The 430,335-nt window shown below is 39.7% G+C and overlaps 1 protein-coding gene and 2 long non-coding RNA genes across 4 annotated transcripts; 1 reads left to right on the top strand and 2 right to left on the bottom strand.

Annotated features, from left to right (window-relative positions):
• Window positions 1–50,591: 50,591 nt before the first annotated feature.
• LARGE1 (LARGE xylosyl- and glucuronyltransferase 1) lies at window positions 50,592–326,145 on the bottom strand. 2 transcript variants are annotated; one of them, XM_053942747.1, is made up of 16 exons: window positions 325,543–326,145; window positions 245,642–245,828; window positions 235,015–235,113; window positions 195,105–195,406; window positions 188,831–188,913; window positions 179,285–179,408; window positions 161,204–161,375; window positions 119,310–119,414; window positions 103,208–103,320; window positions 101,558–101,683; window positions 91,822–91,977; window positions 81,400–81,563; window positions 76,842–77,120; window positions 69,664–69,810; window positions 64,334–64,529; window positions 50,592–60,195 (listed from the first exon to the last, which is right to left on the bottom strand). In XM_053942747.1, exons 2-16 carry the CDS (start codon window positions 245,745–245,747, stop codon window positions 59,998–60,000), a joined length of 2,370 nt encoding a protein of 789 aa, XP_053798722.1. In that variant the 5' UTR covers window positions 245,748–245,828; window positions 325,543–326,145; the 3' UTR covers window positions 50,592–59,997. The 2 variants fall into 2 exon arrangements, with proteins under 2 accessions (XP_053798722.1, XP_053798723.1); XM_053942748.1 differs by lacking the exon at window positions 235,015–235,113.
• A 526-nt stretch (window positions 326,146–326,671) lies between these two features.
• LOC128788409 (uncharacterized) lies at window positions 326,672–339,019 on the top strand. Its single transcript, XR_008431060.1, has 3 exons — window positions 326,672–326,755; window positions 330,898–331,008; window positions 338,482–339,019. It is a non-coding gene; the product is annotated as an uncharacterized LOC128788409 (long non-coding RNA).
• Window positions 339,020–374,452: 35,433 nt separating this feature from the next.
• Window positions 374,453–409,661, bottom strand: LOC128788829 (uncharacterized). Its single transcript, XR_008431217.1, has 3 exons — window positions 409,543–409,661; window positions 393,595–393,706; window positions 374,453–376,247 (listed from the first exon to the last, which is right to left on the bottom strand). It is a non-coding gene; the product is annotated as an uncharacterized LOC128788829 (long non-coding RNA).
• Window positions 409,662–430,335: the final 20,674 nt, after the last annotated feature.

Here is a 430,335-nt window from a genome sequence, read left to right as displayed (position 1 = left end):
CCATAGTAGCAGCAGGAGTAGGCTGGGCTGCACACAAGCCATACAGGCTTGTTTTGGACCCACAATACGTGGCAGAGACAAGAGGTTGAAGTGAGCTTCTTTTTTCATATTGTGACAGCTACTTTAACAGATGTCAGTTTGGCAAATGTGTTTGTGGGATGGCAGGAGCAGAGGCATTCAAGGGACAGGGTCTGCAGAAATAAATCTGAGGAACCAAGAATAGGGTAATAGGAAGAATAGAGAAATGCATAGCAGAAGAGGAATGGCTCATTAGAAGTGTCTGGGATGCTGTTTTCTGAGGTGGGATGCCTTTAGGTCAAGTTGAATTTATTTTGTCAGATTGAGGCATTTTTCTGGGGCTTCAGTGCTACTGCATATGTGTATGGTGGTCTCTATAAAAAGCATATTACCATCCCCCTGAAAATATGCTTTATTATCCTAAACATGTTCTTAATTAAAATAATTTTTCATTCTTCAGCAATAGTGACTTATTTAAATAAACTTTTCAAGAACTTCTAGGTATCATCTTTTAATCTAGGGAAAGAAAAGTGAACAATTTTTCTATTGGCATTCTTTACTTACTTCAGTAAGGAAAGGTAAGGAGCAGCTGAGGGAGTTGGGGTTGCTTTGCCTGGAGGAAAGGAGACTCAAGAGAGACCTTATTGCTCCCCACAACTACCTGAAAGGAGGCTGCAGCCAGGTGGGGCTGGTCACTTCTCACAAGTGACAAGCAATAGGACAAAAGGAAACTAGCTCAAGTTGCATGCATTAGGAGAGGTTTAGATTGGATATTAGGAAAAAAAAACCCTCACTGAAAGGGTTGTTAAGCATTGGAACATGCTGCCCAAGGAAGTGATTGAGTCACCACCCGTGGAGGTATTTAAAATACATGTATATGTGGTTCTAAGGGTCACAGTTCAGTGGTAGACTTGGCAGTGTTAGGCTAATGGTTGGAATTGATCCTAGAGGCCTTTTCCAACCCAAATGATCCTATGATTCCATGATTCACTAAAATTTTTCTATAATTAGCTTATTCATTGCAGTGACTTCTTCCTATCTCAAAGACAATAGCACTGAGGCCTTAAAAAGCCATGTTTTATCCCACTCTGCAATTACACAAGAAAGCACAAATACATTTTTTTTTCCAATGAGGCTCTTTGAGTGTGAATCTATTTAACAACTTTAATCAGCTTTAAAAATAAATCAAATTTTCACAAAGTCCTGTGCCGTGTTTTGAAAAGCACCTTTTCTAGGGTGTTTTCCAAGGCAAAAATAGTGTTCCTGTTCACTGATGGTATGGGCTTTCCCCTCCCAAAGATCACAAAAGAGAGAGACCTACCCTAACTCCACATCAGCATAGGCAACATCCCAAAGGTTATAGCACTCATTTAGGATGCAGGAAACAGAGGGCCCAAACCTGAACAAAGCCAACAGGAGACTCACCTCTGGGTCCTCCCCAGCACAGAAAGTAATTGCACCAAGATTTTGTCAGTTATTCAGAGGAGACACTATCGTTACACCTCCTACAGAAATCATTCTTCTGCCTGGAGACTGCAACATTGGACCAAAGACTGAATGGATGACCAATGGCCAAGACACTCATCAGAAAGTGACACTCATTTCAGTGGCTTGTAGCTCACAGACCACAGGTTTGACTTCTTTCTCCCACATTCCTGCTACATCTGAGCTTATTTTCAAACAACAAATCCTACACTGGACATATTTAATTGGAGGTAGAAACTCCTACTTTTCTGTTTCTTTACTTTCTTTACTTTCTTGCTTTAAAAAAAACCTACTTCACCTTTTAGAGTTTCTAGCTTTTTTGACAATTAAGGAAAACATCATGTACAAGATCTGAGGTTAAATATAACGTTCAGAAGGGACAACTGAGCTGAATTCATCTTTGGCTTCCTTTTAGCCAAGGGGCACTGCTCAGTCACACAGCATACCTAACACAACACAGGGAAGCTCTGGGCAATGGTCAAAGCTCTTTTCTTACCTCACTTGCTCCCACTGGAGAAGAAGAGTTCTGGCACTGCCAAAGGATTGAAACTAGAATGAAACTCTTGTAAAATTACAGCAGAATCTTGGTCCTCACCTTTGGCAGACAGCCATCTGAAGAAGGCCAGTGGGAATGACCTATTGCAATGGAGTAGCTCAAGAGAACCAAGAGCTGGTTTGCTGCAGATAGTGACATTTTACTAATAATGTTTGCTGACTGGTTTGCTACAAATAATCTGCTTCTTTGGATGCCTCCATGCTCTCACATCTTTCTCCTCCTCCTCCCTTCCCTGGTTGCCAGGCAACCACATAAAGGACCAGAGAGCATGCTGGAGGAAACCACCCTGTGGGACACTGCATAGGTTTGGGTTTTTTTTCACAGAAAATGCTCCAGGGCGAAGTGACCTCGGCTTTGGAGGCAACATGTCACTGTGAAACTTTCCTTTGCATGAACACCTGTCATGGGTCAAGTGATGTATATCCGTGATTTCCAAAACAAATGCCTTCACGGACTTGAAGCTCGCTTCTGAGATTTTTCTGTGGCTCAGCTGCTTCCCATCAATTCCACAGATCAATAGTTTAAGGAGCTCAGGCACAGAATTTGCCAGCCTGTGCAGCAGGAGATTTCCCAATAACAGACGCCCCATTCAGCTGAGGATCATTGCTGTAGGTGGCCAGAGCCATGTGTTTACAGCTCTTACTTAACAGTGTGCCTCATAGGGTTAATGCAAGAGAAACACAACATTTTTTGACCAGAAGTGTGTTTGCTCATAACAGCTCAGAGGCTTTTAGAAGAGGACTAAGTGAGATCAGCCACTAGAAAGTGAAATGGAAAGCCCTGCACTGGTTTCCATGAAGTCCCTTGGCCAACTTGGTGTGAGAGAGGCTGTCTCATTCTCCCAGGTCTATCTAGCTTCCTTATAATTGAGGGATAAATCTCAAGTATATGAATAACCACCCCTTGGGATTTGATGGTTGGAGCCATTAGTATTTCAAAAGGTAATTTAGTTTAAAAAATGGTGGCATGAACTAACCAGAGGTATAAAGTCAGATAAAAAAAAAATACCTGGAAGATTAGACACACACACCCCTATGACTTTACTTTCAAAACTAGCTTAATTTGCAAGGTCTTATCCTGTATGACTGAATTCAGCAAGAAAGAGAAGAAATTTTTCATTTCACCAACTTCAATACCACTTTTCATTTTCATTTACTGAATTCTCGAGGCTTTTCAGTATTTCAGGTATATTTTTGAGACTTATTAACGCACTCCAAAATCTGGTTTATACCCAACCTCCATATATCATGCCAGAAAAGCCATCTTTTCTGAGCAGTTTTCCATTCCTATTTTCTTTTGTGCTGCCTAAACTGATAAACGTTGTACCCTGAGGCCATTCAACCTAACAGCATCCCCTACAGACTCCACAGTCTCAGTTCACATATCCACTTTACCACATATCCCAAATATCTCGGGAATTTCCACAGTTTCCCCCTGAACTCTTCTCCCCTCCCAGCCCTTTTGAGTAGCCACCTCCTATTTCTGTATAGCACACAAACATTAATTACTACTGATCTGGATGGCCAGTCCCTGAACAGACTCACATATCGCTCTCAGTGGAAAGGAGAAGCGCTTTTCCTCTCCCACCTGCATCTCAACCAAGGTTGAGTTTTACTAGCAATTAAATAATTTCACAACTGCAAAGGGCCTATTTTGAGTCCTGTTGCTCTTCTTTGAGATTTTCTTAAACAACTGCATCCAGCCTTCAAGTTTACCCCTTGCATCAGCCATAAGAAGCAGGTTTCTCCTTCAGTCCTCTAGCAGTCCAACACAGATAGTTAATTTTTTCCTGATTGTTTTTTACTTTTTCCTGTCATATCCAAGGTCGAATTTTGGCTTTCTGTCTTTTCTGCTGAGGTTTGAAACACAAAGCAGTATTCTATGACAAAATCTCAAAAGTGAATTTGCAGTTTTGGAGTGGAAAATTGAAGTTTAGAATGACTAAGGAAAGGAAACTAGGATTTAGGAATTTTTTTTTTTTTTTTCTGAGCTGTCTTTTCCCTCCTTTTAAAAATCTTTCAAATCTAGTAGGAAACAAAACAGCTATTCTAATGAAGTGTTCATTTCAGCTTTTTAATCTCAAGGTCCCTGCTATTATTCTGAGAAGGGTAGGGATGGGATTATGACTACTGGCAAGCAAACCTTGCCGTTTTTTAAAATGGTTTATCCCTTTGCTGGATGTAGAGAGAAATGTCTTGAATAAGAAAAGGGGTTTGAAAGGATTTCCTGAAAAGAAAGGGATAGGCAGGATTGCCTGGACACATTTTTCTGCATGATACAAAAACCTCAACTATTTACTGTTGTGCAGCAGCCTCAGTCATGGTGGCCCAGCTGGGCTCTGGGCTGGGGTAGATTTCACATTGTCCCAAGCCCCAGGGTGTTGCAATGGCAGGCTGAGGCAAGAGGAATGAGGAGAGGGAGCACAAGGGGGCAGGGGAGGGAATTGTGAAGGGAGGGGATGGTGAACGAGTGGCAGGCAGGTGATGTGGAAGGAATCTGGTGTAGCCATGCCGATTCCTCTTGTTTGAAGTGGTTAAAGCCTTGTTCAGTGTGGAAGAAAGGTGAGGAATAAATTCTTCCACAAGTGCAGACATCCTAAGGGAGCATTTCAAATAGCAGCCTGCAGTGGGCAAGAAACAACTGCATTTAAATACAGCTTACTAAGGAGGGGTATGGGAATCAGATACTCTTAAGGCTTCAAAATTAAACACAGAAATCGTTAACAGAAAAGTCATGTTATAATTTAGAATTACCTGCTGACTGATAATGAGAGTCAAAATATGAACACATTTCTTAGTGCTGGTGGTTAAATGCCTTCCTCTGAGCATGCTACAGGAGAAGGAGACACTGGTAGCAGCTGGAAGGAATTTGAGAGAGTATGTTACAGCAGGAGACAGAATGGCTAGGACCAAACAACACAGCAGAACAGTGCAGATATTGACCACTATTCCCTCTCAGTCCCTTTGGTGTCTCCTGTAGGGTATTATAAAAAGTGTGACTTCACAGTTATTTGGGAAATAACCTGTTCTTCATTAAAGAATATTTTTTCTGGGATTGGCTAGTCAGTCTTCTCTAACATTTCTTAGGTTATGTCTTTTAAGCACCCAGCACCATGTGAGGATGTTTTCAGGTTTGTATCTCATTCCAGCTGAGTTCTTGTGTGAGGAACAGGGCCAGTCCCCTTGGATAGAAGAGCACACTGGTGCAATTCAGGTGTTCCTGGTTCTGCTGCTGCTGCAGCCCCAGCTCTGTGTTTGCAGCACAGTGCTCTGTGCTGTGCAAGTACACTTCCATGTTCTCAGAAGGCAGCAGCTCTGGCTTTAGGGACTGTGGTGCAAATAAATAATTGTCTACAGTCTCAGTAGAAAAAATTAGCTACATGTGGTGTCTATAAAGCCTGTGAGTGAGGGGTAATGACAACTCATAAATTTTCACTGGTTTTCACAGGTACTGTCCCACGAATACACTTAAGCAGAATCACACAGTAATCCTGTCTCCTGAACAGAAGACTTTCAGATCTACAGCTCAGTCAGACTTGGCACAGGCCTCTACCATGGGGTCTTCCCTGTTTCTTAATTGTTTCTACTTCTGCTGCTGCTTAAATGACTTCCTGCCTATATGACACAATGACAAAAAGATGGATATCTTTCCATTTTCATGGGTTTAAAATTTATATCTTAGGTATATTTCTCTCTCCAGTTCTTTATGCATTTAGATTGAATGTATCTGGACAGACTCAAGATTTCTATACCTTCCAGACACAGGACTCTTTCCCAGATAACTTTAGACATCTCAGTCGAATGCTGTTTTCCACACAAGCTTCTTTTCTCTTCACCAGTCAGTAGATTCTAAGGAACCCCACGGAGAAGGAAAGACAACACCGAGAACCCCAAATGTTGTAGCTGTAGCACCTGTGCTTTCTTAGTGTACACTGCTGGGGAATCACTGCCTATTCTGTAAGTCAACGTTGGACTTGGGGCAGAAGTTCAGAAACACCTTGCAATATCCTCCCAGTGCAACTACATCCTAAGCACTACCAGTAAAACAGAGACATTTATATTTTCAGAAAAGAGCTGCACCAATTTATTTGTGCTGAGACTTCATCTCCATGGGGTCTGTTTACTCAAATAAAGCAATGTGTGAAATTCAACAGGCACAGAACCTCAGAGAAGTCTTCTGTCTGCTCTTATTAAAGAGAGAAGGAAAACACCAAAGGATCCTTTACTGTAGCAAAAGCTAAAAAGATCAACAGGAACCACTGTGGGTGGATGAAGCCTCTACATTTTAAGGACTTCTGATATATCTTTAAGTCCTTCAGGCTTTCCAACCATTGCAATACAAGGAAGATCACTGTGGTCACTAAACAGAGATTATGTACTGCAGATCTCTGATTCTAATATGTACATCACAAGTAAAAAAATAAAGAAAAATTCAAGTCTTGAGAATGTCAGTTAGGAAAAATACAATCTTACCTCTGGAAAAGGGAGCTATTCATATGCAAGTAGAACCACCACGCTTTTCCATATGCCTTCCATGTTGTGTGAGTTGAGGGTTGATTTGTTTGCAGTATTTAAAGCTCCTTTTTAATGAGTTGTGTGAAATCTGACAGACATATAACCTCTTTGAACTACAAAGTATTTCCTACATTAATGAAGGAAGAAAGAAAGCCAAGAATTAATTTATTACAGCACATTAATTACGCATGAAATAAAAATTCAAATAATCAGCAGAAACCCCAAGGGTGAGGTAAAGGTGAGAGAGAAGATAAAATATGTACATTCTGTTTTGGTGATGGCCAAAATGGGGCCCCATTACTACCAAACAAAAATATTAGAAATGCAGCTGGAGTTTGTTATTGCAGAAGAAAGAAATTATATTGAGGCAACTTCTAGAAGTCTTTTCTTTTGGTAAAAAACTGCTCCAACCTTACACAAAGGGAATCAAATAAAAATAAAGACAAAATCAACCACGGCTAGCAAGAGTGGATAGATACACAGAACTGCACAACTGGCTCCCAGACAGGTATGTCACACATGAAAAGAGCAGCTGCAGACTTGGAGAAAATTTTGCCATCAATAGGGTGATTAATGAATTAAAAAAACCCAAAAAAACCAAAACAAACCTTATGAAACATTTTCCCCTGAAGCAAGGCTCTCAAAGGGCATGTTGTAAAACTGCATGCACATGCATGGGCATGAGGTCTGTGTGCTTAAATACTGAAGGTACACAACAAAGGGAAGTGGTGAAAATGTCCTTTTTACAGGATGAAAACTGAACACAAGCATTTGTTTGCCTGTGCATGCACAGGTGGAGTTGATGTTCTTCTCTTGCAGTGGAATACCCCCTAGGGGCAAAGCAGCAGGGAACAGCATCCTGCACATCCAAGCATCCCAAAGCAAACCCAAAGATCTCCACTCAGACAAGAGATAACAAAAATCTTGCTGGGACCCAATATCTTCAGTCTTGCATTCACTGCCTGGTGCCACAGCTTTGAGACCAGAGGACATTGCATGGTCTGTACCTCATATATGATGTACTACATACAGTGGCACTGACCAGCCTTGGTGGATGTGCCCTGTCCTGGCCGATGACCAGGAAGAACTCATTCAGTGCTACTTTTCACATTTTAATTTAAAGGTTTACTGGGAAAAAGCCATAATACTGAGTTTGGGTTATGAAATTGCTGACTACATACTTGCAGGATTAGCTAGCAATGAAGAATTTTGCAGAATCCACAGTTGGAATAGTAATTGCCTTCTTTAGTTTCCTGTAAGATGGTCTGCAAATCTTTTCACTGGAAGCATCAGAAGAATATCTGTTATATTCTTTTTTCCATTTCTGTGGTTCTAGGTTTCCTCAAAAGAAATATGGTTTTACATTAAGATATGCAGGTGATAGAGATTCATCATTTAGATGTGAACCCACAGAACCTAAAGCAGAGCTACAGGTGGAAGCTCAGATGTCCTGCAATGCTCCTAACATTGCCCTCTGTGTGAACAGTCAACATTAGATAGTCTTGTGCAGAATGTCTTTGGTACTTGTTTCTGGATATCCCACAAGACCATGTGGAATACAAATCTCTTGCTCTGAGAAATAAAGGATGACATGAGACTGTCAACTGCAAAAGGAAGTGAATCAACTAAATGCAAGACTGAGATACTCAGAGGGTAAAAACAGGGCATACTGAGAGCAGGTTTGCTCTGAAGAGGACCATATTTTCCGTCCTCGTGCTTGGCCAGTGCAGGATACCTCAAAGACCACACAGAGCAATCCTGAGCTCCAGTGAAAGCCTAAAGAACCCCAGCATCCTCGGCAGTGCTCGCCCAAGCGTGTGGGTAAGGACAGCATTTCCTGGAATTGGAGTTCTGCTCCCTTCCCTCACAGCTCTCCTTCTCCAAGCGCTGCAGGTTGTTTTGTGAACAGCCTCATTCAATGCAGGCTGCACTTGCCTAAGGCTGGAAACTCATCTCCCCCCTTCTCCCTCCTCACAGCCTGCCGCTAGATTTGATGGGATATTTTTCTCCTCATATTAGCCTGCTCTCTGCTTCCCTCTCTTCCCGAGCTGGGCCTGTTTCCTCCTTCTAATTATTCAGGCAGAAGAGCAGATGGCAGGGGGAGTGGATCTCTCACTCATGCAGACATGAGGCTTTGTCACACAAAGAGGGAACAACACCAACTGCAGAAGAAAGCAAGATATTCCAGAGCCTGGTTCCTAGCAGCCCCCTATTCTCTGGTTTCCTTTCAAGCATGATATATTTTGGGAAACACCGTTCAGTTCTCAGTGTGTATTTATGTCAGTTACATCACATCATGCCTTTTCCTTCTCTCGTTTTAAAATTTTAATTTAGCTGAGAAAACAATTCACAGTGCAACATTCTCAAAATGAATACAGATTTTTCTTCATCTCAAGAAGTAGCTGCGGTTCAGTAGTCACAAACATTTGGGATCCCCATTTTCAAGTCGGCAGTGGAAGCATCAGTTGCCCTGTGCAGTTGTTCCATAATCAGAACAGGTCAGTTGTGATGGGGTAAGTGGGGCACGGGCAGGATCTTTCTGACCTGAGGAGAGGACATTTGTACATCCAGCTTGCCTGCAAACTGTGCTGGGATACTCACCAACCATCTCTGCACCTGGTTCCATGATGAGGGCATTGCTGGGAGTGTTCCCAACAGGCAGATTGTACAAGCCATGCTGGTTTGTAGTCCAGCAGTATTTACTATCACAGAATTAGGCCACTCCACTCCAGTTGGCCTCAGTACCCAGGGAAACTCCTTGACATGCACAATTTATTAAACTGCATATAACTGTGCCTCAAATACCTACACAGCTGTCTCAGGTGTGCTGGCCCAAGTGACCTTCTTGTCAGCATGCCAAATTGTTGCCACTGGAATGCAACTGCAACTATAATTGATAAAACTTCTGTTGCAGTTGCCACCATGACCAAAATAAAATGCTGATGAGAATACACATATACTTTCCCAGCTCTTGCAGTCTGACCAGCTCTAGCTGACAAACCACCACTAGGACCTAACAGCAAAGCAATTGTTGTTGCCTCATGGATAAAAAACAGCAATGCATTACATGAAATCTTTCAACCAAAATTTTGCCTGGTAGGGTCTGTAGCAATAATAAAGTGCAGTCACCTTTTGATTTACAGTGACTTTCCATGGGTACCCCAAGAGCAGGACAGAGAAGTCATTAGTAAAGGCCACTGAGGTCTGGACTTTTTTTAACTGAAACAACAATGCTGTCTTTGACTGCTATACAAGTATTGCCAGACTTTCAGAGTTTTTGCTGTTTTTCAGAAAGCCTGAACTGAAATGACCTTGCAGAAAACTATATGCAACTGAAAACAGCTATTCGGAAAGAACAGAGAAGTCAACCAAGTCCAGATTTTAATCTGTAGTTTCAAAAGCTTCTCTCATGCTCTAAATTAAGGTAAGTACTGAGTTTTAAACCAATGGAGCTGCAGTGGGAGAAAGCTGGCGAGAGAGGACCTGCCTGATGTTTATCACACTAAAGCAAAAACTCAATTTTATATCAGGAGAATGAGCAGCAGGAGCCAGTGAACTTCCATTCAGCAAATTTACGAGTTTATCAAGAGAAGTATCACAGAAAGAAAGCTACCAAAGAGGAAGGAGGGGGAAAAAAGCCTTCATGTGATAAAGCACTATAAGGTATTATCTTCAGACATCAGAAAAAATGAAATTAAATCTCTTACTAATGCAAAGGCTATCTTGCTTCCACTTGTCATCAATGATGCTAGACTGTCAAGGTAACACAGACAAAGGAAACTTAAGGCATGTGCTTTCATTATATCTGTCACAGACAAAAGCTTTGGCAGTTTGATGACAAATAGGAAGAATTAGAATGTTCTCTGGTTTCACTGTATGTAACACACAGAGCATGTACCTCCCTTCTAGGATGGCTTCTTCATCACTACAAAAACTTAGACTATTGCAGCATATCTCAAGTTGGATGGGATCCATAAATGCACCTACCAATCAACTTCTCTTTAACTGGTCCCTGCCATGTGGCTTTTGCCAGTCAATAAATTTCTTTGCCAGTCAATAAATTTCTTTGTCTCACAAGAAAGCAGATCAAGGACACTCAAAGAGAGGAACCGTAAGCAAGGCAAACTGAATAATCCTTCACAATTCTACAGGAAAGCATGGACTCATCTCAGCAATGTTTGTATAGCTCATATAATGGTCAAACAATCAATCAATGAGGAGTTCAATCCCCTGAGCCCAAAACTGCATGACTTCTTTCTTAACTGCTTTAAACTCATGCCCTTCCAACCCAGTTTAAGTTGAGGCTTGGCCAAACACCTGAGAGTGTAACTGGTTTGTTGAATTGGGAATTTAGCCAATGGGATAATGAAAAGAAATTTTTTTTGTGTAGGACTGTTGTAAACATAAAACCTGGCCTCATGTAAGGCTATTTACTTCAATAAAGACATGGAAGACTAGTAACAGCTTTCAGAGTCAACCAGGAGGCTCCTCTGAGCAGTTTCAAGTTATGTTTACAGAGCAGGGTCTTGGAAAACCATTATGAAACACTTGTCAAAGGGTTATTCAAGCATTCAAGCCCAGTCACATTAGTACCCAAAAAAAAGCTTTCCAGTCATATCAGCATTTGCTATTTGTAAAACCAGAAGGCAACCCCATGCCACCCCCTCCTTATACTTTTATAACTTGGATTTCCTCCTCCTCCACTCCCAACTGTTGTTGACTCACTGTCAGAGATTTTCTTCCAATTTGCTGCAATTGCTTTATGTTGAGGCTCTATTGATCTGTTGAGGATGTGCAAGTGAGGGAATTTCTTGACAGCTCTGAGGCTCCAGGTTTCTTCCTGCTGGCAAGCAGACATGGACAAGTCAGATAGACAGAGGTGAGGGGCCAAATCTCAATTTATTTTTACTGAACACCATCTTTCCAGTGCCAGCAATACCACCACCATCCTTTATCCACCATGACAAAAGCATTTGAAATGACCACATGAAATTGTCCTAGGTCCTGCCTCCCCCAGGCGCTAAGATGAAGAGGAAAACAAAGCAAAGCAGAGTCTAACAGAAGAAAGGGCATGGTAAACACAGATATTCCCCACAGCAACAATATGTTTGATCCTGTGCATGACTGAAGCCAGATCTTGCAGCCCAAGCTGCTGGTTAGTCTCCTTTTCCAAGCAGTTTTTGAAGTACTGTAGTTGTCTTCCTAAGGAACTGTGCTGCCATCCCACCCACCTCTCACAGTGAACATTTTCTCTTCCTTAGGTGTTGTGCACTCTCCTCAGGTAGCACAGCCCTATGCACAGCCACAGTGGCTCTCCTCACTGTGTCCTTAATATTGATAGCTTGAAGGCTACTAAATGTTTATCCTGGCTCATGGCAATGGCCAGGGATCTTTACAAGTCTCATTAGTGGTTGATGAAATAAATATTCTGTTTGTCATGAATCATCTGACATTGTTCATCCAAACAGCCTCCTGCCTGATGTCAAGGTTTCCCCAGCCAGGCTTCCAGGCATGAAGATGACACCACTTCAAATCTTACTATTCCTGAAGTCATTGGACTGACTTTGTTTTATGGATGCAGTCCAAGCTGGGCCTAGCAGAACACACCAAGCACTTGCTTCTTTTTGTATCACACAAAGCTCTTTCATTAACAGTTCCTGCCATGCAACGTCATTTTGCCATTCAGGGTAAGAATTGTTTGTGAAAACAGATTAGTTCTTTGATTTCCAGTGCTCCCAGCACACAAGAAGAGGGATTTAATGAAATTGAAGGTCTGTGGTGGTTCAAAAAGCAATTTGATGTGCACCTAGGCTTTTGCTAGACATTTATTCTCTAGCCATGTAAGCTGCATTGCAGTCAGTATAAGAAAAAAAGGAAACAATGAGTGGATGTAATAAAGCAATTGTAAATGGGGTGTGCAAACATAGAAAACACTTCCATATTCTAGCTTGAAAAAATTCTATAAGCAGAAATAATGAGACCTGACTGAGTTAATATAAAGGAAACACTAAGCCAGTTTGACTAGATTACAGAGACAGTCCTGTGAGAGAGCAATGTTGATGCTGAGCAGTGTACTTACATCACATGGGATATTTTTCCCCCTCCTCATGACACCAAGATTTGTTGTAACACCCAATAAATTTGCTTTTTCCTACTGTGACTTTAAAGGCTGGAGACTTTGTATTGTTCTGACAGCACAGGGTCACAGGAATTGTTTGGGCTTGTCCTAGTGTAAGCTTATTTTAGAATCTTCTAGCAACAAGGAAACCAACTGTCACTTAACTTTGGCTTTTTTTCACTTTAGCATAGTAACAAAGAGTTTTTTGTATGTGTTGTGTTGTTTGCACCCTTCCCCAGCTCTGTGCTATCAGTAACCTGCTCCCCTAATCCTGTACACACAAGGCTTCCTCTGCAGGACTTGTCACTCAGGCCAGAGGCACTGCACTGTCACTCACCACCCTGTCCTGCAGCGTGCAAGTAACTAGATAAAAAGCAGGGAAAGCAAAGAGCCTTGTTGGTGTATAGACACTCTCACAGATGACTGCAGAGCTCCTCAGGGTTCCTCTTTGCTCCACACAAGAACATAGCTCTGTTGCCCTTGCCCCTCCTGCAAGCAGGCATGGCAGCTGCCCTCTGCTGCCTGCAACACTCAATACTCAGTAAATTTATTACTGCCAACATATTGGGTGAGCAGCTCAATCCTCTGGCTGCCTAATTCACCTCCTTTAATCCACACACTTCAATGCTCACTTTATTTAATACAGACCCCTCTAAATAACTCCTGGCCTGCAAGCCATTCTGAGGTAGCAACACAGGTGAAATACAGAGCTAGTAGAACTTGGGCTGTCGTCTTGCTTTGACATCAAAAGGTTTTTGCAACTCAAATCTGACTGTTCCAGCACCAAGACTACAAGGCAAGACACATGACTCTGCTTGAATAAGCAAGAACTGTGCACATGGCTGCCTGTGACCAACAACATCTGCTAAACCCAGAGCACAGCTTCCTTGTGAAGAGCCACAGGCAGGATACAGGATGTTCCTCAGCTTTTCCTGCACCCAGTCCCCAGAGAACAACAGCAAATGAACATTGAATGGCTACTATGGAAGTGTGAGTTCCTGTTGTTCAGGTAAGAGAAGTTTTAGAGACAACAATTAAAAGAGAGCATGGAAATGATTAAAAATAAACCAAACAGGAGCTCAAGACTAAGGAAGGAATAGTTGTTAGCATCATGCACTTCTAGCTAAAAGAGAGGAGTGAACACCCACTATTAAACAGCACAGTCCTCCTAGAGAAAGCTAGAGCACTCTGGCAGCTCATCACACCCTTCTCCCCTAACACACAATTTTCTGTATGACATTCTAAAACTGTATTAATGAGGTTTTTCTGTACTATTCTGGATTATTAATGTATAGTATTCTAGCAAAGCCAACAGGTAAGACCAGACAGCAGTTAGAACAATTGTCATTGCTATTCTTGTCTGCAATTTTTCTGGTGTGGAGAGTGGCGATAGTGGCAAAGCTTGTTCCCATGACAGAGGGCTTGCAGCACACTCACTTGGACATACACCACAGGATTTGGCAGTTTTCAGTCTCATTCAGAAGAGATCTCTGTCCTTATCTGTAAACAATGCAAGTATTTTCATGAACGTCAGATAATCTTCAGTGTGTTATTGGTATCCTAGTTCTGGGGCTTCTATGAACTTTTAAAATCACATTTCAGCCCTGAAAAAAGAATGGTAACCCCTGAAATTATCTAACAATTTCTCCTGATCTGATATTATTAGCTTCAAAGGAGGGGCAGTTCTGGAGCAATGTGGTTAGAAATGAAATTGTGAAAACATTTAAGCTGGAATTTAATCCACAATGAATCTCTAATTGCCTCACTATAATTATCATTACAGCACATTTAAAAAAAAAACTTCTTGTTCCACTATCCACTTCATAGAGCATAAACCTAAAAAAACCCCACCTATAACAGAAAAATCATGAAATCATAGAATATTTTGGGCTGGAAGGGAGCTTTAAAAGCTTTCTACTTCTTCCTGGCAACAGTCTTAATCTTGATCCTAAATGGTTTCTGAATTTTCACATGCAATATGTCAAAATATTAGGAACTTGGGCATTTTTAACAACTGAAATTTAGGCTGAAGCCTTGATAGAAGCAACAGTCTTGCATTAAAAGTACAGAAAATTCTCAGAAGAGTTTGGAAGTACAATTTTTCAATCTTGTATATAGGAAGACTTGAAGTGACAACCCTTTAATTTTCCTTTGTCAGAATGAAAGATGCAATTTCTGATCAAAATAATTCAGCATCTCTAATTTGAACACTTTTAGAAAGTGTTTTCTCTCAGTTAATTTCTGCCTCTATGGACCAAGGGAGAGGCTAATTTTTAAATGCTTAAGCTTTCCAGGGATGGAAGCTATTTCTGGACCAGCTCTACTGACTATGTTATGTGCCACTTGGTCTTTGTGCCAAAAAAAAGCTTTCAAATCACCTTTCAGATACATAGAAAAAAGCCAGCCTAATTCTGCTCTTTGGTCATGGAGTTTAACATCACACAGAGCTGCCACCAAACTAAGAGGGTTTACATCAGAAATGACAGATGGCAAGATGGTTGCCACCTTTATCAACCCTGTCCTGTCACTGGTTCTTGAGTCTGAACGTGCCTGACACAAGGACAGCCCCGGTTTATAGCTGCTAAAGCTGAAAGGATGTATTTTTCATGTCAACAGAGTGGAACAGTTGGTAATTTTTCCAGAGGAGAGATTGCAGCAGGCTGCCAGGCAGCCATCAATTCTGACAGGCTATTTGGAGAGTCCCCGTTGCTGCACACCAAATGTCTGATCCACAGCTCAGGAAAGAGCTGGAAGGTGAACGAGCAGCTGACATGCACAGAACAAGCTGGCATTGCCACAGCATGGCCATTTTTTAAAAAGTCCTTTAAAGATCATAAAATATGCCTAGCCATTAGCTGAAAATGCTGAGGTTCAGCCAGGATTTAGTCTCACATATACACTGATGTGAGGTAAGCATTCATATATACACATTGAACAGCAAATGCTATGGATACTTCAACTAGTTTGAAACATTTAACACATTTAGGTTTGGAGATTGAAGGGCAATCTCGTGAAAAAAGAGCACAGTAGTTTTCTGCCCTTTTTCCCCTTTGCAGGTGGGGAAACAGTGAAAGGTCTTTCTCATAAAAGGGCAAAAGTGGACAGGGGGACTTAGAGAAGTCTATGGGTTTGAATAGGGACTACTAAATGTTAAATCAAAGCCACATCACCATGTCTGAAGTGAAGGCTTATTTCAGCCCTGTTGATTAAGTGCTCCGGTACACTCCAACACTTGGTGAACAGGTTGCAGCTGAAGGAGAAGGCAGCCTGCCTAAACAGCAATTGCCCCTTTCCCTGACCATCCTGCTCCCTCATGAAGGCAGCACTGCCCTTAATAGGTCACTGGATTCCTCTCCCAGGGAGAAAAAACATCCCTCAGGAAGCAATGTCTTGGCTGTTTGTTGTTTGGGCATGTGTACAGATAACTCTCCTGCTCCTATCCTCAGAAAGTCTCCACGAGGCTGATCCCTACTGTTCTGAGCCATCTGGATATATCAACTCCAAAGTACTGCAACAGAAAAGCATCCATAATGTACTGGAAGAAAATATTCAGTGTTAGCTGGGCACCAGAGATGGGGTGGATTAAGTATTCCTCAACAGCTGTCCTGTGCCATTTGTACTGTGCCTGTAGGATGTGTGGGTATTTAACAGATATGGTTCTTACTTGAAACAAGACCTCATTGACTAGAGTGTTTTACAGTTAATTAAAAACCCAAATCCATATAAACCCATGTAGCTCCCTGCTGTGAGAAAAATATTAGGTTGAATAGGTCACTTGCTATACTTTAAAGGTCCTCTAGCAAAACTAGACTGCAGGGCTCCCACAGCCTTGGTTCAAGCCCTGACACTGGCAAGGCAGACTTTATAACACCAGGAAGGATAAAATTGCAGTATTTATTATTTTTCATTCTTCACTTAAGAAAATGACTCACCACCTAAAACCAGGCTAAGATAGCTTCCCTTGCATTAAATAAACTACGTAAATTGCACGCCCATCTTTGAGGAATTCAAGTCTCCTAACCAAGAAAGAAGGGCGAGGCAGTTCCTGCAGGAATTTAGCTCTTACTCTGTTACATGTCTGAGGCAATTCCTCACCTCTCTTACAGAGAGGAGCATGAACATACCCCAGGCCAACACTCTTTGTGATAGAATTCCATCCAACAAAAGAGAATTATGAGATTACGCTAATGCAAATGCATCAGCAGGAAAAAGGGTCATCTGCTGACTTGCCTACCATTTTCCTCACAGCATTTCTGTCACCCTGATTTGCTGCTCTTCTGTCTACAGAAGTAATCCTGTTGTGCAATTACCTCCTTCTCCCGTAATTAATTTGTTGCTTGAAGGAACAAAGCTAAATGACTTTTAATTTTATTTTGAAATAAACTGTGCTTTGCAACTTCTTTTGCAGAAACGAGAAAAGAGCTGATTTTCTTCTGGATTGTATTGTTCTTCCTTAGCATTGTGTGCTTGGTAAATTATATTAGCACAGCATGAAGCTGGCACAAGATACGTGATGCAGTTTCAACTGTAAAATCAAAACTGCTTGGCTAGAAGAATAAAGGATATTTCCTCCTCCCCCTCTATCCACAAGATTCAGGGAAGAGAAAAAAGCATAGCTTGGCTACATTTCTTAAATTGTCATTAAAACATATCGATATGTCCTACAGCAAATTCCTTTTGATTGATGCTAAATGCATGACTAATCCTGTAGGCTGAGATAAGAAGTGACAAATCTACAAAATTTTCATTAAGTCAGTTTTAACATGACATGTATTATACTTTCCTTTCCTGAACCAGAAGCAGCTCACAAACATCACTTTAAAGAGTTTTCCTCAACCACTGCAAAGAGTTCTGCCAACTCTATCAACTGGAAGGCCAATAAAAAAATCCAAGATCATTGGTTCAGGATCTAGGTTCTATATATTCCCTGTCAAAAAGAACAATTTCAACACTTTCCGAGGGGAAGAACCTCTTTAGTGTACCTCACTGAATAAATTTGGCCAAGATACATAATCCACTCAAGAGGCATGCTGCCATGAAACACCTCTTTTGCTGCTCCCATAAGGCATGTCTGGATTTCAGGTAAGCTCAGAAGCCCCATAGAGAAAGATTTCCTTTTAAATAGCCAAAATTTTCTTTTGGAGCAATTTGATGTTGAATAAGTGTATTTCCTGTTAAAGTTTTCAATGGACAAGAGGCTTGGATATGATGAAATGTCAAGCAAAAAGCATTAAAGGAGCTTTATATAATTTTTAGTGAAGTTGTCTTTGAAATCCTCTACTCCATGTTTAACTCCAGCTTTGAAACTTACTTAATGCTGATAATTTCACATGGCAGGGCTTCATTCATGTTGAAAATCATAAAATTGCAATTATCTTAAAGGGACTCTCTACCTTATCTTTCTTACCCTAGCAATAAGCAAACTCTAGAAAAGTATTAGTTGAAGTTACCTATGGCACTGAACCTCAAATTCACCTGTTTTAGCACTGAAATAAGCTCATGCTAAAAACACCCTGCAATTTTTTGATTTGGATGAAGACCTTTGATACCCTTCTTCTTTCTATATCTTAAACACTCATGGATCATGTTAAAACAGAGTAGGGCAGAAGAATCCCAAATTTGATGGAAAGAAGGATTTGGCTTCACTTCAGGTGGCACCCTGTAAAGAAGCTTCCCCACTTTGGGTGAGGGAACAAAGGTGAGTCAATCAAGGGTCTTGGACAAGCAGCTTCCCTCCCACAGATGAGCATACACATGGTGCTTCTTCCTGAAAGAGAGCAACCTGTGAGGGTTTTTTGGACGGGAAGACTCCAAAAAGTCCTACAGTTTTGACACTAACAATAAGGGTATTAGGGAAAAAGTATGGACAGAAAAATTGGATAAAATATCAACAGAGTCACCAGGGTAAGCAAGACACTTCAATAGCTAAAACGTAGGGGCAATGAGGTGAAGAATACTTCTTAACCACCACAGCTGTAAAAAGTTGCAAGAGTTTTAAGTCCACTCAGAGATAAGCAGTGTAAAAAGGAAAAATAATTAAGGTATGTGGAGTAATAGAGCTACTGCTTCTGCTACATGATAGCACATGGTGATAAAGTGAGCTTAAAAAAAAAAAAAAGGAAAGCAGCTAATATGATACACTCAGTGGATGGGTGATATCTAAGGCCTTCAGGAAAACAGTTAAAGAGTACACTGAAGTGCTCTAGAATTTCCTAGGTGTCTCATCCTCTTTTTTTTTTTTTTTTTTTTTTGCTAGCATTCTTCAAGTAAAAAAAAAAAAAAAAGCCTCACTTATTTTGACAGTCGTGCCCTTATTTTTAAACCTCAGCTTATTCACTAGAGAGGAACAATTAACCTTCCAACACAAGTACCAATTCATATACTTAAGAAATTGCATTGAATGAGTGATGTGCAGTCTGAAATTAGACCACACAAATGTTTTAAGCTCTTGAGCAGACTAATGAAGGTAATTATTAGGACAGAAAGGCATTCTCTGAGGGAGCCTGCTGAACTGAAGGCACCAGTCTGGCCTCTTCATTATGTACCACAGTATGGCACAATAAGCTGACATCTGGCATCAACTAAAGTAGAGAACTTCAGCCCAAAATGGTTCAAAAAGATGTAGCTTTTCTGAAGAACTGCTTTCAGACAATACCTTTCCATTAACCTGCAAAGCAATAAGGTCAAATAGTGTAACTGAGCAAATGAGATGAGACATCTGGCAAAACCCTCAGTCCCATGGCAGTTTAGCAGTTTACTATCGTTTACTTGGCAAGAAATACAGGGAGCTTAGCCACTATCTGGAGTGCAGGTTTGAGTCTCATCAGCACAGCCAGTCAGTTCTGTTCCCAGAAAAACGTTGTGGTACTTGACAAGAGCTACGTGTACTGCAGGGACCACCGGCAGTGTAGGCATTTTTGTCCTTCAGGAAATCACTTCATGCTGCTGATGTGCATGTCTTTTAAGAAAGCTCAGGCTGATTATTTTTTTTTTCTTCCTTTTTTTTTTTTTTTGTCTCATCTTAGAGTAGCACTCTCCCAACAGTATTCTGCCACAATTAGAGGGACTTGAAAAAAAAAAATTCCATAGCTGCTTATTTGCAAGACTTTTACAGAAGATTAGCAGCAGTTGCATACAAAACCCAGAGGAATTTTGTGTGAGAAGGAGATCTAATAAAATACACATTGAATTTTGAATTCAGGCAAGTGCATTTTTCATCTTCCCCAAGAGGGGAAACAAAGCTGCTGTGGCAGCAGAATGTGTTGGTGTTCCATTTCAGAGCTATATGCAGAGAGACTAATGTTATCTTTGCAGAAGCATCATTAGGAAGCTGCCCAGAAGACAGAAAAATAGAGCTTATGTGGGGCTGCACACACAAACACAAAAATTTAAATTGCAAAAAGCCTGAAGAAAATTGGCTGCATTTCAATTTTAAGTAGAAAAATAAATTCCACAGACTGGACAATTATTCTCACAGGCTAAAGTCTGGAAAATTTTCTGTATTTTCATGCAATATTTTCTAAACTTCTTTTATTGTTCTGAAAGATGACAGAGGGCAGAAATGCTTCAGCATATGTTTGATATCAATGACAAAGAAACTGAAGAAAATACTACATTAGTGCATTCTGATGGACTCTGTGGGCATGGTTAGGGTACCAATTTGATTAAAAGACTGAATCCTGGCCTAATTCAATTAGTAGAAGGAATTTAATTACTCTTTCTTGCTAGAGAGGGTATGGGAAATTATGCAACAGACTTATCTCCATACTTAACTTCCATAGCTAGGTGAGAAAACATTACCCAAAGTATGCTCTACCTGAAATTAAATATTAATCAAAACCTAAAAATCTAGAGCAAAGACTAAAAGATATTGAACCTAAGAGATCTTTACTTGAGTTACTGAAACTCTAGATCAGTCATATCAGCTAGATAAGCCGGGTCAGTTGGATACAACAGCTATGTGTGAACACTATGCAGTCTATTTAATGTGAGTGAAGAATTTGCTGTAATAAAACAAAGTAGAAAGTTTTTGAGGGCAGTAGAAGATTTTGAGGCTCTGATTAAGTCTTTTCCTTCTGCTACTTTTACAAATCAAAATAAAACGCCATACCTTTTCCTTAAATTGAAACTACCCCAGAAAGTTGTTTCAAAACTCCCTTTTCAGAGGGAGCTACAGAGCATTTCAATGCCAGCTACCTCCTCTGCTCTGAGCTTCAGATACTTTTTATAAATCTTCAGATCAAGTTCCTTGAAAAAGATGTGACAGATAAACAGATCAGGTTAAAAAAAAAAAGAAAATATATTGCTCAAATTTTTGAAAGTTGCTTAACAATCTCACTCTCCAAGTATTGGACTCTAAGTTATATTTTCATGGCTCTCAAATTAGACACATTAACTAAATTCTGAACTTCATCTTCAGTTAGACTCATTTTGTGCTGATGCTTCTGAGAATCTGACCCCTTGTTTGCAAGGTACGAAGTCCTTCCCTCTCCATTGGTTCCCACACTGAGTCCCTGGAGGAGAAATCAAACACCAGCAGGCTCACCTGGAGCACACATGTCCAGGCAGTGAGACCCTCTCAGCACAGTAAGACAGCAGGACACAGAGCTGAGAGCCTGAGCAGTTTGCTACAGCCAAATTGGGGTACACTTTGGCTTTGGGCAGCTGGTTTCTGCAGCCACCTAAAGTTTCACCCTTGGAGACCAGAGGTGCTTCAGCTCTTCTCCCAGCTTGTGCTGCCCTGTTACACTGACTGCACGTTTCCCATTCTGGGTGGGAATTTAGTACTATGGGAATACAACTATAAACTCGTGGTGACAGGGGTTAATATCACATGTCACACAATCCCACACTTTGAGAGACTGTTTGCACTTAGAGTGTATTTTGCTGACCACTGGTGGGACCAGCCAGGATGGGACAGCCCAACAAACATGCATTAGCAGAATAGACAGAGCTGCTGCCTATCTCATGTGCACCTGAGTTCAGCTAGCCAGGAGGAACAGGGTGTGTGGAGGACTAGGTCTTCCTGGGAAGGGGAAGAAAAGAAGCTGCATCCAAGGATGCTTCAAGATCTGAGAGGGTGGGAGGGATTAGTATTCAATACATGCACCCAAACAGAGCAGCTAAAAATGGACAACCTACACACTTCAAAGTAACTGTTTAAGTATCACTTTCAAGGTCTACCTGTGCCTAACTTTTCCAATGAATGACAAGGAGGAAATTGATAACTCCTCTCTCCCTCCACCCAGACAAAACACTGGCACCACTGATGGGAAAAGGGAAGCAGGTTGGAAGACAGATTCTATTCTTTCTCTCATTGGGTTTGCAATGGAAATCACAACTCTTTATAAATGTGTTGCCAAACAGGCAATATATATTTACTAATTTTGGTTCATTTGTCTTCATGGAACCCATCAGAAAAAATTAATCTCCTAGCTGGAAGTATGCCACTGCCAGAGCCAAACTCCTCTAGCTTGCCTTCAGGGGATTCCTTGCCTTTCACTATGATTGAAGGCCTGTGCTGCACCACTGAGCTGCACCTCATTAAATTAGCACTGAGCAGACCTCACAGAGCTGCTTCCTTTTTAGCACCATGAGAGTCAGAGATTGCTGCTGCCGTGAGGAATGAGCTGCTGAATGTCATGAAAACACCAACATTAGGTGTAATGAGGAGACACATAGGTAAATAATTTCTGTGCCACCCTCCCCTAATGAATCAGAGAGAGATAATATTCAAATTTTGGTTTCAGCAGCCTGGCTTGCTTCTGCTGGTTCTAGGGGACTTCTATCAACTTCGAGAAAAACCAGGCAAAAGGAAAATGTTTTTACTCAGATTTTGGTCAGTGTTAAAGGCTTCATTAGCAAAGCTCACCTCTTGCCAGAGTGTTCATGCACTTTGCAGTAAGGCCCATATTTAAATATATCTGCAGATTTTATTCAACCGATTTTGCAGAGCATGGTGGAAGAAATGAAATGTTGAAGGCATAACCTTTAAAAAGATGCTCATCTCTGGATGCTTTTCCTTTACAAATAAAAGGTAAACATCCTCATGAACAGCTACTGAGAGCAAGGATAAGGCAAAGCAGTTCCCTGATAATCCTGTTTCCAAATTCAAGTGTAAAACCCATTGTTTATGAGGCTGAGTAGCTTTATGAGAAAGTAGCAGATAAAAACTCTTTTCACCAATTGCTATTCAAAGTGTTGTCTGAGCTTAGAGAAGTGAAGCTGGACAGCCTGTAAGGTAAAGGATTTCAGAATAAGTGATGCAAGGATTATTGCTGGCCTTGGGAGTTTAAGCTGAGCTCTTATCACACTCTTCCTGGACAAATGCCCACACTTCAAATGGTGCTGCAAGCAGCATGAGGGTGAGGTGCTGATCATCATCATCATTCACTCCTGAGATCAAGCCTGCTATGGGAGAGTCAGATCAGTCTGTCCGAGCTCTGCAGCTGGTACCAAGCAGTTCAGTGCAGCTCTCAGTGCAGCAGATCTAGAGGCCATGCTGTTCACTTTGTGTCCCTTTCCAAGCATACCAGAGTACACCACAGAGAGCTTTAGAAGGCAATTCTGGAGACAGAAAGCCTGTTCATGTCATATCTCATGTTAGTGTCCAGTTTGCTTTCTGCTTTGACACTTGGAGCCCCCCCTACGTATCTGAGTGGCCTGTGAAGTGAGATACTCTGGCACTGCACTCATGAGGCTCAGTAGGACTTTCTTCTGGAGGAATCAACTCAGCTGCAAACAGATGTTTTCACTTGACCTACAAACGTAGCATTAGCATGTCCCACTGCATATTGCTGCCTCCCTGCTAGAACACAACTCAACCTAGAAGGTTTGTCACAAGAAATGCTAAAGTTTTCTCGCTGTTAAACATTGTCCTCATCCAATCAGAAAGATTAGAGAGGTCTTGAACACCTTCGGAATATCCAGAGATTTATCCTTTCAAGCTGTGATATCTCCTTCTCACAATTAAACTACCATGTATTAGTGCTGGTCACACCAGATCTTGCTGTACAGCCAAGGACAGACAACCAAACACTGAGCCATGTGCAGGCTGTGAAAAATGAACGTGCCATTTTTACTTCTACTTTGTCTGAAAGACTACACCCACAACTCAAAAACTTCTCTTGCTGAAGAGCCCAGCTATCACCTCTGATCCTTTTATCAGACCAGGCCTTCTGACATTTTTCCCATCTATTGGAAAGGAGATGGGCTGTGAAGGGCACCCTGCCTTATCCACCCTGCAGCAATAGCAATGCCTTCAGGTGTCTTCCAGCCAGCTGAACTGAACTGAGCCTGATAAACACAAATGGAAGCTGAGGAGTAGAAACAGACAGTATCCATCAAAAAAGCATAACCTCACATTTAGAGAGCAAAGAAACAGCCATGGGAAGAACTTTACTCATATCCTGACTTGTGGCAATTACTGCTTCTGTAGTGCTTTGGGAGCCCATCTTTTTATATTACTTGAGATGACTTCTGCTGTTTCATTCACTTCTTACCAATTTACTGACTAGCAAGCAGCAGCTTGAGCACTTTCTGAAGATCAGCAAAAACACATTTTTGCATTGCCTACTACTGCTTAAAAATAAAAAGAAAAAAAAAGAAAAAAGAGGGACTTTTCAGCAAAAGTTAGAAAGACAGCTCAGTGTGGGCTGCAAATCACTTTTGGACCTGCAACAGACCCAGCTGAATTATACTTATCTCTCTGCCTCACTGGTACAATGCTGAAGAGGGAAATTGCCCTGGTCTCACTGGGGCTGTTTACTATTCAGAAGTTAGGACTAAAGGGCTCATATCTAAGTTTTATCTTTCTCACTAAATTCCTAAGTGCCTTTGCTCAGCTAGCTCACTGCTTTCAGTATGTGGGCTACTTGAAACTAGCTGAAACTTAAGTCAGGATAAAGCTAAGGCATCTGCACAGAAAAGGCTTTGGGCAGACATCTTTTTTAAAAAGCTTTAAACCAGTGTGTTAAATTCATGGTTCAATCAGTTTTCAAGGTTTTTGTGATGCTTCCTCACCGGGGGAAAAGAAAAATCTTTCAGTGGGAAAGTGAGCCTTTTCTAGACTCCTTTAAAAAATGTTGCTGATAGGAGCCACAGCTCTTTGGAGTCTCCTGGAAAGGAAGTTGTGAGCTTGGCTCTTCTCACCAGAGCCCTGCTCAGCATAAAGAGAACATCACACACAGGATCTTTCCTGCATTGTTGTATTCAGCCTTGGTAACTCAGGGTATGACAGCAGTACCCCCATGCACCATGGCCAGGCTACCAGCAAGACTCTGGCTGAATGTAGAAGGTTGAATCCCCAGCTATTTTGGTGCAGTAACAGGTACTGGGTCCCAGATCATCCCAGGTCCCCTGCTCTCATCTCCTAGATCTTATCCTGAAGCACATTAGTTCAGCAATTCACTTTTTTTTTTTCTTTCTTTTTTTTTTTTTTTTTTTTTTTTTGAGCAGAAATCTCATGCTGTACTAATAATTTCACAGGTCAAAACCACAACATCACTAAAACACATCCAAGCTGGAAGGTGAGAGCCAACTTCACAGCTGCAGAGAAAGGAACATTTGCCAAGAGACTCTGGAGTTTTGAAGAGCACTATAGGACACAAGGAGCAGGCAGGTTGAGAGACATCAGAGCTTTCCTCCAACAGCCACTGCACAGCAAGGTGCACAGAGCTCTTTCTCCTTCCTGTAGCACCACACAGCAGTCTGCCTCCTGCCGTGATATATGCCAGCAGTTCCAGAGAATCCATACAACCTATGGTACCTAAAATATAAAATATTTCATTTCTAGAAGTATATTTCTCTAAGGATGATGACCCTTCCACACCACCTTCCCTGGTTTCCTTCAGGAAATGTATTTCAGAGATACCTTAAATACCTGTAAGTAACTAGTTTCTTATCAAACTCCATTGCTGTAAGTATGTGAAAAATAGGGTATAATTTAGTCAGCACATGTAACATTCAGAACAACTCCCTCACTAACACTAGGTAAAACTTATTATGCAAATCATAGTTTTATAAATTTAACTACCCATTCATACCATAGTACATTGCTTGCTGGAGAAAGCCTCTATGATGGAGTGAAATATGTTGGAAGCAGAAAAAAAAAATCTGTGCTGTCTTTTAAAAAAAAAATAAAGAGGAAATTTGCACTGAAATAAATGCTTCATAAACATGTGTTAAGAGGGATTTACTAAACAAGAAGAAAAAGATCTCTGAGGAAAAAGTTTAAAAATATGAACATGTCTTAATATAGCTTATTATAATGCATAAGTACACTCCCAGGGTTATAGAGACTTGTAATATATAGCATTTGCAAGTATCTAGAAAAAAAATATATCAAAAGGCATATAATTGGGCAATTACAAAGCATTTTGAAAGACTCAAGTTTTATGACACAGTTATTCTGAATGCTCTTGTGCTGTTCTTGGAATGAACATTTTACAGGTCCTTTTTGACTTCATAATGTTTCTGTATGAGACTTCAGAAAAAATCCCTCCTGCCTTCAGGTTTCCTCATCTAATTAGAATATCATGTTCTCCCTGCATAGCCAATATTGTCTAAGAACAGATAACTACAAACACCAAATTTCGCAATGAACAGACAAGTTCAGTTTGACAGGCCAGCTCTCATGATTTCAAATAGACAAGTTCCATTAAAAAACTAAACAAAACAAAACAAAACAAAAAAAAAAAAAAACAAACAAACAAACAAACAAACAAACAAACAAAAAAAACCCAAAAAAACAAAAACCACACAGGAAGAGACATCAGAGGCTTCCTTCCTTCACCTAATGGGACCATGGTGCCTATGCTCCATGGGGAAGTCTGTAATAGGCTTAACTGACAGGCTACTGATTCCATACTTTCCACATCAGCTGCTTAAATATTTAATCTGTTAACACTTCTTAATGATATTGCTGACTGCTGAAGGTTTAGCTTTCTGAAGGCACTTACTGCTGCCCAGCAGCCTGCTGCAGAAGTCCAAGTGGAATCCTGGAGGAAGCCAGCAACCAAGGAGTTAAAGCTGGAGACGAGGAGTGTACACACACAATAATTGTAACTAGCCCTCCTTTGGGCCTGCTTAACAAGCATACCAGATCATTTGTGACACAACCTCAAGCAAGTAAAAAACCCCAAATGAATTTGATGCATTCCTATATGGCATGGCTAAGCAGAGGGGGCTTTAGCAAGTTTAAGGAGAAATGTGAGAAGGCAAATGGGGTTAAACAGCTTAGATGGCAGCTGTTCCTGTCCCTGAAAAGAAAATGTGTTCAATTATTCATGTTCAGCTTTAACTAACAATGAAGCCAGCTTCAACAGAGCAATTCTTCTACATTATTCATACCATGGAGAGGGCAGAGTCTCTGCAATGAGGTGTTTTTGCAGATGGATGAAGCCTATAATTGGTTCAGAAGCTCGGCTTGTTCATAAACTCAGTGGAGAGAGAGAGTGTGTGTGGTATTTAAATATAACAACAAAAAAAATTCCACTGAATACTCCTGGGAGCAAATAGATAAAGCTTAGATCATCTGGAAGCTAGAGAGGCTCAGAAACATTATTGAGGCAAATTTGAAACCATCACAGAATGGTTTAGGTTGGAAGGAACCTTAAACTGATCTAGTTCCAATCCCCTTTCCATGAGCACACCTTACACTAGACCAGATTGCTCAAAACCCAATCCAATACTTCCAGGGATGTGGCATCTACTTCTCTGGACAACCTGTTCCAGTGCCTCTGCACTCTCACAGTGAAGAATTTCTTCCTAAAATCTAATCTAAAACAACCCTCTTTCAATTTAAAGCCATTCCTCCTTGTCCTACCCTCCCTGTCCTGCCCTTCTAAAAAGTTCCTCTTCAGCTCTCTTTCAGTTTTCCCTTTAGGTACTGGAAGGTGCTGTAAGTTCTCCCTGGAGCCTTCTCCAGGCTAACAACTGCAGTTCTCTCAGCCTTTTCTCATAGGAAAGGTGTTCCATCCCCCTGGCCATCTTCATGGCCTTTGGGCTCATTTGAGCAGGTCCATGTGTCCTTCTAAAGTCAGATGCAGCACTCTGAGGTGTCACCAGAGCAAAGCAGAGGGGCAGAATTCCCTCCCTCCGCCTGTCAGCTGCACTTCTTCTGATGCAGCCCAGGATACTATCAGCAAGTATCATCAGGAGGAAGCAATGAAGTTCACATCTCGGGTGTCAGGTCATTGTATCTCTTATTCTGCAGGACACACCAGAGAAAAATCCATTTAATGTAGTGGTTATTGCATCCCAGCAGGTCTTCTGTGGTCACTTATGCTTAAGTGAAGGGCCAGGAGTTCTCAGTTTCTCCAAAGACTCCAGCTAGCCTTCAGACCAGCTTCAGCAGACAGGTGCATGTCTTTGCTATGTCTCAAGGAATTCCAACATCTGAGCCCTTCTAGCTGTCAGCAGCTGGAGAAATTGCTCAGGTCTCTGAAAATTACATGAGGGGGCAGTCAAGATGGTACACCAGCAAAGGAAATTCTTCAGAGGTTTTATTTTGTGAGTAGGAATTTTAAAGAAGTCTGAAAGTATCACATCATTTGCTCATGACTGCAGAGCAGACCTATCCTGCAACAATTACAGGGTCCTATTTGATGGGAGCACCAGGCAATCCTGAGGGCTTCATCACTCCATCACCCAAAGTAGGAGCTGCACCTATCACAGTCATCTCTTCCCTTCCTCTCCCAACTTGTTCTTCAGAGTGACATCCTACATGGATGCATTCATTAGACCTCAAAGTTCCCTAAAAAGGTGTCTGGTTTAGCCACAGAGTGTAACAGAGAATGGGCTGGAGAAACACAGGAGGACTCTGAGCAAGCCAGACTGAGCTCTGCTCTGCAGGCAAATGCTCAGAAGTCCTGTCAGCAGAGCTGAGAAGACAGTTTTCAGGAAACCCCAGATGATATCCCTCCATGTGGCATAGACTGAGATGGCTTCCTTTCATTCCAGCTGATTTTTCCAAACCTCTCCATAACTCTGCATTAGAAAGTCTTCATTTCTAGTCTGATGAACACAGCAGTATAACAAAACCTGATCAGTAAATCCCACCACTCTTTGCAAGCCAATACAGCCTCTCTGGGATATGCCATTCCATTTATTTATAAACACAGGGGTGCAAACTCAGCTACAGATATGTATCTGAGGCAAGCAAGGAGCTCTAAACTCCAGAAAGGAAGGAAATGTGGATGAAAACAGATCCCTGGCTACAGTCATGTGGGACTGAGCATCAACACAGCCATTAAGGTGCATGGAGAAATACGTGTCCTACCATAAATAGGTACCATAAACCAGTGAGCTCACAAAATCTTACTTGCTACTGCAATGGAGAGAGAATAGTGTCAACCTGTAATGACACATCAGACCACAGATGAGAGCAGCTCTCTTTGGTACTTCATGTTCTGTAAAAGACCAGAGCCAGAGATAGTGCAGGCCTGTAAACCAGAGTGGAGATTTTAAGCTGACCTCCTGCAGCCAGTGGATGCCAGTGCACAGCCAACGAGGCACAGCAGAAACCTTGCACTGCCTCCTGTGCAATACTCAGCTCCAGGGAACACCACTGTGCACATGTCTGAGTGACTGGTGTCACCGTGCAAAGCTCGTTTATCTCATCTCAGCCTCATCCATGTCACATGATCCCTTATTCCTACTCAGTTCCTACACAACCACACTTACCAACTCTGAAGCTGCCCTAGAGAATCGCTTTATTTCAGAGGCTGAAGTTCGCCCTCTGCAGAGCAGACCTAAAATGTCTGCGGAAATCTCTTCCCAAGTCTTTGGGATGCAGCAAAGCACTTTGAGAGTGAGAGCCAGGATTTTAATCAAGATTTAAGTCACAGACCTCATGCCCTCCCTGCAATTAGTCACCCCATTAACCAATTATCCTCACTGCTGGGAGCTGGAACTCGATTTTTAGCCAGACTTTGTCTCACTTCAGGTGCCAACCACTGTGTATCATAATTTTCTCTTGAGTTAGAGAGCCATCTAGCAGTGGACTTATCACCTAGCAGATTCCAATAGCACATGAATCCTTTTTCATATAAGCTTACTAAACATGGATTTTGCTACATACATTTTCCTGAATTAACCTCAAATATTTTCTGAACTTTTCAGACCTCCTCCACCACCAGTTTTCCTTTTGGAAATGTAGGCAACAGAGACTGATGAAATAAAAGCATTCAGGGACTTAATAAGAGGTGACAGCATTACTGTTTTACAGGTTATAATTTTACTGACTTGTTAATTGCAGGTGCAGGATTGCCCCTCACTAACCAAACCAATTGATTTTCAGAGCTTTATGCATTTTCACATCATATGTTCCCAGCATGCTACACAGTAGATTGATCTTTCACTATGTTCTTTATTGGAATCACAGTATTGTGGATGGGTTTTTAACATTCCACCTGAAGTTTTTGTAAGATATTTTACGGAAAGCATTTTATTGCCAAGAGGAACCCAAGCTAAACATAGCAACATCCTGTCTTTGCATGTGTACTGCAGGAAAGAGTACACCCTTCCCTCAAGGGCTTCTAGACCTGGCTTCTCCTCCCCACCAGCCTTGGCATAAACCACAGCACTGAAACACAGTGGCAGAGCATGACATGTCTGGAACAGAGGCTTTCATCCCCCAGCAGAACACACACTTGTTTTAGCAGCATGACTACAATAGCAGGAGAGTAAGCACCAGAGAAAGAGGAAAAGGAGAAGGAAAATAGGTCAAGATCAAGAACAGAGCTGAGCCCTAGTGCAGTGAGAACATGGTCAAACACATATCTCTTTTGCAGATGTATTTGTCAGACAAGTGGCAGCCCCATTCTGGCTTTATTCCTAATCTTTGAACGTATTCATTGATGTAGGTAACCCCAGACTTACACAAGCCAGAATCTGTCCTTGAGCATTTAAGAGGTATTTCTGACAATACACCAGTCCTCAGGCAGGCACAGACCTGAGATGAACAGCAAAGCAGAGGGCAGTGCAGCTCTTCCCCTCCTGGGCCCCCATCCACTCCCACACTCCTCCACATCCCTGCTTCCTCCACTACCAAAGACAGCACGAGCTGGCAACGCTGCCACAGAGGAGAAGGGGACAGTGACTGTAGAAAAGTGTACTCATTATTGCCCCACAGTCAGAAGGTGAGACACAGACTTGTGATAGACATCCAAGACACAAGTCTGGGCTACTCTGAGCTCAATTTTATTATTTGTTTTAACCAAGATTCTAGGCCTTGAATTTTTTATGGACCAAACTGATATTATGATGGAAGATTATGGGTCTAGGAAATGAAAATATTATTTTAAAATTAAAAAAATGTGTGGCGTGATGTTTAAATTGCTCAGAAGTATTTTCTTTTCCCTGATGGAGGTGATGCTCCTAAATTTTTGCTTTGTTTTAGCTAATATTGTTACTACAAACATAACTGTATCCCAGCTCTTTTGGATATGCTTCTCCCTACACTTGGCTTATTAATGGAATAATTTAAGTCCTTCAGATCACTGGTAGGCCACAGGATCCAGGGATCACCTCTGCACCTGTGATTCACCTAATTGCATGCTCTTCTTGAAAGTATCAGTTACTGAATTTCCTTCTATGCTGAAAGGAAAAAAACCCCACAGTTTACACAGAATCAAAAGTTCTCTCTAAAGCATCTTTTCTTCTTCAGGGGAGCTCACATAACAGAGGCTTAATGCTTCAGCATCTTTTAAAGAAGAAAACAAAGCAATTTTCACTGGCCTTTCCAAGGGACGGCTCTGCCTGTCCAGGTGCACAATCACTGCCTGCCGGGGCAGCCCTGGCAGGGCCACGCCCTTCGGTGCTGCCATCAGCTGTGCAATTCACCCCACTCACCCCCACGGAGTCAAAGAAGAGTTTGGGTCAGAAGGGACCTTCAAAAGCAATCTAGTCCAGCCCTGCCCTGCAATGAACAGGGACATCTTCAAAAAGCTCAAACACTCAGAGCCCCATCCAACCTGGCCTTGAATGTTCTCAGGGATGGGACATCCATTCACCTCTCTGAGAAACCTATTGCAGTGTTTTACCACCTTCACTCTAAAAAAAGTATTCCTTTTATAAATTTATCCTCTTTAGTTTAAAACTATTGTCTCTTGTCCTGTTGCAACAGGTCCTCCCAAAACATTTGTCTGCATGTTTTTTTACCTCTGCCCTGTCAGTACTGAAATGCTGCTATAATATCTCCCTGGATGCTCCTCTGCTGCAGTCTGAACAATCCCAGCTCTCAGCCTATCCTCACAGGATAGCTCCAGCCCTCGATTATCCTCACTGCTCTCCTCTGGACCAGCTCCCACAGGACCATGTCCTCCTTGTGCTGGGGGCCCCAGAGCAGGATGCAGCACCACGGGTGGGGTCTCACCAGAGTTGAATTGAGGGGCAGAATCCCCTGCCTCAACCTGCTGGCCACGCAGCTGCTTGTTTTCCTGGATTAGCATCACTGTTTTCCCAGGTTTAGCGATCCGGAGGCACCATCTAGTGGTGCCTAGAAAATACAGTCTTTCATTTAGCTGCCGGTTCTGAGACCTACAGAAACTATTCGTGTCATCTGCTAAATGTGCACCCTCCACCTCCTTCCAGACAGGGAAGGAAACCTAACACAGGATAAACAGGAAGCCCTGCAGAAAGAAGTCTGACAAGCAATTACCCACCAGAGTCACAGAGAGGCTCTAGACTAAACTAAGCTTCACAAAACGCTGAATAAAAAGACTCAATTGGGTGCTCACCTGAGGGAGCACAGCACAGAGGTATTGCTCCTGGACCCTACCTGGCTCCAGAGCCACAGAATTTAACCAGCTCCTAGACACAAGATCTCCATTGGGCTTGCAAATAAAGTGGCATTTCCATACCAGATCCTGACATCAAAACCCAGGTGGTTTTGCCAAAAGGAGCAACTCCATTTGATAATGTGGCCATTTACTGCAGAATTCAGTATGAAGACCATATGACTCATATAGTTTTCCCCTTTAACAGCTACTTGTATTCCTCATCCTATCTGTCTTCAGAAAAGCTAAAAAAAGCAGATGCTGATAGAAAGTAAGAATCTGCACCTCACCTAATTCTTAGTATTTGCAATTTATATTTAATTATATATTTAGGCATTCAAACAAGTTACCTTTTTCTTGCTTTCAAAGCACTCTAGACAACAGGTTTTTTAGTCCCCATTGTATTTGCCTTTTATAGCTGTGAGTATTGCACAAACAAGCCTTTTTGAGCTGAAGAAAACATACTGCTCTATAATTACATGACCCTGCACAGTACTGGAAACAAAGTTTTCACACTTATTTTTTTGCATATGGTGTTCTCATATCATCCAGGGACAAAAATGCCCAGCTTCTTTCAGTAATGCTTGAGCCAAGAAAAAGATGAAGAGTTTTCTTGCAGGCATTTGCCTCACTTTGTGTCTCAGTGCAGAGTTGAGTTGGTTTTGTTGTATCTACGTCTCTGAGTTCTCCATCACTTTTCCCCTCTCAGTGGTTTAACTTTTTCTGGCACTGACATTTTGTACATTCAGCTACCACCACTGTATTCTGGCCCTAACTCTCCATACAAAGAAGGAAGAAGCTCCTTTACTCTTTATACTGTCTCTCCAAAGACATTTTCATCCTGTAGACATTTTTATTTAAGGAATATAAAATAAACAGCATTTCCTCAGCTGTAACAATGAATATAAATTTTTCATTTATTTTCAGTGTCCACTGCAGATTCAGCACTAGAAGAACTCTCCCAGGTTCACCACTCTTTTGTCAAGAAAACTTCCAAAATTATTGAGCTATCAGGGTACCATTACAGCCACATTTGACCTGCGTCAGACTGGCCTCCCTACCAGAGCCTGCAAGGAGCCCTTCAGTGTCAGCCACTGTGATCAGCAAGGGCAGGATCACAGCACAGTCAGACTGGGAGGAGCACAGAGATTCTGGATGTGTGAGAGCTATGCCCAGTGACTGGCTCCAAACTCAAGACAGGAGGAGGACAGACTATGGAGTGGGAGCTTATGACTCCATCTTTGGCTTATGGACAGGCACTAACATGGCTTTCATCTCCACACTAGGAGGGATCATGTGTCTGGCCCATGGTTATACTGGGAGCCCCCTTTTGGTATTAAACTGTGGTCAAAAGCAGGACTATTTCAGTAACTGTGAGTGTCAAAAACAATAAACAGCTTTATAGGGTTCTATCTTTAAATTCAGATTGAAAATAACCCAAACCCCAAAACTGAAAAAAAACTCAAATCCTGCAGATTTTATTTTTTTTTTAAGATTGCAAACTGCAGGTCCAGGATTGCCTTCCCTACTCTTCTGCAAAGGAGTTGAAATAGTTGGGCTGATTCTATCTGGAGTATATTCAGCCAGAGGCAGGTACTCACAACAGAAAACAGCAGCTTAAACAATCTATTGATGCTGAAAGCAACAGAAGACATGCAGATGGGAATATCAAGAAAACTTAACAATAGTTGTTATTTCCTGCACAGCCTTGAATTAGATAATAGGGCAGTACCTTATACATACTTAAGACCCAAGCCAGAATACATTTTGCTTATTTTTCTATTTCTGCATTCCCATCTGGGCTCATGTTGATGCTTGCCAGCTTTCTGACAAAGCAATATATCTGTGGCTGATAGTGGGTAGGAACCACTGTGAAATATGTTTGCTTCAAAACCAAAATGCTATTAATTTTTTTCTCTAAATAAGTGCTGAGAACAGTAAGGTTTAATTTCCTGCCTCCCCCCTTTGCTGACTTCTCTTGTTAACCTCAATTTATTTTTTCACCTCAGCCTGTAAGAGAGCTTTACAAACCATGGTGTTATTTCAACACTTATTTTTCATTCTGGTGCCTGGCTTGGGAAGACATCATACTGAGTATTCTACATTTGTTTGTTTTTTTTTTTTTTAAGACTATTTTTTGATGCATAAGCACACCCTGAAAAGCTTGATTTTAGATAGCCATTTTTGGATACCTTCCCCTAGGAAAAGTGCTGCTCAGACTCTTATCTCCAAGGGATGACTATGGCCCTTCTTGGATGTCAAGAAACATAGCCCCTGCTTCAGGACGCCTTTTCAGTCCTGCTCTCTAACCCCTCGGTAGGGAAGTCCCAGAAGGTGTGTGTGGGTAAGGCTGCTCCTGTGCACAACCCAAAGTGCCCTTGGCATTGCATGTGCAGGTGAGGGCAAAGGGAGAATCTGGCTAGAACATGCTTGTACCTGCCTATCCCCAGCTGGGATGCTGGCCTGAAAGTGCCTTGGGGGTCCATACAACATCATATTACCAGGTTAGGGACAGCAAAATGGCATCAACACTCACAGGCCACTGTGTGGGAAAGCGGGTGGTGTACAGGCTGGGAGGAAACCCACCCTATACCCCCTCCAAACAGCAGGCATCAGGCTGTCTCTCATTTCTCCTTCTATCTTTTAACAACTTACTTTGGGTAGTGTAGGCTTGAAAGGGAGAATTTAACCAGCTGATCAAGTGGTACTACTTGTTGGCTGAAGGCTATCAGGTGAGACAAAGTAATACAGTCCTATGGTAATGCAAGCACTTATTTTCCAAGTGTCTGAGTCATGAAACCATTTTACCTGTCTTGGGTCTCTCAGAGAGCTGGTACAGTAGAAAAATGCTAAAAGGCATCTGAAAAAGTCTGCACCTAGAAAAAACTGTGGTGCTGTTTTGGGGTAGTAGCAGAGAGTACAGCAGGAACTAACTTGATATTCAGCTCACAACCTGCTAAAATGCCAGTGAGCATATAGAAGATCTGACCGAGCGTTTTCCCTCTTTATGTGACCTAGTGTCAGGTGCAAAGTTCAGAGGAGCATACCACAGCAGTGAACATGGATATTTCCACACCAGTCATAACAGTACAGAAAAACCCCTCAGTGTCTTCACTAAAAATCTGTGGATCTGTGCCTGTGCTGGGCCATAAACTTTCATCTAACATTAAAAACCCAGAACTACGTAAAGCAAGTGAACTCTGTGTTGAAGGACAACATTGTTCTCTTCCATTTCTAAGAAAATCAAATCAGTTTTAAGGTTGTTTCACACTTCATGGAAGAAATCTTCAGCCAGACCCCAGCCCAAGAGCTCTGTATGACCCATAGAGTCACAGAATGGCAGAGATACTGAGTTTGGAAGGTGCTTCTGCAGACAGTTTTGTTCAACCTTCCTGCCTAGAGCAGAAAAGTTTCTCAGGGCCATGCTTGATGGGGTTTTGAACATCTCAAAGGGTAAAGACTCTACAACCTGTCTGGGCAATCTGTTCCACTGGCCAACCACCCTCACAACAAAAGAGTAGGGTAGAGTAGAGTTTGGAAGGGACCTACAACACTCATCTAGTCTGGTGGCAGGGTGTGGACCATGTGTCTCACCTGACAGATGCTGATCTCTGCTGTGATGAAGCAGATGTAGGGCTGCCTGTAGGAAAGGCCAGGTACAGCCAGAGTAAGTTCTGATGAGTCTTCATGGCAGGCTTTATCTGTGACACAACTTCTGTTGAAGCACCGTCACCAGATTCTGGATGTGATTATTTTGATGAATAACATTCATACATCACCTCCCTGCTGGAATTTAATTGACATAAGGAATAGAACATGGAAGAAATCTGTGCTGCTCAGTGACCCAAAGATATATGGAGGCCTACTTACAAGCTCAGGTGAAAGATGGGAGAATAATAACACCTATTTTGAAAGGTATTTGACTTATAGGCCTATAACTCTTAAATCTTGGCAAACGTGCTCCAGAATGAGCTGGAAATATGAGAAATTTACTGCACACTAAGCATTCTCCCCCTAATGAAAGCAGCAGGGCTTCCCACTCCTCCTATTGCCTCCTCCTGCCATTCATCATCAAGCAGGGAAAAGACAGACCTCCAAAGCTCGTGGGTAGAAATATGATCCTCACACCAGGTTTTACACCTCAATGTATCCCTTATTTCAGCAAAGGCTGCTTTACACCATCAGCCTATCCGTCAGTCCAGTTCACATGATAGAGGATGCAAAGTGGAGGGAAGAGACGGGATGTCAAGAAAGGTCTGTTTCTGAGGAGGTGTGAGAGAGGAATAATTTGGGCAAAGCAGTTTGTAACTGTGGTGCAGGGCTGCTGTTGGTTGGGGGCTGAGGTGACACACACCCCAATTATTCATGCTAGCCAAAAGCACAGGACAGAAGCCCAGTTCCTTTCGCTGCTGCTGCTACCACCACTGGCTCCTCAAAGGGGCTTCAAACACTGCCCAGGGATGGTGCCCAACCAAGCTGGCTGGGTCTAGAGAGGAGAAAGATCTTTGCTGGGAGACAGCCAAGGAAAGTGGTCTGAAAAAGCTCTGTGAAGGCATTTAGAGGTGGAAAAACTATAGATACCTCTTCGGAAATTGGAACCAGTAAAAGTGAGATGTGAGGCCATAGTGAGAGGAACAGAGTGAAAAGGTGAGGGAGTGCAGGCAGAATGAAGATTTGTTTGCTCTGAATTAATGAAGTATTTTGTCTGCACAGAGCCAAAGGGCTATAAAGTTTCAGTCTGCACTTGTTTTTAACGCTTATTATTTCTTGCCTTTATAGTAAGAGGCCTTTATAGCTCGACAACAGAAATAAAGCAGTCTACCAGAAAACAAGTGAGGCGTGAACGGCGATAAGAACAAGGGGAGATCTGTTTACCAGGCAGGATGAAAATATAAGTAATTAGCTTACCAACAGGCAGGGACTGCTCAATCAAAAGGCAACATGACGCACAGAAGACCTTTACTGATGGACACATAAGAAACTATTTCAAGGAGATCAAATTTAAACTCAGCTAGCAAGAATTTAATGACGTTGTCATTAGTAATTCAGATAGCTTTTACAAAAGACATCACTTCCATTATCCAAACTTTTCCAAACCATTTTATTATTCATAAACTATTCATCTGGCCCTTTGCAGTGAACCCCAGGCTGACTGGAGATGCTACTGGTTAATGAACATCCTGTTCAGACTTACTGTGGATGAGAGACGGCCTTAGGCAGAGTCACAAAAGCAACACTGTGATCTTAAAAAGGATTTTTTTTTAGCTGAAAAAGAAGTGTGGATGAAGGTCAAAACACAGGTCAGGATGTAGAAGTTCAGAGACTCTCTGTTCTGATCTACCAATGTTCTGTTTGATGCTCAGTAAAGTATGATCTCTACATGTATTCATTTCAAAAACAGAAATAATGGTAATAGTTACTAATCCAAAAGACCACTGTCAAGACTAATCACAAAAAAATGTTTATAGAACACTATCAAATTCTTGGGCATAACACATCACAGAAATGCAAAGTATTGTTTACAATCACAGAGAAAAGACTATGTTAAAAATACCAAGATTGCAAATTCAATCATTAGAAAGCTGGAGATTTTCAAAACTAAGGGTATAGCTAAAATCTTAGTTTGACTTCTCTATTTGCATGTACAATCATAGAATTGTTAAGGCCAGAAAAAACCTCCAAAATCATGACATTCAACCTTTGACTGAATACCACCACACCTACTAAACCATATTGTGAAGTGCCACATCTACTCATTTTTTGAGCACTTCTAGGGATGGTGACCCTACCACTTCCCTAGAGAGGACGTTGCAATGTTTAACCACTCTTTCAGTGCAAAATTTTTCCTAATTGTCCTAAGCTTGAACCTCCCCAGTGTAACTTGAGGCCACTTCCCCTTGTCCTGTCACTACTTGCCTGGGAGAAGAAGCCGGCTGCCACCTGGCTACAGCCTCCTTTCAGGGAGCTGTAGAGAATGATCAGGTCCCCCCCTGAGTGTCCTTTTTTTCAGACTAAACACCCCAGCTCCCTCAGCTGCTCCTGTGCTTCAGACCCTTTACCATCGGCCCTGCCCTTCTCTGGACACCCTCCAGCATGTCAGTGTCCCTGCAGTGAGGGGCCCAGCAATGGACACAGGCTGGAGGTGCAGCCTCACCAGTGCTGAGTACAGCGGGACAATCACTGCCCTGGTCCTGCTGGCCACATTACTGCTGATACAGGCCAGCATGTCTTTGGCCTTCTTGGCCACCTGGGCACACCTGGCTCATGTTCTGCTGCTGACAACCAGCACCCCATGGTCCTTCCCCGCTGGGCAGATTTCCAGCTACTTTTCTCCTAGTTTGTAGCACTGCATGGGGTTGTTGTGACCTAAGTGCAGGATCTGGCACTTCACTTTGATCAGCTTCATACAAGTGGCCTTGTCCCATCAATCCAACCTGTCCAGATCCCTCCAGCAGGTCAACACTCTCATCCAACCTAATGTCCTCTTTAAACTGACAGAGGGTACGCTTGATCCCCTGTCTGGATCATCAGTGAAGGTATTAAACTGGACTGGCCCCAAAGCAGCCCTGGGGAACACTCCTCATCACTGGCTGCCATCTGGATTTAAGTCTCTTCACCACAACTCTATGGGCTCAAGCAGTGCCTTACAAGGTACTTTGCAAACACAACAAGTCATTTCAGGCCAGTACGTGGCAGCAGCAGAGCAAATGCTCTCCCTCTATCAACACACACCTACGAGCCATCACGTACATACCAAGGGGACAGACTCACTCATGGGGATGTGAGCAGAGCTGGCCAAAAGCGTAAATAGCCACAACCCCCAAAGTTTTCTATAGACAAAAAATGAAGTATTTAAGGGTGTGTGACAAAAAATGATGCTAGAAGTATCGACCCTGGGGAGTGTATGTTGCCCCTATGGAAAGCAACACAACATTCATTCAGTGTTATGTACAATGACTGGTAGCACTTTGGCATTCAGCTTTGTTAGAATTTGTTTTTTACTACCTCATCCTGATGTTGCTTTTCCTTCTATTGGATCACTTCTTTTGCCTTGTTTGTGGCATCACATCCTGCTGCGTATTGATTTCTGTATTTCTTCTTCTACTCCTTTCATCCCTTCTGGTTGTCCTTCCTTCTTTTTCTCTCTGATTTTCCCTCACACACACTTCCAGTTTTTCTTCAAAAATTTTTTCTCCTCTCTTTTCCTCACATGCATTTAATCATTACTTTGTTATCTTATTGTCATCTCTGCAAGAGCCCCATGAATGCTCTTCCACTTCCACAGCCCAATACTTTCAGTTAAAACCAATTTACTGGCGAGAACTGAGGCAACAGATTAGCATAACTTTGATTACAAACTGCTCCATGAAACTGAGGAACAAAGAATAGATAGCAGAGGCCAAGAGGGTTTGTGATTACCACAGAGCTCAATGAAGCATCTACCTGCAGCTCTGGCAGTTGTGCAGCCTAAATGACTCTGTGGCAGCCTGTGCAAACTACAAAGAAGCTGCCCAGAGCTCTGCCTCCTCTTCCTCCTCAATAAGATTTCTTATGGAATTACCCAGAGGAAAATTAGGCTCCTAGAGAAAAAAAATACAACTCAAAATCAGGCATGTTGTGAGCAAACTTGATAAGAAATATTACAGAGGAAATGAAATTTCAAAGAGAGAAATGGGTTAGTGATAAACCTCTCACACCCGAGCAAATTTTTCATGTCAATTAAGCTTGGGATAGGTCTATTAGGTTTCATTGGAGTTACAACACTGTACATGAGATCTGAATTGTCCTATGGTATTTTAAATATTATCCCCTCTACCATGCCCTGTTCTCCCTACAGCATGAAAGTGTCTGTCTAAAGGACAAGAGCCACATTTGCACGACCCAAGTAAGAGGATTCAAAGTGTGCTAATGATCCAAGCTGTCGCATTTGGCATTTTGAAAGGGCAATGCTAGGATGTGAGATTATGGGCACAAAGACAGATTTAAGCAAATCAAATTCTCACAACTATTCCCATATAGGCCACTAACTTGAATTACAATGTTTCCAGAGGTGACATTTCACTATAGCATTTGGAGCAAAAGGACATACCCTCCTAAGACAACTTTTTCTTTGTCCTCCTGAAATGATGTGCACGCCAAGGACAGAGAGATAGAGAGCCCACTGTGATAAATGAAGTAGAAACCTCAGTTTAAAAAATCAGAACTAAACTGAACTAAACATTCCTGTTTTGAGAAGACTACTGACTTTTGTGTAGGCAGAAAAATCAAACTAGGTCTGAGATAAAATATTGACTACACTGGGCCACCTGCAGAATTATCCAGGAACAACAACTGCAATTTAGATTCACAGCCTGTCTTACCTCAGCTTACTTACTCCAGGCATGCAAGTCACTAGAGAGCAGCACAAAGCATATTTACATTCCCAGTCTTATACACCCTTCAGCCAAGCCCACTGCAGAACTCTTGTCTTTCAATCATGAGTAAAGTTTCTGTCAAGTGTACAAGCTAACCCAGCTGTGCTATATACAGTTTTATTTGGTCTGGCTGTGGAATAGGAATTAGCTCATTTGGCTGGTTGAAAATCCCGACTGGCTCAGTTTCCCCCAGAGCATTTCCACAATAACCTGTGTAAAACACATGGCAATCACTGCTTAAAGTACCTGTGGCTTTATGGTGACTGCAGATAATCCAAGCAAGATGTAAATGATTTAAACAGTTTGGGACACCCTGATCTGGAGAGGCGTGCTGTCCCTGTGCTACCACGTATGTAAGACAGACTGACAGGCAGAGGGACTGAACCTGATTGCCTTTTCTTTTTCAGAGAGAAGAAACTGAGACAAGGCTCTGCAAAGTCTTCCCTGGTCAGCACACCCTGAACCCCATTTCTAAGTACTTCCTTATTCCCACAAAAAAAAAATGGCTCCAGGCTCTCAAAGGACTTGGCTGACAAAACTTAGTCTTCTCCCTTTGCTCCACCACAAGAAGCAGCAGCACAAACTCCCCTGGTTACCTCATCCCAGAAACATCCTCTTTATCCTGGCACAGAACTTTCCAAAGGTGAAAGATCTGGGACTGCCACCCCATGGTGGGTACAACCCCCAAAGGCCTTAACATCAAAACTTCTGTCCTCTGGCCTGAGTAAATGAGAAGTGAAGGAAGCATTGTGCCCTGTGAACTGTCCTGCACAAGCACAAAAGCTTGGAAGTTCATTTCGCCACTCCTGTGCTCCAGGCTGGGCTTCCCAAGCTACCAGTTATTTGAGATAAAGCAGACCCACACTCCCAGAGGAACAGATGTTCAGTCCTTGGATCCTTTGCTAAGGATGTCTCTTGGTTAACCTTATCTCCAACAATAATGTCAGTCTGACATATTACTGACCCTTTCCAAGTGTTTCCAGTGAGTCCTTAGAGATTTCACTACCTGATACAGACTTTCACCTTGTTTGAGTTGTTAAACCAGTTGTAACTGCTATGAGGTACTCAGGAAGGTGACTGATACTTTCCAGGAGTCTCTAGTGGCAGAACAGTAGCTATAATTAACCATAACTTGTTTTCCTTCCTTCTGCCTCTCACTCTCAGAGTGCACACAGCAATGCGTATCAGAAGCGTGCACTGAAGTGTGACTCCAGGTGAAACCGTGTTCTCTGCTGAAAACAAAAACCAACCCCAAATGCAAATCAGGCAAATAAAGTTTCAGATAAAACAAAAAAAACCTCATCATACCCATGATTTCCCCAACAGCATTATTTTCTGTTCCCCAAGGAACAGCTGCTTTCAGACTAGATTAGCATCACTCTACTGATGACGCTTCAGAGTAAAGTTTGAGGGCAGCAGCTTCTCAAATTCTACACGATTTACCATCTATATTTTTGTTGCTGTTGCCAAACATCTTTGCAAATGCAAAATAACACTGCTCATTCTTGCTCAGCATGAGAGTACTCTCCCATCTCCAGGCATCCCTGTCACACAGGGAACCATGGAAGGGAAGCTAAGCTGAAAAGCAGTGCAGAAACAGCAAAATGTAATGCCTGAAATTTAATATGGAAAAAAGCACTAAATACTCTTCTAAGGGTCGTTGGGGATGTGAGCTTTGTTCTTATTTAACATGATGCCTCTAAGGGCAATGGGCCCGTGCCCATCAAGGAGTAGTGCCCCAGGAACTTAGGCAAGAGCAGAAAAAAATAATTAATCAGTGCACTGTAAGTAAGTAAAACAGGAAAAGCTTTCAGCTTCCTGATTCTTTCCCTCCAAAGGGTTCCTGCCCTGTTCATCCAGCATTTTACACTGCAATGCTTAAAATTTGTTAGATGACTTATTAAAAACACTTGCTAGCATTTCCACACAGTTTCTATCACAGTACCAATCATGATCCTTACACAGAGGGACAATAACTTTTGTATTGAAAGAGAGAAGAGGAAGAGAAGGCCACAGCTACCCCCACAGGAGAGAAGTGGGAAAAGGTGCTGTATACAAAGGGGTGAAGTTGCACCCTGCTCCCAGAGGAGCAGGAAAGCACAACAGCTGTTAGGCCATGTATCATAAAGAGGGAAGCAGAGACTGAAGGGCAAAGTCATCCCGCATGCTCATCATCACCCACTCGGGGCAGCAGCCAGCAGAGGGCAATGCCAGCCCACGTACACACCACTCCAAAAGCAAACAGGGTGGCTCTGTCTGCCAGCCAGTGTCCCAACACTGTCTGGAAAGTGTGAATTAAATAGGATATTTCCCCTTTGCAGACCTGTGGCACTCTAGCAGTGATTGTGCTTGCTCTGCTGTGGCCCTGAGCAGCTCTGTATGCCATGGCATGGGGAAACAGGGACCTGAGAGTGCACGTCTGGCCCATTCAATACAAAACCTTTTTATTTTTCATCAGCCTCACTGCCGTGCAATTGGCTTTCCTGAATCACTTGCTATGCACAATGGTCTGAGCTGTTATCCGCTGCCTTTCAGCAGTGAGGCAGGTAAATGATAAGCAGTTTTGTGCTGCATGATTTCTCTGTACTTTAAAGTATGCTTGGTTGAGCCCCTGACTGGACTGTGCAGCTTGACATCCTTAATGCCTTCCAGAAAGGTGCCAAGCAGAACTGCAGTCCCAACTAAAATGGCACAGAAGAGGTGAGTGTGAGCTCACTCACCTAGGAGCTACAGTCATGGTCATTCTTTCAGGCTATTGCCTTTCCTGTCAGTTGTCCCCCAAAGGAAATCAGTCAAGTTTTGTATCATTGCAAGGGTTTTCAGGCATTACATAATAAATATTGCCTGTATGACCAGAAGCTTCCGGTCATGGCAATATGGACTGCTTTATGTAGTGATAGGAATAGAGCACAGCTAAGAGAGACAAGGGCAGGAGAGCTGGTGTGCAGGGAGAGCACTTGAAAGAGCAGGGGAGTGCCTGGGCTTGCTGGACTCCCAGAAAGAGTTGGGACTGAAGTGCCAACAGAGAAGTGATTCAGGCAGGTGCTTGAGCAGAGTAGGGCGGTGATGGGTGAGAGCTGCAGGAATTTCTCTATGGGTTGGATGCGTTTACATGAATCAAATAATTGTTTGTGTTGGAAAGGAGCTTAAAAGGTGTTTAGATCTAGTTCAAACCCCCTGCCATGGTTTGGGACACCTTCCACTAGATCAGGTTGCTCAAAGCCCCATCCATACTGGTCCTGAGCACTTCTAGTGATGAAGCATCCACAGCTTCTCTGTGCAGCCTGTTCCAGATGTCTCACAAACCTCACAGTTTGCAGCCACAATCTCAACTTGCTTCAGATAACTCAGCTCTAAAATGGGCTAAGCCCTCTTTCCTACATCAAGGACTCTATACAAAGGATGAACGTTCAGAGGACACAAAATATGGTGTCCACAGGTTTCAGCATTTGCTTCTCGTCTCGATCCCATCTCCTGAACTCTGCAGTTGGGATAGGTACAGGAATGAAAAGTACCTACAAAATCCCCCTCCACAATACCTCCATCTTGGCAGTCAGCAGACCACTGCTTCTTGGAAAATTTGGCATGGCATCTCTTTCTCAAAAGGAGACCCAGTCATGCATGTCTCACCTTGTCACAACACATGAACATACACAGCCCTGCACCTTTCTCTTCTAGTCAAAGTCAAGCAGAGATGTGACAGGCTGAAATATTTTCCCTGTCAATAACCAAATGCTCCAGTTTCTGTGCCTTCAGCTTTGCAACAGCTTGTAAAGCAAACTGCATTGACTGCTAGAATCTGCAGTAGAATTCCATTCAATTTTTTTTCCACACAACAGCTGGGTTAAAAATCTTTGACTAACATGGTTTCCTTGCCATACTAATCACTTTTCTTAATCAAACCAATGAACCATCCAATTTAAATCTGTTTCTCATGAAACAGACATTTCACAAAGTTTCAGGTGTGATAAATAACCATGAAACTCGAGACACTGAGCTGAAAGGGGCCTCCAGCTCCCAGTTCCTGCCTTTCCTGACAGCCAAAGACATGAAGAAAGCACTCATCCAGCTCAGGGTCAGGGCTGTGACAGCTCCTCAGTATGCTGGGAAAGGGCAGACAAACTGCTGTGTCGTGTTGTAGCTGAGGGGAGTAGCTGCAGCAGAAGGACTTTTAAAGGCTGCAGCTGAAAATTAAGCATCTTGTTATTTTAAAGGATGTTTGAAGTTAAAGTCCTATGCCTCATGCTCAGCTGCAATGAACAGAACAGGTGGACTGTTTCTAAAAAACTTCCTCACTGCAAGGGGAATACAATGAAATTAAGCCAGATCACACATAGGCAGATGTTCCTACAGCAAGGCAATTCCCAGACAGAGAAGTTCTGATCCATGAACTGCTTCAATGTATGGTACCAAACCCTCCACCTGTGCTGGAGAAAAAAGCATCCTGCTGCTTTCACTGTATGGGAACAGTGACACAGGTTTGTGCTGCTGCTCTCTCCCTTCTTGGATTACTAATCCCAGAGAAACCATGGAGCCTCACTGAAATAACCCAAGGTTTCCCACACTCTCTGCCAGCCAACAGCACCTCAGAGGGACACTGTGCAAAAACCACCTCTGTGAGTGCAGCAGCACACAGAGCAAGGAGCAATCTGCCATGGCAGTTGTCCCCAGTTTGAAATGTCCTGTAGTTTGTAGGCTTGCAGCTTACCCATATGAGAGCACACCCTCACCACCTGAGTAGCCACTGCATAATGGGAAAACACAAAGAGAAGTGAAGAAAGGCTGAAGACAGCATCACTAAAAGAAGAAATGAGCTCCAAGGAACAATGTCACTTAAGGCTTGCAAATAGGCAGTGTTAGGTTTAAAAAAAATTAATAGATGAATAAATAAATGCTGTCGGTACAAAGTGACATTTCTGGTCCTTGAAAGCTGTCTCTGCTGTGTGATGGAGCACTGTGGCAGCCCTCTGAGTGTCATGCTTATCCACTATTATGACTTATTTTGGAACTGAGCTGACTGATTTGTGTTAGGGGAGCATCTCATCTATGCTCCCTTTAGCTGATCCTTTGAGGACTAACAGACACACATCTACACAGTCTGAACCAGTGGTTTGCCTGTGAGTGTCTCGATGTTGCTTTGTTCCTTTAAGATTCCCTTATGGTTTGTCCAGGCAATCCTGATGAAAGAACCTGACTTGACAAACATCCCCCACATTACTACAAACCAGCACATCAGTAAAACATAGCGGTAGTACAGGTCTCCCAATTTCTTCATCACAAAGCTAACTAAAGGTTTCCCACTTCTTGCAAACACTGCCCAAGCTGAGAAGGAAATGAGCAGAAGTGTGGGTATGCACATGTGCTCCCCCCAGAATGAGAAAGAGTAATTAGGTGAAGAAAGGACAAGGATTTGAGTCTCTCTAGGAGCAGTGATGAGACTAACAAGGTCATAACAGGTGGGCTGCTCCCTGAAAACAACACAGAGAGCTCTTCTCAGCAAGAAATACATGGGAGTTCTCCAGTGCAAGACAAATCCAAGGGCATGATAAAGGAAAGGCAACTGTATATGGATTCTCACACTTGCCTATGCAGTTCAGGAAAGAGGAACAATTGCTTCTAAGAAATGTTGTTATGCCCTGAAGCAGAGGATGAATTGAACCCATTAGAGTTGTTCAATCTTCTCTCTGGTGGCCACTTCAAAACAGTGGCTTTTGTTTAGGAAAATGTGTACAGCAGTTATAATTGCAAAATTAACCTTCAAAATCAGAAACTAGCATAACTGAAGGAGCTGTATCAGCAAAAGCTTGGAACAAGAACTCTGAGGGGTTGTTGCCATTTACCACCTGAAATTGCCAGCTCTGGAGCCAGACTGGGGGGGTGAATGTCAGCAAAATGTTATTTTTCTCTTGGTATACAAAGCCTATTCAGTGACCAGCTGATACTTGTGGTTTCACCACAGGCAGTACTTGGGTTTGTACAACTGACACCCCCTTTATAGCTTTGCTGTGAATAAGCTATGCTTTTATTTATGCTGCAACACAAAATTGCCGAGGCTCACATTTTTAGGACATCCCAACATTTGGGTTATGAAATCCACACTTTGGCATGTGAATGAGGTTTTGATTTTCGTTTTCCATACAGGCTCTGGGTACCTTACCATGCAGGTCAAGGTAGAGCATGTGACTCATACTACCATCATGCATGTTATTCTTCAGGCATAATTTCGGCGGGGGGAGAAAGGAGGGAAATCACAGACTGTGCTGCTGTGTGGCAGGCAAATGAAGGAACTGCAATCAGATTTGGTCTGTAGAAACCTGAGATGGAAACTCAAGTGGCAAATTAGGGAGATATATAGCCCTCTTTCACGCCACTTGAATGGCTAAGTGTGTGGCAGAATTCTCATCAACATCTCCAGCCTCACACCTGGCTCTTGAGCAGCTAACATACCCCGAGGCAGCAAGCACACACACATCCCCATCTGTCTGTCCCTCCCAGTCACCAGCTAACTCCTCTTTTAAAAGAGCTTGAAGATGAATGTAGTTACACAAAGACCACCAGAAATCATACCGACAAAGAGAGAGAGCCTGGAGGAGAGTTGGCACAGAATGCCGCATCACTACTTCAATCTTGGGAACTCAACTTCCTTCGGATGAAACATAACTTTTGAGCCCAGGCTGAACACACTGTAATCTGCCCTACTGCACCTGTCCTGGAGTATTAATAACCAACATAAATCCTAAAGGAAGCACTGTTCTTTATTTCTGATTTGTCAGAGGTGGATGGATTGGAAGGGTTGTGGGTAATATGGAAATGGCATAGGCAGAGGATCCCTTCTGGGAGCCTGATTATTGAAAAGCGGCTGCTATTTACACAATTAATGCCATTCACTTCCTGCACCTGCTCAATCATTCATTTCCCAGTGCAAGCCAGCTTTGCCTTGCTGCAAAGTCAGGGAATTTAAGGGAGTTACACCTGCAGGTTTTCTTTTTCTCTGCAATGACTGTGGAGTTGAGGTTATAAAACTTCCATTTGTACATTTCCAGTTCTTCATCTTCCTTTTCTGTCAATTCTTTTCCCACCCAATTATATGTATATATGTTTTTTACAAGTATTTATGTTTCTGATAATGAATCCAAAGCCCTCTTTTTCTAACTCCTGTTGGACTCGCAGCCATTCAGGTACTACAAAAAAAAAAAAAAAAAACCCTATTTCATTCTGCAATTGTCCAAAGACACACAAAAAATTCAGCTAGCTTTCCCACTTACAGTGATTTTTCTTCATATTTTATCCAATCTTTGAGAGAGGCTCCATGTCCTACATGCAGGGACATCCAATTATTTATGTTGTCCTTATGAATGTAAATTCTGTGTTGTCATCCTCAGCAAACACACTTTTATAGTTGAATCTACTTTGAATTCTGGTTTAAAAGAAGACCAAAACAAACCACAAAGAATTATGCAGCTGACCTTTCTTCCCATTCTTGCCCCAATTTCTTTTCTTGATAATGAATGTCTGCAGAGATGCTGTAGGCCACCAAGTAGAAAGGAAGCAGGAAGGGAAAGAGCCCCATGGTTCTGCTTATTAGTGCTTAAGGATACACCAGCTGTAAGTTACATTAGGGGAGGGACAGTTGCAGCTCTGAGCACCTGAAAAACCCATCAGCAAGGGTTAAGTAACAGAAAAGTGAAGGCTTCTGGTTTTTGGTTAGTTTTTTTTTCCATTATCAAGAGAAGGACTCCTATATAATGTAAAATCCATGCTGCCACATAAAAGGCACATAAAGCCTTTACAATACTAACCTGTTAGATTTGCTGCCATGCTGGTGGTGAGCTGTCATCCATCGCAGAGTATCCATCTGCTTGTTGTCATACTTACACAGGAACCGAATAAACTGCCCCCATCTGCCAAAGTTTTGGCTTTGGTTACAGGGAGACAACAGCAGGAAGAAGGTCAAGTAAAGCAGATAGACATGATTAACTCCGAGCAGAGGATGACTCACCTGTCTTCAGTGGGAACAGCCTTGTATTAATGTGTCTGATTGAACCAGGGTTGGAGGAATAAACCAACTTAAAGGGAATGACAATGCAAAAATTAAAAAGTAATAAAAAGCTTAAAGTTGAAAGCAAAACAGCTCATGACCTCTTTTTTTTGTTCCCATCTGAAGAAACAATGGTATGCTCTTAAAATCAGCACATGTCAAGTCAGACGCTGGAAAGGAATTGAGAGGATTATTTCACAATTTTATTGCACAATTGAAAATTAACCTTTTTTTTTTTTTAATATTTACAAGCCATTTACTTTGCACACACAATCTAAACAGCATTTTCCCCAATAAAATTGTCACCTAGAAAACTTACACACGGACTGAAGTATATGTGTAAATTAAGTGGTTTGTGTTAAATGCAAATTGCCTCAGTCTGGAGGGGGAGGTGCTTGGGAAATGGGGCAGCATAAGGAAAGAAAACACATTTTTCTTTTCTCTTTCCTGAAACATTATTTAAAAATCTTTCCCCAGGCTGGGGAGAGAAATAGAAGAGTTGAAGCAGAAGGACAGGTAATATATTGGGAAAGTCAAGGTGCTGAGTTGGAGAGTCAGAATCTTCAGTGCCACAAAAACAGTGCCTTGTTTCATGCATAGCTCATCCTAAAGGTCATGGCACTCCAGTTTTCCTCTGGAAAATGTAGAATCACCTTGGCCATGAGAGAAAAGAATGAGGTTTGAGTCTTAAGAAGAAACACACATGAAAAGCCATTGTTGGGGTATTTTACCCCTTTCTCACAGTTTCTTACCTACACTGTTGGAAATGTGCTGGCTGTCACACTGCCACAAACCTGGCACAACCTAACCACCAATTCCAGGGGCAATATTTTACCCACCATTATGAAGCCCACAGTTCTGGGCTGAAAACGAGTGCTTTCCTGGCTGTTAGCACAAGCTGTCTGTTACCACATGCAGCACAGTCTCTGGAGTCCACAAATCACCCCTCTCCTGTGGCTGATCCACCCACACCTTTTCTGTCACATGGATTGTTGTTCTCAAGTTTGTCAGTATTATACTCAATATTGAGTATAAGGCCTTGTAGCACTTACTGCTTAGCTTCCAGGGGATTTTGACACCTGCGATCTTAAATGAGTAGGTGGCAACTCTAAAACTGATGTCACCACCAGCACTGTAACCTTTCCTGCTACTCACAGAGCAAGGGGTGATGTGGTGCTGAAGTGAACTGAAATGCCCTCTTCTGAAGTCCTGCTCACTCCATTGACTCTCGAAGGAAACAAAGGGGACTGAAAGGGATGTCAATCACCAGAAAAGGCTGCCCAGGAAGTGTCACCATCCCTGGAGGTATTTAAAAGAGGAGTAGATGTGGCAGTTAGGGACATGGCTTAGTGGTAGACTTGGCAGTGTTAGGTTTATGGTTGGACTTGATTATAGATGTGTCTTCCAACCTAAATGACTCTATGATTCTATGACCCACACCATGGGTCTCAAAATAGGTGCCAAGTTGCATGGGCTGAATCAGAGCCTGAATGGTTCTAGCTGGGCACCTAAGAACTAAGGATTCTGGCATTGTGAGATTCATTTGGTATTCAGATCACTTTGGTGCTACCTTTCATCAGGTTTTGGTACCCTAGGGAGGAGAAATGGATTAAGTTTTGATTTTGCATTAATGGCATTAGAGACCTAAGTATTCTCCTCTCCCTGCTTGATTTTTTTTCTTTTTTTTTTTTTTTTTAATTTATCATGTTCTTGATAGTTTAAGGGATCCAGCAATGGAGAGGTGTCTTTTCTCTATGTAACAGTTATAATCAGATCTCAGCACTGTGGAATTTGTCTATATTGTCTTTAAAATGCCTGTCAACACCAACCTAAGGTGGATATAAACATGGATTTAGGACTGCAGCAGATGGGAACATGGAGAAAAAGTGGAAATCCCAAGAATAGGCTGGTTGAAGAAGGATCCTGAAATTGAACCCTACAGAAACAGTGGGAAATTCATAAATATTGGAAACCTGTGCTAAAATTCCTGGCTTGAGTAGATTACTAACCCTCATAGTGCTGCTGATCCGAGCCCTGCAGGACTATTTACAATTACTCTTCCTCTCAAAACAGTATTTTCCTGGAAGGTCTATGGATGTAGTAGACAGAAAACTTTGAACAAAATGAGTATGTTAAAAATAAACCAAAACATAGTGAACCTGTTTTTACAGCTTCAAAGTGATGAATTTTTTATCAGGTGTAGATTGAAGATTAAAATTGAAGAAAAACCCCTGCAGAATAAATTTGTGTGGAGGCTCAGGTGCCATGTGAGAAACATTGCTCCAGTAATGAACTCATGCAGTGGTCTGGTATTAGCCAATAGACTTTCATACTTACTGGAAGAGACGTTGCTAAGGTAGAAATAAAACCTGTGATAGCACAAACTAATAAAAAAGTCCCCCAGGTGTTGTAGAGTAGGCTCAGGCTACAGGAAAGACTTTCCCTGCACTAACATGGAGGACAACTCAACAAGCCCTCAGTTCTGTTCTTCTCCACAGACAATGCTGTAATGTTTTCAGGTCTGACAGATGCAGAAGAAAGCTGCAACATATTAAAATAAATAGAATCAAATCACAGAATGTCCTGAGTTGGAAAGGACCCACAAGGATCACCAAGTCCAACACCTGGCTCTGTAGAGCACCATCCCCAAAAGTCATGCCATGTGCCTGAGAATATTGTCCAACTGCTTTTTGATCTTTGTCGGGCTTGGTGCTGTGACCACTCCCCTGGAGAGCCTGTTCCAGTCCCAACCACCCTCTAGGTGAAGAACTTTTCCTGATATCCAACCTAAACCTCCCCTGACACAACTTCAGGCCATTCCCTAAGGTTCTGTCTCTGGTCACAGAGAGATCAGTGTCTGCTCCTCCTCTTCCCCTCATGAGGAAGTTTTAATTGCAGTGAGGTCTCCCCCCCAAGTTCCTTCTTCTCCAGGCTGAAAAAGCCAAATTATCTCAGACACACCTCCTATGGCTTCCCCTCTAAACCCTTCAGCATCTTTCTGGATGTCTCTGAGAGCTTCAGATCTTTATTATATTGTGGCACCCAAAACTGCCCCCCAGCACTCGAGGTGAGGCTGCCCTGGTGCAGAGCAGGACAATCCCCTCCCTTGCCCGGCTGGTGATGCTGTGCCTGATGCCCCCCAGGACAGGGCGGGCCCTCCTGGCTGCCAGGGCACTGCTGGCTCATGTTCAACTGTGAATATAAATATCTAAATTGAACAACATGAATAAAAATATTTTGCGAACTTTTAATTTCACTTACAAAAATGGAAATGAAAGCATTAAAATTTAGAAAATATTTGTGTATTGGGTGATCTGATTCAGAGTTGGTTTCTAGTACATACCTTTTTTTGCTCTATGAAGTGTAAACAGAAAGATGATGATAGTGCCTGTAGTCTCTGTATTTATGACAGAAGCTGTAAGGTTAACTTGGTGGATAGTTTATATTGATGACTCTCTGTGATTGTTAATCCTTGTGGGTCCTTACAGCACTCAATAACTTTTTTTTTTTTAATTGCCTTTGCTGTTCTTTGAAGAAACTTTAACAGTGAAAAATACAAGATGTAAACTCTTTGTGAGCCATTTGAACCCATATGGAAATATTCATTGATGTTATGGACAGAAAACATAATTTTGCTTATCTGTTTATTCTCTTATCAACACAGCAGAAGCTTACTGCCTATTCTGAACACTGAGTCTCAGGTCAGCTGGATTAATTGGTGCTAATATAATTAGTAAACACTGAACAAGGTGTCAAGGGAAAATACACACATTTCTTGTTTTCATTCTGGACCAGCAAACTGCTGAGTCCCATCTTTTCCTCACCCCAAGGGGCCTCTGTCACTCACAGCAAGTGTACAGCTAAAATGCAGAAAAGCTCAGCGAAGTCTATCATCAGAGTAAGAGATTTCATACTGAACTCACTACTGCTATCTAAACACAGTCACCGGCGGTGGTGCCCCTTCTTTCCTGCTGTTGGTGGTTAGGTGTGACTGGATGAAGAGTTCATGGATCAATTCGCATTGGACAGCTCTTCTTTCCCTTATAGCATCACTGGAGAGTACTGCTGGAACAGGAGTTCCACAGGCAGATCAAAGAAGAAATTCTATGAACCTCACTAACTTTAGCTTTGCCCCAGACATTGACCTCAGTGCTGACAATTTAAGAAAGGCTGGATAGTCAAGACTCCTACTGTTATCTGCTGCTATTATCTTTTTTCTTTTTTTTTTTTCATTTTTCTTAAGGGCACCAAAGGATTAGTGTGGGAATCCAAAGAATTGAAACAAATTAACCATCTTTGAGCTGCTGAGAATGGTTTAATCTCTGTGCTTTCAAGAATTTTACAATCCATAGCATTTACTGCAGGTGGGCCACATTGGCCAGTGTTGTTAAGAAATGCCACAAATCCAGAATGGGGTTAGTCCAGCCCACACATCCTATGAACAGATCTTCCGAGAGACTTCAAAATGCTTATGTCTTCCCCATTCCTCTGGAAATCTGGCTACTTAAAACAAACCCATCATAACCCCATCTGCAATTATTTACTACATTTTTCTTTCCTTACCTGACAGACTGCTGATACTCCTTAGAGTGGTCCCAGTTGATGGAGCCAACATGCTTGGACAGAGCTGGGATTCATCACTCTTGCAAGTTCAGCTGTTAGCACTTGTAGGCTGGGGGTGAGTGCTACAAGGCCTCTGAATATGTGATTTCCATCAGCTTCATAGGATCCCCTCCATATGAGAAAAGCCTGTAGAACAGAACTGCAGATGTTCTGCTCTAAAAGCCTGAGAGCATGGGGAATAATTGATTTTCCTAAATCAGTTTATACCTATCCTTTGGGGAAAAAAAAAAAATCTGTCTTTGCTCAAAATTAAGACTGCTACCATATTATGAAAGAAGAACGAAAGAAGTAAAAAGAAGTATCATACACCCAGCTGCTTCATTCACCCAAATATTATGGAAAGAAAGAGAACTCCCTCAAAAAAAAACCTGAACGAAGAATTGTGTACAGACTACGTCCTACTATATATGTGTGAGGGGACAGAAAGAAACTTTATGAGCAAATCACCAACTCCAACACCAGCCTGAAATTTCAGATCCTCTAACTTCCATGTGATTGAATTTACAGCCTTATCACAAGCCTTGTGATGTAATGGTTAATGCTGAAAATTCACACGTCCATTGACTCACAGTTATGTTGCCGTAATACTCAGAAATAGGCTAAGCTTGGCTTGAATTACCTGGCCTAATGTGTTCGGGGACCTCTTCTTGAACATGTAGGGTGTCTAAATCCCTGGTCAGAGATTACCCTCAGGTCAGAATCATTTCTTTTAGAATAAAATTTTGTGTCTTGTGGCAATGGACCGTGGAGCTCTCAAATGCAGCCTTTGCTACCTGTGCAGTGACCTCCACAAATTCATGCTGCAGAGATTTAAGACATTTTAACCCTAGAGAAATAGTAATTTGCTGGGAGCAGGGAAGCTGCTCTTACCATATGAAGAGATGCTACACACAATGACTGAACAGATTAAACTCTAAGCCTGGGCTTCAGATTGCTTGCATCCTGACACTTTCAGTGACCTAACACTTCCACTGGAGTATCCACTAACATGTCTGAACAAATATGTTCATATGACTGAACACATGAATAAATATTTGGCTGGCTTTCTAATTCCCAGATTATTTTTTTTTTTTCAACTCAACATCATAATTCTACTCTGTAAACAAACTCCAAATCCCAAGTAAGAAGGGTAAGAGGAAAAAGTTCCAGTCAACTGATGCATACACAGCTCCTTTTGAAATTCTCATGGATTTTATGTTCTGTTTTGGGAATGTGTACTACTCATAAAACCAAACTCTTACAAAAGCAAGATTTTTCTAAATCCAGGTCTGTAAGCATTTCCTGAGCCATAATTTGCTGTGCACAGCCAGCAGCTTTTCTGAGCAGTTTTATATTGTGAAACAATATACAATCTTCAAGTAATTCCCAATACACCTAAGTGTTCAGATGTAGACACACCATCTAAATATACATTATTAATTACTACTGTAAAAATTACTTCATTGAGCTATCAAAGCCTCTGCATTTTCAATATTGCACTGGAAATACCTGATTATTGGCTGGCATTTTCTACTAGTGACTTATTTGTTCCAGTTTCACCTAGTGGAGTTGCAGAAACTTAGCTGCTTTTTTTTCCCCCTAATATTGAAATACGTTTTGAGCTAACAATGATACATTCTCTTCCTAGCACTCCCACCACTGAAAGTGTTAGACCTGGTTGACGTTCATAAATAATGACACTCACCCCACTTGCTGAGCTTGCTGTGTTCTGCTGCTGCTGCTGCCCTGAAACCTGAGGAACACCCATACAGTATCTGGCAGAGCAGGAAGGAATGTCCTGAGCAATGCCTAAGAGTAATATCTCTGCTGATTTGCCAGGACTCCCAGTGCTTCTGGCCATTAATCTTTCTTAGCCAAAAACAGATGGGGCTATTAGGCAGGCTGGAGTAATGGGGGAAACTGGCAAGACAGAGAAGGAAATGCATTATCTTCTGGGTAGAACTGCACATAAAAATGAGAACATTAAAAATGTATTTTTCATTTTTAATTGGACAATGTATGATTATACCTACCAGAAAATGATGTGCAATGTGCTTTGTGCAGGGCATTTATAAAACTGTTCAGCTGTGCTAGGGCCTTATTTTCCCCTGTGGAGAGAAACAGCAGCTACGGTTCTGACGAGGTTTTTGTGCTTTTCCCTCTAACACAGGGCTTGCTCTGCTGCAACAGCTACTGCAAATAACACTACAAAGTGCCTCTGCTTGTTGCAGTAAAAGGAAAATGCAGCTTATGATTTACCAACAAACCACATGAAGCCAACCAGGTAAAAAAATCAGTACTTTAGGAGTAATGGGAGCATATGGAATATTCAGTCTAACCAAGGTGATGGAACTGCAGCTACAGCTGCTAATTCCTTTATGCCATGGCATCCAAGATAATGATTACAATTAGAAAAAAAAATAGCAAATTATGAAGTGGGACCAGATTGTTTACACAGGAAACTAGCAAGGCTGGAAGGAATTACTACAACTAGGACTTGGGAAAAAACCTGATAGATACTAAGAACTATCTCAGATAAACAGAGACATTTTCTATGCAGGCAAATGGTAGATGATCCTTAGATAGAAAGTGATAGGATGGAAACTACAGCCAAACTTTTGAAGGTGTGTGTATATATGTATGTGTGTGTGTGCATATCTCTATATGTAGGTATTATCTACTGTGACAACAGAGAAAAAGCATGGAAACATATCAGAAAGGTATGATAAGGTATCAAATAAGTGTTTCACCCAAAACTTGGACTTGCAGAGCAGAAGCATGAGAACAAAAATAGGAGGACTAGGTGCCAGGTAGCAGGTTATTATTTGGAATAATAATTATGTCTGAAAGTGGTGAGATGTCAAAAGGTGCTGGAAAATACACTGTTCTGGCTTTGGGACTTGAAAAGTTTGCAATGACTTCTAAAGGTCAATGTTTTGTAGTGGAGAGGGAAAAGGGAGACACAGAACAAAATATGTCAAGATAAGAGCCCAATTTCTGTAATACTTTATTTCTGATCCCCTAATTAGGAAAAGGTGAGCATTTAGGAAGGTGAAAGAGGAAAATATCCTCAAAACCTAGTAGGGTGACATTCAAGGTAAATTTAAAAACAAAAACATCTTTTTCTTTTTAAAGGATCAATGGCTCTAAAAAAAAGGACTAGAAAACCTGAAATCCTCAGATTAAAATAGAAAGGGCTGATAGACAGCCATGGAGCATGGTACCCCTTGGATGAATTGAAGACAAAGACAGGGAAATGTTGATATGACTAAATGGAAAATTTTAGAAGTTATTCAAGCCAAATAGGGGACCTTCAGAGAATGGAAATAAAACTGTGTAAAGCTAAAAGGAAGGTATATAATAGTTAAGATGGAGTTTGAGGAAGCTAAGAGGGAATCTGAAGAGCAAACAGTAGGAAGTTAAAACTGAAAATGAACATTTGTTCAGTACACCAAAAGCAGAAAGTGGAGATAACGGGCAGGCCACCCCAAACAAGTAGAAGAAACAATTAAAGACAATAAGGACAGTGCCAAGAATCTAAATGATTTATTTGCATCAGTCTTCACTGAGAGGGTGCTGGAGTGGTATCTAAACGAGAGACTCACACTTTCCAAATATCAGAGATAAGGAGAGGTCATAGATTGAAAACTCAAGAGAGAAGTTGGTGGAACAAATCAATAAATCAAAGGCATTAAGTCACCAGGTTTATCTGCTATTTCTGGAAGATTTCAGGAGAAAACTGAGAATTAAGTAACAAAGGTCCTAGCAAATACTTACTACAGCAGAGGACTGGAAGACAGCCAGTGTTATAACTGAGTTGGGAATTTTTTTTGTTGTCAGTGGTAGATTTTTTTCATGGTGTTATAGGAGCCCTGGCAGTTACATACAGATATGTAATCCTAACTTGCCATTAGGTAAATTGTTTGAAATGTGCTAAAAACCCCCAAGACCCACACCTCTCAAATTATGAAGCACAGAGACAAATATGACATGACAGACACAAATCAGTACAGTGTCTATAAGGACAAAAAAAGGGACTCTTTGTACCTACTACCAATTTCTGAGCTGGTTACACCAGCCAGCACACCTAAGTCTACCCGGGAGGTCCCAAGACTCACTCTACAGGCAAGTAGTAAATCATTACCTCCCTGATTCCACATCCTTCACCACTGAGAAGAGAATAATGAGAAGAATGCTGAAAATGGTACAGCCAAATAATGTACAGGTTATGCTGCTGTAGGGCAATCCAGCCTATCCTTAGGCAACATTGTTAAGCCAGGGAGAAATGTACATCTGGAATTGAAAATTTTTAATACGTATGGAACATAATGGTAGCCACACTGAAGCTCTGACTGGAGATTTCATGTAGGTACAATGAGTGTTAGCCTCTCTTAGATCAGCTTTAGGGATCCTTCTGCACACTGGCTAATCAACAGCCTCTGTGCTGCAGAGTTCTTCTCATTCTCAATCAGCACAGTGACCTGTGCCTTTAATGGTTAATAGAGGACTTGGGGAGTTAAGACTTTGATGTTTTTAAAAGAACATATCTTAGCCAGAACTGAGCGCTAATATCATTTCTTCCCAGCTCTCTCCAGCTTTTTATGTAAATCTTTACATAAAGCCATTAAGAACAGAAAAAAAAGCTTTTTGGAAAATTATGTAGTGATATATTCTTATGCAGCCAACACTCCCAGGGGAAAAAGTGAAAACTATACACAGCCTCCCGCCCCTTTTTATTTCTTGTCAAAGACATTGCCTTTTTTGGCTTTTCTTATATATACACAGAATGATGAACTGATATTTGTAGTTTAAATGTCTGGTTTAACTGTGTGGTTTCCACCGTAACAGAAATCTCTCATAAAATGTCAGGTTAGAAATAAAACCAAGCTCTAGAGGGATGAAGTGGGGAGGAAAATAGAAGGTCCAGTGGCTGAAAAACAAAATGGAAAAACGTGAGCAGAATGCAATATGGATCCATTTCCCAGCTCAGGCAGTGGTATTGGTACATGTGGTTGTCTAGGGTCTGGGGTAGGGAGACAGACACATTTCTCACTGAGTTGTTTCTGCTTCCTCTATTAACACTGCAACAGAAATTACAAATAGCCCTGAAAGGGGTAGTGCACCTCATCTCTTCCTCCCATGTAAACACAACATTAATACTGAAGATAAAGAAAATGGCAAAAAGTCCAGTGTCTTGTTTTCTGCATTTTGCTTGTTAGGTTCCTGTTCGCTCTCCAGGAAATTCCTGTGTGTACCGATGTTGTGAATTTGACCAGTCCACGTTCAAGCAAACACTCACTCAGATTCCCAACACATTCTTTTCTCCCCGTCCAATGGGGAGTTTATTCCTAACAGTTCTGCTCCTTTTAATTATAAACTCCTTTAACGAAGTAGTTCTGAGACCTTGCAGCAGGCAGCAGGAGAGCACCAAGGCTACTAGTTGCCTTTTTACTAGTTCACTGTTCAGCAAAGAAGTCCACTTAAAACCTAAGGCCCCAGTGCCTTCATGGATGGGCAGCACTGAAATGAACCTACAAATCAGTATTCCCTTGGTACAATGTGCCTTATAGGTAAAATCCAATTCTTGCCTAAAAAAGATAAAGGTTTAGAGCCAGGCCCTTTATCTTATGAGACACATGTGAACAAGTTGCTCTGATGAAAACAGACTTTAAACAGACAAGTTTTGTTCACTTTCTGGCAGACCTACTGATCTTCTTTACTGGACCACCAAAACTGAAGATGGCAAAGAAACACAAGGGAGATATTTCCTTGGCAAGGAAAGGAGCAGCATTTAGGACTGGGGCAAAGGCAGGGTGGAATATAGGGGATTTTCCTGATAAAACAATTAATTTGAGAAAAAAAGACCAATCAATATCATGTATACAACTGAACCAGTAACACACCTTCTCAGGAGTGCAGTATTGTATAAGTGTCCCTTGTGTTTTCAAGGCTGAATTCAGACCTTTGGCTCATCCTGCATTAACAAGGTCATCCGTGTTAACAGGGCCCCTGTGAAAGTTCACAGGTGAAAGTTCCCTTTTAGAGTAGTGCAGATTTGAATTTCACAGGACAGTGACCCGAAGATCTTCCTTTACAGATAAAAAGCATGTCAAATTATTAAATAGCAACATGAAATCCTATATTCTGAAGGTCTGTCTGTGCTCTGCAGTCAAGAGAGCGGAGTGCAATCCCAGCCCCTGCCCAGTCCCCCACCTTTGGTGGCTCGGAGGGTGCCCGGCTGGCCCCACTTGCAGACACATCACGAATGCTAAAGCTGACAGACCTGGGGCAGTCGGGGAAGGGATGAACGAGCATAGTCCGAAGACATGTCACTTCAAATTTCTACTGTTAGAACTGCCAAGTATGATATAAAAACAGAAAGTATTTCTCAGTTTGGAGTTCAAAGACCAGGCCCCAAACGCTGAGTGGCCCTTGCCTTGGTGTCCCTGCTGGCCAGGCACGGGCTCCATGGTGCTAACTGTTGTTCTCTGCCGTGAGATATTTGAGGGCCGCGAAGCCGTAGTGGCGCGACATGTCCTGCTGGAACTCCTCCTTGAGTGTCTTGAGACAGATGCGGTATTGCTTGTTGGAGCGGAACTTGGTGATGTCGAAGCTGGGCGCGTGCGGCATGTGGATCATGTAGGCGTTGGGCAGCACCGTGAACTCGTACTCCTGTGGGACAAAGACACGGCTGTGAGGGGGATCCCAGCCTCCTGCAAGGGACCTCCCCAGCCAAACGTGCTCCAGCGTGTAACGGTGCAGTTTGTGTCTTGGGAACAACAAACCCATCAGGGATCTCAAACAAGCTGCCTTTTTTTTTTTTTTCAAGTAGCTTTTTCTTGGTTTTTTTGAAAGATCTACTTTCTCTTTTTGTAAAACCAGAATTTTTTGGGTTGGAAGGCACCTTTAAAGACAATCTAGACCAACCTTCCTGCAATGAGCAGGGATATCTTCAACTAGATCAGGCTGCCAGAGCCCCATCCAACCTGACATTGAATGTTTCCAGGGATGGGACATCCATCTCCCCTCTGGATAATCTCCCCCAGTGTTTTACCACCCTCATGGTAAAAAAACCCCAACTATTTTAAAATATTTTACTCCATATAAGTCAAATAATGGGGAAATAGTACAAAAGGCACACCTGAAGCCATGACTGCCACACAGATTTTTCAGCAGTGTGATTGCAACAACACCGCTGTGACTACACAGCACGAGTCTCAAGTGTCCATGAAAAAACACAGCTTTGCCCCTAAATTTGTTTTGCTTGGGATGCTGGAATAAGCTACATTTACAAAGGCAAAACTGCATGACATATGTTGCTTTGCCTATGTGCTAAGATACTTACAGAGACAAAACTGTCCAAAACTATTTATAAACCTGAAATAAGGGGAGAATACGGTATCATTTATAGGCAATGTGTGAAAATGAACCTGCTAATTCCATATGCTTTGAGACATTTTTACTCAAATTAAGTTCTCCCTCACAAAGTTTGAGATACTGTGATAACTCTCCTTCTCCTGTAAAACTTCACTTATTCTCTTTATATCTGACCAAGTTCTTTGACAATTTTTGTTGTTAAAAAAATGACGGTTGATTTAAGTCTCCATTATTCCTGTTAGATTCTTTCAATTTTTACAGGTAAATATATGAGGATTAGAGCAAAGCTCGAAAAAACCTGATTCTTAGACAAGCTGAAAGTTCACTAGTGTAGGATATGCAACAAGCATATCTTCTGCAAGAAACTGGGTAAGGGATGTGAAGGGATGTGAACCTCATTCTTCTGTAGCCAAATGAAGTACCCTAACCACTTTTTTTGTATGGAATTTCAAGAAGTCTGAGTTGTATTGGATGCAAATTACAAAGAAACTTTGAAGCCTCCACAGGCAAATTTCCTACTTTCTCACACAGTTCTATCTACAGCTGTTGCTGGATTGACTCATTAACCCTTTCCACAAAAGAAACTGGCCAGGGAAGGAACAGTCACAGAGGTCTCCTGGTTTGTAATGCCCAGTCACTTGTAGATTTAGGAGTCTGTGCAGAGACAAAGAATATCTGCAGCAGAAAGGCAGAGTACTCCAAAACATTTTAGTAGGGAAAGAGATTTATGGGAAAAAACACACTTGTGCTGATAAACCTGAGTGTTTCACCTGTATGTGCTGGACAGCTAAGTGCAGATGCAGCTCCTTCTTCCAATGAGAATGCCTGTTCCCTGACAGACAGTGCTAAAGTGGTAAATCTTTGTGTCAATTTACAATGTTGTCATGTACAGGAATGGGGTCCTCTGAGTTTCTGTTTGGGGTGAAGAATGTATAGCAAGAGCAAAATAATCTGATGCTCATAGGCAGAATTTATTCAGGTGGAAGATGCTTAGGACTAATGGGGAACCAAATGTGAAACCAATCTGGCACCCTGGAGTGAGGAGAGCTGATAAACTACAAACTACAGAAAACCACTCTATGGGACCTTAAAAATACAGGCTGGAGCTGCAGAGGAAGATGCACTTCTCTCATACGACCTTTTCTTTGTTCTCTGTTTGCATCTCAAGACTGTAATACTGCAGGTGAGGGACTGTCTACACTCTGCAGTGCTAACTGCTCAGCACAGCAGCGTTCCCATCCCTCTGAATGGCCTTCAGACACATAAAGCCTTTCAAAAAACTGAGTCTACTGCTAATAATCCCCTTTGAAGTATGCTGGGCTAGGGTCCTGGAAAATGGGACACTCACAGTCTAGTAGCACAGTCATTGGAAAAGTAGGGAAAAGTTTCCTAATGACCTCGCCCTACTACACGGAAGCCTCTGTTGAGAAGGCAATGCACTTGCAGGAACCTCTGTCCCTGTCTCCTAGATTACAAATTCTTTAGCTGGAGACTGGCATTATCTCTGCATTTGTACTGCATCCAGCTCAGCGGACACTTCATACTCCCAGAATAACAGTGACGATTATCTCCATGCCATGTCCTGCTCTGTGGGATGGCAGTGGCACAGGCACTTGGAAAGGGATCTGGAACAGACCTCTTAACAGACAGTGCAGTCGTGAGGAGCAGTGAAATAACTGAGAAACTGCTCTGCCTGCTGGTAACGAAGCTAGCCAAGCAGCTGGCAGCAACCTGATCTGTGCACACCCCAAAGCAGAGGAATGCCTCACGGGAAGTAGCTGTGCCATCCCATGTCTCCTCTAGGCTCATTTGTGGAAGAACCTGCCAATATCCATATTGCTACAGAGGAAAATGAAACTTCTTTTGAATGTGATACTGTACTCAAGGCTGGAAGAGGAAAACGATTTCCTAGAGTTAATTCCAACCCAATGGTCATTTAAAATAGTTGTGCTATGATCAATTTTGAAAACTGGTTCCATTTCCCGTGTGTGAATCTCTGTGCTGGGCAGACACCTCTGAACACAAGAGTTAAATCCTGAATCCTACATAAGAGCTGCCACTGGGAACATAAGCCTTGTTACCCGTATTAACAAATAATAAACCATTACTCTGGCACTCTCCACAACTGATGGTTAATTAATTAGTGCTTGGAAAATGCACTGGAAAATAACAGTGCTATAGCAAAGTATTATTAATATAAGGGACAATGTTTTTTCTAGTCTGTAATAATTTTTTGTCATGTAAGTAGGTACAAATTTGTCAGGAACACCCTTGGCAAACACGGGGCAAGTGGCTGCCAGCCCAAGGTGACCATGTGGTTTTGCAAGCAGAAGTAGAAAATATCCTTCCCACACATGCCTGCACACAAATACACTGTAGCCCACACTCCAGAGACACAATCTCCCACTAACTTGCTCCAAGCCTTGAGCTGCTCTGCTTCACATAAACTAGTAAGACTTGAGCACCGAAGATCTGTTCTATTACAAATTGATAGCAGAAGCTATCACAGGAGGATAAAGATCACCAAAACCTATTTTTTTGGTTAGCATGAAATGCTACTAGTTCAAACACTGGGATTGAAACCAAACTGGAAAGAACTACAACAAACCCAGACTAAAAAGAAATGCCATGACCCAGACCTTGCTGATGAGCACAGTGGGTAGCTCCTCATCCAAGAACAGCAGGGTGATGCAAATCCCGCCATTTCAGTGAGCAGCAGCACTGGGCTCCTATGGAGCCATAGTCACTGCCAGCCTCTAAGATTTAGGTTGGCAGCAGGGACCTTGGCAACTCTGAGAGCTCTGGTGCCAGTATGGGACTCCTGAGCTTTCTCTGCATCCTTATTATTATAAATTCTGCCCAGCAGCTCCATCCCAAGTCACAGATCCAAGAAGCAGGTAGCCCAAGGCTCAAGTATCTGGATCCTTTAGAGTCAGGACCACATTGGAAATGCAAAGACTTTGGCTTTGCAGAAATGGGCTGTAAATCCCAGCCAAAAATTAAAGATGCTTGCCTTGAATTCAACTGAAGACTAATTTTTGAATTGTAAATTAGTTTTTGGGACTCATAAACCTCAATTTAATGGAAAAAAATCCAGCTAGGTCTATATGTTCCTTAATAAGTGGTGGGATTGGCAACAACTGCTGCAATGCTTCAGTTAGGAGGACAGCACTACAGGGGTTGTGCCTCTGCAAAATAATTAATTTCTTAGAACTGACAAATAAATGAACTCAGACTCAGCTCTTCATTTAATTCTTGACAAGCATTAAACGGAGTGTTCCCAACTCAAGAAGCACTCATTAAGGAGCTCAGTAAGGCCAGATGAACACTTTGGTGTTACAAAGCGTGACACCTTCCTACAGGACACAGATTTGGTTGTAACAACACCCTGCTGCAAAGCCCCGGGTGAAACACTCGTGTGTCATCCCCTCACCTGTGCATCCAGTTCCATGATGTGAGCTACCTTGTTCCAGCCAAACCCCACAAAGCGCCTGTCATACTCCGGGCAGTCCTTCCTCACGACGACGTATGGCTCAAAGTCTGCTTCCCACTCCACGCGGTAGGGGGTGGTGGCCGTTCGCCACTTGGCAAAATTTGTTGGCGCGTGCCCTTTCGTCCAGACGTGGTACCTGAAACAGACATAAACGGCAGGGACGTGGGGAGGCAATTAGATAGAAAGCATCTTGGCGAGGCAACAAAATACTACCTGTTAGATGAAATGCTCAAAAATAAGGACATTAGCTTACAGTTCACATCATCATTTTCAGGATGCATCAGAGGCAATTTCTAGGACTATTTCCAGCATGCCTCCCAGAGCTTAAACACATCTAGCTGGTGAAGGATAGTGTGAAAACAGTACCTCATACTAATGTGAGAAACCATTACACAGTACCCTGTCAGTTCATCTGCACTATAAGTGCTGTGTCTTATTCCAAGCAACCAAGCAGCTGCTTCGGTCGGTGCTCTAAAATTGGTGTGGAAATCTGCAGCTCAGATAAAGTCCCTAAAATTAGCTATTTCCCCACCATGGTGACATTCACTATCTGTTTTATAGGCAATTTTATAATTTGCATGAGAGACACCTGCAGCTATGGATAGATGTTCCATTTTATTCATTACAGTTATTACTATAGTAGGAAACAAGCTGCATAATTACATTAATAAGTAAAATATTACATAAAGGCTTTCTGCTCTAAGTTCTACATTGTGGGGAGTACTCCTGTGATCTTCAGTAAGGTAATCAATTTGATTTACAGAAAAAGATCCTTTTGTATTTTGCTAATCTTGTTTAGGTCACAGCATGTCTCTTCCTAGCACAGCTTGAATGCACCCCATTAGTACCAGGGTCAATGACTCTCTCACCCACTTATTCTAACACTTTCCAAAAATCAATGAGACAAGCTTTTTCTTCAGCTTCATAGATTAATTAATGAAACAAAAGCATAGCAGGTATCTGTATTACAACACTGAGATAGATAGGCAACAGAAGGGAGAAAGCAAATATCCTGCCAATTTGTAAAGAAAGGTACATTGAATTCACAGGGGTGACTCATATGCTAAAAGTGAAGGGATTTGAGCACTAAATACTGCAAAATTACAGCATGACGTAATGTTTAAACCCCAGAAATTCTCATAACATTGTAAGCCATTGCTAAAAACAGGAATATAAAATCACAGCCTGGGAGTTTTCATTTGAACATATTTGTATGGATTGTAACAGGAGAATCAGAGGTGTTCTGCTTTGCTGACTCTCTGTTTAGGGCAGTGCAGAAGACTGAATTATTACTATGGCATTGGGGTCACAAGTAATGTATGGTCCTTTGTATGCTGCATTTTTAAACTGTAAACAGGTTTCACCACTTTCAGATATCTCGTCTAGGAACCAGGAAAAACAAACCCCTTCTGTATTAAAAAAACTGACAGTGAAATAATTCTCCAGAGATTATTAGAAAGCAGTGCCAGATTCACAAAGATGCTTATAACCCTTAATGCCCTTTGGAATCATTGCCAAAAAACTTATCCCTTTTCTTGGCCTCTTTTGGAGATGAGTGGCTAACCTAGCCAGTCACTAATGTGCAGCTATCTATGCTAGAAAAAAAAAAAAAAACAACACAACAGTCACAATGTGGGGTTTAAAATTACATAAGATTGTGGAGGGTGCTGTATCTTCTAAAATCCTACCTCTGGCATTTTGAAATTAATTATGATAATAATAATAATAATAATAATGACTGCTAAACACTTATGAAGTGATTTGTATCTTCAAAGCCCCATACAAACTTTAGTTAATTGAGAGATTCCTACAGAGAAGCAGCCAAATGCTGCTGTTACTCTAGTAATACTCTCCCACTGATTTAAACAGGGGGTAACAAGATACTAACCATAAAAATAATTCAATTTATTTCCACCCTTTTTGGAGGTATGAGTTTAAGCACCTATAGCAGCTCAAGTATAACCTCTGTGAGTCAAGAGAGCAAAACAGCAGGGCAAAATAAATAATTGGGAAGAGGCAAGTAAGGGAAAATATGGAACTGGGATGGCAGAGACAAAAAAAAAGCAGAAAGGAAGGAGTAGATTTGGTTGTTAAGAACAGAAGTTATTTACTTGCCTCTTCAGAGTGATTGATGTGAGTAGAAGGAAAGAGAAAGGCAAAGGACAGCTAAGGTCCTGACAAAGAGGTAAATTAATATAGGATGCTCAAATGAGGTGTACACACAGTAGTGATGGAGGAGTAATTAGACTGAAAACAGTCTAATTGTGCGAACATTAAAAGTATTGTGAGAGCATTATTGGATTACATACACCAGTCTGCTGGTGACTGAGGGATGTCTGTACATACAATATATATGGGTCATACACAGAAAATCTGCTGGAACTAGGTCTTGGTCAATGGCTGATTACATGAACTGTACTGCAAAGAAAGACAAGCAGACACCATTCCATGGAGGTCCACAGAGAGGAAGCTCCCATTAAATGATGAGTTGTTTCCAACAGACTTTACTACCGGTGATGCAGTTGTGAGAAGAGGTTCACTGTCTATACTGGTATTCCATCTCAGAGGACAAATAAATAAATGCAATTTTCTGCTCAGGCCCTTCTCACTCAAGATTTAAACACACATTGAATTTTAAGGCCACACTCAATCTGACTGAATCCCTGGAGAACTTTATGAAAATTGGGAACAACATACTTTTCACTATGCTCACAATTTTGACAAATCCAAACCAAGTAATTCAATCTCCCTAAAATCACTATGAGTTTCTTTCCCACGGTTCATGGAAAACAACTGGAACACACCACATCCCCTCCTCCTCTACTTTGGATCCAATGCTTCATTTTACTTGTGTTCCTGATTGCTTTTATTTAAAATAAAATTTCACAACTATAGTAAACTTTGCTAAAGTTAGCAAAATGAAGTAGTTATTCTTCTCAGAGTGGTCTTCCTCCCTTGCCTCCTCTAAGCTTCCTGTTTCAATGAGAAAGATGAATGAAAACAGAACTTTCCCACTTCTGTTCTCAGATGCTTCAACATTTTGCTGGATTGTGGATGCAATCAGTTAATTAGCTAATCAGTTGTTGCTTTTTATGCTTTCTCACTACAATGATGTGTCTCCTGCCAGCTGTGGCTTCCCCTGTGCCTGGATGTGTGTGGGGAGCACATTTGTTCCCATCAGGCCTGAGCAGGCACATCCTTGGGAGCACACTCCCAGGCAGCAGCTGCCAAGGGAGCCAGCGAGCTGGCACAGAGCCCCCGCTGTGGCGGAGGGTTTCACGCAGCACACAGCACACCTTGCCAGCCGCAGATGCTCACTTGTCTTCTCCTTTCTTCTGCTGGTGACTGAGGGGTGTAATTGAGAGCCATTGTGTACTTCTTAGCTGCCCAGAGGTAGAAAAGGTCACCATTTCAAAAAGAGGCGACAAAAACAATTTCACTGAGGGAAAGATTGTAATCTGCCGTGTGGTGTGAGGGACTGGGATGCTGCAGGCACTCTCAGCAATCACTGTCACGGCAGTCCTCCCCAGCTCACTCCCACCCGCTCAGCATCAAATTGCAGCATTATTAAAGCACCTTGAAGGTGGAGGTGGAAATTTTCAGCCCAGAGCGCAGATGCTTTGTGGCTGTGGATAGATTTGAGCAATGAAATGAGCCAAAACAAACTGAAGAAGCATTTGTAAAATGTATCCTACATTAATATGTACACCAGCTACAGACTGCATGTCCTTCAATTCTTACTTAACCTTGCTTTGGAAAAACTCCCACTGATGTTAAAGACATTTTTGCCTGAGTAAGACTCAAGAAAGGATTTGCAAATCCAGCTGTGTACATAACACACCAACATGCTGTATAGCTTGAAGATGAAATCTGTAGTGGAAGGCCACCACTGTGCAGCTGACTGCTGGTAGAATGCAACATCTGAAAATCCTGAGGATGTTATTTTCCACTGGAAAGACTTTTTCTCGCAACTACAGGAGAGTCAACTATTTTTTATCAGATCTCTTGTTAATTTTTATGTCTTTTGTATGCTAAAGAATGATGGCAGAGGGAAAAGTACTTGTTCTATCAGTATCCTTAAGTAAGTTTCCAGAGGCATGCCTCTTTCAGTCACCCCAAGTTTCTGTTTCAAGGCAGTCACTGGTAGAATTCTGATACTGATCAGAATTATATTTTCCAGACTCACACAGGCTATCTGCTATGATATGTGCATGCAACCACATGAAGGAAGGGTGGCTGCTGCAACGAGAGAGGTGTGTAATACAGGGAATGGGAAAAGTGTGAGGAAAGCTCTAAAGTAAGAGAAGATGAGAGAGGTATGATATGGAGCTCCTCCAGCCATGGATAATGCTTAGCTTTTTCATAGCTTTTATCTCTAGATCTCAAAATACTGCAAAAAGGAGAGGTGAACATTGTTACCTGTATTTCAGAGATGGGGAACAGAGATGTAAGAAAGCAAAGTGATTCGTGTAGCACCTCTCAGCAGGGGAGCAGTGGAGCTGAGAAGGGAATGCAAGTCTCCTAAGCCCCCTCTCTGTGCAACATCATAAGGCCATATTGTACCCTACCCATGGCTGAGATGATTTACAAATGTCTGCTAATCAGACCTTACCACACACACCCAAGAGATGGTTAACCCCTGGTAGTTGCATTTTAAAACTGAAGAGTCTGGCAGGTAATAGAAGTGACTTGTTCACAGCCTCAAAAGAAGTCTGCTTCAGAGAGAAGCTCCAAATTTAGGTGTTCTTTGCTTCTTAGCCTCTAGTCAGAGTACTATCTTACCTCTGCACGAGGAACTCTAGGTATTTAAGCAGCTGTTTCACACTTTAAAAGAGCACAAGACAAACACAAGCCTGTGTTTGTTTTTCCAGTAAGGAAGAGAACCAATGGGCAGAGATACATTACTTTTGGTCACATGAGAAGACACAGCTACTACCCAGATAGTATTTGGCAGCCGAAAAGTAAATTACATGCACTTGAGTGTAATGGTCATGGCTTGATTTTGTAATGCAATAAAAAATGATGAAAATAAAACAAATTTGATTTAACAACTGAAGTCCTTCAGTAGAGGACTGTAATGCGAGATAAAATGCTGAGCTTACAGACAGAATATAACCACATGATTCTGTTCACTGCCTCTCTACAAAAAGGAGAAAAAAAATTCCAATAAGTTTCTTAATGCAGCTGACAGTCAAAGAGAAGAACCAAATATTCAGAAGAACATAAAAACCAGAGATAATGACCACAGGTTCAAGAGTACTGTCCATTACCTGAATGTAAAGAGGGTTCCCATGTCCAACATAGATAACAGCTCTGCTTTTGACTTGGGGAAGGAGAGGCGGTAGCGTAGAGTCTCAAAGGCAGGTACAATCAGAGCTTTCTTGGTGTTAGCTAGGTCTAGCTGGATGACAGACTTCCTGGTAAAAGAGAAACAACAAATAAAAGCAGGAAAATTTTCAACTGAGCAAATCACTGAGCTTTTCAAAATAAAGTGCAAAAAACTGGCAGTTAAGATATTATAAATGTAACTATGGCCCATATCTTTTCCTACAGGTGGTTCAATTTGCTTCTCCTTTTGGTCTGCTGCTCTAAGAGCAAAAAGAGTAACAGAATTCCAAATGAGCTTGTGTGTTTGACTGATCAATGCTGATCAAACTGCTGGCAGCACAGAAGTGCTCTACACTTGAATGGACTCGGATGCCTCTCTTTTTCCTTCTTTTGCTGCAAGTTGCGCAGTGCAGAGACTGTTTTGGTGTGTGAGTGTGTGTGCACATATGAATTTCACACAGGGCTCTTTTCCAGGCAGGGCCTTGGGATGACTGTTGCAGCAGAGAAGCAGCTTAGATCTCTCATCCTGCCTGCCAGAGGTGTTCAGCCTATTCTTTCCTAACACACTAAAGCTCAAAGAAAAAGAAGTTACTTTTCCATCCCCCAACTGAATCTTACTATACCTGTCATTAGAAATAACTCTGTCTAATGAAATTTTATTTAATTATCTCCATATTCATTATCTCCATATTTCATACCAGAAATATGCCTCTCTCTCCCTGTCAAAGTCAGTTCCCCTTAACAGGATTCACTGTCCTGACTTTTATGTTACTGCAACAAGCAATCAAGGAGAATGCTGACAAGCAGCAAACTCTCTACAGCCTTTTAAGATGAAGGAATTGGGATCACTGTCCTAATAACAGAAGAACCAAACAAACAATTTTTCTAAGCCAAGAATACCTAGAATTCATTTATACTGCTGTCACAGAAAAAGAAGATGAGCACAACTACTTCATAAAATCTGAATTTTAGGGAATTCATACCACCCTATAGGCCTGTTCTATATTAAGCAATCTGCTCTCAGCTCCTTACTGCAAAGTTTGCATTGTTTAAAGAGCCCCTGACACATTCCAGTTAACTTTTCACAACTGAAGGATTTTAACAGCATCTTATAATAAATGGTTTTGTACTTTCTTCTTGTAGCTTCTCCCTCACCATCACTAGAGGCCAAGATATCTGCATTTCAATAGACAACTCCTTCAGTCAGCATTTGTGACCTTCCAAAGTTGTTGAGCAGTGCCAGTATACAGTCTTTATGATGCTTTTAAATATTTCTTCCCTTTCACACTTCTGAGAGCAGGGGATACTAATACAGTTTCCGTTCCAAAATCTAAGTCTTTCTGGTCTCTGTGCAATCTATCAGCCTTGAGCAGTACAGCTTTGAGGATGCAGTTCTAGGAAGGAGCAGGTAACATTTGTAGTGATGCTCATCCTTTGGGCTCTGCAAGGAAATAGCAGCTTCCATTTATGGCTGTTACTATAACTTTGTTTTATGGAGAGCTTAAAAGGCCCAAGCAAAATTCAAGACCTTGCTGTGCTTGGCACTGTCCAAGAGTAGGAAACAATCTTGCCCACCAATGTTTAAGTCTGAAGCTGACCAACAGGCACAGGTATCAAGCACAAGTAACAGCAGAAACTGTCAGACAGAGCAACTTGTGTTGAATCTAGCGCTGAATGTGACTTATTCTCTAATATATGGGATATAACCACAAAAATGCTGTCGATACCAGCAATCCTTTCTGCACACTCCCTGCTGCTCCTGTCACCTGCAAATTTTATATAGTTGTCAATGCCTGGACTATTAAAAGGAATAAATGATAGTACCTTCATGAAGAAATCAAAAGGCAGAGGGAACAAACTGACAGAACAGCCTGAAATCACTTGCACTGACAGAGGTCAACATGAAGAGTGAGGTAAGCGAAGAGAAACAGAGGTCTGGAAACAAGATGCTTGAGGGGCATTCAGGCAAACACAGAGATGTGGAGATACTTCAAGAGTGAAATAAAATAGCAGGACATTCTCTGCAGAAATATTTTCAAGACACGTGTGATCATCTGAGGTGCATGTTGGTATGGCAGGCTGACCTCGGCTGGACACCAAGGGCCCACCATGCTGCTCTCAGCCTTCCTTCTCTGCTGGGTATGGGAGAGAAAATAAGATGGAAAACAACTTGTATGTTGAGATAAGGCGGTTCACTAAAGCAAAATCAAAAGGTTGAGTGTGCATCAACAAAGAGAAAAATAAAAAATATTATTTTCTCCTTCCCATCAAGTGATGTCTGGCCACTTCCAGGGAAGCACGGCTTCAGAACACATAGTAGTTGCTCCAGAAAGCAAACATTATACATAACGAATGCCCTGCCTTCCACCTCCTTCTCTCAGCTTTTCTATCTATCCGAGCTGACATCATTTGGCATGGATTCTCCCTGTTCAGTTTGGCTCAGCTGTATTAGTTGTGTCCCAAGATCTTGCCCACTCCCAGATGGGGGGCAGAATGATGTAGAGGCAGCACTGATGCTGTGCCAGCACTGCTCAGCCGTAGCCAAAACGCTGGTGTGTCATCAATACCTTTCCAGCTACCAAGGCAAAGCACAGCACCGTGAGGGATGCTATGGGGAAAGCTCAGCCACAACCAGTACAGGTGGTAAGGTCAAAGTGGAGGGCTCTCCAAAACAGAGCTGGGAGTTCAGACACACTCTGTCTAGCAGCACTGATCTCTGAGTAGAATCACCTGCCCTTGAGGTAGACTCGGTGATGTAAAAGACGGATGCAAAGGGAAAAAGAAATCACTGCTGACATCTAGATGTTGAATTTGAGAGACAAAGGACAACAGAGGGCATTTAAACTGTGATAATGGCAGGGAGGACAAGGACTTGTTAGAGAAAAACACAGCTTCCATTTTCCTCTCATAACTTGGCTGGTGGTCTGCTCCTTGGATAACCAGCTGAAAATCTAACTTCTTTCCACTGGAAGCAAATCTACTTTTTCATTTTTCTGTGGGATGACTTTTCCTCCTGTTTTGAGTGGAGGTGCTGTTTGTTGGCTGACTGGCTCTGTTACACTTTGGGAATAGGAAAATTTTGTTGGTGCTGCAAAATAGCTGGACATGGATAATGTATGGAATACATTTGCTTATTTTGCAAGCTAGCACTGGGTAAACTAGGTAATTCTTGCACTATTCTGATGAGGGCTGTTTTTTTTTTTTATTCAGTAGTATTGATTCAGTATCCACTTTCCTTTCTTGCCCTTTTCCCCCAAAATAAGGATTTATGACTATGAAGAGTGGCTCTCTTTGTGCTAGTGTTGTCCAGGAAACCATTTCCCAGCTATCTTTGTGTTCAAAGATCTGATGTGTGTCATTCTGACACAGTGAAGGTTGGGTTAAATTTTAAATCTAGTCAAACATATTTTTCACAAAGCAGTGAAGAAATGAATCTTAAATCACAAGAATCTCCTCACGTTTGAATGAACTCCAGCATGTTGATATCAATCTTCTAATCTGCATAGTTCTTTTCAAAAATTAACACAGAATTCTCATCCTCATATAGAAAAAGTAGCAACCTAATCCTAAAGCACTACACTCAGAAAAAGAAAGAAAGAAAGAAAGAAAGAAAGAAAGAAAGAAAGAAAGAAAGAAAGAAAGAAAGAAAGAAAGAAAGAAAGAAAGAAAGAAAGAAAGAAAGAAAGAAAGAAAGAAAGAAAGAAAGAAAGAAAGAAAGAAAGAAAGAAAGAAAGAAAGAAAGAAAGAAAGAAAGAAAGAAAGAAAGAAAGAAAGAAAGAAAGAAAGAAAGAAAGAAAGAAAGAAAATAAAGAGTCCATTAACTCAAATGTGCTTCCACCATCGAGGATTTTGTAAGTGGTTGGTTGCAAGTTACAAATACGGCAGTCACTGAGCTTGTGGTCATAACTGGAGAGCTGTCAACCCACTGTTAAATTCCTGTTCACAGTGTTAAACATGTTAAAATGCCCTTCCTCTCTGCAGAAGCAATGAATTCATAGACTACAAAGGCAACCAACACAGAAACCCCAATAGGCACAATCTGAACTATCTCCCTAGCTGAGATGCTGAAAAATAAGAACTACTTCATAACTCAAGTTGTAGGGACAGGTATAAAACCCGTGGATGGAGTTGGGATGCTGGATCCCAATTCATGCTAAATGTGTCACTGGAAGCCAAGGGCACATTTTACATAAATGTGTCAGGAAAGAACTTTAATGCTAGCTGTGACACCTGTAGATAAGCAGCCTGTCTCACTGTTTTGTGTTAGATGTCACTGTAGGATGACCCAAACACCTTATTGAAAAACCAGAAGAAGCCTTTACCTCTGGGGCACTGACAAGATGACCTCAGTAACTATGGTAAACCGGAAATCTTTAAATGATACATTTCCTTTTGTACTTCACAAAAGACTAATCAGGACTAAAAGGGTGTTTGATGGAAATAAAAACATTGAAATGGTTTTACTTTGCAGGTATGAAAAAGCTCAATTAGCACAAATCTAAGTGCAAAGCAACTGATAAATAACAGGATAAGTAACCACCAGTTCCATCAGCTTCTCCTTCAAAACTGGTTGTAACCTTTCTTGTATGACACCCTCAAAATACATTGAAAATATTTTTCAAAATTCCTTTCTTTCTGAGAATATATTATCTGCAGAGACATAATATGCAATATATGTAAATCAGCAAACTTTCAATGAGAAGGACTTGCCTGGCTTATCCTGTACAAAGTGATGCCCAAAATACCACACTATTTCCATTTGTTTATGGTTGTTCTATCTGAGGAAATGAGGATAAAAATGTTTTACTTCTCTCTAACAAACAATTGCTGCCATTCAGACAGATAGCACTAATCAGCTATTTGCAGAGGCAGTGGGAACAGTCAATGCAGAAAGACATAGAGTATCCATATTTAAAATAATCTCAATGCAACTCCCCGCTACTTTGCTTAGAAAAATCATTACTGAAAAAGCTACCAAAAAAAAAAATCCAATCACTTTTTAAAGAGCTGCTAGTAGCAGATTAGCAACTTCAATATTCCCAGGCAAGAGAGACTCTCAGGCAGAGTTAAGGTGGAACGGGCCTTAAAAAAGGCTGGCAGGATAACACGGTCTCAGAGGCAGCAGCTCTCAGAGAGCATCTCTGCTTTTTCCTGAAATATCACCAATGCACCATCATGGTGCATTTAGTTCTGTAATACAATATCACCTTATGAGAATTATTTCTATGGTTGTAATATCTCAAGGAAATGGTGGTACTTCATTCTGTCTTCTCTCCACTCTTCTTCCTTTCATTGCTGGCTCCTATCCGTGCACTGTGAAGCAGCATGAGAGAGTAAGTTCCTTTTCTAGCACTAAATGCCAGTATCAACAGCTGCCATCCTTACTATGTCCAGCACTGATCTGAAAAAACGTAGCAGTATGCAACACTAACATAGAAGAACAGAGAAATGAAGAACAACTCTTCATCCATGTATCTGGAGATAGCTGATGTGTGCAAGGAACAGAATAATTTTGGAGTTCTCACAGCTTGAAAATTTGAAAAAGACTTCCAACAAAATAAGAGGGAAACAAGCTTACACAGTGTGCTAATACTTCAATGATACAATTGAAATTCAGCATCTTGAAAGCCATAGAATAGTTTGGGCTGGAAGGCATCTCTAAAGGTCATCTAGCCCTTTTTTTTCCCAAGTAGATTTCTCTTGTTTTTTGAAAGATCTATTTTCTCTTTTTGTAAAATCATAGAATTTTTTGGGTTGGAAGGCACCTTTAAAGATAATCTAGACCAACCTCCCTGCAGTGAGCAGCGACATCTTCAACTAGATCAGGTTGCTCAGAGCCCCATTCAGCCTGACCTTGAATATTTGCAGGGATGGGGTACCCATTACCTCTCTGGGCAACCTGTACCAGCATTTTGCCATCCTCACTGCAAAAAACTTACTCCTTTCATCTCATCTAAAATCTCCTCTCTGTTAGTTTAAAACCACATAGCCTTGTCCTATCTCAACAGGTTCTGCTAAAGAAGTTTGTCCCCATCTTTCTTATTAAGCTCCCTTTATGTACTGGAAGGCCATAATAAGGCCTCCCTGGAGCCTTCACTTCTCCAGGCTGAACAACCTTAACTCTCTGATCCATTCCTCATAGAAGAGGTACTCCACCCCTCTGAATAGTGAGTTTGGCCCTGTACATGTCTTGCAGAGTTAAGCCTAAAAGAAAGAAACTCCTCCATAAGTTCATGATAGCAGAAAGCATATTTTCCTTTACACTCCAAAGCACTGGGCTTATGAACTGACAGGGGACACCTAGAGGCAGGCCCTTAATGGAAAACTTTGATCAACTTTTACCAAATTAGAATAGAGATGAAAAGCAAAACTGGTCAGGATAAAGGAACTGACATCCTCCTGTCTGGCCACAGGGTGTCCTCCTTGCTCTATGATTTGGCCTCAGATGACCAGCCTCTGCAGGGAAAAAGGTCTTAATTAAAAAAAAAGCTCAGTTAATGGATCAGAAATCTGTAGTTTGCTCAGCCCAACCTGCTCACATGCAGAATGATACAATATACACTGATGTTGCTCCTCCCCATTTCCTTATGACAATTACTTTGCCTTGACAGCTGCTGGCATTGCAGTCATATTTTTGAGCTGGTTAGACTCATCACCCTCTTTTCAAGATAAGGAACTGAATTAAGAGTGTGTCACACAGACAACAAGTTCAGTAATGCCCTGCATGTTTTTTCTGCCACTGACATTAAGAACAGAGATGTTTAGAGAAACTGCCTGTTTTGTATCTCTGCTAATAAACCATGCTCTTGGACATTTAATAACACTTAACACAATTCAATTTCAAATTGGTTCTTCTGCAGCCCTGATGGCTAACAAGGCTCACATTCAGACCTGCGTTTTTTCTTTCATAACCATTTTGTTTTACTTTCCAGTTACAGCCCCTTCATCTACTCTAAAAAATCTTGTGCCTTGTTGGGCATTGTCACATGTATATTATATATTATAAGCTGCCGTTTCCAGATCTGCTGAAACTGCTTCGCTTTAGGAATATGTGAAAAGGATGGGGTGTGGAGAGGCTGAAATCATGGGTGACAGTGGGAATTGCCTCACTGTCCACTACCTGAGGTACTCGTAGAGCCCATACATGGGCAGGAAGTCGATGTCAGACAGAAACATGTATGGTGTGCTGATGTGCTTCATGGCCACGTTCCTGAGCAGGTTCACAGGGTAGAACTGCCCCTCCTTGTACACGATGTGGTAGCCAACATTGTGGCGGCTCATCAGGACTTCTGAGCCCTGAGCGTAGCGCAGGAATTGCTGGGCTTCTGCATCAGAAAGGTAGAGTGCCAGGCTGATGGGACCCTCCCAGTGCTTGCAGATGGCTTCAAGCATCTGGAGCCTAGAAGAGGAAGGGTGAGAGTAAGAAAAAGCTATTTCCCTGTCTAGGACTCTGTGCCTGTGCTCACCTGACCAAATGTGGATATCTTTCTCTAAGTGAGACAGATTGGAGACACTTTACATGCTGTGGAAAGCAATAAATATTTCGACAGCGTAACTCATTATTTAACATGGTAAGTCGAGGTCTCCTCCTGGACAGATGGACTGCACCCTGGATACATCAATCTCACAAAATCCAATGTAGCCTAATATGGCCCTAGATCAGATACACACATCCACAACTCAGACACCTAAAGCACCATCATTTTCTGTCTAAAGCTTCGATGTTGCAGGAAAACCCACATGGATAACAGGACTTATCTAGTTGGAGCTTTGAGCAATTGCAAGATTCTGTTCATGTGGATCTACTTACAGGATAGGGGGCTCATAAAATTCAACCCTGTCTAGTGCCCAATTCACATTTCAGGTCAAGCTGTTCCCACACAGTAACACAAGTAACATTGCTCTTCAACAAGATTGTGGAGGACAGAGGTGTAAAGACCCGCAGATTATTTTACCTCCTGTTTAGGAAAACCTTCCCTAGAATTTTGCAAGGCAGTTAGTCAAATCTTAAAGGCTGTTAAAAGAGACAGGTCAATGGGATACTGACTTGGGGGAAAATGTGCATTAACTAGAAGGCTCACTGTCAGGGAAAAGGACAAAAGGGATGACACATCAATAGAAATGGGATTTACTATTAGTATGGAGTAAGGAGAGGAGAAAGAACAGATATGGCATTGCTGTGGAATATCAAAAGAACATTTCAGACAAAACCATCATTAAAAGTACTAACTTGTATATGTTCAGCACTATCTCAAATTTCATTAAATCATTTCTTAAACAGGTTGTATTGATGTACATTTTTTTAAAATTCCAGCAGTTACAATACTACTGATGAAAATGACAAGGAAAGATTCCATATGCAAATGTAAATCAAAATCTACTTGGTCAAAATCATTTAAACACTTTGGGTAATTTATCGCCTAGAGATTGAGATGTGTCACCCAAAAATACAGCAAGGACCAATTACAAAGCCTCTTGATTTAATATGAAGGGAAATGACCTATGCAGCCTAGCCAGATATTCTATTAAAAACTGGGAAGAGTAGATGATGCAAAATTATTATCTTCACTCTGTTCCAAATCCACATTACTGATTTTTTTCTATTAATATTTATACAAAATGCAAGAAAAGTTTTCTGCCTTATCATAATCTGAGAAAATATTTTCCCCCTCCTACTATCTCCCTAAGACTTGCAAAAAAACGGAATGATATACTCATACCAGTAAACACACAATCTGACTGGTATGACTGTGATGATATGAATGACTGTGATGATACCTAGATGATATAATCATTTTTTCTTAGAAATGAGATATTACCTTACTAGTCTACACTTGGTACATAATTTTCTTTTTATCAGTTATTGAAACAAAGACTATTATCAGCCTGAAACATACAGCTGAATTTGAAACACAAATCAATATAAAAATACCTAAAAGGTATGTAATAAACAGGGAAAAATTACTTTTTTTTTTTTTTGCCTTTTCCCAACTAATACAAATCTGCTAATCAGGAGACTCCAGTCTTTCAGCACTCAAATTTAGGGCATAGTTTTAAAAATGGAAAACTTGCCTAGTAAAAACAGCAGAAAAATGCCTTCTAAGGACTCCATGCAGTGACCTATTGGCTATATAACTTACTTAAACAAACAAGCACACTTGATAATGCACACCTTTTCATGATACTGAAGTGGAAATTGGCTTTTGGTGGTACAAGTTCCCAGATGGACACCTTAGTACCCTTCAGAATACTCCATTTTACTGTGTTGTTCTCATTGACAGGCTCTTTATAAATAGGATAAAGGGACTGCTAGGTGATCCTCCATAATCTGCTCTCTCTAAGTTGTTATGTCTCCTTTGACCACAAAACTTAGAATTATGAGTTTCTAAGCACGACATGACCAACTTATTTTGGTTTATTTTAGCAGTATTGAGGAATGTGTTCTCTTAAGGACTCTAGAGAAAACAAATGTACTGCTGTACTGCATAATAATGAGATCATAATTTAGTTGGTGAAATTTTTAAAGGTCTGTTCAGCTAAGTGAATTTTGCTGGAATTCAATTCTTTTGTGAGATTCTTTATTTTTATATTTCTTCTTAAGAACACTCAACTGATTTCCAACTCATTTCCACTCAGATTTCAAGCAGTGTATTGCTAATCATGCCTTTCCTTCTCCCCATTCTGACCTCACATTTTTTTAACTCCTACTCTGATTTCTGAACCCCAGGTACATACTGAGCCTTTAAAAAGCCTGCCTAGCCAAAACACGTACATGAAAATCACACTGAAGCAACCGAGCCATTATTCAAGGAAATGTCCCATCACTGCAAAAGATGACAATTACCCAATAATGAACAACCCTCAATGAAATCTGTCTCAAAGCTTCCATCTAAAGACAACAATGTTAGCTTGCAAAATGCATCCCTCCCTTTCATTCCTCAAGCCTATAGTACAGGCAAACCTAAGTCTGTCATGACAGTCATGTCAATCTCACCTGCAACAGGACCAGGGGAAATGCTGGGGGTTGTTTTTTTGCTTTTCCTCATCTCCAATAATCATTTGAAAGAATAATTCAGGAATGTAGTGTACAGCACGTTGTTTATGTCCGTGTCACCTTACATCTGAGACACTATTCTTAAATGCCTACAGTTGTGCCAGAGGAGTTTAATAAAAGTGGTTTAAAGAAGATGGGAAAAGATAAGGCAGTAACTGAAAGATGTGAAAGAAAACAAAGCAGCTAAGCAGTTCTTTGGTAGGTTATTATTTATTGATTTTAGCTGAAAGAAAGTATTTCCAACTCAAATCAATAATTTATAGCAACACACCAGTGAAGTAGGGAACATTTTTCCTGCACAGAACCAGGACGGCTGTTCTTCCTGAATAAAAATGTGTGGTTCTGTCTATCAATAAAAACATGTGCCCCAGTGAGGATCCAGAAAGGGAAACAGATGCTCAGACTTTGCATCAGTGCCAGTGAATCAGCACCGAGCCCCAGCTCATTCTTTTTAATTAAATTCTGGGGGGAAAAATATACCATGTGCACACACCAGCTTTACTAATTTACTGTGGCACTCACTCAGGGTCTGGCTCAATTTATTTCTTTATTTTTTTACTCAAAGGTTTGTGAACACTTAAGAAATGTTTCCTCAATTAAAAATTAATAGAACAGACTCTGATGTGCACAGCACATCATAACACAATGTGCAGTGCTGAGACACCAGTGGTACAGAATGCCCCTTATTAATTTCTGTTTATTTTAAAAACAGGCTGTAAATGTTTTGTTGATCTCAATTCCTGTAACCCTCCTGGAAAACTGCTGACCTTCTACTAGTGTAGCAGTGGTGTTATTCACATGCCATGTTATATTCTTTATGTGCTATGCTGAAGGAAATGATCAGTTTCTGGATAATACTCAAGGAGTTCTGATTTGTTTTGTAACCCACTCTGATAGCAGTAACTACAAAGTTTGGACTAGATTTGACCTGAGAAGCTGAAGAAAAAAAAAAGAGCTGACAATTACAAAATTTCAGAAAGCTGGCTGATCCAGACTGCACTTTCAAGCTTCTGAAAAATTTCAGGTAATTGCAATGGTGGAACTTGTCACGAAATTGATTTTTCCCCTCAAATTAAGTACCAGTTAAATTCCACTTCGTCTAAGAACTAAAAGCTCAAGTGTTCTACTGAAAATTAACATTTGGATAAAGATGCAATGACTCTGCTCAGATGGAGATTTTTAATTTCACACTAGCACAGTAAAAAAAAAAAAAGTAAAATTTTCAACTTCCTAATTTGAAACTAGAATAACTAGAATATTTAGTTATGATTCTTACTGTAAGAAAAATCACTAATTGAAATTTTTTGCAAGGAAAATGCCAGTGAAAGCAAAACTAACATCCTCTAGTGCAGAAAAACACATGCAAAAACTTGGGTCAGCTACAACTGCTTGCCTAATTCTATTACAAACATCTGTTTTTTCTAAGTTGCTGCAAAACTCCATGAACTAATAATACCTGACAATCCCAACAAGCAACAACTTTCTCAGCTCCAGGAGTCACCCACTGCATAGACAACATCTAGGTTTCTACAGACGTGCATTTTTTTCTCTCTCCAAAGCACTCCATAGCTGCATTTCCCTGCAATAAAACATTGCTCCCAGATGAACAAGAGGTGTTCCCTACCTGTCCATTGACAGTTGTGCCACCAGTGTCACATCGGTGTTGTCTGAAGCAGGCTCGTACTCGTAATGGAGAAAATACAGATGAGTGCGATGGACGGTGAAGCGCTCCCGACGGAATTCATAGCACAGGTCGTCCTCGTCCAGCTCAGACAGCTGCTTCTGGAGCTGCAAGGAAAGAGTGGAAGTAAACATCATTTCCTTGTAATTATTTTAGCAAATCAAAGAGAAGCAGGAGGCTTGGAACTTGCAGAATGATGCAACGAGGAATGGAAGTGGAACATACAGAGTATCAAGGTTTTCCTGAGCCTCTTGTTACTGCACAAGAGATTAGAAGGTAGGGCTTGCAAGTAAATTCATAACACAGACAGGACCCTCTATTATGGTCTATATATTCTATGTATTACCTGTATTACCTATTTTCAAGATCCAGACTAGCAATTAAACAGTGACCAATCACAGGTTGAATAATAATCAAGTTCCAGAGTTAATGTCCCAGTGTGATGCAACATTTCATCCTTACTAGAAGCAGTGTTTCACAATAGTCACAGACATTCTCCACTAGCCAACACTCAGCAGCAGATTCAGCACTGAGAGATTCCCAGTCTGCTGCCTCTGCTGGAGAACAGTAACTGCTGCTACCAGCAGGGACAGAGAGCTGGGAATGTGACATCTCTAACTGATCATTATTCCAGCTCTTGAGATTTATGCTCTTTCCACTGCAGAGGTGCCAGAAGTAAGCCTTTAAATGGGATTTATGCTTCTGGATACCTAGTTTGAGAAATCTGGAGGATGGTAGATAACTTCCTGGCTCCCTTGGAAACCAAGCCTCTTCAAAATCAAAACGGGCATCTCAAAGCAATCTAATCCCAAGTCTCTTAGACATGTAGCTTTATGAGAATAAACTTTAGCTCTGGGGAAAGGTAGAAGTGAAAAACTGACCAAATGTCTGTGCAGATGACCAATTCCATTCCTAAACTAATTATTTTTGGGGTTGGACTAGGTGATCATTGAAAGGTCCCTTCCAAATCAAACTATCCTATGATTACATGATTCTGTGATGTTAAAGCCAACCATCTAGCAAGGATATTGAAAATGCATTCATTTAAAAGGAAAAAAGCAGACAAACCTGCAATAAAATGTTATGAAGATGAAAATTTTTATGGTTTTAACATGTGAAATTGAGTTCAGTATCTATTGCTCTAAAATGTAGGTTACAAATAAAGTATCAAATAGGTTAAATACAATAAAGTATCAAATAGGTTACAAATGTACAAATGTAGTATCAAATGTAGGTTACAAATAAAGTATGTTTCTTTTATATCTGATTTCTTAAAAGCATCCTGTAAGAACAATAGCCAATTAGGAAAACATTCATCAGCAAATGAGAAAAACACCCATTATATAGGAATTTTACAAATTTTGATAAAAATCACAGTGTACCTCAGAACTATTTCATAAAAAAGATGATTGAGTTATAAACATCTTTTTGTCCTGCTCAGAATGATTAAAGTTATAATTTCACCATCTTAAAGAAGAAAAATGGATAATGTAGGTATTTTTCGTTCTGTGTTAAGAAGAGCTGTTGTTCTTGCAACTATAAGCATAATGGTTGCCATACACTGCAATGCTTACAACTGAATGTTTTCCTGTGAAGGCTGATGGAATAATTCCTGATATTTTCCTGTACATCACTCTATAATCTTCTTCTGAATAATGGGAATACCTACTTTGATTTCAATGAGTTTTGGATCAGGTTGTCATTCTTCTCTGCTATTGTTCTGCAGAGATCTTAAAACACCCCTCAAGAGGGACTGCTTTTAGAAAGATGAGAGTCTGAATCTTCACAAATCTTTACTCAGGCAAAACTTGTATTGATATCAAGATCTCTTTTAGGTGGAATAGAAATCAGGAGTTCTTTTACGTATCCTTGGAGTTTCATTCTTTCTGCTTTACAAGTCATCATTCAGCTGAGCCTGCACTCTATTTTCAAAATCACATTCAAATAATATTTGAATTAAATTCAATATTTACAACAATAACTAGAAAGCATCTTCTGTCTTTCTGTTTTTTCCTTGAAAAGGGACATTAGTGCGGCCTTAACATAATTATTGAGAGGGTGATTGAAATTTAAACGGTTAAAACAAAAGCAATGCATATTTTAGGGGTATCTTATTATCCTTCTGAATGTACAAATGACCAGGCCAGAAGATTTTAATTGCACAGCAGATATTAATCAGGCAGTCACAGAATAATTATCAGATTGCATTTGGGTTGAAAGCTAAGAGGCTAGAAATATTTAATTATGAGTTCAAGAATAACATTTGGAGCTAAATTACAGCTTTGTGCACTATTGAACCCTGGGTGGGAGAAGAGGAGGAGACACAGCTTCTCACGAGTCCCACCTTTCTAATGGTGAAACTCACCAAATCACAAAGTTGGTGATGGAGGTGAGGGAGAGAACAAAAAATTTCTCTAATATAATCTTTTCTACAACATACATATTATGTGGATCCATTATTTAAAGACAAAGAACTCTTAGCTTGGTTTGAAGTTTGCTCCCACACTATGTCTTCTTGAAAAGATGTGTTTATAATGGGAATGCTGACAGACCTATGCAAACAGATGGTTAAATACAGTGCACAATCAAAATAAGGACTTTAATATCAGCTGGATTTGATAAAATCCATTGTGGATTTTTTCCCATTATGGATGTCTCCATTATATTGATAATGATATGCCTAACCCAGCAAAAGCTTCTCAGCTGTAGAGACAGCATGTATCCTCATAAGCAAGTACCTGCTAATCAAGACTGTGTGTTTCTAGAAGAGTTTCAATGTTTGTGGCAAGGCTACTTGCCACTTAGCATGTGGGAAATGTCACCCCTAGGAAACACACTCGCAGCTGAAAAATATATTATTTTCCGACTGTGTGGGGTAGATATTGTCCTAGGAAATACTGCTGTGGAAAACAACATGTGCCTTCATTAGCATCATGATGCTAACTTGGCTCAGAAATAAAAATGAACTATTGTTCAGAATTTGGTTCAGAGCTTGGTTGAAAAAATAAAAATTAATTATGATATGCATAATGCCCAAATAAAGCGACAAATACATAAAAGAAATATGGGCTATATTATTTCTCTGTGACACCAGATGTGGCAGGGATCAGGCTCCATCTCAGGAAAAGTAGTCTTTGAAGCTAGGCTAGTCAGAGAAATAACTTAGCCTTGATCTTCCAGGTCTACTTGTCTAACAGATTTCTATGAGATGAGGTGTTTTGTGCCCCTATGACAGATGGCAGATCCATATGATAGAGGGCAACACAACACGTACCTTTCACTGGCAAACTAGTTATTCTGCTTATGAATCTTCCTTCCTAAGGCTGTTCCTAATGTAAGCAAATCTGTCATTGGCTTAGATTTTTTCCTAAACTTCTGTGTCACTGAAACAATTTACTTCCCACCAAAACCCAGGACTTCATATCAGATGAGATAGATTAAAAATCCAAGATTTTTCAAGAAGTATTTTTCCAAGAAGTATTTTCTGAGGGATTATTTATTAAAAAAAAGATCAAAGCCCACCAACAAACAATGCCATGTGTCTAGAGGCCTGTTAGATCTTGGGGAAAGGGATAAGACCCCTAATGTAGGCTCTCTCATCGAGTGTTTAAGCTGAGGTAAGGTGACACTAGGCTTAAGTCACCCACTCAATATCACACTAACACAACAAGAACTGAGCAGCTTAGACGAAAACTTAGAACTTTCAGATCATCTTTACTTTTCCCAGGTGTGTGCAGTTAAGTTTCACAGCACAAAATCAACTCAGCCACCGAAATGAAAACTGACACCAGCCCAGGATGTAACTAAAATTTGGTTATAAACTGCAGCAGTTTCATTTTCTCCTGTGTAGCTGCTGTCCCAGTTCCGACCAGTAGGCAATTTGGTTTGCAACATTTAGCATTTTCAAAGTGTGCGAATTAACAGTTGCCTTTAGCATAGCATAAACAAAACAGATGATGATGTAGAGAGGAAAAAACATTCACTGAGTCTTTTTTTGGATGACCTACATAAAGTCCTTCTGGCCTCTCCAATGATCAGTAATAAAAGCCAGACTAATCCCGTATCAATTAAACTTTTATTCCTCCCACACCATAAAATTTTGTACATTTGCTATGGGTCAAATTGAGCCTTCTGTGAAACAAAGCTGTGCTAAGGACAAAGAGGATAGTGCCTGAGCAAACCTACCTGGCAAGAGGAATTCTGCTGCAGCATGTGAAAACCACTAATACTCCTAAATTGAAATCATGGCTTATCCTGACTGCAAATATCCAACACAACTGAGAATGCAATTTTTAGGCACGTAGCATATCTCAGACAGTTCTACATATCAAGTACAGCTCCCCTTGATCTTAGCTGCAGATATCAGATTTGGTAGTACTCAGCATCCCCTTTCCCCAGACCCTTGGCAAACCATTTTGGCTGAGCTGTTCCCAGACCTCCTTACAGCACACTGTCTTGACAGGTAGGTCACCTTGCTTTTGTTGCACCAGATTAGTCTTTGGCCCATTCCTTCTTGTGTGGGAAGTTTTATGGGTCTAAGTCAGTCCCAGTCCAGTGTCTTGTCCCATGCTCCCCATTGAAGCAGTCTGCCAGCTCCTTATACCTACAGGCACCCAACTGTCCTTTCCTTTTCCTGGGACAAACACTCTCCTTTCTGCCTTTGACCTGGATTTCATCTCTGTTGTATGTGAATCTGGACTTTTTCTCCTCCCTACTGTTCGGTCATCACTGAGGGCAATGGATGTCCCTCAGAACAGAGACCAAATACAGGTTCTTGCTCTCAGCTCTACCATCCAGTCAGAACATAGCATGGAGGATTCAGAGGGAACAGTCACAGAAAACACCACTCCTTGTCCAGGTCCCCTGCCTGCAGCATGCCCAGCCCTGCTGTGTCACTGAGATATATAAAATCTGGTCAGATGTATCCATGCACACTCCTAATAAAGAGTCTCCAGAGACCTGAACCTCCTGAAAATCAAAGCAAACACTACTGGCAATCTGTAAGCCATAACATTTCTGCATTATAATTTCCCTAATTTGTCACCAGGTTTGCAAAAGACATGTTCCTGGCCCAAAAGTCAGCTCCTTCTCTCAGGTATAGAGTATTTTCATGAAGAGGTCATCAGAACTTTTGGTGTGGGCAAACCTCAAAGCTTTCCCTCATGCTTCAGGTTAAAAAAAATGTGAGAAAAGAAAAAGGGCTTAACAGTGTGACAAAAAAAAAAATCCCAGTCCATGTGCTCCTCCACTTAATAATACTATAAACAATTGAAAGCAGTAAAATGGCAACTTTCAGGCAAGTAACAGGATGGTCTGCCAGCTCAGCATTTAATAACAATAACAGTTACAATAATAGAAACAACACAGCTGGGGGAGTCAGGATTTCACCTCAAAACTGCCATATACCATCTGTTATTACTAGAGAAAGACTATGACATCACAAATAGTAACTTTAAATTGCAGTTTTACAAATGAGACTGTACTCTTGAAATTCAGCAGGAGCAAAGGGTACTCAAAGCATCAGTTTGACTGCGAGTTCAGGGCTGTGATACTGACTTGGAAGCTTCATTTACATGCTATTTTTAGCCACTCAGAAATTGCTAAATTTGTTAGTAGTGTTTATACTGTGTGGTACCTTGCTAGAATCTCCTTCTTTTCTGGTGGATACTCTAAGTTGGCATGCACAGCCTTTTGCTCATATTAAGAATTCTTGGTTTTGCACAAAAGAAGTAACTAAGTAAATACATACCTAGTATGTAAGTACACATCTAAGCAAGTGTGTTAAGGAGAAGCTGGAGTTTTTTTACACTATTTCTTTGTATTGCTGATTTGAAAATTTGAGAAGAAAACCTTCAGACATTTTTTTCTCCTGTTTTTCCTGAAAGTCTTCTCTAATGGGATTCTACTGTCCTTTCCTTAAACTGAGCAGAATGAGTGATACACTTCCCACTGATCTTGCCCCGGGGCTTTGGATCAGGACACAGGTTTCACTGATAGGGATGCTCCACTGAACCTTCAGATGTAATGCTTTGGCAGAAGTACCTGGTGAGAAGCTGTCTGCAGGAAAGAAGTTTTATAAGAATGCTGAAAGGTTGAGTGTGTGTTTTTGTCTAAAATCAGGCTTAAAGTAACTATCTCATAGAGTTAACTATAGAGATTGGCTGGAAGATCCTGTTGAAATATTCTGGGCTTTACAGCAGGTAATTTAGAAAAAAATGCTGGATATAAGCATTAAAAGCCAATAGAAGATGTTCAAATTTGAGATTATTATAAGCTTTGCCTTTTTGGATTTCTCAAAAATCTTCCACATTGCATCAAAATAAGAAAGAGGGGAAATAGCATGGAGTAAGTAGTATGAAGCAACTAAGGACATGCTCTAAGGCCCACTCAAGTCAATGAGTATGTTTACAGGAGGATTTGGTTCATATTCTGGATTTTCCACCCAGAATCTGCACAGAGGACAAAGGGATGATTGTAATACCAACTTGCAGAGAAGAGTCTGTTTCACATGACCTCACTCCAGCACATATTGAACAGGGGGGACTTAGGGTACTCTTAGCACATGGCAAGCTCCTGCTCCCAGCCTCTTCCTGCCACGTAGAGGGTCTTTTAGCTTGGAATATTTTCAGGAAAGGATGAAGCATTCATGTACACATAGACATACATATATGCATTTTTACATAAACAGAGAAATTATCCCAGTCTGTGGGGTTTTTTTTGCGTCCAGTATTTCAGTTTCTGAGCCCTTACTTGTTCTATCCACTCCTATTTGCAATGCTTTGGAACCTAGTAACAGTCTCGTCTGGTGAAACTGAAGATCAGCATCTGATTAGATTATGACTATACAGTACATTATCTGAAGATGGCCTTCAGATGTCTTAAAATTCACTCTGTGGTATTATACTTTCATAGCAAACATTAGAAAAAGAAAAGTACTGGTACTTCCACATGCATATAGACATAATGTATATTTAAGCATGCATGCATTCACATGCATACACAGAGGAAGGGTGAGAGAGATTGAAGTGAGGTCCAACTACCTTTTAAACTAATGCCCCTTTATATCTCTCTGGCACTGTTAAGAGCCCTTAAAAAGGGAAGATATGTAATTTACATTCATTTTAAAGCCATCTCTGTACTGATGAGAAGTTTAAAGGGGCCTCAGAGAAAGAGAATCAGCCCAACAGTACCCACTGCCACACTTCCTTTTCCTGTTCTACATTAGAAATGGAATCCCTCAATTACAGGTTGAATTGTAAATAAAACATCACTACAAATATTAAGCTGTAGAAAAACAGTGGCTGGTATATTAGAACAAGACCTTAAGGGTATTTTTTGACTCTGAGTGAGACTCACACCTGAAGCCACTGCTTCTTCCACAGCAGGGCTCAGTGAATTTAGTGCTCAAGTAGTTCTCTCCATTTATAAACAGCAGAGCTGCTCTGATATTTTTTCCACTGCTCCACAGTGCACAGAAGCACAGGCAGCTGAGGGAGCAGCTTCTACCCATGTACACAGCCTAACATAAGGAAGCCCCATTGTGTTTTGGGAATGCCAGTCTCAAATCAGGAAAAAAAGGAAAAATAATAGGAAAAGAAAAGATAATTTAATCAGCTATTCCTACTTCATACATACCTGACTTAACAGAAATGATAGCCTTTTATGTAACATACATGCTTATGAATCCTAATGGAAGCCTATGAATGCATCTTGTCAGACTGAAGGCTCACCTGGGCCAGTATCCTCTCTCCAGCTGTCAGCTGGCTGCCTAGGGAGTGTAAAAGCCAGGCAAGTGTACAGTGAGGACTTCTCAAAACTCTAACCAAGGACTTCCAGCACCAAAGCTTAAAAGCTCCTGATTGATTTGCTTTCCAAGAAAAGTAACTTTTGAGGATATGTAGACTTTTAGAAATATTTCCTCACACTCAAACCTTCATCACATTGTGAGTGAAATATCTTTGTTTTGAACCTGCTACTTGCTATTTCCACTTCATGACCCCTAATTCTTGTACAGGGAGGAATGACAGTGGTTTCCTCCTCACCTCACATGATGCTCTGCTTCTGAAAATAATCCTGCAATAGATCACAGGAATGTGCTGTATTTAACAGGACACCTGCAACACTGTATATGCTACAGCAGATAGAGCAAGAGTTGTTTTCAAGATAATCCTGTTCTTAGGGTCTCATAACTTCAAAGCTGAAACTTACTTGCTATTTTCTACAATAAAAGGACATAATCAAGTTTAGAGGGGAGTTTATATCAAGGGCAAATAATACAAATATCTTCTCCTAAGTGACTACACTGAAGTTTTCTGAAGTTGGATTTTTTCCTACATCTGATTGTTTTGATAGACAGCTGTTAACTTTTTGGTGCCTCTTGGCAAATTAGGAATCACATATTTTTCTATGTCTAGCTCGATCTTTTCCAGTACCTTTTAGATATATATATATATATATATATATATATATATATATGTATAAAAATAAAATTTATAGATGGAGGAATGAGTTACATTTCTTTTTCAGACACAAGCCATACCATACACCATATTGCATTCTACTTGTCTTGAATAAGAAACAGGCTTGAACAGTTAGTCATTTCCAGTGTCTGTCAACCAGATACAAGTTCAGTAAAATGTGCTGTTTTAAACTTTAGGGACTGCCATTTACAACAAGAACTTGCATTTGCTCTGCACTGCTCCCAAGGAACTTGTTGTCTGAACAAATCTGTTTATTAAGGATTTATAGAGGTCTGGAAAATACAGCAAGAAGTCGGTGACTGCATTCATGCTCTTTGAACCCACACAACATATTGTGAATTCAGCATAATTTTAACCTGCATTCTCTAAGTATTATAAAGGTGTGTATTGTTGTCTTTCTTTTAATGTTTCAGTCACCTTTTCTCTTCCTATTCCACCCTCTACTCTGTCTCTTGTATCTTGATGTCTCCAAGGGCGAGGCTCTTAGTGGTCTTTTATCACATTGAGTTCACTTGATTGTCTAAAAGCCTCTTGCAGAGGATTTTCTCCCTCCATGTGCTTTTGCTCTGGTGGTGCACTTGGCTTCCCTCTCTCTAATTCTCTCTCTTGCTCTCCCTCACCTCCTTGCCTCTCCCAGTTGAGCCCCACTCCTTTCAGAAGACAATGAGATGGTAAAATAAAGTGTCTGGGAAGCTGTGCCTTGGGTGAAAATATATCTATCCAATCTCTTAGTGCTATATCTAAAAATATGGGAATGGCATCTCCTGTGGTCATTTTATTCATAGGCTAAATGGAAACACTACCAGCCTCAATGATGATATTGATTGTCAATTACCTCTTAATTGCTAATGTGTACACGATACTGGCTTTGCTTAATTGATTTTTATGTAGACAACGTTGCATATTTTAGAAATATTTTTTTCTCAAATAAAGTGTTACAGATTCCTTTTTATTTCCTTTCAGACTATGTAGGCAAAATTTGCACTTGGTCTACAAATCTCCAGAAAGCACATTACACACAAGGAGTTCATATACATCTGGGTATAAAAATTTCAGTTAACAGTTTTTTACTTTGGAATTATATGTACTAATGCACAGGCATACACATACATGTACATCTGTGGGTAAACATCCTTGATTTCAATCATTTTCAAAGGATTTGCTTAGTCTGAAAGGTTCTGATTGCAAATTTTATGCAGATACACATAAATACTGCTTTGATTGGTTAAGGGATATACAGAAAAAACCTGCAGTCTCACAGCCTGTGTGTATCTTGAAGCATTTGCTCATTCTGTAGTCTGCAGCGCAGCAAAAATTCACAGACCTAAATCCAGCAGTCTTGGTATTTTCCTTTCTTCTTCATTATTTGTGCATTAATACCCACTAGATAAAACTGACATCACTGTATATTGAACAAATACACAGCAAGAAACAAGACCTCCTGGAAAGTTACAGGTCTGCCATACTGAATCCAAAACACAGCCCTGGCTACTAAGGAAAAAAATTAACTCTATCCCAGCTGAAACCACGACGAGATTTAAGAGTGAGATTTACAAAACTGCCTAATGGAATAAGTGTCCAAATCCTCATTTTCAGCTTGTGATGTTACCTCTGTTGGGGATTTTAAAAGGGCAAAGTAGACCAAAAAAAGCAGCAAAACCCAGGGTAAAGATGGGATTAATACAATGGTTTTACAGGTGAGGAACTGAGGCACAGAGAGATTAAATGATTTGCAAAGTGTCTCTCTGGGAATCTGAGCATTGCCTTTAATTCCCCTGAGTTCCACTGCCCCGCACTACCCCCACAACCAACTCCAAGTCTTCAGAAATCCTGTGCCTTGTCTGAACCACCCTTTGTATCATCAAGCCTTAAACATCCCACTTACATTCTCACTGTTAACATCTGCTTCACTGGGGCAGCCAAAGAGTTCCCGTCTCAGCAAATTCCCATCATATTCCAGGAATGTCAGGTAGAGGTTGCGGAAAAACTCCACATGCTTGTTTTTCACTCGCAGCTTCTTTGGTGAGTTCCAGTGAATCACCTCAGAGGGAAAAAAGAGAAAAGACATCCTGCTGTTAGAATACAGATTTGCTCTATCTGCTCTTTTTAAGTGTGTTCAGTGTGCTGCCCTCTTAAAAACAGAAGGAAAAAAAACCACAAGCTACCCAGACTTCCTTCTGTCTTTTTATAGGGAAGGCTTTGCCACATCTTCCACAAGTAACTATACGCTCTGGAGGTGATGTGCTTGGAAACTCTTCCATGGTATCACCTGCACATTCTCAACATACTCTTATGTTGAGAAGCAGCACCTCATAAGTGCTTTCACAACTCTAATCATGGAGCTGATAGTTTATGGAGTCTGCTGAAGAAGATGGAAGGACAAGGGACACAGCCATGTAGGTATTAAACATTAATCTCAGATTTCCACATGACTGTTTCTGCTCATGAAATTGATTCCCTGTTTCAGGCCAGGCAGCCTCTTTCCTGGTGAGGTATTGAGAAGAAGCAGCTTGAAATTAATTCCCATACCCATTTAAATAGTTCAAAAAGGACTGAATTTAATCTGACTTCCTTTTTGCCATTGCTTCATTTAAACAAGACTGATCTCTGTTGCGTTAACACAACACAGCGATGCAGTACAACTTCTCACCCTCTGAGTTCCAATTTCTAGCAGATATTTAGCCTCTTCTAATGAGAGATGACTGTCACAGTGGCCTGGACTTAAACTGTAATGCTGGCATAAAGGGCCTGATCCTCATTTGCATTGATGCAACTCTGCGCTGCTGCCAGTGTGAATGGGAAAGGGGCCCTAAGGAAAATCCAAGAAGGAGTCGATAGTGGCTTGCAGGAATGATTTCATTTTATAGAGGCTATATTTTAGACATGAGGAAAAAAATCACCAAATGCTTTGTATTCAGTTTTATTCCTGTAACTTCTGAAGAGGTTAAAAACAAGAGTCTCCCTTGGGAATGTTTCCAAGCTCAAAGTTCTGGAAGTTCTCTGAATCCATTAAGTTAATTGCATGAAGACACCGTGTCATTCACACACAGCACAGAGCTGCAGCACCATGGTCAGCTTTGCTCTGAACATCACAGCTCAGGCAGGGAACACAGCGAGCTGAAGCACAGCACACATGGCAGGAGCAGCCCGGAGAAGATGAACACAGTTCCCTTGGTGTCAGCAACACAGCTCACAGGAACAGGGAGTTCTCTGAAACCGTGGTATTTGTTGCCCAGGGAGTGGACTGGATGAGGAAAGAGATTCTGAATTCTGCCTGGACTGGAACAAACAATAGGTCACTCCACTGAATATTTATACTGCCATAAAAGCTATGGCACTCTATTCTACCTACCCAAAACCCATGAAATATCTCCTGATAAGAAAAGCTTTATCCATTCCTGGGGTTTAACTGCTAAGCCTACTAGGGCGTCAGAAAACCATACAAACACTTGAAGAAAAGCACCTGTAGAGAAAGAAGATAATTTCAGATACCAGCAAATTGCTTTTCCCAGTTATAGGAGCACCTTAAATAAAGATTATGATGCATCCACACAGTGCATCAATTTGGGAAATTATTTGGACCAAATGACTTGGGGTAGATATTTGTCACAGGTAATGCTACATTCTTTGCTGGTTTACATTTGTCCAGATGTTCAGAAGTGTAGCATAACTGTGCAGTAACATGTTGCTGCATCATGTGGTGAAAATACAGACCACCACATAGATGAAAAGAGCTTTGGGTAAGTAAGGGCATAAATATAAGACAACAGATTTTCTCCACCGAAAAATGGATCTTCAAAATCTCCTTTATTTGAAAAGAACTTGACGTATTTCCTCTACTGTATTTAACTGCAGCAAGAGCCATTAATGCTTGAAAAAATCTCAGCAACTGAATCCTACCCCAGGGAAATGGGCACATGTAACAGAAGCACAGGGTTGAAGGAACCTAAAGGGCTATTTAACAGTTTTACAGGGTACCAGCATGCATTTTTACGAGCAGGCATAGAATGGAAACTGTCTGCTGGTAACTTGTACTTATTTAAGAGTGGATCAAAGAAAACTAAGAAGCTGGCAAACAGGAAAAAAAACATTTGTTAAGAAAAACCTTTTGTGTGCTTTCCATACTGCTCCTACACTTCATGTGTTTCCTTTTGTATACTCACAAGCATCCTCATCTTCACAAGCATCCTAATGCTGCTGAGCACTCTGAGTACCCAGAGACCTGGGGACCACGAACACAAGCATGGCTAATGATGATAGCCTCAGAAACTCTCACAGGACAGGCTCCTTGGTACTGCAGGAAATTCCCATCAACACACACAGTGTCACATCACAGCCAGGCCTTTGCTGATGTCTCCACCCAGCTGTGTGGGAGATGATTTCAAATCCAAACAACTACAGCTGTCAGTGCAGAGGCTCTTTGCTGCTGTGCTTCAGGATCTGCTGTGTGTGTAAGCTGGCAAGTATCAAGGGCTTAGCTGGTGCCTCAGATCTGATCAGATTTGAAACGTGTCAGGGTGCTGCATGTACAGTGATGTCAGGAGCCTGGAGTGAACTGCACACAGCTGAATGGAGCTGATGACTATTCAAACAAGCTCACTTTTTAATCAAGAAGGACAGCACATGCCAATGTGTGCTAAAACGATGTGCTAAAGAACATTAAGGGACTAACTATGCAACCATCTGGATGACCTGAGGTAGAAAAACCACAAAACAGGTCCAGCAAAAAAGCAGGCTGCTGTTCAAATGTAACGCAACTAGATAAATACTATGTGATGTACAAAAGCATAAAAAAGAACAGCAAGTTACTGTTGCGTCACGAGTTTGGGTTTAGATTAGGGGTTCTAATCTATGTTAGCTAGCCGAGTCCTGTGTACCCCCGTGCACCCCCCGTGTTTCTGCTCCCCGCGATGGTTAGCTCCAGCTGCCTGCTATTGGAGCATCCCCCCGCCACTCCTGTGACCCCTCCCCTGTCCAGTCCCGGGAGTTCTGTGTCTGTCACCCTGACCCCACGATCCCACTCGCCCCGAAGCCCTGAGTCCGCCCCTGCCGTGTTTCTGTTGGTCACCGTGGTTCATGTCACCGCCACGGTGCCTGTCCCAATTGGGCAGGAGGGTGTCTGCCCTCCCTGTCACACCCCCTATATCATCCCGCCCCTCTCCCCCGCCCCAGTCCTGGTCGCCATTTCCCCCATGCGGGCGCTGGAAGCGCGGGTCACGGCCCCTCCACTGCAGCTCTCCACAGCCAATAAAACCTTCCCGCCTCCCTCGTGGGTGATTTGGACATTCCTTCCCTCTTCGCCTCGGGCCCTCACGCGGGCGACAGAACCCGGCAAGCCCCAGCCGGCGCGCCGCAGCAGCGGCACGCGGAAGCAAGTGGCAAGCCTGAGATCTGAAGGGAGGTGGTGCCGAAAGGCGCCGGAGCTGCCCGGAGCCGGGAGAAACAATGAACTGCCGCAAGTTACAAAAAGCAACAAGACTCTTCACCCTGATACACAACACTACATCCAAAGACCATATTCCTTTTTATGTCAGCCCACAAACTCACATTCACTTCTGGCTGTCTGATATGGTCTATTGCACCACCAGCTACAGCAGAATTTGTGCAGGCCAAGACACTCTTGTACAGACTGTCATGAGCATCAGTGAGGTACACAATAAAGACTGCACAGGTAAAAAGCTATGGTCACTGCATTAGAGACTTTACTGTGCACAACAGTAAATTGACTGGAGAAATAAAAAAGAACAATTGGCAAGAGACTACACAGAAATCAGAAAGAAAAATAATCATTTTGTTTGAAGACACATTAAAGAGAGAAAGTGAATCTAGAAACTGAAAATCTCATTACTCCAACATCCCTGTTCCAAGGCTGAATAGCATCCTAATACTGTGTTTATTTCTTCTTCTAGTTTCTAAGTTATTCCAGAGCTCTGCTGGCTTACAGAGGAAACCACAGCTAGAAATATAAAATTCCAGTGCCATTATCTGGGTAGACACCTCAGGAACAATACTAGCCTTCAAGTTGACCTACAGATCCTTCCCACTCTTGATCACAGTCTCCTGAGGACTATGAGAAAATACACTTCCTTAATCTTCATTTAGCAATTTAAGTACTGAAAGATCAGAATTTAAAATTCCACATCTATTTAACACTTGGTTACTTGTCATTAAGCAACTTGGCACTATCCACATTTCTGTTAATACCATCCTAGTTAATCAGCAACCATTACCACTCCCTGATTACACACAGCCAGCCTCCTGGAACACATCCATTCGTTTGTGGCCTAAAACAGGCTAACTGCATCCATATTTCCCATTTATTCCCCAGGTTCTGACCCAAGGCTGACTCAATGGATGACACAGTGGGAGCCTCAGGGACTGGCAGGGGGATCTGAGATGGGAGGGAAGAGAGGATGTTATATGCTGGGTGAGTCTAGGCAGGCTCTAAGAACAGTTATCTGGATGGAAATGTACCGAAAACAAAAATCCTAGCAAACATCCTTACATTACCATCTGCATTTAATCTGTGGGAAGATTAAATATTTCAAACATGATGTTCAAACCACCAAACAATAAATATGAATACATTATTTCTACAGGTATCTTTAACCATTTTTTCCCCCTGAAGCATTTTCTCTCTCAAAAAGAAGTATTTAGCCAAATGCTTCCTTAATCACAATCTCTTCATTTTTTCACCCAAAGACACATCTTGAAAATTTCTCGCTCTGCTTCAGCTCTTCCAGAATCAGAGAGCACAGGATATCCTGTATAATTATACACCTGCTTTCCAGGCTGAAGGGCAAAAAATAAGAATAAATTAAGCTTAAATTCAAGCTTAAAGAAGTTTAATTTTGCAAGGCACTGAACAGATATCCTTAATTAAGCCCATGAGCACTTCACAATTTAGGTAAACAAGTGGTATTTTGCAAACAGGAAGCTTTTCTTCTAAAAAACTTCTGCTTAGGCAACCAGTCCCTTCCCACTGAAATCAGTAGGAGTTAAACATTTGGCAAATCTACACAGTAAAGCCACCTATATATGTCACTTTAATGCCATTTCAATAGGCTTTTTTAGAAGCTTAAATATGCCCCAAACCACACTGCAAATATGCACCACATGTGTAACTTATGCCGTGATTAGAGATGTCTGGAAACTTTATTTTTAAACTGTGTTTTATCAGAAATGAATGGTTCAGTAAAAGAACCAATTTCCTCAGGAAGGTTTGTATACTTCATAAAAACGTAATCACAGAGATTTAAATGTGACATTTCTAAATCATTTAAGTGGAAGAGACTCGGGTTGGAGTAGCCAGCAACTCTAATTTGGATGTGGGACTCAAATCCCTGACCTGCCTAGTTTGGTGCCCCTGGTCCCAGGGATTACTTTATTCCCCTGCTTAGTGCCACTGCTCTATGGCACTAAGATGACAGACCGTCCCTGCCTTGTGCTTTTCAAAGGTCTTTATTTCTCCTCCAAAGGATTCTTCAACTTCTTTTCCTTCAACTCCTGTGCCAGTGTTTAATGAGAGGCCTCCTGCCTGTAAAAACACCTCTATAAACCCATGGTACTTCCTGTTTGGCAGGACAGAAACACCTGACTGGCTCCAATGCTCATTCAAAGGAGGGGTATTCTTTAACCCTCTCTAGCCCTCACTCCTCTCATTGCAGCTGTTCCTTGGTTGGCATTAAAAGGTGCAAGGCTGCAGAATGCCAGAAGTGCTGCAGATTAGAGCAGAAGTGCTTGGACAGCTTGTGGCAGCTCAGGGACTGGAACACAAAGAGGTGAAACGGGTCATGTGCAAGGCAGAGCTGAAATGATATATTGCAGTTATGGAAAAGAAGCTGTTTAAACTTCTGTAAGCAATATCACAAAGTCCTCCCCGTGTGGAGGACATTCCCAGGGAGGACACAGTGCATCACAGAACACAAGTCCCCAGTGAGGAATTTATGAGGCTCATTATTTATCTGCTGATTTAGTATCAGCTGTATTCAAAACCAGTTTGAAAAGCCATCAATAGGTTGTAAAGCATTTTTCCATGTTGGAGTGTGTGTACATTCTAATAATTGATACATTCCCATTGAAGACTCCAGCATCTGATTTCTGTGATTGTGAATTACCAGATTGTCTTTATGTAAATAGCATCTGTATCCTTGACAACCAGACTTTATGACTGACTCATTCAATGAGGTCATGATTCATTTTCAGAGGTATCAAAATTCATTACCTTCTTTCACAGTACCTTTCCTGCCATTAGGTTTGTGCCAAATCATAGTAACTGAGATTTCCTTACAGACAGGAACAAAGTACTGACCAAGAAGCAAGCAAAAGCAGAGACTAATCCAGCAAAAGCAATACATAAATGAACCTCAGTTCAGACCAATCCCCCACAAAAAGAAAAAAAATCAGTAAAATGGACAGAGATGCAATTTAACATGGTTTAAAAAGAGAAAAAGATGATTAGGATCCTCTTCAGGCAATATGAATATTCAGCTGCTCCCTAAGCCTTGCATAAATGTGAGCAAAGCAGCAAAGAAGTGTCTGCACACACACACACACAGAGATCCCTGAACAGCCCTGGGGGTTGAAGTCCACTTGACAAAATGCTGTGTATAAGAGATGACAAATCCTCAACTCCCATGAACTTTGAGGCCAGATGAAATCCAATCAGCACCTTTTCGGTCTGACAGGAGGAATGCACTCTATTTTGGCTGAGGAATCCTTGACTGGGTCAGCTTTACCTTCGAATTTAAATCTCTCCATTCACTTCCTTCTTTCCTATGCTATTCTTCTTTAACCCCCAGTGCAAACTTCAAAATCTGTCTTGCCTTCCCTCTTACCCTGGAGGTTTGTTTTACCTTGTTTCTCATTCCAGTCTTACCATGCAATACAGAATGTGCCAAATCTGTTGTGTTGTACTGTTAATATTAAATGTCATGGAACTGATTAACTCAGGTGATTTTAAGAGTGAAATGTTTAACTTGCGGTAATTTTTTGTGAGACTTATATACCTAACCAGCTGGTTTCTTTACAGAACTAGAATTTTTATAATGCAAATTCACAACTTTAATTGATCTATGTCTTTTTTTTTTTTTTTTTTAATTGTATGAAGAATTTTAAACAGTGCTGCCTGAGTGCCAGTTCTTTGACTGCTCAATGTGGGAAAGGCTTTATATAAACCATGGGGTTTTATGTGCGCTAGATAAGGCTCTGACCTCTCTTTCAAGGCAAAGAATCTCAGCCCTAATTTAGTATGTAGGGGATAATTTTAGTAGTGTGAATAAGTCCAGTTTAGCTGAAGAAATTGCTTATGTGTCTGCACCCCTTGCTGAGTTAAAATACCTCAGACCAGAAAATCAGTGGAGAGTATTACACATCTTAGACTTCACTGCCTATGGTGTAATGGAACTGACAGTGTGACACAATATACAGCAATAAACAACCAACCCTGAATTACAGCTGTAAAGATAATTGACAATTAATTTGTTAATTGACAAGAAAGAAGGATTTAATTTGTTTTTAAAATACTTCTGTCATATGCTTACTTGTAGTTGTTATATATGAGTTAGATGTCCCACACCTGAAGCAGATTAGTTAATACAGTCACCGGACTCAGATCAGGCATCTGCTCTGAGATGAGCTCCACCAGCCTCCAAACACACTCATAAAGATTACACTTTGGCTGCCTAAATCCAGATGTATAGCAACACTGAAAGCACCTTACAGTTATCCTGCCTGCCCATCAGCTACCTTGCCAAGAACACATCTCCTCCTGTAAGTCTGTGTTTTATCTGCCACTCCTATATGGATATGCAGAGCCCCCATGGTGACCCAAACCATGTTTAGGCAATGGAATCAAACCCTTGATCCTTGTTACCAGCTTCAGTCTTTTCCTCACGTAAATGGCTTTGTCTTTACCTTGCGTTGAATCCAATCTGACTGTCTCAATTACATAAATTAATCTCAGCCTCTAATTCACAGCAAAATACTGTGATATGTCACAGGTGGGAGATGTATTTTTCTGAAGTACATCTTTTAGGAAACATTTTCCCTGACATACATCTTTCTTTTTGTTTCAGGCCCTGCAATCATTGTCATACATGATTTTCAACATGAATGCAGTGCTAAAATCTCTACCAGCACTTGAAAGGCATAAACTCATGATGCTTTTAAAGCGCCTGTGCTGATCCTGCCCTACAAACAGGTATTATAAACCATTTAGTGACTAGTGTACTGACAGTACAGTGATTCAAATTTAAAAGCTGTCCTCTATGGATCACATCTGAATAGACAGTTGTGAATACTTCACATATAAAATTCAATCAATGTTTTGACAGGTCAGTTAACCCATGTAGAAGAACTTTTGTCTCTTGGAAGCACAGCTTTTGCAATCAATGTGTTGAGAGTGATTGATTTTCTATATTCATCCTGCATCTGGTATTCATATTGAACACTCCTGCTGTTACTCTACAAATTGCTACAAGGGAAAACTTGGTTAGATTTAGGCTATATGTTGTTCAAAGAGGGTGGCCAAACTCTGGAACATGGGGCCAGGGAGTATGTGAAATCTCAGTGTTTGGAGACTCAACACTCATCTGTACAAGGTGCTGAGCAACTGGGTCTGTGTTGGTCCTGCATTAAGTGGGTTTGGATGGTCTCCAGAGAGCCCTTGCAACCTCTTCCATAGTTTTGTGCCTTTTTTTTTTTTTAAAACCTCATTTACATTCTCAAAATAAGTCGAAATAAACAAACCTTAACTGAATTCTAAAATCAGTCACTGGAAACTACCTAATATTTACTATGTTCTGATGCCACTAATCCACTCTGATGGAATCTACTGCTGCACAATCTTACTCTACACCTGGACAAAGCTCAATCAATCTTCAATTCTGAACTCTCTGCATGCTACATTTGAGTCTTTGAGTCCAGTCTTTCAAAATGGCCACGGCACAATTGATGTTCATTTACCTATATCTATTAAAATTCATTCTGCTTTTATACTCTAGTTGTTATCAGTGAAAAATATGCTAATAAACTGACACTACAGCTTCATTTCATTAGATTAATAGGTTTTTACTCAGCCTTCTTTTTTTCAGGACAAAACATGGAAAAATGAGTGGCAACATGACTGGGTAAAGTGTATGCAAAGGCTAAATATGAAGTGAGCAAGGTCTTTACATTTCTCCTATTGTATTTCTAGCTAGGGTCTGCCCAATCTTCTCTGAATTTCACTCTATTAAATGATGTTCAGTAAAGAGTTTCAAACTTGTCTAGTACCGAAAGGAAAGGTTTTGTATTCTTTGTCTAGGAACATCTAGGACCTGGTAAAGCAGTAAAAATTCAGTAGTAAGCTGCACTGGCACAGGTGGCAGGTACAGAATGTAAGAAGGCAAAGCACTTTTTAAAACCTTGCCAAACCCCAAAGCAGCATCTGTATTTGAATTTTCTAGTAGTAGTCAAAATGCACAAAAACCAAAGTCAAACATCCATTCCCGTCTAGGTGTCTTTACAAACTATATGTGTTAGTTTCCCCCCTACTTTAGGCAGTTCATCTTTCTCTGCCAGCAGTCCTTCATTCTCTGTCCCAAAGGACAGCATCCATTCCAACCTCCTGCGCAACATACCTTCAGGTCAGACACATCTCTGTAGCACTGCTCGGAACGGGTGTGATCAGAAAGCTGCACGTTCCAGAAACACGGGAGCTGGTAGACAAGGAAGGGATTTTGTTTGATGACTGCATTGAAGATATCCTAGGAGAAAAAAAAAAACATGAGAAATATTTGGGTATGTTGTTTCTAGTGTGTGAGGTGAGCTCAACTCCTCCCCCAGCTAACTCTCCTTCTCCCCCTCACAGGCAGAAATTCCAATGGTGATGAAAGGTGAAGTCTGTAAACCTTTCTCCATAACTCTGTTGCCTTGGAGGGGGCTGTTAATCTAAGGCGTGATATATAGATCCGGACAAGAGGAACAGGCTCTCCTGATACACAGAGCTGAAGGACTCCAGCAAAGTTTTCTAACATTCATCTTGTACTGCTGTCATGAGGTGTGGCTCCTGTCCTAGTCACCAGGGAGAGTAACAGGCAGTAAAAGTCACAGTGCCTGCTGGTACTGATTACTGCACCACTTTTTAACAAAGGGCAGGAAAGCGAATCTGGCAGCTACATTGCTTCAAGGTGAATTACTAGATGTGACTTCAGCTAGCACTTTATTGTTGCACCAAGTACTGCAGGTACTTTATGGAGAAAGCATGGAGGACAGATCTGCAGAGCAGCCTACACCATGAGGGACAGAAAGTGTCTTGCCCCTAAGCAGCCATTATGATGGAGAAGTAAGTTAAAAGGACAATCTGAGGGTAAGGTATTAGGGCAAGACACAAGCAGCCTTCCTCCACTCTGCAAAATTCTACCCCAAAATTATGCAGGTATTAGACAGCAACTCAGGACCTCAGTGAAAACACAGTGAAGTTCCAAGAATCATTTTAATGAACCTCAGGAGCTTTTGGATCACCCTGCAAAGGTATTGTACAAAGTGCACATCTCCATGTGCACAGTAAGGATCGTGCTTCCTTTGTGGGGACTGGTCAGGAACCAGAGGTAGTTCAGAAGGAGAGCAAATATCTAAATATGATGCTGTATTGAGTTAACATGTTCAAGCTGTTGAGCAAGAATTATTGGTTCAGGTCTAGTATTACATTAACAGTGTTTCTGGGTTTAAATTGAGAGCTGTCAAGAAGCACAAATTGAAAAACTGTATTTCTATGTTTAGGCACACTATTTCATCTCTAGGCCTCAGTTTCCTATCTGTGTCAGGGAGACAGCAGCACTTTTGTCTTTACAGGGCTGTTGTGGCAAGGAGTACCTTAAAAGACATCTGGGACTCATCTGCCAGAAACAGTAAAGAAATGTCAGGAGACTCTTAAAACTAAAGTCTGATTAGACAATAAGCAGTGGGAAAAGACACAGTTTATTTGGACTTTTGGTGCCTGGAGAGTTCTGTGTTAAAGAAAGGAGGACAGAAAATGAAAGCTTGAAAACCCCTTTTGTCCCTCTTAAGAATCATCTGAGCAGAGGAGGTAAAAATGTCAGTGCAGTAAGAGGAACCTTGTGACTAAATCTCCATTTCTTCCACATTTTGCCCAGAATGATTCAACAGATGGTGACTACAGGCACAACAGCTTTCCCTTGCCTTTTCCTACATCTCATCCCCTCTCCCTTTCTTTCCTTCTTCAGCCCATGGCTCAGTGCTTGTCCCACAGTCCTGCATGTCCTACTCACCTGGTCAGCCAGTGAAGTGGACAGCATGCTCATTAGCTCCCGCTCTGCCGTCAGTCTCCACATCTGCTCCCACTTCATCTTCCGCAACTTATCGAGGAGCAGCAAGATCACTCCTGAAGGGAAACACGGGGCAGAGACAAAGGGAAGCCATGATGTCATGTGCCAGCCAAGGCCCACCCTGCCCATGTGCTGATTCAGCAGCTAAAACACAACTTGGAAGTTATCTGGCACATCTGATCGCAATCCTTGAAATTTCTCTGAGGAACAGATGATCAGTGCTGGTTACAACCCAGACCTTGAGAGGGCCTGCCATTAAGGCACCAAGTGTGCACAGAACAGGATCCTCAAATCAGAAATTTTAAGTTGGAAAAAAAGTACCTCAACGTGCATTGTTATTCCTCAGCTGCTTTTTGGCTGGCCAAAATTCCTAGTGTACAAGAAGGGAAAACAGCAGAAGCAACGAAGCTGGACTGAAACCTGAATCAGCAATACCTTTCCTACAGTGTCTTAGAAAAACCTGCTTGAAAAATGGATTCGGAAAGGCTTAGATAACAGCGCTGTCATGGGGAATGAATGCTGACTTAAGAACCACAAAGGAGGAGTACGGATAAACGGCAGCCTTGCAGGCTGACAGAAACCACCTAGTAAAAGCGATGATGGGTTCTGTGTTGTTTCATATCTTCATTAGTGGAGGGAGAAAGTAAACAACAGTAATGACATCTGCAAATGACATTTAACAAGAGGTCTTACAGAAAAATATCACGGCAACTGTAGAGGACTATAACAGCCACACAGAAGAATACGAAATGACAAAAAGCAGGCACAGGGAAAAGCTGCCTCAGGGAGTCCAAGCTGATAAAACTAAAAGTAATGAGAAAAAGAAAGGAAATGTAGTCTGAATACTTAAGAAAAACTCTCCTAAACCGTTGCGGTGAAATAAACTAAAAATGGCAGATAAACTACTTTATTTCATGAGTCTTTTCAAATCAGACTACACCAGGATTAGAAAATCTACCTGGAAAAGTGCTGCTCTGGTTGGGAGAGGACATAGGTGGCTCCAGTTCCTTCCTATATTTAGTTTCTATGACATGGCAAGCTTCTTTCTAGTAAAACCTGGCACTGCTATGAATAAAAAGAAAACCTCTCCTGGCAGTGCATTTTGTAGCCTATTTTAGTTGTGTTTTCCATTTAGTCCATCAAGGATGCTGGAATCTGTACTGGAGGGATCCCCTTTCATCTTCAGTCAACCTTTCTGCGTCCAGCTGTTGGATTCGAAAGAGATGTGTTGTCACAACACTCTACAGTTTATTTATGCCAGTGTGTTTGTCTTCTCTCCAGCATAAGGAAAGCCTATTTGGAGCATGTAGTGTGCATGCATGAGCTTCTAAGAGAGCCATTATGCATTGTCTGAAATTCTACATCAGTGTGAAACAGGTTCCTCGTGCTGCAGCAATAAACTGGGTGGGAGATCTCCTCTCCGGCAAAGGAGTTTTTCCAGCTGGCAAGAACTGTCAGCTTTGCAGTGAAATGCAACTGAGAAGGTTTTTATTAAGAAAAATAAAGAATAATGGTAAGATTCAGTTAACTGTAATAGAATAGCTTTTATGATTCATAGACAATAAACCACTTTTTCTTAATTTATCTAAGCCTCCAGTCTGAGGAAGAAAAGGGGAAATGTTTTAATATGTGCAGTATTCTCTGATTTTTTTTTGACTTCCACTCTTATGCTAGCAGCAGATTATGGCATTGCAGCTAACAAGATTATGCTGTCCTGAGGGGCTATCATGGTAGCAGCTGAGAGTAGAAGAGGCAGATGGGAGTGAAAAAACTAGAATATATGTGAGAAAGAATGTACTAAATTATAATGCAATCATGGCTATTGAAAATACTCACAAAGTTTTACTGTTTCACCATCAAAACTGATTTCAGTGTGATTTCTGTTTTAATTCACCTACAGGCTTGAGTTTAACACCTTTGTAAGGTTTCTATTTAGGTTTCTAATTTACTGCTGCCATAAAAATAACTGCTGGAGAATACTTATAACAAATTTAATATTTACTCATTAGTATTAGTGAGAATAAAATATTTCTACTAAGAGGAGAATTTAATACTATTCACTTAGTGTTATTGAGTCCAAAAGCAAAGCAAAAACATGTGTTTTGGGAACTTTTAAAACAGTTCATACAGAGGAAAAATTACTCTTTTTCAGAACAGTGAACCTCAGGTTCTCTTCTATATTGTTGTGTTGCCAAAAGCAAACATAACAAAAGAACTAACTTCAATCTACACAATTAGTTTGCAGGCAAAGTGTCTGAAATAAGGAAAGGAAAATATTTGCCTCAGGATCTGCTTCCCTCAGAGTCAAATTGAGTGAAATCTCAGACTAAATTCAAGATGACATACAGCTGAACATAAGGGGAAAAGGGACTCACTCTCATCTGCTGTGCTGAGGGAAGAAGAGACTGGAGGAAAAACAAGAAATGAAAGGAATATTTTATTAACATCTGGCTCCAGGCAGCAGGACTTCTGATCTTTCGAGAAGTGAAGCATCTTCCTGCCCTAACCTACCTGAGAAAAACAGAAGGAAAGCTTGGCAGCAAACAAAGAAAAAGGGAAAAGTGGCAACCCAAACACCTCATGAGTATTAAACAAATAATGATCAGCCACAGAACACCCTATTTTCTTTGTCCTGAGGAAATAGTTCAGGCATATCCAGAGATGTAAATATCTCAAAGATCTAGGAGAAAAAGAATGCTTTATAACTAAATTTGTGGAAGACATCCTAGTCTAGTTATAACTTGAATGGCATTTCTCTCCTGCTGCTTGATGAGATTTTGCTTGAACTACCAAGATTTGATAGATTCTGAACTGCTCAAACAGGCAAACAAACAAACAAAGCAGTTTCTCATAAATGTCATTTAAGGACACAGGAAAAACTCAGCTCCAAAAGCAAAATAATAAAACTCCCCCAAAGCAGTAAAAAAAAATTTGGTGAATAAATTGAATAAAACAGGGCAATAAACCCAAAATAACATATTTGGATTAAAGTGTTTCAGTTGGAAAACACTGCAAAAATTTTTGGTAGATTTTAAAACCCAATTTACTTGAAAATAATTTTAATCTCAAAATTGATACAAATTTAAATATTATTGAAAATTATTACAAGATCTGAAAAGGAAAATAAATTTTCTATTTTGGGTCTAACCAAACTTTGGGAGTCACCTTTTCCATCCTTTTCCCATTTTTTGATTCAATCTAACACAACTTTTTGTTCTTCCAATGTTTTCACTAACCAACCATTTCCAGAGATGCTTTAAGGCACGTCAGCAAATTTGTTCTGCTTTTTTGTTTGCTTTTGCTAATCTGCTCCAGAACAAAATATTTTATTTCATTTTTCTGAACAGTAAATTGTAAGTCTACAGAAAGATCTGCCATTTCCCTTGGAATACTACCAAGCATCCCCACCTCTTGCTTCAGGAACAAAGACAACAGCTCCTCCTGAAATCCAGAGAGGAACATATAGTAGAGCTGGAAGTAATAAACAATGTTTTTAGACAGAACAGAATCACTTAGAGATGTTATAGTGAAACTGGACAAGCTTTCAAACTCCATCAGTTTATTACAATGGGCCTTTTAAGGTGCCCGAAAAAAACACTCAGTGCTGTGGGGGAAGAAAACGTAGCTCCTAAGAAATCATTTTCTGTATGATCTTGTGTGTTCCTTTTGGGTGGAACAGGATGCTTTTGCAAACCTTTGAAGCAATGCCACCTTATGTGAGTAGCACCTCAGAGCTTATCCTTGTCAGCTTTTTAAAAATTCTTCTTGAAATTAGGCCTGAAACAGTGAACCATCTAGACAAATAACAAGTAGATACCATCATAATATCCAAAACAGACAGGTAAGACATGCTTCAAAATATACCATAAAGCAATAGTGAGTTTAAAAAAATGACTGGGATTTTGCTATAGCTAAGCAGCACATTGAAGACCACAGACCAAACCACTGCGTCTGTAAGAAATAATGCTAAACAGGCCTGAAATGATGCAGATTTTGTAATAAAGATCTGACTCAGACATTTAGGGCAGTAATCTACCATGTTTTGTGAAACAGAGTTGGCACCAAAAATATGAATTCAGTTTTAGGTGCTGTGGAAGAGACTTGTAGCTCTGGTGTCCAAGGAGAGGCTCCATGATAGTGCTGACTGCTGAGTACTCCAGCAAATACTTGCAACTTCTTTTAATTCTCATTTATTGTATCTGAAGTCAATGGAAACTGGAGTCCCAGTGTGTAATGTTAGGGATGTGGTTGTGCCTTTGCTGATCAGGGTTCCAATGACCAGTTTTGTTAAGGACTGCGTTTGGAATCCACTGAGCCACAGCTACACACCACTGACTGTGGCCTCTGTTTTCCACTGACAGTATCAAGAGCAAACAGAAAAATATCAGTATATGGCTGTTAGGGATTAAAACATTAAATTAAAGCTAGAATTCCAAAACAAGCCACTGCACACATTTTAAAATTTATGTCTTTGTGTGGATGAAATTCACAGCATTTATTTCACTTGGTTTATGGACTATCTGTTGCTAATAATTTGACCAGCCATATCATTAATGTAATAAAGCCGTATTTTTCTATAGCTTTTAACATGATGTGACTGAAGGACTGTCATTCTAGTACATTTCTGGAGCATCCCGATACATTATTTAACTATGAATTTCATGCACCAGCCTTCTTTTCTCAAAAAAGCTTTTCACAATCTAAAAAATCCAAACTAATAAAAACTTGCAGGGATGCACAACGTTTTCATTGAGAATAAATGATGATTCCACATTGGAACTTTTCTCTCAGAAAAATTAACAGGGCTGAGAAGCTGTTTTGAAAGAAAGTGTGGGTCCCTCCAGGCATGGTGACAGAATGCAATAACCCTTGTCTTCTCTGCACACGTATTAAAAGTGAAGTTGTCATAGAGGGCATTTTGAAATGTAGTGCAGTCACTCTGTTGGGAGGCTGGCTCCTCCTGAAGCATTATAAACACTTTGTTTATGCTTCCTGATGACCATTTAATGAAATAGAAGACTTTTACTTTCTTTATTCTCTTCTTCCCAAGTATGCTACTTTTCCTTAGGCAGAATTAAGATGAATGTTTTACTCAAGCACCTCTTATTATTGAGCTGCTCACTGTAGCTCAGAATGTCCCAGTTTTCTGTTTCCTTACTGCTTAGATGCTATTCTTCCTGTGCAATTTGGAAGAAGATAAACATGCCTTCTACCTTCTCTTTAATGACTTCCACTTCTGGGGGAATTTCTCCAACTTTCTTAAAGCCCCAAAGCTGCTACAGAGGAATTTCCTTGATTCCAGAGTCTAGAAGGTCTGAAGGAGAGGTATCATGAGCCATAAGACTTTCAGTAGGTCTATGGAGGAAAACCTCTGCTACTTACAGACCATCCTGCTCAGTAATGCTCTCTCCTTTTATCTCTCAGAATCTTGTGAAGAGAACTAACAATTCCACAGGCCTTTCAGAGGTCAGCAAAGAAAAATCATCTCTAGACCTGAAGAAACTGGCCTTCTCTCACACAGATCTCAAGCATATAAAGTCCCAAGCACTAAAAAATCACACACTAAACAGCCCAAATTGCTTAAAAGATTTGCCTAACATGGAAAACAACATGTCTGGAAAATAACAAAAATATTAGAAAAGTAAAAAATGGAAAACTAGGGGCTCTTCCCAGCTGCTGTACGTGCTTGGGCATCAAGGAAGACATTAAGAATAGCAACCTTTCTCAAAACCCTGTAGCCTGAACGCTGTGCAAAGAGTTGTTGGAGACAAAAAAAACATCTGTAAAGAAGCTCCTTATGTGGCTTTTAAAAAGCTTCTTCATACCCTTTGCACTCTGTGACCCTTGTGAGTATCTAGCACAGAGAAATTACATTGTAGAGGCAAAAAAGAAATATTCCAGGGAGTTCTCATTTGGTAATCTATGGAAATGGCTTCTAAGAAGGGAAAAAACCCTGTAAGAGGCACATCATTAAAATCTCATAAAATTCAAAAGACTGGGAAGGTTTTTGCTGAGGAGTTTTAAACCTCAGAGAACACATTCTAACCTCAGACCTGCAAAGGCAGAGAGAAGGGAGGTTTCAGCCTTTATATGCTGTAGCACCACAGCAGTGGCCACATGAAGAGGAGATCTGTCTTAAGGACATCTCACACCACTGCCATGCACAAGGATCAGCTGACACTGCTCCGTGTGCATCTCTGCACGTCTGAAGGACATCATGAAGGTGCCAACAGTGGCCACTAGCTAAAAGATGACCAGGTACACATCTTATTATAAAGCATTTTGAAATGTGAGCTTTACAAAGAAAAGTGATATTGGGTGGGGGAGGGATGTGAATGTCAAAAATTTCTACAAAGTTTTAAAGAACTTCTCCTCTCTTCAATACTAAAACTGCAGTAAATTCTTACACATAAGATTAGCTGTGGTTTCATTAGCCTGGGTGCTTAGGTGGCTTCAACATGAAAACCAAGTCCTGATTAAACACTTTCTTAGGTGATAAAGTCAGAAAGGATAATTTTTCACTCTTGCATAACAGAGCTCATAGGATTTTGCAAAATCACTTTGGGGTCTACTAGAGCATAACTTCTAGAAAAAAATACCAGTCTTTATTTAAAAAATTTTCAATAATGGATAGTCTACCACAAACTTTAATAAGTTATTCCAGTGCATAATTACCCTGATGAAGGGTGCTTCCCTTATTCTAATTTGAACATCTCTTTGAACTTTCAGTCATTTGATCTTGCTGAACCTTTGCTAAATTGGCAAGCCCTCTATTAAGAAATGTTATTTTCTCCTCCAAATATGAATAACCTAGGATCAAATTATCCTTTGACTTGCTCCCACATAGGCTCCTGGAACCATTTTTCCAAACTTCATGGGAAATTTTCCAGTATTATCGCTGAATTTTGCAAATTTTTAAGTGATCATCTTTGACCTGTGGAGCTTAGCCCTGGAAAGTAGCTAAATCTACATTTTAAAATATATACAGTCCAAGAAGTGGTCCCCAGCACCCAGAGCACCAAAGCCCTGGTTGTGTGTGTACAACTGTGGGTGTGCATGCACTGCTCAGGGTCTGGCTCTTTCCTGAGCACGCCCTGCTGGTCACATTCATCCTGCACAGCACTCGTCTCTGAGCTCTAGTTCATGTTCCTTCAGTTGTTAGACAGAACGATGATTCTGTTTGCATTTCTCAGTGTGGATGGCATTATGAGAGAGCCATGTCACAGTTTTCTAGACTGTAGTGTTTTTAGCAAGCAACAGAGGGTCTGTGTTGTGTGCACTGGAGAACGTCGTCAGGGCATGCAGAATATTAATCTTCTGATGCCACATTTAAGGATTAGAAAGAGGTGCAAATGGAGTGTAGTCCTATCCATGCTACCTTCCAGAAATACTTCCTGAAGTGAACTACGAACAAATTACACTAATTTTTTTTTTTTTTTTTTTTTTTTTTTTTTTTTTTTTTTTTTTTTTTTATGAAAGACAATTTGGTTCCTGAGAAAGACAGGGTACCAACTAATTTCTGTGTCCTCTGGATAAACAGGGAGACAAGAGTGAAGAATGAACTGGGCAGCTAAGTTACCTGGTACTGTAGACACCAGGTATGACAGAAGTAAAAAGCCTCCATCCCATACAAAACAAATGCATCTCCTGTACTCATCCTTGAAATTACTCTGGTTGTACATCCAATGATCACACAAAGTATTTTGTCAATCATATCAAACCTGGAGTTCATCTAATTATCCATCCTGGACTGATTGTCATGCATCTCTTAGTTCTTCCTGAACACAGAATTCTTCATGTCAGTGCCTCAAAACACAGAATTGTGAGTGAGTGTCACAACTCTACAAAAAGCCAGGGGAACTGGACTTTGGGTGAGCTGTGCTGAAGAGGAATCACAGAATAATACAGACTACAGTACAGGGTTACTTTGCAGGAGGTCCAGTCATTGGATCTCTGTGTGCAGGCATGTTTGGAAAAAGGGATCACACAAAGCTTGTTTTTATGGATGAAAACTGAGGAGGTTTGTTGAAATTTGCTGACTATTTACCCTGTTGAAAGCAAGTATGTCTTCCACAAGTAATTTATCTTGGACTCTCCACCAAAGAACCACCCACCTTTAAAAGAAAACATAATCTGTTTCTTAATCCTTGGCTCTTGTAAATCAGCTTAAGTCTCTTTAATGCAAGAGTCAGGCATTTGTATCAGATCTGGACCTTATATCCATGATACTTATCTATGTTTTATTCTTCCACAGAAAGCAGAAAAAAGTGAATGGTAGCAGGACCACTGCTTTAAATTATGTTTGGCTTTTTGGTTTTGATCCTCTCAAAGGCATCATATTTAATAGGGGTCAAAATATCAACAATTTTACAAGGTTTCCACTTGGGACTATGTGAAGAGGAAAAATGCACCCTGCACAGGTGCTAATTATTTTGGCTGGCTTTTAGTCTTAACAGTGTCTGCCTTATACTTTCCATCATGGTGGAGAAGAGCTGTCAAAAGCAGTTTCTAATATTAAGTGTAGTCCACAAGGCTAATTGTAACAATGGGCAGGCACAGTGAACAAGAATCCATCACAGCTTTTCTGGGTCTGGTGCTCACTCAACACCTCACCAACAAAGGAGGAGATGTGGTTCAGGGCTGAATGACCTGAAAGGTATTTCTTTCTATTTGGATGACAAAGAGGTTTGGAGTTCTGTATTCAGAGAAAAGCAGAAAACTTCCCCCTGCCTTTCCCCGCTTAATGGGCAGTTTATTGACTGAGTGAGATTCAGGAGGAATAGAACAGCCTAAGAAACGGATTAGAGGAACGAAAGCAGCAGCACACAATGAACAAGCCTGGAAATTAACTACAGCATTAAGAAAAAAAAAAAAAAAACAACCCAGGAAACATAATCCTTCCTGCACAACCACTTATTTTCTAGTAACGGAGAGAAAGATTAGGTTCACAACAGAAATACAGGGATTTGCCTAAGGAGCTGTTTATCATGCTGATACAGCCAAACTGGGATGCGGTTTGGGTAAGGAGCCTGCAAAGTTGGACTGCCAAGCTCAGAGGGTTGTGTTCAGCAATAAAACACCCAGACGGTGGTCAGTTACAGGGGGCATTCCACAGGAGCTGGTATAGAGCCTGATACTGTTAAGCATTCAGATTAATGAGCTGGAAATGGGATAGAATGTGTCCTAGGCAATGTAACACATTGGGGCCTAATTCCCTGGGGATGGGCAGCTACACAGGGTCCTTGACTGGACAAGTGGGTAAGAGAAAGCTCCTAAAATTCAACAGGAAGTCCTGGATGGGACTATTTTTGAATGAAGAGTACACACCGGAGGACAGGTGGCTAGAAAGGAGATTTCCAGGAGAAGTTCTAAGGGATTGGGTGGACAGCAAGTTGAACATGAGCCAGCAGTGTGACCTTGGGGCAATATTCCATGTGTTGGGCTATACTAGCCCTCAGGTCATGGGAGGGGATTACCGCTCTTGGCTCAGTACTTGTAAGACTACATCTGAAGTACTGTTTTGGATTCCTCAGTCAAATAAATATCCTGACATGCTGAAGTAAATCCATCAGAGAGCAACCCAAATGGTCACAGGCCTGGCATTCCTGAGGAGAAGCTGGGAGAACTGGCCTTTTTCAGCCCGGGGAAGAGAAGACTGAGGGATCTCCTGTTGCTTTCTGAAACTACTCAATGGAGCAACACTTTTCTAATGGACGCACAGAGACAGAATGAGAGGTAACAGTCACATACTGCAGCAAAGGAAAATCGAATTACATATCATGAATTTTTACTTTTATTTTTCACTGAATAGAAAAATAGTGGCTGAATACAGGAACAGGCTGCTCTGAGAGGTATCCATGAAGACACTTGAAACACAGCTGGAAAAGGCCCTCAGCAACCTGAGCTCACTTTCAACAGGAAGAGGACCAAAAGACTTTGGGAGATCTTTTCTGACCTAAATTGCTTATAATTCAACAGTTTGATTTGGGGAAAGCTTCTCTTTTCACTGTCTGTGACTTTCTTGAGAACAACTGTGTAGAGATGATCTGCATCTAGAATGTATTGCAGTGCTCCTATCCTCCCCTGAGCTCACTTTGACACAGATTAGTGCAGAAGGGAAGGCAGAGGAGCTACAGCAGGAACAATTAAAGCCAGGATGTAGCTGAACATAAAGAGAAGACAATGAGGAAAGGCAAGAAATGAGCTGTTTCTTCTGAGATTTGTGTCCACTCAGTTTTGCAGATTCTTCTATTTCAAAGTCTCTCGGTATTTTTTTAAAGGGGAAAGGTTTGTCCTCAACTTATTTTGACCTATCACAAAAATGACTAAAGCATAGTGATTTCTGTAGCAAACAACACCTAAGAGAGTGATCTGACTATGACCAAATGCAACTGGTTTTGTTGGCACTCTCTTAGTGGGAATGACTTTGACATGGGGCAGAAAGACATCTCAGTCACTCTGCTACTTTCTGTGACAGGCACCAAGCTCCCTATTAAGAGTCCAAAGATTGAGTCCAACTGTGATGCCTCTTTTCTTTGTTTCGGGACTGTGGCTAAAACCACTGTCTCTGTCTCTACAAAAGGGAACTGTCTTTACACAATCACTTTTATGAGCACAATGAGAAACTGGAAAGTGAACTTGCACTTCAGAAGAAAACGTACTGGTTTTACTATGACTGTGCATTTGTCTGGGGCTCTCCCATCATATAATAGAAGGTTTTGTTCTCAGTATAGACACCTGGATGCCTTTACTAAGCTTTTATGTGCAAGTCTTTCATCCAAATTTAACCTGCTAATGATTGTTCCTCTACAATAAAGAGGGCACTTCAGACTGCTGGACAACATAATTACTGATCAAGGTATATATGTTCACATAAAGAACTGCCTTGATCAAGCTAAAAATAGAACAGTTCAAAATGATTTTTTAAATCATTACATTGGAATGCTACATCTAAACGCCTGATTTATGTACATTACATGGAGAACTTTACATTATGGACTCAGGTCAGACCAATAAAACTCCCAAAATGAGGACAATTTAATCAACTAAAAATAAATAAATTTTATTTACTCCAATACAACTAGAATCTGGCATAGAGTGTCTAAATGTCATCTTTTTTAATCACAGGTTTTCTAAGAGATAAATGTTTTCAGTATTTCAAAGCAAGTCTGGTGGTGATTTTTAAAAACACAGTTTTTGCAGGGGCTGAGAGATTAAATTGCTAAGGAGTAGAGGAGGCATCTGAACAGTAGACTGACTCAGCCACAATAATGCCTTTACTACATGGATAGGCCTCTCAAACTAGAGACATCATTTTCAAAATCAAATACATATTGACCCTCATTTCAGGAATGTCAAACATGCTGTAAACAAGTTCTCAGTACATCACATGCTTTAGAAAGTGCACGAGAAAGACCTGGAATGAAGCTATTCTTTGAGGATAGTCAGCTTTAAGAAAGCTTATTTTTAAGTGCAAGCTACAGATTATAGACAACAAAGATAGGGATGTGGTCATCAAAAAGCAGAATTATCACTTTAGCTTCCTTTGACACAAACAGACTGATATTTCCTGTTGAGACTAAAAGCAACCATAAACTGGCACTTCCTAAACTGCTACCTGGACAATGTGCACAGTATTTGTTCTTCAAAGGCACCTTTACATGTATAAAGCTCATGTGCATCACCACGCTTTGCACTGAGAACAGTATTTACTGAGTAAACTCAAGAGTGTCTTAAAGGAAGAATAATCTAATCCAAAAAACTGGCACAGTGTGAATCTAAGTAGATGAAGAAAGTGCTGGTTTTTGACTTGTCATCAGTGTTGGACATTGGTTTTTTAATCATTAAAATGCATTTTTCATCTGTTTGCAAAGTCTCCTGTACTTTGACCCAATCTTAATGACAGCACTTCCATTACCAAACATGACTTATGTTCCAACTAATGGGAGACAGCAGTTTAGAGGGAGGCATGGCTAAGCTTGGTCAGGCCACAGTGGTAGGTCTAAAAGGTTCTATAAACCATGACTTTTCTGATTTCTTCATTCACTGAGACAATTTGACAACATCCTACTCTCTCAAGCAGCCAACATACATGAGTACAATTGCCACAATGTCGTGAGCAGAAGCCTATGGAGCTCAGCTGAAAGCTGTTACCACGTTTCTGGAGCAGGACCACAGGCAGTGCCATGGCTACCAACACTCTGCACTGCTTCACCAGTCATTTGCTGTCTGCACTGAAGATGCACAGCATCATCATGAAGGAGCACAAGATGTGATCCAGGCTTATTTCATATAAACAGTCTGTTCTATGCTTGTCTTTTATCATTCAAATTTGTTAAATATTATGCAAAAATGACGTAACACATGCTTTCAATTTCCAATTCCACTTCCACAGGTCCTTTTTTTCAGGGAAACAATAAAGGAGAGAGATTCATTCTAGCACTCTTCCAGTCATTACAAACACAGGAGTAATAAGACACAGCACACACGTAGCCTAGTAATCGTTAGGTGCTAGCCATTCCCTTCTGTTCCCAATCCACAAATCTGGTAATGTCACATTTCCCAGTGTGGGAGTACGAATACTCAGCTCAAGCTGTTGAGACACCTCCTTACAGTTTCTGGTGGCTGCACTGAGGCAGTGCATTTCAGATGAGCCTCAAATCCTCAGTATGGGCTTCTGTAGTCTAGGAGTCTGAAATCCCCAGGGCCAAAGTTTTTAAAAATGATCCCCAGCACGCAAATTATAGATTTATCCTAAAGCTCCATTTGGCAGGCATGGGGTCCATTCTCAGCTGATGGAAGTTGGCTCTGCTGCACTAAAGCCAGAGAAGCCAGGGGTGATTCACAGCCCTGAAGAAGTGGTCAGAAGCCTTAACACTCACCAGAGACTGCTTTTAAAAGCTATTCTCTACCATGATGGCAAGTATAAGGCAGACTAAAAGTACTAAAAAAAAAAAAAAAAAAGTAGTAAATCTTTTATGTTTAGAATTTCTTTTATAAGATACTTTTCTGAGGACCAAGATGACTGTTACTCCCAAAATGAATGTCAAACTATACAGTGCAACTCTGAAGCTGTCAGTTTAACATCTGTAAAAAGAAAAATCATAGTGTAGCAATACTTTCAAAAGCACAGAGTAATTAGTGAAAGATAATATAGTTACATAGCAAGAAATTGTGCTTGAATTAGTGTATGAGGAATCTGGAAGAGTTAACTCAGTGCTGACAACATGGAGTGGCTGATATATATGAAGGGCATTTGATTAAGCAGCTCACTGAGTGCCAGTGAAGTACAGAAAAAACTTGGAAACCTTTGTGGTACAGTAGAAATGGCGTTTAAAATGCGTGAGGAAGAGAATGCTATCACAAGTAAAGAATGGTTCTAACTAAGAACACCTTAAACACTAATTGAATCATCTGACTTTGGGTTTGGTCTGTTTTTTCAACAATTATATTATCATAGACTAAAGTACAACTTGGATTATCTGCCTGTACAAATGAGGAAGAATGAAAATCAACCAAATAAAATCTTTCAATGAAAATCTGTACTGGCTGTCAGGAGGTCTGGCCTGGGCACACAAGGACGAGCAGAGCACAAATGCTTACTGGCTTTAAAGAAGCAGCAAAGAAGGAACAAACACATCTTTGCCTTTGATACACCTGCCTTCTGGGACTCTCCCAGCCTGTATGTTGTCCACAGAGGCTCAGGCATAGAAAGATAAGAGTGAAAGAGAAATTATCTTCAGAAATTGTGAGGAGCAGTAGAACACTTTTGAGCACCTTTGAGAGGTGCTTCAAAATCAAATCTGCCAGGGTTAGGTCTGGCTGAAGAGGTTCATATAAAAATCTCTTCTCTTAGGATTGTACCTTAGGTCTGTAGTAAATACTCTCTCAAGAGCAAGAGCAAAGTCTGTCTGAGAGCCTCCCCCTGATCCAGCTCTGTTTAGCTCATTAAAGTTTCAGGGGTTTGGGGGCCCTTTTGGAGTTGCTAAAGTACAGCTCTAGGCACCTGCATTTCTATGCCTTCCCTCTCCTGGACTGCTGCCTTTCATGAGTGTTTTGCTTAGAGATACTGCGTTTCTTTTCGGTGTCCTCCTGCTTTAGTTTTCTGAATCCTCCTTGGCCACACTGTTGTGTTCAGTGTCAATTACTTTTATTTACTGAACACATCAAACAAGACCCAGTTTCATCTTCCCTGGGAAATATATACCTCCAGTCTCTGCTAGATTACTGAGGCAAACAATTAATCCAATCAAGAAATTTATATTAAAGGGTGCTGATTCTGTCAATAACCTCGTTTCCTACTTCTCAGAGGTTGCACTGTTTCACTCAGTGACCTCTTGTTCCACATACTTGAAAAAACAACATTCCACTTCTTGTGATCACTTGTCAATCTTCCATACATTATCTACCTTCTGGTTTTCTTTCTAAAAAAAGAGTTTTTATAACTACAAGGTGAGTTGTGTGAAGAAAGAAATTGTGAGGAAAATAAAATCTTGTGCAGGATTATGGGATTATGCATGGCTTGATAGGTACATGTTAATACAAGAATAAACACATGCAGTGTATGTGAAGGACTACAGATATTTGATTATTTTTGCTTTCAGTGTAAGGTTTATGTGATATACTGACATTTGGTATTCCTACAAACCATTTGGAAGAGTAAGACAACATAAGTTAAAGCCTTACAGATTTTTTTTTAAACATTAGCATTTTAGATATAAATATATGTATTTTATACTACCCACCATACATTACTGCATTATTCTGATGTTATGTGGTTGTGCCAGATTTCCCTCTGCCAGCATTAAAATGGCAGAAAGGAAAAAGCAAAAATACAGCAGAAAGAAGGTAGCTATAGAAGGTGGTCATCTCTCAGTAGAACAAAAGATACTGCTTTGTGGTGTAACAGTGAACTGAATTGACACCAACAAGTTGAGTTGTGTATAACACAAGCTTTCAGATTTCAGGAAAAACTGATGAAACTTATCTCTGTCTCATGCTTTGGGGGGACTGGGGAACAGGGGTGGGCAGACCTAGCCTTTCTATTTGCAATTCTGGCAAAGAAGAGTTAGGAAACAAACCTATTCTGTCAAGATCTTGTTTCCATACCAATCTGTGTTCTGTTAGGCTATTCTTTTCAACATTCCCAGAAAACAGAGATGCTCTGCAGAGGCTAAAATACAAATTCACAAAAATTAGTGGGATTCCCACAAATATACATAGGAACATAGAGATACAGATGACTCAACCACACAACTTGGTCCATCGTTTTTCTAGTTAGTCTGTTTAATTTAATCCAATATATTTATGTGAAGCAAAATCACTTTAATGGTGAGTAATTTCCTGATAGTGCAGGGATATTTAAATGGACTCATCTGTTCCAAATGGAGGCTTCACCATCTGTTCTGCCCTTTTATTTCAAAGAGAGAGAGAACCTAACTCACTGCATCAGCATTTAAAGGCCCGCATTGAAATGATTTAGGTGTACGTGTGTGTTCTTTATGCACCTGGTATGTTTTCTCACATACCAAACACAAATCAGTGGGAAGACCTGTCTCTTGTAACCTAATAAATTCTCTGATGTGGTGCCTTTATTCCTTTCTCATGGCAGCAGAAACTGATGGCCAGTAGCTTGCATTTTATTAGGACAATTATGACCCTATTGGTGTCCTGCAGGAGTTATTATCTTTATTGGGCTAACATTTTGTGATACCATTTACTTCTCTACAGAAAATTATCAACTCCTATTCATTCCCTCTTGCTGGGTCTACATACGAGTCATTGTGGACAGAAATCTTGTAGGAGATGTGCTGAGGACCTGTCAGATCGCTGAAAAGCTCTGTTCTTCCCCAAAGGATGTCACACAATCTTTTCTAACACCATTTAGAGAAGACCAGAAATTCAAAAATGCATGACATTGTATCATTTTTCCTTTTTAGAATTTAGCTGTAGCTTAGGAAGGGAGGTACAAATTACCACACCTCATACTCTCTATACCAGGAGACTGACTGCAGGTATTAATTCAAAGCAAACCCTCAGGTCCTACCTGTGTTGTAGCCCCTCCCAAGTGCTGGCCAGGGACGATGGTTCTTCCAGAGGTTGCCCAAATACCAATCACTCTGGTTCTCCACCAAGCCAAGAACTTGCTGCCCTGGAAAATGAGCAAATTGCAAGAATATAATAAGATATAAGACAATCAATAAATGGAATACACACAGGAAATCTGGAGAGGGACAACCAGTGGAAGCAGAAGGCAGAAGATGGGGTGCTGCCTTCCTTCCATGCCTTCAGAAGAAGCCAGCTTATGTAACAGACAAGCAGGCCTGGCACAGCAAATTCAGCACGGCTCATTTCTTCCCTTCTTCCCTGGCTAGCCTGAGTAATTAAACACTGTGGGAACCTTTGTCATGCTGACAGAAATATGTCATCCAGACAAATCTGAATGCTGCTTGATTTTGGAATATAATGATGGAGAATCCTCCTAGTGAGAATTAAGTGTTGGTAAAATGATCATCTAATATGAAGATCTGTTCATACTCTGATGGAGATAACATAATTGAAGAACAAGGCTCAACGTCTCAAAGAATGACTGAGAAAAAAAGAATAACACATATTACCCCTTTTGCTCCAAAAAATACTGGATTTGAAAAGTTTACCTACATAAGAAAGTTGCACTGTTTTAATTTAAGAGAGTAATTTGGAAGTCATTTAGGTGAGCCTGTGTAGAATGCTGCATAGAAATTACGACTGCAGTTTTATTTCGGTTTATCTTGCATTGATTAGCAGCTGGCTTCAGTCAGAGCAAAATGTATTTGAAATCAAATGTGTCTAGAAGGTTTGCACTGCTTAAAAATCAACCGAGAAATGAATGTTTGTATAGATAAGGACTTAATTATGTATCCTAAAATGTGGTGTATAAAATATAAATAAGAGAAGTGATTGAAATGATGCTGTGGTAACAGAGGATGGAGGGAAGGGGAGAACTGCATTTGAATCTAGTCAGAGAAAGGAAAAGGAACGGTGCTTTGAAAGAGGGACATACTCCGTGAGGACACTGAGACTGATACTGGAAATTATTTTGCAACCCTTTGAGAAAGCAATTAAGCATCATGCTTTGAAGGCTCATTTTCAAATTCCAGCTATGCTCATAAAATTGTGTGTATGGTCACAGCAGTGCACTGCAAGCCTGAAATGATCACTGCATGTTGCTTACATAGAACCACAGCTACTTCAGCATGGTCCAATACAAGGCTGGGCTGAGAACAAGATATAAAGACAGATATTATTAACTCAATTTTATAACTGGCTTGAAAAGTGATTGCAATACTCTACTGTGGTATCTGCAATTCAGTGGAATGTCATTAACCCCAATGTGTCTTGAATGCTGTTACAAAGAGCGTGAACAGCAGCGATTGGCCACTGCATTTAAAAAACAAACCAGAACACTATGAAAGCATTCAAGGAGTGAATGGAAATCAATCTAAAAATAACTCCGAGAGATTACCAAGTCCACTCCACACTACTTTAGCATCATCCTACTTTATCCTAACGACAACATGCTTCTCCTCACCAGACCTTATTTTCCAGTGATGTCTCTCCTATTCTATTACATATTTATTATACAGTATGTAGAATTTTTCACATTAGATCCCATAAATAATTTTTTAAGAAGGTGGAAAATCTGGGAGAGAGCAAAAGAATCATATCAAAGACCCATTGGTGCTACTGAAAACTGCAATGCACAAGCAAATGAAGGAAATTACAAGACAGAGGCAAACACATCCTAAGGAACTCTGTTCGTACAGATAAACGACAGCATCTCTCAACCTGTGAGACACCTGGAACGCACTGGAGAGCACATCAGATATCACAAGCCATATACTGTGAGGAAATATGAAAGGGATCTCAACCGGCTGAAAGGAGCCTAAGGCAAAAAGAGGCTGAAGGACACAATTTAAACCAACATTTGTTGACTCCAAGCTGTTAAGTCTGAATGTTTAGTAGAATAAATCAAGATAAGAAGCATTGGCTAATAAAGGATGAGGAGAAATAAAGAAACCAAACCAACAGAAAATGCAGGTGCAGCTGGGCTGGAATGGGGCGGCACAGCTGGTAGCAGGAGACTGACCCTGCCCATAATCTAATAGCACATTTCACAACTTAGCAGTCCACAGATTCTTCTCAGGATAGTACAGCTACCATCAAATGAAATGTCAGAATTTCATTTGCAAGAAGCAGATACCAAACTTCTTTACCATGGAGCATCAATCTGTTTTCATTATTTTAGCCTCATGGATTTCCCAACATGCTAGAGACTTCAGCCTTTAAACCAATGGATAAGGAAAAATGAACAAACCTTAATGCTTGTCAGTGGTTTTCATTTCCCACATACCAGTCCAAAATCTCAGTTCTTATAACCTACCCCTGAAATACTTATTTCTCAATTATTATTTCTCATGCCAAGATAAACTAAAACAGGTTCAGTAAATTATGTTGGCATGTATTTACTGTAGTTGTATAATTTCTTTCTGTATTTTTCCTTTATTTTTGATGATACCAGAAAAAAAAAAAAAACCTTTCACCAGTATTCCTTGAGGTTTCATATGGGACATAGACGAAGGCAGAAATGAACATCATGTAAGCTTTAGGGCTCAGATACATGGATCAGATAATGTGACTTACTGTGTATCAACTGAGCTGGAATAACTGCCTGTACAAGCCCTTTTAGCTTGTCACAAACACACAGTAAGATGTATGAGCTAACACACTTTCTTTTGCTCTTGCAATGGCCTGGGAATGTGCACACGTTCACACACTGTCCTAGGGTAGAGCATTATGCAACTTGTCAGGCTGTTGTAACTCTTACTGGTGCATAAAAGCCTATTAGGCAGATGTGATAGCTTGTCTCCCAAGCCACCTTGGAGAAAATTATGGAGATATGCTTTCCATCTTCTCTAGTTATATTTCTATTTTCTCTAGGCTGGAACAGTGTTGCTGTCTCTGCCAAAGAATATATTTTATTTCCCTTTACATTGTCTCTGTGATCTTGACTTAAGGCAGAAGTAATCCAGAAAACAGAACTTCAGCTGCATAGCAAATATTAATGTTTCCAAAAAGGTTTCCATTCTGAATCAATACAGGAAAAAGAAAATCAGAAATATTTTCTGGAAGACATTCCCCAAATATTTTGATCTGAAGATATCAAAATAACATCTAAGAATGTACAACCATCCTCACGTTAAATAATATAAAACAATATGACACATAATACAGATGCATTATATATACCCTATAGACCACATTATTCCATGTATCTCAAAGTTCAAACAAAAAAAAAACAAAAAAAAAACAAACAAAAAAAACCCAAACCACAAAACAAAAAAAAAGTTTTGTCCTTCCAATTGCAACTAACTAAAACTTCACTCAAAAGCTTTCACTCAGTGCTTTTAATGAATTTTTGTTTTTTAAAGAATCATTGTGAGAATATCTGTCCAGTACCAGCTATTTCATTTAGTTATTTACTTTTTCAAGTGCATCACAAAGTTACAGACATGAAGCAATGGCCAAAGGGATGCAGGGTGTCAAGCAGGCACCCTGAAGATCTCTCTGACCACGAGCAGCCTATCTCTCTGCCACCCTTTGTGCCTTCCCTCCAAGGTGCTCACAGATCTGCATGAAATATCACCAGATTCACTTCTCCTCTGATCATAGTTCAGTCTGAATTCAGGTTTTCTGGGCAGGATACACTAGACTTCCCTTCCAGCATGGCCTTTTGGAAAAGGCAAGCCTAAAAGAGTTATGTGAGCTATTCTTCCAGCAGTTGAGAACATGGTGCCTGCCGTAATGGATTTGAACCTTTCAGCATTCTGAGCTGCCTGTTTCCTCTTCCTAAGAATTATTATAATAAAATACCACAACTAACAGCAAAAGCTCTATCATTTTCTGTTCTGGTCCTTCAGTCATGATTAAGTACACTCCTCTCACTCTCTGTTACTCCAGGCAGAAGTTAGCTTATGAAAATTAAGCTGTCTTTCTTACTTCTTCATACATCATCACTAACAGCCAGACAAGAGAAAACAAGGCTATGATTCTGGCATGACCACTGTGAAAAATTACTGGGCAGGCAGAATTACAGTTGAATTGCTAGGAATGGGGCTGTTTGCTGCCTGGCTGTGGGTTGAGACTTCTCCAGAAAGCAGCTGCAGCTCCAGTATTTTGCACAGAACAGCTGCCTGACAGCTCTTGCACGATGAGAAGCTTGGCTGTTGCTGGGAAGAGGTTTCCATGGAAAAGCAGACACTTCTGAACCTGACAACTCTGTGCCTTCAATTCTGCTTTTGCTTCACAGATTTTTGGTGGCTAATGAAGGGGAAAGCATTATGCCGTAACTCAGACACTGAAGGGGACTCCAGACCTTAACTCAGCTCCCAGCTGTTACACTGATTTCTTGGGTGACACTGAACAGCCTCTTGCTCAATTCTTCCTGAATAAAACTTTACCCCTCTTCCATTTTGCCTGCCTCACATGTTGCAAATATAAGTCCTCAGAGTTAGTGTGTGCTACTTTCTACTGAAAGGGTAAGAGCAGCAGCATGCGGCCAGGCTGAAGCTCCATCTAGCACAGAGCTGTCTCCAGCAGCAAGGAGGAGCAACTATGCAACACGAAGCACTGCAACAGTGCAGCAGCATGGTGGCACTTCTTAATAGGGGTCCTCTGGATGCAGTGACTCATGGCACATGACACATCTGAAAGAGTATCAGCTTTTTGTTTATGTTGGGTCTGGTATCTGCTACTTTTTTTCTTGGTACCAGTCAACAATATTTTCCTAGCCCTAATTTTTTCCCAGTTTTAAAGGATTTCATCTTCTCTACAGCTTATGGTGCACAGGACCTTAACCTCTGCTCTTGCCTTGATGTATTTAGCTATAACAAACAATAAAAATAGTAAAAAATTATGGTTATTACAGGTACTTTCAACATCTTTAGTGGAAACTTTTGTTTTCCTTTAAACCTATAGCGGCTTTTACATGACTCCACTGCAATTCAAGTAAGAGCACTGGACCCACTGCTAACACTTTGTGTAAATTGGACTCTCTCAGGACACATCAGACTGTTTCCAGAAAGGGGAAAATAAGAAGGCATATTAAAGGGGAAGGAAGGGCTGGGGTTTGCTGATTGCCCATGGCCAAAGGGTGAGCTGGTATCACTGAAAAGATCTGTTTCAACTCAGTTCTCCTGGTTGTTGGATTTGCAAGGTTTAGCTGTATTTGGTAGAAGCCTTCAAAGTTAAAATCAAGTGCAAAGTAGTTTTCAGCCTCTAAAAACATAAAAAGTAAGAAATTTCTACACTGAAGAGACTATTAAAGTAGAACAGAGCAGAACTCTGTCTTGCTACTTCTAACTACTCTAACAGCCATAGTTTAGATAATTAGAAATTTAATACAGACATGAATGCTGGAGCTACAGCCAAATACTTCCAGAGCAGTGCATGTCTTCAGTGTAAGCTGAAACAGATGAGAAGGACTCAACAAAAATTTAAGATTCAAGCTTGGCAGGATTCAGAACTGCAGCATTCTGTTCCCAAAATGAGACACAGAAATAGAGAATAAAAAACTGACAGAAGGGAAGAGAGGAAAATGTACATATTCTGAATGCTGGAAATATTCTAAATTGGCCAGTACCAAGCCTGATGAACACTGTCAGAACTAGTTGAATCTATACTCGTGCAATAAAGCAGAGAGTTATTTTCTGCATGATTCAGTGTTAAAATCTTTGATTAATGCCCTTTGCCTCTTTTCTGCTTCTGCTGATTTCTTTTTCTTTAGCCTTTAAACACCTGCTTAACACACCCTTCCTTTCTGAAATGTGTGAGGCCACATCCTTAGCTGGTATAAATCAGCATGATTTCAAGGAAATTAGTGTACTTAAGCTGACTGATACCAGCTGAATGTGTTACACTTCATATTAAGACTTGCCTGAGTGACTGACCCTTTCTTGATGGCCTTCCTGCCCCTGACCATATATTGGTTCATACAAAATATGTGGCTTCTAAAATATTTCACTTCTCCTGCCATATCTCTCATCCACCTCTTCAGATCACTGTCAAGTTCAAGTTCTTCATCCTCACTATCACTGTCCTTTGCAATTCTTGAACTGTCTATATAAAAGCATGTTTTTTCCTGCTCTCAGGCTCATTCCTCTCTTCTACTGCCAGGTCCTCTCTCATTTCTAAAAGAGACTCTGTCTTCTCATGCAACAAATGTCCTGACTTAGCTCTGAAAATTTATTTCATGCACAAAATCCCTCAGGACTTTCCTCTATGATTTTTTTTTTTAGAAATTTTACCATGAACCAATGTGCAATACACACATGAAACTTTGTGGATGCTCTATAACACAAGCGTGCCAGACCATAAAAATACAGTTTGACACTGTCTCATACACTTGTATGGTACAGGATGCGTTGTGTTCAGCAGAATCAAATAGTTTAACCACTACTGTGCATTTATTTCACAGGTATGCAAACATGTGACCGATACAAGCATTATATTTGTATGCACACATACACATATATCTACATATACATACCTAAATATGTACAAATATGCGTGTGCAAATATATAGTCTCTGCTGTGAAGAACTTCTTTATTACATATGAAAATGTGAAGTTTCAACAAAAAATGTCTCCTGCAAAAGTTAAACTTTTTTGCTTGATATCTCATTTGCATTAAATAGTTGCTGTTTCCCAGCAACCATTACTCCTTCTTAGTGGACTAAATACTCATGGAGAGAAACTGCACAGACAGTTATTATAGCACAGGTTGGATGAGAAGGAGGCCAAAGAGAAGCACTGAAGGTACAGCAGGACTGGCTCAGAAGAGGAGAGGATGGCTCCACAGGAGCATCATGTGCATAGTACACTGGTGCCAGCAGAAGAAGAGAGGATACAGGCAGTGAATACCTGATAAGAATGGATGGTAGACAAATGAGGCAGAGGTAGATACAATAAATCAAGGGCACAGAAAGTCAAGATGAGCCAAGTTGACTCAATGGAAGAGAAAAAAGCAAGTGAAAGGAATGAAGGCAAACTCTGGCAAGGCTGAAACAAGGACTAAAGCAATGGTATCAGCTGACTTCTGGGATGTACTCGGAGATAGTGATGTGACAAAGACAAAAGAAGTCAAAGCAACTCAGACTAGAGAAGAAAAATAACTTGGCAATAGTCTATACAGAGAGAAACATGACAAATATTTTCTATGTGGTAGGAGGGAGGATTCAAAAGGCATACATAAAAGGCGATCAAGAGGATGAAGTATACAGAACTGGACTGAGAAAGGTTGGGGTGAAAACCTGATTCATCTTCATAAGGAAAGATGAAAGAATGAAATCAATCAAGAGAAGAAAATATATTGGGTTTCCGTTCATCTTCTAGTGTCCTCCAAGGAGCTTGTTAGAAAAATTAAGAGGACAGTGAGAAGTCCAGCAAACCCCAGCAAAGCTAGTAAATCTATCATTAATGTTTGCAGCACTTTCATCTGCAGAATTTCAGTGAAATGGATTCTCAGCAGCTGAGCACAAGAGGGTAAGCATAGGAAAAAAACCTTTAATTTTGCAACAAAACTTTTTGAGATTTTTCTGTGGTCCCTTCCAACCTGGACCCATTCTGTGACATGCCCAACTCATTGCCATGAAATGTGCTCGGGCATGGAGTCTGGAGAGGAATGAAATGGTTGTGCAATTGTAAGCTTGAGCAGAAGAGAGGTCCATACCAGCTACATGGGCTGCTGAGCCATGTAGCAGCCTTCCTCACCTCAGTTTTTATGTCACTGCTTATAGTACAAATAGTCCCAGCAGTAGAACTGATGCCTAATTAACAACAGATATCTAATAAGCGATAGGAGACTTTACACGAACCATTTCCAGCTCGTAAATACTTTTATAACCAGGCTGCAGGAGGTCAGCAAGATGGACCCACTGCTCTGACTACACACCTTACTTTTTTTGTTCACACCAATGGCTTTTCCCTTATCATGGTCTTCTTTTAAATTTTTGATTTATTCAATGTAAAACTGCACTCTGTTGTAAAATTGAAAACTTCTTTCTCTGAAAGCAGCAAAACATCCTTGTGAACAAAGTCAATTCAAATCCACCCCTTCTAATATTCAGGCATTGATTTGAGAGAAAGGGTCCAGAGTTTCAGGAATATACAAGACATTAAAACCATTGCTTGAATTTGGCCTATGAAGGAATAAGCGATCACTGAACAAAAAATGCCTTTTTTTTTTTTTCCTGCCAAAGATAATGCAATAAAACTGTGAAGAGCCAGAAAGTAACTATCCGTGCACTATGACTCTGCCTGTCTTAAGTGCATCAGTTTTATAAAGAGGATAAGGTCCTGACAGGCACATTTTTGTTGGCACACAGCCCACCTGTGAAACGTGTCTCGGTCGCGGGGAGCTGAGCAGCAGGACGCAGTATGTGATCAATAAGGCTCTGAATGCTACTACTTTCAGTAGTAGCACTTCATTAAGGAGAACTTACATCAGGAGAAACTGAGGCTCATGGTGATGGAGTGACACTTCCAAGGTCACTGGGGAGGTGAGTGGTGATCTAGGACTTGTGAGACCCAGAGCACTGATTTTAGACACCGAGAGACTGTCCCTAATGAGAGCCTAGTGCCTAAACTGTCACTGCCAGTAACTCTTAGAAATCCCCACTCAGCTCACCTTCGAGCAGCTGTCAGCTCACTGGGTCCACTGATGGCTGAGTTTTTCCTTGCCACATCTCTGAATGCTATCTGCTGCCCTGACATAGATTTACTTTGGGTACATCCCTTAGGATTCCAGGCATGTCTCATCATTTTCCTCTTGACATTCAGGCAGCTGCATTTTTCAGCGGTGATGTTAACTGAATGATCTTAACTTATATTTGCACCAGGTAACAGAATTTCGAAGTTGTCTGTTTGTCTCTCATTTTCACCACATCACTGCATCACTACTCTTCATCAGGTTTCAGTGATTGTTGTCTGAGGTTGTTGGAACGGTAAACTTCTTTGCTAGCAAGGAATTAGAGAAAGAGAGTAAGAGCTTCCTAATATTCCAAAGATTGCTCAAGGAAATTGTGCACAGCTTCCTACTTCATATCCTTTTGGGCAGTTATCATGTATTAACAGCAAGGTATTAGCCCCCCTTTCTTTTTATTGAAAAGGAACAAATCTTTTAAATCAATTAATACACCAAGAATATTTTTAAGTAAGAAATCAGTGTATCATAAGTACTTTCCCCAAGAATCAGAGAAAATCCAAAATGCAGAAGCAGAGGCAGAACCCCCTCTGCCCAAGATGAACAAAATGAAAAGCGTTGGTTTTCTAGTGACAATTTAAAAAAATCAAATCAGAAAAAAAACCAGAAAAGGGTTGTAGTCATCCACTTATTGTGAAAAAGGTTGCCAAGTTATAGTATGTGGTATTGAAATTCAACTATGTTGACATTATTTTTCCCCTCTGTTGGGTTCAGTTCTGTTAAAAAAATAAAAAAGCTTTGCATTTCCCTTTGGCTATGTGGCTTTACCAGCCTCTGCAAATTCTTCTAGATGAAAATTCAGGAGATGTCTCTTCAGGAGACACAGACTGCAATAAGATGATGCTACCTGCCTAGTGCTTCTTGCCAATGATATTAAGGGCACTTAGTACACTGACAATTGGTTTGTGCAAACAGCTCACTTCATCCTTTTAATTACTGGCTTCAAGACACATTAGAACTCACAAACACTACTGCTAGGAATTATTTATGCATCAGGAGTATCAGACAGTAAGGTGACACAGCAAATATTTGTTCACACCTAATGATTAAGCACAATTAAACCTGTATCAGGAAATAGGACAGAGCTCTGATACCAAACAACAACTTGCTGTTTTGAACCTTGAGCCTACACAGTAAGAGATGCTTCTGCCTCATGCTACAAAATAGTGGCTGTATCAGACATCTCATGCTATAGTGATGAGTTCAAGAGTCTTGGGATCTGTTCCTCATTCTTATGTTGACCAGCTGTGCAATCAGAGACAGGTCACCTCTTCAGTGAGCTGCAGCCTCCCTAAATAGGATTCTGCACTCAGGCAGTGGAGAAGAAGAAAGTAACAACTTGGAAAACAGAATAGAAGTGTTGTAAGTTATTTTCTCAGCAAGAGATGGACCACTGCAAATACCTAATAAATGTGCAGAGAATTGGTCCTAAATTTGAAAACTACCATCCTTTCTCTACGTTCTTCTCTGTCTTTCAACCTGTACTCCAGAGACATATGGATTTGAAAGGAAAGTGGTTGAGATGCTCTCTTGCCGAAAATATGTTTACTTGTGAACCCAACTTGAAACCATACATTGCATTGGCTCAGTTTTTCCAGCACGTCCAATACTACAGAGTCATGACAGGCACAAAGGTAAAATTACGTAGACATCGTGAGCTCACGTTGAGCTCAGTACCTTCAGCTCCAAGAACAAATTGTGCAGGATGCCTTGTGGATTGCTAGCAAACATTAGCTAGTTTACTTTCTTAGTTTATGGCTGTTTACTACACATGTGACACATTTTGCTAGCATGACTACAAAATGGTTCATATTCCTGATGCAGAATCCAGTAAGGCTTGGAAAAAGCAATAAACCCCCCATTCTTCAGTCTTTTGCAGATCACTCTGTGGGTAGTACCAGTGGTTTTCAGATGTTTAACACAAGTCTGTCTCAGCACTGATATTTTCTTTTTGTCCCTGTTTATTGGCTTAGTAATGAGTGATTCCTGCTGTTCTGAAGAATCTTCGAGCAAAGAGGAAGAAGGCTATGTCAACTAAGTAAAGGGACAAAAATAAGTGTTATGAAAATCAGCTTAAGTTCCCACTCCCTCATTTAATTATTTAGTTAGTGCAGGACTGGTTTTAATTAAGACAAACAGATGAAAAATGTGAGGCCAATAGTGCACAGGAAATAAAGAATTTTATCATACAGCCCTGAGTAAGAGAGTCTTTAAAGTGTTGCAAAAGAGTTGAAGTCCAAAGGCAAAGAGGTGAGAGATTAGCAGAAGGCACCAGTTTCTTTAAGTAGATCTGTTGGTGGTAACAGGAAGAAAGGGCAAGACTTACTGTCCACTGAAACACTACAAGTCCCATAATGTATTCTGCACATCATATCGTTCAAGCCTCTAATATTTCATTCATTGATTTTATTGTCAAATGAAAAGGCACTTGTTCCAAATGGCATTTAGTGAGACAGATGGGGAGAGACCCAGAGTTCATTACTGGGAGTTTGCTCACTGGATAACGTTGACATTATATGATAAAAAGCAAAAAGAGGGCAGAAGTCTACCGGCCCTAATGTTTAGAAAGGTCTTTTTGGTTCTCCTCCTGGAAGCTGAAGGGCTTCACACCTGGTCAGACTGCAGACTGCCTCACATGTCATCTGCATCTATGAAAAAGCATCACTCCAACTTCTCACACAGATCCTCCCTCCCTGTTCTGGCGGAGTGCTCCTTCCCCTACATTAGTATATAAAACGTCACACTAGCACTCCACAAACCCCACCAACTCTTCCCCTGTAATGAGGTCAACTTGTGTGGACCTTCTAAAAGGTTATGTGTGGAAGAGGCAGGATGTAAAATGGATTTAGGCTGAAAATAGCTAGCATTTGCTGGGCTTCAGCAAAACAACAGCATCTGTAGGCAGGCACAGCAACAGAACTTAAAATGCCCTAGTGGTTAAAAATAAGGTGCCTACCAGCAGCTTGGAAAAACTTTTGTGAACTTCTTTATAATGATGTATAGGAACTCCACCTAGATTTAAATTTAAACAACAGCATCCTTTTATTAATCTGAGCCTAATTTTACTGTTTTTTTTAAAGTGACTTTTATAGCAAGGTTTAGCACTCAAGCATTCATTCAAAAATACTAAAGAATCAAAATTATCATCTCAAATATTTAGAAACCCTCATATTTCCACAGTAAAATGGGAGAGAGGCATGAAAGAATTAAGAATTCTGAGGACATCAAGAAGCAGGAAGCCAAGTGTGCAATTGCAGCAGGAAAGCATGCAAAGGGCAGGGAGCTCTGGTATCTGCTAATCCCCTTAATCCCTACTAATGTATGAAGTGTAAGCAACGTCTGCTTTATGAAGTAGTAAAATGCTGTTATGAATTTTGAACCTATCTTGCATCTCAATAAATTTTGTAATCCAAAGGGTAAAAACAGCAAGTCAAATAGCAGTAAATTTCTATTTACTTATTTTCCTCTTCACCTGTTTAAGGATGAGATGGAAAACAAAATTAAAACCGAAATCTCGAAAATGGACCTAGCTAACTCACTCCCTCACAAGCACACATGTCAGACGGCACACTGTACCTGCTCTTAAAAAAAGGGAATAAATGCATGAGATAAGTATGATTAAATTATTCACAGCCTATCTGTAGCATAAGGCTCTTTTGTGTTAAATAAGAAATAAATTACAAAACAAAGGGCTTCCCTCACGCATCAGAGAATCACACATCAGACTATACCCTTTATTGGCTCATAGTTCCATGTAGTGGAACCTGACGTTACCTTTTGTCAGTCATGCTGCATAGTCAGTAAGCACCATAATAAATACAAATTACAAGAATTACAAGAGAAACATATTTAATATTTTAGCAAATTAAAAATGGATTGCCTTTCAAGTACTAAAAACCAGCAAGAAGTTTATATACGCATTTGCAGATTAGAAAGGCAGTAAGTCAAAAAAAGAATGATAGAGTGATATAGAAGACACTTTTGGCTGCGTATTAGGAAGATCAGTAAGACCCAGTTAAACTTAGTGATGAAATCTTTATTTCCACTGGATTTAACATTGTGAGAAGTAATTCAGACCTCAGTCACATAAATGCTGCAGAAGCAAGCACACTAATTTGAGGAATTACCCCCATGGCAGGAGTTATTGCCCACTCAGCTCATATTGGTGTCCAGCTATCTGGGTTAGCCACAGCCCTCTCCACTGCTCCTTTACAATGGCTGTATGGAGAATGAGAGGGACAGTAAGTCCCCATAAAGCCTTTTAATATAGCTCATGGAAAAGTACTGAAGAGATGACAGCAATAATTTCTTAAATCACTCCAAACCAAATTGTAAGGACATCAGTTTATGGCTCCAAAAGCATCCAGTAAATGGGATGTTTACAGATAATCTGTTCTAATCTCTAAAAAAGGTAAATCCTTTGGGAACACTGAGGGCAGATTTGTGCAAGACTCTCTTCAGTATCTCACTTCAGTTTCCACCTCTGCCCTTTTAGAAGGCAGAACTGATCTTCCTTCTCCATGATTCTTTCCTGGAAGTGCACAAACATTGTACTCACTTATAAAATCCAATTGTGTAGTCCCAGATAGACCTGCCTAGGATTTACTCTTCACAAAGAAAATATAATGCAGGTGGTTCTGAATAACTCTTGCAGTATCATATGTGCAAAGATTTTTTTTTTCCAAGTGTATCCTAATTAACTCATATTTTAATCCATCCAGTTTCAGTCACCTTCTATTATAGTATCATAAGTGACCCCCTGGGTCATTTCTTAACTCCACACTTCATTAGCACTACTTTTAGCTTGGACCTACACTTGCTTCCTATCATGCCCTAAGCGTTTTCAGAAACAAACTTCTTGACAGGACTGTTTTCTGTCTAATTTGTAAGATTTTTCTCTCTGTGTTCAATGCTGTAAGATATGGATGGTCCATTGTGCTTTGCAAACTGAAATAAGAAATGTAAGGATCATTTTCAGTGGTACTTACTTACTCAAAGTAACAAAAAAAGAAGCAGAACACAACATGTGAAATGCTAGTTTCTGTCTTTCTAGAGTAAGATGTGACCTTCTGATTGAATTTAAAGCTCCTATGATGTCACTTAGCCCATTAATTGCATGAGGAAACAAACTCCAAGGCACAGATCAGATTCTGGGACAACCTTCCATTTTTTATCACCACATGAAGAGCAACTGAGCTCCTGTCTTTCCATGAAAGGAAAATAAACAATTTTCCATTTAAGCTTACAAGATCAATGCTGCAAGGAAGTGAATTGTGTGAGTACGTCTGGACTAAAAGAAAGAAATATTTATGTGAGATGTGACTTAAGACACAAAGGCATTAGAAAGAGATCATTATCTGTTTTGGAAGTGGAGAAAATACCTATATTTCATTATCAGATTCTGATCAGCTCTAGAAATTGAAAAGTACTATTGTTATTTCATTTCACAACAGATGGGAAGGTTCACCCCTCAGAAAGACTGAATGAGGGCTGACTCAAGAGCAATCATAAATTATTAACTAATTTGAAGGATTTTTCCCCTCCTCTTTTCTTCCAAGTCCTCTAAGCTAATTTTGTGGCTAACACAAGGACAGATCTGAGAGAGTAATTATCGAGCAGCTACGACAGGATTAAGTAAACGCTCTATGACAAGACAATGCTGAACTTCTCTCACTAAACCACTACAAAAATTATTTGTGGCCAGGATTAAAGTATTTAATTAAACATCTTTGTGTAGATGAAACATGAAAATCATTTCCTAAATTGCTGCAAGAGAGAAAAACACTTCCCTTCGTTTGCTTCTTACAATCTATTGAGTCTGTAGTTCAAAACCAAGAATGATCAAAACAGCAGTGACTCACTGGCAAGAGCATTAGGATAAATCAAACTACGTTGAAAGTTATCTCCTTGCATACTTTTCTCCTCCAGCCAAGATGGTTGCAATGTCAGGCAAATGCATGACTGGAAAAAGGACAGCTTCCAGACCAGAAAGGTAGTGTCCCTCCAGGATATGAGAGGTTTACACACAGGAATTCTTCTTAAAGTGAAGCTGCCAGTCACTTCAGTGAGCTCTTACTCAACATTAGCATTCTGCTAGAGGACTCTGAGGGATAAAAGGGATTGTCATGTTTTTGTTTCACAGAAACAACAATGGAAAGTAAGGAAACCTTGCTACTTAAGAAAAGACTAAGTGTGTGTAGAACAAAGGATTTTTTGACCCCTGAGACCAACAAGGGGAAAACCCACCAAATTTAAGACATAACTCTTCTTCCTGAGATTTATTTTCTGTAGTACCAGAAAGGAGAATCAACATTGCAGGGTTGTTCAGTTAAGGCCAGTAGGTCCAAAATATTCTCTGTCTCTCAGTGCCCCCATCAGCAGCTATGAGACACAGCAAACCCAGGAAAGGAGAACTGATAGACAGGTACCTAGTGTTTTTATGGACTGCACTGAAGAACATCTGAAGTCATGGCTGAGCTGGGAGAGAAGTTTTAATGTTTTCAGGAAAATGTTTTTTAAAGTCACATCTAGCAAACTGTTTTGAGTAATGCACATCTGAGCTTGGTTTGGCTTCATTTGGCTGCAGAATTGAATGGAATAATCTACTGGTAGATAAAATGCAAGGATTTGGACTTAATTCTCTAGCCACTGTCAATTAGGATGGAATGACTTCAAACTATTTCTTTCTATTTGGACTAGTATCTTGGCTGGAAGAAAGTCCAGTGGGGAAGAACTGTGTTGGTTATTAATGCAAATCCTTACTATCTCCCTTCAGAAGAGAAAGGTGCTGTCATTTTTCATACTGGATGTATACTTCTTACTGCAGAAAGCAAATCAATCTTTTTTTTTTTTCTCCTTTTAATTGCAAGCCATAACAAAAAAAAGTAGAAAAAAAGAATCATTTGTACAAAACCACTACAGATACATCAAAGAATAAAGTGCTGTGAATTGATTTTTAGGTCTAAGAAACCTTGTCAGAATCTCTTCAAATGACAACTAATATGAAAAATCTACCTCCAGCTAAACTTTATTATTCCCTGTGCTGCATGGATGGTAAAATAAACAATTTTCCAAAGGGAAAAAAAAGGAAAGCTAGATAAAAACAAGTATTAAAATTTTTTATAATAATTTCTTTTCAACTCTACTGTTTGAGAAACAGCCCATGGATTTTTTGCTCTCAAAACCAGCAAAACCAGTTAATAAATGTCCTATGTGTATAGTCATTAAATGAACAGTCTGTATGAATATATGTGCAATAAAAATCAAGACCTAGCATTCAGTAACATTAGTGAGTTTTTGCTCACACAACTATATACATGCACATATGCAGCAGAAACTACATCAACCCTGATGAAGAATGTTAACAAAAAAGGAGTCTCTTTTAATAATTCTAATATTTTCTGCATATATTCTATTAGGAAGTCACTGTGAATGAGAGAGAAACTAACATTATAAATATGCCTGTAACAATAACATGTGGGGGGGGGGAATATGGAAACAAGCATATGAAACTGAGAATGGAAATGAATTCTACCTAAGAATTATAGAGTGGAGGTCTCTCATAAGCTCCAAGGTGTATGATACTGTGCATATTAAAATATTTCCACAGTATAATCCAAAAGTGATTTAAATACTTACAGCAGATTTCATAAAAAGTTTGATGTATTTCTTCTGGACCACTTAACAATCATGAGCTGCTGCTTAATTTCCTTTCCCATCATTACTTACTGTCAATAAATGCATGTGTGCTAAAATTTATTCTTCTCCTTTGTAATTAGTCTTGGTCTACCTGCCTGACATATTATCTGATCCTAAAATCTCATATTTGTGACATCAAATGATTTCCATGGTGACAGATTGAGACATATTCCTGAATAAGAGTGGTAAGTGGGTCATATTTGACTGGAAAGGGGAGAAAAATTCCAACCCTCCTTTATATATGTTTGCTTTGATTAAGCTAATCAATAACTACAGGAAGACACGACTGTGGTACAGTTAATTTGCTGGGGGAGCTGATAATCACAGAGGCTTGTGAGAAAGTTTTTAAGGTTATTGTGGGTAATGAAGACTTTAGGAATATGTCAATCAGTTTTTGATTGAACAGAACTAATTTGATTCATAACTTCAGATTTAATTCACTACATAACTTAGTTCGCTGATTTTTAAATATTTTTTGGTGGACTGTTCTAAAGAATATGCCACTTTACAGCCATGCTGCAGTAGTTTTGAACATTAAGTTCAATCTGGACTTGACACTAGAAAATCTCCGGTCCCTGTCCCTTTGCACAAGGAATTTTCTCTCTTCTCAGATTTATTTCCATTTATCAGCTTCAATTTGTACTGTAGACTATACCTGAGCAATGGAACTGTACCTCATGTCTCTGGGTCTGCATTAAAATTTGATGTGTTCTGCTGCACGGGTATGTGTGTCCTTGGATGATTTCTGTCAAGGGTGCTCCAGTGAACACCAGTACTGTCAAGTCCTCAAAACTTGCCAGCACTTCTGGCTTTAAAGGGCAACTGAATAAAATGAACTTAACAGGTCTTATATGTCAGCAATAGCACCTGCTGTGATCCTGATAAAGTGATTTAGTGGTGTGAGTCTGTGTGACAGGGAATGAAGACCCTCCACTTACACAAATTGACTTGACGGAGTAAATATTCAGAAAGAGCAAGCAGGTAAAAGGACTCCTTTTATCTCAAATGGAGTTATTCCAACTTGTAGCAGGTTAGAATTTGGCACGGTAAATTTATACTACAGAAGAATTAAATGTTTTTCATGTATTTTCTCGGTTTTATGTATTTTCTCATAAAAACAGCAGCTGTTGGTCTTTGCTGCTCATTAGCAACCTCCCACTTTCCCACTCCGGGCAAGTTGGTGAGGGAAGTTGTCAGACCAAGAACAGAATTTCTGGCAAGGCACCCTCTGGCCAAGGCACACTCCATGGAGCACATGCTGTGTAGGAGAGGCTTTGCCATTTGGGAAACTGGGCTTCATGAATTCTAATCCAGAATGGCCCAAGTTTAGCTCCTTAGAAGAGGAAGCTAAACTAAAACTAACAACTTTCACTTTTCAAGTGAAAATGAATCCAACCACAATTTTGGAAATGCTACCAGAATGGCATAGCAGGATGTGTATATTGCTGTTTGATCACTGACAGTACATCTAATTTGATGTTTTCATGAGGAGAAACTCTGCAAGTAGAAAGTACCAGAATCATGTGGGACCCTAGATGTTAAATTTCACAGAAAATGGTAGTACTTGCCCTCTAAAAGTGTCTGACAGCTATCATTCAAGTGTACTGAAAATGGCACCTCAGAAACTACAATGAAACCAGACAGCTACGGCTTCACGTATTCACAGTAAATCTTCAGCAATTATTCCACTAAGGCTAAACATGATATAAATCAGAAGGAACTATGAATTCTCAATGAGGAACATATTTATTCCTGTGAGCAATTTACTTGCAGAGGGGGAGCTTATCCAGAGCTAGGGGCTCTGCACACACACATGCCTCTTGTAATGACTAGGCAAGACAGAATGGGATGGAGAAAGGAACCCACAAACAGAACCCAGGACTGCAGAGGCAGTAAAGTGCCCGCTTATGTCTGCAGCAGAGCTGGGAAGCAGAGCTCAGATCCCCGCTGTTCCACTTGGTGGAACTGCTCTTCTCCTTCTCAATCCTGCTATGGATTTTTATCAACTTATTTCATGAGCCACAAAGTTTGCCAATACACTGTGACAATGTTAATGTCTATAAATCACAAACCTTTTTCCTTGTTTCAACAGAAGAATCTAAATAGTTGCTAAGATTGCAAATTAGTTCATCTCTGCTTAAAGGATTAACTTTTTAGATCTTTTGCATATCAGTGAACTTAAAAGAAAAAAAAAAAGACACACAATGCTTTCCCAGAGGGAGTGAAGTCACTCCCCCAGCAAAGCGGCTTTCAATTCCAAGTTCTGGTAACAAAATGGCAAAGAAAAAGCTCTCTGCACCAAGTTATTAATGTCAGACACGACCTTGGGAAGTGTTTTGTAACATGTCAGCACACCAAGAATACAGAATTCAGTAATTTGCAAGCATGGAGAGATTATATTGATGTTTTATACATACTGGTGGGTAGACAGAGGAGGGACAGCAAACAGGAATACTGAAACCACAGCAGACTGGACAGTCAGGTTGATGAGAATAGTTAAGAAGATTAATGTATACTCTAAACTGAACTCCCCTCATCGGTCAGTGTTCCATAATTTAAAAGACAATGCCAGAGCCTTCATTTCAAGGTGACAGAAAATTCTGATGATGAAAAGACACAGTTGAAAACTTACATTTAATTAAAAAGCAAACAGACTGAAGCTCCCATGTGCCTAAAAGGAAGTAATAGCATTTCAGAAACAGAGGGGAGGGATTATTATTTAGATAGTTCATTTTATTAAACAAAAGAATTCAAAGAGAACCAGTAACAACTTTTCCACCCTAGTATCCTCAATAACATAAGATGATTACTCACCGACTTAATGAGAAAAAGTTTGAGTCTAAAGAGAAAGCAATTAAACTGACAGATTTGCTGCTACCAAGAACACATATCCGCAAAATGCAGAGCTAGGATGCATTAAATGACCAGAATAATTCATGAACATGAATGAAGATGATGAAGAAATGGATGACAAAATTCACATCTTCTATGCAATAATACAATAGGCAGACTGTAGACAAGCAAACTGACATGTGCATGTTCAGGCGGACACAGAGGTGACATATTCCTAATATTTATAAAAAATTGATCAAAACGATTATACTAACAGTTTATGATATATGAGAGCTCAGAAATTCAAGCAAAAGAGGCCAAGACTACAGAAGTTGGAGTTTTCCAGTTAGCTTCCCTTTCTTGCTGCAAACACTTCTAACCTGCTGAAGTTTAGTTATGAAACTATTTTAGTGTTAAGAATTTAAGAGTTGTAAGCAAGAGCCCTTTTTCCCAGGGATCATTGAGCTCTGTAGCCTCAGGCATGCAAGATCTGCCATAGCATGTGCCAGTGGGGAGCACTAGCAGCTTGTCATGGTCAACTGTGACATTTTGCTGACTGCTCCATCTTTTTCCCAATTCTAAACTCAACGATCTTAAACTTCAGCATCAAAGGCCTAAGAGGAAGTAAGCACTTCACATATCCTCTGCACTTGGAAAGACCATATTTGGCAGATACTGTTCAATGAGGGGGATAAAAAAAGGATGCTGGTGGAGAGCAACACTTGGCCCTGAATCTATTAGCCAAGGACAGGCTCTGATGTTATCTGCCCTAACTCAATGCTGTATCTCAGTGCATCGTTTTCAATCTTGCTTAAGTCAATGAGACTACTCATGAGCTTTAACACTTCAGCCTATGATTAAGTACTTCACTAAATAAGGTCATTAAATTTAAATTGTAGATGCTTGCTAGGTACTCCTGAAGGTTGTTCTCTCACCTTCAATATAATCCCTGAAGGCTCATGGCTGGCAAAACAAGTGGCTAAATAACATCAAATGTGCATGTCAGCAATCCTCCCACTAAACTTAAGACACAGGAAATTGATTGATTCAAGAGGGAGAACAGAAGTATGTTATGGCTTGTAGAAAAGACTGAAACACACAGGAAAGGAAGGGTGGATGAACCTGGCATACCACAGCATGTGACAGAGATACCTTAGCTGGTTTAAATAGCAAAAGCCTTACAACTGTGTTAATGCAGTGTTTTGCTACTGTATAGTTTTGCCATTTCTCAGCAGGAACTATCAGTGCAACACAGTATTTTGCCAGTGCAGTTAACTAGCTCAGGTACATATGATGCCCTCACAGAGATATATCCTAAAGGATTCCTAAAGGATTAATATGGCACTTCAAATGCTACCAAGCTATTTTCACTTTTCTCTATTCAGTGTGCACACCTCAAAGCAGCCCTCTATCCTGCTTCCTACTCCCAAACAGGCTATCAATCATAATGAAGGGTATGCTAAAGCCATAATGCAGACAAAAGACCATTAAAAGCTCAAATGAGACTACTAAACATGTTTCATTAATCACAGCACAATCCAGTCTTGAATCAGGAGCTATAGATTTGGCAGGTCACTAATGGAAGGCTTCTTTCTACCCAATTCTAGTGACTGGGAAAGGGAGTTGCCTTAAACCTTCTGCCCTTCTTCCTCCTCTTCCTCAGATGCACATGATCTGTGAGGATTACATTGCTGGGAAAACACAGTGAGAGAATAGAGAATAAAAATACAAGACCGGCTACGAAAAAAGCGTGAATGCTCTCCAGAGAGCCTGGATTCTCAAAGGAGCCAAAACACCCACAGCTCACACAAATTTGAGTAACAGCACTTCTGAAAAACTGGCCAAATTGTCTCCTTCTCCCTGGCAAGGGGTCTTTATTTAGGAATTTGACAGAGCATCAGAAAGAGGCGTTTTCTTCCTAGGGGCCCAGACGCAGTGCTGAACTTAGCACTTTAAAAGCATAGCAGGTAATGTTAAAAAAAATATTGTAAAAAAGAGATGCCCCCTTTGCCCCACTTCTTATTCGTACATGTCCAGCTTACCCAGTAATTTTCCAAGCCCTTTCCAGAAAAAGTCAATAGGTTACCTGCTAGGCAACTGCCAGGTAAACAAAGCTACCTGCTGAACACATCTGGTTATTTAACACTCCTGATGCCACATGCCTCTGTATAACAGCTTCCAAATGGCGCATACATTCTTGGGTTTGACTCTGGAAGCAGGTTGGAAAAGGTGGCTCCAGCAGAGGTTGTCTCCTTGGACAGCAGAGACAGAAGACACTCTCAAAAAGACTCTAATAAATAATTGGAAGAGACAAGATGCCAAAACTAAAGGGGCCTAACAGAATGGGTTTCAAGTTTAATCCTAGTGGAGGATTTGAATAAACAAACTTCTTGCAAGGAGGCAGGGTTTTTTCCCTTAGTTTCGCTTCATTGTGGTCATGCTGAACTCCAAGGTTTACCCTTATAAAAGACTTTCAAATGAGCAGAGACATCAGTTGTCGACATTGGTGGATGGGTTTTACGATGGAATGCTAAAAAATGGGGAAGAAGTGTTGAATACAGAAAAAGAACTTTCAAAAACACAGCAACAAAGGCTTGATTATGCCAGATATCAGCTACACTGTTTTTGAGCTCATTCTGTTCACAGAAGCATGGATTTTATATGTTATCACTTAATTCCTGTACACTAAAATGACAGCTTCTATTCTGATAATGTGTGTTTCAGGTAGGATTCTGGAGCACTACCAATTGAAAGTAGATTATTAACATACTTTCATATGTTAATAAACCCCTGACTCCTGTTATTTGTTTTTAATGTTGCCTAATATTTTAAGATCTGCAGAACCTACTGCTCCTGCCAAATGGAAATGTGTTTAGAGGACTCAAAATGTCCCTACTGTGAAATTTCTTGAACACACTGTGCTTTGTGGCAGGGGTTGGAAACACTCCCAAGCATTTGAAGAAATTAATTTCCGACAATTAATTATGTTTCTACAGTACAGTATCTTCCTTCCTCTGCGAGGTTAGGCACCAGGAGCCCCCAAAATACCTTGGGGGTTTTTATTAGTATTGCATATTCTAGAAGTATCTAGTAACAGGAAAAAGTTGGTGATTTCTGCTTTTTTTTAAACAGTAAGCTTTTTGCTCTTATGACTGCTATGAAAAGCAAGGAAGTGTAATATCAATGAGCCAGACAACAAACAAGAACTGCATACTTTCTTTTTGTTTGACATCATCATTTTTAAGTCGGTCTCCTGGTCTTTGAGGGTTTTACCATGGTAGACAATTCCATTTACAGTAGGTTGCAGGAATCAACCTCTCAAAGTCAATACTTCAGGTCTACATATCCCTTCTTCCACAGGTGTTTTTTCTCCTGTGTGCAGAAGGATATGATGATACCTTTACTTTCTTTGGCACAGCTATCTGCATATTTTTCAGTGCCAGGGTTTTGCAATAAAAGTGGTATCACTTTGGTAGTCATCAAATGTTCATGCAGCTCACTAGGACACAACAGAGATTAAGAAATACTGGTCCCATACTGAGAGCTAACTGGCAGCACTTCTTGTACCTGTGTTTTGTGTTAACACCAGTGGGCAAAAAAGCACCACACAGTCCATCACTCACTTCTCTTCTCCCTCAGTGGGAGTGCGGAGGAGGAAAGGAAGAATAAAAGCAAGAAAACTTGGGGGTCCAGATTGAAAAATAAACCAAAACCAACAAGCAATTGTTTGATAAGTGAAGTAGAGGAGGAGGGGAGGGAAGAAAACAAAGCAAAACAAGTGATAAGTTTGATAAGTGAAGTAGAGGAGGAGGGGAGGGAAGAAAACAAAGCAAAACAAGTGATGCCAAGGTCCCTCCTGTGGGTAACAGATCCCAACCAGATCCTAATCAAAAGATGTCTAAAGCCACCTCTCTTCCCTTTTAGTGCTGAGCATGATGCTGAATGCCATGGAATATGAGCTCTTTTGTTGGTGAGAGTCACCTGCCTGGTTGTGCCCCATCCCAGCCTATTGAGTATCCACCAAAGCTCGCACTGTGGGGGTAGAGCAAGAACGAGGGAAGGCCTTGATGCTGTGCAATCACAGCTCAGCAAAAGGCAGAACCTGAATGTGCTGTCAGCACTGTTTTGGTCACAAAATCTAAAGCCCAGCACCATATGAACTGCTTCGAAGAAGACTTTCAAGGAGCCTCCCTGTTACCTGCATACATAGTGCAGATTAAATGAGACTGGTGAACAAAGGAGTCCAAGCCACGCTAAATATTTTAGCATGTTTAAACATTTAAACAGATGGGAGTGAGCTTCAGAGTTACCGTGTCCTGGACATCTTGTCTTTATTTGGGTCTTGCTGCACCATGACCTCCTCAGGAGACCTGCCAGTGTTCCATGGACACTGTATCTCCTCACAAGCAGCTGCCTGTCTTTGGAGCTCTGTCACCTTTCTCTGCCTGAGAATCTGCCAGGAGGGATTTACTGCCCTGTTCAGCCATCACAACCTACTGCACATGGGTTTCTTTTGCTACAGTCTTTTGTCAGATGTTTCACAGACCCTCAGGTAAATGTGACCCAGGTTTTGAGTGAGGAAGTGAAAATGTTAAAGGGGGTGGGAAAATGCAAGAAAGTATCTTGCTGGTATAAGACTGCATGAGTCATGTAAGGTGTATCAATAATTAAACACTAAAAAGAATGAAACAGAACAAGTGTGGATTGGTGGTGCATCCCAAATATGGGATGGAACTAATGAGGCTTTTCTTTTTACCATCAGTGAAAGTTTATTACATGTACTTCAAAGGCAGCTGACTTAGTGAGCAGTGGACGTGGGTCAGATATATCCTTTCCACAGACACTCAGCATAAAAGGAGAAGCATTCATAATGGAACGGCTGAACTGGCTATGCAAATAATAACCCATGACTTAGGAAAATTGTAAGAGAGGATTAAACCCAAAAATAAAAACAGAGGGATGGGAAGAACGGCATATTAAATGAAAACAGAATTCTGTAGTTATTTCACAGCTACAAAAAGTGTGTGCTGATGCCATACATGCTCCCCATTCTGACCTCTGGGCAGGACCACAAAACCTGACCTGTGGTATACACCAGGCTGACCAATTAAATGTTAACCGTGGTGAAAGTGGGGTAAAAAACATCCTGATTACCACTGTAAATGCCATTAAATCGAGAGCTATTGAAAACACCACCAGACCAGAAATGTTACACAGAGACCTGTTATACAGGGACAACAGTACAGGACAACAGGAAATTAGAAAAAAAAAAATCATCACACAAAACTTACAAGTTAATAAGCCTGAGGAATAGAAACACAGAGAAAAATACTGAATGAGGTGAAAATGGGTGCGGAGTAGTATATTAGACAATAGAGAGGATCTCTATGATCTGCTGTGCTTCTCACAGGAACTGAAAGACAGTAAATGCTTGGTTCTTGTTTCACTGGTGAGGCTGCCTGGCACTCAGCTCCTGCTCAAGTTAGACCCTCCTGCCTCTAATGCTGAGTCTTGCCTGAACTTGTAATGTGGAAAGTAATGTGGAAAGGAAAAGTGCTGGTCCTTGCTGACAGCAGACAGGCACACCACATCTGTGTACCACCAGATTTCTAAAACACCCTTGTAACAGAGCTCAGACAAATTCAGCTGTTTCTCTTGCACTCCATTGCTAAATCTCCTTGTGATTCTTCACAAAAAATCACAACAGCTTGCAAGTGAGTAATTATTAACCTGCCACTGACAGATGCAATGGCATTTCAGGAACAGGACTGTGCCACTATAACATGGGCTATAGTGTATGGAATAAAAACAGGAGATCCTTAAACTACAGCTCAGATGTAAGTACACAAATCCCAAGCTATTCCAAGCTAAATGAAAGCTATCACAACTTCTCTTTCACAATCACCAAATTTATCCACATTTCACAGTTTCCAAAATTATGGCTGCTTCATTTTTTTCTTGATTTTAACATAATTTCATGCATTTTTATTTTTCAGGAAAAATTAATCTGTTGACCATAGATGGTACAAGTACTTCTAGGAGACCTCTGCTGGTCACTGAAGTCTCTTGTCTTAGGAAAAAAATCCCACTGTACATCTCACACATGTACTGTTTTCTAATTAAAAGCTGGATTCTCATCTAATTTTCCCCAATATAAATCCAAGGACAGCTTAAATGAAAGTAATGAAATTGCTCTGGATTCAGTCTATGGCAAATGGGACAAGGATCTTGGCCTAATCTCACAAATGTCTCCCTTGAGATCTCCATTAGTAACAGTTTTTATATGTGAAAAATGCACCACATTCTTGCAAGATCCCCTAAAGGAAAAAAATTGTGGTTTTAAATACATCAATTCTACACAGTTACTGTAAAATTTTGGTGACATCTGAGGCAAAACAGTTACAACACCCTGGTATCTCAATATACCTCCTCACCAACAGCACTTAGAAATACAACCATAACATATAATTATTTAATTAATTAATTGTTTCAGTTTGTATATATTCTAAACCTATAAGGGAAAACTGTGATACAACGACACCCATCTCCCGTCTCAAGTACCATTAGTACTCATTGTTTACAATTTCTCTCATGGCAGTTGCTGGATTCGGCTGATTTCAATACATTGCTAAGAGATACTAATCCCACTTGCAGGGCAGGAAATGGGCATTGGAATTGGTAGGGGTGCTTCAAGCTTTCAGGCTAATAAAACACTTGTGGCAGTTCTTTATCCTGACTCATCTGAAGGAGTCTGCCTCCTCTCTGCCCTTTCACAAAGGACTATGAACAAGACATCAGAGCTACAAAGCTCCTTGGAACAAGCTCATGTTTTGCCTGACAGCTAGGCCAGACAGAGGCAGTCTCTGGAGAGAGGAACAAAAAGTGTCAGCTATTTTGGATATCTAAAGAAGCATATCCCCAGTGCATTTTTGCAGAGGTGAACATGTAAGCATGATTTTTATTTTTTCTCTCCCAAAAAGCCCTCAGCCTTAAATTACAGCTCTCCTATCTCTGCTTTCAACTCTAGTTGCAACTTCCTTCAGAGTTCATCGCTGCTTTTTCAAGCACTGGTCACAAGGGGAGAAAAATAATGAAAGGTGCTCTCCAGGTCTCAACACACTTTCCAGAGATTACTAACCTAGTCTTTAGTTCTTAATTTTGACAACCTGGAAACCTCACATATTGTTAGAGAAATTATTAAACATCTTCCTTTTCTACCAATGGATAAATTAAGACTAATCACAGCTTGGGATAATGAAAATCAAATTTCTTCTACTTTAGAATCTGCCTTCCAAACTTTATCTTAAGAAATCTGCATTCCCATCTGCCTTCAGTGTGAAAGCCAGAGCTACATAGCAAGGTACCTTAGGGCAATATATTCCTACCAAGTCAGTCCAAGCCTCACTCCTGCCATGACTCCATGCTCATTAGTACACAGGTTCTGTTCATGACTGAATCACCCAGCAGAGCAAACCTCATACACACTCAAATGTGGGCACAGATGACATTTCTATTGCATTAGCCAGAACACATGATTTGGAGTTTGGGCTGACTTTTAAGCTTACTATGGAAAGACAGATGGTATCTGATCCACGGTAAAGTTTCTCACAATAGTTAATGCATTAGTATTTTAGAATAAAAATGGATCAGTGACTTTATACCAGATACCACTTAGTGCTAGGTAGCTATGATATTTCCATCTCTAGTTTTTTATTTATTATATCACTAAACAATGACCTCATCAGTAAGTCTCATAATTTTCTACCTTTTGAGGACAGGTTAAATACAGAACTGGCTATCTGGTGACGTATGCCTCGCCATTTCAGAGAGTGTGTTCCAGCAAGAAACTGCAGATGGACCTCAATGCTCTGTTAAAAACAAATGGTGATGGGAAGACATGAAACAGATTGAAAACCATAAGAAAGGTGAAAAACAAGGCAGCTCAAACACTGGTGTCACACCTTCAATGACAAAACAGCTCCAAAGCACGTGAAGAACTCTTGTTACTGAAACATACTGATATATAAGTGTCATTTATGCTGCCCATGCTTACATGGTACCAACTGTACTGGTTAGGGCAAGGTGGTGCTGATTGTAAGCTCTGTATTGCCAATATCCTGACACTCCCAGGGGAATACCGTGGGTTAGGCCAACATCTGCTTCGTTCCAGGGTTTGCAAAGAGTGTACTGCAACCTGCAGCTCCTCCTTACCTTTGCTTCACTTTAAAAGGAATTCTTCCCACATTCTCCTTCTGCACAGGTGCATACTCCAGATCCAGATCTAGATTCCCCCTAACATGATTCTTGACACTGCAATCTTGCTTCTTTACCTGAGTTTATCTCACAGAGCAATCTCAAACAAGTGAGGAAAAAAAAATAGAAATCATATTGCATGGTGGTCAGTATTCAGTAATTTAACTGAAACAGGTACTAATTTCAAGGTGGTACGGAAGTCCCTCTGAAGTCTGGCTACATTTTTTTCATGGAGTAAAAGTCAACATCACTGTTATAAGGAGATAAAGGAAAAGGAGAAGCAAGTATTTAAAAAGTTTAAGCTTTGATTTATTCATTTGAAAATTTTCGAATGGAAAAAGGAGTTGAAGAAGAACTAGAAGGAAATCATGTTCAGTAAATCCTGTTCAGATTAGATGGAAGACATCTCATCTGGAAACTTCAAGATCATGGAAGGGCTTTCTAATACAATGAAAATGAAGGGTAAGAAGCATTCTAGGGTGTAATTTCTCTGAACATGTTAGAGGGAGGCATTCAGAAAGCAGAAAGGGTATCTATCCTCTGTCCAACTAATTACCACTCCCAGGACTGAGTAATTCAGAATGAGGACTGGAGAACTGAGGGTCAAATGAGAGAAAGAACAGCAGACTTGTCTAGCCTTACAAAAGGGTCAGAAACCATAAAGCATAACTGTAAAGCAATTCCTGCTGTCTCCTTGACCTTGGCAAGGAGAATTCTTGCAAGATCCCAGCTGGAAGCTTTTCTGTTCTTTAAAACATGCATATCAGGAATGAAATTTTTTTTCATCATTGATGCAACTGATTACAGGAAACTGATAAACTTGTGCCTCCCCATAAAAACAGTGATCAATAAGAATCTCCACAGCTGTCTGACTATGCTTCTCTATCCTCTTTCCAAATAAGTTGTGTGGCTTGCCATAAGACTGTATGTAACATGAACCTCTAACAGTGTACTGTGCACTCTGTTTGCTGGGACAGAGCATATCATCTGCAACAGGTCCACAACTTCAATTTGAAGTGTGACAGCAAAGATGCCCAGTAATCTATCAGACCTCAGGAGAGCTGATATGCTGTGGAGCTCCACTGGTCCACTGCTCCCCACAGTTACACAGATGGAGATGCAGATTAGTGGAAGGAAAAGCTCCATTACTATTCTTTTCGAAGTCAAGAGGCTCTGAAGAGCACAGCCATTAAAGTATCACACAAGAAGAAGGAAAATTCCTCAACACAGAGAGATCACAAACGATTTAGGGACTTGCCAGGTCCCAACCAGCACCCGAGGCATGCAGGCTATCAGTATGCAGCTGGAGCCAGCTCTCAGCAGGAATCCCTCTCAGCTTTGTGAGAGGCTGCCTCATTCTGCAGTTCTCACTTCAGCCCCGCAACAGTCTCACTAAGCAGCCCCATGCAGAGAACTTTAAAGATGTCCCGTACTTTCACATCTACAACTATCACGGCAAATTGTTTCTACACTAATTCCCTGATACATAATCAAAACCCTAACTCCTGCTTTGTTGGAGGTTTTTTGAGTATTTACTCATGTGGACTGATTAGCCAGCCCTGCTTTAAGCTCAATACTTCTGACCTCCAAGTTAAGCAACAGGAATTTGTTTTTACTCTTTTTCTGTTCTCAGTCAACCATGACACCAGATTTTCTTCCTGGGTTCAAGCATATGCTTCATTTTTGTTGTTTATTATGTCATTCTGACACTTTCTGAAACCCCTGTAGTGTATTGTGACATACCTGCAAAAGGCCAGTGCTAAATACATTACGTGAAGAAGAAAAAAAAAGGTTTCTCATAAAAACTGTCACCCACAACAGCACGTTTCTATGGTAATACAGGACTGCTTTGGGTTGTTATGGCAACTAAACCTTTAAAAGCAATAGCATAAAACCAAAGCAAAAAAAAAAAGCACAGAAACAGAGCTTCATCACTGCTCTTCTCAATTTTATAAATAATTCTTAGTCCTCCTTCCCCCCCCAAAACCTCAATTGAATGTTACAGTGATCAAAACGCCTTAGGTATATAAAGAAAACCACATGGCTTCATGGCAATGGGTGTGTGGAGCATCTTACCACTCTTAAATAAAACTGTGACTAGAGGGGCTTGTACATAAACAAACCTCTGGCACCAGAGAGCAACACAAATAAAAAGGTGGTGGCAGTGACAGTAAACTAATTGCTGACTGCAGCTAAGAGGGAATGGTATCTGCACTACCAACCCTGCAGAAGGGACAGGCCAAAATTACATTGAATTGAATGTTGTGTTAACTCCTTAATGCTACCATGTACTTCATTATTTCCCTGGCAAGTGGTTTTTTTTATAGTCAGATGTCACAGCCAAGAAAATGCTGAAAAACCCTAGATATGTGCGCTTGCCTCTATATAGCTCCACAGAAATGAAGCTATATAGCTATATTTTTTTTCTGCTTTACTGTGATATATCCCATTTTTAAATAATCTTAGGTTTCAAGATATACCATCTTGACTAACTTGGGATGTGTTGCCACCTCTCCCTTTTCCTATTCCTTCTTCCTGATCAGTATCCTCACTCTATTCAATCCCCACATTGCTTTCTCCTTTATCTACTAAATTATATCCACTTCCCATTACTACGTTTGAAAGAATTAAATGATCACGAGAGGTGTGTATGAACATTCTTTTCTAAATCTGCTGAGGTGCCTCAAAATTGATGCCCCAGAAGAGCATCCCTTTGCTACCCTGCTTATGCACTTCAGCCCTCATGCACATCAGACCTGGATGAGGTCACCCAACTCTTTTTACTTGTGACCCATAACAGGGAGTTAGAGTTGAAAGGAGGACATATTTAAATACTGCTCTTCCAAGTACTCATATCTTCTTTTAGTTAGTCAAAAAAAGAAGCTCTAAGTTCAAAGCAGGAATGTTTACGTAAATCAGGGAATACAGAAACTAGACTTCCTTACTGATAGAAGTCAGCAGCATCCTGTTCACTCCAATGTTTTATAAAGGTAGCTCTTATCACATGAGATGCACTCTTTCAGGATTTCAGGACACCAGTGTGACAACATTCAGATCATCATTTCTCAGCAGCATGGGAATGAGCATGAACCTCCAAAGACTCTCAAACATTGGTGCCAATATGACTCTGCAGCAGGTTGGCAAAGCCCTAGAGAAGTCACTTTGCACCTGCAATAATGATATCCTGAAGCACACAGAAATAAAAAGTATTACCGTCTATTAAGCAGAACATGTGCAGGAAGACAATGCAATGAATTAATGAAATTCAGGAGACCCTGTGCCACTTTCAGAAGCGATGTGCATTTCAGGAAGTTGCTGTGAATATAAACTGGCAGACATTTAGTGCTGATGACAGAAGAGTGGTGGCATTGAGTCAGTCAAGGACAATTTTGAAAGAGAAAAAGTACGATGGCTCACTTTGCTGTAGGGCTTCAGTCCTGCTCCAAGTCACACTTCTCAGCAGGGCAGAAGCAGTAAGCATGTGCTAGATCCTCAGATGGTTCATGCTCTGACACATTTGTCAACAGCAGCACTGAACGCTGTACCACCTCCTTTGCTATCCACCTCCACCTCTGTTCCCACCACATAAATTCTCTTGGTGTGCCAAAACAGCATTTACTTGACAGCTCTCCCAGTCCTTAAGCAGTGAGGAAAAAACCATTGCATCCCCAAACACAGGCTTCAGTATTTCACTTTGTTGTGCCAGCAGTTAATGGTTTTCCAGAATCTGTTCTGATGACATGTTCAGTCCCAGCTCCAGAATGAATCCCAGAACCACACACACCAGAAGCAGCTGACACAGGGTTTGTGTTATGCCAAAGCAGGAATACCATCAGCTTAGATTTTGAGACCCTTTAAAGTATTTAGGCAGTGCAAAGGAAAAATAAACTGGCCAAGCTTTTCACCAGAAAATGTCTAATGTGCATCTCTTTTACTGACATGAACTTGGGCAAAATATACTGCAACTATGGATTTTGCAGTAAAGGTCCAAATTCTTTTCAGGACTATGAATTTCACTGGGACTAAATGCAGGAAATAAAATATGAATACAGAAAAGCTGTGGGGACAAAAAAAAAATTGTCCCCAAGTTGTACCGTATGTTTATCAATCACATTTTGGTATGTATCTAGAAGGACTAGGACAAAATTCTTTTTGTTGTTAGCAGTATCTCAAAGAACAAAAAATATTTACCTTGAGGAGTCAGAAGGAGTGATGCTCCTCCTGTTTAACTGCTTGACCCATGCTAAATGCAGCTAGAGATTACTGCAAAGAACAAGGAGTGGAGCCAGCTTCAAATTCAAGTAAAATAAAGACACTTGAGAGATGCGGAGTGAAGTGACCCACTATAGACCAAGCTAATTTTTTCCTTTTAGCTTTCTAGGATTAAAATAAGGGGTTCAAACATCCCTGATTCTCTAGAACAATTGGAAAAAAGAAACATGTGGAGGTACTACTTTTCCCACAAAATTGGACTGATTACTGATTTCATTTAATTGTCTGACTTCTAGTTCATGTAGCTGTTCCCAGGTTTTGCTCATGGTACATTTGTACACAGTCTTAGTGCAATTATGTAATAAATTGGTTTAATTTTATACACACATTTCCCTGGCTGTGCAGAGAGCAATACCATGCACTCAGCCTGCTGATGGGATAATCATGCCATTGACCTCTGGGCAATATGTTCTGCCTTACAGCTTGAACCTGAGAGACAGATATTCTCTTCACCACTTTACCCTATGCAAATCCATGTGCTGCCAAGGACAGTATTATAGGCATAATTTGCAGCATGAAACCAAAAAGGTGAAACCTCTAATGAGAGCTTTGTAATTGGAAATGGGGCCTGAGGTCCTTAAAAATATGGATTGCTAATGCAGAACAAGGTAGGTTCAGAGAATGTGCCTGGTTTGGAGAGGGAGAAAACAGAATATCAAGTTATTACAATGCATGTCACAGAGAACAGTGAAAAGTGCATGTGCTTGATAGATTGCACGTGATTAGAATGAGGGCCTTAGGCAGGGAAATCTAGCCATTAAATATCATTCTTTCTTTAGTCCTATTAATACAACTATCAAACTCTAGAGTAAACTTCATTTGTTAGGTGAATGACCCATGTGTCTCTTCTGCTTGGCTTTTTCCCACATGCAGAAGTTACTTATCATTACACATTAATAACTCCTGAACAGGCTGCTACTCCCTCCATATTCACTGCCTGCTCATGCACTTGCTCTGCTTTACTGTCACCAAAGGAATGCAGAGTGACTGGCCAGAGGGATTAGTATATGGGCTTAATTTGTGTGTTCCACTCAAGAAGACAGGCAAACACTCACGTTTGGGTTTTTTTTTTTTTAATAGCACTCTAAACAAAAATATAATTAAGTAAGTTGTAAATTGACAGGGCAGGGGTAGTGAATGCACCTGAAAGGCAGAAGAATGTGAACAGACTATAGGAGAAAGCAATCAGCCTAAAACATTTATTGGTGGACAGCAACTCCTGATTTATATCTCCTTTTTAGTTTGGATGGGGGAGTTACTATTTTCCTCCTTGGTTTCTTCCCACCCCTTGTTCTCATATATTTTCCTTTTAGCACAGGCTACTGGCATCTCATCCCCAGAAATACATTTTCCTCTGCCAATAACAAACATGCAAAGCAGAAATGCTCCTTCTCCAAGTCTGCACCCTGTGGGAGCCGGATTTTCTAGCTTCTGAGGAGGCACAGCTTTTGCTAGTCCAGGGAGATGGCACTTTGCTCCTTTGATGCCATGCTCTGCCCTGATTTCTCTTAATAAATATTTGCAAGGCAGTTCAAAAAAGCTCTAGGTCCATTCTCCACAGCTGGAGCACTGGAGTTTAATGGAATTAAAGTCCCTTTAAATCCTGAAGAAAGAGCTCAGAGGAGAAACTGTTTTTATTGCTTTAACACTGTGTGAGTCATACAATGTTTAGTTTGGGTATTTGATACATCATAGCATCTAAGCCAAAAAGACAGCTGTAGAATGAGTGGCAGGTTAACAAAGACTGGAGAACAATAATGTAGAAAAAGCACTAGACTGATGTTGAGAAGGCAGAAAAAAGTCCTCAAAATTACAGTGTTACCAACAAGATTTTATTACAAATCTTGTAGCATGTGGAGAGTTTTTATTCTAAAAACTCCAGTTGTGGTATCAAAAGAGGACAGAAAGTATCTGTTTTCATTTATAATCAAAACATCCCTATCCTCCATGGGAAAAAGCTTGACAACATGACCAAAGGGTATCCCTTGGAAATCAGAATGGAAAAATAAAGAACTCAAATATTTTATTTTCTTTTACAATTTACCTCACCATGAGTTGTACCCTATTTCTATGCACAGTTGGCCTTTCACCTCTAAATATTTCTGCCTGATGGCAGAAACAGACAAAGAACCATTCAGCTAAAATAGAACTACAGATGTTTCAGAAACTGCAGCCATTCTATTTTGGCAGCAATTCATAATCAAAATTTTCTGATTATGCCCCTTGTCACATTAAAATCCATAAACTAGAATGTGCACATGCTGATCCATATAATAAACTCTCTCCCTTGGAGCTCATTTACTGAGGTCAACCTTCTCACATACTGGCTTCTCAATAAAGGAATATCACAGCAAAGCAAACTGCAATTAGGGGAGAAAAAAAAAAAAAAAAAGGCGAAATTCCAAAATTCCATCCACTCAGCTTATCTGACAAGTGTGGAGAGAGAAGTGTTTTTCCCTAGACCCACAGAATCAGCTAGTCCCACCTCTGTGTTTGATCCCCTCCTAACTACTGTCACCAAAATTAACCCCCAATCACAGTTAGAAACTTGCCTTTTCCCCCCAGATACCCTAACCCCTCACTTTCTTTCTCTCTTCACCAAAACAAATCAGTGTTCTCCTATAGTTTCACACACAGATGATGACAGCATTGTGAGACACTGGAGCACAACAGCCCTCAATATTTCTATCAGCTATAGCTAACTAACAGAATTCTGTATCAATGAAGCTTCAAAGATTCTGTAGCAAAAAAGAAGAACACACCACAATATAACAATCAAGAATAGAAAATCTTAAGCATATAGCCTCCACAGGGACCTTTTCAAAGAGAAACTGTATTTCATTTATGTAATAACCCTAGGATGAGCTACGCACTGTAGTCTAACCAATAAATACTTACACAAATCTTTCAGAAGCTAACAGATGTTTCTTTTATGAGCAAAGACAAGTGCCATTCAGCCTTTTCAGACACTTATAAAAATTCAGATAGTTTTAAGCTATTTTAATAGCTGCCTGACAATTTTATTAATGCACTCTGCTACAATATGATCTTGTTTCCTTCACAAAAAGACTGACTCATACCATGGATTTTTATACACACTAAGGTGCATGTTGCTAATGCCTTCCTCTTGATTAGAAAGAAAAGAAAGGCTGTTTTACTGAGCAGAAGAAACAGAAAGATCTCTGCAGGATTTAACATGAACACTGTGTCAGCCCACAGAGATCCTGTCTCAAAATCATCTGGAAGCTTTAATGATTTACTCAGTGTAAACTGACAGACTTAAGTACAGAACCTGCCCAGAATCAATTCTGTGGCTCAAATCCTGCCTTGAGCCATAGCTATCAATGAATTTTAAATTTTAATCTTGGCAACAACAGAGTCTTTTACATTATCATAAGAACAGTACACCTATATAAAGCACAATCATTGCAGGAGAGTCAAGGGCTATGACAGGTATAGTTTATTAAAACAGGGTTTCACTGGTAGAGCCAAATTCAGGGAAATTTATACAGCACCTGCTGACTCTGCCTGCCTCTCACCAGTGCCATCAGCATCTCACTTTCTGGCATGCTAAATTCAATACAAATGAAAAGTTCTGCATGCACTTAGCATTACAACCTTATGTATAATAGTTCTTGTAGGAATATAATTACTAAAATCCCTACACAAGATGCTTAAATTTGTGAGGGTTACGATTTTTTTTGTTTGTTTGTTTGCTCTTCTTCCTGAAGAAGCTGCAAAAATAGTATGAACCTAGACTGTTACCTCAGGCTTTCTGCAGAGCAATATGCCAAAGCACCCACATGCTGAGTGTTTGCAAATTTTAAGTTTGGGATTGACTATGTGCCAGTCCCTCTTCAGCTCTGGGCACTTGATCCTGCACCAAAATCGCTGCTGACCTTTTCTGGTATTTATGATGTCAGTATAGATTTTTATCATTATTTGATCTCCTGACACAAAGCAAACAGCTTCTATATCATGTTTTTATTCATGCAAAGTATGAACATGTGAATGTCAGTATTCCTGTCAAGTTTGCCATTTCTCCTTCTTGTATGCTTGGTTAATGGAGGTCACCTTTCCAGAGAAGACTTACTTGCACAGATGAACACCAATGGTAGCTTATGTTCTCTGGGTGACTCAATATATGAGTAGAGTTATTTGAAATGCACTAGTTAGGTATTACCCAGTCTCTGTTGTTTAAAAGTACTTAAAATATTTATTGTATCAGCTAGCTGGATTGTAAGGCTAACATGCAGTAGTAGTAAGACATCACTGTTCAATAAAGCCTCTGAGTTTTGACATGTACTTAGAAATATAATGGCCTTTTATGTAGCATTCCATTTAACACAGAGCTCCTCAACACTGATCTCTACAGGGATTATTCAGGTCTTATTTGTGAATCTCAGCTGTGACTCATGTAAAGCAATATCCTCAAGGAACAAGGCAGACACAGGAATTGTCACCTGACAATGTAAAGCAGAAAGGGAGTCTCTTGCTATTTACATGTGGAGCACCCAGCATAGAGACTGCGACACAGACTGAAACTGCAACTTGTAAGATATAAAATTATGATGACTGTTGTAGTCAGGTCCCAAATAAATTCAATCCTGAGAATCCATATTTAACACCCAGTAAAAATAAAAATGAGAACCTTGGAAAAAAAGAACCCACATTGCAGTACCAAGAGTTTGGGTGAGCAAGAATAATAAAACAATTAACAGATGTGACCTTTAAAAGAACTTTAAGATTGATGGCACAGAACATAACTTCGGACTCATTTTTTTCTCAGAAGAATTTGCACAGTTTCTGCAATAAAAACATATTGGTTACTAATCCTTGTTGTCTGAAACACTCTGCAGCACTTCACCCAAGAATACACTATGATCTACAGTCCCACACTTTCGCCCTTAGGCTAGGTACTTTCTCAAGTTTAGAACTGTCAAAATCTAGTGAAAGATGAATAAGAGACATAATCAGTGTCAACTAAGTCACAGAAAACATGCATGACAGATTATTTTCACCAGACTGGCTGCAGACTTTGAAGTTATTACTTTGGAGGTATATCTCAGTCCTAAAGGAAAACATTCTACCTATCTACAGAGCAATGGAGAATGAGGCTAAAGCAGAAGTGCCCAAATCCCAGCTGAAAAGCTGGATATGACTCTTGAAATTTAAGTTACAGGTTCCCAAAGACAGATTTATGCATAGAGATTGAAGCTTGTATATAAAATGATTAATAATTATACAACCCCCGCCACTGGCTCCTAAGAGAAACTGTAAAATGTTACATTGCTTGAGACACTGTTTCAGGCTACCAAAGAGAGGTGTGAATTTCTGCCAAACCCTATGGCTGCCACTTCAAAGAAGAGATTTTTAAATTTCTGCACTCTGCTACAAAACAGTTGGATCACTTTTTGCAAGGGGGTATGCAAAGAGCTTACCAGGAAAGGGCAGAAGAGCAATGATTTACAAAGAAATCCTACTGCTTTTTTTTCCATCTACAGAGCAAATGGAGTAGTACCTTTACCATCTAAAATATTAAATTACTATATAAGGGTCTGATCTTTCCAGCAACTCTTAAGATAACTGGAATAAGAACCTTTGCAGAACAAGGACTTTGGGTATTGCAGGTGCTGTTTAAAACATATTGTAGGCCCTTCTAAACAGCAAATCAGACATAGTTAAATTACAGGACAGTCCTGAATCTTAGTTTCTTCCAAGCATGGTGTCCAAGAAAAAAGGAATCTGAGCGACTGGTCTCCCTTTATTGCTTTTGCTGGGAAGAAAAGTGTTTCCAGGCACAGAAAGAATCACAGACTCTAGGACATTCCCTCTTATGTGTGGCTGCAATTTGGAAAAGGCTATGCTGGACTACCTCGTCAGTTATGTTGCAGCAACATGGAGACAGAAGTTCTTGCCTTTCCTGCACTGATGTGAAAAATTCTTTAATTTGCACAAAAGCATCCTGGTGTAGGCAGGTTTATAATGGTGCCTTCTAGTCAGCAAGTGGTTGTTAGAACATTTCTAGAGGGAGACCCAGTGGGTCTAAAGCTGCCTTCCTAACTGGGGTGGGGTGTAATGAGAGGTTCCTTTGGAGACTAGCATTTCCTTTCATAGGAGTTTTATTGTACTTCTGTTTATGTAATATTTCAACAAACATTCTAGATTGCCCCCAAGAAATCTTCATGAACTTCCCTGGGACTTCTTGGAGAGAAACAAGGAAGAGATTAAAACATTAGTTTAGTAAAATATCCTTTGGAGAAATATTTGGGGCTCATGACATGAGACAATCTTTCAATCTTTTGTAATGCAGGCAGGAGAAATAAAAAGACACTTAGGAAAAATTGAGAATTACCACAGAATTCAGGCCAAACTTTGACAAAGCAGTAAAAGAGTATCAAGTATCTCTCTAAATTACTTGCCCTTCCTTTAATTTCCATTAAATGACAGAACAATACAATCATTTAGGTTGAAAAGGACCTTTATGTCCTACCATCAAAGTAACACTACCGAGTCTCCCCCACTAAACCTTATCTCTATGTGCCACATCTAAACAGCTTTTAAATGCAGCCAGGGATGATGACAACTTCCTGGGCAGTCTGTTCCAAGGCTTGTTAACTCCTTCTGTTAAGAAATTTTCAGCTGCCCTTCTCTGGACATGCTCCAGCACCTCAATGTCTTTCTTGCAGTGAGGGCCCCAGAAATGAACATGGGACTTGAGGTGTGGCCTCACCAGTGCTGAGAACAGAGGGACAATCCCTGCCCTGGTCCTGCTGGCCACGCTATTGCCGATACAGGCCAGGGTGCCATTGGCCTTCTTGGCCCACACTGGCTCATGTTCAGCTGCTGTTGACCGGCACCCACAGATCCTTTCCCACTGGGCAGTTTTCCAACCATTCGGCCCCAAACCTGCAGTGCTGCATGGGATTGTTTTGACCCAAGTGCAGGACCTGGCACTTTGCCTTCTTGAAACTCACAGAACTGGCCTTGGCCCATCGATTCAGCCTGTCCAGATCCTTCCTGTCCAGAGCTTTCCTGCCCTCCAACAGATCAACACTTCCACTCAACTTGCTGTTGACCAAGTGTGCACCTGATCCCCTTGTCCAGACAATGGACAAAGACATTAAATCAAACTGGCCCCAATACTGAGCCCTGGGAGACACCACCAGTGACTAGTTGACAAATGCATTTAGCTCCATTCACCACCACTCTCTGGGCCCGGCCATCTAGCCAGATTTTTATCCAGAGAATACATCTAAGCCATGGGAAACCAGTTTCTGTGAGAATACTGTGGGAAACCATGTTAAAGGCTTTATTAAAGTTTGGGTAAAGATCACCCACGGCCTCTCCCTCATCCACTAAGGAGAGCCACCTTTGTCACAGAAGGAGATCAGGTGGGTCAAGCAGGACCTGCCTTTCACAAATCCATGCTGACAGGGCTCGATCCCCTCCTTGTCCTGCACATGCTGCAGGACAGCACTCAAGGTGACCTGTTCCGTGATCTTCCCTGGCCCCAAGGGCAGGCCACAGGCCTGTAATTCCCCAGGTACTCCTTCCAGCCCTTCCTGTAAATGGGCATCACATTTATTCATCTCCAGTCCACTGGGACCTCTCTGGTCAGCAAGATCTGCTGATAGATTCAGCCAGGCACTGCCCCTGGCTGGCTCCAGAAATAATCTTCCACACACTCCAGGAAATTCCTGGACTGTTTCTTCTCCCCCGTGTTGTATTTCCATCAGACCTCTGCTAAGGTCAACTTACTTCTCTGGTAAGTTCAAGCCCACTACAAGAACAAGGGCTAGCAGCTGTGAGACTTCCAGCTGCTTATAGAATATTTCTTCTGCCTCCTCATCCCAGGTGAGTGGCCTACAAGAGGCTCTCACCATGATAGTTGCTTTGCTGGCTTTCCCTCTTATTCTTACCCTTAAACACTCAACTCTGATGACACCACCATCGAGGTCGTCTTTGCTAATGGAACTGCAGCCTATGACATGGACTGGAGAACAAGTCTGTGCTTGGACACTTCCTCTCTCCTCAGCAGCATTTAGGATTCAAAGTCCTCTCCCACCCCAGCTCAACACCTGGAGCTACGGCATTGTCTCATCTACTCTTTGTGCACAGCTGCCTGGGAGATGAGCAGATGTAGACATTGACCAGTTTACTGCCAGGATTAAAAAACTGTGGAGAAGCAGGTGGTCAGCTGGAATTAAAAAGACACATGGGACAACTTACAAAATCATCCATTTGGGAGTTGTGCTATGTAGGTTATGAGGGCAGTAGTACAGGAATTTTGTCTCCATGTGTAAATTAGAGCTTTTCACAGCTCTAATCAGATGAACATTCTTGCCTAGCTCTATGGAGACTGATTTACACACATTTTATTTCCACTAATTATTCTTCCCCATATTTCCATATTTTCTGCCTGTATTTTCTTTCAATATTACATCTGCCTCTGCTCCATGTTCCTTTTTTTACAAGCAGTCTTTATGCTTGGTTTTATTCCCCCCGTAAAAAAGCAAAGGATCTTCATTAAAATTATGACAGAAATTATAAGCAAAGAGACAATCCTCCTCATTGTCTCAATTCAGATTTTGCTCTCTTTGACCATGCAGCCCTCTGTGCCCAAGTTCTGTTTATCCGCACTTCTTTTCCTGCTCTGACATGCTGTTACACCATATTCAGTCAAGTATCACTATTAATGGGACAGCTGCACACAGTGAGACAGTATAATAGCACAGCATTACTTCTGATGCATACATTTATGTTACTTATGGTTGTCAGGGTATATGTTTATATGAAACTCAAGGTTCAGTGGAGGGAAAGGTTTGGTGAAGAGGTCTGAACAATACCTGAAGAGGAGGAAAAATTGTATATTCCTTAATGAAAAAAGCTTGCGAATAATAAAATTAAGCAGAAAGGTGACTGCTTCTGGCTTGCTGAAAAGACATCAGTGTATCCACAGAAGGGAATGGAAACAAACGCATGAAGAAGTAAGCACTAGAACCCAGTCCTTGACATAGAGCTGAAGATAATAGGTCCTGCACTGGAGCTGGGTACTGAGAAAAGTGGGCCTTGTGGATTTCAGCAGGGGATAAGTACAGTAAACGTGCTCTTCCCTGGCTCCCTCCTAATGGAGTGGTGTATTTTGGCTTCTCTAAATAAATGCTCCCATTTGCTTAGGTTCACTTTGCTTGAGATGATTTTGAGAGAGATCATGAAACACATCAAGGTTACACTTTTACTGGGTTGTAAACCTTTAAACCAGGATGCTGGAATCTCTCTGCACTTACCAGCATTGCAATACATATGCTGAGGGCAAGAGGAAAACAATAGGGTATGTCTCTGACTCTGAACAGCTGGCAACACTGGAACCTGAGAGAATTAAATGGTTTTAGTGGTGTGCTAGCCAGAAAGTGCCCTGCTTTTTGACAGGGTAGCAGGGAACTTTTTTGTAATCATCTCCTTATAGAGTTACTCTGAAAGTGTCCTTTCTCAGACTGACTATGAAGTACATTTTCAAGGAGCTGTTGGAAATGGGAATAGGTACGGAAAACTATTTTAAGTGCTTAGAATCCAGACCCCTTTATCAACTCATGAAGAGGACCAAACAGCAACTTATTTCTATTCACATGTATAACTCTGCTCCCTTTATTTTCCTCCCTGGTTCAAGAATGATCCCAACTTCGTTCATTTTCAGTGGTTACATGGAACAGTTAGACTGAAAATAATAATTTTTATTAATTAAGAAAATAATAAAACCCAAGTTCTTCCAAGAGGTATTGAATGGTATGTAACTACAGCATGCTCATATTTCTTTATCATCTACTATTGTCAGGCTCTCACCTGCCCCAAATAATCAGACCAATAAATCAAACTACATAGCTAATTGGTGTTGTCAATTATTCTATACAGAACATCACTGAGAAACGAGCTCACAAAGAGAACAATTATATTCAAACACCAAAGACTGAAAGAGTGAAAACAGTTAACAAAACCTCAGGTAGCCCTTTCACCCACACGGTATTGCTTGCCTCATCATTCTCCCCCCGCCCCTCAAATGAGGACAGAAAAAAATAATGAAAATACCTTTGAACTTGTGAAAGACGGCCCATAGCTCAGCAATGTCAGTGGCAAATGTAATGTCTGTGTCGAGGACAATGACTCGCTCAAGATTGGAAGGTAGAGTCTTAGTCAGAACCAACTTCATCAGCCCGTAAATCCCAGAGTAGTGTTTGTTGGGGATCCAAGACACTTCAGACTTGACAGAAGTTGGAAAGAGGAAGAAAAAATAATCTTTATTAGAAAGAGAAAATTTTCCTGAAATTAGTTTCTTGTCATAGTGGAAGATCTCTGAGGTAGAAAGCCATCTAAAAGCCTGTATTTCAATTTACTTCAGAAGCGCTGAAATACACTAAAGTTTCTGAAAGCTTGGGAAAAAAAGTTCTTTGAGGTAACCTCTTCCCACAATATAACTAAAATTAGTTGAGCCTTTCTGATCTGGTAGAATTCATTCTGAGACATCCATGTGTCCTTATAAAATTGAAATATATTTTTAATCTAAGTGTCAGCTGTATTGTACATTATTTTCACTTTCAACCAAAAAAAAAGTTGTCATTCTCAAAATCTTCTCTGATGCAGAAGTAACAAGCATTTATATATATATATTTTCCTTAAATTTTTTATAGATTTGGTGGTCAGAATTTCAAAAGGCCAATCATTTGAAATAATGGACCAGAAAACTGCAAAAAAATTTGTTTCTTACAAATGCAAATTTTCCTTAAGCCTTACATCTTTAACTTAAAACTACCAAGGTCCCACAGACATGCTCAAAACTAGACAAAGTGAGAGAAAAGTGTCAGCCACATTTTTTGGTTTTATGTATTGAATGTGGCAAACTAATTTCTTCAGTAAGAGCTAAAAAACCATTTGTACAGCTTCTAAAATAAAAGTTGGGAGACTAAATTCCGTAATGTATTGTACTTTTGACACGAAGATATTTCATGAGTTGTGCTGAGTTTTCTTTCTGTGAGACTCAAGTCCTCAAATTTCAAAAGTTTCTGCTTAAAGTGGGATACTAGAAGTTTTTGAGAAGTTCCTATTTGCCTATCTGAAACTTCTCGTTTGTTTTAAGGGGCATGCACTACAATTCCCAGATTTTAAGTTTTCCTTTGAGTCATGCTCTCATAACTTCAGTTAGTATTTTGTCTACAAAAAACTTGAGTGAGACAGATTTCAAGATTTGTCCCAGCATGTTACAGTGTATTCATATTCAATGTATTCAAATTCAGTGTATTCATAAAACTGAGGAGATTATTCTGTTGTTTGACTCTCTTGTATCTATTCACTGCCATTGTAAATTTATTATATGAAACAACACTTGCACAAAAAAAAAAAATTCCCTCAAAATCCTTAGAGAAAACCTTCTGTAAGAGAGTGAGTTCCTACATTTGGAAGTTGGAAGCATGGTTGAAGACAGGCTAATAATAGGTGCTTAGAGCACATTTCTTTTTGAATATAAAGTAACAAGGTCTCTGATGATGTAAGCTGACCTCCTCTATTCCCTTTTAAATGGCACACAACTTTCTCTGTATTCTCAGGATTCCTGTACCAGGGCAGAGTACTCTCCCACTACAAAGTTCATTAAAAAGACAGAGGGAAGTAGAACATACCTTTAAGGAGAAAGACAAGAACTTCAGGGGGAAGGCAGTAAAACCAGCTTCTCATAGAATAAAAACAGAAAGTGCAAACTGAAGCATGAAGTTTTCGTTGGTTTATTGAAAACTCAATGTTCCCCACAAGTATCTTCTGTGTGTAACAGAGATTATTTCAAATTCACACCCTCATAACTCTACTTGTTTGTGGTCCCTGCTTTCCCACACCGTGGCTTTTGGAATGGACCATCACACCATGGTGTATTTAATTCATACAAAGCAGTATCTGCTTTGCTTCTGCAAACCATACTGTTCTGTCACTTGATATCCTTGTGCTAGACTAGTCATACCTGACATGTTAAAAGTGTTAGACATTTTACAGACTTGAGCTTGCTTTTACCCATTGCTATGTTATTAATTTTGGATGGCATGTCCTTCATTTTATTAGCTGAAATATTTCTCCAGAAAAACACCCAGTGTGCTAATGCAAATAAGCTTAATAAGGTAGGGTTCATATGTTGCATGAATAGCCTGACACAAGCAAGAAAGTAAAAAGGGTGGCTGGAAAAGCAAATCACCTTCAAAGTGCAGTTATTTTCTTTGCTCTCAGGATTCCCAATTTCTAACACCACTGCCATGTATCACTGCAGGGAAAAAACCCTTGTCTGGCAGTGCCTTCTGATCTGGCACACAGGCAAAAGCCTGCCAAGTATTGAAGCCTGATGTCTGAAGGCACCACTTTTAAAAACGAAAGGGGCAGTCCCTGTTCCAAATGGTCCATCACACCTGGCTAGCATATGGATTTGAGGATATGTTGAAGTCTGGACTCTCAATCAGCCCAATTAATCCACAGTTTCCTCTCCTGTGGTAGAGAGTTGACTAAGACACAAACAGAGATCCTAATTAGCCATTGGCATAATTTCTTCATGGCTTTGCTATTCAAGAATAATGTAACAGTTCCAAATTAATGGTAAGGAAAACTCCTTACACTACACAAGAGCTCTGTGAAGGCTCACTCTCTGGCTCATTACACAGTCTTATGTGAGGAAATACACAGGCACAGCATTGGAGGAAGTGCTTAGTCCTCCTCCTAGTTTTGGCCACAACCTGGAGGTTACTCTGTATCATGTCAAAACATTGCAGGGAGCAGGGGGAACGGACTCTGCCTTCTGAGAAGGAGAGTGTGGCTTCTCATTGAAAAACCATTTTTCTAAATATTGTCTAAATACTTTCTGTAAGTTTTAATACAATTTTGTTTGCCTGGCACAGTTAAAATGGCCCATATATGGCATGCTTGTGAATCATCTGCTAACAAGCTAGATCAGAGTTGCCTTCAGAGAGCAAATATTTCTAGAAGATACATTAGCAACATTAAAAAATAGAGTTAGTAAAGAGAGTGAAACAAAACAGTGTGACATACTTTGCTCTTTGTATAATTCCCAGTTCAGCAGAAATAGCACACCTTGGATCTCTAGCTCTCAAAATCTGTGTTTTGGTTCATGAGAGAAGAGCAAAGAAAAGCATTTAGCTGGTGCCAACACTGATTCTTTTAAGTTAAGTGAAATAGCATCTACTCACTAAAGGTCTTTCGTCAGAACTATATTATTTTCGTTATTGAAGACTGAAAACAAACTAAAATATCTAAATTATTTGAATATAAAAATCACAAGCCCATGAGTCTGCATGCAGCATGTAACTGATCACCTGGCAAATGCCAGAGAGGTGGCAGCAACAGTCTCTATGTTCAGGTATACCTCACCACCAAGTTGTCTTTCCTAACTGTGTTGAATCTCTGGGAAAAGCTGACCAAATCACAGTTGCTGTGCACAGACTGACAGCTTTTTCACAGTTGCTACCACTCTATAAATGCTCATTAAGTTAGCAAAAGTGTCATTTTTAACAGAGAAGTCTCATACATAGAGCTTAAAATCAAGTTTCCCTGTTTCCTTGACTGAGAGAGGAGGAAATGGTGGCTCGTTCTCTGTGAATGAATTGTGTAGTGACTACATTCCAAATAAAAACACTTGAGTCTTGGCTTTTGACTATGTCCAAGGATGGGGACTCCACCATCTCACTGGGCACCCTGAGCCAGTGCTTGGTTACCCTCACAGTAAAAGAATGTTTCCTGATGTTCAGAGGGAAACTCCTGTATTTCACTTTGTGCCCACTGCCCCTTGTTCTGTCACTGGGTGCCTCTGAAAAGAGCCTGGCTCTGTCTTTTTCATACCCTCCCTCCAAGTATTTATGTTCAACGATAAGATCCCCTCCAAGCCTTCTCTGGCTGAACAATTCCAGCTCTCTTACCCTTCCTTGCATGTGAGGTGGCTCAATTCCTTCATCACCTTAGCGGCCCTTGGATGGATTCTTCATTATTTTCATGTCTCTCTTCTACTGAGTTGCCCAGAACTCAGCCTGGACACAGCCCTCCAGGTGCGGCCTCACCACCGCTGAGTCAAGAGGAGGGGTCACCTGCTGTCAATGTTGTGTCTAATGCAGTCATTGCTGCAAGGGCAAATTCCTAGCTCATGTCTGACCTTATGTCCACCAGATCTTCTTCTGCCAAGCTGCTTTCCAGTGGGGCAACCCTCAGCATGTCATGGTACACGGGTTAGTTCCCATATGCAAAATTTTGCACTTCTTTTTGAACTTCATGAGGTTCCTGTCAGACCCCCTTCTCTGTTTAATAGGTTTTTTTTTTTTTTTGCATTTACTTAGTGAAATTCCTCACTGTCCCACAGAATATATAGCACCACAGAACCCTCTGAGCAACAAAAAGTGTTCCTTGTTCAGTGTGGTAAAATGGAATTTTGGCTGATAAAGTGTTTTCCCTGGCAGTATGTCCTTAAACACTTTACCCTAGAAAAATGCAACCTCCAATACCATATTGATTTTGTCACTACATTCACTGCATCTTCCTAGGTAAGCGTGGGGGGAAAAAAAATCAATCAAAATAATCCAGAGCTATGACACAGTATCCCTTCCCCACTCCAAATCAAAGACACCCTTGCAGCTCGGCTGACTCCACAAAAGCACCACCAAGGTCAGTGCCCTGCAGGAGCCTGTATGCCAGGCTGGCTGGGGTGATGCACCAGGCTGAGAATCAGCAGCCCAAGGTACCACTTCCATGCCTCCTCCCCCACCTCAGAGGTGAGCTCATAAATGGGATCAGACAAAACCCAATTCCATCACCATCCAGACTCAATGGCTGCAGATTCCCCGTGCTGGGGAAACAGACAGTAGCAAATAGAAGAACTAAGAAAACAAATAATCTGAGGGAAGTAGAAAATGCAGTCTGTAGAGTTTGCCTCCCCAGAGCCTTCATGCCAGGTTTTGCCATTAAGAATTCTTAGCATCTAGAAGAGACTGATTAAAATAAAGAGACACGTGAATCAGGTGTTGTAATAAATGACTCAATAGAAACATGGATATCCAGAAGTATTTGGCATCTATTTGCTCGTAAGCAACTTCAACATGGGCACTATCTTCCCTAAAAACTGTATCAGACAGATGCAATAAATTAACTTTGAAATCTTAAAAGAAGGCAAACAGAGCAAAACTTCCAGGCCACAGCAAAATCAGTGTTTTAAATCTGCACAAGTTGTAGCTGAATTGTACCTGACACTGATCTGAAAACCAGCGCAATCTACATGGTGAAAGAACTTCCAGCAGGAGAGACCTCTGTGAAGCAAAACCAGCCAAAGTCTTTTGTAGCTGCTGGCTTCTGGCAGCCCTTACAAATATCCCAGGCATGGGGAACAACCCTGAAATTCTGATGTGTGAATCAGGTGGATTGTTATTTCCTCAGATTGGATAAATAACTTTCTAGACACAGCTGACAACTTGTTTTCACAGCTTTTTCATTACTTGCTTAGTGCTTTGCTTGCTACTATGAACACTACAAGTAGCAAGATATTGTTTTTTAAATAATGTGGCCTTCATTTAAGACAAAGCTGACAGAACAGGGGCTTTCATGTCACTTCTAAACTGGAGGAAAATACTGCCACCACTTTAATGATGATCATATTCTGTGATTTGCAACAGAATATTCTATGCTTTTATAAAGCATAAAAAGAGGGGGTAAACAAACAATACTGATTTGCTGGCACAGGACAGGAAGTTTTCTCAATGCACGGTTTTTCTCATCACTGTTTTTCACACAGGGAGAACTTCATCCTGCTGTGAATATATGCCATACCTCTTCCCGCATTCCTGAAACTTGAGTCACAATTCCAGCAGCACTAGCAGGGCTCAGGATTAGTTCCAGGATAATCCTTCCCATTTTACATTGACTATACCTCACAATATCTAACCTCTATGCAGGGACATGTGAATGATCCCTTTTCTCACACTCTTGCTTCCAAGGGAGCAGTATCAACACCTTGTTGCAGAGACTGGGTTAACTGAATCACCGAGGAAGGAGACAAGCAGGTTACCATTTAAATACGAGTAAATATTCATGCCTGTCTTTAGCAATTTTTTTTTTTTTTTACAGATAACCATAAAAATAAAAGAAAGAATCTAGCTTGAGAAATTCCAAGTCATCACAGATCCTGAGAGGAAGAGGATTACTGTCACCATCAATAATTTTCTCAAAAGGAATGCCAAAAGCAATCTCCTTGCATCTCACCTTCAGAAAATCACTGCCTTTGCTCCATCCTTGTCAGGCATCCAGCAAACATTAACACAAGAGCCTTATTTGAACAAAAAGAGACTCTTCTATTAATATTGCTGGATAACTTGTAATTTCTACATTGAATTTAGTTTTTTTCCTGGGTGATTCTCATGTTTGGATTATACTGATATTCCCCCCCATAACAAGTCCTTACTATTTATATGAATGGTAGTTAAAGAAACCAAAAATCCAGCAAAGTTGGGAACTTTTCTAGATTCAGAATTTCTGGTTTCTGAGTATTGTAAGAAATAATAACAACTTGCTCTAAGAAACAATTGTAAGGAGAAAAGAATTTATACATCTTTGCTAAAATAATTTTTTTTATTTCTGCTGGCCTTTGCGGCTGTTCTTGCTCATCACAGAAGCATTGGTGACTTCAACAGGATTCTGCCTCATCTTTCATTTTAAGAAACAGATGGTATCTTCCACACATGTGTGGAGCAAGTCTGGATACAAATAACAGTGAGCAAAAAGGTTGAGATAGAAATGGATGATTATTTGAACCTCTGGGTCCTGGATAATGTAAAGCAAATGCAGAAACTGTGGAGCAAGACACAACTGGAAAGGAAGATTAGATATTAAAAAGGCAGAACAAACAAAACCTCCAAAATCATCATCAGCATACAGCAAAGGAAAATAACTGCAAATTAATTCTCATCTCTGTAGCAAAGTCTATAACACAGTCTGACTGATGTTGGGGATGCTTTTTTTCTTTTTTTTTTTTTTAATTTTCTTTCCAAATCTCTCACCAATACACACATACACACAATGGGCAGACAAGTGGGAAAAACCTGATTTAAGGATGCTTCTTCAAAACAACTTCCTTAACAACAAAATTACATGAGACTGCCAAGAGCTTATCATTGTTTATACGGATGCAACTGCAGACATAAACTAAAACTGATGTGGCTTTTTTTTTTTTTTTTTTTTTTGTCTCTGCCACTTAGGTAACAAAACATTTAGCCAAACAGCTTCTTTATAAAAGAAAGGACCAAAAGATAATTCAGCTACTGGGATCTTTAAGGACTATATCCCTCCCCTTAGGTATTTCGCTTGTTCTTCTCCCACCTTATTTAGCCCCATAAAACCCAAATGGCCAGTTTCTATTTGAGACTTTCTCTTTAATCTCATTTGAGACTTTCTAAATTTCTTCACTGTTTCTGGCTATCTCCACAATGCTGAATGCCCCCTTTGTTTTCCTTTCTTCATTTGTACAAAATGAGACTGCAGAATGGAAAAGTCTGACCAGCCTCAGAGTGTGTTTCATGTTCCTTTGAGGCCTCTGGCCTCAACCCCAGCTGTTTTCAGTGCAGCAGTCATGGGTGGAGGACCTAAAAGAGTCTGAGCACCCCAAGAGAGGTCAGTGAGAACCAGCCAAACACCAGCCTCCCAGCCCGACTTCTCCAGAAGAGGCAGAAGAACAAATCTTCCCTAGAAGATAAGATAAAGCCTTGTTTTTTGTTTCTTCCTGTCAGTGAATGAGTGAAAAGAGACAAACAAGCTGAAGCAGATAAAATGGCAGGAAGCCAGAGCTTTCTGCTAAAAGCTGACTGACAGGTAGATCTGGCTAGAACTTGCCCAGTGGTGAAAACTCAGGCTGCCCTTCTCGCTTCATCTGTATGGAAAGATAAAAAAGATCAATTGCCCGCTTTAATTGCTAGTGAACTCAATCAACAAGCTCTTTGTGCTAATTCATCAGGGAAGATACAAATCCATGAAAATATTATCACTGTCTGACGTACTGAAGCTTTTTCACTTCAGTAACTATGCAAGTACATGCACATTAGCTGCAGCCATTCCATGTTCTAGTACATTTCCATGCAGTTCCTGGGGTCAAAGCCCAGAGGCACATCACCTGTATTTTGCATGATATCAGGCGTTATCAAGATGCACCATCCAGGATAAAATTCAACAGCATATCCTGCATAAACACATTTTGTTGGATAGACAACAGCTGCAACTCAGTGACAAAAATTTATCTGATGTGGGATTCTCTCCCTACTGAAAAATCCTTTTGTAAGGACGATGAAAGAAGGTTGCAGAACAATTACAGCGACTATTGCTAACCTAGTAATACCTGAGAGAGGAGATTGCAGGTGCAAAATACTAGTTATCATGAGCAAAAACATTCCCAACTGGACACCAAAAATGTTGAGTGACTTCCCACCCTTTTAAGCCTGCATGATTTCCATCCAGTTTGTATCCATACAAAACAGTATTCGACAGCCAGACCTGCAAAATAAAGAATCGCAGAATCACGGACTATCTCAAGCTAGATGGGATCCATAAGAATCATTGAATCTGACTTCCTGCTTCTCACAGGACTACCTAAAATTAAACCATATGACTAACAGGTTTGTCCATAGTCAGGCTTGGAGTCACGACTAGAGTTCATCAGCTTGGTGACATGACCCTGGGGAGCCTGTTCCAGTGACTGACCACCCTCTCAGTGGAGAACTTTCCTGATGTCCTAGGATGGTTTGTGGAAAGAATGTGGGAATGCAGCTTCCACCAGATCTCAGATATCTTAACACAAAATCAAAACACAGCAAATACATATGAGAAAAAGGATCCATTTCTCTATTCAGAAGAAAATCCCTACCTACTATTGGGCACCTCACCAGTAAAATCACCTTTCTCCAGACCTAAACATATACTGTTTCTGCCTAAAGAGTAAGAATAGTAGAACTTCAACAGCTGAAAATGCTCCATCAGAAAAAGGCCATTAGCTGGTGGAACACATGTCCAACTAGTGGGATAAATGCTATATCCCATAAAGAACTCTCACATCTCTTATTTTCACCAAAAGCAAAGAATTTGCAGGAAAACAAATCAACCTCCAGCCTGCAGGGCTGGAGGCCAGGTGAGTGGAACTTCTTATATCGCAATTATTGCTTCATGGGAATAAAAATTACATGAAGCAGTGTTCTTTTCTCCAGTGCTAAGTATTACAATATATCAAAACTCCTGGGGCCTAAAATGCTCCAGGAATACACCTAGAATAAAAAGAACAATAAAGGATAAAAGGTATTACCATTATGAACAAGGAAAACTAACAATAACCTAGTGCAAGAAGCAGTGATAGGATGAAAAAGTGTTGTTTTTCATCGTTATTAGAAAGAGCTACGATGTCTCTCAAACAATGCAGCACTAACTAGAGAAACAATCTAAATAAAATAAAGACATTGGGAAAATTGGGCTCCTTCAGAAGGAAGAAACACTTAAGTTCATTGTATCAGTCTAGTCAATTGCCCTGCTTCTGGTTAAATATCATCAAATACTTCAGATAACAGAGAGTTTGCATGAGTAGTGCTTAAATGAAGTGTCCATGTAGCAGGCAGGCATGCAATTCTTGCAACTTCTTGAAACATCTGTCTGAGGGCTAAGACCACCAGTGGCACTTTAATTCCATGTAATCTTGTCATTTCACCCTAAAGACCATGAGATAAAATTGCAATCAGACAGATGAACAAAGGTCCCAAATGTCTCATTAAAACAATACAGATGGAACTATTTTATAGGTTTTTATCTGTGTCAGCTAAAAACTGTGGAATCCATTCAGCTGTGAAAGGGATAGAATCTGAAATAATGGAAGAGTATATGGGAAAATTAACAGGGGATCAAAATACTACTCAGTTTTCATTTTTGTTTCTGAAAGGGTGAGACCTAAACACCATCAACTTAAGATCAAAGAATGAAACTGCCACAGGATTAAATAATTTAATCTGAAAGGAGGTAGCTCTACTAAGAGAAACTACTCAAGTCAAATTACCATCAGTGGCATCTCATTAATAACCTTAATATGTATCTCAAAAAATGAAACTTTGTAGGACTGCAGATTGACTTGAAAAGTGATAACTCCACTAACAGAAACAAAATTTCTCAATTTAAAAGTCCAAATGTTCTCATACTAAGTTGACTCCAAAAGAGGTAATGTCAATGGCATTTCATTAACAATGTTACTACAGATCCCCTCCCTTTAAAGCAAGTATTGAGACTAAAATCAGTCTGGATACCCTTACCTGGACTGAGATGTTTTCACACCTATGAGAAGAGTGACTTCAGCATGTGCTTGTGCTGTGCCAGGCACACAGCACGACTTTGTCATTTTCACTGCTGTGAAAACTTGTCACACAAAAAGGTGTGCCCAGACAAGGCGAACATCATTTTTCTCCACAAGAATGACTATTTCAGCCCCAGTCCTTCAGAATACTTTGTGCCTACACTGCCTGCTGAACTGCTCCATGGGAAGTAGCTCACATCTGATCTATTGCCCAACACTTCTCTGAATCTCAGCTGTTTCTCAGAAAAAAAGCCAGCAGCACATATTTTACAAATGAGGAAATCTAACCATTTCAGCTTCCTGATTGTGAATCTAAGAATATGCTCGGAGTCCTTGCAGTCTCCTGTATTTTTCAGCTATGTATCAATCAGACATGGAAATACATATAATTCAGTTCTCTGTAAATCTAGAAGCAAGGCTCATTAAACATTTTGATAAAATGCTCACATGAATACTGATCCTCACTAGGAATGCCTTGAGCAGTCACTGCTGTTCTTCTGCGAGTAATTGAATGCCCTTTGACAAGGAGGTGTCCATGTGAGCAAGTGAAAAGCCATTAAGAGCTAAGACCATCTCACTCTAGTCACGGTATGTCTTCCCAGCTTTCTACCTGCAGGCGGCAAAGAAAGAAGTTGTGCTGGAGCACAGGATGACCATTAACCTTCCCCAGCAAGTACAGGGGATATACAACCTATACTCCTCAAGCAAATCAAAGTGTTCAAATACTTTCTGTATATCCAAGGTTAGGACAGCAAAATGCTCTCATTTCTCACAGGTGGATGATAATGTTCCAAGAAAGCAGCTGCTGTAATGGGGATGCATGAAACAAGCAATAGCTGCCCAAGGTAGTTTAAGATGTTGTGTCTTTTTTTGGCTTTTCCAGGGCACGCTTTTTAATTTTTGTCAAACTGAATCATTTTTGGAAAATCTTATGTGCAATTCTTCATCTTTTTCTCATTCTCTGCTAAAATTTCCTTCCCCGGAGGTGCAGCACGTTGCTGCAATGAGCAATGTTTAAGAAGCTGAATGCCAAATAAAAATCCTTACTGTTGAAATGTCACAGTCAGCTACTATGATACAAATGTGGGTGATTTTAAGAGGAAGAGAGTTGGCTCCTTAGTCCTCTCTCCACATATGTTACAAAGAGCAGCTACCCCGTCTTCCTGGTGGACATAGAATAGAACAATCGTACTGCTTTTCCCTAGAATCAAGGTGGAGCTACAGAGAGGCCCACAGCAATTAGAACTAAATTATAAAACTAACAAAGAACTCCAATGTTTTTTTCAAAGCACCAGCAACAGTAGGAAAGTACAAGGAGCTTACAAAGACATGAGGCTTTCTTCTCCAATAGTAGTAGAAGCACTGCACAATGTAACACAGGAGGCAGACTTCACAAAGGTTCCACTGTGCTAGGGAGTTTGAATTGCTATCTGTTTCTTGGTGGATACCAATTTCCTCCCAAACAGTCAGAAGGAAAATATCTTGGCTTACAAAACCATGTCTGTTAATTTCCAGTCATCTGTACTGAAAATCATGGATAAAAGACTCTGTTCTTAACATGGTATCACTGTATCACAACCACAAGCATATTTTATCACCTGAGACTTCAGGCCTCTACTATTCAATATGTCCGTTAGCAGACACACAAAATCTCAATTATAAAGTAGAAATTCAAGTCTAAAAATAAGCCATACAAGTTATACAAATCTGTAAAATGTTTTGATTATAGACTTCATTTTCCAAAATCTTGGATTTGCATATTTTAAAAAAAACTAAAGAGAAGGGGAAACAATAGGAAGAAACAGCAGTCTATGCCTATCATTTCACTGACATGTGCAGTAGGCCAGTTTAGAGAAAGAAAAGGCTGGTGAAATGCAGGAGCACTGCAAGCCCCTCATACCATGTGACAGTTTTAGATCAAAACCTCAGTGCCATAGAAACACTTTAACTGAATACTTACTGCTGTGTAAATTAATGTAAACATAAACAGATGCTGGGTTTCTTATTCTGTATTGCATTAATAGCAATTACATCTTGCATATGAAGTGGAAACGAAAGGAAGGGAAGTAGCATACTTCTGCTTTATAACTTTGTGTGTTTGCCTCTGAGGCACACAGTGAACTACTTAACAGATAAACAACCCTGTGCTGCCCTTAACAATATATAATCTGCATGCAGTGCAATGAAAATACAGTCAAACCCTTACAATCCATAATAGTATGGGGGTCAGTCACTATTACTGTGAGATACATTGTTATGGGTGGCTGCAACATCCAGTGGAACTTCTTGACTAGGAAGATGATGGAACTAGGAAGATGATGGAAGGCAGGAGAATGCTAACCAATTTTATTGTTCACGGCTTTATCAACACTGCTATCGCTGTCACCCTCTTAAATTGATGTGAAAAACACCAAATTAATAATCTGTTCATCAAATACACTCTCACATCTTCCCAACTGCCAATCAGAATCCCTCTCTCCCGTGCTCAGAAGGTGGTGGCTGCCATTATATTTGAAGTATTTGTTTGATCATGTTTCCAAAGTTGGTATATTGCAATATTACAATACATACAACCCTATCACTACTATCATTCATTGGAAGAGCTTCTGTGGGTATCCAAAGATTTCATGGTATTTGAGTTGCTTTTGGTGCAATTTGATGCAAAGACATTCACATACTGAGCACACTTTAAAACAGCTAACATTATTGGGATTTTGACCTACAGTAATTTTTGCATGGACAATACAATGTGCCAGACAGGACACTTGCTTGCTGTCGAGATGGCAAAGGGAGTCTCCATAGCAAGGGTTCTTACAGGGTCATCTTAGTTGGATTGGGTGAGACTCCCTAAAATATGTTTCTGTACCATTTTTGTAACCCAGCTGGCCCATGATCCTACCTGACCACTGCAAGATATGTATAATGTGTCACTATAGATCACCTTAACCTATGTACAAAACATTTCCTAATTATCTTAAGTATGTACAACAGACTGTCCTACATGGTCATTTCTACACATGCAGAACTGTTCCTATTGATTGTCTTACTCTTGTACAATTGATTAACTTTGCAGCAGGAACTGTCTGTGAATATCTGGGACAGCCAGATTCTTTGCCCAGGATGTTAATCGACATGCTTAAGCATACAAATTGGTCTAGGAACAGCAGGGTCTGCCTGGGAAATCTCAAGAACTGTCTGAAATTCCCACCGGGACCACTCCTGTAACAAGCTGTCAAATACTTCTTGTGCCAGCAGTTCCATCAATCACCTAGTTCAGACTTGGGCTGCTGTATCAAACCAGTCCTTTACCTCAGTTGTGCAGGCAACAAGCCTGAGAGTTCCTGGACCACTGTGGGAATTTAAGTGCACTAAGGGGGCACACAGGCACAGCCCTGAGAACCAACTACACTACAATCATAATTAAAGAATTAAACTTTATTTTTCTGCTGAAGTCTCATGGCCCTTGCCCATTAGCTCAGTTGGCTAGAGCATGCTGCTAGTAACACCAAGGTTGTGGGTTCATCTCTCTACGGACCCTTCACTTAAGAGCTGGACTCGATGATCCTTGTGGGTCCCTTCTAACTCAGAGTATTTTGTGATGTCTGTCTAAATGATGTCAGTATCTGACCTAGTGAACCATCTTCAAAGTTCAGATGAAAGTGGATAAGAAGCAACTCATCTCATACTGCAGTAAATGCCCAAAGACAGGTGATCTTTATGCCATGCATTACCTGAGTTTGGTTGTGCTGGATCAGACCACTGATTTTGACTGAGTGTGAAGATGTCAATATTTCTGACAGGAAATCACCTAATGCAGCACTGGTACTCAGATTTGTGGTCTATTGTTTCTGGGAACAGTAAAAGCTGGAATATTGTCCATATAAATAGCTAAGAATGGAGCTTTTCATATTTCCCTTTCAGATCAAATTTTCATCTACTACAAAAATCTATTCACCACCCCTTCAAGTTCATAAATCAATTGCAGCACATGTGGGCTAAACTATTTAAAGGAGATGGCTTTTCTGCTCTATCAGTGATTAAAAGACTGTGTATCTGGGCCATTTACTCACAGCAGAGCAGGCAACTGCTCATTCTACATTCTGTCTTCTTCAGTTCACCTGATGTTGTCATCAGTGTGTCAGAGAACATCTGGGAAAACAAACTCACTTCATCTGTATTCCACCCATCACATACAGTACTGCCTTATCGGCTGTTCCTTCTGCTCTGGGACAGGGCAGACCACAATGGATTTAATGCCTGTATTTCCCTGTGAGTGAACGGACACGAGATTCCATGTTTAACAATGAAGTGCAGAAGCCAAGTGCCCGAGCTGCACACCTTCAATAGTTTGTTCTGGAGTTTCTTTGTGTAAGACTGAGCTGAAAAAACCACAATACCCTGCAGCCTGATATTTGCAAATCACAGCTGTAAGAGATGAAAGTTTCACAAATTTTTTTTTCTTTTACTTAATGCTCAAATAAGACCATTTTCAGTTATTTTGTGGGATGCATTGCCGTAATAGATACATCTACACATCAGGACCAAAGCTGACTAACACAATTAAAGTGATCATATAAAGTGAATTTACACTTTCAAGTAACTTTCCAGTTTGCAGCTACAGCCATATGTGACCACATAAATTTGGAAGAGTTATGTGTGGGCCATACCGAGTAGAGCAAGAATGAAGCATGTAGCTGTGGAATAGTTCAATTACTGGCACCATTATTAGCAGCCCACACTTCAACGTTGCTTATTGCTGACTACTGACTGCATGTAGCAAGTTTAGTTAATGGGAGAGAGTTCAAAATCCAAACAGCTTGTAAGATGAGGGAGAGCTTTTAAGCACCCATCTCCCCTGAGGTTATTGGCAAGGCAGTGAGGGGACAGGCCAAGTTATGCTGGGGAAGGTTACAAGCATCTTAGTAGAAGTGGCTGTTAAAATCGTCAAACTAACTGGTTTGAAGAAATACATCCAGCAAGCTGCCATCTCGACTGCGTCTGACCCTTTTCCTGGCAATGCTATTATTTTGGCTCAGCTCCACAGTTAAGTCTCCTCCTCTTCTATCCTATTCCCTATCATGTGCCCCAAGCAAAGATATACCTTTCCCTGTTCTTCCCTGTGCTCCATCCCTCTTCCAAGCAGGCTGCTGGTAGTTTGGTAGCATCCGCTTCTAGGGAGAGAATGAACCTAGGTTCTTTGGGGTGCAACAGGAATGTGAACAGCCGTGTCACCTCGCAAAAGGAAAAATGAGTCTTTTCTAAATTTTAAAAGGAACATCTGACATGCTTAATTCACAGTAGCAAAGTAGATATGTTGCTTTGCTGGCCCTAGAAAATCTGATATAATCTGTGGTACCTTGCCTTCACTTTCTTGTAGTAAAGTGTCCAGTTTTCCTCTAAAACCTGAGAGAAAACAACAGCCACAGCCAAGATTAATTTTCTATGCCTTTCTTCAGGACACTGGTGCTCTAACTCTAAGCTAAACAGCATGTATTTTAAGAGCTGCAGGATATGTTAAGAAACACTGCCAAATACCAAATACTTTAGTCTCCAAATTCTGTCTTTTAAAAAATTAATATGCTACTGAAACTGTTGCCTGAATTCTAAATAGCTACTGGAAAACAAAAAATCATCCATACTATTTATGGAGGATCTAATATTATGTTCTCCCTTCCACTGTTTGAGCAGGAACAGGAGTAGAAGCAGGACTTTTCCTAGAACTTAAGGGTTTAATCTAACATGCCAGCTCCTGATGCATTAGAAGGAAGAGGCTAGAAGCTCCTACATATCCAATGGGAAAAAAAACAAACATGAAATTAAATGTTTTCTGCAGCAGCTAAAATGCGCTCCAAAACAACTGAACATTGGTGAATGAAAGCTAAGCAGAAAGTTCTCATGCTATTACTCAGTTTAAACCCTTTTTAAAAGTCAGAAATTGGTTTGATTGTAGGTTTAAAATATAACTATGGAGGGTCATTTGAACTGAAACATAGTATATACTGTAACAGTGAATCCATAGCTCACTTCAGAGAAAGACAGGCTTTCTAGTAAACATCCAGCATCAGCTCTGTGTTTTCTTAACACCAGGCAGCATAATACAGCTCCCAAGAGTGCAGGTGAAATACATGAACCCAAACCAATCATTAAATCCTCTCTAGGGGCTACATAAGAAACAAATGAGATGAGCTCCTACACTTGTCTGTAAACAGCTCCTCTGTCGTCTTTGCTAAAACCTGCAGAATGATCTGGATATGAGCCAGCATCATTCATGGCTTTTTAAAACTGTTTATATTTGTAACTCTTTGCTCTCCTTTGGCAGTGTCTGTCACATTCTCCTATGCTCAGTACTATATACTGTGGTTTTTAGGCCACTGAAATCAGAGAATTTTCTTGGTATGGAGAATGATGTGCTCTGAAGAAGAGGGGCAAACCTGGAAAGACCTATTTATGCATCAATACCTGCATCCAGCTAGAAAGGGGTCCTCAACCTAAAGCCTATGGGATATATGCAAGATAGTCTAGTGTTGATTTAGGTCACCAGTCATATAAAAAATTAAGGCTGACTGAAGAGGGAAGGACAAAACAGTTTTGCTCTGTAGCCTCATATCTACTCAATGCTTTGCCTATAAATCAGAAATTTGGGGATCACTGAAGTAAGCTCTCTTGGTTATTATTTACTTAACTAGATTGGACCATACCCAAATGACCAGAAGGAAAACACTAAGAGGTCTGTCTTCCCCAGCTGAGAGGCTAATTAAAAACCTTACAATTTGAAGAAAAACACATGTAACATAGACACGTATGAGATTGATAGGAAAAAACCTCCTCCTTGCTATGAAGCTATAAGGAACAGAAGGAGGATCTCTGGCTAATTAGGTTAATTTCAACTTATGGCTTCATGTAGAAGAATCAATGAAAAAGCAAAACAGAAAAAAAAGTATTTTTCTCAAGAATCACTTTTTTCCCTTTTCCATCTCTTTCTAAAGCTTTCTGTATTTCACAACGTAGTGTGCTTTGAATTTCCCCCTTAATAAGTACAGTAATTTGCTAAATTTTGGGGTTTTTTTCCTTGTTTCACGGTGCTGTTCAGAACAGTCTGGTAAGTCATACAAATTACTGCCACCAACTTCAAATGCTAAAGTCTGAATAGTTCATTCTACCTCCACAGGTAAAAGACATACAGCTCAAAATCAATGCTGTGCCTCCCTGTTCTGATTCAAACTTTTTAAGTATGAAAGGATAATTACTTTGAGTAAGCGATTTCCCCCCCTCATTGATTGAACTCTTTTCATAATCATTCCTTTTGGAAGGGCATCCAGGTAAGAAAGGTAGCTATTGTACTAATGCTACCTCGTCAAAGTGTGTGTACTTAGGGTTTTACACACCTGTGCTTGAGGAATGCAGGGCAGTTGAGTGTTTCCAGTAACAGGCTTGGGCTTTTTGAGCAAGATACTTAAGATTCCACCACTGCTACAAGGAAGAGGTATCCTTTAAAAAACATAGCCAGAATCCTCTTGCTAGCAGGCAAAATTCTAAGCTGCTAAACAAAACATTTCATTAGCTGCTCTCATTCCAGAGAAACTGCACTAATTTTAGCCATTTAACATCTTCCAGTTATATGTGATCAGGGTTACAGTCATATCAGTTAGAATTAGCTGTCACGGGGAGAATATTTTTAGGCAGTAGTTCCCCTGTAATTCACCAGTCAAGGGAGATGAGGAACAAAGGGGTGACATCAAGTCAGAAGTATATGACTGACACCTGTGTCTGTGTGTCTTTACCTTGAGCTCATCTGCATCATAGAAGTCTATGCGCACAGCAGGGACCATCCACGTCTGGAACAGAGTTGCCAGGATCTGTTTGGCAATTGCATCTGCGATGAGGTGAAAGTGGAGTGGGTTTCGCCTGATATGAGAAGGGAGAGAAACGTGTTAGTTCAAAGGTTTCTAATTCCTGTTCTTGAAGGACAACATCAGAATTCACAAAGTTTTATCCAAGATGTCAAGTTTTGAGTGTGCAGCATGTCTGGTGAAGTCCTGCTCTGTGGCCAAAATGCTGAGACACAATTTGAAAACACATGACCACAACACAAAACTCAGTCAGTTTCTGGGTGGCTATGAACACACAGATCCTTTGACTCCAGCAGAATGTGATGATTTATAACACCTAAGAGTCTTGTCCTGTGCACCAGCTCCTTAAAAAAAAAGACCAAGTTAATATCCCTTCGGGGACTTGAGCTATGGAAATGATTATTTCAGTTTCTAGGAGAACCTGTAATTTATCTTTGTGGTAAAAAGACTATCTTAGGTTAAATATAATAATTTGAATGAGGTGAAATTCTGGGACCCTTGAGTTTATATAGAACTTTTCTACAAAGCAATCTTGGGGAATCAATAGCTGTCTCATAGGAAGCCAAAATTGTATGTTTCAGGTGAGTGCCTTCTAGCTATTCACTGGCATAGTGAACAGAATGAAGACTGCAAATCTCACCAGGTCCTTCTTCCTAATGGTCAAAGAAAGGCAGGAGGAAAGGAAACATTTTACTTCAAATCACCAGATCGGGGTTCACCTCTGTAGTTACAGGACTTGGGCTAACTGAAAAGCTTCAAAACAAGATGCGTGAAGCCAGTATCAGTAAGAGTGGCAAGCTCTGACAAAGTGTATGGGTTTTTCTATACTAATGTGAACTTAAACACTATAAATACCTTGTTTCATTCCCTTAACCTCTCTCCCTTTTGGAGGGACAGTAAGCAACAAAATTTGATCTTAATTTCTGTGGTGGGAAACCTACCAATGGAAGTTAGTCACAAATTGTAGTGTTCCATGTTTACCCCAAGCTTAGCAACTTTCTCTGTCAGCAGAAAAGGACAGATTTTGAAAAAACTACTAGAAAGAAAAATGGCTTGTTTAGACTTCAGCATGGGATCAACCTTTCTTTGATCCCTAGAGCGGAATAGTGGATTCTTATTTCTATGGAATTTGTAAAGCTAAATGAGTGTACTTGTTAATTGGTATTTTTCATCTAACAAGAGAAGTATTTAGTTTCAGATGTTGATTAAAGCAGAAGATGAGTGATACTACTACATTCTTCAGTGTGAATGAGAAGTGAGGAAAACAATGTTAATTCAGGCCAATATACTTCCATGACATTTTTGGGCTTAACCCAAAAAAGAAGGTTATTTTTCCTCCATTTTCTACATTAATGAAAAATGTGTGCCTTCCTCTTTAATGTTTCTCTTCTTGCTTTGATGAGTAATAGTGCTTGCCACTGAACAAAGTCCACAGGAAAGCGTAAAAATACATATGATTGTTCATAGTATTTTAACAGACCCCTCAGGAGAAAGAGGAGAGTGTTGTGAGAAGCAATGTATGACTGGATTTTGCAGATCCAGCCCAGCACTGGGGGCTGCCAGTGAAGCTGCTGTATTGGCTTCAAGGACACTGTGAATCACATTATGTGCGTACAGGAAAAGCAGAAAGGGCTGCGTGGAAGCCTTACATATGAGCTAATCATGATGGCAGAATAAACCCACAGCTGATCTGCCTTCAAGGATATCCAAAACACTAAGCCACAACACGTTTTTCAAAAGACAAAGGTCTTTCAATCTCCAGCTTGTCCTGGAGGGAGGAGGGGAGAGGGAAAGGCACAAGCTGCCAGCTGCGGAGTGTCCCATTACCAAGCTAAAGGGATCACAGCAATTACATTTGCTTCACCAGCCCAGCAGGAGAGTAGAAGAGGACATCCTGGCTCATGCAGATTCCGCAGTAACCAGGCACCTTGCCAAGAAAAAATCAGGAAATAGCAGTGATCAGGAAATACATCTCATTAGTAGAGACAAGGCCAAGAGAAACAAAGTACAACACCGGTGGCTTTGGGTACCGGCAAAGCAGTATCTCAAGACAAATAAATGTTCAATATCAACACACACATCCCACATAGGTCCCTCTGCTAAGTCTGGATTCTGGTAGGACTATTTCCCAGCTGGTGTTCTTCAGTAATTTCCTTCCCTTTTTTTATTCTGTTTTTTTTAAATCTTCTATTCTAAGTAGAATAAGAAGACTAAAAAATCAGTTAAAAAAAAGCTCTGTCTTCTTTCAAATGATCATTTAGTTAAATGGAGTTTATATAAAATATTTCAAGATGAAACAGACTAGTTGAAAAGAAAAAATCTGACACAAAGACACTCAGATGTTCAGTAGCAGTTTATACTTATCTGAATGACCCAGAGTGTATGAAACTTATATGGGAACAAGTGGGTGACATTTACTTTAGCTCATCTCCTACTGGGAGAAAGAAAAAAGGATAGCTGTACTCCCACACAGAAATCTCTTTCAAGTTGTTAGCCTCATGGTAAAGATTCAGCTGGAAGGAAAAGTGTGTCAGAGGCAAAGCAAAAGATTATCACTTACAAAAATATATCCCCAAAACAGTAGAGTGACCTAATGACATCTACAACTAAATGTGCATCAGCCACAGAAAATTTTACTCCAGACGAAATTTCAGTTCTGTGAAATGTGAGGTTTAGCATGGTGCTGAAAGCCAACAGTGCGCAGCCTCAAAGCTGGAAGACCTTCTGAAGGTAACCATACTAGCATACACACAGATGACATCTTTCACCTCTTCTGCTGCCTGCAATATCCAAAGCCTAAAATATATGGATTGCTTCAAAGTGTTTAAGAAACAAGTTTAGAAGCTTGAAGATCAACAAACATTCATTATGAAAAATACAGAAGAGATTCTGCAAAATGAGAAATTTTTCTCAAGAGATATATGAAAGGGATGTCATGATTATCTGACATCATGACTGAATCACTAGCTCCAAGAATTGGGGATGACAATCAGGATATTGTGAAGGATTCCACTGAAAGCTGAATTTCATTAAACTTGGACGTTTTGCTCATTTTCGACTGGGCACTTCAAGAGAACTAAAAAAATGCACATAAAGGCTGGTTGTATCTTGTACTGATAGAAATCACTATGCTGTAATGGGGACGGCATATTCAACTATGGAATAACATGGGTCAACATATGGCAACTGTGATCAACTTTTCCCACAAAACTAACAGGTTTTGAAAAATCCCCAGTATTCATGTGAATTAATCTGTTTAGGAATAAATATTTCTAGTATCCCAGGTTTCAGAACTATGAGTCCCAGATATTCCAGATTCCTTACTGCAGAAGCAGGTATTGAAACAGCCATAGAATTTCTCACAAGGTCCAGAAATACTTAATCTTATTTACTTCAATGATTTTGAACATTTGAATTTCTACCAACTACAATTTTTTACAGTTTCTGCTACATGGAAAATGCTGATGCATTAACGTCTTAACATGGTAAAATGTAGTTCCAAAATATGGCTATTTCCCATCAAGTAGAAACTTAAGGTTCTAAGTACTCTGTTCAGAAAACGTCAAATCTTCCTGTATTAACTTATTGCCACTTATCTTAAGATAAGAACACTATCTGACAGAGTAAACCATATGTAAAGAACACACATTTATTTTCCTAAATTACTTTCCTCAAAAGTGAACAAAGGGAGATTCTAGCCAAGGTTTTCAAGCATGGATGCTTAAATATAGGCTCTTAGACCTAAATATAGGAGTTTGAATGAATGCCCTCATTTTCAAAATTGCCGAGGTCCTACAAAGTTATGAAAATGAAAAGAAGTCAATTTTTTAAAAGTCAGGCCATGAATTTAGAAGTCTATTCCAAGGTACTCATTTCTCTTCATTTTTTCTTATCATGATGTCTTATTCTTGCATTTCAAAACTTCTTATTCTTCATCAGATTTATGATCTGCTTGCTCAAGCATTTGTGGTCCTTTCTTTTCAAAGAGCCACCGCCACAGAGTTAAATACAGAAATCTACAATTGAAAAAGGGAGTAGTGAACCAAGGCTTACTCTTCCCTTCTGCACTATTCCATAGCTCAATTGTTAGTAATTCAAAAGGCAGCTCCTTGGCTGCTTGGTTACACAGTTCTCTCTCTGCAACAGAGAAATTTTATTTTCTAAGAATATAAAAAGGTCAGTAGCCCAGGGGGTTTATTTCCAAAACCTATACTTTATTGAGGGAAGCACAACAAGGTAGTACCTTTTATATCTGTAACAAATGGTTACAAGAACTTCAAACAGGAATTATAAAAGACAGTCTGGGAAACTTTTTCTCCTAATGCCCATATGACAATCCCTCCCTTTTTTTCTCCCTTAGGAGAAAAATTTTAATGCGAAAATCTTCAAGATGTTTTTATACCACTTCACACCCAAGTATTGATGAAAATACTCCCCAAACTATTGGAGAGATCCTAAACACACACTTGCTGCATCACTCATGAATCTTCTTGTTTTGTGTTTACTTACAGAAGTTCTTTGTGAAGTACTAAGAGTAAATAATGGGCAGATTTTTTTAAAACATTGCTTTCTCCATTATGCCTCTATTGTTAGGACAGCTAGAAAAAGCAAAAAGTGTGTATTACTGATGTATTTATATAGACCAGAGAAACCAGGTCACGTATTATGGTTTTTGCCAGAATAACCTCCCAAAAAATAGACTGACACATTAGAAAAGTTGGAAACACTGACAGAAGTTTTGAATTCTCAAATTAACTCCATTAAGGCAAAGTGGTCTCAATGGAATATAGCCATTAGATTATATAAGCTTTAATTACCAGCCAGTGTTGACTTGTGACTTTTACTTGGAAATTACATGTCATCCTTTTAATTTAATTTAGATTTTCATTTGCTTTGTCTTATTCTACTTGTTCTAAGAAAAAAAAAATCATTATTCATGCAGCATTCAGTAACACAGCTTCATATCCTGTTCTTAAAAATGCTCAGACATACACTTAACTTTAAGGTTACAAGCAGCCTTCTTAAAGCCAAGAGGCAACTTCCTATTAAAAAGCATTTGTCTGGTTTTGTTTACATTCCTCACAAAGCCCAAACATTCCTAAGCCACTATTGCTGTATTATAGATGGGGAGTACAGCTAAAGAAGTAAATGCAGCGTCTCCTGCGAAGAAGAGGGACTGACACAGTGGGGAAAAAAGAAGGGCACAAAAAACCAACCCAGTACTTGCTAGCACAAAAGAGAAGTTAATTGTTTACAAATTGTCAGGCTAACCTAACTGCCAGAAACATGCTATAACTGTGTAAGTTTGTTTTTTTCTTTGTTTCCAAATGAAACATAGTGTTAGGCATGTCTTCAAAAAAGGGCACATTAAAAACTATCTTAGCTCTTACTCAAGTTAAGACTTACCTAAACAGAGAGAGAAATTATCTTTTTAATATGTAACTTGGATTGTGGGCTGTTTCTGTGGCACTCTAAGGTTTGCAATTTTCAGAAATGGAGTAAAACATTGAAAAACCACCAATGTAACTTGGACGAATAGTTGCAAAAGATTCAAGGAAGGTTATGAGCCACAGGAAACTGCTTCAATTTTGAAAAAGAAATGCAGGTACTTTTTAGCATACCACTATAATTACTGTTTCCATTTGCACTTCATTCTGCCTATTTGACCCAATATAATAAATTTTTGGTGTTTAGTCTTTTGGTTTGGAACAACTAAAGTGAGGCTGCTCTTAGGACACAGTGATATGAGATTGGCTTGTGTTAAACTCAGAGATATTTTTTTTTAGCCCTGCAAAGGCTTTATAAATCTGTCATAATTGGGAACTAGATGTGCAAGAAAGGAAAGCAGCAAAGTTGCAGAGTAAGACTGAGTATTCATTCTACAAGCCTCCCTCTGTGCAGCACTGCCAATACATATTTATCAGACTGCAAACCCTACACTATCCCAGCTCTGCTGAGTCTCCTCCTGAGAACAGACTGTCAGTTATGTCAAACTGGGTGTTAAAAGCTGCTGCATTTTGTGACTGGAGCACACATTTTCGAAAGACAAAACTGGAATCAAGCTCCTTTATCACTGGGAATGAAACACATTTCTGAACTATGGTGCTCTTATGTGGAATCAATCACACTACCCCTTTCCTCTCCTTTTCCCACTCTCTGGAACCTGAAGATAGATATGGTTTCTCAAAGGGTCTGAACAAGTAGCTTGCCTAAGTCTCATAATATATATGGTATGACTCAAATCTTGGTGTTTTAGGCCTGTGGAGAGCTGAAATGTTCAATATTCAGGATTTGCTGTACATTCATGCAAGAGAGAAGAGACAGCACACTCCATCTATAGAAAATCCTGTAGCTTTTATCCTTAATGACCCAGCACTCCTGCTGTTTTGTGTTTCTATCTAGTACTCTAGCTAAAGTTGGGGGTATAACAAATATGTTAATGCTCCCTGGGATTAGACTGACATGGCCTCCTTTTCTCAGAGCTTTTCTATTAGAGAAATAGGGATTTCTTATGGAAGCAGGCAATTTAAGTATATAGTTTTGTATCAAAATGCATGCTAAAACATGCCTTAATTGCTAACCTGTACAGAAATGCCAAAAGAAGGACATCTTCATGCATTCCAGATAGATTCACTGAAATCAGTATCTTAAAACAAACACCAGCTGAGGGGCAGGAGGACAGGTAAGGATATTAAGCCTGGCTGCTTTGAGGGGTCAGTTGTTTAACCATTACATTAGATTCAGGATGTGTTGAAGAAAAAACAAAATCTCTATGACAATAAGTTTGGCAGCATATTTTTTCTGTTCTTGCAAAACTATATTTGAGATTGAATGTGGTGATCCTATAAATGAAGGACCAGTAGCCTAAGTTAGAGATTAGGATAGCAAACGTCTTGTTAAGCAAAATTCTCCACTAGAAGCGCACAGACCTTTCAAATGTCTATTCTGATTGGCTTACTGGACAATGCCAGCTAGGATGCACTCCCTGGTGCATATTTAGGGTCAGAAGAAGAGACATCTCCATGCCAGTTTTCACTGAGGACCCTCAAGTCAGAGGTAAACTTGATGCTGACACCATGAAGCACTGACTATCTGAACCAACCACTTCCAACTCTCCTAACTCAATCCTCCTAAATGCACTATCATGACCTATCTCCATCCTTCATTCCTTAATCCATAATTAAATGGCTAATAGCAATGAAAGAAGCCTTTCCAACCATCACCATTTCTGAAGTGCATAGTGGTCTCCAAAATAGCATTGTTTGCACATGGCAACCAATGTAAGGAAACTTAGTTCTAAATCAATATTCAGCTTAGTTTGTTGTTTCTTTTTGCTTATTCTGCATCGTTCTACACAACTGCCATTCTGAAGATAAGGATCCAAGAAAGGAGTGCTACTGAAGCATGGCCATGGAGCCATAGCATCAACTGATGCTTAAGAAGCCTGTGTTTTCTAGAAGATAAGAAAGAAATGTCTGTAAGAAGCTCTGTCTCTTTCCTGAGAATATCTTCTCTTTCTAGCAAACAATTTAATACCTAGTGAGAAATGCTAGTTCTAGGCAGGAATGGACTTAGATATGTCTTTCAGTATGTTCTGAGCAAACAAGGGAGATAGGTTATCTGGAATGTACTCAAGTTTCACTAGCTATACTGGACTTTATCTTGGCCACCTCTGCTGAGCTCGAAAAATCCTTTGAGATGGGCAGTAGTGCAGGCCAAACAACAGTATTTTCTTGACAGAGGCAGAATCCATCAGACTTAGAAATACCAATATTAATCACCTTTTTTGTTTTATAATTTTAATTTATTATTATTTAATAATTGAATTACATGGCAGTATGGTTTATTAATTTGCTAATTGCTCAGAGGAATGCCTTAAGTAAAACAGGGACATTTCCTTTAAAGAATACAGAGAGAGGTTGCTTAAACCTCTGAGCTGTGAGATTCCTACTATTTACAGAACATTTGGAAACACAGAGACTAAAGTCTTCTCAAAATGGATGCAAGTACTAGGATAGAAAAACAGGGAGAGGCTAACCACTAGGATAATTCATGTCACCACAAAAATATGATTTTCCATTAAATCCCTTAGAAACAACAAGTAAAAAATTACAAAACCTCCCCACATCCTTGCAATATAAACCCAGTTTACACTCAATAATTCAAACTTCTAATTGGAAACAGATATAGTTTTGCCATTTACCAGAATTTTAACATTCAGTAAAATCCTCTACAGAGAATGAAATGGATATTTACTGGTTCTTTGCTTTTTTTATGTTTCTTCGAGCATTGTTCTTCTGGTCCTACCCCTCATCTAACATGAACATGCTACTTCTCAAAAGACTGTATGTTGATAATGGAAGCTGCTCTCCTATTTTGATTAAACAGTACTTATTTTTTCATGGACAAGGTGAGCATTTATATTATTTCAGGAATCGTACCAAAAATGATAAAATGGTGTACTAAAACCATTGTCAGGGAGTGGCTACTAAGGCTTCCAGCAGGAGACTGGAGGCAAACATAAGGAGCAAAGTGTGGGACTGAAATGCCACATTCTTGCTAGCTGCAAGAAGATATTACCACATGATAGGAACAAAAGTCATTCACACTTGCACAAAATTGTCTTTCCAAAAAACCAGCATATTGAAACTACCTCCTTAATAAGTTGTTTGTACTGTAAGCATATTTTACTAGTCTATTTATCCTGTTTGAGTCAAACAGTCTGATCACTTCCCTAATTTTAATCCACTTTCAGCAACATTATTGGAAAGCATCTCCGAGAGACATTTCTAAACTGGACAATGGATACACACATACACCCACACATAGTTTAATGTGAATTTACTTTTTCTGGAGATGCTGTCTATTAAGGGAATTGGTTATTTTGTTGTCATCATACACTTATGCCTCTCAACTTTGGGAGCTAACTGTGCTAAAACCAGGCTGCAAAAACTTCTGAAGGGCTGTAAGCAGCCATTCCAAAGCCAAAATAAACCACCTGAATTTAATGAAATAATGCATATACTGACTGTAACAGCAGGTTTACTTCAAAAACAAATGTCAAAATTGGAAGCTGGGATAGTGAAGAAACCAGTGTGAATTTATCATCTACACCTGTGCCATAAACTGATACCAGAAATAGGCTAAATGAATTACTACACTGTTATTACCATTATCATTATTTTACAGCATTCAGGAGCATTCAGATGCTTTACAGTGAAGATAGATATGGTCCCTATTCCCAAAATGCAACAGGAGTAGCAGGTGGATCTCTGATCCCTCTTATTCACTGTAGAAACCTTCACACAGGTGAAATCTATTTGAGATGGTAATGAATTAAATGCATCATTCCTTAAAAAGAGAAAGGAACCAAGGAAGGGAGTCTGACCTTCTTTTGAAGTAAGATAGTAAACCTAGAAAAGGCTCACTTAGTCATAATCAGATATACAACATACAGGAGAAGAAAGCTACCTTTACCTGTGAAATAAGACAGACTTGACGAGTGTGACAACATCCCGACTGGCATTGTACCCTGCACAGACAATGGCAACGTGGATAGTCTGTGGGAGAAAAGGAACAAAAAGAACAAAAATTAAAGCCTGTTCCTGTGCTCGTCACTTGTTAAGGAGAGCACACACATGACACCACTGTTGTTTAGTGCTGCAGTTGTTAGGGATTTGAGTGGGTGTTTTGCAGCTGTTTGCAACCCACTTGAGGCAGTTTGCTAAAAACATCTTAATTGAGTTATAGCACCATCATCATTCCAAAGTCATTACTATCACTCCATTACATCAGATGTTTGAACAGAATTGCATTTATTAGCTAAGACATACATGTGCATGTATGTACACACATCCTCCCTAAGTAAGCAGCACACAAAATCCTGAGTGTGCCAACATACAGACATTTTTAATCTTCTGAAGTAAGGTTTAAAATTATGTCTGATAATTAGAAGCAGATATGATCTCAGAAATGTATTATTTCTGTCTTATGCAAAGCCCCTATGGAGAGGGTGAGCAAACTCTCATGGATGAACATGACTGTGACTATTGGTTTGCCAGGGCTGGATGCATCCCAGTGATGCGATGGGACACTGTGATGGCAAGTGGCCACCTCCCTGCCTGTGACTACCAGCATAGGCTGCTCTGGCAGCGTTAATGTGAAGTTAAACACAACCCCCACAAATACATTCTCTCCACCTCATGACATTGGTAAATTATCATTTATTCTGTGCCTCTTTACCTCCCTTTTAACATGAGGCAGAGGTTTCCTCATCTTTCAGGAGGAAAGGGAAAATTGAAAAGGCACTACGAGTCATTATTTAGCCAGTGAGCACTAATCTGAAAAATGCTATTACGTTATTCTGGTCTGCTTTTAAAAAGTAGCCATTTCTGCTCCCTAGGGGAAAAAAAATTAATCCTAGCAAGTTTTGACTCCAGGTTCTGTGATCTTCTGTTTCTTAGTGGTCACAGAAATGAAGCAGAGTTCACCGTGCTGTCAGCACAAAGCTGCCATTGGGGACACAGCTGTGAAACTGCAGGGAAGCCTCATTTGGCTTCCATTTGAAGCTCGGTTAGCTGGTTTCTCACACATACAGCTCTCATTTTCCACTATGCTGAGAACAAATGAGGAATTCTGTCTCCTCACATAGTCACAGATTCCCAAAGTCTGGCTTGTAACAGAAGCACATTTACACAAGAAGTGCCATGTGTTGGGCACATCTGAAGAGCCCACAGCCCCATCCATTAAGATCACCTGGTACAAGGCACAATTTGAATCATACAACTGCCAAGTGGCTGTGCCACTGTAGAACATCCACATGAACATCAGAGCTGCCACCAGCCCTGCTGTGCTTCACAAGTTCAGCCATATTTAAGATCTGATGTTTTAAGAGGACTTAAATAAATAAGACAACTGTCTGTCCAGAGAGGTGTGAGAAAGAAAAGATATTGCAGTACATTTTGGTAACAGCTCTGTGAGGTATTAGCACTTTAAATTTATGTTAAAGTCAATGGGAGCTGAGCATACTCAACACTTGGCAAAAATCAATTGTGTTTCTCTCTCGTGATAAGAGGGGAGAACAGAGGCTGCTTATTAATGACTTTTATTACAGCAGGAGTCTGTACTGTACTCACTGGCACGGGTTGCTGTGGGTGCACTGATTCCTGATCCTACACATACTGCCTCCTTTCTCATTGTCACCTGGTCCCCCTCCCAGGCTTGTGGAAGACCCAAGATCCTTCCCCATAGTGCCAATTAAAATCCAGTTAACTGAGAACAGTTTCACCCTTGCTTTAAACATTTCACTTGAAAATGACTAGGCCAGAAACACTAGACCAGAAATAAACATTTTAGGGGTTTCCACATAATAGCACCGTCATATACTATCAGCATTGTTTTATACCATGTACACTTGCCAGAAAAGCTCTCCTCAAAGCCATTCTCTCTACCTTACAACTGCACTCCAAATCAGAGTTTACTCTGTCAAGTTATTGCCCACATCTGTTCTCCTTTTACTAAATCAGTTTGTTTCAGAATTGAAAGCATGCATTCCTTGCTGTCTTCTAGTAGCTGCTGTTGCCTTGGACGCTGCTTCAGCCAGGACACAGTGAGAGCAGCACTTACTACGCTTCTGAATACTCTCTTCCAGCTCAGAGACACAGGCATCCATGTACCTTCTGCTCAGCCTCTCTGTGGTGTTTGATATCACATATCACTTCTATTCCTGCCTGCAATCAGTTAAACAAAAGAGCAATAATCCTTAAAGAGAACAGAAATCAAGACCTTCTCTTTCCAAGTTTTTTCCTGCAGCGTGCTTCAAGGCACAGTCTATTCCTCTCCTTTCCCCGATCCACTTTCCTCTCTCTCATTGTTTAACTGTTAAACAAAGTCAGTGGAGAAACAGATAAGCCAAATGAAGTCATCAACCTGAACTGTCTGCAGATGTTTGCATCCCAAGGGGAAAAACATTATTTCCAGTTTTCTCCACTCTTGTTCCAAATGCATGTATGGATTGAGAGCAGCTGGCTATACCCAGATTCTGACAAGATATGGCTCGAATAAGCACTTGAAATAACTTGCACCCTCCTGAGCATACTACTGTAAACATCACCTCTCAGATTTTGAAAATTGACACCTCTCCCAAACTCCTTTTATCCATCTGCAGATAGCTGGAAGAGTGTATCCCTCATCCCAGAACTGGTCACTGTGATTCACACAACTTCCAGACTCAATGACTGCAGTGACACCAAGGACTAAAGCCACATGCCCAAATAATGCTCCAACTCCCACTACAAGTGTCAGACTGCCTGTTTGGCCCAATATGTCCCCCCAAACTTCTCACACCAAGGCTCTACACTTGCCCCTTTACTGTTGGCGTTCCATGATAGTTTTAGATAATACTAGTCACACTCTAGCCTGGATATTCTGAAGTTGCTGCAGGACCAAACTGAGCATTCAAAGTGTCCATCCTCCTGCAATGATCTCTTTAAAGTGAGTGATGGACATGTTCACCACTTGCTGCAAGAGTCTGGGCTCAGGTCCATTGGAGCACTGGAGATGCTTTTGGATAATGTAACTGATTGCAGCAACAAATGAAATGACAATACACCTGATGATACAGAGTCAATGAATGCTTCCTCTGTTTATACACAGAGATATGGAGAGGTAATCAAAACACTGTGGAAGTTCATCACAACATTCTCCCTACAGGCTGAGGATCAGAAACACCAACTGAACTATTTTTAATTGTAAATTGTTTAGGAAGCACTCAGGTGTAGGTGCTTCAAGGCACTTAAGGAAGCTAAGCTTCTTCAGGAAAGGGAGTTTAAGTCATACCAAGGTGCATTCTAACGTAGCTCAAAACTCTTACCTCAGCCACTACAGACCAGGAAAAACCTGTTTCTAAATGCAGTATTTCATGTTCTGGGATAATATTAATGTGAAGAAAATATCCAAAACCACACAAAGAACTGGGCCCCAGATCCATATCAATGAGGAGTATACAGTGCCTAGATGAGCATACATAATAAATTTTCCTTCTTGGGCTACTTTTTGGAATGATGAAATAATGAGTTTAAAAAATCTGTATTAGTCCTTAGAGTTAAAAATAATCTTTGGTAAGACATTTCATACCTCAGTGATTTTCCAGTAGGCTTTCCATTGCAGATATTTAATCCTTCATAAATAATTGTTGTACGTGATTAAGAGATACTACAAGTATGTTACAAAATACTTGTGTTTGCTTCCAGGTTGTGTTTTTTTTTTCCCAGTGGCAGATAACATCTACTTTACATGTGTTACACTGCTGATGTTAGTGAGGATCTCTTCTTGATGGCTGTGGAGCACTACACACTTCAGCCTACTGAACAACACTGTTGAGAACAGGAACAATACAAATATGCCTCTAAAAATGTTTGAAATATTAAGTATCTTGCTAAGCCAGTAAATGCTGTACTGCTAATTATCAATTTCATAATATATAATCTATTTCAAAAATATTTATAAATACACAATTCAAGTAACTGCTCAGTTTAGGGAGGCACAAGCTGGAAACATACTGGGATAACACTGTAAGAAAAAGGCATAAAATTTTGTTAACTTTCACTGGCATTATACTCTCCTTCTGAAGACTGTTGTTAGTGCTGACACCTGTGTAAGGACTATGCTTACTTGTATTTCCAAGGTTTGTGTTCAAATGGTCTACTACTGGGAAGGCATGATGGGCATCTGCTCACTGAAGGGAGAAGGCCCTTGTCTGCATGTCTGATTTTTTTCTTGCAGTACAATGCTGATCCATTTTAAAGCATCAGAAGAGCTCTCCTGTGATACAAGAGTAGGAAGCTGTGGCTGGAATGCAACAAACTCACAGCTATTTGATACAGATCACAATATCACAGATTATGCTTTATCAGAGATTTAATGTTCATTCATTGTAACTGCATTTTCAAACGTTTTAATCACCATTAAAGACCATCCCAAATCAGACTGTGAAATGTTATCACCAGTAAATCTCTAAGAACAGACTCAATGAAATGAACAACCCATTCCTGGCACTCTTAGTCTCCACCAGAGCAAGAGTCTTCTTCTTAAGAACCCTTGTTTCTCACTACCCAATTTGTTGACTCTTGCTGTGATATATTCCAGGGTCAGAAGCTAAAAAAATTTTGTTTACACATCTGAAACACAAAGTAACCAGAGAATGAAAGGCATCAAGATGCTCCTCACACAAACACAGGACAAGAATCTACACTAACAGGATAGATGATGAGACCCTTAGCAAACCTGGTAGGAGGGAAGTTTCATTTTAACTTCCATTGCTGTAACTGAGGTACTGAGTGAATTCCTTAAGAGAAGAGTAAGAAGTTATTCTGAGATCAAAATAGTGTGCAGTGAGATAGGGGGATGGCAAATAATGTGAGATTTCGTAAGTTATACAAGCATTGCCTCCAGCAGAGTGCTAAACCCCACTGAGCAAGTAAACTCATTGGCAAAACACATTATAAACTGTAAGGTCACTTAAATTATCCCTGCTTTAAGCTACTATTTTTGTGTCCTAGACTGGTTGGTACATTGAACAACCAAGAACTGAGATTCAGCTCACCACTCCTTAATATAATAATAAGGGAAAAGTGAGGTTTGCTGATTGATGGCCTGATTAAAAAGAATGCCGAAAATCGCACAGTGAGGAAAATCAGGTCCTCATTATGTGGAGGAGGGAAAATGAAAAACAAAAACCTCCTTTTCCCTCTCCTTACAATAATGTTGCTTCCTTTCTTCTACATTGATGGACAAAGATATCCAACTGGAAAGCAGTAGTTCATTTTCAAACTGTATTTGATATTTTCTCATTGAATAGAATTTATATGAAGAGATAATTAGGATTTCTTTTTCCCCTCACACTAATTTTCTTTCAACTTTTATCTTCTAAGTGGCAGCAAGCAAGATAAAAGGTGGTACGGTATTACCCTCTTTGTAGAAATAAATGGAGAAAGTTCTTTTCGATAACTTTATCAGCTGGGATTGGCACAAGGCCTTTAAGTGAGGCTTTCTGTTTTGGATCTATCCATATTTGGACCTGTCATCAATCAGACATCTCACAACTAAGTATCTGGATGACATCCACAGAAGTACTGACATAAAATGGGGAAAACCAAATTAAACCAACCACGCCAAAACTGTCTCAGAAGGAGACTGCCTGTTCCCCGCAGCCAAGCACACTGCTAGTGTATGGCTCACGCAAAGCACCTGCTCCCACAGTAACATCCAGATATACTCCTCAAAGTGAGTCAAAAGCACAGACTGGTGCCACGAGCCAAGATTTAATTAATCGTGAACCCTGAACTGGTTCAATATAGGCACAGAAACAAAGAAGGCTTTTCTAAGCACTCTGGAGACATTATTATTTAAAATACACGGGGTCAGTTCACCAAAGGTCTTTATCTGCAGAGCTGTAGTGAAGTCAGCTAGAAGAAAGGCTTTGATTTTTATATCAGGTTTGGGGACACAAGAACGAAAAAGACAAAAAGCTGTGATGATATGGTAACTCAGAAAATACTCCAATGACAAATATATTAAAGGTTTTTTTAAAAAGAATAATAAAAAAATTATCTGAAAAGTTGCACACAGCAGATCTTTAAGAGGCTGGGTTTGGAGGAAAAGGTTTCAGAGGAAGGAAATGGGGATCTGCAACATCCTTAAAGGACCACATCTACCAAGCTTTGTTTCCAGCACGTTCCTTTGGTGTATTTACCTCACACTTTTCCACCACGGGCTGCTGGCCGCACTCGGAGCTGTTCCCCGCCACGATGCCAGCCCGCAGGCTCTCGCTGTCGCCCGTGCCTTCCTCCATGGAGTACGTTTTGGAGTGGTTGCCACGGTGGTGCGCGGGGCCCCGGCTCTGCACCAGGCTGAGCTGCTTGCGCAGCACGCGGTTCTCCTCCTCCACCTCCCGCACGCGCACCTCCAGGCTCTCGCGCTCCCGCTGGCTCGATGCTGTGTACCGAGGGCTGTGGGGCTGCGACTCCAGTGGGGACAGCGACACCGGCTTCCCATCTGCACCACAAGGAAACAGAGCACTTGTGTCAGAACACACCAGCTGCATCTTCCTTTAATGTTGGTGTTGTGAGGCAGAGATGCGCTTCAAATACAGCCATGTTTTATGCAGACTTGGCTCTCTCAAGCCATGCTTAAGTGCATGGTAAACTTGGACAAATACTGAGTTCTACGAGCTACAGGTCCTACTAATTTTCAAACCATACCAAAAGATAAGCATGTATTTCTTTGTTCTCATAGGGCTGCCTGCCAGTCTTTAGTCTGGGAAGACAGTCAAGAACATGAGGATTTCATTCAAAGACAATTAATATACAGTTAAATATATTTTAGAAATGTATGCAAGATGAAATAATTTTCCTATTCCCACTTCCTCCACAGTCAAATGACAGCATTTTGGCAACCCTTTTGCGCCGAACAGTAGCCCCAGCTGATTCACATGTGTGGAACAGATGGGTTTTATTCAGCAACATAGTATTATGTGCTTGCTGAAAAATAAGAGGTTCAGGACAGAAATGTTCAATACACATGTGGGCCAAATTCTGGAAAGTATTTTGGCTTAAAAAGACTCAGTGGAATTTTGAAAAAAATTTAAATAAGTTCAATGCAACATCTTCAACTAAAGCAGCTCAAAAATGTTCAATCAAAATCAAACTGAAGCAAAGCAAAAGAAAGTAAGAGTTATCCACAGTGTCATCATGAGCAAGAGATTCTTTTGCAGTGATGATAGGTGAGTATTTTATACGAAAGTATTTCTCTGATGTAACTTTCTACTTGCATGTATTAAATCACAGAATTATAGAACGGCACGGTTGAAAAAAACCTCTAAGGTCATTGAGTCCAACTGTTAATCCAGCACCAACATGTTCACCATTAAACCACGTCCATATCCACATCCATGTTTTTTGAACACTTCCAGGGACTGTGATTTTACCATTTGCCTGAACAGCCTATTCCAATGCCTGACCACCTTTGCTATTATGTCATTTTTTCCTACTATTCAACAAAATCTCCTGTGGCACAACTTCAAGTCATTTAATCTCATCCTGTCACTTGTTGCCTGTAAGAAGAGGACAACCCTCACTTGGCTACACTCTCCTTTCAGGCAGTTTTAGAGAGCAATAAGGTCTCCCCTTTTCTCCAGGGTAAACCCCCCCCAGCTCCCTCAGTTTCTCCTCATGGGACTTGTGCTCCAGACCCTTCCTCAGCTTCACAGCTCTTCTCTAGATATGCTCCAGCACCTCAATATCCAGAACTGAACACAGGATTCAAGGTGTGACCTCATCAGTGCCAAGTAAAGGGACGTGTTTGCTATTTAATGATTTTTCCAGTACAGAGAGTCCCATTGATTTTATCAAACAAGTAACAGCCTGAGTGGTTTATAAAATGGAAACCATGCAGTTATTGCTTAGTTCTCCCTAATTAGTACATTTTTCACCTACCGACTCAAAACTATCTCTCTGCTATAAAGACTTGTTCATTGCTTGTTCTTTTTCATTGTTTCACATTTACATGAATGATGAGCAGTCCTCTAAACTGACTTCATGAAAAAACTGGTATGGAAATCAAATCCTCAATTCTAATTTACATTGTTGTGTTATACAGATATACACACTTCCTGTTATGCATATAAATCATTATCTTGATTTTTATCACCATTTGGATAGAATATCTTGCATTTTCTTGCAGACTATCTTCTACAAAAAAAAATGTAATTTATTAATTTACCATTAGGAAAGGTTATGGATAAATCTGAGACTGAAAAAAATCTCAAGACAAATTCTGGAGTTTGGCCACTGACATCTTGAAACTCAAATGCTCCAGCAAATAGTTATTAAAATGTAATGAGATATTTGATAAGCCTGAAAATAATGAGTGCAGCAATATAGAAATGTCAACACAAAGGACACAGCCATGCTACAATTAGACATGCAATAGAATACTGAGTTATCTTTCTCCACCAAGCTTGGAGGGCCTGAAACTGAAGTTGTGTTATTTCTCAGCTGCTGATACTCATGCTAAGAAAACTAAGACTCATTTGGTTGTGATTCTATTGCATCCCCATTACTGGACAGCAGGAGTGTACTGTGTAGACGCTCTCAGATAAAAAGACAAACAGTACCTTTGCTCACCCACAGAACAACGAACCTGTGTTATCATCAGATACACAATTACACTGCAAATCTAGCCAAAGATTTCACTGGCTATCTTAACTCCTCACCTGGTGAATATCCAGCAAGACACAGATATTAACTCATCACTTCCTGTCTTTGTCACTGAATTCTGTTACTTTCAAAATAATTACCAGAAAAAGCAGCAAAATATGGAAGTGAATCTCAGAACAACATTCATCAAAATTTCAAAATATGGAAAAAAATTAAACATATCTTTAACTATTCTACGGACATAAATCAATAGATCCTAAATGCTGCTTTGCCAGAATTAAAACTTTAAAAGTTTTTTGTATCTTTTAGAAAATGATACCATTTTGTACATCTGAACCATTGTAGGTATACTGATCAGAAAAGTTCAACTGTTTCTACATAGTATTCAGAAGAAAGAGCATAGTCTGAGAAAGGGACTGAAAGAAAATATCACCTCACTGCCTCAGACTGAAGTTGCAGCAGCTAATGAGACCAGCTCAGTGCTTATGAAGCCTTGGCTTTAAATGCCAGTAACTCCACTACTGTTCTCTCAGTAGCAATTATTTCTGCTGGTCTATAAAAGAAGTAAGGAAATCCTTTCAGGAATTAAACAACTAGCTAGGCTCTTCATCTGAAATGCATTCATTTACTACAGAAATGATCTATGTTTTATTACAAGTTGCTAAGATATTTTCTGGAATGATCTCTTCAGGGTTCATACAGCTGGACAAGTCATGTTTTGTTACTAATACTGCTCACTATTCTCAGGTGTATCATGTACTCGGTATATTTTCACATCCCAGCTCTCTGCTGCAAATGATAATGTGACAATTCCAGGACTCATGTGAAATAAAAGTATAAAACCAAAAGTGAACAGAGTTTGATCTTAATACTCAGAAATAAAGTAATATTTTTAATAAATTCAGACATTGTATAACACATAATTTTTGCACATCTGAGGCTGGCAAGGCTGTGGCAAGATACTATTTGATTTAGTTCTGTGTATCTCATCTCACTTCTGAAGAAGGAATAAGTGGATAAATGTTAGGGACCACTGATGTTTCATTGTGTGTGTTGCTTGGTAGAAGAGTTAATCTGATTGCACTGCACTTGAATTTTATAGTTTATACTAACTGGCAGAATGCTCAGAGCTGGTATCTAGGCACTTTTTATCTAATCTAAATCAAAATAAAATAACATAACACATAAGATGGCCTGACTCTGGGACTGAAGATGTCCCAGGGAGCACTACAAGGAACATTACTGTGCTCTGAAGCAAGTAGTGCACTTTTGAATGGTGTAATAATAATAAAGCTATTATTTTTTATTCATTTGGGGTTATTGCTCTGTTTTTGAACTTTGGCAGTTTCAGATTTAATATTTTTTTCTGTGTCAAGACTTTTACTTCAGACTTGTGCTAATGCAACTGTACCTACAAAGACCTGCAAAATTCCACTGTCCACAAAACAAAACCCGAACACAAAGCTGAATAATTATTTAATGGATGACAGCAATCAATGACTTATCACACTAGGTCCAACAATTCAGAAAACTTGACAGTACATAAGTTATTAATTCTATGGATTATTGAATGTTTCTGCATATATGAAATCATCTGGATTTAAGGTAACAGATTTCATTAATACTTATTAAGCAGCGTGCTTAGGACACTGGACAAAATAATCAAAAAGCAATCCAGCATAATTCATTTGAAAGGAGAAGGACTGAACCAGTGGCACTTTCTTTCTTACATATAGAACTTAAAGAATAGGCATTAAAGCCAAATTCCTTGTTTTGTAGTTACCAGACTTGGGAGAGGTGATAGTCCTGAAAAGGACCCAGTGGCATTGGAAAGTTACCAGGGAAAGAGCCATAGAGAAAAAAGAACAGTTATCCAAGGGTTAACTGGGTAAGGGAGAAAGAAGCAGAGTGTAGGAAAGCAAAATTTTCTCTGATTCAGAGAAGAAAAGTGCAGAAGCAGGGATCCCAAGTTTTTCAGACAACCCTGATCTGAACTAAAATGCTTAGAATTGCATTAGGAACTGAGGCCCATAAAATTATGGAGCATGTTTTGGGAGGGTTTTTAAAAACCTTTAACATTTAGTTTGCTAGAAAGCACAAACTACTTGTGTTTTGGCATCTTTACATGGTCTAGAGGTTTCTATATGTTTCAGCTGTTACTCATCTCCTGCCTAACAGCATACAATGCCTTTAAAATGAACTAAATAATGGCAGTGAACTCTAGGCTGCTTCTTAGGTAAGAGGAAGTCATGCTGCCCAGAGACAGTGTTTCAGTCTGACTAGAGATACAAGATACTCCTCCATTTCACATTATCTGTGCCCACTCTGAAGATTAGCAGCATTAAGAATTTTAACCAAAAGTCAGTACTTTGCAGAAAGAAATGGGTTAGCAGGCAACCACACTCATTATTCTCCCCCTGATACAGCCTCAAAATCATTTCAAGTTCATTGCACAACTATTTTTTCCCAAGTCAAGACCATTGTGGAAAACTCCACAGACCTTGAGGGAAAAGAAAAATAGGACTGCAATCAGGACTACAGAGACACAAAAACCTGGTGTAAGCAGATAAACTATCCCTTCTGTTCTGGAGTTCTAGCTCAGTTTTAATCACCTGACACCTTAGTACTCCAGCACTTCTGCTCAGCTGGCTGCTCTGCTAGGTCCTGGCTATCTGGGCAGCTATGAATTAAGTCCTTTCTGCTGACATTTTGGTACTTTAGATATGTGTCTCCATGAGTAGGTGCTAAGGCACCACAAAGTGCCTATTCTCACACTTACCAATTTTTTTTCTCCAACAGCTTTTTGTGAAACACTGCAGTGTGATCTCAGCTGGAAGTAGAAAACCTTGCCCAAATAACCATTTCATCGGTGAAACATAGATCAAGCAATTTAATTCAGGTCTGTGAGCACAGAACTTCTTCATCTTAACACTGAGACAACTACAAGCTGATGCTTTTCACGTGTCAGAGGTAGAAACTTTTAACACTGAGAGATGTCACAGTAAGTGCACTGAAGGCTGATGTCCACTTGACAGAGACAGCACAAGAAATAACGTCCAAGCCTTTTAATACAGTCCAAACCAGTTTCCTCAGCTCTGACAGAAGAACTTCTCCCATCACTATTAAGAGCTTCTCAGGATTTGGCATGGACAACACCCATGTTAAGTTACATGTTATTTAGTTAGGAGAGACTGTTTGCACTGAAGATGCCAATCAACCACCAGGCTTGGACTTAGTCAATAGTAATCACACTGAAGAACTTCAGCAAGTTCTTTAAATACTAAATTTGTGTTCAATTCCACTGCTGTTAAGGGTACTTAAGAACACATTAACGTGGTTTACTGAACCCAAACCTGAACCATTTAATTCCACTGAAGGTCAGCCTTACTTAAAGAATCACATTATTGCCTGATGTCCATATACAGGGAAATTCTTTTCTCAGTGTCCTTTCCTTGAACAAAACAGCACTCTACAAGCAGTGGATTCAGAAATTAAACATATCATACACAAAAAACCTTCACCCACAGAACACCAGACTTGCAAAGTGCATTGAGTTTGCTTGGCCAGGTTTTGACAGCAGAGGGGCTCCAGGGGTGGCCTCTATGTGAACCTCCTGGAAGCTTTCACCATGTCCTAGAGAGCCAGTGCCAGATGGCTCCAAGATGGACCTGCTGCTGGCCAAGGCTGAACCTATCACAAACAGTGGTCACCTATGGGGCGACCACAAAGAAGGGGTAAGAAGTTACTACACAGAATCAATTGTAGCCAGAGAGGAGAGGAATGAGAATACAGGAGAGAACAACTTTGCAGGTACCAAGGTGAGTGCAGAAGGGAGGTGCTCTAGGTACCAGAGCTAAGATTTCCCTGCAGCTGTGGGAAGACCGTTGTGAGGCAGATGTGCTACTGCAGTCCATGGAGGTCCACAGGTACATGTGGAGGACCATATGCCAAGCAAGTGGATGCCCAAGGGAGGCTGCAACCCTGTGAGGAAGCCCACCCTGGAGCAGGCTTGCTGGTGGGATTTGTGACAGGGTGTCACTCTGGAGCAGAGTGTTGGCGAAGGACTGCACACCATGGGAGGGACCCATGCTGCAACAAATCATGAACAACTGCAGCCCATGGGAAGGACTCTCTTGGAAAAACTTTGTTGAGGGCTGTCTCCCATGGGAGGGACACCACACTGAAGCAGGGAAGAGCGTGAGGAGCAAGGAGACCACATTTCATGAACTGACCACAACCCCCATTCCCTGTTTTCCTGCACCATTACAAGAAGGAGGAAGAGAAAATCAGAAGTAAATTTAATTTGGGAAGAAGGTGGAAAATAAAGTGGGTTTTTTAGATTGAGTTTTATTTCTCATTACCCTACTGTCATTTGATCAGTAATAAATAAAATTAATTTTCCTGAGTTGAGTCTGTTTTGCCTGTGACAGTAATTGGTGACTGACCTCTTTCTGTTCTTGTCTTGACCCATGAGCTCCTCATTATATTTTCTCTCCCTGTGCAGCTGAAGAGGGAAAATGATAGAGCAGCTTTGGTGGGCACTTGGTGTCCAGCCAGGGTCAAGCATCCACTGAAGTCAAACACTTAAAAGTTTGGAAATGTGAGAATCATGGTCTCCTGTTCAGTCTTTACTGTCATTCCCTTGTGTCTGCTGACAGGATCATTACCTGCAGGATCACCACTTTATATCCAAAGAATATCAGCATCACTGTGTGCATAGAATGGATGGTGATCACAGCTATTTAGCAGGTTGTTTCAGCTCATCATTCTGTTTGTGACCACACATACCTATCCTGTTATGAAAAAAAAGACGTATTTATTCCCTCACTGGCCTATGATGTTCATTACTATGCATCTTAACACAGCACAGGGATCAGTGACATCTTTTTAAAAGTTATTTAAAGGAAAGGTGGTACTATCAGTCCTGTTTTTACAGTCAAGCAAAAAGTTGTGGAGTCCTTAACACTCACAGAAAATACCATTTTCAGATGCACAGCTGAGATGAGTCTGATACAGTTTTTCAACAAATAATCACTTTTTGTGCACTCCAATTTTTCAGAGGACTGCTACATATGCAACAGGCATAAGCTTAACATTTCTGTCATGCAGGAGTCTGCAAGTTGGAAATCCAGGAAATGGGGGGAAATGTATTTAGCAGCCACTTGCAATAGCATTGTTTTATGAACACCATGTAATGAACTCAGTGGTAGAGACAGAAACAATTCCTCAGGGCAAATTTGACTTCATAAATTACAAAGTTGTCCCCTGCCTTGTTCATGACATGACTTCCAGTCTCTTAAATTAACTAAATGGAGTGGTTCAAGAACCACTTTCTCTGCATTGCTGCATTTGTTCTGCAGGCAAAATGGGGAAGGGGTTGTGTTTCAGAAAGGGTTTGCAGTTGCACCATCAATGATGGCATCGTGCAGAGAGCTGCAGAGAGCTATTTATGTGCTGGCTGAGCAAATGCAATTCTGATAGGGATTCTCTAATAGGGATGGTAAACAGTAAAAGACACCAGGTAAAGAAAAATAAACAACAGAATGCAGGAAGAAATAGGGAAAGAAAATCTAAACACAAACATCCTTCTTGGAAACAGATGTGACTTTTTAAAAAGTCATTTGTTTTTTCAAAAGAAATATTGACTCATTAGCTAGTTATGAATGTTGGCTTATTAGCATATTCAAAACAAGGGCCCATAAGTCTCAAAATATTTGGCCATTTCCTTGTCTAGAACAAAGTAACTTTTTTGTTTGTTTGTTCTTCTCATTTTTTCTTTCCCTGTTTTGCATTGCCTTGGCAATATATATGCCTCTTCAAGAAAAGGACTAAAAATAACATTTCCCTCCTTTCCACTGGCAGCAGAGATGCAAGAAAATAGTATCTTATCAGAGTGAGCACTGAGGGAAAATAAGATTTTATCAGGGACTTGGCTTGACAAAGATAACATGTTATCAAGAGGGGAACTTGGCAAAGATAAGACATTATCAATATCAGGAGTAAAGCCTGGGGAAAATAATGTCTTAATACCTATTAGATTCTAAATAAGCCATCTGTGCGCTTGACAAATTGTTATTTTCTCCAAGTCCCATTCCTGTAAAGATGTTGATTTCGTTGGCAAACCACTTCTTTAGCAGATGGGAAGCAGGGGAGAAAGAGCAGAAGAGGAAGCTCCATCTCCCCAAAGGTAGAGAGGTATTCTCTTTCTGCTCAAAAGCTTTGCAGGCAGGTCAAGACTTCCAATGTGACAGCCAGAAAGACTCACATGTGTAGACCCTGAAGGTGTATTGCAGGGAAATCCCCTACAACAACACTCAACAAGCACACTGCAGAGCACCCCATGACAGGAGGAGAGGGTCAATGCCCCTTCTGTCCTCTGACCACGCTACCACGTCCTGAAGTGTTGCCCATGGAGTTTTTGGCAAACACACTTCTCTACAGAAGCAATGCCTGGTTATCCCTTAGCAGGGACTTTTTGTCATAAACAACCTCATCACAATTAGCAGTATACACGTGGGGTACAAATAAATGAGCTCTTTTAGGTCAGTTACAGACATAAATCCCCGTTCGGTTAGAGGTTACCGTTCCCACAGCTTAAGCTGACCCAGAGGGTCACACAGAGCTTCTCACCTCCTGCAGTGCAACACATCCAACTCAGCTTAAGCTGGTCAGAGCCAGCCCAATTGCCTCTGCCCTGAAGCATTCCCCTCTACCACCTCCCCGACAACCACTGCCTGGTGGATGCCTGTGCCCTGAAGCTGAAACCTTCTGCAACTCAATTATAAATCTTTAGAGTTTCAATCTGGATGAATTTAAATAAATTGCGGCAGCTCCTGGAAAATGATAAATCCAATTCATAGTAGGATGGACTACTAAACGCCTTAAATGGCAGAATGTGGGTGAATGCCACTGGTTATTCATAGGAATGGGCAAGCAGGGAATAATTAGAAGGGAAGCTGTGGAGGGCCTGTAGGAGTGTGATGTGAATAATAAAGCACACTTAGGAAAAGGCATATGAATGATATCTGCAGGGTAAGTATTTGTAGCCAGCTGAATTTCCCTGGTGTACAGCAGGAGTGGGAGGGAAAACAATGGGATTTGTTAATCTGAAAATTTCCTATGGAGAAGCAGCATCTCTTTTTTCATTAACCATTTGGATATCTTACACCCAGGTATTCTTCTCTGTTCAGGTGTGAGCTTTGTGTTAAGGTGACTACTGGCCCTGATATAGCAGAATGTATAATCAGCAGCAGGCAGCCATTACAGCTCTCTGAGGTAAAGCATGTGCCCAGAAGTGTCACTGCAGCTGTACACAGTACTGTGACTATCATTCATGGCATGGAATGTAAAAGACTGGAGCTATTCTATGTTGGCTCCTCTTCAGTAATAAAGTGTGGAAGGGGAAAGGAAGGGGAAAAGCCTAAAATACACCATTTTACAGTGTTTTTGAAAAGGACAGAAAGTACAAGAAATAAATACATGTATTGCCACAGTAACCACAAGCTAGAGACAAGCATGACCAATGCAAACCTAGTAGTAGTTAATTTCAATTCTGTTGCTGGTGATTAGCCTCAGCTGCTCATCAATAGAGGCTCAGCTGATAATTATTAAGTTAAACTTCTGAGCAGAATTTGCATATGTAAAGCACGCTTTCCCTGCTGAAGCAACAATGGATGCTATAATGCACTTCCTGATTGTACAGCTCTTGGATTTGGGGAACCTGGGCAAGAGAGTCTGCTTTGCATATCCTTCCTCACCTTCATCAGGCCAACCATTCAGAAGAAATGCACTTGCACACACTGGCATCTACAAGCTACAGTGGAAAACATTCCTAACCCTGCACAAGAGGAAAGAATTCATTTCAAACAGAATAAGAAGAATACAAAAGACAGTTTTGCACATTCCTCTAAACATTTACTTTAACTTCCTTACAACCTAAAAACATGCAACAACTGGTCTGTGACAAGGTAGCCTGGTCACCTTTAAAGACACACAGTAACTCCAGATTTGGTCCATTAGCTCCCAGTGACCTCTAGATGCAATGGAAAAATCAGCATCATTATGTGATTCTCTGTTAAGCTTTTTCTCATATTACTTCCTCCAGGTCAGAATTTCATTTCCTGAATGTGATACTCATTCATCAGTAATAGCCATGCCCCCCTGATTAACTGCAGCGTCAAGAATACAGATAAACACACACCATGCCTAGATTACATTTTTCTCTTCAGTTCTCCAGGTTTTCATAATTCCATGACTGGCAACGCATGCCCAGATCTGCTTAATACCCATGGAGTTCAGAGGCACATCCTTTAGGGATGAGGAAACATGAAAAGGAATTGGGAAGACTTTTATGGAAGCTATAACACAACTACCTGTGCCTCCATGTCGCTACCCTATCACTTTGGTTTGAGTCTATTGTAGGCTTATTATTAATAGATCTGAATGGTTTCTTTATCAGACAACAATGAACAGTAAAGCAAAAGATCTATTTCTTTGATGATAAAAAATATAAAGCAAAAGTAAACCAAAAGTTTGGCTTTAGGTAAACATGGGAGAGGAGTTGAAAAAGGGAGATCTAAGGCAATGGAGGTGGTCAGCCTCTAGGAAAGCCTCTCTTTTTAAAGTAATGGTTTAAAACTTAGTTAATAAAATTTGTGTGCTTTGCTGCAAGTCACCTGGTAGCAGTGTTACACACTATCTCAAAAATAGACTTTCAGCACATAAACAGAAATGCTGCAGTATTAGTTCAGGCTGGTTGGTGATGCTGAAACCTGCTCAAAAGCTTGTTATATCCCTTAATCTCCCTTGGCACAGAGATGCCATCAGAGAACCATGTGCAGGTATTTTGATTGAGGCTGCTGAAAAAGCAGACTGTCTGAACACTGACTGAGCATCAAGGATTGTTCAAGGATAAAGAAGTAAGTAAAAAAAAACAAATTTTGCACCACAGCGTTTCTTCCTTAGTAGTACCAAGATCTGTAAAAACCTTCAAATCTTAGAGATCTCAAGCCAACAACAATAGATATGAGCACACGTACATAAAGTCAAGTAGCAAAGGAAAAAAATTCAGATCAGTAATTGCTCTTCTTTATAAATGTATCTGAAGATTACACAAGCAAACATCAGTGTTATTCATCTGATGACATTAACACTGCAAAATTTATTAATATCTTTCAGTATTGAGTCTTCTTTTCTCCCCACATATTCTCAGCACTTCATTTGCCGCAACTGTCATTTCAGCCACTTCAGTCCCAAAGACAAGTGAAGTGAAAATGCAAATAACTGCATGTTCAGGACACATGAAGGCTGATCAGTGTTATGACATTTATCTTCACTAATGACAAGAGATAAAATAACGCAGGAGTTAGTTTCCTGTCCTCATGAAGAAAAATGTCATACCAGATCATCATGTACCATATATATCAAAATTGCTACCACACTTTGCAGAGGAAAGAAACATCTCAGCAGTGATACAGATGGTAGGTTACATGTCATGGCTATGACATCAGAAATGAAACACAGATTGTGTTAACAGAGTAGATGTAAAAATCAGTCATGGCAGAAGAAATACCCCCACAACAACAGTACATAAATAAGCTAAGGGTAGCTAGTTAGATTATTTGAAAAAGTTAAAGTTGTATTAAATAGCAATGAGTTGTTCATGGAAGTCAACAGTGCTTTCAGAATTAGCTTCAATATGGCCAAATATCCATCCAAGGGCTACAACAAATTTTTGGTGATCAGACTCTATTGACATGTAATATGGAACCTCTTTTTTACACTAACTTACTGAACATTTACATTTTAAAAAGTATTTAGCTTTAATATATTGGAAATGCTCCTTCTACAAGGATATAGTAAGTTTCTAAGAACTGATTTTTTATGAGATATATCTGATTGCTGTATCAGGTAGACAGAGATTTAATTTCTATCAGTGACCTAAGTTTCCTATAATACAGGAGGAAAATACTCTTTTTTTATTATATTATTGTTTTGTTACAAAAGTGAAGACAGTGTAACAGAAACATAATCCTGTTTCAAGTAAGCAAAAGGCAAAACTTGGTAACTGATGAAAACAAGCACAGATCTAACAATGCATGATACGTGCATGCATACAGCACGGTGGTGTTACTCATTTTTATCTTGCACCACAAATACACCCAGTGCTGTACTGTTTTAGGTCAGAATGTGGGCTATGTCCCCTGTGCCCCATCACAAACCTGCTGAGCTTCCTGTGAAGCAAGCAAAGGAGATTTTTCATTTTCAAGCAGCCAAAAGTTTATTAAGGTTATAAACAGCGATCTGGGAGCAAGACTTAGCTGTTCTGCTTACTAAGGATTTGTCTTGTAACAGATGAGGGGTATTTTTGAGACTAATTCACATTTCTGCTGTGGTGCACAGAAACATCTTAATGTACGCTTAGGATCCTAAACAAGATTGCTAAAGAATATGCCTACTCCTGTGTATGGCAACACTGAGGTTAAGCCCTATTGACATGCTTATTTACTATTATAAAATAAAGTTGCTTTACTCAATTAGAACAGTAGTGCTCAATATTTACAGGATTTGCATGTTTTTAAGTAAACAGTTCCTTCTTTTTTTCTCTACTTTCTCAAGTTTTCATTACCTCCAGTTATTCCCCTCAAAAGTAGGACATTGTGTATGAGACCTCTTTAGTAAGTACAGACAACGTAGGATGTTTAAGGATGCTTTTGTGAGGCAGACTAGATGCAGGGCCAGTGGCTATCGCCTTTCTACACTGATATATACTGTGAGCTAATTGATGTCTATGACAAGTTTCTGTGTTGGAGTAATGGGAAGATGAAGGTGGAGGCATTTACAAAAAATACTGTACTGTGTTGTATCTAGAGGTCAATTACAGTCCTACAATTGTTCTTTATTCTGTTGACAGATTTTCACTAAATGTATCTCTCCATCTTCCTTTGTTAGTGTAATTATAGATTTATTCACTTCTTACCATTTGAAATATCTTTATCTTAACATCTTTGTGGAATAGCAGAAACTTGACCAAAATTGTTGCATATTGAAAAAACCCAAATTAACACACCTTATACCTAAAGAAAAATCAAACACAGAAAAAACCCAATAGATCAGCTACATAACAAAAATGCTGCAACTATAAAAGTCCTTTAAAGGTCAAGCAAAAGAAGAAACAACACGATTGGAAAAAAGAAGAGAGAAAAAGGTGGCTTCCTTTCTCACGCGCTCCCATCTGGTTTCAGGAAAAGGGAAGGATCTAAGTATTTTTAATTATATATTCCATATTAATTTGGGCTAATCTAGACATGGAAATCAGCTGTTAAGAACTGACATAGGATAAAGTTGAGGACTGAATGCTAAATAACATTGCTTCCATCACCTTTATTTTCTCTCTAAGAACAGGCTACTGCAATACATACCCTTAGGAAAATAAGGAATCATGGACTTCTCCCTTCTAAATTATGACCACCTACCCAAGAAAAACGGAGGCAGGCAAGAGACTAAGAACACTTTATAGTCCTATTACTACCAAGTTTACTTTCTAAATTGTGCCGCCTTCTCGTCTTAACTATCATTAAAACAGTACAGATATTGAGTTATACCAGTCCTGACTTTATGCTTTCCTCTGAAGAGGATCCTGTATTTCTAACATTATATAATATGTATCCTGTCCCTTATGGTAAAATTCCAATAGACAAGACATTTCTTGTGTTTTGAAAGACAGTCTTTCCTCTCTTGAGAAACTGTAACTTCAGCAGGTACATATTTAAAATTCACACTAGCACCTTATACTAGCACCTTCTACAGAAATTATTTGATTTCTTATTTGATGAGCACAAATATTTATTGTGAATTCCATCAGACAATGATTTTCTTTCTTTTCTTGAATCTGACTGCATCTAATCAACAGGGAAAGTTGTATTAAAACTGTATTTAAAGTCTTGCAATATTTTAGATTTATTGGAAAGTCAAATTTTGGAGCTACATGAGAAAATATTAGTGCTATTTGCTTGTTTCTTTTGCATTAAGATCTCGCTTTCATCCCTGCAGCAAAAGTTGAAAAAACAGCACCTATCATGATGAAAAAAATCAGAAGACAAAGCTTTTAAAAACTTATCATTTTAGATATAGGAAATTATGCCCTTTGAACACTTTGAAGTAGCAATACAAAATTTTTCTCAGGATTGTTCAAAGGCCTTATGCTCTACCATGACAGCAGATACGTCAGGTAGGATGGGTAAATGGAAGGGCCAGCACCTGTGATAAGTCTGTGACAACTATGGGGCACCCACTAATTCAGCCTAAGGAGAATTAAGAGAATCCTCAGAGGTGTCAGGCATCATTACCCTTCTCAGCAATCTTCAGTAGAACTTCCAAGACTATGGAATTATACCTGATAAAGTAATACACAAAATTAACAAGTATTGATCTTCAATTTGAATTACTGAGGGTTTGTTTATTTTTGTTGGAACTATCCTTGAGAGGGCTCTGCAGGCAAAGTTTTGTACTGAAAAATATTATTTTCACTGATCTCTCCCCAGTACACATAATGGGGTTCTCTCCTTCTCCAAACTGAGCATTCAAAAGGAGTCCAGATTGCAGGAAAGAATGCTCAAATAAAGGTAAAAATGCCATCGTATCTATTCTGTCCCACTATAGTGCTTAAAAAGCTGAAGTTTAACTCTGCCAAGCATATAAACCTCCAAATCTATTAGATAGCAATTACCATGTATTTAATTTCACAGCTGTGCCTTTTCCCTTTTTGATTGAGCACCACCACCTTTTTCTGCTTCTCTTGTTCAAGCCTTTTACATCTGGTTCATAATCAAGTCCTGATGATCCTTAATGCCTTGATTTCAGAGGCCATCATTCCCCCAATTCCTTTCTCCATTTTTAAATTTCTGCAAATTCTATCTCCATCCTCGGTGTGGCTGTGCAAACTGTAATCCCTCATAATAGACTGATGCTGATCCTGCTCTGTGGATTAAGCAGTGTAAAATGCCTATGTACTGAATTCACACCTTCCAAACTGAGCAGCCCAGCTATATCTAATCTAACCAACTGGCTTTTATCAGCTGCACACAAGAGATGTGAAAATAAGCTTAATTTCAAGCCTCAGTCACATAGCCACAACCATGTTATTATTTTTTGTATTTAACAGAATGAGCATCTGTGATGAATTCTAAGGTACACTCTGTAGTTATACATCACTAGATTTGGTATGGCTCAAGATTCTTTGAAAACTGTGAAATGACAATATTTTCATGCCTGGTTTTGATTATTTCTCTTAAAAAGAGAAAGGGAAAAAATATTGCTGAACTTCAAGTGCAATTTTGCTGCTTTCTTCTTGTGAAATCTGTATTCCCATGCCAGATGGTGTCTGAGTTATCAGAGTTATTACCCTAAACTCAATTAGGGAAGAATGAAAGTAATTAAGCAGGGGATGAAGTGACAGAAATATTCAAGATATAAAGCATCTAATATGGGTGAGGATTCTCTAAATTAGATAGAAATTCATCTATAAATGCAACCTAGCACAGAACAGCTTGAGCCTTCACTTTCAAATATTTTAAGACATTGTGCAAAATTCAGTACTTTCTCAAGTGGGCACAATTTCCAGTGACACAGTGGCTGTATTAGATGGGAGTAATTTTTTTTCTTCTGGAGAGCCTATTAGTACCCGTCACCAAAAAACACTCTGAAACAGTTACAGCTCGAAATGCCCCTCTATCTGTTGTGGAATGGCTTTTCAGGCTGCTTTGTCAACTCAGGAATGCTTGTTCCCTCTCTTAATCCTGGCTGGTTTGTACTCTCCACAGCAAAAAACCAATTACAGCAAATACATTTTACCATAAAACCTGTGAAGTAGACACCAAAGAGGTATTGTTAACACTTACTTTACATTTCTTTTTTCTTTCCCTATTTGCTTTTCCTTCCATGAATCAAATCAAAAGTTGGCACTGAGCTACAGGTGGCTACAGGTTTTAAGATGAAGCAGCCAAAAATTATTTTTAACCTACTGACAACGGTCTACTTATAGGAGAAATATGCAAGAAAACGCAAGGAAAACAAATCTCTTTTACTTACCAATAGCCACTTCTGCATAGCTCATAGCTTCAACTGACAAGAATCATGTTCATGGATAAAACTAGTCAGGATTATTTGCTAGTGCTCTGCAGGCTGTTCACTCATTTTCTCTTTAGCAGAGAGATATATAACCAAATTCTCAAGATAAGTGTAGACAAAGGATGGTAAGGAAAATACTGTTTTGTTCTGGAACGCTCAGAATTGGAGTTGCATGGCTGAAAGAAAAGGAACATACACTGCTTTAGAGAATAGGGATGCAGATGGTGCTACTGCCACAGGTAAAATCCCTGTCCAGAAAGGAAATAAATTAAATCCTAATAATGCTTGGTATCGCTTGCTCCTCCACATACCATTACATAGCAATACCACACTATGCTATGCCATACTTAAAAGTACAATGTGAAATGAATACAAGAATTTCAAGTATAAGCAAGTGTAAGTTACAAAATACCAGAAGTACTTCTGCCTTTATTTACCTCACGTGTATACAGCACAAATAAAAGGACAAAGCACTCCTCCACAAAGCACTCACTACCAGGAGAGATGGAAGCCCTAACAATGGTTCCAGTTTGCAGGGCACTGGCCTGACAAACTGCAGTGCCATGATACATGTGCTTAAGAAAGCTCTTTTCCCACCACTATAAAGAAAGGACTATTTTTAATGTAGACTACTTAAATGTTGGTCTTAGCACAGCCTCACAAAGGCTACAAACTTATGCAGGAAGGGACTGTAGGAGCTCCTTAGAAGGAAGAGTAGAAGCACAGGCAGTGAGTATGAACTTCCTAAATGAGCTGGGGCACAGCCTAAGGGAATCTTCCTTCAGTTACATCCTTTCAAAAACAGTGACACTTTTCTTAAGCAGGGCTGCTCTCAAAGGCTACACTGGGACCAAATGCAGAAATATTCTAAACACTAATTTCTGCAGCTCAGGAAAGAGAAAGAAGGCTTGGAGTACAGTCACAGCAGAGCTGCCACTTGCAAGTCTTAGAAAATATGATCCATGACAAGTAAAGCTGACTTATGCCACTGGGAACAACAAAAAAAAAAGGATCAGGTAGAAATGGAGAAAAATTCACAACTGGAGACTTCTGTCTCTCTTGGGAACTGATTCACTAGGGTCAACATAGGACACTGGAGCATATGGGACTGCTGCATGTATGGTACATTCATGTCTATTAAAGTCTTCTAGAGGGAAATAAAAACATCCATCTGGAATTGCTATCAGCTCAGCTGCAACATTTCTGGAAATGTAGTAGCATGATGGTTTCATGAGCACTGCAGGTTAGGACAGTTAAGGCAATGGCACTTTCAAGTGTTGTATGAAAACTTTCCTCCTGTGCCACAAGGGTAGCACAAAGGGCACTCTGCAAATTGTTCCCTTTCCGACCCCCAATAAAGCTACCAATAAATCACAATGAGTGTATCTTGCCAATTGAATTCCAGTGCTTGGAGAATTTTGAACCCAGGGCACAGTACAGTGATGGGCTTATATATGTCTTCAGGAAAAAGAGCTTAAACTATTAGTGCAATGGAGTATGCAGAGAGCAGTGAAGCGCTGTTCCGAGAAACATGAAAATCAGTAACTTGAGGTCACATTTCATATCTTGATTTGTAAAATGGAAGTAGCAAGAAGGAGGCACAAATCCAATTTAAAATAGAGAACATGAACCAGAAAAATAAAAAAAGCATAATGAAAACCCAGAAATGGAGACATTAAGACAAAGATGTCAAAATACCTATTGTGTCTGAGATAAGCATGGCAGATGCTGGCAGATGCTGACCTTAATTTCAGTTTTACTAAGGAAAAACATCTGGAAGACTTCTGGTTAATTTGCTGAAAAAAGAAAAAAAAGAGCACACAAACTCTTCAGACTTCTCAATTTTAGGGAAACCTGTATTACCAAACTCATCTATCCTAGTTTCAGGGAACAATGAAATCCTAGAAAACTAATACCTCACGCTTCTATAATGTTGACTTACTCAGAGGTATGAGAAATAAATCTAAACCAATGAATATATTTATAGAAGAGCAATTCTCCATACGCAATGACATACTTAGCAGCACTTCTTTGAGAGAAAATTACTAACGTCAGTAAAAGCAGTGGTGACTCCCTTTATAATTCAGATGAGGGAGAATCCTACCACGCATTTAGTAGGCCAAAATTATTAAGACAGTGATTGAGAACTCCTTCCCAGAACAGCTTGCTCTGCCAAACCTGTATTTTTATCTTTATTTGAAATTAATTTATTCCCCGGCTGTCAAGAAAAGTCTAGCAATCAAAAACTTTTTAATTTTCTTTTTTTCCTTGTTTCTCATTCCTAATTCCAGTGTAGACTGGGAGAAGGAAGAATGATGAGAGAGAAAAGCACTCATAATTATTGTTTTCATTTAGGTGATGGAGAACATGAGTATTATTTAATTTTTAAAATCCCCCATATTGGAACTTTACAATGAAATTCTATTATCTGGAATATTTCTTTTATGTCTTTCTACCATTTTGTAAAAAGGTTAGGTCTTGAAGATCACGTAGATGATTTAGGATCACATTCCATTAAAATTAATAGTCACTGAGCAGCCTGAGAGGCACAGATTGCCGGTAGGTGCACTTTTAGGAATTTATCCTTATTCAAATTGCTTAAATGGCTTTAAAAACAAAGTCGTAACAGACTAACTTTGCTCTTGAACGTGAGATTTAATATTCTTTTGAATATGCTATCCCAAGACTTATTATAAATCCATTCTGACAGGCAGGCACCTGCCAATGCTCTGTAAGCACACAAGCCTCAGGAAATGCAAGGGCTGCTGGAGGGAGGGGGAGAAAACCCACAAACCTGAAACAAGCTTTTTATGCCCATGGCTGCTACTGAAGGGTTTGACCATATCCAGTTTTTACTTTGACGTGTACTGCAACAATTTGACTTGGAAGATGTTAACTTCTGCCTTACATCTATTATACTGTTAATGAAAATCCTGCCAAAACTGAAATTTGAACACACTTTCCTATTTTAATAAATGAGAGAGGCTAGTGCCCTGTCCTACTAGTGATCATTTGCTTTGTGCAGGTAACAGACCAAAGCATTTCAGTCAGCTCTTAAGTGTGAGTTTTGATAAATGTAGCCTAGTTTTAGGCTGCTCCATTCATCAGAGTGACTCTGAGGCTGCCCGTGCTGAGAAATTTCAGAATCAGAACAGAACTTCTTGTGCTACCATGCAGCAGTTAAGTCATATTTTAGAGAAGAATAACAAGCAGCCTCACAAATGAAACTTCTTTATGTGGTGGTGCACTGTGGATATGAAATACTAACAGAAAGATTTTTGGAAGACCAGCTCATTAATTTCTTCTTAAGTAAGACTACTGATGAAAATGAAAACACTCCCTGTTCACTTCACTAGCTCTAAATACAATAGGAGGTCCTTAGAGTACCTGTTTTCCCAGCAGAGTTCAGGAAAATTAAAAACAAAATAACAATCTGTAATAATTTTATATTATTATATTTAAAGTCCTCTTATTTGGTAACAAGCTAACAATCAAATCCTTGTTCAGGGGATTGTTCAGGCTTTCAGGCAGTCCGCCTGAGCTTCCAGAGAGACTTCCTGAGCCATGAAATGGGGTATGAAAATGTTTAATCCCTGACTGAACTGCTATCCTTGTGGAAGCACTGTGAATACATACAATTACACCAGAAAAAAATTCATGTTCACCAGCAGTACACTTCATTGTGAGGATGCAGCGTATTATATCAATACAGAGAGGTTTTTTTACTGGTGCAGTTGACTCTGTGCTGAAAATGTTTCACCAGTACAAGATACAAATTATTGTCTGGTGGGGAGGTGATCTGAGAAAATACACTCCTTAGACCACTGTAGTATTTTACACTTTCCTTCCTTTAGATTTCTATAAATAGCATGTTTTAATCACCAGCAATTTAACATATAAATAAAGCTTAGGATATAGAGTGGGATTTTTAGAATGGCTGTCATCAGTTCCAAGAACAAACAAGGCTGTGCTCAAGTTCCCAAATCTCTCAGATACTTTTGAACCTGTTATGTGGGCCTATTTCCCCAGCTCCTAAATCACCTGGGTACAACTGAAAAGTACATTCTTAGTCAAAATAACTAGTCTTCAAGATTTTCAAAACAGGATGGTCATGATTGTGCCTTTTTAGTTAATACTTAAATTTTAAGGCAAATTATGAAGTTATTCCAAATTGTTCAGCTGGTTTAGCTTTCTAAACATTTTTCAGAATAATAGATTTAATTTTGATATTAATAGCATTTATTCCAAGCACAAAAACTACTGGATACCCAAAATCACTGATTTGCTTTCTTTTTCAAACTATATATTTTCCTAAACATGTTGAGTTTGTAGATTCTTTTTCCAAGCTTTTGAAAGCATAAGGACAATTTTTCACCTAAATTAAAAAGACACTGGCCAACAATTATATTAATTCATTCTGTTTCTTTTCTTTTTTTTTTTTTTTTTTTTTTTTTAAAGAGCAACTATCAGAAAGAAATAGGTAAAGATTGCCTAGCTTTAGGCAGTGGCAAGAATGGTAGAGACCAAGATCACTCTTGTCAGAAAATAGCATGGCTTTCTGGCATTTATTGCTATTACTTATATGAACATATTTTATAAACAAAACTACAAACATTATAGAGATAGAAAATTCTGTAAGGCTCAGGTTAGCATTAAAAGAGTGTAAATTGGACATCTTCTATACTGCCCTTCTTTTACTGTTTTTTCTCAGTAAGTTCCATGAAGACCAGCAGTTCAAACTCATATGATAATTCTGGTTATCAGTATAGAAGAAAAGCCGGAGGAGATACTATATTAAGCACTTGCTTTTTTGCAGCAAAAATTATGTTTAAGAAGTTATCACAGATAGCACGTACTACTGCAATGTGGTATTGTTTTCATCATGGGGTCAGCTGCCAAAATAAAGATTTGGACACACAGTTGTACAAAAAACACGTTAGGAACTGTGGGTCCAAAATTTCCTCAGCTGTGATCCACTTAAAAAAATTACCCTAGGAGCTATGGTAAATGTAGAAAATCTGCCTTTGACATCACTGAAGAATACAACTAAACTTTTCTCACTTTTGCATGACCATGGTGCTGGGCTGTGGAGAGGAAACTATGTAATAATCTGGATTCTCATCAGTACTTGTGAAATTCACAACTTATAAAATCAGAGTACAAGGAATCTCATTTTCTTGCAATGAATCAGCTCCAAGTACAATACTCTATCTTTTTTAGTTTAAACGAATTTCATGGTAGAGTTGGACAAAGCCATCTGCTGCCAATTGTGTTGGCAAGTGACAGCATTGCTGCTGGCTGCTGCCAAAGCACAGCACATTGCCGTACATCTGTTAGAGCTGCTATAAACCAGCAAGCTTCAGAGCTCCTCTGCATTGCTTCCTCTTCCCAAATCCCTGAAGGCTAGAACACGGCCAAAGTACCACTGGCATGGCAAGTGTGGGAGACCTCATCCAGAATCCTGGCTGTACTGGGGAGCAGGGAGCATCTCCTGGCTTTGTCCCTCCCTCTTGGCCACTGGGAAGGCAGAGAAAAACTGTGTGACTTTGTCCAGTAGACACAGCCTCCCTTCTGGTACTTAACTACTTGTGATGTGCTAGAAAGGCTGCCAGTAGCCACGGGCTGTTTCAGATTGCCAATGCTTGGTGTTAAGCCATGGGCTATTTCAGATTGCCAGTGCCTGGTGGTAGCCATGGGCTATTTCAGATTGCCAATGGCAGTGCACTGATTTCAGCTAAGCCATCCCCCTCCTCCTAGAAGCTCATAGGACCTGAGGTCAGGCTTCCAGACAGAAGATGCTCTGAGTTATTCATCTCCCTTTTTAACTTAGGGGCTGCCATTTAGGGTATTAGGCAGCTCGTGTGAACTCAGCTGATGTTTTGAAGGAGAATTTTGATCACTGTATTGTGAAGTATGCTGAGAAGAGTCTTGAAAGCTTCTCCACTCCAAGACATCAATGAAATTGTAATTTGCAGTGGAAATGAGAGTGCAAAGACACATACCCAGTCCTTGTGTCAACCACTGCCAATCATTCAGGAGAACCAGATAATAATGAACTCTCTTAACAGGAAACAATGGTGAAGCATCTAGACATCACTAGTACTGACGTGAAACTCACATCATGAGTTTCAAATAATTGGTGATATTCTCCAGGCTCTCACAGCTGCCATAGTGGAGTTATGTAAGATCTCAGGTAATGTGTGAGAGCAAAAATATACTTCATCCTGCTAATGGTACAGGAAAAGTGACAAGTAGTTCCCTAAAGGTTTAAAAATAAACCTTCCACCTCACCACCCACCAAGATTTTCTGAAACAAGCCCACTGATACCAATGGTAAAACTTCTAATTTTCTGACATTGTCTCTTTCGGTCTTTGCTAAATCACAAAAATAATTATAATAAAATTATAATTATTATATCACAATATAATTATATATTTATATACAATGTTTTAAAAATTAATTTTTAATTTTTAAAAAAAAGGGCAACATGCTGTCACAGCTATTTCTTAAATTAGCATGTTTAGCAAATATAGGCAAAGAAGCTAGACTAAGTTCCCTGATTTTTGCTGATCTGGTCTGTTTGTAGGTTTCAGATCAAAATAAGCATCAGAAGAAAGGTCACAAAATACACAATGAAATACGGGTATGTTCTCAAAAGAAACTTGTTTTAAAAAGAGAAATTATTTCTTACTGATTAGTCTGATTCAATGATTAGAATAAAATCGGAGTCAGTGTATTTAAGAATTAGCACCCTAAAACATCTCAGAAATGAACACAACAATGTGTAGACCTGATGCTTAACAGAGAATAAATCAATCCAAGTGGACACAGATTATTTTACTATACACACTCTCTGAGCAACAAGGGATGAATAGCGGGTGAAGGAGAGAGAAAAAAGCTCAAAACCTATTCTCTTTTATTACCAGCTACTATTAATACAGCCAACAACCACTAATAGCAGAGACACCAGTCCTACATGATTTACAGGCCATAGAGACTCTTAGACAGCATTAAATTAAGTTGATTCTCAGCCAGTATTAACTTCTACCTAAAAGCAAAAGTATCCAGTCAAAGAGAATCCTTGATCTCTGCTGCTCAAGGGTCAGGAAGGTGAAGCCAAACGGACAAACTAGCAAGTATCTTAAACTAGGTGCCCTGCCTCAGAAAATGCACTTGGTGTAACATGTTCAGTTTCATTTCTTGGTTTGTATTGTTTCTAGAATGTCAGTAACTAAGCCAAGTAAACGTGCAGATGCATGTGAACCACTACGAAGAAGTTACAGCAGGCAGTGTGATTACTTAGATGACTGAAATTATGTAAACACTTAAGTTTATGCAGAATCAGGGTCTTGTATTTTAGAACAGGACGTAACTCATTTTGTATCTTACATATTCAGTGGGAAACAAGCTGTGAGTACAGGCTTGGGGTTCCATATTTAAAGTCCAGAAATTCAAATTCATCCATGGTTCTCACAGTATCCATTGCTCTCTCCACTTGCACATATGTAGTGCCTTGCATTTCTGTTTATGGTAAGAAATTTATGCTCTGAAGTGTATGTAAACATTACCAACTTATGTTTCCCACAGCTGCTGTAACTCTAAAGTTCTTGGCTTCTGTGCATTTAAATTAACAGTCACAGCAATATACCAAAGCTTCTTCTTGCACTGGAGTTCAATTCTAGGTAATTGTTTTAAAGTATATAACCAAAATGCTCATATTGATCTCCTGCTCAAATAGCTTTCCTTCTAAGAACATTCTGAAATAGCAGTGGCAGGTCACTCACTGCTACTCCCGCACAACATCTCATCTTCATACCTATCATTCTCTCAAAATCAGGGTTTTTTTCAATGTTATGGACACCTGCCCTTGTGAAAGGTCCTATTCATAACACCCAAGAAGTTTTCAAGTTAAGTCTTGTAGAAATCACCCACTCACAGAAAAAAAAAAAAAACAAACAAGACAGATAACATTATTTTATCCCCTATCCTTTGTAAATCTCTACAGCATTTAAATTAATATCTTTGTGCCTGTAATAAATAGGCACAATCCTCCTCATCATGTAATAAATAAACTTCTAAGCAAAGTGCTAGATACCTCAACTCAATGGGTAACTTCCTTAAACTCAGAACTGGCAAAAATGGGGACAAAGAATGAAATTATTTCCTGTTACAGTTAAACAGTAATTGAATCACACTTGCAAGGAAAATTATTTTCTCCTGCAAAATAAGCAATTTTCTCAAATAATTAAAGAAGTCTTGCATAGGGGTTTCATCAAAATCTAAAATTCTATCCTAAACAGTCACAGTCTGTGAACAACTGTAAGCCTCTTAAAAAGGACATTTGGAATGGAAACGTTTTGTCTATCTCAATTCTTTATAAAAACACTTTCGTATTTCCCTATGTGTATTTGCACAATATATATATATATAACTAGAGAACATGGAATACTGCTCTGTACTGGTGATCTTTATTTAACAAGGAATTCAGTAAGATGGATTATTTGAAGACCTACAGAATGGCCTAAGTGCTGGAAAACCTATTTCAGAATGAACTGCTGAAGGACAGAAATCTACTCAGATAAACAGAAGTATGGCCAATAGGCAATTTGCTCATACCCTTTAGGGAAATAGTAAAGTTCACTCCAACAAGACCTCCAATTTTAAGAGAATGGTAGAAGAACCAGAGATTGATAATTGAATTTTCAAAAATAAAAGACAGAAACACAGTCCAAATTCTGAGCAAAAAAAAGTAATTAAGGATTGACATAACTCACCAAAAATCACCAATAATTTTCTGTTTCTGCGTATTTGAAAATCAAGAACATATTTTTCTAAAAAAAAAAAAAATTATTAAAAAATCCTGTGGCCTACACCATGCAGAAGACTCCAACTGGATCTTTTTACCTGGCACACTAGAAATTTCCTTAATGTCAATGATTTAGGTGAAAGACTGAGAGCACAATCAGAGCTAAAAAATGTGCATCCCAGAGCTCAGTGATAGCCCCTGCCTGGAGAACCATATTTCTGAAATTTCAAAGAGGAATTTGGAAGTGCAGGCATCCAAATGTTTTAAGGTATGTGAACTAATGAAGTACTACCACACTTCCACTGTGAAGCCAGCCAAAGCCAAACTTCATTCATCTGCTGCCATATCTCATGGCACCAAAATCTACAAAATCACACAAAACTTACACTTGAATATTATTGGCTGCAACCAAAGTAAGAAAGAAGTAATATAAATGTTAATGAGATTATGTCTGTTTCACTTTATTTAAAAGCCAGACTAATCCCATAATCCTAACAAACAAAAATATTAGGCACTCCACAAATACAACATAACAATGTCCAGATGGTCCTGTCTGTGGGGAACAAGAAGAACAAGAGGCTTTAGAAGTTAAATCCAGGGAAAATATCCAAGTCCCAAGGAAAACGAAGATAGAGCTACTTTTAGAGGTATTGAAACAGTGACTTCACTGCAGTAAGTAGCAGCAATTGCTTATAAAGGTATTCCATTTAATTTTTAAAGGGGAGTCAGGTGTATATACTCCAATATTACTGAAGAAATAACAGTTTGTGTAAGGTAGGTTGAACATCTTTCAGTTTCCCTTTTTAAATTTGTGTGATTTATTTAAGAGTTATGAAAACAATAAAACAGCCATTAAGCTCTCAATGGTATCAGCACTAACAAAATAGACAAATAGAGAATTAGAAAGACAGGGAGGAGATTGGAAAGTTCATTGCTTTTCCCTTGTGAAGCCTCATTGTGGTGCATAGTTGGAAGAGCCATTTTAGTGACACTGAGGTGTCACTATAGCTATTGGGCAAGGATACACACATTCAGTTCTTTGGACTGCAGTTCCCCTTTGTGTAAACTCAGACCATGATGCTCCAACACAGGCTTAAAATGGTGCTTCAGAAAAATTTCAAAAGGGGTCTTGGAGCCAAATGATTCAAGCTAGAAGGGTAGTCCCTCAAGAAAAGCATTTGATACTTGACTAAAAATAATGAAGGAAACTAATATGCTGACAAGAAAAGATGAGAAGTATGTCTACTTAGCACATACCAACATCTTGGAAAACAATGCATGTCTGGCAGACTAAATGAACTGAATGTGCCCTCTTTCCATACTTAGAGACTTTAGAAAATATGTAAATTTTGAACACAACAAGCACTGTGATTTTACATAATATAATTAGTTGCATGGTAGACAACTTTAAGACTTGCCTTTTGTTAGCAGGAAGGTAAACAAGGATATCTTCTATCCAGTGGTCCATACTAAATAACCAGGGGAAGACAGTGTGCTCAAAAATAAAGGAAAGAATTCGTGCCAGGAACAACCAAAACCACTACATAGTACCTATCAGAAAGGAGAGGCTGTTTTATTGACTTGAGTATTTATTCTGTGTAGAAGGATTAACAAAATGATCATGACTCTTGGGCCTGTTGCACTGATGCCAAATGCATTAAGTGCACTTAAAGTAATGAAAAAGTTCATCCAGAAGTCAGAAGATAGAAAACTAATTGATAGGAATATAATTAAAGATAGACAGCCTTTTTTTTTTTTTTTTTTACTATCGATCTGGTAAGACTAATTTTATCTTTTCATCTGATTTAAAGTTGGCAACTAAATATAATACACAGATGTATAAATTAACATATTAAGGCATTGCAAGGTGTCTGATCTAGTAACATCTTTTCTTGTTAAAAAGATACAATACCAGGATATTCTGCATAAAGAACTAAAACCTGGCTACTTAACCAGACTGCAAGCACCAAGTTTACTGAAACAGGAATACCTCTTGAGATCCCAAAGTACTCAGTAATATGGTGGCTCCTATTTAACATTTACTGATGCTTTGGAAATAAAAAGAAAAAAAAACCCAAAACTTTACACACAAAACCAAGTTAATAGTGAAAATTATGCTAAAGACAGGGCAATCCTACCTACTCAGACAAAATGCAGTTCATTATGTCCAACTTCAGAGGAATATTTTTGAGAACAGACAATGCAGACTGTATCTATAAAACAGAATAATGTATTTTGGAAAATATTGATTATGGAAGGGACTTAAAATCAGCATAGGTAAGAAGATCATTTAAAAAAAGAATATCAAGAATCAGGAGTGTAACTCATTTGGTACTTGGAAGTATAACTGGGGAGTAAAGAACAGGAAGTGATAAATATATGTAGTACGTCTTTATGTAGTAGTGATGACAATGCTATTTCATACCACTATTAGTTCTGTCACATGTGTTTTTAGAAATGTGTTGAGAATCGGGAGGGGGTTTAGAAGAGAGACAACAAAAAAGTTAAAACTAGAGATAATGCCCCACAATTGAAAGAGATCAATCCGTTCCATTCCGCTTACAAGAAGAAAACTGAGAAGTGAGTTGACTGAACTATGTTAGTTCCTCCACATGAAGAAAAGAGCAGCAATGGAAGAGCTCTTTAATCTTACAGAAAATTATTTAGCAAGAACCACTAGCTTGAAGACAAATTTCAAATGAGAAGTGGGGTACACATTTTAGTAATTGAAAATGACTAATGACTACAAAAGCTTCCCATCAAAGATCAGTTCAGACAACTGGGATGTCCTTAATGGCCTTGAACTCAATTAACCTATGACTTCCATCAAAGTTTAGAACTGGTCCTGAGAACTGCACACTGACAAGAGTTCATTGAAGCTGCTGCTGCTGACAAGATCAGACCCCACACCACCTATTCCACCTCTGCACGCAAGGTCTAAACAAACATATTCCCTGCTCTTCATCCACAAGGGTCTCTCTTGCCACATTTTACCTGGAAGACAAGCCATCAAAGAGGAAGCAGACATTTCCCAACTCTTTTCCTAAGTAAGCACACAGGAAATTGCCACAAGCACAGGTTCCATGAATCCTATCGAGCTGCCTGGGGGCAGCGCAACCATTGGAAGCTACATATTACAGTGTAAACTGCTATGGATTATCACAGAATTTCCCAAAAGCTGATGTGCCCAGGACTGTTCTTCTAAAAACTAAGGATTGCTGTATCTTGGAGTTAGAGAGAAACAGCACTCGGCACTCCCACACTGCAAGTAGTAAAGATAGTGAACAGAAAAATAAAATGCACCTCCTAAGTACTACTTGAGATGTCATAATTCTTCAACAAATCTTCCTTAGAACTTTAAGACAGATAAAAGAAAAAAAAAACCAGAATTCACTTAGATGAAAATCCCATGTACCTGCCTTACAAGTACAGCTTAGCTTTTACAGTCTTAATGTGAACATACATGTGAACTTGCTACTTGAAGTTTCTTTTCTATAGCAAGAAGATTTTTTCATTCCTTAGAATGCCAAAGAAAAACTCAAAATTGTTATCTAGTTATAAATTCTGATCTAATAATTCATAACCTAAATGGTGGCTAATGAGGACTTATTTTTAGGAGAACAGATGCAGAGTCGCTTTAGAAACAAAACTAGAAATCAATGTCATGATTTTTGTGACTCAGAATGCAGGATATTAAGATATTTGGGATTGACAAGACTGTAAGGGATATTTTTAAAGCCAAAGAGACACCATCAGGCAAATTCAATTCTGTTAAATATTTAAAAACTGAGAGTGTTTAAAATATTTAAAGTTTTGAGAAATTATACCACTTCTTTTCTTCTTCAGCCTATTTTTGTGATTTTACTACTACATTTTCTTATTTTACAGACTAAGAAAAGAGAAGGATTTTCTGTTCACACCACGACAGATACAAACTTTCTTTTATTTTTCTGATACTGAAAATAGGCACATAATGAAGCTTTGCTATGGGTGAGTTTAATTCATTCATGACAGTTATATATCACTTTGTTGTGCAATTTTTTAACATATCCCCACTTTTTAAAAAACTTAATTAAAAGAAAAAATGTTTAAATTGCCAGAGATAACATTTATTACCTACAGGCTACGATTCACCAAGAAGCCTGAAGCTTAGTTAAGTATCCATCTTCTTATAATTAATCCATTCTTTTCTTTTTTAAGGAAAAAAAAAATATCTACAAAACTGAAAGAATGGATAAGACTTAGAGAATAATTACTCGTGAAGGTTAAAGATTTTCAAATACTCATTAAAGAAATGAATGGAATTAAAAAAAAAAGCACTGAATTTTCTTTTTTGATAAATTTCAAGAAAATTGAGAGGTTCACTTTGATTTATCTACCAGAATGTATCTTAGTGTCCTCCCTTCCTTGCCTCCAAGGAGCTGATAACTCGTTCCCTTTCTTAAATTTTACACTCATTTGATGGTACAGACAAACTAAGCTACATTTTTACAGATAGTGACTTGTGAAAACTTTAGTTGCAAATACAGAGATATCAGGCATCTCTCCCCACCCCCTGCTGTCTTGCTACATGTCTATTATGATTCAACATCTCAAAAAGCCAGAAGAAAACCATCAGGGAGGGTACAGAGGGAAGGATGGCCAGCCCACGTCAGGCTCTGCAGTAAAGCAGCTGCCTTTCACATCCCAGTGTGCAGCTGGCAAGAAGAATTCCCACTATAACCAAACCGAGCTGGGAGCACACTACCTCCTGCCATTTCATATACAGTGCTGTCATGGTTTAGGAATGGTATTCCCCAATTTAGTTCTCCCACCCACCTCCAACTGGAGGCACAAAAGGCAAAGATCATGGGTTGTCATAAGAACAATTTACTGAAAAAGGCAATGAGATAAGAAAACAAACAGTAACAACATTAATAACAAAAGGTACAACAAATGATTCACACAGAAAAATTCCCTGATAATTGACAATACCAGAGCTCCCTCTGGGTTTTCTCAACCAAGAAGGAAGCCCTTCTCCTGGAGAGTCCCTTTCCCTGCTCCCAGCAATGACATGAGGTAGTACAGAATAACCTCTGTGTCCTGCTCATGCTCTCGCTTGGCTGCCACAAAATCTCACCCTGTATTGGCCAGAACAAGGAAAAGCATATTTAGGTTTCCTACCTGCACACAATATTTCCCCATTTGCAGCTGTGGCATAACACAAGTACAGTTTTGCCGTTTAGCAAGCCCAAACTGCTCTTCATTCCTCAGGTAATATGGACTTCTGCTCTAGACTTTTGTCACACAGGGAAATTCAAATTTACTGTAAATTCAAACAACCTAGGAGTCAAGGAAAGCATTAGAGATAGGGAATAACATTTCTTCCCCTTTCAAACTCTGCTCCCAAAGTAAAATGCACTTCAAATTTGAATGCTCTATTTAAACCTTCATCATTCAAAAATATATTCTTTTGTCACTGTAGAAAAACAGACATGCCTTTAGGTATGCCACTCATAATAGTTCTTTAAATATCTTCTGAAGTTGCATTTCAGACAGTGAAAGTTCTACTTTGACTACAAAGAGATATTAAAATAATATCCCATAATTACTAACAGTGATTACTCCAATAACAACTAATTAATAATTTGGAGTTCTGATTATTATTTTACCCCAAGGCTTTGTGAACTTCTGATAGGGGGAAGTAGGAGAGAAATTGCCCTCTGTGCCTACCAGTGGCAGATACAAACCTTCCCAGGAAGCAAGCAGATGCTGGCTGAGAGAAGACATAACTGGATGGATCAGTCATGCAGATCACTTGGAAAGGCCTCTGGTCTCCTCCAGTGCTTTTTTAGTTCCTCTACTCTTAGGTTCCCGTCTTGCCTCTGCTTCTATCAGGCTGACCATTATCTCTAACTTTGGTGATGGGTTATGGCAGCTTTCAAAGCAGACACACCAGAGATGTTTCCATTAACTAATTCAGTCACTGACACAGTGAGGCTGGATCACCTCAGGCTGCACACAGACTCCCAAAATATCCATATCCCACCTTACCTACATATGTGACAGCAGCTCTTCAACGGTACTTGTAAATGCAATGTAGATATACATTGAGTTTTGATATTCTGTCACAATGAAGTGCTTTATTTCTATAAAACATCTGAAAATCTCCCTCCTAGCACCCCTTTTCCCTTTTATCATAAATGATTGAAAAAGAGACAACTTCTCCCTGTAAAGGAAAATCATGTATTATCTTTTATTTACTCTTAGTTGCAGTGAAATAACATTATAACCATATAGCAACTAGCTAAAACTAAGGACAAACACCCTCCACAACACCACTAATATTTCAACACAGAATCAGAAAATGATTTGAGATAGAAGAGACCTTTAAATCTAGTCCTTTTAATCTAGTCCCATACCCTTGCAGTGGGCTGGGACATCAATCACTAGGTTCAGGTTGCTTTTTCAAAGCCCTATCCAACCTGACCTTGAATGCTTCTGAACATGGGGCATGCACAACTTCTCTGGGCAACCTGTTCCAGCAGGAAAAAGACTAAAAGTAACCAGGGAGAAGCAGGGTATAGACTTGTGAAGAAATTTTTAACTATCTGAAAATCTTGTTTTCTAGTTTCTCTTGGCTGGCCATATGATTTCTCATCACATTTTCTTCAGTGAAAGCCCTAAATACAGGCATGTAAGTTTGTGCAAATCAAACAGATGCAAAACCCCCACATAGCTAAGTAGTAAGAAAAAAATAATAGAAAGCTACATTGGTTAGAAGTTTATTCATAAAGGGGATAATTAATGACAAGAAAGAGTCCCAACACAAAAACATAAAATGCAGTCAATGGTTGAGTTATTTTGGTTTTTCTCTGGTTTTGTTTTTTTTATGTTAAGCATAGCTAAGCAGGTATTTAGAGACCACAATATGCAGCATAGGAAAGCATTAGACAGGTTGAACTATGCCCATCTGACTTGCATGAATTCTCAAGTCTGAAATGTCTTCCTTGTATAGAAAGGAAAATCTGAACTATATTGGATCTTATCTGTTTTAACTGGGAAGATGCAACACTTTTCTTTTAGTTTAATTTCCAGGCTCCTTGGGTCCTTTGGACAAAACACATTATAACTTTGTTGAACAATGTTGCTTGGTTTTACATCTCAAAAAATAAACCTTTTTACCTTTTTTTTTTCCTAGTGAAAATCAATTAAAAAAAAAAGCAAATGATGATGTTTTTTTAAGAGAGAGAACAAAAATGAATGACATACATGTGGAGGGAAACTAGCAGTGGTTAAAATTTTCTGCTCATATCATCATTGGTGCTGAACAAGGAATATAAACACTATCAGAGATGTACTAGTATAGCAACCCCTAATCCTGCTAGGCAGCACTGCAGATATGTCCCCAGGAATCCAGTAATGGAACAGAGAAAATTGAACCTGTGTGACAGAGAGAGAGTGAAATGAAGCACAAAAAAGAAGTGCTACACAAAAGGTTTCAAAGGGTTCAAGGTGTGCAAACACTGAGGAAATAGAGTGTGAGGGATGTGTGAACCAGCACAAGTGCAAGCAGAGAACAATTACAGGATTGTGAGTGAGCGAGGCTCAAAGTGATAAGTGAGCAAGCACAAATGTGAAAGAGAAAACAGGGGTGCAGGTGAGCATGCAAGTGAGCAACAGAGCACAGCAGTGACAGGCTGTGATGCAGTAAGAAATGGTCCAAGTAGGAAAACTGAAAACAGTTCCAATTAATTTCTTTTTTGTTGCTGCTTTTACGCTCACCATTGATCAGAAAAGAGAGTGTTACATGAAAACATTCCAGTCAACCATGTAAGAAAGAAACAAAAGCCACTGTGATCACTAAGAATTATCAATAAACAAGGCACTGGGAAATTGCTTTCAATTGTGTCCAGTAAACTGAAGTAGTCAGAATGACCATTCAGTGTGTTTTTGGAAAACAGCAGAGTGGAAGAAAGGGCAACTAGTAACTTCAGAAGAGCAACTGAGCACTTAATTCTCTCTTCTGATGAACTGTTCTTGTCACAGTCTACTGTGAAGCCAAACATAGGTACAGAGTCACAATAAAGCCTTCAGCAAGGAATTAGGAGCAGAGAAATTAGGGACTACAGACATTAGGCACAACTACCTCTAAGGCATGACTAAATAAGAGGTCTACCACTGCATTAGGTTTGCATGACAAGGTTTTGGTTTTGTTTTCTTTCCCGTGTTCAGCTGAGGAGAGAGTGACTTCAGTGGGCACCTGGCAGTCAGTGAAGATTAACCCACCACAACAACACAGCTGTAGTTACACACAAGTATGAAACCAGGAAATATTTCCCCATTCAAAAGAATTCAAGTTTCAAAAGAAACTTGAAAGAAACACAGGTATTCCAGTACTTATCTGGATAACAGTTATGGCAGTTAATTTACTCTGCTTTTTCTGGTAACAGTCCTGATGCATCACCTCTTTCTTTCTTTCTCTTTTAAACACAGACTACAGGATGCCTTCTTTAAACTGGTACTACCTCCAAGAGTTTCAAGAAAATTCCCATCTATGTAAGATGTCAAGTAGAAAAAAAGAGGAAGCTATTTCATTTCACAGGGTTAATGGCAGAGAAACTGCTTGTTATGATTTTTTGAAGACACACTCAAGTTCATTAGATTGTAAGAGTATTAAAGCCAAGAGGCTGGATGACTTCCCCGTGGGCACTCAAACTCTGAAAAAAGTTATTTCATTTAACCTTCTGACAGTCATATTTATTTTATAAAATAGATGTAATTTGTCATACTCACAAAAAACTGTACTAAAATATTTCCATGAATTCAATTACATCTTGAAGGTTACTGAAGGTCTACATGGTGAACAAATTACTCATTAGTGCTTATCTAGTCTCAAATTTGGATTTCATGAACCAGGTTTCATCAACATCAAGCTTTCTCAAAAACTACATACAGAATATATTATAAATAATATGTAGCATAGCAGTTTGCTAATGATTTCCTCTAGGGTTAGAGGGGTTTCATTCTGCTCCCTATCTGTCCTCCTCTTACATATTCTCTGACCTCTCTCCAGCTGCTCTTTCTATTGTGGTTTGGGGTTTTTTCTCCTTCTTAATTTTTAATTCTGTTATCCCAGAGGTGCTACCACTGTGGCTGATGGGCTCAGCCTTGGCCAGAGGCAGGTTCATCCTGGAGCCGGCTGGCACTGCCTGTGTTGGACATAAGGGGAGCTTCTCAGGGAAGTCACTCACCCCTGTAGCTCCCCATGCTACCAAAACCTAATCACACACTCACATTCTCCAAATAAACCCTCAACCACCCACTCTGAAAGAAATCCATTTTCTCACACAAGTGCATCCAAGAGCTTTGAGTAGTTCATGTTACACAGTGAGACTGTCACTCAGAAGTATTCCTAAAGCTTAACAGCATTCCTTTTTCTCCATCAACACTTCTTTACCTTTGCCTAAAAAGGCTGGTGAGACTAATTAGTTCCCAACACTCCACAATTGTTAACAATAATATTACCTAGTCTACAGAGCATTTTTCATCAGTAGATCAAAAAGTGCTTAGGAAATAAGCCAAGTGTCATTACCTCATCAAGTAATAACCACTAAATAATCAGCTCTGCTGCTGCTTTAATCCTTAAAAATGGTGTTTTAAAATCATGAAGAAGCCAAAACATAATCTCCAAATAATACACCTTCTCTAGCAAAGGAGATTATTTATTTCCTGTTCAGTGGAACCCAAGAGAGCTCCATGAAGCAAATAAGGAATATATTTGCAAAGATACCACACAGGATTAGAAGGGACCTTTCCAGTTATTGAGCTCAGGCCCAGTTGTCCCAGGCTGAAATATCATATAAGCCCTTTCTTAAACAGCTTGAGTTTTGCATTAAAACTAGTGAGAATTTTTTGCATTTCATTAACACCACAGAGAGAATGTGTCAGAAATACACTGATCTAACGAACACATATTTTCTTCTTATTTGCATTCCTAAATGCAATATTGATCTGATAAAATACATTTGTCTTGGTATTAACAGTATCTGCTCATGTGAAAAGCTCTGCCCTGTCTTGTCTATTTAGAAAGCTCTCAATCTGGTAGAGGAAAGGAAAAAATCAATTATGTCTCCCATCATAATAACTAGCCAGGCCTATCAAGTTTTGCCTGTGGCTATTGACATATATATGTCACCAACCATCCCCCAGTATCAAATTCAAATTTGTTAGAAATATTTATTCAAAGTCCAAGATTCAGTTCCAGAGCAGTGATGGTCACCTAAGAATCCACTATAGTGTATTAAGACTACTCTTTTCCAAGGTGCCTTACATTACACTTCCCAACACTGATTTTAATTTGCCACTGTATTGCTCTGTTTTAAAAAAATCTGTGGTGGACATCCCACAACTCCTGTTCACAATCTATCAGGACACTTTGAACTCTCTTCTGTTTAGAGCTACTTCTCCTCGTCAAACTCTACCTAAATCTCCCATTGCTACAATTTCAGGCTGCAACTTGTTATGTTCTGATCAAATCCACTTCTGTATGCAATGAAGAATCTAGTCAGCTTGCAGCAGTGAATACAAATGTGCAGTCCTTGTCTTCCTGAGAATTTCACTATTTATCAACCTTTCTCTCTTTAAACAGCTAGAGAAGAGGACTGACCTTCTACCATATGCTTTAGAACTGTACTAAGAGACAGGTCTTTCTCAACAAACATCCTCAGAAATAATAATTCAAACATCTTGCATTACTGCTTATGTGAAGTTCTGATCTGTTTTACCCTTTTGCTATCTGAAGAAGCAAAGATCTTCTCACTTTTTTTCCTCCTGTACCCATAGCTGGCATTGCCATCCATTTGGTAACAACATTCTGCTGTTTTCCTTACACACAGATCATCTATAGCATTGAATAGGAAGGTGTTTTTTCCCATAGTCTGGAATATCAAAGCCATTATCTCATTCAACAGGCCATCCTGAAACAATATTGACTCTCTCAGTTCTGTCTCTTTTCTCCTTTTCTTCTGTTTCAGCATCCAGAAACGTACTTTTCCTTTTATATGAATAGAAAATTATTAACCTGAACTTTAGTGTTATAGTTACTTCTTCAGGTTTTTTTTGGGGTACACTGGAACTGTTCATTAGAGTACACAGGCAGAAATTGAACTCCTTATCAAGCTGCAGTTGTTGCCTTTTTGTTATTCTAGTATTCATATTATTTTTAACCACATAACCATCAGTAGTCTTACTAGAGGGTTGATGATGTATAGCCTCTGCTCTGGAGTTAGACTAAAAATAGAAAGTACTAGGAGGTCTAGAGAGACTTAAATTAGCCTTAAATAGTCCTTCCACCATCAGCCACCACCAAAAATGCCTCACTTACAGGATCACTTTTTCTCTTTAATATATTGCTCATCTAATGTTGTATTTGCTCTTGAGAGGGCCAAATAAGCAGGTTATCCATATTCCTTGTAACAGCAAATTCTCTCTTAATAATTATTAATGATTTCCTACAGTTTTAAAACACCGATTCACTTAAATCCATAAACACTTGATGACTACCAAATATTAATCATCAATTTCCAAGTTTGACTGGTACCTTTTATGTTCTGAATAGGATTCACATAGAAAAATTCCCTGTAATTTCAAAAGATGCAAACCTAATGAGTAATTTGGAATGTGCACATTTTCACAGTTCTGAATCTTTTCACACATACATGATGCTCAAATACAAGATTAGTGTGCAGCCCAGCGAGGCTGCTGCTTTTACTGAGATTGCAAATGGTGCTTTCATAACAGGACTCCATGTCTTCCTGACTCCTCCTAATTAAGCTCTCACCTCCTCAGTTTTCACCACACCATTAGAACTTCTTTTCTGTGAGATCCACTAAAACCAGGTTCCAACTCTCAACAATTCTGTTTGTGATTCCTACTCTCACTTGCTGCAAACACAATTCTTACGACAAGCACCATACGAAATTACCATGGATAATTTTTCCACCAGTGGAAGTCGTCCATTACTTGTCTGCCTCTAACCAGAGTCTATTTCACCACAGCTCCTAGATCAAGTACCTTACTTTAGTGCAATCAAGCAGTAATTAGCAGAAAAACAACCCCTGTCCATAATGGCTCAGATTATTGCATTCTTACATTCAGTCAAACAATGTGCCAGGATCTTAGAGGAGTATTTCCAAACAAGATTCAAATAATATAAGGTCTATCTGCTCATTGTAATGTACTGATGGATATGTAAGGTAAACAACTATTAGCTATTAAATATAGAAATCTATTTCAATATGCAAATGTTTTTCCAAACAGTTTGTTTGCAAGGGCAGTATCTTGCCCTTAATGAAATTACAAGTCTCATCCTCATCTGCACATCTGCTCATCCGCACAGATATGTTCATAGATTGCAGTAAGGCACAAACATTTTTTTCCCCACAAAATTACCATTATGCTTTGCTTCAGGGTGACAATACTATTATAGACCTGGCTCCCTTGAATCAACCTGCAAATTGAATTATCAGGCCAACTGAAGAAAAACAGAACAATTTGTTGTAGATTTGTTGGTGGAAAGGATTCTGTCCTTTCTTTAGCGATAGCAATTGCAATGTGCAATATTATTTTTTTCTAAGCTAATATCTAGACTTATTGGCCTATTGTGGCTTTAGTCTCAAAGATGAAAAAGTGACTATTAATAGCAAAAAAACCTTCTTTTTAAAAGACCATTTCTAATACTGCCCAGCAAGTTTCTGGGACTTGAAAATTTAAGAGGCCTGCTGGAAGTCCAAGGTTCATCCCAAGTGACCAATGTAGATAGAGGCCTTTTAGGAAGCTAAAATAGTGCAGCTACACAAGAGTCTTCCTGGCAAGATAGAATAAATCAATCCCTCCAGTAGAGAAAAGTACCAGGCTGGGAAGCCACATTTTCTAAGAGATTTTAAATGGCAATAAGAGATTCTGGACTAAAGATCTCAGGTGCTCAACCTGAGCCGCTTTCAAGTTTGAAGGGACCTGTTTTTCAAACAGGAGAAATGCTGACTCAAAACCAGGCAGCCAGAGCCAGTAATGCAAGGATGGCAGCATCCACAATGGCGACCTGGTTAAAATGCTACTTGAGTGCTTTCATCTGCAACCTCACCACTCAACCAACAAATCCACTAATACACGAGGTCTATCTGAAGACCATAGAAAAGACTAACCATTTTTCTTTTGAGCTCCGTGTGTTGCTTTGTCTTAGTCTGTCCTTCTCTGACTTAGAAAAATGTAATCTCCTGCCACTCCTAATGGAGACCCTCTGCTTTTAAAACCACTTAGAAGCTGATAAAACCCCTGAAATAGGGAGGATCTGTTGATTGCACATTAACACCTATCAATACTTCACTGTTTGTTGTAGTTAACAGGTGACAGGAGTAGCATCATCTCAGAGAAAAAATTTATTAAATTTAGGCCTTCTCTCTAAGGAAAGTTTGTGCCAGTCTAAGAGATGTGCCATTTTGAACTGCTACTGCTATGTCAACTAGTCCAATACCTCACATGAGTGCGTTTATTAGTACAGATGTCATTTTGGAAGCTGTTTTATGCAGTTTTCAATGCAGACTCTTTATTGTCATTCCCTGATTCAGTGTGCTCCACATCATCCATACTGCACCACAAATCTAACCACACTTTTCAGGCACAAATAAATAAATGCATATAGACAGGAGATGAGGACATGGAGGATATAGAATTTTTCAAGGGGAACAGATAGTCACATACCAAAGCAACAACTCCCACGGTTTTCAGTATCTTGATTTAACCCATCTTCCACCTGAATACAATAAAAACCTACAATAAATGAGTCCCTTAAATAGCTTTGTTCAAGAAATAACTTTCTCCTCTCCATCTCCTCACAGTGGTCTTCAATTAAAGCTTAAAATGATGAAATTCACTGAGATTGACAGAGGAAATAAAAGGAGAGAAACCACTGAAATGCATCTTCAGAAGCAGGTTATTAAATGTCCCACAGACATCAGCGCAAGTGACAGCCACCAGAGCTTAGTGGGAAAAAAAGAGTAGAAAATTAAACTTCTCATTGGGTCTGATGATGATTAATATCTCTTCTCTGATGAGATGAAACCGCTTAATCTTTTCTATTAATATCACATCACTGAGGTACATGTATGGCAGCTGAAAGGGAGTATATGCAAATGTTTAAAATTGGGGAAAGGAAAAAAAGGCCACAAATAACTACAGGGGGACATTTTGCTCTTAAGTCTCTTTAAAGCACGAAACTCAGTATGAGGCTGAGAGTCACCATCAGAGACTCTGAAGTCAGGTTACTATAAGGCAGCTCATGGACAAACAAAGTCATGCAATTTAAAGGAGATAAATAGTAGGTTTCAGTCGTTTGGTTAAATAACTGCATTTGCATTCTACAGGAAAGACCACTTAATTCATCACATCTCCACTCAAGTGTACATGAACAAGCAACTAATACCTTCACCCAACTCAAATAAGTTAGATAATTGTTATTTTCAAACTTACTTACCTCTGTGTATATTGGCAAAGCTTTGAAGAAAGTTAGCTGGAGCTCCCTGGAAACCAGTAATTACGTGTAGCTGCGCAGATGGATTTGTAAACTTGGTTCCTATAAGAATATTATATAAAATGTAACCTCTCTGTTGAGATTTTTACCTTAAACCCTTGGGTTTGTAATGCACTGAAGCAAGAGGTAAAATAGCTAAATCCATTAGAGTTAATACTGCTAGAAAACATTCTGTATGTATTACATTTCAGACCAAAAGAATCCTTTATTAAAGTCAGTGTGGATCCCTTGAGATACACATTATAACAGTTTGATTAGTAGAGAATAAAAAGCAGATTTTTATAGCATTCATTCATCCAAAAACATTATTCCTGTTAAAGTTAACAAGCAAAATCACAGAGTTGGGTTAAATGAAATCCAGTGACAGGCAGGAAATATACTGATGGTGAAATATTGAAGTGGTGATATGATTTCAATACAATTCTAGAATGCTGAATGCCTTAACATTGGGAAAGAAATGGATGACAAATATTCCATGTTTTAATGCTTTAAACGTAAACTTTAAACACTACAGTGATTTTATATTTTATCTGGAAAATTGAGAATACAATACTGATAGATTTTAACTTTGTATGCCTTGATAATTGGTTTTCAAATTACTGCTCAACTACATCTTTCCTCTTAAATTTAATAACTATGCTTAAGCTGCAACTGAAACTGCGATTTGATCCTTTCTGAAGTGTTATTTTTCACAGATGAAAAGGTACACTAACCCAGAGCCCAAAACAACTATTTTGCTTGGGAAATTAGTTTTTCTGGACTGGGATGGCAACTGATCATCCTGATAACTAGGTTCTACTAGCTATGGGAAGATAAGCAATTATCCTATGAATTTATCTCTTTTTTAAAACAGCAGTAAGTTGTGAGAGCTGTAGCACTGTAGCACTCTCATCTACAGTCATCAAGGTGGTATTTCTTGCAGTGCACTTTATGTACTGTGACACCTCATAATCATTATTATTTACTTTACATTACTTTACATCCTTTTCTGATTTTTTTCCCATTGTCTACTTCTTGTCTTTCACATCTTACCTTGAAGCCAGAAATATCTGGACAGAGATTAAAGCATGTATTTTTTAACAAGGTAGAATAATTTATGCAGAGATGTGCTAGAATCCTCCATCAGTTTTAAAACCAAGCTCAGAAATCTGGCTAGAAGAACAGCTTTGGTGTATCCAGAATGCATGGGTCAGATGCAGGAATTACCAGCCAGCATTATTCTATCAATTCTATAGCATAATACAGCCTGTGCTATGCAAGATGTAAGAGACACTGATTGTTAGCAGTCACCATGATGGTAAAAACCTACAAATCTTCACAAGTCCATAAAACATCAGTAACTGTTCTATGTAATTTTGAGAAGAATCTACAAATTTGTCAGGTCCATTTTGAAACACGTTAAACAAAGACTGTTGCAGATACTCCAGGAGAGATGTACTGGCATGTAAATAAGGAAAGGTGAATGATAAAGTAGTAAAAATTGTAGGGAAAGAGAATATTGGGGAGAAACACAACTACTTTGGAGTATTTTTTTTCACTCTATTTAATCACATAAGAAACATAACTTTTACACTTTTTATTCCAGCGATTTCTTCAAGTGGTTTTCAACATATAAGAATAATATCTTATTAGCTATGGCTTTATTTCAGGTCCAGAAATAATCTTCTCTATATTATACAAATGGTATGCAACACTTTGATTTTAAACTACACCATGACAACCCCAATCCTGTGTCTAGAGAGCCAAATGAAGATCCTATTGTAGCACCAATAGCCATAACTGCACTGGGTTTAATCAGCTTAGGAAGAACAATAATCACTTGGAAGATGCAGGGGCCCAGACTTCAGTGGCTACATAAGAGTCCACAAGCTGCCAAGGCTTCCTCTGCTTCTCATGGTGGTGCATCTCTACCCCTGACATTGCCTGTGCTTGCTCAACAACAGCCAACACAAGCATGGCTGACTGTGCTAGAATCATACTCAGTTTGTTTTGTAGATTGACATTTTTGGTTTCCCATTCAGGACCGTGGTGTGCTACTAACTCCAAGCTCGTAAGCTACTCCAGGTGTTTAAAAGCTTTTATTGGTGGTGGTGATTTCACTGGGCATTGCAGAAGTTTAGGAAGCACTATGTAAAGAGTAAACCACACACCTCTTCCCTATAATTAGGTACAGACATTATTACAAGTTCATTGGAAAAAGCATCTCAATGTGAAACACTTCATTTATACAGTAAAATATTTTAACTGGGCCTATAATTTTTTTTTAAAGTAAATATACCAAACAGAAGCACAGTCTCCTTTGTATCATGAATTTAATTTAGGAAAATGTGATGATTCTATGATTTTTTTTTTGTAATTTTAACTTCACTACTTTCAGTTCTACCCCCCTAATTCCTCATCTCTGCAAATGCTGACATTTAGCAATTTTGAAGACAAACAGAATGTTGTAGATGTCAGTTAACCCAGTGGGAAGAATGATGATGTCTAACTCCATTTCAGAAGGCTGAATGATTTCTTTATTATAATTATGTTATAATACATTAATATGCTATATAAAAGAGGATACTGAATACTACATGCTACTTTCTCTAACTATCATATCTAACTAACTCACAACTCGTGACCCTGTTCTCCAGAGCCCAGACACAGGTGGATCCGATTGGCTCTCAGGCCCAAACAATCCACCATGATCCAACCAAGCGCTCACTCTGGGTAAACAATTCTCCAAACACATTCCACAAGAGAAAAACAAGGAGCAGAAATAGAAATTGTTTTCTCTTTCATTTCTCTCTGTGCACCTCAATAAAAAATCCTGAGAGAGAGAGAAATGTGCTTGCCACAACAGAATTATAAAACTAAAAAAAAAAAAAAAAAAAAAGTAGTTTAAAATCTTGATTTTTACATCCTGGACTTTGACCATTTCACAGAATTGTAGAGAAGGGCAGTCACACCACAGGTTAGAAAGAATTATTGTCACAGTATGGCTCAAATAGCTTGAATGTGGTTAAACTGGAAGAGAATCTCAGGCTAAAAACATCAGTCTCCAGATCACCAACTTTTCCTCTTTCTGTTGGTATCTACAAAGCTGAGTGAACCAGGATGACTGCTGTCAGACTGTTTTTGAAGTTAGTTGTGCATGTCACCCAACAGTCCAAGGATATCTAGATATATTAAAAAAAAAGTCTCTTTCAAGTCTAGAAACAAGAACTGCAAAGCAACACAAGAGAGGTAAAACTTCAGGGGAAGGAAATAATTACTCAGCTGAACAATTCAATGGCTGTCATGTCTAAAAAATGTTTGAAAAGGGTACAGAGGGTTTAAATAAAAGAGATGTGTTGAAGATACTGGTACTGTTAAGCTAAGCATACTTAAATCACATTGACCCAAAAACAGGGCATCAACCTTCCCACTCAGTTGCTTTTCCTCAACCATTCCAGAGCACAATCCACAGAACATAAAAATGACTATACACAATGTGTGAAGTAATTATTTGATTTTTTTTAACCTGACTCCTCCTCCTCCTAGTATTATACATGTTTAAATAAATATTCAAAATAGAAGTTTCAAAAGTACTGGAAGGCATTTCAGATGCAATTTGCTGTCTACAAAGACAGATTTTGATTTTAAACTTTTTCCTGCTCTGAAAAACACCCTGCAAATTTTAAATAGAAAAAATTCAGAAAAATCAAACAGCCCAAATTAACTGTCCTGAGAATCAAAAACTAAATTTTGATTTCAATCTTTTAAAGCATCTCTTTTTCAGGTATTTTTTCATCTTATGCTTATACATTTGTTGATGTTGACCTGCTTGCCTGTTTGCCCCCAAAACTTATTGATTAATTTCAAATTGTTTTGTTAGAGGGAAAGAAGTCAGAGGTAACAAAGCTTCTACAATTGCCAGGAACACAGAGAGAGAGACAGAGAGAGAGGCCAAACATTTTACCATTGAGAAATAAACTGCAGCAGGAGCTCAGGATTTATTTAGATACTAGGAGATCCATATGGGAGCTAGATTATATAAATTGTAGGAAAAGCAACTTCAACATCAATCAGCTGTATGGTATCAATCACAGCAAGTCAGGCTACATTAGTTTCAGCACACAAAGGAGTTCTGGTATACTTAGAATTGCACATTTTGTTTCAGAAAGCCAAGTGTTGCTTCTTTGGGTTTGTTTTTCTGTTTATTTTTAACAAGACATTTAAGCTCACCTTGCTTTTCTGTTTTTATACTAAAAAATATGTTTTGACGATGAAGTTAGTAAGTACCCATCTTTTAAAACAGAGGAGGAATAATCAGGAAATAGCAGTCCTACTGTTAAGTCTTCTACACAGCCCTAACAGAATTTGGGCATCCAGATGTCCCTTCTTCCTGGGAGAAATTTGCTCACTTTTGTATAACACAACTTTTATAGATGGCATTTTTCCCAAAAGTTTGTTCATGGAAGGAGAAAGACCAAGATGAAACAAAACCCTTGAGAAATCCCACAGATTATATTCATTTAGTTGCTGTTCCAAAAAAGCTGGCCCCTCACACCTGTCAAAGAATTCCTTTTCAATCTGACCTTTATATTTCTGCCAGTAATGACAAATTAAGAGCTGTCAAGAAAAAGAAAGCCAAGAGAAAACCGGTGTTTAGAAGCAAAGAAACATTCCATCCAATCATGAGATTATACAGAGAACAAAGAAGGTAAGCCCACAGCTCACTTTGCTTTTCTGAAAGCATGTACTTAAAAATATGAGCATCAAAAGAAAACATGCGCCCTCTGTACTGGAATTCCAAAAGGAATGCAGACTTGGCACAGCACACTGACGGAAGAAGTGGCCATTGCAAGATTCAAGGCTTTTCCTGAGGCGACAGGGTTATTACTGGTTTAAGGATGTGCACTCCTGGCAAGCTAAAGAAAAAACAGCACTGACTTCAACATTCAACTTCAGCATTCCACTGGGAATGGGCATTATTAGCTAAAGATAAAATTGTATTGCAAAATTCTAAGTTTAATCGAAAAAGTGATTGAGAAGGAAAAAAAAAAAAAAAAAAAAAAAAAAAAAAAAAAAAAAAAAAATCTATGTTCCTCACTAACGCCACCATTTGACCTCTAAAAGCGTCTCATGACCATGGTGTATTTCGGCTGACATTCCTGGTATAAGGTCATTCTTGCTTTTGTCAAGAAACTACTTCAGATTTCCTGTCACTGCTCACAAGAAGGCTGTTTATTTATAAAATGTGGAGTCAAACTCTTTCAATATTCAGTTAATTTTATTTTCTTAGATGATGGACATATAAGGCTTCACAAGTGTGTAAAAAATAAATGTGGGATCACTGACTTGTAAGTTAAAGATGATGAGCAGAGAACAGACTCAGCTTTCACAGCATGGACCTTCTGGTCCTTTATCAGCATTCTGTATAGCCAAATCACTAGTGTTTCATACAAGGACAAGTTTTCCAGGAGCAGCAACACTTCTCATAAGCCTGAGGTCTTTGCTATCATAACTGATGTTACTCTGGTAAGATCCCCAAGCATGTTTAAGACGGTATAGTGACCGCAGTAGAGACAGAGGTGCTTAAGTGTCAATTCTCTATCACCTGGAGTAAACTTAACAAGAGATGAGTAAGCCAGCACTATTTACTCCAGAATGGAAAGGAAGGGGTGGCTTTCTAACTAAGGAGAGGCAATATTCACTAAACACACCTCCTGTAAACCTGTTCAGGCACTCATCACAGTAGCATCCTTACTTATGTGCAGAGGCACCCTTTCAAGACTTCTTCTCTCAGAACTTTATTAAAAAGACAGGATCAATACAAAGGTGGAATCTTCTATTTTAAATGGACGCTGGATTAAGTTTTCACATTTAATCCTGTTGAGACATGTAACAGATAAAATTCAGGCCAACTGAAGGAAACAGTAAAAAAAGCAATTGTATGTTTTGTGTATTTTTGATTACATTGTCTGTGAGGGAATTATTTTCTGATGTTTGTTCATCAGTTGCAACTGTCTGATAGACATTTTAGTAATTACTTATTTGTTTGCCTCTTTCTATGAGCAACTTAATGCAAGCATCAGAAGTTCAGGCAGTTTTCATCATCCACACAGGTCACATGGTAAACGTTTGGCACTTAACTGAAAAAAGCTGAACCCCCAGAATCAGTTTTTTGATTCAAGTATTCACAAGTATGATTTCAAAATCTACTTCCCATGAATATTAAAACTGGATATTCATTGTTCCCATAGACAGTCTTCTCAATTAACATATTCACTAGAATATTTATGGAAACATACACAAAAAGAATGTGAACAGCCTCAAAGTGAATCCATTTAAATACTAAGATGAATATTTGCAGCCTTCCTTCAATTTATTTTATTGTATTTTATGAGGTGTTTGCCCAACTCTGGCTTCAATCATGTCTCTATAGATGACTTTGACTGAAATGAATTGTCAGGGAATGATAGTTGCCCAACACTGGAGCGAAAAGAGGACAAGCAAGGAAAGCAAGTCCCAGGAAAGAAGGCAGGCTCTGTTTTTTAAAATGCAGTTAAAAGAAATCAAAATCAACTGCTCCTTTACAGACTCCCTACAGGATCTCACACAACTTTCATTTTTTTCATCTGAAGTTTACATTACTGGCTCTCTCTTTCCTTGGAAAAATATTCTACACAGGAGCCCTACATGTATACTTTAGGATTTCGGCCTCAAGTTGATCCACCACACGGGGACTGGTAACTCAAGTGTATTTTCATCCTTACCCCTTGTATTTTCAAGGAGGTGACTGTAAATCTGCTGAGGTCACACAGCCACAGTGAACTTTTGGGGTGGTTTTTTGTGGTTTTTTTTTTTTTGTTTTTTTTTTTTTTTTTTAGGAATCGGTAATCTAGAAAGCATGGTCAAATTACAGTTCCAAATCTCCATTCTACATGACCTTCATGGTAAGGGGGATAGAAAACTGCTGCAAATAGCTTGGAAAATTAAGCTATTTATGGAGCTACCACTAGTTAGTGAAACAGCTATTTTCTTTCTAATGAAAATGTATTACATATTATTTATTTTCTCTTCCCTGTTTTAAATGCACTCTACCCTTCCTACTCTATTACTTTGTCTTTTGAATAAATTCTAAGAATGTTGGAACAATTAGCTTTTTCATTCAAAGTAACAGATAAATGAAATTATGCTGTCCTTGTGCATTATTAAAAACAACAGTAACCAGGTATTTTCAAAGGCCATAGAATATTCAATATCATCTTTAATATTCTGCTTCATAACCTTAATAGACATTTATACATGATTAATGAGGTTTTTAGTAGCTACTGCTGTCACAGCTTGGATAACACCACCTCCAATGAATATCCTAAGGGAAGGGTCTTACTGGAAGCATCGAGTGACAACTGTGAAGTAGCAGGCTGCCGTGTACTTTCTGACAAGAGAACAAAATCCAAAAAGAAACTCTGTCTTAAGGAATTTGAAACTATTCAAAAAGCAGGACATGGGAACAGACTGCAGTAAGGCACATTTTATATTACGGATTCACTAACAAAGCTTTTAAAGGGTTTTTAATGTGATCCCACTCCCATGCTATGCCAAATGAATAACTTAAGTTCTTAGACATAAACACATGGATGAGTAATGTAATTCCTAATTACATCAAGAATATGAGGCAGACACAGCACTATAGATTTCACACCAGAGATCTGAGTCTAGAGCCCTGAAACATACAAACAAAGAAGAAAACTGCAGAACAAAAAAATCCCCACAAAATTTTTTGCTATGACAACTCAACTAGGTCAACCTTTTTACTTAGTGAATAAAAGACCACTGTGATTTTACTACTGTATGTAGGTATCTTCAACCAGAAGCAATCCCAGGCCTGGCATGGCAATTGGATTCACCAAGGGTAAATCATGCATGACCAACCTGACTGCTTGCTGCAATGAAATGACTATGAATACATGACCAGTTGGTACAATCTCCCTCAAATTTAAGCATAGTATCCCTGTATCCAAGCTGGGATTTTACCATGTATATGGGTGGACTATTAGATGTGTGAAAAAATATCCAGAATGTTGAGCTCCAAGAGAGGTGGTACTCATTCATGCTGTGTCTGGAAGTCCAAGTACTCTCTGTCCTTGGAGGTTTTCAAGACGCTGTTGAACACAGGCCTAAAAAATCTTGCCTAATTCCAAAACCCACATTGATTGGAGCAGGAGTTTAATGAGACAACTCCTGAGGTCCCTTCCACACTGAACAATTAAATGAATCTATGACGATACCAGGTATTGATGATTTCTTTAATTTGGTGGAGAAAAGTCTAACAAGAACCATTTACTCAAATCTAAAACCAGATGTACTGAAAAGAAAATTTCTAGCTCTGTGATTAACAAAAGAAACAAGTGCCAGGAGGCAGAGAGGACTCTACGTTCCTGATGCTTTCAAATCAAGGCACAATGCTGTTGTGAAGCAATTAGTACTCAATTAGAGAATAACAGAATGATACAATTGTTTATGATGGAAAAAGCCTTTAAGATCACTGAGTCCATCCGTTAGCCCAGCACTGCCATTCCACCACTAAACCATGTCCCTAAGTGCCACATATACACATATTTTAAACATCTGCAGGGATGGTCACCCAACCACTCTCCTGGGGAGCCTGTTTAAATGTCTGTCAACCCTTTCCATGAAGAAATTTTTTCCCAATATCCACACTAAACCTTCTGTGGTGCAACTTGAGGCCATTTCCTCTTGTTGTACTGCTTGTTACTTGAGAGAAGAAAGCCACCCCCACCTCACTACAACCTCCACAGAGAGCTCAAACATGAGTAAATTGTGGGAACCGCTATGGAGAAAAAAAAACAAGAAGTCACATAAAATAACAAAAAGTCATTAACTTTTTGTTCATAATACCTACAAGTTAAGGAACATGATAGCTATTATTCAGCTAAATAAGTATCTAACCAACCTTAGTTTTTAAACCAAGAAACACTAAATAATCCCCACCCAAAATTAAGAAAAAAGAAAACAGATACAGAAAAATAACCAATACAGTTACTAACTGTACCTAATTTCCAGTCCTTTTACAGTGCAAGGCTTTGTAATAGGTAATGGGCTTTGTTCCCTACTTTGCATTTAAGATTATTCACAGTGAGAGCTTTAAGTCACTTCAAATACCCTGTAGCAGCAAATTTCAAGATTTGTATTGAGTTATCTGTAAAAACAAAGGATTCTATTCACAGAGGAATTTAAAACACCATGGCATTATCAATTGTGAACACAATTAAAACAGTCATTACAACAAAGCAGCATAATATTCTTCTAAAAGCAAAAAGGTGAGGCCTGCGTTTGCTCAGCTTTTAAAAAATCAAACAAAATCAGTACTGTTCTGCCTGCCAGATCATTATTTTTAAGTATGCATCTAGCACCCCTTGTATTTCCAATTTAATGAATCCTACAAGTGTTTTGTTCTAGAATGAGCTCATGGAGTTACTGCCCATTAAGGTAGAATTTTAAGTACTTGAATAAATTTGCACAAACAAATATTTGTACATGGTATATAACTAATTCAGAATTGTATGCAACACACACTGAAAATCTTTACGTGTTCTTACTTGTGATTTAACATGGAAACCCCTTTTGTTTCCAAACACAGCACAGATTTGTCAGCCAAGGATACATAAAAGAAGCTTGACATTTTAAACAATTCCTTTTTAAAATTATCAGACTGTAAACTAGTGACTGAACAGTTTTTACAAGGTTGGAACACCTTTCCTAGTGCTAATGCAACTACAAAGGCTGAATGACTTTTTTTTACTCTTGACAAAATAACATACCTATTGTCCAACATAAAATGCTTCACCTCCACAATAAGCAAAACAAACAAAAAAAGCTACAAAGTAGCAAAGAGCAGGAGAGTCACAATCCTTGAACCTCCCCTAACTGAAATATTACTGCTGAATGCCTGTAAGGCCAGGAAAAAAACTTCATCAGACAGGCAGTTCAAAAGAAAAAGTAGTGATTATTCCACATCTTGTTATAAAAAGTGCTCATTACATAGCTGCAAGTTAATGTACCTATAAACTGGAGGATTTCCACCTTAAAAAAAAGGGGACAGAAAGATATTCCAACTGAAACAATCCACTGTCAGTCAGGTGGATATGGATCCAAACTACTTCTATGCAAAGAAACATTAATAGATATTGATTTTCTGTGTTCAGCATATCTGAAATGAGATCTTAAAAATCTTACAGGGCATAGGATAGACCAACTTCTAAAAATCAGAAAATACAGAGAAAATATTAGTAGACTGGGCAGGGGGGGAGTTGCTGCACATTTTCAAAGTTCAAAGATGAGTGGAAAACCAAGTAATTGTGGCCAGTAATTAACTCAGCATCCTCGGTAGTGAGAACACGGTAAGGAACATCCTTTGTTGACATCTGCACCTTGGGAACTATTTCATATGCAAGCCAAACGAGATTTATTTAAATAAAATGAATGATGACTGATCTACATTTATCTGCCCAGCTACAAATCATCCAACACCCCACCCCCCCCCCCCCCCCCCCCTCAGCCATTACTCCTCTCCTACCTTCAAAACTCCCAGCAAACAGATAAATCCACGTAATGGCTGGGACAAAAAGGATGGTCAGAGAGGCAGCCAGGAATTTCCGTCGCCCTCTGCAGATTCCCAGCATTCTCTCAGGAGTGCAGAATCCCAACCCAATGCTGTTCCTATGTCGGAAGCAAATAGTCCACAGCCTCCCACATATTACTCCCTGAAAAGGAAAGGAAAAAATATTTCAACAACTTATCACTCTACAGAGAGTTATACACCATACCAGTGCTCCGAAAGAGTTAAAATAACAGGGCTAAAAAAAGGGCTGCTGCAATTGCAAGGTGGTACCCATTTCAAAATTATCCATGACTACTTAATAACAAAACAAGTCTCAGAAGTCAAATTAAGACAGTAAGTCAATAAAGCACATCATATCACCTAATACACACTAAGCTCCATCTTACCAAGAGATGTCAGCTTTATTTACATTTTGTCCTCATTTTACTCTACAGGAACTCTGACATCTTTGATGCCCATGTGTGCTGGGGTCCCATGGCAGATAGAGAAATCCACCCACATTCCTTCACCTGCTCCCAAAGAGCAGAAGTCACACCACTGAATCAGTGATCTGTCTGCTGTTGGTCATGAACTCAAGAGAGTGAACCAAAAAAAGGAAAGCTGAAGTTTGAGGGTAGAGGGATGTTACTGAAATTACCCACTTTGCACACCAAAAAGCAGTGCTGGTGAACTGCTGTGTAAAAGGGGAGAAAAGAAAGTGCAAAATGGGCAAGGAAATAATTACATGGGATATCAGGAGCTTTAGACTGTATGCCATGAGAAAAATTGATTCTGCTGAATAACAAACACAGTTTTTATAAGGAAAAAAATAATTCTGATCCTAATTTGAAATAATTGTTCTGCATATCAGAGGGGCCAAGAAAAAAATATATGATGATTTTTATTCACAGGAAAATGAATATTCCCACACCAGTGCAGGCATGCAGAGCATAAAAATAATGTTTCATATTGACAGCAGGTTTTTTTGAAAGGGAAGGAAAAGCTAGTACTAGACAAGTAAAAAAAAAAAAGGAAATAGAAGTATTAGTCCATGCAAATCTACTTCAGGTTTTGTGTGAAAGGGCTTAGGTTTTTCAATTCTAAGAATAGAAGTGGCCTACAAGAATGATAGGGAAAGAGAGAGACTGGTAGTACAAGGTGTTTAATAACAGTGCCCTCTGACTTATGCTTAAACCAGTGCTAGAGCTGATACAAGCAATGCATCATTTCTACAGTGACATGTTAACAATGGCTGCTGTATGTCTTGAGAGTGTCTTAGCTCTAACAACTCCATATATATTGCAGCAAAAATCAATTCTGAAATTAAATTACAGCAAAAATGAGAATGTAGACAAGAGAAATAGGTTCAGACAAAAAAATCTCTGGTGCTGGAGATACCTGGCTGCAGTAATCAGGCAAACTTACAGCTGTTCCTTGAACATTCAATAGAGCCCACTTTACTACACTACAGTTTAAGAGCCATGATAGTACCCTGACCTTGGAACTGATAAAATGGAATATAATTTGTCCAGAGCCAGCACAAAAAGCATTCCATTGTGTCAGCTTTTCAAGGCAATGAATGCCTCACCACAGAGATTTTGCACAAAATATGTGGGCAGACTTAATATTACAGCTGTGGTATTAGAGTCACTCTGTGTTAGACAGAGACACACATTTGGTAGATAAATTGTGGAGAACTCTTATCTTTATTCACTGTATTTGGATAATGATTACATTTCACTTTTCCTTATAGCACATAGCTTGTACAACTTCTCTGAAGAGAGCCCTTTACATGCCTACTTGAAAAATACTGATAATTTCACAGGTTTTTGTGTTTACAAGGATGTATATTATAAAATTTGCAGAATCACTTATTTTAAGTGGAATTTTTTTTTTTTTTCCTTAAACGCACTGGTATGCACCACTGACACCAGTCTGTACAAAGAAAATATGAAGTCCCAAGCATAGTCATTGGCAAATAGCCACAACTTGCACTGAAACATGCACTGGCTGGATACTGCTCCTATCAATGACACCTGTACAAATTACAGGTAACAACATAAGAGTCTGAAACCACACTGTTAGAAGTGTGCTGATATAAGTTTCCAGGGCAATGACACACAGACTCTGAGTTACAGTGCTGCTAGTGGATTAATTCATCCTGGGGTCACATATTTAAGAAATAATCTGATTTTTCCTATATATTCTTTTAAATATCCATGCAAGTTAAGTTTCTGAACAGGTTGATATGGAGGATGGAATCCAGCTTTTCTGCCCTATGAATGTAAATGATTCTAACAAATCAAAAAGGTATAAGGCACAACACTGAACTCCCGGTTCAGCTGCGAAGGAATGACAGGAATGTGGCAAATTCAGTTTTCTACAAATTGTCATCTTTCAGACAAAATAGCCAAATCATTTTGCACATTCATGCATATCTTTTATTTAACTTGAATAACATTTGGGAAAATCCTAAACAGACAAGTCAGCTTGCGATGGATCACCCTAGGAAATGTTAAGATACTTCTTTTAACAGTGCTTTAAAGGAGCCATAAGCTACTTTAAATTATGCTTCTACTATCTCCCCACCTTTCCAAAGTTGTGAATAGCTTCCCTGGGGTCTTAAATATTCATTTTTGGTGTATAAAATCTCAGCCCCTGCTGAGTACTTTTTTCCAAAATAGATGATGCATCATATGCAACCCTTACACAAGCAATTACATAAAACATCCATGAATGGTAATGAAGATCCTTGGCTTACAGGAAGAGATTTGGACTCAATCATTTATTCACTATCAGCTTTACTTAGAAACAATGTTATCTAATATACCACTGTCAAATAAATTGAAAGAAGACATTGCAGCTCTTTTGACTTGGTTTTCCTTTCAACAGATGCCAGATTAGCATCCACCACAGAAGGAAAGGGATTGACAAAACTGTCTGGACCAAGGACTGAGCACAAAACACAGTTGCACATTTCTGCCATACAAGCCTGCAAATGCCTTTCAGAATTCTCCTACAGTCTCCACTACTCCTCAGTAGAACTGCCACAGTCCTACTGAATCAGACTGTCACCTGCCTAAAAGCTTTTAGAAAGCAGTTTCATGGTACAAGCTAGAAGTGAAGTTACTTCAGATGTGACATTGCCAGGCACATTCATCTTTTCAGTAAAATTATTCACTTTGTTTACACAAAGCCATGCAGTGCTCCTCCTGACAGTTTTCAGTCTCAACAGCTGTGCTAACTAAACACCTGTACTCAGAAATACATAGCATGAAATGTATTGGAAACAACGCAAAGGATGAAGGAATAACTGGCCAATTTAACCACAGCATCCAGGTGTGGTATTCTGATAAAAAAACAGCCAGTGGTTGCCCAATGTTAGTATTTTCACATCTGAGCCACAAAGTGCATCTACAACTTTATCAATCTTTATTTGGTTTATCTCAAAGGAAGGGAGACCAAAATTAAGACTCAGAATGAAAGGGAGCATTTGTGTTGGCAGTTTCAAATACAGTCTCAGCTACACCTCTCCAGACACAATCAGATTCTTCTGCCTGTGACACAGACACTAAAAAGTGCATGCATTGTAAGATATTGTTCTACCTTCCTCTTTAATTATGCTCCAAGAGCATCGTGTAATTCTATTTTAGAAATCTGATTAAGTAAATAATACCAACAAAAGCTAGCTGCATGTACATCATATGCATTATGCCTTGCTGTCAGTGTGTCAGGTGCTCTACACTTCTAGGACATACCAGTTAAGGATTTATAAAACCTGTTGCACAGAAACAGCTCCACAGACTGTACTGCAATCTCAGGCCAACTTCCCCTCCCAGACTGCTGCTAACCATGCTCCAAAAGGCTTGGACAATGCCACTGTAAAGGGTAACAGTGGGAATGAAAATAATTTGGTGTTCTCATTACAAAGACTTACTCATGACCTTGTCACATGACCAGAATGACCTTTCTTACCTTCACGTACAGTCAAATACACTAACTAAACAGAGTAATTTCTTTGTTTTAAATTGTGGATTATCTCCTCAACTAAGCATGAAGCAGCTCTCAACCAGTCTGAGCAGCACATACATTAAAGTATGTAACACAACACTAATCACATTGGTATTCAGTTTCTATATATTTATTTCTTTTAATTACGGCATGAGAACTCAACTATGTCAGACATTCAGCAGGAGTTCCATGAAACAATGGAAGTAATTATGAAAACAAAAATCAAACGTAATTAACTAGATTTAACTGCTCTACTATAAAAAGCTTTTCTAACTGCTTCAAACATTTCCTTGCATTTGTTACAGTTAATCTTTTCCCAGTAATCTTCCATTTGTTTTCAGAGCCACTGGAAATAAATATATACAGTTAAAGCTGTTTACACAGCAATCCTGTGCCTTGGCTTTGTTGTGTTTTTTAAATTGCTATCTAATTCTTTTTGCTCTTGCAGTCTCTCTGCTCTCTTTCTGCACACTTGCAGTCACAGAGTCAATGAACAATTTCTACTGCAAAGCTTTTCCCTTGGCTCTGTATCAATGTAGCATTCATCCCCTATGGGAGATTTTTCAGATTTTTGCCAAAAATATAAATAACAAAGTAAAAAAGCAATATCTTATGCAGTATTTTTCTGAGTTTTCTTCAAATGTTGACAATGGGGGTTTATAATGAGTTTACCCCTTGACAGTCAGGTTCTATCTTGGAGATTTGCAGTCTTCCCATTATGGGAGCCGGTTGTCACGTGACATTGTAATATTAAAGAAAAGTCTGGTACCATAAAGGCAGGGTGTAAACTCAAGATTAGGAAACACAATATGAAAAAATTAAATGGTAAATCTTTATTTAACTAATAAATTAACTCTGTTAATTTTCATGGTTTAAACCCAGATAGCAATTAAGTACAACACAGCCACTAGCTCCCCACACATCCTTCCAGAGGGATGGGGAGGAGAATCAGAAAACGGGAAAACTTATGGGTTGAGACAAGAACAGCTTGATAATTCAAATGAGGTGAAACATTATTATTATCATCATTATTATTATTACCTCAACAAAAACAGTAACCATAATGAAAAGCAGACAGAAAGAGGAATAAAACCCAAGAAAAAGCAAGTGATGCTCAATACAGTTGCTCACTGCCTGCTGACCAGTGCCCATCCTGCTCCCGAGCAGCCCCTTCATGTAAACTCTCCCAGTTTGTACACTGGGCATGTTGTCACATGGTATGGAATATCTCTGGCCTTTGGGTCATTTGTCCTGGCCATGTTCCCTCCTGGCTTCTTGCACAGCTCCTCATCAGCAGAGCACGGGAAACTGAAAAAGTCTTTTATTTGAGCATGTATGACTTAGCAACAACCAAAATAGCAGGGTGTTATCAACATTATTCTCATATCCAAAACACAGCACTCTTCAGCTACTAAGAAGAAAATTAATGCTATTCCAGTCAAAACCAGGCTACTACTCAAGTTTTTAGAACAGAAACAACATTTTGAAAGAAAATGCCATCTCTTCTCTCATCAACCTCTTCTTCTTCCACCCAGAAGAACTTACTACAGAAAAAAAAACTAAGGCCCCTTTTGTTTCCACACTCTGAAATTCCATGACATTGGAGAACCCCAAAATCAGACTTCTTAATCCTATAGTACCATGACTTTAAAGAAGGATTAGGAATATACTCAAAACTCAGCATCCACCTCACATGAAGCCACTTTAAAGTAAAAGATTACAACAGCATTTCCAAATGCTACCAAATGCACTCTTTCTCAACTTGTTACAAGGAAACAGTCCTATCTATAAGAGAGAAAATAGCCAGTAAGTTGACAGCACAAATGAGTTCTGCCTTGGAACTGTGCTAACTGCTCCAAGGGCACACAGGATTGACATCTTTTATATCCTCACTCAGTATGTGCTGTGGCTTAAGGAAAATTCTATTAGTGGCCTGTTAATCAAAGTTTTCGAGAAGGTTTCAGCTGTAAGCAACACCACCACAGGAATGGAATCTCTCTTGACAATAGTCAAAGAGAGAAGCAAATAAATAACATGCTTTCACATTTTTCTGCTTTCATTTCTACGTACTTCTTTTTGTATGCACATATATATATTTATATATACACTTTTAATGGCATTGTTCAAAAGAACAAAAGCCTGCAACTTCCAGAATTATTATTAAGGATTAAGACAATCTAGGACCAACAGGACAAGAATCTTTTCCTAAGCCTCCACTAAAATGTCACTGTTAATATGAGGGGAAAAAATTGCAATCAGTTGAGAAAAGAGAGAAGCAACAAAATACAATCATGACAAAGATTTATCTTTATCTTATCATACTAGGAGTACCTTAGAATTTAAGATCCCAATTCCACTGAATTATGAACATACTGGAGACCATGACCAGCCATCAGTATCACATACCTGTGATACAGGATCTTTCAACCAAAAAGCAGCTCTGCTTCAGAATCACAGGCTACAGTCATCCCACAGCATTATTAAATATATGAATTCCAGACTTATAAAAAGGAGACAGCTTTCCAAATCCAAGCATCTCCACCTAAAGTAGCAGCAGAAGGCAATTAAAAAAAAAAAAAAAAAAAAGGTAACACATGCTATCTGTTCTAACCTCAAAGAAAACATCAGTTTGTTGGTGCATCACTGCTCTCCCCACATCTACACCACAGCATCTTTCTACTACATAACCAAATAGAGACAAGCCACGGGTTTGTCCATCCACCTTACGCGCATACAACCACATAGAACAGAAAACGTTCCTTAAAACAGGAGTAGGGCACTATGTGCATCATACATAACCCTTCTCTGGAATTTTTATGCTAATACTTCACTTCTCAGCTGAAGTTCTTGGATGCTTGTTCAAAAGCAGTGTTTACTTACATTAGAATCTGCTACATATAAAGCTGCTCTAACAAGGAAATTGATTAAAGATTCATTAGAAAGTTTTGCTCAGGAGAGAACAATTATTTCTTGAACTGTTCCTCCCTGACAAAAAAAATCCATCTCTCTATGAAGCCAAGTCCTACTATAAAGAATTTTTAAAAGAATGACAACCCCCCTAATTTTTATTGTACTGCATAGATCTCAAACTACAAGTTAGTTTTACATGAGAATTTATAGCATGCTTACATATTCATAGCATGTTTACATCAGCTACTTACTTGTTAGATAGAAATAAAAGCTAGCATCATACTTACAAATTTATCTTTATTAAATATTTGTATAAAATTAAGCAAATTAAAATAAAAAAAATTTAAAAAGCAAGAAATGGGCCCAGGTGGCTCTCTCCTCAATTCTGACAGTAAGAAGGAAGGAGTTGAGGAGTGCATAGATCCCATGGGTCAAAATTCAGTTGTGCAGTTGGTATTGAATGACAGGAGACACCTGGCTGCAGCAACCAGGTAATAGATGGATACAGGTGTTTTGAGAAGGACTAGCCAAGAAGACCAGAAGAAGGAATTGTTCTGTATGTGAGAACAGCTGAAATACCTGAAGTTCTCCTTAAGATCATCCCCCTCAACTCAGCAGTGGTGAGAAACACCTGGAATTCTGTGTCCGGGTCTGTGCTCCCCAGTGACACAGCCAGAGAGGCTGCAGAGCCTCCATCCTCGGAGACATTCAAAACCCAACCGGCCTCCAGGAACCTCCTTTAGCTGAGCTTGCTTTAAGCAAGGTGTTGAACCAGGCAATCTCCAGAGGTCCCTTCCAAATGCAACTCTGTAATTCCTGATGCCACATTTTTGTCCCTAGTCATAAAACAAATAGTGGCCATTTAATGTAAATCCTCAGAATTCCAACTAATAGTTACTCTGCTATGCATGAATGAACATGCACATAAAGAATTATTTTGAAACACACAGAGAATCCCAGGTTAAACTTATAGCTAGTATAAATCTATAGTTTTAGTAAGATCAATTCAACTGGCATAAATTCAAAAACCTATGGACTAAGTCTCTCAAACTTGATGAAAACTTGCATTTTCTATATAAGCAACAAAGTTCTCACCTCATTACTACTGCCTAAATATTACCAAACCCATAAATATTTTTATCATATTTCTATAAAAATAAAACAAATGTTGAAATGAAAATTCCAAGAACTGCTGGTAATTTCCTACTTGAATAATCAAGAATCAGCAAATAGCTAATGAAGTGTAGTGCATGGAAATATGTGACCATAACCAAAAGCAGAAGACAAATCTATTGCTACAATCACAGTGCAGCTTTACCAAGCACATTATACAGCCTCAATAGTTCTTTGATGCTACTATAGAACATCAAATAGCACCAAGAATTGTGAGCAACCCTTTTTTTTGTAAGTTTGCTGCTGAAATCCCTGTGTTTTAAGGTCCAATACTTGCTTTTTAAATATTATACCATCCAAGTGGGCTGTAAGGACTATCTCCTTCTGTAGGCTTTCTGAAGGCTGAGTGGGCTCTCTATGAATTATTGGGAAAGGTGCTTACACCCCACTCCATTTTACCTAACAGAAAAGCAAAGCTCTTGTACAGTAATTTGAAATATTTGAAAAATTCCTATTTTTAAATAGGAAAGGCAGCTGTAGATTTAGGTTATTTCACATAGGACATGTTCGTGAACACTGGAACACAGCTTAATAAACTGGAATTTATAAACATAGATTTCTCATGCTTTTGTATTCAGTACTAAACAGAGTACGAATTTTAATTACAAAAGGTCTATGAAAGGTGTTATCAAAGCTAAACAAAGCTGTAGAAACCAGCCTCAAGAGGAGATGCTGGCAAAAACTCTCTAAAGAATTCAAATTTTCCATGTGTGGAGTTAGCATTTCAATAGAATCATAGAAAAGTTCAGGTTGGAAGGGACCTCTAGAGGCCATCCAGTCCAATCCTCTGTACAAAGCAGGTTGAATAATGCTCCTTCAAACCAACGTGTCATTTGCAGAGCTCTTTCCTCTTCATTTAAAAAGTACTGTCTGAAGGAGGGTGGTTTGCCTGGAGAAAAAGGGCAGTGGGCTCTGTGTTCCTATGTTCTCTCCATTTCCTGAAACTGCAATGATTTTCACTAAACATTTCATTATATATCTCTGTGAAAACTTCACTGTTTGTAATGTCTACTGATCTCATTATCATCACCATTGTTTTCAAAAGTTCCTGCAATTCTGCAATTAGATGAAGGTACAGAAATAATAAATATAAAATATTTAGTAAGACTCTTATAAAGAAAATAATACAGTGAAAAGAATTACCTTATTCAAATGCACATAATTAACAATTCCACTTTAAATCTGATTATAATTCATAATTTTCAAGGCAAAGGGGAGGTTGCCAGACCTTTTCTAACAAAAGGAAAAGAGGATAATGATGTTGACGATCATGAAAGGATGCAGAGGAACATAAAGGCATGGCCATGTTATATAAAACAAAAGCGTGCTTTGCACGGGCTGGTGGAGATCAGGGGACAGAGAGGATGAACACCTCTTATTCTCTCTCCTAACTGCTTCTATATTCTAGTATCTTTCAAGACAATTTGACTCTTTCCGTCAAATCATTGACTCTTTCTTGGTAATCATTAATAAGAGCAGAAGTCAAGCTACCCTCTAGGACTTAATAGCAAGTATCATGAGAGTAGGACAAAGACTGGGTAAGAGTTTCAGAGAAGAATTTAGGTGAAAGAGATCCTTACTCTCAAGTCAGAGATTGCTGTAGACTGGATGGAAGTATTTCACCCAAGTGGAACAATCAAGTAGAAACAACTGGAAGTTTTATTATAAATATTCATACCTCCAAAGGAAATTCTGAAAGACTCTTCAGCTTTCTATACTGAAGTTTGATTCCTGGAATATTCCACATATTAGATCTCTATAATTTTAAACCAAGAAATCTTTAAATATGTCTTTATACAAAAAAACTTAAGAACACACATATATAAATATAACTTAAACTGATACCAAAGCAAAAACAATACATTTGAAATACATTTTTTAAGAAGTTAGTCTAAGCATTGGAGCTGCAGTTAAAATAATCCCACGTGTACCAACATTTTAATAACTTGGCTCCCCTGCCCATTCCAGATCTGTGATTTGCTAAGGTTCTCCATGTATCTCTTAGTTCCTGGGCTTCCTTTCAGGGTGAGACAGGTAGGTTCTTCTGACACAGAAGCAGGGGAATTTTTGAACAAGATTTCCCACAGGGGCTATTCCCTACAGACAGCATAGGTAAGATTGCTCCCTGTGTACTGTAACATGCCCCCAGTACTGCCTCAGCAGGTTTGCTGCCTTCAGGCACTGCCATCCTGCAATGCCTCAAGAATTACAACACACATCCCTCTACATCATGATATGACTTGGGTGAACTGTGGTGGTTTTTGTGCATCATACAAAGAAAGAAAAACAGCACTCTCTTGGGATCCAAGCAGAGGATGTTACACAGCACAGATGCAGCCAGTCCGTTCCACAGGGGCCAAGCCCTTCCCACCTCTTGGCCTGCAGATGAGGACATCCTCTGGAGGCAATGCCTTTTGCAGTACAACTCTCATGGTTATAATGTCAGTTTTGTTACCTACAGATGGTCTACTCTATTCTTGTATCACAAGCATCACATTATCTGTTATCATAACCCTAGGGGACACAGGGACACAATATTTTGAATCTATGGGCCATGTAAACTGCAGATTAAACATCAGATAAAATGATCATAAACTAAACTAGGTCAATTCAGTTATAACTGTACAGAGACTGGGATCACAATACTGACCCCAAGGCCAATGCTTCACCATCAAGATGAGCTATACCTCAATATGTACTGCAACAGAGAGCAGTAACCACTATAGATCACTGACTGCACTTTAAGCAGAGAAGCTTTCTCACTTGCTCATGGGAACCTGTCAGTGAGACAGCATGAAAATATAATGGTTGGGAAAACAATTCTAGCACACTTCTAAAAATAAAACTTTTTGAAACTTTTTTTGTTGCTAGGAGATGCAAAAATATAGGACATAACAATGCAGTTATTTGAAGGGCAAGAAAAGTAGTCTAGAGTATTATTATTATTAGCTAATGTGATTCAGATAGACAGGTTGACTGTGACAAATTACATAATACTGTTTTTCCAAAATTCATCCACAGATATGAGGACACAGTTTGGTAGGACAAGTTTTGTTTATTGCCAAGCTTATATTAACTACTTTTTCAATTGATAAAATGATTTTATAAAAAAGACTGAAAAGGGCTTGGATGCCTTTGGGTTTTTTTGGCTGCTGTGGATGAGATCTATGGAAATATAAAATACATGCAGTGATTATATGCATTATTGCAGAGCTGAAAGAGAAGGTCAATCCTTTATTTCTAATGTAACAATGAAACTGCATTGAGAATATTTGAAAATTTAGAGAATATGCACGAATCAAATGGTCCACATTTTTATAAGATGTCATCATTTGCAGAAAACAGTACTAATGTTAAATTTGGGATATACAAATTAATAGAAAACTAGAGTATTTTTTTTTTTTTTACCACAAATTCCTGGGAAAATATGAGCTGCATATATTTTACAGGCAACTTAGATTTTAGTCTTGGAAGCAATCACCCCAGGTAAACAATTCCCTAAACACTTTCTACATGCAAAAAACCAGGAGCAGAAATAGAAATTGTTTTCTTTCTTTCCTCTGTGCTGTTCTATGAAAAAATCCTGAGAGAGAAAGAAATGTGCTTGCCACAGTAAAACTCATTCTGTTTGCCTTGTTTTATGGAAATGTCAAGGTATACTTTGTGGTGACTACATTTTTTTATACTGTGCTACTAAGAGACACTTAAAATGTATTCACTTATTAGAAGGTGCTCTGGTACATAAAGTGAAGCCAGCCCAAATGCATGCTTTGAGTGTTTTAAGAACAACAAGGCTGGAAATTTCAACAGTAAGGGTGTTGAAATACCTCTTCTATAACATGCTAAAAATGCCCTGTACAGTCTTCAGACATTTGCTGGCATTTAGACATAATTCTGTAGTTAAAGAGTAAATTATGTTCCGAGTGGATGACTCTTTGGTCACAAATTTTACAATTTTTATCTAACAAAAAACCATAAAAAAAACTGTAAAAGCAGAAAAAAAAAAAGTCAAAATGTTTGTGCCAGTAATATGCATTACCTCCAAAATGCATACCCACTGGCTTTGTATTTCAATGGCATCAAGCAAACTCATCTACATTTAATTAAATTTCCCTAAAAGGAAATATTCTTTTAAAAGAAAAATACATTTATTCCTGAAAGGTTTCAACTTGATTAAATGCTAATATGGATGCTCATTGTTTGTATTTTGTAAAGTTTATCTACTCTCTTATGGAATAATGTTCCACATTTTAAAACTTGTGGGATATATTAGTTTCTAGCTCACATACAGCAGTTGGAAGAATACTTTACTTTTTTAAACAGACTTTGAAAGATTAAAGAAACCAGTTAATATTTATTGATACAGCTGACCTTAAAATTACAGCATCTCTACAGCCAAAGACTTTTATAAACTGATTTTGAAACAGAGAGACAGGGAAATATATTGAAAGCAACAATGAGCACCATTTTAAATAAGAAAATGAAGCTGTAGATAATTGGATAGCAGGGTTAAAGACTACTAAAAAGTATAGTACAGTGAAATATATGCTAAAGAAAATGGTGCTTCTGTAAAATATCCCCTAAACTAAGGTAATATGTCTTCTTTCTGCCTAAGTGGCCCTTTCAACAACATGCATTAGCAGCCTGACAACTTTGGGTGTCTCAGAACTGAAGACAAGTTCCCATCAGCTGAGGAGGGGAAGAAGGGACTGCTCTCATTTTCTTCAACAGCACCTTCAAATCAGAAAGCTTTGAAAACTTGTATCTCAAATCCTATTTGCAACTATAAAAACATGAACTTTTCATTTTTTAGTAAGTATGAACGCTGAAGTTTTATTAGAACTTCCAAGAATTGAACTTGAAATAAAATGTCACCTCCTCATGGCTTCTGAGAAAAATCACAGGGGTGAGCACTACTGTTGGAGGCATTACTGGAAATACACAGATCTGTTGGATGCGAGTGCCAACCATTATTGATACTGATCTCGTTTCAGGCTCTTATCATGCAGCTTTTGGAATTTCTGAGTGATTCAGGCAGAATGTGTCTGCTGTATTTAATTGACTTCCAAACACACATACTGTGAGGACAAAGTGTTTATAAACTCCAATAAACAGATGCTTGGAGTAATTTGTAACCAATCAAGATAGAGGTCCTTGAATATTTTAACTATTGAGAAGACCATACCAATTATACACATACAGATAAGAATCCATGTTAAGACATTTACAGGTGAATATTATATACCAGTTCTATGAAATAAAGCAGAAGTGTAAAGGTTGACTTATGTCTTCTTAGTGTCTAAAAACACTTTGGGAGAAGCAACATTGAATGTGCAACACAACCTGAGGTATTTTTTTGTCATCTTCAAAGCTATATTCCATGATATGATCAAACACTTGTATGTGTCATTCTTCTAATACTTAAAGTGATGCTAGCAAATAATTACATGAAAGAATTTGGGGGGAAAACTGCCTTTTGAACAGAAATGAACGCAGGGGTTTATCAGCTGAAAAACTATGAACCACTACAACAGTTCTTTGGGAGAGTATCTCACTACTTTTGATTATTAAAATACTTTAGCAATATAAAGAGAATTGTTTTAGCTGTTCTCATCCCCCCCTTTGAAGGTCTCAAATTTTTTAGCATTTCCAACATTCCTGTAACATATCCTGATATAAAGGTTCCCAGACCTTTAAATTAAATGTCCTAATATTTAAATATCTTTGGGCTTCCTTGGGTCTCTAAAGTAAAAAATTTAGGAGTTTAAGGAAAATTCATTACCCAGCAAGTCAATGGTAAAGTTAAGAAAATAATCCAAAGAGCCCAACTGCAGTGAAAATCTCATCTAAGCAATACCTCAATCCTCATTAATATTTTACCACAGTAGCTCAATAATATTGTCTAAGTGCCACTAACAAAGATTAATGAATCAGATCTACACATTTTGTGTATTTTTTTAGGTTTTTTTTTCTTATAACATGCTGGATTTTCTGTTTAGGTTTTATTGCCATCTGTGAGGTTAAGCAATATTGGATAAGAACATCTAAAATTGTTTTGCTACATAAGTAATACAAATTACTTGAAGGCATAAAAATTCTGAAGTTTATGGGGAAAAAAGTTCAATCTGCATGCTAATAGCAATAATATTATCAATTGAAACCCTACAGCTACCATGACATATGTCTCACAAATTCAATCCCTATTCCTTTTGGTGAATCAATGTGGAAAAACAGAGGCAAGCAGGCAGTTTCAGCTACAACTGAGAAATAATTCAATAAGTGATTTTACATCAGCGTTTTAATTCAGAGGAGGAACACTTTCATCCCTTTTGACACATTCTCCCCAAGCATTCCTTCTTATTCTAGACTGAGCTACGTGACTGAGGAGTCTGAGAGGGGACAAACTGGATACCTTTAGGATGAAAAAAAACCAGACAATACCTTCCAGAGGGTATGCTAAAGGATGCTTAGCTGCTGGGACAAGACTGAAACTAGACTACTGAAAAAACCTTGAATGAATGCAGCCTGTGTAACTGGTCCTCAGCACTGACTATTTCACTCTACACATCCACTCCTGCTGGGCCTCAGTAATTGTTAACATGGACAAAGCTGCACCACATCAAGCTGCAGAAAATGCTGAAGCCACACCAAATATGAGGTAAAGTGAAAAAGAACTGTTTCATACAGCTGTATTAATGAGGAACAAGTCACAGGCTGTGGAGCTGTCAGAAATATCAACAGCTGTGATCAAATGCAAGTTTTTTCTTCATCTAGAAATTAGGCTATAAAAGAATTCCCTTTTTTATCATCCTAGTCATAACCTGTCTTGTGCTGAAGCAGAACAACTCAGCTAATTAGATACTTGATAAAGGTAGCTTATTTGGGGCATTTTCCTGCGTTTGCACTTACGGCAGGCAAAGGAGGCAAATTACTTATTTAGCATCAACACTTTTCCCCTTCAAATCTAAAATTCTAGACCAGTTAATTCCTCAAAGGTAGCAACGAATTCGACGCATTCTAACTCCCAGTACTTCAAAGAAACTTTTTAACTGAGACATACAGAAATTACTCAGACTGCTGTTGCCATCCTAAACACTTCCAAGCAAATAACCGAGTTCCAGGTAGGAGGGTACCATGCCTACATTACACACCCCGCTGCTGCCGTCCTAGACGTTTTTAAGCGTGTAGCCGAGTTCCAGTAGGAGGGCGCAGATTGGGAAGCGGCCGGCGGTGACGCCCGGCCGGGCAGCAGGTGGCGCGGCGCTCAGCACGCGGCTGCGGCAGCGGCTGCGGGATGTCCCCGGCGCGGCAGCTCCGCGCAGGGACAGGAGCGACAATTCATCCCCGCCGGCGGCAGGCGGTAAGAGGTAACAGCACGCATTTGCCAGCTGCGGAAAAAACACACAGCAGCCAGGCAGTGGGGAAAAAAAATCTCCCGCCGAATGCTAGAAGCGAGTGGCTGGCTTAGCCACATAGTGCAAAAAACAGTAATACTGTGCAAACAGAAACTTAGTCACAGTCAAAATGGCAAATTTTTTACATTTTTCCTCTCCCCAGTGCAGAAACTCCTTCTTGTGTGATTACGCCTACGGAGCTTAGCATAGGAGGATCATATCTAATAAGTGATGTGCAAACAGAACAAGTTCTTGTCCCTACAGACGTTCAGTCTAAAAGTACCCAGACAGAAAATACTCTGTTATCCTGCACTGCGGAAGAACAAGGCAGACTGACATGCCTTTTCTATTAGCAGACTAAGCCTGAAACATGACCTTAAAAAATGGATTCCAAAGACCAAGTTCACCACCACGACTGCAAATTAGTCCTCTTTAAAAGTATTATTACAACAGAGCCATGCACACCATTATCAGAAGCTCTTGCCCATTTCACCACCACCTAAAAGAACCTACCAGCTCAGACTCTCTCACTTATCAACAAATTCTTAAGCAACACAGTTGGGCATTACACACAGTCTAAAATTAACAATTAAGAAAACACCTTAATTCCCCTTTGGGGCCTTTTACACCTTATTTTTTTTTAAGAGATGATTATTTGGGGATGAATTTTTTTAGGAAGTTCTCAGTGTCACACTTAAACAGTCACTGGTTTTTCTCCCTCAAACATTTTAAAACATAGGAAGTTCTAAGGATTGTCTTCAGAAATCTGTTTTGCAGTCCTATAACTTGGCATGTGCCCAGTATTTAGTGTTGAATTACAGCTCTGGGAAATAAATGAAACATCATTTCCAAAAGAAATGGCATTTTTCACAGTTTATAAATGTATTGAGGGATAAATTCCATTTTCAACAAAACCATCAGAATTGATCTCACACTGGTAACTCCAACACAATCCTTAAAAAAGAAAAAAAATAATAAAAACAACAACAACAAAAAAAAAAAACAAACAAAAAAAAAAAGAAAACACTTGCAAAACAGTTCTGCATGATGCTACTCAAAAAGCAAAGAAAGTATGTTCTTCCTGTGCTGGGGGACAGACAGGGCTCAGGGCCACTGGTTAGACACCATCTAACCCAGGGATCATGAAGGTCTGACCTTTTCCTGTCCATCCCTACTCAGTCTTACCTAAGAACTCAATGCAGACCTAGATTTTACCTGCCTACTCATAGCCTTTCCATTGACAATGCACATTCTTACTGTATTTAAAAATTGGTATTACAATAATCATCTTGTTCTTTCATTCCAAGCTTAGGTGGGTTGTTTTAACACTGGCCACCTTGTGCACATGAACAGCAACACAAACAGGTGTCTCTTGTTTTGTGCATGAAGAATTTAGAGAACTAACCTGAAACAATTTGGGTTTACATTTCTGCTTTACAGGCATGGAAGTGGATGCTCCTTTTTTCAAGTTATGGGGCCGATTTTCACAATCTAGACTTTAGGAAAACACACATGAATTTTCTTGTTTACTGATAACAGTATCATGGCTTTAGGGCACAGCAGTAGAGCTGTGACATGGGACTGTGGTCACAGAGGGGAAAAAGCAGTCTCATAGGGGAGCTATGCACAATAATAAACACTTCAGTTAACACCACTTTTCCTGAGACAGCATTTGACTTTGCTCTGCAGAGAATCAGAAAAAGGGAGGTTACAGCCCAAATAGGTGTTTTGCAAATAAAATACTAGAAAAAGCTTAGCACTACATTTCAATACCCAAATAGGATGATGGCAAAAGCAAAAAGGACACTAATGAAGCTGATAGGAATGACTTTACAAGCTGCTAACAAGTAAAAAAAATAATTTCTGTAATGCCCACACATTGTCAACAATTGTTGCTTCCTTTGATACCTGGCAACTGCAAAACAGAGACACCTCCTTCCACACATGCTTAGTTCATACTTTTCCCACACTCACTTAAATCTGACACTACAATTATTAGTTTAGATGTCCATAATTCTCACATTTAGACAGCATGAAAATCTTATCAGAACCTGTGGGAGCATCATTATCCTCCAAATTCTTCATAGATTGAAAGCAGTGGCTAAGATACACCCTACTGCTTTTTAGGAAGGCAGCAGAAAAATCAAAATGCAAAATAAAGAAATAGAAGATGGAAGCCTAGATCCAAATCATAGAAGACAGACTATTAGTTATTCATTGAAGACAATCTTCTCATTAACTTTTATCAAACCCCTAAAAGACAATACCTTAAAAAAGGCCTATTGACTTTTTTGTCATGCTTTAGCTTTGCAGAAACAGAAGGTAATAATCATAGTTTAGGAAAAAAAATGAACTATTTTTACAAAGGCTTTTTTGGGGATCTAGAGGCCAATACTGTAGGAAGTCCAAAATTAAATACTGTTTTTTAAAAATACAGTCTAACTTCTAATAAATCCACCTCTGTAAAGACTGAACAAGACACAACTGCACAGAGTTTGAGATACCCACATCTAGGCTCCCTTTTCCACAAAAGGCTGGAGCAAATGACCTTTTAAGCCCTTCCTAACCTGGGCTCTTCTCCGATTTTATGAAAAAAATTCTCATTTTGTATTAAAGGTCACAAGTTCTAGATTTAGAGACTTTCACAGAAGACATATGCACTCAAAACAAGGTCATACAAAGTCTCAAATTCAGAAGTAAAATTAATACAGATAGAATTAGCAACTAGCTTTGAATATGTAGGTTTTAAGAAGTTATGACCTACATTATAATGCAAAAATAGGCCCCAGAATGGAAAGGTCGAGTCACCCCTTCTCTTGCTAAAAAGAAGACAGAGACAGAGCTTGTAGAAGCATTAAAAATATATTTTACCATTTTATTTTAATTTTAGTGGGTTTTTTACACATCACTTTGAATCATCTTCGTATTGTTTGGCAAATACCAAGATTTTGGAAAGGAAATGAAAGACCTTTTCTCCATCTGAGCTCAAATAAAAGCAAGTTTGCTTCATCACTCACTAGCTGTGATCTTAGCCCTGGAAAAGCAAGAGCTAATCATAATATAGAAGAGTCTGTAAAAAGGAAAGACACAATCTGCTATCACTCAAACATATTAGCAAGAAACAAAAATCTTCTATAAAAGATTAGCTGTTATTGCAGAATAGGTATTCTGATTCACATTTCTGTCACTTATAATGCCTCTTCGGAAAATAAATAAACATTTTCCAACCTCTTCACAGAAGCAATTTCTCCCATATAATACATTATCTCTTCTGGTTATTATGTATGTAATATATGCACACTCTTCCTCTCTTTTAGATCATTTATTTAGAATATAACCTAATGAAGTCAGTATTCTCTATATTTTTCTTAGTCCAGGATGCTTTCATAAGGAATGTAAAAGTCTCATTTTTCAGGCAAAGATTTCAATTAATAAAGGACCAGAAAAAGCTTAGAAAGCCAATTGTATCCTGGGCAGGGTGAGGAAAGTGTCCAGCACAGGAAGGACATTGACCTGGAGTGAGTCCACCCATGAATGGTGATTAGAAGGATGGAACACCTCTCCTACATGGAAAAGCTGAGACAATTGGGTTTGCTCTGCCTGGAGAAGGCCTCAGGGTGACCTAATAGGAGCCTTTTGGTACCTGAAGGGAGCCCACGAGAAAGATGTAGAGGGATATTTTAAAAGGACAAGGGAGAATGGCTTCAAACTGAGATCAGGTTTAGATGAAATATTAGGAAGAAATTCTTTACTGTCAGGGTGCTGAGGCACTGGACCAGGTTGCCCAGAAAAGTTGTAGGTGCTCCATCCCTGGAAGTGTTCATGGCCACGCTGGATGGGGCTTTGAGCAACTTGGTCTGGTGAAAGATGTCCCTGCTCACAGCTGTGAGAGAATAAAACAGAGGTTATACCTACAGCTTTTACAATGTATCTCCTCCTTTCCAGAACTAGAGAGATCAAAGGGATTACAGAACTCACTTGCACTATAGCAAAGGATGTTTTTTTAATCCCATCAATCAATTTAATGTGGAGAGAGCAGGACTATGAAAAAGAGTCTGAATGAAGTACAAATGGAAACAAATGTGTTGTGAAAGGACCAAAAGAAACATTCAATGAATCAGTAAGAGATTTCACATGTTGATGGGCACCCCCAAATACACCAGTTATCAACTGCACTTCCATATGCAGTTTCTCAAGAGGTCTGGTTTTAGAAAATAAAGGACAAAATTAAATAATTAAGAGAAGGTAACAGGAAGAAAAGGAATAGAGCTATAAACCACCCAGACAAGGACAGCAGGGAAATCAGCAGCGTTGCCTACTGACTTACAGTGATGCTACAGAATGAAAGGGCTAAGATTGCAATCACTGTCAACTCCTAAAAAGTACAAAAGGTACAGTCAAAAGAAACCCCATGTGATCACCAATCAAAAAGAAAAATGCAGAAGATATGATGAGGACTTAATAGCCAGCATCTTCTATCCTTCCTGCCCCTGTAAGTAATCCAAGCCCCACCACCTGATCACACATCTTGGTGCTTCTGAATATGTGATAAGAAAGTGAAATCAGTGAAAGATTAAGTATGAGAAGGAAAAATGCATTTTGTTGAAGTAAAATCACCTTCCCCTTCTGCAGGCCTTCCCCATTATATTTTGTCACACTGGTTGCTATGATCACTTGTGCTCCCAGGTGAGGGCACTGAAAAAAGCCATACCATGCCTTGTTCACTGTAGCAAACTTCCTACTTGCTGCAGAAGCCAACATGCTTGGGGATGCTGAATCATAGGATCCCATCCACAAATGTATGCTTACTGCATACTCTCGTGTGAAAACATATGCACACAATCAAATAACTATCCCTAAGCATCTTACACGCTGGGATTTTAATAATTGGGGAAATCTGTTCATAAACAGAAAAACGAGCTATGTGTCACTCAAGAAGTATAAACACCCTTGTCATGCAAGCCTTTTCTTGCTCTCTTTTATAAAATGAATGACCAGGAAAGGATACAGCAACTAAATGTTGTACAGTCAATAAAAGCTAGTAACAGCTGCTGTTATTACTTGTACTAATGCAGTAATGAATTCCCTTTTCTCACACATGGCAGCTTCCTCTAATGGAATCCATGAATACCAAAACCAGGCAGAGTCCTTCCTCCAGCAGCAACAGGCCAAGATCTGCCATGTGTGCAGATCCAAGTCCTGCCCCTGCTGTCACTGAAATTCCATGTGGTCATGGTAAAGACAGAGTGACAATCACAAAGCAGCTACACATTTGTTACAGTTCAGACACTGGTTAACAGTGATCCAAGAAACATTTCTGCTCCCCCTTCCCGTTCCACAGATGGAACCATGCTTGCAAACATGGCATCACATATACACTCAATTATATTATTTAACTTCTTCCTGCTGTAAGCACCTACAGCAAAAGAATGGATTCCCCATTGCATTTGATGGAGCAGTAGGCAACTTTTAAGCAAACAATACCATGGGCCACAAAGAGCTTAAAAACTGAAAGGCAAAACAAAGGGAGTCAATTTCCCACAAAGCTCTAGTATGCAAAACTGTGGAAGCATTGGTAAGTAAAGCATGTTACTACATAAGTAGCCTTATATACTGTAAACACTCCCGTGGTTAGTGCTTTAACAACATGCACATTAAGTATTACTGGTTGAAGTTTTAACTCAATAAATTACAGCTCTACTACTCTGCCTCCTTAAAATAAGATTTTTTCCTTTGAAAACTATTACAACATAGGATAAGGCAACATTTCATAAACATGCAAATGTTGACAATAATGAGCCCAACACAGTCATAGTTCGCAACACAGACATTTTTACTTTATTTAAACAAAACAAAAAAGTTGGACAGGGAAAAGAAGAGCCTTAAGAGAAAAGAAGCAGACTATGTTTGCTCTTATGGGAGGTAAAGAAAGAACAAAGGAACTTCTGACCTCAGGCACAGCCAAAAATAAAAGGAGTAATGTGGATTCTTTTCTCACACAATTGCTGACTCTGTATTCACTTATTCCCATTACATACCATTCAGATATGCAAAGGAGCTGGTAATTTCTTCAGGGGAAGATTTTTGCCATGTTATTTATTAGCTAGGAAATAATTCCTGACACATGCTGAATTTTTGACAGACTTGCTCAGTTTTGACTCAGCCTTTTGATAATTATACAGCAGCAGTGTCTATGAATAAAAGTAATTTCTCTTTGCTTCTTATGCTGCGATTATTCCAGAGCTCTCCTGATAGCACTTTTTGAGTCATTTCAAATACTATTCATTTTTTAAAACTTCTACCTATTCATATTACTTGTGGGTTTAAGCCTGTTTGTTTTGTCTTCGTCTCAAATAATGGTTAGATTTTTAACATCCATACAAATGTCTGTGTAGTGATGAATGGTATTGCACTCTGTAAGTAGGAATTGTATGTATTTCTTCAAGCGTTATACCTCAACTGGCATACCTCTGTTGAACCTTCCATATTGCCTGCCACTTAATTCCATAACAGAGATACAGAGTTCCTAAGGTGGAAAGGCTTTTTGAATCATTGCTTGTGAGAATCTAATTTAAGACATCCTAATGAGAGGTCCCACTTTCATAAAGTATAATTCAATATTCCATGAAAATTGGGCCCCTTTTAGTTAAACTCATAAGCCTGACGGGCTAAAAACAAGTGCAAGAAAAGAGTTTTCTGCAGAGGAAAACTCCTGCATCATTGCTGACAGAAGAAAACTGGCCCCTGAAATATGTTATGCCACCAAGCCTCAACTGTGGTCGTGAAACATTGAACCTAAGCCCTATCCATGCTAACTCTGAGTTTGTACATCGTGTACCTTCTTTGCCCTCTGCATACTTCCTTTTGAATCAAAATTTAATTTATTGGAAAGCTTCATGCATGTAAGTATTAAAACACAACAGCAGAGTGCAAGTTTCTTTACAAAGCATCACTGAGAAATCAGCATGAAAATTCAAAGGAACATTAGGTACTCCAGCAAGCAGTTAAGTAATTGAAAGGTTAGAAAGTGACTGAAAAAGCTGCAACCACCTGGTCATTTGCCTGAGAACAACTTTATCCACAACCTTCCCCCCCACCACCCCCATAATCAAATATAATTTGACATAATCAAACATTCTCAGTCTCTCCTAGCCCCCATAGTGCAAAGAAGTGGAAGGTGAGAAAGCAGTAAAGGTAAATGGAGCAGGAACTGAAGAGGAGCAGGATATTAAGAAGCGTGCTTGATAGATGCTCTAGAGCCCTTTGTCAGGACCTCCACTTAAGTACAGAGACTGAGGGGTAAGGACACCCTTGGCACAACACACAAGCACTGCAGCCAGACAGAGCGACTCTTCCAACAGTCAGTCTCCTGTGATCTCCCAGCAAATGAGAGACTTATCAAAGGCAGCTCAGCTCTCTAGGAACAGAGAAGCACTGAGACACCAGAGCCATAAGGATCCCACTCTAGCTGCCTTTATGGCAGTAGCCATAGCCACACACTGCAACTGACCAGGGTATTAGTTACTCTTATACACTGACTTAAAGGATTAACTAGTCCTCCTATCATTGATGAAACCTTTGCAACAGTGGCACACAGAAAACTTCTTTAATGTTACAGAAATGATAGAACAGTATCTCCCAGTGTTCAGCCATCCACACATAGCTTCTGCATTTCTTATTCAAACGTCAGCTCTTTCCAGCCTAAGCAAAGGAAGAAATATCATACTCTTTCACGGTGCTCACAGTGATGTTCAGCATTTGTAGGATGCTGACACAAGATTGTTACAATCTCAAAGGGCAAATAATAAACTTGTGTTATGGTGGTGACAGGAGTTTTAACATTAAATTGCAGAAAATCACATTTAATAGCATCAATTCCATTTCTACACTATGGGGTTCACTTGCAAGATCTGTATTTTCAGAAAGCAAGCTGCATCATGGACATTACAACAGTCCCAGCTAGTACCACAGAATTACAGACAGTTATTTTCAATTTGTTCCAAGTGCCTTTTTAAGTGATGGGAAGAGAAAGGTGTATTGGAAGTGGTTGTTCACTCTTCCAATACCATGTCTCCCACTAAGCCAAGTGCAGTTGGACCACCAGGAAGCTTTCTGTACTGAGGACACCCTCTACCCCTGTTCTCTGCACAAGCTCTGTGTGCTGAGAAGATGCTGCATTCTGCAGCTGGCAGTCTCTGGAAGAAATTGACTGCTGCTTTGTGTGGGATGGCAAACAGTGCAACTACCATGGAGATACCAAAACACTGATGCCACTACTTTTGCTACTGAAGTCAGATCCCTACGATTAAAAAGAAAAAAAAAAAAAAAGGCTGGTAACTGCAAGCAGCTCTTTTTAGGTCTAGTTTTTGGCTCATTTCCATCTTAGTTCAGTAACTGCTGGAAGGCCGTGATTCCAACAGCTGTTAGGATGTTGGGTTTTTTTCTTTTCACTTTAACAAAACTTTCAAATGGTCTAATTCCTCCCATAAGCATTCTGACTACGATATGCCATTATATTCTGGGAAGCATCTTCCACTAACAGCAACTCAGTGACTGCAGCTACACTAGCATGCATCAGAACACATCCATTGTTACTGCATGTTTCCTGTGCTTTATCTCTTTGCTCTTGCAAGTAGCAGTAATAAAAGTTGTAGCCGTAACTCTCCTTGACAGCACCGTATTTAAGGCTGTACCCTTTCAAAATGTGTCTCAGAGAGATGATATATTAAACAAAGTACTTCAGGCATGGATGGAGCTGTCTGTCCTTCTTTGTCAAGGGAATAGAGCAGCATTTGAAACAAACCCCTCTGAGCACTGAGAAACCTTGTTTCTGTATTCCATGATGAGACACGAGTTGTTCTATCACTGGTGTGATGAATGGGGCTGACATTACAACATGCAAGAACACAGGAAGCATAACAGCAGAGATGTTTGTATTTAGGCACTTTGCCCTGGAGAAATACCACATTATTCTACTAAATGGTGCATCTCCATTGTGAGGTCCATAACCTTGCATTTTCAAAATGATCCAGTCTGCTGTGGCCATTTTTACCTTCCAGAGGAAGAAAAGCAACTACCTCATGGATGCTGTCAACACAGTTCACAGTACTGGCCTTGAACCTGCAAATAAAACTCTGCATGTGTTTTCTGCATCTCCTAGTTAAATAACAGGCTCAGAATTACCTACTGTCAGTGCAATCCTTTTCATAGTCTCTGAAAGAAGAGGAGAGCAGAACTTGCCAAAGATAAGCAAAACAAGCCTGCAAATGCACTAGATCTGGCTTTACACATCTCTACTTTCCAGCAATTTAACTACAGGCTGAGGTCAGTACTTGAGAAAATGCTTTTTTAGCACTGAGGCAATTCCACTCCTTTAGAAAAGCCAAGTTAAAAACAGGGCAGGGGAGAATGAAGAGAGAGGAGGGACAGTGTGAGAGCAACTTGGGGGAAAAGAAGGTGCTAAACACAAATCATGTTGTGGTTTATCCCCAAACCACTCTAACATTATATATGTTTTTTTACAACCATGTTGTAGTAGAATTTAAAATTCACTTTTCCTTATAGTTTCAAACCTCAATTTTAGCCTTGCTAAGAAAGCTGTCAACTCCAGAACAGCAGTTAGAAGGAGGTACACCCAACCCAGTATCTCTAAGCATCAGGTAGAAAGATAACGAATCTTGGAATAGCAATAGGTACCAGATTTTCTTCACTTTTTACAAGGTCTTATCAATTCTGATACTACAAAACAACATCTTTAAGAATAAAATTACAATTCTATCCCACTTTTGATCCACTGAAACTAAGAGATAAGCTGCTGATGGCTTGACCAGATTATCAGCATAGATATAAAACCCATCTAGAGTTCATGAAATGTATTTGTTTCAGTCTTCAAGAAAGTAGAAAGAAGCCTCATGCACTCTCCAAGACAAAATTTATTTACTTAATATAAATCATGTGTCATAACCATTGATATGTGGCCACAAGACTGGCCAAAGGTCTATTCATATGACTAAATGCTGCAGTTATCTCCATATCTGACAACCAGATCAAACAGGATAAAAGGTATTGAAAATTATGTTATAAAACTATTTACATGGGAATTCAGTCTGGAATGACTGAAAACCACACTTTACTTGGCACAGGGTTTTGTAAGGTCCCAAACCCATGCTGTTAGTAAGGCACAACTGACAGAGGTGGGAAAATGGAAGCCCTCAGACAAGAACACGATTTTTCAGATTTTCTTTTTGTGAATTCTTTTTTCCAGTCAGGAAACATGGATTCATAATTATAAAATCCTTAGCATGACAAAATTAAATCAGGACTGTGATTTACCTGATTAAAATTATTTCTACAGCAACTTTGAAAAACAAAAATACATAATACACACACTGAAATCTATTACAGACAGAAGTGCATCTATTAATAATAAATTAAATACAACAATTCCTTCCCACATACAAATGCCAGGACACTACTGGGGGTGGGGAAGGAGCAACCTCCTTCAAAAGGGTAACATCCAGAACAGGGGAGGAAAAAACACCAACTTTCCTAACTCAAATGATATTCCACTGCTAACAGAAGAAGAGGTGTAAAGCAGCCACCTTCAGCTCACTCCTATGCCTGTTGCTTCTGCACCTTGTCCTAATCACAGAGAGGTTTTATTTTCACATGTTCTACACTGCAGTCACATTTGGGGCCTGTAAATACCAAGCCAGAATCAAAATTCAGTGGCTTTGGCTTAAGCAGGAGGTACCCGGAGCTGCAGGATACAGCAACATTCCCTGAGAGTCCCAGGGCTTCTCCTGTAGCAGCTAATGAACAGCTGAAAGAGCAGCAGCTGCCCAAGAGTTATTTTGGGGGTTAACTGAGATTGTTTGCCATATGTGGAGACCTGATAAAGACCATCCCACTGCCCTTTCAGTCACCTGATTTCAAAGCTGTTGGTATTATCATGTTTCCTACAAATCACTCATCTTAACCCTACCAGTTGCTATCACAGTAGTTTGAATACTAGTAACTCAAAAAGCCCTAATCAAGTAAGGTGCAGCCAAACTGATAATGTATATAAAGCAGCAGGATTCCTCTGAGATGCTGTTGTAGTTGGAAGATGATCTATTGCAAGGTTTAGAAAACAGTCTGTGTACTTACTCTCTTCTCAGTCCAGTCCTCTGCCCTGGTGACCAAATATTAAGGCCTAAGAGGAGAATGAAAGGGCTGCATACAGTAGTATAATAATTCCTACTGTAGAAGCTAGGAGGATACAATCCATATTCCTATTACCTTTCTTCTTAAAAAAAAAAAAAAAAATAAATCAAGTAAGCTATTTGCATTTATCTGATCACTACTGAATTATGTACACATGTCTGCAATGTCTGAAGTTACCGGGAAATCCAATACTACTATTTACATCTAATCAAAATAAACAATGTCTACTTAAAATCTCCTATTCTGCTGCAATGATACTCAACATTTTGAAAAACACTCAAAAAACTAAAAAATTAATACTTTCATATCATGTTTGCAAGAAAATTGCATATACATGATCTAGTGAGAGAATAGCTCTTTCTTGACAATTTCTGAGGTAATTTCACAGCCATTTGATTTGCTCTTTACGCTTATAGTCTATCAACAGATAAGAATTTTAAGCATTTTAAGGGCACAAAAGAATGAGCATCAATATTAAGTAGGAGGAAAAAACCCTTGTATGTATAGTTACACATATATAATTTTTGTATTAATCACCTCTCACATTACAATGTGAGCATGAGCTTGGCTCTGGCATTAGAGTATAGATGATGTGCATTTTTAAGTATTCATTCCAACTGAGTGTCATGATTAAAAAGTCTGGTTGCATAAACAATTAGGTCTCTGGGCCATTCAAGGGGTTTATAAGCTCAACACACATTTCAGTCCACAGAGACAACAGAAGATGGAATAGAACAAATGCAGCCAATTTTAGCTATTGATAAAAATGGAAAAGAATTCTGAGGAAAAAGAAAACTGTGGTAGAGTAAGTTCAATAAACAGAAAAAGAAAACTTCCAGAATACAGAACTAGAGTAACACAGTTACAGAAGTATTATAATGTTCTCATTCTCAGAAAACACATGCCATGAGCAAAACACAACTACTACCTTGTTAAAACCAAACTTCACCTCTGTTTTTAATGAAGATTCCTAAGGGAACAAAGCTTGTGCAATTACTTTGTTGTCTGTAATAACTTCAGTACCTGTTGGGCATCTTGTATCAATTTGAAATCCTTCATTCATTCTTGTATCATCATTCAAAAGCAACAACTATCAAGAAAACACATGTCCTTACAGCAGAGGTCTTACCCACTTCTGAAATGGTCTCTTTCAAGGTTCTGTATGTCACTAGTGTTTTTAATTTTTGAACCATCTACACTGTGATTTTAAGGAGATGATACTAGGGAAGGTTTTGTGCTGTACCTCTGTAGTTAGCACACACTTCTCAGGATACAAAGACTGAATAGCATTGTGAAGCAGGCAGGGAAGAACACCAAAAACAAAACATGGATATGGCCAACATATACTTTGTACAAATCCTTGTTTTCAGTGCACAAAACCTACAGCAACTTTTCCTGTTTTAGACATCTGCAGTCTTACAAAAATTCATCTGAGACTTTGTAAACCAGTTCCTTGAAGACTAGATACCCAAAACAAGGTGCACAGGATTGGCTAAGCAGAATGTGAGAAGCTGGCAGCACTACACTGACAGAGTAAAGGTTATCCAAGTAACCTTCATTGTATTTGGCCAGATTCCCAAAGATAAAAGACAGGGTTGGCTTGTTTAATCGTTGTGTGAAAATCTTCCATTTCCATCCTAATATTTCTTTAGACAACATATAAAATTGAAATGCTCAGGAAAAACCCAACTATACTCTCACTAAAAAGGATAACAGTTTTGCTACTGACCTAGAGGAAAACAAAACGAGTGCTCTTAAAAATCATTGTTCTGAAAACAGCATTTTAGTCTCAGTTTTAGTCTGAGGGGTATATGAATTCAAATCTTAATTTTCAATTGAAGTTTTCCATTAAAACATGAAGTAGAATCACAGTTGAACAACCATTTTCAGCAATCCTATGGAGAAAAGCACTTTTACCACTTAACTGTCCTCCTTCCAAGAATCATTCATACACAGCTGTCTGTGAAATCAAAGCAAAGGGAAAGTATGAAGAAGTCTGTAAGACCCAAAATGTGTGTATATACATCCTTTATATTTATACTTATATAGTTGAATTTAATCCCTTCATGAAAATGAAGCCTTCGAAATAAAAAGTAGCCTGAGTTGAAAGTCTACGTCTGTTCCTTTTTACATGTATCAGCAAAGTAAACAAAAGAAAAATCCTAAGTCTAAACTGTAAACAGTGGTACTATTCTAGAGGTACCTAATCTAAAGACTGATAGTCTTGCCTGGCCCTTAGAAGCAAATTAATTTCTAAAAATTAATTTCTAAAAATTAATTTGCTGCAATAGTTGTTTCATACTTGCCCAGGACTACAGAACATGGATTCCTTCCCCTTGCAACATCTACATTGCCTAAAAAATGAAGTTTCAATTCCCCTGCTTACCCACAAGCCCTCTCCTGACTGCTGCTCATTGTATCTCGAAAGCAGTGTCATCTACCCAACAGAAGGGAAACCTGAGGCAGAGATCATTCAGGATCATCAGCAAATCTACAGACATGGTGAAAGAAGAATTTAGGAGGAGAACAAGAATTGTATCATACACTGTACTAAGCCACACCTGCTCTCTTTACAGCCAAAAACAGCAGGTGTAAGAAATCTATAGGTAAGTGAAGAAGACTACCCCCTCGTTTAATTGTTTCACAGCCAGCTCCTGCCCAGCCAAAAGGATGAAAGGATTCACATCCTCTCTGTCCCATTTCCCTTAATTTTGGCTGCAAAAAGCGCTTGGGGGCAAAAAAAGTACTCAAACTGTCCAAATTAGTACAAGTTACTTGGTAATGTCAATAAATTCAAAGCATGTAGGACAAGGAGGATTCAGTTGCTGTTATAACTGGTTTCTACTAACATGGAAAGTATACATGGCTTGCAAACATCAAGTAACCAAAATTTATCCTGAATATTTTCATTTTCACATAATCCAGAATTTCAAAAATAGGAACTTGAACAGCATCTCATTATTTGGCAGCATAACACAAAATTTTGTTTGTGTCTTGGCACCTCCAAAGCCATCCAGCCCACTTATGGAATCATGGAATTATGCAGACATGACAGAAAAACTTCTTACTATGTACATACACAGTTTGCATTTGTATTAAGTAGAACATACACAACCTGTTTAAGTCTACTGTGCTCACACTTGTGTCAATAAATGGGTTGACATTTTAAAATATGCACACTATACATGCAGTATTTTTAGGAGCAGGAAACACATCCCTTAAAAAGCATTAGATATTTCATGTATCATAAGGACTTTTAAAAGAACATCAACAGCTTGTCCACTTTGGAGGTAAAAAGGAGAAAGCAAGCCTCCTAAGTCCAATTGTCTCAAAATGTGTTCTCTTTCATTTAGTTTTATCATTCAGTTAGCTTAGAGAAAGATGGATCAGTTGGTTGAGAATGTGTTGACCAGAATGGCTAAACAGTATTTGATTCTCAGTTTTCTCCAAACACAGAGTAGATCCAGGGGAATCTGTCAGCTCAGTATTACACAGCAACAATGTCAGTAAGCAAAGATCCAGATCATGGCTATATAATTCAGACTAAGGGAAAAAGAACAAGTCCTTTATGATTCTCTAGGATCTCCTCTGTTTTTACTAATTGTCTAGAAATACCTACAGGTCTGTCAGTCCTTTACTCCTGTTGTCTGAAATAAGATTCAAATAAGTTGCATACTTCAACGTCTCCAAAGAAATGCTTTTGTTGCCTGCAAGTATCTAGCATAGAGGATTGAGATAGAGAGACAATCAGAACTTGTCTCTCCTGCACCACACAACTTTTTGCATCATCTCTTTTTCCCCCCAGCAAGATTTTTCAGAGCTGTATTTTTTAAATAATTTGTGAAGGAAAACAGAAATTTTCACCTCTCCTATTAGGTATGATTGAGATATGAAGTGACTGCAGATTTGTTTCCTCTGAAGGTCTTCAATTCCTTTTCTTGCGAAAAGGAATGCTTGTCTCTCTAGGTATTTCTAATTCATAACTTCTGGATAATTTCATCTAAATTTGACAGAGTGTCAGCATTTTCAATAGATGAAATTCTTGCTAGTTTTCTGAAAACTGGCAACTAAGAGAACAACTAAGAAAGAAGAAAAAAGTGAGCATTCCCAGTGAAGGAAGGTAATTACACCTTAATCTTTACCCAACACTTTAGCATGTAAATGGGTTTGCACTAACCACCCTGTCTGTTGTTAATTCTCCAAGTAAGTAGGTGATATGAGTGGGATCTGTGAATGTTTTGTAGAGAAGTAAATTAGAATAACAGGATGCATTTCAATGGAAAATCAGTCCTCATTAGTTCAGCTGTTTATGAAACATCCTGTTTTACATTTAAATTCCATGCTTAGTGTACTATTGAGCACTGTGGTTAGCAGAACAAATAGTGTTTTGACATTAGAAGAGACTGAAAACTGAACTATCAAAAAAAGAGGGAGAAATTTAGTCAGAGTTATGACAACTCTTTACTGATATAAAACCCAGAAGATCTGTAAAGAGGTATCAGACAGGAGTCTGAAAAGCAACTAGTTGAGGGTATCATGAAAGCAGAGATCTGAGCTTCCTTGCCATCCTGAATGAACACCAAATTAGAATGTCAGGAAGAAGGGATTCAAGAACTCTCTCAGTTCTGTTTATAGTTCAGAGTTTAAAAGAGATTGCTTCAATAAATAATACAACTATCCAGAAAATGCCCTGAACATCTACTTTGTACATTTCAAGCCAAGTAACATTCTAATTTTGCAACTGTATTTTTTTCCTGCCACCAGGTCCAATGAGAAAGAGTAGAAACACCCTATTCTCCAAGAGCAGAAATGCTGTCCATTCTACGAAAACACGCAAACTTACCGGGGACTTTCCTAACACAGCAGTCTTTTTAAAATGCTTTAAATTATTATCTTCAATCTTTTATAGAATATCAAATACTTAAATGTCTCATAATCCAGAAAATTATTTTTGGCAATGTGTTTTAGACTCAAGGATGGCACTGTACTTCCTTTCAGCATACACAGCTCTTCCCAGAGCTGTGCTGTTCTCTCCACAAGGCATGCACAGAAGGCAGCATACCACTCCTCTACCACTACCTCAATAACCAGTCAAGCCAAAGCAATACCTCCCCTCTGCTCATTTTCCACATTGCAATCATCTTTTCAGAACACAGTATGTAGTACTCTGGATGTTCAGCATTGCAGGGAAGCTACAAAAGTACAATTGTTTCAGTATTTCCCAATTTTGCAAGAACGCCTTTCCTGTCTGATCCTTTTTAGGACCATATTTGCTCTCCTTTAGGATTGCAGCTCACAACCCTATTCCATTCTTTCCCTTCATTGGTTGTTTTCAAACAACAGCATTTCCAACATACAAATGGGGGCATTACATTTGCATGCTGTGCATATAATGTATCTTTTCCTGTCCAGCACTTCTACCTACTATGCCAGTGCTCCATATCACCAGTAATTTCTCTTGCCACCTTTCACTCCTTATTCTAAACTTAATTTTTTTTAATATTCACTAGTATTTTCCCATGTAACAGTGCATCACATTTTGAAATCCAAATAAATAAAGACTGCTGCTCCTTTTTTAAAAAATTAGTTGCCATTTTAGATAGCAGATTAGTGTGATATTGACACCTCTCTTGGTAAACTCCTGATGCATTTTATAACATTTGCTGTTCACCTCCATGTCTGTAAACACTGCCTTCCTCAAAGTATGTTCTAAACTAATGCACTGAAATCAAACTAAAAAGGGGAATGCAGGCAAGGGAATATCTGTGCTCTGGTTTTAAAGAGAGACATCACAGCTACCCTTTTCTAGCCATATAAAACAACCTCTTATCTGGCAATTCTAAAAAAATCCTAACCAGCAGATTTACAATTTCATGGGCTGGTTACTGCAATATTCTGAGGTAGGGATTTTCAGGTCTGTTCAGTTCCAGCACATTAAATTCTTTGCAGTTTGCTTTCACCTCAGAAATGGTAATTTTCATGTCTATACATAAACCCCTTCCCAAGAGCTAGCCTGCCTTCCCTACACTCCCTGCACTATCATCTTTACTGTAAACAACAGCAGAGCATTGATTAAGGTTTCAGGCCAGATGTAGATTTCACTTTAATCACCACCCAATCATTTCTGTATGGTGTTCTCAAGTTTTCTTTCTCATCCTCTCACTACATTAAGAGTTAAAGAGCCGTCTACTCTGTATTTTGACTTTCTTTACAAAGAGATCTGCTCTTCTGCATTGGTGACAAACTTCAGCACTGAACGTGTTGAAGGCTATTCTATAAATAGGAACAATCTCATTCACCACTGGGAATTACTGAATTAATCCCGAAAAAGAGAAGAAAGTTTAAGAACTTGTGAAATTGGTACAACACCCTTCAACTTGAATACTGGGCTATGGAGATTGAGCAAAAGTATGTGTAAAGAAGTAGCAAATGTCCAGGCAGCAGCTGTGGAGTTTTTAAATATATTGTATATTTTCATAAATAAAACTGGATCTTCTGTCTTTGAGTAGATTTTTGGTCATTCTTTCACAGCAGTGAATATATGAGGAAAATACTGTGAACTTGAATGAAAGTAGCTGTGCTGCAGCAAGGTACAACTAAACAGGTTAATTCTCACCTGTGATGTGTGCACAGGTTACCACAGGCAGGTTGTTAACTTGTACCAACTACTGAGAAACAGTAAGTATCCACATTTGCACCCTATGCTAAAACACAGTAGGTGTGAGACACTTCAGTTCTCAGCTGCCAAAGAAGCTGCCACACAGACACTGTTCTGGAGTCAGGGTAAGCATGCACACAATCAACACAGGTAGCTGGGAGACAGAATCTTGTTATTCATATTAATCTGCTTAAGTATCAGAATCCTCTGAAAAGGTTATCAGTAGTTCACATGCAAGGTGAACATGCAAGTAATTCACATGCCAAAGGTTATCAGTGGTTCACATACCACTACACACATGCAAGTCTTGTCTTTTCTGTGCTGTGGAGCCCCAACTCAGGCCCAGTACTGTACACACAGTCTCAGGAACACTGAACAGAGGAGAACAACCATCTACCTCACCCTGCTTGCTACACTCTTGCTAATACAACCCAGCATGTAATTGGCCTTCTTTGCTTTGAGGACATAGCTGACTGATGTCCAATTTGTTATCAAGCAGGGTTCCCAGGCCATCTTGTGCAGAACTACTTTCCAGCCAGTCTGCCCCCATCCTGCAGTTACTGCTGAGTTAATTCCACGTCAGGCTCAGGACTTCATGCTTTCTTCCATTCCCTTCTTTGATTTGGGTTCTTTCTTATTCCCCCTCTGTATCCAGCTTGAGAGACACAGGTAAATGTGATAGGTATCCAGAATTTCCAGGATAGAGATCAAGGTATGATTCTGTCCTTTCTCAGCTGTGTAATCAAGGAATTCTTAGTCACAACATGACTATTCTATACCAAATAAAAAAAAAAATTCAGCATAACAAAACTTCTTTCAAACTCTTCTGCTATCAGCACACTATCCCATAAACTACTTGTACCAATCATACATTTTTTTCCTTTCAGAAACTCTCAGACTTTATTGCAAAATCTTGAAGTGCTGTTCCAAAAGAAAAAAAGAAAATCCTCTGTTCCTCTCCTACCAGTCTTTTTGGAACTTAAGTCACCCTTATTTCTTTTTTTCCTTTATCTATTAGATGATAGCTAGTAATCTGGCCTTTTGTCAAGAAGTGGAAATAAATTTTTCCTTTATCTCAGATTGCAATTCTAGATTGCCACTAGTGCTGAAATTTCCTCCTACTTTTTGTTTTAAAATTGAATAGCTACATTACCTTGATTTCATAGCTAATGGGGGGTGGGAGATGTCCTATTTCTGAACACGTGCTATTTACAGAACAGTCTCATGTCAGTGCTAAAACACAGAAGGGGGTGAGTCATCTGTATCCTGTACATGAAAAACTAAAATGATTCTTCAGTACTTACAAACCTGTTGACCAGCTCTCCTATTCTAGAAACACACCAAGAGCAGCACAGTTATGCATTGAGTAAGGAGTGAATTCTCATCCTACCAGGCAGGCCATATGTAGAGCATTAACTTAAACTGGGGCAAAGAGGATTTACATAATAGCTTTATACACTAATCATGTAGTCTTTGGACCTCTGCAGTTGTCAAATAAAAAAAATTGTGCCCTATTTATCAGGATAAGTACTCAAGGGATCTGACAACAAGAGAAAACCTATATAAAATCAGTACAACACAACTTTTCCCCCCATTCCCTAAATATCTTTCAGAGTCTAGAAAGTACCATTACACAAAATTCTTATGTTTTTCTCAGTCATCCAAATACCCTGTAGCAGACACCCCAAGAACATGTGGACTGATTTGAAGTTCAAAGGAGGTAACTCAGAAGAACGGATATGTTATCAACAGACTTAAATTTGCTAGTTTCAGATTACTTTTCTGAGGAGGAAAAGTACTGCCTGTGAGGAATACAGCAGTGCTAATGTAACACAGTATTAGTAAGCCAGGTCAAAAGCAGTAAAAATCCCCAGTCACACATCACAATTGTTCAAAAACAATGCTGTAATTGCCAATACTTAAATTTTATTTATTTATCCTTACACTGATTTGCAAGTTTCACAAAATGAGGAAACTTTCTTTGGCTGAAGAAAAAAGCCTGTAGTATGTTAACCTCACCCAGCTTTGCCAAGCCACCTCTCTCTTGATCTGCAATAACTCTTCATTTTAGTTACAGATCGCCCTTGAAAAGGGGTCCTACATTGTGGCAGACAGATTAGAGTTAAGAAAAGGTGTCCATCAGAATAAGAACAACTAATTCTTTCACTTGGAGCTGAATACTGTGGTATTGATCCCTTCTTGAAGGCAGTTACAGCATCAAAGGCAAAAGCTAAAATTTAACAGGTTCCTATTACTACAGTCAACCTACATAACACTTTGCAAACCAGTGAAAAGAGATGATCTCTGCTCAAACCAACTTAAAATATGCAACAAAAAGAGGGAACATGAATTAGGTACTCAGTACAGAACAGGTAGTGAAATTGATAGATTTTAGTTTAATGTATATAACATTATTCTTTTCTTTTGTGTACACAATGATGGGGTTGCAGAGAATGTGTGCTTTAAGGAGGAATTCAGTCAAGAAAGCCAGGTTTTGCAAATACATATAAAGTAAGAACAGCTTTCTGATGCAGAGAGAAATTCTAAGCCTAAGAGTCAACATGAGAAAAGATGATAATAAGCAAGAAGAACCTACAATAAGGCAGCAATGGAGGGAAGGAGGGAAGAAAGGGGACCAATGGTACAGGCAAAGACTTCCAGCACCCTGGCTGTCAAATGTCCTGATGGCTGTTGGGTAGCTCTGGGCACGGCCAAAAAATTAGTTCCATAGTCAAGGTACTTTGGCACACAACAGTTGTTCTTTGCACCTTCAGTGGGACTAATCAAGGATATAGTGTTAAGCACAGAATAAATGATACATGAATGAGGCAGAAACCAATCAGAAAACATTACAAGTAATTCTTCAACTGAGTTCACACAACCCCTACAAGTGTTCAGCCAAAGACAAAGCAAAAATCTGTCAAAAGTCTTGCACAAACTGTCTCCATGTAAAGCCAGATGGTTATTCTTTTTTCAAGTGAAGACCCTCCTACCCTAATCTGAAAGAAACAGTGGTATAGATAAGAGTCACACTTCAGAGAATCATAACTTAAATCTGCGTGACTCCATTTGTGTAACTAAACTTCCAGATCACAACTACAAGATCCTACATCCTAGCTGTGAGCTGTTCCAGGGGGAAACTATGACTGGAACATACAAGACATGGCTAAAGAGGCATGCCACTGTTTAATCCCCATCGCTGTTTAGTCAGTATTGCTGTGGTAGCAGGTCCTGCTCCAAGGAGCTGCCTTCATATAAATAGAGTCATTTGACTTTCCAGCCCAGAAGAGTCACTACCCATCTTCTCTGAGGAAAAGGTGGGAGGATGAATGGAAGGAATCATGCTACAGGCCAGACTGGCCCATGAGCTGCAATTTGGATCAAGCTGCTGTAAATCACATAGAAAAGACTCACAGACAAGATGGAAACTTTGGCACTGATCACGTTTAACATATTTCTCCTGCCTGCTGATGTTGGAAAACAAAGCTCTAGACAACTACACTTCTGCTTATTCTAAAGAGCACTTCAACCACACAAGACAGGTTGCATATACAGATATTCACCTTAAGGGGATTTCTTTCTCATCATTTGGGATTTGCTTTCCTATTTTCACAGATCTCATGGTGTAACACTTGCTAGAAAGCTAACTTTTATTCTGAAAGTCTTAGTGTAAAACCCACAGAGCAGAACCATGTTGAGTTAGTCTGCACAAAAACCATGCTCTTAAGGAAGGTTAAAATGGGGTCTTAAAGCCAATACCTTAACAATCTTGAGCTGGAGGAGGCTACTGACTCAGTTTGGGTAGCCTGCGCTTCTGCTTCATGGAATGAATTAAAAAAAAATACATTCAACCCCAAATTGATACTTCTGAAGTATTCTGCATTTATTGTTTTATTTAATAATTCATTCTATTTTTCATGCAAACTATCCAGGTAATGAAGTGTTACTTACCAGAAGGCATAGAAGTGAAGTCTGTCAAACTACAGAGACTAAAGCCTACAAATAAGCAAACCCATTTTTTACCTTTTCTCATTATACTCCTTTGCAAATTTGGTTATATACACAGACCTCAACCAGGACCAACTTCATGCCAATGTCTACCATCTCTTTGTTATCCACACAGAAAACATGAGAATATATTGTTCTTACCACATGAAGTTACCTAGTACCTAGAGCAGTCACAACACATTACCAAGACAATCACATAACTGAAACATTTTAAGAACCCAACAAGAAGCAATGAAGAACAAAACACATTTTCCTGAAAATGTATGAGTAAATTACCTCGTTATCTTATGCTTTACTGATAATGCTATAATGGATGCAATAGTACTTACAAACCAAATTATTAGAGACTTTATAAAGTAGTACAGCATAAACATAACTATCACAACATATTACCAGACAAATCAACAGTAACAAGAAATCCGTGCCCAGTTTTTTTGTTTAAAAATCAATCTCCATTATAAAAGAATTTGGATAATGTGCTAAACATGGAGAATGTGCTATATTCTCTATCCTCATTAAAAACACAAACAGCAGATGTAAAAAACAGCAGTAATTGGCTGGACAGTTTAAAACAAATTGAGAACACACTAGAAAATTCCCCTGAAAGGAAAATGGGACTCCTAGATCCAGAATCTGGCAGGGAAAGCCAAGCCACAAGAGAAATTCAAATTGCAAAATGCAATATGACAGAATTGGTGATAAATAAGTAAGCTCTGTTTTGCAAATTATCAAATGCACTACCGGCACGTCCTGCAGTGGTTTACATCACACTTCACTGACTACGTTGATTACCATTTTATGAGTAGAGACAAGTCCTTTACTTGTCCACAGATCTTTTCCAGAATAATTCTGCTTCTCACTGCAAGACAGAACTGAGCTCCAAGCCGCTGTTGTGCATTATAGTTTCTTTTAATATCTCTGTACTATTTAGTTTGTGGGTATCAAAACAGCAGGACTTTCTGGAGATTGCTACTTCTCTCAAGATTAAAATAAAAACCATACCTGCGTTAGGAGAAATAGCAAATTTCCCCAGGAATCCTGGATAGACTGAATGTGCCAAGCTGTATTATAAACAAGTATCGAGTTAAGTAATGAAGACCTTACATAGCTCAGCCAATTACCTTCTCACCTTGCTATCCAGAATCATAGTTTCCCAGATCCAACTTCTATCCTGAAATACAACTTTCTGAATGGAAAACTGTCACAGTTGAGACAGTCAACATACATAGAGCACCATCATACAATTTCAGACAGCTTTAAGCATTTGCCCATACAGAGTAACACCATACCACATGAGAAGGCTTCAGGTGTCTGCCTATCCAGCATAACAGCATGCTACTTCAGAAGGCTGCAAGTATCTGCCCTTCTTGTTCTTTAGCCCAACCTTTTATACCCCTCATGTTCATGCACTGCACCTGTGTGCCCTCTGTTCCCTTTGGTGATTGGTCAGTGCACCTGGGCACCCCAAGTCTCATTGCTTTCAGTGCTGCTCACCTGCTTTTCACAGCTGTAGCCCATTAGGGACGAGGCTCAGCCACAGCCCCACTCCCAACTACCACAAACTCTGCACCTACAGAAAATCATCCAGGCACAAGAGAAAACTTAGATTTTCCCCATTTGTCCAGTTTTTCCAGAAAGCCTTTGGTGTACAAATATTCATATTGCTATTCGTCTCTTTTGCTCTCAACAGAGAGTTTTTCTTGTGTTTGTAAACAATGAAGAAGTAGAAGTATTCTCTTCCTTTTTTTCTGCCCCATCAGAAAAAAAAAAATGCTACCATGGGAGGCTGCCACCTGACTAACTGAGGGCCCTACTAAGCACATATAACATTCTCAAACACTGGAAAAAGTTATACACATTCTTCAAGAGGGGATGGGAATGGTGCTGTTTAACTTTTTCAAAGGCAAGGATACCGGAAACGTGCATGAAGCTGCCCTGCTACCATACACTTCTGGGTATAATTAGTCAACCAGAAACTTTTCCTTGAGAATGACAAGGCAAGAAGAGAACACAATCACTGCATACAATAGCAATGAACAGGTCATATTGGTCAAGCAAGGAAATAACAAATGTGCTGGCCTTCCAGGCAGTTTTGTTCGGCAAGGTAACAGGTAACATGTAAGAAAGAGATGTGCAAGGACCAACACTTAACGATGCACCTGTTTTCTATCACAACTATAAAATCGTAACTACGGAAGTTCCTTTGGGCTGAAGCACAAGAAAGGGTTTAGGCAATTAAATAACCCCCTAGGTGGTTGTATTTCCACAATATTTCTGAAGTTTTTGAAGTTCTGAGTCTGTTCCTTCTAGGGTTACAAATCATACAAGGTTAAAATATGAAAAACAAAACACATTTCTGATGAAAAGTACTTAGTGCTTCAACACTCTATGAGCTGTACTACTTGTCACACCTCTAGCTGCTCCAAATTTTTCAGCTATTTCAATCATAGCCAGGGCCCTTGCACTTGCCTCTGGGATAGCTGGTAGTTCTCCCAACTTTGTACAGAGGATGGCTGGCAATTGGCCTATCGTGTGGCCTGGCCTCTTACGTTAGAAACACTCACTGCTGTCTGCAAGGGTACTTGGTTTTCCAAGATAACTCTTGCAGCTGGGAGTTCAGCACAGTGCACCTCAAAAAAAGTTACATGACACAGACAAATGGTCCTGGTCTGATTGACAAAGCTGAATCCAAAATTGCTGCCACCAATTGCCGACAAACTGTTGCCTCAGACACCAGCTGTGGAAGCTGGCATTTAGTCACGTGAATATCAAGGCAAATAGGTAAAAATGCCTTTCCACACTTACCCAGTATATACCAGGATACTATGACAAACCTGAAAAATAAAAGAACCCAGATTTTCAGCTATTCATGGATCAGGTTTAAAAGCTCAAACACAAGTGGTTATTTCTCCTACCACTTTTATTCTCTTATTTTTGACACAGTTCCTTTTCTCCCTAGTACCTGTAATAAAAATTAAAATTAACACAGCTGAATTTTATGTAGCTCCTCATTCACATTTTACCAAAATCCTTCTATCAAATACAGAACAATAAATGCCTACGTCTTCCCATGAGTGAAACTGCTCTAGAATTCCCATTTGTTAAATGTGCCAGCAGAAATATTGTGCAAATGCTACAGCAGGCTTTCTTTTCTGTGAGTCAATAAAAACATTTTTCAACATCTGATATGTAGTAAAGAAAAATATACATAATTTCTATACACACATGCACATGAATATGCACCTGAACATCTGATACTGAAATCAAAGAGTATCTGGATTTATAATAATTAATCAGTAATAGCTACTGACAGTATTTAGCAGCCTTTTAAAACTTTTTAAAAATCTTAAATATTTCTTGTTCTTCTTATACTTTTAAAACAGGTTCCATGACACTGCACACCATGTTTCATTCTATTAAAATTATGCTGTTTTAATTCAGCCATTTTTAAGATAGAAATGGTTATTTATATTCCTGCAACTTAACTTCTGTGTAACATTTTATTAATGACAGCACCTATGACTCGGAAACCCTTTACTGTTCAAAACAAGGTGATTCATAAAACATAGGATCCCATTCCAGCATCACATTTTATTTACCTCATTAAAACAAACCACAAACTCACAAGTTGTGTTAGTGCAGAAATTTTCTTAAAACAATTTGAATATGCCAGTTCAATTCACCCCGTTCTTTACTGATGTACTGCACAAAGAATGACTGATGAGGAATTCACCTATCCTAGCACAATTGAACAGTTCTACCTCTAAACTAGCTGAATTAAGAAAAATGAATCACAGCTGCACTAAGCACCAAAGGAATGAAGAACAAGAGAGGTCTGCAGATCAGACATTTTTCTCAAAAATAATTTACAGGTGGCAGAAAGCATGGTGATTTGCCAACTTAAAAATGCCTTCTCTTTGCCCCTTTCTATCCTTCTCCCTTCCTGTTTTCTTTTGCTGCCCAGTCTACTTTTTCATCATCTTCTTTCCCTCTCTCATTACGTCTTTGTTTTTTTATGACCTCCCTGAGTCCTTCCATGACTACATCAACAAGCCTGCTAGAAGTATTTCATCAGCAACAATGTTTTCTCACTCCTGAGAAGTATCAACACTTCTTTTATTCCAGCTCAGAAACATCAAAAATCCAGAGGAGTCTTTATTCCCCTTCCCCCTCCCAACCTCTCCTGGACTCAAAGTATGAGCCTGAATCAGAAACGTCCTTATTGGTATCATAAGGAAGAGCTACAATAGAAACAAGGAAGTACCTAGAGTTCAAAGACCACATTGTTACTTGCCATAACCAATGTTGCACTTAGAGAAGCATTTCTATTATTCCAAAGTCTTCTAGGCGATGGAGATTTTTAACCCTGATCCCCAGTCTCCAGTAATCATACAGACTGCACAAAACCAATGAATGAAGAGCTATACTTTTATTAAGAAGTAACTTTCAGTTTTAACTACAGCAGGGAAAAATAAAATCTTAGAAGATGAAGTAGTTAAATAATAAAGGCCCAGTACTTATTTCCATGGGTTTGAATCACAATTGCTTTTTGGAGGGAAAACAGGTTTATGATATGCAATTCTGGAACTGACAGTAATACTGTAAAAGGAAGCATTTGACTCTTCTGCTCATCATGATTACTGTAGACTTGCAGGAAGCATTATGTTTGCATTCTTATGTGATAGGGAATATTATTCCGTAGCAAACCAGATTCTTGTTCACCTCAAGGCGGAGGGAGACAGGAACATGGAATTCCCTTCTTCTAATGTGGAATTGCCCATGCAGTTTACAGTAGGATGAGAGCTTTGGTTTCAACTGATGAATTTAGGAATCTGAAAATAATTTCTAGTTATATATGAACCAGGAAGAACACAGCCTGAATGTGGAGATCCCACCTGCAAATTTTCTGTGTTTTACACTGGCTAATCTCCAAGCTCAAGAAAACTAAGTCACAGAACATCTTGAGCTGGAAGGGTCCAACTTCTGGCTCTGCCCAGGACAGCCCCAAGAGTCATACCAAGTGCCTGAGAGCCTTATTCAAATACCTCTAGAACTCTGTCAGGCTTTCTGCTGTGACCACTTCCCTGGGGAGCTCATTCCATGACCCAAACATTGGAAGAACCTTTTCCTAATGACTTTCCCAAAATCTCCCCTGACTTGGCTTCATGCCGTACCCTGGGGTCCCGTCACTGGTGACCAGAGAAGAAATCAGCATCTGAACTTGTCTGCAGTTTGCAACATGTCCCATTCACATTTCTTACTCTAGATTTACACATTCTGTAATAAGATTACTGTTTAACACTTCTCCTGGACTTTCTACAAACAAGCCAAAAATTGGACCTCACATACTTCTTTAAATGACAATAGGTCTTCTATGAGTTGAGAGTACACTAAATTGTCAGTATCTTATAGAAACACACAGAAGCCCTTGATAGTTACAGCTTTGATCCTGGCAACATCTTTTCAGATGCTTAACTTCAACATCAAGAATTGTCCACTCTCTACAGGACTGCTTGCTTTACTAAAGTGAATGCATGGTTCATGTACTTGCAGAATTAGGGCCTTAGTGAAGAGGAACTGCATTCTGAGTATTTTGTTATCTCAGTACTGCAGCTCTTGCAATTACTACAAGTTGCCTGATATTTGTTTTTCTTCTTCCAAATCACAAGAGCTTTAAGAGCTTGAAGAATTGAACCATAACAGCTCAAAAACCCAGATGTAAATAAGAAAAATCTATTTTAAAATGCTATGTTTTTTTTTTAGCAACCTTCTGATTTTAAAAATTACATGAGTGTGCTGCAAGGATTGATCTAATTTCTCAGTTTGCACATGGATTCTCATAGCAGCTGGGGAACTTCCATGAAGTGCAGCATTGAATAATTTCCCCCAACCCTCAATAACCCTTTAAATAAATGCAACATTACAAAACCTTGAGCATTACCAAATCTCTAGGAATTTCCTAGAACAATGGGAAGTTGAGGGGTTTTTTTTCAATTAAAGAAAGGAGAAAAGAGACATTGCTTGAACAGTAGTAAGGCCAGTATGGATTACAGCAGTATTTGTTCAAACTTTACATTTTCCAATCAAAAAAAAAAAAAAAAAATTTTGGGGGGGCCTAATTTTTGCCCAGCTTACATTCACAATCCACAGAAGAATGGCACCATTTCAAATTCTTGAAGTTCAAAAGAAAGAAATACAAACACATCATATTTTAGGCAGGAAGACAAGAATGGGAAAAGAACACTGATTTCTTCTGTAGGTGCTTTCTTTCCATATCAGTTACAGCTTTAAGACAAGGTCCCCTGAAACCCAAATAGATAGGACCAAATGCCATAAGCCTTCCCACACTGCATCAGTGCTCCAGAAATAGATTTAAACTCTGGACAACTCTTCCCTTCCCTTCCTCTGAGCAATCTTCCCTGCACACAGTACTACTGAAGCCCCTGTATATGAAATACATTTAGAATCTACTTTTTGAATTCCCCTGTGGCAGGAAGAAAATAAAAACCCATTCTATGATTCTTTAACTGAGTATTGCTATGGCAACAAACATAATTCAGAACTTTTAAAGCAATTTCTAATGGGAAGTATTTATACACACAAGTTAGTACACAGCTTTAAAACAGACAGAAATGTGTAATCAATCAGGAGGGATTACTAACAAAAAGATGAAATTAATTTCAAATATAATGCTAGAAGGTTTAAACCACGACTGTTTGACCTAGTACTTATACAGGACAACAATGAGTATAGAAATGCCTCCTTGACCAGGTAAGTGAAAAAGCACAGATTTGGGCACTGAAGTATAGAAATTCTTATGATGATCAAGCAATGAATTCAAATAAAAGAGCTGTAAAATAGCACTTCCTCCTCTGCTTTGATCTTCCATAGTGTTTACAAACTACACTTCAGTGTAATTTTCAGTGGCATAGAAACTCCTCTTTAATTGTCTTAACTGACAGATTAAGATCAAAAACAATTGTGGTTTTTCTAGAGAAAACCAATGGGCTGTGACTCAAGAGGTAAGAGTTCTACCTATAACTCTGGATCAAAACCTACACAATTTGGTCATATTACAGTTGTTTGCATTTTCCATCTACATCATGAGATAACACTAGCTTTCCCCTAATCCTATGTCCAACTTTGCTTTTTGTTAGGTCATTAACTTTTCCAGGAAGAACTGTTTTCACGACATGGTTGTAGAGGGACAGTGCACAGATTTTTGGTTGGGATTTCTGACTGTTATCACCTGCAGGTTTCAAAACGTGTTAAAAGACTGGTAGTGAAATTAAGCATTTACTGTGGCCCTAATGATCCAAAACAATCTGTGACTGCAATAATCTAAATAACATAACATTTAGAGTACAACTGAGAGAAAAAGGTGACAACATATAATCACAACTGTTTTTGATTGATAAGCTTCATCTGCGTTAGACAGAGAACAGTGACCACCTGTCTGCAAACTGCTTATAATTGGGGAAGCTGAGAAAATCTGTGCTATTAGTATTTCAAGGGTTTTTTTTGTTCACTCCCTCTTTCCCTTTCTATTTTCAGGAAAACCAAGTCTAAAAATAAGGTGATAGGCACACAGCACAGCACTGTTTAAACGGGATTTTGTTTAGACAGACTTTGCCTCAACGAAAAGGGTCAGAGAAACTCTAATAAAGAGTTTCCACAAGCCACCTTGAGATCACCATGATTTTATATTATATATTGTATATATTACTATATATATTACTGTTTCTGATTCAACAATGTATTTATTTTTAGAAGACCTAAAAGTTGATGTATTCTATTATGCTTTCAACAGTAATTCTAACCTTTCTAAGGACATTTTCAATTCTTACAGCCAGATATCAATATCTACATGTGAGAAAACAAACTCCACAGCAAGGCAATTCCAATACTACTATATCAACAGGATGAAGGGAATGCAGTCCTTAGAAGAATGTAAAGCACTGAGACTCTTACGTTCAATTAGCAGTATATGACGGATAGGATTTGTATCAAATGCATCAGCTGCCTTGCTGTAGCACCCTCTACTACCCTCACCTAGAATTCACACCATGAAATAGGCCAAAAAACAGCATCTGCCTCAGCAAACCACTGTACCATAAGCATTTATTTTCTTAACTACCAAAAATTATTACATTTCCACCACTAATCTAACCAAGATGACAATTAAAGCATGCACACTGCTTCAATTACAGCGAGTCCCAACTCATTCTGCTCCAAATCTGCAGTACTGGGAACCTTCTCAGGCATCTTTATTTGACAACACTGCTTGTTACAGCAGTCACTGATGAAGTTTTCCCTTTCACAATTAATACAGCAAGCACTGGTTAAAATAGTGCCTTTTAAATGGCACAAATAATAGCTGTAAAAAAAGTGGCAGCAGGAAAAATTTTCCAGACTTGAGAAATCTGTTTCTAACATAAAATAATTCTCATACGTTGTAACAAATGCTGAGAAATGATTTTTTAAAAAGCCCGTTTACATAGGACACACGCAAATACATTTATTTTTTTACTTCCTCTGCAGCTGCATCTAAGAAACTATTCCCAGATCTTTGCTGAGATAGCTGGTGATTATCACGTGCAAATAAAAGAAACAAACATCAACACATTGTATGCCACATTAAGTTCCATTCCTGATAAAACCATTAGGGGACAGCAACACAGTCAAATGAATGGTGAAAAGACACAAGATGAACTGAAATGAGTGGCAAAATTTTATACTATTGAAAACTCATTACAAATGAAGCCCAGTGAGGACAGTGTCAATTACATATTTCTGCCACTGTTCATGGTTCTCCTGTCAATTCTATACAATCCACATTCATTGCTGCAAAGTTCTGGCTTTCAGCATCTCATCACTGTTATTTTAGAAAACTCAGTATAAATGGATGCACATTTTACAATTTTATGCAATTCTGATTCTAAATTTCTGTTCTGACCTCACTGTATGAAGAGAAATAACATTCTCTACATTTTTTATTTAAAAATAAAACCAATAGTCAGTTTAAGAACACAATTGCAAAGATGACTTGATGAAGAAATACAGAATGAAGCATGAAGTCTAGAACTACCACAGAAGAAAAAGCCCATATTGGGAATAGAAGAAGCTTAACTTAGTAAAAAAACACAATGCAGCATTTGCAAAAATAGCCTGGGCTGTTCTTACCCCCTACTTCCATATGAGAGGTCTTCAGTCCCAGAGCAATCAGATATTGAGTGGGCTGCAAATCATACTTCCGTCAATACAAACATGATTTTGTTTCTCTTTATGCTCCAAAGATTCTCTCATACTCATGTTGCTTATTTTTAAAGCATGAGCCTGCACTTATATAAAAATCATTAAGGAGATTGTTACTCAACAGGTACATTTACTTTGGAGTTATTTTTACTTTGCATCTTCCATTTAGCCCTTCACCACACATTTTTATCCTGGTAAGCTGATGAGGAAAGGTCAGTGAGCATGGGAGCAAATTTGGTATTCAGCTGAGCATCACATTAAAGATAAAACTGACAGCTGTAAGAAGATAAAGGGTAACTCATTTTCACTCGGTTAACTTCTGTGGACAGAAGTTGGTACAGAGCACAGAAGAAACACTGACTTTCCTCAGTAGAAGTCAGACAGGCTTTCAAGAATCAGTGCTAGCAGTAAACAGATAAAAGTCAGTGAGACTGGTCTGTCTACCTGGGGACATTAAGAAAAATCAATCAATTCATGCTAACTATACATGTGGAATTTGAGTAGGTTAACTAGACTACATTTAGGGACTGTGTGAACACACTTGTTCGGAATCACAAGCTCTACTTGGTTTGAAACAATTCAAATGGAAAAAGAAAGTACCCACAAAATAGATTTAATCAAGTTAAACTAACTTCTTAAAAATTGGCATGTTTAATAATACAGCTCTGTTTTCCACGGCTGCCATGTACGCAATCCTTGACTTCGCACATAACATTTTTACAGAAGCCTTGGCTCAAGGATTGCCTATCCTTTACTGCTCGCTGCTTTAGGACATGGAATTAGAACTCATGGAATGAGAGCAAAATTCACATCATAGAATCACAGTCTCATTAAAGCTGGAAAAGACCTTAAAGATCATCAAGTCTAAGCTCTGATGAGACACCACCATACTACTAAGTGCCACGTTCAGTTGTTTCTGGAACACTTCCAGAGATGGTGACTACACTATTTCCCTGGGCAGCCTGTTCCAATGCTTGACAATCTTTCAGTAAAGAGATTCTTTCTGATTTCCAAACTGAACCTTCCCTGGTGCAGTTTCAGGCCATTTCCTCTTGTCACCAATTGCTTGGGAGAAGAGGCCAATTCTTGCCTGGCTACAGCCTTTCAGGCAGCTGTAAAGCAATAACATCACTCCTTAGCCTGCTCTTCTCCAGACTAATCACCTCCGGCTCCCTCAGCTACATCTTACATGACTCGGTCTCCAAACCCTTCCCCAGCTCCACTGCTCTTCTCTGGACACACTCCATCACCTCAATGTCTTCCTTGCAGTGAGGGGTCCAGAACCAAACACAGAATTGGAGGTATGGCCTCACCATTGCTTAGTACAGGGGGGAAATCACTGCCCTGGTTCTCCTGGCCACACTACAGCTGATACAGGCCAGGATGCCACTGGCCTTCTTGGCCACCTGAGCACACCTGACTCGTGTTCAGCTGCTGTTGACCAGCACCCCCAGGTCCTTTTCTCTCTGGGCTGCTTTCCAGCCACTCCTCCTCCAGCTTGTAGCACTGCCTGGGGTTATTGTGATCATGCAATGGTTTGGATTTGAAGGGGACCTTGAAAATCATCTAGTTCCAGACTCCCCACTGTGAACAGAGACACCTTCAAGGAGAGCAGATTGCTCAGAGTACAGGACCCAGAACTTGGCCTTATTGGATCTCATATTATTTATTGGGCCTTGGCCCATGGATCCAGCCTGTCCAGATACCTCTGCAGAGCCTTCCCATCCCCAGCAGATCAACACTCTTGCCCATCCTGCCCTGTCATCTGTGAATTTGGTGAGGACACACTTGATCGCCTCATCCAGATCACTGATAAAGGTATTAAGCAGGACTGGACTCAATACTGAGCTCTGGGGAACACCATGAGTGACCGGAAGCCAAGTGGATGTGACATCATCCACTGCCACTCTTTAGGCCTGGCCATCCAGTTTTTAACCCAGGGAAGAGCATATTTGCCCAAGCTATGGACTGCCAGCTTCTCCAGAATGCTGTGGGAGACGGTATCAAAGTCCAAGCAGAATACATCCACAGCCTTTCCCTCATCCACTTGGTCGGTCACCTGGTCATACAAGTAACAATCAGACACTGTGCATAGCTAGATTTTACCAGCAAGGCTTGTCCTTCCAGAAGAAAAAAAAAAAGCACCAAAAATCTCCCTGTAGGTTGCAATAGTCCTGAACCATCTTTTGCAAACAGATGCAACAGTCCTGTAGAACACATCTGACATGCACAGGATACATGCACATTCAGGTTTCAGTGGCCAAGTACACAAGACTCAGGTGTCCTGGACTAGTCACTGCCATTGCTGATGAAACTTGCAGACCATCCTCTGCTTGTTCCTACACTCACTAAATCTGGGGTTTGTTTATTCACAGAAGCTGCGATCACACCTCCTAACCGTGGCTTTTATCTGCCATAGTTTTGCATAATTTCACACATGCGATTACTTATATGGGTTTCAGATTCCCTGGCTCTGCCCAGCAACTTCCATGTGAAGTCAGAAGAGTCAAATTATGCCTTCACATGTTGACTTGGATGTGAAAGACTGTACATACTTCAGTTTTATCTATTTATATATGTACGTGAGCTTATGAGGATATGCACATAATTAAAGGCATAGCACCACAGTGACACCTCCAGTTGAATCTTTTTTCTCAGAGAGATTTCAAGTCTCACAATATGGAGTCTAGGTGACAAATGAACCCTGTATTTCTCACAAATATACCTATGGCTTCGAGACTCATATGCAATGCCAATTACTGGAGCAGAGGGCAAGAATGCGGATTTAACCAAATTTGCCTTCCAACAACTTTGATTTTTCTTCCTCTACGGTAATAAAAGGATAAGGAATACCTTTCAAGTATACCTTATTTTCAACTAGCAGAATGACAGCTGCCTATTTGATTATTCATTATCCTCCTTCATTGTCTTAAAGAACATCTGTTTGAGTGATTTATAATGTTTTTTAATTAAATTCAGTAGTTTACAAATAATTCATCGATGAAGCAGTGAACTTCTAAGATTGAAGGGGAGGGATTTTCAAATGCACAGGCATAAATCAGGAATTAAATTCCTTCTGAAAGCCACCGGGAATAAGTCTACTGTCTGGGGCCTGTATCTTCAGTGAAGATGTTTCAGCAAGAACCTAAGACAACATTAGTCTGAGCACTACTGTAGTTCAGACAACATTAGCCTAGGCATGAAAAGTCATACCTGGAGCACTGACTGCACTTGTTGACTTAGCTGTCATTGCTGCTTTAGCATCTCCCCTGAAGAAAGGAGCTGGGGATCAGGCATTCACTATCCAGTGCTGTCAGGTCATGGCTTAAACAACCAGTGAGAAAACAAAGGTATCTCCTCAGTTTAACCACAGATCTCCCATGTATGGAAGGCAGGGCTTCAGGGCAAAGAACCTCAGACTTGCAAAAATTTTTGTTGCACAAGAAGACACATTTGAATCTGACTTAGTTAAGGAGTCATATATCACCATTCTTTCAAAAGGATCCTCCCCATTTAAACCAGTTTTGGAGCTTCTGTTAAGATATACCTGTTATAGATCATAGAATTATAAGAGCATCTGGGTTGGAAGGGACCTTGAAGATGACATCCACTCCTCTGCCATGGGCAGGGACACCTTCCACTACACCAAAGACTCATCCAACCTGGCCTTGAACACTTCAAGTGATGGAACATCCACTGTTTCTCTGGGCAACCTGTTCCAGTGCCTCACAACCTGCACAGTAAAGCTTTTGAGTAATACATAAAATGTAGGCTGAAAACTCCCCCAAAATTTTAACAGTCCTAGTACCATTCTCCTATTAACATTCTACTAAAAACATGGCATTTACATACATCTCCAGAAGGGACTCATTATTAAGGGTGCATCCCTCAATTCCTATGCACAACAGTTGTTCTTCTTCAAAAATTCATCTGTGCCGAGCAAAGATATTTATATTTCTTCCTGCTCTTCCTGTTCCACTGAATTCAGACTTTCAGAGTATTATCATAAAAAGACCAAATTCCTCTCCTCTCCCCAGCAGTCTCCAGCCCTTCTATATTGAAGGCATGCTTTTGTGAGGAAAAGAAGGGAAAAGGTCAGCATGGGCTAACTTAGATTCACTGACAAATAATTAAGTCATATTCATGTGGAATAAACCACTATCAAAATAAAATTCTGTAACAAACCTCCATATCAATATTGCCTGTTCAAACTGGACAGTAAGCTTAAGTGAACTGTTAGACCAAAATACAGCTAATCTAAAACCTCCTTTTTACAGCAGGATAAGGAATAGTAACACACCAGAGTAGCCAAGTCCACAATATAAGACTATTTATGAAGGCACATAAGTATTCCAAGGTACAAAACACCATTTTCCTAGGCACCTCTCAAATCCTAAATTAGGTAGAATTACAGATTAGATTTTCCTTTTCTAGAAGTAGCTCAGAATGAGCCAATCTACTTGCTGACTACTGTGTCTACTCATATGACTAAATTATAAAACTCACCAAGATATCACAGATCAAAAGATCAAATGCCCCTTGCTTTTGACACCTATGGCATGGTAAAACAACATACTCAAATAATTCCTAACCATTTCTGTCTGGACAGGACAGAGTTAAGTTTTATCAATTCAAATACTCTGATGCCCTCCTGCAGCAAGGAATAAACACAAAATCTTCACGTTAATGAAAAAGAATTGCAATATGTGACTGTCTGATTATCTGATTATAAGACAATCATACTTGATAGATATACAAGATAGGATATTCTAGTTTATAAGACAATTTCTTGGCATTATATACCATCTTTATAAATAATTTCCCCTGAAAGAAGTTGTGGTAAACAGCTTCTACAGCACAGGCACACAGCAGCTATGTACACATGCATAGGACAAAGAAAATATAAGGTTGCCAGATTCAAAGATGAGAGGGCAGAAATGGAAGCTTACTCACAAGTCATACATACTGGAGGTGTGAGGTAGGAGGGAAGAATAACAGCTCATCCTGAAAACAAGGATCACTGCACATACCCAAAATTAATTTGACACTGAATATGAAAATAATAATAAATACATATATATAAAAATATCTAAAAATAAAAGCTCCAGAAAGTTGTCTTTGATCTGAATAAAAAAGGTTACATAATGAAATGCTAAGATAAGGCAAGACAGAAAGGCAGATCAAAATTTTTCACACAAAGGGATCAGGATAAATAATTTCAGTGACTGAAAGACCAGTGTATTGCACCATCAGTAAAACGAATATCTAACAACATCTATAACCATGCCAACTCCCAGACAGGGAAACCAATCTTGGCAAAATCTCCAGCCCAAACTAAGTGCATTTCTTTTAAAACTTTTAGTACTGGGAAACATTCTAGAAAGTTGGATTACAATATCACTTTCTTTAAAACAATTGTGTATTATAGATTCGACAGGCTCTGCCAGTAACAAATACACTCACCCACTCACCAACTGCGGATAAGAAACTCTGCAAGGCAAATGGACACAAGATTTAGTGCCTTCTGCAAATCTTAGATTTTCATTTACATACATAGCTACATATATCATAAGGCTGCAAAGCTAATCAAAGCTTGCTGTAAGACTGTCACTCCCTGGAGCGAGAAAGGCAGCCTGAGACAACAGAAAGGGGTGTGAGGGATTATTTCTGCTTTTTGAAGCAGCCTAACTTGGCCTTTTCAAAATCAGACACTGGCCTTCTTCCACAAAGCTCCAGCTCCCCTTTTTTATCTCCTGAATTAAGAGTATTTAACAGAATGACCACCAGTACCTGATGAAGTTTCTACTTCCTAAGGGAACTCAACTTGGCTGGCTGAAGAACAGAATTTTAGAACTCACATCAGACATAAAGGGGATGAAAGGACCTACCCCACAGTACTCTGTCAAAAATGCTACAGAAGTATCTCTCATTGCATCAATATTTCACGTCTCCTGGCCCCTGAGAGAAGGGACATTGCACAGCATCCCCAACAGAGGGAAAAAACACTGGTTTTTTTTTTCTTTTTTGTTTAAACAAATGGAACACTACTTTAAGAATCCATATATATCAGAAAGCTTCCCAGAACTACTGCCTTAGCTTCCTATCTTTTGCTCCTGCCATGAACCATACATACAATACCAGTTAAACTTTCCCTTTAGCTGTCACATACTGCTTCAAGACTAGCAATTATTTCTGTTATGTTTGCTTTACTATAAAGCTTCAAAGAATGCTATGCATATACAGGTAATAATTTCCCTTCAGCTTAGCTGATCAAATTCTGAAACTATTTCACTAACAAACATCACTTCAATGGTACACAAGACAAGCCAAGTTCCTTGTTTTTCCTTTTAAGCTTCTGTGGAATCAGTTTCTTACCCATGAAATACTGGCAAGTTTGTTGTGTCTAGCAATTGAAACAGTACAACAATTTGCTTAGTTTCCTCTAAAGCACAACCAAGTTTTAGTGCTCATAAAACAGGCAGCAGTACTGAAAAACCTAAGTACACTAAAAGATCAGGCCAACTTCCTCATAGACACTTAAAATTGTTGGTAACTTTCATTCCCCAACAACATCAAAAAATCCTCCTTCTTAGAGAATGGCCAGGTGTCCTGTAGCTGGCAGCACTTCCCTTTCCCTCGCTGCTGGATTTACCTTCTTCAAGCTGTGGTGCTGCATGTCCAAACCTCTAATCTTACAGGTTCTTTGCACACTGCCAGCAAACACCATTGGGTGTGATTCTCCCAAACACATTTTGGAAAGGCACCCTAACACACTGCAATGATACTGGGCACAAGTTCCATACCTCCTGTCTCCCTTCTCTGTTTCATTTTCCACACTGAGTCTCTCCTCCCACTCCCCTGTTTCTCCACACTGGCAGAGAAATGGAGCTGTGATTCCAGGTGCCTGCAACTTAATAAAAGTCATTAGGCAAAAGCATGTATTTCCATTGCTACAAGCAGAACACTCAAGAAAATACTGCTTGAAAGGAGAGAAAATTAAGAGGCTCATAAAATACAACCAAGGAAAAGTAAAACATTTGTAAGATGTGTTTTAGATCTTTACAGGGATTTTGCTGTAAAAATGTTCCTAAAGTCTAATACTATCTTAACTCAATAGTTAATTAGCAAAAAAGCTGATCTGGCTGGCCTAATATAAGTTGTACCATGAGCAAGAGGTGGAACTAGATGATTTCTGGAGGTTCTTTCCAACACAAATTATTTGACTAATTCATGAAAATCATTAAGGGAGTCTTAAGATTTACTGCTGGACATCTAGAGACCTGGGGGTACAAGACAATCAACACTACCATGACGACTTCAAAATGGCATTGCAGAAGGAAGAGAAGACTGGAGAGTTTTGGGGAAGCTGTTCCAGGAGTCTCACCAGATTGACAGAAAGATCCATACAGCTTGGTAGATGAAGTTGTATCTATCTAGACACGATGCTTAAAAACAATAAATGAGCTTGTAGAGAACTTGCTACTCTAAAAATACTTTTTGCCTTCTATTTTTGTTCTACTCTTAAAACTGTTTAATATGACACTATATACACCACTGGACATGTATTGCTAAATGAGAAAATAATCAAAGTACAAGAACTTAGCTTAACCCAGTGGCTGGTCAGAGGCACTAGAACCAGGCCTTAGGATTTTGAAATTCCAGCATAGGTAAAGACATTGGATTGGATCTTTGAGACAATAAAGGGAACTGAGGTCGTATGCCCCTCACGCCGTGAAATCCAGCTTTCAGGAAGGACAGTGGAAATGTGGGCCATGGTAAGTATATTAAAATACTGTGTATTAATATACTGTGGTACATAGTTTCTTTCTCCTTTTTATAGGAGCAGCATTTCTGTGTTTATATTCAGGAAGTCATAAGGGCTTAAAAGAATCAGCGTTACTACTGACATGTCTGACTAAAATGATGAGGTTGACTTATCTGTTGCAAACAAATTTATTAACATAAGGCAAATCAATAAAACTTTTTTTAAAGTATCTTAGAAATCCCTTTCTTGTTTTCTGCTCATCTCTGAAGAAGGGATAGATAATGAAACTCAGTCAAGTCAGACTAAATTTCATATTGTCAGTGTGGCAGTATTTGGGTTTCAGACAATAAGAATTTTGTCATCCTCTAAAATAAGTTTATTACTAGCACATTTTTTTTACAACTCTATGGGCTTTTGTACTTCTTATTTTAAGGGAAACAGCTTCTTTTACAGCACTTACATAGAGGCTCATTTTAAAGCTTACATATTCTCTCTTGGCTTACTTTAAGGATAGATGAAGTTGGCAGCTGTCCACTGAGAGAGTTAGGGGCAGTAAAAAAACCCATAACTATGTTTAGTGAATAATGAACACTCTAAGTTATCTCCCACCAGTAAATGGGCAAACTGGCAGGAATGATGACACTAATTCCTTACCAGCCTGCTGGAGATGAAAGGAGCACTCCTCCCTGCTCCAGGAAGTAAAGCTAAAACCTTTTGGTGCTTTCTCTTATTCCGAGAAATGCTGTCAAAAGCTGCAAATAATTCCAGTTAAGACTGCCCAGGAAAAAAAATAAAGATGGCATGATGCCTACTGATTCTTATGAATGGGAAAAGTACAAATGCTGGCAAGGTTCACTTTTTGGTATCATACACTTAAGATACTGGCACAGCTCACACAAACCCCTGGTATACAGACCCCAAAGAACTTGAGCTCTTGTAGATCTGCAGGGCCTACTTTTTCCAACCCATGCACTTCAGTTTTGTAATCTTTAACTATGAACATAATCTTCAAACATATCTCTAGAGTAATAGACATCATCCCAGATTTCTGCCCCCCCCCCCCAAAAAAAAATCTAGACTTTTTTTTACATGGAAAAATGAATTTTGAAGGTGGGACTTAAAAGTATTTACATTCATATATTTGTAAGGCATGAATACAGGGACCAAGTGGAGCTCAACTTTATGTCTCTAAATGCCCTCCACTGCTAACCATGCCTCCTCCAGTAGAACTCAAAATGTTACAGTGCACTGAATACTGCAGAACAGCTCAGCTCTTCAGTGCAGCACTGTAAATCAAGAAGATGACAAACCTCAGCCCTTCTTAAAGAGCTTCTTGCCTTTCATTTTATACCACTTTCACTACTCCTCTTCCCACTGATGCTATAACCACTATCACAAAAAAAACACAAAAAAAACACTTAAATCTATTAGTGAACAAGGTTTATGTACCTCTTATAAAAGAAAAAAAAAAATGATGTACAAATTACCATGATGGTTACTCAGCCCTTCCCAGTGTTAGTAATATATTCTGCACACTTATATTTCATTTAAATGGCTCAGGATAACAAGCAGAATGAGAAATTCTCCTATTATAACTGACCCATGAAGAGACATGAGTCTGGAGTGATTAGCCAGTATTCCAATTCTGTATTTAAACAGTTTTCAAAACTGTATGAGAGAGGAGAAAGTGTAACAAATATAGTAACTTTTTTCTGCAAAAGACAGAAATAAAGGCTTGCTTATTCAATATTAGAGAGCACACGTGGTGACTCAGGTTGGAAAATAAACACAACCATTAACACAAGGTCCTGTTTCCATTCATTTCTAGCTCTGCCAAAATCCCAAATCTGAGGGGTTTACAATGCTACCTGTCTCCCCACCCTCTGAGCTTGTTCACATTGTTACACCATGCTTTGCAATTTTAAATCTGGCATAAGGAGATCACTTGTATAATTTCATCGCTGCTGATTGAGCTTTATACATTTTCTGTCCTGAATCACTGAGCAACAAGTGTTTGTATGACCGCTTCGCACACAATGTGCAGTCCAGCCAGTGAGGTCAATCAACATGTCAACCTTTCAGGTGTTTTAGGAAAAGACATGGATTAGTGTCACAGCTACCCAAATGCCCCAAACAAAATATTTCAGCCTGTAAAACAGAAAATTTCATTTCTGACTGTGAAGTACCATAGAAGTTGATTGGGTCAAAACGTTCTTCAGAACAATATGTTCCTTAAAGTTCCAAGCTGTCAAGTCAAATCATATTGTAAGGTAAAATATCTGCTTACTATCTCCTCCAGGAAATGCCTGCACAACATGTTTAACCAGCAGGCACACAGGCAGCTTTAATTCTGACATGCCTTAAAGTGCTTTGGCTTTAACTTTTTGGTTAAAAACATTTTTTAATGTGACACATCTTTGAGCAACTTGACAGTTCAACAGTTAAGACGCAGTACCTCTATTGCTACTGGATTCCTAAATACCAATGTTTATTGTTTCATTATTTTTCCTTTAGTGGCACCAAAATATTTTAAAAAAGATGAGAACTTAACCATGCCAAACTCAGCATAAACACTCCAGAGGCAAAGCCATTTTTTCTTTCAATTTCATATAAATTTCAGTGCATATTAATTTAAAAAAAAACCCTCACAAAACAGAGAATAACATTCCCTGTCAGAACATTTCTGAAGAAATTTCAACACTGATTACGCTCTTTCATTTAACTGATTTTTCCTCTCACACAGCTTGACATTGGTTTGTTTTTTCAACAGCAGTTTTTAGCAGTAGAGCACATTTCTGGCAAAGACTGTCAGCCACAAACTTGGGATCTCAGGTGTCCATAACATTGACCCAGATTATCTCTGAAGTAGCATCCCCTGTGTGTAAATGTGAAGGGAAACACAGTTGCTATACAAAGCTGAGAAGCACACACTTTCTCCTTCAACATGCAGGTGGGTAATAGTCACATAACATGAAACGTGAGGGAATAGAGATCCTGGAGCTGCTTTTAGCCCCACGGCTCAACCAGAGCCCTTTCTTGCAATGCCTAAAGGAAAGGGTAATTGCTATAGGTGTATTTCTCCACCATCTGTGTCTACATTTCCAAAGGAATAAACTACAAACATTTTGAGAAAGTACATGCTGAAACTACAGCAAAGTGTAAAGACATTTAGCAAAAAAAAAAAAAATTCTCATCTACAGCAATTGGTATCATGTTCTGGAAAGGTAAAAATTTCTGAACACATACAAGTCAAACACCCATGCCATCAGAAACCTTTTCTACAACGTACAAGGAAACAGCTTTTTCTCTCAGATGAGAACCTGGCCACCTCATGTTGATCCCCACATCAGTTACTTCCAGGCAAAATTATCACAATTGACTGTAATTAGGTCAGAAAATGGAAGCAATTTCTTCAAAATCTCTATTTCAGCTTGGCAGAACACAGCAGCTTTCTTGCCTACTGTCAGCTCACAGCCCAATTGCAAGGCAGTGTCTCACAGAGTCCCCCAAACACCCCTCTGCTGCTGCCTCCAGGTACCCAGCAGGGGACCTGGCAGGTCCCTGGCAGTGGGGCAAACACAACTCCAACATTGACTGTTTCCTCATCTTTGAGCTTGTCATGGCCTACCAAAAAAAAAAAAAAAAAAAAAATTCCCCTAGCCACTAGAAATTTCAAAAAAAGACCACAGATAAGGTCAGGAATCAAATACACATATACACATTCATGGGTATCTGCTGTGTACTAGCTATCTGAAGGAGACAGCACTGATTTTGCCTTTATTCCACACCATTAGGAGCCACAACATTTAAAATACTTCACAAGATGACCAAAAAAGGGACTGTAAATGTACAGTAACATACTCAACAGTCAAAAAGTCCAAACAAAAATCTTTTCCCCAACCAATGTAGGATAAAGGCACAAAATTCTAGAAAGGCTCTTGAAGACTTCATTGCACAAGATGTGTCACCCTCAAGAATGGTCACATGTGACAGTGACCGAAAGTACAAAGAGTCCAAAGATTAGTTAGACATCTTGAGTGACACAAACAAAATGTATAAAAGGAAGCTATTCAGTAAAGCAAGGCCTTGTCTACCAGATTTTTGGTTTGCGTACTATGGATGGTCAAGAGTTCACAAACAGCTGGATTGATTACAAAGATCAAGAACAAAAAAAAAAAAAGAAAGAAAATTCAAATATCTCTAAAAGGAACATAATTTTTTTCTAATTAAATCAGCAAGAGCTTCCTAAAGCAAATCTCAAGAGAACAGTATACACGGAAGTAGATTGTTTCTGTGCATTTAACTGCTTTGCTTGGTCCAGCTAGTGCTTACACACACATTACCACTCATACCAACTCAAAATGTTAGTATTTCTTTTACAAATCTCTACTTGTATGCCAGCAGTGGTCAAGTATATCTAAGGGTGCTGTAATCTATCACTTTCTTGATGTGCACTGATACCAGTCTTGACAGAGGGATCTCAGGTTTTAAAGAGCCTGAAATCATCATAAAAGCGGTCTGGCCATGATTTTAAAATAATATAATCTAAAGAGTAAGAAGGCAGCAATCACTTCATTTTGTCCTCCACTGAGCATGGAAATATATCTGTGAACTCTTGCTTTTTCCCCTGCAGTAGTCCTGGTACTTTGTGTAAATTAGTAAGGACAGTTTATCCAAGAGAACAACACCTCAGTCATTCAAGCAGCTTCATAAAATTTACAGTCTGAAATTTGATAGCACAGCTATCAACTTTATGAAACTTTTACTATCAGTAGTTGAAAAATGCATCATTAACTAAACATACCCCTTCTTTTGTGTTTTACAAGAATCCTTTACAAGTTCCTACGTAGGCACATAAGGAATATTTACACACTCAGTGTCCAGGCCAGCTGTCACCCCAACAGACCAGCCTTCTTTCAGCTATGGCGCTTACTAACTTGGTTCTAACATTCACTTACAAGGGAACTACTGTCACAAACTATCCCCAGCTTCTAATATCAACTTGAAACAGAACCCATGAGATGAAGGCAGTACTTTAAATGTGAACCTTTATGAATGTACCAGGGAGTGGGCTGCTGAACTTGTGGCTAATTACAATTGGTATGCTGGTTCTGCATGTAAAAACCGCTGTTACTTTGGCATGGACAGCAACAGCTCCAATTAATAGATAGAAAAACAATTCTTGGCAAGAGAAAGCAAAACATGGCCAAACATGCTAATGCAGCAATCTGTTCTTGAATTCCCAAGTCTGGACTAAGTAAATATTTTTAAGCCTCTGTGAGGTGAAAAGAAGAATGAAAAAAAGGAAAAAAATGCCATATTTGCAGACACTGAGGTTCTCAACTTCTTTTAAAATGAAGCTTTTAAAGAGAAGCAACTAATCTACCCCACTCCCTGTTTGTGTTTGTAAATTTAATAGAAAGGTGCAAAGCAATCCTTGCTCTGTAAGTTAGTAAATCATCTCTTGTAACAGAGGTAATATCACGTAACAGAGGTAATAAATGGAATGGCTCTAGTGCACAACATATGAGCACAAAACACATGTCAAAGAGTAATTTTGGCTTGGTATAGGACTTACTCTATCTATGAAACTAACTTACTTCTTCATCAGCCCTCTTAAGTTTTAAACATAAAACATAACCAGCTCAGTATTTTCCATTCCTTTGCAGATGAAACTGAAAACAAACTTTTAGAACATGAACAGTGCAATTGTTTAGAGCAGAAGGAGATCAATTTTGAAGGAAAAAATTCTCCATTAGAGATCCACTGTCATTCTTAAGAAAAACATCTCACAAATACAACCCAAAGTCATGTTTGTGCTCCAAGGATAGAAGGGAAAAAGACTTCCACAACAGACCTTTGAATGAAAAGCTCAAGGAGGAACTTGTGTGGTTTTTAATCCACTATGAAGTTTTTAAAAGTGCTAAGAAGTATTCAATGTGGACCTGAAGGGAATTCCACACAAATGTGCCTTAGTGAAGTTTTACCTACTAATAAACCTCTTGAGGGTAACAGAGAGTAGTACTGATCTTCTGAACTCGATACTAACCGTGACCTCTGCTTCCACAGTGAATTTCAGGCATGGCTGAAAGCTGATCACACCCTCCCCAGATATCAGCTGGGGATGGCTCTAGTCAGATACCTACCCCAAAAACAGAACATTTAAATCTGAGCTGCTTTGGGATTTAGCCAGTCTTGTAGTCTTCCTTCTTTTACCTCCTCCTCTCATTTCTCTATGCTCCTATAAAGATTACTCAGGCAACCATATTAAAAAACCATATGAAGTGACCAATTATCACAAGATATCTGAGAAAACTCACATGAAATTATAAAGGATTTTCTGTTATAACCAGAAAAGGACCAGTGCTGCAACTTAATGCTCCAATGCAGGAGAGTAACAGTAGACTATGTAGTTATAAAGGGAGCAGAATATCCAAGTTCAGTTATTGATTTTTACTTTGTTCAGAAAAATATCAGGCTAATGTTTAGATTAGAGAATAAAGGGTAAGCCTTAAAGGGAAAAAGAATTTGCTTCTCTCCAGATACAGGACAGGTTCATATAAATATCAATAAATGGATTTTAAGAACTCTTACTGAAACATTAACCGTGCTTTTCCTTCAATTTTAAGTCATCATGTGGGATGGTAATGTTCTTTTACTGATAATACTAAGTCTTGGGCCAGCCAGAAAGCAAAAAGAAATTTTAGAAGGGTGGTGGGAAAGAGGAATTTCATGTAGTATACAGCATTTAACATTGCTAGGGAAGTTAATTTTAAACTTTTAGCTGGCTGCCATTCTCCCAATATCTGCCAGATATAGTTACCTTTTGTTTTGCTGAGAAATGTGATGCCTTTTCTTCTTCCAACTGACCTACTTTATTCTAAGAGCTACTAATAAAATGTGCTGCCATATTCTTAAGCTTCTTTAAAAATCGTAATTATTTGTGCCATTCAGTATTTGCTACTACTAACCTCAGTACAGGTACAGCTGTCCCTCCAATCTTTTGAGCTTCCATAGTTTTTGATTAGATTAATGCCCTTTAAGTATTTTCTCTAGGTCAGATGGGCATTTGTGCACTGTTTTCTGAATGGTCTGTCCTTTTAGCCAATACTGCTCAATTGGCTTCCTACAGAAATACCTGGGGGAAAAACCAGGAAACACAACTGCTAACAAAAGACAAAATCATCAGTGATCAAACCATAAAAATGTGGGACCTTCTTTGACTCAAAATCTTAAAAGATTAAAATCTCAGCATCAGATATAGTTTAACCTTTATTTATGGACTCCTGAATTCCTGTAATGGGGAATAGCTGTTGGAATTCTACAGTCTGAATCATCAGGCGAAATAATCAGACTGATTTTTCTGGCATTAGCAAACATCTCATTATGGAACACACCCCCATCCCCCCCCCCCCCCAAAAAAAAAAAAAACAGAAAAAAGAAAAACATGAAAAATGAAAGGACTAAGAAATGCAGAGCACCCTACTCTCCTAAACAATGAAACAAAACAAAAACACTAAGCATGTCCCCTACAGGACATCCATCTGGAAAGTCTTACCTTCCAAATGCTTTCCCCCACTATTTCATTGTCCTGCTAATCTCTGAAACTACCCCTAGGGGGAAAACAAAACACTACACAATTTATTGTCATGCTGTTGTTTTACAATTGGACAATATAAAGGGAAATAGATCCTGGACAACAGTCAGTGTTAATATTACAACTACAGAAGAAGAAAACCAGAACTGGATCAAATTGAAATAAAATTGAATACAAACCCTCTATCAAAATAAATTAATAAAAGCAAAAAAGCATCTTAGAGCAACATAACAGTAAGTGCATATGCAAAGAATAAAAATCCTAAATAAATTAGGAAGCCTACCTAACTCTTCTCCTCAAACAATAAAAGAGTCGAATCACGTGTCTATGGCCAAACCTTCATACAACTTTCTTTTTTTTTTTTTTAACATAGAAGCATGAAGTCAGTTAAACCAAACTACTACTACAGCACTTTGAAGAAGTCCACAAAATGTTCTCCCGAGGCTTTGGCAGGATGACAAGGTTTCCTCTTACAGAAATCATCTGTACCCTAAAGAATCTCGTAAGCCTGTCAGTGAAGCAAGGCAGAGGCATTTCATTCAGTTACAGGGAGTTTGGATGGATTTGTAAATCAAGTCCTTTAAATCTGAAAGTGAAATTTCCCAGCCAGGTACATGAATGCTTGGGTTTGAGTCTATTTGGACTGCTTTTGGTACCACTGGACTTCTGTGGCCATAAGCTCTACTGCCCATCGTGAGTGATTGGAACTCACTGAATGGGGCGTTCCCATGGAGAAAGTACCTCCAGAAGGAGCTGATAAAGTACTCATAATAAATAAATATCTCAGGTACCTAAAAAAGATGAGTTTTATTGCTCTCATTTTCTTTTGTTGGGTTGTTTTTAAGTGTGATTGAATTTATGTAATACCTCTTTCCAACTCAAGGTGCAGCAGTACAAGAAAGCCAGGAGCTGATTCGAAATACAAATAGAGTCGTAACAAACTTCTGGCATATCACTGAGAAACACAGTGAGGAACAAGAAAAAGTATTTGGTTTGACACTGCTGCCATTCTCTGTAGTATTATTTGCAAAAGATTTGGGGGTGATTTCAGAACATGCTATTTCGTTCTTTCCAGGTATATTATCTAAAAAAACTCCACTATCAGTAGAGTAACAAGTAAAATCACTGCAGCAAGTTCACATAAAGAAAATTAAAAGCAGGGGTATACACACCTTTATCCTCTCAAGTTGAAAGCACCAGACACACATCTTCCAAACAATAAAAACATGTATCCTGCACATTTAGAAAATAACTCCTAAAATTACTATGAATTTCTGCCCACCATCAGTCTTTCCTCAGGATATGGAAAATATTTCAGTCATCATTTCCATCTGCAAATATAAAAAGTATGGCATTTTAAAAAGAAAGCACAACACAGTTACAATCTTTGACTGGAAAACCACCTCCTTTACATGGCATTCACATAGTTCAAAGGACAGAACACATTCATGAAATGACATAAGAAAAGCATCTCCTAACTTATATGAGGAATATCATCCAAAACTCCTTGCATTGTTTTTTAAGTTGTAAGTAATAGTTATAAAGGAGAGATGCTGTGTTTCAGTAGAGCTAGAGAAGACAAGTTCATTTGCTGTAGTAGTATTTACTACAGAAATATTTTTATTTGCCATAGCACCACCCTCTATTGCACAAGTAGCTATCTAGTAAGACAGAAGTATTTGCCTTTCTCACCAGAGGCTTTTCAAAGATCACTGTTCATAAAATGTTTGTCAAAATGCACTCGCACATAGCACAAGGCAGGGAGGAGATGAGAGACAGATGCTTCTGCATGGTAGTGGGCGGGATGGGAGAGAAGCTGGGGAAGCAGCTTCGCATCCAACCCATTACAGCTATTTTCCTTTTAACTATCTAACAGCAAGTCACAAATTCACCCTAAACACATCAAATCCTCTGAACTTAGGAAATGATGCATTATTGAAGTCACAGCAGGGAGGCCAACTCAGTTTAGAGGACATAAAAGACTAGCACTAGAACAACCTTTCTCATCACAAAGTTATGGATTAAAAACAAAGGCAACATTTCAATGTAGCGAGAAGATGCACAATCGGACAAAAAACAAGGTAAAAGTGCCATTTGTACTTCTTTCCAGAATAAATTCCTTTCTAGAAAAATTCCTCTCAGACAGATTTTCCACCTCAAGAACAGCACTACAATCTTGTGGTTCCCTGCTCCAGCATGTCACCTTTCTTCTGCATACATTTTCCTCAGTTACTTGAGTCCACATCTCTTGGAATAAGCTGGATGTCTAAGATCTGAAACTCACTTCCATCCCCTATAGATTCTACTACTGCATCATTTACTACTGCAAAACTGCAGCTGCAGTGAAGTTGGAAAGTAAAGAAATTTTTAAATTTTTTTCTTCTGCTTTAGATCACTTATCTTAATATAAGCCTTTACTTGTTGCAGTACTTGTCAAAAGTACAAATTTGCAAGTTTTACCAACCTATATTCACATATGCCAACTACACGTAACACATACTGCAGGTACAGTACATGTGTATCTTACTAAAGTTACGATATATCAAAGCACAAAATGGAAGACATTTCTATATAGTACCACCATGGAACAGAGCTAAGTGAGCAGTAAGTCCTTATCTAGCTTGATCTAAGCTATTGAAAGTGAAATCAGAGGTGAAATGCATACAGCAAGGATGACTAAGCCCATAAGTGGTCCAAAATTATTTGGTTTATTACATGAATTCAAGAGACTACAATCATTGTGAACAGGCTACTATCAAATCTCTTCAGTGACAAAGCTTTTTGTCCAAGATAACAAATAAAGCAAATGCATAAACCACAGGGGTATGTGGCTTAAGGCCATTGTCCCAGAGGATTACAGACTGGTTTTTGCATTGTCCCTCTTTGCTTTTAGTACCTCCACCTCTGTTTTCATATTGTAGATGTTACTACCACTGCCATCTGAAGGCTAGAGTCCCCTACAGTTATGAATGGCAAACAGAAAACCCTCTCACAGGTTAAGATAGAGTCTAGGGTAAGATTTAAAGGTACACAGTAAACTTGATTTAGTAGTGTGCTTTTAATGAGCACTGCCAGTCTTGTCCAACTGTGTACGCTTTAATTACAGAGCACTATGCTCAGCACCACAGACTGCGGTTGCCAGGCACCACCGAAGACCCACGGCTCTAGTGCTCACCATGGTGCAAACATCGAATGAAGAAACTATGCTTGTTCAAAAGATGCTCACAAAATCCAAAGGTAAGGAAAACAAGTGGCTAAACCAGGGAAATATGTATCTGTAGACTAAACAGGCAAGTACAGCAATCAGCAGCCACCACACATTTGGGGATGCAACAAGGGAGTAATCACCTCTAAAACAAGACCACCACTGTCATTGACAATATTTAGAATATTCATTACAGACTGCAGTACGTAAATTTTTCACAGTTCAAGTCAAAATGAAGACTTAAGAAAACATGCTCAAATTATACAGCATACAAATTCAGATTTTAACCTGGACTCCAGATACAATGAAAAATTGATGCTCTGTGCAACCCTAAGCAGACAATTAAAATACTTCACCAAGTAGCCCATAAACCTCATACAGGTCATCATGCCACCTCACCCCTTTAAAATTACAGACATCACTACAGACACATACACTTCTCAATTTTCAATAATACTTGTCAGAATACATAAATAAAAACACCAATCTTACTATCTTACCATCAATCTTTTTTTTTTTCCCCAGTAAGAAAGTGCAAACTGTTGGTCTCAAGGCAAGCTCTCTTTCCTACAGACATGTACACACATGTGATCCAAAATGTGGATCAAAACTTGATCAGTAAAAACATGAAGCAGTAGAGTGAAAGTTGGGGTCCAAAAACTAGAAGAAAAATCAGAAGTAAGAGTGCCAGTGAGGAGGTGAAGAAGAAATACAAGCATGCTGTTCTAATCTACTAATACGAGAAAACTTGAATACTATTTACAAAACCAGAATGCTCTTCTTCCTGACTACTAAGCCACTGTTCTTGTAACGATGAGGAAGAAAGAAATTGGTTGGAAATCTTCAGTCCTATATTTCTGCTTCAAAATTATGGTACTTTTCAGCAAGGCAGTTGCTGACTAAAGTAAAAAGCTTAGCAAAGCTGAGCAGTAATTAAGAGATTTCATTTACAGCACAATTTCACGTTTGTACAATATGCTTCTTACAACATGAAATTGTTGGCAATATGCTTCTTACAATATGAAATTTCCCATAAAACACATGGAGGTATAACACCATCTAAGCCTTGCATTTGTCCTGTGAAACAATCCATCACCTCCTTTGGTAAATAAATATGCACTCTGTCCTGGTTTCAGCTAGGACAGGGTTAATTTTTGCAACAGCCAGGCATGACTGGGACTGGAGGTTACTCTGCACCACCTCAGGTCATTTTCTAGGGATGGAGGAAAGGGTCCTTTCCCAGGGTACCACAGCATGGCAGAGGGAACAGTTGGGTACATTCACCTCTTCCTTGGACACTCTATCATTAGGATTGTTATTGTTCATTTCCTTAGTTCATTGCTGTTTCCAATAAATCGTTCATATCTCAACCTGTGACCTTTATCTTTTGTGCCTCCAATTGTCCTCCCCAGCCCGCCAGATGGGGAAAGGAAAAGACAAAGTGAGCAAGCAGTGCGTGGTTTGGAGTGTTTCAGTGAGAACACTTCATTGGGGGATACCATTTCTAAACCAAGACACACTTGAATAAAAGACAACCACTGAAGGCAAAACTTAAGAGGTAATGAAAACCACTCAGAGCCAAAGAAAGCAGTTCTTGCAACTTTTGAGGACCACATATTTAAGTCCTGCTCCAAACTTAACTGACAGAATGCTGTTACATTCCTACATAGCTGGAGCAAGCCTCAATGACTTTGTAATATGCCTAATACAATTTCCTAAGTTGTATTTACAGAAAATAGACCTGTATCAATTTATACTTTGCCTAAAATCAGTCAGTTAGTCAACCCCAAATGTTTTACATGTGCATGCAGATAAAAATAGCATAGATGAGTCTGCATTTCCTAGCCAATTAAGAACAACTTGAAAATTGCCTACAGATCACCATTTATTCTAAATAATTTCATAGGAGTTAATGACCTTACAGATGGGAATTTTGACTATGTGACATTCCATACTTATCTTCACCTCAAAGGAAGATACTCCTAACAGACCCAGAGCATTCACTAATTTTCAGTTTAATATATTAATATAAACATGGGACAGTCAGTTAGACATGTCAGTGTTCTAATTCGATTTCTGCAGAACTTCTTCCTCCTATATGTAGTTTCACAATGGCAACAAATTTAACCAGACTTGGCACAGTTACTGTAAGAGAATCTCTACTTTATTTGAACATTCAGGTTTTTTAAAGAAATAAATACTCGGGAATCCAAAACTTCAGTCTGCCTGTTAGCTACAGACATGCAGGGAGAGAAAGGAAAAAGCCCTACCAAGTAAAACAGAACCTTGGACATCCAGTGATGCTCAGAGAGATTAATTTAATGCATCAAGCACAGCCCATTCTGCATTCTGATATAATAATCTCATATACAGTCCTATACCAGCCCTTAGCAAAGCGACTTCTACAATATACATCTTGGCCTGCATCAAAAAGATACTCCTGAGCCATAGTATTAGAGCAAAAGCTCTCCTATCAATAAGCCCAGAATTCTTAAAATCACTGCATCCCCTCCAGTTTTCACACAAAGTAAAAGCCATGACAAGAACATCTCAAATGAAAATTAATTCTAAATGAAAGCAAGAATACTTAGCACCTTTCTTGTGCACTTCAGATTTCAAAAACACTTTGCAAATATTAACACGCCAAGATATAAAAGCACCATTGTTTCAGTCAAAGGCAGCAAGAAGAGAGGATGCAGAAGTTTGCAGCAAAATGGATGGATGGCTGCTTTTAATTTTGTAAATTGTGGATTCATTTCCATCATAGTGATGCATCGAAACAGGTTCTGCAGTACTAGAACAACAAAGATGTACTATATTACTGAATACCAAGAGATTCTGGGAGACCTGGTTTAATTTCAATTCTAATAATTTTTCCACTAAAATTCCTGTTGCTTTTCTCTAATTAAACCTGCAACAGCTTTTTTATTCTATACCACCATGAAAAAAGCTTTCACATTCTTATTACAAACAGCGTTTTTCCTTTGCAGGTCCCATTACTGCCTTTCCAAAGGCACACCTACCAAGGAGAGTCAAGATGATAGATAGAAAGATGTAATTTGTTAAAGTTTGCTCATTGCATGCTCTGCTGAATTCCATTTTTTTTCTAGGGTGCTGTGTAGCTCTTTAGCCACCTCTAATAGGAAAGACTTACGCAAAAAGATTCATCACAAAGCATCACCTGCTACATTCATATTAATCTGGGGTGTCAAACACTACTCATGTAGATCACTGCTGGGATCTCTTCAGCGAACTCCATGCCATCCCAAAGCATCATTGCATGCATGCCAGTATTCCCCCACAGAAAATACTGGTAGCTGATGGTCAGTGAGTTAATCCCAAACACCAGGACCTGGACAGATCCTCCTCGTCTGTATTGGTTAGCACCTCACTCACTCCACTACCAGCAGCACTGATTTGAGGGAGACAGATCATAGAAAAAGTAAGGCAAGAATGGCTAAACTTTTCACTTCAGTATTTAATGTCCAGCCATTCAGGTGTAGAGAAGGGCTTTGAAAAATTAGGAGCTCAAACTTGATATTGAGAAAGGAACAGAAGCTAGCTAAGAGGAAGAGGAACAGGTTTCATATCCTCCTACTGTTCAGCCTAGTTCAGCAGGCTTGATTACTAGTGGGAATTTGCACTGGGTTACCTCAGTCAATTCAGATGAAAGGTTCAGTCAGCAGAAAAAGCATGGAAGTTGGCTCCAGGTTAGCATTTGACAGGACTATGTAACTGAAATCATCCTAGGATATCATGTAGCAATCTCCTTGGGTAGAAGTAATGAGGATTTGAAAATGGATCTGAGAAAATCAGAACAATTAGAGCCATTTCTAACTAGAAAGATGGAAATCAATATTACAAACTGATCCTGAAGATGCTTCTGTCTTAATAGTGCTGCTATATGTGACCTGCTGCAAAACCAGTGCTCAATCCACTTAAGACTCCACCAGAAATTCCACTTTGTTCTGATTAATCAAGTCCTAAAAATTATCTCAGTATCTGACTCAAAACAGACCAAATGGAAGGAGTTCATGGTGATCAGTATAGCTGTATCACATGCAGAGATGCATGGTGAATACAGGTAAAGAAAAGACAAAAAATACAAGGAGACTTACATTTCTTGCTGTGATGAATGACTCAGTTCCTGCCATGTTAGATGCATTTCATCTTCATAAATTACCATCACATGGCAGGTGAGTGGGATCTGTCTCGATCCTGCTGAAAGTTTTTGTTTAGATAGTACAAAAATGGTATTAAATACTACTGTAATAATTTATTTTAGCACTTTCTAATTGAATATAAAAATATACTTAAAATCAGTGTCAAGAAATGCAATCTAACAGAGAAAATTAGTTGTATCCTAGAACTAAAGTGATTTTTTTTCAGAGTCATCCCATGTTGTTGCTTTCAGTAGATCTCAGCATAGGAATACAGACAGAATTTCTTCCAAAGGCATTTTAACAAGCTAAGCCACCAACAAATAAGCATGCATTACTGAAGCAACAATTACTGAGATTAAAAGTACAGTCTAAGAAATTTGAAAACGGGGAAAGTACAAACTACCAGTTTTCAAACACTTCACCACACTCTTCTGTATTTTCTAAGCACTTCTGGGCAGGAATGCTTTCTTGTGTTGGGAATTTCTGACACCCCTGCTATGCTGGTTGATGGTGTGAAGAGTGACTGCTGATTGATGTCACTTGGCTAGCAGAAGCTGCCACACTAGTCACAGCTATACTGGCAAAAGCAGTGCTTTCATCTGAATTGCTTCCCTCCATTGTGGAATTTATTTTTTGCGTGAATAAACATCAATATTGTACACAAGGAATTCAAGATTTACGTGCAGTTTCATGGTTATAATCTTGCTGGGATGAATGGAGACACGTTGCAATGGCTTGCCTGAGTAGAGTGCTGTAAAGGAGGGATACAAGCTCATTGGGAAGGGCATCTCAGAAGGACCTGGAGGTGGGAGACACCTTTCATGAGAGAGGTATCAGAAGGCATGGAGCTTAGTGTGGGCATGGATGATGAGCTAAGTGAGAGCTTACAGGCACAGATTAGGGAGCAGACCAGTACAGGTGACACTATAGTGAGTGAGCATCTGCTACAGGGCACCTAGCCAGGAAATCAAGCAGATAAAGCCTACAGAGAGGGAGCAGCAACCTCACAATCATAGGCCCTGTCCTCATGGAGGAGTACTTAAACCACTCTGGTATCTGCAGGAAGGATGACACATCCAGGGATAAGCATCTAGACTGCTCCTGGAGAGCACTGATAGATTCCTGACCCAAGTGATGGAGGAGCCAACAACGAGACATTCTGTGCTGGACCTTACTAAAAAGGAAGGGCTTCTCGGGGACATGAAGGTCACAGGCAGCTTTAAGTTGCAGTGACCCTGATGGCATTCACAACACCAACAGGAGGGAGAAGGGCAAGAAACCCTTCAAGACCACAGTCTTGGCATTCAGGATAATAGACTTTGATCTCTCTGAGGACCTGCTTGAAAATATCCCATAGGACAGGACCCTGGAGGGAAAGAGGAGTCAGAGAAAGCTGCTTGATACTCAAGGATCACCTCCTCCAAACTCAAGAAACATTCATCCTGAAGAGCAGGGAGTCATGCAAAAATGCCAGGAGGCCTATAGAGATGAAAAAGGAGATCCCGGCAAAACAAAAAGAAGTCATACAAAATGAGGAAGCGGGAACAGGCAGACTGGAAGGAGGACAAAGACACTGTCTGAGGATGCAGAAATGCAGTCAGGAAAGCCAGAGCCCACCTGGAGCTAAAACTAGTGAGGAATGTCAAGAATAAGTATCTGAAGGGAGGGTATAAAGATGGTAGAGCCAGATCCTTCTCAGTGATGCTGTTCAGCGACAGCAAAAGAAGCAACATGCAGAAACTGAAAGACAGGAGTCCCTCTGAATATCAGGAAACACTTTTTTACTGTGAGGGTGACTGAGCCCTGGGACAGGTTGCCCAGAGAGATTGTGGAGTCTTAATTCTTTAAGATACTCAAAAGCAATCCGGATTTTGTCCTAGAACTGGCTCTAGGTGGCCCTGCTTGAGCAAGGGTGATGGACCAGATGGTCTCCAGCAGTCCCCTCCAACCTCAACCATTACCTGACTCTTTTAAAGCACTGCTGTTACAGAAAACTTCCAGCCACAAACCAATGTTTTGCTGCTGGTTTAGACCAGCCTTCCTGATCATAAAGTATCCTTCAGGTACACTCAGTGTATTTGTGCTTCACCCAGCATGCAATGAGCCCTCTCTAAACCAGAGCCTCTAGTCCTTTAAATAAAATGAATAAACAACTGCTTTCTGTATTACATTCACAATTCCACTAATTCAACCAGAATGTCAAGATCTTTTCTCAGCTCATATTACTTTCATATACAGCAACTTAAAGAATGAAGTTAAGGACAAAAGGAAAAGAAAAAAAATCTTAACAGAAACAAAAATTGGGCCTTTCTTAAAATATCTGGGTCCAAGAGCAGGACAAATGAAACTGAGGAACAAAACTCAAACACATTAAATAAAATATGCTGTAAAATTAATTATTTCGAAGAATTCTTGATACTAACATCAGATCAAGAAATCTTTACTGCTGATGCGTAACACAGCAGTTTTTTAAACTGAGAACAGAAAGGCAAGAAACTCACTGTGAAAAATCTGAAGAGCTTTAGGATGTCTGAAAAAATTGTTCTCTGTCAAATTTAATAACCTTCACACACCTGGCAAACATGGATTTACCTCTGTGCTGTTTCTCTCATTCTCTCCACCCCTGTACCCTTTAACAAATTTGCCCAGCAACATGGCACTAAGCTTTCTGTTCAGACAAATGCTGTGTCTGCCCCTGCTCATAATGGGTCAAAGATGATATAAAATGATGCAATCAATAAAACTGCCATATTTTTAATTCAGTTAACACGTGCCAATAATTCAGTGGAAACTCTGGCTTCCTTACTGTTCATTTATGGTGACTTTTCTTCTAAATGGTAGTGGCCTTTTCCAGTTACATTCTCTAGGTTGTTAGCACCACCTGACCACAGACAAACTCCATATATTTAAAGAACAATAACCTACAACTTTTAAATACCAAGATATATATTAATTTACTCCTTCAAGCATTTTCCTCTTTCCTTAAGTGTTGTATTATTTTCCATTTTCAAGAAGTAAAACACACTTCTTTCTTCCCCCGGTCACAGCACTGCCTCTAAATCAACAAAGAGTATTTGTAAATTTCACTTTGATCCATTTATTTTGTCCGTTTTCCATTTGTCAATTAACTTTCACTTGTTTAAGATGCACATAAATTCGGAATACTTACACAATATAATTATTATATGCTGAGTACCATTAGGGACTTGGTTTCATCATCTAAGGCACAACTATATTAAGCAATAATTCTTGCCAAAGACAAGAACTATTCACACAGTTCACATGTTTAAGGCACAAGACAGTGACTCTTTCAGGAAACCAGAGCTCCGCTCTTTGCTTTTTTGATTAACCACTTAGGCAACTTTGCTCAAATCACTTCACCTGCAGTGCATCAGCTGGTTGTCACAGAATGACTTTATCCTTCTACACTGTCATTTTCCTCACTCTAAGCAACTCTGTAAAGCATTCAGGAACCTACTGATTTATTTCTACAATATGTCTAAGACTAGGAAATTGGCAAAGTTATTCTGCATATGAAAAATACTGTCGTCACTTTCCATTCCTTACATACTAGTGGCACAACATTACTATTTTTGTTCATCTTAATAAAGAAAAAATGTTAGGAACATACTTCTTCTCAACCCATTCACCAACTGTGCACAGTTAACTCGCATTGCAACAATAATATAAATCATGATCAAAGTTTACTAAATAGCACCTCAGATGCTTTTAGTACATGATGCATGTGGATATACCTCAAGTGCCAGGCTGAGAGTAGTGGAAACCGGTAGTATGAACAAGTTGAGATTTTAAGTCCAACTTCCCCAGCACAGCACACAAAATCAAGGGGCAAGACTCTGGATAGCAAACTGATAACCATATTGCAAGGCATTACTATGCATGGTTCTCCACTCTCCAAACCAGCTGGAAAGCATCCTGGTTTTGGCTGTGCAGGAATCATTCCCAAAGCAATGCCGTCGTGTGGAAAGGTGGTGTTCCAACAATGAAGGATTACATGGCTAACCTGAACAGTATAAGTCTGAATGACCCCAGAAGTTTGCTAGAAGCTGCTATTTTAATCTAGCAGCCTTTAAGCTGCAGTAGCTTTATAGTAGGAACAAGGGAAAAGGCAGGCAGACAGTAATGTTTGGAAGGAAAGGTAGGAATTAAAGCCACTCTGGCTATACTCCCTTCTTCACACCTGAGGTTTGAGGGCAACTATGGAAGGATGGGAATTTATTCCCATACACACTGCTTCTTTCTCAGAGTACCTGCTCATCACCAAATGGTTTGGCTTAGTCACTAGCACATCCCATATTCCAATACACTCACTAACAGTACTGATTTTTTCCCTTCTTTCTTTATTTGTAGCACCCCATTTTGATGACACAAATCTCAGTGAGGAAGACATCGCCAACTAAAAGCTTCTACCATTCCTTAAACTGACCATTTTTGCTTTGTGGAAGTTAATGCCAACATGCAGCTCTTCTAGTACTAAAAACTGTTCACAACATCATCACCTACTGACTTCTACTACTTGGAATAGTCACTGCAGAGGAACAGATTTCTCATAAATGCAGTTGATATTAAAGAGCTCTGGAAGACCGAGATCAAGGACATAAGTTATAACATACTCCAATAATAGCAACCAAAAAATGTCCACCTTTACAGGGACCTCATTTTTCAATGCTCCAATCCTCTACTTTGATAAAACAGCATCTAATTGTACAGTATGCTCAATATGGAAGAATCCAAAAATACAGACAATTGCACCCTTTCAAAGCAGTAGGAATCATCTTTATCTCATTTAAGAATTACCAAGCATGGCAGCCAATATTTTATCTTGGAAAATTTGGCTTACATGAATGACAACCTAGAGGCTTAAATCTGAGTCACACTCTAGAACCAATCTTAGGATTGAAAAATAATGAGACTACAGAAATACAGAATTTAAATGCTGCTTGAAGAACCTCAAGTTGAATGTCATTTCATTTTATATAAAAAAACCAGGAAGCCTCATACATCCCTTCTATTAACAAAACAATGAAAGCTAATACTATTAAGAACAACATCATCTAAAGAACATACATTTGGGTATTTAATAATGCTAAAATTATGGGCTTTCATTTCTTATTTCTATCCATTGGCATACACCTTTCTAGAACCTTCGACATGAAAAATATTGAATTAAGCAGATTAATACACTGAAGTCCAATAATTTTTAAACATAAAATCCCATTTGCAGTGCTGATTAGAAGCAGCATTAACTGAAGACAGAAGGGAAAACAATCACCAAGAGAATTTACTACTAAGGTTCACAGGCACAGCAGGGGAATCAGAAAGAGGGAGACAATGAAACCTCACCAGAAGAAGATGGATTGAGAAATCTAAATAGCAACGGAAAACATCACCTCATTTGACTAGCTCTCAAATCTCCTTGCTCACCCTACTCCACCATTCAGTGACACTTGGCATTCCACAATGAGAAATACTCAGTTCTCCAAGCTGACGTTGTAAAATCATTCCCAAGTCCATCTAAATATTGTAAGAAGTTTCATATTTCAGTAAATAAATAAAACTCTATAACTCCTTCCCTTCATTTCTCTGCCCTTTCTCTCCTCTTCCTCTTGTGTCCTGCTAAAACAAAATCCTTCGTTCTTCTTTGTATTGAAATGAAGATTGCTCAGTAACAATTTTTAGTTTTCTCCCAGTCCTAAGTCTTAGCTGCCAAATGCCTATCAGCAGATAAAATCTAAATAATAATGGTAAAAGTGAAATGTTGATACGCTGTGTGTTAATATTTCATTCTGGGATAAACTGTAGAGGAGCTACTGAGAGATGCAACTCAACAACTTAACTTCCCTGGAAGTTTTAAGCAGCAAAACATTTCTTGTGAAGGAAGCAGAGAGTCGCTTAATTTTTTTTTTTCTGAACACGTTTTCTTGTAACTCTCACTGCAGGTGAGCGAAGGCAGGTTTACACTGACACGGGTGCTGTCCTTATTTAAGAAAGCTCTGGTTCTGGTGTTACCACTGCTACTTGCAGTTTGGCCAAACAGCAGCAGATGAGAAATTGCTATGATTTCTCTAATTTTCACAGATTTCTGGAAAAACAGTAAATCAAGCCACTCTTCCTTCACATGACCCCTGACAAGCTGCCTCTCAGCCAGCACGCATAGTCTTGGTCATCATGTGTAACTATTCCCCGAGGATTAAAAATTGGTAGAGACGTGGAGTAACAGAAATGACTCATCAATACACAAAACTGCATGGGAGAAGAGCAGAGTGGTGATGGCCCCTATCTTCTAGTACTCACTAGTCAAGCAACCAGAGCCATGAGGACAGGGAACTCCAGCCTTAAAAAACCTATTTCTTTTAACCTATTAAAAAAAACACTGCTTTTTATTATTCTCAGGCATACCTATCTTACATGGGAGTCAGAGACCTGCATCAGCTGAGATTTGCAGCTTCTTCCACCACCAGGGTTACATGATCAGATCTGACTTTTTGCTACAGTACAGGCTGGATATTGTTGGGGCTTTTTTTTATAATTTTAAGTGTAGCTTCTACCCAGTTAACGCTGCTGTTGTGGAAATAGTAGCTACAGCTGAGAAAGAAGGTGATGTGGATACTACTATAAACATTATCAGACCTGGTTGGATCTGCAAATTAGAATGAGTAATGGAACTATTTTGCACAGTTTGCTTCTAATTCTGACACAGATGGCACTTAAACAAGGATTCCAGCCTTGGCAGATTTCTTCAAAGTCAGTGCCAAGGCCAGGATAATCCTTTCTAGCAATTTTCTCCTTGATTTTTGAGCTACCAACTTCAAAATAAAATAGAATTTCTTACCTGACGCCCTCTTTCTACAGCCATGCATTGAACAAGCTCTGACAAGACAGACTTTCAAATACTGAACTAAGTGACACCAAAAGAGTAATGAATCCCTACAAGTGACAACCCTCATTTCTTAACCTTTATTTTCAGGTGGGTGTATCACAAGAAAGAGAAAAATTAGTGATTCAATGAAAAGGAAATAAGAAAAAGTAAAAATATCTTCCTTGAGGTAGTTCTGACTCTCCAGCTCTTAAATTATGCCAAGTGTGGGATAATGAACAATGACTGTTTTTAAGGCCAGCATTAATGAACAATGGTTGTTTTTTAAAACTAGCATTCACTACCAAAAGGAAGATAAGCCAAACCCAGACAACAGAGCAAAAATAGTGCAGTGGATATGTGTGCACGTTTCCTTGCAATGGACACCTGTGTACATTTCCCTGCAATGGACACCCGTGTGCGTTTCCTCACACAAAACCACTTTTGAGAAAGTTCTTTAGCCACAGCATTAGGCAAATAACTAATAGAGCCAACTCTGAAGAGAATGGAGAACAACTCATGAAGAATAACCAACTGCAAATTTGCACTGGCCATTATGTTCTCTTCTGATACAAATCTTAATGTCAATTATCAACACAGACACATTACAGAAAAAGAAGCTACACCAGAAATCTCATATCCTTAAAATAGACATTTTGTTAATTTATTCTAACATGGATGATGAAAAGTCTTCAAAGCTGACAAGAGCTCATTAACATAGGGTTGCATTCAAGACATGAAATAAGGATAGACACACATTTCTAAAAAAATTAATTGCTGTTCAGGATCTAGATAAACACTCCCATCAACATCAATAGCAGTTTGCATGTAGAAAGAGTTTAGCATACAGTGCAAAGACTTTGTAGTCAGATTATGAATTTTACCAATTATTAGCCTTTATAAACATCAGGGGAAAAAAAGCTTTGTTTTTGTTAGTTTTGTGTCTGTGTTTGCTTTTTAAGATTGCTCTTATAAGGCCACATAAAAAAATAAAAATAATCAGACAAAGGGTAAGAGAGGAGAGTATTCCAGTAAGGGTCTCTTAACAACGATTGCTTATCCCAGGTAAAAACAAAAGCCACACATTTGAGCAGAAAGTAGTCTCACGAGTTCAAAATCATTGTTTTTAAGAACACTTCAGTTCAGTGAGTTAAATGCACTTGCGAGATGCCTAATTTTATAGTTTTCTAAAATAAGTAATTCTGAAGGAATACTACTTTTACTAATATTAAAGTCCTACGCACTGAAATTTCAGATTAAGCCTCTGACAGATCTTCATGTTTCCAACAGGCATGCAGTCATTCATCACTGCTCTGCACTTTGGTTTTCTGAGGACTGTACTCTGGAATTTCTGCAGACTGAGAAGCTGGCACAGAGAATTCAAGAATAAATAATACTATTTTCAGTGCTCCTTTATAGAAAACCAGTACATATTTCTTCAGACCTGAGAAAACTTACAATCTTCTCACATCATCCAAACAACAAAAATAAGTTGTCATGTATATTTCAGACATTAAAAAAAATTATCTTGCTCCATACTGCCAGTCAAACACCTCCAAGCTATGCTTTACCTACCAGCAACTGAGAAGAGGGTATATACTTCAAACACAGAAGATGCTACACACAACATTAACACAAAAATCATGAGAATTAAACATCAACAGGATGGAGAAAAGGCACCAGCTACTACTGCAGGCAATTAAAAGACCAAAAAAAAAATCAAAACCAACCTACCAATCCAATTATCCATCAGAGACTCTGCAGTTACTGCGGCTCTTACATGACTTGCAGCCTTTCTGATCAAGGGCCGTCACAGGACACCTAAGCGGCAAGAATTTCACATTTCAAACTTGGAATACCTACCAGCAATTGCCAGTTTTCAAGAAGTACATGGATACCTCTTTTACTTTTCTCAATTTTAAAATACTGAAACACAATGAAGATATTCAAGATAAGATTTTTTTGTTAGCTTGTCCTATCCTATAAGTAAACTAACCTCTGATCATCTATCTCCTTTGCAGCAAGGAGCAAAACTACTTTGTTAGAAGACCCCCTGCCCTTAACTCATCACCCAAGTTTCTACATATGATTTCTCCTCTAAGCTTACAGCATAATGATGGAGCTCCACAAGGCTAGAAAAAAAAACATTTCATAGGTATCACCACAATAGTGTGTGCATTTTCACCACTGAATGAGGGGAAGAAGCCCATCCAAACCAGTCCCCCTAGCGACTAGTGCAGTGGGAGTCTGAGGAGATGTGGCAAATCACTACTTTCTCTTTTCATGTGTGAGGCCAGTTTTCTATTTTTTCATTGGGCTTTTTTCCCTGGTAGAAGACATAACCCCTTGTGGAAACTAGGCAATATTTCAACCCATTCATCAAATTTCCCGCTGATTCTATTTCTGAATAAGTTTTAAAAGTATTTTGTACACAGAAAACTCAATCTGTATCCAGCAGATATCATTAAATAAAATATGCTGACCTGCTGGCAATTGACAAGTCTGATTTTAACATAGCACTTTGTTTAGCTTGGTGCTTTCTAGTCTTTCCAGCACTGATACTGTCTAAAAAGAAGCTAAGAATGTTTAAAAGACATTTGATTTATTGCCATTTCCAGCCTGGCATCCATACCTTCCAGAATACATGTATGACAATCAGTGCTGTGAAAATGTTTCCTGTAGTAATTTTAAGAGTGCTATGTGAAATACATACAGAAAAAGGTAAGACCTCCTAACAACTGTTCAAATGCCTCTACTGGCTAATTTTTATTTAAAAAATGCATGTAGGGAAAAAGTAGGCTTTATATGGTATGTACCAGTACCCCTGTTCTAAGCTGAACAAAGCAGGAGACACTGTACTCAGGTGAAAACACAAAAATCGCTTGTCTGATGCTCTACAAAGAGGAAAAACCACTTGCTTACTAAAACTGGGCACAACAGAAAAACTAGGAATCTCTCCAAAAAGTGTTACATAAGGCATTGTCAAACTTCACGTCACCTCCACAGGGCCGCAAGTTGCTATTTTCCCCGCATCCCCCGGTGCGCAGGGATTAATGATCTAAATGACACAATTCTCGGATAAAAGGTAATAACAGAAGCCTTCCCAAAGGAGCGCTTCCCGGGCTGGAGGCTTGCAAGGGAGGCTGGCAGGTGATGGGGAAGTCACCCTGCTCGGCTCAGCGTCCCAGCCGAACTCTGGCTCTGCCCCCGGCTCCCGTTCGGGCGGGCAGAGCGACTCTCTCCGTCCCAGCCGCGGCCGCCAGTCCCGGCTCTCCCGGCCGCCGGCGCGGAGCAACGGCACTCGGCGGGACCCCGCCGAAGCGGGGCCGGAGCCGGAGCGCAGCCGGAGCAGCCCGGCCGGAGCAGAGGGCGTGCGGCGCCGAGCCAGCGAGCGGAGCGGAGAAACCTCCCTCGCCCGGGAGAACGTGCCCCTTTGTGCCGGGAAGCGACACGCGCGCCTCCGCCTGAGCATCTCTTCAATTCCGGATCTGATGGGGATTAAAATCCAGCAGATAAAACTGCCAGCCCGGCCCTCTGGACTCGGCTGCCCCCTCCCCTCCCCGGGCTGCTGGAAGAGAGACACTCACCGATTGTTTCTTGCCCTCCCCCACCCCTCGCCCCTAAAAGCAGCAGAGACTAGACGAGAAGGTGCTTACCTTCCCCGGGTGGCTCCCGGGCCGCCGGGACGGGCGCTCAGCGCCCGCCGCTCCGCACAAGCAAGCGGTCCTTCCCCCTCCTGCGCCCCAGGCGGGCAGCTCCAGCTCCGTCCCCGCAGCCTGGCGTTCGGAGGTGTCAGCCAGCGGGTCCCAGCCCGGGGCGGCAGCGGCAGCTCCACTCTCCGCGGGACGAGTAGCCGCTATCGCTGGGAGGAGGAGGAGGGCGGTGGCGAGGTCCCGACTCTTCTCGGGATGAGCCGCCGAGGTGGCCGCCGCCTCCTCCACCGCCCAGCTCAGCTCTCTCCGGGGCCTGCCCGCCCCGCGCTGTCCCGAGGTGCAGCCCGGCCGCGTCCGTCCGTCCTGCTCGCCTTCCCCGCCCCTCTCCCCGGCGGCGAACCGCGCGGCACACAGGCCCCGCCGGCGCCCAGGAAGACCTGGGGGAAACGGGGGATTCCGGCCCAGCCTCCTGCCCTCTCCCCGGGGCCTGGTGCACACTCTCCGCGGGGAGAGGAGGCCCTGCCCCGGCCTGGCGATCAGCTCCGGGAAGGTCACCGGCACCGCGGAACCGCGCACCGAGAGGCTCCCTCCGGCACCGCCGCGGTCGCTGCTATTACTGCCGGCCCGGAGTCAGCGACCGCTGGGTGCCGCGCTCCGACCGGGTTCGCTCCGTGCCCGTGCCTGGAGACCGCCCCCGAGTCTGAGTGCCAGGCTGCCCCCTTCCCCTTCCTTCCTTCCTTCCTTCCTCGCCTTCCGCCCCTTCCCCGCTGTCAGCCTTCCCCCGCCGGCTCCCTCCGGCGCCCGGTGCCAGGCTGCCCCCTGCGGGTGTCGGAGCCGCGGCCGCCCGCCTGGCGGGCCGAGGCGGAGCCGGGAGCGGCCGCCGCTGCCGCTCGCCGAGTGCCGGGAGCCGCACGCCCGCCGCCGCGCTACCCCGGGCTGGCTCAGCGGCGGCCGCAGCGCCTGTGTGTCTGTGTCATGTCTGTGCCTGGGCGGGCGGAGGCGCGGGCCGAGGCGGGGCCAGCCCGCTCTCACGCCGCCCAGCGACAGGCGCTGAGCGCCCAACCAGCGGCGGTCGCCGCCGCGCAGCGTCCGCCCGCGCGGCGGGGCGCCCCGGGCCGCTACACCTGGGCAGCGCGGAGGGAGCCCCGCCGCCGTGACGGTGAGCCCGGCCCGCGGCCGCCGCCTGGCCGGCGGTCCCGAGCGCCGCCCGGCGCGGGTAAGTGCGGCGAGGGCGCGGAACGGCCCGGCCCCCGCCTCGGCCGCCGGCGGCGGTGGAAGACCCAACTCCGAGCGCCGGTACCGCGTCAGGAATGAATAAATATGACGGCTTCTGGCTTACATGTGGCGGAGTGTGTCCCTGCGATGTGTCCCTTCGTGCTGGCAGCTGCTGAGAGTCGAGTGATAAGCGCACCTTTTGTTTTTTGTTTTTTGTTTTTTTTTCCCATGCGTATACAGCAACCATCAGCGCTTTTTTTTTTTCAATTTATTCATAATTTTACTTCATTAGCGGTGTAGAATGGATTGTTGCAACACATCAGCATTCTGAGAGGACTGTATGATAACCTGTGTGTATGGCTGTAGAGTGTTCCTGAAATTCCTATAGGAATATGCAAGAAGAACAGAAACGAACAAATGCGCGTACAATCCGATTTTAGAATTAATTAGCATTAATCCATTCTTAGAAAGGAAGATACAAAGTATACATGCGCTTTGAATAACAAAGTAAATAATCAAAAGTATGAATAATTGGGTTAGTGCTCAGGACTTAACTGCTTTCTTCTTCTAGAAGGACAAGGGAATAGTTTTAAGAGAAAAGTGTTGTTCTCTAGAAGATATCATGACTGCTAATTTCTCTCATTACATCAGCTGCTTGAAAGCTGTAACTCATGCAGAAGTTTGCTGGGCAGAGATTATGTTTTGCAGTATACCGTACCAAAGTATTGTGATCTCTAGAACAGGTTATTCATAGCAAGATAGTATTTGGCAGATTTGATTAAGGTATTGGTTCATCATGCTTATTATTCTACCACCAGTAACATCCTTTTCCTGATGCTTTAGTCAAGAGTGGTATCAGATGAACTGAAGTAAATCATGGTGCTGAACATAGCACTGATATCACATAAGTGTTACTAACTGAAAATTTTGACATATTGTGATAACTAGGAGAGCATTCTGCAGGGAGAAAAACCCAACAAATCTGATTATCTGTAAAAATAATTTCGTTCTGTTAGGAAGGATTTTCTGGAATAGGTGTGGTAACATACAGGTTGGTGCCTATGTGCTTATTTTCATGAGGAAATCAAAGCCAGAAATGAGCTGTACTGAACTGACTAATTCTCTACTTTCTCCTATGTGAAGCTAAAGGATCAGCCTTCAATTAATAATGTTCTCTTGCATTGTGGAAGGATTGCAACTGCTTTGGTGACAGCCACAATGAATGAATTTCTGGGGTTGTAGGGAGGATGAAGCAGGACTGTGTGTACAGCTTCATTATTAAGAGAACCAGGCTGTCCACTCTCTGTTACTATAATTTTCACAGTTCCATAGTTTCCTGCCTCATGCTTTGACTTCAAAACTACTAATGTGCCAGAGTCTGATCCTACAAAATATTGAAGAATGTCTGGACGTTCTTAATGTTCTTATCTTTTGTTTAGGGCAGGGAACTCTCAGCACCCACAATAATTCTTAGGGTTTAAGAGCAGCATGGATTATTAGGATATCTAATATGGCACCATACATGACAAATGATGGAACTTCATACTGGGACAAAATGTCTTACTTTAAATTCCTCTGTATCTGTCAGGTTGGTGACCTACTCACAAAAGGACAACAGTTGTCCAAACCCAGAGCAATGTTTGTCAGAGGCTCTAGCTGAGAATGCTTGCCACAAGGTTACAAAACCTAACAGGGACAGGAGGAATGACTGCCTATGAAGATAGAGTTTTTCAGAAATTGTGCTTATAAGCAAGTAATATTTTTCATAGTCACAATAAAATTCCTCTATCAGTTTTTGTCCTTGAAAATCCTGAAGTGGCAATTGCTTTGGACATAGAGTAAACAAGCAGTGCAGAAGGATACTTATGCCAAAGACAGGTAGAAGAAATTAGATGCAAATATTTGCACTTAAGATTTCACTCAGCCAGGAGGAAGGTTTGTCTAGAAACTACACAGGTTCTGGAGTGACATGTCTATTTGCATGTTAAAGAAAACAAACAAACAAAAAAAGCAAAACCTGTAGTAATGTCAAGTGTACAGATTTTTTTTTTCTTTAATGATTGTTTCATTAGGTCAAAAAACTCAGAAGTTTTAATAGTCCTATTATTTAAAAATTTTGTAAACCAGATGTTTAATTTTTTAATAGAAACATGTCAATTTTGTGATGGTGTTAAAGGATTGATTTATAGAGATGTAAAATTATAATGTGTGAATATTTGGTCTCCTTTTTTCCTTACTGGAACAAGAAATAAGGCATAACAATTCAGAACTCCAAACAGATTATGATGTTTTCACTACACCAGAACATCAGTAAATAAAATTATAATAAGTCTGTTCATAAGACCCTACACACTTATGGATTATCTGTTTTTTGGTTAAAAGAAAAAAATTGCTTTCCATTTTACCATTTTGTGTGAAAGGGAGGTGTAAAGCCCACAAGTATTCAAACTTATAAAAGTGCATTAAGTTCATCTCCCATTTAACACCAATGAAGTCCTTTTTACATTCTTACAGTTGCTTCATTGTTCTAGCTGAATTCAACCACTATGAGGTCTTTTGAGAAAAAAAAGACAGTGCTTTGTTCAGGAGGCGACTGAAAAGTGCGTTACTACTTTAAACAGTGCATTATATGCCAGTTGAAATAGAAGCTAAAATATTCCTGAAAACCAGGAGGTTCTTTTGTCCCCATTCCTACACACACACCCCTGTGGGTGATCAGCATTTTGAATACCTAATGAGGTAGATGCTGCTGTGTCACACTCAAGATATGGGATGGACAAAGCAAAGTCCTCCACTGCCTTCTTTTATGTGGAGTTGATGAAATAGCTACTTTTCATAAAATCAACCATTCATTGTGTTGTCACAGTGAACACAAAGTCAAATCTGATCTAGCAGGCTGGCTGGATTGTGCTAACTGATCCACAGAAGGTTGTGACTCTTTGTGAGTTGCTTTTCTTTTAAATGCTAAATTGCACAACTTGTTGATAGTATCAGAGCATGGAGAGCAAGACCAAAAGTCTGAAGCAAGTCCTAACCCTTGAGATGCTTGTTACCATCTGCTGCTGCAATGGGTACAGCACTACTGCAGAACAGACTGCCTTGGCATGTTTTGTAGTAGGAAAAGGCATTTAGACAAGAAATAAGTGAAATTTAATCTACTCCAGAAAAATAAATTTCCAGTTGTTGAGCATGAAGTAGAAGCTCTGTTACATATGCTGTCCACAATGGGCAATAAATTAAAATTTAATGGAGATTTTCCTGTGCATGTTACAGAAAAAAAAAAAGTAAAATCAACAAAACCCAAGAAAGAGCCAGATTCATATTGCCTGGGATTATAGGGAAAAAAAAAATACTGATAAACTGAATGCCTTTAAATAACCAGAAAATACCATGAAAACCTAAAACTTGAAGAATGCAAAGGAAATGTAGTTATTAATTCAGAAATTACTTCTCTTATACCAAAATAGAGTTCAGACAATCGTTTAGATTAGAAATAGTTAACACAGATTGTTCTGTGTTAATTTCATTTTCATGTTGGTTTCTCCCAGATTTCAGTTGTATTTCTAGTTGTATTTCAGTTGTATTTCTACCTAAAAAGGTAAACACCCATAACTAGGGGCTGACATAGCGTTATGCCTTATAAGAAAAATATTGTGAAGGAAATATATTTGTTTATATTTCTGACTCTGTCTACTTTACTTTCATTGTTCCATTTACTACTTTCCATTTGTTGAGATTCAGTCATTTAGAGAAGAGTTGGGGGGTTTTGTTCTTTTGGTTGGTCTTTTGGTTGGTCTATTTTAAGCATTAGTGATTTTAAACCAATAAAAACTAGTGAAGATATGCAGAGCAAATATGATGCAACCTTAATTTTATGAAGATAATCTGATTTCGGGTTGATAGTACTTCTTTAAATTTTGGCCTACCATGGTCAAGACAATCTTGTGTTTCTACTTACCAAAGTAATTGATTACTATTTTGATAATATGATGTGCATAACTTAGAAAATACTTAATTTCATTCACGATTTATTTTTTCACAATTTTACAATTTTTTTTTTACCCTATACTATTTGCAGCAAAATTCTAGATAATTTACAGTACCTTAATTGCTCTGCGTTAATACATATCATTGCCTTTACAGAGTCCTCTGGGAAGGAAAAGGAAAGTAGCGCTGGACAAACTTTAAAATAATTTCAAATTTCACTGGCTAGAAAGGGGACAGTGACCCAGGCACTCTAAAGCCTAAATCAAGGTATGTCAAAGTCAGTGGAGCAGCTGCATTGATTTCAGTGCTATTCGAGCTGAACTATCGTTGATGTCCTAGTCTGTGTTCCAGGAAAATATATATACACACACACTTTATGAGGTTTTTAAAATAATTGTTTCTATTTGACTGCTTCACCTCACTGCCAAGCAAACAGTGGATCTAGTGTCTCTTTCTTATTACTGTGTTTCCTTTGTTACACTTGGCCATTTATTACCCTGCACTATGAATGCTGAGACTAAGAAAAGCCTTAACTGAATTGTAGACATGTATAATTAATATCTGCCAGCCTTTCTAGAAGTATTAAAGCACAGTATTCATTATTCCTCCAGTCTTAGCCTTATACATTTAGATTTTAATTCATCTAAGGACACCTTTCACTATGTGGTGTAAAAGAGGATACTCTACCTGATCACAAGAAGACCTTTTTTTCCATTAGCAATACCTGTTTTATACATGGAAGGTTTAATTGTTTCAAGAACAGCTTCATTAACTTCTGAAAGTGTTACCAATACAGGCCTCCCCAGAGCCAGGATGCTAATTAGAAAGAAAACTGGCCTTACATTAGTTTGAAGAGTGGTGCCTTTTTTTTTAAAGAGAGCAGGAAGGCTCATTCCATCATTTACAGAGGTTTCTTCCAGAGTGTAGGAATAACTGCCAATTGCATGAACTCAGAGAATACCTGCAAGAAATTAATTATTCCCACAATTAAACCACCTATTCAGACAACCAACAATAGTGACCCTAATGACGATTATGTAAATAATGTTAAGATGTGCATTCAAGGTCTGTGCAGTTCAAGCAATGTCCTTTATGACAATGCTGTGTGTCAGCTCCAAGGTCCCTGCCTCAGTGGGTTGGGCATGTTTGGAGGTTGCCTTATGAGTGCTTGGATTGCTTCCTCAGGTACCCAGATTGTCAGTAGAAATACATCTGGCCCTTGTCACATTTACGCTGATTTTATATTAAAGGTGTTTCAGGTCTGACCAACAAAAAAAAATCTATGGTAAGTGTAAATACAAAATGTAAACTAAATTAAAATAGATGGATGAATAATAAAGACACAGATCCTATTACATGTTAAAGTATGATATCAAGACTTGTTAAAATAATTTGAAGTTTTGTGTTGATGGTCAGGCCTTTAGAATCTGTATGAAAAATGTACCTGGACTGAAAACAGGGACTAAGGGAAAAGAAATTACCCCCCAACCTTTTTATAAGGATCACTACCTAATGTATCAAATAGGAAAGTTTCTGGCCAAGAATAAAATACAGTAATTATCAGTCAAATCCTAGAACTTCCATATTTTTCCCCATGAAGGTTGTGTTTTAAATATTTTCTAGGAGGATTTCTCTAGAAAGCAGAAGTGCATTATAGCTGCTACTTTCCAGTGAAGAGAGAGTAAAATAAACCTAGATCCTGACTAATGACTCAGGCTTTTTTGTTTTTTGGCCATTGCAACAATAGGAATGCCCAGTATAAAAGTTTTCTGGAAGTTTAACAAAATTAGTAGAAGAAAGCCTGCTTTCATGTCCTTGTCAGACAAAAGCACAATGAAAATGTATGTACCTGCTTCTGAATATAAACAGGGAGCATAGTCTGAACAGCTAACATGGATTTATTTAAGTGGCCACAAGTAGTTGTGTATCTTAAAAATGTGCTGTGAATAAACTAAAATGTTCTTTTTCTGGGGATGAGGTGTGACTGTGAGCTTCATCCTGCTCTCTGTGCAGGACTGTCAGTGCTGAAGAAAGTTTGTGTTCTTGCTGATATTTCAGAAGTTGTGAGCTATGATCTGGACTTGCTACATTGACAAAAGAATAGGACAGGTCACCCCATCTCAGCAGTGAAACTGTCAGTAACAAGGGTAATCCTCCTCAGTCTCAACAGCAGTTACAGCGAAGTTGATGCTAAGGTCAGGCAACAAGGCAAGACCAATACTAGTGCCAATGAACCTGTCAACATTAAACACCTCTTTTTCAGAGCAGCACTTCAACACTCCAATAGTCTGTGCTTCAGATTATGTCTTGACATGGTAGGGGGTTTTCCTTTCATTTGGGTGAAGCTAAAGCTGTCAGACCTACTAGAGGCCAAGTAGACAAGGCCAGAAACAGGACAGACTTTTAGAGTCTGAAGGTGACATTGAAGGAATCCAGCATCAGACATAAAAAATGCCCAAGAAATTTAAGATATTTTACACTCCGTGCATGTACTTGTCTTTCTGAGCTTGGCAGCCACATGGGTGCTAGCATTGCTACTTCCTCTGAAATTGCAGTCTCTTATCAGATTGTGTACTGAGGAAAGGAATAAGCTTTTACTTACACCATGGATGGTGTCAGAATTCATAGTTCCTGCATCACCTAAAAGAAATGACCAGACCAAGCAAAATTTCCAGTGAAATCAGCACATGTTTAAGTCTGTTAAAGGAAGAATTTCATCTACAAAGAAAATAATTTTGAACAACACTTTTTCAACCAACATACAAGAGCTCAGTGCTGGAATCAAAAAACTATCCTGTCACTGTGCCCTTTGCCCATTTTGAAAATATTTCCAAGTGTGCTACTTTATTGTTCGTATGTCAGCTTGACATTACAACAGTTCCAGTGAGAGGTTATGACTTGAGTGATTTTTCCAGTACCAGACTTGATGACAATGGCCCTTTGAAACTTTTACCCACCTTCTTCCACTCAGCATAACCAGGTGCAAAATAGATGCAGCTGAGAAAAGGGATCATCAGCAGGAGGAACTGTATTTCCTTTCCTTCTCTCAGATCTAGGTGAAAAAGAAGCCACTTCCTTGGGAGTGGGCTTTATGCCGAGTACAGTGGTAGGTTTGTTAGGGCAATCACTCAGCTTCATTATTACCTCATTTTTATCAATTAGCTGATTGAAAGAAAGGATTAGTGCAAGTCCTCTTTCTGCACTGTAATCTGTGATAAATTTGAGAGGTGTTGGGAAATTTACTACTGGGTGATTGGCAGCTGGAGCCTCAGAACTAGTGATGGTTTATAAATCCTTTCTGAATTCTGCTGGGGAACAATGATACTAGTCTTGGAACATTAAAGGAAAAAAAAATTACTTAACTCAGCCTTTAGAAATCTGTGCTTAGTAGAAAGTTGATAAAAGGGAACAGCTGCATCCTTAAAGAATCTATACCCATAAAGTACGCTCAGACCTCTGCTTCTTTCTTGACTAACACAGCAGCAAAGAAAGCTCACTCTCCTTAGAATCATTATCAGGCTTTACATCTGCTGATCCCTGACAGCAAATGATTTAAAAAAAATACTCTCTTCACCACTGAAAGAGAAAAACGGAGTTTTTTCTAAACTCTATTCAAGCCCAGGTAGGGATGGATACTGGAATTAACAATGATGAGTTTATTTCTTCAATAGGAGAGAGAAAGAGAAAAAAGACATTTGATGGGGTGTTGGGATGCAAGATGAAAAGCAGGATTATCTGGGTGAAGAAATCACATGTTGCTAAGATAGAAGAGGATACCTTAGAGTTCTGTGAAGTTGGCACCTGATCTTTTGAACATCAAATAAAGTAAAGGTCTGGTGGATATCACTCCGTCATCATGTAATTAATAATCACGTTACAATCTGAAAAAGGGGTATCAAAATCTGTTTGCATGTGAGAATTTAGCTGTCATTTCCTAATTTTGTATACTTGAGTTTGCAACCGCAGCAATGTTCTGTTAAGGTAGCTTTGGTGTGTAAGGCTGGATATTACAGGAATGGAGAAGGTGGAGTCTTAATAAAGATTTTGTTGCTTCAAGCTTGTACTGACTGCATTGTTCACAAGTGCTTATATGAACAGGAAGCTTTTTTTCATAGTTTCTTTCTAATGATGACACCTATAGTAAAAAAATCCCAAAACCTACTACTAGGCACAAGTAAAGGTCAGATGCCAAGATATCATTGAAGGTCTCAGAATACTATGATAGTCCAAACTGTTTGTATTTGTTGTTGGCTACAATTAGAATAGAATTCTACCATCAGATTTGGGATTTGATCCCTGAAATAATACAACAGATATTCTGTCTTCTACGCAATTTTTAAGAAACCAGGTCATTAATAAATGACATTTTTTTGAAGAATATTTTGACAGGATTGGTGTAACAGGGCATGAGCAGAAAGACAATCCTAGCCACCAGCATTCACATGGTACGGGCTGAGATGCAAGTGACACCTGCATGACAAATTGGATATTGGAAGATACAGCTGTTACTGCTTAACTTCTATCCATATACCCTATTACCTCAGTAGATCAGTTGTTATATGTGCTAGTAATCAGGTGCACACAATGATTAATTTGATAATCTCTCTTGCTACTGTTGAGCAGATTTATGCTTAGAACAAAGAAAGTTGTGGCCTACCTATCCTATAACTGATAGCAGAATGTCCATGACACACAATCACAGAACCTTTTAGGCTGGAAAAACCTCTAAATAACTAACTCCAGGTCAGAAAATGTGAAATCCAGCAGAGATGCAAGAAGAGAATACTGTCTTAAGACATTATAAGGCTGATTTTAAAGAGGAATTATACCAGCTGAATTAATATTATGTTCCAGTTGATTTTCTAGACCTATTCCTTCTGCTAGGAAAGGAGGCAGCCTTTTGGAAAATATTAATTTTGAGTTTCCTCTGCTACAAAGAACAGCCTCAGAAGCAGGATGTGCTTGAAGCTATTTGTCACAAAATGTTTAGGTTGGCCAAAGAGCTTGAGACTTCACAAATATGCCTCAAATATGCAGTGCAATGGAGTTTCAGCATAGTGTACATCTCTGATACAACTGATGCTTATTTCAAAGGCATCCTTTTAAGAAAATTTCAGTAGACCCAGTCTACAGCCTGTCCACGGGGTAGTTGTGCAGATGAACCGTAAGTTTAGTGAGAAAATGACACTTTCTATGTTAGAACCTTTACATGTATTGGACTGATCAACATTCCTTGAATGACAGGCTTGCACAACAAAGTCAGTAGCCCCATAACTCTGTACTTGCCAGTTAATTTTGATGGAAACATGTAGAGACTTTTTTTTTGTTTGTTTGTTTGTTTGTTTTAATCTTATTTCTCCCTCGCATTTGTAAGCTCTGGGTCACCAGCCTTTCTCTGGAGACTGAAGAAGCTTGTCTGGAAACATTATGTCAGTTTGTTAGCAGGGCTGTTGGTTTTAGGAGTCTGAAAGCAATATGCTTTCCGTTTTATGTGTGTGTCATTTCACCAGGAACAGAAAGATATGGATGAGGTAGGAAGAGCAAATGCAGGAGGACAAGTAGTTAGTAGAAATCACTAAACTCCAATACTAAAAATATCCTGTCCCCGCCAGTTTAAATTCACACTTACTCCTCTGAGTAGGTAAGAGAAAAAAGAAAATTTCCATCTGCAGCTTTTGAAACTTCATTTGTCACCTGAGTACTGAGTACCAGATTTTCAGTTTGTAGTGCTGAAACCTTACCATATTTCTGGAGGATCTATTCTTCAGTACCAGACTGCCAACTTGAGTGTCAAAATTCCATATGACCTCAGCAGTACTTGAGGGCAAACAACAACAATTTCCTGGGGATCTCGCATGATATTGTCAGCCTTACTAGGCTAAGCTGGGTAGTAGAACAGAGCATTCTACAGTTGGGTATAATGTGCAATTCATTCCTTAGCCTCTTCCTCTAGCTACTTGGACTGTTCTCATCTCTGCCTCTGGCAGTGGTGCTCAAACCTATTGCTTTCCTGAGACCTAGACCCTGGTTCCTAATGAAGCACATCAGCAGTACATTTGTTTAAAACTGGGGGATGACCATCTCAACACAAACCAGACACCAGAAATAACACTGCAGTGTGGACTTGGACTGGGCAGTGAGCAAAGAGGATGGAATCAAAGAGCTGCATCATGCACTTACAAAGTTTAGGTGAAATGAACACAACAGTACACCAGGCTGGAATGTAGTTGCTGGAAATGTGGGCACAAAGGTCTTTTTGACTGGTTAAGGCTGTTAATGAGAAAAATTACATTGCTTCTAATTGGTATGCATGTTAAAAGCTGTGCCCCAAACAAATGGAAATCAGATAGGATTCTGAACAGGCTGTGTAAAACAAGTCCCAATGAGCAGAACTGAGAGGAGAGGAACTTACTGGTAAAACAAGTTAATTTTACCAATCACTTCAAATAATCTCAAAAAGATTCTTTATACTTTCATATTTTGTGATGTCGAGCTGTAAGAGTTCAGAAATTTTCCAGAGCTTGTTGCAAATGCTATGACTCAGTGGATGTCTGAGACTCTTTGGGACAAGACTGAAGATCCCATCTCTAGCTTCAGTGAGTCACCAAAGGCTATAGGTGCTGAGACCACAGCTGTGGAAGAGATATACAGATATGCTGAGCACTGCATATTGTCAGTTTTCACAGGGAAATCAAGAAGGCTTTTACAGGATTATGTAAACCTTTGCAACAGAGCAGCACCATGTGTGGACCAGGTGAGCCATGGCCCAGCAGGCTGCTTTCTCTATACCAGGGCCATGGAAAACCAGCTGTGGTTGCAGCTATCACTACTGAGAAAACAGCCAGGATGAACAGAATTAAACAGTCTGAAACAATTATTGCATAAGAAATTGTTCCAGAGGGAAGCAAAAAGTGCAGTAGTAAAAAAGAACTAGTTAGGTGAAATCTACTACTGCTGTTATGAAAACATTGATTTAGGAAATAAGTTCTGAGGTAGTAATCTCTATATGATACAGAGGTAATTTTCCAGTTGACACATGTTTTTTCAGAGGGGAAGAAAATCATCCTGACTTCTATACTTCTGTAGTTATAGGAATCCCTTTTCCAAATTTCTCATCTATTCATATATTTACAGATTCCCTTGATTTTTTAAAAGCAGTTATTTGTGGCTGCAAGTGCAAACATCTGGTCAGTGGGAGAGAGTAAAAGGTAGCCAGAATAAAGAACAGTTGTCTGGAGCACAGACAAATCACTGAAGAACTTTGCTGCTTATTTCTTGATTTCTTCTTTTTTTTTCCCTCTTTTATGGCTTGCGTTGGTGGGATTTACAGTCTAAGAGCTAACTCATTGTTAATGCTGGTTCTCATCTGGGAATAGAGACATTTAAATGCTCATACTGTTGCAGGCACTGAAATTCAGCAAGCCTTTTTTTAACAGTGCTATTCTATAAAAAGCATAGGGAATGCCCATAAGAGGATCTTTTCCTTTAGCAAAAAGACACAACCTGATTAGAACATTACATAATCTTAATATATCTTTGGTATCTTTGGTATTTAATGCAGAACTCAGACCCTAAGGTGTTGGTGATAACAGCATGCTGGAAAATGGAAAATTGGCTGTCTAGTGACTTTTTCATGGTTTGCCCAGAACTGATGGCAATTGCTAGATGAGAAGAAACACATGGGAGGAAAAGAAGGATGGCTGTCAACAGTAAAAGTTGCTGTTGCTCTTTCCTCTTCAGCTAACACAAGAAGCCAATGCTCCAGCCATAAGCAAGAACAGGTTGGTGGAGGATTAAGGAACAGTGACAGATACCTGGACTCTGGAAGAGGTTGAGTATGTATGAGTGAGAAGATGATCCTTGAATGCAGATCTCCAAAACTGAATGAAAATAAGTATTAAGAACACATGAAGGGGAAAAAAAAAAAACTGAAGGGGGTGGAGAGAGGAATAGGTCAGGAAGAAGAAATTGCAGTGTGGTAAAAGAACAGGTGGAGGTGAACAATGGAGCTAGAGACCTATGCAAAAATAAATGAAAAGATTGAAGGAAAAACATTATTTTATGTTTCAGAGAACTGAAGGAAGTAATTAAGATGAAATCTGGGAGAAAATCACAGAGAATAAACATGGAAGGCTACAAACTTCGTTGCAGCTCACAGCTTTCCCAGTGTGCTGAATGACTAACTCAATCTCATCCAACTTGTGAAATACTCAAAATACCATTAGTTAATTTTGTAACCTCCTCTCTGGAAATGCAGTACACTTTTTATACCACTAAAGATGTGTCTCACAAGTGGAAGTAGTGGTTAATTTGACAAGTTATTAGCTGTTGAGCCCAACTGTCCCATCAGTATCCAACTTGAATAGAAAGACCAGTAAATGGGATGACACTGGAACATTAGTGAGTAAAATAGTGATCATTCTGTAGAGGTTAAATGGGAATGGCAAAACAGCTATGTTGGCTCTTGCCCACTCTGAGCTTGTGCAGTAAATAAGTGTAGTCAGTCAATCTCCAAATGTTACATACAAGAGTGAAGTCAAGATAAAAGATTTGAGCCTATCCCAGATCTCTGATCTGATCTCTTATGAAAAGGAGAGGACATTTTAGGAATATCGGCTCAGAGTGTAAACGAACTCAGAATGTAAGCAGGGAGTGATATATTTGATTTATAAACACAGTATAGAAAGCAATCCCTAATTTCTTGGAGTTCTTGGCATCTTGCAAGGACTCCTGTCCCTTTTAGCATCCTGTATGGATTATGCTCAAAGTAAATTCCTCTGTTAAAAGTCAGCAAATCCAATAAATACATAAGCATCTTATCTAAGCAGATTCCACGTGATTTTACAATGGTTAGTACACTTTATATGCAGCAAAAGTCTTTAGCAATATCTCTTTTCCTTAGTTTCCTGTTAATTTGGCAAGGACTGACACACCAGGCTTTATCACAGACAAAGACTGCATCAGGTAGGATGAACTCCTGATGGACATTGACCACTGAGACTAATAATACCTAGCTATGGCAAAAGTTTCTCCTATGTGGGCACTCACAATTCTCCTCAAAGCAGACTGTGAGAATATTTGCAGCAGCTTTTGTCTCTCCCTATAAACTGATGAAACCCCCACCAAAATGCAAATGAAAATGCTGCTTTAGTCATACCAGCAAGATCTCATCCTTTCTGCTTTTAGCTTTAACAGAAAGATTGTTTAAAAAAAAAAAAAAAAAAAAAAAAAAACCTAACCACATCAATGACCAAACCATCAAACTAACTCAGGGTAAGAACGTAGACTCAGCTGTTGCCGGACGGAATTCCTTTCCTCAGAACTTTATCTCAAATATTCAAAGTCTATCAGTCCACATCTGCCTCCAGCAGGCAGCAAGAGATTCTGGCAGATTCAGTTATGCTACGAGTCTGGGGCAGCAAGACGTTTCTGCTCATTTGTCAAGTACAATTTGAGGTACAGCTAAGATTTTTGTGTTATGAGGGTTTCACAGCCCCTTTTAGCAGAATGCAGTGCAGATGAAACATTTGAGTTAGCAAAAGGACAATAGAGAGTTTGCAATGCAAAATTAGACAGATAAAATTGTAGAGGGAGCATTTTTAAGAGAAAGATAAGCAAATGTGACATTCAGGTTAGGGTCCTCAGGAAGTTAGAAGTGAAATTCTGTGATTTCAAGGGTCTTTGGAAAATGGCAGCTTATTCTTTGGAGAATGCAGTAATGAACCAGCTGGTAGGGAAGGGTGATGCCAGATGCTGCAATGTGTGCAATGAAGTAGAGGGGGAGAAGATGAAGTAAAGAGAATTTTCTCCAGTTTAATAGGCAGCTAAAGGAAAATTACTTCAGGAATTAAAAGCATAAGGAGAAAAAAATACAGTGGCCCAGCATACTGGAAACTGGAGATGAATGTAGAGCTCTATTGTCTCCCAAAGACAGACACAATTTTCTCTTATTGAGAATTTTATTGTTCTTGCCCATCTCCAAGACATAGGAGGATCATGGCTCTGGAATCTCACAAAGTTACAGCCTGACAATCATTTCCCCAGAAAGTGACAGAGGAGAAAGATTTATAGCACTGGTGAGAGGATTTCTGAAAGAGGAAAAAAAACTGCTTTGAAGATGTTGTACACAATCGTGTAAAGTTTCAAGATGGAACTGGCGTAAATCTCACACGGAGAAAGAAGGATGACAAAGCTGCTGTGGAACTTGCTGGCAGCTGTGGACCACCCCACGAAGACTGTTTTTCACTTCCACATTAACTTCACAATATGCAGTTTTCAGTCCTGTTGATGTTGATGCATCCTTCTGTTTCTAGCAGCTGCCTATGCACAGTATGTATTGTGGTAGAGGAATAATGAATCAGAGAATGCTTTCTCATGAGACTAAGCTAAGCAAGATGCCTGTCTGGTGGTAGCCAGCTCCTTTACTAATAAAAAATTCAAACCATTGCATCTCCTTCACTCTAAGGCTGGCTCCAGCATTCAGTCAGCCTCTTCCTTACAGAAAGCTGACAGTTAGACCAATTTCAAAGCATACAAATCTCCTCATCTTGTCTGCATCTTTCCCAAAGAAGTAGAACTGAGCTTAAAAAACCAAAACCATGTAACCTAAACCCATAGTTTTAAGAGGAGCTTGTTCCCAGACAGGCACCTGATAAAGCAGCATTTTAAACCACTTTTCCCTGGCATTCTTTTTACCTATTACTCTTGACCTGTAAATCAGCTCTCAGGAGCACTGTAATGACTGAAGCAACAAGTCCTGAGCCCTTTATCTGACAAACACAACTGAAGGGACAGCTAAGAACATGCTTTGTAGAGGTAGAAGCAGCAATACTGAAAGCATTCATTGCCTTAGCAACTAGGACAACCTCTTCTTTAATTAGCACATCATGGTCTGAACTTTGCTAATAGAACCTGCCTACACTGCATGCTAACCATGGGTTAGGTAATCTCGCGCTTGCCAACACAGGCAGCCTACCACGCTTCTGCTTCCTGACATTCTCCACATGAGCACTCTGTTCTCAGGTCCCACATCTGCAGGCAGGTTGTGGGTGGTGTTAATGAATGATACATCCTTGTGGTTTCTCACCATGGACTCATGATCTCCTATCCCATCACATATTTGTCTGGGCTGGCAGGCCCAGTGGAACAGCTTTTGTGTCCTCTCTTAGGATTTGGGAGGTTACTGTCCATGACAAAGGAATTATTTCCTGGCATTAGCTTAGCAGATGTGGCAGAGAAATAAGAGATCTACCTCACTGCCCAAGCAACCTCCCATGGCCTATCCTCTGCAGTTCCTCTCCCTGCCACTCTCTTCTGGAGTTTCTTCACCAGTGGCATTACTGATGACTACATGAAATCTCCAAGATCCAATGGCAGCAGCAATTACAGAATACACTCTTCCAGAAGATATGCCGTGTAGGTTTGTAGTGCAGTTATTCTCTGTTCCTTCCCCAAAATTGCAAGGGAAAATCTTATTAAAAAACCTAATCAAAAGAAAATATATATCTGGATGAAAACTAGCTTTGAGGGGAAAAAGTTAGGATTTACAAAGTCATTGTCATAGCTCTAACTACAGCTCATTGAAATTTGTATCAGCATAGCAATAGTAGCACTAAGTTTAGAGCAGAAAGAAGAACTGGTCTGAGTTAACACTGCTCAAATATTCTGGGTTGAATTCTGTACTGCCACTGGCATTAGAGAAGAAGGGTCCAAAGCCAGCATGGGTATGTCTATGGGAAATCCTACCAAAGCAATGGAACAAATCGTGCTCTGAGACAGCAGGTCTCACTAAGTGGGAAAAATACAGCATTCAACAGAGGAGAAAACTAAATTTTGATTGTTTTAAATGCTTTATTTAATAACACTCTGAACTAAGGAAGCAAACTCTTCTCTTTTTTCTCCTGCTATATTGAATTAACCCTGGGATTTAGGGAAAGAACACAAGATCACACGCTGGGTTTGGAACGCCTGCTCAGCAAAACAGTGAATGACACTGACTACTTGTGGGATCACCTTCAGGGTACTTTCACCCACGGTTTCTGTAAAACTGCATGACAAGATGTTTCTTAATTAAAATATTTACATGTTAAAAATGTTGAAGGAGAGGTTTTCACAATAAAGTGGGGATGGTTTCTGTAGATAGTTGTTTAGGGTTTTGGTGTGGTTTGTTTTTAATGTTGAACAAGATGAGCAGAAAGAGAAAGCTGCTGCCATCCTACAAGAGTAGAGATACCTATTCAAGATACCAGACACTTCTTATAAAGGTACACTCTGAGAAGCAAGAAATTGCACCTCAAAATCTGTAAATTCTCTGAGTGCACATGCATACCATACAGTATCAATCACACATAAAATACAAAGCTTGCATTCTCGAATGTGACTAATGCTTGGAATGCTGGCAACAAGATGTTTTTCTTCTGTTCTTTAAAATGTCAAACTTTTAACAGATCATTGCCCCAACAGAATCAGAGATTCAGAGAAGTGTCGTGATCAAAGACACTCACCATTCTTCTGAAGAGGAATTCAGGAAATGCAAGTTCAGCTAGTATAAAGAACTATCACCTCTTTGCTCTGGTTATGTGCATCTTTAAATTAGCCATTAGATAATTCTGCCACTTCACTGAACTTTCTGCATTGAAGATATTTATTCTTCCTTGTCCAGGAGGAATGGCTTTAGTGGTAGTTATGTAAATAAAAGAGATTATAAAGCTCCCAGGCAAATCTTATGTTTTGTATATTTTCTTATTTGACTATAAAAGTGATATTCCCAAAGGTGTGGAGTCAGGGATGTTTTAAAACTGCTGATGAGCATCACCCATTGCTATCTTAATTAAATAGTAGTGATTTACCCATTACAAAAGACTTTGTTTCATTACAAAATCCTTTCCTAGTGTATGGAGGCATAAAAAGAGAGTGTAATGTCATCTGTATAAATAATTTCTATAGAATAGAAATAGTGAAGTTGACTTCCTCTTTTGAAGCATTTTGAGATCTTCTCATGGAATGTGCAGTAGAGGCAGGTAATTTCATTATTACTCTAAAAGCCTCTTGCCCTTCTCTACACTGGCAGATACTCGCTCAAGCAATTAAGATATGTGATGCTATCAATTCATGGTGTTCCTTCCTTTAGCTGGAATAGTAATAGGACCTTGGAAACCACATAATAAAATTACTTTTCAAATGAAATATGACATACTAGAGCACTGCCACTTGTTTTTATGCACTGATCCCTCCACCTATGGAGAGATCTTGCTGACAGTTCCTGTTGCACTCCTGCCTCAGGATAGTGATGATGATACTGCATTAAACATCTCCTTGGAAGCCAGCAAGCCTCTATTGCTTCTGTAAACATCTCTGGCAAGCAGAGCTTGCTCTTCTCTTCTCTTCTCTTCTCTTCTCTTCTCTTCTCTTCTCTTCTCTTCTCTTCTCTTCTCTTCTCTTCTCTTCTCTTCTCTTCCAGTGCAATGAAACCATGGGGAAGCAAGAATGAAAGCAAGAATCCCTCGGTCCATTAAAACCTGGAACTTCTGCAATATTTAACCTTCCAGGATTATTTGCTTCTGGAATAGGAGAGCCTTCCCACATAGTGATGATTGGTGGGAGAGAAGAAGAAAGGGAACAGATATTTCCTGTGACCTTTTTCTCTTCATTTTTTCTGTTGTGTGAAGATAGCCAGGAGAGGGTTTTCAGAGTTGTCCTTATTCTTTATGTCTCTCTTACCCTTTCAGAAAAGTCTGCAAGGTGTCAGCATCCCACGCCTGAGGAATTTTGGTTCACTAATGCCCAGATTAGGGTACTCATGAAGATTCAGAAGAGACCTTTATGATGTTTGTTAGCCAGAGCACACAGCTTTGAGAGGGGAAAAAAAGGATAAAACCAAAAAAAGGTGTTTGGATTAAAAGTACTTTTAAGCTGTAAATTTAAGCATGAGAACTCCTGTCATCAATTTGCTTTTGCACATAGAGCGGGCTAAACCAGGGAACTTCCACTATGTTGGGCAGATCACATGTATGTTACAAGTTTTCCTTTATCTCAGAGAGCTGGAGCCCAACTTCCTGGAGAAAGAGCACTGTGCATTCAATTCAGATCTGCCATTATCATAAAACACTCTTTAATGACAATGTATAGTATGGGGAAAAAATGGTGAGAAATGCTAAAAAATTCATGTCGGTGTTATGATTTGTTGACATGTTTAGAACTCACCCCTGAAATGGATTCCCTTGAGTGAAGCACTAACTGTATAATGACCACAACTCTTGTCAGGAGCCTCTTGTTTGCCAAAAGGGAAGCTGAAATCCCCAGAATCTTGTTTTACATTCACCCGCAACATGGTGGGAGCAGGAGTCCCTCTGTTTCACTCAGTCATGGCACATACATTTGGCCAGTCAGTGGGACTCTTGGGTTCAGCATTCTTAATCACTTTATTATTGGATTCTTTTTTTGGGCCACTCTGTGTGCATTAATCAACAAAGTCCAGATCAAGAAAGGTCAAAGCAAAGCCTCCCCAAATTTGCCACTGGCCTTTCCACAATTGAGATCACTCCTTTAAACTTTAGACCAACATTTTTCTTTATGGCATCAGTGGACTAGGGTAACATTTGCTTCAAATGAAATGTATTTCCATAAGATTGACAGAGGGCCCCTGTAGCCTTGCTTGCTTGCGGGAGCAGGGCAAGAGGAAATGCCAAGGGCAAGTCTTGCTCAGACCTTCAGTCTTGTTCCCTTTAGATCCAGAATGTGTTTCTTTTTTTATTCTTCCCTTCAGCAATGGATTGAGTTCCTGTAGCAGAAGGAAGGATTGTTGACCTATACATTTCACAGTGGAAAGGTTACTTCAATCAGAAGGGAAAAAAGTCAAAAACAAGAGGAAATGGTCCCCAAATTGTGTGTGTGCATCTGGGAAAGAAAGTTCTTCTCATAAACAGAGGTGTCAGAAGAGAGCTCCTTTATGGTACTTACAGCAATCATTCTAGTTGACATTTCTTATTGTTTTTAGTATTAACATGAGCACGCTTGAGAACTCCACTCCTAAATCAGAACCCATTTGTTAGCAATTGTACAAATAATTGTACAATATTGTACAAAGTGTGTAAAATAATTGTACACACTTTCCCTTTGTGGGAGATCTTACAACTCTTTAGGAGAGTATACAGAGCAATTATCAGGCCAAAAAAATTTAGTTTACAAAAAAAAGTCAATATATAAGCATATTCCTTGACTAGACACAGAATAAGAAACTATTATTAACCCCTTACCAAAGGATTTGTTTGGGTTCCTTTTTTGTTCTTTTTTTTTAATTTATGCAGAAGGTCCCTCCCTGTTATCTCCAAAAATGCTGGGGAAAATACTATGTGAGGATGAAGAATTGATCTTATTTCCTCACTATGAATATGCACTGTACTTCTGGCTCTGGGCAGAGCTCAACTGCGAAGAGTCACGGGGAAAGCCCAGGTCCCTGGTAATTACTTCTGTGGATGGGGACAAATATAATAAAAAACAGCCATTAATGGACTTCACTAGTGTCCATGGTCAAAGTACACGAACCTCGTATCAGCCAGAGGTTGGGAGGGCTAAAGCAATTTTGCCAGCTGTGTGACCTTTCTGTGACTTCAGCAAGAGGCTTGTGAGAGCACAGCAGAGCCTTCATGTGCACAAATGTACACAAAGGCTTGATGTTCTTCCAAAGCAAGGACAGGGGAAGCAGTTAGTGTGAACCCTCTGATTCAAGCACAGGTACCTAAGGACATGGAAGAGTAACAAGCACATCCTGCATGAAATCAGGTGTTTTCAGTGTGCAGCGGACCTGTGTGTATCTTGGGAGGGTGAGGAGGGTGGGTTGAGACAAAAGAAGAAACAATAAAATGAAGATTTTTAGTTAGTTCTTAAAATGACTAAGGCAAAAATACTTCCTACCAACCCTGACAGCTTCTATCTGACTTGTTGTCCTTTGAGACAGCCAGCCACAGCACTAGTTTTCAAATCCCAGCAAGAAATTCAAAGCTGTTCAAGAAGTCCTCAAACCATAATAAAATACTCATATTTTCTGTATATAACTTTGTGCACAAGGCTGTGTGTATAATTAGTCATGCACAATCACCTGTATTTATTGGAATCTGAGTTTTCCAAGACAAATGCATCCTCCTGTTTACAACATTTCTTTTCCTCAGAAACTGCACAGTGATTGCTTTTCATATAATAAAGATGATTTATTTCCTTGTTGCATCACTTTGAAAATGTGACTGCTTCTGGAATGATACTGAGCCAAATGGTTTAGGTATCTGGCCAAGAGTAAGTCTGTGAAGTTGGAGCAAGTAAGAATTCAGTTCAGTTCAGTGCCAGTTCCCCAAACTGCTATACTGTACCAGTTTCCCTAAGGACTTTTCTTTACAGGGCAACATCACTTCTTTTGACCTTAGACCTTCTCATTGCATATCCTTTTGACAGCGCTTTGTAACATGCTACAGGTATGGTGGTACATTTCACCTGTGGTTTTGCACCAGGCCATGATGCAGCATTTTACTCAAAATCAGCCTGTGGCTGCACAGAGGTAAGAAAAATTTTCAGTCTCTATAGTGAATAGAGCTGTACCTTGAAATATCCATCCACAGATATAGTGAAAACCTGACTAGACAAGGCTTTAATGAACTTGGTGTAAATTTGAAGTCAGTTTAAAGCATGAGGGTTGAACTCGATGTCCAGCTGAGACCCCTTCCCATCTAAAGTGTTCTGTGGTTTTTCACAGAAGCCAGGCATGACAAGGAGTATGATGCAAAGTGAAATTAAAATCAGACTGCCCTTAGTTGTTAGAGCTGGTGTAGAGGTGACCACGTCACCAACAAAAGTCATCCCAGCTCACTCACACAGATGTTTGGTGAAAGGTGGAGTGCTATGGAGTGAGGCCACTATCTGTGAGTGCTGATTTCAGCTCTGGAGTGAGCAGCAGTCACATTCAGACAAACCAAAGGTCTCCATCCTGTAGATTTCAAAGTTTCCTCAGTCTTACCTCAGGTGCTGAAAGGAGTAGTAGTTCCCTGCTCATGATAGACTCTAAGTGTACACAAGGAAGGCTTGTCTTTGTGAAAGAAGTCTTTTGACTGTAGGTTTTGTCTTACTTTCCAAAATCCATATTTGTGTCCCACCAAACTACGCATGGAACTGATTTTAGGGCTTCTGTCAGAAAAGCCAGCAGCAGAAAGACTCTCTTATTTCTAAGTAACATAGCTATGCTAGAAACTCCAAAGGTGCCTCTGATTCTTGTTGCTTGCTGGAGAGCCTTCCTGGGGATGCTCTATCTTGAGGAAATTAGAGCAGCTCCCAGAAACTGCTTCAGTTTCAACAGGAGTCCAGAGCGATACAGAAACGATGGGTATGATTCACTTCCCCAGATTCATCTTGTCTTAGTGTAGGTGTCTAAAATAGGTCAAATGATTCACAGCCTAAAATTTCTGCTTAAAAGACAGTCTACTTGCCTTGCTCAAATACACGTTTTCATTCCAAATGTTTCTCACCAGACAGTTCTGACACTTGAACCACAATAGGAATGGTACATGTATGCTCAGCTATATTGACATATCCAGTAATCAGTATAATGAAATTACCTATTTCAATGCATTTGAAATAATTGTAATTCTTTTATGAACATTACCCAAATGGTGATTTCATAATTTCTGGGTTCCAGAGTGAAGGCAGGAATGTTAAGGTTTACTGACCAAATGGTGAATACTTTTCTAGAGATCACAGATCACAAAGTCTTCTCCATCCCAAGACCTCTCTTCTACCTTTACATTCACCATGACAGAAGATGCATTATTTATATCCAGGAAAAGACAGTTAGAAATAATGAGAGGAGGGACTCTCTGCCAATCTTCTAAATCTAGTAAATTCTGCCACTAATAGGGTAACAGCCTCTTTTTCTTATGAGAGAAAGAATTAATTCAGTTTCCTCAAGAGAAATAGCAGTGAGCTTTTCACAGTGTTCAAAGGTCTCATGGTTCATATTAACTTCATTCATAGGTCTGGCCCAACAAAGGTCTCTCATTCTACCTCATTATCTTAGCTTATTTCATAAAGAACACAGTCTTTGCTAGTATTCTTTAAAAGCCAGGGAATAACAGCCAACACACACATGCAGAGTCCATCTCCCTTGAGAGAAAATGACATTATCACTTAGAAGCAAGGTTTTACTCCTTGCATGGACTATCAGTAGTCTACAAAAATCATAGATATAACACTGATCCCAAGATACCCTTTTTCTTGCCCACAAGTTTTTATGCCAGTGCCTCAGCACTCTGAAGCACATCTAAATAGGAACTAGAAAAAAATTGTGAATTCTGCTGAGCAGAGTCTATCAGAAGATAATTCTCTACTTGGAATTCCATTCTGGATGCTTCAGTTATCCGACTTGGAAACAATCCAGATTCAGGTGGGTGAAACATGCATGTGCGCACGCACACACACACACACACACACAGAGACACACGTGTGTGTGTGTGTGTGTGTGTGTGTGTGTGTGTGTGTGTGTGTGTATGCATAATGGATATCTGGAAAGATTCAGATGAGAGAAAATAATGCCATAAAACAGGGATGCAAGTGATCATATCTCCATAATTTAATAGTTTCTGGAGGAGAAGATAAAGACCAAGATTGTCAATGATCATCAGTGTTTCACCATTTCTAAGCACCCACCACCAAGGTTCCCTAAGTTTGAATAATTTGCCCCCTACCATGATTCCTTTAAGTTATTTCAAACTAAAGCAACCAAAAAAAATCACAGTATATCCTGTATGACTGTTCATTAATACTTTTATTTTTGCCACAAGCTTGTAATTTTCACTATTAAACACCTAGATAAGTACCAAGAAATCACTATTCACTGGCCAAATGTGTCCCCATTAAACAGAGTTTATGCTAATACTGTCTCAGTTAAGTAACAGTTATTCATTATCCTCAGGCTAAATTGTTTCGCTGGCAGATGTCTCATCAAAACAGCTGTTCTGAGCAACCACAACCATACGAACCAGGGGATTTTCTATTGTCATTATTGTTGTTGTTATTATTAACAATAAGCATTTACATAAACACTTCAGATGTATGCAACTTGCAATTACTCTCTAGGAGTTCCTTACCCTGAAAGTTTGGTAATTCTAAGACCATTTATCACAGTGGAAACAATTGCTAATTGGTGATAACACAATACAGCATATGCTTTTTGATATTACTGTTATCCTGGAGCAAGTGTTTGAACTTATCTCCTGCTACTTTGGAACTTTTCCTCTGCAATCTAAAGAAAAGCAAATTCGAAAAGACAGCTGCATTCTCAGCATCCAGAACTGGGCTGGAGAGTTTTCTCATCTTTCCTCTTCTCTTTCTCCACATCCTTCCCTCTCTCTTTGGCTTTTGGACATCTCTGTGCATTTGTTCTCACCAAGAGCCCTGTAAACTCCTCTCCCACCAGCACAACGTGCTGCGCTGTCCTTCCTTCTCCCTGTTGGAGGAATCTCCATGCTGGGAAAGGCAGGAAAACCAAGTTTCAGCCCTCTGCTTTCCTGTTTGCCTGCCTGGAGTGCTGCTTGGCCTCTCTTCCCTGGAGAGAGTTCACCCAGGCCCTCCTCAAGAGCAAAGCTTGCACAATAGAGCCGGCCACATAAACATCTCAAACATTTAGCAGCTAAGCTCTAACAAGGCTGTAATGAGCACAAATTAAATGTCTCAAATGCTCAACTTTGCCAAATAAAAGCAGTTTTCCATAGGAATAGTAGAAGGGGGAAAAGGCCACCTCTATCAGGTACTGTGTCCATCCTCCAAAGAATGGGGCCACCATAGTTTTGACAATAAAGTTTTACCTACTTGCTGTCATGGCAAAATAGTGGTTTCACCCCTTAGCCTCATTTCAGGGAGTTTTTCAACCATTTTGGTCATAACTTTAAAAAATGAATATGCTTATTCTGAGATAAAAATCCCACATAGGAAACATCAGTGCAGTCAAAGTGAGTAGAAGTTGAAAATAAAGACCTACAAAAGGAAGTGTCAGGAAACCCGGGTAAGTGACATTTCTAAAGGTGCTTGCAAAAGATGAGTAATTGGGAAAGAAAAAGGAATGTGAGCCTGTGCTTCCAGTCTCCCTAGGGGATTAGAGAGTGCTTAAGCAGCTCGGATGCTCTGTGACAGGGCACAGGAGGGTGTGAACCGTGGGGGGGACCGAGTTGGAGTCAGGATAGAAACACAGGAGCTGGATAACCCAACGCGGCCGCCCGGGCTGCGCAGGGAGGAGCCGGATGGCAAGGGGAGCCAACCCGCAGGGAGGCTCAGCACGCAGAGCTGTCCTGCTCTGTGTCAATGGCAGATCAGGCCCAAATGCCAGTATCTCTGCTCGACCGGAGAGGCAGATGGGTGAGGCATTGCCTGGGATCCAGGAGGCTGCGGGGCGGGATGCAGCTGCTTGTGGCAGCGGCATTGCTGCCTCACCTCTGATGAACTGACACGGTGATGAATGCAGCTCCCCTTGCTAAGATCTTGTTTCATCTGCTGAATTAAGCTTGTTAGACAAACCCCAGAGAGGTTTGGTTGGGTTTTTTTGTTGGTTTTTTTTTTTTTTTCCTTTTTTGTAATCTATGAAAGTTAAGAGTTTGTATTCTTCCACACAGTCATATACTTGTCTTCTCACTGTTTCATAAATGCATATTTTGACTGCTTGAAATCACCAGTCGTTCCAATAGTGAATGCAAGAAACTCTCAGAGGATGGTTAATCAAGACAATTAGCAAGGTCCCATGTAGAGTGTTAAATACCAGTTTGGGTAAATTTAACTGTGTGACAGTAAATGGAATAAGTAGAATCACCGTGTTGCTAGTCTGGTCATGGTAGGCAGAGGTATTCAAAGTTTATGTTGCCCAAATTATATATGAGTCAAGCAGTTCTACTTTTTTGTTTTTAATGATGTTGAGTGGGAGACACTTCAAGTCTCATAATGTTTTTTTTTTTTTAATTTCAGATTTATTCCTAACCTAGGCAAAAATAAAGAAATTAATCCCTTTAAAATGTTCACTGTGAGAAACTCTCCCCAGACACAAAAATTAGTTCAAGTAAGAGAGATATATTTCATTTCAATAATTTAAAAATATTTTTATTTGATTTTCACTGCCTATCCCTTGTGTATCCCTGATATTTTGACCCTTCCCCTTCACTGAGAATTTCATAAATCTCTTTTAACTTGCACCTTTTGTTTCAAAAAGAAAAAAAACCTGAAAATTATCAGTTCAATATGTTTAATTGTAACACTCTCACCCCTCATTACAGCCATTAAGAATTTGCATTCTTAAAATAGGACAGGGAGCCCTAGAGTCAGATCCCATCTCCTTTGTCAGGAACTGTGAATCTTATCTACATCCATGGTGAGCTAGATGCTGCTGACAAGATCTAAAGAAGCTTTTAAGCTAATAATTCCTTGGATAGCTTGGAATCTGGGTGAGAGCCAGTGGGAGTCTGGCATGCAGTCTGATAAATTTTGCTAGCAAAATAGTGGCTTTTCAAGCTTTGATGAACCTTGTGTCAGAGTATCTCTTAGAGATACTCTGCATCTCATCTTTATCTTCATCTTCATCTTTACACACAGATCCCTCCAGAAAATCAGTGCCCATAGCACAATGAGCATGCAGCACTTGCTGGTGCCCAATCCTAACTATTTCTCATTTTACTGAGTTATTTAATTTTTGTTCAGAGGATACTCTGGTTATTTTCCAGAAGTATGATTCCACTGGCAGATAGAGAGACTGGGGGAAGGGAGAATGTGTCATGATGAACATGGCACAAATTATGTCCATCTGTGCCTATTGGGAGCAGGAGGTGCCCATCAAGGTGCTGTAAAGCATTTTCTTGCATCTTCTGATGATTAAAAATATTTGCAAATCCATTCCCAGTTCTTTTCTTAAAGAAATAAAAGATTAGTTTAACTTTTATGTTTAGGGTACTCCAAAACTGAGGCATCGTGACTCACAATGAATCATGAGTACACTGGTTCTCAAAAGTTTCTTCATCTTTTTCACTGATTGGTAAGGAAAATGCTTTTTAGGAAGAAGTGGGCTTCACAAGCTGCCCATGTCATATGTAAAAACACATCAGGAGGCCAGAAGGCAATATTCCAAAGTTTGGGAGGTTTTTTCCCTTGCAAATCAAGAAGGTCATGTAGAGCTTAAATTCTTGGATAAACATTTATCTTATTTTCTTCATCACTGAGGAGTAAAAATAGACAAAATGAGAACTTCTGCCCTTGCCAGAGTGGGTCAGACAGCTCTGGCACAGTTCAGCACAGAAACACATACATACTTACATATTCTTGTAGACCAGCTCAGCAAATAGCCTGATTTATGCCTACTTTTTGCAATTATTTTCTGGGAAAAAAAATTTTCCAGTCTTCCCGTAAATAATTCATGAGAGTATTTATCTTAAACTCCTTGTCCCTTGGCCCCATAACTACTTGCTCTTTAAATAATTCCTGTGGTTTGTGTACATGTAACTGACTGTGCCTCAATTGCCTATAACAATATAATACAGGTAATTTTCTTTGGCTGCAATACTCTGTCATTACTTTGGCTCTCTGCTTAATATGTCACAGTAATGAATGCATAACAATGCCTGATAACTTTTCCCCTGCTTGTCTCCAAGTTATTTGAAGTGAAGGGAGGAGGGGCAGAGGCTGTCATCTAATTAATAATTTCTTCATTTCAGCTTTGTAATGAGAAAGAGAAAGGAAAAATATGAGGATAGCTGTTTATTACTTAAGCCAATATAATGTCAATCCATGATTGTGGCTGACACTGTGACTCTCTGAGGCTATTTCTTTGTGGGTATGTAAAAAACTGCAAAGAAAATGAAGTGTAAAAACACCAGACAAGCATCAGGAGGAAAACATTTCATCTTGTACACAACTAAATGGGAAAAGAGACAAGCAGGCAACAGATGACAGATGAATGGGCCTATGATGGACTGCATTTTTTGTGTCAAAACAGAGCCAACTGTCTAACAGTCATTCAGATGGTAGAAGAGGCACCACACAGCATGATTTCCAGTTCAGCTGGCACTTAGGGGTTTAATTATGTACATGGTAAATATCCTGCAATGACGATATCCTGCCTTCAGATATAGGCACCCAAAGCCAAGGTTTCCTTCTAGCTCTGCCTCTCCTACTGTTCTTAGTTTTTGCTTTGAACTGATATAAAACTGTGCTGTGAAATCCCAGGGATGAGGGAAGCTGTCACAAATGCCACATCACCTGTTTTCCATCTCTGCCTCACAGAGAACATTAATTCCCCTGTTTGTTCATTGCAGGGGTCCTGTGCTCTGACACGACTCCTGCTCTCTGACATGAAGTGGTTTGAAAAGACAAATAAGGCTGGCTCAGGGTTTGTTTTTACATTGGCAGGTGGATATAACTTGCACAGTTCACTTGTTTCCTGCTCTTCTCTTTGACTATCCTGTAGCTTCAGCAGTGTAGCTCAACACAGGTGCTTTCCTTAAAACTGAAATGACACTGAGGGTATCATATAGAGCTTACTGATAAGCAAAAAGGATTTCTGACCAGTCAACTTTCCAGAACTGACCAGACACTTTCAACCTGGAAGGAAAAGCAAGAAGCTTTTTGCAAAGTACAGCAAGAAATAATTGCTCATTTAGGAATATTTAAATAATACAGCATAACTACTTCTGTATGCTCATAGTAAATGATTTTGTTAACTATAGTGGAGCATTCATTCCTAAGCACACAACTGCCATTGGTGGGCAGAAGTCCACTGATGGTGGATTGAGCTGTCCCTTCTCATTGCTGATTTCTTTCACACTGCCTCCAACTCCACTTCTCCTGATGTAAAACCAGAAGTAACTTCACTTAAGTCACAGAATCAGAGAATGGGTCAAGTTGGAAGGGGCCACCGTCAGTGATCTGGTCCAGCCCTCCTGTGCCCCATCTCTCTTGTACTGAGGAGTGCAGAACTGGGCACAGCACTCCAGATATGCCTCACTAGGGTTGAATAGAGGGGCAGGATCATCTCCCTTGACCTGCTGGAAATTCCCTTCCTAATGCACCCCAGGACACCTCCTGGCCAAGGGCTCACTGCTAGCTCATGGACAATTTGTCCAGCAGGACCCCCAAGTCCTTCACAGAGCTGCTTTCTAGCAGGTGGGACTCCAACCTGTACTAGTGCAGGGGGTTACTCCTTCCCAGGTGCAGGATCCTATATTTATTTTTGTAGAATTTCAGACAGTTCCTCTCTAACCTGTCAAAGTCTTTCTGAAGGACTGCACAGCCCTCTGGGATATTGGCCATTCCTCCCAGCTTGGTGTTATCAGTGCACTTCATCCAAGTCATTTATGAACTAGTTAAACAATACTGGGCTCAGTTCTGAACCTTGTGGGACAAGACTAGTGACAGGCTACAACTGGACCCAGTGTTACTGATTATGGCTGCCTGCTAACTCTGTTATGGTTGTCAGAGGAAATGGAAAATCCCTTCTGTACTTTTGCAGCTTTGTCACAGCTTTTAGGAACACTTTGAGAAGTTGTCTCTGATTTACAAAGCCCTTCCAGCTGTGGGTTGTGGTTTCCCTTCCTAAGGCTGTCTTTGCTCATTACAGCAATTGAAGAAAAGCTTGGGCTTTTCTCCATTTAATCTCCACACAGGAGATCTGCCTATTCTGTCTGCATGATACTTTTCCTTGATGCTCTTAAACCTCAGAAAGTGCTTCTCTGCTACCCTAATATAAGAAAAATATATTGACTCTCACAGCATGTGGCAATCCCAGAGGGTCACAGGTTAATGAACTTTTAATTGGCCTTTTGTTTGTGTGTGTTGTTGGGGATTCAGGGACACAGGAAGATGCAAAGTACTTGTCAAATAAGTGGTTAATTATTCAGCAATAGCAGAGATGAGCTAAACGAGGAGAAATTGATCTTGCAGGACATAATTGGAGCTGATTTTTCTAAGGGGAGCAAGCACCTGTTTGTGACCCTAGGTTATGCAGAGGTCAGAAATCTAACCAGGGTAAGGCAGACACCTTTATAAGTCTTCCAATATTTGGTGAGGGAGTAAAGCAGGGATGCCCAGCTGTGCTGTCATTTACCCTGGGGTTCCTCTTAGGACCCTTGCCTGTTCTGTATTGAGGAACACTCCTGCCAGCTTCCCCTGTAGCTAAGCATCTGGGAAGGATTCCATGACATATTCTCTGAATTACAGTCTTCCTTCTTTATACTGTAAAAGACGAGACACAGAGAGACAGCAAGAGACCTGTGTACCTTCAATGGACTCTGCTTTATAACTGAACTGCATTATCCAAGCTTCCCAGATGAAATATGCAATTTCAGTGAGTTCACAACCAGTAATTTCTCTTTATTTGTCAGTTGTTTTCCTGCCACGTGATACTAAGAAGGTATTAAAGTTGCCGAGGTGTCAGCAGTCAAGGAAACAAATATACTGATAAAATGACTTATTAGGTTGCAGTAACAGAAACTGTCTAAATTCCTTGCTAACAAAACCTGGTCATGATAAATTACATCTCTGCATTTGAAAGCACCCCCAGTTCCCTAATAATAACCTCTCCGGATGAATCCATGCAGCACCGGCTGTTTCAGTTTATGGGATACTCATGCCATGTCTGTTTGAAGAATTGATGACCCTCTGTAGCTGTTTCAAAACCAATTTGTCCACACACTGTGAGATAAAGATTTTCACTTCTGTTGAGTGTTAACCCAGAGAGTGCTGAACTTCTGCAGCCCTCCCAGGAAATGAGACCTGGGGAGGAAAGGGATGTAGAACTCTGTCTGATGACAGCAGAGTGGAGATACAGAAATATGAACTCTTTAGAAGTGCTGAGTACACATTTTGATAATGTCTTTATAAATGCCATATTAAAAGGAAATCATAAGTGTATATATTATTCTACAGGAAATGCTAATGGTTTAGAAGACCAGGAAATTCTGAGCCAGAACAGGTTACTAGGACTATGGAGAACATTACACGTGCAAGGGAGTTCTCAACATATTAGACCTTTCTAAAGGATAAAGGAAATCTAATATATGGAAACTTCTTCAGAAAGTTTTTAACTCTCTCTTGGCTTAAACAGAAGAGTCTAGGCTAAGACATGCAATTGTGCCTGTGACTTTTGGTTATCAGAGAATTACAGAATGGGTGAGATTGGTAGTGGCCTCTGGAGGTCATCTTGTCCCTGCTCTGGTTCAAACAGGGCCACCTACATCAAGTTCCTCAGGACCATCTCCAGATGAGTTTCAAATATCTCCAGTGGTAGAGACTCCAGTCTCCCTGGACGTTCTGTGCCAGTGCTTGGTCACCCTCATAGCAACAAAGTATTTTCTGATGATTAGAGGGAACCTCCTGTGTTTCAGTTTGTGCCCATTGTCCCTTGTCCTATCACTAAAAAGCCTTGAAGAGGGCTTGGCTCCATCTTCTTTGCACCCTCCTTATAGAAATTCATAAAAAATAGTAAGATTCCCCCCCAAGCCTTCTCTTTCCTGTGCTGAGCAGTCCCGGCTCTCCCAGCCTTTCCTCATATGTGTGGCACTCCAGTCCCTTCATCATCTTAGTGGACTTCACTGGACTCTCTCCAATGTGCCCATGTCTCTCTTCTACTGGGGAGCCCAAAACTGGACCCAGCATTCCAGATGTGGTCTCCCCAGTGGTGAGTGGAGGGGAGCGATCCCCTCCCTTGACCTGCTGGCACCAATGCTCCCAGGATGTCACTGACCTTCTTTGCTGCAAGGGCATGCTGCTGTCATGCTCAACCCAATATCCAACAGGATCCCAGGTACTTTTCTGTTCTGCTGTTTTCCAGCAAGACCATGTTCAGCATTTACTGGTGCCTGGGCTCCCTTGTAGAATTTTATGAGGTTTCTGCCAGGTCATTTCTCCAGCCTGATGAGGTCCCTCTGGATGGGAGCATGACCCTCTGGAGCATCAGCCCCTAGCCCAGTTCTCTGTTATTGGCAAACCTGCAGATGGTACACTCTGCCTCATCATCCAAATCATTAATGAAGATGTTAATCAGAATCAGACCCAGTACTGCCCCCTGGGGCACACTGCTAGCTACTGGCCTCCACGTAGACTTTGTGCCAGAGGATCACCACACTCTGGGCCCAGCTGTTCAGACAATTTTTGATCCAGCTCACTGTCTGCTCATCCAGCCCATATTCCAACAACTTGTCTATGAGGATTTTATGGTATTAAGCCTTCCTTGATAGCCGTAGGAAGGCCCAGGTAGACAATGTGCACTGCTTTCCTCTCATCTACCAAGCCAGTTCTTTCATCATAGAAGTTTTCAGGTTGGTCATGCACCAGGTTGAAAATGTTTTGGACACTGAACTAGAAATTACTAAAGTAGAACAGATTTGCAGAAAGCATCTGCTTAATACTTCCTGCAAGTCAGTCTTTTATAAGTATCTAAGATTGTGCATTTAAATTAAGCAGTTTAAATTTTATCTTAAATTAAGCTGGAAGAAAATAGCAATTCAAGATGTATGCCTGACTACTGTAGGCAACATCTTTACTGTTATGTTTAACAATCAGGGGAAGAAAAGAGCTGTTTAAGAAAAATCCCTCAATTTATGGTTTTCCTTATTAGCACAGATCTGAAGATTATGCCTTTCTGTGTGCTATTAAGTGCTGATTCTTAAGTGTTAGAGGTCTCCATGAGGTCTGATTTAATTATTTAGTATTCCATAAAGGCCTAATTTCAGCTTCTCCATAAGTCATTGGAAATGTTCCCTTGATCTCAGCGTGTAGGTCCCTCTGAGTGCTGCTCAGGCTGAACGTTCAGCCTCTGGAAGGAAGAATTACTGCCTGCTGTGCATCACTGGAGCTCTCCCAGCCACCCCCGGTGAGCTGCCACAGCCTCTCCAAAAGGAGCAATTGGTCCAGCGAAAAAAACAGAGGAGGCAGACCCATAGGGGAGGAATCTCTCCCACCATTATGGCCATATTTTAAGTTGCCTTTTCACTGAGTAAATCTATAGGCTGCAAGATCCTGTTTTTTTGGTAACATCTATTTTTCAGCTTCTTCAGTTACCCCCATTCCCTTTATCTATCAAACCCTCTTACCACCTGTCAGCAACATTTGAGAAGGACTATGAATAACACTGAAGCTTCTGTTTATACTTCTCTGTGACCTTCTCCAGATCAAAGCCCTTCCCACACTGGGAGTATCTGCTATGTCCTGGCTCTGTAGGAGACCAGATCAGCGCTGTGCTTCCTCTGTATTCAGGGCCCACCTACTGACTCCAAAAAATTGTGAGGGTGGAATGATATCTCCTCTAAGAAGGAAGAAGGGTAAAAATGGATGGGCTTCAAAGTTTAAAGGGCAGCTTAAATCTTCAAATATCTTCCATGTCTGGCCGAAACCTTGCCTAGAACTGCAAGACAAACCAGTGGGATAGAAACATGAGGGAGGAGACTATAGCTGATGGCAAAGCTCATTTTATTCCCACAAAAGAAACCCAAAGATGAATACTCTTTTAGACTTGTGTGATTATGTCTGTATACATATTGGACTACCTGTACAAATGAATTGTAAAGCTATAGTCACAAATTTTTGAGTTTTTGAGATGAAAGGTTTAAGTTTTTTAGAACTGACAGCATGTTGTTGTTTGGAGTTTCTGCAAAGTGAGTTGATAATATAAGTGATACAGTAAGTTCTACTGGTTTTCCATCTGTGATTTGGACACCAAACATCAGACCAGAACCAAAAACTGCTTCAATACCTCTAAAAATCTAAGTAGTTGCTTAATATATCTATTCTGGAAAGCACTTAATCGAGCACTTACATTTATGCGCATTTAAGTCCTATTGATTTTAAAATGGAATTTAAGCACACACCTAAATGTTTCACTGATTTTTTACATGGGGGAACAAAAGAATTGCATAGGGGAGCAGATTACAGGCCCTTCTAATAAGGTGTCCAATACTCATCAATGCTCAATAATGCATTTTACTTTTTAGTGCTATACCATGAAGAAATTTCTTCCTGACCTCAGCAGGTAACTATGCCCTGAAGCATGAGAATTGATAGCCCTTGTAATTGTATTTAGCTGGTGTCCTTGTAGATGTTCTTTTTATTTATATAAATGCTGAACCACTTGAACATGGGGAGTGATCATTCTCAATATCTAGACCAGTGAATATCATGGTTTAATTATACCTTTTGTAAACATCGCCTTTCTTCCCTCACAATGCGTTGCTTTGTAATTTCATTCAATGGCCACCAATTTATTTTTTATTATCAAAAAGGCTGGCTAGTAGTGCTTTCTTTGCCTTCCTTTTATCATTTATAATTCTCCATGCCTTTATTGTAGCTGCCTTTAGTTCTCAAGTTATTACTTTTCTTCTTCTGAAGTGTCTTAAAGTGAACTACCTTACAGTCACATCTTTGGCATAAACTCCAGCTCAGCAGCAATGCATGGAGAGGAAAATAGCAGGCCTTTGTTGTCAATTGTGAGCAGATCGCACAGAGTAATAAAAGGATTCTATTTCTTTCCTGTCTCATTTTTTTTGTAAGTGTGGAGAATGACCATGCCTTCTTTGCCTGAGGCTGATTTCTGACATTCTCTCATATGTGTTATTACACACCTAGGTTCACTGAAGTCAGTGGAGATCTCATCTTGTGGAAGCATCTAAAATTCTCTGTGAGAGGTTTTCTGGATCTGGCCCCATATGGGTTCATCATGTAATGAAGGTACAGAAAGATAGGAGGATAAGAAAGGAGAAAATCAGGTGATCAGATCCCGCAGTAACTTTTGAAATGGCTAAAAGGCAGCATGAGGCATTTCCAAGTTTTTATTAACTTCCTTTAGTTTTTAAAACAGTAAAATGAGACTGTTCTGTTTGATGCTGGTATTGTGATAATAGAGACGGTGGGTCTTGGGGGAATGATTGGGGCAGAGAAATACCAACAGCTGGAGAACTTGCTTTGAAAAGGCTCCTGTGCTGGAAGGAGCTGCTCACATACAAAGAAAGGAGACAAGCTGATGCTGCTTGGGCAGAAGCTGGGACAGAGCAGCGATTGCTAATGAAGTCTGGTCAAGGTCACTGGATGCAAGAAAAGCCTCTTCACATTCAAGGGGTGTTATCTAGTGAATGAGCCCAACAGAGGAATGGGCTGAGACACTGTGAGACAGGTGTGGGGAACAAACATCAAGACTCAGACACAAAACAGATGGGCAAGGAAAAGTGCAGATGCCAGTGGGGATACCAGGTTAGAGGTCAAGCCGACAGGGAAGAAACTGATTCAGAAAAGAGAAAGGAAAAGCATTTAAAAGGGGAAATAAGTGGCTTCTTTCTGTTATGTCCAATATGACCAAATTAAATAATCTTAAGCATTTCTAATCTTCCTTTCAATAGAAACTCTTCAAGGCTTCCCTGGCCTCAGTAGGCAATCACTTTAGGCTCTGAAGAATGAGATATGATTACCATTATAATTATCTTAGCTTGTATAGATACAAATATTACTAATGGTCATGAAATTATCCAGTGTGGGCTCTTTTTTCCCTTTCCTTTTAGACAGTCGTTGCATTAGTGTCCTTAGCTTCCCAGGACTGTGAATTTGTGAAGAGGAGTACACACTGCACAAGTCAGTCCACTCCTCGGATTTGTTCTAAATATACAGCCTTTTACAATCCCTGGCCAACAGCTTCCCTTGGGTTTCTAAAGGATTTTGAATAATGAAAAGTGAATTGGGAAATGAACTATTGTTATGGGTGAATTTTATCAGATAGTTTTATGGAAATTGGTGGATTATTTGTATATACTATAATTGTAACATGATTCACTAAATACATTTAAGTGCTAAATGTACTGCTTATTAATTTACATTTTAAGAGTCCCCTTGTTCTTGCACTATGTGACAATATGAAAAGCACAGACTGATTAGTTTTCACTGTTTCTCATATAATTATGAATACCTCAATAAAATCTCTCCTAATTCCTTTCTCCTTTCAGGCAAAATAGAATAGGGTCCTTTAAATTTACAGGTTTGACTTTTGACAAGTAGATAAGTTTGCCTCATTATCTGAAATATTGCCCTGTACTTTCCTAAATTGTTACTGGAATTTTCAACAAATTGTTTAACTGTACAGGCTTGCTTAATACTCAGGGCACCCACACAGGATCAGTGGCCACTAAGGCCTGTGTGGGTAATTACCCCAGTGCCACCTCTCTCCTCACTTCACTGCACAGGTCTTTTGTACAACCAGACACACAGCCTGGGGTCTGATTTGGAAAACAGCCCAGATGAAGCCAAGGGCTTTCTTCAAATGATTTTGATGGGTGATAAGCTTAAATGAGAGAAGGCCTAAATAACTCCACGAAAATGGCCAGCAAGCTTTTAGTGAGCAGTCCTTTGGGGGAGGGACTGTCTTTTAGTCAGTCCTATGACTGACCAGCTCCTATGGTTGGGGTGTAGTTAGTGCTGCTGATACCACCACAAACACCATGCTCTGAGAGTAGCAGGATTAGTAAAGCCTACCTTAATACTCCTGCTCCTATTCAAGCCCCCAGCTCTCTGTCCCCCCAATTCCTGTACAATGTTATTGCTTACAGGACTTTTCATAGCCTGCCTGCTTCCTTGCCTGCATCATGAGACTTGCATCATCCTCCTGTGCCCCTAATTCAGGAGGGAAAATTGTTGGGCAACAGACCTGCATGGGCACGCTGAGCAAAGCAGGTAACCACAGAGCTCACTCTGAAACCTGTCCTTCTATGGTGACAAGGATTTGGATCTCCTTCCTCTATCCAGACCCAATTCTTACAAGGCACAGGTGTTTCAAATCTCTGCAACCTCCAGAAAGGTTGATTGAAAATAGGCAATGACTTTAGGAGATGGGAAAGCAGCAGGCAGAAGAATGATTTCATAAGGCTTGTTTCCTCAGGAAATGAGGGTAACGAATAAATAGTCAAGAGTCAGGCTGCAGGTATCAGTGATAATGGTAGGAAGGTTTATATGGTTTTTTTTCTCTGTAGTAGAACTCATTGTAAGACCCTTGGTCTGGGCTTCTCAGATGGCTGGAAGTATTTAATAAATCTGTCTATCACAAGAATAGGGAGTTATCTTGGCAGCTCTTGGATTTTTGCTCGCTATTTCCATGCGCTTTCCCTCTTCCTGTAGCAAGGAAGTTTAGTTCTGGAGAGGGAAAATAAACAGGGTATGTGTGCCCTGCAGGTGGAAAGATCAATGGTCTTTCACACACCTGTGATTCACAATGTGGGTCATGAATGTTACATGCTGGATCAACGATCTTTCTTTCTCAGCAAAGACTTATTCCCTTTGGTCCATCAGACCCTCTTGGCTAATAATGAGAAAATATTATTTTTGGCATAATACAGCAGATTTCTGCTGAGGAAACTCCACCATTGGTTTAGAGAAGGTGCTACAGATGAGAATGGGCCTAGATGGGGAACCAGGTGTGACGTCCAGCTGTGCAGATGGAGACCCTTCTTTTGGCCCCTTCTGCTTTTGGCTTTTTCTTGGTTTCAGCCACCCCTGTGAATGCCCGTGTGGACAGAGAAGATCAGTTTCCTCCATGGTACTCATTAAAGCTGAAACTCCAACTGTAGCAAATAGGCTGTGAAGGGCTAAAGTTACAGCATCAGCCACCTGTGCCTGTTAAATAGGTCTTGCTGCTTTCCTCCTCCCTTCTGCTAACCCTCTCAGAAAGCAGGCTGTGTGTGTACAAGAGAGATGGACACCTTGAACTGGACTCTTCCCTGCTGCTGACACCACACTTCTACCTCAGCAAGATGCTGCCCTGGCAGGAGCTGCCAGCATTCCAGCAAAGCATCATCTGTCAGGTGGAGCATTAAGCTGCTCTCTACGGAAGCCAAGCCTATTAAAATACAACCTATCTCAGGGATATAGTGGGAGATGCATTGACCAGTCTCAACAAAAAGAATAGGAGCAGACTTCCTGTGCTCAGCATTTCCACCTGAAAACAAGCTTGGTAAATGATTCCTTTGTATGCTCCTTACCTTGCCTCCACAGGCCTCCCAGCCTGGTGTGTTTACTGTAATTCTCTGCTACATCCTTAGTCAATTTTTCCACTTGTTATAAAAGAAATAAAAGTTTACCAAACAGACGAATAATTCTGATTAACTATAAATGGCTGGATGCCAGGGGTGTCCCTATGGTGCAATTACCCACTCCCTCTTTGCTGTAGCAGAAGAGCATCTCTCTAAAATATCTGTCAGATGATGCTGCTGCAGTAATTTAGTGCTCTGCAGGCAAAACCCATGGCTCTGCCTCACCCACCTCCATGCAACCTACTGTAGGGATCTACCTCACAGCTGGCATCTTAGGGCAAAGCATTATAAACCATTTCCCCACATTGTTTGGTGAACAAACCAGCAATCCCTACACCGGATTAAACTCAGAAACACCTCCCTGAAGCTGTTGAGTCTCATAAAGCCCAGGATATATACATAGAGCCACATAGCTACGTTTCAATACTTGAATTTTTAATGATGCTGCTCTGCTGGAGTGGTGCTGTTTACAGCTCACACTGCGCCCCTGGTCAGAATTCTCTTGCAAGCCAAAGGGTTTACAAGCACGAGGTAACCACAACCTGGCTCCAGCCTCCATTCCCCTATCTCCAGTCCCCGTTCCCTCTCTCAAGAGCTTGACTGTCTTTTTTGCCACACAAAGGCAGCTGTGCTGACTCTTCCATCTTGTCTTAATCACCACTAACAAATCCTCAGGAGAAAATTGTTACTGATGTCTCTGCTGTAGCAAAAGCTTCATTTGAGTAATAACTTCTCTTCCTGCATGCTCAGATCCTTCTTTTTAGTTTCTTATCTTTCATGGAAGGGCATTTCTAAAGGAAATTAACCTCAGGAACCTTCTCCATCCCCTCCTCAGATCAGGAAGTTCAGCCCAGCCCTTATCCCTGGGTTACAGGATACTCAAGAATTATACTCCCTCAAAACCTCCTCTTGATTTGCTTCCTTTACTAGGATTCACATTTAAATATTCACCAGAAAAAGATAACTTTCTGTTGTGGAAGCCAGGAGCAATTGATTTCTGCTTCAATGAGTTTTTACACAAAGCTCAGGTGAGAAAGAGAAAACACAAAACACAGTATAAGCCTGAAAAGCATAAAAAAACCCCCATATATAGGAGCAATCATCAGTCCTTATGCTCAACCATATAAATGTGAATGCTGACTCTGTCACAAACCCGCAGAATTAATTTCAGTAAAAATGGTCACAGAAGCAAACTTCAGCATTTGACTTCTTCCATTCTCCCAAAGAAAATGTTAGCTCCCCAGGAGTTACTTGGGGGCTTTAAATAAAACCCTCCATTAAAAGGTTTTGTGCAAATTCAGGAGCAGAGATTGTCTTCCTTCCCTGAAAATGCTTATTCAAGCTTTTAATTTGCAGAAATTTTAGTCTTTAAATTTATTTTGTTCCTAATGCAAGTTTAGTACATTTTAACAAAAATCCTTTTGTCTACCTCTTCAGAAAAGTAGGCCGTGTTTCTTCTTAAAAATCCCACAGACCTCAAATTAACTCTGGAGTGTTGTAGGAGGTTAAATTTAATACCATCCCTTTGACTCACGTCGATTGGCAATGCAGCTATTTCTGCTGTACATTTTCCTTCTTTCCAATGTCATTATTATTTGTTTTTTGAAATGTGGGAGGATCTATCCATCCTACCTAATTCTGAACCAGGACTCTGCTGTGCTAAGTGTTATACAAACACAAAAGAACCCCATGGGTCTTTCCCTGAGCATGCAGGGTTATGAGACAGTGATGAGGAGCTCAGTAACCATGGCCAGAGCACATGCAGCAGCTGCTTGGCTGGACTCAAACTTTTGGGGGGTGTCAATAGTTTTGATGGCCTTAAGTGACTTTGGAGAAAAACAATGCAAAGGTAATTGTGGGTTTTAATGGGAACCTATTGAAAGGTGAAGGTGCCATGCAGAGTAAAAAGTACAAAGGTGTTTATCAGCAATAGTAACATAAGCAGAAAAAGCCCAGTGTCACTGAAATAGCAGAGACTGTTACCTTGCTGCTTGTTTCACTTTAACTCTGCTACTGCTGAAGGAAATGTTGTTCCTCTGCTTAGCCCAGGCCTGTTGTAATTGTTCCAAGAGTCTCCATGAGAATGCAACATCAGCACATTATGAATCTGACACATTATCTGAACCAGTATGGATAAGATAAATCTCAATATCTAGAGGTCAAAATCACTAGTAGTAGTAATAACCCTTGGATTATACAGATGACATGTAACTAGGAAGTACAGTTGTACTCTAGGTAATTTTCATGCAAGTGTGTTTCATTCTGAAGATATTAGCTCTTTGGGCTCCCAGTACCCCAATATGCACTCTTCTTTCCTTGCTGATAAGCTGAGAAGCTACTCTGATACCGCAGACAGCAGAACGGCTGTATTTACATCCTGCTGGAGTACTACTTCAGAGGTTGTGGGAACGCCTGCAACATTTGCAGGTCAGCATTTCTCAAGTAATAAGTAGATGAAAACTGTAAACCACTTCCCACACACAAGTTATGAGATCTGCCTTCCACAAGAGTTAATAGTCAGCTTTGTTAAAAAACAAAACCAAACAAAAAACCACCAAAGAAAAACAGAGCTACAGGAGCTTTTTACTTCACAGCTGCATGAGTGCAATCCACTGATGCTTTCCCAAATTTGAAAATGATGCTAAGGTTCAAGGGAGCAGATTGGAACAGATATCTGCTGGGAGATAGCAGCGAGCCTCCATTCAAAAGAACACAAGGAATAAACAGCAAAATAAGTAACACAATGGGTAAAGTCAATGCTGACCTTTTTGAAATTGAGACTATGGAAATTTATACGATCATGCATGGAAATACCACTAGACACCCTGTGCTGGACATTGCTCTACAACAACAAACTTATGAGATCCCTTGCTCTTCTTCTACACTTATGCTCCTGGCCATGGATATTTCTAAGCTGGAGGAAGCTGTTGACAATGGAAGGATCCCACTGATGCTTAGAGGACACTTGAACTGTTAGTGCTTCCAACTGATGCCAACAGGATATTCCAAAGCTAGACTACTACCAAAAATCAAAAACCAAAAAAACCCAACCAAACAAAACCAAAACACAAACAAACAAACAAAAAATTAAAAAAATATATATCTGTACTCACTTTGTAAGGTAAAGTAAGCTGTTTCAAGTGATGCTCCCAAAAGATATGCTAAAACAAGAGGAAACACTTGGGAGCTTCTTACGCTGCCTTCCTTCTGGTGAATCAGGCCCAGTCTGTTTGTTTATTTATTCCCCTGATTTACAGACCATCTACTGCCATAGCAGCAGGGTGTTTATTTTCACATACAAGAACATAAATTCTGATAAATTCCATAAAATCTGGAGAACAAACAAAGCTTAAGAAAAAAACCCAAACCTCTAGCTAATGCTAAACATCTTGAGTTGTGTTCTGAATTACTACACAGGGACTATTTTAAGTTCCAGGGTTTTTAACAGAGATGACTGATAAAAATAAAGGACTACAAGCATTTTTTTGAATTAATTGAAATAAAGGTCGATGGACAATTTCTTGAAAGCACATATGTGATTTAGAAAATAAAGTCTTATTTTGAAAGACACCTAAGTACAGCATATTATCAGCATTTAGCATCTCATTCTAGTGAAAACACTGAAGACTAAATAATTCTCGTCTTGGAGGCTCTGGATCTATAAAGGTCTTGTGGCCTTTCATAGTACTTTAGTTTTAAGACTTTAGTTCTAAATTAGTTTCATAATTAAGTTTTAGGTTCCTAAATAATTTGGATTGTGTAAGACTTTACTGGAGAACCTAAATGCCTTTAAGAGTCTGAACCTTGGGAAATTAATATCTTTTGACACTGAATGAGACTGCAGGCCTGCAGGCCACATTCACTGAGACTGAAGCAAGTGAAATGCTTCAGCTCTGCTAAGGGCCTCAGGACCACTTCTCCAAGGAAGAAGTTTTCAAAGACATTGAGAATTCCAAGCTCCTCAGTGTTGTCTGATATGGGTTAGGAGGTGAATTTCAAATAGTATATTAATATGAAACCTAGCTTTCTCAAAGGAGACAGAGGCTTCCAAATCAGACAAACTGTGTCTTCCAACTTCAGTCTCTTGTTAAGGAAGAATTTTAACTATGAGTTTTCTCAGCCCTCAGTAAAGTTACCAGAGAGTTCTCCCCAAATCTCTTGAAGAACAGAATAGTTCTATGATAACTTGCAGTAAAGGAGGAAATCTATTGCAGTGCTTTCCTATCCTTACTGCTAAAACTTCTCTAATGCTATTTTGCTTTCAGTTTTTCCTCATTATTTCCCACCTTAACCACCATGGACAAAACTTGATTCTTTCCTTTGCAGCAGTTTTATATCTATTTCTAGAGACAGTTATGTTTTTGTTAATTTCTCTCTTCTTTACAATACATAAATCCAATTGTTGCAATATATCCTTGAAGAAATTTAACTTTTTCACCTTATCTGTCCCTCAGATGATGGATACAAATCAGTTATAATGGCTGTTGAAGATGGATGTCCTCTGCACTGGCTTGGGTTAAGAACAATGTCCCTCAAAAAATGCAGTAGAAAACTGAAATGCAGACTGAGTGAGACTCAATGGCAGAGGTAGAGCATTATTGATCCTTTAGGCTGGTCTGCATGCCCAACCAGGCAGCAGCACTTTTGGTAAACTTGTATGTAGGGTGAACCTGTGAGGATTAATATTTTTGTAAAGGGAACAAAGATAAGCAATGCATTTAATTTTTTCCATGAGACTACAGAAGTGTGGGAGCTCATTCCCAGTTTCTTCACAAGCTGAACCTTGCTGACTTAAAAAACAGAGTGTCTGATTCCATGAGTATCATTAGCAGACTTATTGCGTCAAAAGGGATGGAATGGAGTCAAATCAGCTCTCACTGATTTGATCAGCTCTTGAGTGAGAGCTGATTGAGCTCTCACTCAAGAGAGATGCAGTATGAGCTATGTGCAAACCTTCAGGGAAGGTTTTGGTGAGGAGCTCTGCTCTGTGAACTTGTGCTCAGAGTTAGGGGTGAACAGCTGATAGTACTGCCTGTGGGCTGGACGACTTTGTCAACAACAATCCCAGTAATCTTGGGTCTTAGGAAATGTGATTTAGTTTCAGCCTTCTGGTAAGCAGGGAAGTATACTTGAATGCAGTGTCTGAGAGATGTGCTGGCTTCAAACCTGTTCTAGTCAAACAACTGATGAACAAGAGAAAAATATTTGTCATAATTTCAGGAAAGATGTGGAGTAGGAAGAGGAGAATTAATGTATTGCTTGAAATATGGACTCAAAGTTTTTAAAGCATGTATATGCTTTAACAAAGAGAAAATACTATGTTCTGTGATTATGATAAATTTGAACAGGGAACATAATTTGTTAGATGCCTTGCATTAAACTCTTATTTTGGCTAATAAATACATAATGCTTATGTAAAGTATTATAGCACAAAACCATATTTATTGTTAGTGGGGAGCTGTTTGTATTAGGGAAAAAATTACTGCTTCTAAGCTGCCATTCAGTGAACGTTATCAAATCTAAACAAAATCTATGGTCCTGGAGATTTTCTAAAAGCACTGTTGGAATTTGGCACCTAGGGTGGTACACATAGCTGCAGCTCTTGAGGTTGGCTCACAGACACCTCTGAGTGAAGTGGAAGGATTATTTCATGGACTTGGCAAACGATTCTTCTGTTTATACAGCTCAGTAGGATATTTACTTTCTCCACAACAGCAGGACACTGTGGATTCATGTTCAGTTCGTGATCTGCTGTAACTCCCACCTCCTTTCCTACAGAGTTTTGGATTTCTCTGTTCTGTATTCATTCATACTCCACACATGGCTGTTCACTTCCATGTGGTTTCCTCCCTCATATCCTGCTCTTGTTCATTTGTGATTTTGCCATGCGTTCACTAATCTATTGGATACTGTGCCTTCCTAGCAAAATGCACCAGGATACTGTAGAGTTCTCAGGTATCATCAAATTGTTTTCCTCCTCCTGCCCTAAAAAATAGACTGTCTAATTGGGCAGAAGTGGGATCAGGAGAGAAGTCTTCCTTTATTGTCAGGATTGGACTACATCTGGCTCTTAAGAAACTTCACAGAAGAGGCTCGAGATAGGAAGAATCAAAAAGATATCTTTGTTCACATGTGATGCAGGCAGAGTCATGGCACGAGGTGGTTTCCTACCCAACGGCTATTGCCTGTGGCCTCTCTGTTTTTGTTAGCAGGTCCAGAGATCTGCAAATCTGATCTGGCCATTTCTGGTACCTTTTTAACCTGATAGCTTTGTCATTTACCTGCCCACTAGAGAGAGCATCTCCTACCACAACAGAAATCACTAGGGAGAGAAAAAATAAAATAAAATAAATCCCCCAACAGCCCCTCAACCTTAAATTTTTCTGAGGAACACTGGACAGGGTTTGAGGCCTCTCACCCCCTCTGACCATTCCATCCAAATGATTTTGTTGTTTTTCAGTTCACTTATCTACACTTTTTCAGGCTCAGAAGACACTTGTTAGGGAAGTATAGAAAATCACATTGTCAGATGGGTTGGCATGAAAAAATTACCCAGAAAGACAAGAATCCAAGTGTCTTGAGACAGCAAGAGACGGAAAGAGGTTATAAATAAGGAAACTGGTGAGAGTGGCTTATTAAGAATTCTGTCCTGTGCTTCCATGTAGAAGGACCATATTCCTGGCACTGAGGGGATGGCTTGCATGCTGCTACCATACCTCTTCACTGAATGTGTTATCACTTCTGCGAAGACATGCAGCCCTGCAAGCGCTCAGTGCCATGCTGCCATCCACACTGAGTGTGCATCTGAGATGCATCAGATTATGGGCTCACCATTGGTGCCAAAACCACCTGCAAACATTTTTTCTTTTTAAGAATGAAATTTTTATCTCAGATCAAGTATAACAAGAATGTTATACTGTGGAGTTAAATCTGTGTCTTTTTAGAAAAAAAAAAAAAATGCTAGGACCCTTCCAAACAAGAGAATATTTAGGGAAAAAAAAACAAGTCAAGAGTTTGATTCACAAAATTCCAAAACAGACTGTTTCAACTTTCCACTTCTGTGTTCGTTTTCTCAAGTTATTTGGTGGACAGTGAAGTCAACTGAATCAAGTCAACAGGGAAAAATAAGAGACAGTACAAATGAAAAATATCTCTGTCCTGCTCCAAATGTAAGAAGATATTTTCTATCTATAAACTTCTTACCTTGGGGCAGACAGCAGTTTCCTAGGCAGGTCCAGCTCACCCCAAATATTGTACTCCTAAGGTACCATTTTGCCTTTCTCTGTGGCTCTCAAACACCTTTCTTGTGGCAAAATTTTAGCGTAGATACAATCCTAAACTACCACAGGTCTTGCTGTTTTCTATCTGTCCTTTTTCATTGATTTTTCTTCCACTGCATCTATTTCCTACCTAGATAAATTTTTTCACATATTGCAAGAACACTCCTTCTCTCTTCCCCCTTTTTTTTTTTTTTCCTTTTCCTAGCCCTCTTTCCTACAGAGGTTTTGTCCTGGTGTTTTGTACAAGGAAGTCTCAGTACTACATCTTTTAATGGTGCAGTCATTCTGTTCTCTCTTAAGTTCTTTCAGCAGCTCACTGCAAAACAGTGAGGGTGATAAACAGCCTCACCTCCTTTTTATACATGGCAGAATTATTTCTGTCTCCTTACTGGGTATACTGCAACTGCTATATCACAAAATCCCATTTATTAGGCACGGTTACCCTGTGACTGATTTATCACATAGGTCTGTGTCATTTGCCATTGTTCCCAAGTGATGCATTTCTACTTCATAGGAGATAGCCTCAATGATACTAAGTTGGGAAATATTGTCAATATACAGGAGAAAAAAGCAATGCTACAGGCACAAGTGGCCAATGTTAAGGACTGAAATAACAGGAACAGGATGACAGTCACTACCTTAAACTACACCATCATGAGCCTGGGGACTAATAAGAATTTCTGCTTCAGAGAAGAGTTTGTCAATTGGAAATAATGCATTAAAGGCAACCTAAAATAAAAGCTTTTCATTAAAGAGGAACATACTTTTCTCTGGAAAAGATAGTTTATATGAAAGAAATTAGCTTGTTAACTGGTATTTCTTGTAAAGAGGATTTGATTAACAGTGATTCTCTAGGCAAATATTCTGACTGCAGTGAAAATAGCGCTTTCCATCAAAACTTTTCAATTATAAAGTTACCCCTCTCTATATGTACCTACTATTTACAGCCCATTTTTTACCAGACTGGTAGATGTCATTACGTCATTAAATCAACTATTTATCTAATTGTCAGTGCATTTCTGGCCACAAAGAACATGATGATGGGTAATGGAAGGCTCCCCCAAATGCTTCTCAAAGAGTTCTGTCGTAACTTCAAGGCCAGAGAGTAGTGGCTATAGCAAAACTGACCCTGAACCCAAAAAGCCAAACCCCAAGGAGGGTTTGGGATGAGCTCTGTGCAATAGCAGCTTTTTCCATTTCCACCACACAGATGCTCATTTCTCTCTTAGACTCTCAAAATCCTGTCTTTTCTTAACCTTTTAGTTCTTTCTTTCTTTTTTTTTTTTTTTTTTACCCCTGAAGTTGTGTCTGCTTGTGTGCAGCTCAACCTTTTCCTTAAAATCCTCTTATTTTTCATTCCTTTTGCCAAATAAAAGAGCATTATGTCCAGGGGAACAGAAGGGGGTAGTCTCTGTGGTTGTTCTGTTGAGGAGCCCATGAGAGATAGGTCGGTTCCAAACCTATCTTGCAAACTCTATTGCAGCATTTTGTTAAGTCCTGACACACATTACGACTCACAGAGGATCAGGGGAGCAGAAGGGTACATCAAAAGCAGCTCAGAGGTGGGTGGTTCACAGGGCATCTCTCCATTTCTTTGTGGGTAGTGAACTGGATCCCAGGTAGCGATAGTGGCTTCATTTCCCTGTGCTCCTTTCAGATAATCCACTAGCCAGACTCCATGGTTCTCCCTTCTACCTCTCCCTGTAAGTCACATCATATATCCCTGCCCAAGACCTGTTTGAACTACTTGTGAACAGCACATTGCTCAAGGTCAACCAATTCACCACACTTGACTGATACTGCCCAGAAGCTCTTTGAACTGTAAGGTTAGGGAAGGAAATTTTGGACTGGAAAGGTCTCAGATGGGTGACTCGTGGTACAGATGAAATCTGTCTTTGAGTAAAAGCTACTATTTGCATGCCCCTCTGAACTCTTCAGCCCTTATTGAATTTTCTCCCTTGAGGCTCTTTCACTTTGGTGCTGAATTCCAGAAATTCAATAGCCAAGCCATTCTCATTAATATACTGTCTCTCTTCTTAACTGTTTCCTACACATCTCTATTAATAGATTTAGGCACTACACTTTCACTGTGTTCTTTAAAGCTGTGAACTTCTGTTACCATAGAGATTTTTTTAAAAAATATTTAGCCATGAAAGTACCAATATTAGACTGTAGGTTCTTTGGGCAGGGAATTCCTTTCTATCTGTGTATTGTCCTTTGCCAGACATATTATAAACAATAGATATTCTATAGGTAGATCTGTTTTACAAGCTTTATCATGGATATGAATATTTTCCATCCTATGAGCTTCTTTTTCTCTAAGGTAAATGAATCCTTTCTATATGCAATGGATAAACACGTGGTTAGCGTGGCATCTTTGCTTTTTCACCAGGCCCTTCTCTCATTGGAAGAACTGAGCCTTTGTCTGCATGGATCATTTCTATACTTCTGTGAGAATTAGGTCCAGAAGAAACCATTTTGCTTCCACTTAGCAAAAGTCTAATCTGAATGATGAAAGGATTTGCATACATTTACCATTGGTGCTGTGAAAACCACTGCTATCATCTGCCTCTAGTACAGCAGGTTTCAAGGGAACTGGAAGACATCTGCATTATTAGGACTAAATTAAACATTGACTTCAATTGCTCCATCTTAATAAACCCTCCACTAAGCACAAGGAGAGCCTTTATCAAGCTTGAGTATGCCCTTAACTTCTGGAAGCAAAAGAAATAACTATGTTCACCCCTTTTTTACCCTCTTCCCTTTGAGGGGATGCTAGGAGGGTATCTACATAAGCTTTCAGACGACTCAGAAGTCAAATGAATAATTCTGTGGGTGTAAAGTTGGAAATCATCCTGTGTTTTAGAAGAAAATGTAATCGGCAGGGTTTAAAACAAAAGAGAAGCCACAGAAGCAAAGCTTGTCACACCATGTCAGTATCTGACTAGTCTCATGTGTTGTGACTTAAAATGCTCTCAGGCTTGGGCAGTGGATAAGGAAAGGACAAGTGAAAGAATAACTCTGCTGCTCTGCTAAGCTCAGTGACTCTAATGAAGCATTTTGTTGAAAGGGATGGAGCTGTTGAAGGGGAAACGTGTAAGATGTGCAATACCCAAACTTAGTGGGATTGGTAACAGCTACATTTTTTCATAGCTGGAAAAGTGCTTAAATCCTGAACAAGTTCAGAAAGCACAGAGGACTTACTTGCTTTCTCCTAGCTCCAATTGCAGCTCTCCTGCCACAGCAGAGTTGGGTGTACATGGCCTTCTCTGGCTCTAGAGAAGCCTTGAGTGGTTTTACCTGGAGAATTTCTTAGAATGCATCATGAATCAGTGATTTAGGTTGCTCAGAGAATCACCAGCAAAGGTATCAGCAAAAGCAGGTTTAATATGAAAGTTAAAGCACAACAAAGTTGTCTTGGTTTGAGTTCCAAGGGTCTCATTTAGGACCGCTGTTTATAGGTTTGCAAGAGAATTGCCTTTAGTTGTAGCAATTTTCCATCCTGGTCACAACTCAGGCTAGTAACTTTCTTTGAAGGTTCAAAATTGTTGTTCTACTTGCATTGTTATTCAGGCAAGAAAAATAAGTTTCCAAGGCTGTTTGTTAAAAAATGAGTTCATGGAATAGCACAAGTTCCTGGGAACAAACACTGTTTCTGATAAGCTTAAGAGGAGCTTGGCCCAGGTATTGTTGTTCAAGGCTGAGGTCTAAGGAACGTTTCTGAGATCATAGTGTAGTGTGGGGGACGGACCACTACAGGTTGTGACTGACATGTATGAGCAGATCCACCTACTGAAATGCTATATTTCTTCACAAAAAAGGTTCAACAGAGGCAGTGGCAGCATGCACAGCTCCACTGTGTGCAGGCAAAGGATTCAGCAGCAGCCTTTTCTCTGAGGATGAGAAATGGCTGTGAGTGTGCAGATTAGGGCTCTGTATATAAATAAGAGGGACAGAGAGGTTAAGGCTTGTGGGGTAGTAAGGAAGATTGCTTGAGAGGTAGGGACAGGACTGAGACCTGGCTTCTCATCGCCTTGCAGTCCTTCCAGTCAAAAGCGAGAGATGGATTTGTCTGAATTCCCTCCTGGAGGTACTGTCTTGCTAGTCATTGATTACAGAGTGATTTTAAGGCAATAATATTCCAGGCTTTAGGGAGCACAGTCAGGCATCTAACTACCAGCGGGATGAATCTGTGCCTGGGAGGGAAGAAAAGCGTCAGTCCAATTTTACCCTTTTGTCTGCCTATTTGCCTGTTTTACAAGGAACCAATTTTAGTTGTTCTGCACTGCAAAACAATAAAAAGTGATGTGCTTTTTCTGTCTCAATTGCTTTAGGTCTTTCTTTTCCTTCCCCTTACTTTTGCCCCCCTTCTTTATATCGGTTGCTATCATATTCTATACAATTTCTTTCATATTTTACTGTTCTTGTATTCAATCTGATTTCCCTGTGATACAAAACTGAACACATTTCTGTCAACATCTTACATTTAGCAACCTGTCTAGTTGGGCTGATTTTTGTTGTCTTCTGCACTTTCTATTTCCAGCTTTCCTTTGCTGCTCTGCAGTCTATTGTCTTTGTTTACTTTGTTTACTCTACTTCACCAGTTTCATCTGCCCTCAGTTCAGACCTACACCTCAAATTAAAAATCCCTTTTCTTGATTGGGATCACACATGTTTATAAATACATGCAGTAAAAAGTGAGGGGCAATTTTACAAAATCATGTACCCAGGATCTCTCAGCTGACATGACTGTCGCTCTGCTTCCCAGCTTCAGAGAAATGAATGTGATAGACTTTTTCATCACAACACTTTACGCCTTTCCCCCAAGTCCAGAGAGCACCCAGGGTAACCTGGCAAATGATGTTAAGGTCTCCTGAGAGATGTGAGCCATTCAGCAGGAACAGATGGCATTTCCTACAGTCAGGAATCAGTGTTAAGGAGAGCAGAACAATCTCCTCTCCACAAGGCTGCCATTCCAAGGTGACAGTGTGACTGCAGGACCACTGGATATGGTTAATCCTGTGACTGAACCCAAGACTTAGCTGACATATGGACAGGAGGGAGGAAAATGCGACTCTTCATCCCAGGTGATGTAGATTCTGGGCACCTTCTCCTCCTTGTTCTGGTTTCTTGAGGACAAGTGTGCCGCAGGCTCCATCTGGTTCTGTAATAAAGGATAAATTATTAAAATAAATAAAATATTGATGAGATGTTCTATAAAACAGAGGGCCTTTAAAGTATTGATTAAGAATTGAGAAAGTCATAATGAGTTTTATCTGCAGAAATAATCAGGAAATAATTTTTGTGTAGTACCTCTCTTCATGGAGCAGGTAAAAGGCAATACTTAATCCCTGGACTTGACTGTCAACTGTATAGTTTATACACCATCCAAACACAAATTTTTACAAGGTCATTGTCTTGTGCACCCAAGAGCCTTGTGGCACCTCATACAAAGTAACAAAATTTCACAATAGCATTAAGACACAACTAATCACCACTACAGTAAGGACAGGACCAAGTAGGAAGATCAACTTTCCACATCCTGCAATGTATGTTTCAACTAATACCTTTCAAAACAACATGGAATCAAGAGAGAAAGATGTGATGTGTAAAGGCAAAAATACGAATCTTTTAAATAGTTAAAAGCAACTAAATATTATTCCTTAAATAAAGAATAAATACCTATTATTGGCTTTGGATTAGAAAGGTATGACCTATTCTAGGTTAGTTCTTCAGAGTCAGCTGAAACACACATACTTACTAATAGCTATAAAATTGCCAAATGTACATGATGATTTTGGCATTCATGCAATTCTTGTAATCTGCTCCTAGTGGGAATCTTATCAGGCTGGGGCTTGTGTGTTTAGGTACCTGCTAACTGACATCATGTGCTTCCCTTTGTTGGGATATAACTTCTCTGGAGCTTCTCTTATCATGACTCTGTCTCACAGGAAAGTACCAAATTCTCTGACTCTGCACCTGTATAAACCCTTTCCCAGACTCCCATAATGAAGGCAATTTGTCCTCAGGCTCAGCTGTTTGGGACAGGTTGCAGTGAAAATCAGTTGTGGGTAGACCCAGTCTTTCCAGCTGTCTTTTAGCCCTTCTAAAAGACAGAAGGGTCTCTCTACCACTTTTCGAGAAAGGCACCTTCAGGGAATGAGTCAGTCTTACCTAAGATCTAAATCAAAAGCTTGGCACTTCTAGAGGGTGAATCAGACCTTAGCTGGGCTGAATCACTCCTTGCAGCTGTCTATCAATCTGACCAGCTGGCTAAGTCTCCCAACTACGGTGTCTCTGAACTGCCTCCAGACTAGCTTCTTTTGAGCTTGGTAAGTCCCACAGTTAATCAAAACTTCAGCTATAAAATCCTGCATTTTTCCTTTCTGTCTCTCACCCAAAGTTTAGTTGTTTGCCTGTGAAGCACTTGACTTTGTATATCCCACCATGACTTCCTGGTTCTTTACTGCTGAGGTTTTCCAGCTGCCTCATCCATCTGAAGAGCCATGAAGTAAATAGTTCTCCAGTAGGTTTCAGTCAAATAATTCTATTAAGGTATTTCCAGTTGAATAGGTTAACGACTCACTCTTGACCTATCTGGTAGATCCATGGCAGGCCCTGCCAATTTTTGGTATCTTTCTACATGTTATGATTCTTTACTATGACCCACAAAATAAGCAGAGGCCCAACCTATGACTGATTTAAAACTGACTTTCTATGAACCTGATGTCACTGCATCTATTTATAATATGTCAGAATTTACTTCACCCTCTTCTCTTCATAATTCCTTAGAACTATGTCTGTGGGTCACTCTCTAGAAATCTATTAGACCATCTTAATAGTGGCATTAAATATTCTCTCTATAACTTGCAATGGAATATTCCATAAAGCAAGGTCTCAGATTGAGAGGAAAGGAGTTGCAGAGGTAATATAGCACTCCTGAAATATTGGTGTGGGGATGTCAAGATCCATATAGGATAGGTATGTCTAGTTAGGGTTTTCTTTTTTTAGGGTTGCAAAGCCTAAGGCACAGATCAACAAAAGTATTTCCACTACAAACACTGAATATTGCTGTGCCTGGCTTTCAAACCCTTCATTCCTGATTTAACAACACTTTGGAGGGTTGGGTGCTAAGGAACAGAATTCACTAGAGCCAGCATGCTGAGAAGAGAGCTACTTAAATTAGCCAATAGGAGAAAACAACAGGAGGGATGAGTTTTAAATCACGTCTCTCTTGAGGGATTGAATGCCTTAATTTGACTTCATGGAGATTAGTTTGCAGGCTGCATTGCCTATGCAGGAAGGAAAGTGTTTGAAGGCTCTTTAGCAAAGGCATGACGAAGCCCAATCGTTAGAAAACAGGAGTAAAAAAATCAAACTGGAAGCAAAGAGCATGTTTTAAAGAATCAGGATAATTAACTGCTGAATTAGCTTATCAAAAGATATAACACATTTTCCTCCTACTGAGTGGCATCTTGTACTCTGAATTTCTCCATCAATACTGAAAACAATTAAAATGCATGTGTATGGTTCAGGAATTACTGGCTGATAATATTTGTCAGGAGCTTAGTGCACATAATCTACCATCTCCTGTCTCTTAAACAGATTAATCTGCTTTTACCAGGGCTAAATTTGGCCTCACTCCTGTTCCTGTGTGCTCAGTGATATTTTGATATAGAATAATGTGAGTTAAATATTGTATCAGCTTATCTTGTCATCTCTCTGCAGCCATTGCAGGATTGTCCTTTATTTTTTTCTTCATTAGTACTTTGACCAGGGCTTTTTTTACTGTATGAACTGCTTCTGTTGTTTCCCCTGGGATTATTCAGCAGTCTATTAGAGCTCATTACTAGAACATTTTCAACATATAAATTGTCTTTCAAATCCTCTGCTCACTTACCTGTCATTTCTTTAAAGTCATAGCCCTTATGGATCCAGCTCTCCCTCTCTTTTTGCTGATTATTTTTTGGTTAGAGAAACACAAGCCATAGATAGCCAACCTACACCTTTCATGCAATTCAGATTTATCTCTCATTCTGGATCTGGGAGCCTGGTCCACATTCATTTTTTGTCTTGCAGTACCACAACAGGATCCCTGGGAAAACCCTGTCACCAGCTGCCTGTGGTCCACTCTCAGTGCCTCCCCATTGTGTGCTCTACAAGGTGTATGTGCTGCTGACTGTGACCACCTGAAGCTTTGAGTTATGTGTTATAGAGGATCAGGAAAATTAACCATGCTCGGTGGATGCTACTTTCCCCACAGTTTAATCAAACTCTGTAAGCTGGGGCATGCATTTGGGACAAAATGAACTCCATCAAAAGCAACAACCTGATTTTGGCCAAATTAGATCTTTTAATCTTTCCTGCATGATTGCATAGCCTCAGGTGGAAGAAACTTGTAATCACACTGGCTTTTCAGTGCATTGCATTGCAGACTTGTAACTCATTTATTCATTCCCACCATCCATCTCTCACCAGTCAGCTCTTCAAGTATTTCCCTTTCCTCAAAAAAAATTTAGTTTCAGAAGAGTTTTCCCCTGTGTGCATTTTCCCAGGCTGAATCTAATTCTGTTTTATTTTCAAACTCTATTTCTTTCTCAGCTTTGACAGTTACAGGGCAAGTACAAGAAGTTACATGGAATTAAATGCAATCCACACTACTTCTCTGTTCTCCTTGGGATTTGCAACAATTTCTGGTTTTGTATCACCTGTGAATGTAATTAACTCAATCTTTATTCTGGATCAGGGTTGTAACTGCTCAGTGAAGAAGTGGCCATGGTGAGATCTGAATAGATTTAATCTCTCAACTAAGGGAGGGATTATCTTTCTAATAAGAAATTGTTTTAGCAGTATGTTTATTTATGTGAGATTTTTATGTCTGTTTTTATGTCACACAACAACATTTTCTATGTGAGCTGAGAGCAAACTTTCTTCCTTTTTTTTTCACTAATTTTGCCTTGAAGTGAGAAGTAATTAGATTTGCGAGCCTGATGCACACTGTAAAATGCTGTAATGATGATCTCTTGTGACTTTTTTTATCAGACTTGTGCTTTCAGGGTTGCTGGTTTGTTGGTATTTTTTAAATTTCTCCCTGAAGGGGAGGGTGGGCACAATGTCAGTGATGCCAGCAGCTATTCCTGCAGCCATCCCCTGAGACACCAGCTGTGCTGAGCCCTGTGCCCAGAGACACTAGCAGCTTGCTTTGGCAAAGAGGTGCTGCTGAGCTGCCATATCAGAGCCAGCAGAGGGAGCAAAAAACATTGTGTTCAGGAGCAGCATTAAGGTTTTTTTTTCATTAAGTACCATCTGTTTAAGTGAAAAGTTTTCTTTTTCACTCTCAAACAGATTTTTTTTCTTGCTTTTATACTTATTGTCTCACACTAGAATTGTCTCACCTACAAACTTCCTGCTCAGTCCATAGGACTGTCCAAACCTTTAAGGCTCTCACAGAAAATGAGTCAGCTGCTAGGTCCCATCTTAGATCTGTGGGAGCAACATGAAATGAAAGCAGTGCTGCAGTACCAGTGGTAAATCTTATAATGCAGCTGCTATGGAGCAAAAATACCTGGAGACTGGGAACGATGAAGACTGAGCGTATTGCAACGTGCAGCAACACGTCTCACGTCCTCTTTGAAGTTTCTTAGAACTTTGTGTACATCAGCATAATAAGTGAGCTGAGCAGTGCTGAAGATTGCTGAGACTCCTTCTCCACACTTGACTTCCAGTAGCTGGGGGCAGAGGCAGCCTGCCAGTGCAGCACTGGGCAACACCAGCAAGCTGAGCAGAGGTCCTGTGTTTATGCCTGCTCACGCAGCCGCCACAGCCTGGATTTGATCTTGTGCTCTCTATTGTGCGTGTTGCAGCTGCTTGTGTAACATCTTAGACAGCTCTTTGAGCAAAGGGTCACCTTGCTGCCTTAATGTGTAGTGCTGAAGGCAGCAGGATCCCTATACCTAATGGGGAAATAATTATTATAATTAAAGCATCCAATCACCAGTTTGGTTACCTCATCAGTAGGTCAGTCTCTGAGCCCGAGAGTCAGGATGGTCTTGCTACTAAGTAAACTCATATATATCTGCCCTTTGTTCTTCTACCCATTATGCGGCATGAGGCAAATACTTTTCCTCTAAACTTTTCAAAAAGTTCTTTTAAGAAGCATGAAGTCAAGCCTGATAAAGTGCAGTGTAGAACTCTGCAAATAATTACTTTAAAGTTTCTTATTTCTCATTCAGAATTCTGGATGCAAATGCTGTGTCTATACTTTAAATTTATCTCCTTTCTCCTAAATGCCATATGCTATTGATTGGAGCCATAAACATAATAATTGATCTAAATGGAACTGAACAGGCCCTTGGGATTCCCCCACAAACACAATTGCAGGTTTTTTTTTCCACAGAGTTAAGAAAAGCCAAACATTTGATCAATAATTTAAGAGGCCATTTTGTGCCTGAATATGTTCATGATGGAAGGATTTCTGGTAGAATTTAGGAAAGCTGACATTGGTTAAAATAGATGTGCTTTAGAAAGGTATCCAGGAGAAAACCTGGCCTTCTATATTAAAGGAGAAGGATAGGATATCATAATAACACAATACTGAAAAAGGCTGTTTGCTTTCTGGTCATGATTTCCACTGTTCAAATGAATTTCTAAACCTTTAATGAAGTCAGCAAGGATGCTGAAAGATGACCTGAAGAAGACTTCTGGAACCAAAGTCCTAGGTCCTGACTGCAAATGACCTAAGCAAGGTAAATGCCTATTTGATTGCAGATCACCATCATCATCCCCAAAAAGATTCTTTTCTACATCTGCAAGGCTCTCAAAATGGCCCAGAAAAAGGTAAGATGAGGTAGAGATCTCTATATTTAATTCAAATTTCCCTGTTTTTGTCACTGCTTTTCTGTTTTTCTCAGAGTGACCCTCTTCTCCTTTGCTGAAGAGGTGTATAAGATGGAATATAAGATGAAGAATGCAAGGTGCTGAGAGAGGAGTGCTAATTACCATTCAAGCATGGCAGATAGACATTACTGACACAGAAACTGTATGGAATAACCTCGTCCCTGAACAGAGAGACAGCAATAGAAATAGGAAATGTGAAGCAAAATCCAAATGTAATAAAAATTTTGGCATCCTTCTTGCAAGTAGGATTTAAAAAATGTGTGTATGCTCCACTTCAATGAAAAGCTACATTAAATATGTCACAACCTTCAGCTTTCCAGCACACATTTAAAGGATGGAACGGAATGAACATGGTCAAAGTACAGAGTGCTTGGCACAGAAGCAATTAAGGTAGGTTTTTCTTAGTTTCTGAAAATGTGAAATGTGTGAGAAAATAGGAAAATTAACACTTGGACCTCCACAGTCCACCTGGAAAGCACTGCAAAAATTTTAACTGTATTGTTAAGAAAATTTATCTAAGCTAGATCATGAGTAGACAAAATCAAATGAATGAGAGGAAGATTTCTCCAGACAGTCTGAACTCTGCATTTATAGAAAACTGTATGGAGAAGGTTGAGGATCAACGCAATCATCTCTAGAGCAGCTGGAAATCTTGACAAAGTAACTGGAAAGAGAACAAAGGAGAAACAGCTGTAGCTTTCAGTCTTTGTTAAACATACCCAAAGCTTGATTCTTAACTTCATGCAGTCCCACAGGAGAAAAGCAATAATAAAATCATAGATTCATAGAGTAGTTTGGGTTGGAAGGGACCATCAAAGGCCACCTATTTCAACGCTCTTGCAATGACCACGGATATCTTCAACTAGATCAAGTTTCTCAGAGCCCCACCCAACCTGACCTTGAATGTTTCCAGGGTGGGGTATCCATCCCTCTCTCTGGGCAACCTGTTTTAGTTCAGCTCCAGTTCAACTCGGAGCTTCTGGATTCAGAAATTACCAAATTCAAAGCCAGCAAATCACTTCCTGTGGCCCTGAGGTTGGAACCCCATGGTCCGACAAAAGCCACCGGCTCTCCAAAGTTTTCTGGGTTGCTGCCTGACACCTTTCACAGCGCTGTACTTTGGGCTGGTTATAGTGAGACTTAAAAACCTGTGGTATGGGCCACCACGTGGAATCCAATGAGATGAGGATTTCATACACACTGTCTGCATGGTGTTTACAAGCCTGAGAAGTGGACCTTGCTTGAGCAAGCTTTGGTAGGGGGTATCAGAAATTACCTTGCCAAATAAACACCTTGCCAAACACCACACCTTTGTGGTGACTGTTTCACACAGATGCATTCCAGCAATGAGAGTCTCGCTGCCTAATTCCCCAAGGTATTTAAGTGCCTTATTCCCACTGATGTCAATGGCAATCAGCTACTTATGAGAGGACAGGCTCTCCCTTCCTGCTGTTGTGGAAGATGGAAAAAAGTTGGAAAAGATTTGGCAATGATGGCTTCAAAATTATTTCCTGTACTCTGTATCTGTAAAACTACTGAAGGTCTTCCTTAGGCTCTGCTCTGTGATAGAGCAGATCTGTGGCTGCTCTTGCCTTCCCAGATAGAGATCATAAGACACAGGGAAGAGTTGTAGCACACAATGAGCCATCCCCATTCCCTGACCTCAGGCTGGCAAACCCCCTTTCATATGAGCTTCAAGATACTTGTCAGGAAGTGCATTTGGATTCCTGAGACCTGGAAGGTCAAAGCCATTCAGTGCAGGTGAGAACCAGGCTGACATGTGACAGGTCATTTCTCAATGGGCAACTGGGTGCAGCTCTGGGCTGCAAAGTCTGATTTTTGAATCTAAACTCTTCAATATTTGAAATATGTCTTTGTACCCCAACACCTAGCACGATTCTGGCATCGATGAACCTTTCCACTTGATTTTTGATGTTTATATTCCCGCTGGGTGTCACTTTCATTATTATTTTCCTGTGCAAGCCTTTTCTCCTTTCACCAATAAGTCTCTCACCATGCCAAGCCCTTGGATTGCCTGTGTGTGTTGGACAGCTAAGATCCCTGTCAGTTTTCTGCCTTCTAACCTTTGCTTTGGAGTGTCACAACAGCCAAACAATAGCTCCTGTGATTTAAGCTTTACCACTTGCTTAAAATTCACATGGGCTAAACCTAGTCACAATGAAAGGTTTTGACTTCAAATATTTTCAAATATTTAAAGCCACCATTGCTGCTAAACTTCTCAAATTTCTGGAATATGTAATTCCAGTTGAATGAAATTACTTAAACAGACTGTGCTTTGGGAATGTGGCCCATGAGCTTTTAAAGAATTAGAAATCACTACAAAGACATGGGCTGTCACAGGGATGCACACACACACATCAACTCACGTACATGCTCAACCAAGCCTATGCTACCAAGGAAAAGGCAAATTTGAAAAAGCTTTAAAAGCTTGTTCTTGGAGCTGGTATAGAAGGTCATGAATGGGAGGAAAACCAGAAAGCCTGTGATAAAGCTTAAAGTTTGTTGTAAAACTGCCTCTGATTCCTGCAAGAGGCCCAATGCACCTTACCATCCACTCTTCAGCTACTCTCTCAAGAGCTGAAAACTAAGTACTTTAAAGCCAGGAGGAAGCAGGAGGCTACAATGATTATTTACCTTAACTAGACTTTCTAATTTCCATAATTTCTGCTGCTTAGAGAACCGACCCCTGACTCTTTTTCTTTACCAGGATTCAGAGTCATTATCTCTGCAATTAAAGCAGTTACAGAGGTACATTTCGAATGCAGGTTCCTTTGAATTATTGCTAATAGAAATATTGAGGAGCTCTGTTAGCTTTGATCTCTTATCACATCTTGCACAGAGCTCACTCTTGTCTCTTTCTCCCTCCCTCTCCCTCTCCAAGCATGGCTGCTCCCAGCATCTCTGTGTGTAATCAGACGTGTCACACCTCCACAGAGGTAAATTAGGTTTATGTAAAAAGGAAAATTAAATTAAAACTGGTTAGGAATTAATTGTGACTGCCTTGGATTAATCTATCATATTATACTATTGTTGGCACATCAGGGCAAAATATCAGCTAACCCAGTTTTTGGAGTGTAGTGGGGAGGGAGCACATTCACCTGCAGCTAAAGAGGCAGCAGTAAATTCTTGGAGAGATGTTATTTACTCATAAGAAGTTGTTATTCTTTTGCAATAGTGAAATGTGTTGCATCATCCAATCCTTTTAACAGCAAAATCTGTCTTTTCACTTACGGAAGGACACACCACATTTCATCTATGTCAGCAAAACGACTATATAAATTGCATACCTGACAAACCCATGTGAACTTAGACAAAGTAGTCAACACGCCTAAGCCAAGGAGTTAACTATCTCCACTAAAAGCAAAAACCACCAAATCATAGGTTAAATAAATAGGCATAGGAGAAATAATGTTCCATCAAAGTAGTTTGAAGGAAAAAACCCGTTATTTCTGACAACACGGTTGCTGCAAAAGAAAAATATTTTATCCTCATAAAGGCATCTTCTTTCCATGCCATAGGCAGGGTTTTTATGGCACACTTTTTAATGACAGATGAAAAATTGTCACTTAATGGGGAAATGTAACAACTCAAGGGAAACTTAAATTTACAACTGGATATCAAAATATTTGGTGAAGTAATGAGAAAATGAAGTCAATATACAGTTCTTAGGGTGGAAATTCTTAAAACTTAAGATCAGCCTTACTGCTTTAATTTGAACATCATCTGCTCAATGTATCCCAGTTTTGAAACTCAGAGTTCCTGAGGAAAAAAGTCATAGTCCCTTGGCTAAACATATTTTCCAGAGTCTAATCCCTTTGACCTAGTTTGTGTGGTCTTAAATAAGTCACCTTTCCAGGTCTCAACTTCCACACCTGAAAAGTAGATTCAATGAGCTTGCAGTGACACCATAAGTATGAATTCACTGCTGTGTCCCTGGCTCACTCCAGATATCATTGCCACATAAATACAGAGCTCTGCCCGAAATACTGATGCTACTCTGGAAATGGCAAGAAAAGCCACTTCCTCGGTCTCTTGTATCCATAAGCACCTGGATCAGAGCAGGGATTTTAGGGTGGCGGTAACAGCCCTGTACTCAGTGACCAGCTGCTGAGCAATGATTTGGAGGGACTGTCTCAATTACAGCTGAAGTACAGTCTTCATCACCTCCAGTTAACAGAATTACCAGAGCATGGTGAGTGGCAGAATATCAGCACAGAACTTTTCTATTATTAGTGAGGCTATATTAGAATAAAGCCACCTTTATTCATGACAGACAATAGGCAGACACTTTTGTTCTAGGGAGAGGATAAGTCTCTTTTTTCACATAGGAAAATGACACTTTAGCTGCAGTCTTTAGTCTGGAAACAATAGTCTATAGCAATGAGAAATAAGAAAATTGTTCTCTGGAATGACTTCAAAATTCTCTGCAGCCCAAGCGAAATTGTCACATAAAGCTCGGGAAAGCAAGACAGGAGGAGGCCACTGGAAAGAGAGAACAAAATTTAAGGCCATTTAGAGCAAACATAAGAGGTCATGTTGTAGATACTTACTCACATAGTCCCAGCTACTGATAATCTATATCTCTCTAATAGTTGGGTATGGAGGTACCCACACAACCCACCTTTGGAAAGTTAATTATTTATGTGTATATTGGTGGGATTAGAAGTTTTGGACTAGTTGTAAAAAGATGTTTAGAAATGTGTAGGTGTACAAAGTTGAAGGGTGTAATAGTTTGGTCTTATGGTTTATCAGCTGTTTTATTGCTGACATTATGTCCCAAATGTGGATTTTGCTGACTGACATTTAAGTACCTGTCATTAATAAATCAACAAAACACTTCAATCCTGATCTGTCTTAACAATTTGAACTGTGCAATTCTTCCCTGCTACAACAGATGTCTTGTGATTGGGACATTTATTGTAGACAAAAATTACTATTTGTGTAGATAAATAAGGGTTAGTTCTTGCAACAGGAGAATTTTTGTCTTTAGAGAAAATCGGTCAATTAAACCTGAATAAATTGAACCACAAAAAGAATGGAATGAGCCTCTTAATAAAGTCTAGATGTACATTGATGTAGTTATCCAAATTTAAAAGAATATTATAAACTTTGCTTTGAATCTGACTGAGCTAAACTTGAATGTGACTGTGACAAATTAACTTTGGATACAGTCCCAGAAAAGAGTCAAAATTGAATTAGGGTCTCATACCTGATTAAAATGGATTTAATGTCACCCTTGAAAAAAAGATAAAAAAAGCTGGCCTCTGTAGTTAGTTGAAAGAGATGAAGATACTTATCCAGCTATAGGCCTCAGTAACCTCAAGTAAACTTCTTCATATTTTCAAAATAATGCAGACCAATAGAGTTAGTGAGTGTTCCCCTTTAAGATACCAGCTGTGCTACATTCTTGGTCCTCTGCCACATCAGGTCACATGAGATGTTGATCTTGGCCAAGGGGAATAAGTAGAAAGAATGGCTGAAATTAGAAGGGGCTAATGACACAACGCATTTTGAGATCAGTTCAGATCAGCTGAGGGGATGGGATCAGCATTTTTTGACCAGAGGCAATCAGGATATCTGCTAGAAGAAGGCAATTAGACATCCTAGAATCATGAGTTGCCCAGCTGGAAGCTAATGAGTTATGGAACCCAAATGAAGGAGAAACAGAGCCTAATTAGGCTAAATAGGAATTCCTGGAGGAGCAGGGAAATGTCAAGGAGTAGACAGAAAAACTCCTTCCAGTGCTTTTTAACCAATTTTTAAAAGCAAAATAATTGGGGTGGGTTTTTTTTTTTAGCATAATTATTTCTTCTTTTATTGCAAAATTAAAATCACCTTCTCTTTCTGTTTCTCTCAGCTTCTGTGTCCAAGTCAGTGCTCTCTTCCTAATACAGAAGGTTTGTCAGTAGTTTTCCAGTTGGAGAACATACCATGAAGGCTTGCTGCACAGGGTATGGACGCACGAAGGAAAGCATTGCTGGCAGTATCAGCAAGGTATGGCTCTCCTTGAGCACACAGATCTGAACTTTATTACCCCTGAAGGGGTCCCATACTAAACCATGAAAGACATCCTACTTGGAACTAGAATTCTGCTTCCACACTTTATAGTGTCTTGAACTCCTACCACACCTGCTCCATCACTATTCACTGCGTACATCTAGACAGCTGTGAAACTTGGAGGAATTGTGATCCAAATGGCTTTAAAAGGAGATCCAGGGGCCCAAATAAATCTTCCAGATGCATGTTGAGTTTTGGATTTGAATCAAATTTACCTCCAGTCCATGTATCTATTTAAATAAAGAAGCCTAAAGCGGAAGCTGCAGTCTTGGGAATATACCCACCTCTTCTCAAGCAACAGCTTTTTAGCAGTGTCATCAATCCATGCACAGTGGTTACATGGGCTATGACTGCATGGGAAGAAAGAGGGGAGCTGAGAAGCCTCTTACAATGCTGCCAGAGATGCTTTCAGCTGTGTTGTTGTGATGTATCAGGCTGAAAGAAGGTTGAGAGACAATGGCAAGAGAGTAGCAGCTGTGTCAACAGACGACACTTGTATTCAAGGATGCTGAGATTTTCAAACTGGTTGTTTAAAGTGAAATATATATATAAGTGGCCTTGATTCGTTTCTTCAGTAACAGATGTTCTCTCCTATGTGATCTATTTATTTCGTTAGTGACCGGAATTAAGTGCCGCGGGTGTGAGGGAAGACAAGTACACAATCAATATGATTGATAAGCAAGCTCTGGTTTATTCAAAGATCTTGTCAGTTTATATAGTTTTCTACAAGTAAAGTCAGTAACAAGCTTTCATTGGTTATTTCATAAAGGGTCATTGTTACATGTTTTTCTTACTTGCAGTTGCAGCTGCAGCCAAGTTCTTCATCTTCTAGCTTGGTACATCTCATTTCGCTAGGTACATCTTGTTTTGCATCCTGTTCTTGTACAACTCATATCTCAAGGATATGCTGTCTTTGCTATCTGTACATGCGATGTGTGCTGTTCCTAGGCCAGGCACAGTGTGCTGTTCCCAGGCCAAACACAGTGCTGTTCCCAGACCAGACACAGTGCTCAGTTCTGGCGTTTTAAACAAAGGATTATCAACCCATGGCCCTGCTCCTACAGCCATTCCCCAACAATTAAGAGCTAAAATTTGGTCACTGGCTTTTGAAAGGTATAGATTTTCCCTGTAAGACAGTATGGCAGAGCAAATGAGGGTATCTGGTATTCTATGTGTTACAGCCTATCTCACTGAGACAGGATCAGGGAACAACCTAGGTCAGAAGCAGCTCTTGGATACTGCCTGATAGAAGGAAGAGCTCAAGGAAGAGCTAGTCCCCAAAGTAGGGCAGGGCTGGATCAAACACAAGCCATAAAGGGGTGGCTTCTGCTCCCCCTGCCCACAGACACACATGCATTTCATGCAGGCACAGTGCAGTGCCGTGGCTGCTGCCCTGATTTGCAAGGAGTGGAAGAGAGCTTGACTTTTTCAGTGAAACTTGGTGAACAGCACAGACAAATGCCGAAATTACAAAGCTTGCATACAAGAGAAGACAAATCCTTTCTCAGAGCTGACCTTGCTAAAAACACAGACATAAAACAACCCAAACTGAGAAATTTCATGTTGCATATACACCTCCAGATGACTCTTTAGACATTCTTGACAACAAAGAAAAAAAAACAAAACAAAGCTGCCAAGAAAATATTTTGAAATCCACAATGCTCTTGGGGAATGATGAGGGAGGAAAGGCTAAGAGGGACAAGAGAGAAAACTAAGATCATCATTCCCTAACAGGTAAAGCCCATACTGGCAGGCAGTATCTTCCTCCAAAAGGTTACAGCCTAACTAGAGAAAACTGACCAATCCTGGACTGCCCTTTCAGTGTTTCCTCCCACCAAGAGGAAATATTTGGCCAGGCTACCCTCATGGCTACCCTCAGACGGATATTTTGGCATTTCTGCTTTCTGTTCCACAGGTTCTAAGCTGGAGGAGGAGTGATTGCATCTCTTGGGCCTACCCATGTGCAGAGTCCCATTGAATAAAGGAAGAAAGGAGTGTTTCTATTTTCCATTTTACAGTGGGCAGATGGCAACCAAAGGAAACTACACAGCTTTTAGCAGGCTTGGGACCTCAGCCTATCCTCCTGGATTAGCAGCACAGTGACTTAAATTCAGGGTCAGTCATGTTATCCTCTTGGTGGGATATTGCTAATGCAAGTGGATACTTGTATCACTGGACTTGTAGGGAAGACCTGCAGTAAATACAAAACCTATAAAAGAAGTGTTCTGTTAGACAGGTTAGGAAGAGTGATAAGAATCTCCTGATGGAGCCAGGAAAGAGATTTGCTCTGCTCTGCCAATGTGCAAGCTCAAAAGGCTGTTCTTCCATATGGGGATGCTAGTGAGGAAAGCATGAAAGTAAAATGTAATTCCTTTCCTGAGGCGGGTGTGGTGAGGAGGAAGCGCAAAGCTCATAGCAGTCATCTTTGGTGAGGAAGATACTCTTTTGTGGTTTTCCTTTGTTCTTCTTCCTTGAATTCTTCTACTAATATAATGTCTCTCTTTTCCCATAGCTGTTCAATCTGTTCATATTTGCCTCCCCTTCATGCATTTCATGCACCAAATTCAAACTCTTGACTGACCAGATTGCCTCCTCAAGGCTCATGGGCTGAAGCCTATTTTGGTTGCTCCTTAGCTTAGCAAATTCATTCTCTCTTCTGCCTTCACATGTGAGATATCATCAGTATTTTTTGGATGCCTCTACCCACTGTGTGTACAAACCTGTCAACCCCCCCAACATGGCTCAGTGACAACGCCCCGCTGGAGTTTCCAAACAGCAAGGAAGCCATCCATGAGCAGCAGTGAGAAGAAACGTCAGCCTGGCAGTGGGCTGTTGGAAATCACATGTGGGAAGGAAAAAGTCAAAGCTGAGCTCAGGGCTGGATGACACTGTAGTCTGAACTGCAGAACTGTTCCTAAACTTATTCAGAAGGCACCAGCTGTCTCCTGTGGGAGCAATAACACTTCCATGTCTGCCTGGGCTTATAAACTTATATCTGCCCCATCACCAGTTTGCTAAGTGACTATTTGAACACTATTTGCTCCCTAGGAATCCCTGGCTTATATTACAGAGAGGTCCCTAGGTGTCATTTGCCAGATGGGAACATTGCACACATTGCACAAATTGGGCTTCACCCCTATGGATGAACCAGCACTGAGACTGAGACTGACTTAACATCAGATGTTATGTGATGCAAATAAATACCACTCGTATTCCAACCTGCAACCTGCTTAATCACTTGGTCTATTCAGCCTGGGGCAAAGGAGACCGAAGGGAGACCTCACTGCAGTTACAACTTCCTTGTGAGGGGATGAGGAGGGAGCACACCCTGATCTCTTCTCTGTGGTGACCAGTGACAGGACCCGAGGGAATGGCCTGAAATTGTGCGAGGGAAGGTTTAGGTTGGAAATTAGGAAAAGGTTCCTCACCTAGAGGGTGTTTGAGCACTGGAACAGTATTCCCAGGGAAGTGGTCACAACACCAAGTCTGACAGAGTTCAAGAAGCGTTTGGACAATACTCTTGGGCACACTATGTGACTCTTGGGGATTGTCCTGTGCAGGGCCAGGAGTTGAACGAAATTATCTTCATGGGTCCTTTCCAAATTCAGCATATTCTGTGACTCTGATTTTGTAAATGGAAAGATGTACTTCCTTTGCCAGAAGCAAATGCTGATAGGTCAATTGTGGTCCTGAATAATTTTGGGAAAGCCTAGCTAACTTCTGCTAACAGATTTGCTGTATGTAGATGATTTTCTCTGTTTCTCACCATCATCAAATGCAGACATGCCCATAACCACACATTAATTTATTTTTAGTCACTCCTTTATCCTACTTCATTTTTCCGGGATATGCCATAAAGGAAAACAAAAAAAGGAAAAGAAAAAGAGTGAGAATGCTGTAGGAAGACAGAGATAAAAAGGGAAGGAAAGGAGACAATTACAGAAGATGTGAAATATTGGAGCCCATTTTTTCAATGAGAAGTTGATTTGGACCCATTTTTGTCAGGACAAAAGGTAACAGCAAAGGAAACATGACCTAGTAAATTTGAAATAAAACTCTGGCAATTGAATGTCAGTGGGCAGTAAAAACAATAACAGTAAGCAAACATGCAGGGATATATCTGGCTTCATAGTAAGTAAAAAACCCCCTGGAACTACACACATTTCATATGGCACTCTGTCTACCTCTCATGGTATGCCTTTCTTTCTAATCAGAGAAATCCATAGATTGGCTGACATAAGGCATCCATTGCTTATGTCATTGCTTATGTAGTGTGATGTCCCTGGAAGGATCAGAAGGACCTGGGAGCAGAATAGCACCAGCTCAGCTGCCTAGGTTAACACACTGAGGTGGTACCCCAAGTTATGTTGGATCCAGCAGCATCTTAATTGCATATAGGAGCTGCTGCTGGAGTTGTTCTGAGCAGCACTAGAAGCTATTAGCATTGTGTGGGGCACACCTTTTTCCATGAACCCTTCAGAGTGCTGAAGTCATATTTTCCCTACCCAGCTGCAACCACATCTTCAGTACCCCTATTCCTCAGGATAAGGATAATGTGATTTTTCACAGCTTTTCTACCTTTTTCAATTGAAGTTGGCAAATGCGACATCAAGCATTTTTATTCCTACTGTTTTTTCTATCCTTTCTTTCCCTATCTGTACTCTACTTTTCCCCTTTTCTTTCTTCCTCAGGTAAAGTCTGCTCTTTCATCTTCAGTGTCACAAGAATCCAAAGTAAAACTGCAGTCAGTGAGCAATGGATGTACAGTACACAGGGTCTGTAGGACAGAGCCTCATTTCTACATGTACATATAAGCTTTATATCAAAGTTTTAAATGCAACCACATAGGTAAGCCACTGAATCTGCTTAGCTGAAGATACAAGGATCCTTTCTTATTTGTTTTTTCTTAAGCATACAGACTTCCCACCAGAGTTATTATACACTTTCCCTGGAGTGGTCCTTACAAAAATTCAGGAACAACCTCTACATATTTTGAAAAAGGCTCAGTGAAACTTTGAATTTTATGTTCCACGTGTTAAGGGACAAAGGTATTAATGTAAGTCATTTATGGATTTTGAACATTGAACATTGTTTTTCCATTCTCAGTTGAAAAGATGAGGCTAATGCATGCAAAGAGCAGCAACATTTTCCCATTCAAGTTGTATGAATATTTAACTGTAAGAGGTTTCTTTTTGCCTAATCTGGAAAAGCAATAGGGGCGGGGGGGGGGAATCTGCAACGACTTGAGACTCCTGAGCACGATCATGCAGTGCATTCACTCACAGGATACTCTTCCCACCAATCCCTTGAGAATTATCCCTGGAGATGCCAATCTGGTTGCAAGTCTGGGGAGAGCCAGTTGCATGCTGAACACAGAGAGACTGAGATGTGGCATGGCAGCTCTACAGTTATCCCAGAACTGCACTGGACACAAAGTGACATTGAACAGGTTATCTGCTGAAATTGCCAGTACTGTATGAAATTTTAGTACTGCTCAGGATATACTGACCACGTTCACAGAAACAGTCTGTTCCTACCCGTGCTGGCCGCTGGCTGGGAAGTGTGGAAATATGACCCTCAGCCACCTCTGCTGTTTTACAGAGTTTTTCTTCCTCTTTCCTCTGTCATTTCCATCCTTCTCCTCAAGCCCTGCAAAAGGGACCAAAAGCTTTGGAAATATGTCCTGTTAGGTGGTGAAAAACAAGGCTCAAAATACAAAATGCATTAGAGAGAGTGTGGAGTTGGAAAGCTTCCTTCCCTTTCAGGCCACAAGCAGCAGTTGTGAAACAACTCTCAGACCCAGATTTCACTGCTGTTTGATGACACTGACAGCTAATGCTGATGACACAGAGGCTGGTTATTACTGGACAACAAGGAACGAGGCTACTCCTATGGGCCAAACAACACCTCAGATGGTTCCAGGGAGGAAGCAAGTTTACTAAAGTACCAGGGAACCTAGAGTTGGTGGCAGTGGCACACACGGACATCACATGAAGCTTGCAGAGTCCTTGATAAAGTCTGAGAGATGTAATCTTAGGTTTGGTATGTTCATTTTTTTAACCACACAAGCTATCTTTGATTTTCCCTGGGTTATATACTAGCTGATCTGGTTCAGCTGTGACAGTTCATCTTAATTCAAATTACCAGCACTTTTGGTTTGCTGGCCTCTAATTTAATATACTGTTCCCTATCTGATATTAAGTTGCTTATGCCATGCCAGTCTGGTGTCTCTTCTGTGAGTAGCACTGTTTCTGAAGTTCCTCAAATTCAAGTGCCAGACATAACTGTACTCCAGAGACCTTGTTAATAAATATCTGTCCCTTTGCTATTCTAATCTTCTGCCTCTGTCAAACAAAGTTGCTGGTTGCACAAAACAATTTTGTGATTTTTTTCTAGTGTTCAAAACTTTTGATTCTGTAACTGAAAGGAGGAGACTACAAAGGATAATAGCTTGAAACTAATAAAGAAAATATTCTTGTCAAAACCTACTTGAAATTTTCCTCTGTACCAAGACAAAAAATTCAATGATGATGATTTTATTTAACACTGAAATGGAAAATGGGGAAATAATAAAAATCTTGTTCCACTTGATCTCAAAGCACTCTTCAAGATTAAAATAAACAAAAATCAAACTTTTGTTAAAAACCTTGAATTGAAACATTTCAATTTTACCCACCCTCCCCCTTACATATTTCTTTTATTCATTTTGGCTAAAGCAGCCTGCAAATCCAACCTGGATTTGCAAAAAACGTGAGTAATTTTCAAACTGCAATTTTAGTTCTCAAATAATTATCCATTTGAGAAATGCGTATGGCTCAGGCTTTGTAAAGAAAAGCTAAACAGGAGATACCAAATTCATGTTTATTTATGACAAAAATCTTTCCTTGGGATTCTTGGCTGCTGTGGTCAGTATGCTTCTCTGTGCCTTCTTTACTATTTTGCCTTTACTGGATACTTTTGGATGAAAGAAAAAGGGAAGAATAAGCCTTTTAGTGAATTGGATGCTTTTGTTGCACTTCTTATAGCACATTCTTTTTGTGTTGATGATCAGACTCTGTTCTCAGGATTCCTTGCTGCTTCTTTCAAAGCCTATCAGTTTCTTTTATTTGTCTCACCATTAAAAACGTTTGGTGCCTTTTTTAAAGGATAAAAAGAAATTAACCCTGGAGTATAAAGGAAAAACAGTGTTGGAAGATAGGAATACTCAGTTTAAATGTTATGAGTTTAGGCATTTGATTAAAAACCATCAAAATCTCCCAAAGGAGATGGGACTGGGAAATGGAATGCAAAAGCAATGCCTTCCATCCATGGTGCCAGTGGGGAAAGAGGCAGGCGCAGGTGGGAATTCATCCCTGGAAGGTGACAGAGAAGCAGTTGCCTGCCATTCACATGGGAACAAGGCTGCTATGTGCAGCACTGATGCAGGAAAACTGTGGTGTCTGCAAGCAGTGCTGAGTGCTCTGCAGCAGGAATTTGGGAGCAGGCACTGTCTTGGCAGGGTTAAAGCCATCTGAAGCAGAATGGGAGCCAGGAGACTGCAATACCGTCCTTGTTAGGCACAAGAACACATCGTCTTCTTAATTATCCTAATGAGCCTTTTTGTTGTGTGTGTCAGTGTACACAAGGATATAGGCAATGTTTTAATAACTCTGAAAAACATCTGCAGGTCAAGCTAAATGAAGGAGAATTGTCTTGGCCTCTGGACCACAGAAGGGTCCCTACCATGACTGACCGAAGGCCTGATGGTCCCAGTACTTTTTCACAGTTACAACTAGTGGGTGGTAAATACATGGACCAGCAGTGATTATCACATGAGACTGGGCACAATCAAATCCTCATAATTTGTTAAGGAGGCTTCATGCTGGATTAAACACAAAAGCTTTTTAATTTGTTGATCTGCCTCTAAAAATGACCTGAGAGAGATGTGTAGAGGCCTCCAGAGTGAGTGGAATATCTTCTTGGTACCAGCCTAACATTCATACAACTAGACAGATCTAATGCTGGAGTGTACAAGGCAGTTTGGGCACAGTAAATTAGAAGCTGAGCTGTTCCAGAATAATGTTCTTACAGAGTCATTCCAATTTAACAATTATATGCTGGAAAGGAGGGCAGGAGGAGGAATTTACTCTCCATTTTGCATCTAAAATTATTTCTCTGCCTTGTCTGGGTCAGGAGAGCACAAGCTGAAACATATATAAAACAGAATGATAGAAGTTTGAGTTTCTAAAGCCCAGTTTGTGAGGACTTAGAAAACAAATATGGCCTTTTCAACCCATCTGGCGACAGAATGAAAATAAAGCTTTCCAGAGTGACTGCCAAAACCAGAAAAGACTGATTACCTGACAGAAAGGTACTGAAAATTCGTAACAGAACAAACCACGCAAGAACAAAATTATGCTGGGATGCAAATTGATATTTTAATATAATGGTTGATCTTCTTTGTAACACTGATTTGTTATCTGCCATACCACATATTTTTAAGATCTTGCAAATCCTCTATGGTCATGTCATCAATATAGCACAATTATGTTTTTTTTTTTTCTCGATGAACAAAATGTTCAATTTTGATGTTGAATCCTGGAAGCAGTGCTTTGGTACAGCTGCCAAACCTAAATCCAGAAGAATAAATAAAGCCCACGAGGGGTCATGGGCTCAGCTGCAGTACTGGTGCAAAAAGGCTGACACTGACAACTGTTTTGCTGCTTAATTTTTCCTATCAACAAGGGGAGCTACCTTAGCTCTCCAACCTCAGCACAATGCAGTGGGTACACAGGTTAATATTCATTACACATTCAAGGGACGTAGCGTATATCAAGCTCAGGTCTGGAAGCTTCTGGGAACAGTGTTTGTCTTTCTGTTGTGTGGCAGCACAACACACAGCAGCAGCAGAACTCCTGGAATAGCGCTGGGTTGCTAGGCAGTGTGTCCATATAAATATTAAGTCTAATGATATATCAGCAACATATGTCTCTGCACGTTTAGAATGCATTTGCTTCAGCATGTGCTTAAGTGCTTTGCTGAACTGAAGCCATAACTGCTAAATGGTGAATTTGAACAGGAAAATGCCACAGGAGAATGGTCTTCAAAGAATAAAATCAAATTATTCTTGGGAATGATAAACAAGCATATATAAAATGAGCCACAAAACTAGTTGTTTTAATGCTGTGAGTGGAGTGCAGATAAAGGATAGGAAGTTATAAGCACTAATGCAGCTCTGCTAAATTCAGTGGATATGAATTTATTGTCCGGGAGGATTTGCTTAAATCTGGACCTCCTTTCCCACTGGTAAAAATGATTCAAGACTCACAGGGCATCAGACACCCCACTGCTGAGAGCAGCCACAGAAATCCATCCCTTTCTAAGTTGAGTACAGAATGCAGACCTGTTAAGATGGGAATCTAAGAATTTAACCAGGATGGTGAGGTATAACTAAGAGAAAGTCCAGGGAGATGAGCCTGGCTGTATGTCTCATGGATAATGCAACATTGTGGGGAAGGTAAATCCCATTTTCACTTCTATTTCCATTAAACATTGCTCTGCCAAGGGGTGGAGATAGAATGGGAGATACAGAGCTACAGTTCAGGATATAAAAAGGAGGGAAGTAAAAGACAACCCCAGATGAAATGGACAAGCAGCAGCAAAATCCTAACTCTGACATCATTGGCAAAGACCTGTAGAAATTGCCTACACCAAATCACTCTTTCAAATCTGTGAGCAGAAAGACTATGTAACATTAAATTATAGATAGTAATTAATTCTTAATATGCATTTTAAACCAACTCTTCTTTCCATCTTTTTGTTTCTTCCATCTTTTTTTTTCTCCTTTTCATCAACACTGGAAACTCAAAGAGGGGTTGCTACTTCTGAAAATGAATCACAATAGAAAGGAGATCTGATAGAAACAAAAAAGTCTCTTAACCCTTTCCATCCCCACCCAGTCCTAAGCTTATTCATTGTCCCAGTCTGAAAATTAATTGCAAAATTTAAATGAAGCAAAATAAAAAAAGATTATGGAGATGACTGAAGTCTCTTCAGGAACCAAGAAATAATCTCCAAAAGTGGGGTTTTGACAGTGATTAAACCTGCAAAAATGAAAAAGCTGAAAGGCTCACAGGAAGTTGTTAACTACATCCTAATTACAGTAAAAATCTCTATCTCAAGCTTAGTAGGAGGTCAGGAAAAAAAAAGTCAAATGCTTATTATTTTGATTAAATACATAGGGAAAAAAGCCAAACATCTGATGTTTATGCTTTTATTGGACCAGGACAAGATGTGTCGTGAGAGCAGTGAATACCTAAGCAGATTGCAATTAACAGCCAAGGACAGTGCAGTAACTGCCTTTAGTGGATTACTCTTCTTGCCCTGCAGCATGACCAGATGTCTTTAAGCATAGGTATGCTGTAGAATACCTTGCACAAAACTGTTAACTACCTAAATGGGCAAAAGACAAGGGAGGTAACACTGATAACGATAATTGTAAAAGGTCGCAAAAGCCAGTGACATCTCCCAAGAATGTGGCCACAGTTCTGAGATCTACTCCTTTAGACCTGTTTCCCTGCCAACCTGCTTAGCTGTTGAAGCAAGTGGCAGGAGAACAGATATCAGGCTTACTTGTTCTTGGATCTCAGGCCCTAACAAGTATGAAATAGCCAGAGTGGATGACACAGAGTTTTGGAACTGCATTGTAAAATCATGTGCCAGGAAGGAATCGAAGTCAGTGAAATGTAAAATTTGTTCCTATGCCTTGAGTAGCAGTCATATTCTAAAATCAGAAAATAATTAGATATTGAACAGCTTTTTTAAAGAATTTGAAAGTTATCTAAAATTAATTTATATTAATTTTACTTCATAGATAACAATGAACTAGAACTTACAAGGTATTAGCTTAACATTTTTGTGGAAGGACACAAAACTGGTCCATTTTTGTAGCACTTCTGCAGAATGTATATTTTCCCTGGGGATTGGCAACAGTATTTAGAAAATACACGATTTCTTCTAAGATGGTTAGCAGAATTTTCTCTCAGATCCACTGTATTATAAATTGTCAAACATTTATGACACTAAGATATATTAATTTTATTTTATTTTTGTGGATCTTTCACTTTGACCCTACACAGAAGAAACTCTAAGTTGGAGGTGGCAGCTGGGGCAGGGTTCATTCTCTGTTCCACACTGAAAGGCATTGGCAGTGCATGTTTTTCTCTCTCAAATTTCACCTTACATGCATCCTCAATTCAGTCTATCTACTTTCTGCCATTAAGAGGGCTCTCCACAACCTTTGCTGATACTTCTATTTCTATGGAAACAGTCTTTCCTACTTATTTTGTGTCAAATTTCAAGCCGTCTTTTCACATATTTTTTTTAAATTTTACATCTCCTTTCCTTTGCCTTTTCTCTCTGCTTCTTCTGTACTTGCCCACCTTCATTTTCCCTCAAATTTATATGCCTTTTTATTTCCTACTCTTTGTGGCCTCTGAATAATCTGTACTATAATTTTTCCTTCCACTCCTTTTTCTTTCCAGTCTCTTTCTATTCCATTTTGTCTTCACCCTTTCTAATGTTTTGTGGTACCCTCTTGTCTCTCAGATGTTTCACCTTTTTCTCCCTACATATTAATTTGAAGATTTTTTACTTTAACATATCCCTTTCCCAACACATGCATGTGTGTATTCCTTAATTTCATCGTCCACATATCTGTGAGGTCCCAGACATTCATTTCACTCTGTCCTCAGTCTCACTGCCTGTTTTTGCAAAGGGGAAAGACCTTTCTAAATCCAGCTGTGGGTTAAAAAACTGTGAAGGATGTCCCACAGAGATTAATGAGCACAGTTCATGGAGGGGCAGAGGTGCTATGGGTTTTTTGGGGATATCTGTGTATATCCAGGAGTTAGTCTAGCAGGTGGGGCTGATGCTCAGTGCCGCAAACTAAAATTTTGCATTAACAAAACTCTTAATATCCTGTGTGTCATGGTGTCATCCTTTCCATTTTGTCAACGGCAGTGGGTTCAGTGACAGATATTGTAAACCTTAATATCTTCTCTGAACTCCAGAAAATTTTAGCCCAATCTGCCTCTTCACCTATAAGTCACCTATAAGGGACTTACTCTTCTTTATAGTAAGGCACTTAGAGAGCATTCCTGCAGTTGTTTTGAGACCCTCCTGTAAAATACAGTCATTATCATTAATGAATAATTAGGACCTAAATAGTCTTGCTGAAATTTCATCCTGCATCCCAGGGCGTTTCAGGCTATTTTATGAATGATCATGGTATCACAGAATCATTAAGGTTGGAAAAGATCTTTTAGATCTTTCAGTCCAAAGATTAAGCCAGTACTTCCAAGTCCACCACTAAACCATGTCCCTTAGTACCACATCTACACACCTTTTGAACGCTTCCTGGGATGGTGATTATGTCACTTCACTGGGAAGTCTATTCCAATGTTTGTTCACCTTTTCAGTGAAGAAATTTTTACTAATATCCAATCTAATGACATTTCATTGTGTTCTTTTAGAACATTCTTTGAGTTTGCTACATTATAGAATAATTGAGACGATATAATATACTTAACTTTCTTTCTAATTATACAGTATTTTGGAGAGCTCTCTCCTACCTGTGATGTTGGTGGCTGGGATAGACAATTTTCTTCACAGTAGCTGTTATGGGACTGTGTTTTGGATTTGTGCTGGAAACAGTGTTGATAATTCAGGGATGTTTTAGTTACTGCTGAGCAGTGCTTACACAGAGTCAAGGCCTTTTCTGCTTTACCCCACCAGTGAGGAGAAGGCTGGGGGTGCACAAGAAGTTGGGAGGGGACACAGCCAGGACAGCTGACCCCAACTGACCCAAGGGATATTCTACAGCACATTGGCACCATGTTCAGCTTATAAAGCTGAAGGAAGAAGGAAGAGGGGCATTTGGAGTGAGTGACTGTGTTTGTCTTCCCAAGTCACTGTTATGCATGCTGGACCCCTGCTTTCCTAGGGATGTCTGAACACCTTCCTGCCCATGGGAAGTGGTGAATGAATTCCTTGTTTTGCTTTCCTTGTGTGTATACAAGTCTTTTGCTTTGCCTATTTAGCTGTCTTCATCTCAGCCCATGAGCTTTCTCACCTTTACTCTCCCCCCATCCCACCGGGAAGGAATGAGCAACTGGCTGTGTGGGGCTGAGTTGCCAGCTGGAGTTAAACCACAGCATTATCACTTTCCTCCTAACCAAATTAATGGATCTAGTTCTCTTCTATTTTGTTGCTATTTGAAATATTCTGCTGTGATTCTAATAAGTTTCACTTCCCTTTCTCAAAATATTTTTTGGTTTTTCTCACGGTCTCTTTAATTGAATTGACCAAAAGTAAATGTAGTATTCAAAGTAAGGACATGCTGTAGAACCAGTTGTATACAATGGCATTTTATATAATTTTGTCTTTGCTATTCACCATCTCCTTTCCTATGCAGCCAAACATCTTATTTGCTACTTCTTCATGCACAGCAGATGTCTTCAATGAATTATCTGTAATGATGCCTGGAACTATTTTCCTAAGAAATAACAGCTTATTCTGAATCCATCAGTATATATCAGTATTTTAAACTGTTCCTTCCAGTGCTGGTTACCTTGCACTTGTCTGAAAGAAATCTAATATGTTATTGTGTTGCAAAATTCTCTAGTTTGATAGATCTTCTCAGAATTTCTCCCCTCATTTCCACTGAAAGATTTTATTCCTCTAGGCAATACTGCAGCTTTCTTTGGGTGTACTCTGTTCCTATTATTTAATATTATTTAATATTATTTAATATTATTTAACATTTACACAGTGGGATTGATTCATCCCCTGAGCAACACCTGATATACAAAGGCCTGTTTGGAGATGGTGTGAGAAGTAAACCCATCTTTTTTGCCACCCTAGAGAGTGAAGGAATGTCTGTAGCCACACAAAGAGAGTGCAGCTGCCTCAGGAAGTGTAATTACAGGGCAATTCTCTAATTAATCTCTTCTCTTAATTGAACTGCTCCTGCATTATCTTCATGAAATCCAGAGCAGCTCTGCCCTGGAGCAGCTCTGCTCACTAGGAGCAGATGTCCCTCTGGGCTGAGAGTGTGATGGAGCTGCAGTAACTGCAGCCTGGCTCTCTCTGTGCTGTGCCATTTCCTAAGAATGTTGACAATCCAGGGCTTCTGATTTTCTCCTGTAAATTTGGAGCCCCAGCAGGACTCTGTTCAACAGCAATTGTCTTCTCATTTCCTCATGTGAAAATTAAAACAGGCCAACAAACTGCTGTAAGAACTTCAACCCCAAGATATTATTGATCCCATCCTCTTACACTGGGCATCAATAACAGGACAAGCACACGCAGAGAGGGGTTTTACCTGTGAGACCCTGTGGATAGCACAGCCATAAGGCAGTACAGGGCCCATCCACAGCTCCAGCCGAGAAGCAGGACACTGGGGACGAAGTGTCCCAGGCATTTGGCATCAGCCAGGGACAAGGGATGGGCCATGGGCAAGGGTGGGCACTCAAATGGGATACAAAACTATGTTTGGGGGTAGATTCTGGTACAGTTATAGCCTAAAAGCACTTGAAAGGTACCCACACAGGCAATAGGACTGTACATTGTTAAATTATGAAAAATAAAAAAATGCATTATTTTATAACTGAGCAAGTTCCTGACACTTGGATTTTTTACAGAAGAGTTGTGTCAATAGGAAAGTCTTGATGTCTTATTACCTGGGACATTTAAAATTAAGCTGATCACAACGTCAGCACATGCACTGTGGGAAACACTCCAAAGATAGATAGGTAATACTGTGGATAAAAGGGGTTCTCAATCTCTTATTATGATAAAATTATAGCTTGAATTGCCCAGCAAGACAAAGTTGCACAGATTCATTACATGCAATTTAAATCTTTCAGTTTTGTTACACACGCAAGGAGCAAACTAAATCCCACCAGGATATCACCATACTGTGCCCGTGTCATACAGCTAAGGACTTATGAACAGCATGTAGTCATGTTCATAATGAATAAGAAATGGAACCAAAGCCTGTCACTTTTGCTACACTGGCTTTTCTGCCAGCCAGAATGACATATGCCACTATTACTTTAGACACTTTAACCAGTTTACTCACAAGAAAGAAAGAAAAAAAAAGAACTCTTGATGAACTATTAATTACAAATGGGCTTAAAATACTCATTATCTCTGGAAAAATAGGGCAAAACCTTGCCCTGGGACATGCAGCAAAAATCCTGTTGTCTTCAGAGTGACTTGCAAGTGTATATCCAAGGGCAATGATTAGACTATTATTATTTGCTCAAAGAAATAACCCAGGTAATAATGAAGAAGGACATTCTTAGTGTTTCATCCATAACACTGCAACCTCGAGCCACATATATTTTTTTCAGATTTAACCTGGAATCTTTTACAGCATGCAATTAGCCTGACAAAATACCGTTTCAAGTCTCATTCATTAAGAGATTCCTGAGGGTCTTGGTATTTTGCTTTAAAAAAAAATCATTAATTTGGAAAGTACAAAGCAACTTTTCAACTGAGAGTAGACCCTGAAAAATGAGAGGGAAGGGAGGGAGGGAGACAAAACAAAACAAATATGTGCATTGAGGTTTATAAAGTTGAAAAGACATCTTTGTTTTTATTTGCATCTGTGAAATGCCCTCTTGAAGTCACACGTGAATTATACAGAGAAACTGGAAGGTTCTTATTTCTAGAAGATCTCTTGAGTTCATTTAGGAAAAGAAGCATCCCAGACCTACTTGAAGACTTTATGAACCAAGAAATTAGTGGACTAGGAAACTTACTAAGATTTTGAAATATTAATGGAAAACAGGTATTGAGACTTGAGAAAAGCAAATGCTTTTAAAATAGTTTCTAATCCCTGAATAAACAAGCCTAACTCTTGGAATCTGGGAATCTGGGATTGTATTTTCAGAAGTAAGACATCTCAAAGCCTTTCTGAGGAAGACCTGAGTGCTGGTTATCCGGAAAACTGGGCCCTTTGAAGCATCTTAAATTGGGCACACATTATGATTCTGCCTGCTGAAAATTTACTCTTGAATACATGGTAGTTGCTTGAAGTTTACACTGCTACGAATACTAAAGACAGAATACTAATGATGTTACTTTTCAGCAACATTCCTTCTAGTACAAGTGCTTATAAGGTATTTGCAAAAGCTCCATTGGATATTTATAGTATCATTGATTATGATACTAATGACACAATTAATATTATTAGTTATAGTAATATTCTCAATTTATTTGTTTGGAATAACTTTTTTGGTATTCTGTCCAGGTCTGCTGAACAAGAATGCAAGCAGGCTCTGGCATGATTTAACATCAGGCCCAGCGTTCCTGGCCTGAACTATAAAACTGCTCTTGTCTTCAAAGGATGAAGAGACTATTTCCACAGTACACAAAAATATCTCTGGCAACAATAGTAGCAGTTTCACCTTTTCTCATCTGCAATATAAAATATTCTTCTGTAAAATCTGGGTAATTGACCTTCATCAGGGAAACTCATTGCTGAGTCTTGATCTTGGGTCTATATGCTCTATTTCCTTTGAGAATGCCTAGATGGTTACTGGAAGCTATCACCCCAATGACTGCTTTGAACATGAGACAGCTACACTTCTGCTAATAGTTCTGCCCTGCTGCAGTTCCCTCACATATGATTTTTCCTATGCAGAATTATTATCAGCAAGAAATCTGGCCTCATTGTCTCAGGTAGATAGCATTTGCCTGCTCAGTTTTTATTGCCATCTTTCAGTCTGAATTATTTTTTTTACCTGTTATCTCATGTTCTGTTGTGTTCAAAAGATTCTAATAGCTGTTGCAGGAAAGCCACAAGAGAATATTAGATAATCACTCATTACATTTTATGAAACATGTCTAAATTACTACAAAATATTTCGCCAGTATGCAACATACCTGGATTCTAGTACTGTGAGGATTTACTTATGTGCTAATTTATGCCTGGTGGTTTAAAGTTTCTCAAAAAAAAAAAAAAAAAAAATCAAGCCTATCTTAAGTATTTCCAGAAGGGCACCAACAAACAGAGGAACCTCAGATCATTATTATTCATCTCTTTTTTCATCTTCTTTAACACTAAAAGACCTTATTTCTGAGGGATCAGTTAAGTACTTGCTTAATTCTCGTTAAGTTGCTGTCAGACCTGTCCTTAGCATATGAAGTAAAGAAGTTAGAGACAGCTGTGGTGTCAGTATCAAGTGATGGTACAGAGTAGCAAAATAAAAATAATAATAATAAAAATAAAAATTTAAAAAAAAAAGTATCCTATAGACTACAGAAAAAAAGCAGTGTTTTCCTAATTACCTCTGAAGTCTGAGCTTGACAAGAAAATATATCACACAGGTCTTTGTTGAATGTGGAAAAAGACAGCCTTCACATGAAATTAACAGTGGAGACCTCCTGCAGCATCTTCCCATCTTTCTGTCGTCAGCTATGAATGTTATATTGTTATAGAAGGCCACGTCTTCATTTATTAGACAGCTGATGCCAAGCACTGCATAGTAGATGCCATTTGCAGTATGTTTAAGTCTTAATACTCCTTTAAAGCCTAAGGAAGATGCTAAATCTTCTGGAATTCACTATGCTTGACTTGTACAAGAACCTATTATGTCTGAAAAGCCCCAATCCCAGCTCCACCACCTCTGGATTTTACCTGTGAAACCCCATGGCTCAGACTGACATATATTGACAGAACACAAAAAACAAAGAGTAATATGCCCAATATCAGCTTTTCAGCAAAATTTTTCTTTCTAATTTTGTTCTCTTTTTGCAGTAATGCCTTGGAAAAGTTACAGACTCTCCTTCCCCTTTCTGACGTTTGTTTTAGGCCAACATAACCCCATCTCTCTTTCTGTGAGTTTTTCAAGGCAGACCTATCACATACACAGGTCACAATGAATGATGAAAATTGAGGCACAGACACTATATGGAAAATCTTCAATAGGCACTAGAATTGTATGACACTTCAAACACTGTTCCCTGAATAATCCTATCCTGATTCCTGGCTGGAGGTGTTTCTCAGACATCAGGCAGGTGAGAGTATAAGTGTAGTAAGGGATTCCAAATCTAGAGAGTATTTTGAATCTTAAAACCATTTAACTGTCTGAAGCTATTTCATCTCCTCACAACCTGTTGAATTTTGCAATTTCTTGATTTCCCCAATTTTAGTGAACTAAGAGATAATGAAAAGGCAAGTTTTCCCTCAGGCTGCTGCTGGGGTTATGTATTCACACTTCCCATCCTGATAAAGTTGTCATGAAGCTTATAATGAGCCATTGCAGTTTATAGCTTGATTTTGCTCTGCCATAAAATGTCAGGATTAAAGTTGTGCCTATAAATGGCAGGAGAAGCTCAGCTGTCCACTCTGCCAACCCAGAGGAGAAACCTTGGCAGCCCCTCCATTGTTACAGACAAACACAGTTTCTCATAATTTTGTTTTCTGGAGCAAAGCCGGAAAAGATAATGTCAGTGCACCCCAAAGGCTTCAAGAACCTAAAATGACTCAAAAGGTGTAAAGAGCATATCAGGATTTATGAGGTAACCATGTCATTTTATTGTGTATTTTTTTGATTTACGGGACTGGCAGGTGGGGTTAGATACAGTTTGCATATGAGATTCAGACTGACTGATTTCACAGACACAGGAAAATCCAGTGTTTCTGGTGTTTGGCGGGTATGTACCTGGCAGGACTCTGCACAGAGTCACTGTTTTCTTTGGGCAGGTGAGAACCCCTAACTAAGCCTTGCTTGGAAAGGCAAGCTGACTTTTCCCACAGATACAGCTCTGTGGCTGGGCTCACACAGCTACAAGCTGGTTTGCTGTTCAAGCAGCCGTGAAGACAGCACTGATGGAGGCTTTTTTTCCAGTGGCAGCAAAGTGCTTTGGCTCAGATTCCTGCTGTCCCAGTGGGGTGGTTATAAAGCACTTTCATGCTTTGTTTCTGGTTCAGATAGCCCCTGGCATCGATGTGAGCACCCTCCAGGGCTGAGCTGCTGTGACCCCCTTCTCACATGCACACCAGCGTGTGAGAGGCAGTCAGGGTAATGAGTAATATGGCATGAGCTGTACCTGTGGGAAAAGTCAGCTTGCCTTTCCAAGGGGAGCTTCCCAGGGCTTTCTTCATTTTAAATGCAAACACTAATGCATAAAAGGAAGTGGTGGAGAGAGCAAAACTGAACATCAATGCACTCTGCTGAATATAAGAGATGGAGCTGTGGAGAGCACCTTTAAACTTGGAAGATTAAGACCATTAGAGTAAGAGTAATTTCATGGTGAAAAACCTATTTTATTTTACCTTCTGCTGAGAGGAGTAAAATTGCAATGCAGTTTTCACTGCACAGTTAGAGACTGGCAGCCTTTATACATTGTACAGCCTATGGGATAGCAGAAGTAAAGGTGCTTTCTTTTTCCTGAGGTTTCAGAAAATAATTTTGAAACAAATTAACAAGAATAAGACTTTGTGACATCAATCACATATCTCCAAAAAGATGTGTGCTAGCAGAAAGCTAGCTATCTAAAAGGCTAGAGGAGGTCACAAAGACATATAACTTATACAGACTTGCTGATGAAATACGTAATGAACCTTGTCCACAGAATTATTAGGTATTACAAAACAGCTTTGAGATGCCTTTTTTGGCAACTTAACTTTTAAGCCTTAGGGTTAGTGTGAGCATTCTTTGATGACCATAATGACTTGTTGAAAGGTTGGCTTTTTAAAGAAATGTGACTGAAATCTGTGTCCATCCATCTCTTTGCTCGCTCTTTGCTCTCTCACCCTCTTGACCAAGCTGGCTGATCCTACCAGAATCAGCAAAAGGGCAAAGTATCTCAAAGTTACAAAGGTCTGACAAGTTTCACAAATGTTGATAGCTGAGGTAAAAAGGAAACCCCAGATTAATACTGTCACTGAGGCAAAAGCTTCAGCACAAACACAAGAATCTTCAGAATGGGTTGAACTAATCAAAGTAGATGAAAAATATAAAGTTATAGACCTGAAGTTTGGTTGCATGGGAGGGAGTTGGGGTAGGCAGAGGTCTAGCTGAGGTAATCGTTGTAGGGGCAGGCAGAAAGATGAATGGATGTAGGATGCAAGTAAATAGAAATCCAGGAATTATTAATTCTGTTGTTACCATAACTGTTTTTTTTTTTTTACCACGAATTAGAATTTCAAATAGTCACAAACATCCAGGAGCTGCACAATAAAGTCAGACACCAGGTTTCACAACACTTGCTGTGCTAGATCTGCTAACATTGCAGCACTAGAGCTCATTCTTACCTTTCCACAGGGTCAACCAAATGCTGAGTGGTAACTGACCTCTTTAAAAGCAATTTTCATAAGTAGTCTCCATGCTTGGTATAAGGACCTCATTAAAGAAAACACAGCTTACTAATATGAGGGTTCATTGGAGGTTAGATTTGTCAGCAGAAAAAGGCCAACTTTACTAATTCTGTCATGCAAACACAACTTATCTTTTGGAGATGAGGGAAAGGACAATCTAAAATGCCAGTGATTTGTAAGAGGCATCTCAGATAAAGCCAGAATTGAGTTCCTAGCTTCCAAATACTTATGGCAAAATGTTTTAGAATAAGAAGTATCTATTGTCTTCTTTTCTAACATGGATGCCACTTCTAGAGGACCTGTGATGCTGAAAGATTTTTAGTTTTTTCATATATTTGTAGCTTTGTAGAATTCAATATATAGTTTTATAGTTTCTAGCACCTTCTTACCCTTTTCAAACTTTCTCAGTCTTTTTCACATTGTAGAACTATACCTAACCCTTTCTAACAGATTATGTCAAACTCTTGAATTATTGTTTAGTGTTATTTTCAACAAAAGAATTTCTAACAAGGACATCTTGTTTTGCAGTAGCATTTGAGAGACAAAACAAGATATAAAGCAAAGAACTCCCTGGAGACACTCCAAGGGGCAGGCCCAAGGCTGGGTCACCAGGACAACTGCTCTCCTATTGGATGTACCTACTACATAAACTAATTCATTAACCTTATAAAAACTGTAGAAATCCTATACCACACATGCTCATAGCTATTTTTGTGCACCTGAAAGCTTTCATTAAAGAACAGTGCTCTATAATACCACTTTAATATTGCTTGGAAAGTTTTTCTTTTGATTTCAGGCAACAGTTGCTGCTTTGATTGAAAATGAATATGTCAATACAAAATCCCGCAAAGGATGTGTTTTTCACTATCTTCCAATCTCACACATCTATCAAATATCTCAGCAGCCTGGGAAGAGAGTCAGCTGCTTATAATTGAGGGAGGATCTCAGACATAATCCTTGTTTTTCAGAGTCTGGGTAGAAGGGAGTTTTTCCCCAGTAATTTGTGATTTTTTTTCCCACTGCAGTGCAGCCGAGCGATCAAAATGGCAGCGCAGGCACCTGAGAGGAACTGAGCCCAGCATAGCGGCAATGCGACCCAGCTTGGCCAGCCTACCTTCCAGGGGTTTGCTCATCACTGCTGTCCATTGTTCTGGCTGGGGTGGGACACGCTGCCTGCAGGAGTCCCTCACCCCCGTGTTTTTGTTCCCGCCAGCCGTGTGGTGTGGCCTGCGGGAGCAGCCGCCATCTTACCTCTCTCTGGGGAAGCCGGGGATGTGGCCTGTGGGGCGTGGCCGCCATTTTGTTTTTGTTCCTGGTGGTCAACGCCTTCTGGTGGGTAAAACATCTTCTCTTTTTGAACACTTAAGTTACTAATATTGCAGTTGTTACTGTGCATTTCTTATTCCACTGCTTTGTGCTTTCAGTAAGTTATTATCTCAACCCATAGTCTCTGCTTTTGCCCCTCCCTTACTGGAAAGGGTAGAGGTAGCAGAGCAGTTTATTTCAAATTTAAATTCCTGCTGGTGTTTAACCATTATACATTCACACACACAAACTTCTGACTGTGTCCCTTTTTGGTACAGCTGTCTATGTATTCTTTGTCTTCAGACAAACTGACTAGATGGGTTTTTTTGGTGTACCATAACCCCAGCATGTCTACTCTCATCCTGCTTTGGTCTGCCTGCTACTAAGGATCATGACTATGCCTAAAGGCAGGGATGTCCTCTGTACTGAAGCAGAAGTGTAGCTGATCAAGTTATTCCTTGCCACATCCTTTTTTTCCACTGTTTATTATTGAATTGACTGTCTTCCAGGTGTTATTCCTCCCTTAGCTCCCTGAGCTGTGCCAATAGCCCACACTGCCTTCAGTCACAATTCAGGCTAAACTAGCTGATTTTGTACTGAAGTCAGCTATAAACACTCATACAACCTCATAATGCAGGCTTGCTACAAAGAAAGGTAGAGGCCCATGATGGATAGCCAGTAGGCAGAAAAATCTTAATCCACTACAAGCTATATCCAACGGGATTGTGCGTCTGTATCATTAGATATATATTATAGATAGTCATAGAGACTAAGGCCAGAACTACAAAGTATTTTAAAGGGAAGCAAAGCTCCAATCTGTCTCTTAAATCACAACCTGTGTGGCTTCCTTAAAGACACACAGGGAATCTATGATGCTGTGATGGAACAGGAAATTGAATTAAGATCACAGGTAGCGAGTCTAAATTGCATTTTTTTCAAAGTTGGAAGTCAAGTTAGAAAAACAATTTGCAACTAAGCACTGCACAGAAGTGGAATAGGAAAGAAAAGTTTTAGTTTATTTAAAGTATAGCAACTTCTGTGAATTGCAGGTGTTACAGATTAACACTTTAATGGGAGCCACATGCATTGCATCCTTGATGTCTGACTCCAAATTCAGGTTAAGAAATAAAATTGTTTTGACATCTAAGGAGGACGTGATATTCTTTCTGAATATAGATCAAGCTGTCTGTGACATGTAAATGAAACTCTTCTGAGTATTTTTTTTTTAAACAATCGTGATCAAAAAGAAAAGGTAGAGAATTTTTCATGCTTATATGTTATCCTGGGAGTCCAGTTCTAATTACAGAGTCTCTTTGGACAATGGCGATGTTTTAATCTTGTTTTGATGAAACACCTAAGCATATACTTAGGTAAGGTTGTTTTCAGAACTGTATGTAAGTAATACTTAGACCACAATGCTTTTCCCTGATGCTGACTGTAATTTCCATTCATTGATTCTGCCAGCCTTGTCTGATCTAGTTTTTGGAAGAAGTTTACATATATATTCATATACCTTGCCATTACTGTACACTGTTTTTCCCCTTGTCTGCTTAAATGTGTGCCGCAGACCTCCTGTATGTATAATTAAATATTTCTAAACTGGTTTCACACTGCTTCTATTTTTAATAGAAAAATCCAATTTTTCAGTTTTTCTTTTCAGTCTGTTATTTCATCTAAGGAAAAAATCATTCTGTACTCTGAAGTTTTGTGTTGGAGACAGCCACCCTAAACTCTATAAGGAGGCAGAAGATGACGTGTCATGCAAATGCACCTAGACTCCATTTCCTTTCAACAAACAGGATATTCCCTTAATGGCATTGCCACTTCACAGAATTGTGGGAGGGGTCCCTGGGCTGCCCTGGGAAGCTACACAAGTATAAGTGAACTTATCCATCAGATGTTATGTCCTCCCTGATCTATGTCAGTCAACAGTTGGTCTACTCCTCTGTTCCAGAAAGTTCATTGTTCTCGTCACCCCTATTGGTTCTTTCTGTAAAGCCACTCCTTTCCCCTCTCTCCATTGGTTCTGTGTATGTCGCTCCATCCTTGTTCCTCCCCTTGGCCTTTCCCCTGTTGGTTCGTTTGTACCCCGACCACTCCTACCCCTCCAGTGTTGTGTGCCCTGGCCCCGCCTTCCCTCGGCCTACTCGGAGCCTGTCTCCCTTCAGAGTGGTTGTCTCCCTGCCCCTTTCTTACCTCCCTCGCCCTCTGCCTCTCCTGCAATAAAACCCTCGTGGAATACGGCAGCCTGAGCATCCTCCTGTTTCTCTGGTGGAGCTATCCATAACTATCTGGGCACCTGTGGATTAGCCAGCTGTGGGCCACCCTGGTGGACCGGATCTGCAGGCGCTTTACACAGAATCACAGAATCCAAGAATCATGGAGTAGTTTATGTTGGAAAATGCCTCTATGATAATTGAGTCCAATAATTACCTGATCACTACCAAGGCTACCACTAAACCGTATCTCCTAGTGACCGATCTACATGTGTTGAATACTTAGAGTATAATGTTCTGTCTCTTGTGTTCCCTCTTCCTTTCACATCAGAATGGTTTGCTTTCCATCTTTAGCTTCTGCGGAAACATGCCTCTTCTTCTCAGTGTCAAGCTCGGTCTCATACTCTTGCACAGGCTGTCCCCTCATTAATCACTATTTGGTCCTTTCTGTGCTTTTTTCTGCTCTATTGCAACAATCTAACTGCACAGAATATTTGCATGTACTTGCACTGCATTCTGTCTTTGGCTTATACAAATCCCTACATATTCAGCATTTATGTATTTTCCCTGGTCTGCACAAAACAAGTATTTATTTATACAGAAGCCACATGAAGGAAGATATGGAGGAAGTTTGCCATAGATTTTGTATATGTTCACTAATTCAGATTCACATGAGATGGAGTGCAAGAAGTAGCAACATGAGATTGCTTTTGAAGAGGTTTTGAAGAGGTTTTGTAACTTTTTCACTCGTAGTGTACTGGTATTGTCCTTGGGAATGTGGCCTTGATTCAGAATGCCATGCATAAAGAGAGGCACTTGGTTTTGTGGTACTTCATGGAGGAGAGGGTGGAATATGGACACACTCCAGAACTTGGTGAGACAGAGATGCTTGATTTGATAGGTACCTTCCAGGTGATCCAGAAAAAGAAGTATCTGTGTCCTATTTTTCTGAGTTTTGATGCTGTGGTTTTTCTATGAGTAGCTGGCATCTAATTCCAGGAGCATTGTGTTTTCTGTGGCTTTCTTTCCTATTTCCTTTACTTTCCCACTTACAAGGAAGCTGCAATAGCTCCAACAGGATATTCCAGATTTTCTGAAACAGAAATACAGAGGGATATACAACATTCAACTTTTAACAGAGTTCTGTTTTGCCTTCTAATTTCTGTTTAAAGAAGCAACAAACCCTTAAAACAAGACTGCCATGCTCATTATTCTCTGCTTTCCCTCAGGCACATGCTGTGAGTAGGAAAAATTACATCTCATAGTCTGATGCTGGCTACTTTCTCTCCCTTAGCTTGCCTCCATCCTTTTTCAGGGTTTTATCAGACTGAGCTGATAAATCAGGTAGAATGATCCTGCTTTACTCTGGAAATCTAAATTAGGTGACAAGGAGAGAGATAGAAGGAGTTTGTGGAGAAAGCACCAGTGATCATGCAGATTTCAATAATAGATTCCTTATTCTGTGTGGGAAAAGTGTCTTCCAGAATTGATATAATTGTGCACCCTTCAGTCCCTGCCAGCACATGGAAGCCATGTCACCATGGCATAAAATAATTTCCGTTCAAAGCATCTAAAAATCGTGGCAAAAGAAGAGATTATGATTTACCCTGTCTTCCCTTTGATCCTCTGACAGCCTGCTAAGTGCATAACTATGCTCATGGCATTCAGGGCATTCTGACCCACTTATGCTAAATCAGTAGATGATACCTTCTCTAGGTAACAAGGGATGAGAAAATGGCCTCATGTTGCACGAGGGGAGGTTTAATTGGATATTAGGAAAAATTCTCTCACTGAAAGGTTGGTCAAGTATTGAAACGGAATGCTCAGGGATATGATGAAATCACCAGTTCTTGGAAATGTTCAGAAAGTTCCTAGCTGTGGCAGCTGGGGAGATGATTTAGTGGTGAAGATGGTTGGACTTCATGATCTTGGAGGTCTTTTCCAACCTTAACATTTCTCTGATTCTATGACATAGTGGAGAACGGAAGAGGTCAAGGCGTCGGTGCATCCATAAGATGGAGAGCTCTGCTGATGTTAGCAACCACTTAGTAACATGCAAGATCATGCTAAGGTAAGGAATATTTGTCACCAGGCATAGATAGAGATGCATCTGGGATCAGAAAATATTTAATTACTGTTGGCAGGTTTAAACCCCTTCTTTGGATTTTCAAAACAGGAGAAGGTATGCACCCAGTTTGTATCCTATGCTCTCCTCTTCAGATAAAGAGAGCATGGACTGTCTAAGATACCTGTGATTTATTTAACATCCTGCTGCTGTTAGGCATATCCTCTTACTTTCTACATCTGCAAATAGGTGAGTCTGGGAGGTGAACACCATTATGTAAATGACGAAGGATAACTCTGTGAATCTGTGTTGCGCTTACAGGAGACAGACTGTGCAAAGAAACAGCTATGGAAAGTCAGCAGCTCTCACCAGTCCTAAATCTTCTTTGAGTATCTTGCAGCTGAATTTTGGGACCAAAATAAGGTGAGGTTTCCTTTTATTTGACTTTCTGGCATTTAGATTTCATAAGCATAATTTTTTATCTTATCTTGTTTGAAAGCTAGCTAATATAACAACAAACCAGAGTGTGAGACTTTTAAAATCTTGAAAATGGGCAGTGCAATATTCAGCCTTAATGTCACCCTGTTGACTGGGGACAAGGTAGCCTTTATGTAAAAACAAAACAAAAACCCAACAAAACCAAACCAAACCAGAACCAAAACCAAAACCAACAACAAACCCCAAACCATGAAAACCAACAACAAAACCCAGATTATAGGAGAATTGTGTCTGATAGGAGAATAAGAAGCAAGGACCCTCAGGATAGCCATAATCTCTGAAGAATTTCGTTATTGTTCCTGCTTAGCTCAAGCCAAATCAATGTAAGGGTTTTGTCCCAATTCCAATTAGTCCATCGTAGGTCAGTATATCTGGAAAGTCCTAAAAAGATCTGTGCAGTTATTTCAGGAGACTGAGCAGCCCAATTTCTGTTCAGTTAAATGTCAGCTGAACATACCTGGCACTTTGCAAGTATTGCTTCCCTGAAAAAGTTGAAGGCTGACTCTGACAGAGAAGTAGAGGGTGAGAATGGAGAGATGCAAGCAGCTGAATCTCTTAAATGTTCCTGAGCATCATTAAAAATAAGGGTGACCAAGGAATGTAAATGTAAAAGACACCTAGGTCAAAACTTCAAGTGTGATTTTGGTACAGCATCTCTAGCTAGATTAGCTGGATGTAGTCTGAAACAGAAGAATTTGAAAAGTATTTACAATATCCTGAAGGTATTTTGACATCTGTCCATTTGGATGTTTTAGTTCTGCACTGAGGAGATAAGGGCAGAATAATTCCTGCTTGAACTTTACTCACTGGAAAAGTAAAATCATTTCTTTTGCCAAAGAGAAAGAAAAACTTTGAACAAGTTCTGGCCAAGTTTGTACCAAAGGTGCTGAACTCTTCTCTTTGAAGAGGTATCATGTAACAGATAATTTTTTACTGCATGTTGATATTTCCTCCAAATTAACTTAAACTGGCATTCTGCCTCAAAAACTGAAAAATACTAAACCTGACACTCCGCTTGTCTGTTCTCCATTCAGAATGTCTACAGCTACCCCTTTTGTGACTTTTCTTTTGCTGCTGGGTTTCCACTTAGATTGCTTAAATATCCTTTCTCACTATTCTCAAAATCTCTGCTGGCCCCTAAGTGACTTCTACACTGTGACTCGTGGGCCTCTTTCATCAGGAGGCAAACTAATGGTCTCCTTCAACACATGCTGGATGTGTTCTGCACAGCTCCAGGGTTTCTGCTGCTGCTAATGAGATTTTTCTGGAGGGTTGGGAAAGATCATTAAGAAATGGCTTCTGCAAGCCCAATATTAGTTTTTCAGTCTTTAACTAGGGGTGCCTCCTCACAGCTCAATGCTAATAATGGCAGAATGATTGCTTTGGTAGCAGGGTGGTCAAAGATCAGCTCACTGGTTTCAACACACAGGTCCATCTGCTAGGCTGGGTGTTTTTGAACTTTTGGAGTGGTGAAAAAGGGAGCAATGCTTGCAGGCTTATAGCAAGGTGAGTTATGGAGCCGAGTGCCAAGTGAAAGACTTGGCTAATGGTATAACTTGGCTGCACATAGAGGGAATTCCTACCTCAGTTAGGTATCCAGCCCAGTGAACAAAACAGACAGAATTATCAGAAATACTTAGTTTGAGAGCAATCCCTGTCCTTGAAGACAAACAGGATGGTACTAGGTAGTGGTGGTAGTTTGAGGAAAATGAAAACTGTCCTTGGGAGACAGCCTTGTCAGCTGCTGATTGTGGGCTTGGTTAGAGAATGGGAATCATGGGGAAGAGAGCGTTGGATAGGAACTGTGGATAGTGCTAGGAGAGCTATGGGACAGACAACACATAAGAATCTGGGAAAGAGAAAGGGAAAGCTGCCTGAGATGCTATTCATTAGTACTGTCAGAAAGGATTCAAGAAGATTGTGGATAAATACTTGACCAAAGGAGAAGGTAGATGTAGTGCAGGGAGACAGAAAAAATGCATAATTAAACATTCTTCAGTTGCTCTAGACAACATCCTTTACTCCCAGATCAGAGCTGACAAAGGCCTTAGGTTTCCCTGTTTGCTACTTCGGAAGTTAGCATGACAACCCTTAATTCAGGGAACTTGGAATGTTGAGATACAGGGTTTAAACACCACTGAGGTAGCTGAAAAAGTGAAGAAAGGAGAGAGGCTGAAAGGCATCACTGATGTGGCATGCTTCATAGATTTTGCAAGAGCAGGAGAAAAGATCACCCTGATGGGGACACCATGCCTTTAAAAGGACCTTGGCAGGAAAAAAAAGTGCATTTAAGAGGAAGCTTAGGTTTGGACATGCTGATCTATTAAGCTTCAAAAACAAGTACTCAGGTCACAGAGCTTTCCTGGAACAGTGGCAGAACTGTCCAAAGGCTTAGTGCCAAGGGATTTCTGAATACCACATCTGAAACAAAGCAAAGAAGTGTCCTTTTTTGTGAAGTACAGCAAGTAAAACCACTGCAGAGCTAAAACACTGGAATCGTACATGAAAGCCACAAGAAGTTTGAATTCTGCTCTGCTTTACGTGAAGTGGTGGGCAAAAGATGATACAATTTACATGGTTGCTGTATTTTTTACATTCTGTCCGTTGTCAAACATTAATTGCTTCTAAAATTTTAGTCAAAGGGATGGCTAATTATGAAACTGTAACAAAGACATGTATTTCTCATATTAAAAATAAAATGGATAGCTGTAAGTTTTACCTAAAAATACAACAAGCAGGTGAAAGATTTCAAGAGGACCCAGGGTCAGAGAGCTATTTTTACAGTTTCTGGGAATTAATGATGTTCCTGTTAAGATACATCATCATTATCTAACAACAGGGACACATGTATGAACAATCATTGGCAATAGCAGGAGGGCAGTAGATACACATGGGGATGTCTTTAGGCAACAGCGAAGCTCTGAGTGTAGATTAGAGTTGAAGGATCCCAAATTCCCCATCATTATTGGTCTTGAGACTGTTTTCTTTCTTCCTGTAAAGCCAAACCATCCTGGAAGGGTTTTAAACTCAGGTGAACAGAACTGCTGACAGAAAGGCTATATTCACATTAGCCAAGGGAGGAGTAATCTCTTCTTTGGGATTTACATCTGCACAAAAAGCAAATTTCCATTAAAATGGAAACCCATCAGTTAGGTATCTTTTTTCTTGCTGACATCAAATATTTTCTTGTCTGCTTGCTGTGTCTGCTCTGTTTCTGGCCTGTAATTCTCAGGGCACTTACATTTGCCTAAATTTAATTCTTGCCTCAGGGTATGGTTTTGGCAAACTGTCAGTTGGCATGTGTTGGGAAGTCAGGGCATTTCCCCAGGAAACATACTCTCCAGAAAAATCTGTTCCACACTGATAACATTTAGATCTGAGAATAAAACAGCAGAAAAGTATGGCCAAGGGCCTTTGGCAACTTCAGAGAGAGAGTTCTTACCTACAGCTGCTCAAAAAAGCTTAAATTTACTAGAAAAGAAGAAGACATTAGGCTTGGAGGAAAGCTAAAGCAGCAAGGTATGCACAGGTAGTTTGAAATCATCACCTGCAAGGACAGAAAAGGTAGAAAGTGAGGAAGTTGCCACAGGGAAACTCATCTTTAGCCTGGCTACATTAATCAGCAATTTGAGAGTGCTGCTGTATGTGCACAACAGAATAGGGATGCAAATGTAAGGGGCAGAGAGGGGGATGGAGAAACTGAATTCTTTGGAGACTCTTTCCATATCTCCATGGGTAAGCAAAGCTGAGACTGCCTTCAGCAAGTCTTCCTGTGAGTGGCAGATCAAAGGCGGTCCGGTTACCCATAAAACTTTCTGGATTGGTTTCCAAAGGTGTGAAGGAGGTGTGAAGGTCAATTGACTTTTCCTCTTTAGAAATTACACTCTTCACATTTCTCTCCTTTCATGGATACTAACAATATATTTCTCTTCAAGACTATCAACAGCAGTTTAAATGAGCTTAAAATATTTCAGGTGACTGTTCCTCTGGTAATTTAGCTGAAATCAGCCAGAGTTCAAAAGTTAGGAATGTTAGTTGCATGGAGAGAATAAACAAGTTGACATGCCAAGTGCAATTGCATAGGTGTGGTTGTCTTCACTTCAGAAAGCAGCCTAAAAGCTGTTTGGTGGCAGATGAAGGGCAGACAGTGATTGTTGCCACTGCTGCTCAGGATGAAATCCTGGAAACTGTAAGAGCAGCTATTAGTAAGGAGGCTATGACGAGACATAGCCTGTTTCGTTCAGCAGTGCAGAACACAGCTTGCAGAGGTGAGATTCCTAAGGTCATATAGAAAAGTAGCAAGATCACAAGAAGTTACACATATTGTTTGCAAGCAGAAAATTCAAGAACGGGGCCAAACACACCTTTATTCAGGGCTCAAAATCAGTAACACGGAAGAAACACAACTTACGGTTTCTGTCTTCATCTCTGAAACAGCCTTTCTTTACTCACTTCCCTTTCATCACCAGCTTAACTGTTTTTCTCTGTTCCATGTGTTTAGATATTGCAAAAATTTAAGAATTTGCTGGAGCTCTGCGAGTAGGTAGCTCACTGAAGATATTATGCACAATTTATTTTTTCTCAGATTAGAGTATTTAATATCAGTCTCTTAAGACAAGGGAAAGGCTGTGTGCAGTTCCAATCCAAACTGCCTAACAGTTGAACAGTTAACTATATATTTTAGGCCAATGGTGGTTAATGGGTAATACTTACTGGAAGTGAAATTTAGCCCATGGCTAAATGGCAGTAGGAGCAAGAATTGCATGCCTAAAAAATCAGGACTTTTGTGCTGATGACAAGCATACAAATTCTGTAGAACTCCTCAACTAAATCAATATCCAGTCATCCTGTGTCTTTATGATAACTGATTTGGAGAAAATAAGACCTTCCTTCACAATACACTTACCTTTGCCCTAAAGATACAGGTAGTTTAAAAATAAGAAAAATAAAGAAAATAATAATAATAAAAACTCTGGTTTTTGAGGCTTTTTTGATTTTGCTAGGTTCAGCTTAATCATTCTGCAATAGGTGGAAGCTTATTGAGTTATTTCTGAATGCGATTTAGAACTTATAGCAAAAAAGGTTTTTTTTTTTTTGTTAGAGTATTAATGAAAACTCCATGTAATTTGAAAGGCTGAAAAGTTCAACAAACTGGTGAAGTCATTATTGTGGGGGGAAGAAAATGAAAAATGTGTAAGAAATCTGAAGTGCTATGACCATTGCCCAGAAGTGGCACTCAGTTCCCTATGATTACTTTTCCTAAGGCTTTGGAAAAGTAGTGTGGGGAATGGATGCTCATTTTGAGGGCAGCCAAATTACTTCTAAGCTGCATCATGAGGCCTTTCTTTCGACTGAAGCGCTTTAGCATTTCATGGAAGTGTCTTCCCCACAGCCTGCGGATGGGGCTCGCTACCCAGGCAGCCCCAGCCTGCCACATCTCTCAGTGCTTTTCCAAAGACTATTGCTTCTCTTCAGAGAGTGAGTTGAGTGTTAGTAATGTTTCTTTCCCTCAAAGATCACAAGAATGAACCCCTTGGGCCCAGTAGGAGGCAAGTGCCCAAGTCTGTTAGCAGTGTTCAGCAGCATGAGGCCTGGCTGTACACATGTACAGCCATAGACTGTTGGCTTTTGGATGAAATATAACAAAGGCAATGGGAAAGCAGAACAAGCTGGCTAAAGGGGCATCATCCCATTACTCTAGACTTCAAGGGGCTTACCAAAATCAAGTGTATATTGCAAACATGTAAGCATAGAGCGTGTGAATTCATTTTATGCAGACACAGAAATACGTCAGCTGCAACAAATGATCTTGTAAGTCTCTGTAACTGCTAGGAAACTGTCTGGATGACAAAGCCCCTCACATGTGTCTGAGTTTTGCCCAGGGGACCACAGACTGACTAATGAACTTGTCAGTAAGGCTGACAGGGCTCTAGAATTACAGCAGAGTAAGAGTTCCTATCCAGAATGGTGTAATGAGAGTGTTTTGTGCTGGCTGGATAATACCTGTATGGATCAGTCCTTTTATTTCCATGCCCGTTGCAGCCTTTCGTGTTGATCAAAAATCTTGTATCTCCAAAATTGCCCACCAGACAGGCCCTATTAGCTTCTTTCTCTTGCAAAGTCCCTTCATGGATGACGACAGTTCAAGCTGCATTAGGGGTTCAATGTAGATCCTTCACCTTGTAAATTGCTTTAGCTGTTGTTGGTTGATGCATTTCAAATCAAGTGTCATGTTCTCAGTATTGCCTGTAAGTTTTACACCACACTTCCCTCCCATGCCCAGGGTAGACCTGTGAATCCTGGTCTCCAATATCTTCCTGCTGCCTAGCAAATTATTTATTTTACTACTCGTGAGACAAATCTATATTTGACAGCTGTTTCCTGGTGAAAGCAACTGTTTTGTCAGCAATTCAGTGGCAGAAGCCTCTTCCTGGGACAAAAGTCCTTGACTTAAACATTTTGAAGTACCTATTCTGAAGACAGTGGAAATTCTATCATCTATAAATCACATTACCTATTTTCCTAGGAGAGGGGGAAAGCAAAGCAAAATTAATTTATTAAGTACAGATTATGAGGAAAAGTAGACTTTGTAATGAAGCACTGCAGCTGCCAGGTATTTAGTCGTTGTCATTCAATGGAGGCACCCTATGTTTTCAACACTGCTGTATGTGCTGACAGGTTCAAAGATCCAGTGGTATCTTAGTCATAGGCACCAGTGGGCAGCCACAAGCACGGGAAGGCAGATGGCACTGCAAAGCCTGCCTCTGTTTGAAGCTAGAATGAAACCAAATCCTTGCCCAGAAAAGCTATTTATTCTGTCTTCATTATGGGGCTGAATCACAGAGCTCTACCCCTGGGTCCCTGTTGCTGCCTGAAATCAGTGTATCACTAGGGGATGTCCTGTCTCTCATGACAACTGTCATCTTGACCAGCACACTGTAAATGGAACCAGGGAATCACTGCCCCTAAACCCACAAGTTATCACAGCTTGTGTTGGCACATCAGCACCAAGCAGGTCCATGACCTGAGAGGAGCTGCTGCTCTGTAATCCCCCTCTGAGCCAGGGGCTGCAGAATCTACAAGGAAATGTTTTATTTCACAGTGTCAGGGAAGCTGGGAAAAGGTCAGCTCTGAAAAAAATGCTTTTACAGACTCAGGCTTGCAAATCTTGAAGAAACTGCACAGTCTGAGACACTGAATTGTCAGAAGTTCCATTTGTACTTTTAAAGGTAGTGGCTCTGTGGGAGGTGTGAGTTCATTCAGCTGGTCACTGCACAGCCTGCAGTGTGTTTGAACTCCTGATCTGAAATATCCTGCAGATACCTGGCTAGAGGGGCCGCACTGGGAAACGTCAGTCCTGTCTAAAATAGGAAAAAAGGAGGTGATGTGGGAGAAATTACGACTAAAAATAGAATGTTTTCCTCCTCATTACAAAATACAGGTAAAAATAAAATTCAACACTTCCAGTCTTTCTGCATCTCTGAATGACAGCCAGGTATGAATTCATGGCACTTGTCTCATTGCTAAAAAAATGCAAAACAAAGGCAACTTCCACATTTATTTTTAGTTCAGTTTGTTAAATTCCAATGCTCATAACAGGGTTAAATTTGGTCCTAAAATGTGGTTTGTCCTGGGAAGTCTGCTGTAACTAATAGCCCATTTATGTTCACATTACTTGTTTTAAAAAGTATATGGGATTAGTGTGTTTTCATTAGTGGGTTTTCATTTTTCCAATGAAAAGCGATTTTTGATCCAAACAAGGATTTTTCTTTTTGAAAAGATATAATAATAATACATTTTTATTGTTTCTCAAAAGGAAAAAAATGGATATAACTTTCTGGCAATAAAATATCTGTTTCTTTATAAATTTATTTGATCTTACTCAATTTTGAAAATTGAATGCATATCTTTTTTTCCTGTAGAGATCTCCAATAATGGTGTTTTGGTGTTTTTGTTTGTTTGTTTGTTTGTTTGTTTTTATCTATTTTTTATTTCTAAAACATGCCTGTGAAGAAATTTTAAAGGTCCCAGTATGTGAGTATTATTCCTTCTATACTTTGAACAGAATACAATTGCTGGCTCTTTTGTTTCATTAATTCCCATACAAATATACTTTGTACCCACTTTAAGTTCCTGAAAGACACAGGGATTAGAAACCTATTTAGCCTGACTAAACCATTTGGAAATTTAAAATGGAAAATATTATCACTGTTTGAGTGTTAAATCTACCAAAATTTTGTGTAACCAGTTAATTATTTGCTTGAGAGGATCCCTAAATCTTCTTGTGAAAGCAGGGAGCTTTGGCACTCATGCAGTCCCCAAACCAGAAAGGCAAGCACACATTGTCATGCTGAGTGGGGAAAATGCCAAGCAGCTGAGGAGTTTTGAAGCTTTTTTTGTTAGAAAGGCTTTGCTGAGAGGACAGGTACACCCGTGAAATTAAAAGGAACAGTTCAAGAAGAGAGAATTAAGGAAAACTCCAGGGAACTGATCAAGTACAAACCCTTGGTATAAAAAACATGTCTAAAGAACAGGCAAAAAGTGCCTCCAGAAGAAGTGAAAGGGAAGAGGGAGGGAGTGCATTGTGAACCGGTGCACAACAGAATGGCGGGAGCAGGTGAGCAGATAAACTCTGACTGCTCACTTCCTCCTGCCTCTAAAACAGCAGGACTGTGCTGCATCCCACTGTAGTTACAGAAGTGTGTCCAAAGACCCTCATCATCTAAATGTTTCATTTCCTGACAGCAAGAACTTGCAAAACTCTGACATTTTGGACTGGCTGTTGAGGCCAGGAAGTCATTCTATGATGGGAGTATCAAACCATAGTGTTAACTTTGCAGGAGGAGGTGGGAAAGGGTAGATCCTTTTTCATAAAAACAAATCTGTGCTGCCAAGATGTAAATAGGATGGATAAATTCTTTGCTCATCTGACTTTGTAGGAAGCTGTCTACAACTCCTCAGTCAGCAAAAAAAATGTATCTAAAATGTGATAGAAAGGAATTCCAGAGAGTTCAGGCATAAGAAGTGACCACTCAAATGTCTTTAAATGTGTTAAAAGTTGCTTGGCACTATTATGGTTTCTGATAATCTTACAGATTTAACTTTTTTTAAAATTACTCTTTTCTTCTATCTGAAATGGCACCCTGGTAGCTAATTTTAATTTATTATGGCTACCTTGATTTGTCTGCCAGCAAGGTGGGGGTCAAGCAGTTTCTAAAAAAACTAAGGTTTTTTTTGGTCAGACAGTAAAGGGCATGAGTGTGGAAGCCAGAAGACTGAAGAAGAAAGATCAGAAGGATAAAGAACAGTTAGAATAAGAGGTGTGAAGACATCACAGCTATTTACCTGTCTGTCACAGCACACCTTCCAGTCACCTCTGCAGGACCACTGATGTCTAAAATATGTGAAGCAAAAGTAATTATCCTGTCTCAGTGACTCTGGCTTTTTATCAAGTCAGTTAGTTTGAGGCATTTTCTGCTCAAAATTAAATTAGAAGCAGGCTTTTCAAAACAGCTGAACTATTGAATGTCTCAGTATGATGTTTCCATACACGTGCATGTGTTTTTGGCATGCAGCTGGCATTTTTCCCAGCTTCCTGAGACAAATGGCCTGCTTCTGGGTATCTTTTCCCTTCAAAATCCCACCTTGATAGAGTGTAGTATCAAGTAGTTTTGAATTTCCAATTAATTTTTTTTTTTTGTTAGGTAAGTCTCTGAATTTATAATACAGCCAGGTATTCCAGAAACAAAACAAACAAACAAACAAACAAACAAACAAAAAATCATGCTGAGGGGAATGATGGATTGAGCCAGCATGGGTTATTGTTTTTGAAATTGGGGAATATCTTAATGTAATATATGAACTTCAATGAGGGAAGATCCTTATTACATATCTTTCATCAGAATGCAATAAAGGACTAGCAGGAGACAAAGAAGAATAGAGGAAAGTAAAGAAATACAAGGTTATCTTCTCTGTATGTGCTTTTCAGCACTATGTATTGTGTAGTTCTGTGTCTATTTAACTATCAAACGGCATGCTCAGAAACATGGACTGACAGAATATGTACCCAGCAAATCCTTTTCTTCTCTCTCAGTTCTGGGATAATGGAAGGATTTCAGGTGTATGAAGGCCTCCTTGAAAAAACAAAACTAAGTTCCAGGGTATTGTTTTGGAAATGGAAATGCACCCAGCAGTAGGTAGAAACCCAAATTCCTTTGCTCTGCAGTTTCCATCACAGAAAAACAGAGTTCTGCATTCAGGATGTCCTTGTGTGTTAGCATGGCAAGAGTCTGATGTATTTCAAGCTTATAATTTTGCTTTTCAAGTGTTTGTTTTTTAATTTCTATATGTTTTTCCCCTCTCTGTTGGGCAGATGGTGGTTCTTATGAAGGGTCATCAGTATTCCTGGGAATGGATTCACAGGGGTAGAATAAAAATGGGATGTAGATTCTCTCTTTCCCTGCCAGTGCTGCCTGATTAAATAAGTGTGCTTCTGGTTGTGAGACAAGAGAGATATTGCACTGCCATGCAGCCAAAACCTCCACACCGGGGCTACATCTGGCCCAGTATATGAATTTCTCTTATTTTAAAGAAAATCCTTTGCTAGCCCCTTATTTTTCAGATGCATCACTGCAGATGCATAAAGATAGATTATGTCTGGATTTTTGCAGTAGGATTTCCTCTCTGCTCCTTTCCTGAGGCAGAGTAAAAGTATTCTTCCCTTTTTTAAATAAAAGCACTGTGGTTGGCAATTTTCCATGTTTCTGAAATATTTGTGGAACTTTAGCAGAAAAATGGAAAGCCACTATAGTGGAAAGCCACTATATATTCCTTTTTTTTAACCTAATTGGGCTGAACAAGAAAGTCAGGGATAGGATAGGAAACAGGACAGTTGCTCTTTCCTTACAATCTAGAAGTCACTATTGATGGAGGTAATTAATAGGAGAATCTTTTCTGCCTTCTCCACAAGTGGAGGTAGTAAGATCAAGCATCAGTACTTGAGGGGATGCTAGCAAGGAATAAGAACTGACATTTGGATTGAGGTCTCTAAAATGGCAGTTTGTCATTACATTGATGTGCATTGTTAAAAAATTTGTATATGACTCCAGAGGCTGCAAGAATTTGACATATTTGTAGTAATGAGTGAGCCTTCCAAAGTGGATTATACAAAATACAACATTTCAGGCTAATTTTGAGCACTGTGTTTACTTTGGAAGCCTTTTAAATCCACTCTAAAATGGTTAAACTAGAATTGTCTGCTGAAGCATTTTAGGCTTTCTGAACAGAATTACAAGAGAAATTGCTTTTACAAAAAGTCAACAAAAATGTTTTGCCCTGGATAGGGCAAAAGTAGAAATATTTACTGCAGAAACAGGAAACAGAAAAAATTTCATACTTCAGATAGCACATATGTAGATTTTCCTCAGCACCTTCTTTCAGGAGAGATCATCCCATGAATTCAGTACCACTTTCTAAGTGAGAACTCTAGAAAACCAGAGCATTTCTTATAGTGTTACACTACCAACAGTGACTGATAACTCAACCAGTCACTAAACCAGTCACTAAACCAGGGACTCCAGGTGAAGGCACTGGGACTCTTGAACTTCCTTGGCAGCTCAGAAGAATTGTTTCTTTCAATTTCCAGGTTGTATAACTCTTTCCTTTCATTTTTTTCTCCCCATCAACCCTACCCATCAATAAAGGTTAGGCAAGTACCTCACTGAAAATGTTAGGACATGAAAAAACTTAGGATCAGGATTGTTGCTGGCTGCATAGCAGTGGGGCAGAGACCAGGGCAGCTGGTGTGCTGACACCAGGAACCAGGGGTCCAGGCAGAGCCTACATACAAAAAACCCACCCATTGCCTCCTGGCTGTCAGGCAGGCTTTTGTCAGTGCTGACAGCCTGTCCCCTTCACGAGCATCAAATTAATTCCAGCACTAAAATAAATCTCAAATGGAACCATGGCTGATAAAGAATCCACAGCATGTCCTTGTTATCTTCTACGTGTGCCTGTCTCCTCTCTCTGCTGGAAGGGCTCCTTAACCAGCTCTGCGTGAGCAAACAGATGGGAAGCAAGCGAATCTCGCAGTTGTCGTTCCCTCTGGTACCTCAGCCACTCTAGACTGTGACACATGGAAGCTCCCAATGGTGGGATTTACATAACAATTTCATTTTAAAGAAAGAGGATATGTATTTTTCTGGCAGTTGTGTAATTAGTGTAGTTCTTCAGCAGACTCACCGCTGCTCCTTATGATTTTACTGAGAAAGTTAGAAATGGCAGACAGGTTTTAGCAGAAAGTGGTTTTCTAGGGTGAAAGTCAAACCCCTTGCTGGAGTGGGTAAAAATTGATCCAAAATATGACTTCAGCTTCATTCCCTGCCTTCAGTCTTACATGTCCTTTGATTTCCACACACAGAATTTGGATGTGTGCTAAGAACAAGCCCAGGGAGCCAAGATAAAGATGAGAATGTGATCTGGGGGCTCTTATTTGTGGATTGGCCTACATATTGATCATACTTATGCACAGTTCTGGTTTAAGTTGTATTAGTTTTGTTTTCATATCAAAGCTTTATGCCTTTATGGTATTGATCTAATAAATACAAATACATCAGAATAATTGCAGAAAACTTGAGAGAGGAGAAGAAAAGGTCTTGCATAATTTAAAATACCTTCTAATTTTTTCTATTCTTTATGCTATGACCTTTGAGGAATGCTGGATAGGCTGGGAAAGATCTTCATCTCAACCTCTGAAGAGAGGCAAGGGGGTAATGAAAATTAAGGCAATAAGGCAGTAAAAGTATCTACTCTAATTCTGTAAAATTGCCAGAGTAACAAGAGTTACAGCTTTGCTTTTAGTCTGCAGTGGATTTACCTTCTCTAAAGTCTTGGTGATGAGTACTGACAAGCACCAACCCCCTTGGAGAGGAGCAAACTTTTGTACTTCAAAGGCTTGTGGCCATGGAAGACATGGTACTCTGAATACTATTAGTTCCCTAGTGCTCACCCCAGACTAATGGTGAAGTGCTTTGCTGACCTGGAATGACCACAGGTGACAAACAAATACACATTCATTCAATCCATTTTGTGCCTGAGAAATCCTTTTGGGGAGGCTAAATAGAAAACAGAAAAGTGTCTTTGTGTGCAAATGCTTTCATTGTACTTCAAACTGACAAAAGTCCATTTATTTACCCGGGTCATGGTTCAGACTATCCTGAACTATCCTTGTTCCTATCTGATTCCATTGGAAGAATTATAGGACAGAGGGTAAAATTTGGCTATAGGTGGGGCAGGCTTCTTTCTGCTATTCCTGCTTTCGTGCTTTTTTCTTCACCCTTTTTTTTTTTGTTTGTTTGTTTTTGTTTTTAAATTGAATTCTATGTTGAAACTGTGGGCCTCTCTGCCTCTTTAATCTTCCACTTTGAATTCATTTGCAATGTGATAGATTGAGTTTGTGTTTCAGGAGGTGTCAGTGGGACCATGATAATGCATCTCAAATGGTAAAGTCTGCATCTTAATTGATTACCCATGTTCCTCCTTGGCCATGTCCTCTGCCACAAATTCAGCATAAGGGGGCACAGGGAGAAGGGGCTGGGGTTGAGGAGGGGGAAGGGAAAAGAGAAGGCACTGAAGAGTTTTAAAAGGATTTGTGTTAATTCCTTCAAGACGTGCCTATGTGATGTTTCTCAGTCAATAGGAGATTAGATTGAAGAGAGGATAGCCAGTGTTAATCCTCTTCTAGCCATTCCCACAATGGGTTCTAATATAGGAACAGAACACAAACAAACTTGCAGAGGATTTTTTTTGTTCATCTTTTTCCTTTCACTGCGTGTCAAGAAGAGCACTGAAGATTAGAGTCTTTGGTCTCATTTTCCCCAGGAAGGCAGTAGTCAAGGGGGATTGTCACATGAATGCTGGACTGATTACTCAGGCTCCATCTGCAGCTGCAGACTTCTCAGCCCAGAGCAGTAACCACAGCCAGGTAGAATAAGCATTTCTCCTTTTAGCAAGGTTGGAGGGAAAGGGCAGTGATTTAGGGTCTGTGTTTCCTTTAAGTGAGACCATGTGATTCAAACTTCATCATTACCATGAAGCTTTTGGGTCTCTTACCACATTTTTTAGGAAGAAATTTCCTTTGCATTCACTCAGTCAGCGTGAATACTAAAGAGTATTTCCAGTCAGCCAGAGCCAGGGAAGATGTGAGCCATTTCAATTCCAGTTTGTCCATCTGACCCATTCTCTTGTCTACCCCTTTATTAAGGCATATGTGGCTTATTTACATGCTGGAAAGGAAGGGAAGCCCTAGTGATTAATAACTGTTTCCCTCCTCATGCACTGGTTGGACAATTATAACTATCTTCATGCCTTGTTTGAAATTACTTTAGAGAGCTCCTATATTCTTGCTGTCTTACGCATCTCCCCCAGAGCAAGAATACATATCCTAAAATAGGTCAATGTGCACACCTTTTCTTAGCTAGCAGACCGGCAGTGAATACGAGAGCAAATGAAGAGGACATTGCGGTGGGGAAAAGGAAAAGTCTTTCTTCATTCATCCACTTCCTATTTTTTTTTCCTATTGATAAAAGAAAAAAAAAAAAAAAAAAAGAGAAATAATGAAAAATTAATGCAAGATACAAGACTGATCTTTAAATAGTCTCTGCCTAAATATGAACATCCTGACTCTTGATGGCAAGTTCTTTATGTTCTGCCACTATTAACCTTTGGGGAAGACTGAGGTTATGATAATAAGCATTTCTACAGTAATTTTTATCATAAGGTACTGAAATGATTCACCAGCACTAACCTTGGAATAACCTTCTGGATCAGTTAGTTACCAGTTCTCCTCTTTTACATACAGAAAAGCAGTGTTGCAGAGCATTGAAGCAACTTTCCCAACATAGTTCATTGCCTGTGGCATAACTCTGGACCAAGGCACAAGTCTCTAAGCTCCAACACTGGTGCTTTGAGCACAGGACAAAATGGGACTTTATTCCTTATTTCCAGTCAGCACTGTAGCAGCAGAGAACCTCTGCTTCATTTGCTTTTGGTCAAGCCTTTTCCCTACAGAGAAATAAATAATCCATTTGCTGTTTCTGCCTGACATAACATCTAACATGCACAGCTCAGAACTCTAAAACACAGGTGAACAGAAATAAAATCTGGTTTAATATATAATTGTCCAGTTTGTTTCAGGATTCTGGAAAAAAGAATGCTCCCTATTACACACAGGAGCTTTAAGTAGGTTTTATAGGCATCATGTGTCATTTTCAAGCAGAAGGTTGATAAGGGCTGGCATCAATTTTATCCATGATCTCTGCTTCTCTCTCTTCTCCTTAAATATGTTTTTTATTCTTTACCCCAGTATCTGATTTTGATGAGCTTTCTGTCAGTCTCCAGACCAGACTGTCCAACCCAGGATGTCAACTACCAGCGGAACACAGAGGACTGATGGGCATGTGAAGAGTAGAGCATCTCAGGGGTTGTTCCAGCCCATCAGTCCTAGCCCTGCTCTGCTCTTGCTCTCTAGTAGGAGCTGTGGGATGTGAAGGAAACATGGAGAGCCTCGACATACCAACCTATGCAGGCTGGGCTCCAGCTGCTCCTTTGGTTGTTTGCAACCTTGGCTAGAATTACTGGTTAGCTCAAGCATAAAAAAAGGATCCCTCCCCATGCAATAAACAAGAGTGGTTTATTGCTTTTTTTTTCCCCTGGTGTCAGCCACAGTTGGGCAATTCTTCGTCATGAAAGTACCAGCCAAGCCTTGAAATCCAAGCCTTTTTTACTCTAGTCAGTGATGTGCTTTCAGAGACTCAGCAGCTCATGT

This window comes from Vidua chalybeata, chromosome 5 (assembly GCF_026979565.1).
Source record: "Vidua chalybeata isolate OUT-0048 chromosome 5, bVidCha1 merged haplotype, whole genome shotgun sequence".
Taxonomy (NCBI): Eukaryota; Metazoa; Chordata; class Aves; order Passeriformes; family Viduidae; genus Vidua; species Vidua chalybeata.
The sequence above is the reverse complement of the archived record's forward strand: the minus strand, read 5'-3'. Positions and strand labels throughout refer to the sequence as shown.

Coding starts and splice junctions, on each gene's coding strand:
- LARGE1 (XM_053942747.1), bottom strand. CDS start 245,747: ATGCTGGGAATCTGCAGAGGGCGACGGAAATTCCTGGCTGCCTCTCTG. Junction 103,321..119,309: donor TGGGAGGGGCTACAACACAG/GTAGGACCTGAG, acceptor GTTTCCCTTCAG/GAGTGATCTTGCTGCTCCTC. Junction 91,978..101,557: donor GAGATGTGTCTGACCTGAAG/GTATGTTGCGCA, acceptor TTTCCCTCTGAG/GTGATTCACTGGAACTCACC.